Here is a 576,716-nt window from a genome sequence, read left to right on the forward strand (position 1 = left end):
CACCAATGTTATGCTTTAGGGGAGCTGCAGGTTCCCACGGTCAGGGGGTGGTGGGAGGAGAAGAGGTATTAAAACAAGGCCTGTGGACCGTAGGTTAACTGGTCTTGCGTCGTGTTCTAAGTATTTGGATTTTGTCCTTGTAGGCATAAGGGTCCACTGAAGGATTTTAAGGAGGACCATGACCTAATCAGGTTTGTGTTTTAGAAAGTTCCCTCCTGGTGGGGCATGGTGGAGTTTGCCTGTAACCCCAGCAACTCAGGAGGCTGAGGCAGGAGATGAAAAGTTTAAGGCCAGCCTTTGCAACTTAGTGAGACCCTGGTTCAAAATAAAAAGTGTGGAGTATGTAGCTTAGTGTTAGAGTGTGACTGTAACAGTACCCCCCCAAAAAAAAAAGAAAGAAAAGAAAAGAAGAAAAGAAAATCTTTCAGCAAGTGGCAGATGGATTGAGTTAGGAGTAAAGAGGCTTTTTTTTTTTCATTAAGTCAGATGAAAGATGTCAAGATCAAGATTAGGCAGTAATGGTGGGGATGGTACTAAAGGGCAGAATTGAAAGCATTTAAAGAATATTGTGTCATGTAACCAAAAAGTCTAGAGGTTATGCCTACGCTTATAAGGATTTGTATTCTCTCCTTAGCTTAGTGGTTTCTGTGAGAGGTTCTGACTTGAGAATTATATCATGTCAACTTCAAATCTAGTTTGAGAAAACCCCTGCCCTGGCTGTCTGTGCCTCTGGAGATGACCCATGTTCTCCCTTGAGTGTGTATTTCTTGGTTTACCCTAAACTGTTTCTCTCGAGGTTACCTCCATTTTCCCTTGGATATGTACTACTTTCCTAAATAAACCTCTTTCTATGTCTTTGAAAAAATGTAATTGGATTAATAAAAATATAATTTATTCTTGTAAAAACAAAAACAAAATCCAAAAAAATGGGCCTTGTTCCCAAAGCTTCAACTGACCAATCACTGTGGCCAGGGGGATTTCTGATTGACCAGTCTGAGTTACATGCTCTACTTCTGAGCAGGAAGTGAGGCTTTACACAAATTGCAAACTGAGCAAACAGAAAGCAGATTCCATAGGAAAATCTGGAGCTTTTTCTGGAGAGAGTGGAATACGTACTATGGAGGTGAAGCGCAATCATCTATCATGGGAGCAAAGTTGGTCAGCAAAGATGACCCTCCAGGACTCTTCTCTGACTACTGCCTTGGAAGCTGTGGAGAGTAGTCCACAGAGCAAGGTCATCTCTTAGTCAAGAAGGAGTCTTATCCTCTTTCCCTCAATTTCCATAGATGAGTCCTTTTCTTTCTCCATGAGGAGCAGGGAGGGACTAACTTGTTGAAGTTGCAACTAAGACATTCACTGAGAATATGGATGAAGTTATTTTGCCTTGAAAGGAAGAATAAGCTCAAACCCTTCTCATTATCCGAAGTGCAGCTGCTCCTCCATTTTCTTTTCTCAGTAAGTGGCTGAGCAGATAAGAGGAGCTGATCTTCCCAGATTTGCCTGTATATAGAGTGATAACAAGGAGGCTCCCTTTTAATCTTGGGCCTAAAAGTGTAGGTTTATTTTAAATCATTAATTTTTTAATTTAATTTTTTCTAAGTAATATGAACTAAATATGCATTATCAGTATATGAAAACAATGTGTGATGCTTCAGCATCTGTACACAAGGGGTACTGGCAAAATCAGGATATTTGGTATTTCCAAATCTAGAACCATTTTATCTTTGGATGTATTTCAGGATAAATTGCAGGCATCAACTTGTGTTCATATCATTAACTAGAGTTCAATATTTGTTTACACATTTTTTTGAGGTCCAATGTACATAGGTTGAAACCTAAAAATCTTCAATGTGCATCCACTGAGTTTTGACAAATGTCTCCACTGGTGTAACCACACCTGCAAGACTTACTAAGACTAATCATGAAAACCAATGGCACCTGCTTGAGATATTATCTAAGAGTGAAGGAAAGAACTAGTCCATGGGATTGTGCTTCAGGGAAGAGCAATAGGAAAGGAGGGAGAAGAAAGCTCTTGTCTGTTTACATCCCACCAGTCCTGCCTGTTCAATGTCATGGTTACAGTAGAGCCCCTAGAACACTGCTTGACACAGAGGAATATTCAGTTAGTGTCGGCTGCTATTAGTTTTGCTATTATTGTTACTAAACATACCTGACTAACAATTCTTTGTTTTTATTAGTCTGAACCCTGTAAGAGAAGAAAGGTGAATGGTAGAATCTAGACACCACACCTAAACCTGATCTAACTGCTGTGAAACTGTAACTGAAATTGGCTTCAGAGGTGTTTATTTTCCTGGTGAGCATTTCAGCCTTGAGGGAGGGGTAGGGTAGTCTGCCAGTCAGCCTGGAGCCAAATGTTACATCTCTTATATTGATGCTTCTTCCTGCAGAAACATCTTTGCCCTATGGTAAAGATGCACTGCTGCAGCTGTTAAGAGAACATCTCATTATGAGAGGGAGAGAACATCAGTCATGCAAGCAGCAAGTTAAAAAGCCCTGGGAATTTGCCATTTTGATGGCTCCTCAACAGTTTTACCCTTTGTGTTGTTTAGAGGTGGAGAGTTATGGGGAGTCATCCTGCTTTAATGATGTACCTGGTTTCTGACGTTGGTAAGACTGAGTGAGTGAGTGAAAGGAGAGGGAAAGGCACATATCGTGCTCTCAACAGCTAACAAGCTATGGGTTAAGGTCCCTGGGGTGCATTTTGCCCTTTTCCAGGGGCACCATGACTATCATTCCCCCTGAGTTTTCTACTTAATTAATCTTAAAGGTTGCTGAAGGTTGAAAATCTGTTTTCCAGCATTGAGCTGGAAAGGGATGTAGTTCTTACCTATTGAAGGGTATAGCAATCTCTGGAAGCCTAGTGTAAGAGTTCCACGGGTGGAACACTAATATGTTGAGATTCCAAATAACATGGGCTGGGCTGAAATCCCCTCCTAACAGTTACATCATAGGCTGGAAAAGACAAACTTAACAAGGAATTCAAACAAGCACTGACCAAATGTCAGAAGACAATGGTGACTAAAGTCCCAGTATAGCCAGGAGCCAGGAAATATTGTGTAAAGATAACTTCATAATGGACCAAGTGGTATTTGCATTAGTGCCTTGATTATATCTATGCAAACAAGTGGCCTGCTCATCAGTAGCATGAATGTTTTCTTCTACCTTCCCTGAATTGCTAACTTAGGTACAACAGGTTTTATTAATGACTGTACAAACTTCCCCTTATTCAGAAAGGAGAGAGTCTAAGGCAAGTCACTTGTCTAGGACTACACTGGCCAGGGAGTCTTAGTGAAGACTATAACCTAAAGTGAGTGTTCCTAGTAGATGTTGCTAAGGCTTCCAGAATAGTTTCTGAGAGGATGCATGATAAACATGTTCACTGCATGGTGCGCCCAGTCTGATGGCAGCTCCTATATGAGCTAATACTAGTCCAATAGCCCTTATGGGCCTGGACTTTGTCATATTATGTATAGTTATTCCTATGCCTCTAGGGTTCTGAACTTCAAGGATACATTTTTAGGAGGGCATGGAAGGAAATTCCAAGCAGTGATGTGCCAAAATTATGTTGTGGAGTTTACAGAGAAACAGGTATCCTGAGGGAGCACATGCGTAATGGCCATCTTCCCTACTTAACCACATTTCTAATTGAGGGTACCAGGGTGGTGCATGGGTACAATCAGACCAGAAAGCTCCTGAGAGTATAGACTCATTCCAAGGATGCATGTCCCATTTGCTTCTAGGTTATTGGGGCAACAATGGATTAGATTATTAGAGCAAGGAACGTGATCGAACAAGGGGTAACCATAGAAGCATTTGTAGATCTTGTCCCTTGGTCATATGCCTGGATACATAAAGGGCGAATTAGCTTCTTCCTGGAGCAATGACAACAGAAGGAGGTTTTTTTTTTTTTTTTTTTTTTGTGATGGCTTTTGACAGTGTTATGATTCAATTTATAGAAGGCATTGTTTCAATTCTTCAACCTAAGGCCTGGATGTTTGCCAGAGAACAGAGTCTACAAAAGTTCACCAATAAAGGGACAGAAGGACATAACTCTTTACATAGCCACATAAGGGCACCAGATCCTAGAAAATAAAATTCAAATGTTCAATATATACATCTGCCATTTTCTTTTTTCTTTTTACTTTATATATGACAGCAGAATTCATTATAATTCTTATTACATATATAGAGCACAATTTTTCATATCTCTGGTTGAATACAAAGTATTTTCACACCAATTTGTGCCTTAATATATGTACTTTGGATAATAATGATCATCACATTCCACCATCATTAATAACCCCACGCCCCCTCCATTCCCCTCCAACCCCTTTGCCCTATCTAGAGTTCGTCTATTCCTCACATGCTCCCCCTCCCTACCCCACTATGAATCAGCCTAGAAGGAGTTGTCTTTTTGACACCAAGGAGGGTAATGACATTGGGAAATTGGTTAAATGTGAGTATAAAAGAAGGAGTTAGGTATACACATGAGAGAAATGTGTCAGGTGGAAAGTTAACTATAAGGGGATTCCTTTTTTCAGGGCCTCATTCCCTGAGTAGGGTTAGGGTTAACATTTTCTCTAAAAGGGGTGAACTTCAATTTAGTGCTTGGGTGTGACAAATCCAACAGCTAGTAAGGTTTCTCCCCTGGGTTATAATCTGGGAAATATTGACGCTATTATTTGTTTTCTAGCCTCTAAGAGCTATAGCCAATTAAGTATGAACAGAAATAAATCTTACATCCTGGGAGACTTAAGTAATGAAAGAGTAGGATACCTGAAAGGGTTGGAATAGTTATTACCAGTATTTTTCACAAGTTGTGCAACTTGCATCTTTTTATGAATTGATAGTTGAATCTTTTTTTTTTAAATTTTTTATTGTTGGTTGTTCAAAACATTACATAGTTCTTGATATATCATATTTCACACTTTGATTCAAGTGGGTTATGAACTCCCATTTTTACCCCGTATACAGATTGCAGAATCATATCAGTTACACATCCATTGATTTACATGTTGCCATACTAGTGTCTGTTGTATTCTGCTGCCTTTCCTATCCTCTACTATCCCCCCTCCCCTCCCCTCCCCTCCCCTCTTCTCTCTCTACCCCCTCTACTGTCATTCATTTCTCCCCCTTGTATTATTTTTCCCTTTCCCCTCACTTTCTCTTGTAGGTAATTTTGTATAACCCTGAGGGTCGATAGTTGAATCTTAACAATCTTTTTCTTAGAGACATATCTGAGGTCTTTTATTGGCTCACAGGTATATTCAGCTTGATCTTTCTGGTTTTCTTATATGAGCTCAGAAGAAGCAGGTTTCATTCTAGAGAGATGTGCCCAAGTGGAAATGCCTAGCACTTTGACTGTGGTGGGGGTTCATAGCAACATTTGGCAGAATCCCTTTCATTTAGATTGAAACTGATCCTTTGGGAGTCCTCCATTGTAGTAGTATCCTGTTTCCATACTCCTGTAGTACTTTTTGAACCTGACCTAGGTACTGATGTGGTCTATTAGGTTGTTGGTAATTTCATCCATGAGTTGTGAAGAAGGACCTCCCATATGTCATTTCAAAAGGGCTAAGCTGGAGTTTTCTTTGGGGGGGGGGGCTACTGAACTTGCAGGAGACTAATGGGCAAAAAAGGAAGAAGTCAGGGCTCTGAGATCTCTTGGAAAGAGTTTGCCAAAGTTCTCTTGTTTTTGAGTCTGGTTTACTTTTTTTACCTTTCCAGAGAACTATGATCTCCAGGAGAAGTGGAGGTAGTTTTTTTATGCCCAGGGAGATGTGGAATGATTTTTAGGATTATTAGCAGCACAGATATGGAAGGATTGGGTAACAGCTTTTGTTGTTTCAGGCAAGCCTTTTCCCATGAAGATTTGGGCAATACATTTAAATAAAGCATTCTATTCCGGCAGGGTGTATCATCAAGGTGTTTAATTATCCCCCACTGGTGAACTTTAGGATGGAATAGTTTATCCCCTTTTTTCACCATTCTAACAGGTCCCATGTGAGCTCCCTGTGATTCACCCATTCCTGTTCTTCCTTAACATACTGAGGAGCAGTGAGCAGTGTGGGTAAGGTATCGGGCTGCTTTGACTTGGGGTCCCTTGGTTGCTGCAGCCTTAGCAGTTTGGTTGGCCAGGTTTTCTCCCTGGATAATATAGGGGTCTCCCATTTGGTATCTTTTACTGCCACTTCTTCAGGGGAATGAACGGCCTCTAGCAGTTTTGTTGTCTCTGGTCCATGCTTTACTTAGATACTTAGAATCAGTATAGATATTAATCCTCGATGCTTCTCCTATCTGGAAAGCTCAATAGGACTATCAGCACTGCTTTTGGGGGTAAGATTAGGGGGTAGGGCTTGAGTTTCAATGGCTACATGTGAGCTCAGAACTGCATATCCCTTCTGGCTCCTTGCTGGATAGAAATTACTTCTATCTGAGCCAAGCACGATGATGCACACCTGTAATCTCAGCTACTCTGGAGGTTGAAGCAGGAGGATCATAAGTTTGAGCCTAGCCTGGGCAACTTAGCAAGACCCTATCTTTAAACAAAAATTAAAAAGTGCTGGGGATATTGTTCAGTGCTTGCCTAACATGTGCTAGGCCCTGGATTCAATCCCAGTACAACAAAAAACAAAGTCAAAAACAATCTACTTCCGGGGCTGGGGATGTGGCTCAAGCAGTAGCGCGCTTGCCTGGCATGCGTGCGGCCCGGGTTCAATCCTCAGCACCACATACAAAGATGTTGTGTCCACCGAGAACTAAAAAATAAATATTAATAAATTCTCTCTCTCTCAAAAAAAAAAAAAAATCTACTTCCATCTGTGAACCACTTAGCTTTGGCATTAGACATGGGCTTATCCTTAAGGTCAGTTCTACTGGCATGAATTTGGTTTATAACCTGTACATAGAGGCAGGGTGTAGCGATATGGCCAGGTTTAGAATTGACAGGACTTGATGATGACATCAGAAGGTTCCAGCAAGAGGATCTTATATTTAAGGATACGGGTTATCCACTGATATCCCGTGATTTCTAATACTCCCCTTACCTTGTGAGAGGTCAGGACATTAATTATGGTCTGAAGTTGAGTTTTCTAGACTCTTCTATCAGAAGGGCTTTGTCCACTACTGACTATAAATATCCTGGCCATCCTGATGCTACCGAATCTAGGCATTTAGAAAAATATGCCACTGGTTTCTGTGTCTCCCAGCTTCTGGTTGAGCACTCCCAGAACTATCCCTGTTTCTCTGTCACATAGAGGGGAAAATGCTTTGCTAAATTTGGGAGCCTTAGGGCAGGGGTGGTCCCTAGGTTCTTTAAGGGGAGGAAAACTTGATGGCAGTCTTTATTCCATATTAAGAGTTCATTATCTTTGCCCTTTAGGGCTTCATAGAAAGGATTAGCTATAAATTCATAGCCTGAGATCCAAATCCAGTAGAATCTGGTCATTCTCAAAAAGCCTATAACAGCTTTTTAGTTTGAGAAGGGAGACTAAAGAGCTCAGATCGTCTCTTTCTGGGAATGAACCAGAGTCTGTGCCCTGTGTATAAGGACATAGCCTAAGTAAGTAAACTTTTGTACTGCTAACAGCTTTTATTGTTTGAGACAAGCCTCTTCTCCTGTTCTCTAGCCAGAGCATTTCCAAACAAGTTCATGCTGTTTCTAAATCCCTGGAGCAGGACTGTCCATATGAACTGGGAAGCAAGGTGACTCTCAGGGTCTTCCTATTCAAAGGCAAAAAGATATTGTATGAAGCCCAGTACTACAGCCCAAGGGAGGAGTAAACTTTTGGACCTTTGGCTGGCCACCAACCCTGATCACTGTATATGTCTGAGTGGGTAATGACCTAAAGAAATGAGTCAGAACAGAATAAGCAGCCCCCATATCTATCAAAAATGAAACATTCTGACCAGCCACTTCCAGAATTGCCCAAGGCCCAAGGTGGAAATGGCAAGATGCTTTGTAGGAGCTGAAGGAAGCTTTGGGCCCCTACAGTTGTCCTGGGCCACCAGGATTTTAGATGACCCTGTGAACCAGTGGCAGTCCCCATTCCAGTGCCCCATTTGCTTGCAGAGAGAGCAGGTGGGTGTCAGTCTTTTCCCTAAAAGGTCATACCTTTTTTTTCTAATGCCCCTCTCGTCTGCATAGGTGGCATTGCCCCTGTCCAGGGTTTTGGCTAGGCAGTGGCTCCATAGCTGGGGCTTCCTTGACTCTGCCCTTGCACTATTGCCTCTTGGTGGGCATCTCTTAAGTGGCATAGGGGGCCCAGGGCAGCAGCTGACAATGGAGACTTCTGTTTACTTCTGCGGACCTTTTCTGCTTCTTCTGTCCCTGTTATTATAGACTCCAAAAGCTGTATCTATTGGTTGATTTTATAGGTGTTAGGGCCTTTTGGAGTTCCTACCAAATATCTGGGGCAGGTATATTATAAAATGCATGCCCAGGAGGGCCCACCCTTCTGGCAACTCAGTATCAGTGTTAGTTTTCTTTTTAAGAGGTTCAACCAGCCATCTGTGAAAGGGGGCAGGATTTTCACCCTTCTTTTGGGTGATCTCAAGGACTTTGTCATAATTGACAGGTTGGGCAAGCATTTTTTCATTTCCTCTTTAAAGCAAGCAATCATACAGTCCCTCTTTTGCGAAGCCTTGCTGTCTCAGGTTGAAACCCCCACTCCCCATAGATTTCACTACCCAGTGTATGTGCTGCTGTGGTGTCTATGTGCTATTGAACTGCTTCCATGATCCTTTATTTTTCCTCTGCTGGACAAGTAGGCAATAAAATATGCAAATCTCCCCAGGTTAAGTCAAAGGAGGTTATTTTTTAAAATTCCTTAATAATTTGCCAGGGTCCTTTGAGAATTGTCTGAAATTCTCTCTGCACATGAGCCAGATCTGTCACAGAGAAGGGGGCATGAACCCCTATGGTCTCCCTGACCTCCTGATGCTATGTCTAGCAACGGGCACAGTTTTCCCTTGTTTTTCTGACAAACTGTCCTGATCTGAGTAGTACTAATTGAACTTGTACTCCTCAGACTCTCTAGCTGGGAGGCATATAAACTGGGGCCATTCTGATGGGGGGGGGGGCGATTCCAAACTGGAGATAGGTGATGAGGTCCTGGAGGCCTCTCCCTTCTCAGTTTGGGAACTGAAAGAGGTCCTGAAGGGCTGTAGCCTTCCTCCTAGGTGATACTATTAGCAGGGGATCATTTAAGATTCAGCCCACATAACTTTGGGAGGACTAGCAGGGGTCCAGGGGAGTATCATCTGTGGTACAGAAAGTTTTAGCAGTGACAAAAGCAACTGGAACTCACAGCTGCTTCTGCAGCTCAGGAACAAAGGTGTTAGGATGGCCCACTTAGCCATCTGCAAAGAATGCCAGTCTGGGTCTCAGGTCCTGCCTAGGAGTCTGTCTCAATCAATCCCCATTCTGGCCACTAAAATATGTCACTGGATTTCAGGTTCTTGTATCCAGCACTTTAAAAAATGAATGCTGGACCTGGAAAGAATTTAAACACAGACAGGCTTTATTAAAGGGTTTCTGCTTAAGTCAGAAGGGAGACATACAGTGTCAGGCTAGCTCTTCAAACCAAATGGCTAGTTTTTATTCCAGTGTAAAGGCTGCTTTCAGGGTAGGCTAGAGTTTAGGAATGTTAATTGGGTTGAGATGTATTTCAAAGATGTGTTTCTTTTCCTGATGAGCAATTCAGCCTTGGGAGAGGGGTAATCAGCTGGTCAGCTTGGCGCTGTTATGGGAGTCAAGCCTGACTTGCATAGTCCCACTATGCCAGGTCTGCCCACTCAGCCCAAAAACCATCAGAAAAGGTCATGGTGAGAGGAAACTTTAATCAGTATGTCCATATTGGGAAGGCCAAATGAAATCCGACATCTCACTTTGGGTTGTTAACAGGAGCTTTAGATTTAACTAGAGGAAGAATTGGGGTGGGATATGAGGGAGGTATGCATAGGTGAGCTGTCTTGGATATACTGTGATTGAGCATTCTTTTGGTCCTGATTCTGTGAGTTGACTTTGGAGAAGTCTTTATTGCTTGATTGGGCTTCTCAGGATACAGGGTGTTTACCTATTAAACATATGATCCTGGAAGGGGATAATCCAGTTTCTGTGAGATGATTGCTCCTGCTTAGGGAGCTGTTCCTGGAAGGTGTAGGATTAAGACTGGAGACTTCTAGATGCCACTCCAGGGATCTGAAACAAGATACTGCAAATCTCTGCAAATCTGACCTCAGTCTTGGAGGGGGACAAGACAAGTTAGGTAAATTTTGGGCTAATAAGCCTTTTATTACTAATATTTAGATGAACACTCCTAAAATGATTAATATGCTTTTATGCAGAGCTGAGCAGGACACACATTTAATTTAATAAAGAAGATAGATACCAAATGAAGCCAGAGATGTGAAGCTTTACCCTGCTGTCAGTTATCCATAGAGTATCTGCAAGCCTAGGTCAAGAGCCAAGGCTTTAGCAAAAGCAGTCTTTTTAAGTCCTATTATATCACATCTCTTCTATGACATAACATCCTGCTGAAACATCTTTGCTCTGTGGTAGGGATACACTGCTGCAGCTGTTAAGAGAACATATCATTATGAAGAGGGAGAGAACATAAATCATGCAAGTAATAAGTTAAAGGCCCTGGGAATTTGCCATTTTGATGGCTCCCCAACAATTTTACCCCTTGTGTTATTTAGAGGTGGAGAGTTATGGTGAGGGCATCCTGCTTAATAATAGACCTGGTTTCTGAGGTCCAGGGACTGAGTGAATGAGTGAAAGGATGGAGAAAGGCACATATCAAGCTATGGGTTAAGGTGAGAAAGTGGGGAAAAGCACGTGCCATGCTTTTAATAGCTAAAAAGCTATAAATTAAAGTCCCTCAAGTGCATTTTCCCCTTTCTGCCCCTGACTGGCTCATTTGGAGGAAGAAATCTAAGCAAAATGTTGAAGGTGTGGCTTGGCTTCTCTTACTGCTTGTAGTAAAATGTGAAAAGAGAGAGATGAATTAAAATTAGGATTTATTATCAGAAGGGAACCAGAAGTTTAAAGATTTGGAACTGGGTGTAGTAGCACATGCCTATAATCCCCAGTGACTTCAGAGGTGGAGGCAGGGGGACTGGAAGTTCAATTAGTGAGATCCTGTCTCAAAAAAAAAAAAAAAAAAAAAAAGCTGTGGACATAGCAGCTCAGGAGTAAAATGCCCCGAAGTTCAATCCCTGTACTGCAAAATAAATAAAAATAAATTTTAAAATTGGAAAATTCTCAGCCTGACTGTATTATAAAGAATAAAAATACGTGTTCAAGAGAATGGCCAAGTGAACGTTTGATAAGGAGATTAATAGGGACAAATGGAACTCATCAAGAGGAGGGAAGAATAACCCTGAAGGCATTTTGGAGATCTTTGGGGTTCCCCTGCCCTTCACAGGCCAGAGTGCCAGAATGGTTTCAAGGCACTACCTCCTACAGCCTCCTGGGCCACCCCAGCTGTGGTTCCAGTGGGCCCAGGAGTAACTTAGGTCACCCCTCTGGAAGGTATAGATGGTACAGTGTGGTGACATCTGCACAGTGCTATCTCCACAGGTGCAGAAAGTGAGCAAGCTTTTAGGGTGTGGCTACTTCCATTTCAGTTTTAAGGAATAGCCTTAAGATCCAGGCAGAGAATGCCCCAGGCTGAGACACTACAGGAGCCCTTAGTATAGCAGTGCTCAGCAGCGACAGGGCCACCCCCAAGGTCCCAGAATGATAGAGCCACCAAAGAGCAATTCCAGCCTGAGAGAACTGCAGGCCCGACTTCAACCTATGAAAACTACGGAGGGAAATGCACCCAACACAGCCAGAGAGGCCAGGCTTCTGAGAGCCGTGGGGGCCCAATCCTTACTCAGTCATGTCTGGAAGGTGTGACATAGTCAAAGGTTATTCTTGAGCCTTAAGATTTCAAGTTTTTGTCCTGTTGAATTTTTGATTATGTGGGATCTATTATCCTTCCTTCCTTCCTTCTTTCCTATTTCTCCATTTTGGAATGAAAATATCTATTGTACACCTGTCTTGCTGTTGTATTTTAGAAGCATATAACTTAATTGATTTCATAGGCTCATAGTTGGAAAGCAGTAGGCTCAGGATGAATCTGTACCTTTAATTTTACCCATATCTAGAATGAGTAGAAATTAAGTTTGACCAGCAGTCAAACCAGAGAATCTGTCTGTATCTCAGCTGGCTGGATTCAGTTGTCCACCCTCATAAGAAATAAGTGAGTGATATAAAAAGGAAAAATGAATGTTTAATAGAGTTTGGACAAAACTGGAGAGAAGCAGCTAATTTGTCTCTGCTGGTCCTATAGAAGCAGTTACAATATATTTAAAGTAAAAACCAAGGAATATACATATGTAGATTTAGGTAGGCTGTGCTAGCCAGAGAATATATCACAATTCCTGTTTAGGCCATGTGGTAGCTTCTCGGTTTCCATTCTCAGCATAAGGAAGTTCAGAGAGAAAAATAACTTGCCAGGAATCTGGGGACAAAAACTAACTCGGGGCTTTTATTTTTAAAGGAGTTCTGTCACATGTTGATACATAGAAGATACTTAGACTAAGAATTTAAAGTTGAAGTTGGAATGAGTTAAGACTTCGGGGCTAGATTAGGTAGAGGGGAATGAAGGGTGAAGAGGGAAGGGGACGGGGTATGGGAGTAGGAAGGATAGTAGAATGAATCAGACATTATTACCTTGTGCACATATAGAACTCTACAACCAGTGGGATTTAACATCATGTGTAGCCACAAGAATGAGATTTGGAGCTGAGGAGGTTATAGGAGGCAGCACCTTGAAATCATTCATCAAGGCCCTGGCACCCTAGCCCGTGAAGGGCAGAAGAACCTCAAAGATTTCCAAAATGCCTTCAGGGTTACTCTTCCATCCTCTTGATGAGTTCCATCTGTCCCTATTAATCTCCTTATCAAATGTTCACTTGGGGGCTGGGGATGTGGCTCAAGCGGTAGCGCGCTCACCTGGCATGTGTGCGGCTTGGGTTCGATCCTCAGCACCACATACAAAGATGTTGTGTCCACCGAAAACTAAAAAAATAAATAAATAAATATTAAAATTCTCTCTCTCTCCTCTCTCTCTCTCTCTCTCTCTCTCTCTCTCTCTCTCTCTCTCTCTCCCCCCTCCCTCCCTCTCTCTTTAAAAAAAAATGTTCACTTGGCCATTCTCTTGAACATGTATTTTTATTCTTTATAATGCAGTCAGGAAATTATACTACATTATATATGATGTATCAAAGTGCCTTTTACTGTCATGTATAGCTAATTAAAACAAATTTAAAAAATTAAAAAAGAAAGAAAGAAAAAATCAAATGAGTATATTTTGTATGTGAGCAGTACATGAATGGGGGGGCAGAGGCAAAAAAATATGCTTATGTTGAATTTACCCAAAATTCACATAATTGAAATCTGATCCCCAAGGTATTGGTATTAATTAAGAGGTAGGGTCTTTAGAAGGTGATTAGATGGTGAAGGCAGAGTCCTTGTGAATGGGATTAATGCCCCTATAAAAGAGAACCCAGAAAGCGATCTGTCTCTTCTACAATGTGGGATACAGCAAGATGGCACCATCTTTGAAGATGAGAACCAGTCCTAACTAGACACCAAATCTATTGGTGCCTGATCTTGGACTCTCCGGCCTCCAGAACTATGGACAATAAGTTTCTGTTGCCCAGTCTAAGGTATTTTGTTAAAGCAGATAAAATGGACAAAGACACAGTCATGTGACCAATCTAAGCCCATGAGACATTAGGGAACATTGCTGGGTGCTTCTGGGAAAGGGTTGTTTGTTGTTTTTTTTTAAATTTTTTTAATTGTCAATGGACCTTTATTTTATTTATATGAGGTGCTGAGAATTGAACACAGTGCCTTACACAAGCTGGACAAATGCTCTACCATAACCCCAGCCCTGGGAAAAGTTTTTGTTCTAAATAAAAAGATGTACATGGGAGGAAATACATCTTTCTTTCCTAATTTTGGATGTTAGCATGTAAGAATGACATGCTCAGAGCAATGGTAGCTATTTTGCCACATGAATTGGGGAGGGGGGTGAAAGACAGAAAAATATGCTTATGTTTCTTCCCCCAAAATTCACATAATTGAAATCTGGATAAAGTTAAAGGAGAAAGTTACGAGAGTCAAAGTCAGCCCATATGCTTAAGTCATGGTACCGCTGAATTCTGGAGTGCTCTTCTCTAGACTTCTTGTTTGTAAGAATTTATTTTTAGTTGGATAGTTTCTTGTGGCCTCAAGCATCATAACCCATACATAGGATTTATAAAATTTGTTACTGGTAATACCAATGCATTTCCTGAAAACAGGTTTTTTTTTTTTTTTTTTTTGGTTTGTTTGTTTCTTAGAGATAGACTGCAATTATTATAAAGAAAACTGGGGCTGCTGTTGTGGCTTAGTCGTAGAAGGCTTGCCTAGGCATATATGAGGCACTGGGTTCTATCCTCAGCATGATGCTGACCATGATTTTTCTTGGGAGGACCTACTTTTCCTGTAGCACCCTCAGCACACCTGTTGCAAAATGACACCTCTAGGTGTAAATGAGAAGATAGCTTCTGTCTTTGGTTGATTGTTCTAAGGCTACCTGTGAGCACAGGAGAAAACCTAGGTAAGAACTTGATTCTCTATAGTCATAAAAATAAGCAAATAAAAGTGTAAAAAATACACTAACATTTAAAAAAAAATAGAAAACTATACTCCCCTGATATAGGGCATGAGTTTTCAAAACCATTTAGGTGATAGAATAGCAGTTATTTCAAAATGATGATTTTCACTATTTATAGGTATTCATCAGCATCATAGTTATCTTCAGGCCCAGTGTAACTCAGGATGGAAATTATCTTCTTTCTTTTCTCTCTTTCTTTCTGTTTCTCTCTCCTTTTCTCTCCCCACCCCATTTTCACTACTGGAAATTGAACCCAGAGGCCCTCTACCACTAAATTATACCACTCTAGCATTTTTTATTTTATTTTGAGACAAAGTCTCGCTAAATTGACAAGGCTGGCCTTGAACTTGCCATCCTCCTAGCTCAGTCTCCATGAGTTGCTGGGATTACAAGTGTGGGCCACCTTGCCTGGCTGTATCTTCTTATTTTTAAGTGCTATTAAATCAACAGTGCTATTAAATCCCAAGTCACTGACTTGGGATTTCCAAAGGGGCTGGGATACATGCAAAGGTCCTGTGAAATCTTGATATATTTAGTCTGTCATCCAAACTGATAACAATTTCCTTGGAAGAAAACATGGCTTTATTACATGTGCTTGGTTTAAAGTCTCAATCAATTTACAAATGTCCAGGAAAACTTAATTTTTCTTGTTATTGTTGTGTAGACTTTCCATTAATATTCAACATTTGATAAATGTTTACTGAGTGCCGACCAACATAGGGATGAGGCAGACAAGTTCCCCCCGAAAGGAGTCCCCAGATTAGGAAGGGGGGAAGAAAGTCACCAGACAATTATAATGCAAAGGGAGAAGCTTTTCCATAGAGCTAAATATAGGGAGAAATGAGAACTCAGAGGTGTTTGCGCATTCACTCAATTCAATTGTCATCCGATTTATTTATTGAGCATCCATAGTGTGCTAGGAACCAGGAAAACAATGGAGGAAAAAAGACACAAACCCTATCCTCATGTTATTTTCAGCCAAATGGAAGAGAAAGACAAATGAACAGATCATTATGTGTACTAATGCTACAAGAGGAAAGCATCTAAGAGAGCACCTGACCCAAATTTGGGGCGATAAGAAAAGGATACTTCAGATGAGATAGGTAGGATTGGAAAGTGGGGAAGGAGATTCCATACAGCAGGAACAGTGCTGTGCACAGGCACAAGGACAAGAGAAGCCATGGCAAAGGTGAGAACAAAAAATTGGAGAAAAGTGAAGATAGCAAGGAGGTGGGGGAAAAGGGGTTGGCAGGAAATAACCAGTAACCAGATCCTGATAAATCCTGCAAGCCAGGTTAGGAGTTTTTTTTTTTTTTTTTTTTTCCCTGAGGTTAATGGGCAAAGAGGAGATTTAAGCAGGGGAATGAAGCAGTCAGATGTTCACTTTACAAAATCATTGGCTGTCATATAGCGAGTGATCTGGAGGAGGAGATGCCGGAGGCAGGACAACAGTAGGAAGCTGCTAAATTCTCTTGGCAAGCACTGGCCATGGCCTGACCTCAGAATGGTGATGGACACTGTGGGCTGAGGCACAATCAACAGAAGGTGTGGAAAATGATGTAAACAGAAGGTAGAGAGAGTAGAAGGATGCTAATTTTTGACACCAGCAACTAAGAAGATAATAAAGCACAAATAGTTTGGACTTGGGAGTAGGTGATCAGTTTCTTTTGGCATATGTTGAACTTGAGGGTTCTACAGGATAATCATATTGAGATGTCCTGGAAGCAACCCAGGAGAGAGAGAAAAGGAGGGTGGGAAGGCCGAGGGTGGAGAGAGAGAGAGAGAGAGAGAGAGAGCGCTCAGCCGGAATCTGCAATTTGGAAGTCATCATAATGGAGGACACGAAGCTCATGGACAACGGTGAGACCATTCATAAGTATTTAGAGGGAGATGAGAGCAGGAATGGGGAAAGAACCCTGAGGAAGACCAGCATGGAAGAGAAGGAGCAATTATGAAAGTTACAGGTAGGTCAGGCGTGGTTGCGCATTTCCATAATTCCAGATACTCAGGAGGCTGAGGCAGTAGGATTGCAAGGTCAAGGCCAGCCTGGGCAACTTGGCAAGACCCTATCTCAAAATAATAATAATAATAAATAATAATAAACAAAAAGGGCTGGGAATGTTGCTCAGTGATAGAGCATCCATGGGTTCAATCTCCAGTACCAGAAAAAAAAATAAGTAAATTATGGATGGGAGGGTTAAGTCCTCTGAACTCTTATCTTGAATATGCCATTGTTCAGTGATGCTGACCCATGATTTTTCTTGCTAGGACCTACTTTTCCTGTAGCACCCTCAGCACACCTGTTGCAAAATGACACCTCTAGGTGTAAATGAGAAGATAGCTTCTGTCTTTGGTTGATTGTTCTAAGGCTACCTGTGAGCACAGGAGAAAACTTAGGTAAGAACTTGATTCTCTATGGTCAGTGCCCTAAATCATATAAAGACATGGGGGCTTGGGGTGTGGTGTGTATAGATGGTGAGGTTGCTCAAGAATACAGTGCACTTTCTGCACTGTAAAATTTGTAAAGTGTGAAGCGGTGACTTCTGAACAAGGGTGCTTGGCTGTAACAACCACCCACAGCCTCTCAGTGCAGGGTGGGTGGGGCGGAAGGAATACCTGCATGCTTTGCGAGGGCCTACCTGGGGATTGGAGCCTGGGAAACTCTGTACATCAAATACCAAGACATAAAATCACTGAGAACTGCATAAATCAAGAGAACAAAAGGAGAATGTTGAGAAAAGAGACATTCGTCAGAGGTGTGAGCTTGGAGCCCAGTGGTGTACCCCATGAATACTTCCCCGACAGAAGCACAAAGGCTGACCTCTCTTGATTCTCAGGACCAAGCATCGTGTCTTTCCTCTGGCTACTATATCCAATCTCTGAGGCAGCTTCATCTAAGGTTCAGGAAGTGCTTTTCTTACAGAGCTTCATTAAATAACAACTGGCTTTCAGGACCCAGGGACCTATTCAAGTTCAACCATTCTTGATCATTTTAAAATAATCTGTGTGAACCCTCTTCCTCTTGTCAAAAAGAAGACATGGTTGTTTTAAAATGATGGCTTTCCGTATTTGCAGGTATTTCAACATCATCATAGTCATCTTCAGGCTCAATGTAGCCCAGGCTGGAAACAAGCTTCTTGTTTCTAACTTTATTCACCGATGAATACATAGGTGGTGACTGAGCTGGGATTTCCTGTAGGGCTAAAATACACAAAAAAGTCGTTACATGCAAAGCTATTGTGTATTGATGTATTTTTATTTAAGTGGCTCAGCATGGTTTCTATGGGTTTTGGTGATCTCACTTCCTGGTGGACCAGATTCCCCCATTTGTCAGAGGAAACTCAGATGTGACACAGGTCTCAGGATCACCCATGTGAGTGAATGACAAATATTGATCAGACATCCTGACTCTCACGTCTCTGACTAAGTCTGCACTGTTTGTGCACCGTGAGGCAAATGCTTAGGAAAGCAGAGCGGAGCTGACAGCCAGTTGAATCCACTGTGTCTACAGATTCTCATTCTCACTAGGAAGTGAAACAAACCATTATTTCCTTGATGGTGCTTCCCTTCCAGTGACTTACACTGTTTCCAAGGACTATCTGAATTGCTCATGTACAAACTTCTCTGCTAAGGAGGAAGAAAACAGTGGTGTTTTCAAAAGCTGGAATTAGTGTAGAATGGCTCCATAGCAACATTAAGAGGTGGTGAAGCTTTTAAGTAATGGGACCTAGGGAGAGATTGTTATTGGTCCCTTCTCTGGCTTCCTGCTTCCCCATGTGATCTCTTACTGTCACACGCCCTCCCACCATGATGCCATCTGCCAAGATGTGATATATAGCTAGGAACACCTTCCCCAGAGTTGGTGCCATGCTGTTTAGATTTTCAGCCTCCCAAACTGTGAGCTAAATAAACTTTTTTGTTTTGGGGGTAAGTTACCCCTTGCCTCGGGTATTTTGTAGGAGTAGTGAAAAATGGACTAATATAACGATGAAACAACTCAGCTCTACCTGTGATGCGGATAGGAATTGCCTCTATGGCAATCTCGTCTTTTCCTATTTCATTTCTTGTAGAACTCAGCAGTTAGAGATCTGAGTTCATGTTCAGATGCTAGTACTTATCTAGCTTTGTGACCACAGGTAAGTCACCTAAGTTCCCCATGCCTCAGTGTTCTCATCTGTCAAAGGGAAATGACAGATAGAGTTGTTATAAGGATTAAATGAGGTCATGGCTAGAAGTGGGGCTGCCACACAAAGCATGCTCAATAAATATTAGCTAATATTATTATTTGTCCATTCAGTTAAAACATTTTTTATTAAGTATCTCTTAAGCTCAGGACACTATTCCAGGTGGTGTATGAACAGTGGTAAACAAGACAAGAAAGGCTCCTATTTTCCTCAAGTTTATATTCTGGTGGGGGAAATAGATAATAAACTAACGATAACTCAAGACGATTTTGGATAACTGCTATAAGTTTCATAAAGGAAAAGTGGCAGAAGTACTTTGATAGGGTTGTCAGGTGACACCAGAAAAACCAGGAAAAGCCAGTTATGCAAAGAGCTGAAGGAGAACATTCCAGTCAGGGGACAAGGTGCGTTTATCTGATGGGAATAGTTGACAGTTGCTGGGCACAGTGGCACATTCCTGTAGTTCCAGCAACTCTGGAGGCTGGGAGGATCACAAGTTTGAGGTCAGCCTCAGCCACTTAGTAAAGCCTTAAGCAACTTAGTGAGAACTTGTCTCAAAACAAAAAATAAAAAAGACTAGGGATGTAATTCAGTGGTAAAGTGCCCCTGGGTTCAGTCTTCAATACCAAAAAAATAAAAACAATAAAAAAGAATAGTGATAATCTAAGTTCCTTTTTACTCATGTTCTAAGCTGGGATTTGAACATGAATTTATACATTCACATTAGAGTATCAGGAACATTGGTATTTATTCTGGCCCCGCCACTCTCTGCCCACACACACCTTTTTTGGCTAGGGATTGAGCTACATTCCCAGTCCTTTTTAGGGTCTCATTAAATTGTCCAGATTGGCCTCAAATTTGCCATTCTCTTGCCTCAGACTCTTGAGCTGCTGGGATTATAGGCATGTGCCACTAAATCTGGCATTTCTGACCTTGTTGAAACTTGTTTGTCATTTTTAAACAGGACGCTTCATCTGCCAGTCCTATTGTATGGACTACGTATTTGTGTTCCTCCAGAATTCATATGCTGAAGCCCTAACCCCACAGTGTGGCTCTATTTGGTCATAAGATATAAATCCAAAAGCATTTATATCTTTATAAGAAGACACACCAAAGAGCTGGCTCTCTTGCTTTCTTCCCCAGTTCAAATACCCTGAGGAAAGCCCATGTGAGAATATAGTAAGAAAGCAGCAGTCTGCAAACAGAGAAGAAATCCTTATCAGGAACCAATTCAGCCAGCACCCTGTTCTCAGACTTCCAGCATCCAGAACTGTGGGCAAATAATTTTTCTCTTGTTTAAGCCACTTAGCCTATGGTATTTTTGTTATGGCAGTTTGACATGATCAAGTCATCTAGATAAATTTTCTATCCTACCTTGAATGAAACTGTTACCAGCAAAATGTACTTACAAGAATCTCCTAGAAAATGCAAATCTCTGGGTGGCAGAGGGGGTAACTGATCTGGTGATTGATTAATAACATTCCTGGAAAGAGAGAAAGAGGAATCAGTACTTGGTTTGGATCATGCCTACGTATTTATAAGAAAGCATCAAGGAAAATGAATGGGTTGAACATTCAAATCTTAATCCCTACAAATTGGAAGCATTTTCTTTCCTTTCAAGGTCCTACATCCCATTTGCAACTACCACCGTAAAGAAACCATTTCCTCTGGCCCAGTGAATGGCTGAAATTGAGGGCAGAGAGTTAAAGCTTTATAACTTAGTGTGTAAAGTGCAATCTCCTGTGTTCACCTGAACTGAATTAGGAGAGGGTGGTATGCATCGGGTGTATTTTTATTTGCAAAACATATGTTCTCTTGAAGCTGAATGTACACACAACCCAAGACAGCAATTCTACCACCAAGTCTATAGCTTACCAAAATGTTTGCATATGTTCACCAAAAGACCTGTACTAGAATGTTCATGGCAGCGCTATTCATAACAGCCCTACTGAATGTCCCTCAGAGGCCCATGCATTAAAGTCTTTGTCCCCAGCTTGGTGCCATTGGGAGATAGTAGAAATGTTCTGGTCTCTTCCTCTTTCTTCCCTCCCTCCCTTCCCGCAATTCTCTTTCTTTCTTTCTTTTACCTGGCTATGAGGCAAGTGGTTTTGCTCTACCGTGTACTCTCCACCATAATGTGGTGGCCCAAAAGCATTGGGGCCAAACAGTCATGGATTAGGACCTTCAAAACTGTGAACCAAAATAAACCTTTTCTCTTTATAAGCTGATTGTCTCAAGTATTTGTTCTAGTAATGGAAAACTGATCAACATAAGGCCCAAACTGGATATGACCTATATTAACCTGGGTTCTCTAGAGAAAGAGACATATCAAATTAACCATCACACTACCCAAATGTCCCTCAGCAATAGAATGGATAAGTCAATCATGGTCTACTCCCACAATGGAATACTCTATTCCAGGTAGTAGGTACCTTTGGGTTTTCATGGCAGAGGGTGGTATAAGGCAAGTATCTGAGGTGCTGGTAATATTTTAGCTTGAACTGGGTGCTGATTACCTGGGTCTGCTCAGTTTGGGGAAATTCACTGAGTTGTGTACTTACTCTATGCATCTTTCTGTATTCATGTTATACTTTGGTAAGAAGTCTTAACTGCAGTACCAGTTTTATTCTTAATAAAAAGTGATATTTTGGTCATCTAGCTACCTTGTCTTACTTCTCAAGGGGATCAGAATGGGTTGGGTAGGGGTTTTATGGGCCGTGCACCCTGAGCACCAACAAAAGCCTTTTAGAAGAGCATAGATTTTGTTTTAAATAGTGCATATAAGGCAAAGAAAGAGCTCTTCTTGACTGGCTTCTGGGAGATCACAGCTTCCAGCTCTTGGAATGTCCTGACAGATAGTTTATGCTCATGACATGATACATGGTGAATGTTTTTGTTTGCCTGGGACCCTGGACCATGCTGTGTCAATTTGACTCCTGGAGGCTCTGGAGATTGAGTTGCTAACTAGGTCAGTCATGTGGGCAATCTATGCCTACTTAACTAGTCCCCAGTGAACCCCGAACAGCAAGGCTCAGGAGAGTGTCTCTGTTTGGAGATACTTCAAATGTGTCATTGCATATCATTGCTGGGAGAATTAAGGGGATCCTTAAGACCACTGGGGGAGGACAACTGGAGGTTTGTATGTAGTAGATGCCACTCCATGTGTCTTTTTTCTTTGCTGTATACTTTTGCTGGATTAAACTGTAATGTTGAGTGTCATCGCTTCTGGATCCCAGGAGTCCTTCTAGTGAATTATCAAGCCTAAGGGTGGCCTTGGGGGCCACTTACACAGATACCACTCATAGATCCCCAAACACATCACATACAACAAAAGTAAAACAAAGAAGCATCTAAAGAAGAGATGTAGAGCAGGTGGTAGGCCTAGAGCACACAGCCCAACGTGCAACATCTGTCAAAATAGACTCAAGAAGGGAAGCCTTGGAGAACAGGGTGCCAGATAGTGCCTTTTCCTTAAAGTGGGAGCATTGGCACACAACAATGTTTTGCTAACTCCACAGGAAAAGTGGATGTCTCAGTCATACCAGAACAGTGGTGGAGGGGAAAGGTTAGAAGTGAACAGGTGATTCTCAAAATTAAGAAGCAGGATTCCCGCCCCCCCCCCACACACACACACACTTACTCATACATCTTCTCTTCTTCATCTCCATGGATTTGTTTCATGGACTTGGAAATTTTCCATTTCTTGCCTAAGGTGGGGGAAAACCAAAATGATTTGGGATGAATTCGCTAAAGTTGTGATTCTAGAGTTTAGAAGTCCTCAGAGACCAAGTGGGTCCAGAACATTTGGAAGAAGAACTGTCAAGAGGGAATACAAATAGACTTAGGAATACAAAGGTACTAGGTGATAGAGCTAGAATTTGTTTATTTGACATGGGGTGATGATATATTGCCTAGGCTGTCCTTGAATTTCTGATCCTCTTGCCTCAGCCTCCCAAGCAGCTGGGATCACAGGCATGCACCACTGAACCCAGCTTGATAGAGCTTCAATTTGACCCCAGGCCATCTGACCACAGAGGCGGGAGCTAACCCAGTGAGGACAACAACCACATAGGCTGTGTTTCTTCATTGCCTGGTATTATGCCTGATACTTGGTTGGCACTCAGAAATGCAGGTCATATGAGCAACCAAAAGTAGTTGGGAAGAGATGAGAAAATGAATGGGAAAACTGGTTTGTAAATTGTGAAGTGTTAGACATATTAATTATAACTTACTTGTTAGTATAAGTAGTTTAAGATAAAAGAGAATAGGTAAGTTTTTTTAAAATCTATTTTTTAGTTGTAGATGGACACAATATCTTTATTTTGTTTATTCATTTATTTTATACAGTGCTTAGGATTGAATCCAGTGCCTCACATGTGCGAGGCAAGCACTGTACTGCTGAACCACAACCCCAGCCCAATAGGAAAGTTTTATTTAGGGTCATACTTTGGTCCATAACTGAAAATGAAACGTTTTAAGAAGGTAAATGGATAGAGGATTACAGGGGCCCAGAATGTACTTTTTTTTTTTCTAGTAATGAGGATCAAATCCAGGGCCTTACACATGCTAGGCAAATGCTCTACCTCTAAGCTATATCCCTATCCCAGGAGACAATTTTTGTATTAAAAAATTAATTATGTTAAGAGGTAGAGGAGAAAGAGCATTGAACTATAAGCCCAGCACATCTGAGTTCTAGTCCCAACTCTGCCACCAATTCCTATGGCACCTCTATTAAGGCTCTGTCTCCCTCTGAAATTTAATCTTCTTATTTCTAAAAAGAGATTGAGAAGAATAACAAAAAAATTTCACTTCTTATATAATCTCGACTTTTCAGCACTGGGTTGAACCAGAATTTGAGGTTGTGTCTAGATGCCCAGGAGGGTAGTGTCCTGTTTACTGAGGGATGTCTACCCAGGGTGCCCCAGGGGAAGGTGGCTGTACCTCTCAGTATGTTTACCATCCTCTATATACTACTGGTTTAGGTCATTTTTTTAAAGGGATAAACTCTCAAGAAAACACACCATACTTTGGAGAAGAAAGGCAAAGTTGAAAACTTAATTGTAGATAATCTAAAGTTAGTGTTAATCTTTAAGCAGTCGTGTGTGTGTGTGTGTGTGTGTGTGTGTGTGTGTGGTTGTCCAAATCCTTTGGTCAAGGAGGAGATAATACCAAATACCAGAAAGTTCAAGAGTATGGTCTTGTAGAAGGCAATCAGGGTTGCCAAACATGTTGGTCATGGGTCAAGTTTGTATTTCATTCCCAAACATAGTTTTTGATATTTTGTATATGTGTATTTTCTTTTAAGCTCCAGACACAAGATGCTGTAATCAATAGTCACATTTCAAAGACAAAGCTTTTGAGCATATTGTGCCTTGAAACAAATTCTGCTTCCATCCAAACCCTCCGGGCTGGAAGGGTCCCTGGAGATTAGTTAACCTCCCCCTTTCACTATGCATATGGGGAAATTGAGGCCTTGGGAACATAAGTTAGTGGCAGGAGTAGGACTCAAACCCAGAAAGCATGACCCTTAATTTAAAATTCAGCCCATAAGGCCCAGGACTCATCTTCCTGCCTGAAAGGAGCTCTAATGTCCTGACATCCATCCACCTGCCCAGATGAGATGACTGTTACCTTGTCTGAGCTGGCGCCGACAGATAAAGTATAGGATGAGCCCTAGGACCAAGGAGACGACAATGATGGCCACAGCCAAGATGATCCAGAAATAGTTGATCCACAAAGACATTGCAGTGGAATCCTAAGAAGAATGCAGATAGAGAATAACACATGAATGAAAGGCATCCTGGAGTGGTGGTGGGGGCTGTTGTCTTCCGTGCTGTGTAGAGAGGCAGGCATTTGCTTAGGAATAAAATAGCCAGTGGTTCACAGTCAAACCCTACAGATCAGCAAGTAGGCAAGTCATTTAACCTTCTGTGAGCCTCAGTGTCTCCGTCTGTAATATGGAAACTCACTCATGCATATTCAAACGGTGCCATTTCAGATGTATGGTTTTGAGAATATTAATTATGTGAAAAGGCATCTAGGCAGGGATAGAGAAACAGACACCACCTACTACTTTACAGGGCTTTGTGAGGATTATAGACAAGATATGAATCTGCTAGGTACTCTAGAAACAGTAGACATCATCAATTTTGTTTCTTATATTGCAGATATAAGAAAATGCAGCAGAAGGGGAAAAGTGCCATTTAAAGAAATTATTGACTATAGTTCTTTTTTGTATCATAAAGATAAGATAGAATTCATAACAGGGGAAAAAGAATTCTGAGGCTTTTTTTTTTTTTGAGGTGTGGATTAGAAAAAATACCTTGATGGATGCTATAGTTTGAATATGTGTTTTCCCCACCAAAACTCATATTGCAGCTTGGTGCCTAAAGTGACAAGTGTGTTGAGAGATGATGGGACTTTCAAAAGGCATTTGGGTCATAAGGAATCCACCCTCATGAAGGGATTAATGCCATCTCATGTGAGTGAGCTCTTTTGATTGCAAAACTAGGTTACAGCAAGACTTGCTTCTCTTCTGTATGTGCCTAATTCCCTTTCTGCCTTGAGTTAAATCTCCACAAGGCCCTCACCAGATGCAGCCATCTGACCTTGGATTTCTCAGCCTCCAGATCACTGAGCCAAAATAAACCTCTTTTCTTTAGAACTTACCAGTCTTAGGTGTTCTCTTACAGCAACAGAATGAGTCTCTTTGAGTGAGGCATGGTTAGGAGGGCAAAGCTGAAGATGTAGAACAAGCTTGAGTTAGCATAAGAAAAGTAACAAGAATTTGGGGTCTGAAGGTAGCAGACTAGAGAGGAGGAGAGACTTGGAACAGGTTAGCAGCAGAAGGAGAGGCCAAAGTCAGAGCTTAATTAGAAAGTCCCCATAGCAGAAAATAACCAGTGCATTTATGAGTATTTACATGTAATATTCAACTGTAAACGTCTGTGTTACACTGTGTTGTAATATTCTGTTATCAGCACACCTTTAATAAAATTGTAGAATGTACAAAAGCTTGTATGAGCAGAACCTGTGGGGGCAGGTCAGGAATGACATTTAGGCAGGGTTTTCCAAGCGGGGGTGGGGGTGGCGGGGCGGGACATACCCGCAAGAAGAGAGAATTACAGCTTCCTGCTTCAAGTGACAATGGGGAGCAGGCTGCAGGATGAACTATTTGGAATAGTCCCCAGGAATTCAAGGAATTCTTAGGGGAGAGAGAGTGTTCCCTTCATCCATGGAGTGAACACTTCGCCAGTTCATTTGGGTATCAGAGTAAAAGTGATCCTCCAGGGATCCTAAAAGATATACTCTCATCCTGGTTACACAAGAACTTCCTGGGTCTCCATTTAGCCAACGGATATTCGTACAGTGCCATTTCAGCTGCATGGTTTTGAGTAATATTAATTATGTGAAAAGGCATCTAGGTAGGTGATAGAGAAACAGGGCAGTATCAGGCTGCTGTAAAGCCATTATTACTACTAAGTAAGACCTAATCTGGATGAAAATTTAATAATATGTTTGTATTAACAGCATAGTGTTTGATCCTCCAGGGATCCTAAAAGATATACTCTCATCCTGGTTACACAAGAACTTCCTGGGTCTCCATTTAGCCAACGGATATTCGTACAGTGCCATTTCAGCTGCATGGTTTTGAGTAATATTAATTATGTGAAAAGGCATCTAGGTAGGTGATAGAGAAACAGGGCAGTATCAGGCTGCTGTAAAGCCATTATTACTACTAAGTAAGACCTAATCTGGATGAAAATTTAATAATATGTTTGTATTAACAGCATAGTGTCTTTATTGGTTAAACTGATGTATCATAACTCGGATTTTCAGTTTCAAATTTAATTTCTTTATTCCAAGTTTTGACTTGGACAAGTACAATGTTCTTTGGCTACTGATACACTTAACATGTGGTAAAATACAGTAACGTATAACTAGTGTTTTTCTATATACATCACTCTGCAGTTTACTTTTTTACTCTATGTGACTTTTGTGATTTATCCATATTGGTAGATGTACTGTGGATTTCTTCTTTTTTTTTTTTTCAACTTTTGCATTGAACTTTTATCGTTTGACATAGTTTTTGGTATTTTAAAGTACACTATAATTTTAAAAAGACAATCGTCTATATATACTTAAACATTTTAAGAGAAAGATTGATATATAAGACCAAACAGATCACATTTTGCTTCCCCCATGCCAGAAATTTGTATACCTTACATTTTAAATTCTGGAATGTACAACAGGTTAAAATAATGGAAAAGTACACTTAAATAATGGGAAATTACTCTTGAAATAAAGATGCATTTTTCTAGGTGTGATTTATTGCAACTTTAGGTAAAGGCCAAATGCTATTTGAAAGAATTCCCTTCATGAAGGGGTTTCTCTTTTTAAAATTTGTTCTTTTTTTAGTTATACATGACAGTCGAATGTATTTTGACATCTCATACATACATGGAGTATAACTTCCCATTCTTGTGGTTGTACATGATGTGGAGTTACACTAGTCATGTATTCATATATGAACACAGGAAAGTTATGTTCAATTCTACTGTCTTTCCCATTCACTTTCCCCTTCTTTTTCCTTCAGTCCCCTTTGTCTACTGGGGATTTATTTTTAAGTGTCAGCTACTTAGGAAAACTCCACCCCTCAGTATGTACGCAGAAGAGGTTTTTTTTTTTTTTTGTCACAGTTCATTTATTTCAGGGTGTCCAAAAGAGAGCAGTAGAGAAAGAAGAATCAAGGGGAAAAGAAAAGCAAATGGGGACTGGGAATGGCTTTCAGTAAGGGGCTGTGAAATTTATTTTCACTGGACTTAAGAAAAAGCCATCTAGGGGCTGGGGATGTGTCTCAAGCAGTAGTGTGCTCGCCTGGCATGCATGCGGCCCGGGTTCGATCCTCAGCACCACATACAAACAAAGATGTTGTGTCTGCTGAAAACTAAAAAATAAATAAAAAATTTTAAAAAAGATTACAGATCAGGGCTGAGAATATAGCTTAGTCAGTAGAGTGCTTATAAAAAAAAGAAAGAGCCATCTAACCAGCCAGTCAAAACAACTCTGTTAAGTCATAGATAAGTGACGATTTATCTATCTTAAACTCACTGTGATTTAGTAGATACTGTAACAGTCAAAAGGAAGTGTAGGGGGGGACAGGAAGATGAAAGGAAAGAAGATCTGAGTAGAACTGTATAAAAAGAGGTTGGGACAAGAATATCAAGAAGTCACAGTCAGAAGTGAAAGAGACACGACGGAGATTGTCCTGCTGGCTTTTCAGAAGTAAATACCGTGACTATTGCCTGGGTTATGATCCATGTGGCAATAACTTGAGGGACAGCTTGTAGGAGCTGAAAGCTGTCTTCTGAAAGCCAGAAAAGATAATTCAGTTTTTGAATTCTGCTAACAGTTAGTGAGCCTGTAAGAGGACCTTGGACCTAAAGCTAGATCATAACCTTGACACAGAAACTACCATAATAAACTTGCATTTTTTTAAAATGCTGAAAAAAAAGGGGGCCATATATCAGAAAGCAGCCTCTTTGCTTAACAAGTGTAAATAGAAATGTCACCTTTACCCTTGGGTAAAGATATAGATAAATAGGTAGATAGAGATAGGCAGCAGAGTAGACAGAAGTTGCTAATCGGCTGACTTTGAGATGGGGAAATACATTGGATGCACTCAATGTAACCATGAATCTGTGGCTTCTCTTCATTTTGTCAGTTTTTTTTTTCCTTCTTATTCAGATGTTTGTCTCCCTGTTCTTCATCTATCTTTCCTCTCATATTTTCTTCTTCTTTTTTTTTTTTTGTCTTTTTGTTTTACTCTGGAAGAATTTCTCCACAAAGCAACACAAACCTGATCTTTAGAACTACAGAAATTGATACCAGGACTTGAGGGTTAAAAGTCATTGTGTCAGAGGACAGGGTGGAAGGAAAGGTAGGAAAATGAGGGCCACAGCTCTTCACTGTAAACCCTCTGTGTTACTTGAGTTTTAAACTATTTGCATTCACTTTAATAAAACTGACCATGTAGTGTATTCAGTTTTTGTGAAAAGCCATTGTTCAAGTTTCAAGGTCAAAGAAATTTCATTCTCATCTGGTTCCTGGGAAAGAAATAGGAAGTAGAATGATGTTATTGAAAGTGAAACAGTGGGTCACTTTAGAACTTCTCAGAGGGATAAGTATTTTTATTTCTGATTTCTTGTTGTTGTTTTTCTTTTTACTAATAAAACTGATTTGATTTGCCATCAGATATTTTGAGCATGTTTAGTGCAGACTAAGCAGTCTGCCAAGTACAGTTCCACCTCTCACCTCATTTCATTCTCAACCACTACCCTGTTCCCCAGATGGGGAGCTAAGAACAGAGGGAAGTGAACTGCCCAAGTGACCCAGGAAGGCCAAAATGTTTTCTGTCCATGTCATGGGACGTTCCTCTGTTGATATTGATAATGATATCCTGAAATCATCAAGGAAAGGCCAAAAAGGGTTCCAGACATCTTGCTGTAGAAGGGGCATCACTGTGGCAGTGTCATGGTGGTGTGAGGAACCACAGAAGATCCTCCTAAGTGAATGGCCAGAGCCCACAATGAAAAATAAAAGTCTCAAGTTCCCCACTTTCTAAGACCAGAGAAATAGCATTGCAAGTCACCCTTCCCCATAGACCAATAGGAGGTATTTTTTCAATAGAACTGAGGAGAAGCTGTCTTTTGAAAGAGTACAGTTGTGAAAGAGGCCTAAGAGAATCACATCCCACTCCCACTTGGATATTCCCTAGATCGGTCAGCCTAGTTTAATGGTGAAGGTGCTTTCAGACAGGGTAGAGGAGCTCCAGGGAGAGATGGTGAGAGAATACAGGGAATAGGCAATGGGCAGTGTCTACATGATCAAGTTCAGGCCTGAAGTTGGGACCACAGAGGGGTAGATAAGATTGTGGGGTGCAGGACAACTGAGAGCTACTGAAGCATGGGGCAGAGAAATGCTTGCATGAGAGGATGCTGAGAATCAGCCCAAGGGCTACAGCTCTTGGGGGACCACAAAAGACTCTCAAGGCCAGGGTTTGAGGCCCTTATTACTGGGCTAGCTAGAAGTCCTAATGCCACCACCACAAACTTCATCAGTAGTTATGGCCCACTGATAGGATATTTCCCATGGACAATTGCTTGTCCTCTCTTTCTCCCTCAATCCAATGCTGGGAGGTAAGTTTAGGGAAGGGGGTGTTAAGGGAACTGAGAATTCTCTACCCTGTCAATACTCCTCTCACCAGGACGAAGGATGAGCTCTGAGTCTAATATAAGGTTTCAAAATGAGTATAGCTAAATTTTAAAAAGCTAAAATGAGTCTGTTTAATAATCAAAAGTAACTAAAATAGTTTTTCTTTTTTTTTCTTTCTGTTCTTTTTTTTTTTTTTTTTTTTTGGTACTGGGAATTGAACCCAGGGGTCCTTAATCACAGAGCCACATCCCCAGCACTTTTATTTTTTAATTTTGAGACAGGGTCTCACTAAGTTGCTGAGGGTCTCACCAAGTTGCTGAGGCTAGCCTCGAACTTGAGATCCTCCTGCCTCAGCCTTATAAGTTGCTGGGATTACAGGTGTATACCATCACGTCTGGCTTAAAAGTTTTGAAATTGAACTGAAATGTTTTTATGGGGAGGCCATGGCCCATGGTGATAAGCAGGAGCCCAGGCAGCAACAGTTGTCAGAATAAAGCTGTGTTCATTTCCTAGGACTGCTCTATCAAATTACTGGTGCAAACCAACACAAATTTATTATTCATTCCTGGTGTGGTGGTGCATGCCTGTTATCCACCTACTCAGGGGGCTGAGGCAGGAGGATCACTTAAGTGCAGAGAGAGATATAGGACCAGCCTGGGCAACATAGACAGGCCCTGCCTCTAAAAAAAAAAAAAAATGATCTTAACCATTCTGGAGGTTAGAAGTCCACATAAGTCTCACTTATAGGGCTAAAATTAAAGTTGAAAGGACTATGTCCCTTCTGGAGAATCTATGGCTTTAGAAGCCACTCACTTTCCTTGACTCATGGTCTTTTCCCATATCTTCAGAGCCAACAGGGTCCCCATCTCTCTGATCATTCTTCCAAAGGCACATCTTCTTCTATTCTCCCATGTAAAAAGGCTCTTGTGGTTATTTTGGGTGCACCCAGTCTATTTCCCCATCTCAAAGTCAGCTATTAGCAACCTAATTCTGTCTTCTACCTTAATTCTCCTTTAACATGAAATCTGACACTGTCATAAGTTCCAGGGATTAGAATGTGGAAATACTGAGGGAGGAAGAGGTCCAGACACAAATGCTTCATGCTCATACCTCAATGGGATGACACTCTTCAGTTAAAGTAATTCCATGAGTTTATACATTTAAAAAGGTTTTTTTCTCCTTTCTTTTTTGCCATCTGAGTGATGTCTCAGGAAAATAAGGGGGAAGAAAAGTAATGATGATCTGCCGTCTTTGACCAGAAGCTCAGCTCGTGGTGAATTGCTGGCCCAGTCAGGAAGCAGCAGAGTCCTGCCACAAGGTGGACATAGGGGCAAGGCTGTCACTTGAGAGGGAAAAAAAAATTTTTTTAAAAGAGGCTCAGAAGATAGGAGGGTTTTCAAGGCAGGACTCTGGTTTAAAGATAAAACAGGGCCCTGGGAACCAAAGAATATGCGACCAAGATCCAGTCTAGGCTGACAGTGGAAACTAATAGGAGAGCAGACCTGGTCCCACCCCTCATCCATAGATCAGTGCTAGTCTCAGGGAATGGGGAGGGCTTGAGTGTGGAAGTGCAGGTGTAGGGGTCCCAGCTGCTGACCTGGAAGGACAGGGTCTGACCTCGTTTCCTGTAGACTTTGAAACAGTTGGTGGACTAAGAATTTAAGGTCTACCAGAAGTCCTCATCCCTGAATATTGGAGGGCCTTAAAAATTGCTGATGTCCACAACTTGAGACAGTGGTACATGCCTATAATCACAACAACTCAGAAGAATCAAGTTCAATACCAGCCTCAGCAACCTAGTGAGTCCCTAAGCAACTTAGCAAGACCCTGTCTCAAAATAAAAAATTAAAAGGGCTGAGGATGGAGCTCAGTGGCCAAACACCCCTGGGTTCTGTCCATAGTACCACCCCCCAAAAATGCCTATATACAAAACACCATAGATTCTGATGAAATTGAGCTGGAGTAGGTCCTGCCTATAGGAATTTGGTTGTTTTTATAAAGTTCTCCAGATGATTCTAATATGAGGCCAAGGTTGAGAACTTCTGATATACATGTTATTGCTTAAAACTTTATTGTAAGGTCCCAAGGAAGGGGTTATTACTACAGTCCGAGGCATGTGGTAGAAGGAGGATTAGTTCCATGACTCTCCTTGGATACCAAAATCTGTTTAAGCTCAAGTCCTTTATATAAAATGATATAGTATTTGCACATAACCTATGTATATCCACCCATATATGGTACTTCAAATCACCTCTTGATTTCTTATATTACCCAGTACAGTGAATATGCTACATCAATGGCTGTTGCACTGTATTGTTTAGGGAATAATGACAAGGAAAAAAGTCTGTGTGTGTTCAGTTCAGATACAACTTTTTTTTTCCTGGTATGAGGATTGAACCCAGGGGTGCTCTATCACTAAGATATACCCCCGATCCTTTTTATTATTTATTTATCTACGTGCCAGGGACTGAATCCAGGGTGCTTAACCACTGAGCAACATGCCCAACCCCCTTTTTTAAAAAAATATTTTATTTAGAGATAGGGTCTCACTGAGTTGCTTAGGGCCTCACTAAGTTGCTGAGGCTGGTCTCAAACTTGCAATCCTTCTGCCTTAGCCTTAAGGATAGCTGTTATTATAGGCATGTGCCACCACTCCTGGCAGGCAGGCAGGCAGGCAGGCAGACAGACACAATATTTTTTTAAAATATATTTTCAATCTTCTGTTGGTTGAATCTGTGAGTATGGAACCCATCAACATGGAGTACTAGCTGTACTTCCATTTTACAAATGAAGAAATAGAACTCAGAGAGGTTAAGAGATTTGCTAAGGTTTACACAGTCTAATTGACTTCCTGACATTCCATTTCAGTCTGGTCTGACACCATATTTGTACTTTGCCACCCTGACATGAAGGTGATAAATTCTTTCTTTTCATAATAGAACTGAAAGCAGAACCACGGTTCAAGAATTTCCAATATTGGCAAGATTTCGTTTAGTCTTTAGCTGTGACTTCTTTCCCCCAACCCCCTGCGGTACTGGGGATGGAACTCAGGGCTTCATGCATGTTAGGCAAGCATACTACCACTAAGCTATATCCCCAGTCCTAGCTGTGACTTCTTGTTGCACATTATGAGAAACTCAGTATGAAAATGCACTTTGGAAATATAACACTCATATGCCGACTTATCATAAGTTCTAACTACTCCACATGCCCCAGATCATTTAATTCTCACAATAGCTCTATAAGTCTATAAGGTAGAAAATTCTGATCATTATTCTGGTTTACAGATGAGAAAACAGAAGCTTAGGAGGACTTAACAACTTGCCCAAGGTTGCAGAGCTTGAGAGTGAAAAATCAGAAACTGAACCCAGATACATCTGACTCTAAGGCCTTAATTTTTGACCACCAAGCCTGGATTTCTCAAAAATTACATTAAATTACCTGAGAAATGTATTAAAATTCATTTTAATATAGGGGTCTATGGCCCTCTCCACTCTCAATTCTGATCTGTAGATCTAGAATAGGATTTGAGCATCAACTTTTTTTTTTTTCTGATTTGAACCCAAAGGTACTCTACTGCTGACCTACATCCCCAGTCCTTTTTATTTTGGAATAGGGGCTTGAAAAGTTGCCCAGACTGACCTCGAACTTGTGATGCTTCTGCTCTCAGTCTCCCAAATAGCTGGGACTACAGGTGTGTGCCACCAAGCATCAGTAATTTTAACAAGCACTCCAGGTGGTTCTCAGGCCTCAGTGAGCAGCACTGTACTTCTCTGCAGAGTTCCCAACTGGGACTGGTGATGAGCTGGATCCTTATTCCCTGAAACGGTCATACGTGGCAGCAGAATGAGCCAGGTGAAAGGAAAGCCACCCAAACTCCTTGAACCCAAATAACTTTCCTATCTGCTTGTCACAGGGCCTGGAATCCCACCGGAAGCCCACTGTCAATGAATGAGTCATTTCTCTCCAGAGTAAGGTGCTGTCTCCTCTCTCTCCACTTCCTCTTCACTTTAAACCTACTTGCTTGAATGTGTAAACATGAAAGAAGACAAACTGAGTCACTGAATCCTGTTTTCCTTCCTTAGTGCTTTGGCAGGAGCAGGGACATCTGAGAATCTTTATCAAAGGTCTTTGGAGGATAGTTATAGCCAAATATGATGAGGATGTAGGAATGCAGTTCCTATGAAACCAAGAAGACCCAGAATCCCTCTCCCCCTTATCTAGACATGTGTCCTTCCTTCTTGGTATTTTTTCCCCAACTTCGTGGTGCTCCCTGCTCAGGAGCTCAGAAATCTCATACTTTCTCCCCTTCCTCCTCAATCATCCTGCCCTCAGGAAAGTCTCTGAGCCTCATTCACTTTGAGAAGATCAGAGGGAAAGATGGAATCCTAAAGAATCTATGCATCAAAGTAGAAGGAAAGAGAAAGAGGAACTTTCAAAGGAGGATGAGAAGGAATAACCAGAGATAGATGCGAACAGGAGAGAAGGATATCCCAACAGGCAAGGAAAGCCTGAACTTCAAGAAGGAAGGGAATTGAGGCTGAGTAAAGGTTGTTTGTGTGCAGTATCAAAGACTTCGTGTGTGTTTATAAACCATGACAGTGCCAGGAGCAAGGACCAGAGTGAAATACAGGGATAGGAGAGAGCAGGAACAATATCCGACATAAGAGAATGAGCTTTCAAAAGGGAACAAGGATGAAGACAGGGGGTTGAGGCTGAATGGAACCAGAGAAGACTGAGGTCTGAGGACAGGAAGTTGAGAGCTCACACCCCAAAGTTTCCATTTCCTCCAAAGTAGGAGGCAAAGTCAATTTTCTGGGGACGGGTTGGGGTGGTGGGCGAGGCTGGAGAACAGACTCCTCTTCCACATTCCAGCCCTGCCTCCCACATACTGTACATCCCCAGGGCACTTCCTTCTAGGGCTGCCTTCCTCCTCCCAGGCCCCTCCTGATGAGTGCTGCTCAGCCATTCAAAGGGACACTGCTACCCCGAAACATGTTATGATCAACATGTGAAATGCATTCGCCCTCCAGATGAGACCATTACAACGACAGTTGTCTTCTGATGAGTTTGTTCTGTTAATTGTATTGCCTCCCACACTGGTGCACAGATCAACACACATGTCAGCTTGTGAGCAAGGCTTTGCTTCTTTCTTTACCCGTTTCTAGTTCCGAGAACATCACCTGGGACACAGTAAATGCTCCATATATGTCGGTGAATACATGAAGTCCATTATGGGCAGACTTCCCTTGTGACGATGCAGGGTCGTAGATCATTTGACTCAAGGCTCTGAAATTCGTGTGTCATGTCGTATATTTCCAAAGCCACCAGAGGCTGGCTGGGAAGCAGAACCGTGGGAGCTCTGGGGGAGGTGTGGGGGGGTCCAGCTTCCCCTTGGTTTCTTCCTATTCTTCTAGTTGCCCAAGACATTTTCAAGGAACATCAGTGAGAAGCCTGTTGCAATTCTGAGTGGTTTCTTCTTCGGGGGAAAGAATTGAGCAAGACATTCCACTGGGTGGGGGAGAAGGAGGGTGGGATGGGAGAGCAGCTAAAGGCAATCACATCTCAACCCCAAGACTCACATTCTCTAGAAGGTATTTCCAGGGAGACAGCAACAGAACCTTCATCAGAAATTCTAAATAAATTCACAATCTCACATCTGAGATTGTGAGTTTATTTAGCATTTATCTTGTTTTTTTCCAACCGAGATATCTTCTCAGTGAGAAATCATTTACAACACGAAAGGTACACACATATGCACATAAATATGAAATATTGAAGGGACCTGGGCTGGGCATCAAGAGAATAGGTTTCTTGTCTCCAGTGTACTGGGAACCTGCTCAGAACAAGACCCTTAATGTCTCACCTGTCTTGTTAGGTGGAAATGCTTCCAAAAGATGAATACATGCTGAAGAGAAGAAGATTACCAGACATGGGGGCATTATTAAGAGCAAACCACAATGTTCTGTTAACAAATGCAAGTGCCAAGAAAGGAAGCCACTGTCAGGAGGACACTGCAGAACATTTAGGGGAGGAGGCTGGGCCAGGAGTGAAGTTTGCTAGTAGAAACTGGGGAGTGTTGGATTCCTCTGGGTCATAGAGGGAGAAGAACATGGAGTCGGTGGTAGGGGGTAATAAGAAGAGGGATGGGAGGAAGCGAAGTAGGGAAGCCAGGCAGAGGTGGGAGAAGCAATTGACAGAAAGTATTTAGAAGGGCTGGGGATGTAGCTCAGTGATAGAGAGCTTGCTTAGCACATGCGAGGCCCTGGGTTCAATTCCTAGCACTGGGGGAAAAGAAGTTCCCAGGAATGGGACTGCAAAGATGATTTCAGAACAGGCCTGTGTTATATTCAGTTTGTAGTTGTCATGCTGCACTACACACCCTACTGGTACCCCACTGCCCAATCTTTATGTAGTCTCTGCATCTACCGAGTGCTTTTGTGAGCAGATCTGTTTTGGTGACCTGGGAATCCAGGAAAAGGGCTCAGTTCACTCCTGGATCTGTGCAATACACTCCTCCAGAGATTGTGAGCCAGTGCTGACCAGCAGGAAAGAGGTGACCTCCTAGGGAAACTGCAGACATCCCAGGGAGGGCTTTGGAAGGCCCTGAAGCAGGCTGTGTAGTGAGAGTTTGAGCTGATCTCAACCTAGATCTCAAGGTCCTGGGAGACGGTAGATATCATCCAGGCTCATCAGCATCAGCAGTTCTTGCCTGATTCCCTTCTGGTTCCCAGACTCTCTGATCCTGTTTAGGGGCTCCATGCTCCCACCTGACCTTCTCGCTGACATCAGCACCAACAACAGCCCATGTGGATAGTTGACAATAACTTCAAATCAGAGTGTGCCAGGGGCAGAGCAGGGCTGGGTAAATTAGAAGGAGTCCAGTGTCTTTTCTTTCTCTATTCTTGCAATTCTGTGAAAAGCTGGAAGCCCCAGCCTCATTCTTCCTGTTCCCATGGGCCCGTGTCCACCCACCTCAGACAGACAGCCTACCTCTATATTTCACCTCCACTTGAGTCTTCAAATCCATTCCCTCTTCTCCATATCTTCTTTCCCTGCTTTAGTCCAAGTCTTCACTATCTCTGCGCCTGGTCCATTGAATTTTTGCTGGCCCCTTATCACCTATCTGGCCCTCCACTTGCTGCCAAATGTAAATATGACCCTGGCCTTCCCTGTCATAAGATTTTCAGTGATTCTTTATGATTGGAGCAAAGTGAAGACTGGTGTCACCTCTACTTAGCACGGTCAAGGGCATTCTCTATGGGCACCCTGCCCACCTCATCAGCCTCAGCACTCCCTTCCCCCACACTTCCTGTGCCCTGCTAACCCTCTGCCCTTTAAGTGTCCTGCAGTTCCCAGGATTCCCTGTGCCCTTCCTCACCCTAGGCTCAACTGGTTTAGAACAGCCATGCCCAGGGTATTTAACTTCCTACCAAAGTGGTAGCAGCTCTGTGGTTTGTACACAGGAGATATTTGGGGCAGCAGTCTCATTATCTTGAAGCTTTATTTGCATAACAGCATTCTTTTTTTATTTAGGTGTCAAGTAAACATCAATAAAAATGGCAAGACTTTCTCCATAAGGGCGTAATTTACAAATTCACATTTGAAATAAACTTGAGAAAAATATCAATCCACCACACACAAATCTATGAATTATTTTATTCTGAAGACTTGGAGGTAGGGCATAAAACAAATGGAGGGGGGTGTTGAAGCATACCTCTTCTCCTTCCTAATCCTCCCCCTCCAATCCACTGCTTGATTCTGCATGGACACCAGGTCCTCTGAATGGGCTTTGAATGCATCCAAAAAAGTCAATGCTTTCCTCAAGTCTTTGGTCATTTGGCCTGCAATTTTATACACTTTCATTTTTACATGAAAATAAAGGACCAATAGTTTCTTAAATTATTAATAACTACTAAAATTTAATGTTCTTAAACTAAAATTAGCAGGCTCTTAGAGTTTGCTGAGGACTCCAAATAATATTCTGCCAGAAAGTCTAGCCACTATGGAACTCCTGGCAGTATCATTGAAATCACACACATCTTAGAAGCCTGGAATTCTTGCAACTCAAGAAAAAGCTACTGATCTTTATAGATGTGGTCCTAAGTGGGTCATGGAGTTTAGCTGCTGTGATTCTTGAATTTTTTTTAAAGAACATAAAAATTTTATTATGAGTCTAACATGGTAAAATTTGGAGTTATTTTTCAAGTAGGGGCAAGATGACTGAATCTTATATTGAGCTCTCTATATACAGAGAGGGATAAAGGGCTTAGGCTTCTGGGGGAGAGGGAAGGGATGCAGGATATAAAAGGTTTCAGGGGAGGAGGTGCATGGTGAGCAAGTATTGTCTTACTGGGCTGGTTTTTTTGTTTGTTTTTGGTTTGATTTTTGTTGTTGTACTGAGGATTGAGCCCACAAGTGTCCTACCTATGAGTTATATCCCCAAGTCTTTGTTTTTTTAGGGTCTCGCTAAATTGCCCAAGCTGGTCTCAAACTTTTCATCCTCCTGCCTCGGCCTCTGGAGAAGCTGGGATTATAGGTGTGTTCCACTATGCCCAGCTAGCTTATTGATTTTTAATTATACATTATGATCTGTTTAGCTTCTTTGTCAATTAAGTACTATGATGTATGCATGTGTTAAAACAAACAGCATTGGGAATTTTTTTTTTTAGCAAATTGACATGTATACATTGTATAAACATAGATTATAGTCATATGCTTAGTGCTAAAGAAGATATGTAAATATTTTTACATATATTATGTAGTTACTTTGTGTCATTGTGTGGGTGATGTTTTACTTGTGAATTTGTGTGATGGTTTTTGTGTGTGTTTATGGTGCTGGAGATTGAACCTAGGGCTTTGTGCATGCTAGGCAAGTGCTTTATCACTGGCCGACATCCCCAGCCATTTTTTTTTTCCTACTGGGGATTAAACCCAGGGGCACTCAACCACTGAACCACACCTCCAGCTCTTTTTTTTATTTTATTTTTTTTATTTTGAGATATGGGTCTCGCTAAGCTGCTGAGGCTGGCTTTGAACACTTGATCTGCCTGCCTCAGCCACCTGAGCCACTGGGATGCAGGCACCACCTAGCCCTTATTTTTTTAAAAAACTAACTTGTGATTACCTTGCTAAACCTTATAGAACAATAGAGATGCTTTTAATTTACAAACATTGTATTATAATATAGAATTACAAAATTATTTTGTGATATAAAATGTGAGTAAGCTCATATTCCTGTATATGAAGTAAGTAATGTAGTGACAGGTTTACAGTAATTCATCTGCGTGTTGTGCACTTTGATAATATTCTTATTCTACATTCTTTATTTTGTATCATGCTGTAATACTGACATCATGTTAATTGTTCCACTAGAAAAAAAAATATGGGATCTGAATATAAAGCTTACGGAATTGAGAAGGCCAGGCTAAACTGGACAGGTCATTGGCTGAGCTGAGTCATGCTCTTGCAAGTGCTTCTCCCAGTGGGATAGCTTGTCATACTATGACAGCTCTCAGATTAATCTTGAGCCTGATTTGTTTCATTACAGGACTTGATTCTGTTCATATGTGATCACCCATCATAACTGATTGCCTGTCAGGTGTATTTGTCAGCTCACAGCTAGAAATTACTTTTTCTACTTGCTAGGGGAAAAAAAAAGAAAGAAAATAACAATAACATCTTAATCTGACAAAGCTGTGGGAAAATTGATCCTCACTGGTCAATGGCAGTATATGTGAATATTAAAATTTTTTTTAATCAAATGGCAATACATTTTAAAATGGCCATGTCCTTTGATTCAGTATTTTTAGAAATCTAGTCTAAAAAGCAATCAGAAGAAAATAAATCCTAAATGCATAAATATATTCATCTACGTATAGGTAAACATGGAACTACCCAGAGATCAAATAGAGAGGGACTAGAAGTAAATTATATAATTACTTGATGGGCTAGGGTGCAGTAATAGGATGAAAGTTAACAACAAAACATCATGAGCAAATTACTGGGAGACTTTTGTTGTTGTTGATTGATTTTGAGGTGCTTGGGGGCTAAACCCAGAGGCATTCTACCACTGAGCCTCACCCCCAATCCTTTTTATCTTTTATTTTGAAATAAGGTCTCACTAAGTTGCTGAGGGTGGTCTCAAATTTGCAATCCTCCTCCTTTAGTCTCTGGAGTCCCTGGGATTTCAATAAGCAATGCCCAACTGTCACTTATTTTAAAAGCTTCTGGTTCCCTCTCCCAAATAGGCTGATTTTCTAAAGTTTCTAAGATGTTCTGTATGATGTGTTTGCCCTCATTAGAGTCTTCCAGAGTTGGGGATTGCTCAGCTTCAGTTTACCCCTAGATTTCTCCTACTTGGAAATCTTTCCTGGGGCCAAAAAAAATTGCTTATTTTACTTGTTTGGTTGGTTCTAAGAATGTGGAAGAAAACTTGAATTCTGCCACTCAGTGGCTCTCTGGCAGTAACACCATTAGAAGGCACCAGTGGTTCTAGGTAGCAAAATTTGGAGTTATTTTCCTCAACTTTCAAATTTTCAGAGGGGAAAAAAATCCTAAAAAATTAAAAAGAAGATTGCAGCTTTGCGTTCTGCAGGCTCAGCAATGCTCACTTATTGTGTGTGTGTGTGTGTGTATGCACGCCTGTGTGTGCACGCGTGTGTGTGCATGTTTAGTACTGGGGATTGAACCTAGGAGGACTCTACCACTGAGTTACACCCTCACCCTTTTTTGCTTTTTAGAGTCAGGGTCTCACTAAGCTGCCTGGGTTGGCTTTGAATTTGTGATCCTCCTGCCCCAGCCTCCTGAGTTGCTGGGATTACATTTCTTTTTTTTTAGAGAGGATCTCACTATGTCAATCAGGCTGGATTCAGTCCAAACTCCTGGACTCAAATGATCCTCCTGACTCATGTCCTAAGTGCTGGGACTACAGGCGTGCACCACCACACCTGGCAGCTGTGCCACTTTGGGTATGTGTGTGCAAAGGCACCAGGGAAGAGAGTGGTTTTAGGAACAAGTGCATGAGGCAGTGGAAGTAGAAATGGAAAAATCTGACCCCAGGTCTCCTCGAAAATTAAATTTCTAGAGGGCAAGAGCAGAGAGGTGAGTCAAGATCTCATCCCACCCAGGACACCATGATTCCGAGGCCTCTGGAAGGCGGAAAGGCTTATAAATCCCTAAACATCAGAAATGCAGAGACAAAGATACCCAAACTGATGATGTCCTAGTACTTTCATCTGAGAAACATACCCTAAAGTTTACCTAGTTGATGCCTTGGCCCCCGCCCCAACTCTAGCCCAGTGCCATGAGAATTCTCTCACAGGAGAACATACCAGATCTCACCATCAGTATCCAGGAATGATAATAAGCCTCTTACAGTTTACACACATCTCACTCCCTGTCATTCTCATTTCAACCTGAAAGGTAGAGTTCATCCTCCCAGACATACGCAAAGAAACAGAAACCCAGAGAGATGAAGTGATGCCTTAGGTCACACAACCAATGATAAGCAGAGTGGATATCTCAAGGCTGGTGTTTCTCCAACCCCACCCAGTGGTTGTCCCAAGGCTTTAGGTTCAGTTTATCCCTAGTTCATTTGCTCACATAGACACAGACCTAGATGCCAACACTGGCAGATACCTGGGGTAGAGAAAGCAGGAAATTGCCCCTGGGAAAGCCATAGTGCCTACCTGAACTGCCAGGGGGTCCAGATGCGAGCAGCTGAGGAGGCAGCGCTGGCCTGAGTGCTGTGCTCAGTTGCAGCTGGCGAGAGGCTCTTCCCCACCCCTAAAGCAATGAGCACCAGCCTGACCACACTTCTCCTTTCTGATCAGCCCACAGGCGAGAAACCCAGGCACCGTCACCATGCAACCATTCCCCTTTCCAGTGACACTGACTACCCCAAGCTTTTCAGAAGCTGGAGTCTTCTCACTACCCTTTCTTGCTCCCTCAAAGTCCACCAAAGTACCTTCACAGTATGGGAGGGAGTCTGAGAGGGATTGGACTCCAGGGTGAAGACTCTGCATTGTGCATGGGCAAGATGTCCCCACAGAGGAGTCTTCCCTGTGCATTCCTGGACACAGCAGCCATGAGCTCAAGAAGAAAGACAGAACTCAGAGTCCACCCAATAACACGGGGGAAGAGACCAGCTCATGAGTGACAAACACACCATCTCAGAAGAGAGCGTCTTGAAACCCCTGGGAACCCTGGAACTACTAACCCAGCTTCTGCTCAGAAAAGGCAAGGAAAAGGGAAAGGCTTCCTGTTTCTAAAGGTGTGTGACATCCAGCATCATGAAATGTGTTCAGCCAGGCGCAGTGGTACTTGCCTGTAATCCCAGCTACTCAGGAAGCTGAGACAGGAGGATTGCAAGTTTGAGGCCAGCCCAGGCAACTTAGCAAGACCCTGACTCAAAAAAAAAAAACCCAGAAAGGTCTGGGGGTGCAGCTCAGTGACGGAGCACTTGCCTAGCACATGCAAGGCCTCAGGTCCATCCCCAGTATCACAGAAAAGAAAAAAAAATGTGTCCAGTGGGCATTTTGACTGACTGAGTCACTCCCTACAATACTGTGAGACTAAATTTTCAGTGAGGGCTCTGAAAATGAGAAGTTGGGGTGGGGAAATCAAGAGACCATTTTGTTGAATGGGCTGCTTCTGACTGAAGTGAGCAGTCACGTCAGGAAAATACATAATGACGATAACCTGGAATGTCTGGTAAATTTAAAAACCTGCTCAGAAGATTCCTAATGTATGGAATTTGCTAATTTCATTGGTATAAATTCTCCCACCATGACTAGTTCTAAGATACCAATGTGACATTGATGGATTTGGAATTGGGAGGAAATGTGTGCAATCAGTTGCCTCCCCTGGGCCTTTCTGGGCCTGTGCAGCATTAATAAATCCTGTCATTGAGCACCTGCTGGGGACTCAGGCTTGGAACCGGTAGCTTAAATTCCTTATTTCGTCTGATCCTCAATAAGTGGAAGATTATCATCTCCACAGGTGAGAACAATAAACCCCTTTTAGCCTATGTGGGTCCTCACTGAACAACAAAAAGTTGGACCTTGTTTTTTAAAAATCCATTCAGCTTCTTTATGTTTTTTTTAATTAACTAATTTAGTTAGTTAATTAGTTATAGATGGACACAATAACTTTATTTTATTTATTTATTTTCATGTAGGGCTGAGGATCCAACCCAGTGCCTCTCATGTGTTTGGTGAGCACTCTAACTCTGAGCTACAACCCCAGCCCTCTTTATATTTTTTGATTGGAGAATTTAGTTCATTTCTATTTAAAGTAATTACTGATGGGTAAGGACTTACTATTGCCATTTTATTCATTATTTTCTGCGTATCTTCCTTTTTACTGTCTTCTTGCTGTTTTACTTGGTGAAAAATCTGGCTTATGTAAATTTTCAACTGGTGACTTAACTTCAATTGTGTACAAAAGCTCTACAGTTTTAACTATCTCCTCCCATTTTAGGTTTTTGATGTCATAATTTACTGCTTTTTATATTATGTATCTGCTAATAGATTATTGTAGCTATAATTATTTTTAATACTTTTATATTTGAATCTTTAAATCAGAGTTGAACGTGATTTACATACCACAATTACAGTATTAGAGTATTCTAAATTTGAATGTTGACTTAACATTACCAGTGAGTCCTGTACTTTCATATTACTAATTACCATTCTTTCACTTTAGCTTAAAGAATCCCCTTTAGCATTTCTTTCTTTCTTTCTCCTCCTCCTCTGCGTCCTTCCTCTCCTCCTTCTTCTTCTTTTCCTTGAAGTACTAGAAATTTAAGCCAGGGGACTCTATTGTGGTACACCCCCAGACCTTTTTTATTTTGATTTTGATACAGGATCTTGCTAAGTTGCCAAGGCTGGTCTTGAACTTGCAATCCTCCTGCTTCGGTTTCCTGAGCTGCTAGGATTACAGGCGTGCACCACCATGCTAGCATCCTTTAGCATTATTATTTTTTAATATATATATTTTAGTTGTTGATAGACCTTTTTTTTATTCATATGTGGTGCTGCGAATTGAACCCAGTGCCTCACACATGCCAGGCAAGTGTGCTACCACTGAGCCACAGCCCAGCCTCTTTAGCACTTTTTGTAAAGCAGATCAAGTGGTGAACTGCCTCAGCTTCTCATATCTAGGAAAGACTTTGTCTCTCTTTTATTTCTAAAAGGGGCAGGTTTGCTGGGTAAGGTAGTTTGGGTTAGCAGTTTATTGATTTCAGCACTTTTGACATATCATCTCTCTCTCTCTCTCTCTCCTGGCCCATGGGGTTTCTGCAAGAAAATCTGCTGATAGTCTAATGGAGGTTCCCTTGTTTGTGATGAATCTTCTCTTCTCTTGCTGCTTCCAAGATTCATTCTCCTTTTGGGGACTGGGGTTATATCTCAGTGGTAGAGTGCCTGCTTAGCATGTGTGAGGCCCTGGGTTTGATCTCCAGTACTGCAAAACAAAACAAAACAAAAAAAAGAATCTCCTTTTGTTTGAGAAAACATGATTGTGTCTCAGTGAAGCAGTCCTCTTTGGGTTGATCTTGCTTGAGAACCTTTGAACATTATGTACCTGGATGTCCTTATTGCTCCCCACATTTGGAAAGTTTTTAGCAATTATTTTCTTTAACTAATTTTCTCACCCTTTCCCTATTCTCCTAGAAATTCCTTCATCTGTATATTATTTCTCTTGACAGTATCCCTAAATTCTGTGATCTTTTTCCATCCCTTTTCATTCATTTTCCTTTTCCTCCTTTCAAATATCCTGTCTTCAAGTTCACAGATTCTTTCTTCTGTTTGACCAAGTCTGCTGCTGAAGCTCTGTATTGTGTTTTTAAAAAATTTTTCTAATTAGTTATACATGACAGCAGGAGCATTTTGTTTCATTGTACACAAACGAAGCACAGCTTTTCATTTCTCTGGTTGTACATGATATAGAGTCGTGCCATTTGTGTGTATTGTGCTTTTTAAAAAAATTATTTATTTTTTGTTGCAGTTGGACACAGTACCTTTATTTTATTTATTTTTATGTGAGGATCGAGCCCAGGTCTTTGAATAGTGCTAGGTGAGTGCTCTACCGCTGAGCCAGGACCCCAGTCCCTGTTATTGTGTTTTAAAATTTTCATTCATTGTATCTTCAGCTCCAGAATTTTTTAATTGATTTTTAAAAATAAATGACAGTGGAATGCATTACAATTCTTATTACATATATAGAGCACATTTTTTCATATCTCTGGTTGTATATAAAGTATGTTTACACCATATAAAGTGTCTTCATACATGTACTTTGGATAATGATGTCCATCACTTTCCACCATCCTTGCTAACCCCTGCCCCCTCCTTTTCCCTCCCACCCCTCTGCCCTATCTAGAGTTTGTCTATTCCTCCCATGCTCCCCTTCCCTACCCCACTATGAGTCAACCTCCTTATATCAGAGAAAACATTCGGCATTTGTTTTTTTGGGATTGGCTAACTTCACTTAGCATTATCTTCTCCAACGCCATCCATTTACCTGCATATGCCATGATTTTATTCTCTTTTACTGCTCAGTAATAGTCCATTGTGTATATATGCCACATTCTTTTTATCCATTCATCTATTGAAGGGCATCTAGGTTGGTTCCACAGTTTAGCTATTGTGAATTATGCTGCCGTAAACATTGATGTGGCTGTGTCCCTGTAGTATGCTAATTTTAAGTCCTTTGGGTATAGACTGAGGAGTGGGATAGCTGGGTCAAATGGTGGTTCCATTCCCAGTTTTCCAAGGAATCTCCATACTGCTTTCCATATTGGCCGCAACAATTTGCAGTCTCACCATTCAGCTCCAGAAGTTTTAAAAAATAATCTTTATCTCTTTGTTGAACATTTCATTTTGTTCAAGTTTTGTTTTCCTGATTTGTTGTTGTTATTATCCATCTTTCTCTCTCTCTTTTTTTTCTTTTTTCCTTTTTCTTTTTGGTGCTGGGAATCAGACTCAAGGCCTCACACATACCAGGCAAGCACTCACTCACTTAGCCACATCCCCAGTTCTATCCATGTTCTCATAGCTTGCTGAGCTTCCTTAAAACAATAATTTTGAATTATTCATCAGGCAATTAATAGATCTTTGTTATTCAGCTTTCTGTCACTGTGACAAAATACCTGAAAAAATCAACTTAAAGAAGGAAATATTTATTTTGGCTCATGGTTTCAGAGGTTTTAGTCCATGGTCATTTGGATTTGTTGTTCTGGGCCTGTGGCAAGGCAGAACATCATGGCAGGGTGCATATGATAGAGCAGAGCTGCTTACTTCCTGGCAACTGGGAAGAATGGATGGGGCGAGCGTGGAGGGAAGTAGCTGGTGACAAGATCTAACCTTCAAGGACATGTCCCAGTGGTCTACTTCCTTCAACTAGACCTCACCTCCCAGTTTTTACCACCTCTCAATAGCACCACAGGTTGGTGATCAAACCTTTAACACATGAGATTTGGGGGACATTTTAGATCCAAATCATAACAATCTCCATTTCTTTGAGGGTCAGTGACTGGAAAATGTTCCTTTGGTAGTGGTATGTCATGTTTTGTTGTCGTTTTGTGTGTGTGGGTGGGTGGGGGGGTGTTCCTTGAAGTGTCTTCCTTTTGCTGACTTTGTATCTGAAGAAGCAGTCTTTACTACTGGCTTCAAGAGAAAACCATCTTCAGCAGCCAGGCAGGCTAGGGATTCTGACACACTCTCAGATCTTTTCTGTGGATTCACCTGCTCCACCTCTCTTGTTCTCTCTCTTTTGTGTGTCTGGGAGGCGTTGTGGGGAGTCTTAAAATTGTATGGCTTTGTGCTCTCTTTGGCAGCATATTTACTAAAATTGGATTGATGCAGAGAATATTAGCAAGGCTAGTTAAAAAAATATATTTATTTTTTAGTTGTAGATGGACATAATACCTTTATTTTATTTATTTTTTATGTGGTGCTGAGGATCGAACCCACGGCCTCGAATGTGCTAGGTGAGCACACTACCGCTGAGCCACAATCCCAGCCCTAGAAACATTTTTTTTTAATAGAAAAACTTTTGAAAAGGTCTCATGTTTTCTCTTGATCTGGCAAAGCCAGGCCATGTGCTGAGTCTCCCAGTTGTTTTCCCTGGAATAGTGCCATGAAATGCTCAAATGTCAGTGCCTTCTCCCAACCCTTCAGAGTGAAACCAGCTGACTGTGTGCGCTTATGAGCCAGCTGCAGAGGCTCATACTTGCCATCAAAAGGCATATGCAGGGAACAAGCCACGGGGGTTGGGGTATGAGACATGCATTGGGGGTGTCCACAAGTTAGCTAGGGAGTCTGCAATTGCTGCATCCCAAACAGCTCATTGGCATGGCTCCTGATGGAGTCTATAAAGCAATTAGTATATGGTCCTTAGTTGAGTTTTGTTTGTTTGTTTTTATTTTTGTTGTGGTACTGGGGATTTAACCCAGGGATGCTTGACTAGTGAGCCATATCCCCAGTCATTTTTTTTTAAAGAAAGAGAGAGAGAGAGAGAGAGAGAGAGAGAGAGAGTTTTAATATTTATTTTTTAGTTTTTGGTGGACACAACATCTTTATTTTTATTTTTATGTGGTGCTGAGGATAGGACCCAGCGCTCCACACATGCCAGGTGAGCACACTACCGATTGAGCCACATCCCCAGCCCCCCCAGTCCTTTTTATTTTGAATAGGATCTTGCTAAATTGCTGAGTCTGGCATTGAACTTGCAATCCTCCTGCCTCAGTCTCCCAAGTCACTGGGATTACAGGCGTGCACAACTGTGCCCAGACTTACTTGAGTTTTGAACCCTGATTTTGTGGGGCACTGTTTTTCTTCCTTGCTTCCCATCTGCTCAGCCTTGCTGATCCCCTCAGTATTCTCGTTGGGGTAAGAAAGAGGCAAGGCTGTTGGCCAGTGTCCCACAAAGCTGGGAAAGCTGAACAGTCACTCATTTATACACTTGCTTCCTTCTGTGGAAGGACTTGTGGGCACAGGGCATATCTCCTGGCCCTGAGCTATGTAGCTCCTTGGGGACATAGGTAAAATGAAACTACTCTTTACTCCTTGGGGACATAGGTAAAATGAAACTACTCTTTTTACTGTCTTCAATGTGCCAACTTACAGATTTTTTTGCTCCAGTGATGTGCTGGAACTCCTCCCACAAAGGTCCACTAGTCGGTGGATAATTGTCAAAACCAGTGAACTGGACTGGCATGGTGGTGCATGCCTGTAAACCCAGCTACATGGGAGGCTGAAGGATGAGAATCACAAGTTCAAGGCCAGCCTGGGCAACTTAGCAAGACCCTATCTCAAAATAATTTTTTTTAAAAAATGTATTTTTCAGTTATTGGACACAATAGCTTTATTTTATTTATTTATTTATTTACTTTTATGTGGTGCTGAGGACCAAACCCAGGGCCTCGCACATGCTTGGCGAGCGCTCTACCACTGAGCCACAACCTCAGTCCCTTATAAAATTTTATAAGGGCTGGGGGTGTAACTCAGAGGTAAAATGCTTCTAGGTTCAATCCCAGTACTGCAACCCCCCCCCCCAAAAAAAAACCCAATATTACACTATAAGGGAGATGAGAGAGAGAGTAGAAGATGCCGGTTCCAGCATCTTGAACTCTCTGTCTGCTTTGTCTCTTCTCCCCACGTGGTAAAATCCTGCAGAATAGGACATCTTCTAACTATCCTCCCCAACCATGGCACTCAACACTATCCTGAATCCAATAAAAATGCCTGACAAGTACTTGTTGACTGAATAAAGGAGTTGAGTCTTCCCCAGAGAGCAGTTAGCCACATACACGAAAGGAGGCAAAGTCATTCTACAAAGTCTGTCTGTGCTGGACAGTACAGGGACCAGAGAAAAGAATCAGACTAAGAGCCCACTGTCAAGAAAGTCCCTCGGGGCTGGGGATGTTGCTCAGTGGTAGAGTGCTTGCCTAATCTGTACAAGGCCCTGGGAGTGATCCCCAGCACACACACACACACACACACACAAAAAGAAGGAAAGAAAGAAAAAGAGGGAGGCAAGAAGAAAAGAAGAGAGATAGAAAGTGAGTGAGTGAGTAGCAAGTCCCTCGACCCTCTAGGTGCAGGAGGAAGGCAAAGACATAATATAATGCAGGTGAAGTTCAATGCTCTTCACTTTGTCCCAGGCCCTGTGTCACAGGGAGAGATGCAATGACTAGCCAAAGTGATGAGTGCTAGTTCTGTGGAAGCACAGAAATGGGAAGTCGAAGAAGATCCAAGTAGTGACATTGAACTGGACCTTGAAAAGATGTGCAGGAGCCCAGCAAGTAGAGAGAATGTAGCCAAACAAAGCCAGAGTGTTTTGAGAGTAGCACATGATTGTGTGGCTGACCAGAAGTGAATGCATTAAGCAGAAGGAGACCTGAAAGCAAAATTGAGGGACCCACATCAGGGCATCTGAATCTGCCCATTTCCTTGCCACCTACACTCTTCCTATGACTGTACCACTTGTCTTTATGCCACAAAAGGAGGGAAGGAAATTGGGGTGGTCATGTCTGGTCTTTTTTTTAACTGCATGTCTGAAATGCCACCTGCAGGGCCATGTGACTAAAGGAGGCCCCTTAGAGCTCCAGATTAGCTCTTAGAGAGGGTGGAGGAGGGTTAGGTGCACCCTCTGGTGGTCATCTGTGGTGCTTTCCCCTTCTCAGGAGTCCCATCCAGCCCTGACACTCCCACCCCCCCCCCCACCCCGGGGTGGGGTGGGGGTGGGGATTGGCTTGACACACCAGACCTTCACCTCTTAAAGCTGAAGACTGTCAGATTAGAGGTGCCCAGAAGGAATCGTTCCACCCCATGATTTATGTCCTTGTCAACATCCTATCCGCCAGGTGGAACCTGCTTCTGCCTTTTGTTTCTTCTCATGGAGTCAGCCAAGTCACATATAAAATGAGGGCCTCAGCTCTGTGACCCTTCAAAAGTATCCTGAGCAACAAATAAAGAAAGGGCTGAAGTAATAGTTCAAGGGACAAATATTTATGCTTCTAATCATGGAACTGCTGACATTAAAGGTTCCACTTGTATTGTGTGGCATCAAAATATAGAACTAGAACCACTGAGTAGAAGCTTCTCGTGTGGCAGCTGGTACCATTGGAGGAAACCACAGAATGCTGGCAGCTTCAAGTTGCTGGAAAAGGTAAGGCTATGGATTCACCCTGGGACCAGGCTGTGGAGACAGTAGGAATTGCATTTCTCCCTGCTGGATTTTCTCTGCTCTTCTTCATTCCCAAATGCAAGTTCACTAGACTCATCCCTATTCATCTCTCACTGGGAGCCAAGTTGGTCATAATCTACCTTTTTTTTTAACTTGTCAGTATTTTTTAGACATTGTCTGTGGCCTATCAATATAATCCAGCCTGGTTATCTACCACTCTTTCAGCATCTTCCCTTAAACTTAACTTTTCAGTGGCTTTAAACACGCCTATAAACTCTTTGACATTCCTCCTACTGAGTGATGAGAATCTATACCCATTTACTTGAATCTGGACTGTCCTTAGTGACTCACGCATGAACCACAGAATGTAGTGACAAAGTGAGTCTGCTTAACCTAGGAGGCTAGGCTGGAAAAGGTTATGCAGCTTCTAACTCATCCTCTTGATACACCTGTCTATGGGAATGCCAGCAACTCTATAAGAAGCCCAGCCTGCCAAGCAGGAGAGGCCACATAAGGTGGCCTCCACAGCCACCTGTGCAAGTGATCATCCAATTCTGTCTGGCCTTCAGAAGACATCTGACAACCACTGGAGATACACTGGGTGAGAGCTGCCTAAGAAAGTCCTTCCTAAATCCTTGGCCCAAAAATTAATGAGCAGGGGCTGAGGTTGTGGCTCAGTGGTAGAGTGCTGGCATGTGTGAGGCACTGGGTTCCATCCTAGGCACCACATAAAAAATAAATAAATAAAATAAAGGTATTATGTTCATCTGCAACTAAAAAGATATTTTAAGGGCTCAAGCGGTAGCGCGCTCTCCTGGCATGTGCAGGGCGCTGGGTTCGATCCTCAGCACCACCTAAAAATAAAATAAAGATGTTGTGTCCACCAAAAACTAAAAATAAATAAATAAATACTTTAAAAAAAGATATTTTAAAAAGTTAATGAGCAAGGGGCTGGGGTTGTAGCTCAGCAGTAGAGCACTTGCCTCGTACACATGAGGCACTGGGTTCAATTCTCAGCATCAGTACCACATATAAATAAGTAAATAAAATAAAGGTCCATCAACTACTTAAAAAAAAAAAAAGCTAATGAGGGGCTGAGGATATAGCTCAGTTGGTAGAGTACTTGCCTCCCATGCACATGGCCCTGGGTTTAATCCCCAGCACCACATACTAAATAAATAAATAAATTCTTCATCAATAAATAAAGGAATAAGTAATTGTATCATATTCAAACAATGAAATTTTTTAAAAAAAGTTAATGAGCAAGCTAAATGGTTTTACAAGTTACCATATTTTGGAGTATCTTGTTACATATCCATAATGACTGGAACAACTTTTTCTCTACAATTTCACCCACTGCTATGCCTCCAAGGATAACTCCCCTCTCACTGAAGACCTGGTACCTGGCCCACCTGTCTACCACAGCTAGCGTGGACACCTGCTATTCTGTCTCCTGGGGCCTTCACTCCTTCCTCAATGTGAATAACACTCCTCCTCAATCTCTATCCCTCTTATCAATCATATCTATATCTAGTCAGAGCCGTCATGTTCCCATTTACTGCTCCCCACCCCTACGGAGGAATGCAGGTGCCTCTAGAAGATTAAAAAAAAAAAAAGGTAAAGAAACTGATTCTTCCTTCGAGAACCCCGTTTCAGACTGCAGAACTTTAGCTCTTCCAGAACTCTAAGAAAATGTCTGTGGTTTTTCTATTTTTGTCTTTTGTGTGTGTGTGTGTGGTGCTGGGGAGGGGACCCAAGGCCTTGAACATTCTAGGAAGTGCTCTACTGCTGAGTTCCATCCCCTGCCTCATTTGTGTTGTTTTGAGGCACTAACTGTGTGATGCTTTGCTGCAATGCAACAGGAAACTAATACACCCTCAACACCTCTGGGGGCCTCCTGATACCTTCTTGCTTATGTCTAAATTAATCCAAGGAAGGTTACTGTCATTAGCTACCAAAACAACCCCTTCAGAACAATAGCAAGTACAGTCAGCCCTCCCCATCTGCTGGTTTGGCATTCATGGATTCAACCAATGGTGGATCTAAATCTTTTGGGAAAAATTGCATCCTGTACTGCATATGCACAAGGTTTTTTTTTTTTTTTTTTCTTGTTGTTATCTCCCAAACAAATGGTATAGAAACTATTTACAAAGCATTTGCCTTGTAATAAGCTTAAAGGTGACTTAAAATATGAGAGAGGTATGTGTAGCTTATATTGCAAATACTGCCCCATTTTATTCAATATTCTTTTTATCTCCTTCATTCCTGTCCATGGACCCTTATTGATGGTGAGGTCACCATCAATAAGGTGATTTGGCTGAGAAATGAGGAGGGTGAGATGGAAGGAAAAAGGTTTACTTATTTATGTATTTTTAAAATCACAGTTAAACAAAAAAAAAGTGACCACACTCTGAGACCTGTGAACTCTTACCAATTTCAACTATCCCAACAGAAACCCACCAAGAACAGTATTCCAGTTGGCAAACCTTTCTTTTCTTCTTTATTGTAGCAAGCTGTATGTTTCATGAATCTTATCATTTTCATATTTTAGGTGTGTAGTTCTGTGGTGTTAGTGTACTCACATCGCCATGCATCCATTTCCAGCATCCAGGTCCAGAATATTTTCATCTTCCCAAAGTGGAATCCACTGAACACTAACTCCCTCCATTCTCCCCTCCCTACTGCCCATAGTAGCCAGCTCTTCCTCTTTTTTTCTTTCTTTCTTTCTTGGACACTCTGAGCAATGTCCCTAGTGGCCTTTTTGTGTGTGTGTGTCTGGAAAATAAACTGAAACCCTATTTTTAAAATTTGTTCTAATTAGTTATACATAATAATAGAATGCATTTTGACACATCATACATAAATGGAGTATAACTTCTCATTCATCTGGTTGTACATAATGTAGAGTTACACAGGTCATGTAAATACACATGCACATAGGATAATAATGTCCGATTCATTGTACTATCATTCCTACCCCGTGTCCCCTCCACTCCCCTCTCTTCATTCCCCTCTGTCTGGTTCAAAATACCTCTATTCTTCCCACCCCCTTATTGTGAATTAGCATCCACATATCAAAGAACACATTCAGCCTTTAGTTCTTTGGAACTGGCTTATTTCGCTTAGTATAATATTCTCCAGTTCCATCCATTTACTGGCAAATGTAATAATTTCATTCTTCTTTAAGGTTGAGTAATATTCTATTGTGTGTATATGTACAGTTTCTTTATCTGTTCATCTGTTGAAGGGCACCTAGGTGGGTACCAGTTTAGTTATTGTGAATTGAGCTACTATAAACATTGATATGGCTGTGTCACTGTAGTATGCTGATTTTAAGTCTTTTAGGTATAAACCAAGGAGTGGGATGACTGGGTCAAATGGTAGTTCCATTCCAAGTTTTCTTAGGACCCAGCAGACTTTTTAATTTTTTTTTTAGGCTGGTCTTAAACTTGTGGTTCTCCTGCCTTAGCCTCCTGAATAACTGGGATTACAGTCACATGCCTCTGTCCCTGGCAGAAACTCTATCTTGAAAAAATCAAAAAAGCATTTCCAAAACTTTCAAAGCCAACCATTTTACCTCCTGGTAAATGCACACATGGACAGGTTCCCAGTTGTCTGTTATTGAGCCAAACAAAACCAGACCTTCAAAGCAAGCATTCTCCAAGCCATTGCTATTTTGCCCTCATGCCAAACACAGGTGTGGTTTCCTTCAAGTCAGAGGTGTGCATCTCCACCAGAGGAGAATGGCCATTTGAAGGGGAGCCAGGTCACACCTGTTTTTCCTGTTGACAAGGGTCTCAATACTGAAGTAGGGCATTTGTGGGTGCAGGGACCTACTCAGTTTAATGTTAGAAGGTAATTTTAAAGAAAAGGTAAAATCAAAATCTCACGGTGATATAAAAATGAACACCTGTTAAACCAGGTATAGTGGCATAAGCTTGTGATCTCAGCAACTCAGGAGACCGAGGTGAGAGGGTCACCAGTTTGAGGCCAGGCTCAAACAATTAGTGAGACCCTTTCTCAAAATAAAAAATTAAAAGGGTAGGGTGTAGCCCAGTGGTAGAGTGCCTCTGGGTACCATCACCCATACCAAAACAAAACAAAATAACCGTGAAATATTTTATTCTACTCATTAATCAATAAAAGAAGCATGGAGATGTTAAGTAGATTTAAAAGAAAAATCCAAAGACCAGACAACAGTTATAAATCCAGAATATTGAAATGCATATGCAAATGTAAGAAAAAATGATTTTCCCATAAGCGAGTAGGTTGGTGCTATAGTTTGGATCTCCAGCATTCTCTCAAGGCTCATGAGTTGAAGGCTGATGATGGTGCTATTGGAAAGTGGTGGAACCTTTAGGAGGTCAGACCTGCTGAGAGGAAGTTAGGTCATTGCGGGTGCCATGAAGGAGATATTGGGACTCTGACCCCTCCACTTTCTCTTTGATTCCCAGCTGCCATGAGATGAGCAACTTCCTCCACTATATGTTCTCACTATGAGGAACTGCTTTGCCATTGATCCAAAAGCAATGGACCAATCGACCATGGATTGAAACTGTGACCTGAAATAAGCCTTTCCTCCTTAAAGGTTGATTGTCTCAGGTATTTTGTCACAGTGACAGAATGCTAATATAGATGGAAAAGAAAGTCAGTTCAATTTTACAAACCAGAACAGCATTTCCCTATCTATAGGCAAGACGTATTTTTGCATTGCTATTGATTTTCTACACTTAATAGGGAATCGTGATCATATAACCTGGATGGGTAACCTCTCGAATTTAGACAATGCATAGTTTTATGCTGAAACAGAAAATTTTGTCCAGCTGAGAGATGGGATGGTTGAATCTAAAGAACTAGAAAGAAGAGCAGGTCGATAGAGCTTGGGAGAAGAAGGGTATCAGAAAATGTTTCTGGACAAGAATGAGGGCCCTCCTAGTTCTGGGAGATAACAGAGCTTCCATTGTTATCTATTTTCTGGGCTCCTGTTGAATTCCACAGTGAAATTCTTTGATGAAAGAGATGTGAGGGCTTACTTCAGGGACAGCCAGGAAGGAAGGAACCATAAAACAAGGTTGGATCCCAGAGCTTTGTTGGCAGGAGGCCCACCACCAGTTTTCAAGATGGAGGTAAAGCCAGAAGGGAAGGGCACTTTGGCCATTAGGGCAGCCTGATGAAAGCTAGGCCCCTTAAAGCAGGGGCAGCCTGGATGTTCTTCATGCCAGGGAGGCTCTCAGGGCCTGGCCTGAAAACGGGGAGGATCTTCACTCTAGAATTAGAGCCATATAGGACAGAACTACCCCAGAGGAACCCAGGGATTCTCTGAGGGAGGAATTTCAGGATTCAGTGAGGTGATTCCTGCTGGGAGTGGAGGTGCATCCTGGATCCCCGGTGAACATTGACCTGGGGAGTTCTTCCCATGGTCTCCATCCTGGCACTCCAAAGCTGAGTGAGAAGAACTTCAGTACCTGCTAAAGTGAAGAGATTCTCAAAGAGTTACAGCCTGGCTAGTGCCATTAAACCCTGCTTCTACCTCCATCCAACTTTGAGGGCAGGAGGCCCACCACCAGTTTTCAGTAGAAATTCCAAATTGCCAAAAGTTTGGAAACATTCCCATTTCTTCCACCAGATGATGCACATCATCCCCTCGTTGACTAATTGTGAAACTTTACAATAAGCCCTTATATCTACAAAGGAGTTTGTCAGAACCCAACCCATCCTGCTTCCCCAGGAGATATGAAGAAACTGTGGGAGCTTTAAGTCCCTGGGTGGAGGGGAGGAACAGAGGAAAACACTGCTGGGGTGGCTGAGAGCCCAGACAGGGAAAGGAAATCCTGGCCAGAAATTCTCACTCCAACTCTCTCTCAACTTTACCCTTATTCTTTTTATTGTTTCACTTTATTTCATATAAAGTTTTGAAATTCCAACCCCAAAGTATTTATCGGTAAGTTGTGTGCAGTGGCACATGCCAGCTACTGGGGAGGCAGAGACAGGAGAATCACCTGAGCCCAGGTATTTGGGGCCAACCTGGGCAACATAAGGAATCCCTTTCTCTTAAAAAGTAATAATAGAAAAAAATCATCCGTTTAGGACTGGAGGTGTAGCTCAGTGGGTAGACTGCTTTCCTAGCATGCACAAGGCCCTGAGTTTAATTCCTAGTGACACATATACACACACACACACAAAAAAAAAAAAGTTCAACAACAATAACAAAGCCAACGTGGTGGGAAAAAAATGACAATTTGAATAGACATTTCCCCAAGGAAGATAAGTGACAGGTCAACAAGCACACGGAAAGATGCTCAACATCACTAATGGGAACAAAAATCAAAATGATGATGAGGTATCATCACAATGGCTACTATGTAAAACAAAGAATTGGGAAGAAAGGCAACTATTGGCAAGGATGTAGAGAAACTGGAACCACTGTGTGCTGTCGGTGAGCACGTGAAATGGTGTGACTGCTATGGAAAGCCCTAGAGAAGTTTCTCAATAAATTAAAACATAAACTGGGCACGGTGGCACACACCAGTAATCCCAGCAGCTTGGGAGGCAGAGGCAGGGGGATCACAGACTCCAGGCCAGACTCTGCAACTTAGTGAGGCCCTAAGCAATTTAGTGAGACCCTGTATCAAAATAAAAAATAATTAAAAAAAAAGAGCTGGGGTGTAGTTCCGTGGTAGGGAGTCCCTGAGTTCAATCCCCAGGACTAAAAAACAATTAATTAATTAATTTTAAAATTCCAAATAGATTTTAGTTAAAATTTAAATGTAAAAAAATAAAACAAACATTCTTGAATTGTGGTGAAGGGTTTCCAATTAGGTCTTTTTTGTTGTTGTTCTAATTAGTTATACATGACAGCAGAATGCATTTTTACTTTCTAATTATGTCTTAAGGTCAGAAAACATAATAGAAGAAGTGATAATTTAGCCAGGTGCAATGGTACACACCTGTAATCCCAGCAGCTCGAGAGGCTGAGGCAGGAGGATCCCAAGTTCAAAATCAGCCTCAGAAAATTAGTGAGACCCTAAGCAATTTAGCAAGACTCTGTTTCAAAATTAAAAAAAAAAAGGGCTGGGGATATAGCTCAGTGGTTAAGCACCCCTGGTTCAATCCCCTTAACCAAAATAAAAAATAAAGGATGTTTGAGCAGTGCACTGTAGCACATGCCTGTAATCCCAGCAGCTTGGGAGGCTGAGGCTAGCTTCAGCAGCTTAACAAGGCCCTAAACTCAGCAAGATCCTGTCTCTAAATAAAACACACACACACGGCATTTCTTGTAGAAATAGATAAAGCAATCATGAAATTCATATGGAAAAATAAAAGACCCAGAATAGCAAAAACAACTCTAAGCAGGAAGCGTGAATCAAGCGGTATAGCGATACCAGACTTCAAACTATACTACAGAGCAATAGTAACAAAAACAGCATGGTACTGGTACCAAAACAGGCAGGTGGACCAATGGTACAGAATAGAGGACACAGAAACCAATCCACAATATTACAACTATCTTATATTTGATAAAGGGGCTAAAAGCATGCAATGGAGGAAGGATAGCATCTTCAACAAATGGTGCTGGGAAAACTGGAAATCCATATGCAACAAAATGAAACTGAATCCCTTTCTCTCGCCATGCACAAAAGTTAACTCAAAATGGATCAAGGAGCTTGATATCAAATCAGAGACACGGCGTCTGATAGAAGAAAAAGTTGGCTACGATCTACATACTGTGGGGTTGGGCTCCAAATTCCTCAATAGGACACCCATAGCACAAGAGTTAATAACTAGAATCAACAAATGGGACTTACTCAAACTAAAAAGTTTTTTTCTCAGCAAAAGAAACAATAAGAGAGGTAAATAGGGAGCCTACATCCTGGGAACAAATCTTTACTCCTCACACTTCAGATAGAGCCCTAATATCCAGAGTATACAAAGAACTCAAAAAATTAAACAATAAGAAAACAAATAACCCAATCAACAAATGGGCCAAGGACCTGAACAGACACTTCTCAGAGGAGGACATACAATCAATCAACAAGTACATGAAAAAATGCTCACCATCTCTAGCAATCAGAGAAATGCAAATCAAAACCACCCTAAGATACCATCTCACTCCAGTAAGATTGGCAGCCATTACGAAGTCAAACAACAACAAGTGCTGGCGAGGATGTGGGGAAAAGGGTACACTTGTACATTGCTGGTGGGACTGCAAATTGTTGCGGCCAATTTGGAAAGCAGTATGGAGATTTCTTGGAAAGCTGGGAATGGAACCACCATTTGACCCAGCTATTCCCCTTCTCGGTCTATTCCCTAAAGACCTAAAAAGAGCATACTACAGGGACACTGCTACATCGATGTTCATAGCAGCACAATTCACAATAGCAAGACTGTGGAACCAACCTAGATGGCCTTCAATAGACGAATGGATAAAAAAATGTGGCATTTATACACAATGGAGTATTACTCTGCATTAAAAAATGACAAAATCATAGAATTTGCAGGGAAATGGATGGCATTAGAGCAGATTATGCTAAGTGAAGCTAGCCAATCCCTAAAAAACAAATGCCAAATGTCTTCTTTGATATAAGGAGAGTAACCAAGAACAGAGTAGGGAAGAAGAGCATGAGAAGAAGATTAACATTAAACAGGGATGAGAGGTGGGAGGGAAAGGGAGAGAGAAGGGAAACTGCATGGAAATGGAAGGAGACCCTCAGGGTTATACAAAATTACATACAAGAGGAAGTGAGGGGAAAGGGAAAAAAAACAAGGGGGAGAAATGCATTACAGTAGATGGGGTAGAGAGAGAAGAGGGGAGGGGGGATAGTAGAGGATAGGAAAGGCAGCAGAATACAACAGACACTAGTATGGCAATATGTAAATCAGTGGATGTGTAACAGATGTGATTCTGCAATCTGTATACGGGGTAAAAATGGGAGTTCATAACCCACTTGAATCAAAATGTGAAATATGATATATCAAGAACTATGTAATGTTTTGAACAACCAACAATAAAAATTATTAAAAAAAATAAAACATATATATATATATATATATATATATATATATATATATATATATATATATATATAAAGGGCCAGGGATGTCTCTCAATGGTAAAATGCCCTGGGTTCAATCCCTGGTACCAATAAATAAATAAATAAATGAAAAGAAATATAATGAATGTTTGCTTTCACTATTTGTTTTTGATAGTGTACTGGAAGTCCTAAGCAGAACAATAAAGTAGAGGAAATCAATAAAAGGAATCCAGATTGGAAAGAAAAAGTGAAACCATATTTATTCACGGAAGTTATCATTGTCTATGTGGGAAATTCCATAGAATGTATAGAAAAGATCCAAGAAATAATGGGTGAGTTTAACGATATTGCAGAATACAATACAAAACTAAATTTTATTTCTATATACAAGCAACAATCCATCAAATATTGAAATTTTAAAAATACTATTTACAAAACCATCAAAAGATATTAAATACTTAAGACTCTTCTGACATCTAACAAAAGATGTGTTTAAACATTGAAAACTACAAAAAATTCCTGAGAAAAATTTTTTAAAAACCTAAATATATGGAGAGTTATAATATGTTCATATATCATGTGACATTATAATTTATATTTTTTTGTTTTCATTTCCAGCTTCCAGCTCATATCTCCCTCTTCAACACAAGCATACAAACTGGAATTAAAAAAAAATCTTGAATTTCTCTTCTCCAAGACAGGCCATAGAAACTCAAACTTTCCCCCACCTTTCTGTCTTGGAGCTGGCCATAAAGAAGTTCTCTGGCCAGATGCAGTGGCACACATCTGTAATCCCAGTGACTTGGGAGGCTGAGGCAAGAGGATCACAAGTTCCAGGCCAGCCTCAACAGCTTAGACCCTAAGCAACTTAGCAAGACCTGTCTCAAAATAAAAAAAATAAAAAGTGTTGGGGAGGTAGTTCAGTGGTAAAGCAACCCTGAATTCAATTCCCCATACCAAAGAAAAAAAGAAAAAAAATTCTCTGACCTGCCCTTATTTTATAGTAGGTCATAAGACCCTCCTCATTCCAAAAGGGCCCTGCCTCTGCCGTGAAGGATGGAATGCTGCACAGAGAAGCCAAGAATGCCAAAGCAGGCAGGCCTTGATGAAATTTTCCACCCCATTTATTAGCATTACATCATACCCTTTTTATCCAACCACATTTCAACATGGTGGTCCATGCTTCAATCATGCCCATGCAATGAAATCTCCATAAAACTCCAAAAAGACAAGGTTTAGAGATCTTTCAGATAGCTGAACATGTGGAGGTTCCTGGAGGGAACTCAAGGAAGAGGTTGTGGGACCCCAATTATATAGTGAGTCAGAAGCACAAAGTGAATCAACCTAGAACTTGCAACTAGCATCTAAAATGTATAAGTGGAGGGCAGTTTGGACACTGAACCCCAACCTGTGGGATCTGACACTATCTCAGGTAGACAGTATCAGGACTGAATTAAATCAGATGACACCTGTCTGATGCCCACTGCTGCAGAGTTGCTTGCTGGCTGGCTGGTGGGGAGAAATCCACACCTGGAATCAGAGGTCTTCTGTGTTGCTTGTGGTATGAGAGTACGGGGAGAAATACCCTTCTTTTTGGCTCACATAGATCAGAAGACTCAATATCAATAAAATGTCAGTTGTCTCCAAACTGATCTACAAAATAACACAGTTCCAACCTAAATCCCAGGTTTGGGATTTAGAGTGTGCTAATTCTATAATTCAGATAAGAATGCAAAGAGGCCAGAATGGTTAAAATAACATCGAAGAAAACAAGGTTAGAAGCCCTACTTAAGTCATTATAAAACTACACTAATAAAAATGATGTGTTCATTGGTGTGAATAATCACAAATATATCAGTGGAACAGAACCAAGAGTGAGGGAACAGACCTGTATATGAATGGGCAATTGATTTTTCACAAAGGTGTAAAGGCAATTCATCAGAGAAAGAATAGCTTTTCCATTCTTTAAATAAGTCAGTAGAACAGAATAGAGAGTCCAGAAATAGACCTACTATCTATGGTCAACTGATTTTCAACAAAGGTGCAAATGTGATTTGGTGAAGAAAGAAGTAATAGTCTTTTCAACAAATAGTGTTGGAACTGTAGGAAATCTGTGCACAAGAAACAAACCCTTTTTGTGTGTGTGGTATCGGGGACTGAACCCAGGGTCTTGCACATGCTAGGTAAGCGCTCTGCCACTGAACTACATTCCCAGTCCTTTTAATCTATTTTGGGCAGGATCTAGATAAGTTGCTGAGGCTGGCTTCAAACTTGTGATCCTTCTGCCTTGGTCTCCTGAGTAGCTGAGATGACAGGTGTGTGCCACTGTGCTTGGACCCAAAGAAGCAAATTGAAAAACAAAAACCAAAAAACTCAAAATGGATCACAAACACTTCTAGAAAAAAAGAAAATAGAAGAAAAATTTTCATGACCTTTGGTTCAACAAAGACTTCCTAGATACTGCATCAATAGCACTATCCATTCAAAAAACAATCAATATATTGAACTTCACTGAAATTAGAAACTTCTTTTTGAAAGACACTGTTAAGAGAATGAAAAGACAAGCTATGGCATGAGAAACAGTATTAGCAAATCACAAATCTGATAAAGTTTTATGCAAAATATATAAAGGATTCTCAAAATGTAATAAGAGAACAAGCAATCCCAATTAAAAAATGGAGGCAATATTTGAAAAGACACTTCACCAAGCTGGGTGTAGTGGTACACACCTGTAATTCCAGAAGCTCAGGAGGCTGAGGCAGGAGGATAGTGAATTCAAAGCCAGCTTCAGCAACTTAGCAAGGCTGTAAGCTACTAGGTGAGACCCTGTCTCTAAATAAAATATAAAAAAGGGCTGGGGATGTGGCTCAGTGAGTAAAAACCCCAGGATCAATCCCTAATACAAAAAAAAAAAAGACCACTTCATCCAAAAAGATATACAAATGATAACACATGAAAAAATGCTTAATATCATTAACTATCAGGGAAATGAAAATTTAAACCTTAATGAGATACCTACATATTCATTAGAATGGCTAAAATGAAATACTGGCCATTCAAGTGTTGGCAAGCATGTGGCGGGCACTGGAACTCTCATACACTGCTGATGGTAGTATAAAAAATAGAAATCAATTGGAAAAACATCTGGTAGTTTCTTAAAAAGTTAAATATGCACTTACTGTATAGCCAGTAATTGTGCTCCTACAAATTTACTCAAGAGAAGTAAAAACAAATTTCTATGCAAAGACATGTGTACAAATATTCATTCTTTATTTGAAAGAGTAAAAAACTGAAAACAACCTAAATGTTCAACAGTAAATACATAAACAAATTGTAATATATATATACAATGGAATACTACTCAGCAATAAAAAGAAATGAGCTCTTTCTTTGGGGGTGGGGTAGTGGAGATTGAATCTAATGGCACTCTACCAACTGAGCTACATCCCTTTTATTCATTCATTCATTTGTAATACTGGGGATTGAACTCAGGGACACTATACCACTAAGCTACATTCCCAGCCCCTTTTATTTTTTATTTTGAAACAGGGTCTCACTAGGTTGCCCAGGCTGGCCTAGAACTTGCCAGCCTCCCGAGTAGCAGGTGTTCATCACTGTGCCAAGCTAAGAAATGAGCTCTTGATACACACACAGTAGCATAGATGAGTCTCAGAGTAAATACTCAGTGAAAGAAGCCAGACAAAAAGGTATAAAACTCCCCAAATTGCAAACTAGTCCATAGCAACAGAAAGCAGATCACTGGTTACTATAGTAGATGAGTTGGGGGGTATGGGGAGTGTGAGAAGGGCAAGAGGAAACTTTGAGGCTGAAAGATGTGTTTATTATTGTGATTGTCCTGATGATTCCATGAATATATTCATATGTCCAAAAGTTTTCAAACTGTAGACTTTTTTGGAGGGGTACCAGGGATTGAACTCAGGGGCACCCAACCACTGAGCCACATCCCCAGCCCAATTTATTAGAGACAGAGTTTCACTGAGTTGCTTAGTGCTTCATTGTTGCTAAGGATGGCTTTGAACTTGAGATCCTCCTGCCTTGGCCTCCTGAGCCTCTGGGATTGCAGGCATGTGCCACTGCGCCCAGCTCAAACTGTAGATTTTATTTATTTATTTTGTACTGGGGATTGAACCCAGAAGTATTCTACCTCTGAAGTTACATCCCCAACCCTTTTTAAATTTAATTTTTATTTTATTATTATTGTTATTTTATCATTTGCAAAGCTGGAATTGAATCCAGGGGCTTTTTACTACTGAGTTTAGCCCTTTTAAAAATTTTTATTGTCAGACAGGGTCTTGCTAAATTGCCCATGTGGGTGTTAAACTTGGGATCCTTCTGCCTCAGCCTCATAGGTAGCTGGAATTAGAGGTGTGTGCCACCATGCCTGACTTGAAATTGTAGGCTTTATTATATGCAGTTTATTTCATGTCAAAAGAAAAAGACTGGAGGGGCTGGAGTTGTAGCTCAGTGGTAGAGCACTTGCCTGGCATATGTGGGGCCCTGGTTGGATCTGCAGCACTGCATATAAATAAATAAATAAATAAATAAGTAGATAGATAGGTAGATTTATAGGTAGATAAAAGGATCCACTGACAACGAAAACATTTTTTTAAAAAAAGAAAGAAAGAAAAGAAAGAGGTGAGCCTGGTGGCTCATGCCTGTAATCCCAGCAACTCGGAAGGCTGAGGCAGGAGGATTCCAATTTCAAGGTTAGTCTGGGCAACTTAGTGAGACCCTGTCTTAAAAAAGGGCTGGGGATGTGATTCAGTGGTAGTGCCCCAAGGTTCAATGCTGAGTACCGTGAAAAAAAACCCAAAAAGGTCAATCTAGGGTGAGGTGGAAATGGGAGACCAGGTATCAGAGCATGAAGGACTTTGGAGCCAGAATGAGAGGTATAGATGATTCCAAAATGAGGGGCAAGCATCCAAGCACTTCAGACAGGATTTGATTGTGGAAAACCAATGCTGTGGGTAGGAGATCTGAAATAGATCACAGGAGAAAAGCAAGGAGTTGTGGTGATGAGGATGGATTCTAGAACTAAAAGGAAGGAGAAACAACTGGATCCATGATAATCTAGGGCTGATGCCCTACTCCCAGGGCAGGGTCACCTGATAAACCAAATCTGGGGCAAAGAAGGACCTTGGGAGCTTGTAAAAACAAATCCTGCCATATCTGCTTTTTTTTTTTTTTTTTGATTTCTCCCTTATAAATGGTGTCCTGTGACTGCAGTTCTTTCTTCTGACTTCAGCTGGGTGTTACTGCCTGTCTAAGAACTACTGGCTCAGGTCTGGCTCACCCAGCAGGAAGGAGCCTGCCCCTGCATCTCCACCTCAAGGCGGCAAAGGCCTCCAGGGACCTGTTTTTCTTTCTGCTGATGACAAGGGCTCCCACTTTACCCTGTGCAAGCCAAGAAGTGATTTCTCTCTGAAGTCAAGTTCCTCCTTCTGGCTGTCCTCCAACTCTTTATGTGTAATGTAAAGCAGGCATTTTTCATCCTGCCCTGTGACTTGCTTAAATGAGCCTGGCATCAATGCCCGGTTTTCTTGCCCACTTTCTCGTCCCACCACAGTTGACTCTTGAAACTGCAGCTGCCACTGGGCCCTGATTCATGGGTGACCCCCATCAGGTGACAGAAATCTAAATATAACTGGCTAGCTGGCTTTCTGTGTGCAAAGGGCAAGAAACCAGAACATTTACCTTCACAAAGCTTATAGACCAGGATCTTTACTGCCTGGGGCAGCCAGCCACAAGGTCATAGTCTGATCGAACATATCCACAGAGATGGAGACAGAGCTTGGCCCAAAAGAAGCTGGGAGTCAAACCCAAAACAGAGGTAGAATTAAGAACCTTGCAGAATAACTAATATCCCTGTGTGACAGATTTCTGTAAGGCTCATCCTGCCCAATGGGGAATCTGCCAGGAGCCTTTGATTGATATCCTAATAGCAAATGGGTGTCTGAATACTCTGCCCAACCCAAGTGTCTCATTCCTTCATCCCTTTATTCATTTATGAAAGCAAATATTTAGTTAAGTCCTGGTTGAAGAACTACACCTTGCCTCAGAGACTGAAGACCACAAAACCATAAATCATTATAAACACTATATATAATAAGGGATCTGGGAGAGGGGATGGGTCAGGGAAGGTTTGCTGGAAGTGATCCCATTCAAACTCAAGTCCTGAAGTATTCGTAGGAATAAGCTAAGAGAGGTGTGCCAGGGTGGGACAGATGGGCTGAACTTGTCTTCAAGGAACCTTAAGTAGTCTGTATATTGGGTACTTAGGGTGAGATGGGTGTGCAGAATGGGTTGTGGTGAGGCAAGGCTGGGCAGGTTGGCAGCTTCTGGATCTTGAAGGCCTTCATTCATTGGCTTACATATTAACTCACTGAACAAATATATTGAGTACCTACTCTGGGTCAAACACTGTGCTAGGGCATTGAGAATATCCTATAGGGGGGCTGGGGATATAGCTCAGTTGATAGAGTACTTGCCTCGCATGCACACAAGGCCCTGGGTTCAAACCTTAGCACTGCTGCAACAACTACAACAAAAAATTAAAATGTCATATAGGGCTGCAGATTAGCTCAGTAGTATAGTCTTTGTCTAGTATACTTGAAGCTCTGGGTTCAATCATCAGTACCAGAAAAAGAACGAAAGGAAGGAAGAAAGAAAGAACGAAAGAAAGAAAGGAAAAGAAAAGAAAAAGAACAATCCTAAATTCATTAAGAAATATGCAGTCACTGAAATAAAATGCTATCCAGATTTAAGTGAATCGAAACTGAACAGAACACTTTTTTTTTTCCTTTTTGGGGCCCGAAGAAAACATTTCAGTATACCCTTCTAATTTTTTTGTTTGTAATTGCTCATACTATTATGATTATTTTTCTTAAACAGACTACACATCCAGGCAAGAAAGATCATTAATGATAGAGAATATAAACGTGTATTTCAAAACTCGTTTTTGATAATTTCTCTGACTCCCTCACTTGCTTGCTGGATTTTGGTCAGATCTGATTAGCTCATCTTGTTTTGGCCTCATAACGTTGCTGACAAAGAACTACCAAGCCAGGCACGGTGGCACACATCTATAATCTCAGTGACTCATGAGGCTGAGGCAGGAGGATTGCAAATTCAAGGTCAGCCTCAACACCTCAGTGAGACACTGTCTCAAAATAAAAAATAAAAAGGATTGGGGATATAGCTCAGTGGTAGAGGACACTTGGGTTCAATCCCCAGTACCAAAAACAACAACAACAACAACAAAAAAAAAAAAAAAAAAAAAAACGATTTCTACCAGGAATAGGAGAAGCATGAGATCTGTCATTTCCTTGTTTGGGAATTGTGCTGGCTTTATTAATTTATATTCAATGGGTGAATTTTTGTGAGCCTCATGTCCAGTTTTTGAGAGTTAGGTTAGTGATAACTGGATAATATAATTAGAAAATATACTTAACTGGGTCCATTTAAGCTGCAATGCATCACAATATGGTGAAATCAAAGATCATGGTTGCCACTGAGCTCCCCCCACTGGCAAGTGGCCTCTCCCTCACCTATCAGGACACCTGTGCACCCTGCTTTACTTGAAATGATCTGATCTACACATCAGGATGCCAGTGTCAACTACATAATATACCTAAACTGCATTTGATATATTTCACTGTTTGGGGATTTAATGCAAACTCACTTCAGGGGGTCATTTTATGGATGTGTGTGAACAGGTCCATGGCAATTGCCCTGTCTTATTTCAGGGGTGGAGAAAGCTCTGACATAGCCTTCAGGCAGTATCCAATGTGGGATCCTCAATTTCCCTGACTAAAATCCAAATCCCTTGCTGTGGCCCTCGAGTAGGGCAACTGTATAATTTATCTTCCAAACCCAAATAATTTTGAAAGGGGAAAGGCAGAACAAGCCAGACAATAGGTGTCAACTGGACCCTCTCAGGCTCCCAGGCAACTATATTTTCCACATAATCATAGCAGATTTTATGCTTTTTTTTTTTTTTTTTGCAAAAAAAGAAGGGGTGGGACCATTTTATGAAGCTTTTCTATTTATTAATTTAAAGTAAATTTGGCTTACTCTTTTCTTGGGGGGTGCTGGAGATTGAACCAAAGGGTGTTTTACCACTAAGCTACACCTTTAAGCCCTTTATTTTTTTATTTATTTATTTATTTTTGGTTGTTAATGGACCTTTATTTTATTTATTTATCTATATGCGGTGCTGAGAATCCAACCCAGTGTCTCACACATGCTAGGCAAGCACTCTACCACTGAGCCACAACCCCAGCTCCAAGCCCTTTATTTTTTATTTTGAAACTGTCTTTGTTGCCCAGGGCCTCACTAAATTGCTGGAGCTAGCCTCAAACTTGTGATCCTCCTGCCTCAGCCTTCAGAGTCACTGGGATAATAATGCCTGGCTATGTGCCAGCATTACTTAAAAATCTGTTATTACTAAATCATCTTTGGGGCAAGATGCACAGAATATACTTGTGAATGTACGTTAAAACTGAACAGTCCAAATCAACACACACCATGTCTTTGTGATAGTTTAGTGAACATTTTTCTGGTCTGGAAAATAACATAAACACATTAGTTACTATTGATATGTGCATTACAATCAAATATTACACTTGAGAAAATTTGCTACAGTGTTGCAAAGTAAAGACTTACATGGCTGGGGATGTGGCTCAAGCGGTAGCGCGCTCATCTGGCACGCGTGCGGCCCGGGTTCGATCCTCAGCACCACATACCAACAAAGATGTTGTGTCTGCCGATAACTAAAAAAATAAATAAATATTAAAAAAAAGTAAAGACTTACAAAATTTAATTTTCCTGTGTATGATAATTTTGTACCTCTATCATTGGTTTTGTTGTCTGACTTGCCATCCTCAGCACCATTCAGATGATATGTTTACTTCTTCCCTCTGCCACGGTGCTTCACCTTCAGATCCATTTAGCACATTCAAAATTCCTTTTTTTTTTTTTTTTTTTTGGCATTGGGGATTGAACCCAGGGGCTCTTTACCACTGAGGTACATCCCCAGCGGTTTTTTTTTTTTTTTTTTTTCATCTTCTTCTTCTTCTCCCCCAGCTCTTTTTATTTATCTATTTTTAGAAGGAGTCTCAGAAATTGCCCAAGATGGCCTTGAACTTGAGATCCTCCTGCCTCAGCCTCCAAAGTAGCTGGGATAACTGGCGGGCACCCAAAATTCCCGCCGTTTTGAAGCTTTTTCACTTCAGTGTAGTAAAAGATCCTAGCTCTTAATTACCCACGCTCATAACAGTTCCAAGGACAGGCCCTTAATATTTCCAACAGGCATCACCTCTCATCATGTACTCTTATAGAAACGCAGCAAGTGGACTTCAAAGATTTGTTTACATATACATCCAGTGGCTGCAAGAGAGATAAATGTTAGGCCACCGAGAATGACTTACCTGTTACATCTCATTTTCATGGAGGAGTTGCTTCACTTTGTTGTGATCTCAGAAACTACTGCACTGCTACTAATAATCACGCAAGTCAGCTTTTGGAAATACACTGACCGTGCGCATGCGCTGAGAATTCTAGGTTCAAGGCTCGCAGCGGTCCAAGACCAAAGCGCATCCACATGCCGCTGGTGAACATGCTGCTGCTTTGTTTACTTTTAAGTGCCCCGAGGAACAGAATTATACTATGTAATGATTATAAGATGAAAGATTATAAACCAGTTTTTGGACTGAAAAACCAAAGTGCAATAATTTTGCAGTGTCATTTTATGATGCAGTGAAATAGAGAAATTGGAATGAAACACCATCCTAGAGCGTGACCCCAATCCTCTCTAATCTCAAGTCCCACAGTTTCGCTGCTCCTTTACAAAGCTCTAACCATGCTGGCCTTCCTTCTGGTCCTGCACAGTGCTAAGGGTTTTTCTACTTTTTGGGGACTTCACACTGGCTGGATCCTCTACCTGGAACACTGTTCCCTAGCTTTTGGCACAGCTGACTTCTCACCATTCCATCTTCAGTTGAAATATCACCTCAGAAAAATTGTCTCCAAACTCCTTACCTAAGTAGTGTCCTCCTGCCCGTAGATTGCCGCTCATTCCCACCCTATCCATTACTTCATTCTGTTTTTTTTTTTTTTTAAACCAGCCACATCCCAGCCCCCTTTATTTTTTATTTCAAGCAGTCTTACTGAACTGTTTAAGGCCTTGCTAAATTGCTGAGACTGGCTTTGAACTTGCCATCCTCCTGTCTCAGCCTCCCAATCTGTTGCTGGCCTTGACTTTGATGGTTTAGAGGAGTACTGGCAAGGCATTTTATAGAATGTTCCTATACTGGAATTTGTCTCACATTTCTCATGTGAAGACTAGGCTTATTGGGCTGTGGCACAGTGCCTGTGATCCCAGCAAGTGGAGAGGCTGAGGCAGGAAGATGACAAATTCGAGGCCAGCCTTAGCAAATTAGTGAGGCCTGAGCAATTTTGTGACACCCTGTCTCAAAATAAAAAATAAAAAGATCTGGGATGTAGCTCAGTGGTAAATTGTCCCAGTGCCAAAAAATAAAAAAAAAATCACTGAGAGCATAAAGTATGTCTTTCTTTTTTCTTTTTCTTCTTGCAGTACTGGGAGATTGAATCCATGGGTGGTGATCTACTATTGAGCTACACCCCCAAGCCTTTTTTTATTTTGAGACAGGGTCTCCTTAATTTACTGAGACAGATCTGGAATTTGTGCTTCTCCTGCCTCAGTCTCCTGAGTTGCTGAGATTACAGGCATATGTCACTGTTCCCAATGTACCTATTACACCTGGAGAGTATGATTTTAGAATATTATTGGTCATTCACTTTTATGATACTTTCATCTCCTATCAAAATGAAACACTTCTGTATGAAGAGGTCTTTTGTAAAACTTCAGGTGGCTGGGCAAAGCACACCTGTAATCTCAGTGGCTCAGGAGGCTGAGGCAGGAGGATCACAAGTTCAAGGCCAGCAATTTAGAGAGGCCCTAAGCAACTTAACGAGACCCTGTCTCAAAAACTAAAAAGGATTGGGGAGATAACCCAGTGGTATCCCTGGGTTTAATTCCTAGTTCTGTTAAAAAAATAAATAAAATAAGCCTCAGGAGGTTTTGGTTTGTGTTCTGTTTTGTGATATTCCTACCTCAGTCTTCCCAGTTGCTGGGATTACAGGCACATTATGAGGATCATAACTCGGGGCCTTGTGAATCGTGCAAGTGCTCTTCCAGTGAGCTACTTCCTCATTCAAGCTTCAGAGATTTTTTTTTAATTCAATCAATGTATATCAATAATATGATATTGAATTCAATCGAAGATCTGTGCTTGTTGGCTAAGTGATTTGCATTATGTAAATGTAGAAAAATTTCATTACTGCCTTCTAGGATCTTAAGTTAGAACAGAAACCAAAGTCGCAGAACGCAGCAGCTGTGGAATATCCTGAAAAGGGTTTGGACTTGCTCCCACAAAATTCTGGGGATAGACTTGGCAGTCACTAATTAACTGTGTGACTTCAAACTCCAACCTTGGAGATTCACATTACTCACTTGCAAAATGGAAATTGACAACAAAAAATAAAACTAATGCAGCTGGGTGAAGTGGCGCATGCCTGTAAGTCCCAACTACTGAGAGGCTGAGACAGGAGGATGGCTCTAGCACAAGGATTCTAGACAACTCAGCTACAGAGCATCTCAAAAACAAAACAAAGCCTAGCTGGTGAGGCAGGCCTGTACTTCCAGCACTAGAGAAGTTGAGGCAGGAGGATCTCAAATTGGAGGCCAGCCTCTTTAATCCAGTGAGACCCTGTCTCAAAATAAAAAATAAAAAAGACTGGAGTTGTAACTTAGTGGTAAAGCATCCTTGGGTTCAATCCCTGGTCCCCCCCCCCAAAAAAAAAAAAAACTGAACAAAACAAAGAATACTAATGTAGGAAGTCTGAAAAGCAAAGGTGGGATTACTGAGGGCAGAGGGAAGATTAGCAGACCAAGATCAATAAAAAAGAGGGATTATATATATGCAGTCAAATTTTATCCACTTTACCTTCTCCCATAGTCCAGGGTTAGAACTATGATGGAAAATGGATTTACACTGGTCACTGAAGGATGAGCCCAATTGCAAAATTAAAAGGAATGCCCATGAGGCTGGGTGTGGTGGTGCACACCTGCAATCCCAGAGATTGGAGGCTGAGACAGACAGGAGGATTGCAAATTTGAGGCTAGCCTCAGCAATTTAGCGAACCTCTAAACAACTTAGTGAAACCCTGTCTTAAAACAAAAAGGACTGAGGATGTAGCTTAGTGGTAAAATGCCTCTGGGTTCAATCCCCAGTACCCTCCACCCCTTCAAAAAGAAAGAAAAAGAAATATAGACTCGAAACAATAAGACTCAAAACTTCAATTCAGCCTTGGAGGGGGCGGGGCGGGGGGGAAAGCTTTGGGTCACAATATTTAATGAGAGGCCTGGAGAACAAGTATATTTTTTGCCAAAATTATTTGAGAATGCTAGCATTGTTCTGGTTATATCTTGGCAAGAAAGAAGAAAAGGTTAGATGATGGGAGACAAGCCAGGTGTCACCAAAGATCTAACTTGTGATTAAACTACACATGCTTGCTTCCCTGCCCTTGTGTTGGTAGTTCCTCTCACTGTGTTTACTGGTATTCATAGGAGAAGGAAGGAAAAGGATTCCATGAGCTATCCATCCATTACAGCACAAGAGGCTTTTTGTTGCTTAACCTCACAGGAATGTAACCTTTAACTACCAGTTTGGGGTAATAACAGAACTTGTAAAATGCATTTATTATGACATTATATTTACTCATTTAGGCTCCCAAAGATGCTTGTTGTAGTAAACTGAATTTGCTCGCTTGATTTGAAATGAGCTCAATGACTTTATGATAACTAATATGCCATTTTATAATGAAGGGTTTGCATTGCATGGAAAAATCAAAGACTGTGGACAAGCTGGAGAACCAAGTTTGAGATTTTATGGTAAGAACTACCACCAAAATTATGGCATAGAACTGCTGTGGTTGAGGACACCTCTGCTGCTATTCCAGAGGGGTAGGTGCTGCAGTGCCACAGCTGTTGTCACTGATGCCACCACTGCCACCATCTCCACTATTGCCAGTGAGGATGCTTCATTGCCTCTGTTTATTTCTTAGCTCCTGATTAAAAATGCAGTATAGTGCATCTGATTGAAGCACTTACGTCATGTGCTCAGTCCTCCATGAAAAGGAGAATGGGAGAGTATCTGGCAATTTCAGCTTCTGTGTTGGGAGGAGGGCTATGCCATTCAACAAAACTGTTAGGGTGGGGGAAATACAGGGAATATAGGAAAGGGGTTCCAATATGTAAGGACAGCTTTTGGAGTCTGAATAGCCGATAAAAAACAAGAAAGGCTTATTAGATCTGGCGAACCTAAATTATCCTCTTACTTTGCACCTGTGCCCAAACAAGTGCATATTGTAAGAAAAATCACTTCACTGTCCTAATTGAACTCATTCACAGTGTATGGCCACAGTCTCAAACTTGCAACACTGCCGGACTATTCTATCCACTTTCCTAGTAAGTTCTTATATATTTTTTTGTCTCTTTCTTTTCTTCATTCCTTCCTTCCTTCTGTCTTTCCTTCCTTTCTTTCTTATTTTGGGGACTGAACCACTGAGCCACATTTCCAGCCCTTCTAATTTTTTTTTTTTAATTTTGCTAAGTTGCTGAGGCTGGCTTTGAATTTGTGATCTTCCTGTCTCAGCCTCCTGAGTGGCTGGGATTACAGGCATTCACCACTATACCTTTTTTTTTTTTAACTTTCTGAGATAGTATTTCATATTTCTCTCTACTCCATCTCCAATATCTCCCTTCATCCAATGATGTCTTTCTAAGCGATCCCTAGTTGAAATATGTGCAAATAGAAGAGGTCTATTCTATTGGTCTTCTCTTTCCACCACTGCCACCTTTCCCCTCCTCTCTGCATCCCATCCCCTCTCACTTACTCAAAGACTTTGCCCCTATAATCTCTTTCATGTTCTACTGGATCATCCTACCAGAATGGACATGTCTTAATATCACTCATCTTCAAAAACAAAACAAAAAATATATGTGCTCCAAACCCATATCCTCTTCTACCTCCTCTTTCCCAGTGAACCTCATCACTTGGATTTTCTATTTTTGTTCTCACTCTCCCTCATCTCCAACTTTTCTTTAAACCATTTCAATTGGGCTCTTGTTTTCACTCTGCAGTCAAGGTCATGACTGACCTACATCTTGCCAAGCCAATGTTGATTTGTTTGATTTTTCTGTTGGCACTTATTGAACTTCTTAGTGACATTTGAGGCTGTTGAACATCTTGTCCTTTTTGAAACAGGTTATTTCTGAGAATCCCATGGCCTCATAGCCCCACTCCCACCCCATTCCCCCCCCCTTTTTTTTGGGTCTCCTTTTTCTCAAATCTACTTGGCTTTCTCTGGACTCTGGCCTTAGGTATGTGACAAACAGAAAGTCGGGTGGTTCATTTTCAAAATCTAGTATTCAGCCTTAATTGGATCTAATTGTAGTCCTTCCCTTTTGCTTGCCCTAATTCTAAGATTAGCCAATTGCTAGGGCTAATTGTTGGCAGACTGCCTGCCCAGGTGTGCTTGCTTGAGGATTCGCTTTGGGAGCGAGCGCACCCTTCTGAGCGCGTGTTTGATTTTTTTCAGCACCTCCTTACTTCCAACAGTTATCTTCTCTCCTCTAGCTACATTCTCTCCTTAAGTAATTTCTAGCCTCTCAACTTAATTTTTGCCTCCATGAATTTATTATATTTTCCCTCAACTTATTTTGAAAAATTTCGAGCTTACTGAAAAGCAGGAAGAAAGTGAACACCTAAATGCTCTTCAATGAAGTTCACCATTTGCTAGCAATTTACCAACATTTGTGTGCACACATTCTTTCTCACACTCCCCTACACACTTTTATTATTATTATTATTTGCCGAAGCATTTGAAAACTAGTTTCAATCAATATACTTCTCCTTAAAGCTTTAGGATATATATATCCCAAGATCGTAGTAAAGATTTTCTTAAAAAACTATAATACTAGGGCTGGGGTTGTGGCTCAGTGGTAGAGCGCTTGCCTAGCATGCACAAGGCACTGGGTTCGATTCCCAGGCACCACATAAAAAATAAATCAATAAAATAAAAGTTAAAAAAACTATAATACTATCATTTTGTCTAAGAAAACTGGCAATAGGACTAGGGCTATAGCTCAGTGGTACCACACATGCTTAGCATGCATAAGACCCTGGGCACCACCCACCCCAAAGAAAAAAGGAAGGAAGAAAGAAAAAAAAATGAACACAAACTAATATCATCTAACATGCAGTCCATATCCAAATTTCCCCAGATCTCTAAAATATGACTTTCTAGAGAAGTTTTTCTTTTTAATCCAAGACCCCAACCCAATTAAGATTCACCTATTGCATTTAGTCACTATCTTTCTATTCCCATTTATTGTAGGATAAATAGACTCTTCGTCTTTATTTATTTTTTGCTTCATAACATTGACTTCTTTGAAGAGTCTGCTCTTGTAGAATGCATTGTCCATCAGTGGTTCTCAACCAGGGCAATTTTGCCCCCTAGGGGACATTTGACAATGCCTGGAGACATTTTTTGGTTGTCACAACTATGAAGGTGCTACTGTCATCTAGTGGGAAGAGACCAGGGATGCTGCTGAGCATTCTACAATGCCCAAAACAGTCCCTACAATTATGCAGTCCAAAATGTTGTTAATGAGCACCACATTGTCTCTCTTTGAGTGGAAGAACTCAAAGAAATGTGTGAAAAGACTTTGCTCTTTTGGGTGACTTTGCTCTTTTGGTGGAGGAAGCGCCACTGGAAATTGAACCCAGGAACACTTTACCACCAAGCTACATCCTTTTATGTTATTTAAGTTACTTTGTTTTATGTGTGGTACTGGGGACCTAGAAGTGTTTTACCACTGAGTTACATACATAGCCTATTATTTTGGGGGTAGGGGCAGTGCTGCAGATCGAATCCAGGAACTTATGCACGCTAGACAAGAACTACTACTGAGTCACATCCCCAGACTCCATATTAGGGTAAAAATCAAAATGAAGTCACTCACCCTAAAAGTTCCAAGCTGAAACCAAGCTGTTTATTTGACCTTCCAAGAAATTAGGATTACGGAGATAACGGCCACATTTCCCAAACAGACTGGTTTCAGTTGGCATGATACAAAAGAAGTTACCTGAAATAACCTGAGGTTAAACAATCAGTTATTTCTCTATTGTTCTATCTTCCTGCCCCACCTTGCAAGGAAAATAAATTTGAAATGACCAATCTGCTTTTTATTTCTCCTCCTCCTCCTTGGGAGGCTGAGACAGGAGAATTGAGTTTAAGTCCAGCCTGGGCAATTGAAAGAAACCCTGTCTCAAAATAAGATTTAAAAAGTCTGAGATGTAGCTCAGTGTTAGAGCACTTGAGGTCCTGAATTTGATCGCCAGTACCACATACATACCCAATGAAGGGAAAGTGAGGAACGAGAGCAAGAAAGATGGAGACCAGGCAGAGATACACACAAGAGTTTATTTGTCAGAGCTGACAAATAAAGGCCATCTCTCTATAGCAGAGAGAGGCAAAACAGGCTTGGGTCCAGGACTTTTATGGGGTAGGCTCAGGAATCAGAGCTGAGCAGGTCCTAATGCAGACAGTTAGGGATTGGATTGGTATGAAGGAGTGGTGAGCCTTTCTCAGAAACGCCCTTGGGTGGGAAAGCAAAACTTTTTCCTTAAAATGGTGGCTGCCACTTAAGATGGCCGTCCATATGCTATACAAGAAACTTATACCCAAAATAAAGCCAACAAAGATTGTTAAAAAAAAAGTCAGGGGTGCTGAAGTTGAGAAACAATACTAGAGACTTATCTGATTGCTTACTCATGATTAAATTAGTATCCAACTTTTTGTTCCCAGAGAAAATTATACAAATGACCGAAGGGTTTTTAGTGAATTTCATCAGGAGGCTCTTCCTGTCAAGTGTCCCTTTTGTTGGTCCCCAAGTCTGATCAGTTATTTAAGCAGGGACAACTCTATCTGTCCACTGCAAAGATATATCCTCCCCCTGCTTTTTTGCAATACTGGGGACCACCCCTTTTTATTTTTTGAGATAGGGTCTCAATAAGTTGCATAGGATTTTGCTTAATTGCTAATGCTGGCCTTGAACTCGAATTCTCCCACCTCAGTCTCTGAGTCACCAGCACTGCGAGACATTTACCTTTGTGTCCAGCTCCCATCTCCCCCTTTTAAGTAATCTGTGCAATAATACTTGGAGATATTGTGAGTATTCTATTGCCAAAATATATTTTTTTGCAATTTTCAGCATCTATCAATGATCCTTGCCTGAACCAACTATGACACTAATTGTTGTGTCTATGATTATTTGCTGGCACTCTTGTGTAAAGAAGAGTTTTCATTTGTTTTCTTCTTTGTCATTTTAGTATTACTATGGACTAATGGTAATTTTAAATTCAATATACTACAATAATTGTTACCAACATTATTCATTTTTATGCTCAAATCATCATTAATTTGGCCATTGGAATCACTTCAAATTGGCTTCTACATCTTTTTGACATTTGCCAATAGTCTTTGAGCACTTCTTTGCTTTCTGAAACAAAAATATGTCTCTGACTTACCTTCCACTTCCCCTGCACCTGCCCTGGAATCATCTATTTCATGATTTCTGTTAATAGAGCATGGTACTTAGGAACCAAGAACTGAGTGCTAGGTGTATTCGTTGCTATTAGGTATCATTATTTTCAGGCCTTTTCATTAGATAGAGCAAAAAATCACAAACTCAAAACCTAACTAAATGTATAAAAATCATAATTCAATGCCAATACCATAAATTCAAATCCAACAAATACCATTCCACCTTTATGCTTATACATTTGCTTTTTCCTTCTCCATCATGACAATCCTGGTTCTCAACAAAGTCAGTGTATTTTCTTACTAGCCCTATCCCATAATATCACAAAATATTAGTCCCTATAATAGCAATTTTTATTAGTTTCTGGTTTATCCTGAACTAATTTCCTTCCTTCCTTCCTTTCTTTCTGAATAAAAAATAACAGGCCAGGCTTGGTGATACATGCAATCCCAGTGACTTTTCATTTCTTGCAGGAGGACCCCAAGTTTGAGGCCAGCCTAGGCAACTTAGTGAGACCCTGTATCAAAATAAAACATAAAAAAGACTAGGGATGCATCTTTGTGGTAAAACTCCCCTGAGTTCAAACCTATTGTATCAAAAAAAGAAATACAGAAAAAAACATTTCCACAGTGGTTGAGTAAATATCTCTGAAAATCTGCTGTTTCATGTGTATCTGTGTCCATGTGTAAGTGCACATTCTTCTGGGGATTGATCCAGGGCCTTGCATATGCTAGACAAGTGTTTTGCCACTAGACCTCACCCACAGCCCTCTGCTCTTCCATAGTAACAATAATGCTGGCAAAAATTGTTAAAGCCAACTTTCTCAAAGCTCTGGAAATTAATCAAAATATCACAAAAATTGGAAGAGGATTTATTCAAGAAAAACAGCTGAATCTAGGTAAGAACAGAAAGCTCTATGCTGTCTTAAGTTAGCCTAGTCCCATTCTTCTCTAATTTTGCAGTGATCTTGAAACTACCATACCTGTGAAAACCAGCAGTCGCTCAAGGGGTCAGAGTAGGCTTGAGCCTCCCCCTCAACTTGACATGCAAAGAATTGTCCCTATTTGATCTGTCTGATAGCCTGAAAACATCCATGAGTAAGATTTCTTTGTCTATACTGACTCAGAGTTCAAACAGGCAAACATTCTATCCCCAGTGCATTTGCTGAAAGATAAAAAATCAGCTGCAACTGGTAATACCAATTGGGGTTAACAGGAAGTTTAACAAAGAACTTGATTTTTTTTTTTTTTTGGCGGTGCTGGAGATTTAACTCAGGGGTTCTTTACCACTGAACTACATCCCCAGGCCTTTTTATTTTGGGGGATGGAGTCTCATAAACTGCCAAGGTTGGCTTCAAACTTGTGATTCTTCTGCCTCAGCCTTGATTACAGGCATGTGGTGGCACCAACCTGACTGACCAAAACATCCAAAAGAAAAACTGGTGAATGAGTTGTCTGCAGAGGGATTTGATACATTCTGACTTATTCTTGGAACACATGCCTGTGTAGAGCTATGCATATGCCAAAGAAAAATCTGGGAAATCCCCAGTTTTTCTTCACCTCTTGCTGACCTTGAGCCTTTGCATGAGGAGAAAGTGAAGGGTAAGGCAAAGTTGCAAACTATTGGTGCATTGAAGGTGTAATCCAATATACTCAAAGCCCCTTGGCATGGGCTATGAGATTTATTGATTCAAGGCATTTAAGAAACTCTGTCCAATTGTTCACTGACCATTAAGTTAGTTGAGGAGAATGTCAGTAACTATATAAACAAGAAATAAAGACTTTATAGAATTATTCCAGGAGAGTTATTAAAAAATACAACAATAGCAAGAACTACACACTGAAACAATGACAAATACTAGGAATAGGGGCATTTGATTTCTAGAGTTTCCTCATTTATTTATATATTTTTGTGCTGGGGACTGAATTTGATCCAGTCTCAGTGGTTAAGTGTTCCTGGGTTTAATCCCCACTATTAAACAACAAAACAAAAAAGTTGGTTGAGATTATCTAGTCTAAGAAACAGAAAGAGTAAAGAATAATGAACAAAGTCTAAGAGACTTGTGAGATACCATTAGGAAAATCAACCACTTAACCATTGAGCCACATCCCCAGCCCTTTTTATTTATTTATTTTTTATTTTGAGACTAACTATTAAGTTGCTGAGACTGGCTTTGAATTTGAGTCCCTCAGCTTCCTGAGTTGCTGGGATTACAGATGTGTGCCAACACATCCAGCCTCATTATATTATTAGAATATCCGCTTTCCGACAAAAGAAAAAAAATGAACTACACAAAGAACAAAAGTATGGCACATACACAGGAAAAACATCATTTAATAAAAGTGGTACTTGAAGAAGTTCAAACATTGGATTTATTAAATATTTGAAGCCAGACATTACAAATATGTTCAAAAAAACAAAGAGAAAACATGTCGTAAGTCACTAAATTATTAAATTGATGTATCACAAAAATAGAAAAGAACAATAAAGATATGGAAATTTAAAAAGGGAGCAAATACAAATTTAGGAGTTGAAAAGTACAATAACTCAAATAAAAAATTCACTAGTGAGGCTGAACACAAGATTTGAACAAGCCGATGCTGTACTGTACCCCTGAAATCCCAGTAACTCTGGAGGCTGAGGGAGGAGGATCACAAGTTCAAGGCAACCCTCAGCAATCTAGTGAGACCCTTTCTCAAAATAAACAAAAATAAAAAGGTCTGGGGATGTAGCCAGTGGTAAGCACCCCTAGATTCAATTCCCAATGCCAAAACAAAATGAAATGAACTGCGGGGTGTAGCTCAGTGGTCAAGTGTCCCTGGGTTCAATCCCTAGTACCAGAAGCAAACAAAGAAAACCATATCAAAACCTGAACATGGTGGCATATACCTATAATCCCAGAAACTCTGGAGGCTGAGGCAGGAGAATCACAAATTTGAAACCAACCTCTGCAATTTAGCAAGGCCCTGTCTCAAAATGATTTTAAAAAAAAGTCTCAGTGGTTAAGTGTTCCTGGGTTTAATCCCCACTATCAAAAACAACAACAACAACAAAAAAATTGTTTGAGATTATCTAGTCTAAGAAACAGAAAGAGTAAAGAATAATGAACAAAGTCTAAGAAACTTGTGAGATACCATTAAGAAAATCAATGTATGAATAATGAGGGCAAAAAGAACATTTAATGAAACAATGGCATAAAATTTCCCAAATTTTATGAAAAACATTCATTTGCTCATCCAAGAAATGCAACAAACATCGAGTATCATAAATTTAACTGATGCACACGTGAATGTCTCACAAACTGACCAAAGCCAAGACCGAAGAGTGAACCTTTTAAAACAGGAAGAAGGAAAAAAAAAAAAAACCAACTCCTCATGTACAAGAAATCCTCAATAACAGAAGACTTGTCATAAAAAAACCATAGTGGCCAAGTCTGGAGTGTTGACACACACCTGTAATCCCAGCATTTTGGGAAGCTGAGGCAGGAGGATCACAAATTCAAAGCCAGCCTCAGCAACTTAGTGAGACCTGTCTCAAAAGAAAAAAATAAAAAGAGGTGAGAATGTGGCTTAGTGGTTAAACACCCTTGGGTTCAATCCCCAGTATAAAAGAACAAAACCAGCCAAACACAAAAACCATAGTTGCAGATAGCAGGGGAATGGCATATTCAAAGTGATGAAGCAAAAGAACTGTCAATCAAGAAGGACAGATTTAGTAAAATTATCCTTCAAAATTAAGATATTCCCAGATAAACAAAGATAATACTTTTTTTTAAAATTTATTTTTCAGTTGTAGTTGGATACAATACCTTTATTTTATTTATTTTTATGTGGTGCCCAGCCCAATAATGCATTTTTAGTAGACCTGCCCTACCAAGAATAAAAAGGGCTGGGGATGTGGCTCAGTGATTAAATACCCCTGAGTTAAACCCCCAGTACAAGAAAAAAAAAAAAAGCAACAGTATTTATGTTTATGGATATATTTGTTTCCTATTCTATCATTAATTACATTAAATGTACATGGACTAAATACTCCAATCAAATGTAAAGATAGGCAATGGATTTAAAAAAAAAACCTCATTAACTATGTATTGTACCAAGAGCAATATATAAAGTCAAATACACTAAATGTATGGAAAAAATAGTTAGTGCCAATAGTATTTTTTAAATTTTTTATTTTTAGCTGTAGATGGACACAAAACCTCCCAAGATGCTGGGATTCTTTATTTTATTTATTTTTATGTGGTGCTGAAGATTTAACCCAGTGCCTCACATGTGCTAGGCAGCGCTCTACCACTGAGCTACATCCCTAGCCCTGCCAATAGTATTTAAAAGAGAGAGAATGTGGTGTTACACAGTCAGGTATTTGTGTATAAACACAGGAAAGTTATATCCATTTCATTCTACTGTCTTTCCTAATTCCATCCTCTATCCCTTTCCTTCATTTTCCTTTGTCTAATTCAATGAACTTCTATTCTTCCCCACCTCTCTTGTTGTGTGTGAGCATCTACATATCAGGGAGAACATTTGGCCTTTTGTTTGGGGGGATTGGCTTATTTCACTTTGCACGATAGTCTCCAATTCTGTCCATTTACCAGCAAATGCCATAATTTCATTCTTCCGTAAGGCTGAGTAATATTCCATCATCTATATATACTTCAGTTTCTTTATCCATTCATCTGTTCAAGAGTACCTAGGTTGGTTCCGTAGTTTAGCTACTGTGAATTTAGCTGCTATAAACATTGATGTGGCTGTGTCACTGTAGCATGCTGATTTTAAGTCTTTGGGTATATGCCAAGGAGTGAAATAACTGGATCAAATGGTGGTTCCATTCCAAGTTTTCTGAGGGATTGCCATACTGTTTTCCAGAGTGATTGCACCAATTTGTAGTCCCACCAACAATTTATGAGTGTATCTTTTCCCCCAGATCCTCACTAACATTTGTTTTTACTTGTATTATTTTAATTTACTTTATTTTTCACTGGGAATTAAACCCAAGGGCACTCCACCACTGAGCCACATCCCCAGACCTTCTTTATATATTTTTTTGAGACAGGGTCTTCTTGAGTTGCTTAGGGCCTCAATAAGTTGCTGAGGCAGCCTTTGAACTCACAATCCTCCTGCTTCAGCTTCCCAAGATGCTGGGATTCTTTTATTTAAAAAATATTTGGTTTTAGTTGTAAATGGACAGAATACCTTTATTTTACTTTATTTTTATGTGGTGCTGAGGATTGACCCTGTTTTTCAAAGTGGCTGCACTATTTCAAAATTCTACTTGCAATGTGGAATTTTTTTTAATATTTTTTTTTTTTTTTAGTTTTTGGCGGACACAACATCTTTGTTTGTATGTGGTGCTGAGGATCGAACTGAGCCGCATGCACACCAGGCAAGTGCGCTACCGCTTGAGCCACATCCCCAGCCCTGCAATGTAGAATTTTGTGCTAGGCAAACACTTTACCACTGAGCTACAACCGCAGTCCGGTTACTTGTATCCTTGATAATTGCCATTCTGACTGGAGTGAGATGGAATCTCAGTGTCGTTTTAATTTGCATTTCTCTATTTGCTAGAGATGTTGAACATTTTTTCATATATTTGTTGACCATTTGCATTTCTTCTGTGAAGTGCCTGATCAGTTCCTTTGGGCAAAGGATTTAAATAGATATTTCTCCAAAGATATACAAATGGCACATGAAGCCATGTTCAATATGGTCATCAGAAAAATGCAGTTCAAACCACAAGACACCAGTTCACACTCTACGAGGATGGCTAAAAGTAAAAAGCCTATAAATAACAAGTATTGGCAAAAATGTGGAGAATTTGAAATCCTTCTACATTGCAAGTAGAATTTTGAAATGGTTCAGCCACTTTGAAAAACAGTTTGACAGTTCTTCAAAGTGCTAAACACAATGTTACCTTATGACTCAGCAATTCTACTCCTAGTTATATACACAAGTGAAATGAAAATATATGTCCACATAAACCATTGTACACAAATATTCATAGCAGTGTTACATGGAAATAACCCCAAATGTCTCTTAACTGCTAATGGATTAAAAAAAAAGGTATATCCATACAATGGAACATTATTTGGTTATAAGAGGAAACACAATATTGATACATGTCACAACATGATGAAATTTAAAAACATAATGCCTAGTTAAAGAAGCCAGACGCTATATATATATATATATATATATATATATATATATATATATATCTCCTATATTTTCTGTATTACTTAATTTTTTAACATAAAATTCACCATTTTATAATATATACTCCACTGGTTTTTAGTTACATTCACAAACATATATAACCATCGCTATGATCAATTTTAGAACTTTTTCATGAGTACACAAAGGAACCCTGTACCCTAGGCCTCTTTCCCACCAACCATTGACATCTACTGATCTGTTTTCCTCATCTATGGATTTTCCTATTCTGGACATTTCATATAAATGGAATCATACAAGTTGTCTTTTTTATTTAATTTTTTTAAGTTGTTGATGAACCTTTATTTTATTCATTTATTTACATGCGGTTCTGAGAATTGAACCCATTGACTCACACAAGCTAGGCAAGTGCTCTATCACTGAGCCACAAGCCCAGCCCAATTTTATGACCTTCATTTTGCTATGAAAAACAACATTATAAATAATAAATTTGTGCACTCATTTCATTTTTTTCAGATGTCTCCTTGGGATAATTTACTATGAAAGAGATTGCTGGGTCAGAGAATAAATAAATATGAATACAAAATTTTGTTAAATATTGCCAAATATTTCCTGTGTAATATTTGTTCCATTTTGCATTTCCAACAGCAGTGGAATAGAGTACTTATTTTCCTCATATTTTCATGAAGAGAACGGCGACAAATTTATTTGAATTTTTCCAATAAATGATTCAAAACCACTATATCAGTGTAGTTTCAGTTTGAATCATATTTTGAGTGATGTGGACATCTTTTCATATATTTTTTAAAAAAGCGTTTGATGCTTTTTTTTTTTTTTAATGTGGTACTGGGGATTGAGCCTAGGGCCTCATACATACTAGGCAAGTAATTTACTACTAAACCTCATCTCAAGCCCTTTTGTCTGCTTTTTATAGACATGGTTTTACTAAATTATCCAGGCAGGCTTTGACTTGCAGTCCTCCTGTATCAGCCTCCTGAGTAGCTGAGATTATAGGCATGTGCCACTGAGTCCTGCCATACCTTAAAATGGACTTCCATATTCTTTGCCCATTTTTAAAAATCAGGTGTTTAGTCTTGGTTCTCTAGATTTTTAAAAAGAGCTCTTTATATATTTCCATCTATTTATAGCCCCATATTTATAGCCCCATATCTGAGCTGCAGATTTGTATATGCAATATCTACCTGACACTTAGATGCTAAACAGGTGACTCAGTTCTACCACTGTAAAGATAGAACTAGCTGGGTGTGGTGGCACATGCCTGTAATCCCAGTGGCTCTGGAGGCTGAGGCAGGAGATGGTAAGTTCAAAACCATCCTCAGCAATTTAGAGAAGCCCTAAGCAATTTAGCAAGATCCTGTCTCAAAATAAAATATAAAAAGGGCTGGAGATGTGGCTCAGTGGTTAAACACCCCTGAGTTCAATCCCTAGTACAAAAAAAAAAAATTCCTTATTGTTTGCTTTGTGTACTGTTATTGATAGTCATTTGTTTATTCATTCATTCAAAAATCATTAATTAAGGACTTGTTATGTTGGTTGTAGACATACAGTGTTAGAAATAGACTCTGACCCTATTTTTGGGGACTTGACATTTTCCTCAGTGGGAGAAAGACATACATAGCTAGCTGGCTGGCCACGTATCATGGTGATTATGCATATGGACACTGGCCCCAAACAACACGAATCTCTCACTTATCATCTTTGTGACCTTAGATGCATTATTTAACCTCTTTGTTTGTTGTAGATGGAACTCAGGGCCTCATACTTAGTAGGCAAACACTCTTTGGTCAAGCTACATCTCTAGTCTTTTTTATTTTTATTTTGAGACAGCATCTCACTAAGTTTCTTGGGCTGGGCTTCATGATCCTCCTGCTTCTCAGCCTTTTGGGTAGCTGGGATTATAGGCATGGGCCACTGCCAGGCTCTTAACCTCTTTGGTCTCATCATCTACAAAACGAGGTTGACAACAGTTTCCCCACAACCAATATCCCCATAATAAGGTTTTTAAGGGGATTAAAAAAGTTAAGACATGTGCCTGGCACATGATATACATTAGAAAATGTCAGTTGTTTTTTATCTCCAGACAATTTTGCCATTGTGTGGTTAATGTTATAAAAGGGTAATTGCAAGAGAAGGGAGCATGCACAAGCTCTGAAAATACTGGTCTATCTAAGAAGCTACATATATAACTAATAGTGAATCTCTCTTTGCATTATTAATTGATAGCTGATAAAGAACTGAAATAAGAGCCCTAATCATCATGAGATAAGAAATGTGATATAATTTCTATTCAAAGCCAAGAAACTTGACATTTTAACCCCAGTACCTTATCTAGTGTAAATGGAACAGCTCCGTTAGACTTTTGTAAATATTGGTAGTTTTGCCCTGGATTCCCAGGAAAACTTTCACATAGTAAAGTCTATGGTCTAGACCCCTATTTCCCAGGATGGAAACTACTCTTTGAGGATAAAAAGGAGAGAGGGAAAGGAGAAAGCAGGTATTTACAGAGCAACCACCATGGGTCAGGATATTTGGGGTCTTCAGTTTCCTGATGCACCATAAATTTGGTCTATTAGAGATATGTACATATCTCTAATATGTAATATGTACATATGTAATATCTCTAATAGATTAAATAATATGTTTTGGGTGAACACTTAATCCTTGCCAGAATTTCCAGATCTGATCTGAAGCCTGGAGCTCTTCCCTGGATAGCAGGCTGCATCTTGGGAAGGTATAAGAGAAGCCAGTGTTCTGTTTGGGGCACTCCTCCCATAGGCTCTTTGCTTAGGAGAGGGATGGAGGGCAAGGGTGGATTGGAGCAATTATAGGCACCTGCCATTTTTTCTTCTCTAGGTTCCAGATACTTTTGGTCAAACGGATCAGGAGATAACTGGAGAAGAAGGGACCAGTATAGGGAATCATCTTGGCTGAACACATCATGGGTGTCTATTCTTGATGGGCTTTTCCTGGAAGGCTGCAGTAAGGAAACTGGTACCCAGGCTGTGACTTTATATGAATCTCCAAATGTCTGGGAATAGACAAATTCTCTAGGGGAGAGTGTCTGATTCTGATCCCTATTCCCATAGCCTGCATTGCAAATGTCCCTTATTGCTGGGCAAAGTGGCACACACTTGTAATCCAGCTATTTGGGAGGCTGAGGCAGGAAAATTGAAAGTTCAAGAACAACCTCAGCAATTTAGTGAGTCCCTACGGACTTAGCAAGATCCAGTCTCATTTTTTTTTTCTTATTGAAGCCCAGGGAAGTATGGTGCTCCTATCCTACTCTGAAGACTCTAAGTGTGAGGGAGAACACTTAAAGTGGTGAATACTATCAGCCGAGTGCTAAGTTGGAACACCTGATCTATACTTAACAGAAATTACAGGGTAGAATTTTTCAAGAAGAATTTGGGCTATCTATTTTGTATTTATTGCTACCCTTTGGGTTGTTGTGAGGAGTAAAATGAAATAATATTCGTGGGAAAGCACCTAAGAAAATTAAATGCTGCAAAAATATGTAGTAAACCACCAGGCCTGGTAGCCCATTCCCATAATCCCAGCAACTTAAGAGGCTGAAGCAGGTCACAGTCAGCCCAGGCAACTTAGTGAGACCCTGCCTCAAAATAAAAAATAACAGTAATTTTAAGAAGCTGGGTATATTAGCTCAGTGGTAGAGTGCTCCTGAATTCAATTTCTAGTACCAAAAACAAACAAACAAACAAACCGTAAAATTATTGTCATTAGTATTTTGGAGACTTGGGAGCTATAAAAGTCTTGTCATTAGTATTATGGAGACTTGGGAGCTATAAAATTATTGTCATTAATATTATGGAGACTTGGGAGCTGAAGATAATAAAATAGTCCAGTCTAATACCCTGATCATAGCAAGGATTCCTTGTCTAGCATGTCTGAATCACCAGCCATCTCTGCTTGCATTCTTAATTATTTTTATTATTTATTACTTTTATGGAACTGGTGATTGAACCCAGGGGCATTTTACCATGGAGCTAAAACTCCAGTCCATTTTTTTGTTTTTGCTTTTGATGACAGGTCTAAGTTGCTTAGGGCCTTGCTAAATGCTGAGGCTGGCCACAAACTTTTCATTCTCCTGCCTCAGCCTCCCAAATCACTAGAATTACAGACGTGTACTATCATGCCTGGCTCTGCTTGCACTCTTGTAGCAACCAGAGTTAATTCCCTGGAAGGCAGAACCTTATTTTTCTGATCTCTGGGCATTGTACCTACTCAAATCCAGCGATTTTAGGAAACTCTTCATGGCCCAGGTCATTTCTTTATACAGAATAATTTTTAGATTCTGCATTCCCTGGGGTTCCATTCACTGCAGCTGGTCATTGTCACCTTGCTAATAATGGTGCCCAGAACAAACACAATCAACACTGCTGATGTGACCCTATCAGGGCAAACTGCATGCAAGGCATCACCACCTATAATCTACATGGTATGAATCTATTAATGAAACACAAAGTGAGTCCTTTCCAAAAGTTCCATCAAATTTGCTCATTTTAGTTTTCTAACTGGCAAATATCACTAAATGTTTTTTTTTCCACCTAAATAATATAAAAATTTGTGCTCCTCGGATTTAGTCAACTTTCTCTATCCGTGGGAATTGGTTCCAAGATGTAGCCCCCACTCTCCACCGCATGGATGCTAGAGTCCCTTCTATATAATGTCTTATATAAGTGTTTGCAATATAACCTGGGTACATCCTCCCGTATATTTTAAATTGTTCTAGGTTATTTATAATACATAACACTGTGTAAATGATATGTAAATTGTTATGCTATATTGTTTAGGGAATAATGACAAGAGAAAAATTGTATATGTTCAGTACATATGCAATATTTTCCAAAATACTTTCAACATGCAGGTGGTTGAATTTGCAAATGTGGAATCCATGGTTATGGAGGGCCAATTAAATGGACCCAAATTAAGAAATATCACATTGGGGAGCTGGGGTTGTAGCTCAGCGGTAGAGCACTTGCCTAGCATAAGTGAGGCACTGGATTTGATCCTCAGCACCATATAAAAAATAAATAAATAAAGGTATTGTGTTCATCTACAACTAAAAAAAAAAAAAAAAAGAAATTTCACATTGGAGCTGGACACAGTGGTGCAAGCCTGTAATCCAAGTGACTCAGGAGGCTGAGGCAGGAGGATTGAAAGTGTAAGACCAGCTTTAGCAATTTAGGGAGACCCTTGTCTCCCTAAATAAAAAGGACTGGGGATGTAGCTCAGTGGTAGATCTCCTCTGGTTCAGTCTCTATTATCAGAAAATGAAAATCACAAAGCCAGCCTCCTAGAAGGTAGGCTTTTAGGCATCCTTATTAACAGCATGCCAGAACCAGTCATGACTAAGTTCATTCTGTGATATTGGTTCTCTTCCTCTCTTTACAGCGTATCTCCTATTCACTCATTATGTTTACTTGTTTTGGAACTTTATATAAGTAGAATCATGCTATATGATTTTATCATTTCTTTTAAAATTATATTTGTGAGATTCGCCTATATTGACTATGTGGCTCTAGTTTGCTCATTTTATTGCTATAGAGTATTCCATTAAATATCCAATATAATGAATATTTAATTCAAAAAATTTAAATTATTGTTGATGAATGTTTGAGTCACTTATTGTATCATGAACCATGCTCCTATGAATATTCTTTTTTTTTTTTTTTTTTTTTGGTGGTACTGGGGATTGAACCAGGGGCTTCCTGCCAATGATCTTCATCCCCAGTCCTTTTCCCTTTTTTTTTTCCTTTGTTCTCTTTAGATGTACATGACTCTAGAGTGTATTTTGACATATTATACATCCATAGAGTATAATTTATTCTAATTAGGATCCTATTCTTGTCTTTCTCACTTTTTTGTTTTGAGAAAGGGTCTTGCCAAGTTGCTCTGTCCTTGAACTTGTGGTCCTCCTGCCTCAGCTTTCTGAGTGGCCTATTAACATTCTTGCATTTGTCTACTGGTGCACACATGCAATATAATTGACATGTCATTATTTCATGTCTTATCTCTCAATTTTCTTCAGAATCCAAGAGTCACTTCTTTTATACTTAATAAAGCCTTTGAGCACACACTAGTTTTCTCTAGCATATATACTTAGGAGTTGAATTGCTGTATCTTAGGGTTTACCTAAAAATATAAAAATGTAGGTAACTCTGATTTGATTTCAGAATTGCTTTTTCAACCCTTGGCGGTGCCAGGGCACGGGGCTGGGGGCGGGGGGGGGGGGCGGGGATTCTGGGTGTCCAAATCAGATGCCTGACCGGTTCAGAATGACCTTGATCTTAAGGGCCTGGTTTCAAGCCTGATTATCAATGGCAATAAATGAGCAACTCATTCACTGAGAGAAGCCCTCCTGTAGAGGGCATTAGTGTCTGTTATCTTTATGGCCCTTATGTCCTGTTAATCATCACAACTACTGGGGCTGCTTATCCTGGCCAAAGGTCTCTGTGCTTAGTATGGATTTGCTCACTCAGGAAAGTCATGTAAGGGTAGTGGTGGAAAAGGGCCCTGCTTGCTCTTTCTTTTTTGATGTTGGGGATTGAACCCAGGGGCACTTAAACACTGAGCCATATCCCCAGGCCTTTTTATTTTGAGACAGAGTCTCATTAAGTTACTTAGGGCTTTGGTAAGTTGCAGAGGCTGGCTTTGAACTTGTAATCTTCCTGTTTCAGCCTCCTGAGTTGCCACGGTTACAGGCATATGACACTGTGCCCAGCCTTGCTTGCTATTTCTAAGGTACACCAGCCGTGAGGATGTTAACTGCTCAAAAACTCAAAAAAAAAAAAAAAAAAAAAAAAAAAAAAAAAGTCGGAATAAAGCTCCTCTCCCCTAATGTTAGGAAGACCTGGGCAAAAGATCAAATAGATGTCACATGTCTGCCTAAATTATTTAATATTGCAAACCACTGGTTAACTGATAACCTTAATATAGTCTATTCTTCTATTTTGACAAGTATGCTATCTTTAATGACCCTGAAAAGTGTCATTGAATTTAGATTTGCTGGACTCCTGGGCTTTATGCAATAGAATGAGGTGGTGAGGGTAGCATAAGCTCTGGCTGAACTATTGGCCCATGGCTCACATATCTTCTTGTTTTTACCTTAGTCTTGCATCACCAGGAATCTGTGGACATAACAGCTTAAATATTCAAGTGCTGAGGCCACCTCCTCAAAACTTAGCTGCCCTTTGACACTTTAGGGAATGCCCAGATTCTGCCCTAGAAAGAATGAACTTGGGAAAGAGGCCACAGCTTCAGTCATTTGGGGAGGGAATTCTGGGGTCACACGTTCCCAGTATTTGGTCCTAATGTGCCAGATTCTATTAAGTACTCACTCTAGGGTAAGCTGGGGTGGGTAGAGAGGAGCCTGTGAAGTATGGGGCCTAGGGCAGGCCCAGGTATAAAAACAGTACTTTCTGTATATTATTTCTCTTTTCCTGTCATGAGTACAGGCAATGTCTGGCTGTATCCCTAGCAAGCTCTTTCTGTGCCTGGCAACTAAAGAGTTATTGCTTAATGGAAAGTAAACCAGCCTCTGCAACACAAGACTGGCCCCAGTTCTGTGAGAAACAGTTTTTCCTAATTTTTTTTTTTTATCCTATTTAAACTGTTCTTAGCCGTTATTAGGATGGATGTTCCAAGAGATTAAGTGACTCTCCCAAGGTCACACAGTTAGGGAGATAGAGGATTGATTTACTCTCCACCATTCGGTCTCTTCTCGTCCTTTTCTTTTTTGCCTCAGTGCTGGGAGCGGACCCTCCCGGAGGCCGAGCCTTTCCCGCCGGAGTTGCAAATTCACTTCTTCCTCTGTATTAAACCTCCCTCCAGTGCCGTGTCTATCGACCCCTCCCCTCCACTCCAGAGCCTAACCTCCCCGCGCTACCCCCACCCTCCCGAAGCCCCTCCCCTCCCCTCAGGCCAACGTCACGTGCCGCCCCATCCCCCCGCGCCTGCGCACTGCTTATTTCCCGCTGTCAGGATGAGGAGGCGGAGGTCGGCGCTCGGGTCCGTCTCTGCCCGCGGCTGTGGCGGCGCCGGCGGCTCCAGCCTTAGCGGTTCCTCCCTGGGCAGCGGCGGCGGCGGCTCGGTCGACGCCTCCTCCGCCAGCTGAGCCCGCGGCATCCCGGGACGCCGCTTCCCCGCCCATCCCCGCTCCCCGAGGCCGGTCCCTGGCCATGGCGCAGCCGGGCCCGGCTCCCCAGCCTGACGGTGAGGCGCCCACCATGGCAGGCGCGGCGGGCGCGGCCTGCCCGGCGCCCGCGTCGCGGGGGAACCTTGGGGCGTGCGGCGGGAAGGGCGTGCGCAGGCCCCGGGGGTGACCCCGCCGGGCGGAGGCGGGAGCGCGCGGGACAGGCGCGGGCGGCGCGCGAAGGCGGCGCGGGGGCCTGGGCGGCCGTCGCTGGGGAGGGGGCGAGAGGCTTCGGCTGCAGCACCCGCAGGCGGGCCGAGGGAAGGGCGTGGGGAGGCTGCAGGGACCTGGGAGAAGCAGGGGAACGTGGTGAGGAAGCTGCTGTGCGACCGGCACGTGGGTTCCGTGGGGAGGATGGAGACCGGGAACATGTGCTGTATTCGTTAATGGAAGGAAAAAAAAAAAAAAAAAAACAACCCAACAACAAAATCTTGGTTGTGCTGATGTATCCTCTCACACCAGCTCCCTCCTCCCAAGTCCACGCTCTTTGCACCCAGTTTTGTGGCATACAACTAGTTCGGATCAGTAAATGGATTTAGTAGCATTCCTTGAGTGGCAGTGTTCCTTAATGGTTAAATGTTAGGGCTTGGGATCCTTAACTAACAAACTCTGACCATATTATCCTCTTAGAGCCTCAGTATATTCAGATGAGGTTAATTTCTGCCTGTTTTATTTATTAAGATGGTAACATTATTTACTTAACCGATAGCTTTGTATTTTTCTGAGAGTGTTAGGAATAATGAGAATACCGAAATTGAGAAATGTTTATTATTAAATATTAAATATTTTTGTGGTGGAGGAAATTGAACCCGGGGCCTCATGCCTGCTAGGCAAGTGCTCTACCATTGAACCACACCCCCAGCCCTATTATTATTTTCAAAGAGATCTGGTTCTCTCTTACTCAGGTTGACCTCCTCTTGGGTTCAGAAGATCCCCCAGAGGAGCAGGGATTACAGGTGCGCACCCAGGTTTTTTTTTTTTTAGTTGCAGATGGACACAATACCTTTATTTTTATGTGGTGCTGATGATCGAACCCAGTGCCTCACACAGGCCAGGCAAACGCTCTACCACTGAGCCACAACCCCAGCCCAGCTGTTTCTTATAGCATTTATGTTCTTGGGAGGAAATAGAGCCTCATCCTGAATGATCCAAGTTAGTTGTCAGAGCCCTTCATGACTCTCAGGGAAGTAGACTAAGTTCTGCTTCAGAGATTGACCACATTTACCCAGAATTTACTACTTGGAGTTATGTTTGGAAAGAATATGCTTAGTCTTTGTCAAGAGCCTCCTTTATGTAGTGAATGTATAATCGACCTTTGTGCCTAGCATCTTTGAGTGTGAGTAGAATGTTGAGATACGGTGCTTGGCATAGAAGCTACTTAAAAATTTGCTTTGCCCAGGGTAGTCTCTTGTAATAACCTTTCATGAAAACCTTAGTGTTTGTTCTTGCCTTTGGGGAACTGGAAACAGTGTTATCAGATTTTAAGGCTTCTGCTCTCTTTGCACTCCAAAGCCTGTTAGCCTGAAATGTTGGGTTGTATTAGTTGCCTAAGGTAAGATGTCCAGCACCCAAAGTGGACATAAGAATCACCTTGCTGGTTCTATTCCAGCAGAGGAGAAGGGAGGCATGTCTGGTGGGCTGTCCGAGGAAACCTAGGATGTTTTCAGGTGACAATTTATTCCTCACCTTTTGCATTTGATGCCAGGGAAGAAAACTTAGCACTTGACAAACCTTTGATACTGCAGAGTGAGGCAGAATACAGAGAAAGCTCAGTGGCTTCTGTCTCTGATCTGGGGTGCTAGGTATGCCTTGCTGCTTCTGCTTTCTCTTGAGTTGCATGGAAACAAATGGCTAGGGCAGCTCAGGTGACATGACAGTCTGTGATCTAAATTCTCTGCCTCTTTCAAGATGTGAAATGGTCTTCCTTGTAAATAGACAGAAGTGACTAAGCACTTGAAAGAGGCTAGGAAAACATTAGCTTTGGGAAATCTTGTATTCTTGCTATTCTTAGTGCAGGTTTATTTCCTATTTTTCAAATCTTATGACTATTGGATGAGATTTAGCTTGCATGAATTGCAGTTTTTATTATAAATTAATGTAGTAAATGGGTGGCTACAGCTACTGTTCACAAAAGGAGAGAATTTCCTGTGTTTTGAGTGCTTTGTATCATTGTCTGCTTCACAATTCATCTTGGGATTTAATTTTTCTCTGCAGTTGAACTCATTGGTCAAAAGCACACTTGAATTTCCTAGCTTCTGCTGATTTAAAAAACAAAACTATTGCAGAATTCTTTTGCATGAAACCGACAGTAAAAGGTAACTGCTTAGTCTTTGATTTTGTTTGCTTTTATTCCATTTCAAAAGCAATTGTCTTTTATGACATTTGTTTTCCTTTTTGAAATATATTGAATTTCTTTTCATGGGATTAAGAAAAGAGTAGATTTGTGTGTAAATCGATAGGATGAAATGTTATTAAAATTTCTCTTTAATTCCTTATTTTATAGATTTTTGAAAAAGTCTTGCTTTTTTTTGGGTGGTTCATCTTAGTTTACTAATTTAGATTAATGGTAATTGTAATAGTCATATTTCAGTTGATTAATTTGTTTTCCCTTGAGAACTCAGATTGTAGAAATCTTCATATTTTAATTTAACCTTAAATTATATTTTAGAAGCATTTATTCTAATTTTACTTCATTACTTTATTTAAGCTTTCTATTTTTTATAATCCCTCCATTAAAAATACATATATATGGGGGCTGTGGTTGTAGCTCAGTGGTAGATCACTTGCCTAGCATATGTGAGGCATTGGGTTCGATCCTCAGCATTACATAAATATAAGTAAAATAAAGGTATTCTGTCGTTTACAACTAAATATATATATATATAGTGGGGAGAGGAGAGGGCCTGGGGAGAGCAAGCCCCCCAGGTATGGTGGCATAGGCCTGTAACTCAGCTTCTTGGGAGTCTTGAGTTAGGAAGGCGGCAAGTTCAAGGTCAGGCTGGATAACTTAGTGAGACCCTATCTCAAAATAAAAAAGCTGGAGATATGGCTCAGTGGTAAAGGGTCCATGGGTTCAATTCTCAGAAAAAAGAAAGGACTGGGATGTAGCACCAAAAAAAAAAAAAAAAGTATGTGTGTATATAGAAAGGATTTTGAACGTTTTCACCATAAATGATAGTAAAAGATAATATGTTTAAAATGATTTAAACATTTCACATTACATACAAGTATCAAAATGTGACATGGTATGCTTTTTTAAAAAAATATTTTTAAAAATTGTCGATGGACCTTTATTTATTAATTTATTTATATGTGGTGCTGAGAATCAAACCCAGTGCCTCACAGGTGCTAGGCAAGCGCTCTACCACTGAGCCACAACCCCAGTCCCATGGTACGCTTTTAATATGTGCAACTTTTATGCTTTTATGTATCAGAAAAAATGTATATATTAAAAAGTAGAAGTATGTTTTCCTTCATTTCCCAGAGGTAACCACTCAATAAGTTTTCTGTTAGTTACATAGACTCAGGCAACCTTTTATCCCTGCTGGACATGGCTTGCATACATAGTTCTACAACTTGCCTGTCTCACTTAACAAATGTTAGCATCATAATTACTTGCCTGTACATGGACCATGTAAATGACCATGGAATGTTATATAAGCTTTGTTGGTAATATCTCAGGAAATCTTCATGTTAATGAAGTGGATATTGCTTCTGTTTTAGTGATGAGGAAACTGAAACAGAGAAGTTAAAGAAATATGCCTTAAGTTATACAGCTAGTAAATAGGGGACCCAGAATTCAAATAGACTCTTTGATGCCAGCACCCTCTGACTGAGTTGCTAGACTATATGGAGCACTTCCATGTCAGGATTATAAGTCTGTCTCATCCTTGTTAACCCCACTACCTCACCCCCACCTCAAGAGGTGGAACTCAGGTACTTTACCATTGAGCCACCTCCCCAGCCCTTTATTATTTATTATTTTTTGGTACTGGGGATTGAACCCAAGGGTGCTTAACCACTGAGTCACATCCCCAGCCTTTTTTTTATTTTTTGAGACAGGGCCTCACTAAGTTGCTGGCCTTGTGATCCTCTTGCCTGGGCCTCCTCAGTTGTTGGGATTATAGGTGCATGCCACCATGCCCAGCCCAGCCTTTTATTTTTTATTTTGAAACAGTGTCTCATTAAGTTGCTCAGGCAGGCCTTGATTTTGTGGTCTCCCTCCTGTATTTCCCAAAAGCTGGGATTTTCTGATTGATTTTTTTTTTAAAGTATACTTTTTTTTTTTGGTGGTATTGGGGATTGAACCCAGGGGTAATCTACCAGCCTTTTTTTTTGATACTAATGATTGAACTCAGGGACACTTAGCCACTGAGCCACATCCCTAGCCCTTTTTTTTTTTTTTTTTTTTTTTGTATTTTTATTTAGAGACAGGGTCTTGCTAAGTTGCTGAAGCTAGCTTTGAACTTATGATCCTCCTGCCTTAGCCTCCTGAGCTGCTGTGATCACAGGTGTGTGCTATTTCACCCGGCCCTTTTTAAATTTTTTATTTTGATACAAGGACTTGCTCAGTTGCTCAGGCTGGCCTTGAACTTGTGATCCTTCTGGCACAGTCTCAAGTCACTGGGATTACAGGTGTATGCCATCACACCTAGCTAAAAAATGTAGTATTCTTCATTTAACTAGTAGTTGGGTATCTACATCATGCCAAGCCCTCTGTTAGTCTCTAGGAAATGCAGGGATGAAGTAAACCAGACCTAGTCCCTATTCCTACGTGTGAATGATTTAGTCATTAATTAGAGATCTCATAGGTATAAAACCATTTATTTATTCAATTAATATGAATGTGTACTACTTTCCAGGCACAGTTCTAGGTATTTGGAATACCTCAGTTGTTAGAGTCTGTAAACAAGTCAAAATAACACCTGGCATTTTGCCAGGGGAATGTTAGAGTTCGTAAACAAGTCTGGATGGTACCTGGCAAAATGCCAGAGGGAATGGTTTAAGAAGTAACAAAAGCGAGCCATTAAGTGTGGAGATTCCTTATTGGTTGACTGATGTATCTAGTTTATGCTAATTAGATAAGCTGTGTGGAATGTATAAATACTGCTCCTGTCCTGCAATAAATGGCTCCTACTCCTGCTGTATCAACGTACACAAGTTGTTCGTCACCCCCCCCCGGTTATTTTGCTGCAGCCGGACTGCGGCACTCAGTGAGTAACACAGATAATAATGCTGCCCTAGTGGGACAAAAAGATGCTGAACAACAAACATGAAAGATGGATTGTTAGGTGAAAAGTGCATAGAAACAAAAAAAGAACAGAATAAAGGGAATGGGTGGGGCTGGCCTTAAATAGAGTATAATGGTAATCTTACTGAGAAAATGACAGTTGTGCAAACACTTGAAGGAGGCAGACTGAAGGAATCTGGACAAAGAGTGTTACAGAGGGATCTTTTTTATTTTTTTGCAAATACCTTGAAGGAACATGTCTGCCATGTTGGAGATCAGTGTGACCAGAATGGTGATGAGAGAGGGGAAAGTAATAGGATATTGAGATCAGAGAGGCAATGAGGTAGGGGTATATTTTTGTAGGGCCCTAGAAGCAATATTAAGTATTGGCTTTCACTATGGGGAACCATTGAAAAAGTTTTGAACAGAAGAGTGATATGATCTGACTTAAGTTTTTAAAAAATTACTCTGGTTGCTGGATCGGCAGTAAGGTAATAGGGAAACAAGGGAGGCATGAATCCAGGAAAAAGATGTTGGGTTTTGGAGAAGGAAGTATTGATGGAAGTTACTTTTTGAAAGTATGGCCAATAGGGTTTTCTGATACATTGGATATGGGGTGGAAGAGAAAGAGCAGAGTCAAGGAATTCTAAAGGTTTTTAGCTCGAACAACTGTGAGATATACATAGTATTATGATGCCTGTAATTGAGGAAGGTATTTGACTCATTGAGGGGAGGTTGGGAAAGGTTTCTGAGGAAGTGGTCCTGAATCTGAGATATAATGGATGAACAGGAGTCCCTTTCTCAGAGGAAGCAGGATGAGTAAAAGAACTGAAGAAAGGTCTGTGTGCCTGGACTAGAGAGAGAGAACAAGTGTGTAAAATGGGCATGGGCTAGCCTGTGTGGCCTTTTATCCTTAGAGCTGTAGAGGAAGCCATTCTCTAAGTAGGTTTTAAGCAGGTAGATGACATGTTAACTTTGTAATTTGCACTTTGCTAATCATTAGTAATCATATTGGTATGTGGGTCGTGGTCTCCCCCACCCCCCCGCCCCACGCTTCACACACACACACATTTAAAATTTTTTTTATTTGGAGACAGGGTCTCACTAAGTAAGTTGTGGAGGCTGGCCTGGAATTTGGGATTCCCCCTTGTCTCAGCCTCTCAAGTATCTGGAATTACAGAAGTGTGCCACCTGGCTTGGCTGATTATATTGTTAATTATAGCATATTTTTAGCTTATTGCCACCTTTATTTCTTTTATGAATTGGCAATTTAAATCTATTTTCTTTTTATTTTTTTTGTATCAGGGATTGAACCCAGGGGTGCTTATTCACTGTGCCACATCCCCAACACATTTTTTTTTTAATTTAAATTTTTATTATTTTTTAGTCATACATGATAGCAGAATGTATTTTGACATATAATACATACATGCCCAACACATTTTTTATTTTGAGATAGGGTGTCACTAAATTGCTCAGTTCCCTGCTAAATTGCATAGACTGGCTTTGAACTCATCCTCTTGCCTCAGCCTGCTGAGCTGCTGGGATTGCAAGTGTGTACCACCATGCCCAGCCTTTTTTTTTTTTCCCCCTATTGGATTGTTCTTTTCACATTAATTTAAGGTGGTCTTTGTAAACTATATTAGCTTTTCTGTATGTTTTAGAAATTTTGGTCTCCAAGTTTGTTGTTTATCTCTATTTTCTTTTATTCTGCAGAAATCAGTTTTTATGTAGATCTTACCATTGTTTTCATTTGTGGTGCTGAGTTTCTTGTTCTTTGAGGAAGGCCTCCCCAGCTCTCTTGCTGTCCACCTCACATCTCTTTCTACACCTTTATAGTTGTCATTTGTCTAGTATTTTAATTCATCTGGAGTTTATTTTTAAGTTTAAACAGTGGAAGTTTAATATAAAGGATCATTAACAGATTACCTGGTAAAGAGAAAAGAAAATCTTACAGAAAGCAGTAATAATAGAGAGGAGTAGCCACTTTTCCAGGGCTGAGGAAGAGCAAGGAAGGAGCATATCTAGAAGAAGCAGTTTTCAGAACTGAGATCCAGACCAGGGTGAAGAGGACAAAACTGTGGCTTTTTACAGGACAGAGTTCATTGAAGTGCTACTACAGCAGAACTTGCTTGTAAACAAACAGCTTCGTAGATTGCTGCGGGAAATTGTCTACATCTGGAGTTTATTTTTGCTGTGACATAGGGATATGAGCTTATTTTTGCCCCAAATGGACAGCCAGTTGTCTTAACACTATTTATTCAAATAATCCTTGCATTTGGTCACCTGAGTAGCTAGGATTACAGGCATGTGCTACTGAGTGTAGTTTATCTATTTTTTAAATCAGTTTTCTGTATTTTTTTTTTAATTGTATCTGGAATGGTACCTGATACATGGTAGTCACTGAGTGAAAATTGAATTAGTATTATAATATAGAAGACAATAATGAAAGAATAGAAATACAACCTTTATAAAGGAGGTGAGCCTTTGGGAGTGGGATTATGGGGAATGATAATATTCAAATTTATGTATGTAAACATATGCATTACTTTTATAAGACTCTGCACATATACATATATGCTTATTTTTTCTCTACATATTATGTTGGTGCATTATAGTTGTACATGGTGATGAATTTTGGTATGTATTTGTACATGCACACAATATAATTGAGCCAATATCACTCCCCAGTATTTTTAATTTTTCTTTTTTGTGGTACTGGAGATTGAACCCAGGAGTGCTTTACCACTGAGCTACATTCCTACTCCTTATTCTCTTTTGAGACAGCATCTCACTGAGTTGCCAAGGCTGGCCCCCTGCCTCAGCTTCCCAAGTTGCCAGAATTACAAGCGTTTGTTACCTGCCTGGCTGTGCCTTGTTTATTGCGTGAAATTTGATATGTTCTTGTATAGTCGTTATAACAATAATGAGTTTAGTCTTTATAATAATATCTACTAGGCATTTATTGTTTATTTTTGTGTGGTACTGTTGTGCCAGATAATGTGTGTTTGGGGAATAGAAATTAATCATGTATAAGCCCAGTGTGGTGTGTGCTGTAATTCCAGTGACTTGGCATGGTAGGGCAGGAGGACCCCAAGTTCCAGGCCAGCCGTGGCAACTTAGTAAGACCCTTTGCAAAATAAAAAATAGTTAAAAAAAAAAAAAGGTGGGGTGGGGATGTAACTCAGTGGTGGTAGTGTCCCTGAGTTCATCCCTAGTACTGGAAAAAAACCCAAAAAAACCCAAATTTTTAATAGTTTTATGTGCTCTAGTGAAGGAACAGGCTTTAGTAACATGTGAACTGAGAAGGTGCCCAGTGAGAAAATGGAAATTGTCAGTGCTATTGGATTTAAGGAAGAAAAGGAAGAGCTATGAAGAAAGATCTTTTTTAAAAAAGTGATTTTATTAGTATATTATATATAAATGGGGTTCATTTGATATAATCATACTCATAGAAGATAATTTGTTCCGTTTCAGTCCCCAGTATTTCATTATCCCTCCTCTCTCTCCCTGTTGAAGGAAGGTATCTTCGGTCAATTTTATCATTAGACACCTGAATCTCTTTCAAGTGATAGCCTGAGTTCTGTTCCTTTTGGAGAGGATCTTACTACCTCCTAGGTTAACTGGGTCTGATACTTATTTTACCTTTAATTAAATTGAAACTTGTCTCACTCTAACTTCTACCTATTGTTTTACATTCTCTTCCCTAGAACCACGCGGAGGAAAAGATTTTTTCTACATATTGGTCCTGAAGAAAATTTTTTTTTAGTTGTAGATGGACACAGTACTTTCATTTTATTTTTATGTGGTGCTGAGGGTCTAACCAGTGCCTCACATGTGCTAGGCATATGTTCTACCACTGAACTACAACACTCCCTAGTCCTGAAGAAACGTGATGATAATCCTTTTTTCCCCAGAGTATTTTGTTTATTTCTCCTAATATATGAATTGAACCTACTTAATGTTCTTTTGGTTCTCTCTTTTTTAATTTTTTTAAATTGTAGATGGACATAGTACCTTTATTTTGTTTATGTGGTGCTGAGGATCGCCAGGCAAGGGCTCTATCGCTGAGCCACAACCCCAGCCCTCTTTTGGTTCTCTTTCAGACAGATTCCAGTTGTTAATGACTTTTGATGGTACTGATGTTCTAGATCTCCTTACACAAAATAGTGGAGTCATAAAACTGAAAGGAATCCTGGACACTCACTATCTTTCTCATTTTACAGATTAGGAAACTAAGTACCAAATAGAAGTGATTTGCATTATAGTAAAGCCAGTACTGGAATTTAGGAATAGCAAGGAGCCCTCACCTCTTTGCTGGTTACTGTTTCTTTTTATGTAGAATAAGCTTTCTTTAGAACCAGATATTTCCTGGAAAGAATCATGAATTAATAGAGACTGATTATAGTCAGAACACTTAAGACTGTCTTGATAATCATTTCTTTTTCTTTAATACATTTATTTATTTATTTTGGTGTTGGAGATCAGACCCCAGGCTTTATGTTTGCAAAGCATGCATTCTATCACTGAGCTATACCTGTAGCCCCAGTACTTCCATTTTTAAAAGATAATTTATTGTGTGTGCTTATTGATAATGGGTATTGCATTGGAGATAATATAGCAAAATGAAATGGTCCTTATGAGGCTTAAAAGTCTAATGCTGAATACCACAAGGAAAGAACAATTCTGATAGTGGTGTATCTTTCTCTCTATGTGTCAAAAGTATAGACAGATTTATTTAGGAAAGTGGATAACCTAGCCAAGGAAAATGGGGTAATCTCAAGAGAGATACCTTTGGGGTAAAGCAAGGAATACACATTTAAGGGAGAACATCTACAGAGGGAGAGACAGCCTGCTAGTGTATGAGTGGTAATTATTTGTTGAAGGAAAGTCAAACAAAAGCATGCAGTTACAATTATGTGGTAATTCTTTCCCATTCACTCCCCCCCCTCTGTGTGTGTGTGTGTGTGTGTGTGTATTTATATATGTAAATATAAACGTGTGTGTGTGTGTGGGTGTGTTTCTTTGGTACTTAAATCCAGGGGTGCTGTACCACTGAACTGCATTTCCAATGCCCCACACAGCCTTTGAGATAGTCTTTCGAAGTTGCTTAGGCTGGCCTTGAAACTGAAAACCTGCCTGAGCCTACTCAGTAGCTGGGATTTCAGGTGTGCATCACTTTCCCTGGCTCCAGTCACAATATTTTGTTAATCCAGCAGAGACATTTTATGAAGAGTCTTGACAGTTATGTAGAATTTTGTTTTCCTGTTTCAGATCTCACCTATAGATACTTCCCTATGAGCTACATATCTAACCCTTTAAAAAAATTTTTTTAGACAGATTCTTTTGTAAAATTTTTATTTATTTATTTTAGTTAGGTATATAAGACAGCAGAATGCATTTTGATTCATTGTACACAACTGCAGCACACCTTTTCATTTCTCTGTACACGATGTAGCATTGCACCAAATATGCAGTCATACATGTAACTGTTGTCCTACAATAGTTGAGACAGGTTTTTGCTAAGTTTCCTAGGCTGGCCCCAAGCTTGCCATCCTCCTGTTTTAGTCTCCTACTTTGGTGGGATTATAGGTGTGCACTACTGTGCCCAGCTTGTATAGATATTTTGAAAGATGGAGAAGAAATGGATAATTTCCTGGACATATGAAAAACCTGCCAAGATTGAATCATGAAGAAAAGAAATCTAAACAGTCCAATAATGAGTAAGAAGATTAAATTGGTAATAAAAAGTCTCCCAAGAGAAAAGTCCAGAACCTGATGGTTTCACTGCTGAATTCTACCAAACATTTACAGAAGAATTGACATTAGTTCTTCTCAAACATTATGAAAATTGAATGCCAATATCACCGTGGTACCTAAATCAGGCAAGAATACAAGAAAGAAAGAAAAACAGGCCAATACCCTTGATGAACATAGAGGCAAAAATCTTCAACAGAAAATTAGCAAACCAAATTCAATAAATTAACAAGATTATTCACCCTGACAAAGTAGGATTGAATGATGATGTTTCAACATAGGAAACTCAGTAGAAGTGATCTCACCAACATAAAATCATTTCAATAGATGCAGATAAAGCATATTTGACAAAATTCAATATCCCTTCATGACCAAAACACAAGAAATTAGGTCTAGAAGAAAAAAAACCTCAACACAATAAAGGCCAGAGATGACAAAACCACAGTAAATATATTGAATAGGGAAGAGTTGAAAGCTTTTTCTTAATGTCTGGAACAAGACAGGGATGCCCATGTTTACCATATTAAAAAAATTTTTTTTAGTTGTAAATGGACACAATGCCTTTATTTTGTTTATTTATTTTTATGTGGTGCTGAGGATCAAACCCAGTGCCTCACACATGTGAGGCAAGCACTCTACCGTTGAGCTACAACCCCAGTCCCATCACTTTAAAAATAAATAAGTAAATAAATAAATTTCTTTATAAATTACTCTGTCTCAGCCATACTCTTAGGTAGCAACATAATGGACTAACATTTTTCTGTTTATGCTATAAACAAACTATTTCAAACTTCGTGGCTTAAAATAACACTTCTATTAACCTTTACTTCTAGAGGCCAGAAGCTTGAAATTGGCTTCACTGAGCTAAAATCAAGCTGTTGGCAGGCTCCTATTGGAGGCTTTAGGAGAGAATCCGTTTCCTTACCTTTTCCAGCTTCTAGAATCTGCTGCATTTCTGGACTCATGGCTCCTTCCATCTTTAAGCCAGAAGGGTGGCATCTTCAAACCTCTCTGACTGCCTCTTCTGCTTCCCTCTTTAAGGAAATTTGGGGTACATTTGGCCCATTCAGATAATACAGGATAATCCCTCACATTTACAGTGAGATTATTAACCTTGATTTGCAATCTTAATTCTTCTTGGCCATGTATCCTAACATTCACAGGTTCCAGGTAGCAGAATGTAGGCATCTTTGGGTACCATTATGTGCCCACATTTTTTTATGTCTTCATATTCATTATATGATAGGAAAATTTAAAGTTTTAAATCTAAATTCCTGGATTTTTAAAAATTCTTTTTAGATGTGCATGACAGTAGAATGTATTTTGATGTATTATACATAAATGGATATAACTTCCCATTCTTGTGGTTGTCATATTTACCACTTCTGTTTGGAATAGTACTGGAATTACTGAAGCCCTTACCTAGAGCTTTAGGCAAGAGAAAGTACTAAAAGGAATCCAATTTGAAAGGAAGAAGTTAAACTGCCCTAGTTTGCTAATGATATATTTAAAAACCCTCAAACTCTACCAAATAAACTGTTAGAATGTATAAAATAATTCAGTAAAGTTGCAGGCACACAACAACTTTACAAAAATTAGTAGTGTTTCTGTGTACTAACAACAGATTATCTGAAAAAGAAGTGAAGAAAACGGTTTCATTTACAATAGCTACAGAAAACAATTTAGGAAAAAGTTTAGCTAAGGAAGTAAAAGATCTTAGCACTAAAAATTTTGAAACATTGATGAGAGATGATATAAATGGAAATATATCCCATGTTCATGGATTGGAAGAATTAATATTGTTTAAATGTCCATACCAAAAGCAATCTATGGATTAATTGAAATTCTCATCAAACTACCCATAATATTCATTAGAGAAATATGAAACACTAGTAAGATTTGTATAGAATCAGAAAAAATCTTGCATAGCCTAGGCAACTCTGAACAAAAATAATAAAGCTGGAAGCATCATGCTATTTGGTATCAAAATATGCCAGGAACCTGTAGTAATCAAAACAATGTGATATTGGCTTAAAAACTGACACGTAGACCAATGGAACAGAATAGAGCATCTGGAAATAAGTCCACATGTACAACAGAACTGACTTTCAACAAAGATACCAAGAATACATAGGCAAATGATGTTGGAACACTGAATATCCACAAGCAGAAAATGAAATTAGACCTTTTTTTTGGGCTGGGGATGTGGCTCAAGGGGTAGCGCGCTCGCCTGGCATGCGTGCGGCCCGGGTTCGATCCTCAGCACCATATATAGAAAGATGTATCCGCCGATAACTAAAAAATAAATATTAAAAAAATTCTTTCTCCTCTCTCATTCTCTCACTCTCTCTTTACAAAAAAAAAAAAAAAAAGAAAAGAAACTAGACCTTTTTACCATGTACAAAAATTAACTCAAAGTTGATGAAGGGCTGTGTATGGTGGGTGGCACAAGCCTATAATTCAAGCTGCTTGGGAGGCTGATGCAGGATCACAAGTTTGAGGCCAGCCTGGGCAACTTAGCAAGACCCTGTCTCCAAATAAAAGGATGGGGATGGAACTCAGTAATTAGATTTACTTGCCTAGCATATGCACTTGGCCCCTAAGTTCAATCTCCAGTATTGCCAAAATAAATAAATACAAACAAAAGCCAGTCAAGGATATAAATGTAAGGTCCCAAACTATGAAACTACTAGAAGAAAAAGGGGGAAATCTCACATTATTCTGGTCAGTGATTTTTTTTTTTTTAATGTGACCTCAAATATCTAGCATAGACAACAAAAGCAAAAATAGACCAATGAGAGAACATCAGACTAAGAAGCAAATGCAAAGGGAAGGAAACAATAGTGAAGAAAACCCTACATAGTGGGAGACAAGATCTGGAAACCAGACATTAAAGGGTTAATGTCCGTGCTATATAAGGAACTCTATAGCAAGAAAACAATCTAGTTAAAAAAAATGAGCAAAACACCTGAATAGACATTCCTCAAAATAAGATATACAGATGGCCAACAGGTATATGAAAAAATGTGCACTGTTGCTAATTAAGGAAATATAAATCAAAACCACAGTGAAATAACACCTCACTCCAGTTAGAATGATAGTTGTCAAGAAGATAAAAGATTACTGGGTGCAATGGTGCATGCCTGAGGATTGCAAGTTTATGGCCAACCAACCTCAGCAACCTAGACCCTGTCTCCAAAAAAAAAAAAAAAAAAAAGTGCTCAGTGGTAAAGCGCCCCTAAGTTCAGTTCCCAATGCCCAATGTTGTTATATATTTTTATTTTATTTATTTATTTTTTTTAGATTTGGCAATGCAGGAGAAAACTCACATTCTGAGAATGTAGATAACTGTTTATCAACTTAAGTCAATGGAAATGGAGAGAAGGAGATAATAGATATTAGAAATACTGTACTGGTGAAATAGTAACTTGCTGAAATTTTGGTTTGGGAGGTGGATAGGAGAGAAATTGAAGAGGATATTGAGAATGTAGATGCTGTGTACCAGTCTAGAGAGTTAGGCAAATTTTATAGTAGGAAGTGGCAATTTGGTTTTAGGTAGGTTACTCTGGAGTACTAGTAGAGCAGCCATGTAGAAATATATAGTAAATAGCTAGAAATATAGGCCTAGAGTTCAGGGAAGAAGTCGGTGATGTAGATGTATTTTGGGAGTGAAGTGGCTTATAAATCATGAAAGATGAACAGTGCTCAGGGAGAAAAGTATAGGTGATAAGGAAGGCCACAGATAAACCAATAGGTTGGATGAAGAAGGGAAGCCAGTGAACCTGGTTAGAAAGATTAGTAGGAGAAATCAACACTAGAGAAAGTCTGAGGGAGGAGAGGGGATGATCATCAATCTGAATGAATATTGCAGAGAATTCAGATAATATCACTGAAATTAGCAATTAAGCGATTATCAAGACCTCTAAGAAGAATTTCAATAAAGAAGGAGTAAATAGGCAGCATGTGTAGACTAAACTTTTTAAGTTATGGAGATAAGCATAAAAGTAGGACAGTCACTTCATGGAATAGAAAGGTGTGTGTGTGTGTAAGAAGAGAAATTTAAATAATTGGATGCTGGGGAAACTACCAGTGGAAAGGGAGAGCCTGAAAATGTAAAAATAAGGAGATGATAGGTGGGGCTAGGCCTCAGGAAAATGAAGAGCAGATGAGATGGATCAAGAGGATGAGTCAGTAGGAGAGACAGGGACCTTATCCTTCATAACAGAAGAGAGGAAAGGATGAGTGAGAAAACTGAGGTAGAAGAGACTGACTAGATATACTCTGCATACCTTTATTTTCTTTCTTTTTTTTTTTTTTTTTTGGTACAAGGGATTGAACCCCCACAGTTGCTTAACCTCTGGAGCCACATCCCCAGCCCTTTTTATTGTTACTATTAAGGTCTCACTGGATTGCTTAGGGCCTTGCTAAATTGTTGAGGCTGGCCTCAAACTTGCGATTGTTCTGCCTCAGCCTCTGGACCTCCATTCTTTTGTACATTTCTTCAGACATATGATTTGAGTAAACACTCTGAACAAGGTAAATCAGATGCCTGTACTCATGGAGGTTATATTTTTGAGAATTTTTCTGTCAGATAGATTACATTGTTTATTTTCTTCTGGGTCTTTCCTGGGTTATTTTTTGTTGTTGTAGATGGATACAATAACTTTATTTTATTTTTACGTGGTGCTAAGGATTGAACCCAGTGTCTCAAATGTGCTAGGCAAGTGCTGTACTACTGAGCCACAACCCTAGCCCCCCTCCTGGGTTATCTTAACTAAAGAACACAAAATAATTTGGCCATTTTCCCAATTATCTTAAATATGTTATAACCAGTACCATTATAGATATGCAGGGAAGAAGTTAATTCTTTATATATATCAAGTGCCCTGGGCATTAGAGCTTAGTTCTTTCATGGAAACTGCGGTAAAAATGACTGGTAGAGTAATAATAAGTGCAGGATATGATTAGGTTTGTATTATAAATTTGATGAATTGTGGGGAGCAGACCATGATGTGAGTTTCTGTTCCTTTGGTTAAAGCAATCAAAGATTGAGATGAACTTTTTTTCCCTTTTTAGCCTCAGTTGATGTCTACTTTCTGCTACCCCTCTTCATCTCGATCTTACTTCCCCAGCTTTCTAAATTACTCAAGTGTCAGAATATTTCTGAAACTGCTGCTTTATTTTAATACACTGTGAACCTGTTAGGGCTCTGCAGAGTGTCATGAAAGGACATTAACAGTTTAAGTCTGTCTCTATTGCAAGAAAATGTTTTGCAAACAGATGGAAATCTAGTTTCTTTAGAAAATTTCCATTCTTTTGGGATAGTATTAAGTATGAGTATTCTTAATTTTATTGGGCCCATATTACTTCCCCTCTTCACCTTGGTTCTAGGCTCTTTGAACAAATCAAAATGGGCTGATTTATCTTGTACACAAAAGATCTTAAGATATTGAGGAGCTTTCTTTTCATTTGGGCATTTCCTCACATGAGGGTACAATACCTGCAGCATGTTGTACTTGTCTCCTGTTAACTTTCTGTTAACTCCTGCTACATTTAAGCTAGCCAGATACTGTAATACCATGTAGTTTGCTAGTGTTCTTCTTAAATTGGTACATCAAAAATTGGCAAAAACATTCCATATATAGAACCTATGTGACTTGTGCAAAGAACAGTAAAAACATTTCTTTCTCAATAAGAACCCTTAACTATCTTCAGTGTAGACCAACTTCCCTCAGTTTTGTTTGGTGGGGTATGGGGACTGAATTCAGGGGAATTGTACCACTGAGCTACATCCCCACTGTTTTTTATTTTATTTTTGATACAGGATCTAAGTTGTCCAGGGGAACCTTTAACTTTTGATTCTCTTGCCTCAGCCACTGGAGTATCTGAAATTACAGGCTTCCCACCGTTCTTGGCCCTCAATTTGTTTTAATCCACTGTATCACATTCATAATAAAAATAGCAGTTCCCTAATGACATATGATACTAAACATCTTTTTATATGTCTACTTACCGTCTGTATATCTTCTTTGATGAGGTATCCATTTAGATCACATCCATTTTTTCATTGGGTTGTTCATTTTTCCATTGTTGAATTTTAAGAGTTCTTTTTATATTTTATATTTTGGATAACTGCCCTTTCTTTATCAGACATGACATTTGCAAATAATTTTTATGGCTTGTCTTTTTTTTTTTGGTACCAGGGATTGAACTCAGAGGTGCTTAATCACTGAGTCACATTCCCAGCTCTGTTTTTTATTTTATTTAGAGACAGGGTCTTGCTGAGTTGCTTAGGGCCTTGATAAGTTGCTGGCTTTGTATTTGCAATCCTTTTGCCTCAGCTTCCCCAGCCTCTGAGACTATAGACGTGCGCCTGGCATGACTTATCTTTTCATTCTCTTGACAGTGTCTTTGGTGTAGCAGAAGGTTTTAATTTTAATGAAGTCCAATTTATCAGTTATTTCTTTTAGGGATTAAACTTTTGGTGTTATATCCGAAAAGTCATCTCCAAAGCCAAGATCATCCAGATTTTTCTCCCATGTTGTATTTTAAGAAGTTTATCGTTTTGCATTTATTTTAGGTCTGTGATCTCTTTTGAGTTTATTATTTTTTTTGTGAAGAATGTAAGGGCAGTGTTTAGGGTCATTTTTCTGCATGTGAATATGCAGTTGTTCTTAGCACCATTTGTTAAATTGTTAAATTTAACAAGGGCCTTGTTAAATTTCTGCCTCAGCCTCCTGAGTTGCAGGGATTACATATATCCACCACCATGCCCAGCCTTTTTTCTTTTTTAAAATATTTTTAGTTATAGATGGACACAATATCTTTATTTTATTTATTTTTTTAATGTAGTGCTGAGAATCAAACCTAGTGTTTCACACATGTTAGGTAAGCATTCTACTGCTGAACCACAACCCAACCCCAGATACAATTCTTAATGAAATTAATTTTTTTTGCATCAAAAGTAATACTTTTGGGGAAACAATTTGTAAGTGTTTGAAACAATTTGAAAGGAAAATCCATATGGAAGCTAATAAACTTTATTTACTTTGGTACTGGGGATTGGACCTAGGGGTGCTCTACCACTGAGCTACATCCCCATATCTTTTTATTTTTTATTTTGAGACAGGGTCTTACTAAGTGGGCAGGCTGGTTTATGATCCTCCTGCCTTGACCTCCCAAGTCACTGGGATTATAAGCATGTATCACTGTGCCTGTCCTGTCCTTTGTCTTAATATAGCTTTTGGGGTAATTTTTGTATAGGGAAATCTATGATTCATTTGAACAATTTTTTTGGTAATGCTTTGACAGTTTCAAATACCTATTCTATCTATCTTGGCTGGGTGTGAAGGCTCATGTTTGTAATGCCAGTGATCTGGGAAGGCTAATGCAGGATTACAAATTCTTGAGCCTCTGGTATTACAGGTGTATGCGACTGCACCTGGCTCAATATCATTTTTAATCAAATTATTTATTTTTGCCAGGCGTGTTGGTACATGCCTGTAATCCCAGTAACTTGGGAGGCTGAGGCAGGAGTATTGAAAATTCAAGGCTAGCCCCAGCAATTTAGTGAAGCCCTTAGCAATTTAGACCTATCTTAAAAAAATCTAAAAGGGCCAGGGATGTGGCTCAGTGATAATCCCAGTACCCTCCTCCCCCTCCAAAAAAATTATTTCTTTGTGAGCTGTTTTTCAAGTTAGGTCTTTTACATTTTATATTGCTATTTTTCTTTTCTGCAACAGTTATAATTTTAGACAAAATTTATTGCGCATTGCAAACAACTCAGGAAACAAAAGCATTATAAGACTTTTTTTTGGTACTAGGTATTGAACCCAGGGGCAGTTTACCACTGAGCTACATCTCCAGTACTTTTTTTTTTTTTATTTTGAGACATGGTCTCACTAAGTTGCTTTGTCATTCTCCTGCTTAGTCTCCTGAGTCACTGGGATTTCAGTTGTGTGCCACAGTGCCCAGCCATTATAACACTTTTACAGCCTGTTGTTTTCCACTTAAATAAAGTGATGTTTGACATATTATTAAATACCATTATTTTAAACAGTACTCAACAACTAATAATATTCTAATGAATGGAATTCATTATGTTTAATCTTCTGATAAATATTTAAAATTAATTAAAAGGGTTTTTTTCTCATTCCAAATGATGCTATCATAAACATCTGAATATCTCTCTCTTAATTATTTGTCCAAATACTTCAATCTAATCTGTTGTTTCAAATGTTATATATATTTAAAAATTGATACTTTTGATATATTTAAATTTTGACCTTTTTTTGGCATCTGGCATTGGAACCCAGGAGTCCAACAACTCCAGCCCTTTTTATTTTGAGACAGGGTCTTGCTAAATTGCTTAGGGCCTTGCTAAATTGCTGAGGCTGACTTTGAACTTGTGATCTTATTCCCCCAAGACTCTGGAATTACAAGCATGCACCACAGTGCCCAGCAGATGTATTCCTTTGTATGAGTTAGGAATACCTTTAACTGAAAGCAATTGGAATGTCAACTCCCAGTGGCTTAAAAAAGTAAAAGGCTCAGATTTTTTTATGTATAACACATTCATAAATAGGGCATTTTAAGGCTGGTTTGACTATTCAAATATGTCAGAGATTCAAATTTTTTGTTTTCTACTTTACCGTTAATGTTTTTTGTGGATCTTTCTTTCTAAAGATATCACTACCAGGTATTGGCATGTTCACACACTGCTGATGAGAGCAAAAACTATGACAACCTTATAGGACAAAATATTAATAAAATATTAATCACGTTTCATGTAGATTGAATAGAATTTGTGTTCTTTTTCAAGTTTCATCTTGAAATTTGTGAATACAGTTTTTTTATACCTTTATTTTATTTATTTTTATGTGGTGCTAAGGATCGAACCCAGGGCCTCGAATATGCTAGGCAAGTGTACTAATGCTAAGCCACAATCCAAGCCCCTGTATACAATTTTTGTATTTTTTATTGTTAGAGATGGCATAGTCCCCCTTAACCATGGGGCCCCAGGTGGTTGCTTGAAACTCTGGATAGTACCAAACCTTATATACTATGTTTTTTCCTCTATGTACATACTCATGATAAAATGTAATCTATAAATTAGTATGAAATTGATACTAATTATAAAATATAATGATTATAAGAGTATAATAATTTAATTAAGTTACATAGATGTGTTCTTTCTCTCTCAAAATATCTTATTGTACTTTAATCTTTTTGCCTAAAGGAAGCACTTAATGGCTTCAGTTTGGCAAATACAAATTGCCAGCGTCACTACTCTTATGTTTTAAAACCATTATTAAGTAAAATAAGGATTACTTAAACCCAAGTACTGTGGACCTGATAGCCTAGATGGCTACTGGGTAACTAAAGGGTGGCTGGTGTATATACCATAGATATATTGGACAAAATTGATTTGTATCCTGGGCAGGTGGGAGTGGATGACATGAAATTTCATCATGCTATTCAGAATAGTGTACAATTTAATACTTCTTAAATGGAAGAATTCTATATTTCCTGCAGCTGACTCCTGGTAACTGAAACCATGGAAAGTGAAACCATAAAGGAGGACCACTGTATTGGCTTTTCCTAATGTTTTAGAAATTTAACTGATACTGTAGTCAGTATTCTTACAATTAAAGCTTTATACATCATCTATGATTATTTCTTTATGTTAAGTTCCTGGCAGTGAAATTGCTTAAAAAATAAACAAAATGTTAAAGAGTTTTACTATTGATTATCACATAGCCGTCTGTCTTGAAATGTACCCTGGATTTTTAAGATCGTGTGTAAGGAGACAACTGTCTTTAAAAGAAGAGTTTATTACTTACAGGTCCCAGGAGAAAGGGCATGCCTTGCCACATAGAGCTACCCAAGTAAGTGAGAAGCAGAAAGATCACAGGACAGCATGGGCCAGACCTTTATAGTGGTTTCTATGGGAAGGAATGGACAGGGCAGGTAAAGTACACAAGTCTGAGTAAGTTTAAGATTGGATAGTTTGGGGCTGGGGATGTGGCTCAAGCGGTAGCACACTCGCCTGGCATGCGTGCGGCCCGGGTTCTATCCTCAGCACCACATACAAAGATGTTGTGTCTGCCAAATAAATAAATAAATAAATAAATATTTTAAAAAAAGATTGGATAATTTGAATATTGTTGGTGTATTTCTAACTGTAGGGGTAGTCTTTAGTTGTTACCTGGCCCTTGGAGTGATTAGGGCTTGAGCAATTGTGGCTTGATGTGCCTTAGACAAAAGAGGTGGTTGGTTTGCAAATGAAAGGTATACTCTTGTCGGGTGGGAGGGAGGAATTGTTTGCTCTCAATATTTGATGTTTATTGGAGGGGCAGTTTCCCTGTTAAGCATTATTTCTACAATGTCATAGAGTTATATTGAAAATAAGAAACATGATTAATATTTTATTAATATTTTGTCCTATAAGGTTGTCAGAGGTTTTGATCTCATCAGCAGTGTGTGAGCATGCCAATACCTGGTAGTGGTATCTTTAGAAAGAGATCCACAAAAACATTATCTATTTTTGTTTTGTTTTCATTTCATGGTGCTGGGGATCAAACCCAGGGCCTTGCACGTGCTAGGCAACACTCTATCACCAAGCCCCAAAAATAGGATTTTTTTTTTTTTGGTACTAGGAATTGAATCAGGAGCACTTTACCACTGAGCTATACCCCCAGTCCTTTTTATTTTGAGACATGTTCTTGATAAGTTGCTGAGGCTAGCCTTAAACTTTTGATCCTCCTGTTGCAGCCTCCTGAGTCACCAGGATTACATGCATGTGCCACCATCTCTGGCAAGTTAGCTAATTTTGATGAGCAAAAAAATATTGTTTAAATTTATTTCTTTGGTTTCTGTTGGAGTTTGGAGTTATTTTGCAAGTTATCTTTTTACTGATATGAGGAGCTTTCTGCACAAGGACATTACTCCAACCTTTTTTTTCTGGTGAGGGGCTGAAATTCTATTGCCATAATTTGAGTTGGTTTGTCAAAATCATCAAAGGAAAACAAGCGATGGAATTGTGGGATTAATGTGGGCATTGGTACCCTTCATCACCTAATGTGACTGTGTAATTGATGCAAACATTGGTATCTATGGACCTTGTTTATTTTTTGAAGATCCTTGAAGATTGTACAGAAGACACTTAAAGATAAAGCTTTTTGTTTTTATTCCCATAATTAGAATATTTCTTGTTTGGTGATAAGAAAGTAGAAGCCTTTTTGTTTGAGTATTATTGAGAGACCTGGTTGATTTGGAACAAGAAATCAAATTTATTTACTTATGACTCTCTTCTTAATTAACAAAAAAAGTTTTTAGAACTTTAACTCTGGTGACATGCGAGCCTGAGGCAGGAGGATAACAAGTTTGAGGCCAGCCTGGGCAACCTAGTAAGACTCTGTCTCAAAATAAAAAGGGTTGGGGTTGTAGCTCAATAGACAGAGCACCCCTGGGTTCAGTTCCCAGTAGTACCAAAAACAAAACACTCCCAAACAACCCCCCAAGTAAAAACCTCTCAAACCCCAACAGTATAATGCCCTTATTTCTATAGAGGAAACTAATTTATAATTAAATAATCTGTATTTCATGTAAATGAACAGTGGGAATACATTAAAAGAACACCTTTAGGAGAGATGGTATTATATTTGTAACTCCTGCTCATGTGATATATGAATCTTCTATATTAGTGTCTTACATTAAATACTTGTAGTCAAAGAGAAATCCAACTAGGTCAGTTCAACATGTCAGTGTTTGAACTCTGCCACTTATTAGCTATATAACAACAGAGAGATTATTCAGTCTCTTAGGGAATATTTTTGTGTAACTGGGGGTGATGATGCCTGCATTGTTCATTGTTTTGAAGATTTATTTAGCCAGTATATAAAATTACTTTTCTGACACTCAATAAAGAGCTTTGTTCGGATTATTTAATCTTTACATCCTAAGCAGAAGTACTATTAACTGCTCCTATTTTTGCATATAGAGCAAAGGAATCAGTTTATAAATGGTAGAGCTGGGATTCAAATCTTAATTTAATTCTGGAGCCTGTTTTCCCAACTATTATGTTATACTGTTTCCCATATAATACGAGGCATATCATTGATACTTAATTTTTTATCTCCTGTTATTTTCTGTTTCATTTTTTTGTGCAATACGGTTAATACTGCATCAGTAGTCTATTGAACATTCACTCACATCCAGTCATCCCAAAATAATTGCCCTAAAAATACTACCTCTTCTTTGTTCTCCCGACACTTAAATCTTAACATTAGCATTCTGTCCTTGAAACTTCTTTGACCTGTTGGTTCTTATGTTCCCCTCCTTAGACACACAGTTAATCTTCTTCATCCACATGTAGGTAAGATGGGTATTTCTTAAAATTCAAATCCATATCTATGAACTTGATATTTCTGAAAAGCTCATAAATAATGCATTCAACTTTCTTGTAAATAAAATATGATCCTCATGTTTTTATTACTTATTTATGATGAACTTTTATTCTGATAAGTAATCCGTGGTATAGAATATGTAGCTATAGTGTAACCTTTTTATAACACAAGTGTGGGGAAAAGAATAATTATGTCTACATTTAAAATTTTGTGTTAAAGGATAATAAATACATGGGGAAGTTGATTGTTTTTTGGTTTAATCAAACATGGTTCTAAGAGATGGTTTTTGTTGCATTAGGCATTTCCCCCTAAAAATGGTAAAGATATTCAGAATATTTTACTCCAACTACAATTTTATATTAAAAGAAGTTAATAAGGGCATATGTGTATATGTGTTTTTTGGTGGTGATACAGGGGCCTTATCCATGCTAGGCAGGTACTCCGCCAAGCTACATACCACCCTAATAATTAAAAATTTTAAATTAATAGTTCTCTATTGTGAAGTATATGTGTGTGTGTGTGTATGTGTATAATGCCCCATTAACTGGAATGGTGGAGCAGTGGTATTATATGGGTAAATTATTTTTTGGTAAAACCCTCAGGTACAGAAATGACAAAATGGAGATAAAGATTAGCCTGACTCCTTTGTCTTATTTAAAAACATTTTTATGCTGGGCACAGTGGTACATGCCTGTAATCCCAGCTGCTTGCATGTTCGAAGCAGGACGATCACAAATTTGAGGCCAGCCTTAGCAGTTTATCAAGGCACATGAACTTAAGAGTAATCCTGACTCAAAAAATAATAGGGACTAGGGATGTAGCTCAATGGTTAAGTGCCCCTGGTTCAATTTCAGGTTACTCGCCCCTGCCTGCCAAAAAAACCCAAACAACAAACAAACAAAAACCAGCTTTATGTGGAACTTTTTAAAGTTGAAAATATTCACTTAAAAAGCAAAAGATTAGTATGTAGATTTACCACCTTCCACATGTCATGATTGTTAATGTTAATGAACAATAGCACCTCCATATATGTATTTTATATATATACCATATATGTGCACACGTACACACACACACCCGTGTATATATACTGGGGATGGAACCTAGGACACTTTGTCACTGAGCTACATCTCTAGCATTTATTTTTATTTTGAGAAGCCATCTTGCCCAGACTGGCCTTGAGTTTATAACCCTTCTGCCTCAGCCTCATGGGCTGCTGGGGTTACTGGCATGTGCCATCACACCTGGCTTCTATAGTATATTTCAGCTGTATAATAGATTCTAAAAGAATCCTGTTTTAGCCCTTTTCATGGTTACATTGTCACTGGGTGTTCCATTTGGCAATACATATGATGATAATAAAGGAATAAACCCTGCAATACGGTTAATACTGCATCAGTAGTCTATTGAACATTCACTCACATCCAGTCATCCCAAAATAATTGCCCTAAATATACTATCTCTTCTTTGCTCTCCTGCCCCTCATTATTATCCCAGACCTTCCTGTTTTCCCTTTCCTGAGCCTACTGATTTTTTTCTCTATTTGTATTTCCATTCTTATCTTTTCTATTATACTGCAAAAAAACTATTAATTTTTCACAGTTATTTCCCTTTTGTATTTTTGCTTTTTCTCAAAGTATTTTTTTTTACTTGTGTGTCTTAATTTGTTATCTTGCTTGAATACAATTTATGGAACATTTGAAAATGTGTGGATTATTACACATAAGTAGCTTATGAGCATTTTAGAAAGTAAAGTGATATAGTTGTTACTAGAATGAATCCCCAGAAAAAGTTGGACCAAATGAACATCTTCATTTCTTAGCAGAATTAAGAACCTGAAATTGTTAATAACAACTATTATTTGATTGTATTTATGTGAAATTTTTAAAAAAATATGCTGTGTTTAATGCTCATAATCTGTGCATTTTAATAATGAAACCTAATGCAAAAAGTTTAACCTTTCCAACATTTGGCCAACTTTCTCTTACTTAAAAATTTTGGTTAGCTTACTTTTTAATTTTTTATTATTTTTGGTACTGAGGATTGAACCCATGGGCCCTCTACACAGAGCTATATTGTCAGATCTTTTTATGTTTCATTTTGAGATAGGGTCTCACAAAGTTGCTTAGGATCTCGCTGAGACTGTCTTGAAATTTATAATCTTCTTGCCTTAGCTTCCTGAGTCACTGGGATTATAGGCCTGCACACCACTCCTGGCACTTTTTAATTTTTATAAAGTCATGGGTAAGAGGAAGAAATATATTTTGATAGTAAAGATGATTGGATAGAACAATCTTTATAATATATTAGTATTAACCTCTACTAAGATCTCATGATAATGTGCCAAAATCCAAGCTTAAAACTTTGCAAATAACAACAACCCTCCAACATTACTAAAACTACACTAGGTTTAGGTTGGAGAGAGTGTTGGCTTAATAGCAGTTTAAGTGGAAAGGATTTTGAGAACAGTGTAAGATTATGTCAGTCTTGTGGGCTAACATTAACAATGTGGAGTTGTGGTCCAAAACAAACAAAAAACCCCACTAGGATAAGCTTACTGAATATTATTAAGAGTTCCTGTTGGTCATGTGGGTTTGCCCTGCCAAAATAAATTTTCAAACATTTTAGTTCCTGTTGATCATACCTGTGATCCCAGGGACTCAGAAAGCTGAGGCAGGAGGATCACAAGTTCAGAGACTAGCTTCAGCAATTTAGTGAGCCCCTAAGCAACTTATGGGACCCTGTATCAAAAAAATAAAAATAAAGCCAGGCATGGTGGTGCATGCCTGCAATCTCAGCTACTCAGGAGGCTGAGGCAAGAAGACTGTAAGTTTGAGGACAGCCTCAGCAACTTTGCAGGGCCCTAAGCAATTTAGGAAGACCCTGCCTTAAAAAATAATAATAAAGGACCGTTAATGGGGCTTAGTGGTAAAGTAACTCTGGTTTCAATTCCCAGTACAAAAAAAAAAAAAGGTTTATTTTTGTAAATGGGCAGGACAAAAGGATGCATTTTCTACAAGTTGTCAAAGTCAGGTGTCTTTGGGATTATATGAATTGAATTGAAATGAAATTATGTAAGGTGGGACAATTTTTTTCTTGCACTAAAGAACTGATTATCTTTGGTACTATGGAAAAACTGAATAAGATTTGATTACCTAATACCATCTGTTTTTTCAAATATTGTAAAATGTTTGGTATGTTAATGCAATTACCTTTACGTGGACTACTATTTGTCTGTCATGAGTATTTGTTAGAGAACAGTGTAAGATTATCCCTACCATCCCTACCATCCGCATTGTACTTTCTCCTTCCCACCCTTCCTCTGTGAGGTGTGCTATGTATAATTCAGTGGATTTACAGTAAATAATAATCACTTTTATTGTTAGAAAAGGCTGGAGTGATAAGTTTTAGAGCACACATGAGAGCTTGTTAGGTGGAAATGTTTGAAAATTTATTTTGGCAGGGCAAGTTGGCTCATGCCTGTAATCACAGCTAACTAGGGAGGCTGAGGCAGGAGGATTGCAAATTCAAGGGCAGCCTGGGCAATATAGTGAGACCTTGTCTAAAAAAAAAAAAAGGCACTGGGGATCTAACTCAGTGGTAGAACACCCTGGGGTTCAATTCTCAGTATCACTCCCTGGCACTTTCCATCTCCCTCCTTGCTTCCTGCCCACAGTATTGATCTCCCTTTGATTTTCATTAGACCCCTGCCCCCATTTTCCTTTATTTTTTTTCCTCTCTGTTTTACATAATAAGAGAAAACATACAACCCTTGACCTTTTGAGTTTGGCTTATTTCTATTAAATAATGGTTTCTAGTTCCATCTATTTTCCTGCAAATGACATAATTTCATTTTTCTTTATGGCTGAATAAAACTCCATTGTGTATATATACCATATTTTCTTTTTTTTTTTAAATCCATTCAACTGTTGAAGGATACCTAGGCTGGTTCGATAGTTTGGCTGTTGTGAATTGTGCTGTTATAAACATGGGCATGCATATATCACTGTAGTATGATGACTTTAATTCTTTAGAATAAATACCAAGAAGTGGTATAACTGGGTCATATAGTGATTTCAGGCCTGGTCTTTTGAGGAATGTCCATACTGATTTCCATAGTAGTCATCCTAATTTACAATCCCACTAACAGTATAAAAGTGTTTCTTTTTCTCCATATCATCTCCAGCATTTATTATTATTTGTATTCTTGATGACTACCATTCTGACTGGTGTGAGATGAAATCTCAGTGTAGTTTTTTTAATATAATTTTTTAATATCTTTATTTTATTTACTGATTTTTATGTGGTGCTGAGGGTTGAACCCAGGGTCTCGCACGTGCTAGGCAAGTGCTTTACCACTGAGCCACAACCCCAGCCCCTCAGTGTAGTTTTGATTTGTATTTCCCTAATTGCTAAAGATGTTAAACATTTTTTTAATATATATTTGTTGGCTATTTGTATTTCTTTTTTTGAGAAGTGTCTGTTTAATTCATTTGCCCATTTATTTATTAAGTACAGTGTTTTCCTTGTTAGAAAATGTAGTAATAGGATGTAGTGAGGGGCTTAAAAATAATTCCAAGTTGTTGCAAAATTAGGAAAAATAAAGTATCTAAAAATTGTTATTAGTTTTGACCACAAACTGGGTCCTTTTTCTTTCTTAGAATCTTGTAATGAATAAATGAAACAAAGCCTGGATTGAGCAGTAAAGAAAGGGTATTCTTGGCCAAAAAGAATGGAAGCTGGAAGAAAGGCCCCCATATCAGCTTCTTGACCCTTGGATGTCAGGAGGCTATGGATATAGGGTAAAAGAATGAGGAGAGAAAGGTTAATAGAGGGGAGGAACATTGATGTCTTTTCTGAGAATAGATTGGGATGTTCAGGGATTCAGATGCTCTTTTTGTTCCTTTTGTGGCTAAAATAATTTTTTGTTGGTGCCTTTTAATTATAACAGTGGGATTCATTACATTATTATTACATGAGCACACCATAATTTGCTTTTATGGTTCTTTTTTTTGTAGCCATGGCATTTGTCACTGTGTGGGAGAGGTGTGTGTCTGTGTGTGTGAGAGAGAAAAAGAGAGATAGCATGCAGATAGAATTAAGTGAAATTAGAGGTTGTCTGATGGTCATTTTGGCAGCCATCTTAGATATTTATTTATTTATTTGTACTGGGGATTTTTAGTACTGGGTATAGAGATGTACTGAGCTAAATCTCCAGCCTTATTTATTTATTTATTTATTTATTACCACCCAGGGATTGGACCCAAGGGTGCTTTACCATTGAGACATATCCCAGTCCTTTTTACTATTTTATATAGAGAGAGTCTTGCTGAGTTACCTAGGGCCTTACTAAATTGCTGAGGCTGGCTTGAACTTGCAGTGCTCCTATCTCAGCTTCCCAAGCCACTGGGATTACTGGAGTAAGCTACCATGCCAGTCCCCTTTTTATTTTGAGATAGGTCTCATCAAATTGCTGAGGCTGTCCTTGAATTTGAGATCCTCCTGCCTCAGCCTCCTGAGTCCCAGGGATTATAGAATCACTGGGATTACAAGTGTACACTCCCTTGCCTGGCTAGATTGAACTGGTTCTGACTAGCCTGTCTGAAAAGGAATTTGTGGCTTCAGGCATTCTGTTGCAAATATAAACAAGATTAGAGTGGGATAGAGATTCAACTAGGTCATGTAGGCAATATATTGGGTAACCAAAGTATTGGCTTTTTCCTTTATGATATTCTTCTTTTTTCTTTTTCCTTTCTTTCTGTATTACTGTTGCTTAATTTACATATTTTCAGTAAATGGTATAGTAATTTTTCCCTTTAGATGTCAAACATTAGGTTTTCCCTTTTTCTTATTACTTAAATGAAGGTAACAGTATATGGAATGTGTGGGATGACTCAGAAAGGCTGATGACTAAAACTCTGAACTGGTAAATTTCAGAAGGTTTAGTACTATTGAAGGCTATCATTGACACTAATTAGTTTGTTCATGATGCTGTGAAATACATGGTATAAAAGAAAAGTGTGAGCTGGAAGTCTAAGCATGGAACTGAGTCAAAATCATGAGATTGGAAGTGACTTCTGGTCTTCTGTGGCTACATACAAAGGTACCTAATCACTCTGCTTTTCTTTTTTTTATTTATTCATTACCCCCCCAATCCCCCAGGACTAGGGATGTGACTTGGTCATACAGTGCCTTGCATGTACAAGGCCCAGGGTTTAGTCACCAGCACTAGGGATGAGAGTGGGCTGGAAGATGCACTTAATACTTATTCCCTCTCATCAAGTGATGAGCTGCACTGCCTCAGGACTCTGCCAACAAGTTACACACCCTTCATCTTGGACCTTCAGGAGCCAAAATAAACCTCTCCTTGTTAAACCTTAAATACTACTAGTTTAATAAATGCTCATAGTTTTCTATATGCAATGCTAAGTACTTGAACTATTATCTAATTATTACCATGTTAGAAAAATAATGCGGTATTTTGTGTGATGAGAGCTGTTTTCAGTTTGTTTTGTAGTTGCTTGCTAATGTGTTATACTTATTTGTAATTTTGCCTTTGTTCAGAATGATTGTTGATTTTTTTTTTTAAGACATGATAGTAAAGGCATTCTTATAAGAAGTAGTTATTTGGGTCTGTCAGTATTTATACAATTGTAGTATGTTAGAAGTGCTTGAGATATCCATGTTATTTAAAAATTAACAGCAAAAATAAAATGAGAATAAGGGAGTTACTTGGTATACCCTCAAATGGATCGTGATTCCTGGAATTGAAAACTGTCCTGAATCTTACAGAGAGCCAGTAAGATGTGTGGGTAAAAGCCAGAATGGGGTTGGGAGCAGTGGAGAAACACATTTAATTTTTGGCTGCAATTTTTTTTTCACCCTTTGGGTGGTACTGGGGCTCAACTGAGGAAGATTCTACTTCGAGTTATACTTTCAGTTCTTGTTTCTTTCTTTTTCTTCTATTCTTTCTTAATTTGGTTTGTTTTGCTTAATATGATATTCTCAAATTCCATTATTGTTTATTTCTTTCTTTCATTTTTTAAAATTTTGTATTGAGACAGGATCTTGCTAAGTTAAGCAGGCCTTGAAGTTTTGATTCTCCTGCCTCAGTCTCCTGAGCAGCTTTATTAAAGTAGTGTGCTGCAATTTTATTTTATTTTTTTGGGCACTGGATACTGACTCTAGGGGCACTTTACCACTGAGCCATATTCCCAGTCCTTTGTTTGTTTGTTTGTTTGTTTGTTTTTTGAGACAAGAGTCTCACTAAATTCTTAGAGCCTCGATAAATTGCTGAGGCTGGCCTCCAGCTTGCAGTCCTCCAGTCTCTACCTTCCAAGGCACAGGGGTTATAGACTTCTGCTAATTTTGTGTTGTGGTTTCATTAGCCTTGTTTGACCTAAATGTAATAATGTTGAATGGCAGGCATTTTGTGCAGCATGTCTGTGATTTGGTGGAAGGTAGGGATTGGGACGGGGATGTAGTTGTTAGGGAAAGAAAGAGGAGAGGCTCTTGTTTTTTCTTCAATTTACTTATTTATTTATTTGGTAATAGGAATTGAACCCAGGGGTACTTAACCACTGAGCAACATCCCTAGACGTTTTTATTTTAAGACAAGTTCTTACTAAGTTGCTGAGGCTGGCTTTGAACTTCTGATCCTCCTTCCTTAGCCTTCCGAGTCACTGGGATTATAGGCGTTCACCACCGCACCCAGCTGTTTATTTTAAATTGATAGAAAAATATTGTGTGTTTTTATCATGTGCAACATGGTGTTTTGATGTATACATACAGTGTGGAATTGTTATCTCTTTTATTCACTCCTCAGAGCCTCTCCCTTGCTCTTTTTTTTTTTTTTAAATTTTTTATTGTTGGCTGTTCAAAACATTACATAGTTCTTGATATATCATATTTCACAATTTGATTCAAGTGGGTTATGAGCTCCCATTTTTACCCCATATACAGATTGCAGAATCACATCAGTTACACATCCATTGATTTACATATTGCCATACTAGTGTCTGTTGTATTCTGCTGCCTTTCCTATCCTCTACTATCCCCCCTCCCCTCCCCTCCCCTCTTCTCTCTCTGCTCCCTCTACTGACATTCGTTTGTCCCCCTTATATTATTTTTCCCCTTCCCCTCACTTCCTCTTGTATGTACTTTTGTATAACTCTGAGGGTCTCCTTCCATTTCCATGCATTTTCCCTTCTCTCTCCCTTTCCCTCCCACCTCTCATCCCTGTTTAATGTTAATCTTCTTCTCATGCTCTTCGACCCTACTCTGCTCTTAGTTACTCTCCTTATATCAAAGAAGACATTTGGCATTTGTTTTTTAGGGATTGGCTAGCTTCACTTAGCATAATCTGCTCTAATTCCATCCATTTCCCTGTAAATTCTATGATTTTGTCATTTTTTAATGCAGAGTAATAGTCCATTGTGTATAAATGCCACATTTTTTTTATCCATTCATCCATTGAAGGGCATCTAGGTTGGTTCCACAGTCTAGCTATTGTGAATTGTGCTGCTATGAACATCGATGTAGCAGTGTCCCTGTAGCATGCTCTTTTTAGGTCTTTAGGGAATAGACCGAGAAGGGGAATAGCTGGGTCAAATGGTGGCTCCGTTCCCAGCTTTCCAAGAAATCTCCATACTGCTTTCCAAATTGGCTGCACCAATTTGCAGTCCCAGCAGCAATGTACAAGTGTACCCTTTTCCCCCACAACCTCGCCAGCACTTGTTGTTGTTTGACTTCATAATGGCTGCCAATCTAACTGGAGTGAGATGGTATCTTAGGGTGGTTTTGATTTGCATTTCTCTGACTGCTAGAGATGGTGAGCATTTTTTCATGTACTTGTTGATTGACTGTATGTCCTCCTCTGAGAAGTGTCTGTTCAGGTCCTTGGCCCATTTGTTGATTGGGTTGTTTGTTCTCTTATTGTCTAATTTTTTGAGTTCTTTGTATACTCTGGATATTAGGGCTCTATCTGAAGTGTGAGGAGTAACGATTTGTTCCCAGGATGTAGGCTCTCTATTTACCTCTCTTATTGTATCTTTTGCTGAGAAAAAACTTTTTAGTTTGAGTAAGTCCCATTTGTTGATTCTAGTTATTAACTTTTGTGCTATGGGTGTCCTATTGAGGAATTTGGAGCCCGACCCCACAGTATGTAGATCGTAGCCAACTTTTTCTTCTATCAGACGGCGTGTCTCTGATTTGATATCAAGCTCCTTGATCCATTTTGAATTCACTTTTGTGCATGGCGAGAGAAAGGGATTCAGTTTCATTTTGTTGCATATGGATTTCCAGTTTTCCCAGCACCATTTGTTGAAGATGCTATCCTTTCTCCATTGCATGCTTTTAGCCCCTTTATCAAATATAAGGTAGTTGTAGTTTTGTGGATTGGTTTCTGTGTCCTCTATTCTGTACCATTGGTCCACCCGCCTGTTTTGATACCAGTACCATGCTGTTTTTGTTACTATTGCTCTGTAGTATAGTTTGAAGTCTGGTATCGCTATACCGCCTGATTCACACTTCCTGCTTAGCATTGTTTTTGCTATTCTGGGTCTTTTGTTTTTCCATATGAATTTCATGATTGCTTTCTCTATTTCTACAAGAAATGCCGTTGGGATTTTGATTGGCATTGCATTAAACCTATAGAGAACTTTTGGTAATATCGCCATTTTGATGATGTTAGTTCTGCCTATCCATGAACAGGGTATATTTTTCCATCTTCTAAGATCTTCTTCTATTTCTCTCTTTAGGGTTCTGTAGTTTTCATTGTATAAATCTTTCACCTCTTTTGTTAGGTTGATTCCCAAGTATTTTATTTTTTTTGAAGATATTTTGAATGGAGTGGTTGTCCTCATTTCCATTTCAGAGGATTTGTCCCTGATATACAGGAATGCCTTTGATTTATGCGTGTTGATTTTATATCCTGCCACTTTGCTGAATTCATTTATTAGCTCTAATAGTTTCTTTGTAGACCCTTTTGGGTCTGCTAGGTATAGAATCATGTCATCTGCAAATAGTGATAATTTAAGTTCTTCTTTTCCTATTTTTATGCCTTTAATTTCTTTCGTCTGTCTAATTTCTCTGGCCAGTGTTTCGAGAACTATGTTGAACAGAAGTGGTGAGAGAGGGCATCCCTGTCTTGTTCCAGATTTTAGAGGGAATGCCTTCAATTTTTCTCCATTCAGAATGATGCTAGCCTGAGGCTTAGCATAGATTGCTTTTACAATATTGAGGTATGTTCCTGTTATCCCTAGTTTTTCTAGAGTTTTGAACATAAAGGGATGCTGTACTTTGTCGAATGCTTTTTCCGCATCTATCGAGATGATCATATGATTCTTATTTTTAAGTCTATTGATGTGGTGAATAACATTTATTGATTTCCGTATATTGAACCAGCCTTGCATCCCAGGGATGAATCCTACTTGATCATGGTGCACAATTTTTTTGATAAGTTTTTGTATCCGAGTGGCCAGAATTTTATTGAGGATTTTTGCATCTAGGTTCATTAGAGATATTGGTCTGTAGTTTTCTTTCTTTGAAGTGTCTTTGTCTGGTTTAGGTATCAGGGTGATGTTGGCCTCGTAGAATGAATTTGGAAGTTCTCCCTCTTTTTCTATTTCCCGAAGTAGCTTGAAAAGTATTGGTATTAGTTCCTCTTTAAAGGTTTTGTAAAACTCTGCTGTATACCCATCCGGTCCTGGGCTTTTCTTAGTTGGTAGTCTTTTGATGGTTTCTTCTATTTCCTCCATTGATATTGGTCTGTTTAGGTTGTCTATATCCTCCTGACTCAATCTGGGCAGATCATATGACTTAAGAAATTTATCGATGCCTTCACTATCTTCTAATTTATTGGAGTATAAGGATTCAAAATAATTTTTGATTATCTTCTGTATTTCTGAAGTGTCTGTTGTGATATTGCCTCTTTCATCCCGTATGTTAGTAATTTGAGTTCTCTCTCTTCTTCTCTTCGCTAGCATGGCTAAGGGTCTGTCGATTTTGTTTATTTTTTCAAAGAACCAACTTTTAGTTTTGTCAATTTTTTCTATTGTTTCTTTTGTTTCGATTTCATGAATTTCAGCTCTGATTTTCATTATTTCTTGCCTTCTACTTCTTTTGCTGTTGTTTTGCTCTTCTTTTTCTAGGATTTTGAGATGAAGTATGAGATCATTTATTTGTTGGTTTTCTTTTTTTAAGGAATGAACTCCAAGCAATGAATTTTCCTCTTAGAACTGCTTTCAATGTGTCCCATAGATTCCGATATGTTGTGTCTGTGTTTTCATTAATCTCTAAGAATTTTTTAATTTCTTCCTTGATGTCTTCTATAACCCATTGATCATTCAGTAACCTATTGTTCATTCTCCAAGTGATGTATTCTTTTCCCTTCCTTCTTTTATCGTTGATTTTCAGTTCCATTCCATTATGATCAGATAGGATGCATGGTATTATCTCTACTCCTTTATATTGTCTAAGAGTTTCCCTGTGACATAATATATGATCTATTTTTGAGAAGGATCCATGTGCTGCTGAGAAAAAAGTGTAACTGCTTGATGTTGGGTGGTATATTCTATATATGTCAATTAAGTCTAGGTTATTAATTGTGTTATTGAGTTCTATAGTTTCCTTATTCAACTTTTGTTTGGAAGATCTGTCCAGTGGTGATAGAGGTGTGTTGAAGTCTCCCATGATTATTGTATGGTGGTCTATTAGACTCTTGAACTTGAGAAGAGTTTGTTTGATGAACATAGCTGCACCATTGTTTGGAGCATATATATTTATGATTGTTATGTCTTGTTGGTGTATGGTTCCCATAAGCAGTATGTAGTGTCCCTCTTTATCCCTTTTGATTAACTTTGGCTTGAAATCTATTTTATTTGATATGAGTATGGACATGCCTGCTTGTTTCCGAAGTCCATATGAGTGATATGATTTTTCCCAACCTTTCACCTTCAGCCTATGTATGTCTTTTCCTATCAAATGCATCTCCTGTAGGCAGCATATTGTTGGGTCTTGTTTTGTGATCCATTCTACTAGCCTGTGTCTCTTGATTGGTGAGTTTAAGCCATTAACATTTAGGGTTATTATTGAGATATGGGTTGTTCTTCCAGCCATATTTGTTTATTTATGTTACTAAACATGGTTTGTTTGCCTCTTTGATTATTTTCCCCCCTTTAGTGTCCTACCTCCCACTGTTGGTTTTCATTGTTATTTTCCATTTCCTCTTCCTGTAATGTTTTGCCAAGGATGTTTTGAAGAGATGGTTTTCTAGCTGCAAATTCTTTTAACTTTTGTTTATCGTGGAAGGTTTTAATTTCATCTTCCATCCTGAAGCTTAATTTCGCTGGAAACACAATTCTTGGTTGGAACTCATTTTCTTTCAGTGTTTGAAATATGTTATTCCAGGATCTTCTAGCTTTCAGAGTCTGTGTTGAAAGATCAGCTGTTATCCTGATTGGCTTACCCCTAAATGTGATCTGCTTCCTTTCTCTTGCAGCTTTTAAAATTCTCTCCTTATTCTGTATGTTGGGCATCTTCATTATAATGTGTCTAGGTGTGGGTCTCTTATGATTTTGCACATTCGGCGTCCTGTAGGCTTCTAGGATTTGGGGTTCTGTCTCATTCTTCAAGTCTGGGAAGTTTTCTCGTATTATTTCATTGAATAGATTGCTCATTCCTTTGGTTTGAAACTCTGTCCCTTCCTGTATCCCAATGACTCTTAAATTTGGTCTCTTGATGTTATCCCATATTTCTTGGATGTTCTGCTCATGGTTTCTTAACAGTCTTGCTGAGCTGTCTATGTTCTTTTCAAGTTGAAATACTTTATCTTCATTGTCTGATGTTCTGTCTTCTAAGTGTTCTACTCTGCTGGTAGTATTCTCAATTGAGTTTTTAAGTTGGCTTATTGCTTCCTGCATTTCTAGGATTTCTGTTTGTTTGTTTTTTATAACCTCTATTTCCCTGTATAGTTGATCTTTTGCTTCTTGGATTTGTTTATGTAATTCATTGTTGAAGTGATCTTTCATTGTCTGATTTTGCTGTCTGATGTCTTCCTTGAGACTCCAGATCATCTGAAGCATGTATATCCTGAATTCTTTATCTGACATTCCATCTGCTGCAGCTATTACCTCTTCTAACGTTGAGTTGACCTGCAATGCTTGTGGTCCTTTCTTTCCTTGTCTCTTCATACTGTTCGCGTTCCTTTCTACTTGGTGAAACTGTTGTGCTATTGAATTTTCCCCCTATATATTTATATTGGTCTTGTACAGTTGCAAAGTCTCCCTCGCAGGTGCGGGCGGCGGCTCTGTCCCTCTGCGGGCCGCTAGGCTTGTTCTGTTGGTGGTCACAGTTCTGTCTACTTTGCAGGCGCAGGCAGCGGCACTGCCCCTCTGCAGGCCTCTGGGGCTGTATTGCCAGTGGGTCGCAGGCCCGCCTACCTTGCAGGAGTGATTGGAAGCTCTGTCCCGCCGCGGGCCACTGGGCCTTTTCTGTCGGTAGTCACAGTTCCACCTACCTGGCAGGCGCGGGGGGTGGGGGGAGGCTCTGCCCCCCAGCAGGCCGCTGGGCCTGCTCTGTGCGTGGTCACAGTTCCCTCTACCTTGCCGGTGCAGGGGGAGGGGGCGGCTCTGCCTCTCAGCAGGCCACTGCTCCTCTTCTGCTGGTGGGTCGCAGGCCCGCCTACCTTGCAGGAGTGATTGGAAGCTCTGTCCCGCCGCGGGCCACTGGGCCTTTTCTGTCGGTGGTCACAGTTCCCCTACCTGGCAGGCGCGGGGGGTGTGGGGCGGCTCTTCCCCTCAGCAGGCCGCTGGGCCTGCTCTGTGCATGGTCACAGTTCCCTCTACTTTGCCGGCACAGGGGGAGGGGGCGGCTCAGCCTCTCAGCAGGCCGCTGCTCCTCTTCTGCTGGTGGGTCGCAGGCCCGCCTACCTTGCAGGAGTGATTGGAAGCTCTGTCCCGCCACGGGCCACTGGGCCTTTTCTGTTCGTGGTCACCGTTCCACCTACCTGGCAGGCGCGGGGGGTGGGGGGGCGGCTCTGCCCCTCAGCAGGCCGCTGGGCCTGCTCTGTGCGTGGTCACAGTTCCCTCTACTTTGCCGGCGCAGGGGGAGGGGGCGGCTCAGCCTCTCAGCAGGCCGCTGCTCCTCTTCTGCCTGTGGGTCGCAGGCCCGCCTACCTTGCAGGAGTGATTGGAAGCTCTGTCCCACCGCGGGCCACTGGGCCTTTTCTGTCGGTGGTCACCTGGCAGGTGCGGGGGGTGGGGGGTGGCTCTGCCCCTCAGCAGGCCGCTGGGCCTGCTCTGTGCGTGGTCATAGTTCCCTCTACCTTGCCGGTGCAGGGGGAGGGGGCGGCTCTGCCTCTCAGCAGGTCGCTGCTCCTCTTCTCCTCCCTTGCTCTTTTTTCCTCCTTTCTTTTTATGGTACAGAGGATTGAACCCAGGGTGCTTAGCCACTGAGCCATGTACATAGCCACTTTAAAAAAATTTTTATTTGAGACAGGGTCTTACTAAGTTGCTTAGGACTTAGCTAAGTTGCTGAGGGTATCTTTGGACTTGTGATTCTTCTGCTTTATCCTCTTGAGTTACTGGGATTACCAGCATGGGCTGCCAGGCCAGGCTCCCTTCCCTGTTTTTGCAGTAATTAAGAGCTACCAGTAATAATAAAGTGTTAAGGCTCATTCCTGTAGTCCCAGTGATGGTGAGGTTGAGGCAGGAGGATTGCAAGTTTGGGGCCAACCTCAGCAATTTAGTGAAACCATGCTTGTCTCAAAATATAAAAAGGACTGGGGATATAGCACACTGGTAGAGCATCCTCAGTTCAATCCCTAACACGAACAAATAAATTGTTTGATGGATTCGTTATTTATTTAGCTGTTGTAATTTAACGATAAAAATACCAGCAGAGATAAAGATCCCAGAGAACAAATTTCCTTCATGATTTTACATGGTAAAAATAACATAATCTGGCCAGGTGCCAGTGGCACACACCTGTAATCCCAGCTGCTCAGGAGGCTGAGGTAGGAGGATCTTGAATTCAAAGCCAGCCTCAGCAGTGGTGAAGTGCTAGCAACTCAGTGAGAGAGACCTTGTCTCTAAATAAAATACAGAATAGGGCTGGGGATGTGGCTCAGTGGTTGAGTGCCCCTGAGTTCAATGTCCAGTACCAAAAAAAAAATTAAAAAAATGTTAAAAAATCACATATTTTCTCCTTCTGATATATTCCCCATCTCTCTCTCTCAACAAGTTTTTAAGCCTTCATATGAGGTCATTGCTTTAACCTGAAGACTCTAGATATTTGTCCCTCACAATGACTCCTTAACTGTAATGATATATAACTCAAAGCAGTGGTCATTTCCTCATTTTGCCATGGGTTATATTAATAATGATAAATTTAGTGAGGCTAGTTTGTTATGGAAATGAATACCGATTTTAGTTTTTATGTATTATCAGAGAAGTGTATACCCTCATTGAAGAGAACTTTGCAAAGTATAGAGAAGCAAATTATGAGTCATAATTCTATTATGTGTAGATATATCATTCATATTTTTCCTAGTCTTTTTTTCTATGCATTATAAAATTAGCTCTGAATTAAATTGAACAATGGGCTGGGGAGTAGGTATGCCTTCAAAAATAATCTCAGATCTTGGTAAAAATTATAGGCAAGGGCTGGGACTGTAGCTCAGTGGCAGAGTGCTTGCCTAGCATATGTGAGGCACTGGGTTTGATCCTCAGCACCACATTAAAAAAAAAAAAAGACAAAGGCATTCTGCTCATCTATAACTATATTTTTTTAAAAATTCACACAAATCATTATCCTAGGGTAGTTTATAGTAGGGAACTTAGACCTCTTATCCAAATAATTAGTGGCTAATTAGTACTGATGGATATCTCCTGAAGGGATTATGGTCTTAAGGTTGGGCTTCAGTTGGAGCAAAGGAGGAGGTCAAGAGTATGTTCTTCAGCCAAAACGGTCGCTGGACTTGGCCAGAGCAGGCAGTCATTTAATGAGTTTTGGCCAAATTTAAAGTCCCTATGACAAAAATGTGTCCCAGACCCTGCCACACCATGATGAATGGTAATTTGAAAACCATGTAATCTTTAGTGTTTTTGAGATTTCATACAGAATGAACAGTTCTTTATTCTTCCTATTTGATTTTGATTTCAGAATACTGTTAATGAATTTCTTTGAAACTGGAAAAATAGTTCTGACTGGTATGGCTGCTCCAATCAGGGAACCCATTAGATTTTGTTTGTAACACTTGAGAGAAACAGGAACTAGCAGTATTGGCAGTGGGCTTCATTGTAGGATAATTACCTTAAATAATCCAATACTTAATTTTAAAAGTGAATTTGTTACCAGATAAGGTCTGAGGAGATCCCCAGAAGAGAAAAAGGGACCTCAGCTCAGTTCTGGCAGGTTCATAGAATGGGATTTGAGGGTACACACATTATTTGGAAAGCATGCCTTATGTGGTCGTATATGCCTGTAATCCTACTGACTCTGGAGGTTGAGGCAGAAGAATCTCCAGTTTGAGGTCAATCTCAGCAACTTGGTGAGACCCTGTCTCAATAAAAAGGGGTAGGGGTATATAACTCAGTGGTAGAGTGTCCATGGGTTCAATCCCCAGAATCAAAAGGAAAAAAGGAAAGCAAGATTTATTCCAGAAAGCAAGCCAAGGTGTGCCAGTATTCCAAAGTGAGCCGTTTTTGGGGGTCTCAGGCTTCCTTTATTTTTTTGGTACTGAGGATTAAACCTAAGCACACTTTACCACTGAGTTACATCTCCAGGCCTTATATTTTTTATTTTGAGACAGCATCTGATTAAATATCTTACGTTGGCCTTGAAATTCAGATCTTCCTGTTTCAATCTCTCTAGTCACTGGAATCACAGGTGTGTGCCATTCAGCCTGGCCAGGTTTCTTTCAAAGGAAACCTTGAAAATGGGGAATATGAAATGTGTAAGGGAGTGGTGTCAGCCTAATGATTGTGGAGCACAGAGCAGGTCGTGGTGGTCTGATTCTTAGAATCTTCAGACTGTACCCATATCATGGGTCTCTAACAATCTCTCTGTAAGCTTCTTTTAACTTGTCTAAAAATATATTCTGTAAGCAATAAGGTATATAAGCACTAATTAACTGGACTTACAGTAGTTTAAGATTTATTGGACCTGTTAAGAATTCAGGCCTGCAAGAAAACAGATGAAGGGGTGAAGGGAAGGACATTTATGGAGTTTTTAGATTTAAAGCTATAGGCCTTCTTTCTTTCCTTGTTTCTGTCCTTTCTACCTGTTCGTGTTTCTTCTATCCTACCTCAAGTTGACATTCTGCCAATTGTACAAAAGAACTTTGGAAGCTATTTTGGGATTTGGCTTTATGTGATTCTCTGTTTATATGCTGTTTTACTATACATGACTCATTCACAGTTTGTTTATTAAGTTTAATAGAAGTTTTAAAATGAGAATTTCTAAGAATATAGTAGATCTTGGGAATAGCTTGACTACTTGTTCCATGTATGGCATTGTTTGGTTGAAATACTAATTTATTCTTGTTACTTAATTTGTAAACAAAATTACTTGTTAACTTAGTTTTTTTTTTTCCAGTTTCTCTTCAGCAACGGGTAGCAGAATTGGAAAAAATTAATGCAGAATTTTTACGTGCACAGCAGCAGCTTGAGCAAGAATTTAATCAAAAGAGAGCAAAATTTAAGGAGCTATATTTGGCTAAAGAGGGTAAGTTTATAAAGTCTCCTCCAAACCCTCAAGCTAAAACTGCCTTTAAATGTTAAGTTTTTTGGTAGTACAGTGTTAATTTTGTCATTGCATAAAGCTTGATTTTATGTGTACTTATAACAAAATAATACTATTGAAAAGGCCTGATGTGGTGGCACACTCTTGTGATCCCAGCTACTGAGGAGGCTGAGGTGAGAGGATTGTAGGTTCAAGGCCAGCCTCAGCAAGTTAGTGAGGCCCTAAGCAGCTCAGTGAGACCCTGTCTCAAATTAGAAAATAAAAAAGGGCTGGGGATGTCGCTCAGTGGTAAAGTATCCCTGGGTTCACTCCCTAGTACACATCCCTTCCCCCCGAAAAAAAAACAAAACTATTTAAAGGTTAGGGTTAATAATGAAATTGAAAAACAAGTGGAACATGCATTATTTTTATTTTTTTTCTTGTTTTCTGATCTTAAGTGTTGATACTTAATCCTGAGACTTGACACTTTCAGTGCTCTTGAACACTTGAGGTATATCTCCAGGACCGTTGGCATTCTAATAATAGTTTTTAATCACGTTATATCAAAACTGACATTTCATGGAATTAATATGACAAATGTTTGGTAATTTTTCAGTGAATACTTAAGTATCTACTCTGAGACATTGTACTTAGGTGCTGGGTATACAGAAGATGCAAGATTCATATAGTTCTTTAGTTGGATTGAATTTAAGTGAGGAAAAGAGATGTAGACTAAATATGTGGAAAGTGTATAGGTAAATATATGAAAGAACATGATAGGGGACCTAATTCAAAAGGTTGGGATATTGACTTATAGCAATATGGATATAGTTTCCATGTCCTACAGACCCAGGGCTCTCAGAGTGTTATTGTAGACAGCATTATCAGCATCACCAGGAAAAGTTGTTAAAAATGCTCAATTTTGGCAGCGCACAGTGGTGCACACCTATAATCCTAGCAGCTTGGGAGCTGAGACAGGAGGATCGCGGGTTCGAAGCCAGCCTCAGCAACAGTGAGGTGCTAAGCAACTCAGTGAGACCTTGTCTCTAAATAAAATACAAAATAGGGCTAGAGATGTGGCTCAGTGATTAAGCGTCCCTGAGTTCAATCCCCAGTATCCCCCCAAAAAAATATGCTCAATTTTGGGGTCCCATCTCACATTTTCTAAGAACTGGGATTAGCATTAGGTTGGTGTTTTCTACAAGCTTTCCATAGTGATTTAGATGCATGCTAAAATTTTAAAACTGCTTTAGTCTAGAACAGTGCTCTCAAACTTTAACTTGGATAAAAGTCACCTAGAGAAACGATTAACCACAATATATTTGGGTGTGGTCTAAAATTTGTATCTATTAAGCTTTACCACTGAACTATATCCCGAGCTCTTTTTAGTTTTTGAGACAGGGTCTTGCTGAGTTATTGAGGACCTCGCTAAATGGTTGAAGCTGGCCTCTAACCTGGGATCCTCCTGCCTCAGCCTACTGGGTTGCTGAGATTATAAGTGTGAACCACCAACCCTGCTTAAGTTGATATTTAACATTTTTAAAGTTTACCCAGGCACTGTGGTGCATGCTTATAATCCCACTTACTTGGAAGCCTGAGGTAGGAGGATTACAATTTCAAGGCCAGCTTTGGCAATTTATTGGGATCCCATCCCAAAATAAAATAATGAAAAGAGCTGGGGATATAGCTCAGTGGTAAAGTGCCACTGAGTTCAATCCTCACTTCCAAAATAATAAATAAACTAATTATTTTATGTTTCAAAAGATATGAACAGTGCTTGTTACAGTAGCACACATACTAAAATTAGAATTATATATGGCTCCTGCAAAATAATTACTTGCAAATTCATGAAGCATTACATATTTTAAAAATATATGAAGTATACATTCTATCATCAGTACATAAAATTCAAATTAAAACTTCATGATTTGAAACATTTAGTGCAATCAAATCTTCAAGGAACAAGTAGTCTCAGTCTTTTCTCCTGGGTCAGAGCTATACAATTTATTTTGTGGGATTACTATAACCTTAATACCTAACAAGAAGCACTAATACTACTGTAACTGACCAATTTTACTTATGATCCTAGAGCTTAAAATCTTAAATAAAATTGATGTTAGTAGTGTTAAAAAACAGTATACTACTAGAAGTGCTTACTATGGATGCAAAAGTAATTTACCATTGAACATCTGTTGATATAACTGACTTCATTAGCTGATTAGCGGATTCCCTTGGATTTCCAGGACAAAAGACTATGTCATTTGAGAATAGTAAATAGTTTCACATCTTATATGACTTCTTTTCCAATATAGATTCCTTTTATTTATTTTTTCTTCATTTCCCCACTTTGGTCTAATGGTCCTGAACAGAACCTCAGTCTAGTGCTAAAATAAATGGTAAGAATGGACATCACTGTCTTGTTCTATATTAGGACGAAAGCATTCAGACTGTAAACATGGCTGATTTTAGCTGTGAGTTTTTCTAGATACCCATTATCAGCTTGACAGTTTCCTTCTATTCCTGGTTTAGTGTTTCTACAATGGAAGAGTTTTGGATCTTATAAAGGTCTTTGTCTACTGGAATGATTATGTAGTGTTTTTTTGTTTTTTTTTAATCTATTGATGGGTCAAATGCTGAACCATCCTTGCATTCCTGAGATATATTCCACTTGGTTATGCTGTGTTATTTTTTTTGGTGTGTGTTGTTGAATTTGATTTGTTGGTACTTTGTTGAGTATTTCTACATTCATATTTCTAAGAGATATTTTTCCAAGTTTCTTTGTTCTAAAGTCTTTTTTGGTTTTAATATCAGGATAATACTCACCTCAAAGAATGTCCCCCCAGTCTATTTTTTTTTTGGCCATAGTTTTAGAAAGTAATGGTGTTAGCTCTGCCTTTGAATTTAGTAATATGTTATATTCAATAATATGCCATTATATAGCCTCACATACATAATAGTGGAATTCATTGCTAATGCTGAATAATTCTTAAATCATATTATGATCTCCTCATGAGGGAAAAACTTAAATTTTATAATTTTATAATTATTATTATTTTTTAATTTTAGTGAGTTGGCTAGGGATATTTCTGGTAAAATAAAGAATCAGAGAACTGATAACAGGCCTTCTTGTTTCACCAGGAGATATATGTTATAGGTTTCTATTACAAACATTGTCACAGAGTAAGATAATTTCCCTTTAGTTACTAGTTTAGAGTTTCCACTACCAAGGAGTATTAAATTTTATTGATTGTCTTTTTCTGTTTTTTTATTTTCAAAAGCATTAACATAAATAATATACTTAATAAAAGTAGTAAAATAAGTTCAAAACTTGTATTCTGAAAACTTCAAAACACTGTTAAGTTAAAGGAAATCTACATAAATGGAAAGACATCCCATATTCATCGATCAGAGGACTTAATATTATTATGAGGCATTATTCCTCAAATTGATCTATAGATCAGTGTAGTATCTTTCAGTATCCCGTATGGTGTCTTTGTAGAAATTGACAAGCTGATCCTAAAATCTGCGTGGAAATTCTAGAGATCTAGAATAGTCACAATAATCTTTTTAAAAAGAACACAATGCAAATATTCACTTTCTATAACTTTGAGACTTACTACAAAGCAACAATAATCAAACATGGCACTAGTATAAGGACAGACATAAATCAATGGAATAGAATTAAGACTCCAGAAATACACCCTTACATATATCATTAGTTGCTTTTCTACAGATGCAAAACAATTCAGCGGGACAAAGATTCATCTTTTCATCAAATTCTGCTGACATTTGGATACCTACATGCAAAAGAATTAAGTTGAACCTCTACCATTAATCCCCAAAATTAGTGCAAAATGCATAAAGACAGATGTGAAAAATGAAAACATAGAGGTAAATCTTTTTGATCTTAGATCAGGCAATATATTTTGTATAAGAGACTAAAAGTAGGAGCAACCAAAGAAAAATCAGACTTCATACCAAAACAAAACAAAACAAAAACCACCACCAACAACAAACTTTTGTGCTTTCAAGGACACCATCAAGAAAGTGAAAAGAAAGGGGCTGGGATTGTGGCTCAGGGGTAGAGCACTCGCCTAGCATGCATGAGGCACTAGGTTCGATTCTCAGCACCACATACAAATAAATAAATTTAAAAAAAAAAAGAATCTCTTTAAAAAAAAAAAAGAAAGTGAAAAGAAAATAAACAAATAGCTAGTAGACATACGAGAAGGTGCTCAAAAGTCATCAGGAAAACAAAAAATTTGAGAATCAGGTATGGTGGCTTACTTCTGTAATCCTAGTGACTCAGGAGGCTTAGGCAGGATTCCAAATTTGAGGACAGCCTCAGCAACTTAGCCACACCCTGCCTTATAATTAAAAAAAGAGGGCGGGGATGGGTTGTTGGGGATGTAGCTCAAGTAGTGTAGCCCTGGGTTTAACCACTAGTTCTGGGGATAAAAATAATAGCCAGATGCAGTGGTGCATATTTGTAATCTCAGCAATTTGTGAGGCTAAGGCAGGAAAATTGCATATTTGAAGCCAGCCTCCACAATTTAGTGAGATCTTGTCATAAAAAAAAAAAAAAAAAAAGGCCTGGTTTTGTAGCTTAGTGTAACAGTATAGCAGAGAAAAACAAAAAAACAAAAACAAAAAATGTAGTGGTGGAATTAAACCCAGAGCCTTGTGCATGCTACACAAGTGAGCCTCATCCCCATCGTTTTAAAACTTTATTTTATTTTAAAACAGATATCCCATTAAGTTGCCCAGCCTGGCCTGGAACTTTGGATCTTCCTGCCTCAGCCCTCTGAGTAGCTAAGATTGTAGGCATGTACCACTGTGCCCAGCTGCTAACATTAGTCTTGTCTTTTTTTTTTTTTTTTTTTTAATGGAATGCTTTATGAATTTGTGTATCATCCTTGTGCAGGGGCCATGTTAATTTCTTCTGTATTGTTCCAGTTTTAGTATATGTGCTGCTGAAGTGAGAATTTATTTTCCGTTTTTTAAATGGGTGCATTATAAGTATAGATAATAGTGGAATTTATTGCTACATATTTATACATGCCACAATATAAGAATATAATTTGGTCAACATCATTTCCTAGCAATAACATGATTCTTATTATGAGAAACTTGAAGCTTTCCTACTAAAATCAGGAGCAACAATCTCACTATTGATTTTTTTGGGGGGCGGGTGGGGGGTGGGGTTACCAGGGATTGAACTCAGGGGCACTGGGCCACATCCCCAGCCCTGCTTTGTATTTTACTTAGAGACAGGGTCTCACTGAGTTGCTTAGTGCCTTGCTTTTGCTGAGGCTGGCTTTGAACCCGTGATCCTCCTGTTTCAGCCTCCTGAGCTGCTGGAAGTATAGGCAAGTGGTACTGCGCCCAGCTCACCATTGATTTTTAACATAGTCCTACCTAATGCAGTTAGATGAGAAAAGGAAATGAAAGGTATATGGATTGGGAAAGAATAATAAAACTTTATTTGTTCACAGATGACATGATGTCTATGTAGAAAATGCAAAAAAAAAAAAAAACTGGGTATGATGGGGACTTCTGGAACTAGCAAGTGTAGCAATGTTCATGATAAAAGATTAATGAAGAAAAGTCAGTTGCTTTCCTACATACCAGAATGAACAAATGGAATTTGAAATTAAAAACACATTGCCATTTACATTAACATGGAAAAATAAAAATGTTCAGATATAATCTAATAATAGGTATAAGATCTATATGAGTGAAACTATAAAACCATGATGAAAGAATAAAGAGCTGTGCATGGTGGCACATGCCTGTAATCCTAGTTACATAGGAAGTTGAGACAGGGAGATCTCAAGTTCAAGGCCAGCCTCTGCAAATTAGCGAGAACTTGTCTCAAAAAGGGCTGGAGAGGGCAGGGGATATAGTTCAGTTGGTAGAGTGCTTGCCTTGCATGTACAAGGCCCTGGGTTCAATCCCCAGCACCATTTAAACAAACAAACAAAAAAGGCTGGAGATATGGTTCAATATGATCATCGATTCAATCCCCAGTACTGCAATGGAAAAAAAGGAGCAAAGTAAATAGAGTAATGTCCTATATTCTTGGACAGGAATACTTAGTATGGTCAAGGGGTGAGTTCTTCACAACCTGATCTGTAGATTCAGAGTAATCCTAGCATGTTATTTTGTAGACACTGACAAAATGATTCAAAAGTTCATATGGCAAGGCAAAAAGACCTAGAATAGTGAATTCAGTATTGGAGGTGAATAACAAAGTATGAGGACTGATACAACCTGACTTTAGGACTTTACATAATGCTACATTATTATTAAGTGAAAGAATAGATAAATAGCTCAGTAGAACACAAGTAGAGAGTAGAACAGAGTAGAGAGCCCCCAAAATACACACTTGTAAATATAGTTCAGCTGATTCTTGCCAAAGGAGCAAAGATAATATTTGGAGAAAAATGGTCTTTTCGAATGATGTTGGACATCCACATACAAAACAGTTAGAGACTATTATCCAAAGTGTACAAAGAACTCTTAAAATGCAATGATAGGAAAATAAGCAAAGACCCAAACAGAAATCTCTAAAGAAGATATGCAGTTGGCAAGTAAGTATATGAAAATATGTTCAATATTATATGTTATTAAGGAATTGTAAATTAAAACAATGAGCCAGAAATGCCGCAGTCTGGCTGGGCACAATCAGGAGCCACTTGTCAAAAGAAACTAACTTTATTTTTAGAACCACACACCCCAAACAAAATAGCTTCTCAGGAAAAACCCTCAGAGCCTCAACTGCCACCACCGGCTTTCCACAAGCCTCTCTCTCTCACACAAGCTTCTCTCCACCTCCCCCAATCCTCCTGCTCTTGAGGCCGATTGGCTGGGTCACGTGGGCGGAGCCAAAAAAGTCCCCCAATGAGCAGCTCCGTGGTCTGAAAGGGCAGGGAAACAGTCCAATGAGCATCACCGCAGAGGAGCCAATCAGCTAGATGTTGCTGGGGCCGAGGAGCCAATCAGCTAGATGTTGCTGGGGCCGCTGTGAGCCAATCATCAGCTGGCAGCTGGAAGTTTGCTGGGGCCCCTTCGGCTGTGGCTCTCAACATCTCCCCCTCTCTGTTTAAACAGCAAGCATGTGGCTTAGGGACCGTGCCTGTTAGGCAGTCCAATTCAACATATGGTCCTTACCCGTCATCGGATGAACTGACCTCTAGGCGTCAGCCTCCTGTCTTAGGTTGGTACCACTGCAATTGGATCATACCCGTCACTGACTACCGGTCCAGCATACAGCCATACTTGTGGATAGGCCTTTGCACCTGTGGGGGGGTGAGGTTCTTTGCCTCACCTCTGTTGGCCCCCAAATTTTAGACCATCACTAGTAGAGGAGGATGCAAAATGCCATGACATTAAGCCAATTGAGGGCTCCTTTGAAAAATTGTACCACCGGTGACATCATCAGCAAAAATACTCCAGCACTACCACAATTCGCTGCACCAACAGATAGTTCACAATGCATACAGGTGAGCTCACAATGTGTCCAGGCAAGTTCTGCAAGCAGTTCAGTGATGGCTATTGTAGAAGCTGTAGATTGGTTTTATCTTTGACTTCACCAGCACTGGGATGAAGATAGGAATTCTGGCAATAATGGCTAAAGAAAAAATTATGTAACATTCCAGAAGGCACTAAAAGAAAACAATTTTCTTAACAATTTACATTGTCTTCACCAGCACTGGGATGAAGATAGGAATTCTGGCAATAATGGCTAAAGAAAAAATTATGTAACATTACAGAAGGCACTAAAAGAAAACAATTTTCTTAACAATTTACATTATCTTTAAGAGAATTATTAAATATAATGAAAAGGAAAGGTGAAAGTAAACAAACAGATCTGTTAACCTTCTTTTTTGTTTACATATTAAAACAATCCTCAACAGTTGTTTACCCAATTTAAATTAAACCATATAAATCACGTGAAAAAAAATATTTGGATCCATTTTATCATGAGCGCTCATCATATATGATATATGGACATACGTACATTCAAACATATAACACAAAACACAAGTGTGCACACATAATACATACAACACATAACATTATAGTAAAGGCCTTATAACTTTTTACAGGTGAAATCTCCATTGCAATGTTTAAAAACTCTATAGTCAAAAAATAGAACTGATCAGCAAAACATTAACCTAGGTCTGTATGAGCTCAAAAAACAAAATAGAACTTCATGATATGGCAAAGGGCAATAATAAAATAGATATTGAAAAAAGCATCCTGGTTCTGTTGCAGATGTAAGAATAGCCAAACTGGAGTTTTGGATATCAGTTGTTATGGATTTGAGCCAAATCATCTTCTTTTTGGTCTGTAGAAATCGCTTTAGTTAATCTTTCTGGAATCCAAATCGGCTGCTGTTCTCCCTGTGGAAACACATAAACAGACCCCCGACTCCAGACAATCACTGGGTCAGGACCTTGGTTAATCTCTCTGGAATCCAAATCGGCTGCTGTTCTCCCTGTGGAAACACACAAACAGACCCCCGACTCCAGACAATTACTGGGTCAGGACCTTTCCATTGTCCTGTTAGAATATCCTTCCAAAGTACCTTGGGCTTATGTACATTTTTTGGACACATATGCCTTTCCGCAGCACTAAGTCCTGATGAATCCAAATTTAAAAAGTTTAGAGTAAAAAGGGTTATTTTAAGTTTATCTTTGGGGAATATATACCCCTTCCCAATTCCTTCTTTTTGCTTTAATAAGTACATTTTAATAGTTTGATGAGCTCTTTCAACTATGCCTTGTCCCTGTGGATTGTATGGGATTCCTGTTATATGAGTAATGCCAAATGTTGAGCAAAATTGTTTAAAAGAGGTAGAAGTATAACCAGGGGCATTATCTGTTTTTAACTGTTTTGGAACACCCACAGTGGCAAAATTTTGTAAGCAATGAGCTATAACATCTTTAGTTTTTTCTCCGGCATGAAGGGAGCCCATCAAAAATCCAGAAGAAGTATCAACTGTAACATGCAAATATTTTAATTTTCCAAATTCTGGCAAGTGTGTGACGTCCATCTGCCAAATATGGTTAGGTATCAATCCTCTAGGATTGACTCCAAGATTAACTTGTGGTAAAAAGGTCACACAATTTTGACATTGTTTTATTATTTGTCTAGCTTGTTCCTTAGTTATTTTAAAGTGCTTTTGTAAAGTATTAGCATTGACATGGAACTTTTTATGAAAATTTATAGCTTCTTCTAGTGTAGAGAAAATATGTATGTCATGTGTAGTTTTATCTGCTAAATCATTGCCCAAACTAAGGGCTCCAGGCAATCCTGTATGTGCCCTGATATGTCCTATAAAGAATGGATCTTTTCTGTCCCAGATTAGACTTTGTATAGTGGAAAGCAAAGAGAAAACAGTAGAAGAAGGGGAAATCCTACCAGCATCTTCAAGAGATACTATAGCATTAACTACATACTGACTATCAGAAAATAAATTAAATACAGAATCTTTAAACATCACAAAAGCTTGTAAAACTGCATTAAGCTCTACCTTTTGAGCTGATTGTTTGGGTACTAAAAATGTAAAAGTTTGATCAGGGGTAACTACTGCTGCTGTACCATTATTTGACCCATCAGTGAATATATTTGGAGCATTCATGATAGGTGTTTTTCTTGTCAATTTTGGAAAAATTACAGGATGCAATGACCAAAAAGACAATAAAGGATTAGATGGTAAGTGGTTATCAAATGAAACATTAGATTTGCACATGATTATTGCCCAAGTATTTAACTCATTAGCTAACTCATCAATTTGATTCATAGTATATGGAGTAATAATTTTATTGGGAGAAATTCCAAACACTCCCTTTGCTGCTTTTATTCCTTTGAGTATTAATTGTCCTACAGCCTCAGGATACCTAGTAAGAATAGTGTTAGGAGAATAAGATAAATGTATCCATAATAATGGACCTTCTTGCCAAAATACTCCTGTAGGAATATTTTTTGTTGGTAGTACAATAAATAATAAAGGCAAACTTATATCAATTCTATCCAAATGCATATTTTCCATATATGTTTCAATGATTTTTAATGCCTTTCTTGCTTTAGGCGTTAACATTCGGGGTGAATTTGGATCTGATGGACCTTTTAGGATATCAAATAAAGGTCCCAACTCTCCTGTTGGTATACCTAAATAAGGCCTTATCCAATTTATGTCTCCTAATAACTTTTGAAAGTCATTAAGTGATTTGAGTTGATCTACTCGTATTTGAACTTTTGGTGGACGGACCATGGTTGAGGATAATAGAACTCCTAAATAATTAATTGAAAAATTTAATTGTACTTTATCTATTGCTATCTCTAGATTATAATTTTTTAATAAGTTTGTAAGTGTGGCATAACATTCTAGCAATGTGTTTTTATCTTTGTGTGCTAATAATACATCATCCATATAGTGAAATATTTGTAGTTCAGGATTTTGATTTCTAAGTGGCTGGATTACTTTGTTCACATAAATTTGACACATAGTTGGGCTGTTAGCCATCCCTTGAGGGAGTACTTTCCATTCATATCTCTGATCAGGACCTTCATGATTCAGTGCAGGGATAGTAAATGCAAAACGTGGACTATCCTCAGGATGAATTGGAATTTAAAAAAAACAATCTTTAATATGTATAACTAAAACATACCAGGTTTTTGGCAAAGCAGACAACTGAGGAATCCCTGATTGAGCAGGTCCCATAATAACCATCTCATTATTAATGGCTCTTAAATCTTGCAATAATCTCCATTTACCAGATTTCTTTTTGATGACAAAAATGGGAGTATTATGGGGAGATACAGAAGGTTGTATATGTCCTTCTGCTAATTGTTGTTTGACCAGGTCATGGGCTGCTTGTATCTTTTCTTTAGTCAGGGGCCACTGAGGAACCCATACTGGTCTTTCTGATTTCCAAGTAATTTTGATTGTCTCAGTGGCCCTTTCTGAAAATCCAACCCATGTCTGTCTGTTCCTTGATCTATTTGTATTGGTGCTGCTATACCTTGTTCTTGTTTTTCTAATCTTTTTCCTTTCCTAAAACCTTGTCTAGTCATAATAGTGGGTGCATTTTGGTTGATGTTATTTGTTAATGTCAAACCTAATTGATCTAGGACATCTCGTCCCCATAAATTTATAGGAAGATGATCCAATACATATGGCTGTATAGTTCCTTCACATCCTTCAGGATCCTTCCAATCTAATACCATTGCACTTCTATGGGGATTAGTTGCCACTCCTAGGCCTCGAAGCGTTTGAGTGGCTTGTTGTAATGGCCAATGTTTTGGCCATTCTTGACGAGAGATGATGCTAAGGTCTGCACCTGTATCCAGTAGTCCATTAAATTCATGTCCTTGAATATTTAGTTTTAGCATGGGGCGAGAATCTAAATTTAAAGAAAGCATAGCCCAATCTACACCTGTGGAGCCTAATCCCTTGGAACCTCTTTCTACAGTACGACTGGAAAATTTATCATGTAGGCTGGGTATTATTAGTAACTGTGCTATTCTATCTCCTGGTGAAATTACTGATATACCCTTTGGAGAACTGGCTATAATTTTTATTTCACCTTCATAATCGGGATCAATTACCCCAGGACTTCAAGTCCTTTTAGAGTACAAGAGCTGCGTCCCAATAATAAGCCTACTGTTCCTTTGGGAAGAGGTCCTTTCACCCCTGTGGGAATGATTTGAACTCCCATCTCTGGAGTTAGTACTGCTCTGGCGGAGGCGCAGATGTCCAACCCTGCGCTCCCTCTGGTTATAAGGGAGCGCAGGTGGCACATGCTTATAATCCTATCAACTCAGGAGACTGAGGAAGGAGGATCACAAGTTCCTGAGCAACTTAGCAAGGCCCTGTCTCAAAAATAAATAAAAATGGCTGGGGGTGTGGCTTAGTGGTAAAGCTCTCCTGGGTTCAATCCCCAGTGCCAAAAATAAAAAATAAATAAAACAATGAAATAATAAATATTATAAAGTAATATAAGTAATGCTGTGTTAGACAGTATAATATTAGCATGAGAATAGACAATTTTACACCTATTAGAATGGTCCAGATTCAAAATACAGATAATACCAAATCCTTGTAAGGACACAGAACAACAAGAATTTTCATTCATTGCTGAGGAGAATGCAGAATGGTGTATCCACTTTAGAAGACTGTTTATGGTTTATTTTAAAACTAAACATAATTCATATTTGATTTTGCAGTCATTATACTTGCAATTTATACAAATATCTTGGAAACCTATGTTTGCACAAAAATCTGCACACAGATGTGTATAGCAACTTTATCCATAATTGTCACAACTTGTCGTACTTTTTTCCTCCTGTTTTGTGGTACTGGGAATGGACACTGGCTTTCAACATGATAGGCAAGCACTCTATCATTGAGTTACATCCCCAGCAAATTGTCACAACTTTGAAGCAACTGAGATGCCCATCAGTCAGTGAATGGATAAATAAATTGATATAGCCAGACAGTGGTATATAACTATGCTAAAAGAAATAAGCTGTCAAGTCATGAACAGAGAGGAACTTTAAATGTATATTACTAAATGAAAGAAGGGAAATTGAAAAGATGATATAATAAGTGACTCCAAGTAAAAGACATTTTAGAAAAGGCAAAACGGGGCTGGGTTTGCGCAATAAAAAGAGCAGTGATTGCTAGGAGTGGAATGAGGGAGGAATGAATAGGAAGAGCTCAGGATTTTTAGGGCAGTGAAACTATTTGGACAATAGATACTACAGTGATGATACATGTCATTATACATTTGTCAAAACCCATAGAATGTATACCAGGAGTGAACCTTAATGTAAATTATGTATGGACTATGGGTGATAATTGCCAATGTAGGTTCACCAGTTATATGATTATATTATTGTGGTGCAGGATATCTAGAGGGGAGAGAGTGGTGTGTATATTAGAATATGGGGTGTGTGGGAAATATTTTATACTTCTCAATTTTTTTTGTGACTCTAAAGCTGCTCAGAAAAAGTTTGTTAATTAAAAAATAAATCTGAGATTTGGCTCGGTATATGTGGAGTGCATATGGATGGATCAGGCAAGATATGTGTATGGTTGATGGAGCTGGCTGGTAGATTCACGGGGCTTATAATAACTTTGGATATTTGGTGGGGGAAATCCCCCTATATTATTTGAAACTATTATGACCTTTGTTATTAAACTTTTATTATGTAAAAATTTAAATGTGCACACACCTGTAATTGCTGCAACTCAGGAGGCTGAGACAGGAGGATGGCAAGTTCAAGGTTAGGTTCAGCAACTTTTCCCCTGTCTCAAAAAAAATAAATAAATAAGGGCTGTGGATGTAGCTCAGTGGTAAAGCACCCCTGGGTTCAATCCCCAATACAAAACAAAACAAGTATACAAGAGTAGACAAAGTAATATAAGTAATGCTGTGTTAGACAGTATAATATTAGCATGAGAATAGACAAATAGATCATATTTATACAGTGGAGTTCCCAAACCAGACCTGTGTATATGGAGATTTGATGATGATGAAGATGGCAGTATCAAATTGTGAAAAGACTGGAATGGTGGTTATAGAACAGTGAGAACTCACAGTTGTTGTACTGATAATTTTTAATCCCCATTTTGTACTTGTGGACACTTAGGCCAGAGAGTTTAAATAAATTGCCAGATTTCATTTAGTCAGTGGTGGAAGAGCCTAAATATAGCTCTAAAACTATGACATTAACCACTGTATCATTAGATAGTTAATAATTTACTTGTGGTACCCAGCATAGTTAAATCTTATCTCTTGCAAATGATGTCACTTTCTATGTTAACCTTTTCTTTCTTTTTTTTTTTTTTTGTGGTGCTGGGATTGAACCCAGGGCCTTGTACATTCGAGGCAAGCACTCTTACCGACTGAGCTATATCCCCAGCCTAACATTTTAAAATCTGAATTTCTTCACTAGATTGTCAGCCTGATAAAGTGAACGCCTCATTAATAGAATGTCTTTACTTTTTTCCAGAGGATCTGAAGAGGCAAAATGCAGTATTACAAGCTGCGCAGGATGATTTGGGACACCTTCGGACACAGCTGTGGGAAGCTCAAGCAGAGATGGAGAATATTAAGGCAATTGCGACAGTCTCTGAGAATACCAAGCAAGAAGCTATAGATGAAGTGAAAAGGCAGTGGAGGGAAGAAGTTGCTTCCCTTCAGGCAGTTATGAAAGGTAAAGACAAAGATCAGTTCTATGGCTTTCTAAGATAACCAAATTTTAGCAATAAGAATATTTTCACACAGTCTGAATGTATATCCTGAGTTCATTTGTGGCTTTATGTGCTGTCATCTTCAAAGATGTACTGTCAGATAAAAGGGAAGTAGGACAGGTGTAGTGACATGTACCTATAATCTCAGCTACTTAGGAGGCTGAGGCAGAAGGATTGAAATTTTGAGCCTGGGTGATTCAGCAAGACCCTCTCTCAAAATTAAATTTAAAAGCCAGGTGCAGTGGTGCATGGCTGTAATCCCGGCGGCTTGGGATGCCGAGGCAGAAGGATTGCAAGTTCAAAGCCAACCTTGGCAACTTAATGAGACCCTGTCTCAAAATAAAAAATAAAAAGGGCTGGGGATGTAGCTCCATGATTAAGTGCCTCTGGGTACAATCTCTGCTAAAGTGCTTGGTTAGCTCATACAAGGTCCTGAGTTCTATCCCCACCACTGCTGGGGGTGGCGGGGGAGGAAGTCAGCCGTGATACTGTAAATGGATGTATTATTCTGTCTTTAACAGATTTAGTAATAAAGAGTATAATGAGAGTATTATAGAGATAATACATTAAATGAAGACTACAGTTAATTGTTAGGTATAAAGCAGGGCTTAAATATGGGATTTATGAGTTAGGTATATAATGTTATTGAATAAGGTGTGGGCACAGGGAATGTAATAAAACTAGAGAGAGCTGCCATGCAGAAGACAAAGCGATTACACTTAATAGCTGTAGCTGATTATTGCTTTTCTGGTCTAGTGTTGCCATGTTGTTTAGATTTTTGTATGTGAAATCTTCACTGCACTAAAGGGGATAGAATGATCTAAGAGTTAGGATATCTTTATGGGCTTCTAGTCTGAGACATTTGTTTGAAGGAAGTATTGTAGTTTGGCCTCTATCTCCTTTTGGGACTAATATTGAATTGCATTTTCCACATTTCTGAGAAGATAATGACAAAAATGAAATAACTTCTCCCTGAACCTTTGTGATTGTAGAATTAGTTAACATGATAAATGTGACTCCTGCAGTATCTTCACATTTGTATGTCATTTTTTCCTTAGTGTTCTTTGTGAGAAGACAAGCCCTAATTCTGAGTCTCTAGTTATCAAGTAAAGATTACTCTAGGCTTCCTTTAACAAATCTGATTATAGTGGTTTCCTCAAACAGGAGTTAGTTTTTCTCATTAAAGTTCAGCAGGTAATCTAGGACAAGTTAAATGGTCCTGTGATGTCACTAGAGTCCCTAACTTCTGCAGTCCTTCTGTTCCTTCATCCTTGCATGTGGTTTTCAACTTTGTTTTTGCCTCATAGCTCACAAATGATTGCTCTTCCTCTAGTCTGCATCAGAAAAGCAAGTTTTCAAGAAACTACCAACATACACTCCCCTCATACTTTGTTGACCAAGTGTATAGTCACCATAATTACAAGGAAACTGGAAAGTGTAGTTCCTATTTTTATTTTTTGTGGTGTGGTAATCCAACCTAAGGCTCATGCATGTGAGAAAAGCACTGAAATACACCCCCAGCATGAAAATGTTTATTTTATTTTTGTGCTGGGGATTGAACTTAGGGTTACTTAACCATTGAGCCACATCCCCACCACTTTTTGCATTGTTGTTGTTTTGTTTTTGAGACAGGGTCTTGCTAAGTTACTTAGGGCCTCGATAAGTTGCTGAGGATGGCCTCAAACTTGAGACCCTCCTGCCTTAGCCTCCAGTGTCACTGGGATTACAGGGTGTGCCACCACACCTGACTTGAAAATGTAGATTTTAAATTGGGCACATTGACTTCCTAAACAAAACTTGGTTTTATTAGTAAAGAAGACGGAGTGAAAATTAATAATCAATGTGTCTGTCACATAATGTTTTAAGATTACATTTAAATGTAAATATAAATACTTCATAGAATTTATTTCAATTAGTATCTTTGGTTATAGTACAATATTCAAGAAATAAATCCATTTCCTCCACTTCCAGGTATTTAGACATGTTGTAATTGTCTTGGGTGCCTTGATGGTAGAACACAGATTTTGGAGTTGACTTTTGAGTTCAAGCCTTGTTTATTTATGGTTATGAAACATCGGGTAGACTATTTAATCTATCCTTTGGTTTCTCATCTGTTTATAAAATGTATGTCATAGATTTATTATGAAGATTGGAGATCATAGCTTAATAAAGCCCTTTAATTCTACATATAATAACTAAAAAAAAGGAAAACAAATTAAAAAAAAGAACTAGGAATGTTAGCTTCATTTTTGTGTGAGAGTTAATAGATTTTCAGAAATTAAGCATAAGATCTTTTTATGACTACAAAATTTTAGTGTACCAATGCTTAGACATGAAATACGTGGTGATGTTTTATAGAAACAGTTCGAGACTATGAGCACCAGTTTCACCTTAGGCTGGAACAGGAGCGAGCACAATGGTCACAATATCGAGAATCTGCAGAAAGGGAAATAGCTGATTTAAGAAGAAGACTGTCTGAAGGTCAAGAGGAGGAAAATTTAGAAAACGAAATGAAAAAGGTACCAAAGAATATGTTCATCTATAGAAATATTTGAATCCAGGTGCAAGTGCTTTAATGAATATGGTTATAGTACTAGATAATGTGTTCCCCTTCTCCTAGACAATGCATGTGACTCACTCCCTTATCTTCAAATCTCTGATTAGACATGAGCACCTCATGAGGCTGTCCTGACCTCCCTATTTCACATTGTAATCTCCCTTTCCCACCTACCACAACTCCTGAGTTCCCATATTTTACTCCAGTTTTTCCTCTTTCCATGTCTTTCACATAATGTATTTTATATTAAAGTAATCTTTAAAATATGGTATATATAGGAGCTGGGATTGTGGCTCAGTGGTAGAGCGCTTGCCTAGCACGTGCAAGGCCCTGGGTTCGATCCTCACTCAGCTCCACATAAAAATAAAATAAAGATATTGGGTCCAACTACAACTAAAAAAAAATATTGTGTGTGTGTACACACACACACACACACACACACACAAGTGCTTGCCTAGCATGTGTGAAGCACTGGGTTCAATCCTCAGCACCACAGTGGAATATTATACACACAATGGAATATTATTCAGCCTTAAAGAAGAATGAAATGATGACAATTGCCAGTAAATGGATGGAACCAGAGAATATTATGCTAAGCGAAATAAGCCAATCCCAAAGAACTAAAGGCTAAATGTTTTCTCTGATATGTGGATGCTAATTCACAATGGGGGTGGTGAGAATAGAAGTATTTTGGACTATACAGAAGGGAGTGAAGAAGGAGATGGGCATGGGGGTAGGAATAATAATAGAATGAATCAGAGATTATTACCCTATATGCATATATGACTGTACGACCTGTGTAACTCTACATCATGTATAACCAGACGAATGATGTTATAACTCCGTTTATGTATGATGTGTCAAAATGCATTCTGCTGTCAGTGTTTAACTAATTAAAACAAATAAAAATATATTACAAATAATAAAGTCATCTTTATAAAGATTTCCTTAGAATTGTCTCAATTTAAATTCTTGGGTTATAGTAAAATATCGAAATAAGTCCCTTTTTTCCTACTTTCAGGTAGGTAGATAAGGTGTCATGTTGTATTTGTCTTGGGGACCATAAAAAACATCCTATTTCTTTATAAAACAATGCATGTATTTTTTTAAACATTTTTTTAAAGTTGTCAATGCATCTTAATTTGCTTATTTATATGTGATGCCGAGGATCGAACCTGTGCCTCACACATGTCAGGCAAGTGCTCTACCCCTGAGCTACAAACCCAGCCCTCAATGCATGTATTTTTATAAGCACATATTTCTTTAAAATAGTTTGTTTTTTATTGTGTTTATTATTCGCCACCTTTCTTTGTTAGAATAAAATTCCATGTTAGTAGAAATCTTTTTTATTTGCCTAGAATAGAATCTAACACATAGGTTTTTTTTTAATATTTATTTTTTAGTTGTAGTTGGACACAATACCTTTATTTATTTTTATGTGGTGCTGAGGATCGAACCCAGGGCCTTGCACATGCTAGGCGAGTGCTCTAATGCTGAGCCACAACTCCAGCTCCACATAGGTGTTTAATAAATGTTTTTTGCATAAGGCTCATTGCTTAATGATTGCACTTAAACCAAAATTTTAGAACAGGTGTCAGTTTTCCTTCTTTCTCAGTTTACCTTGGTTCCTGTGTGACAGAATGCTTGAGATATTACCATCTAATGCCTGAACACAAGGCTACTAAATATGAGACATTTTATCATTGAGAAAATATAAATAACCTTTTGCCCAGTTTGATAATTAAGCTAAGTATTTTTTTATTTATATATATACATATTTTTAAATATACATACATATTTTGTTATTGGACCTTTATTTAATTTATTTATTCATTTATATGTTGTGCTGAGATGGAACCCAATGTCTCACCCATACTAGGCAAGTGCTCCACAACTGAGTTACAACTTCAGTTTACATCCATGTTTTTAAAACCACATTATCTTAAAATTTTCAAAATAAATTTTTGTCAATAGGAGCATGATCTTCTATTACTAATCCAAATAATGTACATATTTGTTACTTCTGTAATATGCCACTTTGTTATTTAAAGTGCTTTAATTTTTAAAATAAACTTTACTTTAGAACCATTTCTGATTAACAGAAAATTTATAAGATAGTAGACAGTTCCTGTATGTTCCATGCCCAGTTTTTCTTATTGATTTTTATATTAATATGATATATTTGTCACAGTTAATAAACTCATATCCACTCATTATTACTAAGATACATTCTTTGTATTCAGATTACTTTAGTTTTCACCTAATATCCATTTTTTTCTGTTCATAGATCTTTGTCCGGGATACCACATTGACTCTTCTTGATTATTACAGTTTCTCAGATTTTCCTTGCCTTTAATGACCTTTCTTTGATTTTTAACGATGCTCTTTAAAACTTTGTTTACAATGACATCTAACACTTGGAATTGTGAGGTTATATTTGTATTAATAAATAACTATGGGGGCTGGGGTTGTGGCTCAGTGGTAGAGTGCTTGCCTAGCATGTGTGAGGCACTGGGTTCAATCCTCAGCACCACATAAAAGTAAATAAATAAAAGGTCCATTGACAACTACAACTAAAAAAAAAAAGATAATAATAAAAAAAGAAATAACTATGATACACTTTTTACTTTCTCTCACCTTTTCCCCCTACCTCCAAATGATCTTTGTCAAGTGATCCCAAACTAACTGTGAAGATGTTTAAAACTAACATGTCTTTTCCAAACAGTACTTAGTTCAAAATAAAATAAATGAAGATTGTAAGGATTTAAAAACAAAGTGAATATGAATTGTTCTTTTCCAGGGGATATGTTTTTTTTTTTTTTGAAAGTCCCTTTTATATTTGTGCGTATGTTTCCCTGTCCTAAACAATTTGGGATAAATTTTTGCTCATTTACATTGAGTGACTAAGGTTAATTTTCATATTTATTAGCGGGAAGAACTCCAGCTTTTCGAGTTGTCGTTTCTCTGTATGTGTGTGTATGTATATATTAAAAAATGAAAATTTAGTTTCTCATCAGTTTACTAATTTATAGTAATGGATTATTAGTATATTATTATAAATATACTAATTTATAGTAACGTGTCAAAAGAAAAATAAAGAAGGGCTGGGGATGTCACTCAGTGAAGAGCACCCGAGTTAAAAAAAAACAAAAAGGAAATTATGTTTTATTAACATAGTAACCAGGAGTTGAAAAAATATTTATTGTGTGCATTTTCGGTTATACATGAGATACTTACTAACTCAGTTACTCAATTAAAAAATCAATTTTTCTATTTCAAATTGTAAATTAAATATTTGGCAAAACCCTGATTATGACTTGACATTTAAAGTTAGATTCAGTTTAATTTTCTGAATGTGAGTAAAGTGCTTGGTGTAGTTATTTGTAATACTAGTTTTTATGAGTAAGTTGTACCATTTAATTCTTTTTAACCATAGGCCCAAGAAGATGCTGAAAAACTTCGGTCTGTTGTGATGCCAATGGAGAAGGAAATTGCAGCTTTGAAAGATAAACTGACAGAGGCTGAAGACAAGATTAAAGAGCTGGAGGCCTCAAAGGTTGTGAAACATTGAAATCCATCTGCCCTAATGCCATGAGCAAAATTAGAATCATTAAGGGGGAAAAACTAATTTAGACTATGAGTCTTAAAAATCTTGCTTTTGGCGAGCACGGTGGAGCACACCTGTAATCCTAGCCACTCAGGAGGCTGAGGCAGGAGGATTGTGAGTTCAAAGCCAGCCTCAAGCAACTTGGTGAGGCATTTAGCAACTCAGTGAGACCCTGGCTCTAAATAAAATACCAAAAAGGGGCTGAGGATGTAGCCCAGCAGTTAAGCACCACTGGCTTCAATCCCCGGTACCAAAAAAAAGAATCTTGCTTTTGTTTATAATATAAAAAAACTGCCTGGTTGAGAACACCTGTAATTCCAGCTACTCAGGAGACTGAGGAAGGATTGCAAGTTGAGGCCAGTGTGGGCAATTCAGGGAGACCCTGTCACAAAATAAAAGGAGCCGGGCATGGTGGCGCACACCTGTAACCCTAGCAGCTTGGGAGTCTGAGGCAAGAGGGATTGCAAACTCAAAGCCAGCCTCAGCAACATAGTAAGACCCTGTCTCAAAATAAAAAATAAAAAGGGATGGGGATGTGGTCCCTGGGTTCAATCCCTGGTACTAATAAATAAGTAAGTAAGTAAATAAAATAGAGTGAGGATGGGGTGGGGGAGCTGGTGATGTACCTCAGTAGTTGAGTATCTGCCTTGCACATGTGAAGTCCTTGGTTGAATCCCTAGTCCCACCACCATCACCACTAAAGCAAACAAACAAACAAATAAAAGCATTGAGATGATTTCTCTCTTATGGATATTTTAAATAATTATAATAATGATGTCCTATCATAAATTGCTACCTTGTTTCAAATTTAATGCTTATTTTCTTATCAAAATGATTCAATCTCATTAATTTTTTTTATCTTGGAAAATAAACTGTTCAATGTTGACTGTTTTTTGATGCCAGCCCTAGACTTGATCTTTTAACAAGAATGTAACTGTAATAATGACTGACTTTGTTGTCCATAAAGACACACCAGAGAAAATACAAATGGATTGTTGGAAATTTTATTAGGGCCAAGTGTGGTAGTGCAAACATCTAATCTGAGAGATTTGAGGGCGCTGAGGCAGGAGTGTCACAGGTTCAAGGCCAGCCTGAGCAACTTAGCAAGGCCCTAAGCAACTTAGTGAGATTCTCTCTCAAAATAAAAAGGCCTGGGGATGTAGCTCAATGGTAAAGTGCCCTGGGTTTAATCCCAGTAACAAAAAAATGAAAGTAGAAGTATAGCTCAGTGGTAGAGTGCTTGCCTAGCATGTATGAAACTCTGGGTTGGATCTCCGGGACCACCAAAATTAAAAAAAAAAAAGTAAAGATTAAAAGTAGGAAAGAAACAAATAATGAAAAATGATAACAGCAGAAAACAGGAATATAAAAAAATGGTAATGTATCTGTAATCCTAGTAAATGTAAATTGAGACCTACTAAAAGATTTATCCGTTTAACTGATAAACGTAAGTTGATATTGCTTATAAGAGATTCACCTAAAATAAAACCCCAAAGTAAGATTGAAAATAAATACAACTTAGATCCTGTCTCAAAAAGAAATAGGGTATAAAAAAAAAGAAATAGGGTATAGATCAGCAGTAGAAGTTCTCTGGGTTCAATCCCCAGAGCCACAAACAAAGAAAAACCAAAATAGAAAAATATACTGTATAAATTCCAGCCAATAGAAAACTGATAGAGGAAGTGTAATATCAAATGGATAGGATAAGGAGGAAAAAACTAATAAAGAGGGAACCTATTTAATAATTCATCAGTAAGATAATTATGAACTTGAATGTGCCTTATGTAGTCTTGAAATATGTGAACTAAAAAGTGACAACTACAAGGAGAAATTGACACAGTTACAGTACGCAATTTGAACTGATCTTTAGAGCAAGGAGAAAAAAAATATTAGTAGGGCTACAGGAATTTTGAAAAATCAGGATCATAATTTAGATTTAATATACACATCAAATTTAGATTTAATAGTCAAAAAAGAAAGATAATATTTTGTAGAGCATAGAAGTTAAAATCTCAGCATTTAGTAGTGTGGGTGACCTTGGGAAAAGTTACTTAATCTTACTCTGTTTTTCTTTTCTCAGCTATAAAATGGGGACATTTTATAATATCCTTTATAATACCTTATAAGGATATTATAAGGATGGTTCGAGTTAATAAATATGAACCCTTAGGATAGCATATGGGATATATTATTATTATTAGATACATTATCCTTTTCATGATATATATTAGCATTATGATACATTAAGCTTTTTATTTATTTATTTTTATTTTTTGTGGTGCTGAGAATTGAACCCAGGGCCTTATTCATGGGAGGCAAGCACTCTACCAACTGAGCTATATCCCCAGCCCATTAAGCTTTTTATAGTGTATTTTCAGATACATTTTTTTCATAAGGTCAGAAAGGAATTGTTAACAAATTTCAAAGAATTGATGTTCTACAGATCCAGTTGTCCAATCCCAGATTATTCAGTTATTCACAATAAAAAAGATAGTCAAAATAAAATGCTTGGAAAAGGGGGGAAAATCATGGAAAAAGTAATCACAAAATATGTAGAGTGATGGGGATATTTAGCTCAAGAATATTAAGGAAAAAAGAGCTAGGCACAGTGGCCTACGTCTGTAATCTCAGTGGCTTAGGAGGCTGAGGCAGGAGGATCATAAGTTCAATGCCAGCCTCAGCAACGGTGAGGCATTAAGCAACTCAGTGAGACCCTATCTCTAAATAAAATACAAAATACGGCTGGGGGTGTGGCTCAGTGGTTAAATGTGCCTGAGTTCAAACCCCAACCCTAACCCTAACCCATGCCCCCAATTCCCCCCAAAAAAATGTAAAGGAGAAAATAATAATGGTAAAAACCGAAAGTAAGTGGAAGGAAATAGTACAAGTAAGAGCAGAAGTTAGTGAGATAGAAAAGCAAAAGAATAATAGAGAATAATCAACATATGAGAAATTGGAAAAAGTAATTAGACAATCTCTAATATTAAAGTCTTATCAGGAAAAGTGAAAAAATTTTCTAATCATTAGAAATGAAATGGGACATGATTGCAAATCCTTAGTTAAAAATAGTAAATGCTACAGTGATATACTAATAAACTTGAAAAAATGAAATGAAAAAAATTCTCATGAAATATATTTAGTCAGAATTTTCCCAAGATGACATAGGCAAGGTAAAGTAGTAATTATTGAAGAAAATTAGTCTAGAATCAAATTTTTGTTCTTCCTGCCTCCTCTTTCCAAGACATTAAACTCAGTTGATTTTCCAGGCACATTTTTCAGAATCTTTTGGAAAGAGAATCCTTATATTTTACACACTGTGTCAGAGAATAGAAGAGGAAAAAAAATTCTCCTTTCATTTCTGAGACTAGTAGATCCTTACTATAATGAACCAACACATAGAAAGGTAGTATAAGAAAACAAAATCATAGATTTGTCTCAGGAATCTGGAAGTTAAATTTTTTTTAAACATTTGTTAAACTGTTGGGGGTAGGGGTGGAAAACAGCCAGACTTGGTTGTGTACATCGGTAATCCCAGTGATTAGGGAGGCCAAGGCCATAGGATTGCAAGCTCAAAGGGCCCATGGGTAATCTAACAAGTCTCTGTCTCAAAAGACAAACAAAAACTGGAGAAGTAGCTCAGTGGTACAGCACTAGCCTGTGTTCAATCCCCAGTACTAAAGAAGAAGGGAAAAACATATCACAACCAAGTAGGGAGTATTCCCAGCAACTTAAGGATGGCATATCATTCTTTCATGTATCAGGATGGCGTATTACTGTGATGTACCACAAAAAAGACTGCAGAAGAGCAATGTTTGTCTTGGTTTCCGAAGGCCTTTGATAAATTTAAACGTTAAACAAAGGGCTGTTTATCAAACCTTCAGTAAGCACAGTTAACAAATGTTTAGCAGTGTTGGGAACACTATGTGGAGACCTGTGCTCAGGAATTTTGTTGAGGTTGTTTTTGTGGTCCTAGATGATATAGCAAGGCAACATAAAGAAATGAGAAGAACTGGAAAGAATCTGATGAAACTGATTTGATTGTCTACATAGAAAAGCCAGAAAATGCACAACAGATTGTTAGACCAAGTAAGAATTCAACTAGTTGAAAGCTGTTCCAGCAAGGTCAACATAAAAAAAAAAAAAGAGATGTTTCTATACTCCAGTAATGTCCAATTATAGAATGTAGCAGGAAGAAGGATCCCATTCACAATAGCAGAAAAAACTCTTGATTACCTAAGAATAAACAAAGGTGGGTAAGACCTTTATAGAATACATTATAAATGAAGACCTGTGTGTATACTCCTGATAAAAAGCATTGTAAAGTAATCGGTATACTCCCAATTTAATCTGTAAATTCAGATTAGATCATAGCATTCCTACAGGGAAATAACAGATCAGGAATACACCCAGCAAAATTTTAAAGAAGACATGGCAGTAGACTTGCTCTACCTACTATTTATTAAGATAGTTTGTCCCTGGTTTCTGGATAAACAAATGGATCAATGAAACAGAATAGTGAGCCCAGAGATAGATTCATATGTCTGGAAATTGGTAAGTGGCAGGTGACATTACAAATTAGTGGAGAAGGGTGGGCTGCAGGTATAGCTCAGTTGGTAGAGTGCTTGCCTCGCATGTACAAGGCCCTGGGTTTGATCCCTAGCACCACAAAAAAACAACAGCAAACAAAACCAAGACAAATTAGTGGCGAAGGTACAGATTGTTTGAAATATACTTTTTGCTGAACACTGATGCATACTTGTAATCCCAATGATTCTGGAAGTGGAGGCAGGAGGATTTCAAGTTTGAGTCCGGCCTGAGCAGCTTAATGAGACCCTGTTTCAAAATAAAAAGGGCTGGGATTGAAGTTCAATGGTAGAGCACCCTTGTTCAATCCTCAGTATAAGGGATTGGGGGCAGGAAGATTTTCAAATAGTTATATGTTCAGAATAAAGTGAAATGAACTTTATACCTTATGGAAATTAATTTCGGTTAATTAAAAATCTAAAAGTGAAAATTAAATCTTTAAAACTTTCAGATATTAAAAAACAGTATGGGGCTAGGGTGTGGCTCATTGGTAAAGCACTTGCCTAGCACGTGCAAGGCCTTGGAGTTCACAAATGTGCATACAAAAATTGGGGTCAAAAAGAAAACACTATTGATTATGGACAAAACACTGACAAATTTGGCTACCTTAGAATATAATATTCCTTGTTAAAAGGTCTACAAAAAGTTGAAAAAGAGAAGCTGTAGACTGTGAGAAGATATGTATAGCTCCTATTCCTGACAATTAATAGCCCAAATTTATAAAGATTGCCAAGTCCGTGCATGACAAAAGGCCCATTGGCAAAACAGGTAAAGTATATGAATGAGTAGCTACAAAAGAGGAAATTAGATAGTCAAGGAATGTAAAAAAATAATATCTGGCTATACTAAGAAATCAGAAAAATACAGATGAAAGTGGGATACCATTTTAACCAGGTTATAAATCTTACAGAATAAATTTGTTACATTCAACTTACTGCTGTAGTGTTTCAGCTACTGTCATAACATCAGATCCCAAGTTCACGATTTTGGGGTTCTTGATGTGGGGGAGTCCTTGTTACTTCTTTCTACTTTCTCCTGATACCATATGGATCTCTCTCTCTCTCTCTCTCTCTCTCTCTCTCTCTCTCTCTCTCTCTCTCTCTCTCTGTTTTTGTGGTACTGGGCCTCATTCAGGTTTCTCTTTCAGTCTTTCAGTGGTTTGTCCTCAGCTATGCTATTACTCTGTTACCTGGATTTTTGTAGATGTCCGTAAGTTTTTGATGAGTTGTTAGGGTTGTAGAATTCAAAGAAATAAAAATATTATGCTGCTGCTTCCACTATCTTCCCAGAGTCTTCTTAATAGCTTTCAAATATTAGAAATTCACTAATTTTTAATTCAGTTGAAATCTTTATTCTAAGAAGTTAGAGCTGGTAGAGTTAGCAGTTGTATACCGTCATTTATAATGGCTCTTTTGTCTCTTCATTACCATTTGATGATAACAGGTGTCAGGGAAAGCACTTTGCTTTGTTTGGTTAGTGCCTTGTGGTTGACTGACGACCTCCAGTAAAGCATCAAATTGCAGTGTCAGTAATCATTTTAGTCTGACTAGTATGGTGTAATGGTCTAGGAATAAGGATAACTGAAAACAGATAAGCCAGCTGTTTGAAGAAATAGAAAAAGGCTGAAAGTGACCTTGAGTATGAAATTAGATATAGTATAGCCATGTAAAAAGCTAAAAGTTAACTAAATGGTTAGAATTTAGAATGAACAATTTATGTGAAAGTATAAAAAAGTGACTTACAATCCTAGATTTTCTGGTTATATCTATTTCAAATATTAGGCTGTGTTGTTAATATTCTAGGTATTACAGTTTAATTGTTTAACAAAAATAAAGCACTTTATAAAATGATGTGATTTTAAAAAATATTATGCCCTTATGTGATTAGTGGCACATAAGGGCACTACTTCTCATCAAGACTTCCTTTCTTTTAATTTCCATGAATAAGTATTGGTGAAAATTTCTCCTTTTTATAAATTTAAGATATTTGGAATTACCTTACCAGAAATTGAAGAAAATCAAAGTTACAAGAATAGGTTGTCATTTTTATCTTTAGAAATTAGCTGCTATTTAAAAAACTCAATCCATACCTGATGTTACTAAGTATGGGATAAAATAAGCACCTGCATTGCTCTGAAAATGAAAATGGAACTTTTTTGAAAAGCAGACTATAAAACAATTATGTGTAATTTCAGTTGCATATTTATTCAGGTGATGGAATTATGGATAACATCTATTAATTATGTTATTTTCCAAGTTTTCTTTCATAAGTATGTATTTGTTTTAGAATTAAAATTATTAATGTTAATTTTGTGTATACATAAATTTATGTAAAAGTAAATGTAAATTTTTTTCAGAACTTACCTTTTTTTATTTTTTTAAGTACTGGACATTATACCTAATGTAGAAACTGTTGTGAAATTTCAGTTTGATAGATGCATCATCTTTCAGGTTAAAGAACTGAATCATTATTTGGAAGCTGAGAAATCTTGTAGGACTGATCTAGAGATGTACGTAGCTGTTTTGAATACTCAGAAATCTGTTCTACAGGAAGATGCTGAGAAACTCCGGAAAGAATTGCATGAAGGTAAATATATGTTCTAAATATTTTTATTTCAGTCTTAAAGATAACTATGTTAGCAATTTGATATTAACTAATAATAACAAATTTTGAAATTCCAATTCAAGCTGGGCACTGTGGCACACATCTGTAATCCCAGCAGCTTGGGAGGCAGAGGCAGGAGGATGGCAAGTTCAAAGCCAGCCTCAGCAACAGTGAGGCATTTAACAACTCAGTGAGACCCTGTATCTAAATAAAATACAAAATAGTGCTGGGGATTTGGCTCAGTGGCTGTGATTCAGTGGTCTAGTGATTCAGTTTAAGCTTTGTGGTCAATTTGAATGTTCTTATGCAAAGCTGAAGCTGTGAGAACTACTAAAGGTCCTTGGATTGATAGTGCTTTTGTGTTCCTCCATAACTTCAGCAATAACTGTACAAGGTGTGAGCTCTTAGCAGAAAGATAATAAGGCTGGAAATGTGTGCTTATACTGCTTTTGCTTGCATACCCTGTTTGATGGATGTGAATTAGCAAAAGTGAGAATGCGATTGAGAGGGCAGACAATCTATTCTGTGGGCCTTATTAACATTCCTTTTTTTAAAACAGTACTGGGACTTGAATCCAGGGTCTTAGACTTGCTAAGCAAGCACTCTTTCACTGAGCTATATCCATAGCCCTCTTTGTTTTTTATTTTGAGACAAGGGTCTCACTAAGTTACTCATGCTGGCCTTTAATTTGTGATTGTCTTGTCTCAGCCTCCTGAGTTGCTGGGTTACATGTTTGCACCATTGTGTCCAGTTTAACATCCTTTTATTTTTTCCTAGTTGTGGATATTGAACCCAGGACCTCCTGCTTGTTGGCAAGCTAACCCCCAGCCTCCACCCGCTTTTTTATTTAAATGTTTTTAGTTGTACATGCAGCGTCTTTATTTTGTTGATTTACTTTTATGTGGTACTGAGAATCAAACCCAGTGCCTCACACATGGAGGCAGGTGCTTTACTGCTGAGCCACACCCCAGCCACCACCCCCAGCCCTTTTTGGAATTACCTTACCAGAAATTGTTTTACTATTTATTTATTTATTTTTGTTTTATTATTTATTTATTTATTTATAACAGGCCTGGGGATTGAACCCAGGGGCACTCTACTACTGAGCTACACCCCTAACCCTTTTTTAAAAAATACTTATTTTTCAGTTTTCGGTGGACACAACATCTTTATTTTATTTTTATGTGGTGCTAAGGATCGAACCTAGCACCCCGTGCATGCCAGGCGAGCGCGTTACCACTTGAGCCACATCCCCAGCCTAACCCTTTTTAAACTTTGAGACAGCCACACTAAGTAAGTTGCCCAGGCTGGCCTCAAACTTGTGATCTTCTTGACTCAGCCTCCATTGTAGTTGAGAGTAGTTGTAGATATAGTTGTAGATGTTCATATCTATATACTCAGTTAACATCCCTATTTTTTTTTTTTTTTGGCACCTGGGACTGAACTTGGGTACTTGACCACTGAGTCACATCCCCAGCCCCATTTTGTATTTTATTTAGAGACAGGGTCTCACTGAGTTGCTTAGCGCCTCGCAGTTGCTGAGGTTGGCTTTGAACTCTTGATCATCCTGTCTCGTCCTCCTACGCTGCAGGGATTATAGGCGTGTGCCCAGCAGTAACATCCTTGTTTTTAAGGGACTATTTTGGATTTTACTAGTCTTGTAGGAGAGTGACGTATACATTGACTCTGTATTTTCTAAAACAGGTATGGAAGGAAAAAGTAACCCTAAAACTTACAAATGAGCTAATTTTATACACTAAATAACAACGTCTAGCAGCAGATTTAATAACTGCTTTTTTTCTTTTTGTACTGGGAACTGAACCCATTTAGCCTTTTTATTTTTGTTTAGAGACAGGGTCTTGCTAAATTGCTGAGGCTGGCCTCAAACTTTTGATCCTCTTGCCTCAGCCTCCCAAGTTGCAAGGATTATAGTTGTGCTCCACCATGCTGGGTTTAACTACTGTCATTTTGAAATAGTGTTGTGCATAAATGATACATTAAGAGGTCTGCTGGATTGGGGATATAGTTGGTAGAGTGCTTGCCTTGCGTGCACAAGGCCCTGAGTTCAATCCCCAGCACCCCCCGCAAAAAAAAAATCTGCAACAACTGTAGTACAGATAAAAATATCTATGATTTCTAATGATGGTCAAGTCATGTTTTTTCTTCTACTGTATTGCCTAGACTTTACAGTGAAGGAAATGGTGAATTTCAGTTAGAGAATATTGAAAATAAAGATTTTTTTTTCCTTATCCTAGTATATGGATTCCTTGAAATCCTAGACTTGTTGCAGCTTATACTAGCAACATTTTAATGTGCAGGATTTGGAGTGTGTTGATAGAATTCTAACAGAATTTAAGTACATTCAGTGCTATGGAAAACAGAGTCATAAATAACTTAGCCATATATTTATTTTTTTCCAAATAGTGGAATGCTAAAATGATATAAACCTAAAAAATTGTTTCAGAAAACATTATGAAAATAACCCAAACTTTGAGTGGGTCTTTGGCCTTCAGGACATACTTTTCAAATATTACTACTGTTACAATCAAACAGATAACCATACTGTCAAAGGGTTTCCAAAAGAAGTACAATCTTGGTTTGAACTTTGTATCCCAGCTCTTTTAGAATAAGTTGTTGAGGTTATCAAACCTTCTAATATATCTGAGACAAGTAATTGAGAAATTATAATGAAAATGAGGAAGGGATAAGAGAAGTAATTTTGTTCTAAAATGGCTACAAAAAATAGTGTTTTTAAGTGAAAGAGAAAAGTTGAGCAGCAGTTTAATTTGCTGCCTAAATTGGGGGAATTAGATATGCAATCAAATTAATTTAAGTGCCTGTTATAGGTGCTATGCTGGGAAGTATGTTAGGATATAGCAATGTCACCAACAAAGGCCCAATTCTTTTTTCTTAGGAATAGATGAGTTTTTTAAAAGAAATTATTCTTTAATTTTTTTTTTTTTTTTTTTTTTAGATGGAACTCTCACTGTGTTTTCTAGACTGATCTTGAACTTCTAGGCTTAGGTGATGTTTCCACCTCAACTCCCCAAGTAGCTGGCACTACAGCATGTCCCATTGTGCCTGGCTGAAAAAAGTTATTCTTAGTAGAGTTTAGCTTGTTCTTTTTTTGTCATTGTTTTGTTTTCTTTTATTAAGTGAAGTTTTAAGAGAGGGGTGAATACTTGACAGGAGTCTGAGGGGAGTATGGCATGCAAGGCCATTTGCATGTGGTACAGCTAGTTAAGGAAGTAGAAGAGAGTAGTTCAGCGCAATTAGGATGCAAGAGAAAATGGGCAAAGTGTAATATTGGAACAGTGAACATGGACTAGATCATGGTGGTCTTATGCTCAGGATGTTGAACTTTATCAGATTGGCTTTAAAGAGCCTCTTCAGAGGCTTTTTTTTTTTTTTTTTGGTACTTGGGATTTAACCTAGTGGCAGTTTACCGGTGAACTACATCCCTAGCTCTTTACTTTTTGAGACAGGGTCTCACTATGTTGCTTAGGGCCTTGCTAAGTTGCTGAGGCTGCCTCAAACTTGCGATTTTCCTGTCTCAGTTATTTTTAAGTAACAGCTTTATCAAGATATAATTTACATTCAGCCTCTTAAAGTGTACAATTGAATTTTTTTCTTTTGAGAGTAAAGTAAGAATTTATTTTTGAAACAGAAAGTGGAGCACACATAGGAAGGGGTTCCAAGAGGGTTGCCCAGTGGTTTTTAATATAGAATTATATGTCATCAACTACTATCTAATTCCAAAACAGTTCATTACCTCAGAAATCCTTACCCATTTGTAGTCATTCACAATTTCTCTTTTCCCATGCCCCTGGCAATCATAAATCTACTTTTTGTCTCCAGGTTTTCCTGTTCTGACTTTTCATTTGAACAGAATTTTGTAATATATGATATATGCCCCTTTGTGTCTGGCTTCTCTGAAGGATTTTAAACTGGGGAGTCATATCATTTTTGAGTTTTAGAAAGTTCAGTTTAAGCTGGCACAGTGGTGCATGCCTGTAATTCCAGCAGTTTGAGAGGCTGAGGCAGGAGGATCCCAAGTTCAAAGTTAGCATTAGCAACTTAATGAGGCCCTGTCTCAAAATAAAACAAACAAACAAACAAAAGAAAAGGGCTGGAGATGTGGCTCAACGGTTGATTGAGCATGGCTGGGTTCAATCTCTGGTACCAAAAAAAAAAAAAGTTTCGGTTTAATAGCAGTGTGGAGGATAGGAAAGAGAGAGCAAGACCAATCTAAAGGCCAGCTCAGGAAGAATGAAAATGGGACTACCATTGAAGTTGTCTTAAATCCTAAGGGCTGGTCTAAGGCAGAAGCCAGAAATCAGAAGATAGATGGGGATACGAAGTCAGAAATATGATTCTCTCAGGTTTCTGACTCGGGTGGTTGGGTGGATGAGTGGATGGGTAGATAGATAGTGCTTTATCTATTGATAAAGATAAACATAGATAGATGTTTTCAAAGTAAGATGGCTGAGCTGATGGTATCAACAATGTATATATTTTACAATTTTTTTTTTATTTTTTTATTTTTTTACTTATCCTAAGGAGGCAGAACTAAATGGGCCCAGGAAGGATTCCTGAATGACAGATTTATCAAAACGTATTAAGCATATTTAGGAGTAGTTACCACACATGGGCCTTTAGAACAACATTTGCCAAAGTGTATTCCCTTCATTTATTTAAACTGAACTGTAAAAATTGTTTTTATTTGTTTATATTTTTGTGATACTGGGGATTGAACCCAGGACCTCACTTATGACAGGCAAGTGTTCTACCACTGAGCCACATCCCCAGTTCTTGTTATTATTTGTCTAATAAATTTGGGAAATGCTATATTACATATTACCTTTTTTGGGGGGGCGGGTACTGGAGATTGAACCTAAGAGCCCTTTACCACTAAGCTACATTTCTAGCCCTTTTTGGTTTTTATTTTGAGACAGGGTCTCACTAAGTTGCTTAGGGCCTGGTTTACTTGATGGGGCCAGCCTTGAACTTGTAATCTTCCTGCCTCAGCCTCCTAAACTGCTGGGATTATAGGTGTGTAGCCCTCATGCCCAGCATATATCACCTTCTAAGAGAAAATACATATAATGAAGACCCTCAACTCAAAATCCTTCTGTAGTCTTTAACAATTTACTTAACCCAGAATTTCTTAAACTTAAATGGACACAGAAGTCCTTTCTTCATATATTCTTGGGCGCACTTTGGGAGGCTCTGCAGTAGAGAGATGGTGTAGAGATACCTGCCATATTCATCTGTAGATTGCCTCTTGGGGCCAATCAAGAACAAACATATAGATAAAATAGACCACTGGTTCTGGTCTAGTAGCCCTATGCTAAAGAAATTTTCTTCCATTAAAATTCAGTGTTTTTGATTGGGGTTCCTAATAGTTTGCCATCTCTTGGAGCAAGAGCGACAACAACATAACCAGTTAAAACATACATGGCAGAAGGCCAATGACCAGTTTCTGGAATCTCAGCGTTTACTGATGAGAGACATGCAGCGAATGGAGATTGTGTTAACTTCAGAACAGCTCCGACAAGTAGAAGAACTAAAGAAGAAAGATCAGGTGAATACTATTTTTTTAGGATTTGCTTATGTTGTTAATAACAGCACCCCTCCTCCCGATTGCATTATTGTATGATATTTTTTTGTGTTGATTTAAGCTGGAACAAGGTAATGTGTACCACTTTATTATCATCATTGCCATTATTATCGAGTGCTGGGAATGGAATCCAGGACATTGCCCATGTTAGGGGCAGCTGAGCTGCATGTACTTGTTTATAGTTTTTTGTTTGTTTTGTTACTTTTTTCTGTTTTTGAATGCCACTTAAAAAAAAAGATAATAGCTGTGTTTGAGGAATTTTGTTTTTTAGCTTCATATATTGCCTTATCTCAGAAGGGGGATACTGATTTATAAATGCAGGATGTGGCAGTGCCTGTTTCTGAGAAATCTTTGTCTGCAGTGCTGTCTTTTGGTGACTTTGTTCTAAAAGCCTGATTAGAAGATGACAAGATGGGGATGGAAAAACTGAGTGATATGAAAGATAGTTGTCCAGGGTGCTGCAAAGTTTCTCCTCATTATTTAAAAATAATTACTTATATGAATAATGCACAAATGCATTTTCATGTTGAAAGTTGCTTGTTTAAAATTCAAAATGAAATAGTAAAGTCATATGAAGTGATCAAGGTGAAATCCCTCTCGATACCTCTTTTCCAGAAATAACTGCATTTAGCAGTTTGATAGTTTCCCAGATCAGTTCTGTGTGTTTGTTAGCATATAGTTAGGGTGATTCCTTCCTTTACCCCAAATACTTGGATCATAAAAGTATTTCTTCCATAACTTATTTTTTCATAAGCATCATCTTAGATATATTTTCATACCAGAGTTCTATCTCATTAACTGGCAGCAGGTATATATCATAATTTAATATTTCTCCATGTGGACATCTAGATTTCCACCCCCCCCCCCCTTATTTTGTCATCTTAAGTAATGCCATAGCTAATCCAGACTCATGGATTCAGACTCATTTATCTTGTGTGACAGCAGTCACACAAAGGGTTAGCCTAAGGGTTTAGATTCTAAAATACAGATTTTGTCATGCCTTTCTTGCTGCTCATTGAAACAGTCTAAGCTTACTAAGATTGTTGTTTAAGGCCATTATTAACATATCTTATACCATATTGTATACGTGCACAGATATTTCCCTAGGTGGCTATATAAAAGTTTGCATTGATTTTCTAGGTATTTTAAGAAGTATTTTAAATTTCCTTATGTGACTTAGGTTGGATTTTACTTACTTATTTATTTAGGTACTAGAGACTGAATCCTGGAGTGTTCTGCTACTGAGATACAACCCCATCCCTTTTTAGTATTTATTCTGAGACAGGGTCTTAATAAGCTGCCCAGGCTGGCCTCAAACTTGTGATCCTCCTGCCTTTGCCTCTCAAGCAGCTGGGATCACAAGCATGTCCCACTGTGCCCAGCTAAATTTTGTTTTGCAGAAGTTTCTCTTTTAAATTTCTTCTTTTTCATTAGCATGGTATTGCATTTCTGTAATCCCAGCAACCCAGGGGCTGAGGCAGGAGGATCAGAAGTTTGAAGCTAGCCTCAGCAACTTAGTGAGGCCCTAAGCAACTTAGTAAGACCCTGTCTCAAAATAACACAAAGGGATGGGAGGGCTGGTGTTGTGGCTCAGCAGTAGAGCACTTACCTTGCACATGTGAGGCACTGGATTTGATCCTTAGTACCACATAAAAATAAACAAACAAAATAAAGGTATTGTGGCCATCTACAACTAAAATATATATGTGTGTGTGTGTGTGTGTGTGTGTATGGGGTTGCTGGGGACTTAGCTCAGTGATAAAGTACTGCTGGGTTGAATCTGCAGTATCATTCATAAATAAATTTCTTTTTTTATCACTTAATTCAGACTCATTCATCTTGTGTGACAGCAGTCACACAAAGGGTTAGCCTAAGGGTTTAGATTCTAAAGTACAAATTGCCATGCCTTTCTTGCTGCTCATTGAAACAGTCTAAGCTTACTAAGATCGTTGTTTAAGGCCATTATTAACATTTATTGAGCTCTAACTATGTGTTTATGTGCTAGCATGGTGCTAAGGCTTTATATGTAAAGCTTTATCTCAAGTGGTTGTCAGAAAACAGCAAAACCGTCCATACGAGGTAGGCACTACAGAACTGTTCTTATGTTATAAATGAAGAAGCAGGCTGTGAGAAGTAATGGCAGCTCTGAGGTTTGAGCCAATTTCTGATTCTAGAGTCTAAGCACTTAATCATTGCCTCTTTCCTGTGTCCTTCACTTTTTATGTACCTGTCCACTTTTCAGACACATTGAATTATTCAGCATTCCACCATAAGCCTGCCTTCCCAGGCTTCTTTGTTTTGTACATGCTTCCTTTCTCCCTGGAACCCTTGCCTACCTTCTCTTAGGCAAGTGGCAAGCTCATCTTACTGATCTTCCATGATCCAGCTGAAGTATTGCCTCCTTTAGGGCTCCTTTGCTCGATCCCTCAAATGAAATCAATCTTGTATTTCTCCTGCAGAACGTTGTACCTCCTTGTAATGTAATTGTGTGTTTGTCTCTCCTTACTAAATAGTCTTTGGGGGAACCCAGAAGGTATCTTATTCACCTTTATTGAATGAATTTCTACATCAACTTTGATCATTGTTTTTGTATTTTATACAAATTTTTATGTGTTTCTAATGGATGTGTAGTGTCATAACAACTTTTTTTCCTATTTTCTACAATAATCAGAAGGAATGTTCTATGTAAAAAAATATTTTTTGATCATTTGAAGGGAGAAGTTAGTTTTCTTTTGCTTTACTTTCATATATATGCTTTTCTTGAAAGCTGTTTTCTGATATTTTTCTTTGTAGCAGGGTTCTTATTTTGTGCTTGCAGTTTTAAAATATTTTGTCATGACCAGAGGCCCCTAAATATTATTACAAAACAAATAAGCTTTAAGTGTCCAATTTTCTATTGGTATAAAGCTCTTTGTTCTTTTTATTTGTTTAGTGTGATTAAAGAACTGTGACTTGTTAAGATTACCTTGATAAATGTTTTTTCTTCCTTTTAGGAGGACGATGAACAACAAAGAATTAATAAGAGAAAGGATCACAAAAAAACAGATATTGAGGAAGAAGTAAAAATACCAGTAGTATGTGCTTTACCTCAAGAAGAATCTTCTGCCCAGTTATCAAATGAAGAGGTATAGTGAATCTGTAATTAAAATTTTTGCATTAGCCAGGCACAGAACGTGTCTGTAAGTCCCTGAACTTGGGAGGCTGAGGTGGGAGGATCACTTGAGCCCAGGAGTTGAAGGCATCTCAGAAAACAAAAATACTATATGTTCAGTGTCACATACGGTTCACTTACTCAAACATCAGCCAATTACATTGTTCATATTGGAAGTAAATAGCTAGAAATTAGATAAAATAATAGTATTTTCTTTCGGTTGCTTAGAAAGTATTATAGGTAGCACTATCTGAAATATGTTGGAGTTTCATTCACCCTATGAAATAATTTTTTTACCAGTAATTTCAAAATTTGATACTTTAGAATCTTTAAGTGACGTGTATAAAATCTTTTTTGAAGTGAATGGTGTTACTAATACTTGGAGTTTGTTTAAAGGAGATTAAAGTGTGGAAACATTTAGCTTCCTGTAGCACATGTAAGAGTTTTAACTAGTACTAGGATTATTATTTTTTTTTTCCTTGTGGCACTGGGGATAGAGCCCAAGGTGCTTTACCTCTGAGCTACATCCCAAGACCTTTCTAAATTTTATTTTGAGACAGGGTCTTGCCAACTTGCTGAGGCTGGCCTCAAACTTGGAGTCTTCCTGCCTCAGTCTCCCAAATCACTGGGATTACAGGAGTGCACCACCACATTTGGCAGAAATAGGTCTTTAGTGCTGAGAATAGAGGGTGAAGTTTGACAGATTGTGGTGAGGCCTGGTAGAACATTGCAGATGTTGGGAATGGATATAGTAGAGAGTCCCAGAGGTGCAAAGTATAAGATGGTGTTCTTGTAGTCTCATGATCTCTCACCTGCAGTGTCACAAAGACCTCCTCATTGGGTTTCTTGCCTTCAGCCTTTTCTACTCCATTGTACACTTGCATCATTGTCAAATTAATTTTCTTAAGTGCAGCTGCATTCAGGCCACTCCTTTACTTAAAAACCACAACTCATTCCCATTATGTATATCACTGAATACAGATCCTTCAATGAGGGGATTGAAATTCTTCATAATAAGGATTCCATTTTGGCCACATTGGTTATTGTATTGTGCTACACTCTGTATTGCATGTTGTTTCCTTCTTGTGGAATTCTTTTTTTATTTTTTAAATTTTTTTATTTGTATTAATTAGTTACACATGACAGTACAATGATCTTGACATATCATACATTTGAATCAGATGGGGTATAATTTCTCATTTTTCTGAATGTACAGGTTGCAGAATCACATTGGTCATGCAGTCACGTATATACCCACAGCAATAATAAAGTCTATTTTATTCTGCTGTCCTTCCTTTCCCCCCTTCCTCTTCCCTCCCCTCCCATCACTTCTCTCTACCCAATCTAATGTGACACACTTCTTTTTATTTTTTCCCTCACATCGTCATACATGTATTCTGTATAACAGTGAGGGTCTCCTTCCATCTTCCATGCAATTCCCCTTTTCCCTCCCCTTCCCTCCCACCTCTCTTCCCTATTTAGTGATAATCTTCTTCTCATGCTCTTCCTCCCTACCTCATTTTGAGTCATATATCAGAGAAGACATTCGGCATTTGTTTTTTAGGGTTTGGCTAACTTCACTTAGCCTAATCTGCTCTAATGCCATCCATTTCCCTGCAAATGCCATGATCTTGTTATTTTTTAGTGCTGAGTAATATTCCATTGTGTATATATGCCACATTTTTTGTATCCATTCATCCATTGAAGGGCATCTAGGTTGGCTCCACAGTTTAGCTATTGTGAATTGTGTTGCTATAAACATTGATGTGGCTGTGTCCCTGTAGTATGCTGTTTTTAGGTCTTTTGGGTATAGTCCGAGAAGAAGAATAGCTGGGTCAAATGGTGGTTCTATTCCCAGCTTTCCAAGGAATCTCCATACTGCTTTCCAAATTGGCTGCCTTCAAGTAGAATTTTTGTCTTTCTCTGCCTTTCTTTCTTTTCTGCTTCCCCCGCCTCCCCACCATTAGAGATTGAACCCAGGGCCTTGCACATACTAAGCAAGAGTTCTACCACTGAGCTATATCCCTAGTGCTTCCCTCCATCTTTCTGAATGTTGAAATCCTTTTACTCATCCTTCAAAGCTCATGCTGATATCTTCTCTAATTAAGAAAAATGTTTCCCTTATTTCCTTTAGGAGAAAAAAGTAAGTTCTTAGCTTGGCTTTCCTAACTGAACATCCCTTCAGTTCTTAATCCCTGCTCTCATTTCACTACAAACAGACCTGTCTGCTTGCTGTTCATGTTTATATGCCTTGTTTTTACTGTCCCTGCTACTTAGAATTTTGTACTCAGAGGGGCTAGAGATGTGGCTAGTTCCAGCACTCCAGCCCTTCTGAGTGTGAGGTCCTGGATTTCGTCCCTAATACCAAACAAAAAAGAATTCCCTGCACACCTGCTCAACCTTAATTCCCAGTCTGGTGAACAAGCATCAGTTAAATTGGGATAAAGGGCTGGACACAGTGGCAGACACCTGTAATCCCAGCAGCTTGGGAGGCAGAGGCAAGATGATCACAAGTTCAAAGCCCAGCCTCAGCAACTTAGCAAGGCCCTGAGCAACTTAACAAGATCCTGTCTTAAAATAAAAAATAAAAAGGGCTTGGGATGTGACTCAGAGGTTTAAGTGTCCCCAGGTTCAATCCCTGATAAAAAAAAAAAAAAGGGTGGCAGGTGAAATATTTTTTCCTTTGAGAGGCATCACATTTCTCTGTAGTTTAAGGATTTATTCTGATTCATGTATGATCTACATCTTGGTGGCTTATATTTTCATGATTATGGATAGTTTAATGTTAAGACTTTTAAAAATATCCTCATAGACACTGAAAATTATAATGTAATTGTTTTTGCACATTCTTCATTTTGGAACATACACTGAGAACTACTTGGCCGTATTGTGCTGTGTGTTTTTTAAATAGTTAACTCCAGGAGAATTTCTCAATTTTGGGATACAGCCAAATATTATGTGGTTTTTGCATCATGTAGTTATCTACCCAGGAATGTTTGAAAATCAGGAAAACAGGAAAGGGAAATTTGCTATGATTTATGATAAAGTACTTTTCTTATTTTTGCTTATGTCTTAACAAATCTGTATGACATTGTATATATACTTTCTAACATTTGAAATACCTTTTAGATTTTTCAGATGAGTTTGAATTTTGAGTATACTTTTTTGTGTTAAAAGTCATGACGAGGGCTGAGGATGTGGCTCAAGCGGTAGCACACTCGCCTGGCATGTGCGTGCGGCCTGGGTTTGATCCTCAGCACCACATACAAAGAAAGATGTTGTGTCCGCCGAAAAAAAAACAATAAAAAAATAAAATAAATATTAAAAGTTCTCTCTCTCTCTCTCTAAAAAAAAAAAGTCATGACGATTTTACTTTAGTCAATAGTTTAAAATTAATATGTAATGCTGTGGAGACTTAGATTTATTGCTAAAGACATTTGAAATTTATAGGATCGTACATAGTCTTTAACCTGATGCTTAAAATATGCTCTTCTCAATACAAAAATAATATGGAAATACTATGTAAAATTTGGAAAGTACAAGAAAAGGTCATGAAAATCCTGTTACCCAGAGATAACCTTACCTCTAACATTTTTGATGTGTGTTTCTTCTTTCCCTCTATTTTCTTTTTCAAAGATAACATAAAAGTTTCTATTTGTATTTTTAAAACATATTTTATATTGCAACTACATAATAGATACATTTTCCTCCCACTTAAATGTACTCTAAGGTTTTGGCACATCATTGTTTTCCCAAAAAATGACATTTGATGGCTGATAGAATTTCAGCAATGTAAATGTACCAAAATTCCGTTAGTCAGTTTCCAACTAATTTGTGCCCAAGTTTTAATTTATAAAGGTGACTAGGTGTTAACATGGAGAGGCCAATGTCATTAGAAGTTGTTTAATTTTAGTCCCTCCCCCCTCCAAAAATTGTGAATTGAACCCAGGGTTCTTGCATGCTGGGTAAGAATTCCTTCATTGAGCTCAAAATTCCCCTAGAAATGAGAGGTGCAGCATGACTTGTAGGACCTCATTGGGAAACACCAGAGCTGGTCTGGAGGCAGAAGGAGCAAAGGGAAAGTATGGACCACAGTCATTGGGGTTTCCTTAAGCAGAGCAGGGCAAACAGTACAGGACTGGCTAATTTGAATGATTCCCATGGACTTTGTAGTTTATGGGGTCTCTTTCATTTGGTTCCTATCTGTTCCTGGGATGATTTAGGGCAGGGAAAGTAGTGGCTTGGTATGGGAATCAGATAAAGGAGGTGGTTAGAGTATCGTTTTGGGATTGACTGGTTTACTTATGAAAGGTATGTTATAGTCAAGTGAATTGTTTATTATCTTTAGGCATTAGCTGACTCTGGGAGGCACAGTCTCTCTCTAGCCATCAGGGCCTCCAAGACACTAAAACATCATGAAATATAGGAAATAAAAAATGTGATAATTAATCATCAGGTTGGTTCTGTTTTTTTACTACCATGAAGTTTTCATTAAGTAATGCTATTATATATAATTTTTCCTTAGGCAAAAATCAGTATGGATATATCTGATTATTTTCATAGTATGTTTTCCCCCCTCCGTACTGGTGCTTGAACACAGGGCCTCACACATGCTAGGCAAGTGCTTTACCACTGAGCTATATTCCTGTCCCTTTTAAAATTTTATTTTGAGAAAGGATTTCACTAAATTACTTAGGCTGGCCTTGAATTTGTGATCCTCTTGCCTCAGCCTCGTGAGTAGCTAGGATTACAGCTATGCACCACCATGCCTGGCTGAAGAAAAAATTTTTTGTGAGCTACCAGAATTGGTTCTTATTCTAGTTTTTATTAGGTTACTTATTTGGGACTTTCACCATCATTAACTTCATATAGCCTAGGTTTGTGTTTTCAGACATCTGTTTCAGAAAAGTAAAAATCTTTGAAAATAAAGAAATGGTGGAATTAACATAAAAGATGCCAATTTTTTACTATACCAAGTGAAAATATTTTCCTAATTAATTAATTAATTTTTGTTCTGGGAATTGAACCCAAAGGTACTTTACCACTGAGCCACATCCCCGGCTCTTTTTTATTATTTGTTGTGTGACTGGGTCTTGCTAAGTTGCTTAGGGCCTCGCTAAGTTGCTGAGGCTGGCTTTGAATTTGAAATCCTCTTGCCTCAGTCTCCCAGGGGTGCTTAACTACTGAACTATATCCCTGGCCCTTTTTATTTTTTATTTTGAGACAGGATTAGGCTGATTTGATTAGTCTTGCTAAGTTGCTGAGTCTGGTCTTGAACTTGTGATCCTCCTGCCTTAACCTCCTAAGTCATTGGAATATGGGCATGTGCCACTGTGTCTAGCTTATGCACCTGCTTAGTGCCCAACATATTTAGATACTGAATAATGATTAAATGAAGGTTGTGTTAATGATTGTCACGTGTAATGTGGTAAAATCTGCCTAGTGTATGATATATTTTGAAGATACAGAACATTGTCTAATTTGGCAATATCTCTTTTCACATTTCAGGAGCACTTAGACAGCACCCATGGTTCAGTTCATTCCTTAGATGCAGACTTGCTGTTACCATCTGGAGATCCATTTAGTAAATCGGACAATGACATGTTTAAAGATGGACTCAGGAGAGCACAGTCTACAGACAGCTTGGGAACCTCGGGCTCATTGCAATCCAAAGCTTTAGGCTATAATTACAAAGCAAAATCTGCTGGAAACCTGGATGAGTCGGATTTTGGACCACTGGTAGGAGCAGATTCAGTATCTGAGAACTTTGATACTGCATCCCTTGGGTCACTGCAGATGCCAAGTGGGTTTATGTTAACCAAAGATCAGGAAAGAGCAATCAAGGCTATGACACCAGAACAGGAAGAGACGGCATCCCTTCTCTCCAGTGTTACCCAGGGTATGGAGAGTGCTTACGTGTCCCCCAGTGGTTACCGCTTAGTCAGTGAGACTGAGTGGAATCTCCTGCAGAAAGAGGTGAGTTATTCATGATCTGTTCCTCTTGTTCAGTCTGAGGGACATTACTGTAACTCTGGGATTTATTGGTCATTGAGTAGATAGTCCCTGGAGTCAATGCAGGCTTGTGTTTCCAGCAAGTAGGTGTTAACCCAGATTATCCGGTACCTGTCATAGTCTGCTTTGGTTCTTCCTGCTGCCTGTGAGAGAGACGGGTGTTAACCAGCTATTGGTGTTGATTGTGAATTTCTCCCCCTGAGGTCATACTTCAGAAGCTGGGACAACCTTCCTAACATTACTAAGTTAGAATAGCTGAATTTGTTTTGAAGTTTTCTTAAATCTGAGTGTATTTCAGGATTCAGTTTGTCTTTCCTTTAGGTCTGGAATGCAAATGCTTATCATTGATTGATGCAGAGTAGTGGTTTTAGGAGTAGGTAGAAAATATGGGAGAAAAAAGGAGGCAAACTAATAAGAAGTCAGACTTTAATAAACTTTAATTTTCCTCCTCAGGGTATTTGCAAACTCAGAAAATTAGAAGATAGAAACTTAAATATGTATTGGCATAATGCGTTACAGATTACAAAGCCCTTTTACTTACCTCATCTCTTTGAATTTTCTTATCAGAATGAGGCAATCAGGGCATGATTGTCCCCAATTTCCAGATGAGGAAATTGGCTCTGAGAGATCAAGCATTGCTTAAGTGTTCCCCTTGACCTAGTAGCAAAACCTGGGTTAGAATCCTGGTTTTCTGAATTCCAGGGCTTTCCTTTGCTCAGGGCTACTTCTCTTTAAAGAAGTGCTTGATAAGTAAGTGGAATAGCCTGTTGAGCCTGAAAGAAACTATTCTTGGCCTCATGCAAAATGTATGTGAGAAGGTACTTGTTAATAGTTTCACACCTATTTCATAAGTGGAGCTGGTGAAATGGGGAATTGGCACTGTTTGTGTTTTCTGCCTTTTTCATTGGTCCGGTTGTATTGATTTAAATTATGAGTGCCGCGGTGTAGCATTGTCTGCTTGCTTTGTGTTTTCCTCAAATATGGTGTTTTGTGGCCCTCAGCCTCTTGTTGATGTGTTGTTTCCCTCCTTTTCCTCTCATACTTGTACTGGAGATTATGACTTTTTAGAATTATAGCTTAGTTGGTAGAGTGCTTGACTCCTATGCACAGTGCCCTGAGTTCAATCCCCAGTATCACCAAAAAAAAAAAAAAAAAAAGTGTGACCCTGAATTGAAACTCTTTCTGAAAGTCCATGGAGAAATTGTTTATTCTGTACTATACTTTGAGTAACATCAGTAGAATACTATGCATGTATTCCTCAAGTATGTGATGAAGAATTATTTTGTTCTGCCTGATAAAAAGTAATTTTGGTGCCCTTCAGGTACATAATGCTGGAAATAAACTTGGTAGACGTTGTGATATGTGTTCCAATTATGAAAAACAGTTACAAGGAATTCAAATTCAGGAGGCTGAAACAAGAGACCAGGTGAGTTTCATTTGGATATGCCAAATTGGAGCTGTTGTAGTCTTCATTGGAGGTACAGAATTACCCCCCATTTGCTTTAATGAAGCATATCTGTCTTGTTAAATTATGAAATAATCTGGCACATACAGTGGCAGTTAAATTTCCAGCGGGAGTCCCTTGGTGTTACCTGTGTTTTATTAATGTGCCAATACTATTTGGATCACCTCAGCTCTTAGAGGAGCACCCTCACTCCTCTCCCACCCTACCCTTTCCACCCACTGTCTACACTTGATATTGGCATTGATCTGGAATACTTCATGATATGAAGACTAGGGACAGAAGAGATTGAACATGGCCTCTGTAGAACAAAAGCTTAATTGAATGTGATTAATCAGAATTTGGAATCTTCATTGCTTATTGCCTACTTCTTGGCATAAATTTGTTGAATTGATTAAGGTTAATTTACAGGGTCACAGAGATTAAGTTTGGTAAATTTGGAATGCTGAAATTGACAGTTAAGTACTTGTCCAAACACAGTGTTGAAAGATGAGTACCTTGATACAATTTAGGAAATAATGTAGAATTTCATGAGAGTAGATTTGTTGAAAGTGTATGTAAGGAAAAGATTATTTTTCTTCTATTTCTTAACTGACCTTTGGTTGTTTTGAACATTATTCTCTTAGTCTTCAAAAGAACTTTAAGCAGGGCTGGGGTTGTGGTTCACTGGTAGAACAATTGCCTACTATATGTGAGACACTGAGTTCGATTCTCAGTACTACATATAAATAAATGAATAAAATAAATTTCCATCAACAACTGAAAATAAAAAGAACTTCAAGCAAATTAGAATGGTGGTTTAATATTTTCAAATGTCAGCTGGACACAGTGGTGCATACCTGTAATCCCAGTAGCTTTGGAGGCTGAGGCAGGAGGATCACAAGTTCAAAGCTAACCACAGCAATTTAGTGAGACCCTGTCTCAAAATCAAAAATAAAAAGGGGATGGGGATGTTGCTCAGTGGTAGAGTGCCCGGGGTTCAATTCTCAGTACCAAACAAACAAAAATATACATATATTTTCAATGTTGTTGGCATTGAGTTCTTCCATATATGCTTTTTTTCTTAAATAGTTCAAAGGTAAATTTCTAAAGGTATTTGCAAAACTAATATAGTTTGTCTTTGGTAGTGTAGCATGGGAATGGGCTATCTTGGGTTCCTTAGCCATTTCCATAAACATTCACTGATGCCTCATCTACACCTGGCATTATGCTGGGTCCTCGTGATTCAGATGCAGCTAGAAGAAAATTTCAACCCCCGTGAAGCTTTTAGTGTTTCGAACCAAAACAGTAGTTCAATATAGTTTGTTCCTGGAGAGGTACACATAGAAATTAAGGAGGGCATCTACCTTAACCATGGGTTCAGGAAAGGCAACATTTGAGCTAAGTTTTTGTAGAGCCTGGGTAAAAGTTAGTTGGGAAAAGAAGTGGTGAAGGAGGGGCTGGGATTGTGGCTCAGCAGTAGAGCACTTGCCTAGCATGAGCGGGACCTGGGTTCGATTCTCAGCACCACATAAAAATAAAGGCATTGTGTTGTGTCCATCTACACCTAAAAATAAATAAATTAATTAATTTAAAAAAAAAAAAAGAAGTGGTGAAGGAGAGATAGGGAGTTCAGGGAGAAGAAAGAGGTCTAGAGGAAAGAGTTACGAAAGAAAAGTGTGTGTTCTAGGAAGTGTCTGAGTGGTTCTGTGGCTGGGCATGAGGGTGTTTAAAGGAACCCTAGGCCAGAATGAGATCACTAAGGGCCAGTGATGGGAGGGGTTTAAATTGATCAGAAGGCTTTTGGGAGGCATTCATGTGCTTTTAAGTAGAGAAATTATTGTATTTCAGTTTTGTAAAGTTTATAGTGTTCGTGTGGATTATAGATCAGAGGCAGAGGATAGAGGAGAACTAGGTAGTTCATTGTTAGGGCTGAGAGTGACCAGAAGAAAGGCAATTTTCAAGTGAGATGTATGTGAAAAAATGACTTGTTAACTGTAAAGCACAGCACAGTTGTCTCTTGAGGTCATTCATCTCATTTATTTCAGAATGACAAATCTTATGGTGTTTTTCAGGAAAAAATAGACTTAAAAAGAGTTTTTGCCTTTTTTTGTTTTTTAATTCACTAAATAATTCTGGACTTGTGATATAGCTTAGTAGTAAAGCACTTGCCAATATGTGCGAGGCCTCCATTTGATCCTTTTCACCAAAAAGAAAAAATACCTAGTTCTCCCTTTTAATTGACGTTTTTAATTACACAGGTGAAAAAACTGCAGGTGATGCTAAGGCAAGCTAATGACCAGCTGGAGAAGACAATGAAAGATAAACAGGAGCTGGAAGACTTCATTAAGCAGAGCACTGAGGACTCAAGCCATCAGGTAAATGGGGGTTTTAGATTGTAACCCATAGGAATGACAGGGTAAAAATATAGTCATCTTTCTTTCTTTTTTTTTTTTTTTTCTTTTGGTACCGGGGATTGAACTCAGGGGCACTTGACCACTGAGCCACATCCCCAGCCTTATTTTGTATTTTATTTAGAGACAGGGTCTCGCTGAGTTGCTTAGCATCACTAAGCTGCTGAGGCTAGTTTTGAACTTGTAATCCTCCTGCCTCAGCCTCACAAGCTGCTGGGATTAAGGTGTGTGCCACTGTGCCCAGCTAGTTATGTTTCTTTTGCCCTTAATAATCAGTTAACATCAGGGGGCTCTGATTCTCCTTCTCCCCTTTGTTAGTTATTATTTGTTTATGCTGGGGATTGAACCTAGGGGTTCTGTACTACTGAGCTACATCCCCAGCCCTCCGCCTTTTTTTTTTTTTTTTTTTTTTTTTGCCAAATTTAGAGACAAGGTCTCACTAATTTGCCACGGCTGACCTCAAACATTTGATCCTCCTGCTTCCACCTTAGAATAGATGGAATTAAAAGTGTACAGCACTGTGCCCAGCTTTTTATTATTATGATTTTTAGATAAAACATTCGTATAAATAATCCAATAACTATATCAAGCATATCACAAATAACATCTTTGTAACCATCCCTTCGATCAAGTTGAACATTAGCCAGTATCCCAGAAGCCTTCACTTAAGCCCCATCACTTACAGCCTCCTACACAGAAGTAACTATTGTCCTAACACCATTAGTTTTGTCCATTTTCTGATTTTTAAAAAGAGACATAGTAGGTATTCTTTTGCATTTGTCTTCCTTCACTTGGCAGGGTATGAAAGTACTGCCTTGATGGATGTAGTGGTTATTTTAATTTTTGATACCGGGGATTAAACTCGGGGGCACTTAACCACTGAGCCACACCCCCAGCCCTTTTTAAAAAATATTTTATTGTTTAGAGACAGGGTCTCGCTGAATTGCTTAGGGCCTCACTAAGTTGCTGAGGCTGGCTTTGAACTCATGATCCTCATGTCTCAGCCTCCTGAGCTGCTAGGAGTATAAGTATATGCCACTGTGCCTGGTGGATTTTCAATGTCATGTGTTGTACTATTGAGTGGATATACCATAGTTTATCTGTACTAATGTTGATGGACATTTTAGTTGTTTCCAGTTCTGGGATATCATGAATAATGTTACTTTGAAATTTCTGTATAGGGTTTGGTGAACATGTTTCTTTTAGGTCTATATCTAGGAGAAAGAATATCTGGTTCAAAATGCTCAAAATAGCCAGACACAGTGGTGGATGCTGGTAATTCCAGCTACTCAGGAGGAAGGAGGATTAAAAGTTCAAGGCCAGCCTTGGCAATTTAGCCAAACCTTGTCTCAAAAAAGAGAGAGAAGAGGGAAAAAAAAAAAAAAAAGCTGGGAATATAGCTCAATGGTAGAGTATCTCTGGGCTTAGTTTCTAGTACTGCAAATAAAAAAGGTCAAAATATGTATATTCACCTTTAGTAGATAAAAATACCTGTGTCTTTTCCAAAGTGGTTATACCAGTTTATACTCCCACCAGTGATGTATGAGAAGAACCCAAGGTCTTGAAAAACTTCATCTTATTACTTTAATTATAGTCATTTTGGTGGATGTGTAATGAATGATATTTCATTGTGGCTTAGTTTGCATTTCTTTGATGACCACTGAAATTATTTAGCATTTTTTACATTTATTGGTTGTTGGATATTGTGTGTGTGCATATACACTTACGAGAGAGAGAGAGAGAGAGAGAGAATCCTGCTCTTTTTTCATCTTTTTTGTTGGTTCTTGATTTGCTTGGTGCTTGTTATATGATCTCATCAGAGCCTTTTGATTATATTTGCTGCATACATTTTCTACTCAGTAGCTTATGTCTTAAATAGTACTCTGATGTGTAGAAGTTTTTCTTTTTAATATACTCAGATTTATTGATCTTTATGGTTATTGATTTTTGTCCTTTTCTTAAGCTGTTGATGGACCTTTATCTAATTTATTTATTTATATTGTGGTATTGAGTATTGAACCCAGTGCCTCACACATGCTAGGCAAGTGCTCTACCACTGAGCCAAAACCCCAGCCCTGTCCTGATTTTTAAAATAATCTTCTCTTATACTGTAATTATGAAGATATTTTCATATTTAGCTTAATAGAAGTTGCATTGAATGAAGTTGTTTATGTTTATATAAAAAATTTATATGGAATTGGTTTATACATACATGCCACTATCTATTTGATGTAGGTATGGGTAAAATTTTATTTTTTCACATATATAGCCAAGGGAACTGGGATGTAGTATGTACTTAGTATCTTGTATAAAGATGGGTTCAATCTCCATAGCTACAGGTAAATAAACAAAAATAAAAAATAATTTAGGTAGTCAGTTTGTGTACTGTGTTGTGAAAATATCATCTTTTCCCCATTGCCCTGCAAGGTCATCTTTATCATTTATCAAGTGTATATATGTGTGGGTTAATTTCACGACTTTGTTCCATTGGTCTGTTTTTATGCCAAATTGTATACTGATTTATAATAAAATTTTATTTAGTTCTTTTTTTTTTGAGAGAGCTATCTTTTCATTCATTTCAAAGCATTTACTTTTACCTCATGAAGCTTAGTTATAATAGCCATTTCAATACCTTTGATAATCTAACTTGGATCATTATGGTTTGGCATCTGTTGATTTTCTTTCCTCTTGAGCATTGGTCACATTTTTCTTGTTCTTTCTGTGTCAAATTTATTTATAGTGTCTTGGGAATTAGGAATATTTTATTATGAGACTCTGGGTTCTGTTAAAATCCTTTGGATAATGTTGATGGTTTTGTATTGTTTTGTTATAGGAGGTAGTCAACATGATTGGATTCAGTGCCCAAGTTCTCTCTTTTACTTATTTATTTTAATTTTTATTTGTTCTTTTTAGTTATACTTGATAGTAGAATATATTGACATACATATATGAAGTATAACTTACCATTTTTGTCATTGTACATCATATGAGTTACATTGGTTATATATTTGTATATGAACATAGGAAAATTATGTCCAGTTCATTTTACTGTCTCTCCTATTCCCATCTTCCCTTCCTTCCCATTCATTCACCCCTTTCTATTCCAGTGAACTTCTACTCCCCACTCCCTTACTGTGAGTTAGCATTCACATATCAGAGAGAACATTTGGCCTTTGGTTTTGGGGGGATTGGTTTACTTTGCTTAGCATGATAGTCTCCAGTTCCATCTGTTTACTGGCAAATGCCATAATTTCATTCTTCTTTATGGCTGAGTAATCTTCCATTGTGTATATATATTACATTTTCTTTATCCACTCATTTGTTGAAGGGCAACTAAGTTGGTTCCATAACTTAGCTGCCGTGAATTTAGTTGCTATAAACATTGATGTGGCTGTGTCACTGTGGTATGCATATTTTAAGTCCTTTGGGTGTATGCCAAGGAGTGGGATAATTGGATCAAATGGTGGTTTCATTCCAAGCTTTCTGAGGAATCTCCATACTGCTTTCCAGGGTGGTTGCACCAATTTGCAGTTCCATCAGCATTGTATAAGTGTACTTTTCCCCTGACATTCTGGCCAACATTTATTTTTACTTATATTCTTGATAATTGCCATCTGGTTGGAGTGAGGTGAAATATCAGTTAGTTTTAATTTCAAGTTCTCTTTTAATTTGTTTGAATTGGTAGTTTCTCTAATGCCTGTTCAGTTTTCCAAAGTCTTTGTTATGCTGCTTTGGGTCTGGTCTTCTGTGCCAACTCACAGGTGAGTATAGGACCATTGCTGGTTCATATTCATAATTTGGGGATCCTTTTTCTAGTTCTCATCTCTCTAAGATTATCCCCATGCTGTGTGGCTCACAGAGAGCCTGTTCTTGGCATCCTGGCCAGAAAGTATTATCTCCTATCCTGCTGCAGTTCACAGTTAGGACTGCATTCAGATTGATGCAGTGAGAAAGTGGGGTAAAAAGAGCAAGTAAACAGGAAACTCTTCTGTATAAATTGCTTTTTCTGGTTTTGATTTTTTTTTTTCTTCTTAATCTTTCTACTTTTGCCTCTTTTTCATGGTCCTCAGTAGTGGCTTTTTATATTTTTATCCATAGTTTTTAGTTGTAATCAGTGAAAGTAAGGTCTTAATGGCAGAGTCCATCTCAGACAGCACCAGAAGTCTTGATTCTCTCACATTTAGTTTCTCAGAGGTAACTTTTTCTTTCTACTTTCTTGCAAGATGGACACTTTTGCCAGTGTTAGAATTTTAATTACTTATACTATTTTCTTAAGCACTTTGAGATTATTATTCCATTGCTTCTGGCTTCCATGTTTCTGGTGAAAAGCCAGCTATTGGTCTTATTTTGGCTTCTTTAAAGCTAAAATGCTATTTTAAAGATGTTCATTTTGTCTTGTTTTTCATTGTTTTACTTAGCTACACCTGGGTATATTTTTCCTGTTTGGGTTTCACAGTGTTTCTTGGATCTCCAAGTTGATGTCTTATAGCATAACTGGAAAATTCCCAGCCATTATCTCTCCTTAAGAGCTCATTTTTTTGTTGAACAGTATACAAAGTGAAGTTCACAAATCTCAAGTGTATAGTTTGATGAATTTTAACATGTGAAAGATATTACCAGGATCATCATCTAGATCAAGATTCAGATCATTTCTCATACACCTCATGCCCTTTCTTGGTCAGTAAATACTCCACCTACCTGCATATAGAGGTGGCCATTGTTATGAATTTTGACACTGTTTCAGTTATTTCTTGTTTTTGAACTTCATATAATTGGAATTGTATAGTGTATAGCCTTTAGTGTCTTGTTTCTTTGCTCTTAATCATGTATCTTCATCCATATTCTCTGTGTTAGCAGTTATTTTTAATACTTTGAATATTATATTGATAAAACTGAGGGACTTTGGGTTTTTTCTGATTTTTGGTGTCAAGTTTTCTATGAATATTCTTGTACATGTTTTTTGGTACACATGTGGGCTCGTTTCTGTTGAATACATCCAGAATTTAGGAGTAAAATTACAAGGTTATTGCATAGGCTTATTTTTCAGCTCTACTAGATATTTCCATTAGCTGTTATTTCTTTAAATGTTTATATACATATTAGACTTTCTCATTTCATCCATGCACCTTTTAACTTCTATATTTTCCATTGTATTACCTTTGTTTTTTTCAAATGTATTGTTTTTAGTGCACTAATTTTTTCTTCAAATGGATCTTTTCTGTAAACCCATCCTTTAAATTTATCATTTGAGTAATTTGTTTTTTTCAATGTATTATTTTCCATTTGGTTACTCTTCATTAGTTCTCTGGCAGTTCCAAATTTTGTCTTTTCAGTCTTTAAATAAGTTTCTAATAATTTACATATCTGGTATTGTAGACCTGTTTCTTTTGTCTGTTTTTAAGTATATTTCTTCTGTAGTTACATTTGAGTGCTGCATATTGTAAGTTGAAAAGTTATTGAAATAATAATAAAGCCTACGATGATGTCATTTTCCTTATGAGGGGGAGGCCTCGTGGTATTCAAAGTGCTGAATCACTTTAATCTAGTTACAGGAATTGGGATTATATATAGTCTTTTTTTTTTTAAACTTTGAGACAAGGTTTTGCTGAGTTGCTTAGGGCCTTGCTAAGTTGCTGAGGCTGGCTTTGAACTTGCAATCCTCCTGCCTCAGCCTCCCAAACCACTGAGATTACAGGCATGCATCACTGTGCCTGGCTTATATATATAGTTATGAAGGTTAGATTATTTAAAATTGTTCCCTTTCCCTAGGATGTGGGCCTCTGGGAACCCAACCCAAGTGTGGGATGTTAACCCCGGGGGTCCCTTTGCTTGATGTGTTCTGGGCTCTTCACTTTTGCTACCCTATCCTGGGGTTTTTAAACATCCTACTCAGCTTCTGAGTGTCATGTCTATTTCTTCTGAAGTAGGTACATGCTTCTAGAGAACTATTTCAGATACTATACTCTCCACATGTCCTCAGCCTGGTCCTTAGCTCTGAGATTTTTTTTTTTCTTTGTTAGTTTTCCAGTGTCTTCAAGTAATATAATTTATAATTTCATACAGTTTTTCTGATTCTCAGGTAGGTTAGTTGGTTCATATTATACTTTTTAAGTCATCAAAGTCCCTAAGAACATTAAAACTAATTCAAAGGTGTTAATTCAGTGATGTTAATTGTGTAGGTATTGCCCTTCAGTATTCCATCTTAGAAGATTGTAGCTAGTTCAGAAAAGATTAATTTTTTTTTCTTTGAAATGCCACCTTTTGTGTGTGGAGACAGCTCCAATTTTTTATTGATTTTTTTTTTTAAAAAATTTAGTCTTTTTTTTTTTGTCTTTTTTAAAAATTTTTATTTTTTTATTGATTTTTTTAAAAATAAGTGACAGTGGAATGCCTTACAATTCTTATTATACATATATAGCAAAAATTTTTCATATCTCTGGTTGTATATAAAGTATGCTGACACCAATTCATGTCTTCATACATGTACTTTGTGTAATGATGTCCATCACATTCCACCATCCTTGCTAACCCCCTTCCCTTTCCCTCCCACCCCTCTGCCTTATCTAGAGTTTGTCTATTCCTCCCATGCTCCCGCTCCCTACCCCACTATGAATCAGACTCCTTATATCAGAGAAAACATTCAGCATTTGTTTTTTTGGGATTGGCTAACTTCACTTAGCATTATCTTCCCCAATGCCATCCATTTACCTGCAAATGCCATGAAAAAATTTTGGTCTTTTAAAAACTGTTATCTGTCACTAGTTCACTTGGTTTCACATCTGTCTAGAAAGCCATATAATGCTGTTTGGTCATGGCAGCACCTTGGGTTATCTGAAAGGTTGGTACTTTATATACAACACATGAGCATGTGTCTGTTAAAAGGAGAGATGGTCACCACGGACCAGTAAAATATTCATTCTGAACCCAGAATAATAAGAAGATGGCACTGTTAATTTCAGAATAATTAATTTGCTAACTGTATATTTTTCATGTATGCATTTTGTTTAAGATCTCTGCACTTGTCCTAAGAGCCCAAGCATCAGAAATCTTACTTGAAGAGTTGCAGCAGGGCTTTTCCCAGGCAAAGAGGGATGTTCAAGAACAGATGGTAAGTCAATATTTTAAATACGTGTTACATACATTTATTCCTTGTCCATTTTTAAATCATCCGACGTGACTTTATCACCCTGTTCAAAGTGGTTACTGTTATGTTCTACAGAGCCTATGGGATGAAAGTAGTAGACAAAATCCTGCAAAGACATCTTTCTTTTTTTTAACCAACCTCACCCTTCTCCTCAATCTCTCATCTTTATTTAACACAATTTATTTTTCTGATTTTGGAAACTTAAACACAATGAAGTGTGGATCAATGTTTAATTTTTCAATTCCAAATACAAGCTAAAAAATTGAAATCTCTCATGAGTTTTAGTTGATACAGCTTTTTGAATAGTCATTATGCTTTTCCTGGACAGCTAATTTACTTTGAATAACTTCAGTAATTTTGTGGGGATTATGAAAAAAATATATATTGTGCCTATTGTGGATTAGGGGAACTTTCTGAAGGCCATCAATTCTGAAAGGGATGAAAGCAGAGAGCTTTAAGAACAAGGGTTGGCTGGAGCCTTTGCAAAGTAGTTCCCAAGCTCAGGCCTCCTTCATCACAAGCCTGGCTATATTTGCCTCATGCATCCTTTTTCTCAAAGTTGGAACCCTGCATCTGGTAGCCTGAGTAAATTATGGCAGAGTTGGTCCTGCTGGTATGACCATACAAAGCTGCTTCTTACTCAGTTCATCTAGGGCTGACAATTTTTTTTGGTGCATAATTATACATAATAGTGGGATTCAGTTACATATTCATACATGCATTGGCCAGTATTTCTCCAGTCCCTCTGTTCCTTCCTTTACTCTACTGGTCTCCCTTAGATTTTCATGAGACCCCTGCTCCCCACTTTCTTTTCCTTTTTAGTTTCAGGCATGACTGATTAAAAAAAAAAGGACAGAAACAAAAGTCTGTATGTGGAATGGTAATGATTTGTTTTTGATTGGCATTCAGCCATTGTCTGGAATGCACTTGGAGCAGATCCCTGAGTCCTGGCCCTCTTGGCTGGGAAGACCCATCCTAATCATTGACTGGAGAGTTCAAATTGATTCTCAGATCAGAGAACACAAAATAACAATCAAATAAATGATGACAAGGTTTCCTGCTGTGGTCCCCTTGCACCTTCTTCTTTCTTGTCTTTTGGAGGCCCTCTTCCTTTGCAGACACTTTTCAGGTTGATTCCACTTTAAACAAGTGTGTTGCAGGATGACATTGGAGAATTGTTGGAATTAAGGTTGAGGTCTTGTTAACTCCAATCTTTTTATCATTTTCTCAAAATTAGCACGAATAGTTCTTATGCTGAGAGAAAAGCTCAATCTGTCAGACCACTGCAGAGTGACTATAGTGGACTTAGGAATCTTAATATTTTCCCCTAACATTTTATTTTGAAAAATTTCAAACCTGCAGGGAAGTTTATGGAATCAACTCCTGAGATACCTTCATGTTAGTACACCAGTTGCTAATCTTTTGCTACTTCAGTGCATTTGCTGTATCATTTGTGCTTATGTATGTTGTGGTTTGTTTCTGCTACTTATTTGGAATTGAGTCATAGACATCATGATACTCGTAAATTCTCAATATTCCTAAGATGTTCTACGTGACCATAATACTTATTATATTCTTTTTTTTTTTTTTGGTGGTACTGGAGATTGAACCCAGGGCCTTGTGCATGTAAGGCAAGCACTCTACCAACTGAGCTATATCCCAGCCCTCATTACATTCTCAAAGTTTATCTAATTGTCCCTAATATTTCTTGATTTTTTTTTTTTTTTTTTTTTTTTTTTTGGTGTGGTGGTTGTGACTTTTTTTTTCTTTTCTTTTTTTTTTGGTTCAGGAACCAATCAAGGATCTCATTGCATTTTAAAAAAATATTTATTTTTTAGTTGTAGTTGGACACAGTACCTTTATTTTTTATTTTTTTTAATTCAGTGTCGATTATCGAACCCAGGGCCTTGAACGTGCTAGGTGAGCACTCTACCGCTGAGCCACAACCCCAGCCCCTACATATTGCATTTTGTTATAATGTTACTTTAGTCTCCTTTAATCTAGAACAGACCTCCCCCTTTTCATGACCTTAATGTTTTTGAAGAGTCCAGTCCAGTTGCCTTGTAGAATGTTTTAAGCTAATTGTCTTGCAGAATGTATTTCTATCTGCTCCCATACATAATTATTTCAGTTTGTGTTTGACTTATTCTGATTTTTTCCTCATGATTAAGTTTAAGTCAGACATTTGGGCAAGAATATTACCTAAGTTTATAACATCATGAGGCACATAACGATGAGTAGTTCCATTATTAGTGATGTTAAATATGATTAATTGGTTAAGGTGGAGATAAAATAATTTCAGGCTGCATCAGTATTGCTATTAACAGTTAACTTTTGGGCTGGGGATGTGGCTCAAGTGGTAGCGCGCTCGCCTGGCATGCGTGCAGCCCGGGTTTGATCCTCAGCACCACATACACATAAAGATGTTGTGTCCGCCAAAAACTGAAAAATAAATATTAAAAAATTCTTTCCAAAAAAACCAGTTAACTTACCAAGTAAAATTCAACATTTCTTTGTAGTTGTTTCTCCCCTTAGAATGTATACAAGGTAAAGGATTCCAGTTTGGGTACTGTGTTCAGAAGTTACATGAGTTGAATTTTCTTTTTGGTTATATTATCAATTTGATACATAGTTTGTTTTGTACTTTGTTTTGTATCTTTGTTTCTGTTTGTACTACATTTTCATATGTCCACTTTTCTTTCTTGATTACTTTTTTTTTAAAAAAATATGTAGCCTGGTTAAATGTGTATACTCTTCTCTTTCCTATCCTGCCGCAGTCCGGCTGCAGCAAAATAACCGGGGGGTGACGAGCAACTTGTGTAGATTGATACAGCAGGAGTGGGAGCCGTTTATTGTAGGACAGGAGGGGTACATATGCATTCCACATAGCTTATCTTAATTAACATAAACTAGATACAGCAGTCAACCAATAAGGAATCTCCACACTTAATGGCTCGATGGAGCCACCTCACAAACCACTCCCCCTGGCAAAATGCCAGGTACCATCCTGACTTGTTTACAGACTCTAACACTATCCCTTTTACCCAATTTCTTTTTTAAAAAATATTTTTTTAATATTTATTTTTTAGTTGTAGTTGGACACAATACCTTTATTTTATTTATTTTTATGTGGTGCTGAGGATCAAACCCAGGGCCTTGCACGTGCTGAGCGAGCACTTTACCGCTGAGCCACAACCCCAGCCCCTTTCACCCAATTTCTATCTGCTCCCATACATAATCATTTCAGTTTGTGTTTGACTTATTCTTCTGTTTAAAAAAAATTTTTTTTTTGGTACTGGGGATTGAACCCAGGGTGTTTAATCATAGAGCTACATCTCCAGCCCCCATTTTTTTTTTAAACATGCCAACCGCACACAACTATTTTTTTTTTTTAATAAAAGGGAGAGAGGAAGAAACACTCATTTTCTTCTTTTTCTTTTTTCATACTCAAAAGGTAGTAGGATGCTAATATTTAGTTATAAATGAATGGAAAATGATCATAAAACACAGCTGATTGTAGCCTAAAGAAAATAAGAGCCAGGACTGGAGGAAGAGTGCTTGCCTAGCATGTGTGAAGCACTGGGTTCATTCCTCAGTACCACATAAAAATAAAATAAAGGTATTGTGTCCACCTACAACTAAAAACTAAATATTTAAAATAAAAAAAAAATAAAATAAGAGCCGGTGGAGCTTAACCAAAATTTGTCAATGATTTTGACTGCCTATCTGCAGCTCATTCATCACCTCCTCTTCCTTCCCCTAATTAGGTACCCCTTTGTCCTTTTATTGCTCAGTATAGTTTTTGTTACAGCACTTGCTTTGGTATACTTGTCTTTCTCTACTTGACTTTTAGCTTTTTCAGAGCAAAGTCTCTCTCTCTCTCTCTTTTGTCTTTACATTCCCTGTGGGCAGAAAAACATCTACCACAGAGTAGTAGCTGCTGAATAAATATTAGATGAGTGAGTAATCTACATTATGTATGCCCTTATGGCAAATGACTTAGTATTAAAAATTAGCAGAAATGAAATACTTTTGTAGTACAATAACTTCTACTCAAATTAGCTAGAATAACTTTTATATTTGTACAAATTAATATGAAATATCTAAAATTATTTTACACTTGAGCAAGTGGAAGAATATAAGCATATTCTGTTGTAAGAATGAGCTTCTCAAGGGCCATGTTAACTGAGCTTAGATCCTCTTGATGGCTTGCAGCATTGGGACTGCTGGGACATTCACAGTGATCCTAGATTTGAACAGACATGCATGTAATGGAAGAGGAAGACACTGCTTTTTATTTTGCTACACTTCCTGTTGAATACATGCCCTAAGGACAGGAGTTGTCTTAGAGGACATCTCCATTTGATGCGGTCTTTTTCTTCTCTTTCTACTCCTGGATATTGAACCCGGAGGTGCTTAACCACTGAGCCACATTCCCAGTCCTTTTCAGATTTTTAATATTTGAGACAGGGTCTCACTAAGTTGCTTAGTGCCTCTTAAATCTTTTACCTCAGCCCCCAAAGCTGCTGGGGTTGCAAGTATACGCCACTGTGTCCAGCTCTCAGTCCTTTTTATTCTTTATTTTGAGACAGAATATTGCTAAGATATCTAGTCTTGAACTTGTGATTCTCCTGCTTCTGCCTCCCAAGTAGTTTGGATTATAGGCCTGTTCTGCTACGCACCTCCATATAGGCCTTGATTCTATTGGTAACTTCCATTGAGCTGGAGATCGTGGTCTTCTATAGCCCAGAGATGGGGGCAGGGGGAAAACCTCATTATTTTTGAGATATTGATAGAAATATGGAAGAATGAGCTTAGTTCTTTGTCTCATTGCCCATCTCCTTGTTGAATACAAAAGCTGCAATCAGAAAAAAAAATTCTTGAGTTGCTCTTTCTAAGTCTTGCCGAGCTTTATTACACACCCCTCCATCCTCAAATCTCATTGGGTTTGGCCTTATTTTTCTCTGGTCTGGCTATCACTAGACCAGAATTACTTTTCTGGCTGTGATTAGTATCTATTTCTATTTCAGGCAGTGCTGATGCAGTCACGGGAACAAGTTTCAGAAGAGCTGCTGAGGTTACAGAAAGACAATGACAGTCTCCAGGGAAAGCATAGCTTACATGTGTCCTTGCAGCAAGCAGAAGACTTCATCCTCCCAGACACGATAGAGGTTAGTGTATTTCCTGTGTGATCCAAAATGTAAACAAGTGTGTTTTTTGAAATGGCTATAAATTCTTTTTTAAAACAACTTTATTGAGATATAATTCATTTACTAAACAATTTAATCTTTTTAAAGTATACAATTCAGTGTTTTCTAGTATATTCATAAATAAGTGTAGCCACTATGACAGTCACTCTTAGAACATTTTTCACCTAAAAACAAACATACATAAAAAAACAACAAACTCTTACCCTTTAGCCATCACTCCTGTTCCCCCTCTACCCCAACATCAACCAACTACTAATTTACCTTCTATCTCTATAGATTGCCTATTCTGGCCTTTCATGTGAATGGAATCATATCACATTCCATAGTATTTTGGGTCTGACTTCTTTCATTGGGCAGCACTATTTATTTCTTCAGTGATTGAATAAAACTCCATTGTATGGATGTTTTATCTGTTGATGGACATTTGGGTTGTTTCCATTTGGGGACTGTTACAAATAATGCTGCATAAACATCCACATGCAGAGTTTGGTATGGCCATGTTTTCATCTCTCTGGGTATATACCTTGTAGTGGAATTGCTAGGTTATGTGGGAACTCTGTTTAAATCATTGGAATCTAATTAAACTGTTTTCTAAAGCGGTGGCACAGAACTATCTTGTCTTCCCATCATCAGTGTGTAAAAGCTTGGATTCCTCCACATCCTTGCCAACACTTCTTGTTATTTTTGATTATAGCCATCCTAATGAGTTTGAGATGGTAATTCATTGTGGTTTTCATTTGCATTTCCCTAATGACCAGTGGTAATGAACATCTCTTCATGTGCTTATTGGCCTTTTGTATATCTTCCCTAGATACATGTTTATTTAGATCCTTTGTTAATTTAAAAATCAGATTATTTGTCTTTTTCTTAACTGAGTCATAAGAGTTCTTTATATTATTTAGAATAAGTCCTGTATGAGATACAATTTGCAAATGTTTTCTTCCATTTGAGGGGTTGTCTTTTTTGACTTTCTTGGTGGTATCGTTTGAAGCACAAAATATTTTAATTTTAATGAAGTCCAGTTTGTCTATTCTTTTCTACTGTTCCTTGTGCTTTTGGGGTCATGTGTAAGAATCTTTTGCCAAATTCAAGATCTGTGTAGTTATTCAGAACTAGATAGAGAGAATGCCAGAAATTAAAATTTAAATTAAATTAAAAACAGTCACCACATTGGCTCCTTATATTTATTTTTTTTCTAGCTCTGAAAGGTCAAATTACACCCATCATCTTTCTGTTCATAAAGAAAATACTTTGGGGTCACTTATATTCTTCTGTGGTTGGGTGAATCTGGGCTATAAAATCAGTTTCCTTTGGAAATTTGTCCCCTTAACTTGATCCTACTTTTATACCCTTTTCTTTTTTTTTTATTTTTACTTTTATTTCTAGATGTTTGTTAGATGAGCACTCTACCACTGAGCCACAACCCCAGCCTAATTATTTCTAGAGTTTGAACATATAAAAATTATCTTCTTAGACTAAACCTATTAAACCCTATAAGCAGTACAGGTGAAGATGAGATTTCTTAGAGCAATTTCAAAGTGAAGCAGAAAAATATTGTTTGTAAGGTCCCTTTTTCTTTTGTATTTTAAATTATAATTGTTTAAAAAATGTATTTAAAAATCAAACATTAAATAAATTTATAGTTTTGTGTGTTTCCCTTAAACCTGTTCTGTAGATTCAACCTCTACAATATGGACCTCATTCTTTTTTCTTATGCACATCTTAACATTATTGTTATTTTTTACTTTTATTTGATGATTTATATTCAATTGTTTATCTTGCCTTTAGCCACATGCAGTCATGCAGTCACCTCCCACAGCTTGTGTCTAGTTCAGGTTCCTGGCTTTCATAGGAGAGCCTTCCTCCTTGCTCATCAGAAGGTATTGGAAACCTGGGTGCTTTGCTATTAGCTTAAAATCACTATACTATCACCTGCTGTCTATAGAAAATTATAGTTGCTATACTTTTCTCTTTTGGTCAGAAAGACTTCTCTGTTCTGTATTCTCTACAGACTTTTTATTTCTAGATTTTAAAGGTTATCTAAAAATACCAGTTTTTACTTTACAGTTGCTTTAGGATATAACTGGAAATATTTTTAGAAGATGCCAGTACTAAAATTTAGGGGAAAATAAGATTCGCACTGAATTTATTATAGAAAAACAGCTAATCACCTTAGAAGCATCCTTTGCTACTTAGCTCTGGCTTGAGATACTATTTTGCCTATGGTAGATATTCAGATTAAATGAATAAATAGGTAAGTAATTAAATTTCATTCTCTTAGAGTTCACACTTACTCCTGAGGATTTTTCCCCCCTTCACTTAAGCTACTATTTCTAGTGAACCTAGTATTGCAAGTCATTTAACATTTTAATTGTTTTGCTTAGGAAATAGGTTGAGGGAAACATGTAGTTCACAACACACATTTTTGACTGGAATTGTCTTTCTTCTGAAACATTGGGCATTAACATGACATGTCATTTGCCTTTGAAGCCCTATGTGGGTTAAAGATCAGAGTCTTAATATTTGAATCATTTAGAACAATATCTGAAATTCTGGTTGTAGAAGATCTTTTGTTTCTTTACTTCCTTTCACCATCACAAATCCAATAACTACTTGTTTCTTGAATCCAGGTGCTCCGGGAATTGGTTTTAAAATACCGTGAGAACATCATTCATGTGCGGACAGCAGCAGACCACATGGAAGAAAAGCTGAAGGCTGAGATACTTTTCCTAAAAGAGCAGATTCAAGCAGAACAGTGTTTAAAAGAAAACCTTGAAGAAACTCTGCAGCTAGAAATAGAAAACTGCAAGGAGGAAATAGGTGAAGATAAAAGTGATATAGTGTAGAATTGGTTACTAAATAAAACTTTTACTTCCTTTTTTTCTTGGCGGGGGTTGGGGGGGCAGCGGTACTAGAGATTTAACCCAGGGGTGCTCTACCACTCAGCTATACCTGGCCCTTCATTATTTTTATTTTGAGATAGGGTCTCAGTAAGTTGCTGAGGCTGGCCTAGAACTTAGGATCTTCCTGACTTAGCCTCCCGAGTCACTGGGATTAAATAAAACTTCTCTGATTGTGAAAATTAATAGTTGGTCATAGGATGTGGAAAAGAGGAAAGTATAGGAAAAAAGTAAGGATTCAACCCATTTTTCTCAGATGTTCTGATATATCTAGTAATATGGCAACTAAAAAACTGAAAACAAAAAATCTTGTGTTTTTTAGGAGCTCTGATGACCTTTCTTTGTCAGTTACTAACAGAAAAGAACACTGGAATCCAGGCCACTGGGAATGCAGTTAGATGGGTGATATTTCCAAGTAGAACTTTGATGTGTTAACTGCTAGGAGTATCTTTTCCCCCTGACAGTCAGATGTGTATACTTGATGGAGAGGTAGTTTATAATAGTGTCCTTTCATGTGGACTCTGCCTTTACCTGAGCTTGATAATGATGCTGCTTGGTTGGGGATAGTTTTGAGAAAGGACCTTTTCCCCCATGTTCAGTATATATTTGAGTCCTTTGGTGTAGCTTAAGGAAAAAATAATAATGCACAATAATAAATGATTGCTAATATTTCTCCCCTTTCCTCTTACAGCTTCCATTTCTAGTCTGAAGGCTGAATTAGAAAGAATAAAAGTAGAAAAAGAACAGGTGAGTCATAAGTTTAAAATTAATTCTGTCAACAATCAGTTGATATTTAATCTTAGAGCCAAGGAATAAGAAATAGTTGAGCACAATACTTGGCCTTTAAGGAACTCTGGATGATGATGAACATTTATTGAGAGGCTGTTGTGTGTCAGGCTGTGTTGACTGGAGGAGGAAAGGGGAAGAGGATGACTTGACTGTAGCCTGGAGTCTCCATTGTCGTGGGAAACAGGCAGGCATGGTCCTGACATGATGTACACATAAAGCTACCGTAGGAGTGTGTAGAAAACATTTCTAAGTAGAGCATGCTGTCTAGCTGGCTTGGAGTCCTCTTTTAGACAACACAACACCTGTGGCAGGTAACCCATTCAGTTCCTGGCCTCCTTATTCCTTTAGTCAGAGATCTTGGCCTCCACTCTGCCCTCCTTGGCCACAGCTTTCATCATCCTGGTCTTACTCCTACAGGTCCTTCTGGGTACTTCCTCCACTTCTTTACTTCCCTAACTTTTAACTTTTCCTTTCTCTTGGATTAAGTAACTCCTTCTTGGCTTTGCTTTCTTTACTTCCAAGCTGCAACTTAAACACCTTGCCTCTTCAGCTAGTCTTCCATGCACATTCTCCAATCCCCAGATTCCTTGTCCTTCTGCTGCCCTCATTTAATTACTGCCCAACTTTGGCTTAGACCTGGTGTCCCCAGGCTGCTGATGCCATCAGTTCTGCTCGTGCTGTTAGATGGGGCTCTGGTGTTCCCAGACAGCCTTTCATTTGTCCTAAGGTGTCTCTCTTCCATCCCCTGTGGGGACTACTTCAGTCATTATCACCTCAAATCCCTCACACTCAGCAGATGCTGAGCTCACTCTGCAGTCATAATGCAGGACCATCTTCAGGCTCCTCGGTCACTTGTTCTCCTGCTCTTATTCCCAGCCTTCTCTCTTCTTTCTTGAGAAAATGATGATCTGTTTCTCACCATAGTATGTCACTGCAGAGGTGCTTTCACTGAATCCCTCTCGTGTTTTCCAGCCTTCCACTCTGAGTCTTGGGCTCTTTGTTGATCTTTCCTATTACTCAGATATGTTCAGGTGTCTCCCATTAAAAGGGAAAGTTTCTCTTTGCACTTCTCTCAAGCCACCTTTCTTTTCTTGACTGCCACATTTTTGTTTTTAGTGCTTGGGATTGTGTCCTTGGATTTGCATGTGCTAGGCAGGCACTGAGCTACATTCTCAGCCCTTGTTTAGTTTTATTTTGAGACAGGGTCTCACTGAGTTGCTCAGGCTGGCCTTGAATTCTAGGTCTTAAGCTGTCCTGCCTCAGCCTTACAAGTAGCTGAGATTACATGAATGCCTGGCTTTTGTGCAACATCTTTTTTTTTTTTTTTTTTAAGGTAGGGCCTCACACATACTAGGCAAGTACTCCACCACTGAGCTGTACCCCAGCCCTTTTTATTTTTTATTTTGAGGCAGGGTCTCACTGGTTGCCCAGGCTGGCCTTGAACTTGTGATCTTCCTGCCTTGCTGGAATTAATAGGTGTGTGCCACTGTTCCTGGCTTGCTGACACTCTTGAAGAGGGGCCTCACAAGCAGTCCTTACCTGCTGCAGCCTGCCTCTGCCTCCACTTGGCTACTATGATTGCATTATAGAGATGACTATAGAGCTGGTAGTGTGGCTCAGTGAGCCACGTGTGTGAAGCTCTGGGCTCAGTCCCTAGTGCCAGAAAGCAGGGGTGCGGGTGGGAGAAATGAGAGAGGGAATAAACTGTACTCAGATAACTAACACCTTATCATTTTACTCCACTGTCACCCTGTGTGGTTTCAGACTCACTTCTCACCTTAAATATTTTAAGAGCTTGTTTCTTAGCCAGGTGAGGTGGTACACACCTGTAATCCCAGCAGCTCAAGAGGCTGAGGCAGGAGGATCATGAGCCAGCCTCAGCAACTTAGTGAGGCCCTAAGCAACTCAGTGAGACCCTGTCTCTAAATAAAATATATACACACACAAAAGTGCTGAGGATGTGCTTCAAAAAAGAGCTTGTTTCCTGTCTCCTGAATTTAGCATCTTGAAATTCATCTCTATATTAAAAGCAAGGTGATCTTCAAAAAATTACAAACTCAACTATGACGTCTCTTGTTGAAAAACCTTCCAGTGGCTTCCTTTATCCACAGGACAAGTTGGTATTCCTTAGCCAGCCAGAGATCTCTTCTTGCCTGACATGCCTCAAATTCTACAGCCCGGACACTGCTGTGGGTAAGAACCCACCACCATTCCTGAAGGCATTTTTATGCATGCCACCGTTTCCCTCTTTTTTGTCTCTGTTTCTTTTCTCCCTGTTTTCCTGCCTCTATAAACATTTTCATCTTTTAATAGTCAAGCAGCATTTCTTCTAGGAAATACTTCTTAAGTTTTCTGGCAGAATTAAGTACTTTTTCCTTCTTCTGGGTTCACATGCCATAATTATTAACATGTCTGGTCTCTCCTGATTTCTCCAGCTCTAAGCCTTAGAACATGGTAGGTACCCAATAAGTAGTTAATGAAAAAATAGTTCTGGAAGGAAAAACAGAATCCAGACATTAAAAGGTGAGAAGTACATTCCAAACATAGCCTGTAGGCTTTTCTAGGCAGCATGCTGTGGCCTATAGGGAGTTTGTAAGGTTCAGCTTTTTCCTTTTTAATTTTACAGTTGGATTCTACATTTAGAGAGAAGTCTCAACAGCTTGAGAATCTTCAGGAGATAAAGATCAATTTGGAAGACCAGTTAAAGAAAGAGACTGCTGCTAAGGTGATATTTTTGTGGTTATTTAACTTTTAAGGCTAAGAATGTAGGAACACATCTTAATTGTTTACAAAACCAAATCAAACCAATATTGCTGGTATGGAATATCACCTTCTGAAAGTAGGGAAGACTAGCTGCTTGCAAAAAGAAAATGAATTTGAATCAGAGTTGGAGTAAATCTTCATTCTGCCAGCCCTAGAGGCCTGTCATAGGCTTCAGTAGGCCAGACTGGCCATCAGGGCCATTAAACCAAGCTTGGGCAATGCCCAGTTAGAAACATGCTTTGAAATGTTCATTTCATTTGAATGATGTGTCAGATCATATGATTGTATTGAACCACATTTACTGCCTGAATTGATTGATCCAGTTAGAATTGAAGGGCATTTGGCTAATTGTAGGGAGAGTTGCCTCTAGAAAGCATCTTAGTGAACTGTGTGGTCAGACATTTAGGTGCAGAAATGTTCTGTTGGTGTTATTCAATAGCCACTTGTCTTTAGAAAGGCAACAGTTCACATCCTGCTGAAGTTTTGTGCTATAAGGAAGACTGGGGCATATTTACTGAGAATTTTCCTGGTGGATATTTGTCTGTTGTGATTGTCAGAGGAAATCCCTGAGGTTTCTATCCCTGTTGCTGTGACAGCTACTGATCTTAGCAGCTGTTTTTATATTAATCACTGTCACCAGTTGCTAGAGGTAGCTGGTGCAGTACTTTAATCCATTTTTATCCTGGCTTTTGTGTCCAATTCATTTTAGATCCTAGAGCAGATATCTTGGCCAGTTTGCACCCTTGTCCTATAGATAAAGAGAGATTAGTGGGATATGGGAGATATCTTCCCTAGGAGTAGGTAACAAGTTTAAGTTTCTGAGTAATTCTGACTTTTGCCTCTTTGGCATTAACATTCAAAACTTTTATATTTTAGGCTGCTGTTGAGCAACTAATGTTTGAAGAGAAGAACAAAGCTCAGAGATTACAGACAGAATTAGATGTCAGTGAACAAGTCCAGAGAGATTTTGTAAAGCTTTCTCAAACCCTTCAGGTGAGGCATTTGGGGAACCACTGTGAAACTGTGGGGAGAGAATCTTGCCATCCTTGAGCACTAGAGTAGCTAGCAATGTAGTGACTGCAGCTGCTTTTACCTCTACCCCAAATGTCTACCTAGACAATCAAGCCAGAACCTACAGAACCTTGATCTCTTTCCTCTATACCTTGCTATATGAGTATAAACTTGTATTTTATGACCTAAATTTTTAAAAAACTACTTAGTGTCCAGCCCAGAGCATGGTGTTCCCTCCAGTAAATTCCTTGTCTCCCCCTGACTCCTTTCCTTGAGGGCCCAGCTTATGTTTGTCCTCTCAGTGGAACCTTCTAGGTCCCTGAGCTGAGTCTGAAGTACTTCCTTCCTCCACCATGCTCCCTCGGCACTCTGTCAATGTCTAGTGACATTTAGTAGACTGTCAGCTTGTTTTCTTCCCAGCTGAACTGTGTCTTCTTGGGGATTGAGTCAGGTCTCCATAATCACAGCATTTATATTCATAATACTAGATTGTTACAAAGTAGCTTTGGGGAATTTTAAAAATTAAATTGTTCTTGCTGCTGCCTTCCTTCTCTGAAATGACTGCTCTGGTGAATTAATCTGCTGCATCTCAGCTAAACCAAAGGCTGAGAAAATCTAGGCAATGGGCCACCTGCACATATCTCACCATTGTTTCTCCAGGTGCAGTTAGAGCGGATCCGGCAAGCAGACTCCTTGGAGAGAATCCGGGCAATTCTGAATGATACCAAACTGACAGACATTAACCAGCTCCCTGAGACATGACACCCTGACAGCAGGATTCTAGTCTGCACTTTGGGGTTTTTAACTCATCTTTAGATCAACATTAATTATTATTTAACTCTTAACTGAAGAAGCCGAAGTCACAATAAAAGGACGATTGGAGAAATGCTTATTTCTGGTGAGAGAAGACTGTGCAGCACAGGGACAGCCAGCAGCCAGGGTCATTTGCAGCCAACAGACCTTTCCAATGAACACTAACCAGACTCCGGGCTTGATTCCAACAGGTGTGGGATCAGATTTGGTGATGGAAAAGGGCTGTATCTTTGCCTGATTTCTCCAACATAAAATTTTCAAACACATTTTCTTACCCTAAAGCAACTTCCCAGTAGTGTTTGGAATTACATTTTCTGTTCATAGTGAGAGAATTTCTTTTTCTGTTGTCTAGAGAGCTCATCAGTAACAGTATTCAGATAGCAGACAGAGGTGTAGTATGCTGTATGAATATTTTATATTAAAATATGAAGTTTGAGAGCAGGCCATTGGCTACTGACTGTATTTCCCTCGTTTAGTGCATTTTCTTCTTTTTACCATTTTATCTTATATTGGAGGATTTTTAAATGCTACTGAAACTTGCCTAAGAACTTTAAGACTGTGGCAAACCAAACCAGTTCAAGTACAGAATTAGGAGGATTTGAAAACTTGGCTGAGGTTATATATGGATAATTATATATATGTATGTATATATACATATATATGTATGTATTGGAAGTTGAGTTTAAAGGAAAAGCACAAGAAACTATTTGGAAGCACTTTTTCTGCATACCTGGAAGATCTTCGTGGGCCCCACAGGTGCCAGGGTTGAACTGGCACCAGACTTTTGATGTTTTGGCCTAGTTATTGGATCAGTGAAAAAATAATAAACAAACTATACCTGACATCATCTATCATATATTTATAAATCTACTTATTTTCAACTTGAATCAGTGGGCTTAAATACTATTTGTTTTAAAAGTGTCAAATATAGAAAAGTAATGAGGTTTGGCAGATACTTACTTGATGTTTTCTTTTACAATTTTGATCTGGAGTGTAAGTGACAATGCTCACAGTGAAATTGGGGGGAAATCCATTTAGTGTATCAATCAGTTTGGAAATCTGCTCTGTCATTTTCCAAGAGTGTGAATTTCTTGTGTGAAGAAAACCTTGGTGGAACAAGTTGTTTTTGCCATAGCTTCATGAAGTGTTGCAGAAACAGTAAATTTGTGTCATGCTCACTGTTCACCTGCTGCAGTACTGCCCCAAAAGCAGCTAGTGGAAGGCTCTGTTTAATTCACCATGTACAACATTCAAAAGGAAAAATGTTTAAGTACTTTTTTTTAATTGATGTTGAATAGCAGAGGGATACCTGAAGGAACCTTATAGGAATTAGTGAACTTTGTTATAAATGAAGTCAGTATGGATTTGTCCTAAAGATCTTTCTTCCTCAGGATAAATGATAAGGACTACATTACATCATCCCATGGATTATTTTTGTAGTCTTGCATTCATGATTATGAATTTAAAAGTAAATACTAATTATGAAAGTAGTGCTAAAGGCTTGTCATGCATGAAACATTATAATTGATTGAAGTCCTTTTGTATAAAGTCTACTTGGTTTAAAGGAAACATGTCCTCTTTGAGTTACAGGGAATTTTGTTAGTTACAGAATATGATTTGCACAGTTAAGACTAGTTCCTTGCATAGGCCCCAAGCTTATTTAGCACTATAAATCATGAGGAGTAATTCGTAATCTTTCTGAACCATTGTTTCCAGTTAACTGCTGAGACTGAGCACCTTTTTTTTTCTCCAGAAGATGGGTATTGGGGCAATAAAATCATGATTAGGGAACTCTTCATGGTCTGTACTATGGCAGATGCAAACTGTTGGAATCCACTAAATTGAGAAAAATATCCTAGAAAAACCCAAATTGAGACTGCATTTTAACAGTCTGGTATGAAACAAACTGCTGTGATACTCTCCAGGTAGGATTTTCTGAATAAATGAAATCTGATTTAAGAAGGTGAAATTTATCCCTTCTAAGGAAAAGATCAGTTGGGTTTCACAAGTGTTCCTGTGCTTGTATTCAGTCTATGTACACCTGTTCTCTCGCATGTCTAACCCAATTTACCTCTTACCTGTAATGTACCTTACAATGTGGTTTTTAATTGGCAGTCACTTGGCCATTTCTAGGCAGGTATGGTTATTACCTTTCAGAACTCATATTGGCAGGTACAAAAAGATGTAAAGCTGAGACAAAACCATATACTGCCTACCAAGCTATTTCTTTCTTTCTTTAAGGTGCTAACACTTGCACCTTGTACCTACTCAGTCGAGACACAGCACAGCCAAACTCAGCTCTGAAAGGTAATAGTGCCTGTGAGAAGTGAGCAGAGGTGGCCTTGGCAATTGTGGATCTTTAGCTCTGCTCTGAGCAGATTGCAGGTGTAACTGTTGCTAACTGTACTGAAGGTGTTTCCTTAAGAAGAAGTGTTCAAATTAAAAAAAGCTGCTGCCCAGTAGACTGTGTGGCCTTTTCCTTTGAATTCTAGTGTTGTGATGCTACTTTAAAATGCAGCTCTTATTCTGGCTTCAATAGAGAGAAAGTTCAGTAGGGTCAAGGAGACTTGGAAGTGTACAGCTGAAAGCCTGTGTCTCAGGGTGGTTTTGTTTTTGAAAATGATACCGGGCCCTTGTTGCATACGATCACTGAGTTTAGTTATAAAGCACATTCTAATTTTTAAATATATTTATTCAATAATTATAAAACAAATATTAAAAATGATAAACCACACCAAATTCATCCAAAAAAATGCTTCTTTATAAATTAGTGCTGTTTGGTTTACAGTATGGGTTTGAATCTTCAGTTTTGTTAATTTCAGTTGTGAATCTAATCCTGGTGTCAGAAGTTTACATGATTTCGGATATCATTGATTTGCTTCACCATTTCCCTTATGTGTTCACCCCTGTAAAATCATAAAGTCACTCATTTTTAGAGATGAAAGTCATTAGTACAGAATCTTAAGAACTGAAACGAGTAATGCTGAATTATCTAAGAACTTCTTTGCTTAAATTAACAACTTAACGGTTCCAGATGGATAGTAGGTATTTACTCATTTAAGGCGGCAAACTGGTTCAACTACTGGAATTTATTTTTTGTGGCTAAGTACTGGGGATAGAACCCAGGATCTTGTGTATGCTACTTGATTGCTCTACCACTGAGCTGTATACCTCCAGCCCCAGGAATTTTTTTTTTAATATTTATTTTTTAGTTGAAGGTGGACACATGATATCTTTATTTCATTTTTATGTGGTGCTGAGGATCGAACCCAGTGCCTCACACATGCTAGGCGAGCATTCTACCATTGAGCAACAACCCCAGGAAATATTTTTGAACATAGTCTCTGTCTGGGAAAATACTTTTGACCACACAACAAAATCACATTATAGAAAAGCCATCATATTCCATACTCATTGCTAAGTCCCTATTCTAGTAATTAGTGATGTGCAGACACTAAAACTTGGGAATCTTTACCTGGGCAGACAGAGGTCGACTTTGGCATACTCCAGAGAAAAAAACTATTTTTACAACAATAGCAAGTTTATAAGCATTTACTTACTCCTCCTTCAGAATGGACTGGATGCATTTCCGCTGGTAGGCACTGAGGGTGATGCTCGGTTTTTGAGGACTTGGCACCTTTTCCATCTTTCGCTGTTGATAGTCTTTTTTCATAGTAACCTTAAGTAATCAAACAGAACATGAATATTTTAGTATGCTTTGCCACACGTTTTTACATGTTTTAATCTGTTCTTGTTATATTTTATGAAATTATTTTCTGTAGCATAATGCTTAAAAAATAAGACTGAATTTAACCACCTTGTACCCATTCCTACCTGTTTGATGGCATTGCCCAAATGTCGAAGTTGATCCGGTATCAGCTGTAATTCTTTCTTCATGTCTCTCTCACTATCAGAGAGAACTGGGAGCTGAGAGTGAAAACTGTGAAGTACTTTTTTCATCCTTTAGATAAGGTAAGCAAACATCTCAGCTTAAGATCTCCGCTAATTATGAGAAATATAATCACAATAAAGCTTGTAATTCAAGACTCTGGTATCTGGGGAGGAGGTCTCCACAGGATAGATTAGGGGAAAGTGACATATCTTTCCTAACATATACTTTGGAGGAGAAACAGGGATCCATTCAATTCTATAGGTATGTGAGCAACTGCTAAGGTCTATTTTCTTCATAATACTATTAGTACTTAATAAGGTTGCTAGTATCTGAGTAGGGAACTGAATATTACACAGCCCACTGACCTATTCATGATATCTTCTTGTTTTTCCTTGGCTTCCTCATATTTGTCAGCTAAGCGCTCAGCCATTTCCCGTAGACTCTTCCTGATGGCATAAGAAACAAAGACTCTTGGGGTTCACTGATGTGTTCAACATCTTGAGGTGAGATTCAGTCCCCTACATTACTGTTTCATTCTCCCTAGTTTTGACACTTACCTCTCCTCTCGACAATAATTGAGATCTTCTAGCTGTTTCTTTTTTTGGTCACATAATAATTTGACCCTTTAAGAAGGAAAATAAAGTTTAATCAGAAGCCAGGCCTGGGCTATTAATACAGCACCAGCTACCAACCAGGGACTAATGGTTGTGAACATAAGACATCCTACCTCCGCTGAATCTCTTCCTTTGCCAAGTCCTGCTTAAGAATGTATTGTTCTCTGAACACCTGGGTGGCTCTGCTGATAAGCTGAAGGCATTCCTCAGGAGGAGGGGCCAAATCCTTTTCAGATGATCTTAAAATGAAAATTTCTATCTTAGCCAAGTAAGACTAGTGAAAACAGAATGAGTCAGCTGCTTTTTTCCTTTTTTGCACTTATTTATTTTAAAACAAGGTCTTGCTAAGTTGCTGAGGCTGGCCTCAAACTTATGATCCTCTTGCCTTAGTCTCCAAAGCCATTGGGATTATAGGCATCCACCCCCATGCCCAGCTTCCTTTTTCACTTTGTTTATCACTCTCAGGTGTCACTTCTCTTCCTCTACTCACTAACTGATGAGATATGCCCTGTGTCTCTTCCACCTCCACCACAGTAAAGCAGATATGAAATAGCTGAGGACAGAAAGGATGTACAATAATTTTGAAGAGAGAGAACAAAACCCATTCTTAAAATCTGGATGCCCAAATCACATACTTGAGAAATGCTGGATTGGCAACACTACGTTGCAAAATGCTTCTAATATGCTTTTCAAAGGAATCTGGGGTCTCAGCCAGAATACGGAGAGGGGACTCTGTCACTTCAACATCTTCTCGGGTACACAGCAGGGGAGGAGAAGCTGGATGGACAGTACTTCTATAAAACAGATAAATGAAAGTCTACCAATGGAGTTATTTACTATATGAAAGCATAAACCAAACTTATCCAGAACTTGGAGAACATAAACAAAAAGTTGTTACTCAAAAGCACAAGAATGTATGTTTTCCACCTTGAAGAGATCACGTTCAGAAGTTGTCCCTTTATGCTGCCATGTGTGAAAGCATTTTGGACTCTACCAACAGATCCTTTCCGCAAAGGACTCAAGAACTTGTTTTATACGCTAGAGCCACAAACAAGTCACTCCTTTCTTAGGTACAGACTTGATCAACACCAATTTAAGACAGATAACAACTATATGCCATATGCAGTTGTATATAACTTGATTCCTAAAAATTGTATGCCCTCAATCATAAATATTTGCAAAGGCAATTTTAGAAAGTGCTTGAAAGAGTATAAAATTTTGGCAACATGGTAACTAACTTACTTTGAAAATGACAATTTAAATTCACAAGGTTTGTTAAACAGTGACATTACTTTATAGATAATCTGTATTTTAGGGAGTTGGCAGAAACATGATTTGAAGGTATCCAGATAATTGAGTTTTTTCATCATTTAGGATTCATATCTTTACTCTGAAATTGGTGTGACTAGGTCCTATTTTACTAAAGGTATGTGGACTTTTGAAAAATATGCTGAGGCAAACAGCAAATATTTTTCCAGTGACTTTATTTTGTTTAGTCTTGCTAATTTTCAGTCTCTTTTAGTATAAGCAACACAAAATTTATAATTTTTTCCCCATCTAAGTAGTATTAGCGTCATTTTTTTTTTAATGTGGAAGACTTTTTTTTTTTTGGTACTGGGGATTGAACTTGAGGCACTTGGCCATTGAGCCACACCCTCAGCCCTATTTTGTATTTTATTTAGAGACAGGGTCTCACCAAGTCACTTAGTGCCTTGCCATTGCTGAGGCTTAGCTTTGAATTCATAATCCTCCTGTCTCAGCCTCCGCAAGTTGCTGGGTTTACAGGCATGCAATATCGCGCCTGGCTCACAGAAGACCTTCTAAGGACAGTAAATGAATGCTAGTATTTTCTACATAAATCAGTATATAGAAGCACATGCTCCAAACTGACACCAGGAGACTAGGCTTTAACATTCAGAACTGACTTTTGATTTTGATATTCCTACTCCTGCATTTGTAAAACTCAGAATGACCTTCCAAAGCTGTTGGAAAAGGAAAATGGTGATTACAGCTTAATATCTGAGTTTCTTAAAAAGCAACAAGGACTGCTGATTTTGGCTTTATACCACCTTTCTTCTAGAGTTTACACACTCCCTGATGAGGCTGGTAGAGAAGAAATTAAGACTGAATATGAACTTTAGAATCAGTCAGACCTAAATCCCAGTTGTCTTTTCCTTGACTTCTGCATTGGCTTAAACTCTCAAGTCTGTTTCCTCTTCTGTAAGATGGGGAACAGTGTTCTTTTTGAAGGCTACTCTGATAATTCCAGGACGTGATGCAGGAACATGGCTTACTTCTGAGCCTGGCACATACAGCATGATGACTATTAAATCTAGTTCATATTAATAATGGAATTCATTATTAACTTTAGTATTTTTTCCCACACTTTAAGGAAAAGCTCTCAATTTTCAGCTATTTGATGGAGATACCAGAAACCATGTCTAAAATGAACACTTCCAGACACAGCAGGGAAAACGGACATATCCACCCTTTCAACCCTCAAGCCAGAAGCTAAAACAAACTGTAATATGTCAGGTGTGGTGGCGAACTCCTGTAATCCCAGGAACTTGGGAGGCTAAGGCAGGAGGACTACAAGTTCAAGGCCAGCCTCGGCAACTTAGGCTCTAAGCAACTTGGTGAGATCTTGTCTTAAAAATAAGAAGGCTGGGATGTGGCTTAGTGGTAAATTGCCTCTGGGTTCAATTCTTAGTATCAAAAATTTAAAAAAAAAAAAAAAAAAAAAATTATGTATAAGTTTGTAACAGTTACTATGTAGAAAATATAAAAAGGACATACAATAAAGGCCTTGTGAGGCACTCGTAGGTACTGGTGATGCAGATCATTGTGGGCCCAAGAATATCAGGGACAATCCAGAATCCTCGAATTGGAGCTGGCTGCCTGGAGGAAAAAATTCAGTTAAGTTACAAAGTGGCAGATGTAATCATACTAAGAACAAAGACATAACCCAATGATACCAAGAACAAAGAACGTAACCAGCCTGTGGCCTTTTCAGGCCTAGGCTGATAGTTACCTGGGATATGCTATCAGTGCCATAATCTCAAAAGTGGTGATATGGAAGCCTGTAATAAACCTCTGATCAGTCTAAACCAAACTGCCACTTATCAGTCTAAGAGGCCATTTACCAAGTCCCTCAGGAACCTACAGGCTCACAGGGTTTATGATAATCTCAGAGGTCACAGTACACTCAAGTTCACTCTTGATCTATCAGCTCACACGTAAATACCAGCTATATGTGTGTGTCTCATCTAGTGCCTAACAGATTCAATGAACTTTAGGGTATATCTCACATTACACATTCAGTGAAGCCAACATCTATCATAGGACTTCATTTAGTGCACCTAGCATACACTTCCCTCTAACTTCCTTCCTACTTCACCTAAAGAAACTGCAAACTGTGGCTCTCAAATGGGAACTGTATCCCTGCCAACACACTCTACAACTGGCCCCCATGAAATCCCACCCTCAGGCCACAGCACGTTTTTGTCCCCGAACATTTGTGCCATTTTCTCATCTGAAAATTGCACACTGACCAATTCTCCTTTTCCCCCTTTAGAATAGCATTCTCTAGACAGTAACAAACAACACATTTCCTATCCTCTTCCTAAAGGGGAGGGAATCTGGGAAATTCTAGAATTTTACTTTTGTTATCAGTGTGAAGCCCACATTGAGAGAGTACCCAGGTCAAAAATTAGAATGCCGCAGCAGCCTCAGTCCTATGGTTCTTTGTATTGCCAAGTCTATGATCACTGCTCACCAGTTCCTTGCTGCCTTCTCCTAGAAACAGCTCCTCCCTGGTATCCTTGACATCCTTCCCTCAGGTTCTCTCCTTCAGTGTCTCTGGCAGCCCTTTATTCACGTTTCCTTCCAGGGCTGGGCTCCTGTCTCTACCCACTGCTCATACTTTAAGATCTTCACGCAGATCTCCTCCACTTGTCTCAGGCCCTTTACTGGGTAACCTTACATTGGAGCCAGAATCATCGCTCCAATGCTGACAATTCCCCATCTCTAGTGTCCTATACAAGATCACTCCAAACTTCAGACCTATTATCTCCAACTGCTAGTAGGCTCCTCCACCTGGATGGCCTACAGAGAACATAAAACTCTAGATGCCTGCGTAATTCATCTTCCGTCTTCCCAAATTCACTCATTATGTCTCCAATTGTCTGAAAAGTATCACATTTATCACATTTATCCTTAGAAGAAACTTTGGAATCATATTTACTGAGTGGCACTCTGGTACACACTGAGTAAAAAAAAGCCCAACAGAATATACTAAGAATAAGAAACTGCTTTCTTCAAACATATTGCAGTAGTAGTGACAGACATTAAGCAAACACAAGTTACAATACAAGAATATGATAAAAAAGAACAGGAGGTCCTCTGAAGGAATCAATCAAGGAAGTCCTCTGAAGAAATGACAGATTAGCAAGAATGGTGGTACAACCTTTAATCCTAGCTACTTGAGAGGCTGAAGCAAGAGGCTCACTTGAGCCCAGGCATGTGAGGCCAGTCTACAATATAGCAAGACCGTGTCTCAAAAACAAGAGTAAGAGTTAACCAAGAGGATAGTAAGCTAGGGTCAGGACTGGGACAGAGAAAATAACATGTGGAATGGCCTTGAAACAGGAGAAAGGTTTAACATGATACTCTTGGGGTGAAGTATTCTAAGTATGTATGTACTTGAATTACTGAAATGAACTAGTATTATCATTGTATACATGGGAGAGATGAGCTTTACCTGCATGGCAGTGGCTTTGTACAAAGGATATGTTCTACAAAGCATTTCTGTTCTGTAGCAAGTTCTTGTAAACTATCCTTATCTTCTTCATCTATAAAGGAAAGCATATAAATTAATTGATGCTTAGACAAATCTCCATATTAAATGCAATTAAAAGTACTTTTATCAAACCATTGCTTCTAAAGGATTATTCCCTTCTAACAAATATCCTTACTTCAGGCGTCTAGATTTCTGCTGTGGAAAGGAAATTAAGGTTTTTCTTGGTCAGGTTGTAAATGAAGAAACGTTTCACTGAGAATAATCTCAGGAATAATTCCCTTCCACAGTCTTCCTTTTCAACACTAATTTTTTTTTTTTTAATAATACCCTTTGGGCTACCAAACTCTCCCATTCTGAAGTGTACAATCCAGTGGGTTTTACTATATTAATAGAACTGGATAGCCATCACTACAATTAATTTACAATATTTTCATTTCTCTAAAAGAAACCCCCAGACCTATTAATGATCACTCTCAGTTTCTACCAACTTTCTCAGAGCTAGGCAACCACTCATCTTTCTGCCTCTATGGATTTGTCTATACTGGACTTTTCATATAGATGGTATCATAAAATTCATAGTTTAATTGACTTCTTTCACTTAGCATGTTTTCAAGTTATCCATGTTCATCCATATTGGAACATGTTATAGTACTACATTCCTTCTTATGTCTGAATAATATTTCATTGTGTGGATGGATAGAGCCATTTTTAATAATCTATCAGTTGATACACACTTATGTGGCTACTATGAATAATGTTGCTATGACCACCTGTATACAAGTATTTGTGTGGACATGTTTTCATTTCTCTTTGAGTATATACACAGGGGAACTGCTGGATATATTGTAACTATGCTTAATCTTTTCCAGAACTGCCAAGCTGTTTTTCAACCACCGCACCTTTTACATTCTCATTAAGCAATCTGTTAGAGTCCCCATTCTTCCACAGCCTCATCAATACTTGCAATTGTCCATTTTTTTTTCCTTTTGGCCATCTCAGTAGATATTCAATGATATTTTATTGTGGTTTTGTGATATTTCATTTCCATAACGACTAAGAATGTTGTAAAAAATTTTCTGTTATTTATATATCATTGAAGGAACAATACGTATGTAAATCTTCTGCATTCCCCACCACCCTGTACCCTTTTGTGGTTCTGGGAATGGAACCTGGGATCTCATGCATGCTAGATAAGCACTATACCAATGAGCTACACTCCCAGCCCCACTTTACCCATTATTAGGTTGGACAAGTCATTTTATATTATTGAATTCTAAGAGTTCTTTGTTCTAGTAAGTCCATTATCAAATATATCATTTACAAATATTTTCCCCGTTCTGTGGACTTTCATTTTTGTGACAGTGTCCTTTAATAATAAAGTTTTAAATTTTGATGATAAACAAGTTATCTATTCTTTCTCTAATTGTGCTTTTGATGATATACCAAAGAAACCACTGCCTAAGCCATGTTGACAAAGATTTATGCCTCTTTTCTTCTAAAAACTTTATTGTGGTAGGTCTTTCATTTGGGTCTGATCCAATTTGAGTTCATTTCCACAAATGGTATAAAGCAGGAGTCCAAGGTAATTTTTTTGTATGCAGATACTCATTTGTGCCAGCATCACTTGTTGAAAAGACTATTCTGTCTCCACTGACTCGTTCTGGCATCACTGAAACCAAATGACTGTATATATAAGGTTTATTCCTACACTCCCAATTTCTATTTCATTGACCTGTTTTTGTATCCTTATGCCAAAATCGTACTGTTTTGATTACTATGGTTTTGTGTGAAGTTTTGAAATTGCAAAGTGTGGACTCGCCAATTTTGTTTTTCAAGACTGTTTTGGATATTCCAGTCTACCTGCATTTCCATATGAATTTTAAGGGTAATCTTGTCAATTTCTGCAAAGAAGTCAGCTACAACTTTGAGAAGGATTGTACTTAATTTTTAGGTCAACTTAGGAAGTACTGCCATTTAACAACATTAAGTTCTCTGATCCATGAATATGGGATGTTTTTCATTCATTTAGGTTTTATTTTCTTTCGTTGTCTGGTAGTATTAACTGTATATCCTGCGTCTGGCACAGTGATGCACACCTGTAATCCCAGCAGCTTGGCAGGCTGAGGCAGGAGGATCAAAAGTTCGAAGCCAGCCTGAGCAACTTAGTAAGGCTAGGGCCTTACTAAGTTAACAAGACCCTGTCTCAAAAAATAAAAAGGACTGGGGATGTAAAGTACCCCTGGGTTCATTCCCCAGGACCAAAAGAGAGAGGGAAAAAAGTATATTCATCACTTCTTTTGTTAAATTCATATTTTATTCATTTTTATTCCAGTGTAAACAGAAATGTTTTCTTAGCTTTTATATTGTTCATTGATAGTGCACAGAAATGAAACTGCTATTTATACACTGGTCTTATATCTTACAAATTTGAACATAATTACTAGTTCAAATAGTTTTTTGGCAGATTCCCTAGAATTTTCTATATAAAAGGTCATAGTATCTAAGAAGAGAGTTTATTTTTTCCTTTCCAGTCTGGATATCTTTTATTACCTTTTCTCAGCTAACTTCCTAAGACTTCTGTTACAATGCTGAAGTGGTATGAAGAGTTATAGCTCTGTTTTGCACCTTACGGGGAAAGAACATGTTTACAATTAAGTTGGTCACTGACTTGGGGTGATTACCAAGCAAAGCCTTGAAGTACATGCAGGCTAGTGGTTTCTTCTTGCTATCAGTACAAGGAAAGATAAAATCAAGGGAAGAAGTTAATAAAATGGAACAAGGACCTGATGACATGAGAAATTCTCAGTCTATCTGGATGGCAAAAGATGATAAAGAGATTCACTGTCAGAAAATCATGCTATAGACAAAAGGCTATGAGTGTGGCTGTACTACTTTATTAAATACCCCATGAAGGTCAGAATATTTAGTCGCACAGAATAGAGATTGCAAGTGTGACTTATTCAGCCCTCACATCAGAAATCCAGAAGTAGAGTTGGGATTATCTAGGAAGGATCTGTGGTAGATAAACCACTTACCTACTGAAATGAATCTCTATGATACACACAAGAAATCCAAAAGTTTCTTGAGAATTTTATAACAGCTAGAACAGTGCTGGTTTGGACTAAAAAGACTAGAAAGAAGATGAGAGAAGGCAGTTCTACCCTAAAATTCTACAGGTAAGAAACAAGCTGATGAAACTATATAGCTACAAACAAATGCTACCATCCCTAAAAGACGCAGGACAAGTCAACTTGAGGATTATCCCCAGGCCTTCAAATCTATGAGTATTGGGATTTGGAAATTGCTTCATCCTGTAACAATTTCTTCCCCTTTGAATTGAAATGTCTGCAAATGGTATCTTTTGCCGCTCCTGCCACTGTGTTCTGGGAACTAGTAAGTTGTTGTGTTTCATGGTCCATAAATAGAAAAACTTCACCCATAGTTGATTTAAATGATGAGATATGGGACTTTTTAAAAACTCATGAGATTTGGATGAGATGTTGAACTAGTGTTGCTGTTGTATTGTTTGAGATTTTTGAGAATGTTAAGGTGAATATATTTTGCATTTGAGTCAGATGTGAATCCTGGAGGTAGACAAGGAGTGGACTGTAGTACACAGAATAATGGATTCTCAAAAGATGTCCACATCTCAATCACTAGAAACTGACTATATAGCAAAGTAGAATTAAGATCACAATTAAGATCATGCAGAACTTCTAACCTACAAAACTGTAGTAAAGTTGTGGTATTTTAAGCCAGTTTTTGTGAATTATTATAGCAGCAGTAGAAAGCTATATAGAAAGCATTATTCTGTCAGCTACGGATTCTTCGGAGATGCTCTTTATCGGTCTGAGAATAAGTTCCTTTCTATTACTAGTTTGTTGACTGCTTTTTAACATGAAAGCTGTTGGATTTTCTTAAATGCTTTTTCTGCATCTATAGAGATGATCACATGGTTTTTGACCCTTATTCTATTCACATGTACACTAAATGATTTTCAAATGTTAAACTAACCGTGTATTCCACGGATAAATCCCACTTGGTTGGGGTGTACAATCCTTTTTACATGTTGCTGGATTTTGGTTTGCTAGTATTTTGTTGAGGACTTTTTGTCTACATTCATAAGAGATATCTGTCCATTGTTTTGTTTCCTTGGATGTCTTAGTCTGGTTTTAGTACAAATGTCATCCTGACCTCACAGAATGAGTTAAGAAGTGTTCCCTTCTCATCTACTTTTTTCTACTTTTTTGGAGAAGCTTGTAAAGAATTCTTTAAAAGTAAAGCCAACTAATCCTAGAATTTCTTTTTGAATAGTGTTTTTTGTTGCTTAATTATTTTCCCTATCAATTTCTTGTTATAGATCTATTCAATTTTTAAATTTTGTCTTGAGTCAATTTTGGTAGTTTCTTTCTTTCTTGAAATGTGTCCATTCCACCTAGATTATCTAACTGACATACACTTTTTCACAGTACCCTTTCCCTTTTTTTCCTTCTTTGGTTTCTGTAAGCTTGGTAGTAATATTCCTTTTTTTGTACCAGATTGTTATAATTTTGGTTTTTTTTCTGTTCTAGTTTTTGGTACTCTAACTAAAGATCTGTCTCTTTTTTTTTTTTTTTTTTTTTTTTTTTTGGTACCAGGGATTGAACCCAGGGGCACTTAACCACGAGCAACCACCCCAGCCCTTTTTATTTTTTTATTTTGAGACAAGGTGTCACTAAGATGCTTAGGGCCTCAGTAAATTGCTGAGGCTGGCTTTGAACTTCTGATTCTCCTGCCTCACCTTCCAGAGCTGCCAGGATTACAAGCATGTGTTTTCATGCCTGGCAAGGTTTGTCAATTTTGCTGAACTTTGTAGAGAACAAACCTTTTACCAATTTTCTATAGTTTCCCTGTACCAAACTACTTGTTTGACAGAACATCTAAAACCTACCGAAAAACACATAAAGTTAGTAAACTCACCTGATCCAAGAAACTTATGAAGTTTATGAATCCAGGTTAACCCAACACTATGTACACCAGCTTCATGAGTACAGTGATATCTTGACGGACACTTGGGGTCTGCAAATAGACTCATTAATGACATAAAGGTATCCATTAGAAAACTGAAATAATTTATCTTAGTAGTCTGCAAAAACATTTGTTGATGGAAGTCTGTAGGAATTTCATACTGTGGCACCACATCAAGGAGTTTGAAATTTTTAACTTTTAAGTTCAATTTTCAAATATATTTTAAGTAAAAAGTCCAATAAAATTCAAATGTTAATTTTCTAGAAAACAACAAAGTGGAATCCACCAAAGCATGAAAACTTGCTGTCAGGTAACTCATTATGCCTTTTGGTCTATGTATACATTTATTTAAAGTTCTTCAAGATAAATGGTGATAAAGAATGATAGCTCTGTAGAAAACTTATGCTTCACATCTGCTTAGATGAACTAGTTGAAGTAAGTGCACTCCTACAGCACAGGTACTACACTGACTCCAGCATAACCCCTCAGTGAATATTCTGTCATAAGTAATAAGTTAGGCATCAAATGAGATGTGAAGTTTTGTATTTTCATGTTGATTTACAGATAGGTCCAAAGTTTATGACACTAAGAAATAGGAGCAATTGTTAATTAAGATAATGTAACTGGCTTTGAACCAAAATTTTCTGTACTGCCTTTGAGTCTAGTAACAATTAGGACAATCCTGAGGGTTGGAGTTGTAGCTCAGTGGTAGAGCACTTGCCTAGCACATGTGAGGGCCTGGGTTTCATCCTCAGGACCAAATAAAGATAAATAAATAAAATAAAAGTATTGTGTCCATCTACAACTAAAAAAAAAAGTTAAAGATGAGCTCCTGAATATATTATTATTTGTAAACATTTATCTCTGTGGTTAAGAATTTTAAAATATTGAAATAACAAAATATACAAATAATGTATATAGTAAATTTATTTTTTCATGTACCAGGGATTGAACTCAGGAGCACTAAGCCACATCCCCAGCCCTATTTTGTATTTTATTTAGAAACAGGGTCTCACTGAGTTGCTTAGCACTTCGCTTTTGCTGAGGCTGGCTTTGAACTCAGGATCCTCCTGTTTCAGCCTCCCCAACTCGGATTATAGGTGTGTGCCACATCGCCCAGCTTGCACATAGTAAATTGGATAAGATGGCAATAATAATCCATAAGCATCTAAATTAAAATTTCCTACTAACAGCATACTTCCTTAATGTTAAATTTACAATAAGTTAATGTTATATTATCTTTATGTTTTATATACTGGAGTTCTGCATAACACTTTTTTCTCTTTCCACATTTTTTTATTGGTGCATTATAGTTGTACATGATGATGGGATTTGTTATTACATATTTGTACATGCACACAATTATTTGGCCAGTATTGTTCCCTAGCACTCTACCACTAACCACGAAATCTACTTTTTATAGGTGCAGGAAAAAGTCACTATTGTACATCTGAGTGAATTCATACTGAGGAACACTATCTTAAAATTTGAGAATCATTTGTTTAATATTCACTGGAGAGAAAGAGTACTGTGTAGTGACTAAAAGGCAAAAAAGAACCCAGTTAACTTTTTAATTTTTTTATTTTTTAGGTGTAGATGGACACAACACAATGCCTTTATTTTTACGTGGTGCTGAGAATCGAACCCGGGTCCTGCCCGTGCTAGACGAGCGCTCTATCGCTGAGCCAGAATCCCCAGCCCCCCCAGTTAACTTTTTTAAAGGCTGGAACCACAAAACAAATAAATTACCTGTGAACAGGCTGTGACTACTTAGTACAAATATATACAATGGAATAAAAGAACTACATTTAATGAATTCCTTACCTTTGTGAAGTTTAATTGGACATGAAAAGTCAGAATCAAAGGGATCATCCTCTCCAGATGCCAATTTCAGGGCGAGTTCCAGTTCAACACATTCAAACACATACAGAGAAGGAATGAAGTCAGCCTTGGAATCCCAGGACTTTTCTGACTGTAAAAGAAGTACTATAATTTTGATACTGCATATTCATTTGAAAATAATCACAATTAAAAACAGGAGAGGGGCTGGGGATGTGGCTCAAGCGGTAGCGCGCTCGCCTGGCATGTATGCGGCCCGGGTTCGATCCTCAGCACCACATACAAAGATGTTGTGTCCGCCAAAAACTAAAAAATAAATAAATATTTAAAAATTCTTTCTCTCTCTCTCTCTCTCTTTAAAAAAAAAAAAAAAAACAGGAGAAAAAAGCTGGATCAAACAATGCTCTCAAATTCTTCTTAATTCCATCCCCTTTCTTAAGAATGTGTTGATCTTCTTGAGAGAGAGGAAAAATGTATCCTTCTTTAGAAAGATTATTATATGTTAATAAGTAAGTCTATAGAAAAGTCAGCTGAGTGATTCAAAGGTTCCTTTACTTGCTACCAGAGACTTCAATACAGAGGTCAGAAAAATAAATAGGCAAATTGGTGGACCAACTAAATAGTGCAACCTAACTTCTATCTGTCTAGGTTTTTAATATGCTTCAATTATTTGTGTTTAATTTCCAAAGGACCAGATGTGTCAGATATAAGCTAAAATTCCTCATGTATTAAATATTCATATTGGGCCAAGAAGTATACCTGGTGTTAAAGATCTGAAATAGACCAATACTAGCCTGCACTTACTGTTTGGTCATCTTCTTCTTCCCCCTCTAGCACAACACAGTGATACAGCATTCCTGATTCAGTAGCAATCACTAAGATGTTGGGAACACAGGGTAAGCAGAGTATAGCACAAGCATCATAACCATAGTTATCTTCAGCAGCAGGATGCATGGGCAATGGACCCAACAGTTTTCCAATATTCCCAGGGCTAAAGAAAAAATAAAAACATGTTTAGGAAATGCTAACAGAAGATAGATTTGCCCATCCCCTAAAACCATTCTTTGACTTGGTCTTCCTCCAGATATTATAAAATCCCTATAATATATTCCCAATGTCTCTACTTTTTCACTTTCCCACTAACATTCCAACACTCTTGTGGTTCTTAACCAGAGTTGATTTTGCCCTTGAGGGGATACTGTTAATATCTGAAAGCACTTTGGATTGTCACAACAGGGATCTGGGTGTGAAAATTAGTATCTTGTGGGTAGAAGCCAGAGATGCTGCTAGACATTCCTCCACAGGTCAGCCCCTCACAACAAAAAATCATTCACTTCTTTCTTTTCTCCTGGTACTTGGAATTGAACCCAGGGGCACTCTATCACTGAGCTACATCCCAGGCCTTTTTGTTGTTGCTGTTTTGAGACTGGATCTTGCTAAGTTGCCTAAGCTAGGTCAAACTTGTACTCCTGCTCAGACTTTCTAAGTAGCTGGAATTATTGCTGTGTTATCACCACATCCCACAACCAAGAATTATACAGAACAAAATGCCAATAATGCAGAGATTGAAAGGTTTTACCCTAAGCTGCCTATGGTAGCCCTTTTACCAATCTATTGAAATTACTCTGGCAAAGATCATCCATATGGTTCTCATTGTGAAATCCAAAAGGCTTAAGTGATGTTCTGCTACATTAATTTTGGTTAACAAGGACTGCTTCTTGACACCTTAACACACTATAACAATTTTTTCTTTCTTTCTCTTTTTCCTCTTTTTTTTTTTTTTTTTTTTTGCAGTATAAAGGTGGAACCCAAGGCCTTGTACATTGCTAGGTAAGCATTCTACCAATAACCTACATCCCTGACCCTCTAATGTCCTTTGCTAATTTAATTTCTTTCTTAAATACTGCTGTACTCCAGTGGTCTGCTGTTTTCAAAATACACATTTACATGGTAGCATATTAAATTGTGCCTGCTTTAACTACCCATATTCTGACAACTCCCAAATCTTTTCTTCTGAGATGCAGCTACTCTTCAGAGCTCTGGATGCACGTTTTATTTAATTAGACAAACATATATATTTAGTCCTGGATGGTACACCCAATAACTGATGACTGAGATGGGGAAGCAGACATTTAACCAGAATTATTACACCATGTAATAAGTGTGACCAAAAAAAAAAAAAGGATGTACTGGGTACAATGGAACAACAAAAAGGTACAAAGACATGAGTCAGGTAAAAAGGTGTAAAATATTGGAAACAAATTATCTTGGGGGGTAGGAGGGACATAGTTTATACAAAGTTCTGGAAACATGAAAGGCAAGGAACTAAGAGGGAGGAAACTTAGCTTACTATGATAGGAAGCAAAGTAAAAGCTCTAAAGCAACAGAAAAGTAGCTAGACAGATATCTAGAATTGATTTATGAAGCAGACAGATTTTATATTCAGAGTTATTCTGGGTGAGTATATCACTAGAAGTGTAAGTCAGGAGTGACAGAGCTTCATTTTATAAAGCTCATCTGGTAACACTGAGGAGGACAGGAAGGGTCCAAAATTGGATTAACGGAAACTACTTAAGAGAATATGATCTGGGCAGAAGATAAACATCTGAAGCAGGAACAAAAGAATGGTGATAAGGATGTAAACATTCAAGAAACTTTTATCATAAAAATCAATAAAATTTGGAACAATTAGATGCAAGAGGATGTAGATGACTACAAGTTTGGGACTAACACTACTAGGTAGATCATGATATGGAAAAATTAAGGGGAAGAAGGGTAAGGATGATAATGTTACCACAAAATCTCCCCAAGATGGGGTGGGAGTGTAACTCAGTGGAAGAGTGCTTGCCTAGGTGTATACAAGGCTCTGGGTTTACCTCTCCAGCACTACAAAAAACCAAAACAACAACAACATAAAAAAACCCTCCCAGGAAAAATATGTGTGAAAGGTAAAGAACATTTCTGCCAAGGGAATGTACTCAAGAGTAAATCTTCACCATTCTGCAACATCAAACTCTTTCATCTTTCTAATCTTCATCAGTTGGTGTACCCTCTTCTCTCTCCAGGAATCACTTCAGCTTCCAATTCCTTCTACTAAATCCTTCAAGTTCAAGCTTTAATATTACAATTTCCTCAAAGTCTTCTAAGATAATAGGACTAAGCATTTACTTCATCAGATGCTCGTAACAACCTGTGATGACCTAAGCACATTACACTGCACTTTACTACAGTTATTTAGTTGAATGCCCTTTTGTTAGACAAGGAACCACACAGTAGGGACCTTGTCTCCAAACTTGTATTTCCATAGTCTGCCACAAGGTGCACCCTGAATAAATATGTCAAGTTGATTGGTAAGTAAATAAACTAATGTTCAGCGCTTGCCCATTTGCCTTTGGTTACAAACCTTGCCCAAATCTTATCCTCTATTTACTCTCTCAACCTAACAGATGACTTTCACATCTTCTCAATTGTCTCTCACCGTTCTACATTTTCCAAGCATCCATACAATATTTCCACTTTATTCAGTACTGTCTCACATTGATCATTTATAAGAAGAAATCTCCCCCTGAAAAATAGTTTCCTTTCTTGATCTCAGTATTTCTGTTAATGGCTCATTTCCTTATCCAAACTGTAACTAAGTCTTACTGATCACTCCTCTGTAGCATCTACTATGCTTCATTTCTCCCTTTAAACTACCACCACCCTTGTTCAAACTCCTAGAACACAATCGATTTTGCAACACTTTCCTTACATGAATCTTCTGCTCTAGCCCAAGATGTCTAATCGTTGACCCTTGAATGAAACTTGTAACTTGCTTGTTTTTACATTGTGCTTTACGCTGCCCTTATGACTGAAATGGTTTTACTCTTCCTTGATGCTTCACTTAATCCTGCATGAGACTAAATCCCACATGGCATGAATCTTTCTCCATGAAAATTTTCTTAATTTCTCCAGTCAGAATGATCTCTCCTTGCTCTGGATTCTTACTGTGTCCCAGTAATGTGGTATGGGTAATTACCTCTTCATGTGTATATTTATCTTTTTCTCCACAAAAGGGCAAAAGAAACCAGATTATTATCTAATCATTTCCATAGTGCCTTGTTCATATAAGATAAACCATAAATACTTTTTTAGTTAGCCTTTTGAACACAAGCAAATTGTATCTTATTCTAAACTATAGAGCTTACTCAAAAATGAGGAAATGAAAGTTCAAATGATCTGTACCAACTCTTTCTCCAAAATGAGCAAAGCAAATGTTTAAAGGGAGCTCATTTCCACAAACTCAGAAATATGGTTTCCCAAATCTAATCATGACAATCAGCACAAGCTGAGTTTCATTTCAGGTAGATTACCACCCCAACTTACCCATGTAACAGACTGACATATGTAAGGAAAGTCTCCCCATTCTCATATAAGATGTACAGTGGGTATGCCACTACTTCATCTTTGCCTTTTTGTCCAAATATATTCTTTGGAACTGCTGTCAATGGCCCAAAGTCAAATGCAACTGCAGTTTCACCTAGAGATGCGGTATATGCCCTTCTGCAAAGAGATTTGAAAAAACAACTTGTTGAAACAAAAACAAAAAAATCTCTAGTAACAGGAGGTGGGTAAATACAAAATTTATACTTAATGGAGTGAAAAGACAAAAAAATATGATTATAAAGAATGTTAACACTGGAAAAATTTCATAAAATTAAGTGAAAAAAGAAGGCCATAAAATTGGGCTGGAGTTGTGGCTCAGTGAAAGCACTCGCCTAGCATGTGTGAGGCCCTGGGTTTGATCCTCAGCACCACATATAAGTAAATAAAATAAAGGTATTGTGTCCACCTAAAATGAAAAAAAAAAAAAATTTAAATGAAAGCCATAAAATTATTTGGTGCTGCTTTAATTTTAAATGGTTTAAATTCAGATATATAAATAACAAAAACATTCATGCATACATGTATAAATATAAATAAAAACATGGATTAGTTGTCTCCAAGAAGCAGGATTCATTAATTCCACAAATATTTAACCACTTGCTCTGTCAGGCACTATTTTAGGTTCTGGGAATACATCAGCAAAATTAAAGGCCCTGCCATCTGGTGAGAGATGTACAATAAACAGAGAAGAAATAAACATAATAGGGGCTGGGATTGTAGCTCAGCAGTAGCACGCATGCCTAGCATGCTTGAGGCACTGGGTTCGATTCTCAGCACCACATACAAATAAGTGAAAATAAAAGTCCATCAACAACTAAAAAATATTTAAAAAATAGAAAAGGGGGAAAAAAAAGAAATAAACATAGTATAAGTTCAGAAAACGATGTTATGAATGAAAATAAAATACGGCAAAAGCATATTGATGGAGATGTAACTTTAGGCTAGGTAGTTGGGAAGGACTCTGAAAAGGTAATATTTGCGCAAAGATCTGAAGGAAGTAAGGAAACAGCTCTATAGTTATCTGGAGAAGGCACAATTGAGGTGGAAGAAAAACACATGCCAAAGATCTTAGGTAGAAGGTGCTTGGTATCTGAAGAATGTCAAGGAGGACAAGGTGGCTGTTGCTCTGACAGCCAAGGCACAGTGGGAGGAATGAAGCTGGAGAGGGAGTCAGGTGATAGGCATATAAGTCTTGGTAGATTCTGGGAAATCAATGGGGTGAGGAGAGCAGGGAAGTAGAGTGTCTGAACTAAATCAAAAGCATCATTTTGGCAGCTCTAATGAAGCTAGGGAATAAAAGATTATAAAAGATTTCTATTTTCTTCCTAATATTTTTCTCTATTTTCCCCAATTTTCTACAATAGATATGTTACATGTATAATCTGGAAGGACAAATTATAAAATCATGCTGCTATTATATTTTAAAGTATAGTTATCTAAAAAGACTTAATCTATAAAAGGTTAATAAATATTGTTAAACTAAAATCACAATTTCACCAAGTTTAGAAAGTCAACATCATTAGAAGGTATTATAAGTAACATCTCTCTTCCAAACACTAGAATAAAAGGAGAGTTAAATTAAAAACCAAAAAAGAAAGGGAACAGAGAAGTTAATTTAAGTTAAATTTAAGTGACACTTAATAAATATTGTAATATACCTAATCATATTAGGTATCAATGAATGAGTATTCTGTGCAAACCCCATGCCAAGCACTTTTTTATTATAAACATTAGCTCATATTAATTGTACAAATTCATGGATTTCACAGTGACACTTTCCCATGTGCACAATACTGTGCTTTCATTGTAGTCACCCTTCCTACTTTCCTCAGTAACTCTCCCTTTTCTCTTCCTTACCCTTTGTCTAATCGTTCCTCTTCTACTTTTAGGACATCATTTTTCTGTTTATTTCCATATATGAGAAGAAACATGTCTTTCTGTGTCTGGCTTACTTTGCTTAACATGATGACCTCAGTTCCAATTCTTTTTCTACAAATGACAGGATTTCCTCCTCCTTTATGGCAAAATAATATTCCATTATGCATGTATGTGCATACATCATATTTTCTTTAAACATTCATCTGCTGACAAGCACCTAAGCTGATTCCATAGCTTTGATATTGTGAATAGTGCTGCAATAAAGATAGGTATGTAGGTATCTCATTCATATGCTGACTTTATTGCCTTCAGGTATACACCCAGGAGCTAAGCAATTCTTTATGCATCTCATTTATTATGTACAATAATCTAAGAAATAACCAGTAATTTTTTTTATACTCATGGAATACAGTCACGAAAATGAAGCTCAATGCAATTGGGAAATATGCCCAGATACCACAGCTGTCAAGGATTGGTAGGTTGATACCAGGGGCAAACCTCTGGACAACACTGCATTTACTCTGCTGCCTTTTATCTAGATCATGTGTCTCTCAAAAGAAAGTAAGTTGATTAGCTATGGAAACATGTTGCAGGAGAAAAATGCCCTGACCCAATAACAGGATCAACCCCAGAGGCAGGTATTTGCCAATGTGGAGATGGATGCACTAGAATTTAAGCTGGTGCTATAAAACATTCACATCTTATAACTGAAATCTTCAGTTCTGGGGCCATCAAAGAGAATTAATGGTCCCAGGTTAGTAACAACCCCTGGCTCCTAGCAGAAACAGTTGTAAATCTTTTCTGGAGGAACATACCCCCAATTTAGGCTCTCAATAATCCCAAATATTAGGATTAAGTAAATGTAAGTTCACAGTCAGTGATCAGCAATAAGAAAAGCAACATGATTGCAACTGAAGAACAAGGACTTCAGATACTGAAACTGTCAAATATAGAATAACTATGTATAAAAGAGTAACAAAAACTAAATAAGAAATATTAGATATGACCATCACAGAGACATGGAACTTCAGAAATATTGCTACTGTGTGATCGTGTATGTATGGTAATCACCAGAAACACTTATCAGGAGGCAAGAGGAATGGGATTTGTGAGTTCAAAGGGTCATTCCTTTAACTGGTCAAAGCAGACAGGAACATGTGCCTGTAGTGGGTAAGAAAACATGAAAAGAAGCCAAGGTCATGGGAGAATCAAAGGGTTTAAGTAGGTCTCCAACCCAATACTCACTTTTCACAATTTTGTAATTATTTCATAATGTATTCTCTTATTAATTTACAATAGGAAAATCCATTTCTGCACTCATTTTAGATTTTTCTTGAAAAGAAAATAATGTTACAATAACATTCAGATTTATAACTTCTTGTTACCTATTTACATTGCCTACCTTTGCTTACTTCTCACATTACCAAAAGCATGCAAAGTCACCTCTGAAAAATCTTGAAATCTCTTAAAACTACATTTATGATCTCAACAAACAACTGAACAAACATTTCATGACACAAATAAAAACATACCCTTTATTGAGTATTAGACTCTCCTCTTCTGCTTCTGAAAGTACAATCACCTTAATAGGTGTCTGTGGCTCACGGAGAGAATAAATTCTAGCAATCAAGAGAGAAGAAAACAAGTACTTAAAATTCTCCTTCATTTCCTAAAATTGTACTTTCCTCTCAATCTAGTCAGTTTTTACTTGAGAAATTTCCTACCAATTATTAAAACCCATTATGTCCCAAATATTCAGTTCTCCAAATAGTGCAATGAAACTGACAAAAGTGCATTAGAATGGGTTGGAAATTATCTATAGCTTATATATCCTTTACGTATTTTTTCATATATTTATGAAATATATTTTTCTTATATGTGTGAAATACATTTATTTTTCAAGTACTCTAAATTATTCACCTATTACTTTTCTCAATAGAACTCCAAAAACAATATTTTAAGGTGACCATAAGTGGTATATTTGTTGTTTAAGTTTTATAGTGTTCTACATATATGATGATGGGATATCATCAGTTAACCATTTCTTTGCCAAAGATTTTGTTATTGACAAAGAAGCCTGCTTCCTTTGTTCTTTATATAAGAGGGAAGTTTCTTTAGGACCTGAAGTAATGTTCTCTATCCATATCAAAATTTCTTTTTTTTTTACTTGCAGTGTTGGGGCCTTGAGCATGATGCTAAGCAAATGCTCTACCATGACCCAAGCCCCCTTAAAAAAATTCTCTCTCCTCCCTGGCTATGAACCCAGCCCCCTTTCCAAAATTCCCATCCCCCCCCCCGCAATGGGGATTGAACCCATGGGTATCTACCACTGAGCTACATTCCCAGCCCTTTTTATTATTTGAGACAGGATCTTGTTAAGTTGCCCAGGCTGGCCTCGAACTTGCAATCCTCTGCTTTAGTCTCCCAAGTCAGTTAGATTATAAGTGTGCATCAGATTAGTCAGTCAGATTATAAGTATTCAGCCTTATTCAAAAACTCTGAGAAGCCTATACCATTGCACCTCATGTTTTCCATCCTGGGTCCTCAGCTATACTCTCTGCCTAATCATTTCACTACTGCCCCAAGCCTGCTAGCTTCCCTTTAGTTATAATTATCTGTCTCTATTAGACACCTAAAGGAAATATCTTCTTTACATTCCAAATGCCCAAATATGAATAACATTTAGCTTGCAATCTATATGTGTTTTGTTATATGAAAACACTATATCATATCATCCATATTTTCTCAAGGGAAAAGTATAAAAGTCAAAAAAATTTTTTTTCCAAAAATCATTTAAATTGAAAGTAATTTAACCAGTGTGGTGACACATGCCAGTAACCCCAGCAACTCAGGAGGATGAGGCAGGAGCATAGCAAGTTCAAGTAGACCCTATCTTGAAATAAAAATTAAAAAAGGGCTGGGGTGTAGAGATCAGTGGTGTCTCTGCATTAAATCCCTAGTGTAAAAAACAAACAAAAAAAGGTAACATATTTCACAGTGTGTATGGCTATATTAAAAGGGAAACTATTTTTCAAAAGGCTGGTAATGTCATTATTAGAAATCAAATGTCGCCCCCAAAGTCTGCACTAAATTGGTCACTTATCTTTTTTCCACCAAGAATTTTTTTTTTTTTTTGGGGAGAGAGAGAGAGAGAGAGAGAGAGAGAGGGAGGGAGGGAGGGAGGGAGGAGAGAGGAGAGAGAGAGAATTTTAATATTTATTTTTTAGTTTTCGGTGGACACATCTTTGTTTGTATGTGGTGCTGAGGATCGAACCCAGTGCCTCACACATGCTAGGCGAGTGTACCACTGAGCTACAACCCCAGTCCTCCACCAAGAATTTTTAAACTTGGTTTACTCCATTATCAATAAAATGTGACAAGTACTTAAAAAAATATTTGTAATGACAAATTGCTCCAAATAAATGCACATTCACTTTGGTCTTCCTAGGTTCCTACAAGTCATCACTGACTTCAAAAGACACAGTAGTAATTCAAGCAATATTTTGTTGGAGAACAATAAAAGAAATGTTTCTCATAACAATGAGTGGGAATTTCCTTTTGCCCTCAATGTTCTTTCTGTCAAAGTTTAGGGAATGAGAACCGCTAAATAACCCATATTTTTAAAAGAATCTTCAATATTTAGGACCAGCCAGATAGGGTAATCCCAGACACTCAAGAGGCTGAGGTAGGAGGATCACAAGTTCGAGGTCAGCCTCAGCAACTAAGCAAGGCTCTAAACAACTTAATGAGACCCTGATTTAAAATTAAAAAATAATAAGGGCTAGGGATTTGGCTCAGTGGTAAAGTACCTTTGGCTGGGTTCAATACCCCAGTACCTAAAAAAAAGAAGAAAGAAATGGGACCAGATACTTCCTTTAAAGCTTAACATGAGTTAACATGAGGAAGTAAGGACGAGACCTATGCTATCTCACTACCATTTTCCCAGCATATATAACAAGAAGGTTAAGAAGAGAAAGTGTCTAAGAGTTCTTGGGATTACAGAATCATGTTTGTAATGGGGCAGTTTCCCTTCCCCCCTTTCTTTACCTTCAACTTCAAAGCCAAATGGGTGAGCAAGGAAGGCTCTTAGAGAAGGACCAGGCAGATCTGGAGGTACTTATAATAAGGGAGAATGGTGCTTACCTGAATGCAAGGTAAGTTGCAGAAATCTATAAGCCATCAAGGAAATTCTAGGATGAATCTCCTGTTACATCCAAGGGTCTAAGAGCATGCATATACTTTAAGTATTTATCTGGAAATTTCTAAAGAAGGTATGCTAGAGCAGCCTAAGAAAGGATTATGGTATAGTACATCCAGTTCTCTGCAGCCCTTGGAAGGCAGAGAAGAGACTTCTGCTCCATATAAAAGACCACAGCAGGTGATAAGGCACAGGAGATATCAAGTTTGCAAATGCTCCATCTTCAGAGAGGGTTTAGGGCATGGATAGCTGACAGAAGCCATGGGAGAGAGATCTCCTCAGTGATGGAGGTAGCTAACAGTTAAACACTGGGCCCCCAAAACACCCCATCTGTGCAGATTACCATATCATTAGAGATAATAAGCAACAGATGCAATAAATTAAACCAAGATCAGGAATACCTGCCCTTCCCTGAAAGCAATCAGTCAGGTAAGATCTCTGCCTCACCCACTCACCCTCTCTATCCCCACTCTGAAGAAAAGAAGAAAGAGGAGGCAGCCTCAATCTCTACACTTCACTGTGTGGAGTGAAATTATGAAAAAGGAGCACACCCTCTCTAATCATTTCAGGTCCCTCCAGACATAGGTCTGACCTATGAAGGGTCTTGGATAATGGTTTTGAAAACTGACTTCACAAGTAGAGCTTTAAATGAGACACACTAAGTTTTAGTAATTAAAAGTAACCAGAAAGCCAAGGAATCTGTATAAGATGCTATTAAGGGGGTCAACCATTCCGCAGGGAAGCAAGATTTGGTAGAGAACAGGTAAAAAGCAGTGATTAGGAAAAAAAATATAACTGGAGATATTTATACCTCTGTTGAGTTGAGTTCTCCTGATAAAACTTTTTACAAAAGACAGATCCAGAAAGTTAACTGAGTGGGGATAGAGCATTTAATCACAGAGTACAAAGCTTGGAAGGGGCTTCAGAAATTATCAAATCAAATCTGCTCATTTTAAAAATTGGAAACTAAGCCCCTTTGCCTCCAAAAGAAGCTTAAGATCTCAAAGATAATAGAAGTGGCTGTGGAGGAAAGATTCAAATTTCTCATTTCTACTTATATTCTCTTTCCCCTGTGATACACTATCACCAAAGGGTGACATGATAAAAAGTTTGGGGAAAACAGTACTTATAGGAAGGAATAGGAACAGAGATACTGGAGGCAGGAAGACTAGTTGAGAAGGAACAGCAGAAATTAAAGCATGTAACTTAGGGAAAGCAGTTTGGCAATTCTTATGAATGAGAATGAGTTACAATAGCCATCAAATAAAAGCATTCGAACATCCAGTGACTCATTTAGTGTAAACCTGAGCTGTGAATGAGCAAAGTGAAAAAGAGCCTTCACACTTGCAAAGGTACAAGAGAGGTAAAAAGAAAATTTACCTTATTAAATTGTCTGATGTTAACAGCACTATGTGAGGATCTAGCATTTCACTTGGATACCAGGCAGCATGCTTTAGAGTCAGAGAGGTAGAACTGGTGAAAAATCTCTCAGCAATTGGAGTGGTGCTAAAATAAAGATAACAAATTTCTCAAAAATATTTTTAGAACATGGATGAAACAATAATCTATTTTAATATTCACTGTTTTTCTTTCCTTCAAATTTTTCTGTTAAATCTTGAGGAGACAGCATTCAAAGCACTTATTCAATCAATATTACAGAATTGAAATAAAAGCATTTTCTCAATTGTAGCATATTTTATCAGTGCTTTACAAACATTTTTCAAAACAGTATCTGATCTGATCTTTTTATTAGTAAGAAATTATCATTATTATTTTGAAATTTAGGAATCAGATCTAGAAAATATACAAAGGGATTTCACTTATATACTATAGAGCTAATAAAAGGTCTCCACCTTATATTCTTTTCAGTAATCATTCAGATCTTCATTTTTCTTTATTTTTTCAAAAAGAAATTATATATAAAAATAAACATCTAAGCAAACTTCTGGCTCCTAGACAATATGTGCTTTTTAAAGATCATATTTCTAACAAATTCAAAACATAGCCTAACTTCCAATAAGACAGAAATGTGACAATTCAAGCAGAATAAAAGAATAACCACACATATACTATAAGCATTCATATCACAGAAGCCAGTCTGAAGACCATAAGGAATGGTCAGGTTCAACAGTAACATACTAACCATACTTTAAGAATCCCTGATATTGAATAATTCTCTGTACGTATAACAAATTATGTAGACATACAACTTACCTACAATTCACTGTTGCTTTTCCACCTTCAAATTCAGAATTCTTCCCCCATCTTTTAGGTAATTCTAATACCATAAGTCCTTTTATTCCGATGAGTGCTACATGATGTTGGGTTGGACTTAACAAGACTTGATAAATTTCAAAAACAGGTGGATTTATGCAAAGTAATCTCTGAAAATTAAAGCAAATTGGTCAACATAGTTATTTTTAATGTAAATATACATGGTAGACATTTGAAACCACTATAATGCTCTAATTTTCTATAATTATAGGACAACAAAGCATTCCGGGTAAGTACCAACACTTGGGTTGATGAAACATTTTTAGTCATTTAGACTGAAATAATAAACAAATGCATCAGATTTCCCCACTTTATGATAATTAAAGACTATTACACCTAATTTTTCAAGCCTCAACCTACACCTACAACTCCAGTTTCAAATTCCACCATTCCCCACTTGTTCTTTACACCAATCAGATGAATCTGTATTTCTGGGAAACCATGATTATGCCTCTTTGTTTTGGTGCAACCGTTCCTCTTGCTACAGTGCCACTTTTCTTATTAGCCAGCTAACAAGACTTAGCACATTCTCAGAAACTGGGCTTCTATGCCTTTTTCTCCCCAAGAAAATATTCCTGATCTTATGAGCAAGAATAAATGTATCTTTTCTGTAGTTTCACAGTTCCTTCTGGATAATTCCACTATTCTGCATTCTAACTGACTTTTTTACTTGCTCAATTCACACATATAACTATGGATTACTTGAAATGTGCCACTCTTCTCTGTATCCTAGCTTAGCATGTGGCACATCATAGACTTTCAATATGTGCTTAGTGCAACTTATGAGACCATGTCTCAAAATAAAATAAAAACTGGGCTCAGGATATGATTCAGTGATTAAGCACCCCCTGGGTTCAATCCCCAGTACCCCTCCAATATATATATGTGTGTGTGTGTGTATATATATGCGTGTGTGTATATATATATGTGTGTGTGTATTTAATGAGTAGACAAAATAAACTCAGAAGTATTAATAAATAACTATTATAATACAATAAAATGGTTTCAAGAACTTTTGCAGCAAGCAGAATGCTGCTTTAATGCTGATATAGAAAAGATGAGACACGATATTTTAAGGGGGTTCCAATAAGTTATTTGTCTTGGTATATGTCCTCAAAAAATTCACTTTTTCTATTGGTACTTTCCATTTTTTCTCTCATAACTACCTCAGATCCCCATTTTCTTTCTACTTTCAGTTATAAAATTATGAGACTGCCAATATGTCGCCTTTTTTATGTTTAGAGAAACATCCTAAGTCAAAATCATTTTAGATCAGACTGTTCCAAAATATGAGACTTCTACTTATTGTTATGGATGTCTGTAAGCATGTGTCTTTTAGCTGCCTTTGCTGTTTCTAAACACATTGACTTTTTTTCTCATCAGAGGTTCTTTCCTTCTGTTCTCTATATATTCAATCCCCAACTTCTTTCTACTTGATTTTGACTGAAACTCAAACCAAACAGAGGATTGAAACCTTGCTTCTGATACATATCTGATCACATTAGTTTATTTGTAACAATCCCAGAAACTAAGTTTTTGTTATTGTTGTTCTTAAAGTCACTACTCATGCTTTTATTAATATTCAATGTTATAATGCATGATAACTGCTTTCTTTTTAACCTTGAGTTTTTGAGATTCTAGAAGTCTGAAGGTTTTGAAGATGGTCACTAGTATTTACTGAGAGCTTACATATTCCAGGCACTGTCATGCGCTGGGGAAACAAAAATGAGTTAGGGTAGACACACACACACACAAATACACACACTCCCAATTTTGTGGTCTAGAAAGACAATAAATAAATAATTTTAATAGTTTACTGTGCAAAATGCTACATAGCATACAGAATGCTATGATAATACTGTGTGCTGGATCCAGATGCAATGGTGTGCACCTGTGGTCCCAGCTACTTGGGAAGCTGAGAGGATCATCTGAGACCAGGAATTGAGGGCCAGCCTGTGCAACATACAAAGTCCCCATCTCTTAAAAAAGAGGGTAAAGAAAAAAGAAAAGAAAAAAATTGGGTGCTGAACACCTAATAATTATTCTTAACTTAAGTTTTACAGTAAACAGATTCTAGACTCTTGACTTTGTTTGAAAACTGCAGAAGCATTAGTAGTAGCTTGTTAAAATCAAATCACCTTTCAAAAAGAATTAGTCCATGACACGTAACAGATGTTATTCACTAAAATGGTTGCCACACTTACTTTTAAAATGAAAAGGGAGGGCCAATTTCCTACAAATAAACATCTACACAAAGCGATGTTTGATCCCTGCAAGTCTGGCATACTTTCCGATCACACTCACTTTCACGCGCTACTGGCGATACCAAAAATTTCCAATTTGGGGAATGAACTAATTTACTAAAAGGAAATAATAATTAAAAATTAGTTCCTCCATCTCAGGCTTGAAACTTGCTTTCAACTCCACTATCTTGGCAATGCTCACAACCCAAGAGAAAGTTATGATTATACCCATTTGAGTGTCGCGACACAAAATACGGTTCTCTAGAACAACCTCTAAAAATAGCCACTCCGCCACACATTCTCTATCCCTTTACCCTACTGGTTTTCTTCAGAGTACTTAACCATCACCGACGTTTTATTAAGTATTCCACGGTCCTCCCTTCCCTCCCAGACCCCCGGAACACAAGCACCGAACAGCGTGAGTTCCGCCAAGTGTCGGGCAGGGTAGGAGTCAATAAACATGCTGGATAGAAAGGGCTTTTCCGCTTGAAGTGGGTTGTCCCCGAACAGCACAGCACACCCACCAGAAGATGAAAAACAGCCAAGATGAGAACGAAACACAAAAACAAGTTCAGATCCCGACCGAGGGTCTCGTTCAAGATGGCCAGGCCGTACCTGGTACTGGGAGAGCGAAGGCTCCTCACTACCACCGACGAGGCCTCGGAGGCGAACCACTAAGAAGGAACTGCCTTCTCCGTCCCACAGGAAGAGCTCTCCGCCGAGGCCGAAGATCAGGTTTCTCGTCAGCAACTGCGGCGGCAAAGGCGGCGATGAGGGCAATAATGAAGAAGCCGGTTTCTCAGAGTCTGTTGGGCTCTGGTTCTTCAGTCCCTCCCGGAGCCGCAAAAACACAACGTGATTAGGAAGCCAGGTCTGCCACAGATCACCGTCGCCTACCGGCCCCTCGGCAGTCGCCATCTTGACCCAACTGCTTTCCTCGATACAGTTGCTTGACCCGCCGCTGAGCACAGCCTATCCTCGGCTAGCCATCCATTGCTTCAGCCAATCATCGAACAGGAAGCCCAGAAACACGACTTTAGCGCTAGGGGCGGGACTTAGGAGAACTAGCCTATCAAGCAAGGGCATCTTCAAGGGCAAGCCAATTGCCAGGTTGGTATTCATTAAGAAGTCAAAGTGGGCGGGCCAAGGTGAATAGAACAGTGCTTCTTTAGAGTCAGCCTTGGTTCTCTGCTCGGAGGTAAAGACGGAGGTCTGCGTATGTCATTGCATCTCGAACACCTCCATACGGGTAAACCCAGGCATCCAGAACTTTCCTTCAGGACTTACCGCTCTTAGTCCAGATTGGCTTGACTTCATAAACGACACTTCTTCATCCACCTACCTACCCTTAGATGGTCCAAATCAGTCTCGCGTGGGGCTGATCTGTAAAACACTTCCCAGAATTCCTTGCTATCCACGCGCGATCTTCTACAGAAACTATAACTCCCAGAGGTCTATGCGCGTTCCCAGGGGCGGGGCAATTGGCACCGACTCCCTCTAAGAGATGGCAGAACCTGCTGGATCTCGGCGACGCTCGCTGTACAAACAGGTGGGCTCGGCGTCCTGGAAAGAGGCTTTCAGGCAGGTGAGTGTGGGGTTTGGGCCATGGTCACTCCTTGAATCCATCCCAAGGGCCGTTGTCCTCTGTGCCTTCAACTCTTCAATGCTCTATGAGGCAGGTGCCTAGAGCCCCTGGCCAGTGGAGGTGGACCCGGAACCCAAACTTCCTGCTGCTTCCTGGGTCTTGGTCACCGCCTGCCCCTTCCCGGGTTTTTGGCCCGACGGGTGTGGGATTACCCTGTGTGGGCTCAGACTCTCTAAGCTTTGCTTTTTGAATTCTGGCCAGTTTCAAAACTTGAAGTGTGATCGTGATCGCACTCTCCTCACCTCTACAATAACACCATCCCCTATTATTAATTGGACACGGAAAGAAGCACTTTGTATAGTTTTGACATGTGAGGTAGAAATTGTTTTTATTCTAGAGAGGAGTCAGAAGAGTTTGTTGCCAAGTTTGTATTGTTAACTCTCCTCAGTTCTGTCCTCTTCTTTAGACAACATAGTCCCTAGTAAGATACTGCCTCTCCAAGTGTGTATATTCCAGGAAAATAATCTGATATTAGAAAAATTTTGTTTCTCAACCGTGGCTGTTGACATTTTGAGAGAGATAGTTTTTATTGTGTAGGGCTGTTCTGTACTTTGTAAAATTTTTAAATGTAGTATCCCTGGCCTCTAGCCCATTAAATATTATTATGGTCTTACCACAAGAGTTGTGACAACCAAAAATATCACCCAGGCCTTGTCACATGTACCCTGGTGAATAAAATCACCTTGAGTTGAGAAACATTGTTACCATAGCCACCTCTAAAGTAGCAAGAATTTGAAAGCAATATAAATGTCCTCTAATAGGATAGTAAATAAGATATTATGCACCCAATCGTTAAGGATAACATTAAATAACATTAAATTATTCTAGGTCAGTGGTTCCTAAATACTAGATTGTAGACCTGCTACATACTTGGCATTGAAGATAGAATATGAAATATGGTGATCTGGAAATATGTGAACAAAGTATTATAATTTTACTCATCTACATGCGATTAAGGACTGGACAAGGATATGCAAAAATAACAGTAGTTAGGAGTATAATGGAAATTTTGTGTCTATAAATTTTCTTTAACATTTTGTCAAGTAATCTGAGGTTTTTTTTTTGTTTTTGTTTTTTTTTTATGGAATTGATTTCCCCCCATCTTGCTGCTTTTTCCAAGGGATGCCTGGAGAGAATGAGAAACAGCCGGGACAGGCTCCTGAACAGTTACCGCCAGATTGGGAGCAGTATGCCAGGGAGAGGTCAGAATGCCCTTCTAGTGCAAGAGGTGATGGAAGAAGAATGGAAGTCTTTGCAGTCAAGCGAGTACTGTCCAGAGGCTTTGGCTCAGGTCAGGCTTGGATAAGTGTTTTCAGAGAAGGAGTTGCACCATGAAGAAATCCTAGTGTCTTCTTTGTACCTATTTATGCATTCCCTCTAAACCCACTGACTCTCCAACCCCTAATTTGAATTCTAACAGCCTTTGATCCAGGCTCTTCTGCCTTTAACATTAAATTATTCTAGGTCAGTGGTTCCTAAATACTAGACTGTAGACCTGCTATATACTTGCAACATAATCACTTATGAAACTGTAAAGAAATTTTTGTCTCCACTCTTGGGAATTTTGATTAATTAGGCATGAACTAGGAATTTGACTTCTTAAAAGTCTCTAGGAACATTCTGATTACAGTCTCAGCCAAAGTTGGAAACTGAATATGAATAGGAAATCGTTTATGGTGTATCAGGAAGAGTACTAGATTGGAGGTCAGGAGTTCAGGAATCCTAATTCTGGTTTTGCTACTGACTCTTAACTTCTCTCTCTTTGAGCTTTAGCTTTTACATTTATAAAATGAAGAAAATAATGTCAATATTGTAAGGACTATATGAAAAAAACTCCGAAACTGCTTTGAAACTATCAAGGCACTATATTATAGGAAGGCACTGTTCAGTGGCTTGCCTTACATCACCACAGTTACTACTCATGATAGTCCTCTTGGGTGGGTTTTATTCCCACTTTACAGAGGTCAAAACTGAGGCTTATAAAGACTAAGAACTCTTCCTGGTTATATAACCTTGGGAGAACATATATTTAACTATAGCCCTATACTGTCTGCCCCAAATTTGACAGTGTTATTTTATCACTGGCTAGTTTGATCATTTGTCAATGACTTAACATGACCACATTACCCAGTTTTCAGCATAGTCTGTTGGAGGACTGGACTGATTTTTCAGGTAAATCTGTTTTCTTATTTTGTTTTTGGTACTAGAGATTGAAGCCAGGGGCACTTAACCACTAAACTACATTCTGACCCCTTTTTATTTATTTTGAGATAAAGTCTTGCTAAGTGGCTTAGGACCTCTCTAGGTTGCTGAGACTGGCCTTGAACTTGTGATCCTTCTGCCTCAGCCTTCTAAATTTCTGGGCTTATAGGCATGTGCCACCATGCCCAGCAAATCTGGGTTCTTAAGCCAGCCTTTAAGTATGAATTACTGTTGGGTTTGGGGACAGATTAATAATTCAAATTTAAGATGATTCCACTTTCTTTTATAGTTGAGCTTGCCAATGGACTTGGCTGTGCTAGAGGAAATCCAGCAGGAGCTGATTGATCAAGGTAACCCTAGGCAGTGGTCCTTCCTGTATTTAACCACTCTTAGTACTGGCCTTTTCTATCACTATCTTCAGTCAAGTGTCTAGAATTCTTTGGTTTTACTCTGAATTTTTGACTGTCTGTCTTCCTAATAATAAGAATCTCTAGGGTGCTGGGCTTTGCTGTTTTGTGCTAACAACTTTTTTTCATTCTATGGTATTGCTTTCCCTTTATCTACCCTATAAGATCTTATTATATTAGAAAGTGGTGTTCTCACACAGATTGTACAATTAATGAATCAGTGGAGCTGGGAAGCAAAATTTTGTGAATCCACTTCCCACATTTGTTCTGTCCTGCTCTTTATTAATAGGTTTAGCCAGGTGCAGTGTCCTGAACCTGTGGTTCCATCTACTCCAGAGGCTGAGATGGGATGATTGCTTGGGCCCAGGACTTTGAGGCCAGCCAGCCTGGGCAATATAGTAAGACTCCTCATTAAAAAAATAAAACAAAGAAAAAATGGTTAATAGTAAACATGTCACTTTACAGGATGCAGTGGAGTGGTGCATGGTCACATCCCTTGCTTTACCCAATTTAAATGCCATCTCTCTCATCCATTCTTTATTGATTCCCCAGGATCTTGTGAACATTACTCCTTGAGATGTCATAGCATTATGGAGAATACATAATTTTAGCACCTCATATAATTGTCTTTTATTCCATATAGTCTTATCTTGACTAGGTTTCATCTTTATCATCTGTAAAATAGAGATGATAGGCCTGCCCTGTAAGTTTGTCATAAGGCTTAAATAATATGTGTAGAGAACTTAGAGCAATGTCTGACATGCAGAAAGCTTTCAGTAATCAGTAGCTATTATTATGGTAATGCATGAGCACACATTCTTGAACCAGACCGTAAAGAGACATTTCTCAGCTTTACCACTTATAAATTGTGTGGAACTGAGCAAAGTAATTAATTTTCCCATCCCTCAGTTCCTTCACCTTTGAAATAAAGATATTTATAGTGAAGAAACTAATATATGTAAAGGATTTAAGCAGCATTTAAAGCATAGTAAGTGCTCTGCAAAAGATAGCTGTTATGATTGACTTCAGTTGGATTGTGAAGTTCTTAAAGTTTAGTTATCTTCTTTTTGTAATTGATTCTCTCTTCCCCCTGCCTACAGAACCTGTCTGAATGATGAAACATATGACCCAGTAAATCTTTCTTTCAGAGTATATTTAACTAAAAATTCTAAAATGATAAGGTTTTACTGTGCTGTGCTACCGTCAGCCAGTTGGAACATTCTAAAACAGGGGTCAGCAACCTTTCTATAAAAGGCCAGCTATCCCAAGTACTCTCTACTGTTGTGATGGAAAAGCAGTTACAGACAGTATGTAAACAAATGAGCACAGCCGTAGTTGGTTGCTTCTGTGTCTAAAGTCTGGATTGTGAGTTCATCAAGGGCAGAGCAATCTTTTTTATCTCTGTGCCCCTGTGACTAGCACACATTAGGTACTGTTGTACTTTTGCTGAATCAATCAACACAGATTCTGAACAACATAGGTTCTGAGTACTCAGCCATTGAGAAACTGATCACTTGAGGCTTAACAGTGAGCCTAATGTCAGAAGTAAATGCTCTGTAAGTATCAGCTTTCTCCATTTGCTCTTGAGACTCCGACATTTCACACCTTTACTCCTGTGGCCTGTAGAGATATGTGAAAATTATCTCCTTGTCCCTTAGCCTACTTTATCTCCTGTGCTCACAAGGAGGTGGTAGATGGGGGCTGCGGAGATCCAACAAGATGTTAGCCTGAGTTTTGCCTGAATCTTTACCTTAGGTGGAAGAGACTTTTGAAGGTGAAACCTGGCATTAAATACAGGACATCCCCGGGAAAACATGGTGAGGCACTCCTGCTGCCTTTTGCCTTGCAGAACAGTCCATTATCAGCGAGTATGAGAAGAGCTTGCAGTTTGATGAACAGTATCTCAGCATCATGCTGGCTGAGTGGGAAGCGAAGCCCCTCATTTGTCCTGTTTGTACAAAGTAAGAGTCTTCAAATTTTTTAGCATTATTGGTTCCCATCCCTCATTCCAAGGTGAGTGGGATCCCCCTCCCCGCCAAAAATTTGTTGCATGAGAAGTTCGGAGGGCCCAGGTCTGACCACCATGATAATAGAAGATCCTAATTCTGATTCTAGGTACAACCTGAGAATAACAAATGGTGTGGTTGTGTGTCAATGTGGCCTGTACATCCCATCTCATGTAAGTATTCCACATAAAGGTTTTGTGCTATCTCTTTCCAAATACATCTGTTTTTTAAAGAACCTTCAGTCATGGGCTGAAGCTTATATACACATCTCTTCCTGATTTTGTGTTCAGCAACACCAGATTGGTAGCCTCACATCAGCCATGGGAAGAACATATGCAGCATGGAAATTGGCAAACACTTCATACAAATCAGGGCTTTTGTCCCCTTCTCCCCCACCCCGTAGGCAGTGTGTCTCCCACCACTGCTTCCAGTCTATAGAGTGATCACAGAGGTTTGGAAACACTTGTCTCTGATCTTCCATAGAAAGTTTCTGTATATGAAGACACCAATATTTAGAATGTAAACCTCAGTAACCTTAAAATGCATTTGGAACCCTCTTTTCAGACATGCTGGGGCAGCAAGTTTGCCAGTTCATTGAGCAGTTGCTTAAAATGGCAAATTATAAAAATGAATAATTTTATAGTGAGTTCCTAACAACTTTGAAAACAACTCCTATATTGCTTAGTCTAAAGTTGTACAGTTTCATCCCTTTGAAGTTGATCAAGAAGCTGAATATAGAACTTTAGGATTTTTCTTTTACTTAACAGATTTTTTTTAAACAACTTATCCTTTTGAATGTTTCCTAAACTCTATTATCATAAAAATAAAACTTTATTTTCATACAGTATCATTAGTTTACATAAGTAAAATCTCAGAGATACAGTAGCAAGTTCAGTTAGCACAAATAGATCTGGGAGCAGACACTGCTGATTCTTAGTAAGAATACACTGAGCCAGTGGCTGCAGAAGCAGGTTGTTAGAAAGTAGCCTGCTCTTCCTGAATGTTCCTGCTGTGAGTGGCAGTCAGTGTTTTGAAGACCGAATGGATAGTACTGGAGAGGCAGTTAAATATGGAGATCTTCGCACAGTCTTAGGCCCAGGACTGTCTTTAAAGCTTCAAGGAATCAATCCAATCACAGCAATTGAGCTAGAGTTACATTGGTTGGCATGAGGAATAATTATTTTGAACCTGTTGACAATCACGTAACTTAGGTGCAGTTGAATTTTATTTTTCAGTCTCCAGAATTGTCAGAACAGAAGCTTCGTACCTATTTAGAAGATAGTGTAAATGACCACAGTACACATTGTCCCCATACCCCTGAATTTTCAGTCACTGATGGAACAGAAGAAAAGCCCAGTCTTCTCATGTACTGTCTGGTAAGCTTCCCATGGGACCCAGTGGTAAGAGCAGATCAGCAGTTTCTTTTATTCCCATTTTGGTGGAAATAATCTTTAGAGACAGGTAAATGTTTAATGGTTTATTTTTTGAAGCATTTACTTCATAGAAAGTGAAGTTAACTTCACCTAAAAGATCAGTCATTCATTTTCATTTGCTGAAAAGCAAAGAGGCAGCCTAGGATCATGGTGTCCAGCTGCACTGTCTGCTCGTTAGATCTGCTTCAGTGGTCTTGGACTCCTCAGATCAGGTCATGGTCATAAAACCCAGGTAGCCATCCTGGCACCACCTCTGCAAATGGATATGGGACAGGAAGCACAGCACAGCAGCATAAGGCTAGTCTCTCAACAAGAATCTTCATAGAGGTACAAGGTCAGATTCTAGGTCCCTAAGTAGTAACTCATGTGTGAAGGACAGGACTCTAAGTAGGTATGGGTGTCATTTGTCTTGAAACCTTAAGCTTCTTATAAGAACTAGTGTCTCTTACAGTAATCAATGTAATGAAGTAGTCATCACTATGACATGTTATAGCTTCTAGGCCTCCCGGCAAGGGGAACTTCGGGATTAGTGAACACTACAGCATGCCAGATACTCAGTAAAACCTAACCCTTCACATAAAACTGGCCAGTCTTTTATGGGATCCCAACTGTACCTGATACCATGAGCCCTCTTAATGCTGCTGCACGTGGTGAGCCACTCTGAATGACCATGCCTTCCAGTCCTGAAGCATGAGGCTCTGACCAATCACAAGGCATGGCTCCAGGTGTAGGGGTCACCTGCTACCTGCAGGGATTGAGCTATTCCTTTGTAATCCTACCCCTTACCTCATTTGCATGGCTTTTTCACAATAAAAAAGGGTTCAGAACTTTGCTCCTCTCTCTTTCCATGGACCCCTAAGGTCAGAGGAGCCATCACAGGACCCAAAGAAAAAGGTATTTCTGTCTCTGTGATTATTTCATTTTGCACAGCCCAGTTCACCTAGAGTGTGTAGTTGTGAAATGTGAGGGCTACAGTTACCTGTTGATATGTCTTTTGTCCTTTAGGGCAAGGATCATACCTTTATTTTACTCCCAATGCCTAGCATCTAAATAGGTGCTTAATCTTTATATAAATGGAGGAAGAAGAGCTGAAGAGGCACGGGTCAGATGGCCTCAACTTTTGCCTTCTTAGGATAATGAACTAGTGAGTCACCTGCACAGATGATTGTAGTAGCTCCTGGAGTGTGAAAGTCTCAGGCCAAATGCTAGAGAGATAAGAATGACAGTTAAGAGGGAACCAGCCAGGACAGTGGCATGTCCCTAGAATTCCAGCTACTCAGCACGCTAAGGCAAGATCCTTGAGCCTAGGAGTTCAAGACCAACCTGGGCCACTTATTGAGACTCTTTTGTCTCCAAAAAACAAAAAAAGCAAAAAGATTGCCTAATTACTGAATATACATCTGTGCCTCTCCCTGGATTTGTAGATCTAGTGAGATCAGGCTGTAGGGCCATTTAGCATAGATGGGGATGAGGTAGAAGTAAATAGGTGTGGGTAGAAAAGATGGTGGTCTATGACAAGGGCTTGGACTGAGATATGAAAATGTGAAACTGGCCAGGGGATGGAATGTTCCAAGCTATCTGTTAGGGTTATAGCATCTTTCAGAAAAAGCCAAATATATTCTCGATGGAGTCAAGTAAAGGACAGATGTGATTCCTTAGCGTAGTGGTGGGGCCAAGCCAGCGAGGAATGTTCACTGATCATATTATGGGATATCGAGGGAAGGCTTGTGGGATTACGATTGAATTTATGCTAACTTGTTTTGTTTAAATTTAGGTTTGTGATACATGGGCTGTGATCCTCTAGAGCCAACCTGGACTCATGTCAAATCCTCAAATCCTGTAAGAGGATTTCCTGTATATACAGATCTTTTACTTAGAATTTATCTTTTATTAAAATTTTTCAAACATGTCTGTTTTGGTGTTTTGATGCAGGTTGAAGGTGAAGAAATAGAAAAGACAAACTTCCTTGGAGGAGATCAAAGAATTTTATTGTCCATCATTATGTTATACAAAAATCTAGAAATAATAGTTTGTACAGGAAAACTACCAAATGAATAGTAAATGAGAGCATGATAGCAATAATTTAAATTTGCTTATTTTTCCCCCATGATGTTAGGATTATAACCACTTCAAAGCACATAGTCTGGTGTCAGGGTAGTTTTTGTTCACTGGTCAAAGCTCATCATAATATTAAGGCCTTCAAGTGTCTCTGATTGCTCTACTGGCTCTTGACGAAACTTTTGAGGTCTTCAAGAAAACTAATGTACTCCTGGTGCTCCAGGGCTGTGCTGAGTTCCACCAACTCATCTGCAAAAGTGTTGTCCACCCCTCGGTCCGCAAGGAAATCCATTAGGTGGTCATACAAGGCCTATAAAGAAACATTTATTAGTTTAAAGAAGTACAACAACAATCAGTAATGCTTACTAATTAAAATGCTGCTTCTTGTCCTTGAACCGAGACCCTCCCCTACAAGGCGTAATTACCCCCATCCTACCCAGAACTCACCCAGTCCAGGGAATCTGTGTTCAGTGTGTAGTTAGTGTCTTTCCATTCTGACTCGCCAGTGGCCTGAAAGCTGACTTCCTTAATAGAGAAAATGTCACTCTCGGCTTCCTCTTCTTGTCCAATCTGAGAAGAAATAGCATTTAGGAAAACTGAAGGGTTCTCCAGGAAAAGCCAGAATCAGGCAAAGAAAGGCTTTGCAGCCTGAAACTCCCAGGTTCTAACTACTGTCTCTCCTCACCCCCACATCTTTCCCTGCTTTGCTGGTCTAGAAAGTTTCACAAGTATCTACTAAAAGGACCAGAAAGATCCCAGGACACACTCCTTGCCTGGGGGAGTGCCAAGGGACTGTCACTCCAGCTTACATACCTCATCCTCTGGATAGTGACAATCTAGTACAAGAGCTTTCTTGCCATCACTCTTTGTAACTTCAACCACAAAATTCGGAGTGGATGTCAGTTCAGGCTGGGGAAAAAAAACAAGTCAGTACAAGTCACTGTTGCAAAGGCATCAGGTAGTTCAGTGATGGCCACCACTATTAGGATATCTAGCCATTTTCATAGTCCTATGCTATGGTGTTCAAATAAGGAGCCCAGGATCTTTAACACAGTATTACAAAGAGTTTTACTTCTGTTAGCACTCTACTTTTAAAAACACATAGGGTTTAATAAGAAATCTGAATTCCTGTTAATGGTACCAGTTAATTGAGATCTAGATTAGTCCCTCAACCTTCCTGGGCCTGTTCTTTCTCCACCGACACACTGAAAAGACGGCCCAAAGCTCTAAGACACTCTTTCCAGTTTAGTTGTTTCAGGAATCCTTTCTGTATTACAGACCAGGATCAAAGGCTGGCACACTGGTTCTGGTCAAATGGCTATCCCTACTGGCTGAGTAATAGCAGAAGCTTTTCTGATGGTGACCCTGGGAGCAGTCCAAGGTCAGGGAAAATCCACTCAGGGTAGCTAAGACAAGCACACAAGAGCTCTGCTCCCATAGTAGGCCAGAAGACGGCACTGTTCAAACAGACAGTCTGGAGACCCCAGGGCCCTCTCACTAGTTGGCCACTTCCTAAAATGTCTCAAGACAAAGCACCACCTAGATCCAACAAAGAAAACCAGCAACCTAAGAAATGATCTCACCTAACCAAGTGTTAAAATCTCTGAGGCCCTCGGCTTTCCTACCTTGGTTAAATGGGCAGTATTTACTACCAGCTTAAGACCTGTTAGGAACATTCCTTAAGGAGTAAAAGTTTCAGTTCCTTTCCATTAATAGAAAACAGGCCTAACTATGAAGCCTGAGCCGGCTCCTGGCAGTGTATTCAGCCCCTGGGAAAGGAGGGGCCACAAACCCAGGGGCTAACACTGGACAGAACCTATTGACTCTGTTGCTCTGTAAGTCCACTGTCTTCAAGTATTGAGAAAAAATTAAAAGAAAAAAGAACCAGTTGTTCTTGCCTGTTAGAACTGATGGAAAGTCTGGTTAACAGCACAGGCTTACCTCCTGTTCTTCAGCCTTCTGCCCTTGTGAGGGCTCTTCCTCACCATCAAATGTTGGTGGGATGCTATTGTTAATGTTGAAAGTGACAGTAATCCTAGAAAGGCAAATGAAGACACAATAGCAAGGTATACTTTTAACTGAGTAATAGAACAGGTTAAGTATGGAGGCTTATTGAAACAATGTCTCTATCCTAGGTGGCTGTACATCTTATCTGTAGAACTCTCAAACAGGCAAATTACCTACATGTGCCAATGGCTCAAAGTTAAATTACTAGGCCCTGGCTGGGGGGGGGTGGTTCAATGGTAGAACACTTGCCTACTATGTATGAAACCCTGGGTTCTGTCCCAAGCACAAGGAGTGGGGTGGTAGAATTAGCAAGGCCTGTTATCTCAACCAAACCCAGTCATACCTGGGCTACTTCCATCAGGCAAGCATCCCAGGGCCCAATGCCACATGTCCACTGGCCATCTCATAATACTGCCTGCCCTAGTCTTTCCAGGTATCCACTGGAGATGAGCAGCTGAGAAGCTGATGAGATGGAACAGAAGTCCCTTCAAAAACTTCCCCATCCCAAAATCTGCCCCTGAGAAGGTGGCATCACAATAAATGCTGCAGTATCAATTCATTCTTCACAATTACAAAACAGGCCAGAAACATCAACTAATAACGAGTTAAGAATCCTGACCTGGCAAATCATGTTTGGGTCAAAATTCCTGTGATAAAGAGATCTGAAACGAAGTGCTGGGCTACTCCAGCAGGTCCCACCCCATATAAGAGTACATTAAATGCTGCTCCCTGGATTCATACTGACTGGTTTCCTTACCATGAAGCTGCTTTCCTATAAGAATGGCAATTTGAGGTTCTGCCACAAATCTCTGATCTGTAACACTGCTGATCAAGCTGAATTCCAGGGCATGGAAATGCAGTATGTTCACCAGAGCATTATTTATAATGGCCCCAAACTGGTCATGAAAACCCTACGCAAATGACTTATAATCCCAGTGACTCAGGGGGCTGAGGATGGAGAATCATAAGTTTGATCAACTCGGCAAGACCCTATCTTAAACAAAAAGGGCTGGAGGGGTGCTGGTGTTGTAGCTCAGAGAAAGAACACTTGCCTAGCATGTATGAGGCACTGGATTCAATCCTTAGCACCACATAAAAATAAAGAAAATAAAGGTATTATGTCCACCTACAGCTAAAAATATCTTAAAAAAAAAAAAAAAAAAGGATGTACTCAGTGGTAGAATGCCCCAGGTGTAGTCACCAGTAGGTGAAGTTAAGAATATACAACTGACATATGCACGGAGAAAAAAAACACTATACCATAGGCAAAAATGAATCAGAGTCCTACTTCACACCACACAGAAAAGTTAATGCAAAATGGATCATAGACCTAAACATAAGAGCTAAAACTCTAAAACTTTTAAGAGAAAAAACAAGCATAAATCTCCACAACCTGGCCCTGGTTTCCTAAAGATGAAACTAATAATACAAGTGACAAAAGGAAATAAACCCTTTTTGGCTGGAAGTGTAGTTCAGTGGCAAAGCACTTGCATCGAAGGCACAAGGCCCTGTTTCAACTCCTACTACTGGGGGGGAAATAAAGACAAAATTTTAAACTTTTTCTGGGGGAGGGGCACTTGGTGATAGAACAAGTGCTTACATATGTGAGGCCCTGTATTCAATCCCCAGCACCACAAAAATAAAGAGAAGCAGAAGCCATAAATAAATTTAGGGAGGGCACAGCATCCCTAACAATCAGCCCAGAGCAGATTTGTGTTCAGTGAATAAGCAACCTCAAGCTCATAAGGTCCAACAAATCCTCTCTTGAAAACCATGTTAACAAAGTACTGGGCCTAATCCAAGGCTCTGTTGGGGATTGTTCAGGACAGGTCCTGCAAGGTCATGGATTTGATCACTTGGAGTCCCCAGTCCCTAGAACAATACTTACTTTTCCCCAGCAACTTTCCGCACTAATTTAGCTTCTGTCCCGTTCACTTCCAGGTCCCAACCACCAGACATCTTGGGAAGGGACTTATGCTTCTGGATTTTCTTTTCTTCCTTGATTTCATCCGTCAGGAATTCTACAAAAGCTTTGTCTCCTAGAAAGGAAATACAGATGATTCAAAAATAGAAAAGTCAATTAGTTTAAATAACACCACAAAGCCTGAGTTTCATATTTTCAACCACGACTTTGGGCCTTCCCAAAGTTCCATTTTCAAGAGACTAAGGATAACGGGGCGTGGTGGCACACGCCCAGCAGGATGATCTGTTTGAGGTCAGCCTCAGCAACTCTGCGAGACTGTCTCAAAACAAAAAGTGAAAAGGACTGAGGATGTGATGAGGACTTAACACGGTGGTAAAGCGCCCCAGGGTATGAAAAATTTAAAAAAAAGGAAGAATGAGACTAAGAGAAACTAAAGATAAAAGTATCCTCCAGTATTTAATATTATTTCCACTTCAACACAAAAACAAAACCACGAAACCCTTGGTGAATGGGGGAGGAGGGTGCGATCACAAGTTCAACCCGCTGGTCGTCAACCAACGGGAAAGTGTCCCGGCCCCGCGTGTCTGTTCAGGGGGGTTCTCTCCGTGCTGCTCTCTCCCTCCCGGGCTCCCACGACCATGCCCGGGTGCGCGAACCTCACCTTCCGTGTGCAGCGCGCCGCAGCCGCAGCCGCAGCCGCAGGGCGCGGGAGGCTGCAGGAGGCCCGGCCGCCGCTCCGACCCGGCTCGCACGCAGAGCAGTCCGAAGGGCCGGACGCACGGCCGCGGCGCCGGCTGCAGCAGTTGCCGGAGAGGAAGGGCGGGCGTAACGGTGCGGAGGCCGGCGACGGCGGCGCCCAGGGCTCGGGGAACACAGCGCAGCAGAGGCAGCATCCCGAGAGACCTAGCAGACACGTGCGAGAGCAAAGGACAACCCCGGCCAAGGCCCCCGTGACCTAACACGGCGCCGGAAGCCCCGCCCTCTCCCGGGAGTGTTTCCGACTTCTGCGCCCTGAAGACCGAAGGCAACGGGATGGGATCGCGCCCTCTGCTGGGGACCTCCGGGGAGTCCTTGGTTCGGAGCAGTTGTTCTTAGGCGACTTTGCCCTGTCTCTATCCAGTGGCTGCTTACTCTTCAACTTCCTATGTACTATTCTCAAACCATGGCAGACTTTCTGACTTCGTGGAACACGCTCTTGTCACTTCAACTCCCACCACCCCAGTCTCCAAGGTTACCTCCCTTAAGTGGCCTTACTGGAACTTCATCCTTTTCACCAGAACTCACCCAACACTTTTGCTGCTTCTCCTTTCAACACAATCCTTTTGGCAGCAGCACTGTACCTGGCAGCTTCACCTCACCCACCCCAGATGATGACATCCTCAAGGGCGGGATCCATGATTAATTTCAGTGACCATTCTCCGCAGCATCCAACTTTGCATCTTAACTCTAATGGAACATTTTTCTGGGGGCAAGAAGCCGTGGCCTAAATCAGATTTAGGTAAGAACCAGTGATCCACAGGCATATATATGGCCACGTATGTAATCTCAGCTACAAAATGGAGACCAGCTTGGGCAATTTAGCAAGCCCCTGTCTCAAAATAAAATATTAAAAGCGGCTGTGGATGTGGCTTATAGATAGAGTTCTTCTGGATTCAATCCTCACTACTGTCACAAAAGCTCCTTTTGTAATAAACTTTTTTCTGACTCTGCATAAATTTTTCAGACACATTTTTAATTTTACCAAATGAGAGCAAGTACAATTAGAAACATGAATACTAATAGAGGGTGCTGCTATAATGGTTCATTCTCTAATGAGATTTTTGAAGCAATATATAATGGTATTTAAAACGTCTTTTGGAAGCTGGGTATTAATCCCAGCTATTTGGGAGGCTAAGGTAGAATGATCTCAAGTTCAGGACCAGCCTGGACAACGTAGATTAATACTATCTCAAAATTTTAAGAAGGGTTGGATGTAGTTCAGTAGTAGAGGGCCCCACTACTACTTACAAAAAGAAAAAGGAAAAAAAACACAATGATCTTACTTCCTAGGAACATGGGATATATACTGTACCAAAAAAATATGGCTTACCAAATGAGTGCCAATGAGAAGACTTAATAGTTCCTAAACAGTACCCTGTAAATTAGGGAAAGAAAATCCAACAAAGAAGCCACACACAAAATGTACAGGTTTCATTTTTATGGATTTGATAGTCAAGTGCAAATTTGAGCATTATATACAGAGATGTTTTCATAGTTGTATTGGCTAAGACCAGACTCTCAAAATTCAGCATAAGCTTGAGTCAACTTGATTTCCACCCCCACTAGCTTTTTCTGCAAGTTGTAACAATCTAATCAAATACAGTATAATAAAATTCTTATTTTCTTTATAAATTCCTCTTGCTCAAGCATTGGCATCTTAGATGCATAGCCAGAGTTCTAAGCAGTTCCTGATGGCTGAATTACTTGGATTTATGTACCACAGTAAAATTTAGTTTTATGCACAGTGCAAAAATTTGCTCCCCTTTAGTATCTCTAAATAGTAGAGATGCAGTAGCATTAAGGATTTTCACCAAGGACCTGTGTTTGCAGTCCTTCCCCCTGTAATAGAATGTATTACCTGGGTGTTTCATACTTCATGGTTACTGGCAATAGAAGATAAACACCTGATGCATGCAGAGCTGCTTGGAATGGTAACTAGTGATTTGTCCATATATGGATTGCACAGATTGGAAAAGAAGCATCACAGTATCTGATATTTTACCAATTGAAAGAGTAGCTTGAGATTATACTGCATTATCATTGTGAAACAGTCAACTTTCTTAAGAAAGTTTAAGTTTAAAGTGCACTGTCCCCTGCAGCTCAATATAAATAACCATTTATTTCTTTGTAGTAATATGTTGAGTCAGATGGGTTTTCCATCCGATTTAATCCCTGAGCAGCTATGTTAAAAATCAGCTTTTAACAAAGCCCAATAGAAAAAACTACTCTATTAAAATCCTACCACAATGTTATAGTGATAAACAGGTATCTATACAGAAACATTAAAGCTACTTAGAAGCTCTTTACATTCTTTACTCCTCAGAGAATATACATTTCCAGAAACTGTTCAGGTATTTAAGCTGGACAAAACTCAAGGTTTACTTGACCCCCCAAACTCCTCTATATAGAGATAATTTGTTGAGGAATAAACTACCCCACTCCCCATTGATTACCAGCAATGATGAATGTTTTATTAAAAATACAGTATTTTTAGTCAGGCGCAGTGTCGCACACCTATAATCCCAGTAGCTTTGGAGGCTGAGGCAGGAGGATCACAAATTCAAAGCCAGCCTCAGCAACTCAGCAAGGCTCTAAGCAACTAGAGAGACCCTGTTTCTAAGTAAACTATAAAGAAAGGGCTGAGGATGTGACCAAGTCAGAAAACACAAAAACAATATTTCGCTCTGTTTCCTGTTCATCCAGTGAGCTGCTTCCCTATGCCACATGCTTCGCCATGATGTTCAGCCTCACCTGGAGTCCCAAGGAATGGAGCCATCACTGAGACCTCTGAAACCTGAATGGAAGTTCTAAAGATGACCCTTTATCAAGATTTCTCAATATAACTGATTCTGGCAATTCCTGCCTTACATTGGATGAGGTCAACTATAAAACTCGTATCAAGAATGTCCCAAAAGAAGAATAACACGAAGCTGCTAATCGGTCCAGGAAAACTTGAAGCAAAAAATGACCCTGGGAAACCAAAAAATAGAACCTTATCTGACAACAGTGATGCTGAGAGTCAAAAGGAAGACATGGTTGAAACCACTCTTGTACAACCAATCAACATAAAGAGCAATTACAATCCCTTCTTTTCATCAGTTGGTTCAAAGAGCAGCTGGTTCCAGGACCTTAAGGGCTTTCTTTGCCTCAGGAGGAGCCAGGAAGGTTGCAGCTCTGACTTGAGAACATGTTCAGCAAGAGGAAAACCCCAGTCTATCCCTGAAGTCTGAGGAAGGTCTTTGCCAAAGCTTCTAGAGAAGTTTTTCTTAATTATCCAACAAGGAAGTGCTTGCTTTCTAGAAAGTTCCGAAGTACTTCTTTTGGTGCTTTGGATACAACAGAGAACAAAAACGGACAAAAGATTCCTCTCTCTGGAAGTGTACATTTCTCTGAGACACAGAAAATATTTAATATAAGTTACATGAAATGTTTGGAAATAAGTGTTATTGAAATGAAAGAAGAAAGACAATTTGGAATGTCCTCTCTTGGTAGGAATTAAATGAGGCTAACAAGTCACAAAGGATGATTTCAACAAGAAATGAAAGCAACTGCAAAGCCCTCTGTAATGCAAAATTCATCATAAATTCTATGAAAATGAAATCACCAGTAGAAAGAAAGAGGAGTGATCCATTTTTAATCCTGAATAAAGTCCTGCAAAAACAGCCCATTACCAGTGTGACACTGCTGATTGATGGACGGATAGAACTCAAAAGAGGCCTACAGAGGCAGAAGTAGCATCTCTTTCTTTACAGTAATCTATTCTGATGAAAATCAAACATAAAGGTAAAAAACAAAATAAAACTGATATGTGCAGAGCAAGCTGTGTAGATGAAACGGGAGAGGGGAACATCAATTCTGTGACATCCTTTGTCTTGGGCTGGCCCACAGTGAACAACTTGGCCACTTTTAGATCTCCAGAGCAAAAGGACAAATGGCTTTCTCTCCTACATCAATCTGAAGAAAGAGAAGGACTATCCAGAGGATTCCCATTAAAATATTCACCAGGGACATTGGGAATTGTGTCTATGTAAGTGTTTGTAAGCCATAAAATTAAATTCAGAATTCTTGCATAAGGCAGAAAAGTCCATGGTTAAAAAGAGAGACAATCAGGCAGGGAGAGAGTGCACATGCTATGGAAGTAAGTGTGTAGAAATATCATGAGGAGCTAGGCATGGTGGATCACACCTGTAATCCCAGGAAGCTCAGGAAGCTGAGGCAGGAGGACCATGAGTTCAAAGCCAGCCTCAGCAACTTAGTGAGGCCCTCAACAACTGAGAACCCGTCTCTAAATAAAATATAAAAAAAGGCTGGGGATGTAGCTCAGAGGTTAAGTGACCCTGGGTTCAATTTCGGGTACCCCCCCAAAAAAAGAAACATCATGAGGGTGAAACATTTTCTAGGGTGTGTGTTATCTTTGTGTGTATAAAAAGTAAACTAAAAGAAATGGAACAAGAGAAATTAGTATTGATTCAGGTATTTCATATTTATGCTTGGAAAGATTATTGCGTGTCAGATGTATCTTTCTTCCCTCTGATGTGAATGTTTCTCTCAGACCTTTTTAAGAGAAAATGGAGAGGCTTAAAGATACTTCCACAGGGAGGGATTCCCTATTAGCATAAAGCAAGTGTCTCCAGACCTGTCACTTCTTGAAAGTGGTTTTGAAAAGTTCTTCATGCTTTCAGATTTTCTAGTTTGAGTATTTCCAGATAAAAAGTGGATGATCTGGGATAGAGAATATTTTTAATGGATTCGATTGTTTATATCATATCAATATCATATTGTCAAAGATTAAATCTTTTACCCAAGTTATTATGTATAATTTTTTGACTGAAGTTGTCGTACAACAGCAAAGATTTTATCAATGAGGAAAAGATGGAAACATTTTTATAATACTATCAATTGTCATACTTCACAGCAGCTCAAGATCACAAGGAATAGTTTTGCTTGTGGAAAATATGTAGAGCAAAAATGTTACAGCTCAATAAAAATAAAAGATTATACAAAAGTTCTGACCAAAAAAAGCACAATATTTTCTTCTACCAAGTCAGGCTAAACATCCTAGCCCCCTCTTATGAATGATAAAAATATACTTAAAAAGAAAACTTTCTGGAGAACTTTTCAGGAAGTCAGTAATGGTAAGAACAAGCTGATTTGTGGAAGAACCAGTTCAAGTTTAAGAATTCTCTACAATAAGGTCCACAGGAACTGTTAGATTCCTGTGGACATAACTGTAACCATTTCTAACAGAAATAAGTACCTAGACAACCCTAAATACGGGCTAAAAAGTCAAATTGCTCAGACTACAGCTAATTTTATAAATAAAGACCAGGCCAGATTAAATTTAGACAACTGTGCACCAATGAGACCCTTTAATGGAGGTGAGCAATCAGGCGACAGTCTGAAAAGAGCTCATGGGACCCCGATTGAAGAGACTGCCCACTTTCTTTGAAGAAGCTGGTAGGCAGTTTGGCCCCCTGCTTAATGGATTGTGCAATTCACTATGTAAAGTAATGACAAAATTGCATTTTGGAACAATTAAGCACAACTTTTATCATGCTTAATCTTGGTTGCTTCTAGGTCCAAGCATTCTCCGGGGAAAGATTATTTGCTTTTGATATAAACTAGCTAATAAGAACCTTTAGTCTTTCCCCAGTAGGAAGAGACTGTGTAGATCCTCAAATTCCCTCTGACAAATGTAGACAATGAAGGTTAGAGACATCTGCAAAGCCAGATGTCCCCATGTCCCTATAAAGAAAAAAAGACAGAAAATCAACAAGATACAAGACTATAACAGCCAATTGTGGTGAATGGGAGGAGTAGATGCCCTCTGGGTTCTCACTGACCATGAACCTATTCCTTCCCTCTTACCCCCAGCACCTCTGACCAGGGGCCCTGCTCACAGAGAAACAGTTGAAACAGAGCACAGAATTACTCTTCATGTGCACACATTCATAGGTGCTCAGTTAAAGAGAAAAATGACAACTGGGTGTGTAAGGAGACTACTACACCAACAGGTTGGTTTCTTGTGTCTACATCTGACATGATTCAGAAGGTACAATCAACTTTCACCCAAGTAACTTACATGTCTCCTGAAAGCACTGATGTGGACATGCGCCAAGGGCCAAGAGACTCCTTCAGTGATCTCTGGTTCGAGATGGGCAAAGACTAGTCTGCACCCTGAGACATGAGGCTCAGTAGGGATGGCCATCCCAGGAGATAAGAGACAACAGCACCTCCCTCTTGAAACTTCTACAGAAGTCAATTTCTTATGTTTCTACTTTAAAGCTGTATAAAGAATGACATTAAATAGAATCAAGGACAACATCCAAGCTCCATGCCTGTCAGTCACAAGAACTCATGGTATCTTGTTGTACTTAATTCACATCAGATAGAAAACAGTAACATTATGCATAATGGCTCATAATTTACTATGTGTGTATCTGTGTCAGGCAAAGCTCTAGGTAATTTTCCATTCATTTTCTCTCAACTTCATGACACCAATCTTATAAGTTAGTATGATTATTATCTCCAATTGAGGCTCACGAATTAACTAAGTTACCCAAAGTCACCCACCGTGGACCAAAAGCATAATTCTGAAATGCCCAAGGTTGAAATGATATGTACACATCTACACAGTTCAGTCTGAGGAGTTTCAGCAAAGATGATTTCAAGCCTCTGGAGATTAGGCACATATAGCTGTGCTGAAACTCACAGCTTCTCTAGGTGCCAGCCTGGGAGTCTGCCACGAGGCCACTGTGGTCCAAGCTCCAGGCACAGCCACAGTGCCACAGCCTGGGGCAGCTCAGTTTCTGGTGGTTCTCAGCTTTCTCCTGAAGTACTCAGGGGCAGCCTCATACAGCCACTCAGCATCCACGACGCAGAGGTCTCTCATGTAGCACTTGTTGGTGTACAGCAGCTCAGTGTATACGACGCAGGCTGGCTTGCAGTGGAAGAGGACAGATGAGGGATGGATGGCCACTGGCTGGTGGGTGTCCGTGGTGGCATAAGTACCATCAGGCTGGAGCTCAGCAGTGCTCATAAAGAGGCTGTGAGCCAAGCAGCGGCGGATGCTCTCCATGTCTCCTCGTGATGACATGACTGGCATTGACATCTGTTTCAGGAGATATGGAGAGATGGAAAGACCCCAAACATAAACACTGCTCAACACTACACAAGTGCATTGGAACAACGGGACCTAAAATGCAGCATCCTGCCAAGTCTGTCAAAACACACTTTGACATTCTACGGTGGTTGACTCAATGGCCTTAGGCATCAGCACAGGCAGGGGATGAAGGCACAGTGCAAGAGAAGACTGAGAACAGAAATATTTGCCAGGGAGCATTCATGCAATGACCAGACCACAGGCAGGTCCGTCAGGTCATCCCTGGAAGGAAAAGCCTTTCCCTTTCATTTTGACCACATCATCTACTGCTCACTCACATATTGCTGCCAAATTAATCTTCCTGAAGCACAACTCCAGTCCCTCTTCATTCACTCAGAACCCTTAGTGTCTTTATTGCTGTTGACAAAAAGTGCAAAGTTCCTATGATAAAGCTGAAGATGAGCCACTGCCAGGCCACCCCATCAGTTCTTGGCCCCACCCCTCTTCTGCAGACATTCTCTATAATCAATAAATAGTCTTTTCTTCTCTAGATCCATGCATTGACTCTTAGCTGTTGGCCCCTGCATATGCTGCTCCTACTGGAAATGCTGTCCTCATCTCTGCAGTGAGAATGTCAGTCATCAGTCAATGTCCTTGCTGAGTGGGTAGTGGAACCTTGTACCACTGGTTATGGCTCAACAGACCAGTGGTGGACACTTACTTACCTGACCTAGGCTGGCATGTTTAGGTCTAAAATAGGAGATCTAATCAATCTCTGTCAGGCTCCTGCTCACCGGCCCCCGGGTGTAAAGCCATCATGTGCATGTGGAGGCAGAAGTGAGAAGGAGAAACAAAGCAAGCAGACAGAACAAGAGAACCAGCGTTTCCTGATGGCTTGTTCCAGTCGCTTATTCCAGTCTCTTGTGAAGTATGACTACTTCCTGTCCTCTTCATCCTTTGAAACATCCCCCATTTTCCTCAAGGGCTTTTGTTTTTGGCAATCAGCTGTTCCTTTTTATTTTTTTCCCTAGTGTCCTGTGATCAAACCCAGAGTTCTCATACATGCTAAGCAAGTGGTCTCCCATTGAGCTACATTCCCAGCCTTTTCTTTTAAATTTTATTTTGCAACAGGGTCTTGATAAATTGGCCTTGAACTTGTGATCCTCTTAACGTGGACTCCTGAGTCCACGTTACAGATATGTGCTGGCCAGCTTATTTCTTGCCTTTATCTCATCTGTCAAGATGGAGCTCAAGGTGTAGCTTAATGGTAAAACATTTGCCTAGCATGCATAAGGCCCTAGGTTCCATCCCAAGCATAGCAAACAAAGTTTATAAATCTGAACATAAACTATATGTACATTTCTCTCTCTCCCTCCCTCTCTCTCCCTCCCTCTCTCTCTCTCTCTCTCTCTCTCACACACACACACACACACACACACACACACACATACAGTAACTGTAAAAAATGAAATAATTTGGGGCTGGGGATGTGGCTCAAGCGGTAGCGCACTAGCCTGGCATGCGTGCGGCCCGGGTTCGATCCTCAGCACCACATACAAACAAAGATGTTGTGCCCGCCGATAACTAAAAAATAAATATTAAAAAATTTTAAAAAAAAAATGAAATAATTTAAAAAATAGTGTTATTACGAAGTAGAACAAAATAGTAAAAGGTAGAATTATGGGTAATTCTTACTTCCTACTTAGTTTTAAATTTTTTTACAATGAGAATTCCTTTTATAATCACTAGTGATAGGCAACTTAAAATATTACCCTAGAAAAGACTGACAGGTTAGTTCCCCAAAGAGCATCAGGAAGAGACAATACCTTTAGGCATACTTCCCTCAGTTGTGCTCTCACTTCAGCTACTAACAGCATATTCTTGCTGTTCACAAAATTCTCTTTGCACCAGTCCTGAATAGGAGAAAAAGAAATATCACAATCCTCTTGTTTCTACACTGAAAAAGAATGTGTGAGTGTGTGTATGTAAATAAAACTTTGAGAACACAGTTGAATTCAGAGGGAAAATTTCCAGTGTCAAAAAGGACTATCAGAAAACCTCTTGCCAGGCACAGTGGCACATGCCTATAATCACAGCAACTTAGGAGGCTGAAGCAAGGATGATCACAAATTCAAAGGCCATTTAGTGAGATCCCATCTCAAAATAAAAAATCAAGGGCTGGGGTTGTGGCTCAGTGGTAGAGCACTTCAACTCAGAAGGTGTAGGGAGAACATCACAAGTTGGAGGCCAGCTTCAGCACGAGTGAGGCCCTGGGTTTGATCCTCAGCACCACATAAAAATAAATAAATAAAATAAAGGTATTATGTCCAACTACAACTAAAATATAAAGATTTTTAAAAATAAATAAAAAGGGCTGGGAATACAGTTCAGAGGTAAAGTGCCCCTACTATAAATCCCCAGTAGCACCAAACAAAAAAATAAATTAATAGTTTAAAGAGAAACTAAAATATTCCTTATTTCAATTCACCATGAGAAAAGCGATAGACTGATATATTTTGCATCATACCCTTAAAATATTAGTACCTCCAGAATATATTTGTAAAAAACAACCCAGGAGGAAAATGGACGAAGGATATGAACTGATTGAACTCACAGAAGAGGGAATATAAACACCCAATAAACTTATGTGAGAAAGTTGAGTCTCTTGAGGAATCACGGCAATGAAGTTTAGAATAACTGAGATACAATTTCACATCCATCAACTAGGTTAAAATTGAAGTTATTTCAACTTAGAGTTGGAGAGGGTGGTGGAAATGGAAACTCTTATACAGAATGAGGGACCATAGACAATTTGAGAGAGCCACTTTCCAACCTGGTAAAACTGAACTACAGCTATCCCAAGGCCTGGCAGATACACTCTTAGGTGTTGATCCCAGTGTGCATAGGGAGACCTGTACCAGATGGTCACTCAGTGTTGTAAGTAGAAAGAAGCTGCCAAAAGATAGTGGAAGAAAATATTTATGTTTAGAGTATACAATGTGGATGGATATGAAATACAGTCGCCCATATGGGAAATACAGACCAGCTATAGGACAGTGCTCAATAAGGGAGGAAAAACTTGGCGTTTTTACTGCATCAGCAATATTTTGTTTGCTTAAGAATAAATTAAAGCACTGGTGTAGCAGTGAACACCTGTAATCTCAGGAGCTCTGGAGCCTGAGGCAGAAGGATCACAAGGAACCTCAGCAACTTCATGAGGCCCTAAGTAACTTAGGAAGACCCTGTCTCAAAATAAAATATTAAAAAGGCTAGGGATACGGCTTAGAGATGAAGGATCCCTGGGTCCAATCCCTAAAATAAATAAATAAGTGGAACTAAGGTACACGTACAAAAAAGTATAGAAATGTTAAAGCTGAATGGTGTTTTTGGTTTTTTTTTGTAGTTGTAGATGGAGAGAAGGCATTTATTTTACTTATTTTTAAGTAGTGCTGAGGATCAAACCCAGTGCCTCATGCATGCTAGGCAAGCGCTCTACCACTGAGCTATAGCCCCAGCCCTGAGTGGTGGCATTTTTTTAAAGTAAAAATGTGCACGCTATGGCATAATTACGGATTTTACTAATATACAAGAGAACATATTGTCATTTTCTATCTTGGTACAAGGAACTGAAATATCACACTAGCAAAAACTACTGTGAAGAAAGTTTGAGGTAGGTGAGGGGAAAAAACATTTTGTGATTGCTGTCGTCTAGATACGGTATGAACGTTTCCTAAAGCTTCTCTCAACTCAGAAGGCTTAGGCAGGAACATCACAAGTCGGAGGCCAGCTCCAGCAACTTAGCAAGATCCTGTCTTAAAAAGTAAAAAGGTATGGGGATAAAGCTCGGTGGTAAAGCTTCCATAGGTTCAACCTCTAGTATCAAAACAAAAAATAAATGAAAGAAATTTAATCCCCATTGTGAGGTTCAACAAGTAGAAACTTAATCCAATTATGATGTTTACAGGTGGGGCCTCTGGAAAGTGGCTAGGTTTAGATAAAGCCACTAGATCGAATCCCTCACCATTGAATCCTTTCTATGTGATGTCTTCTATGTGATGCTCTGTGCCATCTCAGGGTTCTGCTAGAAGACTACCACAAGATGAGGCCTATAGATCTAGCACTTCCAGAACTGTGAGCCCAAATAAACCTCTTTTCTTAATAAACAAATTAGTCTGCCTCAGGTACTATGTTATAGTAACAAAAAGCAAACTAATAAAATAGCTACAAAATTGAAGCACCAAACACATAACTGATTTGGTCCACATCAAGTACAAATTAAACACAAGCAGAACAAAGTCCACAATTAAATTTATTCCCAGGTGATATCCCACTACTCAGACATTTCTGAAATAAAATCTGGCATTCTTTGTGTGGCTCTTCAGATGATCCAGCCAAAAAGGGAAGGGGCATGCCTATAACCCCAGTAACTTGGGAAACTGAGAAAGGGAATCACAAAAAAAAAAAGGCCACCCTTGGAAATTCAGGTATCTTTTGTCTTAAAATAAAAAATAAAAGGCCAGGAGTGTGTTGCTGGGCACAATGGTGCACGTCTGTAATCCCAACATCCTGGGAGGCTGAGGCGGGAGAATAGTGAGTTCAAAGCCAGCCTCAGCAATCTAGCAAGGCCCTGAGCAATTCAGTGAGATCCTGTCTCTTTAAATAAAATACAAAAAAGGGCTGGGGATATTGCTCAGTGGTTACATGCCCTGGGTTCAAACCCCAGCACTGAAATAGGAAAAAAATATATATGCCTGAAAAAAGGAGTTAGCATTTGAGAAAAGGAACAAAACAAGGCTCACCTTATTTCCACCTATGTTTTTGAAAGTCCGATAAATATTGAGCAGGGTGATGTGATCCCCCTCGCTGGATATGAACTTCTTCCGGACACCCTGCACTTCATCCCGCCGGGCAGGAGGATTATAGAGAACACTGTCCACAGACAGCAGGGAAACGATGGTCAGAATTTCTTCTGTACAGTGGAATTTGGGGGATAGAAGGATGGTCTGAAAATCAAAATTAAAAATGTATAAACCAACTATTTTCCTAGCTTCTGAATACAGTCTTTCTGTATACTCTTTCTAGCTTTTATTCAAAGGAATTAAAGGGCAAGGTCTCTAAAACCATAACTTTATATGTAAAGTCATGTCATTTTACATTTTTGTAAAAGGGATGACTGCCTTCCCTGACTAATTCCAAATCCCTGTGGGCAGGGCTCATGACTTATATGCCTTTGAATCCCACACACAACATTATACAAAAGTAGGGGTTAGTAATTATTTAAGAGAACAAGTGAGATTAGAACCACAGGGCTCAATTGTTTGCTTTGGGATAGCTAACCTGTAACAGACAGAAAAGGGACTGAGGAGAAGGTATCATTTACTTTGGCAAATTTGGGCTCTAAAGGAAATGCTGCCATCTTTCTTCCAATTGGAGTCAGTGTAAGCTGGTCATCCTTATGTTCAAGAGCACCTAACAGGTCCAGTTGGGCAATGGCCGCCTGAATGTGATCTAAAAAAACAGAGACATAAAAAGGATCAAAATTCCAAAAAGAAGACACAGCTAGTTCAGTACTTCTAGGAGCTTTTCACAACTCCACACCAAATAACAGCAAAACCCACCCAACCACTGCCCAGCACACTATTCACAGCTATTAATGATACCATTAAAAAGCCAAAAACTTACAAATAAAATACGGGAGGGCAGTTGTTCTGAGGGAGTGGGAAGGAGGCAGAAGCAGCCAAGTGGGGTCCCTGGGGATTCAATGGCACCGGTAACAGCGACACAGACATTGGTTTTATTGCTCCTTACACCTTATACATATCATCCTTTGTAGAAATTTAGCAGTGAAAAGAAAAACCCAAGTGTAGAATAGTACATGATATGTGTTGCTATGTGTGTTTTTATTTCTGTGACTTTTTTTCTTTTTTTTTAAACAGTGCTGGAGCTACATCCATGCTCCTCCATGGAGCTATATCCTAGCCCATTCACCTTATTTATTTATTTATGAATTATTTTATTTATGATACTGGGGATTGAACCCAGGGGCACTTAACCATTAAGCCATATCCCCAGCTCTTTTTACTTTTTTATGTTGAGACAGGGTTTCCCTAAGTTGCTTAGAAGCTTTACCAAGTTGCTGAGGTGGCCCTTGAACTTGCGATTACCCCACCTCAGCCTCCTGAGCTGCTAGGATTACAGACATGTGCCACTGCCCCCAACTAGTCCTTTTATTTTTGACACAAGGTCTTACTAAGTTGCCCAGTCTGGCTTTGCACTTTCTACCCTCTTGTCTGGGATTATAGGTGTGTGCCACCCGCCTGGCAGGGCTATGGGTGTTTTTAAAGAGACTGCATTCTTGCATATGCATACATTTTCTGTAGAAGACAACTAGAAAATGAACACAACAGCTGCTCTAGGAAAGGAAAACTAAGAACTTGAGGATCAGAGCAGGACCCTTCATAACCATCAATTGTTTATATTTTCTCTCTTTCTTTCTTTTCTATGATTGCATTTTTTTTTTTTAATTGTAAAAAGAGGAAAATCAAGCCAGGCACAGTGGTGCACGCCTGAAATCCCAGCAACCCAGGAGGCTGAGAAAAGAGGATCACAAGTTCTGGGTGAGCCTCAGCAATTTAGCAAGGCCCTAAGTAACTTCGCAAGACCCTGTCTCAAATAAAAATAAATAAATAAAAAGGTTTGGAGATGTAACTCTGTGATAAAGCAGCCCTGGGTTCCATTCCAAACAACAAAATAAATAAATAAAAGGACAACAGAGTAGTGATGTGATGTCATATGCAACAAGCTACAATCATTAGGACTCTAGTTGTTATCTTCTTCCACCATGGGGAGATTACCTACAAAAGGCAGGGAACAATCAAATTCCAATTTAAAGCCAAGAAATTTGATCTTTGCTGTCCTTTTGCATACACAAGCACAATTCATTTCTGTAGTATCCCATGGATTACCCTTAATGACCTTCACTGGTTCCAGAGGTCAAGTCCCCTGACTGTAAGTCCCTGCATGATGGGTCTGACAGCATAGAATCTGTCATTTCATGATTTTGAGACCCTTCTCTGAAAGACAACATTGTTATTCAACAAGTTAAATTAGCAAAAGGAGATGATGGAAATACTTGTTTTTCTTCCCAAATACTTGTTTTGGGGAAGAGTACACTTGTTAGCTACTCATTTACCTTCTGTCACACTGAGGACTCCACTTACCTGGAGATGGTTTGGACATGAAGTCAAAGGTGAGCACATTTGGGACTTTCATAGCTAGAAGCTGAAGCATCACACTCGCCAGGTTACACCTGTGAAGAGTACGAGACCAGGATTGTTACTCATCTCTGACCCCTAGCAAGTCAGTCAGAACCATTGACTGAAGAGCATTAACAAAAACCACAGTTCTGGAAAACAAGCCAACGGGAAAGAGTGACACAGGGGCAGTAAGCAAGGGTGCAAGCATGCCTTGAACCGACCTCTGGATCTCTGGCACAGTCATCTTCTCAAACTTCTCAAACTCCTCTTCTGTGTACAGCCGGTAACAGATGCCACTGTCCTCTCTGCCAGCCCTCCCTGTGCGCTGCCAGGCCTGAGTCTTTGACACACGCTGCACAGCTAACACCTCGAGACCACTGTCTAGAGGAAGAATGGGACTCATCAGTGCTTTGCTCATCACATAAAAAAACTGTTTCCACAGTGATGACAAAAAGTAACAGTCCTCAGAATACCAGTGAGCCTTTTACAATACGGGGGTTCAGAAAAACTCAAGGCTAAATGTGAAAGCACAAAACTAGATTGCTCCAGTGCTTTGGTCCCATAGTAAAAAAGGGCCTTGCAATGAGCCCTGTGTAAATCTGTTATGAAAATATCAGAAAAGCCTCATGCTCCTAGCAAGGGGCCTGAAGAGTAGTTTCAGAAGTCATGGATTAGATCGCAAGATAGTCAACCACCTAGTATGCTTGGGACTGAAGGTTTTTAGGATATAAGACTTTTTTTTTTGGTACTGGGGACCGAACCCAGGGGTGCTTAACCAGTAAGCCACATCCACAGCCTTTTAAATTTTTTACTTTGAAACAGGGCCTCACTAAATTGTTGAGGCTGGCTTTGAACTTGTGATCCTTCTGCCTCTTGAGCCACTGGGATTACAGGTGTGTGCCACTGCACCCAGTGGATATGGGAATTTTGATGCTAACACTGAGACAGTTTCTAGCAAGCTAGGAATGTTGGTCATACTACTGATCAATGACTCAGAAAGTGAATGCCTCGAGTCACTAGTGTGCTTTTTCTCTCTGTTGTTTTTTTGGTACCTGGGATTGAACTCAGGGGCATTCAACCACTGAGCCACATTCCCAGCCCTATTTTATATTTTATTTAGAGACAGGGTCTCAATGAGATGCTTAGTGCCTCGCCTTTGCTGAGGCTAGCTTTGAACTCACAATCCTCTTGCCTCAGCCTCCCGAGCTGCTGGGATTACAGGTGTGCACCATCATGCCTGGCTATCCTCTGTTTTCTGTGAGAAAACAGGTCATGTGAAGTTTTTTTCCTAGGAATAAATGACATTAAAACTTTTCTTTTTCCTTTTGGTAGTGGGGATTGAACCCAGCTTTACCATTGAGTACATCCACAACCCTTTTATTGCTCGGATTACAGACATGAACCAGCTGCCTGGCTAACATCTGTTCTGGACAAAGGTGTACTCTGTGCCAGGCCATGAAAACCCACAACATTTCACATATGCTGTCTCTAGGAAATCTACACATGACAGTCAGCCCCACCAGTGGCTACAGAGCACTTCAATTAAATACTGGGGAGTGGTAATTTCAGCTGAAACAGAAATGAGCAAAAATAACTTCCAGCAAGTCTCCCACTGCATATTTGTAGGAGACAGATGGTGGTCCACCTGCTGCCCATTACCCCAGATTAAAGGATCCTTCTGCTTCCTCGGAAACCTGGGAGCACACACCAGCCATACACAAAATACTGTTTCTCATAAGAGCCTTTGATTGCTAACAGATTGTCTGTGGTCTTCCAGCAATCATTCTTGCCCAACTTCCAGTGGGCTTTCAAATGTTCTGCCCAAGTCCCTGATCATGTTCTTAGGTTTGCTAAATGTGGGCTCCTTTCCTGTCTTGACTTCTTGTCTCATACCTGCATTAGGTCTGTCTCCTTTTTGGACTTGATTTCTAGACTATCTCACTTATGGTCCCTGCCATTCAAATCTCAGTTACTTATAAACATGAAATGCTCACTTGGGGAAAATTGTGGGACTAGTTTCAATGGTTGCTCACTATATACAGGAGAGACATTCATGAGCTACAAATTCTCACCAGGGTTATACTTCTTTGCTTTAACCATGCCCGTGTCAACTACATATTTTATTCCTGTAATGGTTATGGAGGTTTCAGCGATGTTGGTTGAAATGATCACTTTGCGATAGCCCTAAAAGGAGGAAAAAAACCAAAAAGCCACATGACACATATATGATTCAGAAGTTTAAAACATACTCTCACCATTAATTTCCACCATCACTCACGACAGAGAAAAGATGACTTCATTATTAATGGTGGTCATCAGTATTAATAGTTGGTCATTAAACTAGACAGGGATGGGAAGGCAGAAAATGACACTGCAGTTCTAAAGATTAACTTGAGGTGATGAGATGTAATGGGACAAGCACAAGATTCAAAAACAATTAGATGAGACCTGGAATCCTGGCCTTGCCAATTTCATATGTGCCCAGTGAGCACTGCCTACTTCCCCTCTGGGGCCTCAATACCCCTGTAGGAGCCTGAATGACGGGAGTGCACATGAGCATTATCACTGTGCCTGGCACAGCAGAGGCAGACAATAAACCATAATATGGACAAACTGTGATTTATACTAGCCCTTACAAGAGTCACTCACTTACCTTTCATCTTGGCCTTTGTACTTTCCCTCATTCCCTAAAAACTGTTTCCTTGTTCTTCTCAGAGGACAGTTCCACCTGTAGCTGTGCAATATATATCTGTATTTTCTCAGCTAGCTCACTGATGCCTGGACAACCCCTCCCACGTACCTTATCTGGAGCCCAGTGAAAGGCACACGGGCCCCACTGGAGGATCTGACTGGGTGCCCAGGGATGGAGCTGGACAGAAGCGGGAACTCACCTTAGGGGCCCCTTGGAAGACTCGGAGCTGCTGTGCATAGGGCAAGGAGGCATACAGAGGAAGGACTAACATCCCAGGGCAGCCATCAGGGAGGTGTTTTGCGATGTCTCGGCAGGTCTTGCTCATTGCTTCGATCTCCTCCTGACCAGTGAGGAACACTAGTATGTCCTGAGAAGAAGGGGCTTCCTTTAAAAAAAGAGGGGAAAAAAATGATGTTTACTGATAACATTTCACAAAGTGAGGAGATGTAAGAAGCCTAAATGTTGATAGCTCCCTGAGAGAAGAGTTTTACCAGCAACACATAGAATGTAACAGGTGTGAGTTAACCAGCCATGTTTAGAAACCAGCCAAGGACATTTTGAAGGAAAATTACCAGGTTGCTTTTTTGAAGGGACAATACCAGGGAAAGCACAATCAGGCAAGAAAATAAAATCTACATAAAGCTGCCTTCCTTTCCCAAACATCTTAAAAGATGAAACTGATAAAACAGAAGGCAACTTAAGGAAATCCTCATCAATGGAAGTCTCCAGAAGCAATCATGCTGGAAAAGGAGTACTTATTCAATGATGCCATCATATACCAAAAAGGTTTCCCATAGCTGGGCATGGTCACATGCCTATAATCTCAGTGACTCAGAAGGCTGAGGCAGGAGGTTCACAAATTCAAGGCCAGCCTCTGCAACTTAGCTAGGCCCTAAGTAACTGAGCAAGACCTTATCTCCCTCCACCAAAAAAAGAAATAAGAAAGAGCTGGGGATATAGCTCAGTGGTAAGCACCCGGGGTCCAATCCCCAATACCAGAAAAAAAAAAAAAAGTACCCTATATAACTGCTTGAGACACTGAGGTTAACTCGGTTGTTCACCTTCAAAGAGAATGATCAAGTAAATGATATGCCCATTTACCTGATTTTTCTTTGACATCTGTTCAATCAGACAGATTATACATATGGCAAAATAACTGAAAAATATTTACAATAATTATGTGCCTACGTATGTGTATACAGTTGGCCCTCCACATCCTCAGGGTTCACATCCACAGATTCAAACACCTATAGATCTGACCCAGTTATCCCACTCCTTGGTATACACCCAAACGACTTAAATCAGCACACTACAGCGATATAGCCATATTAATGTTTATAGCAGCTGAATTCACAATAGCAAACCTATGGAACCAACCTAGGTGCCCTTCAACAGAAGAACGGATAAAGAAAATGTGGTATGCTGGGCATGGAGATGCATGCCCCTAATCCTAGTGGCTCAGGAGGTTGAAGCCCTACGCAAGACCCTGTTTCTAAATAAAATATTTTTAAAAAGGGCTGGGAGCCAGGTGTGGTGGTGCACACCCATAATCCCAACAGCTCAGGAGGCTGAGGCAGGAGGATTGCATGTTCAAACCCAGCCTCAGCAACAGCAAGGTGCTAAGCAACTCAGTGAGACCCTAAGTAAAATACAAAATAGGGCTGGGGATGTGGCTCAGTGGTTGAGTGTTCCCAAGTTCAAGCCCCAGTACATGTCCCTCCTGCCAAAACAATGCGGGTGGCTGGGGATGTGGCTCAGTGGTTAAGCACCCCTATGTTCAATCCCCTGTAACCAAAAAAAAAAAAAAAATGTGGTGCATACACACCAATGGAATATTTCTCAGCTGTAACGAAGAATGAAATTATAACATTTGCCAGAAAGTGGATGAAACTGGAAACTATCTTGTTAAGTGAGATAAGCCAGTACCAAAAACCCAATGCTGAATATTCTCTCTTGATATGTGAATGTTAACACACAATAAGTGAGGATGGGGAGAAGTTCATTGAATTAGACAAAGGGGAGAGGAGTTACAATTAGGAAAGAACAGAATGAATCACACATAACTTTCCTATGTTCATATATGAATACATGAACAATGAAACTCCACATCATGTACAACCACAAGAATGGGATCCTAATTAGAATAAGTTATGTACGTACGTCAAAATATACATTAATACAATATACATCTAAAAAAAATTAAAAAAAAAATTTAAACTATTTTAAAAAATTAAGTCTGTATTAAACAGACTTCTTGTCATTATTTGCTAAACAATCTAACAATTATTTGCATAGCATTTACATAGTACTAAGTATTATAAGTAATACAGAGATGGTTTAAATTATGCAGGATGATATGTGTAGATTATATGCAAATACCATGACATTTTATAAAGAACTAGAGTATTCTCAAATTTTGGTATCCAAGTGGGGGGTCCTGGAACTAACCCCCACTTTGAATGCTGAAGGATGAGTATTTACTTAAGTACATATACACATTCATATATTTATATGTGTGTGTATTTTTTAACTTATGGGGTACTAGGGTTGAACCCAAGGTACTTTACCACTGAACTACTTCCCCAACTCTTTTTATTTTTTATTCTGAGATAGGGTCTCACTAAGTTGTTTAGGGCCTCACTAATTTGTTGAGGCTGGCCTCAAACTTGCCATCTTCCTACTTCAGCTTCTCGAGTCACTGAGATTTCAGGCGTGCACCACTACAACCAGCTCCTGTGTGTATTTTTTTGAGCCTAATATGGATAGGACAAATTTCAGAGGTATATACAGACAGAATAAAGTGTAAAACGGTCAAAACTTTATCAGTAGCAGAATTCATCAAAGCTACTATATACCCTGGAATGTACCAGTAGCCACCATTCATGAAAAACCCATCATTTCAAGTTTGCTTTTGGCAGTTAAACAAGGCGGACTGACCTTTTCTCTTTCCCAAATACCATCAAATTGACAATAAGGGTCACTGTCCCAAAATGGCACAACAATGAGATGAGTGTGTTCAACTCAGTTTTGAAAGATGGAAGAGATGGGGGGGAGACACTGAATGATAGGCATAGGAAGCTGTGTCCTGGGTGCCTACTAAGGGGACCAGTGACAAGAGATGAGGTGATTTCCCTAGAGGAGCCAGAAAGGCTCAGGACTTGGGGGAGCAAGGTAAAGATAAGTTGTGAGAGGATGAAACCTGGAATTTGACTCAAAGTCTTGAGTATGGTCTAGTTAAACTTACAGGTTCCCTCTCCTACCCAGTGCAGCCAGACTGGGAAGCCAGAGGAAGCAGTAATGGGCATCACCATGGGCACTGTGGGAGAGTGGCGAGAGTGTCAATATGACGGTTGCACAGACCTAATAAAAGTTAATTCTTTGCCTTTAGATTTTCTCAGAAAATTAACAGGAAAATTAAAAACAATTTTATACAAATCAAACAAAAATGAGGTGATTTAATTATTCAAGTTTTTAAAGTAAATATTTAATAAAATGAGAAGGGATTTTGAAATAGTTCTTTAATGAAGTTAAAAAAACACCTCTTTTTTTTTTTGGTGGTGGTGGTGCTGGGATCAAACCCAGAGCCTCACGCATGCTAGGCAAGCAATCTACCCAAGCCACACTCCCAACCCTAAAAAACAACTCTTAATTGCAACCCATTATTGAGTCAATTTTTACTTTTTTAATGAGGTAGAAAATAACAGACTATATCACAAGTAATGAAGGAGACAGTTTTTCATAGACTTAATATAGTTTATATATATCCATATGTACATATACATATATATGTGTGTGTGTGTATGCAAAGAGAGAGAAAGAGGGAGAAGGTTGTAATATAAAATGTACTTCTTTAGTGGGGCTTCTGATAAATTAAAAAAAAAAAAAACCAAGTAGGGCAGTGCTCTAACATATGATAGTTTTCTAGTTCAGTGGAGGAAAGTTGCTGGTCAGAGTTGAATTATTTTTCTTTTCAGAGAAAATAAGAGAAGCAGAATAGAATAGACAATATGATTGATGTATGTACATTCCATGTATGTATTATATGTCAAAATACATTCTGCTGTCATGTATGACTAAAAAATTTAAAAATAAATAAATAACAATCTTGCTAAAAATAAATAAATAAATAAGAGATACCATAAAAATGACTAAAAACCTAGACATAGCAATTGAATTCCTTATTTAACTTTCTGTGTGTTTGTGTGTGTGTGTGTGTGTGTGTTACACATTAGGCAAATGTTCTACCACTGAGCTACACCCTCAACCTTTCATATTTATCTTGATGACATGCTCACAAAGTGGTGTATTCACTGGTTTTTCTTTTTTTGGTACTGAATATTGAACCCAGGGGTGCTCTCTCACTGAGCTACATCCCCAGACTTTTTATTTACTTTTAGACAAGTCTCGTTAAGTTGCTTCGGCCTCACTAAGTTGCCGAGGCTGGCCTTGAAGTTGCCATCCTCCTGTTTCCAGCCTCCTGTCACTAGGATTACAAGTGTGTGCCACTGCACCTGACAGTGGCTTTTCTCTTCAAGGCTGAATGTTCTCACTACCAAATGTACAGAACACAGAATTTGTCAGGAATTTGAACCCCATTCCATACCTGGTGGATCTGGAAGACCGAGACAAGAGCTGCATGTAGGTAATCATGCTGAGGCTGTTTGGTGTAAAAAATCTGGATTGGATGCTGCCGACCTTCCAGGTAGAGGACAGGGGCTCCATTGAAATACTGAGAAAACAGGTCCACATCCATGGTAGCTGACATCACAATCACCTTCGCAAGAGAACAAAAAGGAGGATAGCAAGTAGGCATTGGACAGCCTTTCTATGCCCCTCCCAAGCCCTAAAAGCAGATGGTCAAGGCCTGTGCCACTCCCATCATGTTCATCTTTCTCTGTGGTTCTGAAGCAAGAAAACACATGGGAAAGAAACAAGCCTGTTTCCTTAAATTGGCTGCACATACTTTGAGAGGCAGTTTCCCCAGTTCCTTTCGCCTCTTCTGAGCAGCTTTCACCACTCCAAAGAGCACATCTGTATGGATAGTCCGTTCGTGGGCTTCATCCAAAATGATACAGCTGTACTTCCGAAGCAGGGAGTCTGAAATTGCTTCACGCAATAACATGCCATCAGTTAGGAACTTGATCCTGGTGTCTTCTGAGGTGACATCCTCAAAGCGCACTGTATAACCAACCTATATGGAGGAACAACTCATTCATGCACCAAACATCTGTTGAGCATCCCCTTGTATCCAGCACTGTCCTAAGCACATATCACAGTGCACAAGACCAACACTACCCTGGCCTGCTCCCTTGGGGATCGTATGGTTTACTCAGTGGACATGCACCTTTAACTGCAATTATGCTGAGCATCTGCATTATGGACGAAACTGGAAACTAACTTGCTAAGTGAAATAAGCCAGTACAAAAAACCAAAGGCTGAATATTCTCTCTTGATATGTGGATGTTAACACACAATAAGCGAGGAAGGGGACATGTACCTTTAAGTGCAATTATGGTGAGCATTACAAAGAATTTTAAACTAACCTCCTACCAGCTACTTAATAAGTTTCACATGAAGCTGTACATAGATATGAAAAAGATGTCCAAGATGTTTTTAAGTAAAGCTAGAATACATGCACGTAAACATAAATCTGTCTTCTATAAAATTCTGAAACTCATCTTAAATACCTACATATATGTTAGAGAGATGCTTACAATGTTTCTAGAAATATATAAAAATATTTAACAGAGGTTACTAAAGTCTCAAAATTTATCTAACTTTCCAAAGGGTTTTTTTTTTTTTTTGGGGGGGGGGGGGTGGTACTAGGAATTGACTTAACCACTGAGCCACATTGCCAACACTTTTTATTTTTATTTTTTATTTTGAGAGAGGGTCTCACTAAGTTGCTGAGGCTGCTTTTGAACTTGTGATCCTCCTGCCTCAGCAGGATCCTGAACAGCTGGGATCTCAGGCCTGTGCCACCCTGCCTGGCTCCAATAGCTTTTGAAAGCAAAGCAAACAGAATTGCAACCCTATTAGAGTCTCTGATCTCTCCAGAACTGGGAAAGAACTCCGAGAAGGGCCTAAACAGCTGTGGCAAAAAAAGAAGTTTGCCATGTATAAGAAATTTTGTTCAGAAAAACATAAAAAGGCAAAAGGCACAGTGAGAGCACTGCTCAGTAAACAGTACTGATATTAAACAAGAAAATGAAGTACCAGTTTCCCAAGTTCAGTTCTCTTCTCATCTGACACTCTAGTAGCAAGAGAGATGGCTGCTACTCGGCGGGGCTGGGTCACAGCAATGATGCCCTGGCGGCTGATGCCCCCTTCATAGAGGTACTGAGGGATCTGAGTTGTCTTCCCAGAGCCAGTTTCCCCTAGGAATGAAAAAAAAAAAGTCTCACTTAGATGTAAATTGACACAGAATTCTCCAATCAAACAGCTTAAAGTCATTAAACATATATATATATATATATATATATATATATATATATATGAAAATACCTTGAGTTAAAGGCCTCAGAAAAATGTGCACTCACGTTTACTGCTGCAGAGTGTTCGCTGGAATTGTTTCTGGGGAAGTTAAACTATATTTTTAAAAATTTGAAATGTTGGTGCCATTTGACCCACAATTCCACTTTCAGGGATTGATTCTAACGAAATAATTAAAGATTGACTTCTTCAACTTGGCTCATAAAAATTAGAAGGGAGATCAGTAGCATACAGGAAGGGGACCAGAAGAAGGGAGGAATAGGGGAAAGGGGGAGGTACCAGAGAAAAAACTTAACTAAATTGTGCTATGTGCATGTGTGAATATGTCACAATGAATCCTATTACATTTAATTATAAAAAATAAAAAATAAATAAAAAAAACTTCGGCTCTTGACATTTAAAAATTGGAAACAATATATATGTTCAACAAGAGGTAGCTAGTAGAGTTATAAGATAAAATGAAATACAACTGTTATACAGATTGGTATGTATTAGCAAGAAAAGATGTCATTTACACATGCAACCATAACAAACTCCGGACCATTCCCTGACCTGCCACTTTCTTTCAATCCCTCTGCCTCTGTCCACACTATTCCAGAACTAGATACCTGCCCTCATGCTGCTACCTAGAAAACGATAAGATGGGTAAGCCCTTAATGGGGCCCAAGGGCTGCACTAGTGGCCCTCATCTGGGCTCCTTTGTGTTCTGTTTATTCCTCTCCTAGCACTGAACAGACTAGTTTGTATAGAATGTTTAAATGTTTCTGTCCTTTTCCAATACCAGAAGGCACTGGAAAGCAGAGTCAAGTCCACTCCATGGACTTGAGTACCCTGCATACAGTAAGTATCCAATAAATGTTATTTCCTACCCTCTGTGGGTCCCTTTAACAGTGTCTAATTAGATCAAAGAACTCAGGGAGCTCAAAAACATCTGCATAGAAGCAGCCTTCCTATTCAGCTCCTCCACAGTTTAGAATAGAACAAGTACTTGGGAAACCTGGGCATCCTCTTTCCTTGCTATCATGACCCCTCTCTAGCTTCAAAGTCTTATAGTCCCATTTCTCTCAGTCATCAGAGCCCTTTAACTGCTCATCCTTCCTGACCCAGCCAAGAATCACAGACTAAGAATTTGAGTATTCTGCAATCTTCCTGCTGAATCTCCTAGGCACAATCCTAACAAGTTGGATCCATGTCTCCCCTTCCTGCTCCTATACCAGAATAACTGAGCATTGCTAAAGTAAAATAACCAAATGCTGCAGATGTAGGGCTAAGAGACATCTGGGCACCAACTCTACCATTGATCTTGTTCCTGTTTTTGCAGCCTGTTTTCTGTGTCTATCTTCCCCAAGGACCTACTTGAGGCTCTGAGACTCCCATTCTCAGCAGAACTCTTCCAAGAAAAAAAAAAGTCCTCTAATGTGATTTCCCTCTACAAGTGCATCTGCAATCACACCATTCTTGCTTCCTTTCTCCAGGGCCCACAGTCCTGAGACAGCATTCCTCCTATCTAGGCCAGCTCTCCTCTAGTCCTTGTTGCCAAGTGGCCCCCACCCAATCTTTACTATTAGTTCTATCCTATCTTCAGCCTCCCTCTCTGCTGAGTTCTTTCCCTTAACCTATGAATATCTGTAAGTTCTTCTCAACCTCTCTTTTTTTATCAAAACAGAAAACTGATCCCTCTACTTTCTTTCCTTCACCTTCTGCCTACTTAACTCAATGCCACATTAGCTCTTACCACCATGGTTCCGTTGAAATATGCCCCAAAGAGGGCTGGGGTTGTGGCTCAGAGGTAGAGCGCTGGCCTAGCATGGGTGAGGCACTGGGTTCGATCCTCAGCACCACATAAAGTAAAATAAAGACATTGTGTCCACCTATAACTAAAAAATAAATATTAAACAAACAAACAAAAAAAAGAAATATGCCCCAACCAAATCTAGTGGGCAATTTTTTGAGTGGTCCACCTATTACTGAACGTTACAGTTGCATCTACTCACTGCCTTCTTACAGCTATATTCCTCTGACAAGCAGCAGTCCTGGGTCTCCTTTCCGTCTTTGATAGCTCATCTTCATGAAATCTTTACTAAATGTGGGTGATCAAAGCTCCTTGAAATTAATCCCTGCCTTACAGCTCTGCTCAGCTCCTTACATGCATCAGAATTACAAGTTCCCAACCCATCGGCCTGTTTCCAGTCTCCAGTCTCTCAGGCACGGTCTCTTCTACATAGAAAGCACTCCCTCCAGGTTCACCTCCCCAGCCGTCTCCTCACAGATTAGTGTGGATCCACTCATCTAAGCTTCCAAAGCCCCCATACGCTTCTCTACCCTTTCAGGGAAAGTGAGTCTTTCTCTACAACCGTCGGTAACTTCCACTCTTCTCCGACGTCCCTCTCCAGGTCTGGCACAGAAGGGGCGTTCAAGTTTGTTTCAAAAAAAAAAAAAAGAATGAAAGGGAGATGCACTTAAGAAACTGTTCCCGCAAAGCAGGAACCGAGTAAAAAGGAACCCGCTGGCGCGGCCACTCACCAATGAAGACCGCGCTGTCCAGGTTTCGGAGCTGGGCCAAGAGCTGCCCCCGCGCCTGGAAGATGGGCAGACTCCGGCGCTGCAACTCCAGGGCCTCACGGTAGGGACTGGCCGAGGGCTGGGCCAGGGGCGGCTGCTGTCGCCGGCCTCCTCCTCCACCTCTACCGCAGCCGCCGCCCGCAGTCAGCAGCATCACTACTCGCCTCTCGGGAGGGTAGGAACCGGCGCGGCTCGGAGGCCCACAGCCCGGCCGGAATCTCTTGGCCGGCGGGAAGCCCGCCTCCTCCGGCATGTCGGGAGGACGCCGCGGCAGGAGGCGCAAGAGCAGGAAGCTCCTGCCCCTCTCGGTTGCCGGCACCAAGCAAGCACCGCCCCTTTCTCTCCACGTGCAGCCGGTTCTGGGCGACCACCAACGACCTCACGGCGGCCCCCAAGCTTTAGGGAGGGGACTACAATTCCCAGAATGCATGGGGGTTTGGGAAGACGTTCAATTCTTAGGGGCGATGAGAGTAGAGGCTGATGTACAACCACAAAAAAGCCCCGAGCAACAACAGAGAAAGATAGGGTATGCGGTTCCGTGGGACATTGGTCTAGAATAACGACTTTCTTCTCCTTGACGTTAATACCGGTTTACTTCCAGCAAAAATGCGTTTCTCGCCTGGCGCCGTGGCGCACGCCTGTAGTCCCAGCGGCTCCGGAGGTTGAGGCAGTAGGATTGCGAGTTCAAAGCCAGCCTTAGCAAAAGCGAGGTGCTAAGCAATCAGTGAGACCCTGTCTCTAAATAAAATGCAAAATGGGGCTGGGGATGTGGCTCAGTGGTCGAGTGCCCGAGTTCAGTCCCCTGTACATTTCCCCCCACCGCCCAAAAACAAGTTTCTCCTTCTCTGTGCACAAAAATCGTCACTCTTCAAGGAATTACTTATTTAAAGTCAATGAGAGCGGCTGGGGTTATAGCCCAGTTAGTAGAGTGCTTGCTTTGCATGCACAAGGCCCTGGGTTCAATCTCCAGTACCCCACCCCCAAAAAAATCAATGAGAAATACAAATGTTTGCATTGATCTTCTAGAGTTAAATGGTAGATCCTGATACCCTCAATTTACAAATGAAGAAATTGAGTTTTCTGAAATTAAAGTCATTCAAATGTCACAAAATCTTAATTTTGAAAAGGGCAATGTAATCATCCTTATTAACAGAAAAGAAAGACGAATTCTATGATTCTGACAATCATATATTTCCTAAGAAAGTGATCATCTGGATGGATACTGTGTGCTTCAGCAACACAAGCAGGGAAAGAGGGAATTGAATGGAACTAAAATGGTCTTTAACGCTTCCTTTCTCCCAATCATTACTGCCAGACTCTCAAATTCCTTACACAACTCTCCAGCCCTGTCATGATACTCTAACCAATGAAAACATCTAGAACTCCAGCAGAGAAAATATTACTAGTTCCTCTGTTCCTTCCTAAAAGCTTTGAGAGGAGCCGGTTGCAGTGGCGCACACCTGTAATCCCAGTGGCTCAGGAGGCTAAGACAGGAGCAAGTTCAAAGCCAGCCTCAACAATGGCGAGGCACTAAGCAACTCAATGAGACCCTGTCTCTAGAGAAAATACAACATAGGGCTGGGGATGTAGCTCAGTTGTTGAGTGCCCCTGAGTTCAATGTCTGGTACAAAAAAGAAAAGAAAAGAAAGAAATAAACAAAAAACTAATTCACTCCAGGAAGATTGGCTCTGCATACAGGAAATATGACCTCCAGAGAATAAAGGATAAGTTTCAACCTAACGTGAAAGAACATCTTCTGGAGTTTATTTCCGTGAAACTCAGTATGTGAAAAAAAATTCTCCTCAGTGTTTACAATCCTCCTTTCCCTTTCCTCTAGGTCAAGAGATCATTTTTCTTCAGTTCTTGACAGTGTAATAATCGGGGGTTACTAAAAATGTACGTTGAACCAACAACAGACGTTTTTCAGAATTGACAATTTTTTGCTTTTTAATTCTTAAATATTAATTTAGAAAGGTGATCTAAAACTGCAAGGGAAAATAAATGTTGTAATGGACTGGAAATAAAATAAACAAAAAATACAAAAACAGAACAAAAAAAGTAAAAGATCCCAGTCCTTTTCCAAACTAACCTATTGTTATATATGTTACAAGAATCCAGGTAGGTAATATGAATGAGCGAAATAATTTCTTGATAGGGGACATGCCTTGTCCCTAGAAGTGGCCATTAATTGCTTCTAGGCAACAGCTGTCATGCAGGCTATTTTTCTTCCTATTTTTTCAAGAAAAGCGAAAAAATGAAGATTTTATGTGACGTGTTTAAAATATTGACTAAAAAAATTTTGACATGTATAATTAGAACAAATTAAAAAATATATATTATATATGCTCTCCCCCCAAAAAAGTGTTTCTTGAAATGCAAAACATGGCACATTAAGCTGGGCATGGAGGCTGATGCTTGTAATCCCAGAAATTATGGGTGAAGTAGGAAGTACAAGTTTGAGGCCAGTCCCAGCAATTTAGTGAGACCTTGTCTTAAAATGAAAATATTAAAAAGGACTGGAAATGTAGCTCAGTGGTAAAGCGCCCCTGGGTTCAATCCCCAATACCAAAGAACACAGTACTTCTATACGAAACTCTTCCATAAACTCTGGCTTAGTAATCCTGTTCTGCAGCCTCTAAGATCAGTTGAAAAAACTAAATCCTACACAAGCATCAAGTTATATTGCCCACATTTCCCCCATTAGTAGTGTGAAATCTTCTGCCCCTCCAAATAGTCTCTTGTGGTTCAGCAGCTTTTGTTTACAGATGTTGACACACTAATAATACTATTCAAAGTATATTCTGGCTCTTCCTCTAAAAGGTCATGTATCAGACACATTTCATTCTTAACTTGTCTGAATAGTTGTGTGGACTTATCAGGTCTGACCATGACTATACCAGCTGGTGGTCATTGTGAAGGTTTGGATGTGTCTCCCCAAAACTCCTATTGATGTAGGAATGTTCAGAGGTGAAATTATTATATTATTATAAAGGCTGTAACCCAATTAATGAATTAATCCATTTGATGGACTAATAATTTGAATGGACTAACCGGGTGGTAATGATAGGCTGGTGGGACATGGCTGGAGGAAGTTAGTCACTGGGGTTTGTACTTTGTCCCTGATGCCTTGCCCTCTTCCCTCCTGCTCTGCTGAGTAGTTTTCCTCCACCAGTCCCTTCTGCCATGAAGTTCTGCCTTACCTTAGGCCCAGAGCAATGGTGTTGGCCTACTATGGATTGAAACCTCTGAAATCCTGAGTCAAAATAAACTTTCCCTCATCTACATTTCCTTGTCAGTTATATTGGTCACAGCGAGGAAAAGCTAACAGTCACCTGACCACCAAACCATGGTCCCTGATCACATTCAGTTCTGCTCCAATCCAAATTTCAGAGACAATCATAAGCCTCAGCAATTAGGCACAAGCTTGCATGCATACATATGAATCCCTTTGTAATTAAAAATACCAGATAATAGTTTGCTGATTAATAAACAAAGTATTTATTCAGCACCCATGTGCCAAGCACTGTGCTAGGCACTGTGGTGGATACAAAAATTAAGACATGGTCCCTGCCCTTAAGGAGCTTACATTCTCATGAGGGAGACAAGACTAATATACATGTACCAGCTAGGAACAGTACAAGACAATATATAATTTGGTGTAAGAATATGTCATACAGATTTGAAGCTTTATAGAGATTCAAAGAAGACAATGAAATAGGCCCTAGAATCAAGATTTCTTGAGGTGTCAGGAACAAGTCCAGGCCTTGAAGGATTAGAGAGGCTTAACTTGAGGTCCCTGTTAGGTAAAAGTGGGAATAAGGTTCAGAAGACAAAAAGTATGCATTTAATATAGGGGCTAAGAATTCACTGGATTTTTGAGCAGGTAAGTAACTTGACCATATAAGGTTCAACAACTTTAATGAAAACTCATAAAATATGTAAGTAATTTAGGGGCATCCTGCAGAGCACTAAAAATGATGACAGGATCTTAGCTAACACCAAAGATGAAACACCTGTCAAAGGAAAACAGAACCATGACTTAAAACACTGGCAGGAGAGATGACAATTCTAGGAAGCCAGTTACTCAACACAGCATAGCTCTCATATTTCCTAATTTTCAGAAGCCCAGAGAGACTGAGTGAGGCTTTCCTTAACAAGATCCAGGACAAGGGTGCTTTGCTTTGAGAGAATACAGAAGTATGAAAGATATTAGGACATACAATAGTGACACAGAAAAAAAAAAAAAAAAAAAGAACCAAGTGGAAGAGAGAAACAAATAGAAATCCATAGTGAAAACACACACCAAAATGTATATAAAATGTATCTCCTAGGGAGATGCAATTTGCTCGTCCATTTATTTTCAAATGAACATATATTGTATTTCTGTAACAAAAAAACATGTTTTAATCAGGTGTGTGCTTTTCAGTATAACTAGTAGAATTCAGGAATCTTTCAAATTATATGTATGTAAGGTTGATAGGTCACAAAAATTCCATGTATCAAATCTCACTTTTCAATTGACTTGCATTATGAAAAGGAAATGTTCTGGAAGACTCAAGATCAAGAGGTAAGCTGGGAAAGAAGTAAGGACTTTTCCTTAGGTTCAGGTAAGCCTGGGGATCCTGTCAAGCAACACAGGGCGGGGGATGGGTGGGAGTGGGACTGGCCAAACTGATAAGAGGTCAGTGATTTAAATCACCACTGCCAAGGACACAGTGTAGTAGCATAGCAGGGCGTCCTGCCACTAGGAATTTATACCCTACAAAAGCAGAGAAACAAAATCCTATAAATGACTGCCTTTAGGCTATACATTCAAAATGTGTTTCCTGTTTTACCCAGTCATGAATGTGTACAGATACTCCCTAATTAAATGAACAGTCAGTGAATAGATTTTAGGATTAAAATTTTACCACAAAAATTCCATTAATTGGATAATCCAAAATTAAGTCAAGGATAACAAATAAAACCCATTTCTAGCCCCAAAGCAAACAAACAAACAAAAAACAAAAAAACTCCTAAAAGTCATTGGTAAAACTTTCTAGACAAAGACAAAGATGATTAAATTTAAGAATCCCGTAAGGATTATACAATCTAAGTATGGCATTTAAACTTTAAAAACACTTCTTAAACTGCTTAGAGGAAAAAGCAGTCCCATTGACCCAAATTCCATAAAACTGCAACAATCATATTCAAAGTTACTTACTAGCAACGTGTAAAATACGCGTACGAAATTCCATACTTATGCATATTCCAATTTTAAAGACATTAAAATACTTTGTACTTTAACAATAATCTGAAAATTCCCACTTAAGATGTTTTTATGTTTGATCTAAGCCTATGTCAATCTGAGGAAATCTCACTCTGTAAAGCTATCCCTAACCAAGACAAAACTGAAGACAATCCAGTTGGGGGACAGGATCTTGTACCTACATGCTATTCATAAAAAACTGAGATCATTTCTTTCTTAGGGGTGCACTCTTTTACTTTCCTGAGTTCTGATTAAGCAGTATGAACACAAACCTGCTGGGATTCGGGAAGAACTTACTATTTTGGACAAGTATTTGTTGAACCACAGGCATGATTTAAAGGCCTGCTTCTGTGGACCCTAATTTCTGCCTAATTGGGAAGGTAACCATTTACTTGGCTCTGAAAAGGTTTTCAACTTTTCATGAAGTAAATGACAAATATTAACCAGCCAATGACCCGGGAGGAAAGTATGCCTAGCTGCTACTCATTCATCTTCCCATAGTTTTCAAAAAATGTGGCCATTACCAGTCACTCCCTGGATAGTTCTTAATGGAGAAAAGCAAGCAGAATAAATAAGATACCACATGAGCCTTTTACTTACAGCTGACTTTTCTACAGCTGAATTTCTGCTACAAGAATCACCCTCCCTTCTCTTTCTTGTGTTCTGATGACTTGAAGTTTTGCAATTCCCAGATGGAAAACAAGCTATCTGAGTGACAGAAATAAATCTTTCTACTGAAGCTAGCACTCTGAATTAGTAAGATGTACATAGCTACAGCACTATAGTCATGTTTTCAATCTTGAAATGAAATCTATCTGAAAGCTGTGAAGACACAGGAAGAGCAGGCCTGTAAACTGCTCAGTCCAGACCTACTTGGGAGAACTAGCATACACTATCATAATTTAAAAAGATCACACACAAAAGCTTTAATACAGTGAAAGAGAGATGGAACTCAGTTTTATTTTGTCCTCTCTGAAACTTTCATTTACACCATGGCCTCGTCTATCAAAGAAGAAGAAAAAGCCCTGCCTTATGCCACAGAATTCAAGTACTTATGTACTTGTTAGAGGCAGCAGGATATCTTTCTCCAGTTTTTTGGCTCCAAGAGATTACACTTTCAGTACCAGTGTAGTGAGGAACCACTGGCAAACTGCTGGAAATGTCTTCTGGATTAGTCAGTGTACCATTTCATAAAGTGCTTCTGGAGTTAAAATCTGTCAAGCTGTCAAAAGTGTCCACACTTTTGCAACAAAGGATAAAAGAATCCCAATGGGTATTTCACCAAGTCCTTCCCAGCTGGGTTTCATTATTGGCACAGCTGCTTTAACCTCCGAGACGTTGGCCCTCACCCCAGGCAAAGCCTCCTGGCCGTTCTTCAGGTAGCGGATTGTAATTTGGATCCTCATCTGGTGTATCAAAAATAGTCCTCCTAAAATACACATGACAGATATAATTTAGTCCCAGAATCATCTTAGGTTTGAAGTACTATAAGGTCAGTTCCCTCCCACAGGGGTTTCCACTATTGGAGGAGCACTGGGTCTGCCTGCTAATTAAACAGTTATCATTTTAATTATTTAACATTTACATTAACTTTTACCTCCTTACTAATTTTATCACAAAAGCACTACATGTTAACTGTAGAGAAACAGGAAATGTAGATGAGTAAAATATCCTAAGTTCCCAGATAATTTCCACTGATACCTTAATTATTCTTCTAGAATAAATAATTGTGGTTTTACAAAAGGTACATCACACTTCTGTTTTTTAACCTTTTTTTTTTTTTTTAATACCCAGGATTGAACCCAGGGCCTCTTAGCCACTGAGCCACATCCTCACTCCTATTTTGTATTTTGTTAGAGACAGGGTATCACTGAATTGCTGAGCACCTCGTCATTGCTGAGACTGGCTTTGAACTAAAGATTCTCCTGTCTCAGCTTCCCAAGTCACTGGGACTACAGGCATGCGTGCACTCTGCCTAACCTAGCTTTCATTTAATTTGGTAAGAATGTCTCACCATAACAAAAGCTAAGTGCCCATCAACAGACAAATGAATATACAAAATACAATATATACATATGACAGAACATTAACCTTACAAAGGAAGGAATTGGTTGGGGGTGTTGCACGGTGGTATAATATTCAATCTTGCATTCAATCCCTGGCAACAACCAAAAAACATTAAAAAAAAGAAAAAATAATGGAAGAAACGATATTCTGACACATGTGCTCCAATATGGACAAACCTTGACAGCGTTATGCTAAGTTAATAAGTCACTCAAAAAATACTGCATGTTTTTACTTATATATTTATATGAGGTTCCTACAGTAGTTAAATTCGGAGAAAGAGAAATAAAATGGTAATTGTCAGGGACTACGGGAAGGGGATAATAGCGAGTATCTAAAGGGCACTGAGTTTCAGTTCTCTAAGATGAAAAGAATTCTATGAATGATGGCGGCACTATCATATGAATGTATTTAACACCACTGAACTGTACATTTAAAAATGGTAAATTTTAGGGGCTGGGGTTGTGGCTCAGTGGCAGAACACTTGCCTAGCATGTGTGAGGCACTGAGTTCAATCCTTAGCACTGCATATAAATAAATAAAAAATAAAGATATATCAATAACTAAAAAATATTTTTTTAAAAAATGATAAATTTTGTTAGGTAATACAAATTAAATTTAAAATCAATTAACAAGGTATCCCAATAAAAATTACTGCAGAACATAAGTACAGATAATAAATTCCCAAGTCTTTTTTTTTTTTGGGGGGGGGGGGTGGGTACTGGCGTTTGAACCCAGAGGCACTTTACCAAAGCTATATCCCCAGCCCAGCCTTTTTTATTTGAACTTGAAGATCCTCCTGCCTCAGTCTCCTAAGGAGCCGGGATTATAGGTATGGGCCATCATGCCTAGCTTTCAAGACTTTTTAAATACTATTATAAAATAATTCAAAATTTCATTAAAGTATGAACCATTAAAGCAGCATCCTCTACTACGAGTCACATATGTAATTCTACTTGCTGTCAAGGCTGTCAATTGGTAAAATCAGAAATGTATTCAAAAACTTCTACTTTATATTAGAGTCAGAAACAAGTATTTATGTTTCAAAAGGAGCTTTGGTTCTTACAAACTAACAACAAAAAACCGAACACACCAATAGGAAAATGGGAACTGATATTTAATAAGGGATATTTATAGTCTCAAAGTACTTTCCTACAAAAGGGAAAAGAGTATCTTTACAATGGAAAAGCCTGACAGACACCTTAAGTAATCAAAATGATTATCATCACCTTGATAAATACAAGTCAAAATCCCATGCTAACAGGCTGCAATCAGAACAGTGTCATTTATCTGATATTCCCACCAAAGGTGAAAAACTTGAATCAAAATATGTGAGGAACATCAGACAAACACAAACTGGGGAGATATTCTATACAATGAACCCAAAATATTCAAACAAACCCATGTCATGAAAGCCAAGGAGAGAATAAGGAGCTGTTCCAAACGGAAGGACACTAAAGAAACGTGTCAATAAATAAAACACCTGAATCTGAGCTGGATTCTTTTGTGGATTTACTTTAAAAATAGCTAAGGGAAAAATGTCTTTTGTACTCTATTTGTTTCTTTCTGTAATTCTGAAATGAATTTTTAAAATTGTTTAAATTATAAAAAAATGAGACACCATCTTATTCAATAGAAAAGGGTAAATAAGGGTATTTGATAGGGTTGTCAGGAAATAAATACATACATTGCTGGTGGAAATGTAAACTTGAACATCCACCTGGAAAGTTCTGGCAACTAAAAAAACAAAAACACCAGCAATTCCACCTCTATGGACTTATCCTTTGAACATAACCCATGGATATGTTCAGACTTATAACCATTCCAATTAGAGAAGGGAAAAGCAAAAGCTAACATCAATGTCCATCAATATAAGATTAGGAAAATTATGCAAAATCCACATCATGAAATATCATGTAACTTACAATTTTGTAGGACATTTATGATGGACAAGTGATCATGACATATTAAATTTAAAAGGCTATGAAATAGGATTTTTAAAAACTATACAGATGGGCTGAGATTGTGGCTCAGTGGTGGAGCACTTGCCTAGCATGTGTTGGGTACTGGGGGTTGAATCCTCAGCACCACATAAAAATAAATAAAATAAAATGTGTCTGTCTACTTAAAAAAAAAAAAAAAAGTATACAGACAAGCCAGACATGGTGGTACACACTTAAAATTCCAGCCACTTAGGAAGCTGAGGCATGAGGATCACAAGCTCAAGATCAGTCTAGTCAACTTAGCAAGACCCTGACTCAAAATAAAATTAAAAATAAAAAAGGTTGGAAATGTAGCTCATGGTATAGCACTTGTATAGGGCCCTAGGTTTAATCTCCAGTACCACACAAAGGGGAGAAAAAAAAATAGACAGTAAAAGACTAAAGAATACTTATAAAAAAGTGAACAATGGTAGCCAATGCTATGTCTAAGTAGTGAGATCATGGATGATTTTATTTTCTTTTTGCTTAACTGTCTACAACAAACATTTTAATACAAAAACTTAAAATTTTCCCTCAATTGAACTCTTCTTAATGTAATATTTCCCAAAGACACAAAATTCTGGAATAGAAGAGGTCTTATTTGCTTAAAATCATAACCAGTCAATAGAACAACTACACCTGATTTCTGGTCCCAAGCTATTTCTACTCCACTGTCTCTCCCACCTGTTCTGCAGGACAGAAATCCTACCATTAGAAATTTCATCTGTGTTGCTCATTTTGCTACCTCACCTGTCTAAACTGGACAGCAGCCTCATAAAACCAGCAGACTCCTCCCTGGGATAGGAAGTTCTAGTGGTCCCCTGAAGCAATAATTACCACGGCATCCCATGACATCCTGAGCCTGTTAACCTTGCTTTTGCCACAACCTTGGAACTGCCTGTTCCCACTCAATCCAACTGCTCCTAAACTGCGGCTAGATTCCTCAATCTGCAAATATTTACTGACCTGAACTATGTGTACCAGGAGCTCTGAGAGCCCCAAAATACCCAAACATGGGTCTTGTACTGGTTTGTCTGCAAGGAGCACAAACCATAGGGCTAAATACTCACAAAATAGATGGTGTTTTCAGAATTCTTATCCCTCCAGGCTGATTGGGAAATACATCTTCCAAGAAAAAATATATGTGTCCAACTGCAATACCTAGAGTCAACCAGAAATAAAAGATGAGAAAGAGTATTAAAATTTCAACTGCAGGTGGACCTACCAACATAAGTTGCTTATTTTTAGGATAACAACTAAAACTTAATGAACTGATATGGTAGTCTTTGAGATATACCTATCAAATAATTCTATAATAGTTATTCATGAAAGCCAGACAGAATAAATGTGAAAACAGTGACAAAATAAACTTAAATTAATATGATAGAAAAAGTAGTGATAAGACTCTTACCCAAGAGGTCCACAATGATTGAGTTCCCCAACAATAAGGAAAACCCCATGAGCACCCAGGGCAGAAAAGGGGCCTGGAAGTTGAGAAGACCAAAGAAGTTCATGCGGACATATGGGTTCCTTCGGCTCCATACATAGACGAGCATTATTGTAAAGGCCTGTCCCAAGAAAACTAAGCTCACAAACAAACCAAAAAGCTAACAGATGGCATTAAGGAAAATATCAACATTAAAAGCATAACAGGGAAGACTAAGAGAACTAAAGATTGAGTTGTAATGAAAGCTTAAATGAGAAAAGTTGAGAAGTTACATCTTTAGAAAAGAAGGAAAAAACCCTGAAGATAATTACTAGAGCATTCAGACAAAAACTGACTTCAGTGAAATCATCTGGAGTATAGCTATTTCGAACTAATATTCTACTTTTGTGAAGTTCTTGCTTCTGGAAAATGTTAATTCTTTAGTCAATAATTACAATAAAGCTCACTCACCATAAGCACTTTTACCGATGAATGTCAGCAGGAACAAAATCATCTCTTCAGACAGTACTACATCCAAGTCTGTTTTACAGGATAAATTTTTTTTCTTCTAAATGCATCATTTTTTTTTTTTAGTAATTTTTTTTTTTTAGGTGTAGATGGACACAACACAATGCCTTTACTTTTATGAGGTGCTGCCTGTGTTAGGCGAGCACTCTACCACTGAGCCACAATCCCAGCCCCAAATGCATCATTTTTGATAGTGACTAAATGCATGTCTCACCAACTTAGTTTAAAAATGAAATACACTCATCAGTGATATAACTAACCTGGGTTAAAAGTTCCTCTGTCTTGCTCATAGTAGAAAAAGCATCCTGCCCAACATCTATGCTTGGAAAGCTGTTACAGAAGGTGTGCTGTAAAATAAACGGTCATACTCTAAAGAGCTAAAATCTGGAAGTCTACTTTAATGTGTTTGTTCAGAATATTTAATGAATCATGGGAGACAGATGAAATATTTTAGGAAGAGACTGGCTGTTCTTTAACATTTTCCTGTATTTGTTCTATTGTTTTTGAAGGATACAGTCATTAAGAATCCACCAAAAAGGAACATAAATACAAAGTCTGCTGTCCGACCTCGGAAAGAGCCTTCTTCTAGCATTCGACAGTAACGATATCTTAAGTTCCAAGTTAAGAAAATGTCAATCATACTAATTGGAAGAAAGTAAAGTTTAACGTATCATTTAAGTACACCTGGACTCCACATTATCTATAAGCATTCAGGCTTCATTTTTATAAGCATGTTTGAGTGATAAGGTAAATACTTTTAGTTTCATTTTTTAGGTATAGATGGACACAACACAATGCCTTTACTTTTATGTGGTGCTGCCTGTGCTAGGCAAGCACTCTACCACTGAGCCACAATCCCAGCCCAAAACTAGCACCATATTTTACTACGAATGTCCCTAGCTGGGGAACCAATCCAGATGTTACAGAAATATGCTTCCAGTCACCTTTAAACATTTTGAAATTTATAGTATTATCTTTCCCACACTCAGCCTAGCCTTGATCCTCACCATTCTTACTTTTCCATGAAGAAATCCCCATAAAGAAAACTTATGTGATAAACTACTTTTCCAGGCCAGGCAGGTAAAGCATTTCTATATTTACATCAGTCAATAAAGATGCATTAAAATGAAAAAACTATCATCACTTTCCAGAATAAAGTATTACATAGGAGAAACAGGAATCATCCTAGGACAAGAGTCCTGCCATGGCTACAAGTCCCTCTGTCCACTGCTGATGAACTGAATTACAACCCAGTGGCCCCAGATCATGGCTTTTAACAATCTGGAACATGACAAGCTCAGCAGACATTATGGTACTATGCTTTTGGCCAGGAGAACCAGCAATCAAGACCCAAGATTTCAAGTTCTCCATTTCTCATGAACCCATGGCAAACTCTTGCTAATTAAATTATGACCATGTACAGGTTATGTATTACTTATACCTACTGATACCATTTTATAAGTATGCTTCTATTAAATGTTTTCCCCCCCCCTTGATTAGGTTTGTAAGCAACTTAAGTAATGATCTCTCATAATTAGACCTCCCATGTAAAGAGTGAGCTACAACTCCTTCAAAATGCTGCTGACCATCTACTCTATGTACAACTGACTCAGAATTCATAGATAAGAGTATCAGAATTAAATCTTAATTTACTCTATCCTAAGTAAACCTAAAGTTTTGATGCTGACTTCACTTAATAAAGGATACAGAAAAATCATGTTAAATAAAAAATTGAATCCAACTGGTCCAAAAAATAAGAAATTGGTGATTAACCGCCATATCTGTAGAGGAAAAAAAAAAGAGAGAGAAAGAAAGATTAGGTAAAATTTATCAGCAGGAAACATTTTATGATTACAATGGTTGAAAAGCCATAAAGGGTGATATTTTATTACGGATCCCAAACTGGAAGACACAATCTGACAATGGATTTTTGTGCTGCTTCGACCATAAAGTCAGAAAAATACTGTATGTACCATAAAGTCAAAAAAATACTGTATGGACTGTAAAATTTATAAAGCTAAAAAAGCAGAAAATTTGAACTGTGATTGTCCTTAAAACAACTCACAATGATCAAGTAAATTATGGAAAAAGTTTGAAGACAAGACTAGGTTGAGCCAGGCACAGTGGCATGTGCTTGTAATCCCAGCAACTTCAGAGACTGAGGCAGGAGGATCACAAGTTTGGGGAAATCCCAGGCAATTTACAGAGACCCTATCTCAAAATAAAATTTTAAAGAGGGGCAAGCCCACTGCAACCTATTTTTAAAATGGACATGTTTCTTTCTTTTTCTCTCTCTGCTCCTCCCTAATCTCAGGGGAAACAGGACTTTTCATTCCTATCCTAGGCAGATTTATCTGTTCTGAGTACACACCCACCATAGGAATGAAGTAATCCAGACTTTGGGGATGATACCAGAAGATCTCAGAAATGACTATCTCCCAAATTAACAAGTAAATTTCAACTCCAGACAGAGAACACATGGAATGTAGCCTTTGAATCACTTCTTTAAAAGTTCCTATTCCTGCTGATAGGCAGAATCACAGCCTTTGGGACAGAGTCCCCTGTGTTTCTCCTTTACTAGCAAAGCAATAATCCTTCTTTTTTCCTTTTTCTCAAAAATAAATAAATAAAAAGGGGCAGGGGATATAGTTTAGTGGTGGGAGCATGTCTCCCTGTCACCAAACCCCAGTACCACTAAAAATAAATAAATAAATAAAAATTTAAAAATAGGTTCATCCACATAATAGAAGAGTGCGCTTACATATGTAATATAGTCATCTCAGGTAACTTTTTTTTTTTTTTTTAAATACCAGATATTGAACCTAGGGGTCGCGCTAAATTGCTGAGGCTGGCCTCAAACTTTCAATCCTCCTGCCTCAAGAGTCCCTACTCACTGGGATTATAGGCATGTGCCACTACGCTCAGTATAAATGAAACATTTGAGACAGAGAGAACACTATGTTTGGGGCAGAACTACTGGTTTTGGGTTTTTCCTCCTCTCCAACAATAATCTGTATGATCATCCAGAAGTAGAAAAATGCATCTCTCTCTCTGAATTCTGATTGCTAGAAAAGACTATCTTCCATTGCAATTTAATATATTGTTTAGTATATTGTTTTAGATACTGGTCTTTTACTGTTATGTTACTACAGTCTGATCCTGGAAGGTTAATTATTTCAGTACTGGGAATTGAACTCAGGGGTACTCTACCACTGAGCTATATTCCCAACACTTTTTCATTCTTATTTTTGAGGCAGGCTCTGCACAATCAGGCTGGCTCAAACATGTGATCCTCCGAGTCATTGGAATTATATGCATGAACCACTGCACAGGGCAAGATGAACTGACTTAAAAGTGCTGTCAGAATTGAATTTATGAAAGCCAGAAGAATGAATCAGACATAAGTTTCCTATGTTTATATATGAATACATGACTAGTGAAACTTCACATCATGTATAACCACAAGAATGGGATCCTAATTAGAATGTTACACTCCATGTATGTATGTCAAAATACACTCTACTGGGCTAGAGCTGTGGTTTAGCGGTAGCATACTTGCCTGGCATGTGTGAGGCACTGGGTTCGATTCTCAGCACCACATACAAATAAATAAAGGCCTATCAACAACTTAAATAAATAAATAAATAAATATATATATATATATATATATATATATATATGAAAAAATACACTCTACTGGCATGTAGATCTAAAAAAATTTTTTTAAAAAAAGAATTGAATTTATGAACTGAATCATGATGATAACAAGAAGGTGGTGTGAACAGGTGGTGAAGGACAAAATAAAGCCATCCTGCAAAACTCCCTGGGCACCTTGCTAATCAGTCTCCTTTTAAAACTACAATAAACTATAAGACAGTGAGATACCCAATACAGGAACTGAACACATGAAAACCATGCAAGGAACCTTAAAGATAAAATTCCTAACCCTGGTGATTCTGATTTAGTACAGAATTAAAAAGCTTCTACAGATAAAAAGCTTGTGAATCTCTTAAAAGTTCCCTAAGTGACTCTGAAGCCCAGCCAGCTTGCAGAATCATTGCTTTACACCTCAACAATATGATTTACAATCTCAGGACCCCAGTGGACTCTTTTCTGAGATGCCACATGGCAGAGTTTGCTACTTAACAGCTCAAAACAGAAGCAACAGAAACATTAACTATGGTTTTGAAGGGCCACTTACTTGAAAGTGTTTAAAAATTAATTCAGGATTGAAGTACAGCTGAAAAGGTGTGATCAATTCCAGCTGCTGAAATAGAAAAAGAACGTCTTAAAACAAATCAATCAAAAAAATTTCATCACTTACAACAAAGGATTAGTAAATAGGTCTAGCAAGTGCCAATTCTCAAATCACTTAGGATGAATTACTTTTAAGCCTTTCTTAGGCCAGAGGAAGAAGCTGGTAAAGAATTGTCTACACCTGGCACAACTCTTTGTATCCTCAATAACACAACATTTTAAAAAAATGTTACAATGCTTGAGGATCACATGAATGCATAGGAGGCAGGCAGGTGATGGTACTTTTAGATTTAGTCTACGTAAGAGCAGCTATTACTAATTTGCCCATTACGTGGGCACCACCGAAACAGATGGGTGGAAAACACAACTTACTTGAAATAACGAGATTGGACACCCTGCCATCATTAGGACTGGGTGCTACCGCCAGCCCCTTTTATCTACAGACCCCTATGATGTTTTCCTCTCGATACTTTTCTATATTCAATACCTAAGTCTCTTCACTTAGCGGACCTTCCTCCCACAAATCACTACGTTACCACCTAAAAATTACTATAGCTTTCGGACACATTTTGGGTGGGCGGCTCCCGCAGCCCTTACCACCTATAGGTCCGGTTTCATCTCTCAGAGACTGATCTGATCCCTCATGGAGCAGCACTCCCTTCTCGGGCCATTGAATTAGCACTCTTGGAACCACCCCGAACCCAGGAGTGTGCCTTGTATGCCTCTACCCACCCCTGGGACCAGACCCTCTGGGCTTCCTCGAGGCCCAACCCCAGTTTCCTGAAGAACCAGTCATATCCAGCCCGGAAAAGGAGAAGGAGGCGCTGCAGCTGCTCACCACAGCGGCGGTGGTGAGGACGCAGGCGGTGGTGTAGGCGCGGCTAACCGGTGGGATTTGCAGATACTCCAGCCGGAGGCTCTGGTACGCCATCTTTCCCACCGCCGCCTGCCCACCCCCCAACTTCCCCTTCCGCCAGTATGCCCAAGCGGCAGGGCGGACTCAGAGCGTCCCAGGCTTTAGCTTACCCGCTACTGTCCAATCAGCGCCGCACAATCGGCCAGCCACCAATCACTAGAGCGTTAAGAATCGCTGACCCACCAATCACGAGTTGCGTCTCCGTGGCGCCCCGGCCCACCTTCTCCTCCTTCCAACGTAGGAAAGAAGAGAGAAAAGATCGATTCCTTCCGCCAATCCCCGCCGGCCACAGCTAGCTTTCCCTTCTGGCCCCTTTCCGTCACCAATCGAGGTGCCCACTCTGACCCGACAGTCAGCCAATCGGGAGGGTGATAGCATCCCGCCTTTGCTTTCGTTCGTGGAGGCAAGTATCAGTCGGAATTTTGAGGTGCCAGCAGTGCCGCCCATCTTTGGCAGATCGCGGTGCCTTAAAGGAGATAGCGGGACGCTTGTGTGTGATCGACTTCATCACCTCCATGGTAGCTACGGTAAATGCTGCGGGGCCGCGTTTTCGCTGAGGGGAGGCGGGAACTAGGTTCCCCCACGTAGAGGGACCTGAGCGGCCTGTGGGTGAGCCGCGCCGCCCTGCTGCGGGCCCCGACCTGAAGGTCCCGGCATGCAGCGGGATCGGAGGGCCGGATGGGAGCCGGGAGCTGCCCGGAAGCTTCTCCAGCTCTGCCGCTTCTGGGTCCTGTCCAGAGTGTTCGCGAGCTCTTAAAGCATCTAAGTCCGCCGAGATGGCCTGGGCGTCTCCCGCCCTGAATCTCGTCTTACCTTCAGGAACTCTAAGGCTAGCAGAGAAGATGAGACCGTAGGACTAGATCAGTCAGTTGCGAAGAGAGCAACTGATGGGAATTCAGAGGAGGGTGTGGTGGGTCATCAGGAAAGGGTGCTTGCAGTGGCCCTTAAAGGCTGTTTACCCAAGGCATGCCTACTGGAGGGCAAGAAAAATAGCTCGTTTTGGTCGGAGCAAAGACTAGCCTAATCATTGCAGGAGAGGTTAAGAGCATCAGACTTTATTGGGTGGGCTAACAAAGTTAGAAAACGCTAAAGAATTCCGGAGCAATGAAGCAGGAGGATCCCAGATTCAAGGCGAGTCTCAGCAACTTAGCGAGACCCTGTCTCAAAAGAAAAGGGACTGGGGATGTGGCTTAGTGGTTAAGCACCCCCTGGCTTCAATCCCCGGTAAGGTGTGGTAAGGAAGGAAAGAACCAAATAAAAGGTTGGCTAGCACTTTCACAGGTCCTCCCCTAGGCGGTGGGGCCAGGATTTGGTAGCTGGTGCTGAGAGAAAACCATTGATTGCATTCTTGCCCTGGTACTGTAACAGTGGCAACTGTCACTCAATGGAACAGAGAAGAAAAACAAAACAAATAACAGGTTGGAGAAAGTGGTTCAACAACATCATCAACAACAAAAAGACCAGGTGCAGTGGCACGAGCTTATAGTCCCAGCTGCTGGGGGGTTTGAGGCAGGAGGATCACATGAGTCTCACGTTGGAGGTTAGCCTAGGCAACTTGTCTAGATCCCCTCACAAAACAAAACCTACAATAAAAAGGGGGTATGAATGGGTAGTTCACAGAAAAAGAAATCTTCACAGCCTGTTGATTAAACAATGGTTGTTTGTTACTTAGTGTGAGACCACCATCTCAGTAGAGTATTGACAGTGTCTCTTAGGGGAGAAGGATAAGATTGGAATTTTTTGAGACTTCTAAGTTTGGTTTCAAGTATATTTCCCAATGTATTGGGCTTGATTACAGTGTGCTATGTATAATAATACAACAATCCAAGATAGATGGAAACTTGAGGTAAAGTTTAGAGAATGGTAGCATACAGATTGTTGATAGTTTCCACTAAGAGTGGACCATCTTTTAGGGAGTTTGTAAGGAACAACCAAGCCATTTGAACAGTGGGAATATTCTAGTCTTCTAGAATATTAAAGTCATGCTAATGTGGACATGAGGTTGGGGGGGGGAGGGAACGTAGACAGTTTCAGTTCTCAGTGTTCAGTTAGTGTCTGAGGGTAGATGATTTTGGTTTTCTAAAAATAACTTGTGTGAAACATTTTTACATCTGCCAAATTGGCAAAAGTTAGAATGTTGAATACTGTTGAGTGTTGGCAAAGATATGAGGAAGAAACTGTCATCTAGCACAAGTGTGAATGTAAATCAGCCCACATGTTCTGGAAAACATTTTGGCAATATTTGGTGAAGTTATCAATGAGTAAACTCTTTGGCCTAGCAATGACTTGCCTTTGAAAAACCTGGCAAGTCCCCAAGGAGACATCATAGGAAGATGTTCATTTAATTTCTGGTAGCAAGATGCTAAGAACAGGCCAGGCACGGTGGTGCACACCTGTAATCCCAGTGGCTGGGAGGCTGAGGTAGGAGGATCACAAGTTCAAAGCCAGCCTCAGCAAAAGCGGGGTGCTAAGCAACTCAGACCCTATCTCTAAATAAAATACAAAATAGGGCTGGGGATGTGGCTCAGTGACTGACTGACCTTGATTTCAATCCCTGGTACTCCCCCCCACCCCCAAAGAAAATGCTAGGAACAAATGAGGTGTTTGTCACAAGAAGAATGAATCCTTTTTTTTTTTTTAAAGAGAGAGTGAGAGAGGAGAAAGAGGGGGAGAGAGAGAATCTTAATATTTATTTTCTAGGTTTTTTTTTTTTTGGCGGACACAACATCCTTGTTTGTATGTGGTGCTGAGAATCGAACCCGGGCCGCACGCATGCCAGGCGAGCGCGCCACCGCCTGAGCCACATCCCCAGCCCCAAGAATGAATCTTTAAATGTGATAGAGTTGATGGAATACTTTAGTCAGAACAAATGAAGTAAACTTAAATAATAATATGAAGTTATCAAAAAAACAAATGTATATGTATAAAATACATATATAAAATATCTATTCACAGATAAATATGAATTTAAAAGACACACATTAAAAACACTATAATTAGGTTCCTACTAAGGATGGGAGGTGAAAAGTAAAAGGATAAGTAATAGAGGACAAAAATAGAAGTTTTAACTCAAATTAGACATGTAGAGTACTTAAAAAAAAAGTGTGGTTAGTAAGAGTCAGATGATGAAGGCCCTTATAAACCACATTGAGAGGGTTTGAGTTGATCCTGGAGGCATAGGGAAGTATTGAAAATAAAAATTCAGAGAATCCTCTACAAAATAGAAAAGAAAGCAATTTTATTATTGAATAATATCAAGATTACAATGTTTTGTAGACAATCTCTAAACAAAGAAATTCTACCTTGTTTAAACAATCACACAGTTACAATCACTCTATTTTAAATCATTATATACATAAAATTTCAAGATTAGTGGTATCTGTTTTCTATAAGAAGATTGGATACACCATTTCCTGCATGTTGTCATGAAGTCCATCCTAAATTAGCCTGGTAATTGAAATGTCAGTTATTATTCCCTATGTACCTTTATCTAAAGGAGTTAAGAAAAAAACTTCTCTTATTTCTATAACAAGCATATGGTTACAACTAGGACAAAGATGTCTAGATTGATCTCATTGTGACAGGGAGATATGTGATATTTTCCTAGATGTTTACATTTGAAAGAAATGAAACCCCTTCCCCCAACACACACACCCTTGAAAAAACAAGTCAGTGTTGTAAAGCCCCCTTGTTCATCTTTTGATAGGGATTTTTTTCAGATGGCTGGGGTGGAAGGCAAGGGATTGAGGCCACTGGCAATAGGGTATTTAAAGTAATAGAAGATCACGAGGCTTGAAAGGACTGGGGAAAGAACTGAAGAGACTGAGAGCAAGAAAGAGAAGGTTATTAGATTAAAGTACAATGAGAATATGTGAATGATAGTTGGAAGAATAGTATAGGAGGTTGTGGTCAAAAAGTAGGAGTTGTTGGGGAGAGAAGTTAACAAATATCAAGAACCAGGTAGCTGAAAGAATGGAGATGTAGATATTGAAATTCATGTCTCTGGGGCAATCTCATAGGTCATCTATGTAAATTTTAAAATTGTCCAAGATGATAACAGAGCCAGAAGATTGATCTGTGTGCCAAAGACTTCAGCACATGAGAGGTGGAGACAAATGAATAATGAGGAGAGGGGCAAGTCGGTTCTAGAATGAGGAAAGAGCCTCAGAGAAGCATGGTTTGTATCCTTTTATGGACAATCAAGGCTGGAAATAACAGCAGGTATCAAGGAACACAAACTTATTTTTTTCTTTGAGTCCTTGTTTGTGATGTGATCTATTACTTTCTTCATTTTTTTTATCCAAATGAATTTTTGTTTTCTTTTTACATTTGCAGATTTTTCATAATTGAAAATAGCAAAGTAAACCAAGATGTCAATGGATCCAATGACCTATGAGGCCCAGTTCTTTGGCTTCACACCAGAGACTTGCATGCTTAGGATCTATATTGCATTTCAAGATTACCTATTTGAAGTGATGCAGGCTGTTGAACAGGTTATTATGAAGAAGCTGGAGGGAATCCCAGACTGTGATATTAGCCCAGTCCAGATTCGTAAATGCACAGAGAAGTTTCTTTGCTTCATGAAAGGACGTTTTGATAAACTTTTTGGCAAAATGGAGCAGCTGTTTTTGCAGTTGATTTTGCGTATTCCCCCAAATATCTTGCTTCCTGAAGACAAATGTCAGGAGACGCATCCTTATAGTGAAGAAGAATTCCAGCTTCTCCAAAAAGAAATTGAAGAATTACAGGAAAAGTATAAGACTGAATTATGTACTAAGCAGGCCCTTCTTGCAGAATTAGAAGAGCAAAAAATTGTTCAAGCCAAACTCAAACAGACTTTGACTTTGTTTGATGAGCTTGAAAATGTTGGCAGAGATCATGGGACTAGTGATTTTAGGGAGAGTTTGGTGTCCCTGGTCCAGAAATGTAGGAAACTCCAGAACATTAGAGACAATGTGGAAAAGGAAAGCAAAAGACTGAAAATATCTTAATTTCTCAGTAGCAAAAACAAAGAACCTGTAAAAAAGTAGTTTTCCTTTGTTCACTCTTTCTTATGTTCCCCATCTTTTTTGGTCCACTCTTCTCAAGTAGCTGTACTGCCTTGAACTAGTCTTTGAAGCATCTGTTCATTAGAGTTTTCTAATAAGTGGAGAGAGATTCTTGATTCAATAATGGCTCATTTGGGGGCATGATTGAAGAAGTAAAACTACAGCTGAAAATATATAATTGTACCTTGTTTATAAGTCTTTGTGATCCTGGTCCTTTGGCTTATTCTTTGGATAATACCAGGTGAGAAAAGGGTTAAATGGGTGGCTTCTTTATTAACCAGCCATTATACTATGAAATAGCCAGCATAGGGTGCTGCTCTTGCCCAGTAACTTTGCTTTACATGAAGATGTTATAACTGGTTGAAGAAGCAAGCAGCAAAAAAAAAAAAGACCCATCTTTGATCTTTGGTAAACAAGAAAGTTGTTTTTATTTCTATAATAAATCTCTCCTTTTAAAAAATATTTTTAGTTATAAATGGACAATACCTTTATTTTATTTGTTATGTTTTATGTGGTGCTGAAGATTGAACCCAGTGCCTCACACGTGCTAGGCGAGCTCTCTATCAATGAACCACAACCCCAGCCCAAATAGATCTTTTTATAAATGAGGCCCTGGTGATGTTAAGCAATTTAATACCTTGGGGTCCTGCAGAAGATAATATTGGACAAAAAAGAAGCAGATACCACTGGAATAGAAAAGGAAGCATGGGGTGGGGGGTCATGGCTCAGCGGTAGGGCACTCGCCTAGCATGTGCGAGGCCCTGGGTTTGATCCTCAGCACACATGAAAACAAGTAAATAAAAAAAAAGAAAAGGAAGCATGGGGCATACACAATAATGAAGTTTGTATTTATTGACTCAGGTTTTATACCTTTTTTATAGTAAAATTAGTTTTAGACTCTGCCTTATAACTAATATTTAATTAACTTATTTATTCATACTGAGGGTAATAAGCATCAAATGTTTAGTACCCTCAGATTATCTAAGGGAAGGGGAGAAATATTAATGATTGATTTTTTTTTTTTTTTTTTTTTTTGCATGCAGTGCTGAGAATCGAACCCAGTGCCTCACACATGCTTGGCAAGCACTCTACCACTGAGCCACAACCCTAGACCTAGTGACTGATCTTAATGTGTTATTTGCTTTTCATGTCTTCCTAAAGAACAGGGTTTTGAGTTTTTCCTGTAAAGAAGGAGTTACTTGGAGTATTAATATTTGCAACTAAATATTCATAGACTTAGGAAACTTGTGCTTATTATCAAAAGGTCTTTTGGGCTGGGGATGTGGCTCAAGCGGTAGCGCGCTCGCCTGGCATGCGTGCGGCCTGGGTTTGATCCTCAGCACCACATACAAACAAAGATGTTGTGTCCGCCGAAAACTAAGAAATAAATATTAAAAAATATTTTTAATTTAATTCTTGTTTCTAATCCTGTGCATTAAATATATATGTTCTAAAAGCTTTGGATTTTGATTTTGTGTTGTCTATAATATCATGATCTATGTTTTTTTCTCAGTATGGCTTTTTACTCAAATGAAAACTTCCATTTCACATTTGAAGCTTATTCAAAATCACCTAGTGTAATAGGTTGAATGGTAATCCCTTAAAAGATATGACTATGTTCTAATTCCTGGAGCCTTTGAATGTAGCCTTATTTACAAAAAGGGTCTTTGCAGATATAATTGATTTAAGGATTTGGAGATGATGACATCATCTTGAAATATGAGCCCCAAATCCAATGAAAAGTGATAAGTTAGGCAGAGGGAGACTTTGAAACAAGAGTAGAAGGCATAAATGCAGGTTGGAGTAATGCAGTCGTAAGTCGGGAATGCCAGCAGCCACCACAAGCTAAAAGAGACAACAGATTCTTCCTTAGAGCCTGCAGAAAGAATGTGGCTTTGCTGACCTCATACCTAGTATCCCAAACATATTCCAACTGTCTCCCTCAATTTAAATTATATCCCATAATATTCAGAAGCCACTGCTTAATTCACTGTCTGCATATATCTGCTCTTTACAGACAATACATAATAGAACACTTTCCCCAATCAATAGGTTCTATATCATTTGTGATCTGCTGCAAATCTGTTATTTTTACCTGCCTAACATCCATGGCACCTGAGTGTTCTTCAGGGAAGGAATTTCTTTCCTACTACTTGCCATTTTCATGGGATTGCCCTTTGAGGTGCCTTGTCTTTTTTTCTTTAACCAAAAGGTATGTTACCTAGAATTTTTTTTTTCCAAGTGCTGGATTTAAACCTAAACCTTGCACATGCTAGGCTATTGCCATATTACTGTTACACGCCTGAACCCCCTAGAATTTGACTCTTGAGCAAGAAAGCACAAGTACCAAAAAATGGGCACAATCATGATGGAATTTTGAAAAGACTATCCATTAATAGGAGAGAAAGGCTTGATATTTTGAATAAGGGGAAACTTTTTTTTTTTTTTTTTTTAGTTACAGGTGGACACAGTGTCTTTGTTTTACTTTATGTGGTGCTGAGGATAGAACCCAGTGCCTCATGCATGCTAGGTGAGCACTCTACCTCTGAGTCACAACTCCAGCCCCCCCCCGCCCCCCGCCCAATAGGGGAAACTCTTACTAGAAGCCCAGAAATTGAGGGACACTTGAGAAAATTCAATATAGAGAAGTCACCATGAAATAGGGGGACAAAAGGTGTATAGGAGGCAATTAGGATATGTGACCAAATATCCTGGGATACTTAACTATAGAAGAGGAAAATTGGCTATATTAGACATGATGATGCTAAAGGCAAATGTGGATGGCATGAAAGTAATGGAAATTTAATATTGATTAGAAAATATAGCTGGGCATAGTGACACACATCTGTAATCCCAGTGACTTGGGAGGCTGAGGCAGGAGGATTGCAAGTTCAAGGCCAGCCTCAGCAATTTATCGAGGCCCTAGGTAATTTAATGAGATCCTGTCTCAAAAAAGGGCTGGGGATGTACCTCAATGGTAAAGTGCCCCTGGGTTCAATCCCCAATATCCCCCTGCTCCAACAAATAGGTATACATATGAAAAAAAGAGTGTGTATATGAATGTGTGTGTATGTATTTTTTTGAGTGAGAAAAGTAATGGGTGAATAGAAAAAAATATGAGGCTATGAGAAGAGTAATGGAATCTTGGTGCAGGGCGGGGATAGCAGTGAATGTTAAGGAAGGTCAGAGTGCAGCATTAGACCAACTGGGGAGAAATGCAGTAGATTCTGAAATAAGGGGATCCAATGGGCCTGGATATTTAGGAGTATTAAAATCACTATTAAAAGATTGTAGAGGCAGTAGGATCTAACCATTGATTGATTGATTGATTTTGGTGCTGGGGATCAAACCCAGGGCCTTGTGCATGCAAGGCAAACACTCTACCAACTGAGCTATATCCCCAGGCCCAGGATCTAATTAATCATAGTATCAGCAAAGCAACCAGATATTTGAATATGGGATAGAAAATGGAGACCCAGATTTGGTAGCACAACAGTTATTGTGGAACAATAACAAAGATTGAGGAACAGAGGACTTTGGTTTGGGGATGGGAAAGGAGTCTGCCATCAGGTGATTAGGTGACCAAAGGATATTGGGGGATAATATTCTGAAGTCACCAAAGGATTGTTAAATGAGAGATAATAGGGGATATGTGAATGAGAAACAATAGGAGCAAATGTTTGGAATACACTAGGCCATATCTTGGGATTCAGTGGGAATCAGTACTAAGGGATAGTAGAAGATCCAATATCCAAGTTTAAAAACTGGAAAAGAGGTGTATATTGAGGTACCTAAGAGCTGTGATTTGAGGAAATGGTGTCACCAATTGTTGGAGGAAATTATTTTAAACTGTGGCTATAAAGCACAGGCTGATGTTAGGGAAACAGCGGATGGCACACTTGTAGCATTGAAGAGGGGCAAGATACCAAGGTACACAGTGATATGGGATTAGGGGAAATCAGAATTGGCAAATGACAAGGCTTTATTATTGGAAAACAGTTTATAAAAACCTAAGCTGGATGAAACGGGCAAATGCCGGAGCTTAATTGGGGGACTGAACTGGGCCAGAAGTGTCTTGATATGGAAGCAAGTGGGGACTAAATCCTGAGGAGTAATAGACCTGCTGTTAGGAGACAGCAAGATTGGATCCTGGCATGTTGGAGCAAACTAGGAAGTCTGAAGGGGTCCATTGTACAGTTGGAAATTAATGGAGAACTAAATACAGAGGAGACTGAAAAAGATTTATTCCATCAGAGGTGCCACGATTACAGATATTTCCGTAAAGAATATGCAGTGTTATAGTGCTGTATTTGGACATTTGACATTCATGAGCAAACAAAGAAAGCAAGTGGGTTAATAACCTGCCACGGTGGGTTCTGGTATTAGAATTTGGGGTCGGAGATGACAAACCCTCTGCAGGATTTCTTCAATGGATACATCCCCCAGCCCCTTCATCTTGGGTCTCATAGTTTGTGAAGGGCTACTGAATAGAGTGAAGCCACCCCAGAGTCCCCAAGTAGAGATTTCCCGTGAACCCCAGTTAGGGCCTCCAGTCTCATACAGTGGACCCAGCGAAATCGGCCTGCGTCCTGGGAAGTGTGCAGCTGCAGATCCCACGCAGTTCCGGATACGTCCTGAGCGTAGCTTTCTGGAACGACCCTCCTCTGACTACAGGTCTTGGCTCCGCCTGGCAGCGACAACAAAGCCTGAGGCAGGAAAAGCGCACATTCCGGATCAGTCCGAACCCGGGAGGTGTGGCACCATACCTTGACAAATGCCCCTCACCTTGTCCAGGGTTCCAGCGGTGCCCGCTGCTCACCCAGGTCCGCCAGGTCCGCCAGCTCCCCGAGCTCTGAGTACTGACTGCGCCAGCTCTGAGGCACAGCTGGCTCCTTCTGGGGGCCATGCAGCATCACAGGGCTCCGGCCCAATCTGGGCCAGGGCGCCAATCCTTCCCATGGGACCCTCTCTGGAAGGCCGTGGGCCCAGACCTGGCTCATCCCTTGAAGAACAGAAGGTTGGGCTCACCAAGCACAAAATGCTGGGCTCGCTGCGCAAGCCCCCACATCACAAAGTGGTAGGTTACAGCGACTTTATCCTAACTATAAACGGGGTTCAATTGCACCCCAGCATTCTAAACATTAGGAGCGGGCTGTGCCCCCGCCCCCTGTCTGCGGGTGCTATTGCACCGTTATTTCATTGCCAATGGCTACTTTGGACCTTCCTCCTCCTGATGGACAGTTAAACAAAGAGAGCGACAACAGAGATGAAAAGAAACAAGCATCGAAAGCTAGATGAAGGGGGTGCAGCTAGTCTCCACAACAAATTGCTGCGCCCTTCTTTCCCTTTCCCTCCCCCCTCCCCTCTGCGCCCACCCCTTCCCGCCCTACCGACTTAGGCAAGCTGTAAATGGATATAGGTGAAGATGCAGGAGGTGATGGAGAAAGCGATAGCCGCGTAAATAAAGATGGAGAGGTGCGGGAAATGATCGAGATAGCAGCCCTCGTCCAGTGGAGGCGCCTCTTCCTTGAGCTGGGGACGAGCGGCGGCCTTGGGGGGCTGCCCGGCGCGGATCCCCTGCGCCTTCCCGCCCGCACGCCGACCAGACTTCTTGCCCGCAGCGGACGCCGACTTGGGCGCGCGGGCAGCTGGAAGATCTTCTGGGGGAGGCTTATCAAACAGGCCTTCGGACTCAGGGTCGGAGTCGGTGGGCATCTGTTCGGTGCCCCAGGGTTTGCGCTGAAAGAGACCGTCAGCCATTGGCACTGGGCGCGGGCAGGTGGGGGTCTGCTGGATCCAGGCGATCAAATCCAAACCCGACAGTCAAGTCCCAACCGGGTCGAATGCAGTGGGCGGCGGCTGGGGCTGCAGCTGTATTTCTACTGCCCAGAGTGGGGGCACAGGGGGCGGAGCCAGTGAGGTAGAGGGCCTCTGCAGGGTATGCTGGGCCTCTCAGCGGAGGCGCCACTTCCCTTGACTCCTCCCTCTGCCCCCTGCCTGTTGCAGAGGTTGGCTCTCCCAGTTCCATCTCCCCGGCCAGCGGCCAGAGGCTAGCAAGTCTCCACAAAGCCAGGTTTTGTCTCCCTGGCAACCACACAGACGACCAGCGTAGATGCAGGCACTGGAAGCTAGCTGGGAACCCCTGGCGGGAAAAGAGGGCTTGGCGCGCAGGAAGGTGGAATGCAGACCATCAGGCAACAGCTGCGAGCGGAGCTTCCCCAGGGTTTACTTCTCCTTCCTAAAACTATTGTTAGTATTAGTATTATTGACTAGGTACCAGGGGTTGAACCCAGGGGTGCTTACCACTGAGCAACATCCCCAGCCCTTTTTATTTTTTGAGACAGGGTGTCGCTAAGTTGTTAAGGCCTCCGTAAAGTTGCCAAGGCTAGCTTTGAATTTGAAATCCTCCTGCCTCAACTCTGAAGGTGCTGGGATCATAGACGCGCGCCACCGCCCAGCTAAAACAAATATTCATTGAAGAGTTGTATTATTATTATTATTATTATTATTATTATTATTATTATTATTTTGATACATGAAAAGGAAATCTTGTAGAAAACTTAAAATTTAGAAAGCAATATAAAAAACACTTAACAATTTCAAGGTCCTGAAATTGCACCGTTAAAGAGTTGATGCCTTTCCCTCCCTCCTTCTTTCTCTACCCATCCACATTTGTATCTATACATTGTGTTGTTGTTGTTGTTGTTTTGTTTGTTTTGTTTTGGCTTTTGTGCAAGAGGATGAACCCAGGACCTTGGGCATGCTGAGCATGATCCTCAACCCCTACATCCTGCTTTCTCTTTTTGCTATTGAACTACATATGGACTCCAGCGTTTGGACATGAACCCAAATCCTTTCAAAGACCTCTTATCTGAGCCCATTTCTTTCCCACCCTCACCACCCTGCCCCCCCCCCCTCTGCTAACTCAAGCCCCTCTCTGGCTTCCACTAGTACTGCCACAGTCATTGGGCATTACCATCTCCTGACACTTCTGTTGTGTCTGAATTCCAAGGCCGGGTTAGTGGAATGGAGAACTTGGTTTTATATGGGTCCCAGTGGGTCGGAGGGGTCCTTTTGCAGACCCTGGCAAATGCAACTCATGGGACTTTAACTGCCATCAGGGAACTTGTTACCTCACCCACTAGATCCTCCACCAGGACTCAGGTCCAGGATGCTGTTTTTCTCAGTCTTACAGTGTTGCCAAAGACTTCTCCCCCCACCCCTTTGGTACTGGGGATCCAACCCAATGATGCTTCTCCACTGAGCTACATCCCCAGTCTGTTTTTGTTTTTTATTTTCAGACAGGGTCTCTGTTAGGTGCAGGACAGGCTGAGTAAGTTGTCTGCAGAGCATGCCAAACAAAGTTAGCTGCAGGATGACCTGGCCACTCAAACCCTCTGTCTGGTTCTTTATCACCTGTTTGCTTCAAGCCCAAACGCCCAAGCCCCTGCTCAAGACTGAGCGCTTCGCCCCCCCCCCCTTAAGACTGAACACTCAACCCGCTGCCTTTCAAGGCCGAGCACTTAACCCCCTTGTGTGCCAACAAGGCAGCTTGCAGACCCAGAGACCTCATTAGATTTGGGCTATAAAAACTCCCTCCTGCAGGGCCCTTCTCTCTTGCTCTCTCTCTCTCTCTCTCTCTCTCTCTCTCTCTTGCTCTTGCTCTCTCTTTCTTCTTTCTCTCTCTCTCTCTCTGCCTCTGTTTCACTGCTGCAATAAAGATCTCTTGGTTGCTCCAAACGTTGTGATCACTTTCCTTTCAGTCTCTAAATTGCTAAAGCTGGTATTGCCTTAGCCTCCTGAATCATTGGGATTAGAGGTGTGTGCCACTGGGCCAAGCTGCCAAGGATTTCTTGCATAGGCAGACACTACCAGGTAGTGGTAGGTATTCACTTAATTTGTTTTTGAATGAATGGCTCAGCTAAAGGATTGGCTCTTTGCAGCAGACTCGCATTCTCTTGCTAACAAAAGGAGACTTAAAACTCCGGCTACAAAACTGCAGAATATGGATTCTTTTAATCCCAGTCCACTAAAAACTGGTAGCTTCATAAAAGGTTTAGCATACACTTACCATATGACCCAGCAATTCCACTCCTAGGTTTCTACCTGAAAGAAACAAAAGCATATGATGACATAGAGACTAGTACAAGAATAGTCATAGCAGCATTACTGGTAATAGCCCCAAACTGGAAACAATCCAAATATCCATCAAATGGTGACTGGATAAAAAAATATATATATGGTTTATCTATGCAATTGAATATTATTCAGCAATAAATAGAAGTGAACTACTGATACATGCTAAATTTGTATGGACCTCAAAAACATTACACTAAGTAGAAAAAGCTAGATGTAAAAGACCACAGAGTATATGATCCTTTTATATTTAATGTCCAGAAAAGATACATTTATTGAGATAGAAAGCAGATTAGTGATCACCTGGGGCTGGAGTAGAAGAAACCATTAACTGCAGTTTCAAGGCAACTTTTTAGTGATAGAAACGTTCTAAAACTGGATTGTAGTGATGATTGCACACTTCTATACATTTTCTAAAATTAACTGACTTACATAAAGTAGGTGAATTTTGTTTGTTTGTTTGGTACTGGGGATCAGACCCATGCCCTCACATACATTACACAAGTACTCTAGCACTGAGCTACATCCCCAGTCCTTTTTATTTTATTTTGAGACAGGGTCTGCTAAATTGCTCAGGGCTGGCCTCAAACTTGTAATCCTCCTGTCTCAACCTCCTGAGTAGCTGGAGGTGTGTACCACTATCACAGGAAAGCAGGAAGCTGAAACTCCAAATCTTACTCGGTTCTTGTGTTTTGACAAAAGAAAATTTAAAGTCAGACACCAAAAGCCATGCAAGAGACGTTTAATATAAGTCACGGTAGAGTGTGGTGGGGCACTCCTGTAAATCACCTCAGCTTGGGAGGCTGAGACAGGAGGATAGTGAGTTCAAAGCCAGCCTTAGCAAAAAAGCAAGGTGCTAAGCAACTCAGCGAGACCCCGTCTCTAAACAAAATACAAAATAGGGATGGGGATATGGCTCAATGGTTGAGTGCCCCTGAGTTCAATCCCCAGTATCTCCCCCACCTCCAAAAAAAATTAATTAATTAAAAGTGCTGGGGATGCAGTTCAGTAGTAGAGTGCCCTGGGTTTGACCCCAAGTAATGCCAAGGCAGAGGGAAAAAAAGTTAAGATGGTAAATTGTATTTTATGTATATTTTGCCACAAAGTTGTAAAGAACCATAGAGATATATTTTGTTCTCCCCAAACTATAAAAACGGTCTATTTCAAAGGTCTTGTAAATCAAGACCTTTGTTGACTGGGATTGTAGCTCGGTGGCAGAATGCTTGCCTCACATTCCTGAAGGCTTAGGTTGGATCCTCAGCACCACATAAAAATAGATAGATAGATAGATAAACAAACAAATAATTAAATAAATAAATAAAAATTGTCTTACTCTGCCTTATCGCTCCATTCACTGCCTGCAAATGACCATGAGCTCCATAACCCTAGGAACTAAGTGGTCCTTATTTGTAGCTATATCCATATGGCCTGCCACATTGCAACATTCAATAAACGTTATTTAATGAAGGGACTTGGGGCCTGGTTCCAAACTCTGTTGCAACCACACTTCTATAATATAATAGGTTGTTCTTTTTTTTTTCTTTTATTTTTTTGTATCAGGGATTGAACCCAAGGGTGCTTAACCCCTGAGCCACATCCCCAGCCCTTTTTATTTTTATTTTGAGACAAGGTCTCACTAAACTGCTTAGAGCCATGCTAAAAACTGAGGCTGGCTTTGAACCTGCAATCCTCCTGCCTCAGCCTCCCAAGTCGCTGGGATTACAGGGATGTGCCACCACATCCAGCGATGGGTTGTTCTGATTAGTTATGAGACCAGCTAAGTCACCAGTCCAAGTAAAAGGGCTTGGGATTTGTGTCAGTAGTGACTGGTCTAACTATCCCCAAGGATCCTCTCCTTCAAACAGGACTTATAAAGTATTTTTCTATCTTTCAACACAAACACACTCTCAAAATGTTTGGTTGAGAAAAGAATTACACTATAGCCTGCACTGTGCAATAAGAGCTGGTAGATAGATGAGGAGGCACATAGAACCTTCCTGACTTGATCCAAACTCAGTGATGGAAGTGTCTGTGCTGATGTCCAAGAGGGGAGTCAGACCAGGGACCTAGAACTAGTTCTGTGTGACCTTGGGCCAATTCCTTCTCTCCAATGGGTCTCAGTTTCCCATTTAACAAGTGAAGAAATGTCAATACTTTGCAGGTGGGGTACAATCAGTCCATTTCTCATTCTGAAGGAAACGGAAACCAGCTGTGAGGGAAGCAAACAAGACAGACTGTCATGAGAATATTCATGTCCTTTTATATAATCATCCCATCCCTTAATATTGATTTTGATGCAATGATCTAAAAGAAAGAAAAGCTGTCTGCAAGAGGATGCATATTGCAGTACTGTTCATCATGGCAAAAAAAAAAAAAAAAAAGGAAGCAAACTCATTGTCGGAACAAGAGGAGAATAGTTAATTAGATGATGCTGCAGCCAGGGCTGGGGTGTAATATGGTTTCCATCCTGAGATCTGGAAAAACAAAACAAAACTGTGGCTACTGCATGAGTCAACCAGTCATCAGAGATGAGTATCCTGAAAACTCATATGTGGCTTGAGGGATTCTTGTGATAATCCAAATTAAAGTCAAAAAGAAAATTAATCTACATTGAAATCATCCAAACACAAGATTTAAAAGGACAATAAAAAGAAAATAATGCTCCTGCAGAGAAAGACTGGGATGGAAAGAGTAAAGATGGTAATTTTTACCTTATTTGGATGTTGAATTCATAGGTAACCTCTTTCTCATTTTTCTAGATCTTGTGTACCATTGATGTGTGTGTGTGTGTGTGTGTTGTACAGTAAAATCAATTAATAGGTGAACCCTGTGATATTCTGGTTGGTGGCCACAAGACTAAGGTCCTTACCCAACTGTCTGGATGGCCCCATATTGCTTAGCAACCACCTGCTGAACAGCAGTTGCTAGGAAACCAGGAACAGAGCTGGTCTCCTGAATAATAGTCCAGCATCAATACCAGTGCCAGCCTCTTGCCCTCAAGTTCTCTCTGGCAGTGTCTCTCTCCAGCTCCCCTCCTCTGGGTTCCTACCTTCCTGGAGCTAACCTGCCGGTTGCACTCAGTAGAACCCCATGATTGTAGAGTCCACCAGAGCACAGGTGATGACTGTTTCCATAGGACCCTATTATTTCCCCCGCTCCAGGATTAGGGCCTAGACCAGAGTATATACACAACTCTAAGTTTAACTTTGTAGTTAACCCATCATTGGAGTAAGTATTACCCACAGACTCCAGAAGGCCCTTGACCCTGGGAACCTCTTCTCTGCCTGCTTTTTCCTGCAAAAAAAGCATGGACCTCAGTATGGGCTTCCACAACCCCAGCAGGTGTCTGACTCAACGGAAGCATGAAATCCACAACTCTTGAATGAGTTCTTTGACAGGGTCATGTGGACATCTCCATGTTTCAAGTAGCCCACCTTGAAAAGAAAATTAATCTACATTGAATTCATCTAAACCCAACAATCCTGAAACACCCTCCAACTTCCCACTATGGTTAAAAATGATCCTGCACTTGTTCCTGTCATCTCTACCACTTTACTATACCATCACCTTCATCCTGAGGAAGTCATTTTCCGACTCTACCTAATACCCACTGACTGCTGTATTTAAAAAAGAAAGAAAAAAGAAGCCAGGAAGATGGACCAGGATAAGCTGATAACAATATGAAATGCAGCCAGAAAGCCTCCCAGACAGGCCCTCCTGGGAATAGCGGTGGCCCTCTTCTTCTAAATGGGACCTTGATGTGAGTGAATGAACTCACCCTGAGATCAGCCATGGACTGGTTTCTTGACTCATAGAGGTCTCCCTGGAATGTGTCTTGGGTCCATCATTGGGGTCTAAGTTGCTTTTTTCTGACCTACTCATTGGTCAAAATTGTCAGAGGTGTCTTCAAAGTACATAACCTGAGATTCTGAAGGATCATACGTATCTCTTGGGAACCAACAAATCGGAAGAGAGCCAGACACTCTCTTCTAAGTGGGACGATGGCAAAGAGCTAACCTGCTGGTTGCACTCAGTTACTAAGAACTCCTGGGTCAAGGGCATTTAATATGCAAGGGGGAAAGGTTTCAAAGATGCAATATATTGCATTTGCCAAAGATGGTTGCTCCAATACATATGTCACATATTCTTCTTGCAAAGTGACTGACCTACCAACCACTGAGAAGTGGGGGGTTAAGTTCCTCCCCTTGGATCTGGACTGGGGGCATGATTGCTCTATTAGAATATGGTAGAAAGGATGCAATGTGGCTTCTAAGGCTTAATCATAAAAGGGTGCAGCTTCTGCCTGACTCTCTGGGATGCTCACCCTTGGAACCCAACCACCATGTTGTAAGGGAACTGTGCAGGTGTTCCAGCCAGTAGCCCAGCTAACATCTCAACTCACAGCAAGCATCAGCCACCAGACATGTGAATGAGCAGCCTCTAGATGACTCAGGCCCCCAGCTTTTGAGTTTCTTCATCTAATTTGAGTGGAACTAAGACAAGTTCCCATTTTGCAGTGTCTGTGTGGAATCTTGTCATTGTTTAAGCCACTAAAGTTTAGGATGCTTTGTTATACAGCCATAATAACTGGAACAGTGGATAACTAGAAATCGAGTGTAGCTACATGAGAAACTAGGCAAGAGACTTAGTTGGAAATCAAGAAGTGACACTATGTACTGAGGTTTGTCCCCACCATAACTCACATTGAGGCTTAATTCCCCCCACTGAAATGTTGAGGTGGTAGAGACTTTCAGGGGGAGACTTCCAAGGTCATGGGATACCACCTTCTGAAGGGATTAATGCCTGTCTCTTGGGAGTGTGGTAGATCTCAAAGGACTGGATTATTTTTTGAGAGAGCAAGTTATTGTAGCCATCTAGCCCCCTTCATTCCCTTTCTCTTTCTCATGCTATTGACCTCTCACACTTGCTCCCATCATGATATGGTTCACCACATTGTGACACAGTAGAGGCCCTCTCCAAGGGCAATTGCCCATCTACTCTTCAGAAGTATGAGCCACAAGAAATCTCTTTTCTTTATAAAGTTCCCAGCCTTGGGTATTTTGTTATAGCAATAGAAAAGGGACAAAGGGCTGTGGTGCACACCTGTAACCCCAACAGCTTAGGAGGCTGAGGCAGAAGGATTGCAAGTTTGAGAGCAGCTTCCTCAAGCTAACGAGACTTGTGTCAAAATAAAAAATAGAAAAGGGGCTGGGGATGTGGCTCAGTAGTTAAGTGCCCCTAGGTTCAATCCCTACCTCCATAAAAAAAAAAAAAAGAAAAGAAAAGAAAATGGGAAGAACCAACCTGAGCCCTTAGATAGTTGTTCAGTATGATCATCCTAGTGGCAGGACAAAATCTTCCAGTGCAATTGGGGTTCTTATTTTTTTTTAATATTTATTTTTTAGTTTTCGGCGGACACAACATCTTTGTTTGTATGTGGTGCTGAGGATCAAACCCGGGCTGCACGAATGCCAGGCGAGCGCGCTACCGCTTGAGCCACATCCCCAGCCCCAGTTGGGGTTCTTCTATCCTTGGTAAACCAACATCTTGCTCCCAGGAAATCTTGTGGATTCACAGCTGTATACACGTCAAACATCAAATCCACCATGCGGCCTGCGCATTGGTTTCATTAATGAGGTTCTTGGCACAAAAGTTAGCTAGCAGAGATGGAAATAAACACACAGACTCAGTTACCTTTTTCTATGACCAGGTCCGAGACGGCTCCCCTCTCTGGCTCCAACCTCGAACCACCCGTAGGGCAGCAAGGATTACTCAGGGCTAGCAGGAGAGAGAGAGAGAGCACGCCAGGGAGTAGCCTTTTATTGGGGAACAAGAAATTCAGGGGAGAATTCCATCCAATGAAGGTTGAGGGGGGGGCCGCACTCCAAGGTCAGGGTCAGTGATTGGGCCCCCGGGGTCAGTGGTCAGTAACACCCCCACACAGACGGGTTCTCTCATCAGGAGAGGGCCGGGAAAATTCCAACACAGCCAGAAGCCTCAGGCCCAAACCGGGAGTCACCCAGTCACGCGTGAGAATGGCTCTCCACAATCAAATATATTGTATGTCAATTGTACCTTAATAAAGCTGGACATGTGCTTTTGATTCTCCTCTTGGGTAAGCAGGGAGGAGTAGAATGGCTTAGGTTATAATCCTGGCACCATGAGAGTCTAATGAAGAATGGTGCCTCTGTGTGTGTGTGTATGTGTGTGTGTGTCTGTCTGTCCCAATGGGAGGATGTCAACCTTCAATAAAGCCCTGCACTCTTTACAGCACAGGGCCTCACTCTGCTGTCTAATTTGTGGCTGATTTTCCTGAATCCAGAGACTGACTGGTTCAGCCCCTAAAGAGACTCAACATTCATGAAGCCTTCTGCAGGATTAGGGGAGCCACAGTGCTGGTAAGGATGGGAGAGGTCTAGGGGCCTAACTCCTGGCTGCTCCTAATCCAGACTTTGAACAAATCCTGCTACCTTTGGCATCTCTGTGCCCATGTGGGATAGACCCCTCACTTCCAGGTCCTGATCTTTCCTGGGTCCTGCAGTACAAATTGTTAAGTGCCCCTAGGTTTCTTTTGAAACTCTGCAGGCTCAGGCTTAGCTTTCCCTGTTCTGCCACAGCAGAGTTTATATTTGCTTACCATCTTCCAAATTTTGTATTGACATTCTTCACTTCTTGTATTTTTCCATAGTTCTCATTACTCTGGGACTGTACTTGTTTTATTCCTTTATGGATATTTTACTGGGATTTCGGGAGGGAACAGGGATAACTAAGTATATAGAATCCACATCCAGGGCTATCAAGATAGGTACAGGGACCACTACCGTGGGGTCTTATGGTTGGGGGAAAAAATGGGGCCCAATTCCAAATATAACAAGGAAAATTATATATATTCATAACTAGAAGCACTGCTGGTTACCATGATATAAATTATGTATATATATTCATTTATTCAATGACTTGTTGAGTATCATCATATGCCGGGGACTCCCCTAAGGCATGTGAAATGCGTCAGTGATTTATACATTTATACATCAGTGGAAGTGTGTGCTTCGCATGGAAATAGAGCTCTGAGTTTGAAAATGGAAATAATTAGGGTAGAGTAGAGAGAATCAAGAGTATGGGGGTGGAATATATTAGAGAGGGTATGCCTGATTGAGAATGCAAGATTCAAGTCAAACTTAAAGGAGGTGAGGGAGTTGGTCTTGTGGCTATGGAGGAAAGAACGTTCCAGGCAGAGAAAATAGTAGAAAAGATGGAAGCGTGTCTGTTAAGGAGACCCCGTGGCAGGAGCAGATGGAAAGGGGTTAGAGAAATTGGGAGGCAAGGGTAGATCTTTTACATTTAACCCTATTTTATAAATCAAACAAAAACCCTGTGTGTGAGGGTATGTATATTTAAGAAATGACATGACTCTTGGTAAATTGGAAAGACAGACTTTATTTAGGATTTAATGGGGTTTTATAGTAGGGTAGAAAAATTGGGTCCAACTTTGATGTATAGCCAAGGAACAGAGTGGGACTTGTATGAACTGGGGTAGGTCATTGGATGGAAAATTATCAAAAAGGTAGGTGCCATGTTTGAATTTTTCCCTCCAAAGAGGGAACTAACTATTTACTGGGAACTAATCCCCAAAGCAATAGTGTTGAGAGGTAACTGGGCCATGAGCACTGGGTCATTACTTTGGCATTATCGGCTCAGTGGCTTTTTTGTACTCTCCATCAGAAGAATCAGACAAAGGCACAACGGTGACAGGGACAAGACTCTACTGGGAATTCTAGCTGGAGCAGAGGGGAAATAGCATTGACCATAAAGTGACAGTCTGGCTCCCTGGACAAAGGAGAGAGCCTGTTTTATTCATGCGAAAGGGTTGCTTATAGGGATGAGCTAGGGTCTAGGAATTTTGATTGGCTTTGGGCACATTTTCTAAGGTGTTTTCTTTGTGGAAGGGTGTTCAGTCTGAAGCCAAATGTCACAGCTCTTCCTGTATATTCATCTTTGCCTTGGGATAAGGATGAGTCTGCAGCTATTAAGGAAACACAGGTGGGGAGCGGAAGAAAACACAAACCATGCAAATAACAGATTAAGGGTCCAGAGAATTGGCTGTTTCAGTGATCCCTCAACAGTATTACCCTTTATGTTGTTTGTCCTTGCAGAGTCAAGGTGCAAGCATCTGGTTTTATGATGCACCTGATTTCTGGAGCAGTAAGACGAGTGAGAGAGTGAGGGACTAGGGAAAGGCACACACCACTCTCTCATCAGCTAACAAGCTAAGAAAGCATTTGCCCTTTTTGGGTGGGGGCTGCCTATATCTCATTCACTCCTTGGGTGTTTTACTCCTTTAACCTTAAGGGATGCTTCTTTTCATGGGAGTGAGGTCCCTACAGATAATTGTTGTGGATAAGTTATCAAGGGGGTAGTTTCTTGATAGAAAGATGAGTTCAGGAACAGGGTGCCATGGTACACACTTGTAATCCCAGTGGCTCAGGAGGCTGAGGCAGGAGGATCCCGAGTTCAAAGCCAGCCTTAGCAACTTAGCGAGGCCCTAGCACCTTGTTAAGACCCTGTCTCTAAATAAAATACAAAAAGGTGTTATGTGGCTCAGTGGTTAAGTGCCCCTTGGTTCAATCCCAGTACCAAAAAAAGAAAAAAAGAAAGATGAGTTCAGGCCCCCTTCTTCCCTCTTTGGAGCACTCTCTCCCTATGTGATGCCTTCCATCATTGAATGGTGGAGCGAAAAAACCCTCACCAGATACAGCTCCTCAGTCTCACACTTCTCAGCTTCTAGATCTGAAATAAATAAGAAAAAAAATTTTTTTATGAATCACCTAGTCTGTGGTATTCTATTATAGCAGCACAAAATGGCCTAATGAAACAGAGAGCTCCTGAATTTCCTCATGATGAGAATAAAAACCTCCTCATGCTGATGACAGAGGCCAAGGAAAGTAAAACTGTGTTATATTCTGTAGCTAAGCACAGTCTAGCTCAACCTATATATGTATATCACCTAGCTTTTGCTTCTACAAATTATAACCTCTTCTGTGACATCAGTGGAGAAGCAATCTAGCTGCTTCTCCCCAGTTTCATGAAATTGCCTAAAGTTCATTTCACTTTTGGCACTATTTCTTATGTGGGCAGGTGGGTGAATCAGGCCAGCTGGGATCTAGGCAGTGTCCCTGGGCGAGGCTGCCTGGTCAGTCCAGTCCAGTGGTTCTTTGCTGAACTGTGTTGGGTGCAGAGCAGGCTGAACTGTGTTGTCTGCAGGGCAGGCTGAACAAATGTCGGCTGCAAGATAGCCCACGCACTCAAACCCCCCTCTATCTGGTCCTTTATCACCTGTTTGCCTCAAGTCTGAACATTCAACGCTGCTCAAGGCTGAACACTTAACCCCCCCTTGGGCCAACAAGGCAGCTTGCAGACCCAGAGGCCCCATTAGATTTGGGCTATAAAAACTCCCTCCTGCCAGGCCCCCCTCTCTCTTGCTCTTTCTCTCTTGCTCTCTCTCTCTCTTGCTCTTTATCTTTCTTACACACGCTCTCTGTCTCTCTCTTGCTCTTGCTCTCTCCCTGTTCATCTCTTCTCTTTTCTCTCTCTCTCTCTTTCCTTCTTTCCTTTCTCTTTGTTGCACTGCTGCAATAAAGATTTTTTGGTTGCTCCGAGTGTTGTGGTCACTTTCCTTTCAAACTGACCTAACAAGATTCTTGCTGAAGGCAGGCTAGGGTGATTAGCTATCACCTGGGGGATGAATAATCTTATCAGATATTCAGGATGAACAGATATTGAGAGTGTGGCATTCTGGCTACACTGATTTAGCAGAATTCTTGGTGAAATCAGACAAGGCAAAGGACACAGAAGTCATAAAGTGTAGGCATCATCTGAAAGAGGATTCAGAGGAGTCTGACCAAAGTTTGGTCAAGAAGAGATTGTCAGTGTGAATATAAAAGGATATGAAGATTGGAAATAGAAGTGGGCACAGTGGTGCATGCCTGTAATCCCAGGGGCTTGGGAGGCTGAGGTAGGAGAATCAAGAGTTCAAAGTCAGCCTCAGCAAAGGCAAGGTGCTAAGCAACTCAGTGAGACCCTGTCTCTAAATAAAATACAAAATAGGGCTGGGGATGTGGCTCAGTGGTTGAGTGCTCCTGAGTTCAATCCCGTGTACCTGCCCCCGCCCCCCCAAAAAAGATTGGAAATGGGTATGGAAGGAGACATATAGAGATTGTTGTTACAGAGCTGGGGCCTTTCAGGAAACTGAGGCAGCACAAAGACACTTCCCTCCCAAACCTGATTCTTATGATCAAGTCAGAAAGATTTCAGACATGTTGTTCAAAGTAACAGGCATGAGTCTATCGAAGGGATAGAAAAGGGAAAGGAGGACACTTTCAAGGGAGAAAATGGGTCCTCTCAGAGGAGAGGGACTGTCTACTTCTCCTGCACTCCAGTTTTATTGGGGTCCCAGAGAAGTTTCCAGAGAGTCCTGCCCAGGTCCACCTCTTGACTTTTGACTGACAAAAGGATGACATCAGACTTTCAAGTTCCCACTGCCATGACAACTCTGACCCGGGGCCCCTGCTCACTGGTTCTAATTGAATTCATAACCATAAATTCTTACAGATTTTATGGTTAGGAGGAATTATCCTTATCTCCCTGAGTTTCAGGAACTGGTTCATGAAAAAAGTCACAAAAGTTCCCCCTTTAGAGTAACTTGCATTCTTCTTCTTGACATTATTTCGGGCCTGCATTTCTCCTGCAGATAACAGGTAGTTTACTGAAGAATGTGACACAGCATGTCCACTTAGGCAAGGTAGGGCTGCAGTTCAATTGCTTCTTGGAAAAGAAAGCATGAGAGTAGCACAGTGGGCTCATTTTATAGAATTATTGTCTTAATCTTGTGTTCCCACTATTTGCACCTATGTCCCCTAACATTGTTATCAAAATTCTTGTATTTGTAAGGTCCAAACTCACAGCAGTACTCCAAATAGCAAGGATGTCTGTGAGCAAAGGTCTGACCTAAATGTCACCCCCTCAGGAAGATCCTCTCATCCTAATTAGAGTGGTACATACAACCACTGAAACCAGAGTTTAGAGATGAGACTATATCCCCTGCCTCACCAACTCCCTTTGGGTTCTTGTCTTGCAAATTTTGAAGAATAAAATGCATGGACAATCATGGAAGGGAAGAGTAAATGGAGCAGATTTATTTAAGCAAGAAGAGATAGAACTCCCGCCCTGTGGGAGGGGGCCTAAGAGCAGAAAAACCCATTTTGGTGTGCCAGTTTAGGAGTTTATATATGGTTCTGGGCAGAGGAGCAAAAACTGTTAAACAGGCACGGAGAAGGTATCAGGGCGATCATTGTTCTTTCCATTCAGTTCACCCCCACCTTCCCTCCAATAACTTCATCTGGGTTCACCCCGACCTTCCCTTTTCTACCTCTGGGACAAAGGAGTTGGCTGGAGGTATTCCCACAGGGGAGCTTCAAAGCCTTTTACACTTGAATTAGGCCTTGATGGCGCTCATTAATATGTCTACCAGTTAGCCTCCAGTTGTGGTAGAATGGAGGCTAACTGGTAGACATTTTAACTGCCTGGTCATTTTACCCCCTCATTCACCACCTCTATCTCCCTCCTCAGTTTTTTTCCCTTTCCCTTTTCTTTTTCTTTTTCCTTTGGCAGCACTGGGGACTGAATCCAGGGCTCTGTGCATGCTAGGCAAGTGCTTTACCACTCCACCACTGAGCAACACCCTTACCCCTACCAATTTTATTTTCTTAAAGCACCTCCCAGTGTCTGAAATGATCTGATCTATTTGTTTATTTACTATTTCTTATCTCCTTGACATTAAGAATGTACATTGCTAGAGGGCAGATACTTTGGCTTTGCCTGCTCACTGGCACCTAGAGCAGCCCCAGGCACAAGGGAGCTAGGTTCGTTTGCCCAATGATTGTTCTCTGAATGAGTAACTGTATAGGAACTTCACATCCATTAGCCCTCATAATCAAACAACCCTTTCACTCAAGTACGGAAAATTGAGGTTCAGAGAGGTTTATACCATTCCAGGATCACACAACTAGAGGACAGCAGAGCCAGGATCTGATTCCCAATTCTCTATCTGTTCCTTAAAATCCCAGTTGTCACTCTTAGAACTGGGATCCAAAGCAGACGTGCATCTCTCTCCCACTCACACACACTTGTTTGCTTCTGGCTTTTCTCCTACTCCTCCACTGGCCCCACTTCCGAGCTGGCTGCCATGGAAACAGCTCCCGATTTGGGTGGGAGTAGTTTCTGCTGCGTCAGACAACAAAAGTTCCAGACAGGCGGAGGGAGGGGAAAGGAAGGGGGCTTCTCGGAAGGGGGCGGGGCTGGGTGGCCTGGGGCAGGGGTGGAGCCGCAGCTGCGGTGCCCCTCCTCGCACTCCACCCTCCCCTTCTTCTCATTTCTGTGCACAGGGGTGTGTCCCGAGCGCGGTCCACTGCGTGCTAGCGCAGACCCCATCCCCAAGGCGCGCCCAAGAAAACCACCCTGCGTTCCCGAACTGGTCTACCAAGGCTGCTGCCCCAGTTTTCCCCAGATTTCCTCCTCAGAGGTCGGGGCGAGCCTCCGGCGTCCGCCACGAGACGTCCTCGCCTTCCCTACATAGGCATCTGGGTGGTCGCCCCAGGAGGTCGGGGCTGGATCTGCTCCGAGAGGACGCGGGAGGGCCCAGAGACCTGAACGCCTCTCTGGACGGGGGTACCACCTCGTCCGCGGCGGTGCCCTCGACCTCCATTTGAGTCTTTAAATTCAAACATTCAGGTCTCCGAGACTTCTATACAAAATAGGGCTGGGGATGTGGCTCAGTGGTTGAGTGGGGCAGGCTTGGAGGGATGGGTGGGAATGAAAATAGGTGAGACGCGTCATCTGGTGATTTGGGGGAGCATTCTCTAGTACTTGTCTAGATATCGGTCTCTGGACCTGTTTGTTCCTCATCTCTTCTTCCAGTGAGTAAAGATAAACTGATGACCGATAAATGCAATCACCAGAATACGGAGGAGAGCATTTTGTACCAGAATATCTTTTCTAACTTTACTGGGAGTCTGTTGCTGAATCCTACTTTGTGCGCTCAATTGTGGTGTCATTTGAGGAGCTATCCCTACCTAGAATTTGTTGGTCCACCTGGAAGAGAATGTTCTTCCTTTGGGGAATGGTTGTTCCCGAGCCATGGGGGTTGCCTCATCCTCTCTGGCCCCTTGGATGGATGGATGGGCTTAGGGTAGTGGGCTTGGGGAGTCTGGAAAGTAGAGACCTCCTTGCCCCTCTCCCTCAGCCTAGGAGTCTCTTCGTCGTTTTCCGTTATTGCACTGTCTGCAAATCCATGGGTAGGCTCCAGGTCTTCCTGCAGAGCCAAATTTGGGTAGCCGCCCTCCGAAGAGGGTCTCCTGGGGAGAGTCGATGCTTTGGCCTGCTTGGACTGGAGCCCTGTAAATGCTGCATCGCCCAGAAGAGGAGCCAGCTGTGCCTCAGAGTTGAGGCGGGTGGAGGGAGGACACCAGCGCTCAGCAGATGTCCGGACGTCTGTTGGGTTATATTGTTTGGCACCCAGGGGCTCTGGCTGACCTGGACTTTGGGAGTTTTGTTTTTTGCCTTATTTTGCCTAAGGCTTTGTCGCTACTGCAGAGCTTGGAAGACACTCCTAAGCCTAAGGAACCGTCCTCTTTGGAGTCCCCCGCCGCACTTGTCCTGAACGAGGAGATTCCCCGGCTGCAGATCTTCCTGGACACAGGCCTAGAACTCGCTTGCTGAGTAGAATGAGACCCTGGGAAGCCGTCTGGGGTTAGATGGAGGGCTGTCTTTGGGTACTGTGGTGGCAAGCTTTTACAGGCATGGGAAGGATATTGAAATCTAAGAGACCTATTCAGTACTAAAATTGTTAAGGTGAAAAGTTATGGAGTGAATGGCTCCATCATGCTCAAAGGGAGAAAGGCAGGCCTAATGGAAAAAACTAGTAGGTGGGTGGGAGGAATGGGGGGAAGGGATGACTTATACAACTTTTTAAAGTGTATCGCTGCTTGAAAATCCATTCATTGCTTGCCTGCAGCAAACTTGGACTAGCACACATGCGCTGTAATAGATGCTAATGGTGCACTATGTATATTCTTGTTTGGCCAAGGAAGTAGTGAGGATGCAATCTTTGGATTTGCTTATGCGGGGGAGGGGGATATTACTAGCCAGTCACTCCATTGTGCTGGGGGAATCCTTAATGAATGCATGTGATGCTGCTCCAGTTAGAGGCCAGAGGCTTTGTTAATGTTGCTGTTTATATCCATATGGTGTAGAAATGGTCCTCTGGGGGAATAAGCAATAAAGCTTTGGTTCCCTGTGCATTGATCAGCTGAGCCCTTTTGCACTCCTAAAGGCTGAGCCTTTGAGTAAAGGAAGGAATTCCTTCCCTGGTTGTAGTGGCACCCCCCTCCTCCACAGAAAATCTTAATGAAGCTTCTCCAGAAAGCTTCACCATAATTGATCTCAGGACTATCAGCAAAAGGATCTCTGCAAAAGAGTTCAACTGTAGTTTTAAGCTTCTCATTTCCTGTTGCTCTATCTTAAAATTAATAAATTTGGCCAGGGGCCTGAAAGAGATTAGCATTCCAGGTGCTGAATGCCCTTTTACTAGTTTTTCCACAAATATTTATGGACTTTCTAGTATAGTAACAATATACATATTAGTTTGTAAAAGATTTCAAGTGGGAAGTGTGTTTGCAAATGCTGAGTGTGATAAGGAAGACAGATTTTTTAATGAGGCCTCTTGGGCCAGAGGCCTTAGGGCCTGGAGCTTCACAGAGATGTTTACATTTCAAAGAGAAGAGAAGATGTTACTAATTGGGCTCCTTGGTAACTGGCAGGAGGAGAGAAGAAAGGGGAGAAGAAGCTCTCCCTTGTCATTCTGACTGTCCTTGAAGGGTTAATTTGCCTAGAACAGTGAAATAAAGAGCTGCTTTTGTGTGAACTTCCGCATACTGTGAACTTCTGAGCCCCTCCCCTTACACACTGGGTATAAAGTTCTGAAACTGCCTGAACTCAGGGTTCAGGGGGATTGATTGATTGCAGTGAAAACTTTGCCTTCTGAACCTGGTTGCAATCAAATAAGCCTGCTTCCTGTTTCTTTTTCTTTTTGTTTTCTTTTTTTTTTTTTTTAATATATTTTTTTAGTTGTCAATAGATCTTTATTTTTTTTTTTAATTTATTTATATGTGGTGCTGAGAATCATGTGCCTCACACATGCTAGGCAAGCGCTCCGCCACTGAGCCCCAGCCCCAGCCCTGCTTCCTGGTTTCCTATCTGGTGTCCTGACTAGTCTGTCCCTACAACATGGTCATACTGTGACTTTCAAGGAACTGCCTCTTCTCAAGGGGACAAGGTACCTCTTGGACCAAAGGCAACAGGGAAAATCTAGGGCAACGAAGGGGCTGGCCTTTCAGGACCGGCTCTGCTTTTTAATGAATGACCCATCAGTATTTGGGCTCATCCTTTCTTGCCACATTCCTGCTTCTTTTCTCCTAATAATAGGCCTTCTCCTGCCTTCCCTTATCTTGCCCTGAGAGCTTGGCACCTCCCTGTACTGTTCCTCTGTATTGTCTCCTAGTAATCAGTCTAAAGTCTAACATCTTCCATATATTCCTCAATTGTAGTGCCCTGTCTACTCAATATGCTGCTTTGCCATTTGCTCACTGAGGAATGCAGTTCAGAATAGGGTTGGGGCAGGGGAGTTCATACCCTATAGTATCTGTTGGGCCCCATTTGAACCTTAGATTGACAGGGGCTGATAGACACAAATTTAATGTTCTAATAAGTAGTATATATGAAAAATGACACCCCCCCCCCAAATAGTGAGACCTGGGAAAAGGGGAGTGAGAAGGAAAGCCATACATTGAGAGCATTGATCCTTTCCCAATTCTTTCATTCCTGGTGATAAAACAAACCCTGGGGAAGAGGTGTCCATCAAACCTAGAAAGGCAGTCTCTGGAAAGAGGACAAAGCATTAATCCTTTTCAGATACCAACCACTGACCCCAGGGCCTCCATCAGGTGTAGTAAGATAAGTCCCAGAGACTGACTGCTGACCCTAGACTCCCTCCCATTTTGCCCAATAAAAGAGATCCCAAATTCCTGAGTGCCCAAGCTGACATACTCATTAATTAATTCACCTCTCAGTATAACCTACATAAGCCCAGTCCCTTCCTTTGTTCTGGGGCTCATTTTCCACCAGGAAAGTGGGTCCATTCCTGTAGGTGTAGTCCCGTTCCTGAATAAAGGCTGACATGATCTGTGAAGTTTGCATCCATCCTAGACTCTTTGTTCTAACAATAAGGAGCTGAATATATTGTATTAGTAGGAACACAATAATGATTTTTTTAAAAGTATTAATCATTTCATTATCATAGTGACAAGAAAAAATGTTTTTTCATATCATCATTACACTCATGCTAGAGATAACAATACTTTCTGTTTTACAGATGCTACTTGGTGTTTTTTTTTAATATTTATTTTTTAGGTGTAGATGGACACAACACAATGCCTTTATTTTTATGTGGTGCTGAGGATGGAACCTGGGTCCCACCCGTGCTAGGCGAGCGCTTTACCGCTGAGCCACAATCTCAGCCCCTACTTGATCTTTTTTAAACACATTACTTATTATGCTTGGAATAAATGAGCATGCTTGGGCTGGGGATGTGGCTCAAGCGGTAGCGTGCTCACCTGGCATGCGTGTGGCCCGGGTTCGATCCTCAGCACCACATACAAACAAAGATGTTGTGTCCGCCAATAACTAAAAAATAAATATTAAAATTCTCAAAAAAAATAAATCTTAAAAAAAATAAATGAGCATGCTTAATAAAATTTAAAAAGTTATAAAACATTCCAAGATTTTTAATTAACAAAAATACCTACTCTTATACAGTTTACATACCACTTTCAATGTTAGTAATAGAAACAATGAAATTATTTCTTGATATTTAACAATAACAACACTAACTTCCCAAGACATGCACTACAACCATATGATAGATTCTGTCATTGATATGATGGTCTTGGCATCTTAATATATTATGTTCGCTTTTTAAATTAAGTCCTGTTTACTAAAATAAAAACAGATGAAGGCTCAGTTGGTAAGAGTGCTTGCCTTACATATATAAGGCCCTGGGTTCAATCCCCAGCATCAACCAACCAAACAAACAGATGAAGACAATGAACAAGATGATCATTAAAAAAAACGAATACAAATAACCCGTAATGTTTTTTTATCAACCCCATTTGTAATGAAAGAAATACAAATTTTAAAAAATAATACAACATTCTTCAGTTATTCTGACAAAGATTAAATATGGAGGAAAAAAATAAAAGATAATACCTACAGTTTACCAGGGAGTATACAGATAGGCATGGTCACACATACTGTACTAAATGGAAGTGTAAATTGGACAGCTTTTTTGGAGAACAATATGGTAATACTTACCAAAACTCTAAAAATGTTTAAGCCCTTTGGATCAGTCACTCCACTTCTGAAAACTTAATTTTTTTAAAAATTTTTAGTTGTAGTTGGACACAATACCTTTATTTTATTTATTTATTTTCATGAGGTGCTGAGGATTGAACCCAGGGCCTCACATGTGCTAGCTGAGCACTGTACAGCTGAGCCACAACCCCAGCCCCTCTAAAGAGTTTCTTAAAGACGTAATTAAGCAAGTGCCTCAAAATGTACTGGGACATTCACTGCACCACTTACAGTAACATAATGCAGACAATCAAAAATGCCTAACAACAGAAAATAAGTTCATTATGGCACATCTTTCTTATGCCAAGTAGTGGGCTTCATCTCAATGCCATAATCCCAAACCTCCTTTAGCTTTTTCCTTTCCAACAGGGTCTACTTCTAACAGAGGCCAAAAGAATGTCAGATGCTAGCTTTCTCTATGACCAAATCTGAGTTGATGGAAAATGAGGGGAAATCATTTGGAGGCTAAGAGGAGAAAACTTCCACACCCATAAAATAAATGTTACAGGAAAAATGGTCTTTCGTGCCTTGTAGATGCAATTTTAGGAAGATATAAGACTAGAAGTTATAGCATTATGCTGGAGAGTGGGATGAGCCTAAGGCAAAATCAATAAATTGAGGCCAAAAATAAAAAATCCTTAGAACCGCTAAAAGTTTATATAACAGAGGTATTATGAAGAGTTTTAAAAAATGTACAAAACAGTATTTCCCATTAAAAAAAAAAGTTAACATGGATTCAATGGCCAAAAAAAGTCTGGAAAGATAACTCAGAGTTAAAGAGTAATTTATCTCTGAAAGATGGGATCCAAATGTTTCCTTATTCCATATTTGCACTATTTTTTTTTTCTATAATGAACATGTAAAATTCTGCCAGCCTTTTTCCATCAATTCAATGCAGTTTCTGACTGGAAGAGGTAAGTAAACGTATTGTTCCAGAAGTCTTTTTTTAAATATTTATTTCCTTTAGTTTTCGGCGGACCCAACATCTTTGTTTGTATGTGGTGCTGAGGATCGAACCCGGGCCGCACGCATGCCAGGCGAGTGCGCTACTGCTTGAGCCACATTCCCAGCCCCCAGAAGTCTGTTTTTTTAGTAGTAAAAGTTTTCAGTTTTTAAAAAATTGTTTTGTGAAATAAAATTTGATACCATCGGGCATTGATATTTTTTTCTGCGAATATGGAAGATTACAATTTTCAGTTCCCTTTATTATGTAGGGAATCTTGTCATGACTTTGTGCCATTTTGGATTGGAATTTCTTCTGTGAAGCAAAAATAGTCCCCAAATAAAGGATTTTTCATGGGAACAGCAGATGATATTAAATCATTAAATCTGGGAATAGTAAACTGCCTCTGGGTTGGTATAGAATCATCTTGGGATGAAACATCCTTGTGTCTAGATCCACTGGATTTCCTAAGAACTGCAAAAAAAAAAATGGGGTTCATATATTTTGCTTTCCTCAGATGCCCATTATTTTTCTTTCTCTCCATCCAGGAACAAACGTGTTTCTTTATAAACTTGACCTATATCCAAGTTTAATGGAGATATATCAAATTCAAGCCGCTGCAATTCAAATCCCTTCAGCATCCAATTCCTATAAAACACATCTAGCTGAGTCCATTCAGCCTTAAAGCTTCTGATTATTTCCCATTCTTTGTTGGTAAACTTCCTTTTCATGATATGAAAGAACTCTGGAATTGAACCTCAGCCTGGAAAACTAGTCTTCGTTATATCAATTCCAACTTGTAGCTCAGGTTCCGTAGTAAGCACTGCATAATCCCCTTGATGAGAGATGTTAAAGTTGAAATTAGGATAAGGATTCAATGAGTCCTTTGCAAGGACTGGATTTCCTTTTGCAGTTCTTTGCAAGCAGATATGGTGCTTGAGGGATATTCAGTTTCTCTGCAGCTAATTTCCTTATCATCAGACCACCAGCCATAGCTGTCTTAGTGTCCAGGGCAAAGACAAACTGGCCGATGTGCTCCTTCTGGGGCCGGAGAATTGCCTTTCACTCAAGGAGGTCAGCTGTTTGTTCTTTTCAGGCCTATGACTGATTGGATGAGGCCTCCCCACACTGTGGAAGGCAATTTGCTTTATTCAAAGTCCTCCAAGTTAAATTAGTCTCCTCCAAAATCACCTTCACAGAAACATCCAGAGTAATATTTGATCGACACCTACATCTGAAGACATACCCTCACAAACCCTATGATCACAAGTACTATTCTCATCTTTATCCTTGATTTACAAGGAAACCAAGGCAGAGAAAGATGTTAGATAACTTCCCTAGAGTCCCACAGGAAGTTTACCAACAAAGAATGGGAAACAATCACAGCCTAGAGGCAGTTTTCTATTCCCAGCTTTAATGATTTAATATCATTAAACAGTAAATAAATATATAAATAAATAAATGGTGGAGATGGAACTCAGCCCCTTGCAAACTAGCTCCAGAGTCCTCACCCACGCCTCAGTTGGACAAATAGCCTGCTGTCATTGAAGACCTGGAAATGCATCCAATGTAGAGATTCCTGGAACTTGTCATTGCCCACTAAGGGGCCAAGAAGATAAATTTGTCAAAAACTATAGGTTTCTACTCCTTTTGTGACCCTGAAATATATTGTTTTTAATTTCCTGTGGCACCCACCAAATTCCAAGAAGCTCTAATTTTCTTTAACCAGTAGTATATAGCCAACTGGTAAAACAGCTCTTTTCAGAATCTGTATTTTGCCCTACATATAATTGTCTGCTCTCATCTATTTTACCCATCTGACAAAAATGACTTTGATGTGGGAAATGTCCACATTTCCTGTAGGAAATACTTGGGGTGATCCTAGTACTCCTGCCTTGAGGTTAACCACTCCCCTGGAAAACTAATAGAACCCCCAGTCCCTCCAGAGGAACTGTCATGTCTCCACCATTACACCCCTGCTTGCAGAAACATGGATTTTTAGAGGATGTCTTCATTGCAGAGGGCAATTACTATTTGCTATTTTGTATAACAAAAGGGGATTAAATTGGGCCAGGGCATCTTTGAAATAGTGTGGATGAAGGAAAGCTTGGCTGTGTGGGTGGTATATGTAACGTTTGTATGTTCTGATGAGTGTGTGTGTCCTCATGTGAGGGCAGTCAAGTGGCAGAATATAATGGACATGTCCCGATTGCTCCATTCCCCAGCACGTTAAATGGTAGCAGAAATAGCCATGTTTGTAACTGACCTTTTCTCCCTAGCCCTAGCAGACAGGTCATGGAGGAGATGTTAGCAGGGACCATTTCCTGGGAATAACAGAGGAAGGCCGGCTGCAGGATTACAAGGGACAGGTGAGTGTAATTCAACCCAAAGGGTGACACCTACATCTGAAGACACGCCCTCGACTTCCTGAGCCGGGACAATGCCCAAGTCACTTCGAAATGTAGTGATCCATCGGTCAGAGCCTCTTGCTTCAAGATGGAAGGCGTGGGTCATTCAGAGTGGCTCCCCACACTAGCCTACCCTGCAAATTTTGGATTTGCCAGCCTCCATAATAATGTGAGCCAATTCCTTAAAAATCTCTCTCTCTCTGTACATCATATTGATACTGTTTCTCTGGAGAATCCTGAGAGATACAGGGTTGTCATTAGAATTAGATGAGCTCCTGGACATAACACTTTTCAAACAGGGCAGGGTTGGGGGCCATGCTAAGAGACTTCAGTATTCACACATCTGGTTGAACTTCAAAGATATCTGTGCTCTCTTGCTCTTTGAACACATCCCAAAGCTATTGAAAATGCCCTAATGCCGCAGTCTGGCTGGGCACAATTCAGGAGCCACTTGTCAAAAGAAACGAACTTCATTTTTAGAACACACACACCAAACCACACAACTCCTCAGGAAAACCTTCAGAGCCCAACTGCCACCACCGACTTCCCACAAGCCTCTCAATCCCCCCACTCCTCCTGCTCTTGAGGCTGATTGGCTGGGTCACATGGGCGGAGCCAAAAGAGTCCCCCAATGAGCAGCTCTGTGGTCTGAAAGGGCGGGGAAACAGCCCAATGAGCATCACCTCAGAGGAGTCAATCAGCTGGCAGCTGGAAGTTTGCTGGGGCCGCTGTGAGCCAATCATCAACTGGCAGCCGGAAGTTTGCTGGGGCCCCTTTGGCTGTGGCTCTCAACACCCTTCTACCTTCAGCAAGTCAGCAAGAGACACTTGGGTCTCCCTGCAAGTCAGACACTCAGAGGTGGCACAGCAGGAAGTTGGAGGCTGCCTTCAATGACTCTTGGTGTTGCAGCCCCAACAACTGTGGCACCTCCAGCTGGGAGCTACAACTTGAAGGACAGCTCCTTGGACAGATCCTGAGCTAATAGTCTCCACCTGCACCTTCCTGGTGGTGTGGCTCAGAGCTTCCTCTAGATTAGAACTGTGATGTGCAGTGCAAGGCAAAAGAAGCAAATAGTTTGATCTCTCTATGCTTCTGAGAGACTTCTATGAGGCCTTCAGTCATGTAGAGAAGAAACAAAGTCTAAGACAAATATGGTCTCCTGTCCTTAAGATAGCTGAGGAATCAAATTCAGATGCAAGTTTTGAATCTGCCACATTTAGCAGAAAACATAAAACGCTGTGTGGACACAGGGAACTGATATGGAATCCATCTAAAGCAGCAAGTTCATTATGTATAGCTTTCTTGTCTTTGGAAGTGAACAGAGTCTTGGCTGTAGGGTCCTGAGAGGCCTTAGGGTCTTATACAGTTAGCAGCAGAAAGTAGCCACAGTTATCTTGATCTTAAGTAAAAACATCCTTTTCAAAGTATGAGACTCCTTTTCCATTATGGGGCACATCTAAGAGCTGGCATACAAAAATTCGGGGACATTCTCATCCCCTTAGGAGGATCCTGATAGAATCAACCAAATTTATGGAACTCGTTAACAGTGTGGCCTGAGCATGAAGATCAGTGGGTCCAGAAAGTGGCATCTCTCTGGCTCATGCTTGTGAGGCAGCTGGGACTAATGTCACATGTGTGAATCCCTCCCTTTCCAATTTGTTTTATGCTTATGCACTAACCTTATTAAATTCTCTGTAGGGATAGTTGTGGGTGGTTGAGCTATGCTGACCTCTCTCACCCATCCAGTGAGCAGGGAAGCCAAGAGATTGTACCTACCCTTTATTGCTGCTGTAGTCCCTCCCAGCCACCCCAACATGGTTTCAATTTGTGCAGTTTGTTACCCAAGGTCAAATGTATCCCAAGAATATTAAGTGGAAAATTCCATAAATAAACAATTCCTAAGTTTTAAATTGTGTGTCATTCTGAGTAGCATGATGCAATCTCTCGCTGTCCTGCTGTGTACAGTCTGGGAAGTGAATCATCCCTGTTTTGTGTGTGCACATGATGCTGCATATGCTGCTGCCTGTTAGTCACTCAGTAGCTGTCTGGGTTATCAGACCAACTGTCATAGACCTTGGGTTCAAGTAACTCCTTTTCCTTAATGGCTCCAATGTGCAAGAGTAGTGATGCTAAGAATTCAGATATGCCCAAGAGAAGCCACAAAGAGCTTCCTTTAAGAAAAAGGCAAAGTACAATAAGATATTTTGAGAAAGAGGGACACATTCATTTAACTATCTACACACACACATATATTCTATTTTGTTATTGATCATTGTTGTTCCCCCTGCCTGCTTTGTGCTAGGGATTGAACTTAGGAGGCTTAACCACTGAGCAATATCCTTAGTTCTTTTTATTTTTCATTTTGAGACAGGGTCTTGCTAAGTTGTTTAGGGCCTCAGTAAATTATGGAGGCTGGTTTTGAACTTGGGATCCTCCTGACTCAGCCTCCTGAGCCACTAGGATTACAGGTGTGCCCCACTGTACCCAGCTATTGTTTATCTCTCATTGTACCTAATTTATAAATTAACTCTATCATAGGTAGGTATGTATAGGAAAAGTATAATTATAAGCTTCAGTACTATCCACAGATTCAGGCTTCCACTTGGGGGTCTTGGAATGTATCCCCTGCAGAAAAGGGGGGACTGCTGTACAAACTATATGCTTGACACTGATCTGAGCACCTACATGTATTATCTCCTGACACTCTTAGAACAACCTCAAGTCAGGGACACCATGGAAGAGATCCCTCCACCCAGAGAGACCCGCCCCACCACTGTACAGTTGATGGGAAGGGCACGGGGTGGGGACTTAAGTGTGTTGGCGATAAGATCAACTTGTGGTTCTGAATCTTGGGCAGGGGTAATGGGAGGGAAGTTTTGCTCTCATGAGTCAAAGGCAACCTTTGTATAAATGTCACAATACCAATGGGTTCAATTCTTTTTTTCCTCTTGCTTCATGAACTTTATTATTTTTCAAAATTTTTTATTTGTCCTTTTTAGTTACACAGGAGTCTCTCAGTAGAATGTATTTTGACATATCATACATACATGGAGTATACTTCCCATTCTTGTGGTTGTACATGATGTGGAATTTCACTGGTCATGTACTCATATATGAACATAGGAAAGTTGTGTCCGATTCATTCTTCCATTCTACTGTGTTTCCCATTCCCACTACCCCTCCATTCCATTCCCCCCCACCCACTGCCCCACATTCCAATCCAGTGAACCTCTATTCCTTTGATTTTTTGGGATTGTCTTATTTCACTTATCATGATAATCTCCCGTTCCATTCATTTACTGGCAAATGCCATAATTTCATTCTTCTTTATGGCTGAGTAATATTCTGGTGGATTCAATTCTAAGATTACCATTCACTGGAGTCATGGGTGGTCTATTAACTTGGAGATGATTAGTAAGGTGGACCCTGGCATCATATGGATAATGTGATGGTTCAGGGAAGGAACTAAGGGAGATATCTAGAGAAAGTTCCTTTACCATTTACCTATTAATAAGTTCCCCATGTGCCAAGCAGTATACTAGGCACCGGGAAGGAATTGATGAGCACATTCGACATGGCTCCTTCCCTCAGGAAGCTTACTATTTAGTGGAAGGAGATGAGCAATGAAGTAGCATGGATGATGCCATGTCTGATGGGCAAGAGGGAAACAGGATGCTTCAGGAGCACAGGGCAGTGTGATACCTAAACCCAGTGGAAGGGCATGGCATCACTTTCTACAGGAGGACATCTCTCAGCTAAAACCTAGACTCCATCCCCCGCCCCCCCAGGCCACCTTCTTTATCTTTCCTGGCTCTAGGAATACATCTAGATTTCAGAAACAACATTTGAACCAAGATCAAAGCCAAGTCCAACATGACAATGGGAGGTGCCCACAGTCTTGCCCCCCTTTCTTTATTTTTCTAAGTCAAACAGATAACCTTGACTGCTCTGTTACCTGGCCAGCTGCATGTTTTCCTCTGAAGGATGGAACCCAAGCTGTGGCCTTGGCCATTCCTAGGTACTGATAAAGTTGTCTAGATTAAACAATGAGAGAGCAAACATGTAGAAACTATCCCTGCTCCTGAATTTCCATGAACTCTATGACCCAACCCTCTTTCATGGATCTGCCTGCATAGAACATGTCCTTTTCTTGATTTTCATCTAGAGGATGCTGATACCCTCTATAATAAATGCTTTAGATAAGATCACCCTGGCATTTAGTGCATTATTTTTCCTTTGGAACCCCAACCAGCTCTATCTTGGGATGATTTGGGATAGTCCCTGGCAGCAATTCCCCTGTCATTACTTTAGGTGAAACTCCAGCTCTGAGTTTGGCTGGATAGAATAACTGAAAAATAAATCATTCCCTCTCCTATTCACAGGTCATTCACACTCTCCAAGTACACATGTCCATTTTTCCATTGTCTCAACTCAGAGGCCAACAGCCCCATGACCTCCCTGCTTCTGTGTGCATCTGGATGGGACAACGAGTGCTCTGGGCTTGGCTGCTGGGGCCCCAAGACCAAGACCAAGCTCTTCAAGATCTGCAGGAATCTCGCCAGCTTCAGAGGAACATTCCCCGAGATGCTGTTATCCCACCTGGACAGTAGGCTGTGAAAGTCAAAGGAGGTAGTCTGGGGATCTGTGAGGCATCTCAGGGCAGGAATGTCCATCAGGGGGCATCATCCATCCCTTTATAGCTAGACAGCAAACTCAAATGATAACTTATTAATGATGAAGAAACTGAGACCCAAAGAAGGATCAGGCAGAGCCAGGACTCAACTGAGAGCTCTCAAGACTTCAGGTGTTGAGCTTGTCAGAGACTCCCTAAGTCTCCCCCCCACTTCTCCCAGAGTTCCACAATCAGATGAGGATGGATCTCCTTCAAGGCTCGGTAGAGCTGGTCTTTGCAGGCCCAGTCCCAGGACCGGCTGAAGCTAAAGAGCTTGCGCATCTGGCCCGGCTTGGTGGGCTCTGCCCGTACCTTCTCATACTGTTCTTCGCTCAGCACCTGTCCATGCAGCTTGTCCAAGACAGGGTCCACAGATGTCACTCGGGCCACCAGCTGTTCCCGATGCCGGTCCACAAAGTGCAGTGAGCCCAAGGTATCTGGGGAGTAAAGGTGAGGCTGGCAATGAGCAAGGAAAGGCTCCCACCGTAAGCTCTACCCCTGATCCCACAGTTCTGGCTCTTGTCACTTATCTCATCTGCATCTCTGGCTTCATATTCCCTCTGGAAAGGCATTGGACACCAGCAAGGCACCTCAGCCCTTCCTCATGCCAGCATCTAGCCTGGCATTCTGATGGAGTGGGGAGGAAGGATTCCTGATGGGTCATTGTGGCAGAGGGTGGGGGTGCTAGGGCCTCCATGGGCAGGAGCAAGGTGGATGGGGAGGAACTCTGCCCTGGGCATGCATCACTCTTTAATCAGATCCCTGCTGAGGCTTGCAAAGAGAAGTTCCTCCAAGACCAGACAGTACACCCTAGGGCTATACCTGGCTCCTGTGGTCTCTGACAGTTGTTACTGACCTTTGGTGACTGGAGGGATCGGAGTGGCTGCAGGTCTGAGGTCTCCTGGAGGAAAAGAGAGATGTAGAAGCATTCGTAAAGGTTATAAATATGTATGGAACACCTTGAGACTCCCCACTTCTGAGATTCTTTGATTCTGAGAACAAGCTACAGACCAATTGGGGTAGAATCTGGAATAAGTCCTGGAGGGCTTTTAGGGATTATCTAGATGAATCCCTTCCTTAGGCAGTCAGGGAAACTGACTCAGAGGGGGATAATCATGGACTAATAAAGAGAGAAATTATCGGAATGAGCAATAGCAATTTCTCCCTCAATGTCTCAGACTCAAGGTTTTATCCTGTCTTGGCCAGCACTGAATCTGTGATGGAGAACTAGCCAAGTCCCTTGCCATATAGCTTAAACTATTTGACATCTTATTCTGAGCAAAAACACTCTCTTTGTACTTGTTTGATCTTCCATGCACACAGACCGAATATGTGTGTTCTGAATTAGGATGTCAGAATCAAGAACAAGCAAAACCTTTGCACATGGGAATAATGAGTGAATTTTAATAGGAAAGTCAGTGGCAGAGGCAGCAGCAAAACAGCAGCAAATGAAGTGGCTTAAATAATTAATTCCATAGAGGGGAAGGGGCAGTTCACATCAGTTTACATGAATGAGGTCTGAGAGTTTGAGCAGACCCTAAATTCAGGGGACCCAAAGGGTAGGGAAGTGAGTACAAGGACCCAGGCTGTGGTACTGGGGGCACTGGGTCCATTTGTATGCTGCAGTGGGTTTTAGGGGATGGTGTTCCTCATACTCAATTTTGACTCAGAAATCTTGGAGTCAATCCTGACTCATGCACAAACTGGAGCATCTATTGAGAAAGGTGACAGGGAGACCCAGGATTAAAAACCAAAGTATAAGAAGAATGATAGAGGGAACTGGAGATGTTTAGCTTGCATAAGGGTAGACATAAGGAAGCCGTGAATTCAGTCTTCCAGTATCTGAAGACATTTCCCTGGGGAGGGAGGTAGACTTCTGTGAGCTTCAAGGGACGGAAGTAAGATAGGAGAAAGAGGTTGGCTTAACATGAGAAAGAAGAAGAATATTGCTACTATTTATTAAGGATCACGGCTTGAGGCATGGGCAGATAACATTTTATTTAGTCTTTCCAACAATCCTACTAGTTGGTCATTTTGATCCTCATTTTACAGATGAAGAACCCCAGGCTCAAACAAGTTCAGTAATTTCCCAAGGTTATCCAGCAAGTAAATGCTGGGGTGAGATTCAAACCAGGTCTGAGGCTGGGGCTGGTTATTTCTCCTGCTGTAGTTGTATCCAAGCCAAGGCTGAGTCCAGCCTATCCCCTTTCCACCATGCTGTGGAGCCTGTGTGTCAGTCCAGGTGGTGCCATCACCATTGTTTGACAACTGACAAGGGCTAGTTGTCCCTAAAAGTACTGATTATGGGATTTTGGTTTTGGGGGACGTTGGTGCTGGGCTAAGAAACTATAAGTTTTCTTTACTCCTGAAAGTTCATTATTTGATTTTCTCTTGTGTATTTTGAAAATACTGACTGATCTTGGTCTATATAATGTTGGTGCAAGGTTGGCAAAAGTGGTTTAATCCATCAATGGCAGAACCGTCTAGTGCTTTCTCTCTCTCATTTCATATCCAAGCTATCATGAGGAACTCTGTCAAAAGCCCAATGGATGTAAAAATCTACTGTTTCAAAAGCAGTGTGGAGCCCGGTGTGGTGGCATATGACTGCAATCCCAGTGACTCCTGAGGCTGAGACAGGAGAGTTGCAAGTAGGAGGCTAGCTTCAGCAGTGTAGCCAGATCCTAAGCAACTTAGCAAGACCCTGTCTCAAAATAAAAAATAAAAAAGGACTGGGAATGTGGCTTAGTAGTATATCGCCTCTGGGTTCAATCCCAGTATCAAAATCAAACAAACAAACATAGAAATAAATACCCCCCCCCCCAGTGTGGAGATACAACAGTATACTGGAGAGAAAATGGGGCTTAACTAATCTCCAGGATATATAAATAACTCAAAAAAAAATCCCTCCAAAACAACCAATCAATTAATGAGCTAAGGAGCTAAAAAGACATTTCTCAGAAGAAGATATACAATTGATCAATAAATATACGAAAAGATGTTTAACATCTCTAGTAATTAGAGAAATAAAAATCAAAACTACTCTAAGATTTCATTTCACACCAAACAGAATGGCAGTTATCAAGAATACAAACAACAGTAAGTGTTGGTGAGGATGCGGTGGGGAAAAGGTACACTCATACATTGCTGATGGGACTGCAAATTGTTGCAACCAATATGGAAAGCATTATGGAGATTCCTTGGAAAACAGAAGTTATGTAACAGATGATATAACTGGAATTTAAGTCCTTTGGGTATAAACCAAGGAGTGAGATAGCTGGTTTGATCCAGCTATCTCACTCCTTGGTTTATACCCAAAGGACTTAAAAATCAGCATACTATAGTAACGCAGCCACATCAATGTTTATAGCAGCTCAATTCACAATAACTAAACTGTGGAACCAACCTAGATGCCCTTGAGTAGATGAATGGGTTAAGAAACTATGGTGTATATACACAATGAAATATTAGTCAGCATTGAAAGAGAATAAAATTATGGCATTTTGCAGGTAAATGGATGGAGTTGAAGAATATCATGCTAAGCGAAGAAAGACAATCCCAAAAAACCAAAGGCCAACTGTTCTCTCTGATAAGTGGAAGCTGATACATAATAGGGGAGAGGCATGAAAAACATGGAGGAACTTTAGATAGGGCAAAGGGGAGGGAGAGAAGGGGAGGTGGCATGGGAGCAGTAAAGATGGTGGATTTAGATGGACATCATTACCCTAGATATATGTATCACTGCACATATGGTGTGATGCTACATTGTGTACAACCAGAGAAATGAAAAGCTGTGCTGCAATTGCATACAATGAATCAAAATGCATTCTGCTGTCATATATACCTAATTAGAATAAATAAATTAATTAATTAAAAAAAAAGAAAATGGGTGCTTAAAGTTATGTGGACTTGAGTTTAAATTCCAGTTATATCATCTGTTACATAACTTGAAAAAGCCACAAAATTTCTCTGGGCTATTCTCCTTAATGAATTATGAACTCCCCTTCCCCCCCCCCCCCCCACTGATCTTCTTTCTCCCACTTCTGAGCTGTCTAGACTTGTTCTGGTTTTACCTGGTTTCAGCAGGGCCTTCCATACTACAGTTCCACCTTTCTTGTTTTTGATTTGCAGCTTGATCCCTGACCCCAAGTGGCCAATGTAGAACTCAGAGAAAAGCTGAGGTTCTCTGGGGCTCCGATAGCAGAGCTCCAATTCCTGAGGAGACAAAGAGTTGCCATGTGAGAAGCCACTATTCATCCTGCAAGTAAGGTCTTTCCTTACCTGATACCTTCCTGGCCCGGCCCAACCCCATTAAGGATACTGATTATCTCTTTTACTGCATTCTCTGTGGGGAATCACTCTGAATGACCCACACCTTCCTTCCTGAAGCAAGAGGCTCTGATGGATCACTACATTTCATAGTGACTTGGGCATTGTCCCGGTTCAGGAAGTTGAGGGCGTATCTTCAGATGTGGGCATGTCACCCATGAGGTTGACTTACACTCATCTATTCCTTTGTAATATTACCCCTTTGCCCTGTTTGGGATAGAATGTTCCATGAAACGCCCTTTGTGTGTCCCCTTCTCTTGCTTTGTCCTTCCTTTCTTCCTTCCTTCCTTCCTTCCTTCCTTCCTTCCTTCCTTCCTTCCTCCCTTCCTTCCTTCCTTCCTTCCTTCCTTCTTTCCCTCCCTCCCTCCTTCCTTCCTTCCTTCCTTTCTTCCTTCAGTACTGGGGATTAAACCCAGGGGCACTCTATCAATGATCTACATCCCCAGCCCTTTTTAAAAACCATTTTATTATGAACTTGCAATCCTCCTGGATTATAAGCATGTACCACTATGCCTGGATATAATTGCTTTCTTTAGATTGCCCTCCTAGAGATAAGATTTATTGAGATGCTCAATCATAGAATTCTCCTGCTTCCTGATAATATCCAATCTAAAGTAAATCTGTTTCCTTAGAAATTTCCTCAAATTATTCAACTGAGGCCCAGATGCTATGTTAGTTTCTTTCTTTCTTTTCTTTTCCTTTTTAAGTTGTCAATGGACCTTTTATTTTATTTATTTATATGTGGTGCTGAGGATTGAACCCAGTGCCTCACACATGCCAGGCAAGCGCTCTACCACTGAGCCACAACCCCAGCCCATATGGTAGCTTCTTTTCAACATTCTTTTACTGAAATGCCCTATGATTTCCCATGGTGTGTATTCTCCTGCTGCAGTAAGTAATAAACCCAGAGTGTTTGATTACAGGTGTGTTCCTGGTGCATTTTGGCCGGAAGGCATTGATACCCTGTAGTCCAAATACTTCCCAGTGCCCTCAGGTTGAACCCCATCATCCTCCCCATCCTAAATGTGATCCTTCCTCCCTTAATTTCCTTTCTTTCAATCTTTGAAGCATTCTTACTCACCCTGAATCCCACTTGTTTTCTGCCCAATCTCAATTTACCTAGTCCCTGGGAGAGCCCTGAGACCTGCCCCCATACACTCTCCTAAACATGACTTCTGACTCACTGAGGGGCAAACATCTGGATTGCTCACCTTGGGGATGATTTCCAGCTTCCTTGAAGCAGACACAGTATAGCGGGATCCCAGGTAAAGGGGGGTCACTGGGGGTGGCTTATGTATTCGCACAAATTGGAACTTCTTTTCTTCATCATCTATGGCCTGAGGGATATACAGAAAATTGGGTAAGGGAGATCTGCCCTACAGAATCTGGTCTGAATACGGTGAGAATGGTGTATGGGTATGTCAGTGGGTTTGTGTTGGGGACCACACCACCTCTGCCTCCCTCTTCTGCAGAGTACTGTCACGTCACGTAGATAGCCCCAAGCTTGGCCTCTGCTATGTTCAGGGTAGAAAAGAGGTCATTGTGAGAGAAGAAGGGAGAATAGAGAAAGGAGACAATTTGGCTATCCTTTTGACTCTTAGAAACAGGTTGCAAAAGGTTATCTAGAGGTGAGTAGTGGAGCAGTGAACCCAGTTTGGGGGGATTTGAGTGTCAGAAGACTAGTCCACCCTGAGCAGAGGGTAAGATTATTCCCCATTAAGGTTCCTTCAAGAGTCCCATCCTTATTCCCAGTTGAGGATCCCTCTAGGTGTCTCTCTGGCTGCATCTCATGGTCAATGTCAGCCCACCCTGGCCCTATCTTTTTGGTTCTTAGCCTCACCTTCTGAATGGAGCAGTCACTAGGGATCAGGTAGAGGTGGAAGGAGGTGATCTCCTTGGGATGGAGTTGATGGTACAGCAGTGTGGTGGAGGTGATGGGGATGAAGCACAGGGCGGTGGGGATCATTCTCAGCAAGATTCCCATCGGGGAGAAGCTGGGGTCCTCCAGGACTGCATAGTGTGGCTCCACCCTGCTTGGCTTCTCCAGGAGCATCCCTTCCTCTTTAAAGTGGGCCACATGGAACAGGGAGATGTCCACATGCCCCTCTGTCAAAGAACGGATTTGAGAGGTGTGGATTCAGTGTCCTCACAAGGTCAGGCTTGGCTGAGGTAGAAGGATATCGGGGTTTTGGCTCAGAGATCATCCTCGGGAAAACCTAAAGCTGTGGTCTGAATGTTTGGGTCCTCCAAAATTCACACGTTTAGATCCTAACCCCCAAGGTGATGGCACCAGAAGTATTTGGGAGGTGAGGAGGTCATGAAAGTAGAACCTTCATGAATAGAATTAGCGCCCTTGTAAAAGAGACCCCAGGGATCCCTCTATCCTGGGAAGACACAACTAGAAGATGCTATCCAATGAAGAAGAGGGCCCTTGCTAGTCACTGAATCTAAGTGCACCTTGATCTTGAACTTCTTAGCCTCCAGATCTGTGAGAAACAAATTTATTTTTTATACACTATTGAGTGAATAATATTTTACTAGAGCAGCCCAAGTGGACCAAGGCACCCAGAAAAGGGAAGAGGGAGCATGTCTGGGCAGTGGGGGAAGGTGGCTTCAGTGGCCATGGGCAATACTGTCTCTAGGGTGAGAGTACCACAGGAACCCCAACGGCTGAGCTTCTAAACTCAGACACGGGTCCAGCTCCTGGCCCTGGAGATGGAACGGATACTGAAACTGTGGTTTCCTGTGCTAGTGTGGATTCTGTAACTGAATGTTGAGTGTTTTTGTTGTTGTTGTTGATGATGATGATGATGATGATGACCTAGAACCACTCCTAACAGCCTACGACTCAGAAGACAACAGGCATTTCAAATAAGATGGAAGTGATCTGTTCCATACAAACAGCTGTTTGCCATTTAATTCCTGGCTTGAGTTTAACCTGTAATGAATTAACCCACAACTTAAGTGTATATTTCAAAGAAGAAATTTACATAATACATCACTCTTCTGTTGAGTGATGCTGGCAGGTTTGACTCTAGGTAGGTAGAGAGTAAGAAGGAGGATGTGGTGGTGGGAAAATGGAGTGACCAAGGGCAGCCTACCTTGTTTATCTGTTTAGCTACCATTCAGACTATTATTTTGGGGCCGGGTGCAGAAGTGCATGCCTGTAATCCCAGGGGCTCAGAAGGCAGAGACAAAGGATTATGAGTTTAAAGCCAGCCTCAGAAATGGCGAGGTGCTAAGCAATTGAGACTCTGTCTCTAAATAAAATACAAAATAGGGCTGGGGATGTGGCTCAGTGGTTGAGGGTCCCTGAGTTCAATCCCTGGTTACCTCTCCCCCCAAACACACACATGCACACACACAAAACCAACAAAAAAAAATCCCTACTATTTTGGGAAGAACCCCTTTCTCTACTGTTGGGTGGGTATTGGCAGGAGATAAACTGAGACTCCCACCCCGGAAGCAGCTACTCCTTGGCAGCTATGACACAAGTATGTGACCAAGACTTAAAAGGGTGATCCTAATCAGGACCTAGAGTCTAGAGGGGTGAATTTCAGATGAAGAGATGGCTGGAAATAATTTTGGCAGTTGCAGTGGGGTCAAGAGTCCAATGGGCCCATGGCAGGAGGATCCCACAGGGACTGTGACTTCAGTAGATATTGCTTTATATTTTCTTGGTGTGACCTTGGCTGTGTCCTTGGTTTCTTACCATCATTGGTTCACTGACTTTTCCCACCTCTTAGACTTGTCGCATGACCTTTTGTTAAGAATATGGCTACTCAAGAATATTCTAATATATTCCTTTACTTCCTAAACAAATCAGAATTTGTTTCTTTGATTGTAATCTCTGACTAGTTTACCAAGTAGGGATGTTGAAGCCATAAGAGACAGCTCAAGCGATGAAGGCTGGGCATGGGAGAGACACTGGCTTAGAGATCAAGAGTTCGGGCTTCACCTCTATGTTGTCTAGCAACCACTGCAATGCAGGTGGCATCTGGGCAGCAAGCCATCCATCTAGCTGGACAAGGTCCTTAGTGAGGCATCAATCAGAACATTACCGAATGATATTAATTCTGGAAGGGGCCATGAGGACCATTACTTAAGACAAAGCACTTACTAATTGCATTTTTGGATGAAAAATAATGTCACAGTGGTGGACATCTTAAAAAATTCAAGAATTCACCTACGAATTTCACCAATCAAGCAACACAGCTATTATGATCATTGTTCCCTTTTCTGTTATAGCTGTTCCTTGCAGCAACACTTTTTCCACATATCCATCCTAGTCCAGGTAGCTTTTTCTCCTGCTTTTTCTCACACTGGTTTAAATTGTTGCAAGCATCAACAATTTAATCTTTTTTATAACCACAGCATGGGATCCCTGCCAGTGGATGCCTCTCTCTGTAATTCTCCATCTGCATCTGGTTGCAGTGTTGAGTTTGCTTCCAGGTTTTCACCATGATGAATAGTACTGCAGTGCACACATTTCTGCAGAGAGCTTTTCTATTTCCTTTGGGTAATTGACTTGGAATCAATCAGTACCAAAGGATGAGAAAAGGACATGAAAGCATATGGCCTTCCCCTGGTCTCCCAAATTGCTTTTCTAAGGGGTGGTACTGCTTGCTTGGCACTGTCATCGGTGACACTAGGTGAATGGGCTCACCTGGACCTCCACAGTACCAAAATGTCTGTAATCCTGGGAAGGAAGCCCTTTTCCCAAGGTCCCACAGCCAGCCACAGCCCTAGTGACAAATTCTGACATTCTGACCATAGTCTGTGGCACTTACAGATGCTCTAATTTTGACTGAATTCTGGAAGGTGCTCTGATTCTCCGGCTTACTTTCTTGCTACAGTATCCTGAGAAGTTTTCTGGAATGCAGAAGTTTCAGTGCTAAGATCAAGAAGGTCCTGGGCCATCTAAGATGATTTGGTCAATTCTCTTTAATACATATTTTGTCCCTCCCACAGACTGTAGCAGAATTTCCTTCTCCCAACTTCCTGACCAACAGTGTGTTCGTCTGATAGACTAGAGGGAGAAGATTGTGGTTTGAAGGGGAAGAAGCTTGAGGGATGACTGGGGCGAGTATCATTGGCAGGAAGACCAAGGCCTTCAGCCTGGAGCTGCCTTTGGCTGGTCTCATTAGACATATTCAGAATAAGCCATCAGAGGTAAGAGTGTTTCTGTTGCAAGGCCTGGGACCAAGGCCTTCTATTTACTTATGGATGTTCCATGGATGTAGTTGGGAACTGGGATACATAAACACTGCAGTGCTGGAGCTTGTGGTCCAACAAGGAAGATAGACAGCGAGTAGATCACTGTCTAAGGATCACAAGTGCTCTGTCAGGTGAAGCACCATGTTACCCTCCTTTTCCCCAGCCTCATGCCCAGCAATTGTCTTGGTCACTGCTGCTCCCATTCTCTAGGTGGATCTTACTTCTGTGGGACCTGCCCTTGGGCCTGTGACCTGATGCCACCCTGGCCCTGTCCTTTGCTGAGAGTTGTCCACACCTTCCAGACTCAGGTGAGCTATTGACTTTTCTGCTCAAAGAGGGACAGTGGGATTCATACATGAAGACCGTCCATCAGAGCGGTTAACTAATAAGGATTGCCTGAACTTGACTCCTAGCAATGTAGCTCAGAGCAAACTACAAAACATCCCCATACGTCATCTGAAAAGTGCAACCAAGAACAGTCGACCTCCTATTGTGGTTATGAAGATTGAGTGAGTTTGTGTCTTAGGGTAGCAGGGACTTCCTTATTATCATGGAAATGCAGCTTGACCAACTATATCATCACTCGACTCTTGTGGTTCTTTCCTCAAACAACTTGGCTCAGTCCTCCTGGGAACCCTTGGGGTCTGGGAAGGAAAAAGTAGTAAGATCTTTTGAAGATGCATTTTGCTGAACCTGAGTAGATCTGGGGCTCTCTACTGCTGTACAATCAGAAGGTATTGGTCCCAGAGAGCCAATATGGGTCCCAGCAATCTAGTCTGGGTGAGCTCCTTGGATGGGTGGATAAAAGGAGTGAGTACAGTAAACATGAGGGACTTCACCTTGCCAGAGGGCAGGCCATGAGGAGAACAGGGGTCTGTGTGCCCTGTTTGTTTCATTTATTTATTTTGTTGGTACAAGGGATGGAACCCAGGGATGCTTTACCACTGAGGCGCATCCCTAGCACTTTTATTTTTTGAGACATGGCTTTGTTAAGTTGCTTAGGGTGGCTTTGAACTCGTAATCCTCCTGCCTCAACCTCCTGAGCTGCTGAGATTACAGGCATGCACCTCTGTAGTAATCTTATCTCTTGGAGCATGTTATATACACTTTTTCTCTGTTCTATTTCTGATAATTTCAGTAACTGAAGCATTTAAAGGGCTTATCTGGTACCTGGTGGTTCCTCTGGCTCTTACTTGTGGTGGTTGTTAATGATAGTGAGATTTTTTTTTACCATGAGGCTATAGTATTTGGCACTTTATTTGTAGGAAGTCTTTCGAGGTGACTGAGGACAGAAGACTTTATAACTACTGTCTTCTTTTAGGAAGTCCCTCTTCCATGACTCCAGCTCTCCAGTGGAACTGGGCAACTCTGTCTTCTCCCTGCCTACAGGGTTGTAATGGCTTACCATTGTTGATAGGCCCTGGCTACTAAATATTCCCTGTTAGTTCACTTTGCCTTACTTTGACATAATCGTGTCTTTAAAAATCTCCTTGAAAATCTCAACTGAGCATCTCACCTGTCTCTTGCTGGAACCCTGAGTGGTACAATCTCTGTCCACAAGCCCCTGCCCTAGGGCTGCATCCAGTAGGTGCTCGAGGAGTAAAGAACACTTAACATTAATATGCTAGTTAATATTGTGATTTGGGGTTGATCATTTTTTATTTAGGGAAACTTTCAGGTAAGCTTAGGTAAAAATAATTATAGCTGGGGTTGTGGCTCAGTGGTGGAGTGCTCACCTAGCATGCATGAGGCACTGGGTTCGATCCTCAGCACCACATAAATGGGTAAAATAAAGATATTGTGTCCATCTAAAACTAAAAAATAAATATTAAAAAAATATTTATAGGGGCTGGGGTTGTGGCTCAGCGGTAGAGCACTAGCTTAGCACGTGTGAGGCCCTGGGTTTGATCCTCAGCACCATATAAAAATAAATAAAATAAAGGTATGTGTCCAACTACAACTGAAAAAAATTAAAAAAAATTCTTAAAAAAATAATTATAAGGCTGAGAGACATATACTTAAAAAAATATCTATCTATCTATCTCCAGGCAAGAATGGAATGAGGGAAAACCTCAGTCTCTGCCTCTGTAACCTTACTCTCTGCCTTAGTAAGGAAGACACAAGCTCCTTTCTCATCATCCATTATTCTATATTCTCAGGCCCATTGTTACCACCCTCCTCCTTAATCTGCCCTCATTTACCTTGGAGGGCCACAAAGTGAGGCAGGTACACAGCGGCCACAGCTCCCTGTTCAGCTTTGATGTCAAACAGAGGCCCTGCCACCATCCAGCTCTGCGGTGGGATAGTGTTGCCCAGGAACTGGTCCCACACACAGAACTCAATCTTGATGGTCACCGCCCTTCTCACCACAAAGGTGAGACCCGTGTTGGACCAACAGTAGGAGCCAGCCATGGGGAAATGAACTCTAGGAAGAAGAGGGAGATGATACTAAATGACACAAACTCCTCAAACACCTACTGGAAGCAGCCCTGGGGCAGGGGCTTGTGGACAGAGCGGAGCAGCTATAACCTCAGACTGTAAATAGGAATAATAGGGATGTGAGTGATGAGTCATCTAATATACGTCAGCATAGAGGCCTGGGAGCCCTTAGCTATTTCTATTACCATGACAACCATGATGAAATGAGCAAGCGTTCTTATTATTAAAGGACCTATCCACCAGTAGTTAATAGCAATCTACATACTGATATTAATGATAACCCTTGGAGCTAAAAACAATGCTTTTTTAGAGATCTTAAGAGATTTTCTCTTGGTTTTCCAGGTGGCACATGGTCGGGTAGACAGATGCCACTTTCTGTGAATGCAAGTTGGGAGTGACACTATCTCCCATCAGCTGAGAGACATATACTTTGACAGTGTTTGGTGAGTGGTAATGTGTTATATAAGAGATCATGATTTTGATTATAGGCATTTATGACTCATGAGACTACAAATGCTTGGAGGGCAGGGTTACCATATTCATCTTAGGGTTCCCCCTTTCCAGTAGGTAATTATCACATAGTATAGCTATTAATACAATGGAAGCACATAGATTAAAGGAGAGTTAAGGGACATAACCAAATATAACGAGCAGATCTTGTTTGGATCACCGGCAAGCATGCATTTTAGATAACGTAGCCAATTAGAATACAGTCTGGGTGTTAGATGACATAAACTCATGTCAGCTTTGTTAGATGTCATAATGGCATGGTGGTTATAGAAGAAAAAGTATTTTTATTTTCTGGGTATGCCAAATGAAATACTTAAGGATAAAATAACCCAATGTCTTGAATTTAAAATATTGTAACAGGGGGCTGTGGTTGTAGCTCAGTGGTAGGTAGAGTGCTTGCCTAGCATGTGTGAGGCCCTGGGTTCGATTCTCAGCACCAGATAAAAATAAATAAATAGAGGTCCATCAACAACTAATAAGATTGCTTTGCATGCCCAAGGCCCTGGGTTCAATCCCCAGCATCACAAAAAAAAAATAATAATAATAATAAAAAAAAATAAAAAAATAAAAAGCAACCAATAAGAATATTAAAAAATAAAATATTGTAACAATAATGAAAAAGGATAAAAGAGAATAATTGAATTTGGCAAAATGGCGGCTGAAATTGGGCAATGGGATGTGGAAGTTCCTTGTACTATTTTTGTGTATGGTTGAAACTTTTCATAATAAAACATATTTTTTTCCCATAATAAAAAGCACAAAACCAGGATCTTAGTCCTGTCCCTTCCTGCTGATTTGGTAAGGGGAGAGTTCCCAGGGGGAATGGGGAAGAGAAGGCCAGCCTGAGACAGGCAGAGACCCCTCACTCACCGGTACAAGCTCTTCTCTTTGTCTACCATCTCAGTAGCCACAGGCCCTGTGGGGCCCCAGAAGTTATCTTCAGTCCCCAGAAGCTCCATGTGCAAGTCCTCATTAGAGGCATGAGAAGACAGATGGAAGGGTTCCACTTGTGCTACTTGTGGGGAGCTTTCCTCTGGAATAGGCAGGACAGTGGTCAGCTGTATGTTCTCTTGTCTGTTCTCCCCAGCCCCCTACAGCAGGCTTTCCTGGGGCTGTCCACTATCTGAGAATATCCCCCCACTGACCCTTGACCCAGCCTCTGTCCACCTCCCCTTTCCCACTGGATCAGATGTGTCACTCTGCTGGGCGCGGTGGGCACGCCTGTAATCCCAGCAGCTCGGGAGGCTGAGATAGGAGGATCACAAGTTCAAAACCAGCCTCAGCAACCATTAGGTGCTAAGCAACTCAGTGAGACCCTATCTCTAAATAAAATACAAAATTGGGCTGGGAATGTGGCTCAGTGGCTGAGTGCCCCCTAGGTTCAATCTTTGGTACCAAAACAACAACAACAGCAGCAACAACAACAAAAATCCCAGAGGTGTCACTGTTTTCAGCATGCCCTAGGTAGACAGATCAAAAGATGGATGGGCAGTGATGGAGAGGTGATTCTTTGAACTCAGGAGCCCAGAATGGGGGACAAGGCCCTGCTTCAGAGTCTGATGCATGCCATGGACATTGGAGAGGGGCAGCAGCAGCCCCCAAATCTGGGAGAGAGGGAAACAGAAATTCGTCCAGGTTCTTGCAAGAATATCTTGCATGAGGCAGCACCCTTCTAGATGGGGAACCCCATCCTACTCCAGAGTTAGGGAGATGGAGATCATCCCATATCTTACAGGTACCCACTCCATCATGATGCTCCCAGTCCAGTCCCTTCAAATACCTGATTGTGGTCTCTGCCGCTTGAGTGAGGACATGTTCTCACCCATCTGTCCTTCATCCGGGTCCCCAATAGGGATCATCACACTTGGCTTCCTGCTAGAGATGTTCATTCTCCCTCAGATCTTGGGGAAAGCTAGGGTTGTCTATACGACATCCCCACTTGAAATTCAACTTATCTAAATTCAAATCCAGTCCCATACTGCTTCTATAGTCCCTGTCTCAGTGAATGGTCTCCATCCACACATGCATCCATGCTAGAACTGGGGCATCATCCTGACTCCTTCCTCCCTGCTGTGGTTTGATATGTCCCCAAAAGATCATGCATAAGAAAGTTAATCCCCTATGCAATGGTATTGGGAGGTGGGAGCTTTTTAAGCATGATGAGGTTAGGAGGGCAGTGCTCTCATCAGTAGGTTGATGTCATCATCACAGGGGGTGGATTTGTTGAGGCTGAAGTGGGTTTGTTATAAAAGCAAGTTCAGCCTCATTTTTTTTTCTCTCACATGTAGTCTCTGGCCCTTCTGCCTTCTGCCATGGATGATGCAGAGAGAAGGGCCTTTCCAGATGCAAGTTTCTCCACCTTGGACTTCCCAGCCTTGAGAACTGTAAGAAACAATCTCTGTTCTTTATAGAGCACCAAGTCTCAGATATCCTGTTATGGCAGCACAAAAGAAAGTAAGACATTTGCCCACAGCAGACCACCTTGATAATACCTCCCAGTAGCTCTCCTTTCTGTTCTCCATTCTCTGCCCCCAGCACCTCTATTCTAGTCCCAGGGCCTTGCATCTGTGGCCTGAACCACTACAGCATCCCACCAAAGGTTTCCCTGCTTTTGCTCTGGATCTCTCTCCAGTGCATTTTCTGCACAGTAGCTCATATTAAAATATGCATCTAACATATCATTTTACTGTGAAAGTCCTGTAATGTCTCTTTATTGCTTTTGGGGGAGGGGGCGGGGGAACGAGAAGTTCCTAAAATGGTCCAAAGGGCCTTGCTATGGCCCTTGTCTCTCTCCAACCCCATCTGGGCCATTTTCTCCCTACTCACTGATCTCTAGACAGGTGGCTCTCAAACTCTGTGTGCTTAAAAATGGAATGGAGCGTTTGTTCAAACAGATTCCATTGAGGGAAACTGGCTCCACCCCAGAGATTCCAATTCAGTAGGTCTGGAGAGGGGCCTGAGAATTTGCGTTTTTGAGAAGTTCCTCCGTGATGGGGAGGCTGATGCTGCTGGTCTGTGGACAACACTTTGAGTGGCACTGTCCATATACCTGGCCTCCTGCTACTCCTCAAAGGAGCCAAGCTATATTCTGCTTCAGAGCCTCTGTCTGGAATCCTCCCCCTTCTCAGTTCAGCTGACCTTGCCCCATCTTTCAGAACTTCCCTCAGCTCCTTGGACAAGATCAAACAGGTTGGTGCTCACACCAACCCCAGGTGCAATTACACAGGCTTGTGGCAGGACTTGTACCTGTCTCTCTATTGGACTTGAGATAGAATTGAAGACATAAGAGATAGAGAAGAGTCAAAAGAAAGCAAAAGGGGACTGTCACTTTAATCTGAAAGCCTTGTGCTAAAGTTCCTCACACTTTCACATCCTAGGCCAGGATCCCTCACAGGCCTGTTACTTCCCAAACCAATTTTTTTTTTCCCCTGAGGCCTGTCACTCCCAAATTTCTGAGAAGTCTCCAAATCTTTATTCACAATCTTAGTGTTACTGGAAATTCACTCAGGAAAATGTGCCATGTACTTTTAGAACAGATGGAGCAAAGGGAGATGTGATATTTTAAGTAACCTGTAACATAGGGAACGTTCCAAACATTATCTATTGATCAGATAATGCAGACAATGTAAAAGATCCTGAGAACAGCCAGACCACCATAAAAAATGTCATCTCCCCATACCTTCCCAAGTCCAACCCTTACAAAGTTTGCTTTTTTTTTTTTTTTTAAAGAACACAAGATCCCCAAAGTGCTTTCTCACTTAAGATAGCCCACATTCTGTCTTGAATATGTACTCCTTGCTTTTGTGAACAAATCTCTTCTTGTGCCTCTCTGACACATTGAAATTCTTTTTTTCTGATGTATGTCAAGGACCTCATTATTCTGAGTTGAGGTCCAGGACTTCCTGTCCAGGACCTCCCTCACCCCTTCCAGTGATAGACTGAGCTCTTGGAGGTTGGACTGTGTCTTGTTTATTTTTGTGTCCTCAGATCCCCAAATAGTGCCTCATGTTCTTCTGATGAATGGATGACTCTGTGGCTTAAGCCTAGGAGCCCTTTTCTTTCCATTAATGGTGAGGCACACAGCCTCCAGGAACTTGAGGACAGAAGGATTTCACAGTCAGGTGCTGAAATGTGCCAAACTAAGAGAACATGGGGGCTACAGTGCATTCCCTGGGGTGGAGGATGGACTCTCTTGCTCTGAGGTGCTCACTCAAGTCCAGGGGATGGGTACAGTGTGGGTGGGTGGTGGGGTGGTGGTGGGGAGGGGGTGGGGGTGGTGATGGTGGTGGTGATAGGGGAGATGTGATGGTGGTCTTTCCTCCAAAGGTTTCTCAGTGTCTTTGTCTTTGTCTCCCCCTTATGGTCATTGTTTTCACTGTTCCAAATCTCCAGTCCCGGTGGCCATTCCTTATCTGTTTGTCTTTCCCACCACCCCAAGACCCTTTGTCCACCTCTTAGTTCTGGACCAGCGGCAAGGGCTCAGCCCTGGGCCTGGGTGGGTCAGAGGGAGACCTGGTCCACCCCTTACCATCTGCTGGAGATGAGCAGCCTGGGTATCTCTTCTTCCAGGGCCTTCAGCTCTTCCCTCACCTGGTCACTCAAAGGGATGTAGTCCAGCCTGCAAGCACAGGGGCGGGGTCTGGTTCTCCTGGGATTCTCCCTGTGATCCTAAGTTCCTCAAGGACCCAGCTCCTGGGTTCCACCACCTGCTAAAGGAATCTGCCACAGGTTCCCTGGAAATCAGGCTCTGAGTTGGAGGTAGAGTGAGGAGGTTTATTAGGGAGTGTTCTTGGGCCAACACCAGGACAAGGGGAGGGAGGGCAGCAGAACTGGGCAGGGGTGGAAACTGCTGTGATATAGTCTAAATGGCAGCCTTGGCTAGCTCACGGGGGTTTCTGAAGCCAGGATGAAATGATACTTTGGAACTGGGATGAGGGACTGGGAGTTTACACCCCAACATGGGTCAGTCATTGGATGCAGGCTATCCCAGGAAGGGGATGTCTTTGGGTGAGGTGGCGCTCATTGGCACAGGACATCCCTGTGGCCAGCTGCCATTGCATCTCCAGTGGTGGAGGGATACGTCTTCATTCCTGAAGAGACTCTGGGCTACATTTCACAGTGTCCACCACAGAATGGCTATTCAGAGTGACCACCTAGGGCTTAGGTCTGGGGTTTCCTTCCCAGAAGCTGGAAGGACAGAGTCCTGGCGTTTCCATTGTATTTGAAGTAGTTACTCTCTTCTCTGGGCCCCTGTGTCCTCAATCTACAACCTGGGATTGGTCACTCCTGCTTTGCTCATGGTGAGGCAGGGTGAAAAGAGCCTACATCTGCAAAAGCTGTGCATTGTCACCGTTACTGCTGTTGAACTGTTCTTTGGGGGAAGAAGATGGAGCTCTTGAAGTGAAGCTTGTCCCTGTTTACCACACCCTGGGCTCCAAGAGGGAGGATGCAGAAGCCATCTCAGAATTTCAGGGAGCAAGATCTGAATCCACATCTACCCACAGCATCAGCTCTGGAGAGACTTCTGAAAGAGCTCTGTGGGGAACCAAGGCACTAGCACCCAGGGTAGAGTTCCCCTGGTTGTAAATGGCCAGTTTTAACCATGGGAGAACCTGAATGTAAGTTCTTCATTCCCATTATCTTGCCCAACTACTCTTTTAGTTTTGGGAGTCAAGACAGAAGGCCTGGCTGAAGAAAGCCTGAAGGTACAGGCTTTCTGGACCCCTCCTGAGAGCCAGATAGAACCAGATGGCTCTAAACTGTAGTTCTCTGAGCACATGGCCCTGGCGGGGAGCTGTAGAGAAGTGTTCTGCTAGAAATGGTCTAGGGGCTGTGTTCAGTGAGGTAGAAGAAAGAGGAAATGGTGGAAAGTGTGGTGGTGGCTGCTTGGAGAAGGGCAGGTATCTCCATGGCTGCAGGATGGGGACTTTGCTGGCTTGCATGACCTTATAGGGCTGGGACTCACTTCATTTCAGCTACGTAGGGCCTGCCTGGCCCTCCCTCCAGGGCTCAAGTCCCCTTTTGTTCCAGAGCCTTTCCTCATACTGTGCCTTTGCTCTTTTTGGGCCCAGTCAACTCCTATTTCTCCTTCAGGTCTCAGAGAAGCCCTCCCTGGCCCTTCAATCCAACTCCACCCTCTCCCAGCATTGCACTCTCTTAATACTCCATACTTGTACCTCATAGCACTCAACAGAGCTTGTAAATACACATTGGTGTCTTGACAGGTGGTCAATGACACTCTCTTTCCCATTGGAGTGTACGCTTTGGGAGGGCAGTGCCCATTTCTGTTTGCTCATTATTGTATCCCTAGGGCCTGGGCAGTGCCTGACACATGGGAAGCCTGCCAGGCATTGGTGTATGAGTAAATAATGGATGAAGTACTACCCTGGAATGAGGTGAACATGGGAGAGACCCTTAGAACATGCAGTCTCCCCAATAATTATCATGTGATCATGCTCAATTCTCTTCCTGGTACCATCTTTGTTTTTATATGCAGTTCATTATAACCCAAAAGGTGGGCATGATATTTCCATTACATAGATGAAGAAACCAAGTTTTAGGCGAGATAAATGACTTATCCAACTCACACAGTATGAGTGGCACAGATGACAAGGAGCCCAGGCCACCTGGGCTATGCATTTATCCATTTTCCTTCCCTTGTCCCATCTCTCAGCACCCCACCTCTACCCCTGTCCCTGACCAGAAAGGACCCACAGGGCTCTTACCACAGGAGTGTGAGTTGGCAGGCTGGATGCTTGAGCCCCTTGTAGAGCAGCCTCACTCCATGGTCGCCCAGGTCATTCTGTTGCAGGTCTAGCTCCAACAGTCTGGGGCTGACGCTGAGTGCAGAGGCTAGGTCCTGGCAGCAGCTGGAAGTGAGGCCACAGCTGACCAGTCTGCCGGAGAGACGCACACGGACCACTGGTCATTGTCCTGAGGACTCATTCCTTTGGGTAACTGGGGTCTGGTCTCTTTTTCTAATTATTGTGGCCCTTTGGTGTTCCCAAGTGATGTTAAAGGAACATAAAGACCTTCCTGACTTGTGGTAATCTGGGAGGTTTTAATTTTCCTTTCAGGAAAACTAATCATTAAATTATTAAATTTAATTTGCAACCCAGGAGCCATTCAGGATGCAGGCCACCTCCCTTTTATGCTCCTGTGGGAGTCACATGAAATCTGCCCATGCACTGTATCCACCTTGTATGAACAATTTACTCAATGTCCCATTGGTGTGTCTGGGTTTAGTTGTTAACCACATTGGCTTGGCCAAATACTCAAAGTCAGTGGACACAGGATGCTCTGGTGGGTTTCAATATTAAGGGGATCCACAGTCTAGGAGAAAAACTACTGAGTTTCTAATATATGAACAGAAGTTGAGGGGGATATGATAGGTTCTACTGGAATCGAGGGCCTTTCCTATATTCTCCAGTACATATGGGTAAATATTGGGTACATATGCTGGCCCAAGTCAGGGCCAGGTCTGACATGCTGCATGCTGCTCTGAGCAGTGCTAAGCTCTAATGCCTTGTCTTATCTGTTGGATAACTCTGTATCTCTTATAGTCGAGCTGCAGGTCAAATGGAATGGACATAGGGATCCATTGGTCTGCTGCTTCTGGGCTTGAAGAAGGGCTCATATTCCATGATGTCCGGGAAAACCTGATTCTTACTGTTCATGGCCATCTTCTCCATAGGGAGAGGATGGGATGGCTCATCTGGGAGAAGCAAGGATGGAGTGGAAGGATGGTTTTACTCTGTTTTTCCAGATAAAGTCCCCTTTCCCCTTTGTAGAAGTGGGGTAGCTATAGACATTCACTGAGAAGGGGCTGGTGGTAGGTGCTTGGGATTGAGGCTTATGTGTCCTATTTAATTTTGGTAAACAATACCCATCCCCAGCTATTTGATACCAGGGATTGAACCCAGGGGTGCCTAATTGCTGAGCCACATTCCCAGACCTTTTTCATTTTTTATTTAGAGACAAGGTCTCACTATGTTGATTAGGGTCTTGCTAAGTTGTTGAGGCTGGTTTTGAACTTGTGATCCTCATGATTCAGCCTCCTGAGTCGCTGGGATTACAGGTGTGTGCCACTGTGCCCAGCTTCAACAATGTTCCCCTTAATTAGTACATCCTTTTTAGAAGGCAAAATTAGCAGTACATATAGTCTTTACCCAGAAATTCTCAGAGTTTAGTCTACAGATAATACACTGTGTCTCAGGATACATAGAGGAGGATATTAATCACAGCTCTGTTTATGGTGATAAAGATTAGCGATAACCCAGATGCCTAAGGAAGTGATTAAAAAACTAATGGTGAATTCGGGTAGTGAAATTCCGTGCTGCCATTAAAAAGAATGAAGCAACTATATGTATTGATGTGGGACCATCTCTAAGATCTGCTTTTAATGATGAGTCAAGGTTCAGAAGAGCATTTGGGACCTCTTCTACAGGAAGAGGCTGTGCAAGTGCAATATGTATATATAGGCTTTCTTTAGGTAATTGCTGTCTAGAGCTCCTCTGCTCTTGGTGTCTTAGTTCAACTTCTGCTGCCCTCAGCTTCCACAACTTGATCTGCTCTGCTCACAGCAGAACACTCAGGACTTATTTGTAAACCAACCTGGTAGCATGTCACTTAGTCCTTAAAGGGTCTTGGTGAAGAGGGGGTGCTTGGAAAGTGGACTACCAGGCTTTGATGTCAGACCCCGATTCAAAACCCAGTGCTACTGCTTCCCACTTATGCAGCCTTATAAAAATAATTTAACCTTTGACCCATTTTGTCTTTTGTAGATGTAGTAAGGATAAAATATTACCCTAGCCTTCTAGGGATGGGTGATCCCTGGTGTTAGAAGGAGACCCCAGTGGCTCCCCTTTCCATCCTCCCATCCCCTCTACCTCTTTGCTCAGGATTATTGAGTAGCAGAACAGGCAACAGCACCGTGAAGCAGAAGATTTGACCTTAGGAAGGTCAAATGCACGTAGGACCAAAGATGTGAACAAACATCTCTTGAGGCTCAGGCAGAAGCCAAAAGGAGACCTGATGGCAACTGTGAGACCTGAGTGCATGTGTGTGTGTGATTTTGTGCATCAGGGGGCAAGGGGCTCCAGAGAGACTAGGGAGACATGAGCAATCCACTTTTGTGCTATTACCATCATCCTCTGTAGTAGATTGTGAACTGGCCACATAAATTCTCTCCTGGTGCCCACCTTGCACCTGTGCCCCATGGTAGTGTCCTTCCATCAAGAACTAGAGTCTATTTTTTCCTCCCCTAGAATCTGGGCTTGGATATCAGGAGATCTTCTTTTACCAATGGGACAATAGCAAAGGTGACTAAGATAGGTGTTTGAGAAGGGCTTGTACACTGGGACTTGGCTTCTCTTGTTGCATGTGGAGCCCTGAGGTCACCCCCCACCCCATCTCAGCCCAGGTGTGGGTGAGCATCCTCCTGAGCCTCCACAGAACATTGAGTTTCTGCAAGCTCCTCCGTATCCCACGAAGCAGGTCCCCCCTTTCTCTGCCATTTTCTTAATCTGCCACATGGTCAGCTTCTTTCTCCACTGTCCATGTCCACCCTCACCAGGCAATATCTCTCAAAGAGGAACACTTACCGCAATCGCTGTAGCTTGCAATACCTCTGACTCAAACTCTGGAAAAGGTGCTGGGCTCCAGCATCTGTTAGCAAGTTGAAGTTCAGCTCCAGCTCAGTCAGGGTCTGGCTGGTGCTCAGCCCTATGGCAAGGTCTTTGCAGCTTTCAGCGGTGAGGCCACAGCTGGCCAACCTGTAGGAGACACACACATCCATGACCTCAAGTTTATCATCTTGTGGTTCAATGTATACCCACAAACAACCATGGAGCACCTATTGGGGCCACACTTGTGGTCCAGGTGGAGGTTTATAAGACCTCTTATCTCAGGTCCCCAGAAATGCACATGCTATGGTAGGGATAGACTTAGAAACAAATAGCAATAGGTCAGTTTTTGATCAAAACTCTACAGTGCTTTACCACATTACTCAGAGTAAAATTCAAGGTTCTTATCCTGGTCACCAGGATCCATCCTGATGATCTGGATCTTTGTCATCTCTGTCCCCATCTCTTTTAGCTCCATTGTTACTAAACTTCTCCCTGTTTCTTAAATACACCAGAGCCTTTGCACCTGCTCCTTCTTCTGCCTGGAGCAATCTGGAACAAACCAGTACCTCATGATTCATTCCTTTATAAACTTCAGGTCTTTGCTCAATGGTAAGTCACCTTGATGAAGTCTTGCTCACTACTCTGCCTATTCAAGATTATACATGCACCCCCAGATTCCCCAAAACTTTATTCTGCTTTGCTTTTTCTACAGCCCTTATCACACACAATGCATTTTACTTGCTATTTGACTTTTTTTTGTGTTCCTTCCTCTTCATAATATAAAATCCATGTGTTTTGTCCATTTTTGTTATTAGCCACACTCCCACCCCTGGGTTAGTGCATTTCTTAAGGCTGTAGATGAATGCACAGAATAGCATCAAAAAAGGGTTAAGTCAAGGTCACTGAAGGCAGAGGAATGAGTGACTGAGAAAAGAAGGAGGATGAAGGTGTGCCTGGAATGGGTGGCTCCCTAAGGTGAGGGTGGTTGTGGGGGGAACTCCTGGATGGCAAGGTGGATGTGAAATCACAGTACATTTGTTGTTTAATCTCGTTGGCATACAGATTAAGTTTGAGGATACCAAGATAGTGGTAGGTCTCGACTGTCATTATAAGATGTTTGGACTTTATTCAGTGGGCATTGATGAGCCTATGAAAGTTCTTGAGGACAGTTGTGATTTTTGTATTACTTTGGAAAGATCCCTGACAGTAAGTGGAGGGTGATAGGTGGGGCAATGCAAGAAGCAGGTGGTATAGTGGGAGAATGAACACCTGGGTCAGAATCATGGCTGTGGGGAGATGTTTCTGGGAGACTAGATGACACTCAGTTACTCTTTAGATTTTGGGACCAGGGTTGGATATGGAGTTGAAGCTACTGCCACTTACTGAGAAAGCAGATGAGAGAGGAGACAGGGTCAGCTTCTCAGGTCCACAACTAAGTGTACTTGTCACATAGTGCCAAGTGCTTAGGAGGGCCCATGATTGGGGTTTAATTCTTGGTGGCTGCCATCTTGGATTTTTAAATATGCTTATCTTTGAATTTATGTTTTGGAAGCAAAGCTTGATGGAATAACAGAATCTTGGCTTATATATGCTCTTATCTCAAGTCAGTTCTCTCCTTCCCTGAGCTAGAAGAGTTCTTGGCTTCCTACTTCCTTGCCTCCTGGTGTCACAGGGTATCAGCTAGCCTTTTCCTCAACCCAGTGACCACTGTTGTCCACTGTCTCCAGTGTGGGACTGGATCAGGAATGGGGAGGATAAGGGTGGTGCACTTAGAACCATGGCTCATTTGGTAATTTGGTGAGAACAAGACTCACCCACTAATGATCTGGATACCGCATGCATCCTGGCAATACCCTGATGGTGGTGGCGGGGTTCTCCCATCTGCTGTGGATTGGGTAGTAGAACCATGGGCACATACATGCTTTCTGGCTTGAGTTTTGCGCCCACTCTGGGACAAGGTGCATGGGTCTGGTGACTGCTGGGAGGGGAAACCTGGCATTTGGTGGGCTGTGTGCACATAAGTTGTGGGTGGGATCTCAAGGAGACACTTTTGTGGTCCTCTTCATCTGCAGGGATTCTCCTTCTTCAAATCTCAACCTCTCCCCAGACCACCAAAGATATCAGGCCTCAGGCTTCATTGAAGAGGCTGAGGTTATCTGGCTAAGGGTGAAAGAGTGAACTGTATAAGGGCTCTGGAGCCAGAGAGACATTGGTTTAGGTCTCACTTTGTCAGTCACCAGTAGAAGACTATGGGCAGGTTTTATTCTCTTTGAGTTTCACTTACTTACCTATAACATGGATTTGCTAACTCTACTGTGCAAGGTGGTTGTAAAGATCTGAGAAGATAGTGTGTGCTGTGTGTTTAGGACAGTGCCTGGCAGTGTTTAAAGGATGCTGCTGTGGGACCTGAAACCCTCAGTGTCCCTCAACCTCTCTTCCTCAGCTGCCATGTTTCCACACAATCTGTCTCTGTCCCTTTGTTCCAGAGAAGCCCAAGGCTCCTCCTTCAGGTGTCTTTGATCCTATGTCCTTCTGCTCTCCTTCTGGCTTTGCTCTTTCTAGATCTCTGAGTTCTCCATCCTCTTCTCTTACAACTCCTCCTATGTTTATCTAATATGCTCTTATGTAATACACTTTACATGAAAGTGCATTAAAGAAAAATCTCAGAATTCTTGATTCTAGCCCATTCAATGTATTTCAAGAAACATCCAAAAGTGACATAAATGACATAATCCTATATTTAGAAGAACCAAAAAAGGCTGTGTGCAGTGGCACACACCTGTAATTTCAGTGGCTCAGGAAGCTGAGGCAGGAGGATCATGAGTTCAAAGCTAGCCTCAGCAACTTAGTGAGTCCTTAAGCAACTCAGCGAGACCCTTTTTCTAATGAAAATATAAAAAGGGCTGGGGTTGTGACTCAATGGTTAAACACCTCTGGGTTCAATCCCTCGTTCCAAAAAGCAAACAAAAACCCTCAAAAAATTCCACCAGAAGACTTGTAGAGTTGATAAACAAATTTAGCAAAGCAGCAGATACAAGATCAACATACATAAATACATTGCTTTCCTGAACTGCGATAATGAATCAGCTGAAAAAGAAATTAGGAAAACTATATCCCATTCCCAATAATCTTAGAAAATACCTGGGAATAAATCTAACCAAGAAGGTCAAAGACCTCTATAATTAAAACTACAGAATATGAAGAAAGAAGCTGAAGAGTACCTTAGAATATGAAAAGAACTCCCATGTTCTTCTTGGATGGGCAGAATTAATATTATCAAAATTGTCATATTAAAAGACTAATACCTTTGTCAACAAAAGCATTATCAGATTCAATGCAAATCCTATTAAAATACCAATGACATTCTTTACAAAACTAGAAAAAAAATTCATCTGGAAGAATAGCTAAAGCAATTTGACCCAGAATAGCTAAAGCAATTCTGAGCAAGGATAGTGATGCTGGAGGCATCACAATATTTAACCTCAAATTATACCAGAGAGCTATAGTAACCAAGACAGCATGGTATTGGTGCCAAAAAAGACATGAAGACCAACGGAACAGAGTAGAAAACACACAGAGAGAAATCCATATACATATAGTCATCTGACACTCGACAAAGGTGTGGAAAACATATGTTGGAGAAAAGATAGCCTTTTAACAAATGATGCTGGGAAAACTGGATATCCATATGTAGAAGACTGAAACTTGATCCCTATCTCTCATGCTTCACAAAAGTCAACTCAAAGTGAATCAAAGGCCGAGGAATTAGACAAGAAACTGCAACTGGTAGAAAAAAAATGTAGGCTTAACACTCCAACATATTGGCACAGACATTGACTTCCATAACATAACTTCTAAAGTGCAAGAAAGAAAACCAAGAATCAAGTGGGATGGCATCAAATTAACCAGCTTCTGCATAGCAGAGGAAACAAGAGTGTGCAGAGAGAACCTCCAAGAATGGGAGAAGATCTTTGCTACCTGCTCCTTAGCTAGGGGATTAATATCCAGAATATATGAAGAACTCAAAAACCTTTATACCAAACAACAACACCAACCACAACAACTACCATAAAAACCCCCATCAAATCATCCAATTAATAAATGGGCTAAAGAACTAAATAGATAACTTTTTAAAAGAAGAAACACAAATGGCCAACAAATATATGAAAAAATGTACAACATCTCTAGAAATCAGGGAAATGCAAATAAAAAGTGCATTGATATTTCATCTCACTCCAGTCAGAATGGCAATTATCAAGAATACAGATAATAATAAATGTTGGCTAAGATGTATGTGTGGGGGGAAGGTACACTTATGTATTGTTGGTTGGACTGAGTATTAATATAAATATTCTGGAAAGCAGTATAGATTTCTCAAAAAAAAAAAACTGCAAATGAAACCACAATATGACTCAGCTATCCCATCCCTTAGTATATATCCAAAAGATCTAAAGTCAGCACATTATAGGGATGTAGCCACATCAGTGTTTACGACAGTGCAATTCATAATAGTCAAGCTATGGAACCACCCTAGGTGCCCATCAAGAGATGAATGGATAAAGAAAATATGGTACATATACATAATGGAAAAACGAGCCATAAAGAAGAACGAAATTATGTCATTTGCTGGTGAATGGATGGAACTGGAGAACATCATGCTAAGCGAAACAAGCCAGACCCAGAAAGTTAAGGATCGAATGTTTTCTCTCATTCATGGCAGTTAGATCAAAGTAAGGGGGAATAAAGGAGGAGAGAATGCCATGAAAATAGGAAGAGAAATTTGTGAGGTAGAGGACAGGGATTGATGGGGAGGAAAGAGGGACAGGAAAAGGGAGGAGTGGTGGAATGAACCTGACCAAACATTCCTAAATACATATATGAATATACCATAGTGAATTTCACCTTTATGTATATCCATAATGCACTTATTTAGAATACATAGCTTGGCGTGGTGGTGCATGCCTATAATCCCAGGGGCTTGGGAGGCTGAAGCAGGAGGATCACAAGTTCAAAGCCAGCCTCAACAACTTAGCAAGGCCCTAAGCAACTCAGTGAGACCCTGTCTCTAAATAAAATACAAAATAGGGCTGGGGATGTGGCTCGGCAGTTGAGCGCCCCTGAGTTCAATCTCTGGTACTCCCCCAAACAGATTATAAATAGATAGAATAAAGATCAATAGTATAGAGGAAAGGGAGCAGGGGAAGGAAGGAGAGAAGTAAAAGGGAAAGGTAAATGGGAAGCACTGGGGACTGAATCGGAGCAAATTACATTCCATGCTTATATAATGATGTCAAAGTGAACCCCAAGAGTGACATAAGCCAGAATAGAAGAACACTGCATGATCTCACTTGTTGGTTAAAAAGAAAAAAAAAATACACAAAAAAAGTAGAATGGAGGTTCCATGGAGTGGTGGGAGAGAAATACTATTCCCTCTGCCTGGGATATTGTCCCTCCGGTTTCACTTAGTCAAATCCTCTATGTTTTTTAGATTTTCTTCCAGTTACTTCCTCAAGGAAGTTTTCTCCACTAGAGCCTTTATCTGGGCCTGTTGTCACTTGTCTGTTAGCTGTGGTCTTTAATGCCAGTCTTTCACAAACTGCGGGAAAAGATTTTGTGTGCATGTGTTTACCATAGTAGCACAGGCATTCGTCACAGTGCATGGTCAGAGGGGATCAATGGGTATGTGATAAATACAAAGACTAGTCTCTCATCCTAAGACTCAGCCTTTGCCTCCCATCTCGCACCCCTCACTGCTTCATTGGACACCCCAGGCCAGACTTACCTCAAGGTCTCCAGGTAGCACAGAAGTTGTCTCAGGGTCTTACGAAGATTCTGCACTGCAGAGTGACTTAGCGAATTTCCACTAAGGTCCAGCTCCCTCAGGCCTCCACTGACCCTGAGAGTAGAGAAGAGAACCTGCCAGCTGTTGTCGGTGATGGGGACCCATCTGGACCTGAGGGAGACAGAGAGGAACAGGAAAGATGTGACCCAGATGTGCAGAGTCTATGTGCACAGCACTGCACAACAGGGAGGGGTTCTGTCCTCCTGAGCACCAGGCCTCAGTGGGCAGTGCCATTGCCAGGACTGACCCACGTTTCCACCTGCTCCTGCCAACCTGGTTAGGTGCCCTCCTCTGTGTGGTACCTCATTCTACAACCCTTACCAATAGTATACGGATGTGCTCATCCTCTCCATCTGTTTCTGTCTGAGCCTGGGAGTTCCCTGAATGCAGGGGCAGATAGTTGGTATCTCTTTTTATCTGTAGTACTCAGCATAGCCCCTGGCATAGAGGAGGAGCTTGGAAATTTGGACAGCCTTCCTCCCATCAATGAAGACATACCTGTCTTTGGCACAGAATTTTGGAGTCCCAGTGGCTAGAAAGGAGATGGGAACAGAGTCCAGGAGAGACGGTTTGAGGATGATTTTGTGATGGGATGTTGGATATGATTAGATTACTACTCTCCATGTTGGTTTTCGTGGGCCCCTGTACTTTCTAAGGACAGCAAGACCTTGGTGAAGTTCCACAGGAAAGAGATGGCAAAGGGAATGTCCTAGGAGAGAATATTTGCAACCCAGATGGGAGAGGATGATGAGTTTCACATGAGTGTTAGAGTAGACTCTGCCTTATATGACTTCCACCGATGTACTTTCTCCATTTTCACCCAATACTTTAATGATCTCACTTGCTTCTGGGGTGTTTTGGTTGGATATGAGGTGTCCCTCCAAAACTCCTGTTAATGCAGGAATATTCAGAGGTGAAATGATTGAATTGTGAGAGCTGTAGTCTTATCAGTCCATTCTAGTTTGAATGAACTGGGTGGTAACCATAGGCAGGTGGGGCATGACTGCAGGAGGTAGGTCACTGGGGTTGTGCCCTGGAAAGGTCCACCTTCCCTGGGGCCTCTTTCCCCTCCCTCTCTTTGCTTCCTGATCTTTCTTGAGTTCAGAAGCTTTCCTCCACTTCACCTTAAGCCCAGAGCTTGCTTGGTTTTGTAGAGCTTGAATAACACATCTTTAAATTTTTGCTTCACCTTAAGCCCAGAGCAATGGAGTTGGCCATCTATGGACTGAGACCTCTGAAATCATGAGCCGTAAATAAACTTTTCCTCCTCTAATTTGTACTTGTTGGGCATTTTGGTCACAGAGATGCAAAAGCTTACTGAAGCACAGGGCTTCAACTGCTCAAGCTCTATTCCATGTTTCAGAGTGACATTTCTGTTTTCTTGCCAGATGTCTCTATCACCACACTCCAGTAACTCTTCGATCCACTACAGTCCAGTCTTAATTCATTTTTCCCCTAAAGTCTCCAAAGCAGTGCAGAGGTGTGGAGCAGAGGCTCTGGAACCAGCTGCCTGCTTGCAAGTCCCCCTCCCTGTGCCTCATTCAGTCTCCTTAGTTGCAAAATCAGGACAGCAATAGCACTGGATGGTGCACAGGGTGTGTGACGATTATAAGATACTGCAGAATCTCTCCCAAATCCTAGTGCAGTTTTAAGCATTAAAATATAAATGTCAAAAATACAAATGCTACACATGCATCCAAAAAAAAAAAAAAAAAGATTCTCCAGGTGGCCAGTGTTGACTGAAACAAAAATTTAAACATGTGTTATTCAAGCTCTACAAAACTAAATAAATATAAAATAAATCAAATAATTAAAGTTCCAAAGGATGGATTTTGTTGATTCATACATAGCATTTTATACTACCTGAAGGGCAAAATTCAAAACTGATTCTTCAAAATGTATGTTGCTTGATTATAAGACAAATAGATACCTGAGGCCTCTCATCCTGCCTTGATGTATTTGGTGGTGCTGGGGATTGAACCCAGGGCCTTGTACATGCAAGGCAAGCACTCTACTGACCAAGCTATATTCCTAGCCCCTTTTCCTGGAATTTTTTTTGTTGGTGGACTCTAGTCTCCTGGCTGTTCTCCCTGCCTGGCCTGGCTGACTTGGAGCCTCTCAAATCTCCCTCTCCACTTGTAGCAATACCTCCCACTTTCCCATGGGATGCTGCTACCATCCATTCCAAACTCTCTTTCTCTGGCCTTGGTGTCCCTGGTTCCTCTTGTCCCCCATCTGGTCTCTGCCTCTGTGCCTCTCCAGGATGCACATCAGGCCACTGCCACTTGCAACACCTGTGTCCACATCCTTTAAGGCCAACATCATGTTTACAACCAAGAATAACTAGAAACAATCCCACGAATAGGGGAATGGTCAAATCAGTCATAGAGCTCTCCTGAGGGATGACCCCATGGTCATTCAAAATGCTGTTGTATCAGACTTAATAACACAAGAAGATAGTCTTGACCTTTTAGGAAAATAAAGCTGACTGATATAAAATGCATAGCATGGTTCAAATGAATAGAAGACATAACTGAATTATTATTATTATTATTATTTTCTGGTGTCAGGGATTGTACTCAGGGGCCCTTAACCACTGGGCCACACCCAGCCCTATTCATTTCTTTATTTTGAGAGAGGGTCTCAATGGGTTGTTTACAACCTTGCTAAGTTGCAGAGGCTGGCTTTGGACCTGCAATCCTCTTGCCTCAGTCTTCTGAGCCTTGGGAATTACAGGTGAGAGCCACCATGCCCAGCAATAACGCAATTCTTAATGATGGTCATCTCTGAGTGATGGAATTACAATTGATATTAATATACATCTTTTTGCTTATCTACATATCTTAATCTTTCTACAGTGAACATGAGTTTTATTATGAGAAAAAGCTTTAAAAATCTGAAAAGAGAAGACTCAAATAAATAAAACATTTTTTTCCTCTGGGCCTTTCTCCTTTTCTGGTTCACTTGTGTGCTCATTCCCTTCTTTGGGCCCCCATAATACCTTTTCCATACCTCTATTATCGCAGGCCGTCAAATTCTATTGTAATTATTTGATGGATGACTGTTTTCTCTCCCAGTTCCTTAGGGCAGGGATTGTTTTTTTGATTTGTAATTTGTAGGGCATGGCACAAAATCAGTGTTAAACTAATATTTTTGGAATGAACCATCTAAGGGGGGAAGATAGACTCATACTGATACTGAACGATCAATACTGCAACACAGGCAGGGGAAGTTCCCAGTGTTGCTGGGGTTGGATGGCCACTCAGACAGCTACTGTTTTATGCTTAGAGAGTGTGTTTCAGGTTGAGTGTCCAGGGCAATAGTGGCACCATTGATGCAAATAAGGAAATCAGTTTTGCAGGGAAAAATTGGGGACTCCACTTCATAGACATGTATCCTGAAGTGATGGGGGAAGATCTCAGGGTCAATGTCATTGTCATGGGAAGGGAGAGGGAGGTGTGCTTAAAGCAGTTGAAAGAGAAATTTATCATTTCTTGGAGAGACAGCATATCAAGAGAGAGAGCAGCAGAGGCAGATGGATTGCTTGATCCTTGGAGAGGGTAGAGTTTTTTTTGGTACTGAGGGATTAAACTCAGGGTGCTTTACCACTGAGCCACATCGCTAGCCCTTTTTATTTATATTTATTTTTATTTTGAGACAGAGCCTCACTAAGGTGCTGAGGCTGGCTTTGAACCTGCTATTCTCCTGCCTCAACCTCCTGAGCCACTGGGATTACAGGCATGCACCACTGTACCCAGTCATGCAGACTTAAGTAGGTAGAGAATGGTGGTTGGATGGGGCAGTTAGAAATCATGGTGACATCATCCTTTGGCCCCTGGGGCTGAGCCTGAGTGTCTGCAGTGCTCAGGAAGTGTGTGGGAGCTGATGAGAGGAAAGGTCAGGATACTCACAGGACAACTCCAGGGGGTCTCCATCCTTGTCCCTTCTGTGGGCCCTCATTCAGCTGAAGCCTCTTCACATGACTGCAGAATTTAATGCAGAAAATGAACACCAGAAGCTCCATGTCTGTCTGGACATACATCCTTGTTCTTTGGAAACAGTCCATGGCTTGCATTAGGAATTCCTCATCCTGAGTCTCATACAAACAATGGAGAAACTCCAGAGAGTGTGGTTGTCCTGGTGGGGATTTGGCCTCCACCCATTGCAGCAGCTCCCATTTCCTTTCCGGAGACAACTGGAAGGTGAAGGGTTTCTCTGTTGCTCTTGACCAGTGATCACTTAAGAGGCCGAACAGGAAGAGCACAGTTGGTGCCCCAAAGAGGTTGTTCCTTCCATACACATCTAGCAGCTCTTCCATACCTCCAAGGCCATCAGGACTTTGGCTTCTTTCCTCCTTATCCCTCAAGGCATAGGACATTGCTGCAAAGAACTCCTGGAAACAGAGATGAATGAAGCTATAGGTCAGGGAGTCAGGGCCCTTGCGGAGAACACCCCTCTTCAAGAAAATGGTGATGATGGCTTCATTTAACTCATGCTTCCTGAGGTCACCTGCACTGAACACAGTCTTTCTTTGCCAGAGGCCTTCAGCAGCCAAAGAACAGAAGTCCTTGAGCTGTGTCCCTAGGTGTGGAGCTGGAAAGGCCTGGAAAAGGTAGTGCATACACAGGCTTGTGATGGTCTGAATGGTGGGTGGGAGTTCTTTCCCCAACTCCATGTTCTCCTTCAGGTACGTGCAGACCATCCAGGACACCAAGGGCATGAGACACAACGTCAAGAGCTCAGGGTTTGATTCCAGCATAGTAAAGGCTTTGTTTGCTTGGCTTTCATCTGTGAAATATTTGTAGAAATATTCTTTCCTGCCAGACTCAGAGAAGCCCAGGACTTCTACCCAACGTGGTTGCTTCAAAGAAGGAATGAGTTTCTGCAGATCTGTGGTCCGAGATGTGACCAGCAAGGAGGCCTCAGGGAGTATGGCTTTCCCCAGCAAACTGCCCAGGAGTGCATGCACGGGCTGTGACTGGCTCCAGTGCACACAGAGCTCAGGACTCTGATTCTCCAAGACCCATTTTGGCTCATCGATACCATCCAGGATGAAGAGCAATTGCTCTGGTTGAGACAGGATCTGCCTGATGGGTGCTGTAGGGGCTGTCCCATCTTCTGAGATGAGCTCAGCCAGACTCACCAACTTGCATTGGGCCAGCTCTCTGCAGCTGAAGTAGAAGATGTGCTGGAAGCGGTCTCTGAACAGCTGGCCTTCTTCCCAGGCTCCCCTCACCTGCCTGGCCAGTGTTGACTTTCCAATTCCAGGAGCCCCATGCAGTATGACAATATGAGGTTCTTTCTGGAAACCTGGGCCTGGGCCAAATAATTCACGGATCTCAATCAAATGTCCTTGTTCCTCCACTACATCACGATGCCAGCTTTTCCTGGCCAGGGGATCCTGGCCTCTGGGATGAGGTTTTTGTAGAAGTAGCAGCTGTGTGAATTTTTGGTGCATATTGTCATTTTTCCAGGATTGTGCGTGGCGGAGCTTTTCTCTTCTCTGGTTTTGATATCTTTCTCTGATTCCTAAATAAGGGAGGAAAAGATGGAAACTAATGGTACAGAACTCAGAGTTGATCATTTATTCATTTAACAACTGAATGGACTTAGGTACCTACTCTGAGCCACATAGCACATTAACTGCAGATAATGGTGGGTTCTGGCAGGTGATGTAGAAGGAACAAGGGCTTTGGAGTAGAAGATTTTAGTTCAAATCTTTACCAAGTCATACTCTCTGATATATATTTTTTTCATTCAAATATTTATCCAGGGCTTTCCAAATGTCAGGCACTACTCTAGGGGCTGGGAATAAAGAGTGAACCGACAGACACAACTGTCTGCCCTCATTAAGCCTAGGACTTGGGCCATGAGCTGCACTGAGCCTCAGTTTTCTCATCTGTAAGTTGGGCATTTTGATATCTCCTTGTAGGAGGAGTGGAAATCATAGATAACGGAGCAGATGCTGTTGTCTCCTGAATGGCATCTTTTCAACACCCACCATTGCAGGACCTGCCAATCATATCCTTCAATAAGCACCTGTGATTGTCTGAGGGCTCTCTCATGGCCCACAGTGGGATGTGCCAGAAAGACTGCAAAGCTAATGCTCTAGAGAAAGCATTAGCTGACAACAGATGGGGTCCTCTGTACTCAGGACAGGCAACTCTGAGGAATGTTCTACATTGTCTCCCAGACATCCTCAACAGCATTGAACCTCAGTTGCTGCTTTGGTTTGGATGTCATTTATTTCCCCCCAAACTAATTGAAATTTGGTTGCTGATGTAGTGGTGTTGGAGGTGGGGCTTAATGGGAGGCATTTAGGTCATGGGGGAGCAGCTTTCATGAAGAGATTCATTCATTTCTTGAGGAAATGAGTTAGCTGTGGAGGGAATTGGACTCCCTTTCCTCTCTTCTGCAGCCTCTTGCTTGCTCTTCTGCCCCCTGTCCCTCTCTCCACACATGGAGCAGCACAAGATCCTCAACAGAAACTAAGCAGATGCGGCCATCTGATTTAGGACTCTTGGCATCCAGAACTGGCAGGAGATAAGTAAACCCCTTCTCTTTATAAAGTACGTGGTCTCAGTTACTTTGTTGTAGCAACAGAAAATGAACCAAGACAGATGCTCACAGGGGTAGCCTGCTCCATGGTGCACCTTTGCAGGGATTCTTCCTCCCCAGACTCACTTCCTTCTTCACTCCCAGTGCCTCTGGGGAATCACCTCCCCAATAAACTACCTGCACACACAACTCATCTCAGGACCTGCTTCTAAGGGAACCAACCTGTGAAAGATGGAAAGATGCCTAGTGAACAGTGAGAAGCTGAGCTCATCATGTAAAAGATCGTTCCCCACAGAGGGTCTTCAGGCTCCAAATTAAGTCAGATTCTGAATGGTGCAATTGTTATAATCTCGCCCCACATTTCTCTTCCTAACATTTTGAATGTCTCTTGCTTTCCCCCCTAGATGAATTTTAAAGATGATTCAGATGATTCATCTGGGATGGTGAAGACCAGTTTACCCCAGGACACCTGGTGGGCTATATCTGGAGGTCAAGTTACTACCTGTCCTACCTTTCAGGCGGGATGAAGAAAATCTGGGGAGAGTAGGGAGTGTGGAGTCAATTCATATTGTTATTCTTTGTGAGACTGCAGCTTCAGGGTCCAACTCACCTCTGAAATCATAATCTATGGGTCTGCCTTTATTGTCTCTTGTGAGAACATTTCTAGCAATGTGAATACCTTCTAGGAACAATAGGTCACTGCCAATTGTTACCTGGGGCCACCACCCACTCTGCTCAGGCTGTGCCTCTTGAGATGCCAAGAGAGAACTTAACTCTTCTGATGTCACTTTTTCCAAAACCTCCTAGTTTTCATGGATCTGTGACCATGGACTGTCCTCTTGAATCAAGTCACACTTAAAAAATATTTTCTTTCTTGAATTAAGTAATACTTAAAAAAATCCTCTACCTTGAATGAGTTTCATTTTAATATTACGCCCCTGACCAGGTAGGTGTTGGTCAGCTCCATCCAAATCCACAAAAACCAGGAAGATGGCTGGATTTGGCCTGTTTTTGCCAGTCCCAGCCAGCCACCTGTTCTTGTACAGATTGCAAGCTGAGAATGACTGTTACATTTTCAAATGGTTGAAAAAAAATCAAAAAATGAATATCATTTCATGTTGTGACAATTATATGATATTCAAAATTTAGTGTCCATAAATATAGTGTCATTGGAACACAATCATGACAGTTTGCTGGTGTATCGTCTATGGTTGCCTTAAGGCTGTGATGGCCGGTTTGAGTAGCTGTGGCAAAGACCCACAGAGTTTAAAATATTGTTTATCATTTCCTTTACACAGTCAGATTTTTTTTTGCCTTTGTTCTTGATCAATCAGAAAGCCTGCTGTGTGATTTCTGTACTTGTTATGAAACTGTTCAACTTCCACCCTTGAAGAATTTCTTTAGAATTTAGAATCAGGGAAAACTTGAGGAAATGGGTTAGCTGTGGAGGGAATTTGACTCCCATTCCCTTGAGTGGGTCTTTTCTTATTGATAATAGCTATTATGTAACCCATTATATTGCTCTTTTTTCCCTGCTTGCCAGGATGCTCAGAACCGATGGAACCTTTAATTGTAGCAACTAATTTGCCTTCATGGTTTTTATACTTGCTTTTTAAAATTTTTTATCATTATTGCATTCTAGTAATAGTGCATTGGTATGTTTCTGTACGATGCCTCGACTCCTTCCTATTTTTCTGCCTTTTCTCATTTCTTCTTTCCCTTCTTTCTTCCTTCTTTCCTTTTGTGAATGGGAAGTGGTGTGACTAATTAAATCAGTTGACACACATTGAGCCTAGGCCACATTTTCGGCCCATGAATTCTGTAATTAACTCCCATTTGTGTGTAGAAGGATTCCTTTTCACTCAACATCTCTCAGATACAAAGGGAGCATCCCCTAGCATGGGTTAAGACCATAACACCAGAAGCCAGTGTGGCTGTGGCTTTGAAATGACTGTCCTAATTGCCTACACAGCAGAAGGGAGTAGGACATAGAGGTTAAAGGTGTGGACTGTGGTGTTGGGGAGAAGGAAGGCTGAATTCCAGCTTTGCCCCTCATTGTGACACTTTACTTTTTTCAGCCTCAGTTTTCTCATTTGCAAGATGGGACCATAAGAGTGGTTGTGAAATTTAAATAGAATGAGCAATTGAAGCACTGGCACAGGGTCTGACGTGGAGTGGGGTGTCTAGCAAGCACTTGCAGGCATGTGACTTTCTCTAGACCACTTCCAGCAGGGGATTGGTGAGAAGCTCTGTGGACATCAGATCCAGCTTACCTGACCCCTAGGCCAGTGGAGTATGTTTCTTGTGCTGGAGAATGCACCCACATCCGCATTTTTAGCGGCTTCCTAGAAGCAGTGCCTTGGTCTAGTGGTGACTGCAGTGTTAGGGGTCCTAGGGAATGGATTCAGAGGTTCTCCAGGTCCTCTGCTCAGCCTGTTAACCTGGACCCCAGGGATCTGATTTTGTGCATGCCTTTGTCCCCCCGCCATGCCCCAGAAGCTAGGCAAGGCCTCACCTCTGTAATAATTTCCAGATGTTTCAGCCAGAAGCCTCTCAGTCTCAGGTTCATCTCCCTGATGCCTTGGTTCTGCATTGGTTTGAGGTGGAGGCTCCCAGCCCCCCAGCACTGTGGATGTGGGGGCATTGGGTGACTCTTGGCTTGGAGACTCCTGGTCTGTGGAGCTTGAAGGAGCTCGGTGGAGGAACAAGGGAGGATTTCCTGGATGGGGGGATGGGGGATGACAGAAGAGAAATGATTAGCTACTGAAAATGCACTTTGACTCTCACAATGATCTTGTGGACTAGTTGTTAAGATCTTATTGTTAAAGCCACATCAAGGTAGATGGAGAGTTTTATTTTCTTACGGCTGGTCTGAAGCATGTTGGTGGGAGTATAGTGTGTTTAAGGTTGCAAGATTTTGATGAACCACTTGAGAGGCCAAACTACCTATTTCAAGTAACCATAGTTACTCTGCAGCTTCCTGGGCAGGGTGGATCCTCTTTACTGCAGTGCACAGTTTTGCCAGACACTGAGAACTCAGGCCATGCAAGTTGGAGGTAGAGTTGAATTGTTCAAAGTGATAGAGAGCGGAAGAGCAGTCTGGTACTGTATTGGGCATGGGAAAGAGGAGAGTGCTCTTGGGAGGCATAAATAGCGGGGGAATCTTTGTTGGGGGAGACATGTGAGCAGTCTAGCCCCTCTTATCATATCAAAGTAGAGTGTTTGCTCAGATTTTGTGCAAGTAGATATGTGTGTGCGTGCATGTGTGTGTGTGTATGTGTGTGTGTGTGTGTGTGGCTTAATTCTACCCTGTGGAGTTGGAGGTGGTACAAGGAGCTAAAATTAAGTAGTATGAAGTCTCAGATAAGGGTGGAAAGACTTGTTCCACATCACACCACAAGTGGGTGAAGTCAGAATGAAAACTGAGGGCAATGGAGTTGGAGCCTGTAGCCACCCATGCCAGGACTTGGGAGCAGAGGAGTGAGAGTGGGCACAGAGGAAGGGGAAGGAAATTGGGGCAAACCCAGGACTTCCACAAAGCAGTGGCAGGGTGGAGAAGGAAATAACTTCCCCAGGCATGGATTGCTCTGGATTCTAGCCCTGGCTCTGCCCCTAAGTGCTCGTGAGCTTGAACAGGTGGGCTGTTCTCTCTAGCTCTTCTGCACTGTCAAGAGGTGGCCATTTTGATTGTTGGGATAGGAGAGGAAGAGGCAAGGGTGTAGCTGAGGTTTGAACCCTGGTGACCAAAACGATAGAGAATAAAATAAGAGAAGTTAGGAAAGGGAACTGGCTGGGGATGAGGAATGAGCCCAGCCTCATGCTCAGATTTTGTGCAAGTAGATATGTGTGTGCGTGCATGCATGCATGTGTGTGTGTGTGTGTTCATCTGGAGAACAGAAGCCTCTTTTGAACTTCTGGGCTACCCTGACCCTGTGGATCTTCAGTGCCCACCAAGATTATGGGATGAGCTCTGCATGGTCAAGGACCATGCCATACAGGACTGATGCACATGTGTCTCAATTTCCCCATCTGTCAAACGGAAAGGGGAGCAGTCTCAGCACTGAGAGGTCCTTGAAGGACCATTACTTCCAGCCGTATTGCTCTCACCACCCCTATCCTGTCTCTTTCATCTTTCCTCTATAGTATGCCCCCCAGGTCCCCATGAAGGTCCATGTGTACCTGTGGGGACCCACTGGCTGACTCACTGCCCCACCCCAGTCCCAGGCAGGGCTCTTAACTCACCTTTCTGGATGTGGCTAGGTGTTACAGGAAAAATTCTCTTTGATTCCTGGGTGGACCCGGTGCAAGGAAAATTCCAGAACTTCAGCACTTCTGTGGAGGTGGGCCAGCTAGGGGACTCCATGGCGGGTGTATTTGGGGAGCCGATGATTAAGGAAGAGTGGGCTATGGGAAGGAGACAGAGAGGTTGAGGGCTCGTCCGGGGGGCAGGAACAGAAGCCAGACTGAGCCTGGGGTTCTTCATATCAATCAGGTCCCATTTCTTAACCAAGTGAGGTCAGGAGAAACCCATGAGCCCACTGAGGCCCTCACAACCTCCCCCTAACAGGCTCATCCAGAGAATGGTATCCTCACAGACACCACTGGGCAAAGAGTCCTGATCTGGGGCTCAGGGAATTTGCCTACCTTTCCTGGTTCTGATGTTGCTTGTTTAGGTAAGTTAAAATTCCCCTCTGAGCGTTAGCTCTCCCACGTGGGGCTACCAGCACCTGCCTCCACGGGTTGCCAATAGTGATAATAGCAGCAGCAGCATCAATAGCAAGAGCTTGCATTTATGGAGCATTTACTGTATATTAGGCTCTGCTAACAGTTTCACATGGATTATCTCTTTTAACTCCCACACAGGCCAAGGAGACAGGCTCTTACTCTCTCATGGAAACACAGAAGCAGAGTAGTAAAGTGACTTGTCCAGGGTGGCAGTGCTGTGACAGGAGCCTGCCTCTGCCTATCTCCCAGTCATGTTCATAACTACAATGCTCTGTAAGGGTTTCTTGGGGAGCCGGGCTTGAAACCCATGCCCACTCCTCTCTGTACCCTTCTGAATGCCAGTCTACCCCCCATGAGCCCTCCAGGCACTGTGAGGATCACATGGGGATAGAAATGCACTGGAACAGAAGAGGGTATAGGGCAAGGGGTCTAGCAAGAGCCCCCCCAGCAAGCCTTCCAGCTCTAGCCTAGTCTGGCACCTGAATGCTCCTTTGGGCAGTCCCAAGTCACCCACCCAGAGGTGGCTTGGTGGGAGGGTTCAGTGGTGGTAGTCCCAGTGGGACTGAGGTAGGGTCTTTTTCTACTCACTTGAAGTCAAGGTCGTCTTTGCCTGGGCCTGGGCACACAGCAGACTCAGGCCCATCTGTTCCCAGGTATGGAAGGCCAGGTCCCAGGCTCGCTGCTCCCCATACTGAGCCACCAGTTGTGAGGCCACCTCCGTGCCACTTGCCTTCTCTGGTTGAGCTGGTGTCACACCAGAAGAACACCCAAAGAGTGTTTTGTTGGATAGCCGAAGCTGGAATTCCTTCAGCTCCTCTTTCGGCAGTAGCTCCAGGTAATGAGCCAGCTGGTCCTGGGTCCCTCTGGCCATCTCTGTCCCAGGCAGGAGAGCCTTGGGGATATTCATGGGGGGAGCAGTGGGTAAGTGAGTGGGTGGTGAAGGGCATCAGGCAGGTAGAGAAGAGTGATCTTCCTTTGCCTTGGCCAATGCACGTCTCTCAATGCACGACTCTCATGGGGATCATGTCTCTTAGCCTGGCAAACTCCGATTCAGCATTTGGGACTCAGCTTTGTAAACTGAGGGCATCTGCCAATATAGATGATGTCGGGAGGAGAGAGGGGAGAGGAGTGGTAGGAGAATCACAGGAGGGAGGAGACCCCAGGGGACTGGAAGATACTGGAGGAAGTCAGAATCCATGGAGGTTCTGGGGCAGGGCCCAGGGCTGGTCAGGAGAGGTGATGGGGGAGGAGGAATGGGAGGAGGGAGGGGTGGGAGGATGGAGGGATGGGGAGATGAGGGTGTGACTGACACTTACTATTCTGGGTTCCTCAGATTCTTCCTTCTCCTGGGATCTGGACTCTTGGAATCAACCCTTGAGACACAGCACTGAGAGGAGGTGAGGTGGAGGGGGGCAGAGGCCATACAAGTAGTGGGCTCAGAGTCCAGGACTGAGCTCAGGGCTGCAGGGGGGCAGATGCCATGCAAGTGGTGGGTTCAGAGCCCAGGACTGAGCTCAGACCCATTTGCAAGTCTCTCCAGAATGCTCCTGGTTGGGACATCTCCTAGTTGAGAACAACCCAGAGCTGGCCACAGCAGGAAGGACAAGTCACCCAGAGGAAACCTCTGAGGGGTGTGGTCAGGGAAGGGGAGGGGCCTGGACAGGCCTATCTATATCCAGGACAGACACATGCTGTGTGCAGGTGCATATTGCACCCTGTCACCCATCACCCAGAGCCTGCCTGCAGGGCCAGGGTGCACACTCTCCAGGCAGGGGCTGGGGATGTGTGCCCTGGCACTCAGGGTAGGTGGGGTCCCCCTATATCTGCCAGGGCGAGCTCCTTAGTGGAAAACGTTAGAGTTGTCCGGGAAGCATCTTTCCAGCCTCTCATGGTTTGGGGGCTTCCTGAGCCCCACTTGCTCATCCTGACATCTATCTATCTATCTATCTATCTATCTATCTATCTATCTATCTATCTTTCTATCTATCTCTATATTATCTGGGAATAGATAGATTCCAGATCGAGGGGGCTGTGCAGGCTGCCCAGCTCTCAGCTAGCAAACATCTCCACCCGAAAGCGGAACAGTCCCTGTCTTATCGTCGCAAAGCCAGGCACTGGGGGAATCAGAGACAGATGTTCTTCCTCTTTTGTCAAAGTGGCAGAGTTTGGGGACTCTAGGTTGGAGAATGACATTGCCCAACTCATTTGCTATTGTGAAATAAATAACACCAGGAGTTTCAGAAGATGCCTTGACTTGCCCTGAGCTGGAGGAGCCCAGGCGTCAGGAGCTTCAGTCCATGGCTTGCTTGGCCACTGGCTCCCTGAGCGGCTCATTCATGTGTTTGAGCCTCAGTCTGTTTTTTTTTTTTTAAATTAAGTGGGACATCATAAGTTTGCCAAGAGCCTCCAGTTCAGCAGGCATTCTTCAAACATCCTGGATCTGAGCTCTTAATCAGATCACTTCCTTTTTTCCCCTGCAGCCTGCCTGGATCACATGCTCTTTGTTTCAGTAAATGACTGCTGGGGCCCCAAACATTGGGTCTTCCTCGACTCCTGTCTCTCAAACCTCACATCTAATCTAGCAACTTGTGCTGACATCATTTAGAGAGATCCCGAGTCTTCTTGCCCCTGCCTATTGAGACTGCTGGTCCAGCCAGCATCTCTTTTACCAGGATCGCTGCTCTAGCTTCCAAATTCTTCTCCATGGTGCTGATGCTGCTCTTTTGCTGTCTACTTAGCCCAGCAGCCAGAATTATCCATCTAAAATATGAATTAATTCAGTTCTCTCCATCTCACTATGAGTAAGAGCCAAAGTCTTCCCAGTGGCTCACAGATGCTGTAATCCAGCCCTGTGGTCTCTCTGGATGATATCCGATCCCTTTCCCTCTCTCATTCTGCTGGGGGTCCTCTTGGCCTCCTTCCTAGTCTTTGAACACACCAAAAACATTCTCACCCCCAGGCCTTTGCACTGGCTGTTCATTCTCTTGGAATGACTTCCCCCAGCTATCCAGACTCTTGCTACCTGTACTATAACACATTATTCCTTCCCTCTAATACCCTTCACCCTGCTTTATTTTCCATTGACACCACCTGACATTATAGACTTTGTGTCATCCTCACCTGCAAATAGAATGTTAACTTTTGGAAGACAGGATTTCACTTGTTTTATGGACTCTTATATTACCTACACCTAAATCATCGCCTGGCTCACAATATCATCACAATAAATGCTTATGGATCCTGAATGTCTTTTTGACTTCTTTCCTTTTTCATCCTTCTAAGCAGCTATTTACTCTGGCCACTAGATGGCAATCAAGTACTTTCTGTAGGTTGAAACTGCCTCATCAATTAGAGGATCTCTGGTTCTCTCCAACTGAGTGCTTTTTTTTTTTTAATTGCAAAATTAGCTTCTTGTGGACACAATTTAAAAGCAAAGTATTTTACAAAGTTTCTAGCTACATAAACCAAAAAAAATAGATGTTATCTGTTCTCTATCACGTGTAATTAAAATGCCCCAGAGTCACCTGCATTCATTTTTTTAGCTATTCTTTTTGACATTTGCCTTCACATTTCTAAATAAACATTTCTACTATTAGCTCTTTATCATTAGTTTTAGGTATCAGCTTTTGACTTCCTGCTATACAACATGAGGATTTAACTCTTTTCATGCTCATTTTCATCCAAATACAATCTTTCCCCTGCTCCATCCCCCATCTTCCCAATAAAGTCCCCCCCTGCATCCCCAGGTGGCACATATAAATGGAATCATATAATTAAAAACAAAAACCTCTATTGGGGCCTGGATTTTTAAAGTCCTGTCTGTTTCTGGTGCTTTGGGTCTTTGCTTCCTTTCATTGCAGGCCTTTTAGGAGCACATAAAAAAAAACAATTTTATCCAAGTCATGTTATTTTCTACTAAAAAAGGACCAATGAGGATCCTCCACGTGTCCCCTACCTGACCAGAGTAAACTAATGCTTTCTTTGTAGATTTAAATTATCGTGACTTCAAGCCAAATCTCTGCAGCTCTTGGATGTAGGTCTCCTTAAAATTTGTTTCCTCTCAGCTGTTTCCAAAAGTGTCCTTGGCATTACCTGATGGGGATTCTGGAGTCAGTCCTCAGTATGCTCTCTGACCTCCTGGTCTTACTGCCTTGCTGTTGTCCCCAGGATTTCAGATGCCATCTCTGGCTCCCTGAGATTGATGGGCCTTGTTGTTCTTTCTGGCCCACCAATTCTGGGGTCACTGTTCTTTTTTTTGCTCACCCCTAAAATGTGGGACAGGATCCCCTCGATTCTCCCTGACACAGCTGAGACCATGATATAAAGATAACAACTTTGAGGGGCTGGGGTTGTGGCTCATGGTAGAGCACTTGCCTTCCACACATGAGGCACTGGGTTTGATCCTCAGCACCACATAAAAATAAATAAAAATATTGTGTCCATCTACAACTAAAAAATATTAAAAAAAGATAACAACTTTAAACAGACCCTCTTTTGTTTTGTTAAAAATATTTTTTAGTTGTAGATGGACACAATACCTTTATTTATTTATCTTTATTGTGGTGCTGAGGATGGAACCCAGTGCCTCACCCATGCTAGGGGAGTGCTCTACCACTGAGCCACAGGCCCAGCCCTGAACAGACCCTCTTAGAGGATCAGGGATAAAGGGAAATGAAGAGAGCAGAAGGTGTCTTACAGTGGCAGCTGCTAACAGTGTTCTTGGAGCCCACAGATCCAAGGCCATTCTTGAGGCCTCTTTTCCAGCCTGCAGTCTCTAGCTCTGTCTGGCCTTCTGTTGACATGGCTAGGTCATTCTTCAGCCCCATGATTCTCCAGTCACCTCCATGCCTGGGAGGCTGGGTCCGTCTGGCTTCAGATCCCCAGGAAAAGATCATTCCAACATAGTGAAGCTTTGACCTCCTCTCATGATGAGTGACATGGAACTATATCTAACCCTTTAGGTGTGTGGTTAGCACTATGGACCCAACAAGACAATAGCTGACAATTCATCTTCTACAACTTGGTATATTTCAGGCTTAGCTAAAACTGTGCACCGAACACTGGTACTTGTCATTCTTGGTTAAAAAAGTACAATCTAGTCCATCTAGTCTCCCTCATTCCCTGTGCCTCCTCTTCCTCCTTTTTCTTCTTGATACTGGGGATTGAACCCAGGGGTGCTCTACCATTGGCCAATCCCCAGTCCTCTTTAGTTTTTGAGACAGGGCTTTGCTAATTTGCTGAGGCTACCCTTGAGCTTGCGCTCCTCCTGCCTCAACTTCCCGGGTTGCTGGGACTGCAGGTGTTTGCCACTGTGCCTGTTCCTCTTCTTCCTAATCTTTCCTCCAGTACAAAGTGAAGGAAATATCAGGAATTGGTGTTTCTCCCCTAACCACGGTTTGCTTTAATCTGTGTGAAATTGGACAATATCAGAAAAAAAAAAAAAGACAGATTCTGTAAAGAACACCGATATTTATTTGGGAAAAGCACAACAGTTCATGAGAATATCAAGATATTGCAGTGGGAATATGCATGATATAGTAAATTATGGGTGGATTCAAAGAGGATGAGGCAGCCGCGCATGGGGGCACACCCCTGTCATCTCACTTACTTGGGAGACTGAGGAAGGAGGATTGTAAGTTTGAGGTCAGCCTAGGCAACTTAGTGAGTCTCTGTCTCAAAAAAACAAACAAACAAAAATACAAAACGTAAAAAGGGCTGAGGATATAGCTCAGAGGTAGAGTGTCCCTGGGTTTATTCCCCAGTACCTAAGGGGGCGGGGAAGGCCAGTTTTCAAAAAGGGAAGTTTTCAAAGACAAAAATAGGGAGGATTACATCAGATATTTTGAAACAATAATTCTTGACCACGATGATTAATAATAGGAGTGGTGTCAGTCTGAGGTTGAACAGACAGTTAAGAAGTTGTGGGGCAGATGTCCCTGAAGAAGTACTTTTTCTATAAGGTTCTGGTGTGGTGTTTGGTGATAGTAATGATTAGGCAGTCATGTATTGGAATCCTTCTTTCATAACCTCCCTGCTTTACTTACTTTTTTTTTTTAATTAAGATTGACACGAGTGCTCCATTTTGATCATGACAGCATTCACATTCCTTCACAACAAGAATATACACGTCCATATCGCCATTTTCTAAGAACACATAATGTCCAAGGGACACAGTCAATTTACATCACTTACAGTAAACACATCCTCCCACTCTGAATATTCTCATTTGACTTTCTTAATTGCATTTAAATCTCAGTCGAGAACAGTGATGGGTTCCTGTGTATGTCCCATAAAAATCACCCACCACTAGGGTCCTCCTATGCTCCAGGTGAGGCAGACCAAAATCTCCACTCCAGAAATCATGCATAATGTTTTAGGAATTCTTTTTACCTTGAAAACACTTCATATGTACAGGAAAATGGTAAGAGTTGTGCAGTGAGCTTCCATATAACCTGTATCTAGATTCCCCCATTGTTACATTATGACATTTGCTTTCTAACTCTGTACACCATTGTTCAATTTATTTTTATTTATTTTTGGCTGGTTATTTGAGAATAAGTTGTAGATGTCATGGATTTTCACTTATAAGGACTTTGGCAAGGATCTACTAAATAGTTATTTTCTTATATAACCACAATATGATTCTGGAAATTCAACATTAATCTGATACTACTATCCAAATACACTTAATTTTTAAAGAGAAATTTCCCCCTTATTTTTTAAAATCAATTATTAGGATAACAAAATATAATACAAAAAAAAGGTAAAGTAAAAAGTTAAAATATTTGACTTCCTTATCATTCCAACCACTTCCCAGGAGTAACCAGTGTTACATGGATGTTACACGAATATTTCAATGTTACATTAAAAAATTACATTTTTTCATGAATGTAGTTACTTCTCTATGTACCACATATGTAGAACCTGATTTTTTTTTTAAAGCAGAGAATTCTTTTTTTGAGATGGGGTCTAACTATGTTGCTGAGCCTGTCATTTTGATTTTTTTCTGGTTTTTAATTTTAGTTACTTTCTCCATTGAGTCACTGTTCTTTTAATGTAGTTCCTCCCCTTGCCGGTTTTCATTTCCTCTTCACGAAATATCTTATTGAATATGTTTTTTAGTGCAGGCTTTCTAGTTGTGAATTCTTTTAACTTTTGTTTATCATGGAATGTTTTTATTTAATCATCTATCTGAAGCTTAATTTTGCTGGGTATAGTATTCTTGACTGGCATCCATTTTCTTTTAGAGCTTGGTATATGTTATTCCAAGACCTCCTATCTTTTGAGGGATCAGCTGAGATCTGGATTGGTTTTCCCCTAAATTTTATTGTTTTTCTCTGGCAGCCTTTAAAATTCTATTATTATTCTGTATTAGGCATTTTCATGACAATGTGCCTTGGTGTGGGTCTGCTGTAATTTTGTATATTTGGGGTCCTGTAAGCCTGCTGTATTTGATTTTCTATTTCATTCTTTAGGTCTGGGAAATTTTCTAATATTATTTCATTGAGAAGTTTGTGCATTCCTTTGGTTTGTATCTCTGAGTCTTCAACTATTCTGATAAACCTTTTCAGGTTATCCCATATTTCTTGAAAGTTCTGTTCATGGTCTCTTAACATATTTTCTCCACAATCAACTTTGTCTTCAAGATTATATATTTTATCTTCATTGCCTGAAGCTCTGTCTTCCAAGTGGTCTAGTCTGTTGTGATGTTTTCAATTGAATTTTTAATTTGGTTTATTGATTCCTTCATTTTGAGGATTTCTGCTTGTTTTTTTTTTTTTTTCAGAATCTCTATCTCTTTAATGAAGTGATCTTTCACTTCCTGTATTTTCTCTCTGATTTCACTCCTTATGCCATCCTTTACTTTGCAGACCAGTTTAACTATCTACATTCTAAACTTCTTCTCTGACATTTCTTCCACTGTGGTATCAATAGATTCTATTCTTGGAATATCTTGGTTTGTTTGGGGCTATTTGTTTCCTTTCATGTTGCTTGCATGTCTACCCATGTAACAGTGTGGATATGAGGCAGTAGAGTTTCTACCCTGTGGACTTACAGTGTCTCTGAAGGTTTATAGTACCTCACTGTTTAGGGAGAGACAAATAATAACAACAACCAATGCAAACAATATACAGCATTAAACCAAATATTTCCTGCTCCAACATCTACAATGCTAATTATCACAATAAACAGAAATGATATGATCAGTTATTGCCTACAAGACAAACAGCATGTTTGCAAAAGTGTTTCCAATTTCAAATGGTGGACAGGGAGAGAACAGAAGTGGTATAGGATTTGATGATTATGAGGGAAAGGAGAGAAGATAGAAGCAAAAAATTAAAGAAAGAATGAAAGAGAGAACAATAGAGGTTGTTTGTTAGTGGAATAAAAGAAAGAGAATCAAGAGAAACAGGTAAGAGAAAAAATATATATAAAGTAAAAATTTTAAAAAATTAAAAATAAAAATAAAAGAATAAAAAGCAAAACTAAAATATACTAATCAAATATCCTAGTCCTCAAAAACCTGATCTATGAAAAATAACTGGCTTCAAAACTGCTGGAAATGAGAAAAAAATCCAAATATGAGTATGTATAAATGTCCATGAACATTAAGATCACAATTAAACAGAGGAAACAAACAAACAAACAACAACAAAAAACCAAAAAAGAAAAAAAATTTCAATGAAAAGTTAAAAGAATTCTTTCCATTGGAGTTCAAAAGATTTTCAGCTTCCCTTCTCAGCAGTTTTAGGTTGGGTCATCTGGAGCATGATGCTCCAGCCTATGGACTGCTGAAGTGAGAGAGGCAATTCCACACATGGAATTCCTTGAGGCAAGGTGGGCTCTTCACTGAATGCCAATTGTTCTGATGATTTTAAATCCATGCACCACTAGAGCCCAGTAATTGCCAGTTCACACTGGAAGACTGTACCTCAGGGATCTCCCCCTGGTTTCCACTCCTGTGGTGGAGGAGCCAATTCTTAGTCCTCTATGTCACCTGCAGACCCCATATTTCCTGATCTTGGGTTCAGTCTTGAAACTCAATTTCTCCCACCCCTGCCCTTCCAAATTCCCAGACAGATATGTCTCTTTGGCTAGCAGCTGGATTGGAGGAGGAGGGGTAGAGCTGGGTAGGTTTCTGAGACCAGTTGTCTCCTGTGTAAACCTCTCTCCATGTATGATTTTCTGCTGGTCACTTAAGCACACTCTGTGTTGTTCAGTGTGTGTTGACTGGGCCTGGGTTTTGGGCCAAACTTGGGTTTGTCAGGAATTGGCTCCCTTAGCTGCTAGCGCCCCATGCTACTGCTGCAAGACGGCTCCTTCCTTTGTCCTCTGCACGCTGCCTGGAGAGATGGTGGCTTCTTTCCAGCCCAAGAATATTATGCATGCGCCTTTTAGTTTAATCTGAAAATGTTCTTGATCTCTAAATGCTCCATACCTAGATATGCCTCAGGCCTCCTAAAAGTGCAGATTCCTAACTGGGCACAGTGGCGCACACATGTAATCCCAGAGGCTTGGGAGACTGAGACTGGAGGATCGTGAGATCAAAGCCAGCCTCAGCAAAAAGTGAGGCGTTAAGCAACTCAGAGAGACCCTGTCTCTAAATAAAAAATACACAATAGGGCTGGGGATGTGGCTTAGTGGTCAAGTGCTCCTGAGTTCAATCCCTGGTGCAAAAAAAAAAAAAAAAAAAAAAGTGCGAGTTCCTTTAATTCCCTTTTCCTCCACTTTGCTCACAAAGGGACCCTTTTGGCTGGTGCTTCTGGTCTGGCCATGGCAGTGGCTGTGCTGCTGGGGATTTCTTCCTTATTTTATTATATCCAACCTTCTGAGTCCCTGATCTGCTTTGAATGTCCAGTTTTAAGTTCCAGTGAAGTGCCCCCACCTTTTTTGTTTACCCACCTGGCTGAGAAGCTTCCTATCTGCTTTCTTGGTTTCATGCCTCAGAGCAGAGCCAGGAAAGTGACTCCCTCTATTCCGCCATCTTGAAAACCTCCCGAGGCTGGCTTAGAACTGGAGATTCCCCTTACCTCAGCCTCCCAAGTGTCTGGGATGACAGGTATGTGCCTCTGTATCCAGCAGGACCTAATTTTTTCATGAGTTGATTTTGTTTTTATCTTAAAATAGTTTGCAGACCCTTTTATGTTAGTACATATTGATCTAAACCATTCTTTTCCCTTTCCCCTGTTTTTGTAGTTGTATAATAATTTGGATGTATAATTTAAAAAATCAATTTGATGAAAATCTAGCTTGATTTATTTGCATTTCTCTGCTACAAATCATGCTTCATTGACCAACTTTGAGGACTTTTTTTTTGGGGTGGGGGGTGAGTGGAATCCAAGGCTTCATGCATGCTAAGCCATTGCTCTGTACCACTGAGCTACATCCCCGGCCCTATGACCAACTTTGTACACACATACATCTTTTCACATATGTGTGAGTACCTCTAAGGGATAGATTCCAAGAGAAGAAATTTCTGGGTGAAGGGATCACACACGTAAAAATTTTGGTTTGGAAATGTGCTTTTCTGGGGGAACACACTTTTCTTGGGAACTATGTTAACAGACTGGAGATGTATATGCATAACTCTTTGGTTTGTCTTCTGGGAAATTTTTTTTAATGTCAAATATATCATCCTTCTCTTAAGAACATACATGAAAAGCTGGTTTGTAAGCCCAATGTCTTGGGAGGCTGAGTCAGGAGAATAGAAAGTTCAAAGTCAGCTTCAGCAACTAACGAGGTCCTAAGTCACTTAGAGAGACCCTGTCTCAAAATAAAAAAAAAATACATTATTACGTGTGTGTGTGTATGTGTGTGTGTGTCTCTGTATATATATATATATATATATATATATATATATATATATATATATATATAAAAATTTTTTTTTCTTTCAATCTCAGAGAACGTGATTCCTATACCATCTACACTTTTGGTTTCCTCTTCTCCCTATTCTCATTTTCATTTTGTTTCATATGCCTACTAACAATGCATTTTAAACTTTTCCTGTATCTTTACATAATGTAACTTTTGCACCAAATGCTTCCAGAAAAACTTTCAATCAACCATTTTTTTTTTTTTTTTTGCTATGAGTGCAGAAAATGGTTGAATGGAGGTTTTTGATGACAGCCCTGAAGCAGGGAGGGAACAGACAGACAGCTGTCTGTTGAGAGAGCTCTGTTCCCTGCAAACCCTCTGTAGAGCTAGTTCACCTTGCTTTCCCAACACTGTCCTAAGACTGGGATCTTAGATGCAGATGAGAACCAGATCTACAAGACTCCAAAGTCTGTCCTGCACATCATGTTGCCTTTGCTGTGTGGAAAGTTATGCTGGTATATCCAACTATAACAGGTTCATGGCCCTGTCACTCCCAAGGCTGCTTCTGAAAGACAGTTGGGATGTGAACCTCAGGCTTACTGTGGTCCTCACACTCAGGGAAGCCTGACCTCTTGGGGCACACCTGCATGTCTTGCATTAAGAGGACTGTCTCTCATGCCCTCCACCTCAGACTTTTGAACTAAGTACAGAGGTTGGATGATGACCTCTGAGTGAGTATATCCAGATTCATTGATGTCAATCAAAGCAAAGGGGCTTTCATTGTAGCAGGAGGGACTGGGGTAACACTGCTGCAGGGTAGGACTCTGCTCAGGAAGAGGTGCTAACTATAGAAATGAGTTAGCGGAGATGAGCATGGAATCCCCTTCAAGTGCCCTTGAAAGAATAAGCCCGATCTTCAACTGTTGGAAGATTAGGGTGGATGATTAATAAGGCCCCTGTGCCAGCCCTGCTAAACTTCCCTAGAAAACTACAAATCCACAAATACCAACTGGTCATTAAACTCCATTACTCCAGGCTCTCTTTTCTCTACAAAATTTGGCTTAGGCCACCAGGTGGTGATGGTTCAATAGAAATAAGCCACAAGTGAAAGCATTAAAAACAGGCTAGAAAGCTCTGAAGTCAAGAAATGATTTATTTATTTTTTCTTGTGAACACAGTGGCCCCGATGAGTGGGCTGGTCGAGGAAAATTTGGAGGCTCTAGGGGAAACTCTGAATAACAAAGACAGAAGAAGAAGCAGATGCCACATGTGGTGGTCTCCTTGGCCTCTCAGGGATCACCCAGGCTTCCTTGTGTTCACTCTTAGTCAGATTCAGAGGCCAGGGCACTGCCCAGTGGATCATGGGCAGATGAAATATGCCACCTGGAATGATTAGATCAAGGCCCACTAATCTGCAGGAATGATCAGTAGGATATGAGCTAGTCTTCATGGAGCTGTCCAGGGTTCTTACCAGGGCCTGGCTTCCTTTGTGGATTGGTCTTTTGCTTTCTTGCCTTTTTTTCCAGGGCTTTGTCACAAAAATATATATATTCCTAATATATATATACTGAATTGCTTCCTCACTTGACAGTCTTATTGTGCCCTTGGGACCCACCAATTAGTCTGCTAAATCAGGTCCAAATGGGTGCATCTCAGCACAGAACCAAATGAATTAAATGCCCCATTCCTCCTCCATATCTATGGCATTTAAAAAATATTTATTTTTTTTTAGTTATAGGTGGACACAATATCTTTATTTTTATGTGGTGCTGAGGCTCGAACCCAGTGCCTCACACATGGTAGGCGAGCACTCTGCCTCTGAGCCACAACCCCAGCCCCTCTGTGACATTTTTGATTCTCAATTTCTGTCCATCTCATATCACTGCCGTGAAGGGTGCATGGTGGGAAAGTAGCAAGGGATGGTGATGGAGGAGTGAGCTGTGGCCAGATTGTGAAACCTCCAGGTGAGAATTCAGTGCAGGGCAGGTGCCTTGTCTATCTTGGAGTGCTCATAGTGTCCTGCACAAATTCCAGGCACAAAGTAAGCACTCAGTAAAAGATGGTAATGTCTAATAGTGTAGAACTGTGTAAAGGTTATGGAAATGTGGGCTGGCTCTAGGCTCAGTCCCCTGGAATGGCTCAGTTAAAAATTCTCAGAGGAGAAGAGGGTGAATGATCCCTATTCCCTTTTATTTCTTCCTGGTATTAATTTACATATGGATTGACTAAAAGAACCAGTCCTTTGTTCTTCTGTGTTGCTTCTCACTATCTTAGACTCATGTGTAATACAAGGTTAAGATAGGAATGATGAAGGTAAGAATCAGGAGCACAGGTGGAGCTAGGGGAGCGAATCCAAGATTGGGGACTACAGTTTGACAAACAGGCTGTAGGGAAAGTAGGTATCTATTATGCAGCTCAGAAACCAGTAGGTGAAGAAATAAAATTTCAGAAGTATCCATATAGATGAACCAGAGGTAGATACAGGGAGTGATTTGGAGAAAATACCCAATCTTGCTCTGGTGTGGTGTGGGGAGCTCTGATGTCAGTGCCCATTGTGATCTGAGCAAAAATCTTCCCTAGGGCCAGGCACCATCCAGCAGGGCATTGGGGGCAAAAGGCAAACCTCCTCCTCTTTGCACAAACTCTGGAGCACTTATTTGAAGGACTCTGGAAACTTCTTTGGTCTCCACAGCTCCTTAGAGATACATTGAGTTGGAAGAAGCCCAGTGAAAGGCCATGAGTCAGGTGCCCTGCATCCCTCTATCCTTTCCTACAAGTATTTATCTCTGAGATGTTTCCATTTTCTGTATTTGCCCTCTTATCCATTCCCTCTGATCACCATCCTTTCTTCCTTGGGTTACTGTGATAATCACCTCTCAAATGCATCTCTCCATGTCTGATCCAACCACTTCCAATCCATCCTTTGCAAAGGCAGCCAGAGAGATTCTTCTGGAATCCAAACTTAATCACGTCACACCCTTCCATAAACCCCTTCAATGATTCCACACTTTTGGGTGTCACTCAAGGTTCTTTAGCCTTGGCCCACATTTCAGCCTTACCTATATCCCCCTCTCCATGTGTTCTCTACTCCAGCTTCAATTTCACAGTGTCCTTGGAACCACAATGTCCTGTCACCCACTTGGTGCCTTTGCTGATACTCTTTACTCTATCTGGGATGCCTTCCTTGTCTTTGATGAACTTCTCATCTAAGATCACGTTCACATGTCACCCCGCGCTGGAAACCTCTCACTTTCCCAGGCACAGTTCCTTCTTTGCCTTCACGTAAACTATTTATTTTCCTATTTTTCTGTGTTAGTCAGCTTTCTGTCACTGTGACGAAATACCTGAGTAAATCAATTTAAAGGAGGAAAGATTTATTTTGGTTCATGGTTTCAGTCCATGGTCACATTGCTGAGGCCGGTGTTGATGCAGAACATCATGATGGGGAGCATGTGGCAGAACAGAGGTGCTCATTTCATGGTGGCCATGAAAGAGAGAGAGAGAGAGAGAGAGAGAGAGGTAGAGGGGATGGGGCCGGTGAAGACACACCCCCAGTGATCTACTTCCTCCAATTAAGTCCAACTTCCTAAAATTTCCACCACCTCCCAACAGTGCCACTAACTGGGGACCAAACCTTGAACACCTGAGGCTTTGGGAGCATTCCAGATGCAAACTCTAAGGATATATTTGAGGGCTTGGTGCTCCTCTGTCTCCCTGTGGGGCACATGTGGACTCCTTGAGAATAAGACTTACACTTGCTTCCTCTCAGAGTTCCCTTTCCCCTCACCTCACAGCAGAGTGCCTGGCACTTATCTGGCGCATGATGAGTATTTTGAGATCTGTGAAATCAGTTAAGCCTAATGGGCAGACCCAGAGGGCTTCCCTATGGGGGCGGACCTTTTAATCTAAAAGGGTGGAAGGTGAGTCAGAACACAGCCAAAAGCTCTAAAACACCAAGGTGAGCAGAGGTCTGAACGAACTTCTCTCATCTGTCTCCTGGTCTTTGGGCTGGTCATTTCCCCTTGCTGGTAGACCCATCTATTGACCCCCTCTCTCCCTGCCACTCTTTTAAAGCTTTATTTTACTTATTCAGTTTTACATAGTGCTGAGGGTGGAACCCAGTGCCTCACATATGCTAGGCAAGTGCTCTATCCCTGAGCCACAACTACAACCCCTAGTCTTTATCTTAAAAGCTGTGTTCAGGCCATTGGCTGCTGGTTTCTGTCTAGGTTTGGCTGGAGATTAGCGTGTGGAAAGAAGAGAGAAGCCAGGACAGGTCCCCTCTTCTCTCTGCTTTGGGCAAGGAGAACATTTTCTGGTCTGGCTGTATCTACATAGCTGTTCCAAGTCCCCTTTGGACATCTTCTCCTTCCATGGTCTCATCTCTTGCTGTAGCTCAGACTGGATGGCCCTGCCTTTTGGGTTTTGGTAATTCCATCATCCCCTGTGTCCCGGAGTAGAGAAGGGACACTGGTTTCCTGCTGCTCTTAATTCTGATCGCTTCACAATATCTGGTTTGGTGTCTTAGTCTTTCTAGCCTCGCGTGGCCAATTTTCTCTATTTGATTCCCTGGGATTGAAATACTGGAGTGATTTCAGTTTTTCCCAACTGGACCCTGACCATTATAATATTTTTTAAAGTATACTTTAATATTATTATTATTATTTGTGGTGCTAGGGATTGAACTGAGGGCCTTGTGCCTGCTAGGCAAGTACTCTAATATTGAGCTGTGTCCCCAGCCTTTTGAATTTTATTTTGATACAAGATCTTGATGAGTTGCCCAGGCTGGCCTCAAATTTGTGATTCTCTTGCCCCAGCCTCCTGAATAGCTGGGTTTACAGGTGTGTGCCATCATACCCAATTATTTTCATTTAAAACTGATGCATAGTCATTTTACATATTTTGGGGGGTATTACAGTCTTCTTGCTTAGATATGCTGAAGGTTCAGTCCTGGGTTCCTGGACTAACCTCTGCCCTTGGTTTCACCCACATGAGTACCTTGCTTTGATCATAGTGTCCCCGCAAGGCAGCCATTGGTGGCCCTTATGAGAGCCAATGTAGTTTCTAACTGTTGGATGCCTTTCATTTCCCACTGGGTGATGTTGGTGGTCTGGCTCCTTGGCTCAACCAATCCTTCCATGCCCTTTGGTTCTTATGAAGGAGGATCTTGAATCTTGGAAGAACAATTTGGGAGGCTTGGTGCAAGAGCACAACCTACTTCCAGGATGCTAATGATGTTTTGTGCCCTGACACTTGGAAGAGAAATGTTTGAAACACATTCAGAGAGTGGTAACCTTCAACAATTCATTAAGCCAAGAGTCGGTGCCAATAGGAAACATAAAACCCTTCCTGAGAGGCCTGGCTGAACTCAACAATTGATCTGTATACTACTATTAAGGTGAAAGAGCCTGTCATGTGGTCATTACTGCTATGGAGCAGTGATAAAATACTTTAGGGAAACTGGAATCAGACCTGTGCTGGGTGAACCAAGGCTGATCACCTGGTGGTTTCCAGGATCCTTTGCAGGATGCAGGAGGGCGAAGAGACTCCACAGCCTCTGGTGGAGGGGTTGGGATGCAGGGAGCAGGGCTGGAGAGGAGGTGGATGCGCCACTCTGAGGAAGTGGCTGGGACCAGGTGCAAGCTTTCCCTGGAGCAGAGAAATGAAAATATTTAAAGCTTCAGTTTGACAAGTAAATATGACTCTCATTGAGCAAAGAGAGAGGAGGCAAGAAAGAGCTAAGAGAGAGTGGGGGAAAGAGATCTGGGACCAGAAAAAGGGAGGACATTTCAACAGAGGTCATGGAGGAGCTAGGATGGCAGAAAAGATAGGAATCCAGCTTGAGGGACCCCAATCCCCATTCTGCAAGCAGGATCTTTTGGCTCCAGGGATCAGCACTTCTGCATGCCTGGTGCCTGGCAATGCAGAGGTGGTGAAGTCACAGTTCTCTTTGGGAACTTATGCTCTGGTTGTGGAGACTGAACATAAAGCAGATGACCATGGGTCAGTGTGATAAGTGTGCTGGTATGTGCCCGTTGCTGTGGAAGCTTGGAGGAGGAGCACCTGTTGGGCAAGTTTGGTGGAAGGGATGTCTGTGGGGCATCCTGAAGCATGGTCTGTGGTTATGCAGGAAGAGAGGAAGCAGTGGAGTGGGGGAAAGTACTGCAGGCATCTAGAGACTGGTATCCAAAGACCTGTCACGAGGGACAGCAGGATGCGTTTTGGGCACTGCTGTGGAGGCAGGTGGGTGACAATGTTAGGAGAGGCTGGAGAGCTGAGTGGTAGAGGAAGGGGCCCTCAGAAGTGCCTGATTTGATTCTGGGAGGCTGGAATGTTCTCCTGTGAGATGTGGAAAACTGATAAAGCAATATGGCAGGGGGTGACACAATCCTATTTGTGCTTTAGAAAGATCATCCTGGCTGCGACAGGGAAGCAGGAGTGAAGAGGAATAAGAGTGAGACAGGGAGATGAACCCAGGTGGTGGCTGCTATGATTCGTCTGCCAACTGCCTCCTGCCACCCCAGGCTATGCTGTGGACCCAAACAGTCCAGCTGAAACAACCAGGCGGAGAGACAGGAATTGTCCTGTCCCCAACCAGGATCCATGGGGCTCATTCTGGAATGGAGAGAGGGGTCTCAGGGAGCAGCTTTCGGGACAGAAGGGCAGAGGCATCAGCCTGCCAGGCTCTGAGATGTGCATCCTGAGCTTGCACGTGGAGTGCTCTGTCCTCTGCAGGCCACTGCAGGCCGATGTGTGATCAGTGGGACTGGAGCTTTGCAGGTGGAGGCAGAGGTTTAATGGCTGCTGATGAGTTGTGAGAGTGAGGGTGTTTTTCGGGAATGTATGTGAAGGAGGCATCTCTATACAGCTAAATTCCTTTATTAACTTAATGAGTTTGGCTGCTTTCCTGGAAACACAAGTGCCATTTGGCACCATCGTTGCTGCTTCAGAAAGGGTGTCATTAAACTAAGAATCTGTAGGAACGCACAATAGCGATAAACGAAGCTGCTGGGGGAGATTTGCACAGCCTCACGCAGACTTCGCAAGGACCTTCAGATGGAAAAGGCTCTGTCTCTGAGGCTGATACTCAGTTAGGGGCTGCAGGTAGAGGTGGTGCAGACTCCAGTAATTATCTGGACAATCCATCTGTGCAGGTGATGGTGGATGATTCTGGGAGCACTGATATTAGAGCCATTTTGAGATTGAAGTAGAGACTTCAAAGGGGTCAAAATGCAGGTGTGTTGGTGCATTCTGGGAGCACTGATATTAGAGCCATTTTGAGATTGAAGTAGAGACTTCAAAGGGGTCAAAATGCAGGTGTGTTGGTGCATCCTGGCGATTGGGAGGCTGAGGCAGGAAGATCACAAGTTTGAGGCCAGCCTGGGCAACTTAGTGAGACCCTGTCAGAAAATAAAAAGGGCTGGGCGTGTACCCAGTGGTAGAACACGCACTGAGCATGCACGAGGCCATGGGTACTACTAAGAAAACCAAAAAGGGGTGGGGCTCAGAACAACTCCCAACCTTCTCTGTCCCAGATGCACCCTTACATCTGAGTTTCTTTTTCTTCCTCCCTCCCTCCCTCCTTTCCTACCACTCTCTTTCTTTCTGTGCTAGGGATTAAACCTGTTGGGCAACTACTCTACCACTAAGCTACAGTCTTAGCCCAAGCCTGGGTTTCCAAGGACAGAATCCAAGTGTCATTCTTTGTTCTATGTCCCAGCTTTGCACCACTTGTCTTGGTGGTTCTCAAACCCGCCCCCCCCCCCCCCAAGGAAACTTGAGGCCGATTACTTCTTGCAAACGCTGGATCAGATTTGGAACCCCGCATTTTGGAATTAGATCATTGGGTAGAGTGAGAACAGCACTCTGATTTTGTTATTGGAGTGGGAGGAAGCTTGAAGTTAGGGGTGGGGACAGGAATTTTTGGACTTTTGAATTGATACTATCATTGTGGAAACCCTCTGTCTGTAAATTGACTCTGGACCTGAAAATTGGACCCGGACACCCTGTGGCAATAAAAACTTTTCTGATTGGTGTCAGCCAAGAGATTCTGTCTTAGTTCATGGGATGTCAGGTCCTAGGAGCCACTGTTGCAGAGAATGGGACCCAGTGGCTGCAGAACGGCCTCTTCCTGACACTCTTAAGTGTCAGTCATCATCTGTCGCAGCTGGAGATGCAAGCCTGGCAGCAAGCCTTTGGTGGCGGTGTTAGTCCCTTACAGGGGTGAATTGGAGGCTCAGAGAGATGAAGACGCTGGCTAAAGGCCTTTCCCCTGGTAGGTGAAGGAGACGGGATGGAATTCTGATTACGTTCTTTCCAAACCAATGCCTTTGCCCACATACCTCTCCTTGCCCATGAGGAAGATGTAGGTTGGGGACCCACGTGAAGTCAGACTCGAGCTCAGCCCAGCTGAGAAGAGCGTCTGTGGCTCCTTCCACCCCCTCTTGGCTCCCATCCCAGGAGTGGATTCCACATGGTTGAGAGCTTTTATAAAAATTTCAGTTTTCAATTACATGCTCATTGTAACAAATCCAAACAACACAAGGCAGATAAAGTAGGTGGAGAAAAGCCTTGCCTCCCTCTCCCGGCCAGAGATCTTCTCCTTCACTCCAACAGACAGAGTGTGGTGGGCGGGGCCAACTCAGGAGCCAGCTTGGGTTGGCTCCGCCCCTGGGTAACTCCACAACTTCTGAAATGCCACTTAACCTCCTCAGTGCCTCAGTTTCTTCATCTGTAAAACAGGACAAGAGTACTTATCTCATGAGGCTGCTGTAGGGATTAAATATTTAGATAAATGTCTGGCAAAGAAGAAGTACTTGATAAATCATCAGCTATTTTTATTATATATGTTGTTTAAAATCCAAAATGAGTATGAACACTACACATATTGTGCCTCAGCCTCCTTTTTCACTTTACAATATGCTGTAGATTTCTTTCCAAGTTGGTACATATGGTACTTCTTTAATGCTTGTGTAGAATTTTATTTGTAGGGATGTACTATAATTTATTCATCCAGTTATGGGTATTTATATTGTTTCTACTTTTTAAAAACCATTAAAAGTAATGTGACCTTGGGCGCTTTACATGGCCTTATGAGCAAGAGAGAGTTCTAGGGTGGGATTACAGGATTCTAGTATATACACATTAAATATGATTATATATTTACAGAGTTTTTTCCAAAATTCAGTGCCCATTATATTTTCACTGATCATGTAATAAGAGAGCCTATATCCTCATCCTTAACCAATACTAGATTTATAACTCATTTTATAACTGATTGATGAAAGAAATATCCAACTAAATGTGTATGTCGATTGTGAAAAAGATGTTCATATGAAAGTAACTTAGTCATCTACTTTATGCCACAAATAGGCACACATAATACAAAAGAGACAACAGCCCAAGAAAAAGATGGCAAAAGTCATGAGACTCCAATGGCACACCTTTGAACAAAAGTTAGGAGTGTAGGCAACACTATGCAGACATGCTCAAATCCTTATGATGCCTATTCATTATCGTCCTCATTTTAGAGATGAGAAAACAGAGGAATAGAGAGATTAAAAAGTAGTTTGCCTAAGACCAGGTGGATGGTGAATGTCAGCTTAGGAGTAGAACCCATACCTCCCTAACATCAGGATCTGCTCTATTCAAACGTGCACCCTCCGTGTAGAAGTCGCCACATACTTTGGAAATTGTTGAGGCCTCAAGAGAGTGGAACCTTCTGTAGCCTGAGACACAGAGCTCTGAGTGGTTTGATTCTGTCGTGCTTCTTGTGTGACTTCAGACAATTTCCCTGTGATACAGAGGGGCCACACGGTAATAGGGAAAAATCTGGGTTGACAGAAAGCATTCCGGATCCCCTTCACTCCTCAGGATGAAGAGACTGGGAGGTAAGTGGCAGGACAGCTCCTCCCCAGTGAGACTCTATTAGCATCCCTGTATATTTATATCTCCGTCTTGCTCTCATTTCTGTACATGCCTAGCAGTGTAGTAGTAAATCCTGGGCCTGCCTGCCTTGCTTTATTTCCTTTTTTTTTTTTTTAACAAAATAGAATCAGAGTCTTTTGTGTTCAAAAGCTAAGTGTTCATAAATCAGTGCTCCTTGAATGGGAAGATGTATGTGGATCCGTGAATCCAGGGCTTTGAATTATTTATCAAGAAGAGATGCTTCTTGAAAGTCATGCACATTTCAGACCCATAGCAAAACTGGGTGGCTTCTCAAGATGTCTTTGTGGCCACGAGGGAGGATGACATGAATTTAAAGAATTACTCTGGGGACCCTTCATCATTTGGTAACTGACCCCACTGTTCCAGTCTCCAGATGTCCCAAGATGCAGCCACTCCCAGATGCTCAGAGATTCCTGATGATGTTCGCATGTAGTGTTCCCTCCCCTTGGATAATCCTTTCCACTTATCCATCCTTCAAACTCTTTTTAATTATTTTTTTGGAATTGTAGATGGACAGAATGCCTTTATTTTACTGATTTTCATGTAGTGCTAAGGATTGAATCCAGTGTCTCACACATGCTAGGCCAGCTCTCTACCACTGAGCTACAGCCCCAGCCCCCATCCTGCAAACTCTTATGCATCTGCCAAAAGCCAGCACGCATGTCCCCATCTTTTAGAATCAAGTTCCCCTTCCCTTGGTCAGGATCAGTAGCTTCCTTCTTTGTAAGTGCGGCTAGATGCAGATCATTTCAAGGGCAGAGTTAGTGAGATCTGTCTATCCAGCAGTAGAGCAATGTCAAGCACATAGAGTGTGGGTTGTTGAGTGAGGGAATGATTTGGTCTCAGTAGAGGGACATCTCTGCTTGGTCTGCACAAGGTGTCTGGCACACGATACTTATTCAATTTCTAGCACAATGTGTAAAAATACTTCTGTGAGTGGCTTGAAGGAAGATGCTAGGGGCAGATGCTTCACTGACTGTGGGTGATGCAAATCTGGAAGTGAGAGTGAGCGCATGGAATGATTACTTAGTATTTGAAAAGATTTTGAAAGGGTGGCAGAATTGCCTGAAATTAACAAGCAGCCACTGAATATGGGTAAATTGCAAGTGTTACTCATATAAAGGTGTGAGAATCAATGGCTCTTGTGGCTGGGGAGAGGGGGAAGGAAGATTCACAGGTGACTGAGGTGTGAAATAGTTCTCTGCATGTGCCGTGGTTTTTCATCCCCCAGCTGAAGGGAAGCTGAGAAGCTTGTCTGAAAAGAGACAGGAATAGGCAGAGTTTTGTTCGCTGCCTCCTCTACGGTTGTAACGATGCCTGCTACTTAGCAGGTGCTCCATAAATATTTGTTGAATTATGAATGAACACTCTAGCAACTTTGCATTTACCCTCCGCTTGGAATATCCTTTGCCTTCAAATTCTTATTAGTTTTTAAAACTAAATTCAGGGCTCCCCAGCTCTAGGGCACTTTCCCAAGTGCATACTTCTCCACTGGGCTGTTAGAATACTCTGTTTTAAAATGTAGGACTTATTATCCTGTGTTCCTAGTATGGATCTCTCATTATACTGAGAGTTGGCAGAAGCAGAGGCTGGTTTGATTGATCTCTGGTTGAACAATGCATTCCATATCATTGGTGTTCAATATATGTTTGTGGAATGAATGACTGAGAAGTGCTGACACATGATGCTTATTTAGTTTATAGTAAAGGTAAGAGAATTATAGATGGGTCAAAGGGCAATGTCCTTGACCATGAGGGCAAGGTTGTAGGGCATGGGTTCAAAGGATCCCAGCCTGTTGCTAAGAGCAGAACTGGGCTTACAATTTGTTAAGGGGATAAGTGAAACAGGAGTTGAGATATTGGCCTGTGAAAATAGGTAGGTTTGATTTGTAAGCTCAAATCATCCTTCAGGAGCTTGTTTATAAACTCGGGTTGTCTGACTCTGAATCTAGTACATTATGTGTGCATTACAGCTGTGTCCAAAATGTTGGAGGTGGAATTCAGAGTTATGACAGGGCCCCAGGCTTGGGAGGCAGTGGAAGAGAGGAGACTGTCAATGGCGTTCAGGAGGCTGAAGCTGTAAGACAATAGAGTAGAGGTTATCATTTTGGATGTTGAATTCATCAAGGATGATATCAAGGGATGGAGTACAGAGTACATTGTAAAGACTTCTTCAGAGTGAAAATTATAGAAACCAATTTCAAAGAAGCTTAAGCAAAAAAGGATAATTTATTGGCTTCCAGTATCCCAGAAAGTGCACATCAGTCAACATCAGTGGGGAAGGCAGGGAAGTGGTTGAGTCTCGAGAACAATCGGAACCAGGAATTTCAGGGCCAACAGGCACCTCCCCCCGGCGGCCCCCCCCCCCCCCCCCCCCGTTCTCTCTCCATACCTTATCTATTGGGCCTATTCGTCGTCTCTGTGATAAATGACTTTCTTCACGTGGCAGGACACATGGCAGTTCTGCATCTTATTTCTCATTGCTTTAAACATCAAAGAGAATGCTTCTGTAGGACTGTGATTGTTAAATCTTGATTGTCAGCTTGATTGGATCCAGAGATGCTTAGAAAATTAGCCAAACACACTTCTGTGTGTGTGTCTGTTTCCAGAGATGATTGGCATGTGAGTCAGTGCACTGAGAGGGGAATAACCATCCTGAATATGGGCAGCATATCCCGTGACCTGGGGGTCTGGATGGAACAAAAGCTGTAGAAGCAGGAAGTCTCCCAGTGTGTGCAAGCTGGATTCTTCTTGAGTGAGGACAATTTTTTTTTTCTTTTGCTGCTGTCCTCACCTGTGGACACCAGACTTCAGCTTTTTCAGCCTTTGAATGCAGATTCACATCAATGACTCTCCAGGGAGCTCCCAGTCTTCAGTTGGGGCTGCATCATTGGTCCCTCTTGTTCTAAGGCTTCCAGATTCTTGGACTGAGCAGCTACTAATTTCCCAGCTCTGCAGTCTGCAGATAGCATTTTGGGACCATCCAGCTTCAGAATGTGTAAGCCAATCTAATAAATATGTATAAGTGTGTGTACACATGCACACATATATAACACATATATATTTATATTCTGTTGGTTCTATTCCTCTAGGGATTACTGACTAATACAAGGACACCAGTTTTTAATTCCCAGGGAAGAGACCCATTGGCTCAGAGGCAGAAAGGTGTCACCCCATGACTAGTACTGGCCATTAGATAGGGTGAGAGAAGTACTTGCAGAGAGGAGAAGCATAGCCATTTAGGAGAAATTTATTCTTCATTTTATGAGAGAGAGATGGCAATTGGGATGACTTTGGCTGCAAATAGAAGAAACCTGACTCATACTGGCTTAAACAATAAGGGAATTTATTGGCTCATACTGTGAAGGCCAGGTTATAAATGGTATAAGGATCAGTTTAATCCAACTGCTCCGGTGTCCATATTTCTGCAGTTCCCTCTTCTTGCTTTGTCTTTGTCTTCAGGCTGCTTTCTTTATGGGGACAAAAAAGAGGTAGCACTTTTCAGCTCTACATTCACATATCAAATCCAGAGGAAGAGAAATCTTTTAGAAGATTTTTTTCCCCCATAACAACAAGGAAGCTTTATTCTCAGAGTCTTTCAGCAAACCTCTGGATGGTTTCCTTGGATTTAAAAAGGAAGGTACTGGGTGCTCTGCAGCCCTGATCTCTCAGTCCTCACAACAGCATTGATGTGCTAGGTGCTGTTCCTATTCCTATTTTGCAAGTGGGGCAACTGCAGCCCAGGGAACTAAGCCACATGTTCAAGTTCACAGAGTGAGTGAGTGGAGGAGCCAGGGCTTGAAGGCAGGGTTTGGAACCCAAAGTTCATGCTCCAAGATTCTTGGCAGAGCATGTATGCAATCCTTGACAAGTCGCAGCCAGCCTTCATGTGTTTGTGATGGTAGCATTCCAAAGCCCTCATCACAGCGTCTCCCCTCCCACCATCCTTCAGCACACATGAGAGATCAGGGCTGCACAGCACCCAGCACATGCCTCCTCAGGGCCGGGTATTCCCACTTTGCCAGATCCTGTGGGCAGAAGAGCTGGAGCAGAAATTTATTCCATGCCCCCAGAACTCAGTCCAGGATTGTGTTGGCAAGAGACATCTCCATTCTACCTCCTCTGCCCAACACTGAGGTGACGGGGGTGCTGCAGATCTTTGTGCTTTAGCCCTCCATTCCCCCTCTCCTCCTCCTCCTCCTTGGTTGTCATCTTGTCTCAGCCAAATCCTGGATTCTTCATAATAAGAACCGGAGACAGTTGAGCTTGAATCCCAACGTCCTCACTGAGTGACCTTGGGGAAGTCATTTAACTTCTCTTCACCTATTTCTTCACCTGGAGAGCCCAATCATGGCCAGATGCATGTTTCATATATTTTAAGGAATCCTCAAAAGTGCTTGGGGATAGATACTATTAATTTATTAGTTTTAGAGATGAAGAAACTGAGGATCAGGGAGGTAAGCCCATTTATAAAAAACAAACAACAAAACAGCAACAACAACAACAACAACAACAACAAAAACAAACCCTCATGGCCCTAATAAGTAGCAATGCTGCAACCACACCTGATCAGGGCTGATCTCAAAGCCCACACTTAACCATTCTGCTAACCAGTATTAAGCTACCAGCACTGTACTAAGCCAGCATTGAGCTACTTAGCACTCTTAGCACTTCACTAACCAGCCCATTTTATCTAGCTTTGAGCTGTCCTTGACCGGGCTTTTCAGCCTAGTGTCAACCAGCATTGAGCTATACAGCATCAATATATCCAGCCCTGCTCCATCTGGTCTCATGTGAGGTGCAGGAGGAGTGGGAACCCTCAGCTCTGTGCAAAATCAGATGTTTGTGGAATGTGCTACCCGTCTCAATTACCTGAAAGACTGCTGGGAGAAGAGGGGTTAGGCTTATCTGCTTCTTCTCAGGGTTGAAATTTTGGGAACAACACTCTGGTGACAGTTGAGAATTTGGTACAGAATGAATACCCCGCCAAAATGATTGTTGTGCTGAACCAAATTGTGGGTTCTCCCGTGGAATCTGACAATTCCACCAAGATGCCCTTGAAGGATGCATAGGAGAAATGAGTTCCAGATCTCCAAAAGCTCAGAGTCTACCTCCAGCAGAAGAAGAGCAGATTCAGGCTCTCTGTGGGAGGGCACGGGTGAGCTCCAGACCTTCCCATTCTGGGAGCAGAATTCCCAGCAGTTTGGATGAACCGATCGGATCATATGCACACAGCGATTTTATGCTTTTCACACTGTGCTATAACCCTCGGCGCCCGTGCCAGCCAAACAGGAGCTGAGCAAGAAGCGCATCCTCCCTCTGAAGCAAACATTCCCCACAAACCTTTTTTTTTTTCTCCCCAAAGTCATGAATAACAATCTCCGTCCCTGCAGCATCTGCTAACGATTTATTATTACACAGGTAGTATAACATTTTCATACACCCAACATTTTTCATGCTAGGTTGAGCTAATTGCAAACAACTCACAAGCAAGAAGCATTTCCTCCAGCAATCCTTTGCAAACAATGATGCTTTGTTCCCTCTTGTCACCTGAAGCAAGACTCTGCCTTTTTCTTGGCTTTTACCACTTTCCCTCATTTATCACCATTGCTCTAAATGAGTCACACAGACCCACAGGAAGGGCCTCTGAAACTTCTGACTCAGTGGCTGCTTACTGCTGTACACGTAGCTTCTATTTTTTTTTGAGCATAAAATAAGATTATATTTTCCATACTGCAATGTACATCATTGTACCCAGAATTTAGGTACTCAACTGCATATAGGTTTTTCAACAATAAAGTTGAAATAAAGTTATTGTGTCCATCTAATACTAAATATATGTATATATATATATATATATATATATATATATATATATATATATATTTAAAAGAATGAGGTTTATGGTAGTAGAATGTCAAAAAGAGCTTGGCTCTTTTTGCAAATCACATCCCAATTTCTCATTCAATTGATGAAGAAATTCCCCTCAGTAGCGACTCATACCTAACTTATGTCCATGGGATATAAAAGAAATCAGGGATATCCTGGAGGTGACTGAGGGACCTTGATGTTCATTAGGGAGGTGACTGAGGAACCTTAATGTTCTTTAGGGAGGTGACACAATGTGGCTATGTTGGGGAAGAGCTGTATTAAGCATGGCTTTTCAAATCAGTGCATTTCCCAGAACTTTAAGGTAATAAAATAAGTTAATAGCATAAGTTTATAATAGTTCTAATGAGTGCCATGCACTAAGTTTCACATGTGTCTTTTTTAAAAAAAATATTTATTTTTTAGTTGTAGTTGGACACAATACATTTATTTATTTATTTTTATGAGGATCGAACCAGACGTGCTAGGCGAGCGCTCTACCACTGAGCCACAAACCCAGCCCCCACATATGTCTTTTATATATACATAGCAGAATACAACAGACACTAGTATGGCAATATGTAAATCAATGGATGTGTAACTGATGTGATTCTGCAATCTGTATATGGGGTAAAAATGGGAGTTCATAACCCACTTGAATCAAAGTGTGAAATATCAAGAACTATGTAATGTTTTGAACAACCAACAATAAAAAATTAAAAAAAAAATAAAAAATAAAAAATAAATTGTGGCTACCCCAAAATAAATTAAGCCCAATAAAAAAATAATAATAATAAATGTGATACTTGCAAAAAAAATGAAATAAACAAAGTGTGAAAAATGAAAAAAAATATAGAATACATAACATTCTCATAACTATTCTGAGATAATAACCATTAGCATTCTCACTTTACATGTGGGGAAACTGAGGTACAGAGAACTAAGCGACTTGTCCAACATCCTAGAGCTGATAAGTGTTGGAACTAGTATTCAAATCCAGGTGATGTTGCTCAAGTCTGAGCTGTTATCCACTCTCCTCTCCAGCCTTCTTGGAGTGTGCATCCTCTTTACTTTAATATGCCACTCTGATGTCTCTGAAGACTATAAAGAAGAGATGTTGAATGAACCAAGGTGAATGAAGACCATGAGTTTGTAGAAAAAGGCAGTCAAAGGGCACCACGTTTCTAGGGCTCTCTAACCTTTCCATATAATGGTAAAAAGCCCCACCTCTCACACCCAGGGGAATCCCTTCCATCAGCTCTGGGTCTATGAGGGAGCTTGGTGAAGGGGGCATCCTGGGAGTTGGAAGACCTGTGTTTGAGACCTGGTGCCATCTTTCTGGCTATGTGGTGTGAAAGGAACACCTGTTCACTAGCATGGCCCTCCACTAATTGACCATGTGCCCTCAAGTCTTGTATTTCTCCTCTCTGGCCCTTAGTTCTGTTATCTTCAAATTGATAGGTTAACCTGGACAATAACCAATGTCACATCTTGCTCCAATGGGGGCAATTTTTGTGTAGGAGGGAAAAAATCATTCATTTGGAAAATTGGTCTCCAATCATTGTCATAGTGGTCACATGAAGCACATTTGGGAGAGTAATTCTGCATTCAAATTCATGCCAGAGGAAGAATGCCTTGAACCATCTGAGTCTGTCATGAACTGTGAAGGGAAGTGGTGACAGTTGTATCAGTTATGTGACATTTTACTCCCGTATACCTCATTCTTTTTTTAAAAAATATTTTTAGTATTAGACACAATAACTTTATTTTTTTTTAATGTGGTGCTGAAGATCGAACCCAGTACCTCACACATGTGAGGCAAGCACTCTACCACTGAGCCATAACCCCAACCCCCATAAACCTCATTCTTTAGATGAAGAAATTGAAGCTAGAGTGGTTAGTGACTTCTCTAAAGCTTCACAGTGAGGTAATGGTGGAGTTGGCATTGAAAGTCGGTTCTTCTACATACCTGCCATTTTAAGTCACAATATGAGAACCGGCACAATAGCTAATAGTGACTGACATTTATTGAGAACTCACCATGTCCTCACAATGTGTGATAGAATTAAATCATTGTTCATCACTAATTCCTCCCTTCTGATCTCACCCACAGGGCAAATGGGTGAGAAATAAATGCTTGTATAATACTGAGATTTTTCTGTGGTTGTTATGCAGCAATAGCTAACTGATACAGTAGCTGGTGTATGAAGTGGAATGTTCCCATAACAAGAACCTGAAATACATGACGTTGGCTTTGGGAATGGGTGACAGGTGGTGAGGAAAGTGTCCTAGGAGGCTAGTGAAATGGCACTCACTAGTGTTATGTAATAGCAAAACATTTGGTAAGACTGTCACTTGCAATAAGCTGGAAGATAGAAAATGTGCCTGAGGCATTTGTAAAGTTGGATGACGGCATTTTGAGGCAGGATGTTGAAAGCATGAGCTGGCTGCTGCTAATTGCATTTGGAAGTGAAAAATTTAAGAAGGATTGGCCAGTTTGCAAGCAGAATTCCAAGGGACCTACACAGTACAGAAATTGCCCTGGGAAAACAAAATGATTTTCCACCAAGCTGGAGGTGTGGCCTCAACAACACAGGTTTGGGGAATGAAATTTAAGGTTTTGTGGGTTGTTTTGCAGTAATAGTGGACTAAGAGATACTCTATCAGTTGCTGTGCATTCATGAGCTCATGTACTCCTTATAATAATCCCAGAATATAGATGCTATTATTTCCATTTCACAGATACCATAAAACTGAGGTATTTGAAACATGCCTAAGATCATGAGGCAGATCCAGAGTTGGAACTCGATGGTGGATCTGACTCCAAAACCTATTCTCTAATTCAGCATGCTTTTCTGCCTTTTAATGTCTCTGTCTTCTTTATGTGTGAATTTGGTAGGCAGGATAATGGAACCCCAAATCTATTCATATCCTAATCCCTGAAGATGGCAAGAGGAACTTGAGGTTGCAGATAGAATTAGCTTTGCTAGTCAGCTGATCTGAGAGTGCAGAGTTTCTCCTGGGCTATCTGGGTGGGCCCAAGGTCCTTATACATAGAAGAGGGAGAAGAAGAGTTGAGTCAGAGGGACATTTAAATTGTTATGCTTTTATTTTATTTTTTATTTGCCCTTTGTAGACATATATGATAGTAGAATATATTTTTTACATATTCTACCCACACAGAATAAGTATAACTTGTTCCAATTAGGATCCCATTATTGTGGTTGTGCGTGGATGTGGAGTTACATTGATTGTGTATTCATACATAAGGATAGTAAAGTTATGACCGATTCTTCCTATTGTCTTTCCTATTCCCATCCTCCCTCCCTTCCCTTTTGTCTAATCCAATGAACTTCTATTCTTCCCCTCCTTTCTTTTACTTCTTTTACTCCCTGGGGCTGGAGTAAAATGAAGCTTTTTTTCTCCCATTTCTATACAATGAGAAGAAAGCATCCACATATCAGAGGGAACATTCTGCATTTGGTTTTTTGGGGACTGGCTCATTGTACTGAGCATGATAGTCTAAGTTGCTCTGCTGCTGGCTTTGGAAGTGGAGGAAGGGGCCACAGTTGAAGAACTGAATGGAGCCTTTAGAAGCTGGAAAAGACAAGGGAACAGATTCTCCTCTGGAACTTCCAGAAGGAATCGTCTTGCTGATACTTTGATTTTAGCTCAGTATTTGGAGTTATGATCTCCATAACTGTAACATAAATATGTGTTGTTTTAAGCCATGAGGTTTGTGGTCATTTGTTATAACAGTGATCGGAAACCAATGCAATGAGTATTCCTGAATGTGTGCTTTCTGTGTATAGCCACTGGTGCTTTTCTAAGTGTGTATATTTCATCAAAGTCTAAATGTCCTTGAGGGAGGCAAGCCCCTTTGGGCTAGGAAGCTAGCAGATTCTTGGGAGGGCTGCCCACTTTCCACCTGTTCCTTTACTAGTTGACCACAGCCCAACACAACATTGTGAGTTAATTCAGTAAGAGTGATGTGACAGAGGATCTACAGGTAAGTATCCATGTGAGCTTGCATCCATGTTTGGGTGCTTGTGTGCATATGTTTGGCCTGACACATGCCATCCTTGCTCATGCATGCGTGTAGACTGTTGTGCTTGCATTTACAGATAAGTATGAATCTCTGCAGGTAGGAGCGTACATAAATGAGGTACACAAGAACACACATGTATGCTCCTGTGTGTTGTGTGTGCGTATGTGTGTGTATACCCTTAATTCACTTGGAGATTTCAGGCCTGAAATCAGCCACTTCCTAACCTGGGGAGCTGGTGCCTTCCTGAGCCAGACCCCGGGTTGAGAGGTAGCACAGAAGCCCTTGACAGGCACCATTAATTTGCTCTTTTCTCCCTGGGGCTGGAGTAAAATGAAGCCTTTTTTCCCATTTCTACACAATGAGAAGAAATGTATTGATTTTTCCTCACTTCTGATTGTTCACGTTAGAGGCTTGTTTCTAAATAATTGACACCAGGATCATTCATTTTACTCCACAAACATATTTTACAGGTTTCTTTTTCCCTTTGAGACATAGTCCTGAGTGGACCCCAAGAAAGTCGCTTTTATAGACTGGCGTTCTCTGCTTGGAGAACATCCCTCCATGGGCAAGTTCAGCTGCTCTGGTGGTCCCCTTTTAATTGCTCATTTGCTCACCCATTAATTTGTCCAAAAGAGTGTATCAAAGCCAGTGGTGTGCAGACCAAATCCAGGCAGGGGGTGAGAGCTGTGGTTGAGGGGCACTAGCTGGTCCTTGCTTACTGGACAACTCTAGAACTGCAACAAAGTCTCCCACCATCCTTCTCAGTAAGCCATGAAGAAATTCAAGGGCTGAGAGAAGAAGCCTGAGGGAGAGGGAGGGACAAAGTGTCAAAACCCCAGGCTAGCAAGGTCCCTTCTCCTCACTGTGCTCCTGCCACTGTGACATCTCAAAAGATGCTGCCCATATTTAATCTGTCCCATAATTAAAAATTAACTTAAACCAGTGCCACCAGCGAAGGTTTCTCTGAACCCCCAAACTGGGAGGATGCTCCCTCCCACAGCCCCTTCCCTCCCAGGTCAAGATCGGAACCATTTTCAGCACATAGGCTTCAGTACAAATTTCTGACTTGGGCTTCAGTGCAAATTTCTTCTGATGTAATTTCTTTGAGGTTAGAAGTCACCCCTGACTCCCTGTCGCTGGCTTCCCCAAGAAGTTTTTTTTTTTTTTGTCCTAGGGTTTGAATCTATGCCCTTGCACATCCTAAGAAGGGTTTCTAATGCTATCACTTGTCCATTTGGATCACCCTCATTCCCTGGGCTCACAAAATCCTGAGAAAGATTAGCTAAAATGGAAAAGGTAACCGCCCCTCCCAAATGAGGCCTGACCATCTTCTCTCTCCTCCACCCTAACCCCTATGTTGAGGTACCCCACTTGGACATCTTGGCTGGATCAAAGCTAATTTTCTTTACTCAAGATGGTGTTAAGAACAGCAGTTTCCTGGTAGGGGTAGACCTTCCATGGAGAAATCAGGTGTCTAAGTTTCAGTGCCACCAGTGAAGAAAGAGGAGAAGATCCAGGCCAAGAGAATTTCAGCTTTCCATTAGGTGACCTTCCATGTTCTAAAGATGATGGAGCAGAAAGACTAAGGATCCTGATTCCCATTTACTAGGGTATACTTTTTACTCCTTAACCCAGTACTTCTGTATATGAGGGAGATATCAATGATTTCCATTTTTCTGTTACTAGTTTTGCAACTCTGGATATATGAGGCTATACAGTTATAGCTCTTACCAAGAATAGTTGGGTGTTCAGGGTCTGATGGTTCATGCTCAAGTAATCTACTGACTTTTAAAAATTCTATCACTGAAACCTAAACATGCTCTTTCCTTTCCAGCAGAACACTGGAGCCTCATTTTCCACAGGCACGTTGTAATAGTGCGGCACCCGCTTCCTTTTGATTGAAGGCTTACAGGTATCTCCATAATTTGGGGATGGTCAGGTGATCAAAGGGAGAAAACCTTATTATAAAGTGGTAGATGTAAGGGGAGTTCAGAGTCCAAAGGAGATTTTCCAAGAGATTCCTCCGATACAGGTATCCTGAGTAAAGCAGCAATTTACTCGGGATACTCTGCCTCAAATACATCCTGCCTCAAATCTGCCAAAGTGGTTTTGAGTTGGGGGGTCCTAAAATGTCTTTTTTATAGTTCTTTGTCTGTTGTTCAGATTCTCCTGAAATGTATGGGGATCCTTGATCCTTCATTCATGTTTTTGAATGAAATGACAGATACTCTGACCAGGAGTTCCATGTCCAAGGCTGGGGTTGGCCACCTGGTAGGCTTCCCGCCACAAGAAATACCAGAAAGTCACATTCTGTACACTTAAGATTGGTGCATTTTGCTATATATAAATTATGCTTCAATTTAAAAATGTATAAAAATATTTTTTTAAAAAGGAAGTGATTGATATATGTATATATTTTATAAATCTCTGCAATGATGTTCTTCAATGGGTGAACGGATAAACAAATTTGTGCAATGTTTATCCAATACATCCTGCCTCAAATCTGCTGAAGTGGTTTTGGGTTGGGGGTCCTTAAATGTCCTTTTATAGTTCATAGGTTAAATGTGCCCAGCATGGCTAAGTAACCAGGCTGTGCAGCCCAGCAGAGCCCATTCCACTTTGCAGAGGCTGTGTGCACACAGGTGCAGCTGACTGACTACACATGTTTGGAATTATTATTATTATTATTATTATTATTATTATTAGGTACTGGGGATTGAACCAGGGGGCACTCAACCACTGAGCCACATTCCCAGCTCTATTTTGTATTTTATTTAGAGACAGGGTCTCAACAAGTTGCTTAGCACCTTGCTGTTGCTGAGGCTGGCTTTCAACCCTGGATGCTCCTGCCTCAGCCTCCTGAGCTGCTGGGATCACAGGTGTGCACCTCCATACCCAGCTCTTGGATGCGATATTAAGGTCAATGTTTGTTCTGGTTGGTGGTTGCCTAGGCCATGTTAGAGTAGCACCTCTGAGTAGCACTTCTGCATAGTACAAGGCTTTTAAGTTTACTGCTTTCCTCTCTTGATGATAGACCACTTTATTCCCAGCTCTAATCTGGAACCCTGGAGTCCACCAGAGTTCAAACTATATATTCACATAAATGATTTAGTTGACACACATGGAGCTCTCTATAATGCTGAAAAGGAGGGCAATGGACTGAGCATGTGTGTAATGGAACCACAGAGACCCTTCCACCAAGTGGATATTTCTCAAGACTCTTTTGGTTGTTTTTATGATCAGTACAGATATACTTTGGGGATTAATCATATCCCACCTGTGCCGTCACTTTTTTTCTCTGTGCCCCAGATGACAAGCTCTTGACCTTCAAACATAGTCACCCAATAGGTTGAGTCTTTCAGTCCTGCCATCTAAATACACATCCACTCAGCATGTGTGAGTGCCAACCCCTGGGCCTTCGCCAGTCTGGTCCCCACCAAAGCTGTCAAACTGACTACATTCAGCCCCACCGGAGGCACAGCATGGCTCTTAGGACTTGTGGTTCTGTTCTTCATTCTAGTGTCATGATGTCTGGCTTTCTGGGAGGTCTGGGCATTCTACTCTCCCCAAGCCTTTTGAGAAGGTTACTCAGGACTAACCAGGGGTAAGTTCAGGGTTCTTGATTGCCTATGTCCTGAAGTGGTTTTGAGTTGGGGGATCCTTAAATGTCCTTTTATAGTTCATCTTGGGTGGAAGTTCCTGTCCTTTTAAAGCTGCTTTTCCCTTCTGCCCCATCCCCTAGTCTAGAGGATGAATGTAAGATCTTATGATGATGAGATCTTAGGAATGTTCTCCAAAAGGTTGTGAAGATTGGAAGCCTAGTAAAGTCATTCCGTTCCATGGGCTGAACTGAGCACATGTTATTTCTCTTCCTTTTGCTATCTGTAAAGGAATACAGCCAGTATAACCCTCTAGCAAGGAAGACCATGGGGGGTGGGGACAGTGGATGAGAGATTTTAACATGAGTCTGGCAGGCAGAAGATGCATAAAGAAATGCTGGCTGTTGAGGCAGAGTGGACAAACTCTTAGCTCAGAATACATGCTAAGGGAACATGCTTAGTGGAGCTAGAGATGCCTCAGATTTAGATAACAGATAATTCAGGTGGCCTAAGATGAGAAAGCAAGGAGGAATAATTGAAGTTATATGAAAAAAACAGATAACCCTTGCAAACTTGTCTTTTTCAAGTTGGAGACCAGATTATAGTATCAAATTTATCCCTTGAATAAATGAGACTCCTTCTTTCCCTCCTCCTCTCCTTCCCTCCCTCTCTCTTTCTTTTTCTCTTTCTTTCTTCTCACTCTCTCTCTTTTGGTACTAGGGATTGAACACAGAGTCTCACACATGCTAAGCAAGTTCTCTTCCATTGAGCTACAGCCCCAACCCTTTAAAAAAATTATTGTTTTGAGACAAGGTCTCCAGAATTTTCCCAGACTGGCCTCAAACTCACAATTTTTTTTTTTTTGCCTCAGCCTCCTAAATTTTGGGGATTACAGATATGTGCGACTGCAAACATCCCGTCCTGAGAATGATTATTTCTTAAGAAATTGTCTGAAGTTTCAGGGCAGAATCAGATCAGCAAGTGTGAGTTGGTTGGGTGTAATTGTGACTTTCTGGTATTTCTTGTGGCATGAAGCCAGCCCCAGCCTTGGACACAGAACTCCTGGTCAGAGTATCTGTTATTTCATTCAAAAACATGAATGAAGGACCAAGGATCCCCATACATTTCAGGGGAATCTGAACAACAGACAAAGAAAAAGGTAAATGGAGAGTTGACTTCAGAGGAAACCAAGATGATTGGGGAATTGAAGAGAACTCCTAAAATGCCTCTTCTCTCCAAAGCATTCATGCTGACCCTGGGTGTATGCAGCACCCTGAATGTGCTGTCCACGGGTCTCACTCTTGGGTCAATGTGGAAAATTTACACATATTTGTTTAACTTGGGCTTCTGGATTACATGTTGTAATGATCAAAACAGGAGCTATGAACCACATGTAGCTATTTATATTTAACTTTAAATTAATTAAAATGAAACAAAATAAAAAATTCTATCCTTCATTCTCACTAGCCACATTTCAAGTCTTTAGTAGCCACATGTAGCTAGTGGTTATCATGTTGGACTGGAGCTGATGCAGAACATTTATATCATTGAAGAAAATTCTGCTGGGCAGTGTTGATTTATAGCAATAGGTTTCAGTCCAAACTTGTATTTTAACATCATTGCAGAGATTTATAAAAACACATACATACATCAATCACTTCCTTTTTAAAAAAATATTTAATTTGTTTTTATATATTTTTAAATTGAAGCATAATTTATATATAGCAAAATACTCAAATCTTAAGTGTACAGGTTGATGAATTTTTAACTTGTGTATGCCAGTGTGACTACCACTCAAATCGATATATGGAATATTTCCACCACTCTAGAAAGTTCCCTTGTACCCTTTCTCCAATATTTCTGCTCACTCTCTTCCCTCTTTCCCAAGTAACTACTGCTCTGAAATCTATCACTGTAGATTTTGCCTGTTTTTGAACTCACACATGGGATCACATAGTATATCTTTAGCATCCAATTCTTTCTGTGAGATGCCTTTGAGAGTCCTTTATGCTGTGTGTTTTTTTTTGTGCATGTTGTGTTTGTTCTATTTTATTGCCAGGCTGTGTTCCATTGCATAAATTTGTTTATCCATTCACCCATTGAAGAACATTTGGGTTGTTTCCAGTTTTTGTTTGTAATGCATAAAGATGCTATAGACATTGTTTTTAAGTCTTTTTGGGGACAGGTCTCTCCCTCTTCAGGAACTTCTTGGCTTGGACACTGTCAGATTATAGGACCCACCTGGGCTGGGGGTTCCTGGTAAAAATTTGAAGGACAATTTTTAGCTTCTGTCTTCTGATGCAGAGGAGAGGCATGGGGAGTATAAAATTTAACCAAAAGGAAGACAAAATCATTTGGAATGGATTCACTAAAGGCTGAAAAATGTGTTGAAAAAAATGGGTGGATTGCCTTAGAGGTTGTTTTTGGCATCTTTATGAATTTTGTAGGGTTATCATGAACTCCCTGCTGCTCAGTCCTGGGAGTCCTAGAAATGCCACTCACCTTGTGAGCCGCAGCAGTCATCCAATAGCCCTGCCTTAGATCAAGCTTATCCCTTCTTGCCCTAGCAATGCATTAGCCTTCGGGACAGTCCATAGCCAGAGTGATCTTTCTAAAGTCTGACTCTAATTTTATTCACTACAATACTTCAGTGGCTCCCCATTGCCCACAGGAGAAATGGGCCTGAAATTGCCTTTCTAATGCCCTTTCTTTGGAATTTTCTACATTCAACCTTTACTCTAGCTATACCAGACTCTCATAGCTCTTTGCCTTGGGACCAGGGTAAGGCAAAAAATTCACCTTACCAAAAAAATCTCAATAAGACAGTAATATGGTAAATAAATATTTTAAAAAATCAAAATTAATTAAAAATTTATTATGAAACATATATCAGAATTTCACATAAACAGGCTCTGACACTGTTGTGCTGAGCTATTTTGGATCCTGAAGCAAAGGGAAAAAGTGCATCCTTATATGTGTGCTTTTGCATATTTTTTAAAAAGGTTTACTTAAATATTGGAGAAATAGAAAAGTAGATGTATCAACACTTATAAGTGATTTTACACTTATTTCAGTAAGTGATTTTACCCCAGGCCAGAATTTATTACAATTTTACTCTCTTGGTTTTATTTTTTATTTTTAATTTTTTATGTCATTATACATGTACTTTATTTGGTTTGCATTACAATTTAAAAAATTTTTTTGTTGTTATTGATGGATCTTTATTTTTTATATGTGATGATGAGGATCAAACCCAGTGCCTCACACATGCTCGGCAAGTGCTCTACCACTGAGCCACAACCCCAGCCCTGCATTACAATTCTTAATACACATATATCCCACATTTTTTCATATCTCTGTTTGTATATAAGATATGTTGACATCCAATTCAAGTCTTTATACATGCACTTTGTATAATGATGACCATCGCATTCCACCATCCTTGCTAATCCCCTGCCCCCTCCTTTTCCCTCCCACCCCTCTTCCCTATCTAGAATTAATCTCATACTCCCATACTTTCTTGGTTTTAATAGAAACAAATGATCTGTACGTGTGAGTGTGTACACACACACACATGCACACATGCACCTTGTGGGGTTGGGGATTGAACCCAGTGCTCTACCACTGAGCTACATCTCCAATCTTTTTTAAAATTTTACTTGGAACAGGTTTTGCTAAGTTGTCCAAGCTGGCTTCAAACTCATGATCCTCCTGTTTCAGCCTCCCAAGTCTTGGGTTACAGGCAGGAGCCACCATACCTAGCTGTCAGTTATATTTTCAAAATCTAGTTCTGGAAAAGAGTAGAGTTTGCATGCAGTTTTTACTGTGGTTCTGCATGACATCCATGTCCTCGTCTTGAAAATTTGTTCTTTTTAGATATACATGACACTACAATGTATTTTGACATATCATCCGTGTCTTCTTTACCTGGATCCCCCTTTCTTCTGACTAGGCAGTGTGGCATTGTGGTTTTGAACCTGGACTACCTACATTCTCCACCCTAGCACCACTATTCACTAGTTAGTTATATGATATTGGGAAAATTATTTAACCTCTCTCTCTCTCTCTCTGTTCCTTAGTTTCTTCATCAGCAGAGAAGATATCATATGGGAAGCTCTCTATTAGAGTGGTTGTAAGGATTAACTGAGAGAGTTCACGTAAACAGAGAAAATTGTGAGAAGAAAAAGGATGACGTTTCTGCCCCAGGGAGGTCACGGTCTAAAGGAACAGTTGACTGACATGAAGACCAGTGACCCCAGATTACAGGTCAGTCCTAACTTCAGTCCCTGCCTGGCTGGGGAGAAGCCTGCAGTGTTCTAGAGGAGAGGCCCCAGCCCTGCTGTTGTGCAGACGCCTTTGGTGCTCCTTGAACACTGAAATGAATCATTTCAAGGAGTTGTAGAGCCTCTTAGATCAATTTCTGGGTTCTGAATAGCACCTTAGGTCATACAGGGGACTTCTGGGATGGGGCTAGTCACCTACATTGTGGGCATCTTCATATCCTTTAAGGGGATGACCATTGATTCTGTGTTGGGGTTTGTTTCTGACTCTTCATCTGAGGAGGATCCCACACCACCTGTTCTGCTTTTAACCTCTAGTCTAGGACTCCTGTGCCTCCCTTCCCACTCCCTGGATCACTCAGGGTTCCTATAGAGAAACAAAACAGGAAGATGCTTAGACATATATATGAATATGTATGGTTATGTGCCACATAATGTTGTGTTGGTCAATGATGGACTGTGTGTGCACTGGTAGTTCCATAGATTATAATGGAGTTGAAAAATTCCTACTGCCTTGTGATATAGTAGTAGCTGTTGTAACATCACAGCGAGCTACATTACTCATGTGTTTGTAGTGATGCTGGTGTAAACAAACCTATTGTTCAGCCATCATATAAAAATACGGCACATACAATTATGTATAGTACATGATACTTGACTATGGTAATAAATGGATATTGTTGGCTTATGTATTTATAATACTTTTTATCATTATTTTAGTGCATACTCCCTCTACTTACAAAAAAACAAACAAACAATAAAGGGCTGGGGGTGGAGCTCAGTGGTAGAGTGCTTGTCTAGCATGAGTAAGGCCCTGGGCTTTATCCTCAACACAGAAAAAAAATACAGTTCACTGTAAAATAGTATACTGTGTTATGCTGGCAGCATCTTCATGTAGCTCCTGGTTACTAGATTTCTTGATTGCAGCAAGAGGCTATGTTGTGTGACCGGCCTGTACACCTAGGTTTATGTAAGTGCAGCTTATGACGTTTGCACAATGGTGAAATTGACTTACAACACATTTCTCAGAACACATTCCTGTTATTAAGTGATGCATGACTATATGTGTATGTGCGTGTGTATGTGGAGTTGGTTTATACAACTGGGCAAGGGCCTGGTGGGAGGGAGCTGGGTGGACAGGCCACCAGCAAGGGCAGTCTGGAATTATAGGCATAAGCTGAAACTTCTGACCACAAGTAGAATTTCCTTTTCTTCAGGGAAATGCCAGTCCTGCTCTTAAAGCCTTTTACCTGATTAGATCATTTCCACCCTGAGTCTCAAGGACACTCTCTTTCAGTTAAAGTCAACCAACTATAAACATTAATCGTATCTATAAAATACACACATAGCAACACTAGACTAGTGTTTGATTGAATAACTGGGGACCATGTTCTAGACAAGTTGCTTGTAAAAGTAGCCATCACATTTTCCATTTTAATGGGATGGCCATTGATTCTGTGTTGGGGTTTCTTTATGACTCTTCATCTGAGGAAGATCCCATACCACCAGTTCTGCTTTTAACCTCTAGTCTAGGACTCCTGTGCCTCCTTTTCCACTCCCTGGATCACTAGAAGAAGTGATTAATTTCCTGGGTCTATGGAAAGAAGAAGAAACAAATTTAGACACTTTGTGTCTATTAAAACCAAGAGATATGATTAAAAAGGGATTCTCATAGGTTAGAACCCATATTGGATCCAAATGGCTTACTGTTGCCCCTCAGTAGCTGAAGCACGAACCACACTATTGCAGAACTCTTTTCTACAGGAACACAGGTCTCCTTCAGGTGGTAGGAAAAGGGTAGGTGAAGCAAAAATTAAGAGAGCATACATTTCCTGTGCACTATTCATGCCAGATTTTGAAAAAGTCTCATTCCCAGAGCTTATCTAGTAAGTGATACATTCTTCTAACACTCACATATGGGAGCTACCATGTCTCCTCCATATATTCCTTCCTCTGTCTTCCCACCCACCCACATTTGTACCCACTGATCCACTCTCCAAACATCCATCCATCCAAACATCCATCCATCCATCCGCCCACCGTCTATCTATCTACATAGGAGGCTGAGATGGTTACTGTTGTGTAGTGTTTTGTTAAAAATGTGGATTGAGTTTTTTGAGATAAATATTTTTTCTATGTAAGTATCAGCCAAAAAAAATGTTGTATTGAGAGATACTTAATGTTCTATGAAGTTATGAGTGTTAAAAACTGAGAAATGTTGAATGGGGAAATGTTCCTTGGGGAGAAATTCTGCAAGGCATGCTATGTCTGGCTTTCATGTGCTCCTTGAGGCAGGGACCATATGAGACTCATGCCCCTCTTTCCATTTCCACTCCCAGGGCAGGGCCAGGCCCAGTACAGATGCCTGAACTACACGAAGAATGAACAGAGGGTTCAGAGCACTGTACTGGTCTGGAAAGAGATCCATCTTCACCCCCTTTCTCTGCCCTGCTGTTTGTGGTAGGAGCTAACTCTTATAGGCAGCATGTCCCACTCTTCTATGTCAGTGGCTCTCAGAGGGGTTCAGTCAATGGGAGGCACTGGTAGAAGGTGGGGAGGGAGAAGAAGGGAGAAACTAGGGTTCTTATCTCTTCCTTGGCTGCTTTGGATGGAGACTTCAGTATCTGCTGCACCTCTTTTGCGATTTCAGCTTCTTCAGGGTAACCTATGTGCCTCCTGTTCATCCTTCCTTTCTCTGTCCCTATGGCCCAGGGGTGGTGGCTTCCTGTGATGCTAACACTTGATCGCCTTGCTGTCATTCTCCCATCACTGCTGTAACCAATTCCCCACATTCAAGTCTCTCTGCCTTAAGCAGCTGGGTGGCTTCTTTTTTCCTCGTTGGATCCTGATTAATGCAAGACTGAATTGTGGATGTGGCTTCTCTTGCCCCAGAACCTCAGACCTTCTGGGAAATTCCCTACTTACATACCAACTGCTGTGAGAAACTCCATTAGACACAAATGATGGGAGATGACATTTGCACTTAAAAGAAGGCACTGGTACTTTTCTATAAATAAATAAATAAATAAAAATGTAGATAAGCAGGATGAGGAGAGAGAGAGTAAAAATGAAGTTTTGAGGGGAGAAGTTATTAATTACAAGAATAACAACCATTCAACTATTAGACCTCTAATATGTGCTGGATGTCTTGCATACATTCTAGCTAACCCAACAGAGAAGGTTTATTGATCTTGTTTTACAGATGAGCAAATGGAGGCTAGTAGATGGCAGAGCTGAAATTTGAACCTCTGGTCCCTGTCCCTCTACATTCTGTGCCCATCCTGTGCATCGTACTAAGCTCAGACATTACCATTATTGGATGCAAACCCTCACAAAGAAGTAGAATGTGATATATAAATATGTATTTCATATATTTACAAACAAGATTATTTATAAGCTGCTACATAGTTTAATGGGTCAGGATTTTCTGCTCATATTGGGAATATCAAATCCTCAAAGTTCATGTCACACTGATGACATCAGCCACTACGGCCAACAGCCTTTGTGACATCCCTGAACACACAGATATAACACCAGCTGTCACTTTAACAATGGCATAAAGTTTCGTGTCAGGAGACCTGCGGCAGTAAAACCCTGGGCTTGATTGTCCAGGAGACCATGTCTTCCTTACAGGTCACAGAGCAAACACTGTGACAAACAAGCCAATTACAAGAAGAAAGAGAAGGTAACAAAGAGCAAATAGGTCCTTGCCTGGCAGGAGAAGCCAAGAAAATGAGCCTCGAAGGCCTCTGCAACATTTAACTCCTTCTTCAGGGAACTTGGTACAGAAGTCTGCCTAGAGGACTTAATTAAAAAAAAAATTGGTATTAAATGTACAGAGCAGAGAATCCTTATCAATAATAAACTGAGGCCAAATGGAGGCAGTGAAGTCATTGCCATGGTCCTTTAAAAAAACTTTTTATTAGTTTTCAGAGCTTTGGATCTCCAGCATCCTCCTAGGGTATTTGAAGTCTATTTTATACACGAAGGTAGTTATTTCCTTGACAGTGGTGTAGGGTTACTGAGTCTCTCCTATTTCCTTGATAATCTTTGTCTTCAAAGAGAGGTGTGTTTTATAGGTCAAATTGGGGCTGAAGAGCAGAGAATGAGCCCTTGGATGCTCACAAGTAATTAGCCTTGACACCTGGGCTTAGTTACCCCTCATTATGGCAGCCTGAAGTCTTTGCCTGGGCTGTGTCTCTGACAGGGTGGGGCCTCCTCACCATCAATCTCTGCTCATTTCTCCCTTTCACCTCCAACTTCAGTTTCAACTCTCCCTGCAAGACTTTGTGGGCAACTCTGTCTGGTTTCTTAAACTCCCTCAAGACTGTGATACAAAGGTGCTATTTGGTCACCTTTGATTTGTTCTCCTTTCCCCCTTATGTTCAAATTGTTTTACACACCATTTCCAGATTTCTTCCCCAAATGTAGCTCAGACTTTACCATTATTGGATGCAAAAGCTCCAGAGATTCCCAATGGACTATGGGGATCACTGGTTGATAATTCTTCCCTCCTTGAAACACTTTTCTTGCTTGGTTTTCAGAGTACACATTCTTCTGGTATCTCTGTATCTCACCAATTGCTCTTTCTCGGTCTCTTCTGCTGGCTCCTCTTCATCTCCTAGACTTTGAAGCATTGGGCACCCCAGGGCTCAGTCCCTGTACCTCTTTGGTTTGCTAGCTTTGCCTATTCCCTTGATCCCATCCTTTCTCATGTCTTAAAATAGCAACTGCTTGTGAAAGACTTTCAAATTTACACCTCTAGCTCAGACCACTATTTTAATCTTAGCCTCATACATTCAACTTTCTTGGGGGTAAAAAACCAATTGAGCAGATCCAGTCTGTTGTGCAGGTGATTCTTGATTTACAATGGGGTTATGTTCATTTTCACTTGAAAATATTATAAGTTGAAAAAAAATGCAGTTAATACACATAATCTACTGAACATCATAGCTTAGTCCAGTTCACCTTAAGCATGTTCAGACTCTTACATTAGCTCACAGTTGGGCATCATGAGAGACTATTATAACACATATTATCAGCTCAAGATGAAAATTCAAAATTTGAAGTATGGTTTCTATTGAATGCGTATTGATTTTGCACCACCATAAAGTTGAAAAAATCTTAAGTTGACCTATCAAGGGATGGAAACTGTCTATATTGATCTTTCCAAAGAGCTAAATATAACATATTAAGTTTTCCAAGGACGGCTACAACAATATCTCACACCCCTTAAGATCATGCTGTGTTCTTAAGAGTCTTTTGTGTGAGATCTATGTTGTTTCTCTTTTAATCTGGAAAGATCTTTATGATTGCCTTGACTGAGGGAGGGTGCTCAAATGACACTGTGATTTCAAGGTGCAACTGTATATCTGTCAAGTATTTCTGTCTCACTGTCTTGTGGTGCTTGTTCTTGGGACTCAGTCACTATGCTATGAGGAAAGAAGTCACATGGTCACACGTAGATATTCTGGCCAAGAGCCCTCCTGAGGTCCAGCAGAGAGCTTCAACCACTGAATATGTGCATAAAGAAGCCTCAAGATGATCCAGCCCCTAGCCATTGAGTTATCCAGCCAGAATCTCCCCAGCTGAGATTAGACAGTAAGAGAAGAGACAAATTGTCCCTGACAGGTTCTGTCCAAACTCTTGACCCTCAGAGTCTACCAGATGAACAAAATAGTGGCTTTAATGCCAGTAAGTTTTAGGGGATTTTTTAGGTAGCAACAGTAGATCTGCCTTGGGTCATGACTACCTTCCAGTTCCAGACTCGGCTAGGTCTGTCCCCTCCTTAAAGCTCCCCATCTTAAGAATACAGCAGACATAATATTCCTTATTGTGAATTCTCATACCAACCTCTCCCACTCACCCAGGGGAGTCAGGCCAGACGCCATACCCTTATTCTCTAGCCACCTGGAGCAACTGGGGCAAACAGTGCTAATGCACCCATGTTCCTGTGCATATGAAATGTTCTTCATCTGGTCAGCTCTACTCTTCTTACCTCTTATCCTCTCAACCTGGAAGACTCCTACTTGGGTGAATTCAATGGCTAATCTAAAATGTTCTTTCCTAGATAGAAGACTCCAGAAGGCCCCAGACTTCCTATTGAGAAGTCCGAGATGGGGTGTGTGTGTGTTGGAGATCCCATGTACACCCATGGGAGCAGCTGATACCGGGTCCTGGATAATAGCTGTCACCTTAGGGCATGGCCTTAATGTGGCCAGCTCTCCTGACTTTCCAAGGTAAGGCTGGGTTTTTAGGTAAATTCTCCCAGTTTTAAACCTTTAGGCAGGTCAATCAAACTGTGTTGCTTCTGGTCTGGGGACACAAGTTGGCCATCCCAGTCCAAACCAATTAGCCATCTCTCACTAGGGCACAGCCCACATAGTGTTTCTAGGGAAATTTCCAGACTCTGTAGACATTATTTTATAATAATGTGAGCTCTCCAATGATGAGGTTGAGTCTTATACTTACCATCTCTGTCCCCCGGGGGTTGGCATAAGGCTGGATGCACAGTCAGTACCGTGGTCTCCACAGTCCTGATCTCTGATATGGGGATTCAGCCCCTGCCTTCCACTCTCTTCCCCTTAGCGGAGCCCCAAGTGACTCTGAGCACTGCTTCATCTCCAATGATGTCACCCTCTCATTTTCTTTCCCAGGCTTCACACCTCTGAAGTAGCCCTCCACATTTTAAAAAGCTCCCCTTTCTGCCACCGCCTCCCTTTTCCTGTTTGGAGTCTGAGATAGTCAAAAGCCCTTCTGGTTCCAGTGTGTAAATTTATTCGGAGATGGGTGCCTCTCCAAGCCTGTTGTCTCAGCCAAAGCAGGACACTTAGAGTTGATTATCGCATTACCACCGTGCTGATGTGGAGTGCTGATCTGCAAGTAAGACTGCACAACACGGAGAAGATGAGCACTTTAGAAGAAGTGGTTCCCTTCCACACATCCAGATAAAAGGTGGCATGTTGATGCAGGGCACATCATTTGGCGATGGCAAGACATTATCTTTTCTTTATGAATAATAGAAGATGTTTGGCTGGCTCATAATCTTTTAAAAACTGTAGTCATAGTAACACATGTGTCGCCCCTTAATATGAGAATTTTCCCACTTAAAGACAACAGCCTATTTTACAACATGTTCTTATCCCCCCCAACAGAACAATATTCATTAGATTTTAAATTCTACCGAAGTGAAATATAGAAAAAAAAGGATTACCTTCTCCTGGTGAGATACCTGGCTATTAATCATGTGGGGTGACATAGAGCTAGATTCTTTCTGTCTAAGAATTGTAGTTGCTGATGAAAGAATCATCAGTGACGGTGCACAACTCATGGAGGCAGAGTGGTGGGGTCTGTCTACCCATGTCAGTCTCCAAAGAAAAGATCTTGGGTTTTGGAGAAGTAACCAAAACAGAAGAAAATTTCCAGGGTGTCAAAGACCAGGCATCCTTACCTCTATCATGAAGGTGCCTCTGCTGTGTGGTGGTGATAAGAGGGAAGGGGTGTTATATAAAAGTGGGACGTGTTTTATTTTTTTTGTAGTTGACACACCTCAGTAGGGGAATTTGTGCAAGCAGGAAGATGTGGATATTGGTGGAAATGGGTTGATTAGCTTGGAGTGGGTAGTAGATGGCTTTCAGGAGAGGTGATGGCCAATTTCCGATATCCGAGAGGCAGTTTGAGAGTAAAAGGATCTGATTTGTTTTGTGTGGCCCTCAAGGAGAGAACTAGTAGCTAGGGATGGGAGGATATAGAGAGGTGTACTTCAGATCAGTCTGAGGAAGACTTGGGTAAAGGAGGTCCCTGGCATGTAACTCTGAGGTGGCTCTCTGAGTGCACAACCTGGACTGGGGAGGGCCTTCTTGATCAATACCTGGTAAAGGATGAACAAGAGGGCAGAGGGAGCAGTTGAGCAGTGGCGAAACTGCAATAGAACTTTAGCTGATCTTACAGAGAACCCTGGGGCTGGGACTGCCCTCAGCTCTGTTCTGAATTGAGGCAAGGGAACTAGCCCTTTGCAATATCGCACTGGCCAGTCACTGTTGTAGCTGTCCTGCAGGGAGGGAAGTCTTAGGAGGGCAGCTCCTCTGGGAGCCACCAGTTGCCCACATTCCTGGGAGCTGAGGAAATGAGAGACTTGGGCCCAAAGGGGGATCTGAGCAGTACATCAAGGTATCCACCCGAGATGGCTGCTTGGTGGAGATGTCAGGACCCCTTCATCATGTGACTTCTTATCATCTGTCCAGTGTTCACATTCTCTTATAAAATGCTGTAAAAAAGCCCATTTATCAAGTATTCCTGGACTGCTAGCTGCTAGCATGGGGTCCTGGTTGGAGTCAGAGGCACAGTTTGCTCAACTTATAACTCCTGGCTCCTGGGCAGTATCTCCTTGGTTCCAGAGGAAGAGTTCATACAAATTTCATTCAAATAATATCAAATGAGTGACTTCATTTAGGAGCTAGAAACACAAGTATGAAGAAGATTAACAAATCCCCACCCTTGACAGGGCTTATCTTCTAGTGAGAGAGACATAAAGCAATAAATGAATCTGGATAGGGAAACAGAATGAGTGTGTGTGTGTGTGTGTGTGTGTGTGTGTGTGTGATATTTATATTGGGGATTCAAAGATGGTGTCTTTGAGCAGTGACACTGCATTAGATCTGAATTATATTAAATAACTCCAAAGATTGGGAGAATAGAGTTCTAGGCAGGAGGAATGGCAAGTGCAGAGGTCCCGAGGTCGGAAAAGCCTGGTGTTTTCTAGACTTATTTAATAAGCAGAGTGTGAGAAGATAAACTTCAGTTTTCAGGGAGAACTTGCTTCCATAAAGAAAGGCAGTTGCATGTTGGGGTGAGGGGATGTAAGAGGCATTTTTCAGTGTTTAGTAGCCAAAAGCCATGCATCGTACTCAGGAGAGAAGAGCCAGTTATTTTGGAGGGTGCTGTCATGAGACTGCACTTGGCAGTGGAAGCCCAGCGGATACATTTCGTTTCCTCATCTAAAAAACTGGGATGGTTTTAGTACCCACTTTGTAGGATTGTTGTGAGGATCAAGAGCTAGAATCTACAAAAGTGCTGAACTCTCAGTCCTTGGTTCACAGTAAGTGCTTAATAAATACTAGCACTAATATGTGTTGTTTAACTTAACTGAAGAGATGGGCTTAACTGAAGATTTAAATTCTAAGTCCCTCCTCTATGCCATCTCTCCCCTCTTCCTCTCTCTGTCTTAGTCTCTGTATCTCAGTCTGTCTCTTTTCCGCTGTCTCTTGGTTGATCTCTAATTTTTGTACTTATCTCTACTTGTCCGTCTGTCTCTGTCCCTCACTGTGCACTTTCTCTGTTTTATTCTTTTTCTTTCCTTCCTTCCTCCTCTCCTTCTTTCCTTCCTTCATTTCTTTTTTCTTATTCTATTTGTCTCTCTTTCCTTTTCTTCTTGCCAGACCCAGAGCCCAGCTCTGCTTTTCAGACCCAGGAGCGGGCTGCTGTCCTTGGTGCTGATGAGGACAGCAGGCTCCCGTCTTCCACCCTTCATTAGGGAACAGAGATAGATGGTAGTGGTTTTCCTTGAATAGCCAACCAGCAGGGGTTCTCCATCTGCTAGTGCAGGTAGAGTGACTTCCCTTATGGGACCAGCTCCTCTAGAGCATGAAGGACCCCCCTTGGTCATGAGAGCAGCTGCTTTTCTGCCCCCTTCCCACAAACACACTTAATCTTGCCTTGTACTTGCCCATATGGCCTCCATGGGGGCTGGAGCAGCAGGTCCTCCTTCGTCTCAGGACTGCAGCGAAACAGATTGGAAGAGGATTTATTTCTCCTGCTCTAGTGGTGCATAGCAGCTCCCTTTTGTGTGAGTGTGAGTGTGTGTGTGTGTGTGTGTGTGTGTCTTTCCAGAAACACAGGCACTTTCTCCATGGAAACCCTTTACCAGGAGAATGATGTCAAAAGCTGTATCCCTTTACCCCCAAATAATCTTTCTTTAATATCACCCAAAGTGAATTAAATGAGGAAGGCTATGAGATTTTTGTCTCTCTTGGTCCCTGTCAGCAGATGATATGTTGGGAGAGGGATCAGCAATTAGGGGAAGGGGCCAGGTGCTCTGAGGAGGTGAAATGTGACCACAGAATTTAAAAGCAGCCATGAGTAAGTTGCAGTCCTCGCCCATCCCTAACTCTATGATCTTGGGCAGAGGATAGATAAGTTTCTTCATCTGAAACCAGGGGCAAATATCTGCTCAGTCTTCTGCATAGAGTTGCTGTAAGTATCAAACAGAAATCAATATGAGGGAATCTGGAAACCAAGCATTGTGCAAACTCTGATAGCTCACATTTTTCAAGTGTTTTTTTAAGATCAGGCTCTGGGGTGGGCACTTCCCATGCATTATCTTATGCAATCATTAATCCTAATGAGGTAGGTATGTGTCTCATTTAAGGGATGAGGAAGCTGAGGCTTCTGAGAAATTGTGTGTTCTTCCCAAGGTCACTGTTGGAGGCAGGGAACGTAGAGAGTGCTGGGAAGTGAATTCAAGTCTGTTGACTCCCAAGTTCTTGTGTCTTTCGTTGTGCCCCATCCCTGACTCTGTCTTGGAGGATAAGCTATGGCTGATATCCCTGCAGCCTAGTTGTTTTGATGGACTGACTGAGACCCAGGCAGATGGCAGGGTTTGAGTTGGCAAATCCATCCTGAGATGGCCAAGAGGGTCACCTTGGACACACCAGAGGACACTTGGAGAAAGAAGATGTTGGAGTTCCTTACCTCAGGGAAGGGACCATCTGCTCTGTGCTCTTTGAGATAAATTACCTTCATAATCCATGACTTTCTCCAACACTTTTGGGCTTACGAGGTTAAAGAGACCAGGTGTCTGCTGCATTATGTGTCCAGAGAGAGCAGAACTGTGCCTGAAAAAGGAACTTCTTAGAGTCCAGGGGCCTCCTCTCATTGGCAATAAAAACCCAGCCTGAGGATTCTGTAAACAGCTGGAGCTGCTCTTCTGCCTTCTTCCAAATGCAGCCTCAACTTCCAGCTCCAAGGCACCTTCATCCACTTATACCATTTATTTTTATTTAAAATAAACAAAAAAATGTTTTTAAAGTCCTGCATTCAAAACTCTAAGCACAAGCTTCTGGTATAGACAAATAGGTTGCGATTAAGGGAGGCTGATCAGGGAAGGATTCTGAACTGAGCGAGTTACTGCAACTAGGTTGTCCAGTTTCATAAGCGTGAATTTGGTCACATTTCCTATTTCCCCATCACTTGCCATGTTTTCAAAAATCTCAGTAAATCTTTTAGGGCTTTTGGATTATAAAAGTCTTGGTGTGTACTTGGTCCTAAATGGTGAGTTGACTTCCTTATTCTTATGCTGGTAATACTGGGAAATATGATCAGCCTGCCCATGGGCGGGCTGGCTTCAGCTGCAGTTGATGCTATTGCTGCCACATGGGATGGTTGTTGCAGACTGGTCCAGAACCAGTGTGATGTTTTCCTGAGCATGGCTGAGATGATGCACTTGCTTGTTCAAGGTGTTCTTTGAGAAGAGTGGTCCTCCTTCTTTAGTGTCCCTCTTAGTACAGTGTACTCCAAACCAACAGTTCCTTGGCTCACAAGCACATTACCATCACATAATGGGCCAACCATGAGTGTTCTACCAACCTTAGTCAAACATGATATCAAGACAAACTCTATCATTTGCTTGGGTCACCTCTCCAGATTTCCCCTTTATTAGAAGCTGCTATGATTTGGATGTGATTTAGATGTGTCCTTTAAAGATGCATGTGTTGGATGCTTGGTCTTAGGGTGGTGGTGTTGGGAGATGGTGTAGAGATTTTAAAAGTGAGGCTTACTGGGAGGTCCTTACATCACTACCCTTGGGAGGAATTAGGGTAACTCTCATGGTACCTTGAGCTTTTGTGAGAATGAGAGCAAGTTGTTGTTAGAGTCTGTAAACAAGTCAGGATGGCCCCTGGCAAAATGCCAGAGGCAGTGGTTTCTGAAGTAACAAAAGTGAGCCATTAAGTGTAGAGATTCCTTATTGGTTGACTGCTGTATCGAGTTTATGTTGATTAGATAAGCTGTGTGGAATGTATAAATACTCCTCCTGTCCTACAATAAACGGCTCCCACTCCTGCTGTATCAACGTACACAAGTTGTTCGTCACCCCCCGGTTATTTTGCTGCAGCCGGATTGCGGCAGTTGTTATAAAAGGGAGCCCAACCCTAGAATTACACCCTGACTTCCTGTTTTTGTGATGTGATCTCTTCTTTCTGCACATACTTCTGACATTGCCATTGACCGTGAACTGATGTATCCAAGGGAGGCCAGTCAACCCTAATCAATGCTGTTTGAACTTTCATCCTCCCCAAACATATGCTAAACAAACCTAATTTCTTTATAAAATTAGCCTGCCTTAGATATTTAATTATAGTAATGAAAAACAGACTTTCATATAGAAACCATAAAGATGCTTTGAACTTCCATTGTTTTTCTGTGGCAGGTTCCTGAGCTGGGGACCCAAGTCTTTGTTTCAGAGACTTTCTTTATGCTTTGGGATTAGTTTCTGCTCTAAGTGAGGTGAATATCTTAATCCTCATAATCCTTCCTGGGAGAAAAAACCATACCTTCCTCTTGCTTATTTCCAATCTGATTTGCCCTAGCCTTGGTGGGAGGAAGACAGTCTTCCCCTCTCCTCTCATTTTTTTAAAATTTACAATTTTAAATAAAATTTTCATTTTGGAATAATTCTAGGTTTACACAAAAGTTGCAAAGATAATACAGAAAATTCCTGTATTCTCTTCATATAGCTTCCTCTGATGTTAACATGTTAAATAACCATGGCGCTTTTTGTCAAAACTAAGAAATTAACATTGATAAAGCACTATTTCTTCATTTAACTATGGACTTTATTTGGATGTCACCGTTTTTTTCTATGAATGCCCTTTTTCTATTCCAGAATCCAATATGGGATATCATGATATGCTAACCCCGGTGGGAGTACTCACATCAAAGAAATTGGCAAATACTACAAATCAGGGTGTGATATGATATTTTGTTGATGATTTAGACTGAAGAAGGTGGTAGAGAAAATATAAATAAATAAATAAAGACCTGTTTTAAGTATCTATTTTTACTCTGCCCCAAGCCCAGCCCGAGTTGGCAGAATGTGAATGAACAGGAATGAACAGGTGCTAATGAAAGACAGTCTTTCCCTCCTGACTAGTTGTGACTAGGATTCACAGCTGGGGTACCAAACATGCTAGGAGACCCTAGTTGTTCACTGAGGCCCAACCGCATGAGGCCTGATCAACCCTGCTGCACTCTGGCCAGCCTTGAGAGAGCACTGTCCATTTTACGTCATTCTTGATCCTATTACTCCAACTGCTCTGTCAGGCTGGGAATAATGGTCTAAACCCTGACTCTATATCCCTCCATCCCATGTTCATAGGGACAGTGTATATATTTGTATGGATTTACCTGATATAGGAGCAGTTTGGAAGATGGGAACATGTTTGCACTGTTGAGAGATGGTCATCATGGACCGCGAGGGTCTGCTGCCTGGATGTCCGGGGTCCTTTTTTGCCTCATGAAATCCCTTCATTTTTGTATCAGTTAGGGTTCAAATATGGAAGAAGAAACACATTGAGTTTCATAGAATGAGGGACACATGACAGGACTAGACTGTGTAATGGCAGAAGCTGGTAAGGACTCTTGTTAAGGACTCTTGCTACTTCTGCATCTGCTGTTGTGCCCAAAGTCACCATGGTTCAGCAAGGCTGACAGTGGGAAAAGAAAACTGGATATGAACTTGGGGAGTTTAAAAGACCAGCTGGAAATCCTGAAGGCAATCGCAACAAATGGTGTGCCCAAACTAGTTTGTACTGACTCAGGAGAGCTGATTATTAAATGTTCAGGATTTTTTAGATCCAGTTGTTAAATATAGTCATTATTAAAAACTAGATTAAGCAAACTTACAGTTAAATACATTGCATTAAAGACAGAGGTAAATACTCCAAACTCATTACTTCCTAATCATTTTGCTATGTCTTATTATTTCACCTACGCTCTTGAACACATTTATGTGTGTTATATCTGTATGGTGGAGACGCTGTATAATGGTGTGCTATTGTGCATCTCTTGACAATTCTAGATTCCGTGATATCATGTTGGTAGCTTTCAACTAGCCCCCATGGGAACACTTATACCACAAAAACTGGTGAATGTGACAAATCAGTACTTGATTTATTATTTCATTGATGGTCCAGACTTAAGATAGTAAAGGACAAAATGTTAATAAAGCAAATAAAACTTCAAAAAATTACACGTTGGGAATAAAGGAAATACTCTGTGATATCCAAAACTATTTTTTTTCAGTTTAACAAAGAAATAACTTACAACGTTGATGAACAAGTGAAGTTCTAACACTCGTCTTTGTGGTTTCACTTTTATCTTACTTGTTAACATAAACAAAGATATCAACCAACATTCATGTGGCAACTATAACTGGAAAGCTGGTTGTTAAATATTTACAAGCACATTATTGACTGGATCCCACAAGGATAGACTACAAGCTGTGTCTGTTCCTCACTGTCTCCGATCTTGTTGATACAGACGATATGGAAAAAAAGCTGAACATTTGGAAAAAAAAAATCGAAGCAGGAGACCCAGCAGAATCTGTAGGAGGCACAGCCCATGTGCCCTCTGCACCATCAAGGTGAGCTAGCAGTTGTGAATGCAACACTGTCTGCTGTCTTTCACCTGCCCTTCAGAGAGTAATGGCTGGTTCTTCATTTCTGCCTCCTAAAGATTGTGCAAATTTCTCTTGGAGCCATCCTGAGCCTGAAAGCACCTGCGCAAGGATACTCTGAGAAATGCAGTTCCATCTGAGCTAAGTTGACATTACTCCACATATTTCCTGTCTGCAAGACTGGTGTGGTACTTACTGGGTGATTCTGCTGTCCCTGGGCTGGGTGGGTTCCAGTGCTCTAATAGCCAGGATCAGGGCTTTCGGTGGACCTCCTGTGCCAATGCTGTGCCTTCGTCATTGATCTCATCCTGGGGAGAGAGAGATGGGATAGAGGGCCTTTAGGTCTTCTGGAAGGAAAGCCACAGTTTATTTACAGAGCACCAAGTCAGGCCACATGCAGGACATCAGGAACGGCGAGATGAACCTGATCAGTCCTGCTTTCAATAGCTTATAATCTAAGGAGGGAGAGAGGTAAGACTGGGAAATATGAAGAGATAAGGTCCACCAGGCTCCCCGTCCCCTGTCTTACTCCTTTCTTCTTCCCCAGAAGCAGCAATGGCTCCCTCCTATATGCTTGACTCTTCACACAGCATGGGGAGCCCCTTACTTTGACCCCAAGCAACCTGCTAACCCCATGGGAATCTTCCCACCTGTCCTTAGCTCCCTCCACCTCACTCTGCTCTATGAGGTCCAGCATGCTCATATACACTCAGCCTAGAATGTCACCCTGCTCCTTCTCTCCCCGTGGAGAGGTCTGCTCATTCCCCCAGATCCTGTTCAGTGCTACCTCTTCCATAAAACCCTCCTGTTCGCAGAAAAAAAAATCACCTTTTCATGCTCTGTTCCCACATCCTATGGCTTGCGTCTTTTTAAAATACCACCGATGACGTGATTGTTGATGGCCATGTTCAGAGAATACGGCATGTCCCAGGCACTGTGCCAAGCACATTATGGTCATTGTCTCCATTTAATTCTTTCCTGATCCTTGGGAGCAGGTGTTCTGATTGCCTTTTCACAGATGAGGAAACGGAAGCTCAGGAAAAATTCAATGTGACATTCTCGAGGGCACAAAGCTAGTAAATGGTAGAGCTAGCTAGAATTGGAATGGAAGCTTCTCCCAACCCCTAAGAAGTAAGACCCATTTAGCACAAGTGCCAGATTCCTGGGCCAAGATTGCAGAGCAGGCAGAGGGTGGGGGGATCCTGTGGGTCTGTGTGAGGTGGCTGTTTTTCAGAAGGTGGTAGGATGGCAGCCCTGTGGGTTGTGGTCTTCTTGAGAAGGGTGGGTCCTCCCGACCATAAGTCCACCAGAAGGGGGCTCAGCTGAACAGTGAACAGGGCCTGCCCCATCTATGGAAAAGAACCGCTCCCCCTCACTGAATTGGGCACAAAAATGGCCCCCAGGTGCAGCTCCACCTCCCTTCTCTTCAGACTGAGACGGGAAGGCTGTCAGCCTCACTTGTCACATCTGACTGAGCGACAGCAATGACATGTGCGTAGGAGGCACTAAAGCAGGGATCCCTTAATAGAGCAGGTGCCTGTGAGCCCTGAGGGTTGCTATCCAGTCTTTGTGTGTGTGTGTGTGTGTGTGTGGGGTGTGGGGTGTGTGTGTGGGGGTATGGGTGTGTGTGTGGGGGGGTGGGTGGGAGGGTGGGAACTGCATCAGGGCACGAGAGAACAGGTCAATCTATCCAGGGCTGGGGCTAGAGCAGGGCAAGGAGGAGCTTGAATAATTAAAGGGAGTACCAAAACCAAAAACAAACAAACAAACAAACAAACAACAACAACAACAACAACAAAACCCTCAGTAATGGAGATAAATGATGTTTTAGTTCAATGCTTGAAAACTAGAACAAATTCAAAATATCCATAATGAAATACCATTAGTGTTTTAAATTGCGACTGGATCAGTAACATGGAAAGACTTTCTGACTTTCATGGGGGGGTGGGGTGGGGGGGCACAGGTATGTGGCCTGATGAGCTGGTCACCTGATCTTAGCTGCTCTGTGCTCCCAAGGAGCCGTGAGGTTCTCCTGTGAGTTTGTCCCCCATCCAGTAGAACCAAACTGCATTTTATTTATTCACTCACTCACTTACTGACTGACCATCTGTGGATTATTTTGCTATGTGGGTAATCATATTATTTTGGAAAAAAATGACAAATTTATACTTATGGCTTCCCTTCCAGTCATTTTCCCTGGCACACTAGCTAGACTTCCAGGACAATTTTCATAATGCCACTTCTTTCTTCCTTCCTTCCTTCCTTCCTTCCTTCCTTCCTTCCTTCCTTGTAGGGCTGGGAATTGAACCCAGGGCTTTGTGCATGTGAGGCAAGCACTCTACCAACTGAGCTATGTCCCCAGCCCCCTTGTCTTTTTTTCTGATTTGATTAAGAAGGACCCTAAAATATCATTAATAAGTAAAATTTTTACTGGGAGCTATTAGTATGCATGCTTTATTAGTTTGTGGAAATCACATTCGATTTGTATTTTGGGAAGAGTTTTCTCTCCTTTCCCCTTTAAAAAATACCACGAATGTGTTGCTCTTTGTGCATCTTTTTGTTATGACCGTATAATTTTTTCACCATAACCTGCTAGTATGTTGCATTATGTGGAAGGATTTCATAATATTGAGTTTCCTTTGCATTTCTGGAATAAACCCTATTTGGTTATGTCTTTCACACACTCTTAGAATGGATTTTTCACTGTTTTTGTATCCATATTAATAAACAGACTCAAGGTGTGATTTTTTCATTTTAATGCTGTTCTGGGTAGTAAGATCATACCAAAATGGGGTGGGGGGAGTGGTAATCATCTTCTCAGCCCCTGATTCTCTGAACCAGTGTGTAAAATAGGAAGCACCTGTCACTTGGAGCTTTGAAAAACATGTTTCTGTGATGAGCTGGGCTTGGTGTCTTTCAGAAAGGGAAGAAAATGTGGACTATACTCATTTCATTTTCTTAATGTTATTGGTTTATTCAAGTGTTAGATTTCTCTTTCAGTCAGTTTTTGTAAATTACGTTTTTAGAGAAAATTGTCCATGTCTCATTGATTTGAAATCATTCATCGTTTTCTTTCATGATTTCTAATGCTCATCATATACTTTTTCCTGGTTTGAGGTTTGACTATTTTATTAATCTTTTAAGGAGGCAAGTGTTGGTTAATCATCTCTAATACTTTCTCCATTTCATTAATTTCTGCTGTTATCTTCATTGTTTTCTTTATTCTACTCTGATTTTCTAGCTTCTTGAGCTGAACAAGGAACTCATTTATTTTTAATCTTCTCGGTTTTAAGTAAATCCATCGAAGGCTAAAATTTCCCTTTAGGACAGGCTTTAATCATGTCCCACACATTTATATGAAGTATAGTCTTTGTCATTTTAGTTCTAAATATTTCATAAATTTCCATTGTGAATTTCTTTTTCACTCATGCTTTTTGGGGGTGTGTTTTTTCCTTCTCAAATGCATTTTAAACTATGCTTATTGTTGAATTCTGATATAAGTGCATTGGTTGGAGAGTAGTCTCTGCGTGATGTAGACTCTTTATAATTTATTGATACTGTTTTTGTGACCTAGTAAAAAGTCAATTTTTATAATGTGCTTTCTGTGCCGGAGAGGAATTAATATTCCATGCTTATTGAGAGCAGAATTCCAGATTAATCTATTAGACCAAGACTTTTGGTTATGTGGTTCAAAGAACCCATATCCTTATTGCTGATCTTTCTGTTTCTGGGGAAGGGCATTAAACTCTCCTTAGTGATTGGGTATTCATTAGCATCTTCTAACTCTCCTAGCTTTTGCTTTATGTATTTAAGGCAGGGAATTTGAATATATAGAACTTCATGATGGTTATGTCTCTTTGGTGGAGTGTGTTCCTTTGATCATAACTTACAATGTCTCTTTATTTCTCTTGTAGCTTTTGCTCCGAAATGTCATCTGACATTTCCATCACTATACCAGCTTTCCTTTAATATTTGTCTAGCATGGATCCCTTTTTTGTTCTTTTACTTCAAATATTCTCTGTCATGGTTAGTAACATACAGTTAGATATTTAGAAGTCTCATCTAGTTTTCTGTTGTTTAACAGGTAAGTTTGATCTATTCATATTTTGTGTATGATGTTTACCATCTTGTTCTGTGTTTTTTTTTTTGGGGGGGGTTCTATTTTTCTATTGTTTTAAGTTGTTGTTAGATTGATCAAGTTTTCTTTTCTCCATTTCTCCTTATTCTTGTTGACTCGGAAACTATAATTTGTACTACTCTTCTCATAGCCACGAGCTTTATATTTTAGTATGTCTCTTTTACTATTAATTTTTTCTAATAAAGTCAAAGGTTATTTATTATTTCTGTTCTCCTATGGATAAAACCTTAGGATACTCTACCCACAGAACCTCTGTGTACTTACTATTGTCATCTTGACTTTGGTCTAGAGGTTATCATTATTTAGTAATTATATAGAAATGAAATAGTAAATAGTGATAATTAAATTCATTATCACAATTTACCAATTTCTAAATTGGCCTTTTTTTCTTGCTGACATTTTCTTCTTGTTGAAGTATTGCTATTTTTTTTTTTCAGTTAGTTTTTCTGGATGGTAAAGGGTCTTTGTGTGTGTGTGTGTGTGTGTGTGTGTGTGTTTTGCTGGGGATTGAACCCATGCCCTGTGCATTCAAGGCAAGCACTCTACCAACTGAGCTAAGTCTCCAGCCTGGTTAAGAGTCTTTTATGTCTGGAAATGTGTTGATTTCACTTACAGTCTTGAATGCTAGTTTAGCTGAGGATATAATTCTAGGCCTCTGGATATTTTTGCTCAGCCATAGGAAGATCTGACTTCATTCCCTTCTGTCCTCTATTATGGCGATGAGAAGCTTGCAGTAACTATATTGTTTTATTTGATAGATAATCTGTCTTTTTGTTTTCTATCGGATTTTTTTTCATTACTTGAGATGGAACCCAGAGCCTGGTACATACTAGACTATCACACTACATTCCCAGCCCTTTTAATTTTATTTTGAGACAAGATCTCTCTCTAAGTTTCCCAGACTGGCCTCAAACTTGTGATCCACATGCCTCAGCCTCCTGAGTAGTTGGGATTACAGGTGTGTACCACTATGCCCAGATTCTCTACCTCACTTCATAAATAACCTTTTCTTTATCCTTTATGCTCTTTAGTTTCACTATGGAATAGCATATGAGACGGAGAGATTACATTGCTAGATAGGAAGCCAGCGACCAATCTGGAGGCCATTTTTAGGCTTTGGTTTCAATCTGCTCTCAGGAGAACTTACCCCTTGAGGCTAGCATTCTCTTTGGAGGGCAGTGTCCCCAGTGACCTAAGGATCTCCCATTAGGCTCCACTTCTTAAAGACTTCATTGCATTGTACACTGACACACTGGGGAAGAAGCTCCTTACACATTAACCCTTGGGGAACAAACCATATCCAAACCACAGCACCCCCCAGTTCCCCAGCCCGGCATTCCTCTTTTGTAGTCATTCTCAACCCAGACACTGAGGCACCCATCCAAGGACCTGGTCTCACTTTGTGGTTGGAGCTCTGGTTCTTTGAGGAGACAGCAGACGATGAAGATTCAAGAGCATGACTGGTTTTTCCTAGGTCTTGGCTGGAAGCCTGCATGTCCCTGCTTCCCACCTCCCTAATCAATAGCACCACACAAACCCCAAGCCTGAGGTGGGTATGGTGCAGTGTGTTTTTACCTCTTTCCCATCTCAGGGGAATTCTAACCTAGGTGAGGTGTCTGGCTCAGAATCCCTACCTCACATATGGTATTTTGAATCCCTTTTGACCCACAGGTTATAGCTCTTGCCTCCAATCCAGCAGACCCACAACTCAGCCAGTCTTTTCTCTTTGTCCTTTTCTTCCATTTCTAGTGAAGAAAGATGCTTATTTTGCTTTTGAAAGTGGCCGTCTTACTTCTCACTATTTCTGAGTGCCATGTGTTGGGGCCAGAGGGAAAGCTCAAAGCATGAACTTACAGTGCCATCTTAAATGGAAGGCTTCTTTATTGTTTAAACTATTTTTTAAAAATATTATTGCTTGTAACCTAAAATATCCTAGCTGATAGAAGTATCTATCTAGTAAGATTGATTTGAGGATTAAGTGGGATTTTCCAATGTGAATACTGTACAATATCTGCCATAGAGCAAAACTCAATAAAAGGCATGATTGTAATTGTTTTTGTTGTCTACCTTTTTCACACATGCTTCTGCCCATTCTGGGTTCAGTCTGCAAAACTGCATGAGAGGATTTCAGCTGTGCTGCATCCCCTCCCTCATCAACCCCTGTTTTCTATTGGTGTCTTCTTTCCATGTTCGTTATTTCAGAATTAAGTTTTAGCTTACATATCAATAATGGTTTGGAAAGACCATTAGACAAAGAGTCCTAAGTCCTTGGTTTAAGCCCCATTCATGCTATTCATGGCAGAGCTGTGGGAAAAATCACTAAACTCTGAGCGCCCAAAGAGGCTTGGGGCTAAGCTCAGCTCTACTACTGATTGACCTTAAAATCACCTTAGGCAAGTGGTCTTACTGTTGAGTGAGATTCCCACCCCATGAATGAGGTAAAGTAGATATCTCCTAGAGCTGACACATAGGTTCAGGGAGGTGATATATCTCAACTACCATTATATTCCTGGCATTTAAATAATGCTCAAACAATTATAATAACATGCTATGATATAATACTCCTGAAATAATCATGAATATTGCCACTCCCCAATATCCGTAGGGGATTGGTTCCAGGAATACCCAAGGATGCCCAAATTTGTGGACGCTCACATCTCTTTTATAAAATGACATAATATTTGCATATGTGCATCTTCCCTGTATTTTAAATCATCTCCATATTGCCTAGAACAGTGTAATATGATACAAATGCTATTAAATAGTTGTTATACCATGTTGTTTAGGGAATAATGACAAGAAAAAAGTTTGTACTTGTTAAGTATACATAATTTTTAAAAAGTATCTTTGATCTATAGTTGGTTAAATCCAAGGACGTGAAACCCAAGGGTATAGAGGGATGAGTGGTATGTGAGGCAGAGACAGGAGGATCACGAGTTCATAGCCAGCTTCGACAACTTAGTGAGGCCCTAAGCAACTCAGCAAGACCCTGTCTTTAAATATAATATAAAAAAAGGGCAGGGGGTGTGGCTCAGTGTGGTTAAGTATCCCTGGGTTCAAACCCCAGCACACACACACAAAAAAAGAACAGAGAGAGAGATATGTTAGTTAAATTTTTAAGATGTGGCAAGAGGTACTGGGGCCATTTCCCCTTTTATGTGTGTGTGTGGCTGTGTGTGCACATATGTGTAAGATATGAACAAAAAACACCAGTTAGAGTTGGTGCCATGCCCTCTGAGAGAATGTCAATCAAGCCAGAATGGAGGGTCAGATGCTTTGTAGCACAACCCTGTGCTGGAGTCATTTTTCTTAAAGGACAAGGCCAAAGTTGTATTAGCGGGAGGAATAACCTTTTCTCATATGGGAAAAATGATTACTGTCTATGACATAGTGTTTGCACCTTGCATGAACTCACGAGGAAATCAGCCATGGCGAGTGGGGGGCAGTCAGAAGGAGGATATGGGGCTCCATCTTTTCCTTTGTCTCGAGCCTAGAGTCCTCACCTACCACTTTGGCTGGTTATTTAACTTTTAAATAATCATGTGAGTTTCAAATAGTTTTAGATTTACAGATAATTTGCAAGAATACCACAGAGAGTTCCTGTATACACCACACTCAGTGCCCCTATACACACCCTCTGCTTTGTGACTTAGTGAGGATGGAGCAGGAGGGGGGCTGTACTAGCTTCCAGCTGCAGCATGTTAAATTAACACAGCAGAAAGGCCCACTGGAGGTGGGGGAGTCACCAAAGGAGGGGTGCTCTGGCTTGGATGTGATTTTCCCCTCAGGGGTTCATGTGTTGGAAGCTTGATCCCTATTGTGGCAGTATTGAGACGTAGTGGATTTTTAGAAGGTGTGGCCTAGTGAGAAATGATTAGGTTATGTGAGTGGAAGCACCACCCTTGGGAGGGATTAATGCTGATCTCCTGGAATAACTTAATTCTTGCAAAATTGAGTTGTTATAAAAAAGAACAAAACTGGCCAAATCTCTCCCTCCTACCATGATGTTGATGTCATCCTCCATGTTGGACACAATCAAAGGGAGCCTCACCAGAGGCCAAACAGATGAGGCCACTTGATCTTGGATTTTTAGACTCCCCAAATGGGAGCTAAATAAACCTCTTTTCTTTCTTGTGACCCAGCCTTAGGTGTTTGATTATGGTAATAGAAAATGGACTAATATAAACAGATAGAAGCTGGAAAGAAACAAGGATGGAGGAGAAGAGGTAGAGAAGACCTCTCTGAATTCCCTGAATTCTCAGCACCCCCTTCACCCCACACAGGTGATTGAAAACCATTCAGAACAGAGCAGGACGGACTTCGCAACACCTGGATTGCATTTCTTATTATTTGCAGAGCAGGCACAGGAAATACCGATTGCTAAGTATGAGATGCTATCAGGCTGATGAAGTCAAAGCACATTTAGCAAAAGAACTACTTTTAATGCTACAATCTCAGAGGAAGTTAATGCCCACATTATATTTGTAATAACCCTCTTTTCATAGCTCTGATTTGAGGTGTGGATCTTCCATAGGGCATGCAAAGCCTTAGAGGGGGCAAGCTGGGCCTTCTGGAGCTCTTTCTTCCTAGATTCTCAGGACAACCATGTGATACTTTAAGATTACACAAATTTTATTTGTATTCTGTGAATATGATTTTAAGATTTCTCTCTCAGACCCTTCCAGGCTCCAGAGAGGGAGTGAGTCATTCCATGAGGGACATTTGCTTGGATTCAGGGACTGGGGGTTAGATGGGTGATTTGGGGCTTTGAGGAGGAACTGGTTGCGTGAGAGATGTGGGAACAGACGACTCAGCGGCAGCAGCATCCGAAGCCAGCGATTGCTGGCTGCCATCTCTTAAATTATCCTGGCCTAAGCTCCTCTTGTTTCTCCCAGGATAATAGAGTTGTTCTTTGCGGAGTCTTCGCTGGGCGTTTTCCCTCTTGGCCTCAAAGCTTACAAATCATTCCTTCCTGTGTGCAGATCAGGTGATTCTCCAAGGTCCTGTCTGAGCAGGGTGACTGACAAGTCAATTTGGTCAGACAATTGCTTGGGCTGATTCGTCTACGAAACTAAGCTCCTTGTTTTGGCAAAGTGGGTTTGAGCTGGGGCTGGAACTGGAGGCTGGAGATCAGCAGGCAGGGAGGGGATTCAGAGCAGAAATTCTCTTTCCCAGGAGGGGACGAGAGAGGAAGGTGCAGATCCAAAGTCCTCCAGGTCTGAAGTAGAGAACCCCAGGTCTGTGGAGATGGGGTGTTAGTGGGGGAGGCTCTTTCTCATTTTAAAGAGAGCTCACCTCTGGAAAAGTATGCCTGAGGCAGAGAAGAGAAGGCACAGCTCTTGAGGCCAGAGACCTGGGTTTTTATCTTATTTCTGGTACTTAGTAGCTGTGTGACCTTGTGCAAATCACCTGCCCCACTCTGAGCTTCAGTTGCTCTGACTGCAGTGTGGAGGATAATTATTGCTGGGCCTGCTTATCAGGGTTGTTGTAAGGATTTAATAAGATTGGAAACCTGGAAATGCTTTGTAAACCCATAAGGGTGAGCCATGTGTCTATACAAGATTTATGTGGGTCTAACAGTCCTGAGTCCCAGTACTAGAAAGCAAAGATGCCTTTCCAAGGGTCAGGGTGGGGAGTGCAGGCTCAGCATTTGCAGACATCCAGTGGCTATGTTGGTGATTTTTTTTTTTTTTTTCGTTAAGGAGGCCTCTGGTCCCTAGGGCCAGCCAGGGTTTAGGAACCAGGATGCAGGCTGGTCCACACTTGTGCTTGGTGATGTCTCATTGCACCTGCCCTCTCTTGTCCCTCACATCTGCTGAGTGGCAGGGAAGACTGGCTACTGTGTACACAGAGGATCCACCAGAGTGTGGTTGCAAAGAGAGGGGGTGATATGCCTCCTGGGGCTGGAGCTGAAAGGCAACTTGACTTCTTTTACTGGCTATGGCCAAGATTGTCTGCAGAGCTAGAAGGTTCTTAGGTAACAGATGATTGGGGAGCAGGGCTCAGAGGTAAGGAATGTGGCCAAGTTTGGAAATAGGCATATCTGAGTCTATCATGGGGAGATGTAGGAGCCAGGATATAGCCCAGGGTACCTTTACCTTCTGGATGCAACCCTGTGAGACCCTCCTCTTCCCGTAGAAGGGCCACCAGACCCAGAAATAGGCTCAGTCAGAGCCAAGGTACCAGGATCAAGGCTGGTACCAGGAGAAGTCCTACAGTTCTAGTCTTTTGAGCACCTTTTGAGCTCAGCATTGAGTCCTGCCATCAACCCATTAGACCCCAGTTCTAGGGCTGAGTAATGCTAACCAGGCCTCCTTAGCCTCAGCCTGGAACCCCAGCTCTTCTCCCTCCCTCCAATGGTATGTGTTCCCATTTCTAACACCTGAGTCCATTCCAAGCTCTACTTCTTTCATTTGATATTGGGACCTATTCTCCTTCCTATGTTTGCTGATTGCCCTTTCTGTAAGCAGCAGCTTAGCCTTAGACCCCAGCCCTATGTTAGTGCGTATAGACCCAAGAACAGGAAGCAAAGTCATATATATTGCCAGATGCAGTGGTGCATGGTTGTAATTCCTGTGACTTGGGAGGCTGAGGCAGGAGGATTCCAAGGCTGAGTCCAACCTCAACAATTTAGTGAGACTTTCAGCAACTTAATGACACTGAATGTCAAAATTAAAAAAATAATAAAATAAAAAGGACTGGGGATGTAGCTCAGTGGTAAAGCACCACTAGGTTTAATCTCTAGTTAAAAAAAAAAAGTCATATACAACGAGGGCTCTTTTTGTGCCTGACCTTTTAAACTTCACACCAAACCAGGGAAGTGGATTCTAATCATTCCCATTTAGTAGAAGAGAAATTGAGTCTCATAAAGGCTAAGGGACTTACCCAATGTAACATGAATAGTACAGACAAGATTCCAAACCACATTCACAGGGCTCCAAGGACTGTGCTGATCTTGGTGCACAAGTCACCAACTTGCCTGATGTCCCCAGAGGACTAGTCCCCAGGTGTGCATCTTCTGAACTGGGCTGTCCCACTGGGGTCTATACATTTAGTGCAGAGCAGTATCAACCATGTGGTTCCACGTCAGGCCAGTTCTGGTTTGATGTGCCTTATGGAACCTTAACCTTGAATTTGTTTCTCCACCCTGCTCAACAGTTATGTCCATTATCTAGTGGAAAGTGAGGCCCAGAGACACTGGCATTTAGAGAAGAAAAGAATAAGCTAACTTGTAAAGAAGTTCAAGGGAATCAGGCTTCATAAGGACTGTCTTACATCAAGTAAAACACACCAGGAATTTAAAGCCAAAAGCTCAGGGTGAACTTAGCAATGTTTCTGAGTTCACAGCGAGTCCAGCGATGGTGGAAAACATCAATTTTCTCACATATCATAACATCCACAAAGAGGGGGACAGATTTTCAGATAGCAGCATTGCCAAAGTAAGGGATTAAGTTTGTTTTGTTCCCACGCTACTCATCTATGGGAAGGCTCAAGATTTCATTTGTTTTGGGGAGTCAGCGCCAGATAGGGTGAGCCCCTTGCTTTTGGTTTATATTTTCTGGATGGGAGATCTGGGCTGTTCATAATGGTGCCAGGAGCAAGGGTCAGTTTTGTCTCTACCCTGATAAATCCCTCCTCTGCTGAAACTATCTGGAGAGAAGATTCTGTTGTTTACAACTGGATGAAAGAGCCCACAGGATCACTGGGTTCAACTCTGTGTTTCACAGATGAGGAGGCAGCGGCCCAGAGGGGAGAAAGCCTTTACCCAAGACCACTCAGACCTCAGTGCTTCTTTTTGTCTGGTGTCCTCCTCTGTCCCACTCAGGCCTGAGCAGGACGCCCAGGACTGGGTTGGTGGAGTTCTAGCTTGGAGATAGCTTTTACCGACTCCTGAGAGAGTTCAGAGAAAGAAACAGAGAAGGAAGAGAGAGAGAGGCATTGCTGGTGTGTGGACAGGGTCTCTTGGTTCTAGGTGACCGTGAGCTTCCTTGTTCCACCTAGGTTCAGTCTCAGCCCAGGCCTGGCACAAGGGGTAGAGGCAGTGCTAGGCAGGGCTCTTTTTGTGCCTGACCTTTTAAACTTCACACCAAATCAGGGAAGTGGATTCTAATCATTTCCATTTAGCAGAACAGAAACTGAGTCTCAGAAAGGCTAAGGGACTTGGTAAAAGCTACCTCCAAACTAGAACTCTACCAACTCATCCTGAGAACTCCATGCCAGTCCCCCAGGTTGCTCACCTGGTTCTGTCCTTATTTTCGAATTTTACAAATAGTATGAATCATAGGGATCATGGTGTCAGCTCTGTGCTGATTACTTTGAACATAACGTGCTGTTTATTTCTCTAAAACTAGAAGAGGTAGTTTTTTTCCCCCTTTTTGTGGAGGGTAAACTGAGGATCAGAGGTGTTAAGTGACTTTCCTGGGTCCCTGGGACTGGTGAATGGTTAGGGAGCCAGGGACTAAGAACAGTTTTGTCTGAAACTAGAAGTTGTTCTCCTAATCAAGTGCATGCTGCCTTCTTCAATCAGCTCGGCTCATAATTTAGTCTGAAAATTCTCCTCCTACCTGCCCAGTAGGGTCCCACTGTAAGCTTTTTGTTGGGTGTGGGATGGGGTGGGGCGGTACCTGAAGTCCTGTCACCTGTGAATGTCAGTTGTCATGCTCCCTGGCAGGCTCAGCTTCCAAACTTCCTCTGCCTCTTGGGTCCCTGGAGTTAGGACCCAGGACGTTTTTAACCTGCTCTTCTCCTGACCAATGGTGCAACCTGTTCAAATCTTTGCCTCTTTCTGGCTTGAATGAAGACTCAGCCCCTTCTCAACTCTGAGACTCTGAGATTCTAAATAGTAGGGTCCCCTGGTCTGACTGAGGCCGGTCACACCGAAAGCTTGCAGGAGTGAAGTCTTTGCGTGTTAGCACACAGAAGAATGATACCTTCCCAGAAAGGAAAACATCTCTTGTTTTCTTCCAGTAAATCAAGACTAGGAGGTGCATTTGTTTAATAGGCTCTGTCCACAGCTAATCCAATTTGGTAAGTGACTTGGGGATGGGGAAAGATGCTGACCTGACACTTTGGAGAGTGGACTCAGAGGTGGGGGCTTAGGCAGCAATACATGTAGCTCTGTGAGCAGGAGATAAGGCAGGAGAACCCTCTCCCAGTGCCACACCTCCCCATCATATGTATGTTGTCTTTCCCTTTTGGCTCTTGATCTGGATTTCTGTCTACATGTCTTTTGATCTGTATGTATGTCTTTTTGTCACAACCATAGCTTACCAGGATCCATAGAGTGTATGATGGTGGATGAGTAATGGCCCTGTTGGGACAGGTAAGAGCTCATATTGAAGGACAAGGAGTGCAGAAGACAGAATAATGGCTTCCCAATGATGTCCACATGTGACTCCTTGGACCCCATGCATGGCAAAGGCTACTTTTTAGCTATGATGGAGTTAAGGATCTCAGGAGGAGATAATCCTGGATTATCCAGGTGGGTTCAGTGTAATCACAGGGACTCTAAGAAGGAGGCAGAGGGTCAGAGGCAGGGGTGAGATACAATGATGGAGACAGGGGTTGGGGCTTTGAAAATGGAGGAAAGGGACCATGAGCCCAGGTAGCCAAGGTTACCTTCTAGGTAGCCTCTAGAAGGTGGGAGAGATGGGAACACACGTCCTCCCCTAGAACCATGCAGCTCTGCTGATGCCTTGATTTTAATCCATGAGATCTGTTTGGGCTTCTAATCTCCAGCAACATCAGATAACATACTGAGTTGTTTTAAAGCACTAAATTACAGCAGTTAGAGGGAAAAGTGCAATGAGTCAAAAAACCCCAGGTGTGGGGCAGCTGGGCGCCTTGGCTTTCCAGACTCATTGAGAGACTCATGCTGCAGACAGATCATGGAGACAGATCTGGGAGTGGAAAAGGGCCTCAGCGTGGGCTGGGATCAGCACACAGTCAGGGATCCCTGGAAAGTTGCTCCACGGTGTCTCTGGGGCATTGAGATTTAGGCAATGACACAGAGACTGGGGCTCAAGGATTAAGGATCAGGATAACGACTTGGAACTGGTCTTGGTGGCCCACACCTGTAATCCCAGTGAGTGAGGTAGGAGGATTACAAGTTCAAAGCCAGTCTGAGAAACTTAGTGAGACCTTGTCTCAGAATAAAACATAAAAAGGGCTGAAGTGGAGCTCAGTAGTTGACTGTCCCTGGGTTCAATCCCTAGTACTAGGGGGAAAAAAGAGACCTGGGAGCTGGATATTGGGTGCAGCTGTAGAAAGAACAAAGGAAGGACTCAATTCTGTCAAGGTGAGTTTGGTGTCTAGCTGTGTGCTCTGCGGCTTTGCCCTCTTCATTTGTAGAAAGGAGGTCTCAGTCAAACTAAAAAATTTCTTAGCAAAAAACAAAACAAAAACAAAACAAAAAAACAATCTGTCAGGTGAATAGAGAGCCCACATCTTGGGAGCAAATCTTTATCCCCTCACACATCAGATAGAGCACTAATCTCTAGGGTATATAAAAAATTCAAAAAGCTAAACACCAAAAAAAAAAAAAAAACAAAAAACAAAAAACAAAACAAAACAAATAATCAAATCAATAAATGAGCCAAGGACCTAAAGAGATACTTCTCAGAAGATGATGTACAATCAATCAACAAATACATGAAGAAATGTTCATCATCACTAGCAACTAAAGAAATGTGAAGCAAAACTACTATAAGATTTCATCTCACTCCAGTCAGAATGGCAGCTATTATGCATACAAACAACAATGAGTGTTGGCGAGGATGTGGGGAAAAAGGTACCCGCACACACTGCTGGTGGGACTGCAAATTGGTGCAGCCAATATGGAAAGCAGTATGGAGATTTCTTGGAAAATTGAGAATGGAACCACCATTTGACCCAGCTATCGCTCTCCTCGGTCTATACCCAAAGGACTTAAAAACAGCATACTACAGGGACACAGCCACATCAATGTTTATAGCAGCACAATTCACAATAGCTAAACTATGGAATCAACCTAGATGCCCTTCAGTAGATGAATGGATTAAAAAATATGGCATATATACACAATGGAATATTACTTAGGAATAAAAGAGAATAAAATCATGATGTTTGCAGGTAAATGGATGGAGTTAGAGAAGATAATACTAAGTGAAGTTAGCCAATCCCCCAAAAACAAATGCCAAATGTTTTCTTTGCTATAAGGAGGCTGATTCATAGTGGGATAGGGAGCGGGAGCATGGGAGGAATAGACAAACTCTAGATAGGGCAGAGGGGTTGGAGGGGAAGGGAGGGGGCATGGGGTTATTAATGATGGTGGAATGTGATTATCATTATTATCCAAAGTATAGTTATGAAGACACGAATTGGTGTGAATGTACTGTGTATGCAACCAGAGATATGAAAAATTGTGCTCTATATATGTAATAAGAATTGTAATGTATTCTGCTGTCATATATAAATAAAAAATTTTTTAAAAAAGGAGGTTTAGGTTAGCTTAGAAATCACAGATGGGAGGCTGCAGGCTTGATTTGGTTCACAGACACAATTGATCTACACTGATTCTTTAACATTTGGACAATATTAAGCATTATTATGTCTCACTGAAATGAAATCTAAAGTGCAGACTTATCTTACCATGAGGGATGGCCTGGTGACATTGGCCCTCTGTTCCTGCTTGCTACATCTCCCAGTCAACCCCTGCTGCAGGTGGGACATCCCCAGGGGAGGCAGGCCCAAAGTCATGGAGGTGGTGCTGCAATCACCCAACAGGGTTAGCATAGGCTTGGGGAGTCCCCAAGGAGGTGTCTGAGCATGTGGGCTCCTCACAGCCCAGTCTCCAGATACAACTTGACAAGTGCCAAGTGCAGCAGGACTTGCAGCCACATTGATCTGGACACTAAACTCCTATTAATGGAGTCAGAGAAGGCAATTGCTTTCTTGGCAGGAGCAGGTAGCTGATGGCTTGCACAGACCTTACAGTCAGATGGAAACACCCAGACCTCTCCACAGAAGCAGCTACAAGCAGGAGACTTGCATGCCTGGGTGTCCATTTGAGCACAGGCTGCATGGCCTGGCATTGTTATGTGGCCATCAGTTTAACTGTCAGCCTCTTCTATGACTTGGGACCTTGTCTATCTCTCCTGCTCTGGCTCTTTTACACTGACCTAATCCATACTCAAAGGGTAGTGGGCTGACAGTGACATTCCCTCCCTCCTTTCCCGATTTGGCCAGCCCTCCTAGGCTCACCTTCCCTGATTTTCTGACCTTTTAATGGCTTTTGCCCTCAGCTCCCACAGCTGGACTCCCTTGATGACCTGTTTTGGATGTATCTCCCTGGTTCTTCCTCCTCAGACTACCTCTAATGGATGTGAATTTGGTTTTGACCCCTGAACTTGTGCACCTTGGCTGGGGCTGAGGGCCATCAGCTTGTTCTTGCCATGTGAACTCCATTATCGGCTAGCATCCTGCTCAGTCTCAGTAGCACCTTCTTCATCACCAGCATCCATCTTTTTCCCTTCCTGGATACCTCTAGTTCAGTTCTGTCCATCCCCCACAGTCCAACCATGTCCATTTCCCACTTGGGCTGCTCCTAGGGCTTGCTATGTGGACCTCCTATCCTTTACTCTTTCAACACCTTCTTCAATAGCAACTAGATAATTCTCTCTAGAGAGCAAAGCTGGCCATGGGAACTCTGGTCAGAATCTTTCAATGGATAGCTTCTGATTTTGGAGAAGGCCTGGGTGCCAGCACTTCTTGATAAGGTCCCGCTTTCTCTTCCAATTTCATGTCTCAGGACATCCATACCCGCCCCCACCCCCCCAAGTCCCTGTTCTAGCCTTACTGGACTACTAGCAGGGCTCCTTTTTCCCTCAAAAATTTGGACTTTTGCAGATATTATTCCCTTTGGCTGGAACCTATGTTTACCTGTCTAACCTTTCACAAGTCTGTGGATGCTGTTCTCAGCATGATGCTCTGATGCAATTCTGCCTCCAAGCTTGGCACCCTCAATGGTTTTTGCTTGCAGTTATTAGTTTTGAAACCCCAGACTGTAAGTTCCATGGAGACAGGGACTTGATCTGTTTATTCTCTATTATATTCCTGCCAGCTAGCATAAGCCTGGGACACAGCAGGTGCTTGGTGAATATACACTGGATGAATGAATCATAACGAGGACAAAGCCAAGAGCAGAGAAAGCTCTTGCAGAATAACCTTGAGATCCATCCAGAGTCAACTTTATGTCACTTTCTGAGCATCCCCATTGAAAGGCAAGCCAGTCAGGAAAAGGAGGTAGGGTGAGGGGCAGATTGTAAGAATCTTTTCCAACATCTAGACCCCACATAACCATCTTGTCCAGGAAACAGGATCACCTTACCCACCCCGAAGAGGAAATCAGCTTTATTTACTATAACTAATATCAGATTTATCTGATTCCAGAGTTCAGCTTTCTCAACTATCATTCTAGTCTATCTGAAAGATAAGTGGAAATCAGTCCTGAGCTCACTTCCCATGGTATGGGCTAAAAAGCAGTGGGAAAATAGGCAACATTCTGAGCTCTAACCTTTGTTCTGCCACATGTATCTGTGTGCCCCTTTGGGCTTCTGTTTCATGTTACCTAATACACAGGGCTGTTGTAAGGGTTCATCTTTGGGCTCATAAAGGGTGGAGACCAGGCTTGTCTATGTGGAATTCCCTGTTGCTCAGCATGTGGCCTGGCCCCTTCACAGCCCTGAAAATGTGATCTTTAAATTGAAAACTCTTTGCAAACCACATTCTGAAATCCTTCATAAGTCAGGCACTGGAGTTGGGCAGTGAAACCCACTCTATCCTCACTAACTGGACAATTGCCTCATGTCACCGATGTGTATTATTATGTCCTCTGCTATAATGCATGTCTTTTTAAAAGAAAATTAGGATCTGTCAAGCACCATTACACAGTGAACCCAGAGAAAGGGCAGCCCATGGCAGCGTATCAAGCTTCGGAAGAGCAGAAGCAGCTGTCTGAGGAGCCTTTCTCTGGGGGCCTGGTCATTACCTACGCATGCTCCGCTGGAGAATCTTCTTCTCCTCCCAGGTCCCTGGCAGCTGTCCCGGAGAGTGCGGTGGCAAGGGCTTGATGCAAATTTCTGGCCCAGTAGTGGAGTCCACTTCTGAAAATACAATGGAGTCTAGTACAATGGAGTCTAGTACAAAAGAAAAAGACGAATGCCAAAGCCCTCAAAGAGGAAGGATGGAGCTCATGACTCTAATAGGAGTGGCTCCTTGTGTCCATGATGTTATGGCATCATCCCTGTACCCTTAAGAGGGAAGTCCTTACAGATGAGGAAACTGAGGCTTGGCAAGTCTAGCCTGGAACTAGGTTGAGTCTCACCCCAAAGCCTGGGTTCTTTCGTTGCCCCATGCTGTCTGCCCTCCTCCTAAGGTACAGCAAGACATGGTGTTATGCCAGATTCGTGGGACCACAATAGACCTCCAGGAGCCGAATCCAATGCAATCACACAAGAATCTTTATTGCAAGCTTGAGCCTGGACTCACAACCGTTCCCGTCGCAGAGGTCCCAGGGAGTGAGTCCCAGTCCTTTGTTCAGTGAGATTTTATAGGTTTTGGGGGGATACTCTATGCGTCACAACACCACACAGCAAATCATTCCATACCACGGGAAAGTCAAACAACAACTCTTAACATTGATTAGCACATTCACTGGCGGGAACAAGTTGGGTAGGGGTGATTGGTTAGTACAAGAGGGGGATTCATTTGAACTGATTGGTTTAGGCCACGAGGGGTGTACGTGCTAAACTACATGGTTTCCCAACATGTTATCAACCACCATAAACTACTGGGAAGGTCATCTGGCATCCCAGGTATTTTCCCTGTCTCATGCTGATTGGAGGTTGCTGGGGGGGGGGGGGTTGCTATGGGTCCTCACCTAGCCTGAGTCAGGGACACCTGGTGCCACAGACCTCTCCCGTTATTTACAGACAAACAACTCAGCAGGGTGGGTATGTGCTTAGAGTGAGTGCTCTGTGGGTTTTCCAAGGACAAGGGTCACGCCCCCTTCCTTGGACAGGCTTTGCTCTGAGGTAGAAGCTGGTTTCTCAAAAATGGAGTCACATTAGTTTCTCAATGGTTGCAGAAGGCTGGCAAAGGATGGGTATTTGGGCTCCTATCCATGGGACTGGCCAGCCACTCAGACACCTTCGTTGTCCTCATGCATTGGCTGGTGGCTACAGGAGCATCTTTACCTGGCTAGCCCGGAAGTAACATAGACAGCCCTGGGGTGGTATTTAAGGAGTGGCAGTTCACATGCCTTGTCCTCAGGGGTCTGCTAAGTGGATGAGTGGCCCTCAGTTAAGTAACCACCTCCCCCCAACCCATACACACAATTTCCCAGGCCTGGCCTCGCTCTGTAACCTGCTGCTTTCCTTTGTTTTCTCCTCCTCCTCCTTCATTTTCTTCTTCCCTCTCTCCCTGGTTCTCCTCTTTTTTTTTTTGAATATTTATTTTTTTAGTTTTCAGTGGACACAATATCTTTTTTATTTTTATGTGGTGCTGAGGATGGAACCTAGTACCTCGTGCATGCCAGGCGAACGCGTTACCGCTTGAGCCACATCCCCAGCCCCTGGTTCTCCTCTTTCTTCCTTTCTCTCTCCATGTTTTTCCTTCCTTCCTCCCCCTTCTTCCTCCTCCTTTCCCTCCTCCTCCCCTGTCTAGTGCTCCCAGCTCCTCACCGGCCAGCACGTAGAACTGGCCCGTATCACATGTGGGGGGAATAAATGCTGAGCTGTGACAATCCTGTCTGCCTCAGAAAGAGAGGTTTTATGTAGTTTTTGGCATTTACAAATCCTTTGTGAAAAGGTCACCCTGTTCTTAGAATCTTTTATTAATGCTGAAGACCGGCCCCGGAAATGTCATGTCTTTTTACCATGATATTTACTCAGAAAAGTATGACTAAGCATCTGAAATTCTATCAGCAGCTCGACCCCCAGGGCCAGGCAGGGAATATGCAGGGATGAATGGATTGTTGGTCCTGCTGGGAGCAGTTGGGTGCTCCAGAAGAGGGAGAGAGAGAGAAGGAGGGATGGATAAGGTCCAGACGCCTGGGCATTCAACCTTGTGCACTTCTCTCTGCTGTCCCCAGCAGCTCCAGAGCACAGGACTGGTGGGTCCACACTGAAAGAGATCTTGGTAGGTATGTGGGGACAGATATGGAGACTGAGGCTCAGAGCAGGCAAGACATCAGCAGGATCACCCAGCACGTCGGGGCAAAGCTGAGACTAAAGACTAGGCGTCCCAACTCCTAAGTCAGTGGCTAGCACTTGGTCTCCCACACCCCAGTTCTCATCTTGTTCCCACTCTTGTGCAGAGCCCGGGAAGAGGACCGGAAGCGAGTCTCTTCCTGGATCCCACATTCCGGTTCCTGTGTCAGAGTCCAAGGCAGGACATTGTGGAGGGAAACGCTGGCTTGAACCATCCTGTTCTCCACCTGCCTCTGCTTCCTTCGTGAGTTCCTCAAAGCGCCACACTTCTAGATGGTCTCGGAGGGGGTCTGGTGCAGGAAGAAGCTGAAACCTGTGCTGTTGTATTATTTAGCTCAGGTGGCCACAATAAAATACCACAGACGGAGAACTTAACAGCAGACATTTGTTTTCTACAGGAGGCTGGAAGTCTGAGCAGGGAGCCAGCATGGCTGGGCTCTCGACTCTTCCTGGCTCAACCTCCTCTCTGTGTCTTCACCTGGTCTCTCCTTTGTGCCAGTTGGGGTGGGGGTGGCATGAGCAAGCTCTCCTTCGACTCTCCTTATAAAGACACTAATTGCACCTCGAGGCCCCCACCTAACCCAAATTACCTTCTAAAGGCCCCCATCTCCTAATGCCATCACCTTGGGCATTCAGGCTTCAGTGTATAAGTTTTTTTTTGGGGGTGGGGTGGGGTGGGGTGGGGGTGGGGGGCACATTCATTCTGTAGCACTTGCTATTTCACAGGGATCATTTGGAAAGGAGGAGACAACAGATGTGAAATTAATGTGCAAACTGTAGATTGTATACCTGAATAAATTTTTATGATTGTTTTACCTGTGTGTGTGTGTGTGTGGGGGGTAGAAATAGGGGAGAAGGACGAGTAGAACTTTCCCTGCTGAGTGCATCTGAGGAGCTGTTTGTGTCTGGAGAGGAAGGTGAGGCTCAGGCAAGGAAACCCTGGGTAGAGGGAGTAGAGAAGGGGTTTGCTGTTGCCCCCCAGCATCAATTCTCCCTGTACATGCCCCTCCTTCCCCCACCCCCATTTCAATACTCTGAATGGATCATGAGCCCAGTGCCTGAGCCAGCCACCACTTCCTGTTGCTCTGGCCACAGTTCCTGCTCCAGGGATGGGAGCTTGACGCCTGGATGTCCAGATAGTTGTTTCAGGATTTTTGCCAGGACTCACCCTTTTCTGATGTATTTGAATCTGGAAGGACATAGCCTTGAAAGTCACTGTTATAGCACTTGTGACCATGAGGGGGCATCTGGCTGTGCCCACTCAGAGAGATGGGGTAAGAATATATATTCTTTTTTTTTTTTTTTAGAATTTTTTAATATTTACTTTTAGTTTTTCGGCAGACACAACATCTTTGTTTGTATGTGGTGCTGAGGATCGAACCCGGGCCGCACGCATGCCAGGCGAGTGCGCTACCGCTTGAGCCATATCCCCAGCCCCCCAGAATATATATTCTTAAACAGCTCAATTATTATGAGGACAAAGGTTTAGTTTGCATGCTAAGAACACTACCTGGAATATAAAAGTATTAATAAATATTGGTTAACTAATAAATACTGGGAGATCCTACATCCAGCCATACCTGCATCTGATGTTTAAAATGTCTATTCCTAAATATTTTAGTTACATGAAATATTAGACCTGGCTTGTATCCTGATCCTGCTATGGAATGGTCCAGCCTTGGATACTCAGACCCAGCCTTGGATGCAGGGTGGGGGCCTCAGAGCTCCTGGTCATACTCTAGGCACAAGGAACCCTTTTTGCCCTTTGAGGAAATCATGAGGTCACAGTGCCCCCAAGCTGATGGTCACCTTGCTCTGGTGGCCATAGAAGAATCACCAGCGTGGGATATGTCGGTATGCTGCCATACATCAGGCCTCAGACCCTACCGCAGATGGAACCCCTTGGCTGTCAAGGTGCTGGTGAGAGTGTGGTTGCTCATCTCTCTCCAGTGCTGGATGTAGCTCAGGATTTAGGCCTGGCTGTTTTGGGGGTAAGAGTTCCCTTCCTGTAAGTTTCTACTAGAGCTTAGTGGAAAGTTCTTCCATCCTGCATCTGCTGCAGAGGATAAAAGGATAATACTGGAAAAAAATAATTTCTACATTTAAAATTGAGTGTGTCCCATGTGCTAGTGAGTATGAAGTAGCTGTTGCTATTATTCTTAAAAAACAGGTGAAGAAATAGACATCCAGAGAAGGAAAACAGCTTCCCTGGGGCTTAGATAGGAGTGGGAGACTGGAATTTGATCACAGTCCATCTGGGTCTGGTACCTCAACTTCTAACTACTATGGTGCTTGCTGCTTGACAGAGATAGTACTGGGGGACTCATGGTAGGAGTGCCCCAAATGCAATATAGAGCCACCATCTGACAAGATGGCAGCTGGAGGCTGGACCCAATCTACCTACTTCTGTGCCAGAACTTGGTTGGGGAAGGGTGGTCTTCCTGCTTGTGGCTATGGGGGAACCTATTGGGAAAAAACTCCTGATGGGTTCCCTGTGACTCATGGGATTGGCTCACCATTGGGCAGGACCCAGGACAGCAGCTTTCCCAGCTGCAGTGGGGAGAGGAAGGCCCTCTCTTCCTACGGGCAACATTGTTGTCCACACAGGAGGCATTAGCACACCACAAGGGGTTCCCTGCACCTGCTGATGAGGGGCCAGCTCCACCTGTGCCTCCCAGCAGGCTGTGAGAGGAGGGAGGCCCTTGTGATGTGGACAGCTAAGGACAATGCAGAAGGGCAGTTCTGAATTTCTAGAGCTGTGCTTGCCGGAGCAATTTGTGTGATGGCTGGAGGCCACCTCCTTCTGGAGGCTCTGGGTCCTGGGCTATGTGGGATGAGCAGAAAGGACAGGTCATGGATCTTGGCATGTCTTATGCTTGTGGATTATCCCAGGAAAGCTCGGGATAATCCAGCACCTTCCTGGGTGCTTTGCTCTGCTATCTCCTCTCTAGGGACAGTGGCCGTCCACATGGCTCAGCCCTAGTAGGTGTTGATGGAGGATGAGATAAAGCTTAGCTTCCATCTCCTGAGGCAGCGAGGGTGGGGGGGTCCTGCTGGTGAGTAATCCAGCACCCCTGTTTTGCCGGCCCTTCCAGAATTTGCTTCTCATGCAGTGAGCGACTTAGGATGCACGGAACACCTCCCCATTGGTAAAGAAGTGAGAAATCAAGACCAGCCTGGGTGACTCAGAGGCACTTTCAGCCAAGTATTGGCCCCTTGGTGTGAAAATAGCCCAGGGAGGCAGAAAGTACTGCTCTGGTAAATTAGGGCAGCCATTATTTTCCCAAGGAGGGGGATCAGTCATATTGGTAGGAAGAACACACGCTTCTCTTGTAAACTAGAATGTGACGTCTTCAGGAGAAAATCAATTCTTTGGTTGAAAGACAAATTTGTCCTTAAACTGTCAGGAGAAAGCTGGCAGCAGCAGTGGTTGGTGGGCAGAGCCTGAAGTGGAACTGAAGCTCATTCCCCCACCAGCCTGGAAGTCCTAGATGTCCTGGGACAGGGAGGGGGAAGCCTCAGGATATCTGGCTGCAATGGAGTGGATGTGTGCAGGACCAAAGGCAAGACTCTCAAAAGGGTTAGAAAGATGCAGATGGCGTTATGTTTACAGGCAGAGGCTGCAGGTGGAAGATGCAGAGGGACTGGGAATGAGAGAGTGAGAATGACAGAGTGTCCCAAATGAGTCTTTGATCCTGTTTCTCCACCCTGTGACATGTAAGGTCAAGATGTTAGACTAGTGGCTGTCACATTGCAGTGTGCATCAGAGTTCCCTGGAGGGTGTGTGACACTAAGAATTGCTGGCCCCATCCTCAGAATTTCTGATTCAGCAGATCTGGGATAGGACCTGGGAATGTGTATTTCTCCTGATCAGAGAGGCACACTTGGAGAGCTACTGGGCTCGATGCTACCTCTTGTTCTCAGGCACCTTCTGGGCACTTACTTGAGTTTTTTAGCTAAAAAGCTACTTACAGATCAAGAATACAAGCGAGGATGTGGGGAAAAGGTACACTCATACATTGCTGGTGGGACTGCAAATTGGTGCAACCGCTATGGAAAGCAGTATGGAGATTCCTCAGAAAACTTGGAATGGAACCACCATTTGATCCAGCTATCCTACTCCTCTGTTTATACCCAAAGGACTTAAAATCAGCATACTACAGTGATAGCCACATCAATGTTTGTAGCAGCTCAATTCACAATAGCTAAACTATGGAACCAATCTAGATGCCCTTCAACAGATGAATGGATAAAGAAAATATGGTACATATATACAATGGAATATTAGTCAGCCTTAAAGAAAAATGAAATTATGGCATTTGCAGGTAAACGGATAGAGCTAGAGAATATCATGCTAAGTGAAATAAGCCAATTACCCCAAACCGAAAACGGAATGTTTTCTCTGATAAGTAGATGCTGATCCATAGTGGGGTGGGGTGGGGGTTTAGGAAGGGATGAAGGAAATTTGGTTTGTATAGAGGGGAGTGAGAGGACGGGTAGAGCTGTGGGGATGGGAAGGACAGTAGAATAAGACAGACATTATTACCCTGTATACATGTATGATTATACTACTGGAGTGACTCTGCATCATATACAGCCAGAGGAATGAGAAGTTGTGCTCTATTTTTATACAATATATCAAAATGCATTCTACTGTCGTGTATAACCAATCAGAACAACAATAACAACAACATCAAAGCAACTTACAGGGTTTAGTCTGATAGGTTGGGAGCATCAGTGGGGAACAGAGTGGGACAGAATCCCTCGGGTCTTGGGGGTTGGAGTCTGGCCCTTCTTTCCCTGGGGATAGCAGAACACCAGCCACTCTATAGCCTGAGATCCTAAGGCTGATCTCTGGGTCACTCACTCCCCCAAGAGGCAAAGGGTTGACACTCTTCCTAGGATGCAAAGAGGGGGGTCCTGCTAAGATAGTTAATGCCAAGAATACCTTGCACCAGGTGCTGAGGTTGGCAGAGGTGGTGGGGTGTTGGAGTGGGGAGCAGCTCAGAGACAGAACCTTAGGGATTGGCATCAAAGTTCATGTTCAAATATTGCTCCACGTTTTTGTGCTGTGTGACTGGCTGGGGGCGCATTTCACCTATTGATCTCTGATTTTCTTATCTGTAAAATGAGAACAATGAAAAGACCTGCCTTACAGTTCTCTGGAATTGTTTGGGGAGGATAAGGCAATGGGTATGGAATCAATATGTCACCTGTATATTGTGGACAAGGAGTTGTCCATCAGTATCCTTAGGGGTGGGATGGGGGATTGGTTCCAGGACTTGCCCCTCAGCTGTCAGAACCTGCAGGTGCTTACGTCTCTTATATACAATGGAGTCCTATTTGCACATAAACGACACTTATCTTCCCATACTTTTAAATCATCTCTAGATTACTGACAATAGTGAACACAATGTAAATGCTGTGTCAACAGTTGTTATGCTATATAGTTAGGGAATAATGATAAGAAAAAAAAGATAATTTTTTTTTTCAAATATCTTTGATGTATGGTTGGTTGAATTTGCCAATGTGGAAACTTCGGATATGGAAGGCTGACAGGATAAAAGCTCCAATTATTTTTTAAATTTTAAACAAGGGGAGAAAAGAGAAGTGGAGATGTCACGAAGAGAGTCACTACCATGGGTTTGGGGTGTTGGCTTTAGCCAGGATTCTCCCTAACAAGGAAGATGGAATTGGCTCATTGTTTGGTTTTGGGAAATGGTCCATTGTGTTTTGGAAATGTTGACATTTGCTGGTTTGGGGCAGTCATGGTGCTTCTGCATGCTTTCTTTTAAGAGTGGATGTGGATCAAGGGGGTGTAGTGAATGTGGACAACCCTCTGAGCCGACTTCCGCCAGCGTTGTGCAAATACGAACACAAGCAACAGGCACCATATGAACTGTGTCTACTGCACAACAGGGGCTTTAATTTCCACTTTGAAGGCTGGTATTATTGGTCCCACTTTAGAGATGAGGACACTGAGACCTGTAGATGTTCACTTTGACGAGGGTCACAATTTAGTGTGTGTGTGGGGCCAAGTCCTTGTTCCTCGTCCCCTTCTGCCTCTCACAAGGGACATGGAAATACATTATAAACTGTGCGGTGTTGAGTGACTGGAAGGGTCTATTAGTACAACAGGCCCTTTATTGATTTTTAGTGATCACAGTGATTTTCTGGAGCTTTTTAATTTTCCTAGTTGGACAAATGTCCAGCCTCTTGTGCATATCCACCCAAACAGCATTGCCCATGTGGCCTTGGCAGCACCCTGTAGCTCTGAGTCCCAGCCCCAAGTGACCACAGGCATCTCGGAGGAGTCGTAGGAAAGTGGGTTATAGTCACCTTCTCTATTTTTTTCACATTAGCCCATTGCCTGGGAAAATTCCAAGCTCGCCCCCCCCACCCCACCCCCAACTCAAAGCCACTTTGTTGCACTGGCATAATTTCTTACAATAACATTAACATATCATTGGAGCTCATTACCTTTGGTGTAATAGTTCCCTATTGAACTGTGTCAGACTAATTATGTCAGTTCCTTTTCATTCCAGTTTAGTGCTTCTCCAGAGAGTCGCAGTGCAGCACTGATAATAATGATTAAACTGCTGTCTAATGCTCCGCTGGACGGCCAAACCAAACAGGGGAAAATTCCTCACTGAAGATGGACTCGCACAGTCCTTGTACTGGATGCAATTTGGTGTTTTAAAAGCCATTACCTGGCGGTCATTTCTACGTGACGACGGAGGTCTGGTAGTGCTTCTTGAGGGATGAAAAGGCAAATCAGGAAAGGAAGCTTTGCAAGTCAAGGAGTGGCAGAGAGGCGGCCCAGGTGCTTTGCATTCCCTGGGTGAGTGCGCAGGTTCTGATGGGGACCATCTGGAGCCAAGCTTTGCAACTCAGCCAGCAGAGGTGGGTGTGCAGGAAGAGGCCAGGGTAATGAATCAGGACAAGCCAATATCAAATGCTTAAAGCTCTGTTGCCAGTGTCAGACGAAAGAGCCCGGGGAAGATGAATGAAAATGAAGTCATTTTCACCTTCCCGTAGTCTCAGGAAGAGCTCTTTGCTCAAGTCTAAATCGAACATAATCTTTGTCTTTTTGCATAAAAGGAAGGAAGGAAATCTTGTGCTTTGACAGGAGCTTTGACAGAAGGTTGATGCTCTTTATCACCTAAAGAGCAAGGATGCTAACCTGTGCTGAGAACCCATTATTGGTGGTTATTTTTTTTTTAATATTTATTTTTTAATTATCGGCGGACACAACATCTTTGTATCTTTGTTTGTACGTGGTGCTGAGGATCGAACCCGGGCCACACAGATGCCAGGCGAGCGCGCTACCACTTGAGCCACATCCCCAGCCCCTATTGGTGGTTATTAATGATCCTAATAATAATAACCAGCCCCGGCTGAGTGATTACTTTGTGCCAGGCATCGTGTTAAGGGTTTCATGATTGCTAGCTCATTTAACCCATAAAATGATTCTATGGGTGTGTGTGTGTGTGTGTGTGTGTGTAATTATCTCCACATTTCAGATGAGAAACCAGGGTGTACAGAGATCAAGTAACTTGCTTAGGGTCACTCTTAGATCACCATACCTAACTCCAAAGCCTGTATGCAAAGCTCTTCTCCCACTTCATTCAGCCAAACAGTATGATTAGAGTTGTTTCTCCTCCAGCCTGGAGCTGTGTCCCTCAGTCACTGGATGAGCCCAGTAGATACTGTCACCACCTTCCTGGGGCTGAGAACTTGACAGTCAATATCAGCACAAGGTATTCCATCTGTGAGCGGGCAGAGGCAGAGGGATAGAGAATGACTTCATTCATTCACTCCTAGTATTTACTTGAGTGTCAACTGAGTGCCAGGTTCTGTGAGGTGCTAGGGATGCTGGGGTCAGCAAAACCCATCACAGGCTTTGTTTTCTTGGAATCTGTAAGCCACTCAGTTCATGGCAGCTGGGAAATGGCAGAGGTGGGAGGGGGGAGACAAAGAGAGAGAGAGAGAGAGAGAGAGAGAGAGAGAGAGAGAGAGAGAGGAAAAGGGACTGAGAAGATAAATCCTTCCTCAGTGACCTGCTTCCTACAACTAGGTCCCACCTCCAAACAGTCCATCCAGCTACCAATGGATGAATCCATTAAATGGATTCATCCATTGATGAGGTCAGAACCCTTATGATCCAATGATTTACTGTTATGGTTTGAATATGAGTTGTCCCTACAAAGTTCCTGTTGATGTCAAAATAGTCAGAGGTAAAATGATTAGATTATGAGAGCTGTAAGCTAATCAGTCCATCCTGGTTTGAATGGACTGACGGGGCGGTAACTGTAGGGAGGTGGGCATGGGTCACTGGGTGTGTGATCTGGAAGGGTTGTTCTTCCTGCAGCTGCTTCCTTCTTTCTCTCTCTCCTTCCTGACCCCACCAAGAGCCAGGCAGCTGTCCTCCATTGAGTGCATTCCCCATGATGTGATACCTCACTTTGAGCCCACAGCAATTGAGCTGGCCATCTTTGGACTGAGACCTCTGAAACCATGATCTCCAAATAAAATTTTTCTCCTCTAAGTTGTTGTCAGGTATTTTGTTACAGCGATGAAAAAAACCAAACTAAAATTGCCTAAAAGCCTCTCCTGTGAAGCTTGCTGTATTGAGTACTATGTTTTAAACACAGGAACTTTGCGGGGACATTCCAGATCCAAAACATAACAAGAGAAAATTGGTCGTACCGAGGAATGAGGCACTGCTGTAACAAATACTTAACAGTGTAGAAGTGACTTTAGAGCCAGGCAACATGTGGAGGCTGGAAGAGTTTTGAGGTACATGCCAGATAAGGTCTACGATGCTGTGAATGGACTGTTGAGAATGATTTGGATGAGGGCTCAGAGGGCAAACAGGAGAGCTACAGAGCAAACCTCAGTGTTCCTCAGGAATAATTAAGTGATCAACAATGTTGGTGGATGGAACGTGAAGGACGTCCTAGTCCATTTTGCACCATAACAGAATGCTGGAGACTAGGTAACTTACAAAGTAAAGAAAGTTATTTCTCACAGTTTTGGAGTTGGGGTAGTCCAGTATTAAGGTACCAGTATCTGGTGAGAGCCTTCGTGCAGTATCATCTCATAGCAGAAGGTGAGGAGTGAGAGGAGACAAGAAGGAGATATCAAGAGGGGTGAACTAGTCCTGCTATAAGGAACCCACTCCCATGATAACTAAAAACCATTCCCACTATAACAGCCTTAGTCCATTCATGTGGGCAATGCCCCAAACCACTCAAAAATTACCATTGGGTCCCACTTCCTGACACTTCCACACTGGGGATCAAGTTCCTAACCATGAACTTTGGGGGGACACATTCAAATTGTAGCAGATGGAAAAGGTCATTCTGATGAAGTCTCGGATGGAAACGAGGAATGTGTTATTGGACAACGGAGGACAGATGGTCTGTATTACAAAGTGTCAGGGACTTTGCTGAGTTGTGTTTGTGTCCTACTGTTTAATGGAAGGTAGAGCTCATGAGTGATGAAACTGGATATTTGGCTGAGGAAATATCTAAGTGTTAAAGGCACAGCTTGGCTTCTCTTGACTGCTTAGCATAAAGTGTGAGAAGAGAGAAATGGCTTAAAGATGGAATTGTGAATTGGAAAGGAAGCTGATCTTAAAGACTTGGAAAATTCTCAGCTTATCCATATTGTAAAGAATGAGAAGGATTTTTTGGAAGACAACTTTAAGGGAATTACCATCCGATAAGAAGATCAGACAGCTGTTTAAATTGAAGGAGGAACTCCTGTTTAAGATGATGGAACTATGGATGTCACTCCTCTGAAAGTCACAGGTACCAAGCATGTGGTGCCCAGAGTGCACTGAGCCATAGTGGCAGGGCTATACCTAGATTTTGAAGAACTGTCATGAATGCATGATCCAGGCAGAGAACTAGAGAGAGCTTCGACTAGAGCCATGTCCAGAAGAACGACAGGAGAGAGGTTGTTCCTGAGACCCCAGAAAAGTAGAGGCATTGTGTGTGGTTTTAGCTCTGGGGAGTCACAAGCATGTGTTTCCAACCTGTGAGGGCTGAATGCCTGGGATAGACCCCACACAGCTCAGGGAGGAGCAGGACCACCTGGAGTCTTTGAAACCAACCTCTGACCAAAAAGGTTGTGGGTTGACTTCCACCCCAGTGGGTCTGCAGGGAAGAGCACTGAGCTAATGAATATTATTCTTGAGCATAAGATTTTGAACTTGTCCTTCACTGTTCTACCTTTTGTGATAAGAATGTTTGTCCTGGGCCTGTCTCACCATTGTATTTTGGAAGCATCTAACTTGTTTGATGCCACAGGCTCACATCTGGAGGGGAATTCACCTCAGAAGGAATTCACCCCTATCTGGTTTAGATGATGTTCAGAGGAGACTTTGAAATTCAGACTTCTGAATTGATGTTGGAATACGTTATGACTTTGGGAGGCTACAGGGGTGTTTTGCATGAATTTCGGGGGCCAAGGTTAGAATGCAATGGGGTGAATATTTTGTCCCTCAAAAGTCATATGAAACTTTAAACCTAAAATACTGGGATTAAGAAGTAAAGATTTGAGGAGGTGATTAGGTCACGAGGATGGAACCCTCATGAATGAGATTAGTGCCCTTAGAAAGTGGGGGGGGGCTGAGAGAGCTTGTTCACTTTCTACCACATGGTAACACAGTGAAAAGACAGCCACATGTGACCTAGGAAATTGGTCCTCACCAGACACTGAATCTGCCATCACCTTGATCTTAGGCTCCCTAGTCTCTAGAACTATGAGAAGTTAACCTCTGCTGTTGAAGCCACCCAGGCTGTGTTTTTGTTATGCAGCCTTAGCTGAATGTTATAGCATCTCCAAGGCAAGGAGGTATAGGAACAAACTCTGTAAGTTGTGAAGTACTGAGGAAATGGTAATTGTTGTCAGAGATTTCACGAGTCACGCTAAGCTTGGTACATGGTGACTCTGCATCAAAATTACCCAATAAGTGTCAATGATGTGATGAAATGCAGATTACCTGGGCCCCACTGGCCTTAAATAACCATAATGGGACTCTGCCTGTAGCAGCTTTTCCTAGGATGTGTTCTTGGTGACACTATATCCATTGAATATTTATAGGGGTTCCTTAAGAACAGGTATTTGGTTTACCAATACATTTTGGAAATGCTGAGCAAATTAGAATTTATTTTTTAAACTGCAGAACTTTTAAAATGCCTCCTAATCTATTTGAGAGGAGTTACTGTCTCCCAAGTGCACTTAACTTTGGCATATCTTTTCCCTAAACCATTTTGTGGGGATCAGTATTTTGTGGAATCATTGTCCCAAGGGGCATGTAAGCTGGGACTCACAAAGTCACATGCTTTCAGGAGCTGGGCAGGTAGGCGGAGGATGGAAAAAAATGGGTGTGAGCAATGGGGAGTGGCGAGGGCAGAGGGAAATGTTGGTCCACATGTTGCTTGGATTCAACATTCAATAGCAAATTTAAAAATTTGGCCCATGATTGCTGAGACTTTTGGAAGAATGAAAAGAAGAATCCTGGGAGTCCCCTGGAGGATGAGCATGCAGATGGTGGCTGGGGAGTTCTGGGTAAGAACCTGGGAGGTGTTCAGATGCTTGCAAAATATGGTTGCTTGGGAGATGAGCTTCCCCAAGATGGTGTGCCAAGTGGTGGTCATGAGAGTAGAAGGTAAGAGAGGGGCTGGAGATGCCACCATGGGCATAGACTCTTAGTGCTATGTTTCTCCAACTTTAATGAACACATGAGGCACCAGGAATCTTGTTAAATGGCAGGTTCTTAGTTAGCAGGCATGCAGTGAGCCTGAGATGATGCATGTCTGTCTAGCTCCCTGGGGGACCGAGCAGCACCAGAGGAGGGTCCTAGGACTTAGGCCACCTGGTCTGAGAGCAGGTCCATCCAGGCTGTATTTCCTTGTAATTATAGAGTATGTTCTCATTATAAGGAAAAACTTGTTTTTCCTCACAAGAAGCAGATGAATACGATTTTAGAATGAAGTGGGCAGGGAATGGGAGACACAACTCTATTACTTTAGAATAAACTAAGCTCCTGTTCTGAAATGGTTACCGATAACACAGGCTCAGTAAGTGTGGGATCTCAGGTTCTGGAACCACACTCCCTAGTTAGATTTATTGCTTTTCTGGGTGACTTTGACCAAGGGATAGGACACTGAGCCTGGCTTTCTAATCTAGGAAAGACGGCAATAATCCAGCTTATTGTTTATTATGAGGATTATGTGAATTAATCTATGTAAAGCATTTAGAATATTGCCTTATAAATGCTCATTCTTCTCTAAACCTCATCCCCTGTGACCCAATGTGGGAACACTTATTCTGTGGTTATCAGAATCCTGGAGCCTTGAGCTATGAGGTCGGGGAAATGCAGAATAGATAAAAAGTAACAGCTTTGGTTTCAGACAGACCTGAAATGAAGCCCAGCCCTGTTACCTGTTCCGCTCCCATCACACGACCTAGCAACGCCCCTCCCAGGTATCCATTCAAGAGAACACAGGCTCAGTAAGAAATTTTTATTTCAAGAGAAATAAAAACATAACATCTATAGAAAAACTTCTATGCATATGTTCATGGCTATCATATTCACAATAGTCAAAAATGTGGAAGAGCCCAAGTGTCCATCATTTGGTGAATGGAGAGGGAAAACATGTAATAGCCATACAACAGAATATCATTCGACAACAGGAAGGAACAATGTCCTGACGCATGGGACAACATGCATGAACCTCAAGCACATTAGTGAAAGAAGCCAGATGGAAAAACCCATGCGTTGTATAATACTATTTATAGAAAATGCTCAAAATAGGCACATCTATGGAGATAGAAAATGAATTAGTGATTGGCTAGAGCCAGAGGGGGCTTGGGGGACAATGGGAGTGAATGTAATGGGCACAGTTATTTCTTTTGGGAGGGATGGAAATGTTCTAAAATTGGATTATGGTGATGGCTGCACAGCTCTGTAATAAACTAATGATCAGGGAATTGTACTCTTAGAAAGGTGAATTTTATGGTAGGTAAATTATATCTCTGAAAAGCTTTTAAAAAGAAACAGAAAAAGCACCTTGAAACCCTTGGACAAGTTGAAGTCTCACTTACCAAGACTGCTGGGAGACCAGATTTCTCCCGCTGCCCTCCAGCTAGCACTTTCTCCACAAAGAGTGACCTCAGCCCCTGAGCCAATTGGTTTCTTTCCTCTTTCTCACCTGATTGGAGTGAGCATTTTGCAAAGCTTCAATCTCTGGGGGCAAAAGTCCAACTTCTTATTCATTGTCAAAGGCACAGAATCTGGGTCAGTAGAAAATGTGCTTTTCTCCCCTGAAGAGCGGGGTCAAGGAGCAGTTGTCAGTCCCACGAATTAGAAAGGAGGTCGGGGAAGGGCAAAGACAGGCCATCTGCCTCCTGGCTTGGACCTGGGAAGGTACTCCTGTTCACAAACCTGCTCCAGCAAGCAGCTCTGTCAAGGGCAAGCAGGTCAGGCAGGTAAGAGCTTACTGGGAACAGATGAGAGGGAGCATTTTCAACCTGAGCCAACCTGGGGTCCTCAGAGGTGGGCAGCCATGGGAAGCCATCTGAACATAGGTCAGGGCTGGGGCTCTATGGGATTTGGAGGGTCGGGGCTTGACAGAGCAGAAGCTGGGACTGGGGTCCCAGAAGGTGGAAGAGAGAGCCATGGGTTTTACGTAGGTGGGAAGTCTCCTCCACAACACCTATTTTTTTTCCTGTTTGGTACTGGGATAGAGTCCAGGGGTGCCTAGACACTGACCCACATCTCCAACCCTTTGCATTTTTTTTTTCTTTTATTTTGAGACAAGGTCTTGCTAAGTCACTTAGAGCCTTGCTAAATTTCTAAGGCTGGCTTCAAACTTGTGATTCTCCTGTCTCAGCCTCCTTCTGAATTGCTGGGATTACAGGCATGCACCACCAGGCCCAGCCCAGAAACACTTTTAATTGCTGTTTCATTTACAGAAAGTTGTGCAAATCACCAGCGTATAGCTTCATGGATTTTCTGAGTTTGTATGGGTTTACCTAACCCCCAGATCAAGAAATGGGATATTTCTAATACCCTGGAAGGCTCGTATATGCCCTTCTATCTCCTATCTGCCTCTCATCCCCATGGTTAAGTATAACCTGCACTTTTTTTTTTTTTAAGATGGACAGAATGCCTTTATTTTATTTGTTTATTTTTATATGCTGCTGAGGATTGAACCCAGGGCCTCATGCATGCTAGGCAAGTGCTCTGCTGCTGAGCTAAGCTGAGCTACAGCCCCAGGTCTCACCTGCACTTTTGACACCACTTCTTTGTTAGTGTTGCCTCTTTGTACATTTTGCATAAGTGGAATCAAAAACATTTGCTTGCCTGTGTCCAGTTCATTGTTGGTGAGGTTCACCCCAGGTGTTGTGTGTAGTTGTTGGTCTTTTCTACATGCACTATGGCACATTCCATTGTGCAAACACACCACTTGTTATTTATCAAGGCACCTCTTGTTGGGTGTCTGGGTAGCTTCCAGTGTGGGGCTATTATGAATAGTGCTGCTGTAACCGTGGTCCACTTTATTCTCTGAATGTAGCCCTTGCTGCTCTGCCACTGCAACTGATTTTTAAAATGGACGTGTTTCTTTCTCTTCCTCTCTCCCTGCTCCTCCCTAATCTCTTCCCTCCTCTAATTTCCGGGAAAACAGGGTTACCTTTCTTTCCCGTTTTAGGCAGATTGAGTACACATCCACCATAGAAATGAAGTTATCCAGAATTTGGGGACAGTACCAGAAGATCTCAGAAATGACTGTCTCCCAAATTAACAATTGAAGTACAGCTCCAACAGAGAACCCGTGGAATGTAGCTTTTGAATCCTCCCTTTAAAAGCCCCCCTGTTCCTGCTGATGGGCAGAATCATAGCCTTTGGGACAGGAATCTGCTGTGTTTCTTCTTTGCTAGCAAAGCAATAAAACTTCTTTTTCCTTTTTTTTTTCAAAATCGTGTCCTTGTTATTGGATTGCCATTGGGGACAAGGCAACACTGCTATGCATATTCTGGTATCTGGCTTTGGGTGAACACAGGATGCATTTCTGGTGGGGGTGTGACTACTGGGTTATAAGTAAGGTATGTATCCATTCAGCTTGAATAGATGATGCCCAATTGCACCCCAAAATGATTGGGCAAATTTGCACCTCCACTGTCAGTATTTAGGGGAGAGTGTGTTCCTATCTTAACCTCCTGTAAGAAATAACATGTATGGAGTCCAGCTATGAAATACATCATGCCTCCTATAATGTTCAAAGGCTGAAGCCCAACTGCCAGTACCTAAGAATGTGACTGTGTTTGGAGGTAGGGCCTTATAAGAGGTAATTAAGTCAAAACGAGGTTCTTGCAGAGCCTGACTAGTGTCCTTATAGAAAGAGAAGATGAACAATCATGGAGGTGCCTTAGAGAAAGCCCACACTGGGCAAGCCCAGGTGAGGACACAAGGACTTAGTAAGAATCCTTAGGAATCTTCGTTTCCTTTGGGTATGTGCCATGTCTGTGAAGCTCTGCAATCAGGAGGGACAGCATACTGTCTTTGTCTGCTTAAGCTACCATAACAAAATACCAGAGAAAAAGACTGGGCGGCTTAATACACAGACATTTCTGTCTCCCAATTCTGGAGGCGGCTGGAAGTCCAAGATCAAGGTACCATTCAATTTGGTTCCTGGTGAGGGCTGTCTTCCTGGCTGTGGACATCCATCTACTTGCTGTGTCCTCACATGGGGCAAGAGAGCTCTCTGGTGACTCTTCTTATAAGGACATTAATCCTACCAGACTAGGTCCCCACCCTCATGACCTCATCTTACTTTAATTATCTCCCCAAGGAGACCCAGCTCCAAATACACCACAGTGGACATCAGGGTTCAAGGTAGGAATGGAGTGGGGTTGCAATTTGGCTTCTTGAGAAGGCATAGCTTGACTCACAAAATCTCTGAAACAGTCATTATTTGTCAAGCACTTTACAGTTTACAAGGCACATCCCCATACATCTCTGTATTGGAGTTACACATTCAGATTGTGAAATGAAGAGACGGAGGCACGTGGAATCTGAGGGCCTGGCTCACATGTAAGTAGGGGGAGGCCATGAGCCTGGGGTTCCAACCACTCCTTCTTCCTTCCAGGTGCCTTCTTCTCCCTTTACACCAAACCAAAGCCCCAAACAGCCGCTATTCAAGCAGCCAGGGGCTGGGTGTGGAGCCTGATCTCATGAATGAACGAATGAGTGGTGCAGTTAGAATCCTATCTGGGCTCAGCGACTGTCTGTCGATGGGCACAGAAAACGACAAGGTCGACTTGGAACTAACCCAGCATAAAGGCACCTGCGCTCTCGGGTTTTAAAAACTCTTGAACTAGTGTTCTTCTCTCCGTCCTTTACAGCCCCCCCTAGGCCCACACGATCTCTCTTCCACCAAATCTCTTTGCCGTTTACCGTGGACCACGGAGCCGCCCCACCCACACGGGCCCCATTCCGGGAGTGATGGATGACTGCTGGACACACACAGATGGACAGCCAGAGAGACGTCTGCTTCTTCCGCGGGCTCAGCAGCGGCGGCGACTGTGATTTTTCATCTGCTCCGGAGCAGAACCAAGCCCAGACAGGCTCTGCGAGATGACAAATAAAGCGTTGTGTTTATGACGCCATGAAAAGCCTCCTTTTTCCTCCTAAAAAAAAAAAAGAAACTTATTTATTTCCTTGTGGGTGTGGGTTTGCGGTAAGTGTGGAAGGATTAAGCCTTTGAAGCTGTCGATTTATATCCGTGAGTAATGCGAAGCCTTTGTCTTGGAGAGGAGAGAGCGTTCCAAATTGGAGAGGCGCGAGTCGGGGCCCCTTGGCTCCATCCCTCGGGGGCTCATTTGTTAAATATTTAACGAGCACCTCCTGCCTGCCAAGCCTGGTGTCGGAGGCTGCGAGCAGAGACTATATAGCAGAGGGCACGGTCCCTGCCCTGTCTACCGGGGTGATCTACAGGGTAAGTGCAGAGCCTGAGGTTCATCCCGAGACTGTGAGACGCTCAGCAGAAATGACAGGAGCTTCATGGAGAACGGTGGAGGAAGGATGAGGGGGAACCCAGTCACGGGAGGAGGGAGATCCTGGCAGAAGGAATAGGGTCATCAGAGAGGAGTGGGCGGGGCTCCAGGGTAGCTGGGCTTCAGCATTAGGCAGTGCTAGAGATTAGTACCTGGCTCTGGGTTCAAATCCCAGCCTTGCCTCCTCCTTACTAGGTGAGATGGGGAGAAAAGCGGTGACCCCCTTACAGGGTTGTGATGAAAAGTCAGTGCTGATATGTGTAAGAGCCCAGAGCAGTGTTTGCAGAAAATGCGCATAGTCATGACCTGTTACTGGGTTGAGAGAATGGAAGAGGAGGCAGGAAGAGGTAAGCAGGACTGAAGGTCGGGGTGAGGAGTTGGTGCCCTGGTACCCCTACTTGTAGAAATCAGGGGTGCAGATTTCACAGGTCTGGTCTGACCTTGGGAAGGGAGCCTGATTGTGTGGTCCTGAGAGAGACCTGAGGGCAGGTGGTCCAGTGGAAACCCAGGTGCTGAGGGGGAGGTCCCAGGAAGTCAAGCAGAAGAAGTATGGCCCAATCATGGGGTCTGCAGGCAAGAGATCCCCAGGCAAGGGGGTGGGTAGTTTCTGAAGAACTCACAAGCAGCCCATTTGCTGAATGTCCTCAGGAAGGTGAAAAGCAGAATCAAGAAGTGGGTGGTTGTCTCTGCTGAGAGGTCCCCTGGGGGTGGATTAGGGGTCTGTGTGGACCCAAAGCACAGGCTGAGCCAAGAAAGCTGAGCATCTATAAAAGCAGGAGTTTTGTGAGCTCAATGAAATGTTTCTGTTTCATGGAGCTTAGAAGATGGGGATGGGGGACAGGAAGAGAAAGAATTAAACAAGTGTTGACAATCCAGTGAGGTGAGGGGGAGCCAGGGAGGGACTGCAGTCTATGGGAACACAGAGGAAGGGTGCATAACCGAACAAGAGAATCAGGGCAGACTTCCCGGAAGAAGAGGCCTTTATGAAGAGCTTCACAGGATGGTTCAAAGTTGGCAGGGGAGCTTTGTGGGTGAATTCCTAGAGGTGAGGGATAGCTCAGGAGGATGAAGGGACTGCAGGGTGTTCATTATGGAGGACAGAGGTGAGTGTCCAGACCAGGAAGAGGGAATCCATCACAGACTAGATGTGGCTTTGGGTGGTTCTGAGGGGGTTGACTGAGAGAGGTGGGGGTCCTCCAGGGGTCAGAAGTCTCAGCCTCCAGGATTCTCTGGATCACTTTTTGGCTGTGTGTCTGGACACTTGCTTAAACTCTGAGTTTGTTTTCTCAAGTGTTTTGGGTGGTGGACAAAGAAACAGAATGTATTCATTCATTTAAACAAATATTACTGAGTGACTGCTATGGGCCAGGTAGAGTTCTAAGCACTTGGGATTATCCTGGAGTATAGGAAGATAAAGTCCTGCTGTCATGGGGCATGCATTTTAGCAGGGCACACAGATGTAAATGCTATGGAGAAAAAAAAAATCAACCCGGGTATCAGGTGGCAGAGTACAGCTGTGTGGGAGAGTGTATGGGATGGTCAGGGAAGGCTTCTTGGAGGCAGTGACCTCTGAGCAAATGACATGGGGGAAAGAATCATCACAGCTGAATCCTCCATAAAGGTACTAAGTGTAGGAAGTACTCTCAAGGCTTTGCCTGGACCAACCCAGTTAACCCTATAACACCCTGAGAGCCTGCCACTGCCCCCACCATGCTGCGTAATCAAGTCCCAGGGCTTGAGCCCAGGGTGGGCTCCCACAGCCAAGGTCTTAACCACCCTTCCTTGCTCCAGGCAGGAAGGACAGGAAGCTCTGAGTCTGCCTGAGCTCGGAGGAGCACCTCGGTGGGGACGGTGTTTGTAGATGGCAGAGTGCTAGCCAAATGTGAAATGTCATCGCTAGAATCTTCTTCAGGGTGTGAAGGAAATTCTGCTAGTGCTCCTTGCACCCGTGGCCATTTCTGCTGATCCGAAGAACAATGGAGCATCTGCAGAGCCGTTTCCTGTGTGACTCTCAACAGGCCACATGAAACTGCAGTATGCTGAGGGGTGGGAGAAATGCTCATGCAGAAAAAGAGCTCCTGCTTTTGCTCTTTGTGAAAGTCATAGAGCTACACGTTGGAATACAGAGAAAGGATGTGAAATGACCTGCATAGTCACCATGTAAATACAAGCCCCGTTCTATTTGGGAGTATTTCCTTTGATTCTTTTTTTTTCAAAAGCAGTGGGTGTTTTAGTTGGGTAAGGTAGATAATAAAGAACTCAGAGGGTTTGGAATACATAGTCAATGGCACAATGTCATTATGTGACAGGAAAATATAGGCTAACACAACACCTATTTTACTTCCATATTCTCCAGAGTATCAGCTTTCCCAAACCACGCAGGAGGACAGACAGAGGCCTGTGGCAGATCACTGGAGACTGGGTTTCAGATTGGCCAGTCCTCTGCGGGATTACCTGCTTGCCATCTTGATGGCCAACTCACCATATTGTCACCTTGTTCTTCAAGCCTTTTGGTTAGTAAAGAATTCCTGTGAGAGCAGGGAGGAAGAGCATGAGAAAAAGATTAACATTAAACAGGGACGAGAGGTGGGAGGGAAAGGGAGAGAGAAGGGAAATTGCATGGAAATGGAAGGAGACCCTCACTGTTATACAAAATTACATATAAGAGGATGTGAGGGGAAAAGGAAAAAAAATCAAGGGAGAGAAATGAATTACAGTAGATGGGGTAGAGAGAGAAGATGGGAGGGGAGGGGAGGGGGGATAGTAGAGGATAGGAAAGATAGCAGAATACAACAGTCACTAGTACGGCAATATGTAAAAACGTGGATGTGTAAACCGATGTGATTCTGCAATCTGTATACTGAGTAAAAATGGGAGTTCATAACCCACTTGAATCAAATGTATGAAATATGATATGTCAAGAGCTTTGAAATGTTTTGAACAACCAATAAAATAAAAAAAAGAATTCCTGTGAGTAAAGAATTTTTAAGCATCCATTCTCCATATAGACATATTTATTTGTAAATCATACCATCATCCATCTGCAGATTACATATCAGTATAACGTTACTAAAATATTAATATTATGCATAATATCAGTGGTAGAGCATCCCTGGGTTCAATCTCCAGTACAAATTTGTACTGGAGATTGAACCCAGGGATGCTCTACCACTGAGCTACATCCCCAGCCTTTTTATTTTTTATTTTCAGACAAGGTCTCACTAAGTTGCAGACTGGCTTTGAAATTGTGATCCTCCTGCCTCAACCTCCCTAGTAGCTTGTATTATAGGCATGCCCCACTGTGCCTAGCTTAATTTCTTGTTTTAATATAAAAATGCAGATGTTCCAACATTCTCTTCTCACCCTATTTCCTGAGATGCTCATCCCCCACCGATTTAATCCATTTCCACCATCCCACTCCCAATCCACAGTTCATATCAGTAGGAAATAAATCCCAGATCTTCCATTGGTAGAGACAGATCAGGGGAGGGAGAATAGGAAGAGTGGAAGTTCAAGGCCAGGCTCTCTGTGTTGATGGAGGACACCTGAGCGGCTCATGCACAGCTGTGCGGGAGATTTGGACTGACAGTGCAAGACTTGCTTAGCATAATGAAGTGAGAGGAGATGAGATGAGGGGTGGGGGAGCTGACCACAGCCTGGGGATTCGACGCCAGGGAGGAGGCCAGGGGAAGGGTCGCCAATAATGTGGTTTTTATAATTGTTGTAAAATACACATTAGGCTTACCAACTTCATTATTTTTAAATGGACAATTCAGTGGCATTAAGGACATTCCTAATGTTGTGTAACCATTGCCATTATCTGTCTTCAGAACATCTCATCCTTCCAAATAGAACTCTGCACCCATTAAACAATAGCTCCCTCTCCTCCTCCTCCGGGCCCTGGCACTCACAGTTCTGTTTTTTCCTACGAATCTGACTATTCCAGGAGCCTTCTCTAAGGGGGATCTTTTTTTTTTTTGTACTTGGGGTTGAACTCAGGGGTGCTTTAACACTAAGGTACATTTTCAGCCCTTTAATTTTGTTTTTTGTTTTTTTTTTAATTTTGAGACAGGGTGTCATTAAATTCCTGAGACTGGTCTTGAACTTGCTATCTTCCTGCCTCAGCCTCCTGAGTTGCTGGGATTATAGGAGTGTGCCACGGTGACTGGCCAGCATTTGCCCTATCGTGACTGGTCTATTTTACTTAGCTCAGTGTGACATGCGTCAAAATTTCTTTTCTTTCTTTCTTTTTTTTTTTTAGTGTTACTAGAGATTGAACCCAGGGGCACTTACCCACTGAGCACATCCCAGCCCTTTTAAAAAAAATAGTTTCTTTAGAGACCAGGTCTCACTGAATTGCTTAGGGCCTTGCTAAATTGCTAAGGCAGGCTTATAAACTTGTGATCCTCCTGCCTCAACCTCCTGAGCCGCTGGGAATTCAGGTGTGTGCCTTTGCACTCGGATTTTTTTTTTAAGTCTAAATGACATTCCATTTTATGTCTAGCCATATTTTCTTTATCCACTCATTGGTTGATTGACATTTGGGTCCCTTCCACTTCTTGGCTATTGTGAGTAATGCTGCCATGAACATGGCTGTGCAAATATATTTGAGATGCTTTTTTCAATTGTTTTGGTTAAAAACCCAGAAGTGGAACTGCTGTTCATATGGTACCGCTGTGTTCAGGGACCACCACACTATTTTCCACTTTACACCCCCTCTTGCAGGGCACATACCAATGCCTTGTGAAACAGTGATGTCCCTCATTGCTGTGATGTGGTTTCAAGAGTATGAAAGTCCTTGATCACCAGCAAACTTTCCTGAGCTCTTTGGTTTTGAGGACATGGTTTGCAGGTCTCATTGGGCAGAATTCCACATTGGGGTCAGGGAGGAAGGGAAAGGATGGGGCAGGCATGGGAGTTCCAATGTGAGACAAAGAAGCACCGGAAGTTAAGAGCCTGGGTTCTGGTGCATCCTTACTGTGTATTCTTGGGCAAGTTATTTAACTTCTCTGTGCCTCAGTTTCATCATCTGTAAAATGGGGTTGGTAATCTCTACCTCATAAGGGGTTATGAGAAGTAAATGGTCTAATATGCACAAACACTGTGAAGAGCTTAATAATCTTTGGCTGTTACTTTTTAGATTAACAACAGCTGAAATTTCTTTTCTTTTTCTGGAACTGGGGATTGAACTTAGGGGCACACTCAACCACTGAGCCACCTTCCCAGTCCTATTTTGCATTTTATTTAGACATAGGGTCTCACTGAGTTGCCGAGTGCCCTGCAGTTGCTGAGGCTGACTTTGAACTCATGATCTTTCTGCCTCAGTCACGGGGTGTGTACCACTGTGCCTGGCTAACAACTAAAATTTGAAGCTATAATGCAGAGCCTAAAGTGATCCTAACAACTTGAATCCCTGATCACTGAGAGACTCCTTGGGATTCAGTGTTTGGTCAATTTCATTCAAATCTGAAGGGACAGGGCAGCCCCAGCTGAACAACTGAAGCACCGTGGTGCCCTGGATTTGGTGTTCAAGTTCCCTGCCTGGGTATTCTTCTCTAACGTGATGGAGTACCAAACTGCCATCTGGAGAGCAGGAAGGGAGAGCTTTGCTGCTCTTGGGAGGGAGCCAGGCTTCCCCTCTTTGGATAACTCCCTAGAGGACTCTTCCATAAAAGTGAATATTTGTAAAGTGCTTTACAGTTGACAAAGCCCCTTTCTATCCATTATCTTATTTGATTATCACAACAGCCGCTATGATCCTCTTACTGCTGGGGAACTGAGGATGGTCAGAGAGGGAAGGGGAGAGGGAGAGAAAAGGGAGGGAAGAGGAGGGGGATGGAAGTGAAGGAGGAGGGAGGGAGGAGGGAGGGAGGAGTGCCGCAGTCCGGCTGCAGCAAAATAACCGGGGGGTGACGAACAACTTGTGAACGTTGATACAGCAGGAGTAGGAGCCGTTTATTGCAGGACAGGAGCAGTATTTATACATTCCACAGAGCTTATCTAATTAGCATAAACTAGATACATCAGTCAACCAATAAGGAATCTCCACACTTAATGGCTTGTTTTTGTTACTTCTCAAACCACTCCCTCAGGCGTTTTGCCAGGCACCATCCAGACTTGTTTACGAACTCTAACATTCCCCTGGCAAAATGCCAGGTGTTATTTTTGACTTGTTTACAGACTCTAACATTTCCCCCTTTTGTTTAATTTAAATAACGACCATAGTGGTTTTTACAGAAACACCATAAATAACCTGCTACAAACAGAAAGGGAGGATACAAAATGCCACAATACCAAGCCAATTGATGGCTCCATGCAAGAAGCCCTTGGAAAAATTATACCAGCAATGACACTGTTAGCAAAGATACCGAGTTACAATTTGTTATAGATTACAGTTTGTTGTCTCAGTCCAGGTAAAGCAGTGTCTCAATAGATTAACTCACAGTCCAGGTAAATCACAGTCCAGGTAAATTCTGCAGGCAGCTAGCTTAAATCACAGTCCAGGTAAGTTCTGCAGGCAGCTAGCTTGATCCGAAGTCTCGTCCGGTTTTCAGCAACACTGGAAATTCTTCCACCCTCGTTTTCACCTGCACTGGGATGAAGGCAGGAACTCCGGCAATGATGTTAAAGAAAATCCTGTAGTATTCCAGCAGGTGCTAAGAAAACAACCTTCTGAACAATTTAGTACATTATCTCAAGATTTTTTGCATTTGAAATAAGCATTAATAGTGCTCACTACTCATCAGCTTCCAGGTGTGGGAGAACCATTGTAGCTTAGTTATTGGCATTGAAAATGACCAAACATCAGGGACACCAGTAGTGTCTTCTGAGGCTGTAGCGTCCCGGGTAGCCCCAGATGGCCCTGGGGAGAGTCCCGGTCTCAAACTGCTACTGGGCACAGGGAGCAAGAGCCTGCGAGACTGTGCCTCCAGGTCAGGTCTAGATTTGGGCTCGCGGCAGTGGAAGAGCCAGCTCCCCCGCCAGGAGGCGGGGAAGGGCCAGTCGCCGCCGCCTCTTGGAAAATCCTTGCTGCGCTGTGACCGGCTTGCACACTCGGCAGCTGCCTCTCCGCTTCACGCACCCTCCGGTAACGAAAAGTATTTAGTAATAGCCTTTTGCTGCAACTTTTTTCCTGATAATCCTTCTTCTTCTGAACTTTCTTTTTCTTTCTGACTAGAGTTCCTGGGCTCTTATCAACACATGCCCTAACTATTCTTGGTTCCACTGGGGTGCCTTCTTCCCTTAGTAATTTACTTCTCACCCCTTCCATATTTTCGTCACAAAGACAATACAATACACTGAGACAAAACAAGACACAAACATACTGTATCAATCTTCTCCATTTTCTTGAAATGACCATTTTTCCTCTCGCCCTATCTGCCTAGGGACGAGCAGATTTGCTCCCGTCCTATCTATGGATGGGCAGCTTTTTTTCGTCACTTACCCCCGAGTGTCCCGGGGCTCCCCGTACGGGCCACCATCTGCCGCAGTCCGGCTGCAGCAAAATAACCGGGGGGTGACGAACAACTTGTGAACGTTGATACAGCAGGAGTAGGAGCCGTTTATTGCAGGACAGGAGCAGTATTTATACATTCCACAGAGCTTATCTAATTAGCATAAACTAGATACATCAGTCAACCAATAAGGAATCTCCACACTTAATGGCTTGTTTTTGTTACTTCTCAAACCACTCCCTCAGGCGTTTTGCCAGGCACCATCCAGACTTGTTTACGAACTCTAACATTCCCCTGGCAAAATGCCAGGTGTTATTTTTGACTTGTTTACAGACTCTAACAGAGGAGAGAAAAGGAAAGGGAGACAGGGAGGGGGTGTGGAGAAGAGGGTGAGGTAGTGAGAGGGAGAAGAGAAGGGAGCCGGATGGGGAAAGGAGAGAAATGCAGATGTGGGGAGGGACAGAGCACATGGGGAACCGGAAATGGACCGGAAATTAAGAAGAAGATGGGGACAGGAGGAGGAGAGCGATAAGTCATGCTGAAATGCTGATTTGGGCTCTTACCTTGATTTTACTTTATCATTTTTGTTTTTAACAACAGCCTGGGTCTTTATTTTTGTATCGCTACATTATAATGATATATAATAGCGGGATTCCATATGCCACATTCACCATGCACATAGCATTATTTGATCAGCTCCGTTTCCCGGTACCCCCCATTTCCCTCTCTCCCTCCCACTGATGTCCTTGCACCAGACCTCAACTGTCTCCCTTCTATTGCTATTGCCATTATTTTCAATTAGTGCATTACGGTTATATATAAACCCAGGCACATCGTAGTGCATTGGTACATGGACATTGCATAACTTATTGGTGTTTGTTCCCCAGTCCTTCCCTTTGCCTTCCCATCCTTCCTCCCTCTGCATCTCTTCTTCTACTCTCAGTTCCTTCTGTTTTCATGATATTTCTACTTTATCCCCTCCCAACCTCCCTTTTTTTTTGGTTCCATAAATAAGAGACACTTGACTTTCTGAATCGGGCTTATTTCACTTAGCATGATGTTCTCCAGCTCCTTCCACATACCAGCAAATGACACAACCTCCTTCTTTATGCACAGAACTCTGTTGTGTGTATATATACCACATTTTCTTTATCCATTTGTCTGTTAATGGACTTGTTGACACTGATATCCCTGTGTTCCCTTCTCCCCAGACCCTCAGGTGTGGAAGAAGCAGACCCTCCATGCTCAGGCTGGGGGGCAATCGCTGACTCAGTTTCCAGCAGGAGAAAGGTGCAGCCAGGGGCTCTAGATTCCCGACCTTGAGTTACGCTGAGCTGAGCTATGGCTTCAAAGCCTGGTCTTCCCCAAGGGCTCCAGCTGAGGAGTCACTTTGGTGGTATCAGGTGTGCCTGAGGCCTGGTGAGGGGGATGTCAATGGTATTCCTATTTTACAGATGAGGAAACTGCGTCTGGTAAGTGCTCCAGCCAGGTCTGTCTAACCACAAGGTTTAACTTCTCCACTCCACTCAGAGAAGCATGCTCAGAGGTAATTCCTGTAGGAAAGGAACACAGAAAAAACTGTTCATCCATTGCCATCACTCAGGCCAAAAGGGCAGCCAAAAGAAAGATTCATTAAAAAAAATCCCTCCAAAATGTGTCATGGGCTCACATTTATCCCCACTTTAAACAACAACTGAGATGTAGTCTACGGGGCTATTTCCAAAAAAATAGGAATGGTGTTATGATTATTCAGAGATTCCCCAAGAAGCCAAGGCTGTGGTTTTGGAGGAGCAATTTTCTGACTCGCAGATGGTGTGAGCAAAGAGAGAGGAGCAGGAGCAGGAGGGGCTGGGGCTGGGAGGGAGGGCGGGCAGGTGCCCTGCCTAAGCCCTCACAGGCATAACTCTTCCCCAGAGGCCAAAGACAGCTCTTATCATCATCCCAGGATGCCCTGCGGCACAGTTAAGTGCTTTAAGTGGAGGCTCCGAAAAAGGCCATTTCCCGCCAAGACTATAAAATGGAAAAATGGAGATGCCGTATTCACGGCAAAGAATCAAATGTGCAGAGCCGTCCACGGAATTTATAAATCAGTTACTGGGAACATTAAAACGCCTCTTGCTGCACTTCATCTGCGGCTTCCTTTCTTTTCTTCTTTCAAATACCTAACACATCGCTCTTTTTTACTGGCTCCGATGGACTCTTCAACCAAGTCTGTTCCCTTTCCAGCGCAAATATATGTGCATGCTCTTCCCTGACTCAACTTGACTGTGAAACAAACAAGGATGCATGCTTACCCTGGGTCTCCCGATAAAGATGAGGGGAGGGGGGTTTGCTTCCCTTTGGGATGAGGTGTTCCTGGGAGCAGGAGCCATTTCTGTGCTGAGCATACTTCTTGTGGATGAATCCCATACCATCATGGATGCAGGAGCACTCGGAATGTGATGCCAGGCAAAGCGTGGTGTAGACAGAGTCAAGCCTGAACCAGTAAAAACAGGAGGATCTACCAGACAGCATTCTTAGGCATCCCAAGGCGCTTCATAATAAGGATAGCCAGGGCTTCTATGGGCCCTCCACTGGCCAGGTGCTATTCCAGGCACATTACATTTATTGTCTCAATTTAATCCCCACAATAACCCAGCGTTGTTATGATCCCCACACTCCAGTTAAGGAGGCAGAGGCACAGAGATGTTTGCTTCCCCAGTTTCATACAACAGCATCAGGGCTCCTATGTGCCATCCCATGCAGTCCCAATAAATAGGCTAATTTCACCATTTGCCTTGGTCCTGTGGGGATTGAAGGGTGCTGGCTGCCATAAGAGGATCAGAGCTGGTGATCCCCAGGACATCTGTGTGCTGGACTGGCATGCTGTGGGGTGTTTCTGTCACACCTACCCTTGGGAGCACTTTTGGTCATGCAGGAGGCTTCTGCTGGAGCGCTCTGGTGTCTTAGCAGCTGGGGGGGGGACGGGCCCCCAGCACTCAGGGAAGGTGGCCCTGGGGTTGGAGCTCTAGAGGAGAGACACTTTCCCCAGAAAAGAGGATGCAAGGGGATCTGAACACAGAGACTGGGCTGAGGTACAGATGCCTGTACCACAACGTGGGTGACAAGCAGGTCCCTCTGTACCTGGATACCTGGTGATACCCCAGCTGGTGAATGTAGTATCCCACCCCGAGTTTTAGCATTTGAGTCTTCCTTCAAATGTTATGGGAATCTCCTTGCTAACATCTGTTTCTGGTCATCATAGACATGCAGGCTGCTTCAGATTTGGTCACTTGCCCTGCAGATTAGCACTGTTTCTCATGTTGTCCTGGTATTGCTCCAAGTGGGGCCCTTGATGCTGTCTTCTGGCCCACACCCACACACCTGCACCTGCCCAGGTTCCTAAGATATTGCATCGAAGCTTGTCCTAAATGCTCCTGGAGTTCCCTTCTTTGGAGGGGACTATGAGCAGTCCTGGTCTGGCACCCTGGGTAGAGCCATCTGACCTCTCTAAGCTTAGCCCAGGTTAAGGGGTGGCTGTGAGGCCGTTTGTTCCTGGCAGACCCAAGGACAACTTCACCAGAGCGTGGACAGCAGTGCAATTAATTGTACCTTCCACAATGAGCAGAAGGCATTATGTGTGGCCAGTTGAGGGAGAGAGGTGTATTGCAGAAGCCTGTCATGAGATCTGGATAACCTCACCTGTAGGGTCTCTTCCCACCCTGAAATTCCACAACTCTAAGGGGAAATGTAGATTAAAGACTGCAGGCTGGTGGATTGGATGACAACATCCAGCTAAACAGGGGAATAGGGAGCAGGAAAAATAGTGAAGCTAGGGAGCAAATGTGGGTTCTTTGGAGACAAATCATGCCCAGGAACTTCCCTGTGAGAATTATTAACTCATTCCAGCATGAAAACACCATAAAATGATCACACAGCTGCACACTAATTCCTAGTTTTAAAGACATTTTTCTTTACTGTCACCTATTTTCCCCTCTCTTTCACGGTAGTCCTAGGAAATAGGCAGGGAATTACAACATCATGCCCATTGTACAGATGAGAGGAGAGAGCTAGGAGATGGGATTCACCCAGGACCCTGCAGCTAAGTCGTACAATGTATCAAACTCAGCTCACCTGTCTCTACCTCAGGACCATTTGTATGACTCTGCAGGATGTATTTTGATTTTAGCAAAACATTTGACATTGTGTGTGACCTTAAGGACTGGAAAGAGAAGTGTTTCCAATGTGATGGGAAAGTGTTCTAGATTGAATGTTGATGCCTGTGGCATTTGGTGGCTGAATGAGAGATCTTTGGTGTACTCCCACCACAGGCCTTTTGTACAGGGACTACTTCCACGAGTCACAGCAGTGCCTATCAGACTTCCTAATGACTTGATGCTGGGAGGGACAGCTAATATACTGGATGGGAGAAAGGAATAGAAAACAATAGAGAATGTTTGATGTATTCAAGACGGCATGGGCTGCGGAGTCAGACCAGCTGCGGAACCTTGGGCAAATTACTTAATGAGAGCAGATGCTCATTAAATCTCCCTTCTCTTTTCTTTCCTCTGGCAAAATTAAAAAGACACGGGATGGCTGTCTTCAAATGTTCAAGGCTCCATCTTAGCAATGAGGGTGCTGCCTGTGTCAATAACCTAGCGGCTACCAGCTCAGCCCCTGGAGGCTGAGTGCTTGGGTTCACTTCCCGGTTCGGTTGCAAACTAGTTGCAAGATCTTGGGCAAATTATGCTCTCTGTGTCTCTTCTATAAAATAGAGATAAAACAGCACTCATTTCCCAGGACTTTTGCAAGAAAACACTTAAAATGGAAGCCAGCACTTGGCAGGTTCTATGAGTGCTTTTCACTATTGTCTCGTGGTCCCAAAAGATGGAATGGAGTCCAAGTCTGTAACTTAACAGGGAGGGAGTTAGGTTTGTATTCTGCGTAAGTGAGAATTGGTCCATCGCTTTCTACTGAATACCTTTCAATTTCTTTGCTTTTAGGAAAAGCAGGAATTCTTAATGTGACCTCCACAGTTCTGCTCAATGTAGTTCTTCTTTGCCTGGTGATAGACTCATTTTGCAACCCTTGATCCCTTGCTCACTGTGCTCCATCTGCACCAATCTTTTAAGTTCCTGTGTGCACCATGAATGCTGCTTCAAGCCTCAGGGCCTTTGAACATGCAGTTTCTTCTGCTTGGAATACTCTTCTCTCCTTCTCCTGGTCAACCTCTACTAGTCCTTCCACTTTCAGTTTAGGAATCATTTGTTTAGGGAAAGCTTTCCAGATCCTCCAATTGAGTTTAGTCTTCCATATTATTTACTCTATTTTTTTTTTTTTTTTTTTTGTGTGTGGGGCATGCATCCTACCATTGAGCTATACTCCAGCCCTGTAAAAGTTACTGCAACACTAATTATTTATGTAATTTTATGCTTTTCTTCTTTTTCTTTTTTTTTCTCACTGTGCTGGAATTGAACCCAGAGCCTTCCTCATGCTAGGCAAGTGTTCTACCCGTGCACTACATCTCCAGCCCTTTTCATTTATTTTGAGACAGGATCACTCTAAGTTTCCCAGTCTGGCCTTGAACTTGTAATACTCCTGCCTCAGTCTCCCAAAGAGCTGGAATTAAAGGGGTGTACCATGGTATCCAGTTCATATCATTATTTAATTTAACATCTATCTCTAATGAGAGCAGAAATGATATTTGTCCTACATACGGCAGTATCTGCAACTTTTAGCTCAGTGTCTGGCACATGATAGGCACTCAGGAAATATTTGTGAGTTGAATGGGTGCATTTTCTCACAGGCTCAGCTGGACAAGGCTATCTGTGGGGGCATGAGATATACTGGAGAAAAGTCCATAACACCTGGACTGAAAAGGCACTTAGGTGAACCGAGGACTCCTACTTACTTCAATGATAATTTATTGCCATCAACTTTCAAGTTCTGAGGCTGCAAAATTTGCAAGACACCAGCTGAGGCTGATGGCCTCTGATACTTGATTCTTTCTGCAGAGAGGGATGTCAGCTCCTGGGAAAAAAGGGGTAGAATAGATACACTCAGTAGGGAGGTAGAAAAGAAGATGGCTTCAAGGGAAGAAAGAAGGGACCCCGTGGGACCCCAGAAAGGCTAGGCAGCTGCTGCCAGGATCTCTGGATCTCCTCAGGCATGATGCATGCATGTGTCCCTGCACTCCGCTCTTGTAAAACCTCAGACTAAATTTCCCAACTCTTACAGAAAAATATTCATAGGGAGCCAGGGGGGGAAAGAGACTTGGGACCCTGTCAGAGGAGGCGGAGATGGGGCTTCCTTGCGGTGCAGTCGTGGACACCCTATTTAGGCAGCGGGGGGGGGGGGAGCTTGGGGAGCTGCAGGGGGGTCACAGCCTGCGCAAGGCTCAACTCCGGACTGTGGTGCGCACAGGTTTTAACATTCCACCAACGTCCGCCTGCTTTTTTTGTACTAACTCGGCTTCAACAGCCCACAGGACTGCCAGGGATAGCGTGGTCGCTAGAACCCCAATCTCCTTGCGCCCCGGCTCCTGCAGTGCGGTGGCCCTGGGCCCTCCCTCGCAGAATCACAGACAGGATCCGGGTGCTTTTCTTCCTGGCCAAGACGCAAATCCCTCGGAGGAGCCAGTCTTCAGCGCCACAATCTTATCCCTCGTTTCCAGGAATTGCATTGGCACCCGGGGCTCTTGCAAGCAGCAATTTACTAGAACAAAAATCAAATCCCCTCGTACGATTCAAAAAGCAATGAAATAAATAGAATCGTATTTTTCATGGGGCTGTAAAGACGGTGGCGACCCACCCACGCGGGGCTCTAAAGCACCTTGTTTGTGGTCCTTTTCAACAGAGACCGTTGATCAGTCAGCCGCTTCCATTCAAACCCCCGGGAAACCGGGAAGGACAGAGAACAAAAGCGCTCTCTCTCTTTCCGGGAGTCTCTGAAACCAACGGTTCCTATTGCTTAAATCTGCAGACCGCCCCGTCGCCCCCACCCTCGGAACCTTTCGCCCGACTGCTTTTTCTCAGGAAGCAGCAGGCACTGAAACATCTGGAAACACAGGTTTCCATGGAAAAGACGGTGTGGGGTGGTCTTTGTTCTAACCTCCAGCGGAGGGAGATGGGACCTTTCTGATGGCAGCGGGGAGCCACCGTTTGTCACAGCAGGCTGGAGCTCAGAGCCCTGCCGGTCAGACAATGCTACCAACTTCCTTTGGTTGCTGCCCAGTTTTCCACATGTTGACACCCCCTCCCCATCCACTTCCCTGCCCATCTGGCTTTACCTTGGCAGGGAAGACACAGTGGATCATTAGGGAGCTTCCCTGATTTTTTTTTTTTCCCACGTCTCCATCCTCCGCTCCAACCCCCATGTAGCACTGTCTAGCTACGTGGTCAGGAATATGATTTCAGCTGTTTATTTAGGGCTCCAACTAGCTGGCCAGGCCCTGGCCATCAATAGGAACAAGGTGGCATTTTTCTCACTTGGGACCTGGAAAGCCCCAAATGTGGTCGCCCTTGGATAGGGTGGAGTCCAGCGGAAGATCCTCAGGCTCAGAGAAACTTAGTAGCTGGCCCAAGATCACACTGCAAGTTAGACACTGGGCCTTCCCAGTTCTTGGTTAGCTTCTCCATCCATTGCTCTATATAGACCAGGATTTGAGACTGATCCTTGGTAGCCATGTCCTTGGCAGGGGAAGTGGAATAAGATGTCTGGCAGAGCTGGGCTCTGTGGCAGAATGACAAATGGCCCTCCTTGTATTGCTAGGAAGTGGGTTCTGGGAACAAGGTTAGCCAACAGAGCAATTTATCCACCTCCTAGTCAGCAGTGGGGAGAGTAAGGAGGAGCAGGGGTGGGTAAAGGCTACGGGTTTTCCAACTCATTACTGGCAGGCGCTACTGTCAGGCCTAGCAGCACTTCCAACGTGAGGCCTGTTTGTCCCCAAAGGCTAGGGCTAGGCAAAGAACATCCTTTTAATTTAAATTGCACTTAAAAATCAGAGCTTCTCAATTTATGTTAATCGCAAATTTGAATCTTGCAATATCATATATAGGTACATATACATCTATATGGTTTTAAAAATATAGTATATAGAATGTGGTAAGATGGGAATTTTCAATCAATCAATAGGAGAATAACTTTTTAGAGGGCATTTGGTGTTTGTCAAAGCCTTAAAACATTTATACTCTTTGTCTTAGAAGTTCCAACTCAAGAACTATATTCTAAGAAAATGATCAAAGATAAAGATCTTTGCATTTGCAACCTTATATTAGATCCAGTTTTAATATTCTACCATTAAGATACAATGGCAGATGATGATATATCCATTTGATAAATTATTATGAATCATTTAAAAATGATTCTAGTGAAATAAGAGAATGCTATAATATTTTCTCTCTCTCTCTCTTTCTCTCTTTTCCCCCCGCCTTTCTTTCTCTCTCTCTCTGGCACTAGGGATTGAATGATACATGGTAGGCAAGTGCTCTGCCACTGAGCTATATCCCCAGCCCCTTTAAGATGCAATATCTAATTTAAAAAAGGAGGATTTGCAACCGTATATATAGCACATAGAGTTCAACTAGTGAACCTCCGTTTTCATCTCTCTTTCCATCCCTTTATCTCTCCATATATAATCTTGGAAAAAAGGGCAAGAAAGAACCAAGTCAAATGTTTACATCAGTTTTTCCTCTAGAAGGAGGCCATTTGAGATGAGGTAAACACCTTCACCAATTTTTCATAGTGATCTTGTGTTATTTTTATGATCATAAACATGTAGCAGAGAATTTAGCCAGACTTGAGCTGAGATTTGCATATTGCTGATGGGTGGAGATTGGTAAGACTCTCAATCAATCTCTCTCTCTCTTCTCTCTCTCTCTCTCTCTCTCTCTCTCTCTCTCTCTCTCTCTCTCCTTGTCTCTCTTCCTCTCCCTTTCTCCCTCTCTCCCTCTCTATCTCTCTTTATCTCTCTCCTCTCTTTCTCTTTCCTTTTTCTCTCTTCCTCTCCTCTCTCTTTCTCTCTCTCCTTTCTCTTTCTCTGTCTTCTTTTCTTCCCCACTTCTCTCTCTCTTCCTCTTTCTCTAGTCTTTTTTTTATCTCTCTCCTCTCTCTCTCTCTCTCTCTTCCTCTGCACTTCTCTCTCATCACTACCTCCAGCATCTCCAGGAGGCCTGCAGACTGTGCTTGACTGGTTTGCACACATCTGTGGATGTGTCTGTTGCACCTGGGTTGGGGCTGCAGCTCCTCCTATCCCCCATGGCAAGGGGCCCAGGAGCAGTGGGACAGGGCCCATAGTGCTCAGCAGGAGGGCCGAGAGAACTAGTATGATGGCTGCAGTTTGAAAATCCACCCTCCCCCTCCACCTGGTGACCCAATCACCATGGCAACTGGTATGCACTCTGGGAAGAGACGTGATTGTCAGAGAGAGCTATAATTCTTAAGGTCCAAGCAACCCAGCTGTGGGGCCCATCTTGGTGTGTGAAGTTCCCTGAAGAGGACACGTGTCTCCATCAGCTCTGCAACACAGGGAGGCAGCAAAGGGGAGGATCTGTGACTGGGGCAGAGGAGGACTGGGCAGCTGGGTTGGCTCTATGGCACCAGCAGAGGGTGGCAGAGCAGGACATTGTGCCGGAGACCAGACCTAAAGAAGACAGAGGAAGGGAACTAGGGAAGAGTTTTGGAGCTTGCTGCTATGATCTCATGTGTGTCCAGAGGAAGGGGAAGACTGAGGACCCGAGGGTGGCTAATATAGCCACGTGTGTATAAGGGGGCTCAGCAGGCCTCAACCTGTCTTTGAAACATGACAGTCGGTATAGTGAATGGATCAGAATAGTGCAGGAGTTCTCATTCAACTTGGATAGACATGTTTCATGGACATAAAATTGGATCCCTTTAGGCAGGTTCCCCACTCTCCCATGTTAGGCACACTTCACTCATGTCACCTGCCAGAGTCCTGAAGTCATCTGAGTGCACCATCCTGGGTGGATGCTCTGTAAGGACCTTTGCGGCCATCATATTACAAACCTTTGTCTCACTTGCCACCCCTGTCCCAACCCCTCACACCTGGCACTCCTTGAAGAACCAACTTGCCATTCTCCAAACATGCCCGCCACCTAGCTGTCATCCCAGACTCCACTCAGGGTACTCCATGATGTCTCCCCTCTGATGCTATTTCTGTCTCCACTTTGTTCAGGTGTAGTGATAACTTGACCCCATCGCCCTTTGCTGCCACACTGGGAGCAAAGCACATCTTACCTGCTGCTCAACCCTCATTTCCCAGTGCCTAACACAGTGCTACCGGAGTGAAGGCATCATATCTCATTACATTGCTGAGCATTCAGTTCCAGGCTAAGAGAGGTTCAGGATGTCATCCAAGGTCACACAGCTAATAAGAGGAGCAGAAGTTGGCACCAGTACTCTGGTCTTCTTTTTCCTAATGTCCTCTAGGCTTTCTCTGGGCTGGTTATAATAACTCACTGGGAAAATCCAGGAAATTTAATTTTTTTTGAAAAGGGATGGGGCCATAGATTAACGAAGGCAAATAAGGGACATGGCTAATCCGGACCTCTGCCCTGATTCAGAAGATGCATTTGATCTCAGTTAATTCTTTCCTAAAAAAGTTGATGATTTTTTTTTGCCTTGGGTATCCTCTTCAGGATTACCAAAGTCCCTCTTGGGTAGGGATCCCCACAGGTAATGACAATGCCTGAGTACACTGGCATTGTTTTGTGTCAGGGTGGGGATGGAAGGGGCAGGAATTCCATGTTAGTTATGTGGCCACAGACTCCAAAGCCACAGTTCCAATCCCAGTTCTTTTGCTTACTTGCCGTGTGACCTGGGACAAATTACTTAACCATTCTGAGCCTCAGTTTCTTAGTTTGAAGCCCTTTTCAGTCTGTCCTGGAAAAACACCGCAGCACTCTGTGCCTCTTTTCTTGGGATTGAACTCAAAAGGGGCATTAAGCACCTTATTCCTAAAGCCCTGTGACGTCAATCCCAGAGCTTCCTGCATGGCTGTGAGTGAGCCCAACTTGGCCAGCTGCGAAGCCCGTGGTAGCCAGGAGTGGGAAGGCCATCTGGGGAACTGTGCAGAGCAGTGTCCCTGCAGACCCAGGGCCTCTGGGAAATCCTCCTCTGAGCTGAGCGGGGCAGGTGGGGCTGGGGAGGGGCAGCCAGGCCTGCCTGGGTGTTCAGGCTCCTTCCCACCATCTGCTTAGTCAGACCTCCTGTTTAAATTCTCCGCTTGTCTCGCCTTCCACAAAATAATTAGCATCCATTTGTTCCTAGAGCTCGCTGGGCGACATTAGTCATTGTAGGAGCTTTGGGCACCGCTCACAGGCATTTCCATCTGATGCAAAGTTGAAAATGGCCTAAGTGCGACTCAGGGCCCCACTCATTCTGCTCCCAACCCAGCATCTGACACCTCCCTTTTTTTTCCTCCCATCCTTTCCTCCTGGGGCGCTGGGACTGGTAGGAAAGGAGAGTCACCAGGAAAACCCATGGGGGGTGGGGTAGGGGCCGGGAGATATAAGTGCTGCAGCGACCTCAGCCCTTCCCACAGGGACAGAGCTTTGGGGAAGGGAACGATTTATGGGCTGAGCTGCAGAAGGAGCTCCCATTAAACCCAATCCCAGCTCAGGCATGAAATCTGCTGCAGAACAATTCTCTGACATATTTGCTACACAAAACCAATGCGTATTATCGCAGAGCAACCTGCTCAAAGCCCTTTGGCTTTTCTTGAAACCATTGGCTTTTGCTTTCTGAAAACTCAGCTACTTTAACTTGGTCAGTTTGTATTTTTTCTGGGCAAGACAAAGGGCAAGGGTGGAGCCTTCCGGCTCTCTTATGGAGAATGGATGGGGAGCTAGCTAGTTCCTGCAATCCTGCCTCCAAAACACTTCCATATACATGGTCTTCATCCTGCATTCGAAGGTCTCAGGTGAGTGCAAAGGTCCCGTCTGAAACACACGGAGATGGTCATTCAGAGAGAGGAGAGCCTGATGTGATTCTGGCTTCTCTTTGTACATATGTAAACCCAATTGGACAAGATGACCTCTGAGGAGTGGTCCACATTCAGGTTCTCCCATGTGGTGTGTGTGTTTTATGCCTCTGCCCATCCACAGGGGAGACCCTGTTCTGGTCAGTGCTGGTAGACTGGGGATTACAAGCTGCATGTATGGCAAGATGCTTTTGGTCCAAGGCATAGGCAGCCTGTTCTAGCATTGCCTTGGCTTTGATTTGGCTGTCTGGCCTTGGGCAAGTCACCTTGCTGTTTACCAATAATACCAATAATACTGTAATGACTCACAATTATATTTGTAGGATAAATACCTAGAAGGAGAAATGGCCAGGTCAAAACTTAAGTTCAAAGAAGTTGAATCAACTTACACTTCCATCATCAGTATATGACAACTGTTCCTTCCCCACACCAGGAATGATACACGGGCAACTGTTTACTCTTGTTCTTCAGCGATGCAGGTTGAGATTTCAAAACAGTTTAGGTGGTACCAGAGATGATTTTTAAAAAGTACATAGAGCTAGGCACAGTGGTGCATATCTGTAATCCCACCTACTCAGGAGACTGAGGCAGGAGGATTGCAAATTAGAGGCAAATTAGAGGATTGCAAATTAGTGAGACCTGGTCTGAAAACAAAATAAAAAGGGCTGGGTATATAGCTTGGAGGGAGAATGCTTTTGGTATCCTTCCTTAGCACTAACAAAAACTAAATGTACAAAAGGGTGTATAGACAATATACTAACTAATGTTGAATCACACAGTAAGAAAATGAATCACCTTTCAATCCCTTTGTTCCTCTGATCCACCAGGGACAAAGTCCCTGTTGAACTCTGATGTATTTGAACATTCCTTTAAGAGTTAAGTTCCTTTTCTAACAAAGAGGTCTTGAGCTAGGAGGCTTTAGGGGGCAGCAATGCCTAACTGTATTCATTTTAAAATAAATTAATTTCCTTTTAAATGGACAAATAAAAATTGTATATAAGTTATTGTGTACAATATGAGGTTTTGGATTATGTATGCATTGTGGAATGGCTAAAATGAGCAAATTAGCATAAACGTTAGCTTGCATACTTACCATTTTTTTTCATGTTGAAAACACTTAAAATCTACTCTTAGCAATTTTCAACATAATACATTGTTATTAACTGTAGTCACTGTATCATGCAATAGATCTCCTGAACTTATGTTTCCTATTTAACTGAATTTTTTTTTTTTTTGTACCAGGAATTGAACCCAGAGACACTTAACCACTGAGCCACATCCCAGACCTTCCTTTTATTTTTTATTTTGAGACAGGGTCTCACTGAGTTGCTTAGGGTCTCGCTAAGTTGCCAAGTCTCACTTTGAACTTGCGATCCTCCTGCCTCAACCACCTGAGTGGCTGTTACACCATGCCAAGCCTAACTGAAATTTTATACCCTTTGATCAACATCTCCCCAGTCCCTACTCCGTAACCCCTGGTAATCACTGTATTCTTCTTACCAATTCACTTTATGGCTAATAACCCTGTTTTTTGAGAGTGATAGCAAATAAATTTATCTCAGTGAAAAAAAATTGTGGTCAGATTCATTGGTCTTTAAAAAACAATTCAATGATGTTAGATTTATGGAAGAGTCACAGAAACCATCTAAGGCATTTCTGTATACCTTCCAACCAGTATTCACTAATGCTAAAATCCTATAACACCATAGTACAGTTAGTGAAACTAGAACATTGACATTGACTTGATACTATTGATTAATCTACAGACCTTATTTGAATTTTGCCAGTTTTCTACTAATGTCCTTTTTCTGGTCTAGAACTGAATCCAGGATCCCTCATTGCCTTTAGCAGTCATACCCATTTAATCTTCAATCTGTGATAGTTCCTAAATCTGTCTTTATCTCTCTTTCATGGTCTTGATGCCTCTGAAGAGTACAGGCTGGTTATTTTATAGAATGTCATTTAATTTGGGTTTGTCTGATTTTTTTTTCAATATGACAATAGAAGCCATACTTGGCCTTTCTTACCACATCCTATGAGAAGGGTCATGATATGAATCCGTCTCAGGTGATCTATGTGTGGCTGAGGCTGGTGGGAAGCCCTTCTGTAAGCAGAGTCACCTTGCTCAGGGGGACTTTGTGATGTGGATCACATCAGAACAACAGCCCCTCCATCCTAGTCCACTCGTAGGGGAAGACTGACCGTCCTCTGTCCATGTCATAACTCACGGCCCAGCTCTGTAGTGGCCTTTCTGAACATCAGCATCTCCATCCCTAAAACCCAGCTCCCTGCTGCTGGTCCTGGATCCTGACGGTGCTAGACTCCAGTTAGTTTTTATTCCCCAGCCTTCTGAGGCACATGCATCTGTGCTGGTTCAGATGAAAGGTGTGAGACAGCTCTTTGGATTTGATCTTCCCTTGGATGAAGCTTTTTAGGCTAGAAAATAAAGACATACCAGGTAGGTGGGAGTCGGTGTCACCCTTGATACAGGCATCTCTGCTGTTTTTCCTTTGAACCCCCAAAGAGATTTTCCCAACTGATCTTGCTCACCATCTGTTGCCGAACCATCACTTTGTTTGACTTTCTTTCCCTTCATGTTCAGGAAAAATGTGCTGCGAAATCCCAACCTTGCTTTCCCTCTGGGATCTGAAGAAATACATGCTTTGGCCCCTTTCCCACCTAGACTCTCCCCGGAGCTCAGGAAAGACACCAGGGGCTTGGATTTGCTGCCCCATCCTAGGAAAGCCTCTGTTGGTCTAGTTCTCAGATAATATTGTCCTGAGGAGAAAAGCCAATTACTGTACACTATGGATAATTAACTAGCACAGAGGGCAGAGTCTCAGAAGCAAATGCCTGATTCTCCCTAGGGTCTGTTTAATGAGAAGGTGGCTCTGCGGGGAAGTGTTTGACAATTTCAAGGCCTGAAATGGATCCCACCACTCAACTCACCATTGTTGGATCCGGATCCTGATGTCAACCTCTTCCTAATTTCTGGCTCACGTGATGACTGGTTTCATATGCTGTCAAAGCTGACAGATGAAGATGAAAAATAAGTTTTTTTTTTTTTTTTGTCAACATGAGTCAATCCCTCATTTTTCTCTATTGTGTGCAAAGTCCTGATTCAGGCACCAAAAATATACTGGAGACCTTGAGACATTTCTGTCAAGTAAATGACTCTGAGAATAAACAAGTAGGTGATAGAATATCACTGAATGCTCTGGTAGAGGGAGTTATTAACCCAGCAAATATTGATTGAGAACTGTTGGAACACCGTATTTAAGAGTGATTGGGTTCCAGGGACCCCCACCCTATAGATACCAAAATTTGTGTATTTCTCAAGTCCCTTAAATGAAATGGCATAGTATTTGCATATAACCTACACAATCCTCTCACATGCTTTATATCATCTCTAGATTACTTATAATACCCAATACAATGTAGATGAAGTGGAAATAGTTATTTTACCATCTTCCTTAGGGAAGAATGATAACAAAAAAATATCTGCTGGTGATTTTTCCCCCCCCCCGAGTATTTTTTAATGTGCTTCTGGTTGAATCTGTGGGTGCAGAACCCATGGACAGAGAGGGTGACTGTACTTATTGTGTGCCAGGCACCAGGGCTGTTGCTGGTGAGGCAGCAGTGAATGGGTCATGGACATGAACCCTGCCCTCTTGGATCTTGGAGAAGAATAAGGATTCCAAGTAACTTAATGAAGAGAGATGAGCTTTCAGATAAGGTGCTATGGGAAGGAAGAGGAGGTCGCTTCATGCAGTCTGGGGGTGAGGAGGACATTGCATGTTGAATGATGGGTAGGATTGAGAGAGCTGGAAGAGTTGGAGGTGGGTGGGCAGCTGTATTTTAGGCAGAAGCAATAGCACTTGTGGCTCAGAAATGAGATTAGCACAAGAAAATTGAGGAACCACTGGAAGGTCTAACTGAAGCCCAGAGTTCAAAGAAAAGTGTGAAGAGAGGTGAGACTGGGGGTGAATGAAAGTGCAGGGAGGGCTTTATAAGCAGAAAGACTTTGAATCCATTTCCACAAGCAATGGGGAACTATTGTATATGAAAGAGATGGGTTCAGATGTTCATTTTAGTCAAGTTGGTTGCCTTGTGCAGGATGGAAAAGAGAAGGCTAGAGTGGGGGCAGAGGCGGCAATAGGCAGATATTGTAGCAGTTCTGGTAAGAGGGACCGGTGGCCTACATGGAGGTGTGATGGACAAGAGGACATGGATCGAGTAAAGGATCTTTAAAAGCACCCTATGTTAGCCAGGTGTTTGTCACAGTGACCAAAATACCCAACAAGAACAACTTAGAGGAAGAAAAATTAATTTAAGCTCATGCCTTCATTGCTTTGGGCTCAAAGTGAGGCAGAACATCATGGCGGAAGGGCATGGTGAAGGACAGCTGCTCACCTCAGGGTGGCAGAAAACAAGTGGTGGCAGGGGATGAAAGGATCTGCAGGAAAGATGCATCCTTCCAGGGCACATCCCCAGAAACTCACCTCCTTGGCCATGCCTCATCTGCCTACAGTTACCACCCAGTCTATTCAAACTAGGATGAAGGGATTTGGTTACAGTTCTCAGAATCTAATCATTTCACCTCTGAATACTCCTGCATTAACAAAGGAGCTTTGGGTGTACACTTCATATCTACATCATAATACACCCCAACTCTAGGAATAACAACTTGCAATTGGCTCTACATTTTTTTTTTTTGTAGGTAGAAAGTAACATTTCTCTGATTTCATTCTTTGTAGTGAAGTCAATGCTATTATTGATCACACTGAGTTCTGACTAGTGGAGAATAGGCAGAAATTACGTAGATGTTTTCCAAGACGGGGTTAAGACATTCCACACAACCCTTCATGTGTCCCTGATGGTGGTTTTACAATAAAAAGAACCTGGATCCCTGAGTGTCCCTGTTTGGAAGAGAGACCCTGAGGGAAACTTCCTATCTTGCTTCAGGCCTTAGCCTTGAACAAGAAACCAATCTGCATTTTGTTAAGCCTCTGACATGTTGAAGTTGTTGCTTACAGAAGTTGATCTTACTTACCAGGTCCACCATAAACCAGTTGGGCTCATATTTTTTTCCTAGTTCATCCATGGAATTTCAGTGGTTTCCAACTTTCTCTTTGTCCAAGGAAGAATGAAGAAGCTCATTTTAGACATAGGCAGAAAAGGAATTCTTGAAAGTCCATGAAGTGGGAAAGAAGACAGGAGTATAGATACAGAAATGCATAGACACACAGATGTGTAGGGCCTCATCAATCAGAATACCTATACAGAACCAGAAAGGCTTTCAATGATAGATAAAGATAATAATAAAGTTGAAATTCCTTTAGTATTAAGGACTATGCTAATATTTTATTAAACCCTATAATAGGCCTGCAGTATAGATACATTTAGGAGATATATATATGTGTGTGTGTATATATATATATATATATAATATATATATTTATTATATTTATTTATTTATTTTTTTTTTTTTGTTTTTTTTTTTTTTTTTTTAATTTTTTATTGTGGGTTGTTCAAAACATTACAAATTTCTTGACATATCATATTCCACACTTTGATTCTAGTGGGTTATGAACTCCCACCTTCACCCCATACACAGATTGCAGATTCACATCAGTTACACATCCATTGATTTACAAATTGCCATACTAGTGTCTGTTGTGCTCCGCTGCCTTTCCCATCATCCACCCTCCCCCCTATATTTATTATATTTATTTATTTCAGTTGAGATACCTGAGACCTTGGGAGAACGAATAATTTTCCCAAGGTTATACAGGATTTGAACCCAGGCATAATGACTCAGGATTCTGTCCCCTTAGCCACAAAATAAAGACACCAAGACAGAAGACTGGGGATAGAGAACACACACACACACACACACACACCCTTAGACTCTGGATTGTCCTTGTCCCCAGCACGAATACCATTCCATTTTCAGAAGAGATATGGCCAGATTGCAGAGGTGACAAGAACAGAGAATTACTTTTAACAAAGACTTGCCTTAATGAAATTCTCAGCTGGCTCAGGACATTTTGTTTCTCTCTAGACAACTTCCTGATGCTATCATTTTTTGCATACTCTGTTTATTTCACCTGCTCCCCCTCCCCCCCCTCTCTGGCCCATAAAGGAGGCTTTGCTGGTTTGTGATGTTCCTTAGATACAAATGATCCTTTCCTGAATAACAAATAGGATACACCCTTCAGAGGAATTTATGATTCCCCTCTTGTTCTGCTAGTTTCCAAATGGGATTCTTCCTCAGAAGGTACTTTTCCTCCGTTGAAACTTCTCCCCAGAAAATAGGTTGTTTGTCTGCTGAACACAAGGACTTAGTTTTTCAGATCCTGGGCTTCATGTCTCATTCAAAAGACTGGCCTCTGTAGCACTGGGGCCCTCAGACCAGGGATATCATTAGCAGTGAGAAGGCTGCCTTGGTGTATTGGTGGGTGTGGGGAGCGGATCCTGTGGGAAGTCACTGAGGTAAGAGCTTTCAGGTTGCACATGGCTCTACAGTTCTTCTCTTCTAAAAACCCCATCCATTTTAGTAGCTGTTGCTGCAAGATCGAGGGAGGTAATAAGAACCATTTTTATATTGTTTGCAGATTCCATGGGTCAGGCGTTTGGACAAGACCCAATGGGGATTGTGTGTTTCTGCCTCACCATGTCTGGGAGCTTGGCGGAAGATTTGAAGGCTGCTGCTGGTGGTGATGGGAGTTTGTAACTTGATGGCTTTGGGTTGGAGATGTTTATGCTCATGTCTGGAGATTGATGCTGGCTGTCAGCTGGACCACTGGAGAAGGCAGCTCTACTTAGCTTCCCCATGTGGTCTTCCTGTATAGGTTAGTTTGATATGATACCCAAACGGGGATGCCAAGAGAGCAAGGCAGAGCATGCGGCACTTTCTGACATAGCCTGGGAGATTACAGAGTGTTTATTTCTGTCACCACTTCCTTGGCCCAGGTAGAGAGAAAGTTCTTTCAAGTTTCAAGGGAAGAGGATACTGACCCTGCCACACGAAGGGGAAGTGACTAGGCTTTGAAGAGGATGTGGGCTAGCAGACATTTTTGCAACCATCTTTGGAAAATACAATCTGTCACACCATTTCACATGTGACTCCCTTCCTATGGCCCACCACTTGGTCACCCAGGCTCCTTTACTCTCTTACACTTCTGTGGTAGGAGGTCACTACTTGTCTGGTTAGGTTTACCTTGATTGTAAGCAGTACAAGTCAATTCTGGCTAACTACAGTCACAGGGAATGTAGTGGCCCAAGGGAAATAGTGAAAAATTGAAGAAAAGGCTAAAGATCTAGGCTTGGCATAAAAAAGAATCTGGACAGTGCCAGAGGTAGTCTTGTTAAGCTATGACTTGGTCAAAATAAATAAATAAATAAATAAATAAATAAATAAATAAATTCCAATTCATCTTTTAATCGTTTTGCAATTCTGTTCGAAGTTTGAATTACAAGGAGGGAAGACCCAAATGGCTTGGTGCCATGAGTTTTACCACTTAAAAACTTGCTTGACTTTGGGCAAGTTACTGAATTGCATCATGACTCAGTTTCCTTGTCTGTAAAAATGTGACACTAATACTATCTACTTCTTAGGTTATGTGACAATTAAATAAGATTATTCTTACAAAGAGTCAGCCCAAAGTCCAGTGAATGGTAAATCTTCAATAAATGTTGGTCCGCAACTTTAGGTGTGAATCTGAAATATTCATGTGTTCATGTGTTGAGGTTGGTCCCTGTAATGGTCAACTTGAACTGTCAACTTGATTGGATTAAGGGATGCTGATGATCAAGAGGCTTATGGGTGTGTCAGTGAGGGCGTATCTAGGAATGACTGGCATGTGGGATAGCCAACTGAAATGGAGACCCTCCCTAAGTGTCTGGCATCACTGTCCAGTAGGATGATGGCTTGGATGGAATAAAAGTTGGGAGAGCAAAGAAGCAGCAGCAGATGCAAGCTCGAGTCTTCTTGAAAGGGTTCTTGATTGCTGCTGTGATGGTCTGAGGATATCGAACTCTCACTTCTTCACTCTTCCAAAGCAGACTCTGCCAGTGATTCTCCAGAAGGCTTCCGTCTCAGACGAGGGTAGCACTGTTGATTCCTCTTGTTCTGGGGCTTCAGACTCTTGGACTGTGCAGTTACTGGTTCCTCCAGCTCTCCAGGCTGCAGGCGGCCATTGTGGACTATCCAGCTTCTGGTCAACCTAGTAAGCCAACCTAATAAGTCCCCTTTTTACAATTATACTTCCTGTTGATTCTGTTCCTCTAGAGAACCCTGACTAATACAGTCCTCAATACAGGCATGTTCAGAGGTGGGGCTTTTGGGGGAATGGTTGGATCATTAGTGGATTAATCCATCGATGAATTTAATTATCTGAATGGATTATTGGGGGGGCGGTTGAACTGCAGGAGGTGGAACCAAGTGGAAGGAATGGATCCTTGGGGTGTGTCCTCTGGTACTATATCTTGTCCCTGGCCCCTACCTCTCTGCTTCATGGCTGCCATGAGATGAACAGCTTTCCTTTGCTGAATCCTTCTGCCATGATGTTTCTGCCTTGGACTCAGCTGATGAGGGACTGAAACCTTTGGAACCATGAGCCAAAATAAATCTTTCCTTTTCTAAGCTGTTTTTCTCAGATATTTGTTACAGTCATGAAAAAACTTCCTAACAGTAATAATAGTAAATTCTATTGTTATTGCAACAACTACCATTATTCTGGCTGACTTGCTTCTGTGTCTAGTCCAGGATCAGGCAAGAGTAGATGCTCAGCAAATATGGTGAAATGAATGAATGAACCAGCAAATCAATGAATGGTTTCTTCTCTAATCCATGGCAACCAAATTCCCTGAAGCCATCTTAAGACACTTTTAACTAGATCCAAACAAGAAAAAACAACCTCAGTGCATTTAAATATTGGACCCACCTGCCTTAGTGATTGTTTCAGTGTCTCCAGCGAGACACAGTGAGAACTAATCCCCGATGTTGCTCCTCAGCCAAGTCCTTCACACATGCTGCAAACAGTAAACAAAGATCTCTACTCTAAGGAGGTGAATAATATGCCGACAGGATTGCATTCCACATCAATTCTTGTGTCATATTTGATTAATTTTGTATCTAGCTTCATTACATCTCATCCCTCATTTCAAAGGTGTCCTTCACATGGGACGCTGGAGGAAACAGAGAGGGGAGACCAAGCAAGGGACAAATTCATGAATGTCCCCCAAAAAGTGGCAGCTAAGATTTAACACTCGCAGAACCTCACTGCTGCTCAAGGAGTGGGCTCGTTGCTGGCCTGGTGGTATTCCCCAAGCTCGAGACACAGTGCTCCTGTCACCACGAGGTAGTCTTTACACACTATTAATCAGCAGAGTAGCCGGCAAGTGTTGACCCACTTAGGGGTGATACCCAAGCAGGTGACAGCTACTGTAGCTGACAGAATCTGGCCGGAGGGCACACTGTCTCCAGGCGGGCTGTCTGGAACTCTGCAGTCTCAATGTGGGTTACCATGTGACTGAAGGTGATATATCTAGCCAAGAGCTGCTTAAATGGGTCAAGGCCAAAATTTAACCTCATGTGATCCACCCGAATATTGGGTCCTTCCACATCAGGGTCTGATGACATCCTTTGACCTGTTCCACCTCTTGTACCCATGACCCACCTCATCTTAGAACTCCGAAGAATCAGCTAACATTTGTTTAAGTCAATATTTATTTGTTTAATCCAATAATAACAATAACTATAAATTCAATAATTATTTGTTGTGTAGTACAGCAAGCATCTCTGCCATCTGCATTATATCTGTCCTGTTTCCGTTGCAGCTGTTTGTGTGTGATCACAGACAGAGGCTGAGACTGGGTTCTGGCTTCAGGCTGAGCCCTGATCCTGGTCACAGACTGAGCCCTGGTCACTGTCACAGAAGACAGTGAGAGATGTTGTGAATGGCTCAGCTCAGGCTACCCTCACTGTACAGTCATAGGTGGAACCCCTGTTCTCTCAGCAGGATATGAAGTGGGAAAGGAGAGTGAAGGCATTCTGCACATGAGCAAAGACATGCCAATTAGAGCAGCTTGCATTCTCAGGTTTCAGACTCAGAAAAGCCACCATAGTTTCAGGCAGAGCCTAATGAGGTTTTCAGCACCGTGCCTTACTTCCTTTAGCTTATAGAGATTATTGTGTTTTGCAGGAAAATTAACTGGCAATTAAATTCCTGAAAAAGTGTTTGAAACTCCTACAAGCTGTGCCTCATTGTTTTGCAAGATTGGGTACACAATGTAATAATTCCATCTGCAAATTAATTTTCTCTCACTCACAGCTTCTGTTGTAACTGCAATGTCATTTACTTAGTCATTCATTCATCCATTTATTCAGTGCATATTTCCTATGTGCCTAATGTGAACCAGACAGTCTGGGGAAGACAGAGGTGGGTCACCCATAGTCCCTGACCCTTGGCAGTTCCCTGTCTAGAGCGAAGGCAGGATTTTGTCAGAAATAAAGGTCACAGGAGGCAGAAGGTGGATAGTGCTTTGGACTTCCAAAGAGTAGAAAGAAAGTTGAAGGTGATAGGAGTGAATGTTTATTGAGTACCTGCTGTATACCAGATTTGGTGGTGTGGTTGTGTCTGGGATCTCACTGAATCTTCAGAACAGTCCTAGGAGGCAGAGTTGTTACCCATTTACAGAGGAGGAGACTGAGGCTCAGGCACTTTGGGTGACTTGTCTGAGATCCTGGAGCCAGTTGTATGGATCAGTCTGATGAAAACATTTCTCATTAAACATGCTAATCCTCCCAAATTAATGAGCCTTTCCCCCCCTTTCTGGTATTGGGGATTGAACCCAGGCCCTTGCAGATGGTAGGCAAGTGCTCCACCATTGAGCTACATCCCCAGACCTAAACTTACTAATTCTTTAGGGATGATTTGGCTATAGAGTTGGTAGCTTTCTTGTTTCTCATCAGCACAAGTGACGGAATTAGAGAATGTCTAGAGAGAGCTAATCTAAGACTGATGTGACATGTGACATCAAATGGACCCTGAAGAAAGAAGTGGCTGGGACTGAAGAAGTGACTAAAGCTATCGTTTCTTGAGTATCTACCATGTATTTACTTGATGCTTTCCATAGATTTTCTCATTTAATCCTCACATATACTCCACAAGACAGGCACTATTATTTGCATTTTTTTTAATATGGAGGCCAAGAGAAATTATCCAAGGTCACATGATCAGTAAACAATAAGAGTCACCATTTGAGCTTAGGTCTGTCTGTGTTAGCTTTCTGCTGCTGTGACAAAATAATAGAGAGAATCAACTTTCATAGGAGGAAAAGTTTATTTTGGCTCACTGTTTCAGAGGTTTCAATCCATGGTTGGTTAACTCTATTTTTTGGGGCCTGTGGTGGGTGAGGCAGGACATCATGGTGGGGAGGGTGTGATAGAGCAAAGCTGCTCACCTCACCTTGCAGATGTTCCCGTTGCAGCTAGGATGCAAAGAGAGACACAGAGAGGAAAGGGTCAGGGTCCTAATGTCCCCCTCAAGGGAACACACTGAATAAATTAACTTCTGTCCCCACTTCCTAAAAGTTCCACCACTTCCCAATAGTGCCACAGGCTGGTGACCAAGGCTTTAGTATGTGGGCTTTTGGGGGACACTTGTCTAAACCATAACAGTCTGACTCATCCCCCTGGCTCTTTTGTGGTGTGGTGTGTGTCCAGCCTCAGAGTTCAATGGCCAGTTACATGGTGCACTTTCAGGTTGCTTCTAGGCCTTTCTAAGATTAGGCATAAAGGCAGGATGACTTGTCCGAAGTCCCAAGACCTAACCCTGGATGTACAGTCTTACTTTTCAGCTAGGTCTTGGCCAGAGTCGATCATCTGGTCTACCTCTTCCTAAGAAGCCTAAACCCTCTCATGGCAATTACCTAACCCTACCTGGGCTGCTCCCCTGAGTTCTAGAGTGGTATCATTCATCTTCTGGACTCCTCTTTCCTGATGGCCATGGGAATGTGAACCCAGCCTGTGCAAATGAAAACCTCACCCTCTCCTGCCTATCTTCCGTGTTTTCCATTTCAGTTGCAGGCTTCCTGTGTACGTTCCTTTCTCTCTCACATCTACAAATCAAAATTTGGTAACCATCCTGTCTCTCCTTCAGATGTTTCCCTTTGATCTCAGTGGAATTAAATTATAAATCAATAGCAAAGACAGCTCAAAAAAATCCTCAAATGTTTGGAAACTATACATCATACTTCTAAACAACTCAAGGGTCCAAGAAGATATCAAAAGGGAATGTGAAAGTATTTTAAATTGAATGAAGATGAAAACACAAGATAACACAGTTGACATTGCAAGAAAACTAGAGCATAACATTCCTTATGAACATAGATGAAAATCTCTAAACAAAAATTTTAACAAACTGGGGGTTGGGGTTGTGGCTCAGTGGTAGAGTGCTTTCCTGGCATGTGTGAGGTACTGGGTTCGATTCTCAGCACCACAAATAAATAAATAAAATAAAATAAAAATAAAAAGTCCATTGATTTAAAAAAATATAAAAAATTAAATTTTTTTTTAAGAAAACTGAATCCAACAACATATTGTAAGAATCACATATCATGATCAAGTGAAGTTTATCTGATGAATGCAAGACTGATTTGACATTCAAAAACCAATCAATGTAATTCACCATGTTAACAAAGTGAAAAATGAAAAACTACATGCTACTAATAATGCAGAGAGAAGTATTTGGTAAAATCCAACATGCATACCTGATAAAAGCTATTGGAAAATTAGGAATAGAAGGAAACACACTCAATGTGGTAAAAGACATCTTTGAAAACCTACAACTGAAATCATACTTACTTGGGAAAGGCTGAATATCTTCCCCCCGAAATATGACCCTCTATCATGACTTCCGTTCAGTGTTGTACTAGAGGTACAAGGCAAGTAAAGAAAAGAAAATGCATTCTGATTATAAAGGAAAAAAACATAAAACTCTACTTATTTGTAGATGACATCACTTTTTATGAATGGATAAACAAACTGTGGTGCATCCATGCAAGGGAACACTACTCAATGGACAAAAAGGAATGCATGATTGATAGCATGCAGTGACATTGATGAATTCATATCAAGTGAAAAAAGACAAGCAAGAAAGGAGCAAATGTTGGTGAAACTGCAAATTGGTGCAACCACTATGGAAAACATGGGCTGTTACATGTGCACTTCATGTTGTTCCTAGGCCTTTCTAAGATTAGGCATAAAGGTGGGATGTGTGTATAAAAAAAAGCAGTGTGGAGATTCCTCTGAAAACGTGGAATGGAACCACTATTTGACCCAGCTATCTCACTCCTCCGTTTATACCCAAAGGACTTAAAATCAGCATACTACAGTGATGCAGCCACATCAATGTTTATAGCAGCTCAATTCACAATAGCAAATTATGGAACTAACCTAGATGCCCTTCAACAGATGAATGGATAAAGAAACTGTAGTATATATACACAATGGAATACTACTTAGCCTTAAAGAAGAATGAAATTTTGACATTTGACTGTAAATGGATGGAACTGGAGATTATCATGCTAAGCAAAATTACCCATTCCCCCTAAACCAAAGGCTGAATGTTTTATCTTCTATGCTGATGCTAATTCACAATAAGGGCAGGGGGTGAAAAATAGTGGTACTTTTGTATTAGAGTGAAGGGAGGGGAGGGGGTTTGGGGATAGAAATGATAGTAGATCGAACTGGACATTATTACCCTATGTGCCTATATGATTATATGACCTGTGTAACTCTGTGTTATGTACAACCAGAAGAATGAGAAATTATACTCCCTTTATGTATTATGTATCAAAATGCATTGTACTGTTATGTATAACTAATTAGAACAAATAAAAAAAGAATTTTAAAAAAGTCAAAAACTAAGTATGAAGTGACCAAAAAAAGAAAGGAACAAATGCTCTATAAGTCTATTCATTAAAAAATGATGAGATGCATACTAGTTCACAATGATAGAAGGCAGATCAGTGGTTGTGTGGGAGGAGAGATCACAAAGAGGCATGAAGAAACTTTTGGGAGTGAAGGATTTGTTCCTCATCTTGATTATGGAGATGGTTTCATAAGTGTCAACAGATACATATAGAATTACATGCACTTCCATTTACTGTTTGTCAATTATGTCTCTAAAAACTTTGAAAACTCTGAAAAAGCATGATTGTTGTAAAATATATATAACATAAAATTTACCACTTTGATCATTTTTGAGTGTCTGTTCAGTGGCATGATGTACATTCACATTGTTGTGTAACTACTGTCACCATTCGTCTCCAAACTGAAACTTGATTGACACAGGACTTTGGTCTTAAGTAGTAACAGAAAGAACAGGAGTGAATGATTGGGACATATGAATTAGATGCTGAAATACAGCATTTACAGGATATTTTTAAGGTTCTGGAATCAGGAATGTTGCCCCTGGAGGGATGGATCCTCCGGAAGACTGGGACACAGAAAGGAAGTGGCTCTGAGTCCCCTCTTTGAATATTCAGCTCCAAGTCCATGCCTCTGAGAAGTCTTGATTGGCATTTACCTTTTTCAGCTCAAGTCTTCTAATTCCTGGAAAATTAGGTCAACTTTGTTCAGCCCTCCAGATTGATTCACAGTCGGTGAAAGTGCAGGGTTTGCCCGTGAGCCTGGAGAATTCCTGGTAGTGTCATGCCTCAGTCTTTTCCTATCAGATCTCTGAGAGAGTGCCAGCCTCCAGCCATCTTGGATGCAAACCCTTGTCTGCATTGGTTTCCCTAAAGTGTGCTCCCAACAGAAGATTCTTGAGTGTAGTGGACTCACTGAAGACATAAGGAGTCTTTTTAGGATCCCCAGAGTCTTCCACCATTTCACGGTTCCTTTCTCCCTTCCTCTTCCTCTCTTTTGGGATCAACAGTCTTCTCCCCAGCACCTCAGGCTTGTAGGAGACTACTGTGGGAACCCACTCAGAATCCCAGAGTTGGTATACAGATTATTTCTAGTTGAAGACATTTGCTATTCAACAGATGTTGGATAAAAGCCTTCTCAGATCTTCTCATATGTGACTAAAAGCAGCAAAATTTGGGAAAATGAGGCTGTCATAAATCGCTCCGCCACAGGAGTTTTATGGTCCTGAAGAAGATGGAAAGGCCACTCATACCTATATGGAAAATTGCTATTGCAAATTTTCTTATCTTCCATTTATTCTTCTAAAAAGTTCATTTATTTTTTTCCCAAGGAAATCTGTTTATATTTTCTATAGGAGTTCTTTTTTTCCCTACTTCCTTTCCCTTACTAAGTTAGATGTACAAACCCCCAATTCCCCCATTCCTTTGAGTTACTCACCACTGAACCCTCCCATATGCCACAATAAATCCCTTCCTTAAGTAACTCCAATCCTGCAGAGTCTCAGCTTCCATCCTGGGGGTGGGTTCCAGGAACTGTCCCCATTAAAGTCATGTTCCCTGGGTCTAGCAGGAATTCTTGTACTGGTTGCTGATATTAGGAAAAAAGGTCTCCTTTTAACTGCATAGTATATAAAAACCAGCCTGCTGTGGGAGATAGGTCAGGACAAACCTAAATTACTAAAAGGAGCATTTATATTATTAGGCCAATCCACCGACTCTCTGGGCTTAAGAAAAAGCTATTCCTTAGAGAGAGTACAAGAAGGAAATTGCAAAGCTTTTGTCAAAATATTTGGCCATCAGAAAATTCCTGTTTGCTTAACAAGAGATAAATGCATGAAAGCCACAGTACTATCTGTTCTCTGTTTCACGATCCTCCCCAAAATAACAGACTCTGTTGGTTGGTGCAGCCAGTTGGAGAATAAGAAACTTTTAGAAGTAACTAGATAACCCGTTCAAGAGGGCAGTTAAGGTATATGTGGCAGTATCTCCCTCCTGCCCTAACTTCTGAGAAGTGACGATAATTATTGTGAGATACTCCCATCACCATGCTGAGAAGGAAGAAGAGACACTGTTGACGGTCAGAAATTTTGAGAAGTCTCTTAGATTGAGCAAAGAAACTGCAGTCAAAACGGCCAACGTAGGAGAAGAAGCTGCAGAAAACAGGAATGGGTTTAAGGGTATGGCAAGCCTGGAGTCTGAGGTACCAGAATGAGATGAAGCCCCAAACCTTGTGACAGAGTGCTTGATGGGAGATGCCACATTTGTCAGGTAATAAAGAACAACAGGGTCTTCTTTCAACAGGGAGCAGTGTATGATTCTTAGGGTCAGGGAGGCAGGGCAGGGTCTGGGTTGGACAGCCTATGTACTTTGGATAGTGCTAGAAAAATATGTTTAAGTAGATGCTTTGAGAAGCTGAGACGATTCAGTGGGAGCCTACATATAATATGTAAATTTCAAACTTAGAAGAACAATGAAATAAAGCTAAGTGAGATCAATTTAACCGAAGTCAGAAAGGGGGGATAAGAACAATAAGAAAGTATGGAAAACAGAAAATCATTGGGCAGGACTGAGTCCAAGAAACCATAACAGTGGGTTCAATTGACTTATCAACTGACAGTAACTCTTGGATTGAGGGAAAAAAAAATAAAAAAATTAAAATATCCAGATATATGTTGTTTGTATAAGAAGTTCTTAAAACAACCAAGGAATGTTGAAAATAAAGTGAAAAAATATCAACGAGTAAATCTAAAAAGTCAATATCCATGTCAAGCAGAATGGAATGGGTGAGAAGCATGAAGTCAGGACATTACTTGTAGATAAAAGGGATGGTCACCCTTTTAAGGGTCATCTTGACTGCATGAAGTTACCCAGAGACCTTGGCAAAGCACAATTTTGGGTGTGTCTGTGACGGTGTTTCCGGGGGCGATTGGCACGTAAGTCTGAGTGGACTAGATGGGGAAGACCCACCTTCAATGCCAGTGGGCACCATCTAGTAGCTGAAGGCCTGAAGAGAAGAAAAACATAGAAGGCGAAAGTGTCCATCTGTCTCCTGAAGCTGGATGCCCTCCCTCTCCTTCTGCCTTTGGACACCAGAACTCCAGACTCTCTGGTCTTCATGCCCCAGAACTTATACCTGAAGATCCCAAGTTCTTAAGCCTTTGTCCTTCCACTGACCTTGATGAGGCATGGCTTTCAAGCCTGCTTCTTTGGTTTTGAGGCTTCTGGATGCAGTCTTGCTGCCAGCACAGTAGGGTCTCCAGCTTGCAGGTGGCCTGTCATGGATGCCTGAGCCAACAGAATCCACCAGTCAGTTTTCCTAATAAATCCCCTCTCATATCTATGTATGTATCCTATTGGTTCTGTCTCCAGGGAACCTGGCCTAATACGACCATCATGTACCCACAGCATCCATTTGAAACATAAAGGAAAATAAGAGAGAGATACAAAGAGGAGTGCACAAAGCCACAGTCACATGTGATGTCGAAACAGGAATGAAAGGAAAAATCGACACTGCCTCATACTTCACTCATAAATTGACATGTCAAAAAGTTAAGAAATAATTAAGGATATAGATCATTTGGAAAAAGAAGGAGGGTTGTGTAGTTTTTGTGCCGAACAGAAAATACAGTTTTCAATTATATTCCTTGTAATTATGTCTTAGATTAAAAAAATCAACTCAAGTTGGGCCACGAAGGAAATCACGATAAATTCTGAAAGGCAAAAGTGGGTCATTTTCGTATGCGAAATGCACTAGAATTAGATATTAACAACAAAAAGATAACTGAAGGATCTCATCCACTTGAAAGTTTTGGAAAAACCACATAATACCTATTAAACTACCCTTGAGTGAAAGAATAAATCAGAATGGAAATTAAAATCTCTTTATATATTGGTAAAAAAGAATTTTATAGAGAAAAATCTGAGAGTTATAGACAAAAATGATATCCTGAGGAAACATTGTAACCATAAATGCTTTTATGAGAATAAAAGAGAGCTTAAAATCAAATTAATCTTTCAGCTCAAAAAAAAAAAAACTAGAAAAAGTACCAAATAAAACTCCATTCCCTATTTAAAGTCTCTTTAAACTAGATAGAGTGTCAAACTTCTTTCATTTGATAAAAGAGATTTACAGGCTGAGTTTGAGCTCCTGGTCCTCAGTCCAAGTCCGTCAGGACCACATCCCACTCTGACTGAATCAGAGTGGGACCCAGGCATTGGTAATTTACAAAGCTCTTAAGCTAGACCCTATGAAATAAAATGAAGTAAAGAAGCATCTAGAGATATAGCCCCTTAACTCTCTTTCCTATTTCTTCTATCTATCTATCTATCTATCTATCTATCTAATCATCTATCTGCATAGCAACAATTTAATTCCCCTAATGGTTGGAATCCTACAGATCATCTGGGTGTACCTTTGATTAATGACCTTGATGAGGCATGGCTTTCAAGCCTACTTACTAGGATGTAGCCCTCTCAGTGGGTGAAGTCTTAAAGCCATGAAAAACACTGGACAAGGGTGGGGGGAAGGCAGACTCACCGACTTGGTTGGAGACTCATTAGTCTACCTCTTGCAAAGGTTGCCATTTCTCAATTGCATATAACGGCTTTAGTCTGAGTCACAAAAACAGTAGGGTTTTTCAACTTTGCAAGGATCAAAATAATGGGCTTCTCAGTCCACTTAGTTTGTAGGCCACAAGCAGAGTGTTGTCCTTAGCAATGTGGCATTTACTTTTATTTCTTCCTGTGGACTGAATGCATGCCTGCTACCAACTTTTATAAAAGTGAAGAAAAAGGATCAGCTGTTTCTAACTTTCTGAAATCTTCTTTATTATTTCCTTTAATACTATGGTCTCATACAGCATGAGGTCTGCTTTCCAAGGCAGAAGATTGATCAAATATTTTGCCGTCTCATAATAAGTGTTGCTAGCTTTCTAGCCTGCAGGATCTGGGTCCTAAATAGGTACCTCCTTGCCTCCTACCTCTAGCCATTTCCATATTTTCAATTCACATATTGGAACATCTCATTTCTGGTACTAAAATCTAAATCAGGATTGGACTAGCTGCACATATTGAAATCCCAATATGTGACTTAATCCACATAAAGTATTAATTATTTCTGGTAAGCTGATATTTTCAACTGATATGACAGTTCTGTGAACATCAAAAACCCAATATTTTATGTTTTTGTCTTATTATGCTAAGACTGTGGTTTTATTTCTCATGGTTTTCTCAGAGTTTAAGATCCAGCCATCAGATTGCATTCTAGGCAGGAAAAAGAAGGATGAGAAAGGAAGGAAACTGTTGAAGACATATAGCTGAGTTAGTCCTCTTTAAAGAGTCTTCCCTAAGTCACCTACTAGAAACTTCTATTTTCTTCCAATTATCCACTCTCATGTGGAAAAGAGGCCCAAGAAATTGTGATAAGTGAAAACAATTCATGCATGCTCATGTGTGCACACACACACATGCACACACAAAAGAAGGCTCTGTATAGCTTGATAAAGTCTACATTATACATGTATATTTTGTCTTATTTGTCTCTATTGTATATGTACAGTGTATACAGTGTTTCTAGGTTCTGCAATCATGAATGAACCACTGGTTGAAAACATTTTAAAAAAAGAAGTGTTCTAAACAAATAGAGACCTTTTCTTATCATTATTCCCCAAACAATTCAGTTTAACAATGATTTACACAGCATTTACTTTGTATTAGGTATCACAAGTCATCTAGAAGTGATTTATAGCACATGAGAGGATGCGCATAGGTTCTATGCAAATTCTATGGCATTTTATATCAGGGACTTGAGTGTCCACAGATTTTGATATCTTGAGGGGAGTCCTGGAACTGATCCCCTGCAGATTCTGAAGGATGACACCATAGATACATGTATGTCTGTATGGTTCTGGAGGTGTAGGCACTGATCTAAGAACAGCAGTACCTTTGAGGAAAGAACTTGGAATAAAAAGTGATGGTCAGACAAAGTTTTCTTTATCTGTAATGCTTGAGATTTTTATTTGTCCACTGGTAATTATGTTCATCTGCTTGTATTTGGAAGACATAAAGAGAACATAAGAAGGTCACCAGGATCTCATTGGCACTGAGGCAATAGACCATTGAATGCTAATAGGACTGGCTTGGCCTCTGGAGCCAGGGTCAGTAGACCTGGCTTCCAGGCCCACAGGGAGCAGCCATTCAGGCCCTCTAAGCCTCCTCACATGGGAAAAACAGAGTTGAAGGATGATGTCCATCAAAGAGGTGTTGGGAAGATCATGGAAGACAAAAATATATGGACCAATGCTTTGTAAATCCTTCAGGTGCTTACAAATTATGACACATAATTTATGAATGTCTTTTTCAATTACTTTGCCTACTTTATCATGTAATTGTATTACAATATAGCATCCTATAATTATATTGTAATGTGTAGCGTTTGGGAATATTTAGTGTCAAATGTAAGAGTGAAAGCAGAGGGATCCTAAATATAGATGATAAGAACATATTAACCAATTTAATGCATGTGAAAGGGCCAAGTAGAGGGCTTGATATTTAAAAGCTCACACAAAGTGATGAAGTTGAATTTCTAACATAGGCCCCTCCCCCAAATCTAAGCCCTGAACTCTTCCCATATGACTGCCTAAAACTTTTCCATAACTCCATCCTCTTTCCAGTCTCGTTATTGTATTGTAGATATCCATTGACTGTTTTTCTTTTTTCTTTTTTTTCATTTTTATTTTCCTTCTTCATTGATGCCAATATTTCAACACTGGAATTTCTTAGATGGCCAGTAACTTGGAACTTTATTTAGTATGACACAAAATTACTGATTAGCTGAACTGGACCTAGGACCAACCCAAGTCTCCAAAGAAAAAAGGGTAGAAGAGTTATTTTATGGCATTTTCATTGTATATGGGGAAAATGTGAACTTTTACTTTAAAAAGTTTAATAAATCATTCGTGTGAAACATAATTATTCACTTTATACTATGAAACAGATATTTTAGAAATCCAGAAATAATATGGATTTGGCACGTCTGTAGGATCTATCATGAAAGGCAGCTAGGGATCAGGATTTGTGGTTGGTGGGTGGAAACTGGCGTGTAGGGTGAGTAACGGATAATGGGGACCCTGGCAGACCTTAAAATGAACTTCTTCACCAATTGTCAGCCTGTATGAGTTTAGGTGTGTACCCAGAATTAAATAGGTGCCTGGTACCAAGGACCTTTCATGTTGAAAATTTATTAGCCAATATTTACTTAACTTTAAAAATTGCTATTGTCTAATTTTTAGTATTCATACCAAAGCAATACAGTCGATTAAATGCATCTTCAATTATTCAAAGCGGCTCCTACAGAATTATTATACCTAGATATTGTGTTTTAATGAACTGTACTTAATTTCTACACTGTCAACTGACTGTCTATGTTACATCTTCCTCCCAGGGGTCTGAGACAGTCTGTCTGGCGCTGCAGGAGACACAAGGTTTCAAATGTCGCCCTCAAAGCTTCCTGGGGCTCAAGACCTCCTCTTTTTCTACTAAGCTGGACTCAATAACGCCTTTTATTTACTGCATATGATTTTAAAAGGTGAGAGGGAGAAGGGCAGGGATGTCAATGCTAATGACCGAATTGGGGGATCTTTACCTAGAAGGACTGGAAGTCTGGAAATGGGGATGTGTAGCCTCTGTGCTTTCAGCTGCAGGAAAGGGAAGGAGCAATGGGATCCCATCCTCCCCAGAGCTTTAATCCCAAGACCCTGAGGTGCAAATCCAAAGATGGGAAGAAACTAAGGAGGAAAAAATGGCAGAGTTCAAAGTCAGCACACTTTAATTTCATTTCTCACCTCTCTGTTCCAGGTCCTAGGCAGATCCACATCAGACAGACTGGATAGCAAGTGTTCCTCCCTGAGGTTTCAGAGTTAATTTTCCTGCCCACAACGTAACCTGTCCTGGCTAATGCAGGGTGGTGGTGGAGAATGACTGACAGGTGAGAAGGGGCAGTGATAAAGGGGTAGAGGCAGGTACTCATCATTCTCCATTTGTCTAACCAACATTATGTGGCAGGTACTGGGAATTCATTAGTGAATAAAAATCAAAAATCTATCCCTGTGGAGTTTACATTCTAGCAGGCGGGAGGCAGACAATAAAATTAATTGGATAAGTAGGTATGTTGGTAGATGATAAGTGCTATTGAAAAAAAAAAGTTAAGGTATCTTAAACCCTGTAACTCTGGCTAAAAATAGTTGTATCCTTGGGCCTTAACAGAGGTGGGTAGAAGGAACCCCATACCTAATTGTGGGCTAGCATCATGGCTTCTCTGAGAACCTCCCTACTCATGTGAAACCCTTTGAGGAAGATGGAAGACACCTGCAGGGACCAATTGAGTTTGAGGTTCTGGACTCTGAGAGCGAATGAGTTCCATGGAGTCAGGAGAGGGCACGTGAGCCATGAAGAGTGTGAGCTGAGTGCTGTCCAGTGTGTCGGACACGAGTCTGTTTGCATTCATGCTAGGTGGACAATCAATTATATGTGGGGGTCAAATTTTCAGTCTTCATCTGGAATGTTGCTGGTCACTGCGGTGCCAGGGTAGACAGCTAAGGGATCCCACAGTGGCTCTTCTGTACTTCAGCCCAGAAGGGTCATGAGTCATGTCTGCCCACAGACTTTTGACTAGCCACAGGGGTCCTTCCTACCTGGAAGAAGTGGCTGAGAGGTGTGTGGGAGAAGATTGAAAGCTCAGGGATCTGTGCTGTCTTCCAAATCCTCGGGAGCCCCTTCAAGCTCATGGGTCATATGCTGTAGAACCACATTCCAGTCTACTATGGATGGCATATATGCCTGTGGTCCCGGAAGATTCTGATGGAGCTGAAAATGTCCTATCGCCTAGCAATGTCATAGCTGTCATAGCACAAAGCATTTCTTATATGTTTGTGATGATACTGATGTAAATAATTGCACTGTGTTACTGATAGTATACAAGTATAGCATACACAATTATATATAGTATATCCTTGATAGTGATAATAAAGGACTATGTATTGTGTATATATATTTATTAATAACTTATTGTTATTTTAGGGCATTCTTGTACTTAAAAAACCTTTTCTGTAAAACTGTATGCTGAGTTACACTGGCTGAGGACTCATACATTGATCACATCCTTTTTTCTTATATTTGATTTAATATATATTTGTTAATATACACACACCATATAGCCTCAGTGTGCTGTACTCTCTAGGTTAGTACTGTGTAAGTACACTGTATGATGTTTGCCCAGTGATGAAATCATCTGTGTTTCTCAGAAGATACCTACCCCCAACATTAGGTGACACATGACTATACATCCACCCACCCACGCCTGTTCACATTTATGGATACCCACTCATGCCCACCAAGACTCATTCTTACCCACAGATATTTATACCGTCCATAACCTCTCTTGCTCACCCAAACCCAACCATCTTATGCATTGATCTGTGTAATATCCAGCTGATGTCCCATCTTTCTCTCCCCTACCCACCATACTCATTAGTACCCATCATGTTTATTCAGATTCAATCACACCTAATTGCATAGATTCTTTTTCTCTTGCTTCTCCCAAACCAAATGGACCTTTGCTAAAGGGTGAAGCTCGTTGAGTACTGGGTATCATCTTTTGGGATATAAAGAAACTTGATTATGTCACAAAATGTTTGAGATTCCTACATATTAGCAGCCATGTTTTTATGAATTATAGATGGAGTAAATAAATACCTAATGTTAAAAAAAAAGCTACCACGAATTCATTAACTGAGCATTTGTACCCACTAGAAGCATAACCGTTCTTTGGCATATATGCATGTAATTTACTCAGGTTGCAGATGATGCTCTGAGCATATATGGATTCAGGGTCCTTTGTAATAATGCCATGGCCTGTGAGTTGGAGCCACTGAGGTATAGAATAGTATAAAAAGAATGGGAGAGAAGTCTAGGGAGGTTTTTACTTCCTCTCTCACTTGCTGGCAGAGGGAAGCAGACTGAACGGAATGAATCTAATGCTTTGCTCTGACAGCAACTGCGTGTGTCTGTAAGCCTCTGTGAGTAGCCGCGCTGCAATTTAACTGCATTGCGTGTTCTCTCCTCATGGACAAACCCCATTTGCAATATAGACCTCGGCTTGCAACTAATAGAAACTGATGTCTAGAAAATGTGATCCATTATCTCCCCTGCTGTGGTCTGCTCACCTCCAGGATTTCATTTCACATTTGAGGGTATCTGAAGATGCTAACATTATGCCAAGAATTCTCTGAAAATGAAAAGGGCTCATTTAGGGAGTTCTACCAGAGGTGGGAAGAGATTCCGTAACATCAGGGTATGATGTGTTCAGAGGGTAAATCCTGAACCCCTGGACCTTTCTATTTCTCCTTCCCATTCCTCCCTTGATCACCCCAGACCAACTGTTTACTTAATCTCAAGGACTTTCGGCCTAGGATCTGCTTCTGTGAAGGTCAGTGAAAGATGGTTCTAGAAGCCATAGCTTCTACCTAGAAGTCTCCAAATCCTCAGTTTACCCAAGGCCACATTTTCCTTCAAGATTTAAATCAAGTTAATCCAAGTTCATTCCCATGTCCACTTGGTGACGTGTGAGTACCCTGAATAACTGTCCACTCACTTTTGTCATTGAGATTTCCTCTTAGACTTCTGGGTAGCCCACCCGGGTGCTGGGTGGATAGCTGATTATTTTTAGTGAACACTGAGGATGACTGAACGGGCCATGCCACCATTCAAGTACCTCAGGGACTGGTCTTCTGGAGGTGGGTGCTCCTCATTCTTTCACGGTACTAGCTACTCCTCTGGGCACTGTCCCCTCCCCTGTGTATAGTCAGCCTATGGTTCCCTGTTTAGCTGACTCCTTCTACGGTGGCCCTTCTTATCCACAGGGGATGCATTTCAAGACCTTTAACAGAGGCCCAACACCATGAACACTACTGAATCCTGTGTTTTTTCCTATACATATATGCCTATTATACAATTTAATTTGTAAATTAGTCACAATAAAAGATGAACAGCAGGGCTGGGGATGTGGCTCAAGTGGTAGCGCGCTTGCGTGGCATGCGTGTGGCCCGGGTTCGATCCTCAGCACCACATAAAAATAAAGATGTTGTGTCCGCCGAAAACTAAAAATAAATATTAAAATTCTCTCTCTTAAAAAAAAAAGATGAACAGCAACAAGTAATAATAAAATAGAGCCCGACATGGTGGCACATGCCTATAATCTCAGTGGCTTGGGAGGCTGAGGCAGGAGGAAAAAGCCAGCCTTGTATTGCTACTGGAGTTTTCAAAGCCAGCCTCAGCAACTTAAAGAGGCCCCTAAATAAAATACAAAAAGGGGCTGGGAATGTGGCTCAGCAGTTGAGCACCCCTGGGTTCAATCTCTGGTACCAAATATAGCAATGTATTTAAATAAAATTTACAGATTATTTATTTCTGGAATTTTCCATGTAATATTTTTGGATTGCCGATGACCAAAGGTAACTGAAGCCAAGGAAGTGAGGATCTACTGCATTTTTTTTCATTCTTGCAGAAAGTCCTCTCACTATTCAGATCTCTAACAAGTCCCTCCGTGCTTTTCAAGTGGGACCACGTATGTGCATGTTCATTCATAACATCTATGTAATTTCTAGGAATCGGGTGGTGCTGAGTGGTCTGCAGCACATTCTACTAGCCTTTTTTTTTTTCCCCTCTCTCTACTACCTTTTGACCAGAAATGTATCTCCTGTGTCATGGGAGGCTCAGTATGTCTCCTCATACCTTGAGGATTCTTGAGTTCGGGTTCTAAGATCTGGGTCATCCTATGGCATTCTTGAACATTTTGTCCCTTTTCTCCCTTGAATTTCTTGCATTGCTATCATATCACCACATTGAGCGCTTCCCCAGCTTCTTTACTCCCCAGACACCAGTGGGGCCAGGTTGTGTGTGAAGCACAATTTAATGAAGATTTGGGGCAGTGGAGGGAGTTTCTTCCTGATAGCAGCATAGTTAATAACAGAGTGTGGGATGTTAGAAATCCATGTGCACAGAACCCCTTGGCTAGGCCTGGGCATAAGTAATTTCCAATGTTATTCTCGTTTCTTTGGGCTCCAGCCTGCATTATTTTTTATCCTTCTCCTTGGCTCAGACCCCCCCCCCCCACACACACACACCATTCCCCTGTAAATTGCACACACAGCAGAGAACAGACCTTTCAGGTGAGCACAAAGGTTGCAACAAACCTCCTTTCAAAACCAAACACATATGAAGGTGTCTTTCTGGACAGACACTCCCCTCTGTGAGAAGGACTAACGGTCAGCTCTCCATGTCCCTTCCCCTTTGCCTGGGCTACTTTTGGACATCTATTCATGGGAGATTGGGCTGAGTGGGACTTTGGAGTCTATCTAGTCAAACTCCCTCCTGGATGCCTGAATTCCTTCTACAGTCACTGAAGAGTGCAGTAGAGTCAGCGGTGGTCCAGTTTACACTGCCACTTGATCTGGTAGTTGATGCTTCTGTCCTCTTAGTGTTTCAGCTCGATTCTCTGCAGAAGGGAGAGGATGTAACAGTATCCACCTCCCGAGGTTGTTGCGGGGATCACGTGCACTTGGCCGTGCACTTGATGCATTCACTATTAGTGTCAGCCTCCAGCAGATCTGATGGACGATCTGTCCTTAAACCTGTTTGCTTTCAGGTATTGTCCATGGCACAGCATGCTGGGCAGCCTGAGGCAAGAGTCCTATTTAAATTTCTTTGGGTAACAGTACTTGTATTCATCTCACCAGAGCAAATTTGATTTTGTAAAACCACCGAATTCCTGGGAGGTTGATCCTCTCTCAGAGGGGGAGGCAGAGACCCAGGGAAGGAGCAGGGCAGGTCCAGGGCAACACAGGGGAAGGTGGTGTGAGCTTGGACTGGGAGGAAACTTGGGCACTAGCCCATGGGGAGGCCATGAAGCCTGGGCTTTTCTAGGAATCTTGACCTCAGAGAGTAGACTCTGCCTGACCTATGTCCCTGGCCACAGGCTGGTGGTTGCTGATCCGGGCCAGCTGCATCCTGGCAGTCACCTCTGTGGGGGAAAGCTGGTCATCGCTCAGAGCTCCTGCTATCCTCCAGGGGGCCTATAGCATCGACTGTTGGCAGGCAGCCGCTCCGAAGCTGGCAGATGGCACCCGTCTGCCGCAGAAGGATTCCCAGTTCCGTTCGCAGCTCCCCTAGGGTACCACTGATGTTCTCGAGAGGGGCTGTGAAATTCTCAGATAATTCTCAAAATAAAATTAATTTTGATACATTTCCATTTAAAAATAATAAGTGCTAGACAGAACTGTGTAGGCAAACGTTGGTTGCCCAAGGAAGTCAGGAAATGAAGACGCCGCCACGTCCCATTGCCCCTAGAAGAGCAGGCGGGGGTGGGGGGACCCCTGCAGAACAGCCAGATCGCGGACCCAGCTGCGGGAACCCGCAAGCCCCATCAGGACGACGCCTGCGACGTGGACACCTGGGGCTCCTTGGGGGCAGTCCCTGAGCTCGCAGCTGCTGAGCAGGACTGGGTTCCGCCGGGAGCCCCGGGAGCTGAGTCACCTACTTGGCCCCCTGCGGTCCCTCCCTCCCTGACACCCTCTGGCTCTTTTCCTCCCCGGAGCTAACCCAGCGGCCTCTTTCTACTTTCTTTCTCTTCATAGCTCCTCCCTCCCAGCCTTCTCAATTTTCTTCAGCTTTCTCCTCCCTCTTCTTTTTTCCCTTGATCGCTTTCTCTCTTTTGTCTTTGATTCTTTCCGGTCCTTTTAAGTTGCAGAATCACTGGCTGGAGGGGCCAGACAGGGGCGCAGGGCTCCTCTGGCCCAATCTCACTCTTCCTTCAAAAAGTCTGCCTCCCCTCCCCGTCAGTTTGTTTCATTCTGGGGGCTCTGGTCTCTTTCTCTACTCCTGCCTTTGCCTGATTCTGACCTGCCTTCATTGCTAAGTCTTGGCAGAACCGCTTCCCTCCCCCCCCACTTCTCCACCCATCCTTCCTTCCCCTCCTCCCTCCTCCTCAGTCTCTGTCTCTATCCAGGGTCCTTTCTTTATCCCACCTGTGAGGGTTTCTAACTCTTTGCCCATCCCTCTCACCTGTCACCTCCTGTCTCTATTGGAGCATTTTTGCTCTCCTTGTGCTCTTTCTCTTTCATTCTCCTCAGGTCCCCCACTCCCCCCAGCTCCTTCTCTGTCTCTTATTCATGGACTTTCTCAGGGGAAGGCTAAGAGAAGGCTGTGGTTTCCGCTCTTGGTTCTTAGTCATCTGGGAGAAGCTGAGGATTGGAGATTTCAGGGACATCTGCCAGGGTGGGGAGTTGGGGGCCTCAGTCCCTTGGTCCAGGACTTTGGCTTGTCCTGCAAGGACCCCCCAGCTGGACCAGCTTCCTTTTCTACATACTTCCATGACCCTGCCTTTGCACTCCCGGAGACTTTGCACTTGACAGACAGGAGCCTGAGCTGCTCAGAGGGCTGGAAAGGGCAGGTGGTCTTTGTTCCTGAGAGCACTGGCTCAGAGCTGCACACCTGTTGTATTGGGATTATCTCCTGGTTGCACTTTCCAAATGAGTTATCTGGAGAGAAGCAATGAGCAGTTCCTGATCTGATCTGATCTGAGGAGGAGTTTCAGCTCACAGCCCTAAGGGATGGAGGGATGTGTGGATGGGGGTGCAAGGAGGTAGGGGAGAGTGAGGGGGGATTTTGTTTTTAAGTTCTCTCTCTCTCTCTCTCTCTCTCTCTCTCTCTCTCTCTCGTTAATTGATACTGGGGGCTGAATCCAGGGGCTCTCAACCATTGAGCTACATTTCCAGTCCTTTTTTATTTTGAGACAGGGTCTGGCTGAGTTGATTAGGGCCTTGTTAAATTACTGAGGCTGGCCTCCAACTTTAGATCCTCCTGTTTCAGCCTTCTGAGCTGCTGGGATGACAGGTGGGTGCTACTGCACCTAGCATGTTTTCTCTTCCTTTGTTTTTTTTTTTTGGTACTTGGAATTGAAACCAGGGGCGCTTAACCACTCAGCCACATCCCAGCCCTTTTTATATTTTATTTTGAGACAAGGTCTTGCTAAGTTGCTTAGGGACTCTCTAAGTTGCTAAGGTTGGCTTTGAACTCATGATCCTCCTGCCTCAGGCTCCCAAGCTGCTGGGATCACAGGTGTATGCTGCTGCACCTGGCTGTTTTTTCTTTCTTGAGCTTCAAGTGACCACCTCACTATTTCCTTCCATCTGCCAGAATCTTTGTCTTCAAAGTCGAGAATAAATGCTGCCTCCTACTTTCAGCCTTCCCTGATTGCTTTCCCCTTCCGGCTCCCTTCTCCTTGCACGAATACCTGTCTCTACAAACCCAGGACACAAGGCTTCCCTCTCTTCTTTAATGGCACCCTTTCCTGATAATTTCCTCCTTCTCTATTTTTGAATGAATGACTCATAATAGGGGTTCAGTAATAGTCAAATTAGTTTTTTCCTCTGTAAATGGGCAGTTCTTCTTAAATCAGCCTCTCTCAGACACCGGGTCAGGGGCAGCCTCACCAGGTTTTCCCTCACCAAGTCTGACCAGTAGTTCCGAGTCTGCCTGAGGTCTGCATTTCCATGGAGCTGCTCAATCTTCTGCTAGTCAAAAAACGGGCTCAGCCTCCATCTCAAAAATGGTGGCACATTTAGTGTCATGCCCTCAGGCCTCAGGGAATTTTTTGGAGCTCTTACATTTCCCCTGGTCTGACCCTCAAGCTTACTCTCATGCCTATCGGTCAGACCAAACTTGGTTTCCTTGAAAAGCCACTATCCCAAGGGATTGGGTATCCTAGCATTTCATTAAATATGTGGGAGTGATGGAAGAGAATCGGACGGCTGTACTGCATAGCAAATAGCTTGAATTCAAATATTAGATATTTCTGGTCTTTTAGGGAAAAAGTTTCTTTTTAAAGCCTTTTTATTTTGGAATAATTCTATGGTTACGAAAAACTGCAAAAATACTACACTGTATTTCCACAAACACTTCACCCACCTTTCCCAAATGTTAACATGGTACACTGTACAATTGCAAGAATTAGGCGATTAACATTGATACAGTATTATTGTCTCTATCATAGTTCTTTTCACAATTTTTCACGGACCCCATTAATGTCTTTAGTGTGGTCTAGGATCCAGTTTACACATTGCATTTAGTTATCACGTCTCTTTAGTTTCCTTTAGTGCATTTTGCTTTGTCTTGCATGACCTTGACACTTTGGAAGAATACTGATGGCTAGTCAGCTTCCTGTCACTATAACAAAATGCCTGGAGTTAATTAAAGAGGGAAGGTTTATTTTGGCTCATAGTTTTGGAGGTCCCAGTCCATGACTGATCAGTCCCTTTCCTTTTGGCCTGGGGTGAGCCTGCAAATCATGGTTGGAGCAAGTGGCAGAGTAAACAACTCACCTCATGAACCAGGAAAAAAGAGGAAGAGGAAGGATTGGTGTCCCAGAATCCCTTACAAAGGCATGCACACCACGACCTAAAGACCTCCCACCAAGTCCTGCCTCCAAAATTCCACCATTTACCAACACACCACCCTGGGGACCAAGCCTTCAAGAAGTGACCCTTTGTGGGACATTCTTCCCAAACCATAGCAACTAGCCATAGAGTGTGCTTAGATTTAGGTTTATAGAATGTTTCATCATGATTAATTTGGGTCATGCATTTTTGGCATAGATCCCACAGAAGTGACATTATGTTCTTCTCAGTACTTCTTATGAGGAGAAACATGATATTGAGTTGTCCCTTTACCAGTTATATTAACTTTGATCAGTTGGTTAAGATGGTGTGTACCAGGTTTCTCTTCTGTGAAGTTACCAATTTCCCCTTGGCACTTAAGTCGTGGGAGGACACTTTGAGATTATATAAATATCCTGCTTCTTCTATTTTTTCCCCCTCCAATTGCACATCCATGGATGATTCTTGACTGAAGCAGTTATTACTATGGTATATGACAAACAGTGATTTTCTATTTCTTTCATTCCTTCTATTTTTATTAGTTGGAATTCTATTAAATGAAATAAATTTTCTTTCTCTTTTGATTATTTGTTTATTCATGTTTTTATTATACAGGACGAGTATCCCTTATGTGAAATGCTTGGACCAGAAGTGTTCTGGATGTTTGATTTTGGAATGTTCCATGTACATAGGAGAAGTCTTGGGAAAGGGAATCACAGTCTAAATACCAAATTTATTTATGTTTCATATACACCTTATACATATAGCCTGAAGGTAATTGTACACGCTATTTTCAGCACACCTGTGTTTTGACTGTGACGAGTTTCAAGGAGGTCAAGTGTGGTATTTTCCCCTGTGGCACCATGTTGGCTCCCAACATGTTTGAGAGCTTGGAGCACTTTGGATTTCGGATTAGGGATGCTCAGCCTCTATCAGTGCTGTCTTGTGGATCCTCATTTTATTCTGCAGATTATAATCATTATGTGCTTGATAACTGCCCAAGCCCCAGTCTGACTCCAACAGAAACTAGTCTGCTTAGGGCCTGTGGTAGACTCAGTGGCTCCTCCCAACCTCTCTGCCATCCCCCTCCCACAGGTGAAATGGCATTAACATCAATCCGAGTCCTAAGGGTTGATTCTGATTTCTTTTTACTTAGTTTCCTCATCTTCACCCCCTGCTATAGGGTCTTGTTTAGTTAACCCAGGGTTAAGCCATTTGCTGCAAGGCCTTCCCCTGACCTGTGAGGTTGGTTTAGGAATGAGTATGTGACATACATTGGGCTATTGAAATGTAAGGAGGTTACGAGAAGAAGGCTCCTCACTGGCCTGAGAGAGTTACTGAAGCCAGCCTTTTTCTCTCCAGATGCAATACTAAGATATAGAAGATATAGAAGCAATACTATGAATTGCTGCAGCCTTTTTGCCACTAAGCGGTAACCTGACACCAATGACGTCAGGAGAAACAGAAAGCGTTAGGTCCTTGAGAATATTGAACAATTAAATCCAATTGACCCTGAAGCCTTCCTGACCTTCCATAACTTCCAAGTTTATGTGTGGATAAATCAATGTACTATTAACACTAATTTGAAACCTGGTGCAGTGGCACACACCTGTAATCCTAGCAGCTCAGGAGGCTGAGGCAGCAGGATCATGAGTTCAAAGCCAGCCTCAGCAACAGTGAGGCATTAAGCAACTCAGTGAGACCCTGTCTCTAAATAAAATAAAAAGTAGGGCTGGGGATGTGGTTGAGAGCCTCTGAGTTCAATCTCTGGTACCCTCTGCCCCACCAAAAAAAAAAAAGACTAGTTTGAATTGAGTTTCTTGACTTGCAACATAGAGAGTCTTGGTAGGATCAAGGTCTGTAGAGTTCTCTGCTGGTCTGGCTTTCCTCTCTCAGTTCCTTGTGTAACACTTCTCCCTCTTCTTCCTCTTTCTCTCCTCCTCCTTCTCCCTCTCCTTCTTCTTCTTCTTCTGTACTGAGGATTGAACCCAAGTTTGCTTTACCACTGAGCTACACTCCAGCCTTTTTTTAATATTTTATTTTGAGACAGGGTCTCTCCAAGTTGCCTAGGCTGGTCTTGAACTTGTGATCCTCCTGCCTCAGCCTCCCAGGTCACTGGTATAACAGGTGTATGCCGCTATGCCTGGCTGTGTGATTCTTCTTTATCTCATCAAAGAGAAGCATGGGGCAGAGACATCTGCCTCCATGATGAGACCCTACTGCTGCACAGGAGGGAGGCTTTGGAATCAGGCACATGTGAGTGTTCTAATCCTTTCAGTGTCCCTCACGAGTTGCGTGACCTTGGACAAGGTACCTGATCTTTCTGATTTTAAGTTTTCTTCTCTGAAAAATGGGCTTAAAGAATCAGTCCACCCCTTTCAGGACTCTTGTGAATGAAGCAATGCATATAAAACCCAGCACACAGTAGGACCACAGCAAATTTCACCCCTACTTCTCCTGTTCTTGCCTCCTCCTGATGGACTACACTTTCCTGTGCTTAAAGGAGACTGGTCCTCTGGATGTCAGCCTCAGACTTAGAACCTCAATGATTTCTGGAGAGGAAAACAAATCCCCATCGCAGAGAAGACGAACAGCTCAGCCATTTGCTAAAACAAATATTAGTTCAGTGTTGTCCAGGGAGAGCAAGCAGCTCCAAGAACTGTTTGTGTTTTGCATTCTTCCAGGAGCTGATGAACACACTGCTAAGGACAAGCAGTTTGTGGGGAGGGCATGAGGGGGGCGAAGGAGGGAAAGTTGCCCTGGGAGCTGTCCTGGCCACCTGTCTTCTCTTCCTCTCGTGGGCATCATTTGTCCCATCTCTGCCCTTATCTGTCTGTGTCTGTGATGGCTCATACTCCAGCTGCCAGAGCCAACCTCACCTAGAGCCTGGAGTGAGCTTCTGTTGGCCTTGACCTTATCCACTGGCTTAGAGCTGGATTCACTGGTCAGACTGGCTGTTCATTCAGGCAAACCCTGAGAATTGTCCAGGGGAATCAAACCCCCCACTTATAGATGTTTATGGAACACATGCTAGCCCAGGGTTTGTCAATCTCCGTGCTATTGACATCTTGGGCCTGATGTTATCCTGTTGTGAAAGACTGTTCTGTACATTGTAGGAGGTTTGGTATCATTTCTGGCATTTTTTTGGGGGGGAATTCGAGGGTCTGAACCTGGGGGACACTTAACTACTGAGCCACATCCCCAGCCCCTTTTAATATTTTATTTAGAGACAGGGTCTTACTAAGTTGCTGAAGCTGGCTTTGAACTTGCCATCCTCCTGCCCCAGACTCCAGAGCAGCTGGGATTATAGACGTGGTCCACCATGCTCAGTATCCTTGGCCTTTCATACTAGAGACCAGTAGCACTCCCTATCCCCAGTTGCAAAAACCAAACATGTCTTCCAAAATGGCCAAATCTTCCCTGGGAAAAAACATGGCTGCTAGCTGAGGACCACTGCTTTAGTGGAAGATATATAAGAATGGTGGAGTTAGTGATGTCGTGGTTCCGGCTTCATTACTCACCAATGGGGACGTTCAGCTGGTTACCTTAACATCTGAATCTCAGCTTGCACAGCTATAAAGTGGGAAGCCCACCCACTTCACAGGGTGGTTGTGAGAGAGTGAGATGAGATCATTTACTGGCTCCCAGTCCTCTTGACATGTGTCAGCCTGCAAACCCCATCACGTTGGGAGTCGTACCTATATTGCTCACCGTCTTGTCCCCTGAAGCCAGCACAGGGCCAGGCACAGAGGTAGTGGTCACAAAATGAATGTTCTTGGGCCACTCTGGACCTCACTGAACTTTCATTTTACTTCTACTTCACACTTGTGATAAAATACTTTTGGCTTCTAGGAGAGGATATCTCTTTTCAGTCTGAGTTGTATATATTTATCCTAAGCTCAAGGTTTACCTTCTGTGCCTTCCCTATGAATCCCTGAAGGAGGGTTCTGGGAAGCCTTCTCTTGACCATTTCTCCTACCCTGGAGTCAGTTTGACCGTACTAGGACTGTCTCTCTCCTCATTCCCATGGTTGACTCCAACGGTGTCCTTCAGGTCCTGATTGATTGGTAGAAGAGAGATGATTGATGTCTTGGATTCAAATTGATCAAGTCCTTTCCTTCTCAAACGACCAGTTCTGCAACACTCTATGAGGTTCCCTTGGATGTCTCCTGGTTATGACAGTACCCATGTTGGCAATCTCTATGAAGCATAATTGTGCCCCCCAGAATTCTTTCTTTCTTTCTTTTTTTTTGTTTGAACTCCCTGCCCCAGAATTATTTCTATTAAAGGAAGGAGGGCATCTCAACCCATTAACATGTGTCTAGATCTGTACTAAGTCTTGTGAAGGATCTGGAGGACAAGACAGGCTTTTCCCTTGAAGGGACTGAAAATTAAATAGGGAAGTCAAGAATAATACAGAGACCATTAAAGAAGGTGTAAGCTCTAAATCAGATACAAGAGGTGGTAAGTGGAGGTGGAGAAGTGGCTCTTGTCCCAGTTCTGTCTTTCTCATCTCCTCTTCCCTGACCCTTCACCTCCACGTCAACACTTTGATTTAGGCTTCACCCCTCTCTGACTTGAAATGGGCTCCAACTGGTCTCCCTGCTTCCATCTTCTTTGAATCTGCCTCTGCGGAGAGACTGGGGTGATTTTTCTCAAATGCTAATATGATTCTATCACAGCATGCCTGGAATCTGCTTAAGGTTTATCCTGGTGTTATCTGTAATCATAGAACATTGGAAACAACAGGGGAATTGCTAAATAAGCAGTGGTACATATGAGAAAATATTTCATAGCCATTAAAGCTCGGGTTTTTAAAGACTAATTAGAGACACAGGAAAATACTTGCAACACGATCATAAAAAAACTGGATTCAAAACTATCAAGAGTCAGGCTTAGTAAGTATATAATTTTATACATATATAATATACTTACTAATTATATATATATATATATATATATATTTATATATATTATGGAGGAAAGTAACAAATGTCATTTCTAGTGGGTAAGATACAGATTCTGAAATCTCTTTTTGAAACTTTATGACATCAGAGATGATGTTGCTTATCATTAATTTCCAATCCTAGCACAGTACTTGATATGAAGTTGGTAGGCAGGTACTCAAAGAGCTTGGTGAGTGGGCTTGAGTGTTTTCTTTTTTAAATGATTTCCAACTTTTGTCCAAAAACATTGTCTGAAGTTGTGTACCCCTGTGGAGGTGGGGGGTTGTGGCTTAGCGGTAGAGCACTCACCTAGCACGTGTGAGGTGCTGGGTCCGATCCTCAGCACCACATAAAAATAAATAAATAAAAATAAAGATATTTAAAAAAAGAGAGTAGATCTCAAGTTCTCACCACAATAAATAAATTTAAAAAAAGGTTGTATACCCCTAGAAGCAGACCCTGAGACCCGGATTTGAGTGGAGGTGATCCCAGGTAGGGGAGTGAGGAGAGGAGACAGGGAAGGGAAGGGAGTGAAACTGGGTGCCTTGCTGAGTGGACCACCACGTGGGCGATGGCAGGTTGGGGGCTCTGTGCAAACCTGTGCATCAGAGGAGGCTGTGGGACTCATCCTTCGGTTCACCTGTCATGGCTGAGGGTGGCCCCAGGTGCTTGCAGTAGACACACTCATATACTTGAATGGCAGGAGCTGAGAAGACAGGGGCAGAGTGCTGACAGGCTCTGCTACCAACAGAACCATTTTGGAAATCAGAAGAAAAGTGTTGGAAAAATTATCATGCGATTATTAATGGTATTGGGAAGTGACTTAACCTCTCTCAGTTTCTTCACAAAATGGGGACAGTAATACCTACTCACTCTCTGGGTTTGATGGATGGTGTGTGTGTGTGCACGTGTGTGTATGTGTGTGTTTGTCCCCCCAATGTGTTAGGCACCCCCCCCCCCATCTATGCATTGAAGTTTAGGCTCCTAATGTGACTGTATTTGGAGACAGAACCTATGAGGACGTGGTGAGGGACAAACATGGTAATGAAGATGGGACCATAATTTGACAGGCACGTACCCTTGTAAGAAGAAGAAGAGGCATCAGAATCCACCTCCACTGGCACAGGTCATGTGAGCACAGTGAGGAGGTGGCCAACTGCAAAGGTAATTCTTTGGGTCTGGGAGGAGGGTATCACTCAGTAAAAATCCAAATGCGGAATCGCTTCTCCCAAGCCTGCCTCTCAGTCTTTGAAGTAAGCATGGGGTCCTGACTCTCTTTTGCTAGAGGGAGTTCTTTTGCAGGAAGCTCCTTCATCCCCTATATAAATGGATGCCCAAGACCTTCAGACTGACCCAGATATGACTAAATTATAGGCTGAAACTGGGGCATCTCCTCTCTAATGCATTGCCATAGTATATACCCTCTTGTAAAACCCACGGGCCCTCAAGTTACTTTATACACCTCCTTGCTATTCAGCTTCAGCAAATTACCTAATCTCTCTAAATCTTAATTTTCTCATCTGTAAATGGGGATAATGATAGCACTTTTCTCATTGGGTTGCAAGGATTAAAAGTAACTTTACAGGCAAAGTGCTTGCCATATACTTGGCAGGTAATATGCTTTCAATACATTTTAACTGCTGTTAAAATAATAACAGGCTATTGTTTACTGTTTTTATTAGGGAGAGAATACCAGTTTCCTGACAAGAGATCTAAGCTATCAGGATTATTGCTGAACACATATTACTAAAATCAATAATATTTTTAAATAAAAATGAATCTGGAAAGAACCCTAAATACTACTTAGGTCCATATAGAAGATCTGCCTCCAAGTCTACCTGAAAACTCGCAAACATCCACTATCTCATTTCTGACTCTTGATCCTCTTTCCCCTTCCTAAGCTTTATCATTCTGCATGACGAATCTATTTGTCCCCCTGTCTGCAGCTTGAACATTGGAGGCTCAGAACAGCCCTGGAACCCAGGGACAAGATGAACAAATGTTCCTGGGAATCTATGGTGCCCACCCATCCCAATTGGCCTGGGACTTTCCCTGTGTTGGTATTGAAGGTCCTGTGTCCCGGGAAAACCACATGGTTCATCACTAGATCACAAGATGCATGCTGTATTTGCTCCCTTCCAGGTTGGACACCCCTTAGGCAGAAAATCTGGACTGATGGTGTTGACCAAAGCGTCAGTTCTTTCCCTAGCATCTTGTGTGCTTTGGAGCACCAGGCCCTCCTTCCTGGAGCCATCTTGAGAAGACCGCCATGAATTGGCATTGGAAGAAGTCCTCATTCAGTGGACAGAACCACTGACGTGATCAAGTAGTTGTCCTGCTAGACTTCTCAGTGCCTTGATGAGGGGCACTGAGAACCAAGAGCCCCAAGGGGATCCTGGGCTCAGGTTACGGGGCAGGGGGTGGGGGGTGTTCCTTAGTTGGAGTTGTACAACCTGCCCTCCTGCCCTTCCCTGGCCATGACTCCAAGGGGCGGGGGTGTCACAATATGCCCTGTGGATGCTAAAGCTCTCAAACCATCAGAGCCTCTACCTCAAAGTGCCTGAATAGGTTCCCTTTGTACAAATGCTGGGAGAGTAAACTCTGACTCTTCTATGGCTAAGGTCATGAGAAAGAGGAGGCAACAAGAGGTGAGATACACAGAGAAGAAATTCTGCTGCGAGGCATAAGAAGGGAAGCTGGAGGGGCAGTGGACAGGACGGAGACTCAGATGGAGCCTGAGCCCCTCACCCCAGATGCAGAACAGCTCATGGACTCACCTCTCTTTGACCACATGCTGATCACTGAGCTCTGATCCCCGACTCTCTACAAAGACTGAGAGTCTGGCTACACACTGGCCCTTGACCTCTGACCCCTAGGCAGTTACTGGGAGAGTTGTTCATGGCTGTTGTCCGCAAATCTTCTGTCTTCCTGTAAGAGCAGACAGTGCAGCCCTGTGTTCATGGACCTGAGAGCTCAGCCTCCTTCCCCGGTGTCCGTCAATGCCTCAATTACTAGAAAATTGCTAACACTTGAAGCAACCTTCTCTGCATATTAATTCGACCAAGCACATGTTCATCAAGTAACCCAGGCCCCCCATGTGCCCGCTGGTGTGATTTGCTCTGCAGAACCAGGTAATTTCCTTGCTGGACTTTGGTAGAAAGTTGAAAAGCAGCGTCAGCTTCTCCCGCTCTTAATTAGGGCTGGGCTTTTCTCCGGTAAATCACTGATCATTATCAATGAGCTTGTAATTTTATGTCCCAGAATTAGACTGATGATTAAAGAGAAAGCTGAGAGGCTGTGTGCAGGTTGGACCTCCGAAGATCTGGGCATTCTGTTAATCTCCATAATTTATTCCACTGTGACCCTTTCATACAGCTTTGCTGAGACTTCCCGAACTGTAACATCCCCTTCTCTTTGGAAAGGGAAGGGCCATGGCTCTGTGACCATCAGCAATGTGTGTGTGTGGGGGGACAGTGGCCATCCCTCTGACTGATAGGGAGTGAACTGCTAGCTTATATCTGGGTCCTATGGCTTTGATCAAGGAGGAGGTGTGAGGGGCCGGGAGCTCTCTTCTCTCTAACTCGCTTCCTCTTGGTTCTACTGAGCTCAGGGCTGCATCTGATTCCACTGATGGAGCTGTTTTATGCAGTGAGGGCTTAGCTCATGGGGCTCCATCAAAACCACACTGGGGTAGCAGAAGCCTAAGCCCCACTGGGCTCCTGATGCTCCATCCAAAGCCTGGGCCCTTTTGTGGGGCATAGCTAGTAGTTTTACCTGCATCCACATTCCTATTTTCTGGCCACAGCACCTTACTTAAGCTCCTCTTCACTCCAGTTTCAGGGATGGTCTTGGGACTCAGTCCCCGCCTGTCCTTGTCTGTATCACTTCTGCAGCCACAGCAAATGGCCCAGGAATGGGCAGGTGATCTGAGTAGGCTCATCGTGGTGGGGTCCTGTAGAAACCATTGCAGAAAGGAAGGGTTGCTGTTGTTAAGTTAGGGGAGGGTGAATGTACAGCTGCTAGTGCTTGGTTGGATGGCTAGATTTAAAGACCAGGCAGTGGGTGACATTTTCAGGTGGGTGCTAAATGTCTACCACGTAACTAGGCTTGAGATAAAGTGGGGAACCGACAAAGGGCTTCAAATACTCTTGAGGAGGTAGAGAGAGAGAATTTGTACAGGAAGCTGAAGGAGAAATATTGGTAAATTTGTAAGAGATCTCTAAATTAATATATTGAATTCATCACCCAGGGAGGTTTCCAGATGGAGACTGCTGTCTAAAATAGCCTGAGGTTGGGGGTATCCCAAAACACCTGCCTCCCAACCCCAACCCCTTGGGTGGGCTTGGTGCCCATGTCATCCAGCTCTGTTCTTTTGCATACCCTTCTAGTAACTAGAGCCCTGTGCAGTCCAATCCCATGTGATATTCTGAGGGGGAGGCAAGATACAGTGCAGGTGGAGTTGGGAGACCTGTGTCTCAATCTGGCTGGGTAACTGTCTAAATGGTGCAGGACAAGAGACATCATTAGGTGCAAACATTCATTTCCTGTAATAGCTCTGCTTCCCTCCCCGGGTTTCTGTGATCACCCTGAGAACCATGAGAACAATTACGAAGGTAGTAATGAACTTGCTGCCAGGTGGCCCACTTCTTCTCTGGTCACATCTTGCCCACCAAATACCCTGCCAGGTGGGTGCTGTGATGTTTGTTATTCTGTCTCCTTCCAAAATGCTTTATTCAGTGGGAACTCTGAACCTTCCTTGGAGTACATAAGGAACTCAGGGAATGGCACCTCTTCTCCTGAGCACCATATCACTTCCCAGAAGGACATTTCCCTTTGAGGTTGATAACAGCTTTACATCAGCAAGGACCTACTTGGGTTTTTTTTTTTTTTGTACTGAGGTTTGAACTCATGGGCAGTCAACTTACTGAGCCACATCCTGAGCCCTATTTTGTATTTTATTTAGAGACAGAGTTGTTGAGCACCTTGCTTTTGCTGAGACTGGCTTTGAACTTGCAATTCTCCTGCCTCAGCCTCCTGAGCCTCTGGGATTAGAGGCATGTGCCATCATGCCCAGCTCTTCCTTGATAAGGTCTAGACCCCCAAAACTGGGCAAGTAAGTCCACGGTCCCAACTCTAGTGTTGTAAGAACAGCTCTCACAAGCAAACCACAGGAGTGCTTCTGAACCCAGAATTGATTCCTGGCTGGCACAGTGAGGCACAAAGATGTGGACAGAAGAGAAACATGCAGCATCATCCATAGTTAAGGTGAAGGGTACCACGGGGCTTGGACCCCTGAGTCTCAGTCCCTGCCTCTTTCCCGAAATCTCATAATCTCTCATCTGGGCCTTACCCCAATCCCACCAGCAGGCTCAACTTCTCTCAAGGCTTCAGGACCATCCCTGGGTCCATCCAGGAGGTATTTGAAAGCTTCCAAAGCCCGTTCCAGGATGTAGGCTCAGCGTGCTCTTTGCTGGTCCAGTTGTGACCATGTGTGGGGGCTCCTATTTGGGTCTTCTGCTGTGTTGTATGGTGGTGGCCTCATCTCAGGAGTCTGAAATCTGACTCTACTTCCTCTAAGACTCCTGGCCTCTTATGTTTTGTCTGATCTCAAATTCTGAACACATTTTAGTTGCTCTGGGTGCTGGAAGCGCCTGATCATGTGGTCCTAGTCTTTCTCTGTTTTTATCGTCCCACATTATCTTCTGTTGAGTTAAGGAACTGTTACCGGTACAGAGAGGGCATTCCGTGAACAGTAATTAGATGAATAGATGGAAAATGACCACATGGAAGAATGGTTGAACTGCAGCATAGATGGGGTTTGCCCGGTCATGATCAGCTTGGCCTGCACTCCCGGAATCCCCTTTCTGTCACCCTCCAGGACTTTGTCCTGGTATCTCTGGTGCACAGCCAGCCTACTACCTGCCTGGGGGCCCCATTCAACGGGTATGTGGTGACATGTTTGGCTGGTTTCTGGTCCCTGCCATCCTCAGATTTCGCCTGTCCTATGCCAGCACTTCCAGTCGAGCCACTCATGGTCAAAGCCGGGGGCAGGGGGCATGCATGGACCAGGGCCAGTTTGCGGGAGGTGGGGAGCCGTGTCCTAAAATGGCCATTAGCCAGTCGGCCCAGATGCAGGGCCTTACCTTGCATCTTCCATTCTACTCCCAGAGGGGCAGGCTCTTTGCTTCTGAAAACTTGCTTTGCTTTTTATAAAAAAAAAAAAAAAAAAACAATCAAAGCGCCAACGTGGTTGGCAGCGATTCTGAAAGTCAATAGGAAAGAAGCAAAGGAATGGAGCCAGCCGAGATGGAGATAATGTTCAATGCCTCTCACTGAGATGGATCTAATTAAAACAAATCTTTAAAGCACAGACCTGGAAGCTGGCTCCTGAGGGAAATCTCGGAGACGGACAGTTCTGCTGGAGTGTGTTGCTAATGATGGGACCCTGCACCTCAGCTGCAGCTCCCCCCCCCCCCCAGTGCTTCCAGAGCTGCCCCGCTCTGGGACAAAGGGCTCGGGCTCACGTCCCTGAGCGTCCCCCCCACCCCCCGGCCCAGGAACCTGGTACCAGGGCTTTGGGGAGTTAAAGTGAACAGCCTGAGGAGAAGAGACCTTTTGAGGTTTTTTTCCCTGGTCCAAGCCCATATTCCCATGTACCTGTTGGTGCCCATCCTCCAAATGAGCCTGTCACCTGCCAGCCTTTTTGACTCTCCCTTAAAATGCTCCCAGCTATATCAGTCTCTTGCGGAGTCTTGCTGTCTCTGATGAACTCCTTCCAGTCCTTCTTCCCTGCAAGCCTCAGAGGTAATCCTGAAGTATGCATGTGGGAGGTGATACCGCCTCTTAGATCCAATATCCTAAGGACCCCTCCAGGGCCCCTTGACACTGATAAGGCGAAGGCAGCAGCACTTAAGGCTCTTGGCAACTGGGCCCTGCCCCGTCTCCCCCCGAGTGCTAAACCTCAGCTGTGGTTCCTTTACTTTTACTTTTATTTTATCTCACGGACATAAAAATTGCAGAACATTAAATTAACCACGATCTGTTTTAAAGTGTACCATTTAAGTGGCATCCAGTGCTTTCACAGTGTTGGGTGCTCATGGCCCCTGTTTAGCTTCAAGACATTTTCATCAACCCCAAAGGAAATCCTGTACTCTTTGGCAGCCACTCCCCACTCCTCCCTCCCTCCAGCCCCTGGTAACCACGAATCTATTGATGGATTGGCTGATTCTGGGCACTTTGTACAAATAGAAACATACCATACAGTCTTTTGTGTTTGGTTTCTTCCACTTACCATGTTTTCGGGGTTCATCCATGGTGGTTGTAATCTATACCAGTACTTCCACTCCTTTTGATGGCTAAATAATATTCCATTGTATGTATGTACTAGGGTTTGTTTATCTATCTGCTGATGGACGCTTGGGTTGTTTTCAATCTTGGCTATGATGAATAAGGCTGGTAGTGAATATTAAGGCACAAGGATTTGCTTGAAGGCCTGTTTTCAATTCTTCTGGGCATATATATACTATACCAAGGGGTAAAATTGTGGGGTTATCTGGTAAGTCTATAAGTCACCTTTTTGGGAACCACCTTGGGCCTCATTTCTTGATCCTGGGGCCCACTGTGCCTTCCTCACACATGCTCTTCCTCGAGCATATTATGCTTGTCCTTCTTTCCTCATGTAATGAACTTCTGTTCTCCTTTCTAGACTCTGCCCACATGTTACTCCCACTTTGAAACCTCTATATCCAAAATGGTACTGCTCTGGGCTCTGGGGCGGTCAGCGCTGCAGCTCTTGTAACATGTCACAGTGGTTTGTCTGTTTGTTCTCCCCTCCAGTCCAAGGTGGGCATTATTTGTCTAGGTCATGGTCACCTCTCTAGTGCCAAGGCACGTGCTTTGTTATATTTTTCCTGGAGAGTGAGTGAAAGGGGCCGGGTCCATGTGTGGGCCATGGGGTTGACATCTCAGCACGGAGGTGCCAGGAGGCTGTGGCTGGGCTGTTGAGAGCCCCGAGCGCCCCTGAATGGCCTTGCCTGGCTCCTGGGCGGCACGATCGTTTGTTTCCTTCCTTTGAGCTGCAGTGGCCGGCTGCCGGCTCCACACTGGCACCGTCATGCTTCATTAAGATTGCTTTTGTTGCTACGTGCCGAGGGATTCACTGTTGCTAGGTTGTCTTTTGTTTCATATATATCTCACAACTTCTTTTTTTTTCTCTCTCTGGCAAATAATCAGGGCCCAATTAATTCTGAATTTCTCATTGTTTGCTCCAGCTGTCGAGCTCCTTGCACAAGCACAGAATGATTGTTCCATGTTTTCCTGGTAATGAACTGAGAGAGTCAGCGGGGTCACTCCTGGTTTTGAGGAAAAGAGCAAGTGAGAGACAGGGACGGAGATACACAGAGACAGATGGGCAGACTGAGGGATAGAGAGAAGGAGAGAGAGAGAGAGAAAGATGGAGAGACAGGGACAGAGACACAGAGGGAGGGAGGGAGAGAGAAATATTGAGAGTGGTGCAAAGACAGAAGCAAACAAAGAGAAAAAGATTTGGAAATAGACAGTCACAGTCATAGATGAACACACATAGAAGTGCAGAGAGAGGAGTTCGATTGCGCATGCATGCGTGCGCACACATATGCACACATAGACACCCCAACACACAAACCGACAGAGAATACACACTGGGGTGCACAGAGACCACAGAGACAGTGAATGACTGAATGGCACCTTTGTAGGAGTCTGTGGGGCTGTGGTGTAGCAGGACAATTTGGGGGTCAGCATAGCAATGACAAAGAACTGACAACGTTACTAAGCACATGCTGCAGTAACAGGAGCAATTTGGGCAACACTTCCTTCAGCTCTCACAACCTGCCTGGGACACAGCTACGGTTGCCTTCCCCATTCTCCAGGTGAGGAAACTGAGGCACAGAACGAGATGATGTATGCGTAGCACATGGCTAGCAAAAAGCAAGTTTAAGGCCAGGTTTCTCTGCCTTCAAAGCCCTTGTTCTGAACCCTTAGACTTTAACACTGCCTAGAAGACCTGCCCCCTGGGGATCAGTTCTGCTTCTCCATCCATAGTGGGCTTTACGGACACGGGCAAGCCCTTCGCCTTTCTGGGCCAACTGATTTGGGCTGAAGTACTGCTGGCTGGATTCTGGGGACCAGCATGCATTTGCCCTCTCTCTGAGATCCAGCCTGCTATGGGGACTTTCCCTACCTCCTACTTCTCTATGGGGCAATCCCTCTGGATTATTAGGAACTCTGTGGTGCTGTCTCCCTCCTCCTCTTTGCAAGACTTTCATTATTAAGTGGCTGCTTGCCTTGAATAGAGAAAAAAAGTGAGAGGTTTGTACCTGAGAAGGAGGAATGTGTTTGCCTTGGGGAGAAGAGGGCAGAGAGGATGGGACAGTTCAGCTTGCGTTACGATGTAGGAACAAGGCATCCTAGAACCCCACCCCAGGTGGGACACCCTACCTACTCCTAGGAGGGCTACAACTGGGTGGGAGTCACTTGGATATCAATGAGGAGGGATGTGGCCTGCTTCCTGCCCTGTATCTTGGGCCCAGGTCCGCTTTTATCATCCAACAAATTGATGTTTTGACGTATCCCTCACATACAGTGTATCTTCCTTATTTATCTTATTTGTCTCTTTTGCTCTCTATCATGCAATTCCCACAAAAGCGGAGATTTGGGTCTTCGCCCCCCCCTTCCATCACTGAATCTTCAGGGTGTGGCCTATAATGGGTACTTAAAAAACATATTTGTCTTTGACTGCCAATATTTCCAGAAGTTTCTTTTCTGGCTGAGGTGAGGGGAGTTGGTGTCTTGAGAAGTTGGAAGACTGTCATGGTGTCTTTCAAGAATAACACTCCAGGAGCTGCAGCGAGCTTTTGAGCTGTGACGTTCGATTTGTGTTCTAGAAAGACGGCTCCGGCGGCTGCAAGGAGGGCAGACTGGTGTCGGCAATGCTGGAGGCCAGAGCTGTAAGACAGAGAGGATGGTGTGATCCGACACCCAGAGGCATCAAGACCTGCAAAAATGCTGTCAAAACAGAAAAATGCTGCGAACTTTAACAAAACTGTCAAGTTCACCAACTTTCTTCTTCTTTTTTTTCACTTAAAGATCTTGCTTGCTTGACTGGTTTTTCCAAACTCCCAGGGCTCCCCTGCAGTCAGTCAATACGGTCTTATTGTCATTTGGGGAACAGTAAACCTTTGAAAAATGCTTTTTGCGTTCTGGATTTATGGAAACCATTTGAACTGTGGTGCGAATTGAAGAGCACTTGGAAACATAGTGTTTTGATTTTCTCAATAATTTCTTGAGGATCATTAGAAATGAGAATTCAAGAGGTAGGATGGATTTTCCCCACAGGCTGCTTACTTGTCGAGAAGCATGATTAATGGAAGCACTTCAATAAGGACTTTATGGAACAGGGAAAGATGTCCACTCAGCAATCCTGAGGCTTACTGGTCCATCTAGCTCCAAATGCAAAAAAAAAAAAAAAAAAAAAAAGTGTGGGAGAGAGCCACACACTGTGCGTCAGCTGCCCTTGGGTGGTTCATGGATCATTCACACCCCTTGTTGAGCCACTTCTGCTCCCAACCTCTGCCTGGAGCCAAACCAGAATCAGCAACCCTTTTGCATCCTTCAAACCCTGTAAGATTTGGAGATTTAGGGGCTCAATGGCCAACTCACTGGGTTAGTTCAGCTCCCAAGTGTTGGCTCTGGGAACCTGGAAGTAGGAAGGTGTGATCAAGGTCAAGGTCTGAGGTGGAAAGGGCTGGGGTAACGTCAGGAGTGGAAAGAGAACCCAATTCCAGACTCTGACTTCTTTTTTTCTCTTCTGCAAGGAGATGCTTGGGAGGGCATCTTCAAGGGCATGATGGAGCCTCTAAGAGAGACAGTAGCAGGTGGCCAAGGCTGGGGTCTTCATTGCCATCTCGAAGAAGCTGGCTTGGCATTGTGCTGTGGCAGGAAAAAAATCCTGTCCTCACACCAGCCTCCTACCTAGGCCCTTCTCTCTGCACATATGCTGCAAACCTTAGCCACTCAACACCACAGAGACTTTTTGTTTTGCTATGCTTGGGTGGGTTGGCTGGCTGTTGCACAGTGTTGATGGGCTTACTTGATTCTGTGGAAGGTTAGTGGGGCTGGAAGGGTCCAAGCTGGCCTCGCAATGCAAGCCCGGTAGTTAATTCTGGCTGTTGCCTGGGTTCCCAAATTTACCTCCATCTGGCTGCTTGAGAAGGATTTTCTTTCATTAGCAATTTCATGATAGAAAGAGGGGAAAAGCAAATAATATTCCATTGTGTGTATATACACCACATTTAAAAAAATCTATTCCTCTATTGAAAGGCATCTAGATTGGTTCCACAATTTAGCTATTGTGAATTGTGCTGCTATAGACATTGATGTGGCTGTGTCCCTGTAGTATGCTGTTTTTAAGTCCTTTGGGTATAGACCAAGGAGAGGGATAGCTGGGTCAAATGGTGGTTCCATTCCCAGTTTTCCAAGGAATCTCCATACTGCTTTCCATATTGACTGCACCAATTTGCAGTCCCACCAGCAATGTATGAGTGTACCTTTCCCCCACATCCTCACCAATACTTATTGTTGTTTGTCTTCATAATAAATGGAATATTACTCAGCAATAAATGAGACTAAAATCATGGCATTTGCAGGTAAATGGATGGAGTTGGAGAAGATAATTCTAAGTGAAGTTAGCCAATCCCCAAAAGACAAATGCTGAATGTTTTCTCTGATATAAGGAGGCTGACTCCTCCTTAGGTAGGGAGGGGGACCATGGGAGGAATAGACGAACTCTGGATAGGGCAGAGGGGTGGGAGGGGAAGAGAGGGGGCAGGGAGTTAGCAATGATGGTGGAATGGATGGACATCATTATCCAAAGTACATGTATGAAGACATGAATTGATGTGAACATACTTTATATACAGAGATATGAAAAATTGTGCTCTATATGTGTAATAAGAATTGTCATGCATTCTGCTGTCATGTATTTAAAAAATAAAATCAATTAAAAAAAAGAGGGCAAAAGCAGAAACAACAGGGTCTCTTAAGGTCTGTCCCAAAAGGCCCAGGCATCGCTGGACTGGAGTCTCTGGGTCAGTGCAAGTCATAAGGGAATCTGAAATCAGGGTCTGGGGTTGGGGGTTGGGGGTGGGGAGGGCTGCAGAATTACCTCCTGGAAGAGCGCAAAGGGATGGTGAGGCTGAATCATAGAGCACTCTCCCTGGGCTTGCTCATTCCTTTTGGTGCTCTTTCTCTCCCTTGAAGTTGGGACTTTATTAGTCCTCTCCAGCCATGTCTGGTATTGCTTTATTATGATTCATGACCCCAGTTTGCCATGGCACAGATTTGCTTTTGTTTTCTCTCTTGAGAAGTCAGCAAGAGAGGTGTTCAGGGCCGGGCACAGGGGCATACCCTGTAAGCCCAGCAGCTTGGGAGGCTGAGGCAGGAGGATCTCGAGTTCAGAGCCAGCTTCAGAATCTTAGTGAGGCCCTAAACAACTCAGTTAGACCCTGTCTCTAAGTAAAATGTGGGCTGGGGATGTGGCTCAGTGGTTAAGTGCCCCTGGACTCAATCCCCAGTACCCCACCAAAAGAGAGAGAGGTGGGGGTGAGGGGAGGCTCAGGGATACCTCAGCTCCCCACAGTTTAGCTTACTTCTCTTCCCAGTCCCTTTGGTGATGGCCCATCCTGGTCTTGGGCACCCCTGGGCATTTGGGATCCAGAGTTGGGATCCCCAGTGCTCTCTGCACACCTGGCCCAGGAGGGCATTGCACCTTCTAATGCCACATCTGGGTCAAGTCAGCTTCACCTCACGGGCTTCTGACCTACTTTCTGGCCCTTGCTGCCCTGTCCTACCAAAAGGGTGCTTTATTGGCAAGTGAGGTTTCCTACCACACTCCCAAGGGCCTGAAATGACGGGACATTCCCCACTAAGAGGAAGCACAAGGGAGGGGCTTGAGTGTTTGGTATCTAAGAAAAATGGGCACTTCTTGGCTTTCTTTTGTTTTTAAAGCTGAAGGGAGGCAGTTCTGGATACATTCCCCAAAAGAGCAAAGGCAGGGGTTCAAACAGAGATTTGGACTCCCATGCCCACAGCAGCGATATTCACAAGAGTTGGGAGGTGGAAGCACCCAAGTGTCTATTTTTTCAAATATACTTTTTAGATGTTGATGGACCTCTATTTTATTTATTTATTTATATGTGGTGCTGAGAATCGAACCCAGTGCCTCACACATGCTAGGCGAGCGCTCTACCACTGAGCCACAACCCCAGCCCCCAAGTGTCTATTTTCTGATGAATGCATAAACAAAATGTGGTAGGTGCATATCATAGAATGTTACGCAGGGCAATTCTGGCACATGCTACAGCGTGGACAGACCTCGAGGACATTGGCTAAGTGAAATAAGTCAGACGAGAAGACAAATACTGCACGATTTCACTGGTATGATGTTCTCAGAGTGGTGGAATTCATGGAGACAGAAAGTAGAACGGTGGTTGCCAGGCGCTGGGGGCCGGGGGGAACATGGAGTTGTTTAATGGGTGTGAAGTTTCAGTTTAGCAAGAGGAGGAGAGTTCTAGGGAAGGATGGGGAATGGTAGCACAGGGTGGATGTACTTAACGCCACTGAGCTGTACACTTAAAAATGGTGAAGACGGTAAACCTTATGTTTGGTATATTTTAACACAATTTACAAAAGGCTTTTATAAATGCAACAGGGAAATAAGGGGAAGTGGTTGGATACAGGTCTGAGTAAGGTGCCACGGGCTGAGAGGAAGGAGGGGGAAGGTTTTGGTGGACAACAGGTGGGAGGCTATGGTCAGAGGAGGGCTCAGAAGGCACAGAGCATATAGAGAAGGCAACTGCAGACTGAAGCCAAGTTCACGATCCTCTGGACAGTTGGCTGCAATTGGCTCTGTTCATGAGTAGCAAGGAGAGATGGTAGATGTTGGAAAAGATGGAAATATTAATTACACTGATTTGATCATTACGTGCTGAGAGCCATAGCCCAGTCAGAATGACGCATGGCATTTTTGCCAGAATGGAGTGGTTGAGAGGTGACGCCAGTGAGTTCTCACGGAGTTCCCGTTGAGTTCCAGTTGAGCTCTCACGGGGATTCCTGAAGAATTTGCATTGGTTCGGGAAGTGCCGGAGGAGGGATTTCTGGTTGGTGGTTCCTGGAGGAGCTGCGTGGCCTTCGGGGGAGTTCCCCGGGAGCATGTATGGAGTGTGCTGGTGGAGTTCAGAAATAAAGTTTGTTCCTGCTTCAGTGGCTCGTGATTTGTGCCCAGCCAGACTGCGGCAATTATGTACTGTAGACATATACTTATTGATCATATTGTATCCCATAAATACATACTAATTGTATGTACCAATTAAATAACTTTTTGAAGTTAAAACTATTTTTTTTTTTGGTACTAGGGATTGAACTCAGGGGCACTCGACCACTAAGCCACATCCCCAGCCCTACTTTTTATTTATGTAGGGACAGGGTCTCACTGATTGCTTAGTGCCTGTCTTTTGCTGAGGCTGGCTTTAAACTCACCATCCTCCTGCCTCAGCCTCCCGAGCTGCTGGGTTACAGGCATGTGCCACCGAACTCCGCTTAAAGTTTAAATATTTGTAGATCAAAATAATTTCTTTTTTTCTCAGAAGAAAGAAAAAGCAAGAGCCATAAATTATTTTTCCCACCCTTTGGCTACATAGCATCCACCTATTAGCAGTGTATAAACACTTTTCAGGGAAAAATAGAAACTTGCATATGTTTATTAGTGAACCAAGTGTTTCAGTTGGCTTTTTGTGCTGTGACCAAAATACCTGACAAGACCAACTTCGAGGAGCGAAAGTTTATTTTGGCTCATGGTTTCAGAGGTTTAGTCTATCGTGGGCTGACTCCATTGCTGTGGGCCCAAGGGGAGGCAGAGTATCATGGTGGAAGGATGTGGAATATGAATGCTGCTCTGTTCATGGCTGGCCAGGGAGCAGAGAGAGGGGAAGGGATCTCAGGGAAAATAAACCCTTCCGGGGTACATCCCCACCTCCTCCAGCCATGCCCCACCTGCCTACGGACACCACCCAGTTAGTCCATTCAACTGAGTAGGTAGGTCACAGCTCTCACAATCCAATCATTTCACCTCCAAACATTCCTGTATTAACCCAGGAGCTTCAAGGGGGACACCTTCTTTCCAAATCATAACACCAAGCAATAAAAACCAACTGGGCACATCAGTCCTGACCTTTCTATCATCATTTTCTCCCTTGTAGGAATTCTTGCTTGTGGGGTGTGTCCCCCTCTGCAGGGCTTCGTCCTGAGACTTTCTTTAATCTGGGTCCTTGTTCCCATGGTTCTGCTCAGATTCCACCCTGGGGAGGCAGGAGGTGGATACTCAGGGTCTGTTTCCTTCATCAAAGTGTTTCCTCTACTGATAGCATTGCCACCTTTGCTACTTCTTCATTGAGAGACCACTTAAGGATAGAAAAAAAAAATCTTGGGCAGTAAAGGAATTTATTCAGCACATTGTCCAAACTTCCAGCAAGGTGGACACTGCTGTGAGGATATTTTTTTTTCAAGCTGTGTCATCAATAGCCCCATGGGCCATATCTGGCCATCCCAGAGGATTCTCCAACATGGAGGCAGAAAGATGAAATCATTTCTTCCTTTCAAAGAGCATAAGAGGAGGATGTGCAAACTGAGGAGGGTCGAGAAGCAGAAACACTGAAGCCTGAAAGAGTGTGGACCACCTTTCCTGGGGGGTGGTGGTGGTGGAAGATGTGTGTGGGCTGAGGAGGGCAGGGGAGCCACCTCTCAGGGGCTGAAACCCAGGTTGGCCCTTGTCATAGCTTGTTTAATTCCCAGCACAATCTGTTCCATTAGGAATTATCATTCTCATAAAACTGTCGAGGAAACCAAGACTTGGAAGTTCCAACTGTTAATTCATTAAGAAACGAGGATTTGAAATTAGCCTGGTCAATGCCATGGTCAAGGTTCTTCTCCCTCCATCATGTCCATGTGTCTTCTGCTTTGAACTTTTACCCTCCAAGGGGTGAGATGCCCCTGAGGGTTCTTGGTAGGAGTGAGAGAGATTCAGAACTGAGTGTTGGCAAGAGCTTTCTGGCTGTGGGGGCACTGGTGGAAGGGAAGGGAAGAGTCTACGATGATTGATATAAACTCAGTAAAAAGCCAGAAGCAGGGCAGAAAAGAGTGGGGTGGAGGGAGGTCGGGAAACTGTGTTCACTACATGCACCTGCCACGTAATTTAGTTCTTAAAAAAACATATACCTAATTAGAATAAATAAATAGGTTAATTAAAACAACAACAACAACAACAACAACAACAGAAGGACTTGGAGGTAAGAATTTTCCTTGTCATTTACAAATAAGAATGCTGAAATAACTTGCCCAAAATCATGTCACCCGGAACCTGAACTTGGGTTCCTGAGCTTGGAGCAACCTGTGATTTCCTCTAAGCCACACTGTGATAGCTCTTGTGTGGGTGGCTTCAGATGGGATCCCGACGTGAGGAGAAAGACAATGTGGAGAAGTCTTTTGAGATTTAAGCCTTGGCATGGAATCCTTATTTGGAGAGAGAGAACTCAGGAGGGAGTGGGTGTAGACCCAGGAGGGGAGCCCAGTCAAAACGCTAAATGGGCACCAGCTGCTGTCCTGGAGTCTGGACGTGACAGGTGGGTGTCTGGGAGTGCAGAGATGAGGAAGGGGAGAGAGGAGGCCGAGAGAGATGCCCATTGACCAAGCCCCAGGGAGGAGATTGCCCGGGGCCAAAGGGAGGAGGAGGAGAGAGAGGTTTTTCCCTGGAGACTGATGGTGAAGGCAGGGAGAGAGAATGGCAATAGGGGGGACATCAAGCCCAGGAGGGTGTGAGAGGAGGTGATTACTAGTCAAATGTTGCAGAGGCGGGAGGAGACATGGAAGAGTGGACATCTCCAGCACCTGAACCTGAACTTGGGTTCCTGTGCTTGGAGCAACCTGTGACCACTGATGGTTGTGGGTGTCAGTGGTGGCCTTGGGAAGCTGTCAAGGAAGGTGGGCTGTGGCGCTGTGCAGATGCCTGGGGCAGGGCTGCATCAGGGCCTCCCCTGTGGGTCTTCCATGAGGACTCCAATAGGGATTCTAGAGACAACGTCTTTATGTGGCAGGTTATTTTTTGCTATGAATCCACGTGGCCGCGCCTGGTAATTACAGGGTAAAGGGAATTAAGAAAGACATAATTTCTCCCCATCAAAGCCTGACTGTTTTACATCTCCACCTCGCTCTGGCAGTCAGGCTTTCTGCCTTCCCAGGTGCCACTTTGATTTCAGTCACGTAGGAAAGGAATTTGAAATACTTTCAAAGTGATTAAAGAGAGGAAGCTATTGCAAATGTGAGCTAAATGCAATAATCACATTAACTGTTTACGGCCGCAGGGCTTTCAGGAGAGAGGTTCTTGCGTTAGCTGATGGTGGGGCTGGGCTGGGGCTGTGCTGGGGTTGGCGGAGAACAGCAGTAGAGGTGGCAGTGCACCGCAGGTGCAGGTGGAGGTGCAGGTGGAGGATGGCTCGGGGGCAGGTGCAGGAAGGGGTGTCCAGCTGTTCATAATTCTTGTTATGCCAGTTACTGTTCGTTGAGCATTTATCAACCACCCAGTGCACCAGTCTTCTTTAACCTTCTCTAGAGCCCAATGAGATGAGCATCACTATCCTCACAGTAAGGGAAGCAAGGTCCAGAGAACTTCAGTTTTTTTTTTTTTTTTTTGTTCAAGATACACATCTCAGAAGTGGCAGAGTTTGGAGAGGGAGACAGTCCTGTCTAAATAGAAAGACCACCCAGGCTTCAGCTTCACTGTTCGGTGCCTAGGTCTGCTCATTATGGCCTCCAACATGTCTCTTTTTTCATGTTCAGCGAATTGACCTCTGACTCTAGAATTGGACCCAGTGCATGGGACTTTGGCCAGTTATTTCCTAAATGCTCCCAAGCTTGAAGGAATTTATGTGACTTAACCCTCCATTGGGGTGCAGCTAAGAGGGCTCAGAGATGATACAATCCAGAGGCTTAAAGTGTCATTGAGCTGAAGATAGAGGAATAAAAACAAACAAACACAAAACAAAACAAAACAACAACAACAACAACAACAAAACTAGTGGCCACACCCATGAGCAGTGTGTTAGTCAACTTTCTGTTGCCATGACAAAATACCTGAGAAAGACAACTTAGATGATTAAAGATTTAATTTGACTTACAGTTTCAGAGTTTTTAGTTCATGATTGGCAGGCTCCATGGCTTTGGATCTGAGATGGTACAGAACATCATGTAGGAACAGCATGGTGGAGGAAAGCTGTTTACCTCCTAGTAGTAAAGAGATACAGTGACAAAGGAGTTGGTGTCATGATACATCCTTCAAGGACACAACCCAGTGACTCACTTCCTCCAGTGAGACTCCACCTTCTAGAAGTTTCCATTACCTCCCAATAATGTCATCAAATTATAAATCTATGAATGGATTAATTCATCAAGGAGGTCAGAGCCCTTGTGATTCAGTCACTTCCTAAAAGCCCTACCTCTGGGCATTGCTGCACTGGGGATCCAGCCTTCAACACATGAATCTTTGGGTGACATTCCAGAGCCAAACTATAATGAGGGGGGTCCAAGGGTGCTGATGTGATAGGACTTCACCTTCCTCTTTGCTGGGATCCTGCTGTAGCCATGGCAATGGCGTCTGCATCCTAAGCAATGCCAATCATCCTAAGCAAAACCATCCCATGTTCTCCCTGTATTGGGATCAAACCCATATCTCTGTCTCTTCACTGAAATGTCCAAGCAGGAATTAGAGGGAGTCCTGGATACCTTCATAAAGTAACTTCATTTTTGCCTCTTTAGACTCACTCTATAGGGATGGCTTCTCTTTGCTCCTGCTATCTACAGAAGGTCCCACACTTCTCTGCTCACACTTAGATCACAAAATGTCCTCTGGTCACCTTAGCCTCCAGACAATCTCAAATCTCAGTTCAGTAATTAGAATGTCCAGACTGGTGTAATAACCCAAGCTCCAAACTTTATTTAAAACTTGCAATGAGAAAAGGAAGCTGGAGTATCTCTCTCTCTCTCTCTTTCCTCCGAGTATCGGTTTCTTATTGCTGCTATAACAGATTAACATGAATGTAGTGATCAAGTCACAAAAATGTATTATCCTACAGTTCTGGATCCATTATCTTACAGTTCAGAAGTCTAAAATGGGTGGCCTGAACTTCATTCCATGTGGAAATTTCTAAGGGTTAATCTGTGTCCTTGCTTTTTCTAGTTTCTAGAGGCTGCCAGCACTCGATGGCTTGTGGGCCCACGCCATTAGATGTTACACACCCTTCTCTTCAGTGCATACTTTCTTGACAATAAATCCCCCAATTTTAGAATATTTAGCAAAAATGGATAGGCTGAGCCTTAACAGTCATTTCCTCAGTTTATCTCATTCCTCTGGTATTTTGCTACGAGCACTGAGAAGAAACCAGGTTGTATCTTCAACACTTGGCTTGGAAATCTTTTCATCTAAACATCCATGTTTATTGCTTAATAAACATTACTTATAACTGTAGAACACATTTAAGCTAAGTTTTCTGCCTCCATATATCAGAGATCCCCTTTTCTCCAGTTTCCAAAATGTTCCTAATTTCCTTCTGAGACTTTCTTTATTAGACACACCATGAACATTCATATTTCTGACAACAGTGTGTGCATGATGATTTAGATGTTTAAAATACACATGATGTAGATTTTATTTATTTATTTAAATGAGTTATACATAACAGCAGAATGCTCTTCGATTCATTGTACACAAATGGAGCACAAATTTTCTGGTTGTACCCAAAGTAGGGTCGTACATTTGTGAAATCACCTTTGCCTCATCCAAAGTTCCTCTACTCATCCTCCTCACTCCATTATGGATTTGCATCCACTTATCAGAGAAAACATTTGGCCTTTGTTTTTTGGGGATTAGCTTACTTTGTTTAGCAAGATATTCTCTAACTCTATCCATTTACCTACAAATGCCATAATTTAATTCTCTTTTATTGCTGAGTAATATTCCATTGTGTATAAATACTACAATTTCTTTATCCATTCATCTATTGAAGGGCATCTAGGTTGGTTCCACAGTTTGGCTATTGTGAATCGTGCTGCTATGAACATTGATGTGGCTGTGTCCCTGTAGTATGCTGTTTTTAAGTCCTTTGGGTATAGACCAGATATAGATTTTCATGTGCTGTTTCTTACTTCCTTTGGGACCCTCACTGGCATGGTCTTGAACATCCATATTTCTACTAGTAGTCTGTTTAAGACAATCTTGGCCTTTCCTATCATGCTCCTTAATATTCTTCCATTCTTTGCCCCCTTCCCAGTTCCAAAGCCACTTCCCAATTTTGGGGTATTTTTTATAGCAGGGCTTCATTTCCAGGCATTGAAAAATATGTATCAGTCAGCTTTTAACCAGAGTAACAAAACCAATAGGAGATATGCATTAAGAGATTTATTGCATGGAATTGCCTTACATGATTATAGGGGCTGGCTAGGCAAGTCTGAAATCTGTAGAGTAGCCTGTCAGGAGAGGAAAGTGGAACTTGAAGGCATGAACTGAAAGCAGCTCTTTGTAGGCAGAATTTCTTCTTTTTTAATGGAAATCTCAGTCTTGCTTTTAAGACTTTTTACAGATTGAATCAGACCCATCCAGATTGTGTAGAACAATTGCTGTTACTTAAAGTGAACTTATTAAGGATTCTTCTTACATCTCTAAATTACCTTACAGCAATATATTGATTAGTGTTTGGATAAATAACTGGGTATTGTAGTCTAGCTAGGTTGACACATAAAACTGATCATCACACTCTCCTACCCGCAGTCCACTAGCTAATGAGGAGTCTGAGTACAGCCCCAGTGGGCTGGGCCACGAGGAGAGGAGAGAGAGGGGGAATGGTCTTAATGACTTGGTGAGGAGAGTCTGGCAATGATTTCCTCTGGCATCTGCTGCTGATTACAGCTGACCCTTTCACCCACAGGTGCTTCTGAGTTTTTCAGACCTGTGACACTAATAACCTTTGCTGGATAATGCTCCATAAGAAATGGCTGTTAGACTCATTGGCATACAAAACAGCATTAATCCTCATGGTCACGGGTCTGCAGGTTGACTGTAGCTTGGCTGGTCTAGACTGTGCTTGGCTGGTGGGTCTGTTTTGGTCCATGGGTCCAGCTGGCCATGGCTCCAGGTTATGGATTTGGTTCATAGCACCTCCATGTTTAGTCTGTGGTCCAGGCTGAGGATGTCTAAGTGGTTGCCTAGACATGGTGGATCACTGGAAATCAGGAGGGCAGGCCTAATTGTTGTGTTAGGGCATTACAGTCCTCCCCTGCTCAGCCCCGTCTTGCTCCAGTGATACCTATTTGGCCATGGCAAGTCCTTGACCCAGTTCAAAGTAGAGAGTAATGCCAGTTAGCTGTGCTCACCACAAGGCCATAACCAGCCTATGACTGTATCATTATAAAGGAATGAATGATTATGACTCATCAGTCAATATATGGCCTCATCCCCATTTGGGGTCTCTCTCCTACACAGTCTCATGGACAGTTTATGACATTTCCCCTTGTCTCTCATTCCTGGTGGTGGAGACCTTATGCAGACCATCTCTTGGGGGCCCTGTTGCCTCCCCAGGTAGCCCTTTTTGAGAATTTTCTTTTAAGATCGTCTCATTCCAGCTTTCTACAATGCTGTCACTGGTCCCTTCAGCCAATCTTTTGCAATTTCGACTCAGACATGGATCCAATGCCAATCCATTGTGTCCCCCAAGCTCCGTGGGGCTGTGTAGCAAATAGTCTCAAAGCACCTTTCACTAGCAATTCCCATTGCTCTCCCAGGAGATTTCCTCTGGTCTCCACGCATGGCTGGGCTTCCATTTTTGCAAGGAGAATCAATTGCCAAGTTTGGGGTAATTGGGATTTTTTTTTCCCCCTCCACTCAGAGTCATTTTTCTCTTTCTCAGTCAAGCATATCCCTGTGCTGGCTGCTTTTTGCAGGACATGGTGTTTGTGTTTGGAGATGAGATGTTTCCTGTCAGCTTCGTTGTGCTCCACCGAGCGGGGTGTTGTGTGAGCTGCTCATTAAGATTGCCTATTATCTCAGATTCCCTTCAGTTACTCAGGACAGTTTATTCTCTTGCAGAAGGACCAGACGGTTGTTTTGCCCAAGCCATGAATCCACTTGGGTACATGGGCAACAAAGATTAGGGCAGAATTGGCTGGTGGGCTGGATGCATGGTTTATACCACATTCCACAGAGGATTACTTTGGGCAATCACAAGGGTGAATGTGAACACTGATTACATCTGCAGGTACCAGCCAGATGAAATGAGGTGTAACTATATAATGTTAGGCAAATTTAAAAGATTGTTGTTTCTACTGGGTCAGATCACTACCTCCCAGCACAGAAAAGTAACCTCGAGGTCAACTCCAAAGTGCCTGTTTTATGCATCTGTGAATCTAAGTACAATACAAGAAAGCGCTCAGCTGAGGAAGTGGGTCCTGCAGGCAGCCATCTGTGCCTCTTTACTGTTCCCCACCATTAAGCCTCCTCTGAGTGATGGCTTGGCATGGCCCAGCTGGGGAACTCACGTCTTTCCTCTGTGATAAGGAGGGAAGCTGGTCACCCCATGAGGAGGAGAGAGGGCTCATGGGGCTTCCCACCCTGCTTTGGAGGTTGGGACGTTCCATGGTTCAGCAGCCTCTGTTGGATTCACAGGGGACATTCTGCTAATGGCCTCACCTTGCCCTAACCAGCCTCCTTGTCCGTCAAGTACCTTGGAGAATACATCCTCACTGAAGGCTGCACACTGAGGCGGATGTTTCTTCCTTGGTTTTGCACAGTGTTCATTCTCCTGTTTGCTGTGACACTTGCCACATGGTGTTGTGGTGAGTTGTTTTGTTTATTTTTCTCCTTCTAAGCTCTGACTCCAGACCTGACTCTGATGTATCCCTGAGTCCCCTGACATACAGCAGAAGCCCAGTCAATGCCAGATGAAGAGCTGGAGATAAGAGGAGAGGAGAGGCAGACATCTCCTCCCCGCTGAGCATCTGAGCAGCCTCAGCTGGACTTCTGGGTGGGGCTGAAACAGCCTTATCACAGGTTTCTGTGGTGATTCTGGATGGCCGGGGTTTTGGCAATGGCTTGGAGATGATTAATTGGACTTGTTCTTCTGTGTCTGGGGGTGCTGGGCCCTCAAGCCATTTATCATGGTTTCACACTCCTGGTGGCCACGCAAAGGTCCAGTAGAATCCACCAGCAGCTGACTGTCTCCATTGGGCAACCTGGGCTGCTGGCTGGAAAAATCTGGCAGAAAAGAACTATCAAATCATCCCAATGATGAGATGCCTCTTTTTAAAAATGTGAATTGTTTGTGCTCCTTCAGATGGTTCTTTCCAAGGGGCCAATGGGAGTACGTGTGACTGCCTGAGGGGAGCTGGGTTTGGGCTCATAGAAGGCTGACTCAATCAACCAGTGTGGTGAGGGTAAAAGTCAGGAGGTGATAGGATTTGTGCTATCGTTGCTGTGTTACTAGTTTTGTGACCCTGGGCAATTATTTTTTTCTTTCTTGAGTTCAGTTTGTCTATCTGTAGAGTGGCATGCTTAAGAGTATTGGACTTTTAACCCACATTTGCTGGGTTTACATTCCAACTTGTTGTTACTTTCCACCAGCGACACTTTGGGAATGTTACTTTTCTTGTGAAAGGGGGCCAACCATAGATCTAATTCATAGAGCTGCAGAGAGCATTGAGTGAATAGATCCAAAGTGCCTGGGATATAGAGAGTGCAATGTTGTTTACTGTAAATATTACTTTCATCGTTGTCACCACTACCACCACCACCACCATCATCATCATCATTGGTCCCAAATGTGGGTCTGCAGACTGGGGCTGGTCTGGAAGGGAAGTTCTCATCAGGCAGTCAAAAGTGAGAACCAATGTCAATGCCATATATGTGCTATATTGTCAACATTTCTTTTTTTTTTGGGGGGGGGAAGATTGTCCTTTTTTTTCCCCTGAAACAATGTTCTCCTTATTCTTTTAGTGCTAAAATAACATTCTCAAATAAAATATTAATGATTGCATTAAAAAATGTCCTAGCTCAGAACAAGAAACTGATCCCTGCATGGAGGCTTTTAGCCATCATTTAGTCCATTCTCCTTGTTCTTTGGGTGAGGAAGCCACTGCTCAGGGAGCAAGCGATTCGACCCAGGACATGAGACAGTCTCAACCGCCCAGGATCTGGGGGGCAGATCTTGGTCCTTGCACAGGGTTAGAACAGCTGACTCTACAGGAAAGCAAGGCACTCTGGTACCCAACTGAACTCTGATACCCACATCAGTATATATGATTAGGAGAAACTGTCAAAGATTAATTCAACTCCATCAAAGCTTTATTGCACACCTGCTGATGTATTACAACGAACACTAGTCCTTGCCACCAGAAGCCACCTCCCTAACCCCCCGCCCAAATCTATTACACACTTACAAAGCACTAGACATGTTGAAAAGTCTTCCCGTGGATTCTCTTACTCCTTTCTCAGTTGTCCAAGGGATGTATGATTAGCTCCATTTTATGGAGGAAGAAACTGAGACTTGGAGAAGTGTGGTAACTTGTCCTGGGCCTCATGGCCAGAGGCAGAGTCCAGAGAAGCCTGGGTTTGACTCCAAAGTCAGGCTTTCAACTCCCATGTCATGCTGCTGTCCTGGGCACTGAGTGTGAGCTGGCCATACCCAAAGTTGGTAATTAGGGATGCATTCACACATGTGATGGTTGGGTTTGTGCCCCCCCACCGGGGGAACAGAGATTCAGTATCTGCTGCATACCTCCTTCTTCCCAGCTCCTAGCATGGCACCTATCCCAGAGACACTGCTCACTGAATACCTATCACTGAATGAATGAGTGAATGAATGAATTTGTTGAGAATCACTCAGGAAAGCTGGTCAAATAACCAGAATCCAGTTCCTGCCCTGCCCCCAAGATTCTAGTTCAGAAACTTGGAAGGAGTATGCACCTCTGCCTTGTAAGTAAATGCTGGTGACAAATTGCTCTTTGAGCCCTCAGCTGTGGGGAAGTGGACTTTTCTGATTATGGGGAGAGGGGAAAGTTGGCATTTTGTTCTGCAGGCAATGGGGTACCACTAAAAGTATTTGAGGAGGGCATAAGAAGTCACGTGGAGCCGTGCTTTACAAAAATGACCCGATGGCTCTGCTTTGTCCCCTGGCCTGGCGATGCCTTCCCCCTTATTTTGGCCAACAGGACTGATTTTGAACAAGAGAGATTTGTGACAAGCATCGCATGCTGCAGTTGTGGAGCGGCCCCGTTTTGCTTTCAGCCTTTTGCTGCCTCTCTGACAGCAGGCGGGCCATTAGGGGCTCCCTGCCCTTCTGCAATGGCTTGTTAGCACATTTAAGGCCTTTGTAGGAGGCTCTCCTCGGCTGTAATTGGGCCCTCACTCTGCTGCGCTTCCTGGCCACGGAGCTTGTTAGCTGTCAGGCAAGGCTGTGAATTGGTGGAATGGCCAGCGAAGCTCATTTTTAATAGGCAATCCTGCCATGGGAGCACCCCATGGAAAAGACACCAATAACATGGGAGTGTGCCTTAGCGTGGGGGAGGAGAGAGGGATTAGGGCTCAACTTGGGAATGGGGCAAGTTGACGAAATGGAGTTCTCACCCCTGGGGTTTCCACGGATCTCCGTCTCGTTCAGTGTATATTAAGTCTGTAGTGCTGGGTTTGCCTCAAATCCCCAGTTACCCCAAAGGAACAATGATAGCTTCTTCCAGTTCTGTGACTCTTCCCATAGAATTTTTTCTTTTTTTAAGAAGAAGGCTTCTTTAGCAGTTTGTTGGTATGAGATGGGTAACTGCACTGGGAGGAAATCAGCGGTGGTGCAAGAATTAGAAAGCAGCTTATCCCCTGCCCTGTGGAGAAAAAAACACATGTCCACGGTCCTGGCCAGTTTGCAGAGGAGGACATTGTGGAGACCCTTGCCTGTCTGGCTCCTAGCTCTTGAATTTTAGGAGAGGATCCTATGTGTTTGCCCTCCTGCTTCCTTGCATGGCCACTGAAGTGACTCTAGGCTCCACAGAGCTGTCTTGGACCAGGGACTTAGGTAAAAAGCATATTTGAGAATTTTTTTTCCCAAGAAAATGGAGGAAATAGCAAGAAGAGGCAGAGATTGGGTAGATTCTACATTCCTCAGGTTCACCAGTGACTCCGCAGAAAGAGCTAGGATAGACAGTCAGAGACTGCAAAGCAGGACAGAGTGGTGAGGAGTTGGGGGGGATACTTGGGTGTTGGGGAGGAAGGAGGGGGTGGAAGAACAAATACTCATGACCCGACTTTGCTTATACTTGCTATTATTCTCTGTGCAACCTTGCACCACTCTGTAGATCCATGTCTTAACCTTCTCTTCTGTGGCTGTGTAAACTGGTTCATATGGAGGACACCACCCAGGGCTTCCTTATTGCATATTTTGTTGGGTTTGACCATTGAGGCACTGATAGAAGACTGGAAAAGAGGAGAGGAGGAGAAAAAGGAGGAGGGATGATATGTGTTAAGGGGCAGTTTCTTCAGACCTTCTTTGCTTTGGGTCACAATTCTAGAAGTTTCTGGATCCTTTCAAGTCCTGTCTGGTGGTTCTTTTTAATGACTCTGGGGCTCTAGTCACCTTAGTCACCTTATTTCCTCCGTTGTAACACCTCCCCACTGTGCCTGGACTTCGGGTGCCTCATCATTTCTACTCACAGTGGCTTGGAGAAGTCCCTTCATTTGGGTCTCTTCCTTTGCATCTCTTCAGTTGAATCTTGTGTCTTGCTGGAACTGACTGACAAGGTTTCTATTCTCAGGGCCATGCCATCTTGATCATAATCTTGTTCCTCTGATGGTGGGCTGGATGTGGTTTGCTTTGACTTTGGTGTGGTTCTTGGTACAATGAAGGGGTAGGGTGAAGGCTTTTCAGAAAAAGAGAGGCTGATGGAGGAGGTTGGAGGGAGAAGCCTCAGGACCAGCCCTCAGGGCTGGGCACCATGAGGTCTTCAGAATCCTTCTCAAGAAGAGTCTGTTTGGTACCTGGCTCTTGATATGCCTGGTTGTCATAATGGAAGGTTATTTTGATAGAGGAAAGGCCCAAATCAAAGCCTCCTATGGGAAAGACACAGGTGATATTTACAAGCATTTCTAACAAGAAAACCAGAGACTTTTGATGAAGAATTTTGATGTGGGAAACATTTCCTTTGAAGCTAGAAGTATAATATAAGCAATTAAGGCTGGAGTTGAGAAATAGCAGATATGTGAGATGCTATGGGAAGGCTTGGATGGGAGGGATGCTGGGGGAATATCCTCACCTGCCCTGGATGAAAATTTTGGAAAGTGAGTCATGTGAAGTCAGATGAATCAAAGATCTAGAGAGTTCTTGGGCCAGAGGGGTGGAAGATATGTTATCTGTGAGATGTAGTAGCATCTTCTTGGAAGAGGAAAAGAAGGCCACAGATGAAGACCTCCTTTCTATCTGCCTACTAAGTTGTGTGACTGGACACTGGGGCACAGGATCCAGTGACAGTGACTCTGAAGGGTCCATTGGAAGATGCAGACCATAATCTAATGGATAAGGTAAACTTGATCTTGGTTAGGTCACCTTGGATTGAAGTTTATAAAAGAAGGTGCTGTTTCCTTAAGCACCTTTCTTGTGTATCATGGACACAAGATCAACCATATTCAAGAGGAAACCTTGTTGGCCCTTAATGTACTTCAACTTTTATTGTTAAAAAACCTTTTCTGTCCCTAAGTTACTCAATATTTCCTCTTTAGTTGTCTGCAATGAGGTGGAATAGACTGGTTGGGATTGGTGACACCATCAGGGTAGTTATTGCTTTATAGAATGAGTTGTATCTCAGCCAATGTGATGGAAAAGTTAATTTCTGAAAATGAATCCTAGTTCTCCATTAAGGTCTAGTATTAAGTCAGAGAGAGATGTCAGAGAGAGGATTTAATGATTGCTCATATGTGGATACAAGAGGGGGGTAACAATATAATGTGGGGCACTGACAGATATTCCATAGACAGTAGTGCCCAGGGCCTGTGAGCACTGTTGTCTAAGGTCTTTGAGTGCATGATGAACTATTTACTGTTCTCTTATCCTGACATTAGAGTATGACATACTACCTCCACCACAGACAAGGTGCACATATCTGAGCTGTAGAGCACACTTCACCAAAGAAGACAAGAATCAACATTTAGGGAAGGACAATGGCAGAACCCATTACCCTGATAGATCCTTGAATCCCAGATTTGGAGCTCCTTTCTCATGAAGATGCTTGCAAAGGATCAGCTGAGAAATGTCTTCATAGCACAACTTATTAGGAAGGTAGGAATCACCTTCAAAGCACGATTACTAAGTCATATTACATTGATTTTCTCTAATAATATGACACATGCTTTTTGAGTGACTCTTATATTACATTAGGTGCTGGGAATATAATAGAGGAGACAACAAAGACATCTACCCACAGAGAATTTGTATTCTGAAAGACACAGACAAAAAATTGAATAGATATAAAGATAATGGCAGGTAATATTCAATGAAAAAAAGTGAAGCAAGAGGTACAGGGATTTTTGTTATTTTAAATGCAGAGAAGTCATATCTGAGGGGATGACATTTGAATGGTATATGTTCTCTCATATACAAAAGTATTTTGGGTAATGGGAGAAGCAAGGAAAGAGAACCTGAGATGGGCCTACTTGATATGTTTGGGAAAGGGTAGGAAGGCATTGTGGTTAAAGTGGAGTGAGCAAAGGATAGAGTGGGAGAAAAGTAAAGTCAGAGAGAATACAACTCTTTCCTCTCTTGTTAGCTTTTAAAAAATTTACCATTAGCATTTCTCCCCTTTTCCTGGAAATCTCTTGATTCCACATTGGCAGCTTTCAGAGACATTTCTGGGCAGAAATAGTGTCTAATATAGCTGGGTTGTAATAACACCTTTCACCAGCAGTGGCCACTAGTGCACTCAATGCCTACAGTTCTCTAATTTCCTCCATTTGAAATCCATCCCACATTTGTTGAGGGCCTCCTAGGGTCAGGGACCATGGAGGCTCCTTCTGGGTTTCAGCAGTAAGCCAGGCACAGTCTAGTGGACTGTAAATTCAAGGTGCTGGTGAAGTGACCCATGGGATGGCCAATTTATGACTGATGAAACAAAAGAGCCCAGTGCTCACTCTGCTTTGGTTATGTTGTCAAGGGTCACTGTGGGCTCTAACATTCCATCTTCTCCTGAGCTTCAAAGTACTTCCCAATCCAATCAAGGCCTCTCTGACACTTCAGCTCTATGCCATAATTTTTTTGGTTTAGGTCACTTGGAAAGAAGGAGTCTTGAGATTTTTCTGAGAAGCAACAGAAATTAATAATCCTTTCTGCCTCTGCACTGTACTTTCTGAACCCCCAGCCAGTCTCCATATTGCTTTATTCTTATCAAAACCCTCAGAATTCGATATTATTAATCCCATTTTATAGTTGAGGAAGCTAGAGGTCAGAGAGGCAAAGTGATATTCCCAAATATTGTTTCATTGGTTACTCAGCGACTGCCTCTCACTCCAGTCCTATCCTTTCATACTCTGCCAAGCTGGGGCTGAGACTGCAAAAGTCATTTTTATTTTGACAGCTGGTTTCCCACTGGGTTTTGCCAACAGGGGGTGCTGAAGGGTTACTGGAAGACAGGGGATGGGAGAGGAGACAGATACCTTTTGCTCTTTGCAAGTGGCCTGGCTGGATATCCCAGTCTCTTGGGAAGCTTGCTTGTATGGTGCGTTCACCCTTTGGCTCAATGGCCACAGATGCTGTGGGCTGTTTTCCCAGGCCTTGAGATCTTCTCCAAAGGATTTGTGGAGGGGATAGGGTGGAGGGGGTCTTCTTTCCTCCTTATGGCTGTCTGGAAAAGTACCGCTAATTCACTTGTTTTCTTAATTTGTGGAACCTCCTTGACTTGCCTGTGAAGAGCTCCTCAGAAACACCCTCCTCATTACAATGTTAAATTAAAATTTAGTAGACGAGGCACATAGCAGAATAAACTTTCAATTAAAATATACACACTGTGATGGTGAAGGGAAACTGGAGAGAACTTGCAGGCATCTTTGCCGCGAATGTGCTCGAGATTTAATTTTACTATGACATCTCCTTGGAATTACACTGCTAATTGATCACATTGTGTCTGTCTGTTATTTAAACTTTCAATAAAACGGAGATTAATGGAAGGTGTAATCCTCCCGGGCAGAACAAATATTCCCATTGCTCATGTCAGGTACAGAAATGGAAATGCTCTGCTAACAGCTTTTTGCATTCAATCTGCGAACATGAAGTTAATCATGAAAAATGCAGTGATTCTTTAATTGCTTGAATGAAATTTTTTTCTGCCTGCCCCATTTCTCACCCAAAATAGCTGCCCTTGTCGGAGAGTGAAGTGGCCCAGAGGCAGAGCCGAGCTTCAGAGCCTGGAGATGTGGGAGGGGCTGGCGATGAGGCGGGTGCCTGTATCCAAGGACATCGTCCATCACCCTTGTGAATTGGAGTAACTGTTTCAGATGGATTTGGAACTGGCAAGGGACAAAACCCAGCTACTATAGGAGACAAAGGCACCCCCTACCAAATTATGATTTTTGGCAAGAGTGTGGGGTGAGCCTTGGGGAAAAAGGATTTTTCTCCTGGGACTTCTAGGTGGGTAGTAACATATGCTGAATCTAGAAGCCACTAGAGAGAAACCTTCTAGTCCTCATATGGGTAGGAGGCAGGGTAATGTAGTAACTAAGAGCATTCCAACCCCACTCTTTCTGAACTGGTAACCTTGGACAAGTTAAATTCACCATGCTTCAGTTTCCCCTGCTGTAGTTGGGAATGATAATAGTCCCTGTCTCAAAGGGCTGTTGTGATTGTGTTGTTGACACTCTAAATGGGGCCTACCTTCCCTAGGTGCCGTGCAGGCATCCTCTATTATCTTTATTTTGCTCTCAGCTGACGCTTCTGTCTTTTCCATGGTATCTCTGCCAAGTTCAATAGCACCGGAGCACATGCTTTGCAGTCAGATCATAGATGAGTGCTTCCCACATCTTCCACCAGCCAGTCACTTACCATCTCCAAACCTCGATTTCCTTTATTGTAAGTTAGAGATGGTAATCCCTGCCTCATGGGTCGTTATAGAGATGAACTGAGTATTTGGCATGCAAATTGCACTCAGCAAGCGGGAGTGCCAGCAACCATGATCATTGCTTTCTTCTAGGCCCTGCAGACCCCATCCAGCTCCCTTCCTTTTAAGGCAACCCAATCCACGAGGATGGGAAAGCCCTGCCTCACATTTAGCTGTGCTCAGTCGTCGAGTAGCTTCCAATCATTCACCTCCAACTAGGTGTGGATTACAGGGTCACACCGTTGAAGCCAGTTCCCTCTGACCACTGACAATCCCTCGGGTCCTTGAATTTGTGCTCCTGTTCTCACCTATCTTTTCTTCTCCAGGTTCTTCTGAATGTTCTTCCAATGCAGTGGGTTCTGGTCCTTCATTTAGGGTTAGGTCACCCTCACTTGGTCAAGTCTAGCTTGCGCACGTCCCTGTGAGAGGATGGAGGACTCACTACCTCAGATGTGCCTGGAGCCGTGTAAAGAGGAGTATTATCCTACATTCTGCACTCTGTACTCCTACTGATGTGGCCCAGATGGTATATCACACTGCTAGTTAATGAAATTACAGTTAACTACTTCTTCCAAGTCATTTTGTAGGCCTGTTGATGCCGCCGTGTAACACTGACACGTTTCTGGACTCAGGTGTAGGTCTTTACTTTGATGAACTCCTTCCATTCCTACTGCTGAGATTACTTGGGCTCCTGATTCTGACATCCATCATGCAAATGGTAGGTTTTTCAGCTATTTCTCAGGTATGGTGTTAAACCTTATTCTACACAGATGAGAAAAACAAGACCTAGACCGAGGGCAGGAGATTGCTGAGGGGCACACAGCAAGTTGGCAAGAGGATTAAGGTAGAGAACCCAGTTTTTCTGAATCTAAGTTCAGGAATCGTGGAAGCTTGGAGTCAGAGGTGGAGTGGGGAAGGACTGTCCCCAGAAGGCTCCCCTCAGTTCTCAAGTGTGGGAGCAGACCCCCTGCCTTGTTTCTGATGAGAGGCTGGCTGTCCACTCCTTTTGGGTGGACTGCAGTGGGAGAGGGGCTTCTGCTTATTTTTCGCCCTGCATCTCTCCACTATAGGCGAGAACTCCTCTAATTGTTCTGATATTCTTTCTTAGTTGAACTGAAATCAGCCTTGTATGAATTTTGCAAGAAGTTAGGGTCTTTCCAGATATTTCAGTGGGAGGCTTTTTGTGTAAAAAGCAGAGACTCTCTAAAACTAACTCAAGTCAGGAGTCTACAGTGAGCACAGGAGAGGATCCCTGTTCTCTCCCCCTCTAGCTCTCCCTCTCTAGCAGGGTGGCTCCTCTGTGCTTCTGTTCTCTTATTTGCAGCTTATTCTGCTTTGCACTCACTCATAGATCTTGCACCCTGCTCCTAACCTCAGCCACAGGGGCTTTTTCCTACCCTGCAGTCATTTCCAGCCGTGGCCTCCATTACCAAATAACATTTCTCTCTAGTTCACATTCTTGAGATGGAATCAGATGAGCAAGTGCCTTAGCCCAGGTTCTGTAGAAAATAGAAGTTGAGGCAAAAGGTTTCTGGGTTATTGGGAAGTGCACACGCACAGGGAGGCAGGAGTGAAGGAAAAGAATTGAAGTGGGAAACTGGGGGGAGCAAATGGAAGGGAGTATATTGCAAAGCTGACTGCAGCTGCTAACGAGCTGGTGTCTTGGGTCTTGAAGGATATCTTCTGAGATGCAAAATGAAACTATGGTATCTCCAAATGGTCTGAGTGAGTGATTCTTCAGCTGGGGTGATTTTGCTTTCTAGAGAATATTTGACAATGTCTGGAGACTTTTTTTTTGGTGGGGGGTACTGGGGACTGAACCCAGAGGTGCTTTACCACAGAGATATATCTCCTTTTTGGTTTTTTTTTTTTTTTTTGATAAAAGGTCGTGCTGAGTTGCTGAAGCTGCCCTAAAACTTGAAATCCTTCTTTCTCAGTGTCCCAAGTTGCAGGGATTACAGGCATGAACCACCAGGCCTGGCAGGAAACTTTTTTGATGGTCACAATTAGGGGGAATGCTATTAGTGCCTAGTGATGGAATGGGTGGAAACAGGAGATGCTGCCAAACACCCTGTCATGCACAGCATCCCGCATCCCCAAAGACCAGTCCCTAATGTAAACAGGGTTGAGGCTGAGAAACACTGATTGAGTCTGAACTCTAAGGGGAGAAACATTAAGAATTTATCTCTTGGCTCCCATATCCCTTTGGCTAGAATTTGCATCATGGGATATTGATTCCTCACATTTCCAGATTGTTTGTGTGCTGTAGTTTGAATCTAGAATGTCCCCTAAAGGATCATTTGTTAAAGGATTAGTCTCCAGATTGGCACTGTTGGGAGGTGGTGGAGTGTTTAAGAGGTAAGTCCTCGTGGGAGGCTGTAGGTCATTGGGGACATGTCCTCAAAAGAGACAGTGGGAACCCAAACCCTTCCTCCTTCCCTCCCTCCCTCCCTCCCTCTCTCTCTCTCTCTCTCTCTCTCTCTCTCTCTCTCTGGCTTCCAGGCCATGAATTGAGCAGCTTTGCCCCACCATGTGCTTCAGCCATGATGTCCTCCCTCGCCACAGGCCTACAAACAGTGGGGCTAATTGACCATGGATTAAAAACTCCAAAACTGTGAGCCAGAAAAATATTTTTTTCTTTTTATAAGTGAATTATATAAGGTATTTGATAAAATAATGGAAAAGTAACTAACACAATATGTGAATTCCACTTGGGTCCCTTGGTGTCTCTTTTCTCAGTGACAACAAGAACTTCAAGAGGTGGGAGGCAAGAGGCTTGTGGAATAGGCATGAGGTTAGGGGACACTTGTGTGTGCCCATGATAGGTTTGAGCAAGTCCCTTATCTTCCACAGTGATAGAGGCAATACCAACTAGACCTAAGACCATAGGAATGGGACATGCTATGGTGATGGCCATTCCAGGTGGAAATAAAATTTGCAGGTCTGGGGTGGCACATAAGTTGAATCCTATACAGGCTCATCTTCTTGAGCCAAGGTCTCCAAGACATGGTTTCCTAGCCAGTGTATGGATCGCTTGGCCTTTTTTCAAGGGCCCACTGCAAGCCAGTTAGTTATGACTCTGTATGAGGTGGGGTGGGACAAAGCCATGTAGTGTAAAATATAGCTGATTTTTTAAAAGCAGAAACTGTGACTAGAAAAAAATTATATTAGAAAAGGGCATAAGTGGAATTGGCATTGATTAACCTCTCTCACACACTAAAATTTGGAAAATAGACCTTAAATTCTTTACATCAGCAGTGATGTGCTAATAATGTTAACAATCAGCTCTCTGGAGGTGCAGGGGGAGAATGCCCTGATTTGCAATGCTTGCCACTTGTTGTAAATATCCCTATTACAGTCAATTGCAAGTTACCAATAGTTTGCAAATGTCCTGAAACTTTAACAATTGGCAACAACAGTCCAACTGGCATTAGTACATAAATAAATAAATAAATGAACAATTTATTATGACAGGAAGACAGTTGCAAAATATTCCAGACTTTTCTTTTTCTCCTTTAGTATAACCCTCCCTCTAGTTCCAAGCAGACTAATCATTCTGTGTTCATTGCCTCAGAGAAGGAGTGAGGTATGGTAGTGGGGAAAGACTTGTGAATTTGCCTCCTGAATTCTGTGTTCTAAAATAATGTAATTAGACAGAACAGAACGCTCTTTTGGACATTTAGACACAACCGTTTAAGACTAGAGGATTGAGAGCAGTAACAACCATATGGTTTCCGGAATGGAAAAAAATTCAAATGCTGATGGGGAACAAACAAAATGGTGGAGGAAAGAAAGGCTGAGCGTATAGTTGCCTGTGGGTCCCATGTAGAGCAATCTATTCTTTACCCCCTGGACAGAGAACTGCAAAGACAGCATGACCCAAGGGATGTCTGTGGGATCTAGGAGCAGAGAGGACATTCTCTTGGAGGACCCACAGCCAAGCTTAGAGAAAGAAGTTATAGATATGATGGGGTCGTAGGCTATCTGCTGAAATTCCTGCCCCCTATTATGGTAGAGAAGCAGCTGATGATTCTTCAGTTTGCAGACAAGCACTGAGAAAGAGGGGGGGAGTGTCCAAACTGGAAAGGCCTAGATGTGGGAGTGAGGGACCTGTGAGGAACAGAGAGGATGATGGGAATCTCAGGGGATGCTTATGTGGATGGACCGCATTGAAGCATCCTGTTACCTTGGAACTATGCAGGAATGTGACCACAACCCCAGGGAAGGGAGCAGGCTCTCAACTGGACTGAGATTGGTTTATGCCACCCTGGAAGAACAGGTGATGTAAATACAATAAACTTACAAATAAACAAATAAAGCATGTGATGTGTGTGTGTGTGTGTGTGTATTTCACAATTAAATGTGTGGACTGTGATTGGAATTCTAGACATTTGCTTTAGACTAGGACTCAGTACTAAGTTTTTCTGAAAAGGGCCAGAGAGTAAATATTCTAGGCTTTTCAGGCCACATATAGTGACACATCTTTCTTTCCTCCTTATACTCCTTTCTCTTTTTCCTCCCCTCCTCTTCTTGCATTTGAAAGATGTAAAAAGCTTTCTTAGCACATTGATCTGGTCCCAGAGCCATATGTGTCATCCCTGCATGAATCTGCAGACTGGAGAAAGCCCCTCAGTGTTTGTCTTTGCTCTGCTGCTCCCGGCCCACAGAGCTGCTGTCTCTATGATGCTCTCCCTCAGCAACACTGTTGGATTCCACAAAGCCAAGGGAGCTTGTGCTGCAACCAGATCCAGTTACTACAAAATGTGTTAGCGTACCAGGAGGATAACAGTCTTCCTCTGGCCACAGGCCATATAAGGAAGCTTGCATCTAGCTGCAGAATGAGATCTTAAGCACAGCCAAGCTTTGGTGAAAACAGGGGCACTTTTCCCTCATCCCCAGGGAACCAAACCCTCTCCCTAGTTCTGCTTAACAGCTTAGTGTCCTTCTTCCATATGTCCTTCTCCTTCAAGGGACATCTTCCAGGACCCAGGACGCCTGTTAATTCATGATAGGACTCAGCTGTGGCTAGATAAGGTGCTATTCCTGGGTTTTCATAAATAGACTCCTGGGCACCACCCTCACTGCGGAAACAGTAATTTTTTTTCCTTTTTCATTTTTCTTACTTCTTAATTTAATTTTGAAAGGCAACCCACAGGCCTAGATGGAGAGACAGACAATAAGGAGAAGAGATGCTTGGGCTGCCGCATGACTGTGATGTTGATACAGATCGCTGCTGGCCCCAGCACACACTTAGATAACATCCTGGGAGAAGGTGCCAGGGCTGGATAATAAATCTGTGTCTGAGCATCCAGACATCCGAGGCGGATGCTGGTCAGGCTGCTCTGTAGCATGGATGCCGAGGCAGCTCTAGTGCCAGGCAGGTCTGGTCTGCAGCAGAATGACTGAGGGACTGGGAATATCTGCAGTCTTGGATCTGGAGGCATTGGGCCTCCTAAGTCTTCAGTGAGATCCAGGAGCCCAGGATGCCATGGTTGTCACGAGATACCTGAGAGGCATGCTCATCAAGCCACAGCGGTCTTTGACCCCAGCCATTAAAGGAGCTCTGATCCTGAACAGAGAATCCCAAGACAGCCCCAGTGACCTCTGCAGACTATGTCACAAGTGTGTGTTGCGTTGTAAATGCCTTTTTCCTTGAACAGAATGCAGAGCCAGTTCCTGTTCCTGTCTTGAGAGGAGGGACAGGTCAGGAGCATTGTCTTTACAAGCAAAAGACAATGTATTGGAAGGAAGCCAAGGATTTTTCTTCTCAAATTGGGAAGATAGCAGACAGGGCATCTTGATTTTATTTTTAGGATATTTTATGCAAAAGAGGGAATGAAGGGGAAAGAACAACTCTTGTCTTCTATTTTGAAATCTCTAAACCTCAAGCAACTTGAGTGATTCTCAATTGACCACAGAGCAGCTGGTCAGTCACTTGTCACATGTGTTACTAACACCTGTGGGCTGGAGCCCTGCTTTCAACTCTTTGTGGACATGGAGGTCAAGTTGAGTCTCTGCCCTGGAGGACTTGCCGTGAAATTGGGCACAGCAATGCAGAACACGGACATGCTTAAGAAAGTGTGTAATCATAGCTGGGTGTCCAAGGGGGTGGAGAGAATGCTGGGATGGAGCAGTCAGGGACGGCTGCAGGGCGTGACTGTTGGGCTCACTTCAGTGGATAAACACATCTGACATCAGCCACCCTGTGTGGCCACAGCTTCGGCAGACTCTGTGTGCTTGAGGACTCTGGAGCTCACGAGTAGAAGCCTCAGGGACATATTCACGGAGTCACATGCTTCATGTCCTTTAGTGACCACTGATCCCTTCACCCTATATGTGAGTTTTCAAGGGTTTATATTGCCTTTGTAAATAATCCTCTTTTGGAGCACACTCTCTCCATTCCCCAGGGTTCTTCCATTGATGATATTCTCCCCACAGAGATTAAAAAAAAATAGATTTCACCATGTCATTCTCCTGCTTAAAAGTCTTCAATGGACTCCAGTGGATTTAAGGTAAATCATATTCTCTATCTTTTTTCTTGCCACTATCCTGTCCTCTCTCTCAACACACACACACACACACACACACACACACACAACACACGTGTTTCTCCTTACCTGGGCCTGTAGGCTGCTTCTTCCACCTGGAGCATCATTCCCCTGGTCCATCTGGTCAACCCCTGTCTCCCTAGTCAGCAGTGATGGTCTCCAGGCTCTCACTCGGAAACTTCCAGGCTTTGCACCTGATGTTCCCTTTCCCTGGAATCAGTGTCCTCTCTCCCTTCTGACTTGTGCCTCCCACATTTGTTTGTCATCTGGCAAACATCCGTTTCCTTCTCAGGCCTCAGCTGACATGCTACCACCTCTGTGACTTTATTTGATTCTCCAGGCTGCCTTAAGTTCTCTTTCTCCTAGGTCACACTAAATTCTAGATACACCTGTAAAATAGAGATTTTTTCAAAATTAAATTGCCCTGATTGGTGGTAGAATCCTTATCTAGCATATGCGAGGTCCTGGGTTCAATGCCTAGCATTGGAAAAAAAATTAAATTAACTGATCCCCGCCCTCTCCCCCTGCCTTGTTATCAGGAAAGTATATACCTTTTGACTCAGCATTCTATTTTTTGGTGAAAATGCCAGGAATAAAAGGTAGCAGAGCAAGAGTGTCTCAATATTTGAGGAGTTCAGTATTGGAACGTCCTTAACCAGGTGTGCAGTTGACTAAATGATGGCACATTCATGCTATGGAACAGTACACAGCTATTAAAAGGAAAGAGATTTTTGTAAAAGGACCATGATATATTGAGAAATATAACAATGTTCTGAGTAAGGTGAGTGTTGTAAATATATGACAGAAGAAATAACAAAATAAAGCAAAACTTTAATCTATCTTTGTGTTGGCACATGAGCAGGAGAAAGTACATGAAAATGCACATCACACTGAAAATGCTTACAATTTTAAATTATGAGTGACACTGAGCATATTTATAAGCCATATGCATTTGTTTTTCTCTATAGACTGCTTTGTTATGTTCTCTGCCTGTTTTTCTATTTTCTCTCATTTATTTGTAAATGCTTGATCCATTTCATCTACATTGTCAAAGTTGTGTGTACCAGTTGTTTGTTATACTCTCTTATTATTCTTTTGATGTCTGAATTCATTTGTATCTTTTAAATGTTTTTGTCATTTTGAGAGATTTGTCAATTTTATTTTTTTCAAGATTACCCAGATCTTGGTTCCATTGTTTTTCTCTGTTTTCAGTACACTGATTTTTTTTATTGTTTATTATTTCTTTCCTTCTGGTTGATTTATTTTGTTATTCAATTGTTATTGTTTTGTTTTGCTTTGTTTTTTGGTGCCTGAGGTGGGAGCTTAGATGACTGAGACTCTTCCTGTTTTCTAATGTATTTAGTCCCATAAGTTTCCTTGTCAGCCTTTCTTTAACTGTGTCCACAAGATTTGGTATGTCGTATTTTTGTCTTCATTTAGTTCAATATGTACGCGCATGTGTGTGTGTTTTATTTACCTTGAGATTTCTTCTTTAACTGTGGGTTATTTAGAAGTGTGTTGTTTAGCTTCCTAGTATTTAAAGATTTTCCTGTTATGTTTATTTTATTTATTTTTAGTTTGATTCAATTATAGTCAGAGAACATACTCTATGATTTCAATTCTTTAAATTCATTGAGGTTGGTTTTATGACCCAGGGTATTGTCTATCTTGGCATATGCTCTGTGGGTACTTTAAAGGATTGTGCATTTTTCTGTTTGGGGTGGAATGTCCTGTTAATGTTCATTAGTTTATTTTGGTTGACGGTGTTGAGTTACTCTATATTGTTGCTGATTTTCTAAGTTGTTCTATCAATTGTAGAGAGAGGAATGTAAAACTTTTCAATTATAACCATACTTTTCATATTTTCCTTTATTTCTCTGATTCTTGTTTCACATATTTTAAAACTCTGATATTTTGATTTTTCCTGTTTTCTAATGTATTTAGTCCCATAAGTTTCCTTGTCAGTCTTTCTTTAGCTATGTCCACAAGATTTTTTGTATTTTTGTCTTCATTTAGTTCAATATGTACCTCTGTGTGTGTGTGTATGTGTGTGTGTGTGTGTGTGTGATATTTTGGTACTTATATATTTAGAATTGACTCTATTATCATTACTTATATAATGGTATCTCTCTGTCTTCAACAATTTTCTTTGCTTTGAAGTCCAGATCTTTTTTTGGTACCAGGGGCACTTAACCACTGAGACACATTCCCAGCCCTTTTAATTTTTTAAAGATCTCTTTAAGTTGCTTACGGCCTTGCTAAGTTGTTGAGACTAGCTTTGAACTTGAAATTCTCCTGGCTTTTCTTCCCGAGCCCCTGGGATTACGGGCATGCACCACTGCGCTGGGCTTGAAGTCTAGCTCTTTTCTATCAACATAAACACTTCTAGTTTCCTACTGTTTAATATTTGAATGATATATATGTTTTCATCCTCTTATTTTCAACTTATGACATTATTGTTGAAGTGCATTTATTATAGATGACATATAGTTGAGTCATGCTTTAAAATCTACTTTGCCAATCTCTCTCTTCTAATCGGTATATTTATATTAAGTACATTTAATATAACTATTGGTATGCTAGGGCTTGAATTTCATTTTATCTTTTCATTGCTCACTCTGTTTTTCATTTCTGTTTTATTTTTTCTGCCTTCCCACTTCAACTTTTATTATGTTTGAGTGTATGTCTTCGCATTGTTAAAAAATGATATAAGTATATACTTATATCATTTATGACAGTCTACTGATGTTGTTATTTGATTAGATCAACTGGCATGTAGAAACCTCCTTTCTCTTTACAATCTTTTTTCCTCCTGCATATCATTTTCTTAATATCATTTTCTTAACTATTTCCTCTATATACATTTAGAACCACATGAGAAAGTATTATAACTTTTGCTTCAACTCTTAAAAACAATTTATAAAACTCAAGAAGTAAAATCTGTTGTATCTAACCATATATTTGATTTCTTCTTGATATTCCTGGAGTCTTTCTTTTATCATTTCTTCTATGTTGAAAAAACTTCTTTCAGGGTAGTTTTTTTGGGAATAAATTAATTTTCTTTCAGATGAGGATTGCTCAAATCCTTTTGGATTCCTGAAGGACATTTTCACTTGGCATAGCATTATGGATTGACAGTTCTTCTCTTTGAGTGCTTGGAATACATTGGACCTTTTTTCTCTGGTGTCCATGATTTCTGCTGTCATTCAAATTGCTTTTTCTCCTATAGGTAAGATGTTACTTTTTTCAATTTCCTAAAAATCTGTCTTTAACTTTTAGTGTTTGGCTTTCAAGGGTCTTCGTATGGATTTATTTGGATTGATTAATTCAGCTTCTTGAATTCATAGGTTTATGTATTTTGCCAAATTTGGGGAGTTTTTAACCATTTTTTGGAGTAATTTTCTAGCTCTATCCTCTTTCTCATATTCTTTTGGGACTGTGATAATATGAATGTTAGACTCTTTTAAAACTCTGTTGTTTAGTTGGTTAATTTATATTGTTCTATATTATAACCCACTGATTCCTTCTTTTCCTCCATTCTTCTGTTGAGCTCATCCATTGAATCTTTCATTTTGGTTACTGTATTTTCAATTCTGAAATTTCTATTTGGTTCTTACTTGCATTTTCTATTTTTTTAAAATTTCCTATTTCTTGATTGGAAGTGTTTTTTTTTTTCATTTGTTTTCAGTGTGCTTGCAATTTCCCATTGAAGTATTTAAAATGTTTTTATTAGTGCATTATAGCTATACATATAGTGGAGTTCATTTTGATCTGATTATCCATGCATGGAATATAATTTGCTCCATTTCACTCCCCACTACTTCTTCTTTACTTTCCTTCTCCCTTTCCCTCCCCCTATTTTATTGGTCTTCCTTCTATTAACTTATTGTGTCTTCAATTGGTATTTTAAAGATATACATGAAAATGAAATTTTCACTGTAGTATATCCGTATATGAACATAGGATAATTTGGGTCAATTTCATTCTGTAGTTCTTTTCTTTTCTCCCTCCTCCTCCCCACCCATACCCTTCCTCTGCTCCGCTGATATCCCTCTATTTTCATGGAATTTCTTCTTTCCCCACTCATTTTGCTCTAGCTTCTGCATATGAGGGAAAAATATTTGACTGTTGATTTTTTTTTTTGAGTCTGGTTTATTTCACTTAGCATGATGTTCTCCCAGTTCTATTTGTTTTCCAGTGAATGCCATAATTTCATTTTTCTTTTGGGCTGAGTATTTTATGATGTTTGACTTGCAATCATTATCAGATAATTCCAGTATATCTTTTATATCAATTTTGCCCTCTGTATTAGTTTTTTATAGCACTGCTGTAAAAAAGGTTCCAAAAACTTGGTAGCTAAAACCAAACCAAAACAAAAATGTATTTTTCTCACAGTTCTGGAGACCAGATGTCTGAAATCAAGGTATTGTTAGTGTTGGTGCCTTCTGAGGGCTCTGTTGGAGAGTCCAAACCAAGCTTCTCATCTAACTTCTGGTTCTTGGCATTTCTTGGTTTGTAGATGCATCACTCAAACCTCTGTCTCTGTCTTCACATGATTCTCTGTATATCTGTTATTCTCTGTGACTTTTTTTCTTAAGCAAATTCCCTCTTTCTTTTCTTCCCCCACATTTTTTATTGGTGCATTGTAGTTAGTGTGATTTGTTGTTACATATTAGTATATGCACACACTAAAACAATATAATTTGACCAATATAATTAATTCTCCCTATTTACTCTTTCTCTCATTCTCCTACCTCTCCCGGTCATTTTCCTCTTTTATACTATTTTTTCTTCAATTTTCATGAGATTCCCCAACCTCATATTTCTTTCCCTTTTTACCTCTCTAGCTTCCATATATGACAGAAAACATATGACCCTTGATCTTCTGAGTTAGGCTTATTTTGCTTAATATAATGTTCTCAAGTTCCAACCATTTCCTTGCAAATGACATAAGATCATCCTTCTTTATAGCTGAATAAAACTGCATTGTGTGGATATACTACATTTTCTTTATCTATTCATCCATTGATGAACACCTTGGCTGGTTTCATAGTTTGGCTATTATGAATTGTGATGCTATAAACATACATACACACACACAAACACACACATGTATATAGTATGATGACTTTAATTCTTTAGGGTAAATATGAGGATTGGTATGACTGGGTCATATTGTGTTTCCATGCTTAATCTTTTAAGGAATCTCCATACAGATTTTCATAGTGATGGTACTAATTTACAATCTCAAAAAGAGTGTCAAAGTTTTTCTTTCCTCCACATTCTCTCCAGCATGTATTTCTTGTATTCTTGATGACTGCCCTTCTGACTAATGTGACATGAAATCTCAGTGTGGCTTTGATTTGCATTTCTCTAATTGCTAGTGATGTTGAACATTTTTTTCATATATTTGTTGGCTATTTGAATTTCTTCTTTTGATAAATGTCCATTTAATTCATTTTCCCATTTATTAATTGGGTTATTTGGGGGGTTTTTGGTGTTAAATTTTTGAGGTCTTTATGTATTCTAAATATCGATCCTTTTTCAGAAGAGTAGCTAGCAAAGATTTTCTCCAAATCTGTAGGTGCTATCTGCAGATTCTTAATAATTTCCTTTGCTGTGAAGAAGTTTTAAATTGGATGACATCCCATTTATTAACTCTTGGAATTATTTCCTAAACTTTAGGGTTACTATTGAGATAGTATTGCCTGCACCTATGAGCTGGAGTTTTGACCCTGTTTTCTTCTAAAGTTGCATCGTTCTGATCTATTTCCTAGGTCTTTGATCTATTTTGAGTTGATTTTTTTTGAGCAGGGTTAGAGGAAAAGGTCTAGTTTCATTTTCTACATATGGATAACCAGTTTTCTCAGAACAATTTGTTAAAATGGTAGTCTTTTCTCTAGCGTATGTTTTTGGAAACTTTGTCAAGGTATCTGTGTGGGTTTGTCTCTGTGGTTTCTATTTTGTACCATTGGTATGTCTCTTTTTATGCCAGTAACCCACAGTTTTTATTACTATTGCTCTAGCTATAGTATAATTTGAAATCATGTATTGTTATGCCTCCAGCATTGCTTTTTTTGAGCTTAGAATTGCTTTGGCTATTCTGGATATTTTAATTCTCCCAAATGAATTTTATGCCTTTTTTTGTCTAGTTCTATGAAGAATGTCATTAGTATTTTGATGGGTATTGCATTGAATCTGTATATTGCTTTTGGTAATATGGACATTTTAACAATATTGATTCTGCCTATAAATGAACATGGGGGAGGTCTTTCCATCTTTTGAGGGACTTCTTCATTTCTTTCTTCAGTGTTCTGTAGTTTTCATTGTAAAGGTATTTAACCTTTTTGATTAGATTTGTAACCTGCTACATTGCTGAATTTGTTTATACCTCTAGCAGTCTTTGATAGCACTTTTTGGATCTTCTAAGTATATAGGATCATATCATCTGAAAACAGTGATAGTTTGACTTCTTCTTTTTCCATTTTTATCCTTTTTCTTTTCTTGCCTAATTGCTCTGATTAGATTTTTCTAGTACTATATTAAAGAGGAATGGTGAAAGCAGACATCCTTGTCTTGTTATAAATTTTAAAGGAAATACTGTTATGGTTTGGATGTGAGGTGTCTCCTAAAAGCTCACGTGTGAGAAATGCAAGAAGGTTCAGAGGAGAAATGATATAAGGGGGGTGACCCAAAAAGGAGGGTTGTGAGAGTCTTAAGCCAATGAGTGAATTAATACTCTGATAAGGATTAACTGAGCAGTAATTCAAGTGGTAAGGTATGGTTGGAAGAGGGGGGAATTGGGGGTGTGCCTTTGGAGGCACATATTTGTATCTGGTGAGTGGAGACCACTCTCTGTTTCCTAATCATCATGTGAACTGGTTATCTCTGACCACTCTTCCACCATGATATCTTGCTTCACCTAGAGCCCTGAGGAATGGAGCCTGCTATCTACAGATTGAAACCTCTGAAATTGTGAGCCCCTAAATGAACTTTTCCTCCCCTAAAATTGTTCTGCTCAGATCTTGTAGTCACAGCTTTTTATCATGAACGAATACTGAATTTTGTCAAAGGCTTTCTCTGCATCCGTTGAGATGATGAAATGATTTTTGTCCTTAATTCTATTCATGTTATGAGTTACATTTTCTGATTTGCATATGTTAAACCATCTTTACATCTTTGGGATAAAACCAAATTGGTCATAAAGTACAATCTTCTTAATATGTTGTTGAACATAACTTGCTCATATTTTGTGAAGGAGTTTTGCATCTAGTTTCATCAGGGATATTGGTCTGTAGTTTTCTTTCCTTGATGTGTCCTTGTCTGGTTTTTGGGATAAGTGTGATTCTGGTTTCACAGAATGAAGGTGTTGGAAATGTTCCATTCCCTTCTATTTTGTGGAATAATATGAGGAGCATTGGGATTAGTTAGTTCTTCTTTAAAGATCTGGTAAAATTCATCTTCCGTGCAGTTCTCCTTCTCCCTCCCTTTCCCTCCTACCTCTCTTCCTTATTTACTGATAATCTTCTTCTCATGCTCTTCCTCCCTACCCCATTTTGGGTCACCCCCCTTATATCAGAGAAGACATTCAGCATTTGTTTTTTAGGGATTGGCTAACTTCACTTAGCATAATCTGTTATAATTATACTCCATCTGATTCAAATGTATGATATGTCAAGATCATTATATTGTCATGTGTATCTAATTAAAACAATTTAAAAAAAAGATCTGGTAGAATTCAGCTGAGAATTCATCTGGTCCTGGGCTTTTCTTTTCTGGAAGGCTTTTTATTACTGCTTCCAACTCATTGCTAGTTATTGGTCTGTGTAGGTTTTCTATGTCCTCTTCATTCAATTTTGGCAGGTTGTATGTATCTAGAAATGTATCCATTTCAACTAAGTTTTCCAATTTTTTGGAGTGTAAATTTTCAAAATAGTGTTTAATGATCCTCTGGATTTCTGTGATGACTGTGGTGATTTCTCTTTTTTGATCTGATTTTATTAATTTGGATCTTCTCTCTTTTTCTTTTGGTTATTTTTAGTCAAGTACTTATCAATCTTGTTATCTTTTCAAAGAACCAACTCTTCGCTTCATTGATCTTTTGCATTGTTTTTTAATTCTCAATTTCATTGATTTTGGCTAGGACATTAATTATTTCCTTCCTTCTACTAGCTTTTGAATTGGTTTGTTTTTGTTTATCAAGGGTCTTGAGATGCATCATTAGGCTGTTTCTTTGGGATCTTTCTGATTTTCTTATGTAGGCACTCATAGCTATAAACTTTCCTCTTAGAAATGCCTTCATAGTGTCCCAGAAGTTCTGATATGTTGTATCACTACTCTTATTTAAGTCTAAGAATTTTAAAATTTCTACCCTGATTTCTTCAATCACCAATCCATCACTCAAAAATGCACTGTTCAATCTCCATGTGTTTTTATATTTTCTGTATGTTTTTTGTGTTAATTTATAATTTCATTCCATTATGATTTGATAAGATGCAAGAAATTATACCTTTTTCTGGTATTTTCCAGGAGTTACCATGTGGCCTAAAATATGGTCTATTTTGAAGGAGGTTCCATAAATCATTGAGAGGAAAGTGTATTCAGCTGTTGTTTGAAAAAAATATTCTATGGATGTCTTTTAAGTCCATTTGATTTATAAAATTTTTCAGTTCCAGAGTCTTTACATGTTTGTCTAAATGCCTTATGTATTGATGAGAGTGGTGTGTTAAAATCACCCATATCATACTGGGGTCTATCCGAGGCTTTAATTTGAGTAGTGTCCCTTTTATGTAATTAGCTGCACCATGTTTGGAGCATAAATATTTACTATCACTATATCTTCTTGTTGTATTGTTCCTTTTACCAATAAAAAGTGATCTCATTTGTCATTTTTGATTAATTTTAGTTTGATGGTTGCTTTGTCAGATATGAGAGTAGCTGCTTCCTCTTGTTTTCAGGTGCCATTAACATGATATATCAAGTTCCATCTTTTCACTTTGAGCTTGTGGATGTCTTTTCCTCTAAGTTGAGTCTCTCGCAAATAACTAAAAGTAGGGTCTTATGATTAAATCCATTCTACAAACCTATGTCTTTTAACTGGAGAGTTGAGACCATTTATATTCAATGTTATTATTAAAAAATCTTTATTAATTACTGCCATTTTGATTTACTTCTAATGTTTAACTTGCTATTGTTTCTCTTAACTACTCTTCAAATTCATTTTCTTAACTACTCTTCAAATAAGATTTATTCATTTGTGAGCTTTGGGGTTTGGTTTTTTTTTTTTTTTTGTGACGAGTATTTCTTTAGGTAAGTTCCGTAGTGCTGAAGTAGTAGTCATGAATCCTTTTACTTTCTGCTTTTCTTGGAAGGTTTTTATTTCTTCTTTGATTTTGAAGTATATCTTTGCTAGATATAGCAATCTTGGCTGACATTTATTTTCTTTCAGCACTTGGAACTGATCATTCCAAGCCATCTTGGCTTTTAGAGTTTGTGCTAAGAAATTGACAGTAATTCTGATTGACTTGCCTCTAAATGTGACCTGACATTTTTCTCTTGAGGATTTTAAGAATTTATTCTTGCTCTATATGTTATCATTTTAATTATAATATGTCTTAGAGAAGTTCTTTTTTGATCTTGTCTATTTGGGGTTCTGAATGCCTCCTGTATCTGGATGTCCATCTCATTCTGAAGGTTTGAAAATATTTTTTGTTATTATTTCCCTGAAGAGGTTAGCCACTCCATTTGCCTGCATCTCACAGCATTCCTCAATTCCAATGATTCTTTTTTTTTTTCCAATGATTCTTAAATTTGATCTTTTAATATTGTCCCAGAGTTTTTGTATGCTCTGATCATTGCTGCTTATTTTCTTTTCTTTAATTCTATCTGAATATTCAAGGCTGGCCACTTTGTCTTCCAGCTCTGAGATGGTGTCTTCAGTACAGTCTACTCCATTAGACTTTCAACTGAACATTTAATTTGATTTACTGTGTCTTTCATTTCCAAGATGTGTTTAGTTTTTTTTTAATTTCTCTATCTCACTGAATTTCTCATTCATATCCTGTACTGACTTCCTCAATTCATTTGGTTATTCTTCTGTGTTCTTTTGAAATTCATTGATCATTTTGAGAATCATTCATTTGAATTCTTTATCTAATATTTCATCTATTTCAATTTCTTTGAGGTTAGTTGCTGCTCAATTATGAACTTTAGGCAGTGTCATGATACCTTTCTAAAATATTTCTTGTATTCCTGTGTTGGGCTTTATGCAAGTTGGAATGAATTTCTCTTACAATCTTTTATGTGGGCTTTTGTAGGACACAGTCTTCCCTTGTGAAAGTGACCTAGATTGACCTAGATTGAGATTCCCTCATAGGTGTAGTATCCACAGCCTTTGTTTTAATTCTCTCTGCTTTTGCTGTAGCAGATGCTATCTGTGAGAGGAATCTGAGTGTCCACCCCTATCTATTCCTACTTGGGACCTGGTTGTTAGTTTGGGTTTGTGTCTTTTCTATTCTTTGTAATAAAGTTCAATTGAAATTTCAGTGTTGTTATTTTGTGTGTGAAGCAAGGTGTGCTATCTTTTGACTGAGTTAAGCAGTAGAGTCTCTACCCTGTGACCTTGTAGTGTCCCTGTAGGTTTCCAGCACTTCACGGAAAGGGGAAAAATAATAGCAACAACGGATGCAAATAATATGCAGCGTTAAACTAAATACCTGGTTTCTACCATGACATCTACAACACCAATTACCACAAAACATGAGTGATGGGGTCAGCAACTGCTAACAGCAAAAACAAATAACCATGAACTATATCTGGCATCAAAGAAACAGCAGGCATCTAATATGTCATTTGTAGCAGTAATAATTCCAACAACATGAATGGTGAGGCAGGGGTTATAAAAATGGATTAATTCTAAAAGATACTCACATATAGTTCATTAAGAGAAAAATAAATGTGATAGGAAAGTAGGAGAGAGTTTGTAATGTTTACAATGTAAACAGAGAGAATGTGGACAAGATATAACAAATGATGGTTATAAGGAAGGGGAAGATATAGGAAAAGCAATGTAAAGGGAGAGAGAAAGAAAATAATTTGGTTATTAGTGGATGAATAAAGGAGGGGAAGAGAAACAAGACAATCAAACAAAACCCAAACTCAAATGAACAAATCAAAAACCCTAATCCTCAAAAGACAAGAAAAAAATAACTATATTTAAAAATGCTAAAAAATGAGAAAAAAGGAAACAAATCCATATGTACAAGTATATGTACATGTGTGCATATGTTGAATTGTCCTTCTTTCCATTTCTTCTTGGGTTATGGGGGAGAGGGAGGGAGGGAGAAAAAGGGAGAGAGAGAGAGGGAGAGAGAGAACAAAGTTGGGGGTTGTTAACCCCTTGCTCTTTTTTATTGCTCACTGAGCTGCCAGTGGAGTGGTGTAAGACTGAAGCTGGTTCAAATAGCTCTCAGCTTCCCTTCTTACTTATAAGGTAGGGTGGAATGGGAAGTGGAGTTTTGTCTGCACAGACCAGGTCAATGCACTCCCAGGGTCTGGCTGCTGCAATGTTCTGTGAGGGGAGTTCCTGTGGCTGAGGCTTTGGTCTAATCAGGTCTTGGGGGTTTTGTTGGTGGAATCTGCTCTGGAAAGATTAGATCAACACATCCCTAGGCCCAGGCAGTTGCTGATCTCTGTCAGGAATCTGGATCTCAGGAGCCTCCCAAGAATTCTACTCATGGGGCAGGGGAGCCCATCGTCCATCCACTCTGCAACCCACTAACACAGCCCTCCCAGTTAGTCCCTGAGTGTATTCACACCCACCTGTTCAGATTCCTGACCTTCTTCAGCTGGTCATGTGAGCTCCAGACTCAAAGGAAAAGCAAATTGGGCTCCATTTCATTCAATCTTCTCTGTGCCTGTTTCACTCACAGTCTTCTAGGTACACCCCGAGTCACATGGTAGACCCTGCTGGGACAGTATGGCAACATTAGCTATGACTTCCCAGGCTCCTGCAGCAGCAAGCTCCACATGACCTTTGCAAGGTGAGTTCTCCCTCAACTTTGCTTGCCACTTGAGAAATACGGAGCACTTTTCAAACACTAGTTTGCAGCGTAGCCTCTGGATCAGCTAACTTCAGGTTGCTTTTCTGATCTACAGTTTTTCTATACCAAATTTCTATACCAAATTTTGTTTCTTTCTCTGTGATCCCGCCCCTCTGAGGTGGAGCGTGCCGCAGTTGCAGCTGCTGTCACACTTGACTTGGTTCCAGTGTCCTCTTTCTTCTTTTGTTCAATGAATCAGAATTTCTGAGTCTCTAAGACACTCTGACTACCCAGTATTGAATTTTAGTGAAATCCCTCTTTCACTTATCTCTTTGAGAAGCAGTACTCCCACCACTTGAATCATAAGCTATGGAGCAACTACGAATGCAGCCCTCCTCTAACCTGCCATCTTGAATCTGTTCCTTTTTTTAAAAAAATAAAGAAACAATAAACAAATAAGTAAGTAAGGAAGGAAGGAAGGAAGGAAGGAAGGAAACCAGTCACATTGGATAACTCCTGTATGACCTCATCTGAAAAGACCCGATTTCCAAATAAGGTCCCATTCTATGGTACTAGGGGTTAGAATTTCAGCATATCTTTTAGATGAACACAGTTCAACCCCTAAGAGTATATTTTGAGTGCCTTTTAAAAAATTCACTTTTAGATCTTTTCTACTTCTTAGCTAATCAGAATTTTTGGTTGGTTCCTGGACTATTTGGACATTATATTATGAGACTGTCTTAGACCATCTTGTATTTCTATAACAGAATACCGCAGAATGGATAAATCATAATGGACAGATATTTATGTTCTCATATTTCTGGAGGCTGGAAAGCTCAAGGTGAAAGCCAGCTTCTGGTAAGAGCTTTCTTTCTCATTGCATCATCCCATGGCAGAAGGCAGAAGGCCTAGGATTGGGAGTGAAGAGAGAAATGGAGAGAAAGAGGGCCAAACTCCTCCTTTTCTAACAACTCATTCCTGTGATAATAGCATCATTCCATGTTCTCCTGGCCTAATCACCTGTCAATAGGCCCCACCTCCCAATGCTATTGTATTGTATTTCTAACACATACTGTTTGGGAGGATACTCAAACCATAGGCGAGACTCTGGACCTTACTCAAACTTTCAGTTTTATCTGGATTCTTCTGATACCACTCCATCAGGGGAGGGGGACCCTTCCTTGCTATTTCTATGTGTGGGTAGAATTCCTTGGCTTTCCTGATGCCAGGATTGGTGGATCTCTCTGTTACTGGGGAGCAGGGTGGGATTTTTCATTTCTCACTCAGCTTCCACTGGTATTTCCCTGTGTGAGAGAGGATAGGAATGCCTCATTGGTGAACCCCATGTAACTTCTGGTAACATCACTGGGGTGTGGGCCCTTATAACTTCTGGTGATAGTAGAAGTTATAACTCTAATAGGTTTCTTCTGGTATCAACCCACTGGGGAGAGGGACTTTATTACTATCTGGTGGGGTGGAAGTGTAGGTTCTTCATTTAGCCTTTGCTGAAGTGTATGGAAGTAGAGGCCACAGTATTTCAATGTGGTGATTTGTTGGAGTAGTTATTAGCTATAAGTTTTCTGTCTCGCCAGGATACCTCTCCCCTAGCCCTTTGGCTTGAGAGAGCAGGCTTTGTTGGGGTCTTTTGGTTTGCACTACTAGAATTGGGGTGGCTGGCTTCTTCACCTCAAAATGAGGCCAAAAGATAACCCAGGAAATTGGCCGCTATGCTGTTCCCTGTGTCCTGAAGTTCTAAGTTTGCCTTCCTCTCTTCACATTTCCAAATCTTGTTATGAATACACACACACATACACATACACACCACACACACACACACAGGAACTTTAGTTGTGCTTGATAGAAGGAATAGACCCAAATACGTCTCTTCCATCTCCCTGGAAACCGAAGTTCCACAAAGGATGTTTTTGTAACCCATTGTTATAGTAAATTATGTTAATATTTTGGCTGATGTTGAACAATTCTTGTATCGATCGAATAAATCCTAGTTGTACACGCTGAAGTCTTCTTTTTAATGCACAGCTAAATTTAATTTGCTAATATTTTATTTGGAATTGCTGCATCAGTATTCATAAGTGACCTGGTTGATAGATTATTGGTGTATGTGTGCGCAGGCATGCACGGTGTGTTGCATGCTGTGGTTTTCAAGATTTTGCTTACCTCTTTGAGTGATTTGAGAGGCTTTCCATATTTTTCCTATGCTGTGTAACAATTTAAATGACATGAACTGCATTCATTCCTTGAATGTTCAATAGGCATTCCCTGGAAAGCCTTCAACTTTGGTGCCATTTTTGGGGTGCTTATTGGACAATCTAATCAGCTTCTATGCTTCTCTGAGGGTCTCAGATTCTTGCTCCACCCTCAATCAAGTTTGAAATATTGATTTTTTCCAGGAAAATCATTATTTCAAATTTATTGGCAGCCTTGTAGCTAGTATTCTCTTGTGACCTTAAATCTTTATAGCTCTAATCACGTCTTTAAAAGATTGAGTATTTGTTTTTTCTTTCTTTTATACTTTGCAGGCAGGCCAGAAGTTTATACATTTTATTAAAATTTTAAAATAGCCAATTTTTAGTTTGTTTAGTTTTATAGAATTAAAACATTTTTAATGTATTGTAACTTGCTTTAAACCACAGAGATTTAGTCTTTTATCCTACCTTTTAAAAGTCTCATGGTTTATTATCTAACTTGTTGAATTGGAAGCTTGGTTGATTAATTTTCATTTTTTCGAAAAATGCTAACAGTCTTTTGGGTGATCAAGTTTTCTTTGGTTTGGGCTTTGGTATTTACCCTGTGGGACTTTATACATAGTGATCTTTGTATGTTTGACTTTTAAATGATCTGTCATTTTGATTTTTAGTTATTTTTGGACAGTGTTTTCAATGATTAGTTTTTCAATATCATTCCTTTGTTAAATAGTTCTAGTTTTATTATATTGTGGCCAGAAAATAGACATTATAAACATCCTATCTTTGGGGATTTAATGAATCTTTCTCTCTGCCCCCTTTCTTTGTACTGGAGATTGAACATAGGGGTGCTCTACCACTGAGCCACATCCCCAATCCTTTTTATTTTTTTGTTTTGAGACAAGAGACTCACACAGTTGCTGAGGCTGAACTTGAACTTGTGATCCTCCTGCATTAGCCTGCTGAGTCACTAGGATTATAAGCAAGTGCCACCAGTTGAAGTTTTCTTTATGACCTCATCCTGGCCAGTCTTTGTAAATGCACAATGCTTGGCTTGTAGGTTATGAAGTTCTTCTAGATGTATCTATCAAATCATATTTGTTAATTTTCTAATTGAGTTCTTTTTCTTTTGGGGGTATGCTTGATGAGATAATTTGCAAGAGAGGTGTTTGTGTTAATGTATTCCACTGTGCTATTATCTCCTCATTTTTCTGAATATTTTTTCAATCTATATTTTACTTCTTTGCTGTTTGTTCATGATTGTTAACTTTTAACAATAGTATTTCTCCTTGTTTTTCCAATGCAGCTATGGGCTTCTTCTCATATTTATTTTTCTTCTGTCATTTTAATGTGATCTGGCCAGAAGGGGAGATATGTATGAATATTCAACCTACCATCTTGAACCTGAATCTCTTTGTTTAAAAAAAACACCATGCATATAAATCACAACGTTATCGTTCAGGTTTCTTCACAAGAAGACTGAATGTCACAGTGACTGTTTCAAAAAGGGCTTAGAGCATCCTCTATGATCACATAGAGCTTTCAGATGCCCTTTGGGGGTGAGGGGAGTAGAAAACCTATACACATGTCATTCCCATCCAAGACTAAGAAGATGTTGCCTGAAGTTATTTGCTGATTTCTAGATGCTTTTATCCACATCCCACCTCTTTCCCTATATTCTGTCCTCCACATCGACACAGTGGGTTCTTTGCAAAGATTAGACCATGTTGTCATCCTGCTTGGCAGCATGCACAGCTCCCTCATACCTGGAGCACAATGTCCCAAGTTCTCTGCAGAACATTCAGAGCTTTTGCCTTCCTGAGCCTCCTTAGAATTTCATCTCTCATTATTCCTCTTCTCTGCCCTTTTGAACTTTTTATTCCCCCTCCACACACCATTCTCTTTTCTCTGCAGGAACTAGTGCACATTCACGATTCCCTGCCTCACCTCCTGTTGTTCCTTTTTCCCTGTGCCTGCCCTCTCCCCTCATCCCTGCCTGGTCGATATCCTACTCATCTTTTACACATCAAATTTTCTCTAACACCAGGACTAACCCCCAGGGGGACCAGTTGTCCTTTTCTCCAATGCCCTTTGTTGTTATCTCTGGGACATTGATCAACATCCAGCTTCTCCTGGAGAGGGAGTGGAGTGTGTGTCTGGCTCTCCCACTGGTCTGGAAACTTCTGTGGAGGGCAGGACTGTGCCTGATTCATCTCTATGATCCAGAGGCCTCAAAAAGAGGCCACCACGTGGAAAATATGTGGCCAAATGAAATCAGGTTCTTGATCAGAAAAGAGAGGCAGCAGTGAGCAGGGTCCAAGAACACAGGTTCTGGGAGTTTTCTCCTATTATAAAACCCCCAAATTCTAGTTCTGAGCTGGAATGAAAGCAGCCTCTTTTTGCTTTAAATAAATGAGGCCTGACATGGAAAACAGTCTGGACAAGTTTTTCCTCCAACCTGCCCAAGTCTAGTGTGAAGGAAGGCAAGGAGTCCCTTCCCCCTGGGGAGTCAAGGGTCCCAGCCTCTCACCCTTCCTGGAAGACCCACTAATACTTGGAAGGAGGAGGGGAGCAGGGCACTGGCAGCCTGCAGGATGCTGAGTGAGTGGGGTTACCTTCCCAGGCAGGTGGCACAGCAGCCCAGCTGGAGATCCTTGGCAAAGTCAGAGCCACAGCTGTCCCAGAGAACTGGTCTTGGGCCCAATTCAAACTCTTCATGAGAATAGCCAGGACCCAACTGGCAGGGCCATTCAGGTATAACTAGCCCAGCAAGCCTTGGAAATTATATTTCTTTATATTTCAAACAAAGCATTTCCTCCTAACTAACCCATTAAGTCCCAAGTTTTTAATTCTGCGAATAGTCCAATGAACTTGACACAGATGCATTAAAAACAGGTTGGAAATCATCACCTAGAATTTATTATTATTAATGGCCTGGGGATGTGGCTCAAGCGGTAGCATGCTCGCCTGGCATGCGCAGGGCGCTGGGTTCGATCCTCAGCACCACATAAAAATAAAATAAAGATGTTGTGTCCACCAAAAAACTGAAAAATAAATATTAAAAAAATTCTCTCTCTCTCTCTGTCTCTAAAAAAAAAAGATTTTTAGATATTCCATAAGTGGGACAATGAGATGAATGGCTAAATTCTAATCAGTTTCCATCAGTCTGTTTGTACTTAAAGCTGGTAAGTTTTTCACCTATTTATTTATTTTTGCAGTGCTGGGGGTTGAACCCAGGGCCTCAGGCATCAAAGCAAGCACTCAACCACTGAGCCACATCCCCAGCCCACTGTCATTGACTTTAAATGATCTGATGAGCAAAAGGAAAGTACTTGGTCACCAAATGGTAAATTTAGGGCACCTGGATCCCCAAACAGGATTTTTCTGAGGTCTCTGACCAATGCACGGGTGCATATTTGGGTTCTACCCCTCCCTACCCATGTGATCTTAAGCCACTTCACTTTTGTAAGCTTTTCTCTTCTGTAAAATAGTTTGCAGTGGTGTCTCCCTCAAAGGCTTTTTGTGAAGATGGAGTGAAATAATGCACATAAAGCATTTGGCACGGTGCTTGACACATAGTAAGCACTCAGTAAACATCAGCTCTGGCTGTGACCGTCCTACACAATGATGAGTGAGGTTACTGTGGTGGCCGCTGAGGGCCAGAACCAGTGCAGAAAGCAGCTACTTGGAATTCTTTCAGCAGCCGGGGTTTGTTGATGCAGTGTTAAATTAAGGCCCATTAATTCATTGTGAAAACAAGCCTTCAAAAGGGCCTAGAATTTGCAGCTTCTCCTCCTGAATTAATGCCTCATGGCACCACTTTATTTTAAGAATAATAAATGCTAGCTTCACAGTAAAGAAAACCCCCTGCTGCTGTGTTTGTGGGGTGACCAAGCTGGGTGGCTGCTGGTGCCACCTGCTCTCTGGTTGGAAGCTGCTGAGCATTTTCCGGGCAGTGACTCAGCCGCAGGCCATGGCCTCCAGCACTCAATGTGGATGTGAAGAGGGCACAAATGCGATCCTGGTGGTGAACAGGTGGCGGAGCATAGACTGGCGTTTAATTGAGGGAGAGTGGCACCATCTCAGGGAACCTGTGCTGCAGCCCCATGAAGGGGGAGAGAGGAGGAGAGTACCCCGCAAGGGACCCAAGCTGCCCTTGACTGGCCAGTGAGAGGTCTGTCTGGGATAGGAGTTGGGAGTTTGGTGGGGGAGCCGATCTGCACCCACATCTCATTAGTCCTGTGCTTTACAGTTGAAACACAGGGCTCAGGGTCACTATTGTGCCAAAATATACTCAAACTAAATACACGGAGGAAATGAGAATCCGATTTATTTGCTGACTTAAGGGGCTCATTTTGCAATTACCGAGTGAGGTTGGAAGATCTATCTCAGAGTTCAAGAAAACTCATTTGGAGTCACACACTGTCACAGCGGAAAGTGACTTCAGAAATCCTTTAGTTCAACTGCCCAAGTTCCAAAAGGTCTCATTTATTTTTATTTCATCCAAGTTACACATACATATATAATTCAAAAAGCCCAATAAGTCTATGAGACTTGTTAGGAGAAATAATTCTTCTTTTTTTTTCCCTATTCCCAGAGGCAACAACTTTCAACTCTGTCTGTTCTTGTCTTAATCTCTTACATTAAATAATGAGTGTGTAGCTACTTCTTATTTTTCTGTTCTGGGCAACAGATACTGATTTCCAACTGTGATGAGACAGATTTAGCTCTTTCATCTCCTGTGCTGAGCACTCCCCTTCTCCTACCAACAGTAAGGGATGATTTTGGTGAGATCCCTTGGTGCTATCGTTTAGATCTGGAAGGTCCCCAAAGGTTCATGTGTTCAAGGCTTGGAACCCAGCTTGGTGCTCCTGGGAGGTGATGGAACCTTTAAGGGCTGGGGCCTAGTCAGAGTTATTCAGGTCACTGAAGGTGTGCCCTCAAAGGGGACTGTGGGACCCTGGTTGCTTCCTGTTCATGAGGTGAGTGTTACTCCTCTGTCACATGGTCTCACCATGCGTTCCTGCCATGATGTACTGTTGGAAATCATCACCTAGAATTTATTATTATCAATGGGCTGGGGATGTGGCTCAAGCGGTAGCCCCATGCAACAAATCCAACCATTCATGGACTTAAACCTCCAAAACCGTGAGTCAAAACAAACCTTTTATTCTTTACAATTTGATTATCTCAGAAATATTTGTTGTCATCATGGAAAGCTAACACACTCTGCAATGTTTGCATTATGATCTCTATGTCAGTCCCTTCATAGCAGGACCATGATGCATCCCGTGGTTACTTTTCCTATGTGCTACCATTGCTCAACCTTTTGTCTTCCATGTAGCCAATAATTGTCATGGGATTTTTCATTTCATTGGTTTTCTATGGACTCATCATCAACCCGATGGCAAACATTTCACCAGTTGTCTAAAAATGTCCCCTGTGTTCAGAGGTATCAGGTATTCTGTTTTTTCATTTTCCTGAAGAAGTCTCTGATCATCCCATCTCAGTTGTTTTTCTTTAGCTTGCTGCTTGGCTGTTATCTGGGACTTCTGTCTCCTCACCATTGAGACTCCCTTTTCCTCTTCTCTGGGTTGAATTGCCTGTGTCTTCTATCCCAGATTTCTCTTTCTCTGTTGACCCGTTGGTTAGATGCCACTTATCTCCAATGTTTATACACACACACACACACACAAAATGGTGCCCAATTGGTAGTTTTTTTTTTTGATATCTTTCACATCTGAAAAGATCTTTATTTGACCTTTGCACATAGTTGACAGCTTGGCTGGGTGAAGACGTGCTGGTTGGAAATCATCCTTTTTTCAACATGGATCCTCCAGTTTCAGCCATTCGTATTCAATTTTTCTGTTTATGATGTTCTCCCCTTTATCTCTCGGTCCTGTCTTTCAGAAACTTCAATTATTTGCAAGTTAGACCTTCTGCTTGGTCTAATATCTTAGATCTTCTTCTATTTTCTTCATCTTTTTGTCCTCTTTCTATTTTCTAGAAGATTTCTATCTTCCAGTTTTCTATTGGATTTTTCTTTTCTGAACAATTTTGAGAGCTGTTGGGTGTTTTTGTTGTTCCAGTTCTTTTCTTTTTGGACAGCAGTCTTCTTCTCCATACTGTGATGGATACCACTCTCTGTTCTCTGCATGGGTTCTGCTTCCTCCAAGTTGCGTTTCTGTTCCTGTCTTTCACTTCCATGTTTTCCTCTCAAATGTCTGGGGTGGGGCATGGTTGTGACTCCTGCTTAAAGACTGAATGGAAGCTGTGCTATTCAGTGGAACTTATTGGTCTTTGGGAGGCCCTGATGTTGGGATCTTTAGGTTTTTTTCTTGTGGGATTGTCAGATGTACAGAAGATCTTCCCATGTCCTGCTTGGCATTCCGGGGACAGGGTCTTGAGATCTTAAATAGACTCTCAGCCATGGCTTTATTTTCCTTGCATTTTAATCTCCATTTCTAGTGGACCAAGGTAGAGGTAATGGGTGGTCTGAGAAGTAAGCCAGGTTCATTCTTGGCTTTCCTTACTTTTGACTGAGAATTGATTTCTTAGTCACAACTCTTCCAACTGCTTTCCAGATTCCAAAATTTTGTTAGTTATGTTTTTCACTTATTTAAAAAAAAAATCTATGGGTTGATCCCTTAAGAGAAACAATTTTATTGTTGTTTTAGTTGGGTAGGAGACAGAGCAGAACTAAATGCATGTGTTAATATGCTATCTTTAACTTTTTAAAAATCATAAATAATGTTTTCCATAGAAAGATTAGAAAATATAGTCAAAAAGAAAGAAGATAAAGAGTATAAAGCTGTTACCTTGAGAAAACGATGGTTAACATCACGTATATATCTAAATATATATGTGTATACAATGATCGGGAACCAATAAACATTATTGTTGTTGTTGTTGTTGTTATTATTATTATTATTATTATTTTGGTACCAGGGATTGAATTCAGGGGCACTAACCCACTGAGCCACATCCCCAGCCCTTTTTTGTATTTTATTTTGAGACAGGATCTCACTGAGTTGCTTAGGGCCTCACTAAGTTCTGATGAGGTTAGCTTTGACCTCATGATCCTCCTGCCTCAAACTTCCCAGCCTCTGGGATTATAGGCATGTACCACCACGCCCAGCCAATAAACATTATTTTTAATCTGTTTTCTCACTTAGCTATATCATGCCTATTTCTAAAACTATTTCTATTTCTATTAATATAAAAATTATTGGACTGGGGATATGGCTCGAGCGATAGCGAGCTCGCCTGGCATGCACGGGGTGCTGGGTTTGATACTCAGCACCACATAAAAATAAAATAAAGGTGTTGTGTCCACCAAAAACTAAAAAATATTAAAAAATTCTCTCTCTTAAAAATTATTACTATTATTACTATTATTATTATTTTTTGTGGTGCTAGGGTTTGAACCCAGGGCCTTGTGCATGTGAGGTAAGCACCCTACCAACTGAGCTATATCCCTAGCTGCAAAATTATTTTAAAGGTTCATATTATTTCATGATGTATTTAGTAATGTAGTACTTTTTGTACAGCTTTACTTTGTTGGCTATTTGGGGTTTTGTCCACCAGTTTTTCAGGATTGAAATAAGGCTCTGATGAACAACCCTATTCTTAAAGCTTTTTCTGATCCTTTATTATTTTCTTAAAATAAATTCCTAAAACCGCTGCACCAAAAGTGTGCTTATTGTAATTCTTTTAATTCTCATTACCCAGCTGCCCCTCAAAAAATTACATGCACTTCACCACCAATATATCAGAGACTGGCTTCTTTAACTTCGCTGAGATGGGTATTAGATTTTAAAATGCCTCCCATCCGAGAGACCCAAACAGTGTATTGCTAGGGTTTTGATTTGTGATTCCCGGATTAGTGCTGAGGGTGAGCATCTCTTCCTATTCCTTGGCCATGTATATTTCTTCTTTTCTGAACAGACCTCACAGTGGGTGTGAGATTTATAGTTACATTCCGATGTGCAGAAATGTACCTGTCTTCATTTTTTATAACTAAGGTTAACTCACTCCTGAATTTCCCCCCATTTCCAACTCAGCAGAAACAAACCCACTTTTGGAGTCCATGTAACTTCGGGCTTAGTCACTTCCGGGTGAGCACTGGCCTTGCCTCCCACTCTGGCTCTCATTCCTTTGGTCTATTTGCTGCTCTTCTGTGCCTTGGTCCTTGGGGGGCACCTCTGTACCAGGGGCAGGGGCGGATGCTGGCGCCCCCTGCTGTTCAGACCGCGCCACAGCTGGGGCTGATTCTGTGATAACCACTTCCAGATTCCAGACCAGGGTCAGGTCTCTGAACCACACAGGAGGTTCCTTCAGACCCCTCTTTTTATGTTGACCTCTCTGCCATCACTTCTCTTCTATTTATGTCATCCCTTTAGTCTTCCAGATGGCTGCCAGAGCTCTAGTGTGGAAACACAGACCCTTCTCAGCCTTATCTGGGGGCAGGAGATATCCTCCTATGGATACATTGCTTGATGTCCTTTCTACTGGCTCTCTTCTAAGAGAATTTAATTTCCTTTTGAGTGGAAAAACTGCTCTCCCTCTGTGTTCAGCATCTTCCAACTCTGTGATCTTGGCCCTCCAGGATTTGGTCTTTTCAAGTGGCATTAAAAAAAATTTCTTGCAAATGAAAAATACTTTATTGTATATGGAGATCTTTTCAAAGCTCAGTTTTGAAAGTTAAATCTGAGTAATAACTTTTTTTAACCGCCGAGGCCAAGTGGTTCTCACCCTAGGATGCTGGTTAGAATTATGTAGGAAGCTTTAAAAACCTAGGCAGCACCCCAGAGTTCAGAATTCCTAAGGGTGGGTCCTAGACATCTGTGAATTGTTAAAGGTCCCCAGGTGGTTCTAATAAGTAACCAGGGTAGAAAAGTATTGTTCCAGGGCTGGGGATGTGGCTCAAGTGGTAGCGCACTCGCCTGGCATGCGTGTGGCCTGGGTTCGATCCTCAGCACCACATACAAACAAAGATGTTGTGTCCGCTGAAAACTAAAAAATAAATATTTAAAAAATTCTCTCTCTCTCTCTCTCTCTCTCTCTCTCTTTAAGAAAAGTATTGTTCCAGACTGTCACTGCCCTCCTCATCCCTGGAGAGGTCACCTTAATCTCATGGCACTTGAAGATTGAAAGGCTCTGGGCACCTGGGCTGTACCCCTGAGTAGGGTTGCCAGTACCTGGGCTGCGCAGTACCTGGGGGCGTTGAAGGCAGAAAGAGTTCTCCAATGGATGTGGATTATTCTTCACCTGGTTGGACAGGCTTGAGATAGAGACTTTGCAGATGGAACCCTGCTAGGGTGGGCAGCGGGGAGGACACTGCCCTCCGGTCCTCATTAGCCAGGGTGGAAGGGAAAGGGTTTCCTCTGCTGGTGGAGTTTGTCGAGGATCAATTTGTTGCAACATATGTTTTACGGCTTCCTGAGGTCTCTGATAAATCTCCCGAGATTCCTTTATTTGTCTTTTTTTCCCCCCAAGGTTACTAAGCCAACTGTTTCCCTCATTGTACAGATGCGCTGAGGCAGGGAGTTCATTTCCATCTGAAATTGGCCCTTGAAGATGGAGGCTTCTGGGGGAAGCCCAGACTCCTTCTCCAGGAGGAGAGGACAGGGCTGCACTGGCATTGGGCAAGGTCCCTCCTTGGCCATAATTTTCTGCATATATGCTCAGAACCCTGGAGAGAAGGACTATTCCTCAGAGATTCCTTTACAGCTGCATAGTTGAACTTTCTATGTGCAAAGCATTTCAGGCACACATCCCGTTCTCAGGACACTCCCCAGGAAGAAGAGATCACTAGCTGCCAAAGCACTGGTGATAGAGATACTAATAGGATTAATAACAGCTCTCATTTATTTAGCTTCTCATATAAGCTTGGCCCTTTAGAACACTATCTGCATCCCTCATAGGAACTGAATGTATGCTGTCTGGCTATGGAAGTGTGTGGTTCAGCACCAGGACCAATGACATCGCCTGAGATCTTGTTGGAAAGACAGACCACTGAATCGAATCTGCAGCCTAACAAGATCCCCCAGGTGGTTCCTGTACAGACTATTATTCCCATTCTACAGACAAGGAAACAGGCCCAGTGGGAATGGGGCAGCTTAGTCAAGGCCACGGGATGTGAGAAGTTAAATGGAAAATTTAAATGCACATCCTGGTTCCAAGACCTGGTTGTTTCCCACTGTGAAGTGCTGCTTCACGGGACTCAATTCTTGTTGGCAAAGCCAAGGTTGCGGCACAGCTGTAGAGCTGAGTACAAGGGAAGGAACACATCCTTCCCTAGGATACAGAAAATACAGAAACTACCAGGAGGGCTTTCTGGAATGGGAGGCATTTGAAATCAGCCCTTGAAGAGTGAACAGGACCTGCCGAGAAGGAGGCAAGCCTATTTGAGGTGGGGAGGAAGAGGACCACTCACCGGAAACCTCAACTTGGTGGCTGTGGTCTCCGGGATTCAGATGCGTAAGATTCCAGACAGGATGACAGCAATTCAGGAAAGTTTTCATTTTCCCTTAATTTGTGACCACAGAGGGACCAGCCACACAACTCCTGACCCAGCTGCACAGTGCTTAGGAATGGACCTCCCTGGAGAGACTCTGGACCTTTGCTCCTACCTTTCTGGACCTGGGAACCCCTTTCCTCCCATGATTCCCTGCTGTGCTCCACCCTCTCAACTGCTGTGCCCAGAGCAGAGCTCACACAGCCCCTGGTTCTGGTACACAGAATCCCCCACCCCTTGCCCACCTTCTCTGGGCAATAACTGGAGGTCTTATTGGAAGCTATAATATGGCCTTGCCCCAGTCCTTTGTTCTGACCTTGGTGGTCAATCATCTTCCCAACGGGTAGATATTGGCTGTAGTGATGACTGTTGAAGATAAAACCAAATACACAAAGCAATGGATTTTATTTATGCAATAGGGAGAGCACCCAGATCCAGAGATCAGTGTCTCCATAGGGTGTCTTGGACTTTTCTGGGGAGAAGTAGCCAAGTTATAAATAGGTGAGGTGATTTTGTAGTTGGGATTGTTTTTGTAATCTGGGGAGGTCTCCATAAGTTTGCCAAACAGGAAATGTTTATCTCTGTGTCTAGCTAGTTTCAGGAAGACAAACAATTCAGCTAGTCATTTATGAGACAAGGAATGGGAATTGGAGAGGCGGTGTCTGGTCTTATCCTGGTAAACAAAGGGGTCTCATCTTTAAGTTTTATCTAAGGATTATGGGGAAGCATGGTGCTTGGAGGTTCAATGTTTTCCTAAACACAGAAAAAGGGTGGGGAGATTTTCCTGGAACATGGGACCTAGGGAATTTTCAACATCTTCATGCCAGAATTTCTACATGCAATCTTAAGAGAAACAACCTGGCTGGAGGGAAGGAGGACCAGAATATTCCCTTGAAAGTGCAATTGCATAGAAAGCATATTGTGTTTATTTGGGTTGCATATGAATAGAAATTGGTAAAAGCAGGAGTTTTCTTAGGTTGCTGTCACTTAAATTTTACTTAAGATTGCAAATGCATGAATTTTCCACATCAAAAGTTATGGTTGTAATGGACATAATATTATGCTATTAATTTATATGCATGTCCATCGTGGAGCAGAAGATGTGGAGTGGAAGGCAGCAAAGGTCTCCTCAACCTCTCTCTGGTGCCATCACATATTACTTAATGGTAGAGATTCACTGCCAGGTGAGACAGGGTATTGCAGTGCAGTCTTCTCAGATCTTGGTCCGTGGACTACATGCCTGGAACCATGTGGGAGGCTTGCTCAAATGAGGATCCCTGGGCCCTCTCCTGGAGCTGCTGAATCAGAATCTGGGCCTGCAGGGGAGTAGGGCCAGAGAGTCTTCACATTAACCCAGTCCTCCAGTCCTTGGTGGATTGGGGTGAGAGAATCCTTCTCTGTGAATGAAATGATGGAAGTGATGCAGAAAGAATGGATGAGAGGAGATGGCAAGAGAAAAGGTATTTCATAGAGAACAGAATGTGGAAGGGCTCCGAGGTAGGAAGGAGCCTGAGATGCTTGTGGATTGGGCAGAAGTGCTGGTGGCTGGAGAGTGGTTGGTGTGGAAGAGGTTGTATGATATGAGGCTGCAGCAAGAGCCCTGGGCAGGGCCTAGAGGCCATCTGAGCATTTTGGATCCCATTTAAGAGATGTGGAAAGTCACTGAGGGTTGTCCTTGAGGGTGAGTGGGTGAATGAAGTGAGGTGTTTTCTAAAAAAAAAAAAAAAATATATATATATATATATATATATTTTAGTTGTAGTTGAACACAATACTTTTATTTATTAATTTATTTGTATGTGGTGCTGAGGATCCAACCTAGGACCTCACACCTGCTAGGTGAGTGCTCTACTGCTGAGCCACAACCCCAGCCCAGAAGTGAGATTTTGATGTGATCACCAGCCCATTACATCCAAATGCCTAAATCGAAGCTCATACTCTCCACCATCCCTCTACCTGCTCTCCCTCTGATGTCACCAACTCAGTGTCATCACCACCTACTTGGACACCTAATCAGGAAGACTGGCCATCACCTGTCTTGTTCCATACATCTCTCGGATCCATTTGCTTCTCTCCATCACCCCTTCTCCTGGAATTACCCGAGACTGGGCAGCACCTTCTCTGACCTGGACAGTGAACATGTGCAACCTGGCCTTCTGGTCTCCTGGTACTGGCCCCTCCCTCCATCCTCCCCACACAATAGCAAGACTGACGCTTCTAAACTACTGAGATCTCTAAGGGATTTCCCTTGGAAACTGTCCTCAGCACAACTTGTTTTGTGATCCGCTCTGTTCTGGTCTTCATCTCTGATCTCTGCCCTCCTGGACTCCACCTCCCACTCCTGCTGACCCCTCCATGCCTCCAGACCTCTCCACTCTGTCTGGCACTTGTTCATAACCAGGACTTCACTAACTCCAAGACATCTGCCCCATCCAAGCTCAAGGTTACTCTTCAGGAAGTGTTTCTCAACCTTATTATGCTGGGCTAGGAGCTCCCACTCTGGATTCTGCAGCCCCTTCTTGCCTGCTCTGTGTGGGGACCTCTTACACCCTGTTGCCAGTATCCACTCTTGGTCTCCCCGTGGGACCGCCTCAGTGGAAGCATCTGGGTCCTTCTTCTTGTGCTTTGGCATCTAACAGAGCAATTGCCACAGCAAGAGTCTGGTGAGTAATGGCTAGCTAAGCAAGGGTGGACTTCTCTCCTTCCCTGACAGTCCCTGGCATGGGGTGCCAATGGCAGTGCCAACGTGTACCTTCTAGCTGGTGGCCATTGCCAGAATATTCTCTCCCTAGCTCCTCACTGCTACCCCCACCTCCCTGCCTCTTCATCTTCTTCTCTTTGGCTTTAATGCATGTGAGACCATCCAGGATAATTAAGAGAAGGAAGTTTTATGCTGTTTATGAGGCTTTGATCAAAGATTTTAATTAACCTACCTTGCTTTAAGCCTTTAAAAGTTCATTCCCCAGGGCTGACCATTTGATAATGGAATTAATGCTTTTAGGCTCAGTGAGGGATGGGGAGGC

General features: G+C 41.5%; 10 protein-coding genes, 1 long non-coding RNA gene, 2 other non-coding genes and 1 pseudogene across 35 annotated transcripts; 5 read left to right on the forward strand and 9 right to left on the reverse strand.

Moving 5' to 3' along the window:
• Positions 1 to 11,203: 11,203 nt before the first annotated feature.
• Scimp (SLP adaptor and CSK interacting membrane protein) lies at positions 11,204 to 41,937 on the reverse strand. 4 transcript variants are annotated; one of them, XR_009225006.1, is made up of 6 exons: positions 41,827 to 41,937; positions 24,554 to 24,677; positions 22,563 to 22,629; positions 20,332 to 20,405; positions 17,560 to 17,939; positions 11,204 to 13,093 (listed from the first exon to the last, which is right to left on the reverse strand). XR_009225006.1 is itself a non-coding variant. In XM_058572805.1 (6 exons), the coding sequence occupies exons 3-6, from the start codon at positions 24,663 to 24,665 to the stop codon at positions 17,764 to 17,766; spliced, it is 429 nt and encodes a 142-aa protein (XP_058428788.1). In that variant the 5' UTR covers positions 24,666 to 24,677; positions 33,779 to 33,956; positions 41,827 to 41,932; the 3' UTR covers positions 15,608 to 17,763. The 4 variants fall into 4 exon arrangements, 2 of the variants coding, with proteins under 2 accessions (XP_058428788.1, XP_046280983.1); XR_006847378.2 differs by lacking the exon at positions 11,204 to 13,093 and adding an exon at positions 15,608 to 17,111; XM_058572805.1 differs by lacking the exon at positions 11,204 to 13,093 and adding an exon at positions 33,779 to 33,956 and having other exon boundaries at positions 15,608 to 17,939; positions 41,827 to 41,932.
• Positions 41,938 to 91,272: 49,335 nt separating this feature from the next.
• On the forward strand, positions 91,273 to 204,781 carry Rabep1 (rabaptin, RAB GTPase binding effector protein 1). 3 transcript variants are annotated; one of them, XM_046424999.2, is made up of 18 exons: positions 91,273 to 91,497; positions 132,467 to 132,595; positions 146,621 to 146,824; positions 149,220 to 149,380; positions 152,855 to 152,974; positions 160,036 to 160,195; positions 165,619 to 165,797; positions 168,827 to 168,958; positions 174,493 to 174,960; positions 176,318 to 176,422; positions 178,699 to 178,815; positions 185,861 to 185,959; positions 191,026 to 191,166; positions 193,836 to 194,025; positions 194,797 to 194,852; positions 197,521 to 197,619; positions 198,534 to 198,650; positions 199,329 to 204,781. In XM_046424999.2, exons 1-18 carry the CDS (start codon positions 91,464 to 91,466, stop codon positions 199,428 to 199,430), a joined length of 2,613 nt encoding a protein of 870 aa, XP_046280955.1. In that variant the 5' UTR covers positions 91,273 to 91,463; the 3' UTR covers positions 199,431 to 204,781. The 3 variants fall into 3 exon arrangements, with proteins under 3 accessions (XP_046280955.1, XP_046280957.1, XP_046280956.1); XM_046425001.2 differs by having other exon boundaries at positions 91,279 to 91,497; positions 160,060 to 160,195; XM_046425000.2 differs by lacking the exon at positions 91,273 to 91,497 and adding an exon at positions 93,682 to 93,792.
• On the reverse strand, positions 137,472 to 137,578 carry LOC124079514 (U6 spliceosomal RNA). The gene has a single exon (XR_006847385.1). It is a non-coding gene; the product is annotated as a U6 spliceosomal RNA (small nuclear RNA).
• On the reverse strand, positions 202,221 to 231,766 carry Nup88 (nucleoporin 88). Its single transcript, XM_046425002.2, has 17 exons — positions 231,265 to 231,766; positions 228,347 to 228,516; positions 227,513 to 227,638; positions 223,467 to 223,553; positions 219,997 to 220,173; positions 216,436 to 216,622; positions 215,617 to 215,764; positions 213,745 to 213,843; positions 208,747 to 208,837; positions 206,784 to 206,885; positions 204,623 to 204,781; positions 204,101 to 204,226; positions 203,931 to 203,996; positions 203,739 to 203,819; positions 203,316 to 203,442; positions 203,042 to 203,160; positions 202,221 to 202,387 (listed from the first exon to the last, which is right to left on the reverse strand). The coding sequence occupies exons 1-17, from the start codon at positions 231,565 to 231,567 to the stop codon at positions 202,324 to 202,326; spliced, it is 2,232 nt and encodes a 743-aa protein (XP_046280958.1). The 5' UTR covers positions 231,568 to 231,766; the 3' UTR covers positions 202,221 to 202,323.
• A 254-nt stretch (positions 231,767 to 232,020) lies between these two features.
• On the forward strand, positions 232,021 to 240,424 carry Rpain (RPA interacting protein). Of its 6 annotated transcripts, XM_046425006.2 has the most exons (8): positions 232,021 to 232,234; positions 233,415 to 233,585; positions 234,786 to 234,846; positions 236,753 to 236,864; positions 237,019 to 237,082; positions 238,145 to 238,285; positions 240,117 to 240,181; positions 240,275 to 240,424. In XM_046425006.2, exons 1-7 carry the CDS (start codon positions 232,154 to 232,156, stop codon positions 240,144 to 240,146), a joined length of 660 nt encoding a protein of 219 aa, XP_046280962.1. In that variant the 5' UTR covers positions 232,021 to 232,153; the 3' UTR covers positions 240,147 to 240,181; positions 240,275 to 240,424. The 6 variants fall into 6 exon arrangements, 5 of the variants coding, with proteins under 5 accessions (XP_046280962.1, XP_046280961.1, XP_046280963.1 ...); XR_009225007.1 differs by lacking the exons at positions 238,145 to 238,285; positions 240,117 to 240,181; positions 240,275 to 240,424 and adding an exon at positions 235,193 to 235,301 and having other exon boundaries at positions 236,659 to 236,864; positions 237,019 to 237,055; XM_046425005.2 differs by lacking the exons at positions 240,117 to 240,181; positions 240,275 to 240,424 and having other exon boundaries at positions 238,145 to 240,110.
• C1qbp (complement C1q binding protein) lies at positions 240,309 to 245,295 on the reverse strand. Its single transcript, XM_046425004.2, has 6 exons — positions 244,993 to 245,295; positions 244,296 to 244,446; positions 242,342 to 242,435; positions 241,214 to 241,309; positions 240,848 to 240,970; positions 240,309 to 240,710 (listed from the first exon to the last, which is right to left on the reverse strand). Exons 1-6 carry the CDS (start codon positions 245,222 to 245,224, stop codon positions 240,561 to 240,563), a joined length of 846 nt encoding a protein of 281 aa, XP_046280960.1. The 5' UTR covers positions 245,225 to 245,295; the 3' UTR covers positions 240,309 to 240,560.
• A 1,218-nt stretch (positions 245,296 to 246,513) lies between these two features.
• Dhx33 (DEAH-box helicase 33) lies at positions 246,514 to 271,630 on the reverse strand. 3 transcript variants are annotated; one of them, XR_006847376.2, is made up of 13 exons: positions 271,156 to 271,630; positions 268,357 to 268,517; positions 267,104 to 267,331; positions 266,744 to 266,914; positions 262,340 to 262,525; positions 261,521 to 261,632; positions 259,670 to 259,829; positions 259,413 to 259,501; positions 257,573 to 257,700; positions 256,992 to 257,195; positions 254,019 to 254,105; positions 251,173 to 252,201; positions 246,514 to 250,835 (listed from the first exon to the last, which is right to left on the reverse strand). XR_006847376.2 is itself a non-coding variant. In XM_046425010.2 (12 exons), exons 1-12 carry the CDS (start codon positions 271,445 to 271,447, stop codon positions 251,893 to 251,895), a joined length of 2,127 nt encoding a protein of 708 aa, XP_046280966.1. In that variant the 5' UTR covers positions 271,448 to 271,630; the 3' UTR covers positions 246,514 to 251,892. The 3 variants fall into 3 exon arrangements, 2 of the variants coding, with proteins under 2 accessions (XP_046280966.1, XP_058428790.1); XM_046425010.2 differs by having other exon boundaries at positions 246,514 to 252,201; XM_058572807.1 differs by lacking the exon at positions 246,514 to 250,835 and having other exon boundaries at positions 252,059 to 253,776.
• Positions 271,631 to 274,668: 3,038 nt separating this feature from the next.
• Positions 274,669 to 287,675, reverse strand: Derl2 (derlin 2). Of its 2 annotated transcripts, none has more exons than XM_046425029.2 (7): positions 287,538 to 287,675; positions 286,644 to 286,709; positions 284,150 to 284,223; positions 282,957 to 283,050; positions 281,900 to 282,095; positions 281,559 to 281,649; positions 274,669 to 277,871 (listed from the first exon to the last, which is right to left on the reverse strand). In XM_046425029.2, the coding sequence occupies exons 1-7, from the start codon at positions 287,628 to 287,630 to the stop codon at positions 277,766 to 277,768; spliced, it is 720 nt and encodes a 239-aa protein (XP_046280985.1). In that variant the 5' UTR covers positions 287,631 to 287,675; the 3' UTR covers positions 274,669 to 277,765. The 2 variants fall into 2 exon arrangements, with proteins under 2 accessions (XP_046280985.1, XP_046280986.1); XM_046425030.2 differs by having other exon boundaries at positions 286,644 to 286,706; positions 287,538 to 287,657.
• Positions 287,676 to 287,833: 158 nt separating this feature from the next.
• On the forward strand, positions 287,834 to 312,254 carry Mis12 (MIS12 kinetochore complex component). 6 transcript variants are annotated; one of them, XM_058572810.1, is made up of 3 exons: positions 287,852 to 288,142; positions 291,635 to 291,836; positions 291,951 to 294,122. In XM_058572810.1, the coding sequence occupies exon 3, from the start codon at positions 291,986 to 291,988 to the stop codon at positions 292,604 to 292,606; it is 621 nt and encodes a 206-aa protein (XP_058428793.1). In that variant the 5' UTR covers positions 287,852 to 288,142; positions 291,635 to 291,836; positions 291,951 to 291,985; the 3' UTR covers positions 292,607 to 294,122. The 6 variants fall into 6 exon arrangements, 5 of the variants coding, with proteins under 5 accessions (XP_058428793.1, XP_046280988.1, XP_046280989.1 ...); XM_058572811.1 differs by lacking the exon at positions 287,852 to 288,142 and adding an exon at positions 288,225 to 289,079; XR_009225008.1 differs by lacking the exons at positions 291,635 to 291,836; positions 291,951 to 294,122 and adding an exon at positions 306,205 to 312,254 and having other exon boundaries at positions 287,834 to 288,142.
• LOC124079515 (small nucleolar RNA SNORA30/SNORA37 family) lies at positions 288,882 to 289,010 on the forward strand. Its single transcript, XR_006847386.1, has one exon. It is a non-coding gene; the product is annotated as a small nucleolar RNA SNORA30/SNORA37 family (small nucleolar RNA).
• LOC124079467 (uncharacterized) lies at positions 296,884 to 298,634 on the reverse strand. Its single transcript, XM_046425036.2, has 2 exons — positions 297,449 to 298,634; positions 296,884 to 297,369 (listed from the first exon to the last, which is right to left on the reverse strand). The coding sequence occupies exon 1, from the start codon at positions 298,421 to 298,423 to the stop codon at positions 298,058 to 298,060; it is 366 nt and encodes a 121-aa protein (XP_046280992.1). The 5' UTR covers positions 298,424 to 298,634; the 3' UTR covers positions 296,884 to 297,369; positions 297,449 to 298,057.
• Positions 312,255 to 319,542: 7,288 nt separating the features above from the next.
• Positions 319,543 to 321,776, reverse strand: LOC124079489 (L-aminoadipate-semialdehyde dehydrogenase-phosphopantetheinyl transferase-like; annotated as a pseudogene).
• A 2,815-nt stretch (positions 321,777 to 324,591) lies between these two features.
• Nlrp1 (NLR family pyrin domain containing 1) lies at positions 324,592 to 367,189 on the reverse strand. Of its 4 annotated transcripts, XM_046425067.2 has the most exons (18): positions 366,902 to 367,189; positions 366,174 to 366,672; positions 365,103 to 365,264; positions 363,376 to 363,579; positions 358,214 to 359,831; positions 354,243 to 354,413; positions 348,437 to 348,607; positions 345,560 to 345,730; positions 343,363 to 343,452; positions 340,615 to 340,709; positions 339,705 to 339,867; positions 338,087 to 338,310; positions 332,509 to 332,774; positions 331,880 to 332,005; positions 330,413 to 330,554; positions 327,199 to 327,243; positions 326,655 to 326,779; positions 324,592 to 326,281 (listed from the first exon to the last, which is right to left on the reverse strand). In XM_046425067.2, exons 2-18 carry the CDS (start codon positions 366,490 to 366,492, stop codon positions 326,261 to 326,263), a joined length of 4,113 nt encoding a protein of 1,370 aa, XP_046281023.1. In that variant the 5' UTR covers positions 366,493 to 366,672; positions 366,902 to 367,189; the 3' UTR covers positions 324,592 to 326,260. The 4 variants fall into 4 exon arrangements, with proteins under 4 accessions (XP_046281023.1, XP_046281022.1, XP_046281020.1 ...); XM_046425066.2 differs by having other exon boundaries at positions 324,592 to 326,779; positions 366,174 to 366,477; XM_046425064.2 differs by having other exon boundaries at positions 324,592 to 326,779; positions 340,615 to 340,706.
• On the forward strand, positions 366,293 to 456,069 carry LOC124079455 (uncharacterized). Of its 2 annotated transcripts, none has more exons than XR_009225009.1 (5): positions 366,293 to 366,420; positions 366,919 to 366,982; positions 403,945 to 404,131; positions 410,216 to 410,384; positions 455,681 to 456,069. It is a non-coding gene; the product is annotated as an uncharacterized LOC124079455 (long non-coding RNA). The 2 variants fall into 2 exon arrangements; XR_009225010.1 differs by lacking the exon at positions 455,681 to 456,069 and adding an exon at positions 439,369 to 439,896.
• The last annotated feature ends 120,647 nt before the right edge of the window (positions 456,070 to 576,716 follow it).

Source organism: Marmota monax, unplaced genomic scaffold (genome assembly GCF_021218885.2).
Source record: "Marmota monax isolate L192 unplaced genomic scaffold, Marmota_monax_Labrador192_F-V1.1 WCK01_AAM20220418_F8-fsc00218, whole genome shotgun sequence".
In the NCBI taxonomy this organism is placed as follows: Eukaryota; Metazoa; Chordata; class Mammalia; order Rodentia; family Sciuridae; genus Marmota; species Marmota monax.

Excerpts from the sequence above, each read along its gene's own strand:
- Rpain (XM_046425005.2), top strand. The coding sequence starts at position 232,154 with ATGGCAGAACCTGCTGGATCTCGGCGACGCTCGCTGTACAAACAGGTG. Across the intron at positions 232,235-233,414 it reads GGAAAGAGGCTTTCAGGCAG|GGATGCCTGGAGAGAATGAG; the intron begins GTGAGTGTGGGG and ends GCTTTTTCCAAG. Across the intron at positions 236,865-237,018 it reads ATTTGTCCTGTTTGTACAAA|GTACAACCTGAGAATAACAA; the intron begins GTAAGAGTCTTC and ends TTCTGATTCTAG.
- Nlrp1 (XM_046425063.2), bottom strand. The coding sequence starts at position 366,492 with ATGAATATCCCCAAGGCTCTCCTGCCTGGGACAGAGATGGCCAGAGGG. Across the intron at positions 343,453-345,559 it reads TGCCAACTCACACTCCTGTG|GCTGGACTACATCCCTTTGA; the intron begins GTAAGAGCCCTG and ends CTGTGCTTGCAG. Across the intron at positions 340,710-343,362 it reads CTGCTCATCTCCAGCAGATG|CAGGAAGCCAAGTGTGATGA; the intron begins GTAAGGGGTGGA and ends GAACATCTCTAG.
- Derl2 (XM_046425029.2), bottom strand. The coding sequence starts at position 287,630 with ATGGCGTACCAGAGCCTCCGGCTGGAGTATCTGCAAATCCCACCGGTT. Across the intron at positions 282,096-282,956 it reads TTGGTGGATTCTTAATGACT|CTTTTTGGTTTGTTTGTGAG; the intron begins GTATCCTTCAAA and ends GCCATCTGTTAG. Across the intron at positions 277,872-281,558 it reads CTGAAAACACCATCTATTTT|GAGGACTATTTTTGATACAC; the intron begins GTGAGTATTTAG and ends TGTGTATTTTAG.
- C1qbp (XM_046425004.2), bottom strand. The coding sequence starts at position 245,224 with ATGCTGCCTCTGCTGCGCTGTGTTCCCCGAGCCCTGGGCGCCGCCGTC. Across the intron at positions 244,447-244,992 it reads CGGCGCGCTGCACACGGAAG|GAGACAAAGCTTTTGTAGAA; the intron begins GTGAGGTTCGCG and ends TTTCCTTTCTAG. Across the intron at positions 240,971-241,213 it reads GTCACTATCCAGAGGATGAG|ATTGGACAAGAAGAGGAAGC; the intron begins GTATGTAAGCTG and ends ATTTCTTCTCAG.
- Scimp (XM_046425027.2), bottom strand. The coding sequence starts at position 24,665 with ATGTCTTTGTGGATCAACTATTTCTGGATCATCTTGGCTGTGGCCATC. Across the intron at positions 22,630-24,553 it reads TCGGCGCCAGCTCAGACAAG|GCAAGAAATGGAAAATTTCC; the intron begins GTAACAGTCATC and ends CCCCCACCTTAG. Across the intron at positions 20,406-22,562 it reads GAAGAAGAGAAGATGTATGA|GAATGTTATTAATCAATCAC; the intron begins GTAAGTGTGTGT and ends CTCTCTTTCCAG.
- Rabep1 (XM_046424999.2), top strand. The coding sequence starts at position 91,464 with ATGGCGCAGCCGGGCCCGGCTCCCCAGCCTGACG. Across the intron at positions 168,959-174,492 it reads CCCAGTTATCAAATGAAGAG|GAGCACTTAGACAGCACCCA; the intron begins GTATAGTGAATC and ends TTCACATTTCAG. Across the intron at positions 191,167-193,835 it reads TCCTCCCAGACACGATAGAG|GTGCTCCGGGAATTGGTTTT; the intron begins GTTAGTGTATTT and ends TCTTGAATCCAG.
- LOC124079467 (XM_046425036.2), bottom strand. The coding sequence starts at position 298,423 with ATGGCTGACGGTCTCTTTCAGCGCAAACCCTGGGGCACCGAACAGATG.
- Dhx33 (XM_046425010.2), bottom strand. The coding sequence starts at position 271,447 with ATGCCGGAGGAGGCGGGCTTCCCGCCGGCCAAGAGATTCCGGCCGGGC. Across the intron at positions 262,526-266,743 it reads CGGTCTTCCAGATCCACCAG|GAAGCCCCTTCTTCTCAGGA; the intron begins GTATGGAATGGG and ends CTTTTTTTAAAG. Across the intron at positions 261,633-262,339 it reads TCTTCCAAGGGGCCCCTAAG|GGCTATCGCAAAGTGATCAT; the intron begins GTGAGTTCCCGC and ends TCCTCCTTTTAG.
- Mis12 (XM_058572810.1), top strand. The coding sequence starts at position 291,986 with ATGTCAATGGATCCAATGACCTATGAGGCCCAGTTCTTTGGCTTCACA.
- Nup88 (XM_046425002.2), bottom strand. The coding sequence starts at position 231,567 with ATGGCGACTGCCGAGGGGCCGGTAGGCGACGGTGATCTGTGGCAGACC. Across the intron at positions 223,554-227,512 it reads ACATCAGACAATTTAATAAG|AATTTATTCTCTCCGTGAGC; the intron begins GTAAATTTTCTT and ends CTTGATTGCTAG. Across the intron at positions 203,997-204,100 it reads AAGGAAGAGATTCAGCGGAG|GGTCAAATTATTATGTGACC; the intron begins GTAGGATGTCTT and ends TCCTTCTTAAAG.